At 42.3% G+C, this 576,716-nt stretch overlaps 24 protein-coding genes and 2 long non-coding RNA genes across 43 annotated transcripts; 16 read left to right on the top strand and 10 right to left on the bottom strand.

Annotated features, from left to right (window-relative positions):
- Positions 1 to 7,662: 7,662 nt before the first annotated feature.
- Positions 7,663 to 9,680, bottom strand: faslg (Fas ligand (TNF superfamily, member 6)). Its single transcript, XM_063890705.1, has 4 exons — positions 9,333 to 9,680; positions 8,709 to 8,778; positions 8,551 to 8,610; positions 7,663 to 8,461 (listed from the first exon to the last, which is right to left on the bottom strand). The coding sequence occupies exons 1-4, from the start codon at positions 9,654 to 9,656 to the stop codon at positions 8,046 to 8,048; spliced, it is 870 nt and encodes a 289-aa protein (XP_063746775.1). The 5' UTR covers positions 9,657 to 9,680; the 3' UTR covers positions 7,663 to 8,045.
- A 23,167-nt stretch (positions 9,681 to 32,847) lies between these two features.
- jun (Jun proto-oncogene, AP-1 transcription factor subunit) lies at positions 32,848 to 34,823 on the bottom strand. Its single transcript, XM_063891898.1, has one exon. The coding sequence runs from the start codon at positions 34,543 to 34,545 to the stop codon at positions 33,565 to 33,567; it is 981 nt and encodes a 326-aa protein (XP_063747968.1). The 5' UTR covers positions 34,546 to 34,823; the 3' UTR covers positions 32,848 to 33,564.
- Positions 34,824 to 103,669: 68,846 nt separating this feature from the next.
- Positions 103,670 to 109,439, bottom strand: prdx6 (peroxiredoxin 6). The gene is made up of 5 exons (XM_063891783.1): positions 109,222 to 109,439; positions 106,479 to 106,635; positions 105,097 to 105,240; positions 104,479 to 104,625; positions 103,670 to 104,005 (listed from the first exon to the last, which is right to left on the bottom strand). The coding sequence occupies exons 1-5, from the start codon at positions 109,311 to 109,313 to the stop codon at positions 103,880 to 103,882; spliced, it is 666 nt and encodes a 221-aa protein (XP_063747853.1). The 5' UTR covers positions 109,314 to 109,439; the 3' UTR covers positions 103,670 to 103,879.
- A 1,221-nt stretch (positions 109,440 to 110,660) lies between these two features.
- Positions 110,661 to 117,582, top strand: plpp6 (phospholipid phosphatase 6). The gene is made up of 2 exons (XM_063891782.1): positions 110,661 to 111,291; positions 113,640 to 117,582. The coding sequence occupies exons 1-2, from the start codon at positions 110,811 to 110,813 to the stop codon at positions 114,005 to 114,007; spliced, it is 849 nt and encodes a 282-aa protein (XP_063747852.1). The 5' UTR covers positions 110,661 to 110,810; the 3' UTR covers positions 114,008 to 117,582.
- A 563-nt stretch (positions 117,583 to 118,145) lies between these two features.
- On the top strand, positions 118,146 to 128,909 carry LOC134869758 (uncharacterized). Its single transcript, XM_063891642.1, has 21 exons — positions 118,146 to 118,207; positions 119,950 to 120,088; positions 120,237 to 120,425; positions 120,524 to 120,689; positions 121,135 to 121,277; positions 121,355 to 121,554; positions 122,093 to 122,228; positions 122,318 to 122,537; positions 122,634 to 122,706; positions 122,859 to 123,111; positions 123,258 to 123,401; positions 125,003 to 125,143; positions 125,354 to 125,542; positions 125,657 to 125,822; positions 125,945 to 126,087; positions 126,186 to 126,385; positions 126,526 to 126,759; positions 127,246 to 127,367; positions 127,450 to 127,522; positions 127,646 to 127,715; positions 127,792 to 128,909. The coding sequence occupies exons 2-21, from the start codon at positions 119,957 to 119,959 to the stop codon at positions 128,155 to 128,157; spliced, it is 3,360 nt and encodes a 1,119-aa protein (XP_063747712.1). The 5' UTR covers positions 118,146 to 118,207; positions 119,950 to 119,956; the 3' UTR covers positions 128,158 to 128,909.
- A 169-nt stretch (positions 128,910 to 129,078) lies between these two features.
- LOC134869806 (flavin-containing monooxygenase 5-like) lies at positions 129,079 to 131,411 on the top strand. Its single transcript, XM_063891717.1, is given in 7 exon segments — positions 129,079 to 129,243; positions 129,889 to 130,077; positions 130,367 to 130,532; positions 130,656 to 130,798; positions 130,885 to 130,932; positions 130,934 to 131,082; positions 131,276 to 131,411. Coding segments are annotated over 7 exon segments (831 nt in total). The 5' UTR covers positions 129,079 to 129,117; the 3' UTR covers positions 131,286 to 131,411.
- A 2,736-nt stretch (positions 131,412 to 134,147) lies between these two features.
- On the top strand, positions 134,148 to 141,455 carry LOC134869437 (flavin-containing monooxygenase 5-like). 2 transcript variants are annotated; one of them, XM_063891053.1, is made up of 10 exons: positions 134,148 to 134,392; positions 136,258 to 136,398; positions 136,492 to 136,680; positions 136,787 to 136,952; positions 138,773 to 138,915; positions 139,598 to 139,794; positions 139,957 to 140,104; positions 140,205 to 140,412; positions 140,509 to 140,581; positions 140,675 to 141,455. In XM_063891053.1, exons 2-10 carry the CDS (start codon positions 136,267 to 136,269, stop codon positions 141,087 to 141,089), a joined length of 1,671 nt encoding a protein of 556 aa, XP_063747123.1. In that variant the 5' UTR covers positions 134,148 to 134,392; positions 136,258 to 136,266; the 3' UTR covers positions 141,090 to 141,455. The 2 variants fall into 2 exon arrangements, with proteins under 2 accessions (XP_063747123.1, XP_063747121.1); XM_063891051.1 differs by having other exon boundaries at positions 134,176 to 134,392; positions 136,243 to 136,398.
- A 394-nt stretch (positions 141,456 to 141,849) lies between these two features.
- On the top strand, positions 141,850 to 146,271 carry LOC134869438 (flavin-containing monooxygenase 5-like). Of its 2 annotated transcripts, XM_063891054.1 has the most exons (10): positions 141,850 to 142,038; positions 143,074 to 143,250; positions 143,346 to 143,534; positions 143,640 to 143,805; positions 144,323 to 144,465; positions 144,562 to 144,758; positions 144,866 to 145,013; positions 145,127 to 145,334; positions 145,416 to 145,488; positions 145,570 to 146,271. In XM_063891054.1, exons 2-10 carry the CDS (start codon positions 143,119 to 143,121, stop codon positions 145,967 to 145,969), a joined length of 1,656 nt encoding a protein of 551 aa, XP_063747124.1. In that variant the 5' UTR covers positions 141,850 to 142,038; positions 143,074 to 143,118; the 3' UTR covers positions 145,970 to 146,271. The 2 variants fall into 2 exon arrangements, with proteins under 2 accessions (XP_063747124.1, XP_063747125.1); XM_063891055.1 differs by having other exon boundaries at positions 142,023 to 143,250.
- Positions 146,272 to 148,141: 1,870 nt separating this feature from the next.
- Positions 148,142 to 168,878, top strand: prrc2c (proline-rich coiled-coil 2C). 6 transcript variants are annotated; one of them, XM_063891675.1, is made up of 34 exons: positions 148,142 to 148,494; positions 152,221 to 152,390; positions 152,549 to 152,723; positions 152,888 to 152,997; positions 153,322 to 153,447; positions 153,561 to 153,862; positions 153,974 to 154,053; positions 154,390 to 154,523; positions 154,614 to 154,701; positions 154,942 to 155,110; positions 155,213 to 155,855; positions 155,969 to 156,141; positions 156,390 to 156,681; positions 156,812 to 157,022; positions 157,103 to 159,565; positions 160,087 to 160,250; positions 160,368 to 160,522; positions 160,964 to 161,402; positions 161,493 to 161,578; positions 161,660 to 161,851; positions 161,950 to 162,207; positions 162,493 to 162,585; positions 162,690 to 162,791; positions 162,882 to 163,053; positions 163,167 to 163,385; positions 163,587 to 163,708; positions 163,793 to 164,067; positions 164,449 to 164,680; positions 164,802 to 164,912; positions 165,059 to 165,253; positions 165,343 to 165,443; positions 165,673 to 165,799; positions 165,909 to 166,193; positions 167,004 to 168,878. In XM_063891675.1, exons 2-34 carry the CDS (start codon positions 152,276 to 152,278, stop codon positions 167,253 to 167,255), a joined length of 8,661 nt encoding a protein of 2,886 aa, XP_063747745.1. In that variant the 5' UTR covers positions 148,142 to 148,494; positions 152,221 to 152,275; the 3' UTR covers positions 167,256 to 168,878. The 6 variants fall into 6 exon arrangements, with proteins under 6 accessions (XP_063747745.1, XP_063747743.1, XP_063747746.1 ...); XM_063891673.1 differs by having other exon boundaries at positions 164,781 to 164,912; XM_063891676.1 differs by having other exon boundaries at positions 155,939 to 156,141; positions 163,596 to 163,708.
- Positions 168,879 to 169,893: 1,015 nt separating this feature from the next.
- Positions 169,894 to 177,202, bottom strand: myoc (myocilin). The gene is given in 6 exon segments (XM_063890521.1): positions 169,894 to 170,927; positions 171,204 to 171,415; positions 173,193 to 173,285; positions 173,368 to 173,430; positions 176,462 to 176,492; positions 176,494 to 177,202. Coding segments are annotated over 6 exon segments (1,431 nt in total). The 5' UTR covers positions 176,950 to 177,202; the 3' UTR covers positions 169,894 to 170,351.
- Positions 177,203 to 179,940: 2,738 nt separating this feature from the next.
- On the bottom strand, positions 179,941 to 190,143 carry vamp4 (vesicle-associated membrane protein 4). Of its 2 annotated transcripts, XM_063890909.1 has the most exons (10): positions 189,891 to 190,143; positions 189,067 to 189,286; positions 187,388 to 187,533; positions 186,631 to 186,732; positions 184,944 to 184,990; positions 184,706 to 184,756; positions 183,577 to 183,677; positions 181,536 to 181,615; positions 181,345 to 181,396; positions 179,941 to 181,260 (listed from the first exon to the last, which is right to left on the bottom strand). In XM_063890909.1, exons 3-10 carry the CDS (start codon positions 187,388 to 187,390, stop codon positions 181,235 to 181,237), a joined length of 462 nt encoding a protein of 153 aa, XP_063746979.1. In that variant the 5' UTR covers positions 187,391 to 187,533; positions 189,067 to 189,286; positions 189,891 to 190,143; the 3' UTR covers positions 179,941 to 181,234. The 2 variants fall into 2 exon arrangements, with proteins under 2 accessions (XP_063746979.1, XP_063746981.1); XM_063890911.1 differs by lacking the exon at positions 187,388 to 187,533 and having other exon boundaries at positions 189,891 to 190,135.
- On the top strand, positions 189,893 to 191,089 carry rangrf (RAN guanine nucleotide release factor). Its single transcript, XM_063890908.1, has 2 exons — positions 189,893 to 189,991; positions 190,129 to 191,089. Exon 2 carries the CDS (start codon positions 190,133 to 190,135, stop codon positions 190,709 to 190,711), a length of 579 nt encoding a protein of 192 aa, XP_063746978.1. The 5' UTR covers positions 189,893 to 189,991; positions 190,129 to 190,132; the 3' UTR covers positions 190,712 to 191,089.
- A 2,790-nt stretch (positions 191,090 to 193,879) lies between these two features.
- On the bottom strand, positions 193,880 to 195,550 carry itpa (inosine triphosphatase (nucleoside triphosphate pyrophosphatase)). Its single transcript, XM_063891007.1, has 8 exons — positions 195,425 to 195,550; positions 195,139 to 195,196; positions 194,989 to 195,053; positions 194,831 to 194,904; positions 194,705 to 194,736; positions 194,471 to 194,583; positions 194,304 to 194,380; positions 193,880 to 194,132 (listed from the first exon to the last, which is right to left on the bottom strand). The coding sequence occupies exons 1-8, from the start codon at positions 195,485 to 195,487 to the stop codon at positions 194,000 to 194,002; spliced, it is 615 nt and encodes a 204-aa protein (XP_063747077.1). The 5' UTR covers positions 195,488 to 195,550; the 3' UTR covers positions 193,880 to 193,999.
- A 113-nt stretch (positions 195,551 to 195,663) lies between these two features.
- mettl13 (methyltransferase 13, eEF1A lysine and N-terminal methyltransferase) lies at positions 195,664 to 199,671 on the top strand. The gene is made up of 9 exons (XM_063891006.1): positions 195,664 to 195,899; positions 196,448 to 196,720; positions 196,834 to 197,302; positions 197,410 to 197,609; positions 197,718 to 197,907; positions 198,119 to 198,283; positions 198,434 to 198,646; positions 198,750 to 198,881; positions 199,018 to 199,671. Exons 1-9 carry the CDS (start codon positions 195,747 to 195,749, stop codon positions 199,308 to 199,310), a joined length of 2,088 nt encoding a protein of 695 aa, XP_063747076.1. The 5' UTR covers positions 195,664 to 195,746; the 3' UTR covers positions 199,311 to 199,671.
- Positions 198,056 to 200,208, bottom strand: LOC134869415 (uncharacterized). The gene is made up of 4 exons (XR_010166417.1): positions 199,663 to 200,208; positions 199,100 to 199,295; positions 198,718 to 198,865; positions 198,056 to 198,633 (listed from the first exon to the last, which is right to left on the bottom strand). It is a non-coding gene; the product is annotated as an uncharacterized LOC134869415 (long non-coding RNA).
- dnm3a (dynamin 3a) lies at positions 199,751 to 218,611 on the top strand. 4 transcript variants are annotated; one of them, XM_063891002.1, is made up of 21 exons: positions 199,756 to 200,432; positions 202,311 to 202,384; positions 202,798 to 202,947; positions 203,046 to 203,249; positions 203,441 to 203,539; positions 204,388 to 204,548; positions 204,631 to 204,773; positions 204,872 to 205,007; positions 205,270 to 205,337; positions 205,454 to 205,592; positions 205,690 to 205,776; positions 205,865 to 205,935; positions 206,026 to 206,086; positions 206,739 to 206,765; positions 207,501 to 207,614; positions 212,150 to 212,259; positions 215,120 to 215,231; positions 215,869 to 216,030; positions 216,387 to 216,610; positions 216,684 to 216,830; positions 218,235 to 218,611. In XM_063891002.1, exons 1-21 carry the CDS (start codon positions 200,272 to 200,274, stop codon positions 218,266 to 218,268), a joined length of 2,484 nt encoding a protein of 827 aa, XP_063747072.1. In that variant the 5' UTR covers positions 199,756 to 200,271; the 3' UTR covers positions 218,269 to 218,611. The 4 variants fall into 4 exon arrangements, with proteins under 4 accessions (XP_063747074.1, XP_063747073.1, XP_063747072.1 ...); XM_063891004.1 differs by lacking the exon at positions 216,684 to 216,830 and having other exon boundaries at positions 199,751 to 200,432; XM_063891003.1 differs by lacking the exon at positions 206,739 to 206,765 and having other exon boundaries at positions 199,755 to 200,432.
- Positions 218,612 to 219,433: 822 nt separating this feature from the next.
- LOC134869664 (uncharacterized) lies at positions 219,434 to 224,539 on the top strand. Its single transcript, XR_010166440.1, has 5 exons — positions 219,434 to 219,569; positions 223,761 to 223,822; positions 223,932 to 224,052; positions 224,232 to 224,308; positions 224,383 to 224,539. It is a non-coding gene; the product is annotated as an uncharacterized LOC134869664 (long non-coding RNA).
- On the bottom strand, positions 220,394 to 223,223 carry pigc (phosphatidylinositol glycan anchor biosynthesis, class C). Of its 2 annotated transcripts, none has more exons than XM_063892250.1 (3): positions 223,107 to 223,223; positions 222,063 to 222,294; positions 220,394 to 221,558 (listed from the first exon to the last, which is right to left on the bottom strand). In XM_063892250.1, exons 2-3 carry the CDS (start codon positions 222,288 to 222,290, stop codon positions 220,902 to 220,904), a joined length of 885 nt encoding a protein of 294 aa, XP_063748320.1. In that variant the 5' UTR covers positions 222,291 to 222,294; positions 223,107 to 223,223; the 3' UTR covers positions 220,394 to 220,901. The 2 variants fall into 2 exon arrangements, with proteins under 2 accessions (XP_063748320.1, XP_063748321.1); XM_063892251.1 differs by having other exon boundaries at positions 222,063 to 222,299; positions 223,107 to 223,208.
- Positions 224,540 to 224,651: 112 nt separating the features above from the next.
- tmed5 (transmembrane p24 trafficking protein 5) lies at positions 224,652 to 229,119 on the bottom strand. The gene is made up of 4 exons (XM_063891490.1): positions 228,781 to 229,119; positions 228,058 to 228,155; positions 227,794 to 227,974; positions 224,652 to 226,728 (listed from the first exon to the last, which is right to left on the bottom strand). The coding sequence occupies exons 1-4, from the start codon at positions 228,967 to 228,969 to the stop codon at positions 226,510 to 226,512; spliced, it is 687 nt and encodes a 228-aa protein (XP_063747560.1). The 5' UTR covers positions 228,970 to 229,119; the 3' UTR covers positions 224,652 to 226,509.
- Positions 229,120 to 230,632: 1,513 nt separating this feature from the next.
- Positions 230,633 to 268,196, top strand: suco (SUN domain containing ossification factor). The gene is given in 25 exon segments (XM_063891216.1): positions 230,633 to 230,887; positions 246,925 to 247,042; positions 248,517 to 248,618; positions 249,092 to 249,140; positions 249,143 to 249,425; positions 250,168 to 250,308; positions 250,624 to 250,831; positions 252,081 to 252,192; positions 252,570 to 252,697; positions 252,946 to 253,013; positions 253,114 to 253,221; positions 254,121 to 254,226; positions 255,809 to 255,829; positions 256,121 to 256,176; positions 256,973 to 257,064; positions 257,424 to 257,489; positions 258,468 to 258,551; positions 260,785 to 260,869; positions 261,048 to 262,412; positions 262,597 to 262,684; positions 262,794 to 262,898; positions 263,080 to 263,234; positions 263,525 to 263,616; positions 264,437 to 264,489; positions 265,002 to 268,196. Coding segments are annotated over 25 exon segments (4,257 nt in total). The 5' UTR covers positions 230,633 to 230,834; the 3' UTR covers positions 265,521 to 268,196.
- A 1,084-nt stretch (positions 268,197 to 269,280) lies between these two features.
- On the top strand, positions 269,281 to 275,839 carry mysm1 (Myb-like, SWIRM and MPN domains 1). The gene is given in 21 exon segments (XM_063890574.1): positions 269,281 to 269,372; positions 269,575 to 269,647; positions 269,736 to 269,806; positions 270,670 to 270,744; positions 270,829 to 270,912; positions 271,016 to 271,115; positions 271,341 to 271,776; positions 271,779 to 271,835; positions 271,935 to 272,154; positions 272,235 to 272,365; positions 272,456 to 272,559; positions 272,648 to 272,725; positions 272,894 to 272,976; positions 273,067 to 273,121; positions 273,201 to 273,251; positions 273,519 to 273,593; positions 273,691 to 273,879; positions 274,426 to 274,558; positions 274,807 to 274,912; positions 275,062 to 275,119; positions 275,229 to 275,839. Coding segments are annotated over 21 exon segments (2,586 nt in total). The 5' UTR covers positions 269,281 to 269,316; the 3' UTR covers positions 275,580 to 275,839.
- Positions 275,840 to 276,397: 558 nt separating this feature from the next.
- On the top strand, positions 276,398 to 284,859 carry oma1 (OMA1 zinc metallopeptidase). The gene is given in 9 exon segments (XM_063892083.1): positions 276,398 to 276,862; positions 276,865 to 277,171; positions 278,070 to 278,298; positions 278,832 to 279,005; positions 279,163 to 279,270; positions 280,322 to 280,450; positions 280,604 to 280,678; positions 281,145 to 281,294; positions 283,240 to 284,859. Coding segments are annotated over 9 exon segments (1,563 nt in total). The 5' UTR covers positions 276,398 to 276,816; the 3' UTR covers positions 283,585 to 284,859.
- Positions 284,860 to 289,133: 4,274 nt separating this feature from the next.
- Positions 289,134 to 483,599, top strand: dab1a (DAB adaptor protein 1a). Of its 3 annotated transcripts, XM_063890590.1 has the most exons (19): positions 289,134 to 289,419; positions 295,204 to 295,335; positions 412,831 to 412,887; positions 443,868 to 444,139; positions 456,940 to 457,079; positions 458,268 to 458,366; positions 463,426 to 463,557; positions 466,271 to 466,390; positions 466,826 to 466,864; positions 467,288 to 467,350; positions 468,696 to 468,749; positions 472,798 to 472,932; positions 474,424 to 474,486; positions 474,575 to 474,671; positions 475,528 to 475,934; positions 476,463 to 476,658; positions 476,749 to 476,897; positions 478,270 to 478,366; positions 481,533 to 483,599. In XM_063890590.1, exons 4-18 carry the CDS (start codon positions 444,070 to 444,072, stop codon positions 478,348 to 478,350), a joined length of 1,845 nt encoding a protein of 614 aa, XP_063746660.1. In that variant the 5' UTR covers positions 289,134 to 289,419; positions 295,204 to 295,335; positions 412,831 to 412,887; positions 443,868 to 444,069; the 3' UTR covers positions 478,351 to 478,366; positions 481,533 to 483,599. The 3 variants fall into 3 exon arrangements, with proteins under 3 accessions (XP_063746660.1, XP_063746659.1, XP_063746658.1); XM_063890589.1 differs by lacking the exons at positions 289,134 to 289,419; positions 295,204 to 295,335; positions 412,831 to 412,887 and adding an exon at positions 420,763 to 421,024; XM_063890588.1 differs by lacking the exons at positions 289,134 to 289,419; positions 295,204 to 295,335; positions 412,831 to 412,887 and adding an exon at positions 440,487 to 440,664.
- Positions 483,600 to 484,968: 1,369 nt separating this feature from the next.
- LOC134869924 (FYN-binding protein 1) lies at positions 484,969 to 495,871 on the top strand. 3 transcript variants are annotated; one of them, XM_063891887.1, is made up of 20 exons: positions 484,969 to 485,202; positions 485,730 to 486,904; positions 487,047 to 487,177; positions 488,232 to 488,423; positions 488,515 to 488,797; positions 488,891 to 489,018; positions 489,364 to 489,392; positions 489,535 to 489,569; positions 489,732 to 489,900; positions 490,978 to 491,137; positions 491,577 to 491,712; positions 491,796 to 491,830; positions 491,910 to 491,994; positions 492,160 to 492,194; positions 492,703 to 492,772; positions 493,340 to 493,411; positions 493,666 to 493,682; positions 493,872 to 493,905; positions 494,284 to 494,385; positions 494,470 to 495,871. In XM_063891887.1, the coding sequence occupies exons 1-19, from the start codon at positions 485,194 to 485,196 to the stop codon at positions 494,369 to 494,371; spliced, it is 2,883 nt and encodes a 960-aa protein (XP_063747957.1). In that variant the 5' UTR covers positions 484,969 to 485,193; the 3' UTR covers positions 494,372 to 494,385; positions 494,470 to 495,871. The 3 variants fall into 3 exon arrangements, with proteins under 3 accessions (XP_063747957.1, XP_063747956.1, XP_063747955.1); XM_063891886.1 differs by having other exon boundaries at positions 484,970 to 485,202; positions 493,663 to 493,682; positions 494,473 to 495,871; XM_063891885.1 differs by having other exon boundaries at positions 484,970 to 485,202; positions 493,663 to 493,682.
- On the bottom strand, positions 495,816 to 507,058 carry prkaa2 (protein kinase, AMP-activated, alpha 2 catalytic subunit). Its single transcript, XM_063891888.1, has 10 exons — positions 506,734 to 507,058; positions 505,434 to 505,575; positions 503,852 to 503,945; positions 502,720 to 502,864; positions 501,705 to 501,792; positions 501,265 to 501,489; positions 500,754 to 500,916; positions 500,157 to 500,495; positions 499,945 to 500,071; positions 495,816 to 499,256 (listed from the first exon to the last, which is right to left on the bottom strand). The coding sequence occupies exons 1-10, from the start codon at positions 506,831 to 506,833 to the stop codon at positions 499,009 to 499,011; spliced, it is 1,671 nt and encodes a 556-aa protein (XP_063747958.1). The 5' UTR covers positions 506,834 to 507,058; the 3' UTR covers positions 495,816 to 499,008.
- Positions 507,059 to 508,538: 1,480 nt separating this feature from the next.
- Positions 508,539 to 536,600, top strand: plpp3 (phospholipid phosphatase 3). Of its 2 annotated transcripts, none has more exons than XM_063891891.1 (7): positions 508,539 to 509,112; positions 521,633 to 521,787; positions 524,755 to 524,847; positions 525,238 to 525,425; positions 525,530 to 525,587; positions 528,961 to 529,137; positions 534,100 to 536,600. In XM_063891891.1, exons 1-7 carry the CDS (start codon positions 508,974 to 508,976, stop codon positions 534,226 to 534,228), a joined length of 939 nt encoding a protein of 312 aa, XP_063747961.1. In that variant the 5' UTR covers positions 508,539 to 508,973; the 3' UTR covers positions 534,229 to 536,600. The 2 variants fall into 2 exon arrangements, with proteins under 2 accessions (XP_063747961.1, XP_063747959.1); XM_063891889.1 differs by lacking the exon at positions 521,633 to 521,787 and adding an exon at positions 522,146 to 522,303 and having other exon boundaries at positions 508,542 to 509,112.
- The last annotated feature ends 40,116 nt before the right edge of the window (positions 536,601 to 576,716 follow it).

Raw genomic sequence — 576,716 nt, 5'->3', positions numbered from 1 at the left:
ACAACAGCATCCCAGCGTGCACGCAGGCAACACATGTTCCAATCTAATGTGATTGGCTACTTAACATGGCTTTGTCATATAACTAAATATGCTCAACACTCCCACTCAAAGACATGTGTATAGCTCTCTATAATGGTAAATAAAACCAAAAATACAAAACTCCAAAATAAAACATTTGGCATACTGGCAGTGTTCTTAAGACTTCAAAACATTTACATCTGCCAGTTCACATTACTCTCCAAACAAATATCCCTTGAAACTCTCAAACTTAGCCTTTGTCACTGGCTTGGTAAAGACATCAGCTACCATGTTTGCAGTAGGACAGTATTCTATACATATTTTACCTTCTGTGTGTGCGGACCGTACAAAGTGATACTTTATGTCTATGTGTTTGCTTCTCTGTCTGCATACTGGGTTCTTAGATAAAGCTATCGCCCCTGGTTGTCCTCATATATCTTGACTGGTACATGCTGGTTACAACTATCTATTCCTCTTAGTAGTTGTACAAGGTACATACTCTCTTGAGTAGTGGCTGCTAGTGCCATATACTCAGCTTCGCAGGTGGATAATGCCACAGTTGACTGTTTCCTACTCTTCCACGATATAACTGGACCATTCTCAGTTAAGCTGAAACAGTATCCAGTTGTGCTCCTCCTATCATCCCTATCAGCTGCCCAATCAGCATCACTGTACCCCTCCAGCTGTAGAACGCTTTCCTCACATTTCTGGTAGTGTAGTTCTTGATCTATATACCCTAGTACCCTTTAAGTACCTTAGTAGGTGTTTCGCTGTAGCCCAATGCTGCTGCTTTGGTTCTGCTAGTTCATTCAGTGCCAAATATCCTCATGTGAGATAGATTAGGTGTTTTTCCTGTGAAAACACGGTAAGGTGTCTGCTCTAGCCGCTTACTGTAGCACCTGTTGCGGATTTGAGCTGCTGTCTGTACAGCATATGTGCATAATTGCTTTGGGAGGTTACTCTCCAATAGCATGCATCGTGACATCTCGAATATGGTTCTCCAACCTCTTTCGGCAGTTCCATTCTGATGAGGTGAGTATGATGCACTCTTCTCGTGCCTTATCCCATTACTCCTAAGTAGACACTGGAACTCTTGTCCCGTGAACTCTGTGCCGTTATCAGATCTTATGCACTTTATCTTTCCATATGGCGCTACATCTGCTATGAATTTTTCAGTAGCTTTTGTCGCGTCACTCTTTGCTTTGATAAAGTATGGAAAAATCATCCCACTGTAATCATCAGTAAATGCTATTGCATATCTGTATCCATCTTTATCTGCTGGTTCTATAGGACCGCATAGGTCTGTGTGAACTAGATCTAACACAGTTGTAGCTTTAGCATCTGCCTGTCTGTTTCTGCTTTGTGTAAATTTGCCCTGTGTGCATATTTCAAAGTTTTGATTGGACATGTCATGTTTCCCTTTTATAGACATCCCTTCAACCACCTTCTCTAATTTTGCGACATCATCAAAATTGCAATGACCAAGTATCCTATGCCACGTTTGAATGTCATGACACCCATACATTTCGTCAACATTTTCATCCTCTACTGTGCTAAGGTAATACAGCCTACCATACACGTCCATTTTGAACTTGGTACCATCTTTGTTGACCAGCCAGTCATTACCGTCCTTGAAGTGGACCTCAGCTCCGTTGGCTGTCGCTGCTTTGACTGAAAAGATGTTTTGTGGAAACGATGGGATGTAGAGCGCTTGCTTGAGCCTCGTTTTCACCTGTCGTCCCTCGCTGTCCAGCAAACAGACTTCAGCGTCTCCCCTCATCTTCGCCATCCCGCTCACCTTGGATCTGTCGGCCAGCTCGATCATGTGGTCTTCGGGTCTGAAGCTCTTGTCAACTGTTTTGAACTTTGTGGCGTCGTTGATAATGTGTGCTGTGGCGCCACAGTCGACCATGAGACCCTTCTTGTTTCCTCTATGTGTAGGGCAGTCACTCATCCTGAAGAAACTGAAAGATGTAGGCTCTGCCTCCGTCTCCCCATCAGCTTTCTTCACATGGTCACAGCCTCGTCCTCGACTGCGCCCCATTCCTTGCTGTGGTGTGTCCCATTTTCGTTCCTCTCTTCTCACGTGGTACCCGTCAGGACATGTTCTGGGCCATGTGTCCCTTTTTACCGCACGTGTAACACTCAACATCAGCCAGGTCCATTTTCTTTCCTCTTCCTCGTCCACGTGACCTCGTTGCCCCTCTAGTTTTCATCACGTTGTCTTCTTCAACATTCACGTCACTCTTCCCATATTTTTCTGTACTCTCATAACTTCGCAGTTTCGTTTTAAACTCGCCAAACGTTACAGTGTCATTTGTCTGGGTGATGTGCACGACGAATGGCTTGTATGAATCAGGTAGCCCCTTAACCACCATAGCTATCTGAAGCCCATCACTTATGTGCTCTTCTGCTCTTCTTAATGACGTGAATATAGTCTCTGCTCGAATAATATAGTCAGTGACCATTTCTTTGCTAGCTTTATGGAGCGAGGAAAGTTCACAATATAAACTCACAACGCGGGGTTTGTCCTTTCCCGCATAGTGCTCGCGAAGATATTCAGTGCTTTTCTTCCATCACGTTTCACGTCCCTCATTACCAACGACAAGCTCTTGTTGTCCAGACATTGCACTAGCTCTGCATATGCCTCACCGTTCTTGGTTTCATCTTCTTCTTCGTCATCCTCATCTATCTCCGGGTCTTCCGAGATAACTTCTCTGAGGCCACGTAACTCCATGTGCGCGAGGAACCTCGTTTCCCAGAGCTCGTAACTTTTCTCTTCACCGTCGAATAAAAGTCTGAACCACCTTTGGCCTGCATGACTGGGCCCATAACCTGTAGCGTTAGACATTTCTGCAGCAGTCTATCGCGTTGTATCAGTCACCAATGTGGTTAGCTAGTACCTCTTACTTAGCTATATTCACGGAGAGAAAACACACAACCATCATCTCTTTGGTCTGAGAAGTTCACTGACCGTTTATTGTGCGCATGCTCACAACAGCATCCCAGTGTGCACGCAGGCAACACATGTTCCAATCTAATGTGAATGGCTACTTAACATGGCTTTGTCATATAACTAAATATGCTCAACAACCATACTGCTCTGCATGGGTGAGTAGAGTTGCAACTAAACAAATGTTAGTTGAATATGAAAAGCGCACTGAACTGAGTTAAGTAGAACAGGATTAAAATGGACCACACGATTCTGATCATTTACTAAAACTGCATAAGGGAATTCATGGAAATAGATTTATTCTGGAGCGGGTATGTCATGTGCAGTAGCTACTTTGAATGTTCCTCTGTTTTTGAATAACAATGGAATATTTAAACTAACACTTAATTGCATTTGCAAAAGGTCCAGTAAGTGTTGGTCCAAACCTGTAATATATTTGGATGATGTACCCTTTTATTTTCTCAGAATCAGGATTTTACAGAGATAAACGCTCACCGAGATGAGATGTAAATGAGCGTTAAGTAGTTGATGGTTATTGGCTTTTTGACAACGTTTCTCGTGGTTCAATTTTCTATGTTTTACGGTAAAAACGATGTAATCCCGCCATTGGTTCCCACCAGGATTTCCTGTTTACCTGTGTTTTACACCTGACCAGTGTTAACTCATAGACTGGCACATTAATATACATCAGTCAATGTAAATATATTTAACAATCCGTATACAAAATGTATATATTGAAGTCCTTAATTCCGGTTTTTTTTCTTAACAGATACTTACATGTACATCATTTTAATCCTTTTATTTTTGTTTAACATCCTGTGTGAACCAAACTGTCCTGTTTTTCATTCTTATTCTGTTGCTGCTTTAACTACTGCATTTCCCCACGGGGATGAATAAAGGTACATTTTATTTTATCTTATTTATTTTATACCGTCCCCTTATGGTCAAATATTGTAAGTGTATAGGATATATTTACATACACGTAATTAACATGTTAATTGGCTACAAGCTATTCCTTTATTATATGCAATGAAACATGAAGGAAAACCTACTCGGCAATTACCCTATTATGATTCTGATTTGAATGCTGGTTTGATGGCCTTTGTACACTGAAATTAGGCAGGCAATCAGCTACATTTAAGTAAACCATACAAGCTATAAAATAAGATAAGGTGTATATCTATGCTGGCAGCTAAGGAGTACAGTCTTGTGTTCCCTGGATTTAAAATGTTGAGTAGTTATTATTATTTTCTCGTTGTATGTTAAGGCTGTGATTGTTAAATATTTAGTTGTTTGTTCCAATAAGGATTTATATGTCTCACATTTGATTTTTTTGAGTAGTTATTCAATAAATACTGTAGCATTCGCGGCTCCGCCGAACGCCTGGCTAGGTAGTTGAATGAGGAGGACACGGAGGATTCAGTTGAACCAGAGAACCGGGTTTTATCACCCTCACCAAAGACTTAACCTCGGGGTTGGAAGACTGCCCAAAACAAAAAAAACAGGCTAGACTAACTAGGCGGCGCACGTTCTTCTCCCCAATTGTCTTTCTCTCTTCTTCTTCGCTTTTCTCAATCTCCGCAGTTCCACACTGTTCTTCTACTCTCTTAATTCCCACCCCCTCTTTTTACCCGCCCTGTCCAGCTAACTAGGGCAACATCTTCCCCCCATAAATCCCGGCCCCCTTTTGAGTCTCTCCCCCGTCAGCGATGCAGGGTCGCTACAATACATTGTCTACATAAATTGACCACATGATAAAGCTGTTATTTTTTTTGTTAACTAGTATCTGAAATAAATACTTGATGAAAAGTACTATAAATATGTTTTATATAGATATTTATATAGAACCTACATGCCAAACAAACATAACAGTTTTCAAGTGAAATTATAGAGAAAAAACCCCCACAAATATGTGAAGTTATACATTGCATCCATTAGTTTGATTTAACTATCCTGACTGAGATAATCGAGTACAATGTCGTTGTGGAATTTATAATTCTATTTTAAGTCCACTAGATGGAGGCAGATATGTGTTTCGTTAACATCGAAATTGTTATATTAACATTGCAGTGTGTGTAAGAATGTGACCTTTGGTGGCCCAGCTCAGGTTGAAGAGGCATTATGTCTATATATCTGACACTGTGCCTGTGCTACCCTGTGAAAGGTGACAGTGTTGAAGGGTTGAATTTGAATTTGTACATAATTGTTCCTCTATTTAGCAGCATGCACTTGTGATTAGTGTCATTGAATTACTGTACAGTATGAAGCACTATTGAAGACAATTTCAGAAGGGTCCCAAGACTAAAATGGAAAGTGTGCCCCAATCTGATGGGTTCATATTTCTCACAAATAGCATGGACTTATTGGACTTTTTACAAGACACTGTTAAGTTATCGCATTTGGTGTTAATGTTCTATCATTTATTTTGTTGGTGACAAAATTAAAGTCAGGAGATGGCACTAAAATATGAAATTAAACACCAGTGATATCAGAATAATCCTTTAGTGTTTAAATACCTAAACGTCTCTTTGACAGGTAGCGATATGGACGTGTTGAGTAAACTTGTCCAATATTCATGAAAAAAAACTTAGTGTGATGTTATATATCTTTTCCTATTTCTGGTTGTTGATAGCTATAACAGATCATCACAGCAGTGCCAAAGAAGAATTTGTATTTCAGATCATTTATTTATCATTGTCCTGCTGCAGTAGAATTACTCTCATAGGTTCAAACGTCTGCCTTAGAATATTTTTTATTCATATTCATACAAATGAACAAGTATTCTGTCATATTAGCCTTATTAGGAATTTGCCACAAACAGGACATGTAATATTGTCCAAGATTTCTTACATCGGGTCTGTAGGAAGGGATCACTTCACAGCCAGGGGAGAGAAACAGTTACCATGGAGCAACCAATAATATTTTTGCCAATTTTATTTTAAGATAAAAGTGGGAAACTGCTATTACAGTCAGACAGAGTTTCTAACATGACGAGTTCTGCAAGCCAACTTTAATTTTAAAATTGGCTAAATGAGATCTGGCATGACTGTGGTGAGCAATCTATAAAATGTTCAGGGTCTTTAAGTTGTTGCTTTGCAAGATATTTTACTTTCAATTTGGTCATATAGAAAGCCACAGGGCATATCTTGTGAAGGCACTGTGTTACCACAAAGTTTGGGTTTTAAACTCTTTTCAACTTCAGTATTAAAGATCTGCCTTTCATCATTTGCTCTTGCCTTCAAATGTAATGATATGCCTAATTCTAAGTGAAATTATTTATTAAATGGCTATTTGTTGGTTTTCAAAGAGAAACACCTTAGAAAACAGTCCAGCATCAAATAGATAAATGTCAAAGAAACCTTGAATCTGCAGATGGGGTCAGAAAGATAATAGATTTTAATGTATAAAGCTAAGAAAATCCAATGCTGTTTCTCACATGGAAACTAACTTGTTTACCTTTAGAAACACCCCTACATTCATATCTTTTAGATAAAAAAAAGACAAATTTGTTTTGGATTATAGGATCCTGAAGCCTTATCTGATTCCAAAGCGTATGTGTAAGGGCTGAGATGGAAACAGATGTAGACATTGTTTTACATCCCCCTAGGTAGACGGTTTAAAGTCAAACCAGAGATTTTGGGCAGGGTATCACTTCAAACTAAAGTGATGACTAGGAAGTGATTATTGAAACAAGATGCAACCACAAGTCTGTTGATTGAAATGTAAGTAAGTCTGAATTATGTCAATTAACTTGCAGTAAAACCATGAACACCTATTTATCTGTGGGTCTACTCTAGATAACTGGGTTATATAGCACCTTGGAGGGCCTGACAAACAGAACAGAAACATTTTTACATGACATATTTAAAATTAAACATTGATTTGTTTTTGGAAATATTGCTTTTATTTGCTATTTTGCAAAAATGGTGAAGATCCTCTAAGCAATATCCCTTACCTATACCTTTTCCACTCTATCAGGCTGAGTAAGCACGTTTTTTCCTGTTGATCAGTAACCCCAGCTTATGTGAGCTATTTGTGGTTAAGCACAAAATGACTATACCTCTGAGTTTGTTCACTGAAAAAAAGATCATTTGGCTGTCATTATGAGCGAACCACATCTGAAGACTGAAATGAACACATGAGTTCATACAGTAGCCATGTGCATAAAAGGAAACACTAACTTTTTCACTAAAATCGACCTGCACAGAAGCAAGACCCTTGTGATTTTCACACAGGAAGGAAATGCACGTCAAACCTCCCTGTTCAGTCCCCTCATCTTTGCCCAGCCTGCGTATGTTCTCACACATCACTGACATAAATGTATGTGGTGTACTAAAAAAGAACAGCACATAGAAGCTGTCAAACTGCAACTAAAGCAGCTGCATTGATGCAAGTGCAATGCTCTGTGGTCTGCAAGCTAAATGTATTAAATTATTTTATAACATTTGTGCTACTCCTTTTGAGAGATTTACTGCATCTTTCAGAATGCATTCCTTTTTGTTTTATACCGCTGCTGTACCTCAATGGAATATATGTAAATCAAAGTCATTGTCAGTTCTAAAGCCAATTTTGAGTTGGTGTCTTAATCTAAATACTTTCCAGTGGTCATGAACAAAGGTCATGTGGGTGTAAACATGGCAGTCTGCTCAAACATGAATTCCTTTTCAGATTTGCGTTTCACCAAAAGACAATTTACTTAAATTATGTATTTATTTACTTCCAAACAAACCATTTTTTTACACATTTGGACATCATACATCTCAGATCCACACTTAAATAAATATTTATATGATTAAAAAGGCTCCAACTAAACGGGCACGTTAGTGTTAACAAACTCTACATTTTATAAAAGGCAATTTGTGTGAATGTGTGGAAATCAATTGATTTAACAACCTGTTTTAAATCTGTCAATAAAGACAGGGTGCAACATTGCAGACTATTTCCTATTAGGCTATTCAGTGCAGTTTTTAAACCTTATAGCAACCAAATCAGCAATTTAAGCTTTTCAGAGACATTCTGATCAGTTTATATTCTGATTTTGGAGTTAAATTATGACTTTAAAAACATTAAACCATCAGATCTTGTAGAGACCAAAGAAGTTGCCATAATTTGCATGACTAAGATACAACGGGTGAGATACATTCACGAATACTCTGTCGTATTTTTGCAGCTTCAGGGCGGAGCCGAGGTAACTCTCTGTGGTCCAGGAGTGGCTCTGCTGGGAGCAGAAACCCGCTCTGTGGGCCTCCATCAGGGTCAGAAGCGAGGAGTGTCCTTCTCTCCTCACAAACACTGAATGTATGAACGATGACGTAGGAGAACAATTCTTAAAGATCAGCTCCACTCGTGAGTAAATGTGGTAGAGTCCTGTCTCATTGACTTGCAGGGAACCCTCTTCAAACCTGTAGGCCACTCCTCCAGAGAGGAACGACCGCGCTGCATGCGGCTCCCAGCGCAAAGTCTTAGGGAACACTTTGGTTTCAATCCGCCCTGCAAGAGAGGAGAAACTCTGTTACCTCTTTCAGCCCTGTGTAAGATAGAGGATCAGGGGATTGGTTGCATTTTTATTGGTATGTTACCTGTCACATGTGCTGCAGGTCTGTTGTTCTTGTCTTCTCCACTCAACTCAGGTTTATCACCTGAAAATACCATCAGATTAGAGTCACATCATCTGTTTCACTTCATGGGAAAGATTTCATTTTATTGGGTTAGTGTGGTGAGTGGTGTTTATATTTACCAATTTGCTTGTAAGGTGTATCAAACTCAATCTTTGTCTGAGTTGTCGTAAACTCAGTCGCAGAATGGACCTAAAGTGAAACACAAGAGAAACAGAGAATTCTCAATACCACATCACAGACATTTGACTCTCAGCGCTTTTATTTCAAAGCCCTCCCAGAGCGCAAGTCAAGAGAGGAAATCCTGTCTCACTGGACGAGAGACCACAGATGAAACAATTGGGTACTTGGTTTGCTCTTTAAATGTCACAGCACAGCTGAAGTAGATTTACTCTTTAAGTGAGGAAGTAAAAAAACACTTTGCAGTGTGAACTTTCCAGCTCAATTTTCCACTCTCCCACCTTACACCTTTCTCTGTGAAAGGTGAGATAAAGTCACACCTTTTTCAAGCGCAGCTCTGCCTCCGGAATTTTTTTTTACAGGACAACATTTTCTACACACTGCAGTCATATTTTTTACAACCTCAAATCTATTATCTACACACTGCTGTAGTAGTAGCTCTTTTTAATACATTAAATCACAGTGATGTGTAATTCGGTTACAAAGGAAGTTGAAACCACTCTCATGCCTTCCTCCTTTGACTCTCCACGTTCACTCCATATCCGTCACATCTTGTGGTCCCTTACCTTTTTTAACTCTCTCAGTTCTTCCTGCATGTTGATAATCTGGTAAGCTTCCAACCCTAGGGCCGCAAACACAAGTAGGAACAGCATGAGTACGATCAGGGCCAGACCGGGGCTGACTCCCATGCAACCCCGACTCTTTCCACGGCTCCTAGATCTCTCCTGGGGAGGTGGGTAGGACCAGCAGGGTACAAGACTTGGAGGCTGCGCAGCGTGCTGTGGCCCTCCACCTCCATCCACAAGGAACACCTGTGGGAACGGATAGCTCTGGTCAGCGCTCATGGTGCAGTTCCAAACTTTGTGTGCAGGTCCAAACTTTGTGTGCATCTAAAAACTCTGCACAAGGAGGTGTGTTCTTTTGCCTCCGCTTCATAAACTTAGCTGTCAAGGCATTCACCACCCACAAGTCCCTCCCACATGCATCATGGACTGAAGACAAGTGCTCATCACTTGTCATTAACTTACACAAGCCTATCAATTGTAATACTAGCCAATTTATCTTGTTCTGCAATTCTGCAAAGTTCTTAGAACTACTTGTCACTCAAACACAGTTTAAGTTACCTATGTGCTTGCATATCTTTGCACTGTGCAGTGTGCATTTAAAAAACTGTAGCTCAGTCTGAAGGGAAATGAAGCTAGAGGTTTAGCTGACCCCCACCTCACTAACCACCATCAAGTCATGATCAGAATGAGACCTTTCACAAATTCCACGAAAGGAAAAAGTGAGCAACCACGGAGACAGTCACCTGTCCAGTATTTCGCATTAAACGCAACAGGTCTTTGGCACAGGTAACATACTGTGCAACATACAGTGAATTAATATAGGGTTTTCACTGAACTTCTTCACACCTGAATCATGCCCTGAATCTGAATATTTATACCTAGTTTTTAAGCCATTTAATAATGCATTGTCTTTATGAGGCACAGTGTAAAGGTAAACAATGATACAATAGTTTCAGTAGAGCACACAGCATTGTTTGTGGTGTAGATTTTGCTGCCACATGAAAAGAAAATATGTCTCTGCATTGGCTCTGCTGCTTTTGAAAAGCTGGTAGCGTGACACAGCGATACTTCAGAAGTGAGTGTTAACCCCAGACAATACCTCTGAGTTGAACTTACAGGAAAACTGAACGCCTAATCATCACTTTCGTCCCCACTCAGTGAGGAGTTAATACCGTTGTGGTCTTTCAGACACTTTTTTTTGAAACAATAGAGATCAGTTAGGCTGCTACTTCATTGTGGTTGCAACAGTGTCTAATTGTTTCCGTAATAATTATCTAAAGCGTCATTTAGTGGGTTTTGGTGATTTTTGATAGAGGAATTTATGTATCATAGATGGAACTTAATACAAGACATGCAGCGGTGCAGGGCTGCCTCATGAAGGCTTACACTACAACTTTATTTATATACAGTGGGGCAAAAAAGTATTTAGTCAGCCACCAATTGTGCAAGTTCTCCCATTTAAAAAGATGAGAGAGGCCTGTAATTTTTATCATATGTATACCTCAACTATGAGAGACAAAATGAGAAAATAAAATCCAGGAAATCACATTGTAGGATTTTTAATGAATTAATTGGTAAATTCCTCTGTAAAATAAGTATTTGGTCACCTACAAACAAGCAAGATTTCTGGCTCTCACAGACCTGTAACTTCTTCTTTAAGAGGCTCCTCTGTCCTCCACTCGTTACCTGTATTAATGGCACCTTTTTGAACTCATTATCAGTATAAAAGACACCTGTCCACAACCTCAAACAGTCATACTCCAAACTCCACTATGGCCAAGACCAAAGCGCTGTCAAAGGAGACCAGAGACTAAATTGTAGACCTGCACCAGGCTGGGAAAACTGAATCTGCAATAGGTAAGCAGCTTGGTGTGAAGAAATCAACTGTGGGAGCAATTATTAGAAAATGGAAGACATACAAGCCTCTGGACAGACCTGGTAAGCCCAAACGTGTAGTGCGGGTGAACTGGGAACGTCTGGAGGAGTCCCATGTCCAGGAAGCCTTCAACTCACACCTCCGGCGGAGCTTTTCAGGCATCCCTGTGGAGGCTGGGGACATTGAGCCAGAGTGGGCGGTGTTCAAAGCTTCTATTGCCGAAGCTGCGGCGGGGAGCTGTGGTCTCAAGGTCTTAGGTGCCTCAAGGGGCGGTAACCCTCGAACCTCGTGGTGGACACCGGTGGTTAGGGAAGCCGTCCGACTGAAGAAGGAGGCCTTCCGGGATATGTTATCCCTGGGTACTCCTGACGCAGTTGCAAGGTATCGACAGGCCCGAAGGGCAGCAGCCTCAGCCGTGGCCGACGCAAAGCAGCGGGTGTGGGAGAAGTTCGGAGAAGCCATGGAGAAGGACTTTCGGTCGGCACCAAAGTTGTTCTGGAAAACCGTCCGGCACCTCAGGAGGGGGAAGCAGGGTACCATCCAAGCTGTGTACAGTAAGGATGGGGCGTTGTTGACTTCAACTGATAGTGTGTTAGGGCGGTGGAAGGAACACTTTGAGGAACTCCTGAATCCGACAACTCCGCACTCTATGTTAGAGGCAGAGCTGGAGTATGAAGGGGGATCAATTCCAATCTCACGGGGGGAAGTCACTGAGGTAGTTAAACAGCTCCACAGTGGCAAAGCCCCGGGGGTGGATGAGATCCGCCCAGAAATGCTGAAGGCTCTGGGTGTTGAGGGACTGTCATGGTTGACACGTTTCGTCAACATTGCGTGGAAGTCGGAAACAGTACCGAAGGAGTGGCAGACCGGGGTGGTGGTTCCTCTCTTTAAAAAGGGGGATCAGAGGTAGGGCTGAACGATTTTAAGTAAAAATTGAAATTGCGATTTTTCTGGCAGAGATTGCGATTTCGATTTCTCCACGATTTTTTTTATTTAAACAAGTTTCAGTGTAACAACAAAGTGGAGCAAAAAAAGAAGTCTTACCTTAAAAGCAGTGCAAAATGTCTCAAAGGAGCTAGCTTATGAACCTCAACATCAGCAGCAGTTACAGATATTCAACCCGTGTATCCAGAAACCTGTGCTGCTTCAAATAAAGTGGCAAGAGGAAGTGAAATGTAAAGGTAGTAAAACTAAATAATAATAATAATAATAAAAAAAATACATTTTCCTCATCAACAAAAGATGTCCAACTGGTTACATTATTTAACATCTAGTCTGTAACAAAAGATAAGTAAAAAAGAGTGAACACCTTTTTTAATGGAACAAAGACATGTCAGGGTAAGGTGCAGAAGAACAACAACAAACCTTGTCAACCTTTGCTGGCTTCAGACTTGCACGCTGACATGTGACAATAATGCCACTGGCACTGAACAGTCTCTCTGATGGTGCACTCGTTGCTGGTATGCAAAGGTACTTACGAGCCAACTTGCTAAGCCATGGGAAGTTGACATTGTGCACTCTCCACCAGGCCAGTGGATCTTGCTCTCCATCAATGGTAGGAGTTATGAGGTAGTTGTCCAGTTCTGCTTTAATGGTATCCTCCAACTGCACAGTAGAGGAAGCAGGGACCGCCTTGGTCTTTAAAAAAAGTTTTCCCCAGTGACCGCTTTCGTTTGTAGAGGTGGGGGGTGGTTTTCTTTTTGCCCTCGGGGGCGGGGAAAAGGGTTGGACACAAGCCCTGTTTCCGGCAACACACAGAAATAAGAGGAAACCAATGTTTTTTTCATTTGGGGAAAAACCCAAACCGAGGCTTTTTTGCTAAAATTTTAAAAAATGTCAGAAGGTTTTTTTCCCAAAAATTTAAAAAACAAAAAATACAACTTTTTTTTAATTTTGAAAAAACAAAAAAAAAAAAAAAAAGAAACCCTTTTTTGGGGCCACCTGTTCCTTTTCCCATTTTTCACCCCTTGTCCTTTGAAGTAGGGGGACATTTCTTTTCCACTTATGTAGCTCTTTTTGAATCTTGGATAAAGGGAAAGGGATGTGTTTCCCAAAGAGCCCCTTGTGTAAGGGGTCGCGTTTTTCTTTTAAATGTTTTGGAAAAGCCTTGTTTTGATCCCCCTTGGTGAGATTCGGCCCTGGTCATTTTCAAAGCTTTTGCTGTTCTAGGAGATGGGCACGGGCTTCGGGTATGAACGCTTAGTATTTTCCTAAACCTGAGGGGCGTTGTAAAAACCCCAAAAAGGGGGCCCGGGGGCTTTGGTTTCAGTTTTCAAGGACATTGGGGTCTTGCCAAGTGAGGACCAGGGGGCCGCTTCCCCGGGTCTTCAAAAAAAAAGAACCGGGCACAGTCCCTTTTGCTCTGCTCCAACACCCCCCCAAAACATTTTTCTCCCCCCCCGGGCCCCCAATGGTCGGACTTCATGCCCAAATGACTTTGAGGTATTAAAGGGGCCCCTTTTGGGCTGTGCCTTTTTAGTCCCGCCTTTCTTTTCCAGCTGTGAGTGAAAAACCGAAAACCGCTGTTTTGCAAAGTCCTGGGCCCGTTTGTTTTCTTTGCCATTTTTTAAACGTTTTTTTCTGGGAAAAAATTAAACCTTTTTTGAAATTCCAGTATAAAAAAGCCATAAGGAAAGCTCATAACACAGTTTTCATAACATACCTTAAATTAAAATCTGTTGTCATGAAATTTAGTTCAATACGTTTTTTTGGGCAGCAAAACTTCGGGTGGAAACTACCACAGTAAGTTTTTTTGCCCATAAAAAAAATTTGTAATTGGAAATTTAATGCAAAAACCCCTTAATATGTTTTCTTAGTTATTCCACTAAAACCAAAAAAAATCTTTTTAATTTTCCTTTATAGGGGCAATAAATTTTGGGCACCAGCCTGACATTGCAAACAACAAAAAACACGTTAGTTTTTTTAAAGGGTACCAAAAAAACCGTTTTAGCTTTTTATTGTCCCAAAAAAAACCATTTAGCTTTTTATTGTCCCAAAAAACAGGGCTAGTGTTTATTTCCCAAAAAAAACGCTGGGCTGTTTATTTTTCCCAAAAACACTTTTCCCCCTCCCCCCGAAACACACTTTAAAATGGCCTCACTAACCCCTAATTTTTAAAAAACGTGCACACACACACACACAAAAAGTTTCCCGATGAAAGGGTTCTTTTTCCCCCCTAGGAAAAACAGTATTTTAAAGAAAGGCATTGCGCAAACCCCATTGGGGTAAAACGCCCTTTGACAACAAACTTCTCGGCGCTTCGCCCCCAGAAAATACAACTCTCAAAATTGTAGTAACCTTTAAACTTCCACATCCGGCCCCAAACCCCTTTTTTTTTGTATTTAACCAATTGCAAGATGCACCCCGTGTCCAAAAGCACTCCCAGTCGGGTCCATGGTTAAGCCCCATTCCCTTTAAACCATATTTAAAAGCGTTTTTTCGGTTTTTAAGGGCACGTTGGGTTTCCCTTTTTTTAAGACCCCATTGGCCAAGCACTCCTTAAACCCCATGGCAATATTCCCCCGGTAGGGGCGGGTGGGAAAGTATTTTTTAAATTTTGAATGACAAGCTACCACGGGACTTGGGGGGGCAAAACGTGTTTGGGTCACGCGCCCCCTTTGCGTTTTTTGTCGGTGCTGACACAGAGCCGGGGCTTTTCCTGGGAATTATTGAAAAAATTTTTTAAATTATTAATTACCCAAACAAAAAAGTGATTTTTGGGACGTTCCCAAAATGGGGGGTTGTCGGAGTCCGATTTTGGTCCCAAAAAACGTAGTGGGGTTCACCCTAAAAGGGGTGGGGGGCCAATTCAAAAATAAAACTAGCCCCCGGGGGAAAAGTTTATTTCAAAGGTTGAAAAGGAGGGTCCCCCGTTTGTCGAACCTCAATTAAAGGGGGAAACATGCGGTTTTCTTCCTGGTCGGGGGGAACGACGGACCCCTTTTCACTTCGCAAGGCCCCGGAGGGGGCCCTGGGAGTACGCTCACCCGGGTCTACATGTGCTTTGTGGTTTTTGGGAAAAGGGAAATGCCGGGTTCCCGGGGAAAAGTTTCGGGGGGAGGTGCGCGGGAGTATGGGATGGGGGGGTCTTGTCCGGGGCCAACCCAATCCTGTACCCCCCCAAGCGAGAGCTGTTTTCCGGGCCTTTTTTCCCCTTTTTTTTCACCAACCCCCCCCTTTTTTTTTTTTTTTTTTTTTTTTTTTGGAACCGTTTTTCCGGTGAGGGTTGGCCTCCGCCGGGGCTGCGCTTGTACCCAATCCTGTTTGGAAATTCATGGACGGGAATTTCGAGGCGTTGGGGGGGGGGGGGTTTGCAGTTCGGGGGCAAAGGATTGAACCACTGTTTTTTTGCAGAAGGATTTGGCCCAAATGGTTCCCCGGTCTGTGCCCTTTCCCAAGCATACGGGAAAGGGTTCGCGGCCGAGTGGGGAACGGGGGGATGGGGGATCAAAACCCCAAATTGAGGCCTGGTTCTCAGCGGGAAAAACCGAGGGAATTGCCCATCCAGTAGGGAATAAAGCCTTACCCCAAGTGAAGGAGTTAAGTATCGGGGGGGTCTTTTTTCCGAGTGGGGGAAAAAGGGGGAGCGTGAGATGGGGGGAAATCGGAGCAGCGGGGGGGTATTTCCCGGGTGGGGCTTTGCCGCCCCGTTGTCCCAAAAGAGAGCAAAAGCCAGAGGAAAGCCCCTCTGTCTCCCGGGCCATTTCTTTCCCAAACCCTCCCCTTGGTATAAAGGAGGGGTCATGACCGAAAGAACAGATCGCGGATAAAAGGGGCCCGAAAGGGGGATTTCTCCGCGGGGTGGCGGGTTTCCCCCTTGGGGAAAAAGGTGAAAAATTCAGTCTTTGGGAGGGACTTTGATTTAGAACCCCCTGTTCCTTGGGTTGAAAGGACCCCCGTTGATTTGGGTTGGTGCACCTAGTGAGGATGCCACCTGGGCCCCCCTAGGGAGGTTTTTCCAGGCAGTCCAGGGGGAAGAGACCGAGGGGTAGACTGGGAAACCAGGTGGGGGAAATTATATCTTTTCCCACTGGTTGGGAGGCCTTGGAATCCCCCAGTCAGAGTGGTTGATTGGCCAAAGGGGGAAAGGGAAAATTTGGGGCTTTTCCCCTTGGGGCTGTTACCTCCGGACCCTGCGGAAAAAAAAGGGGGGAAAAAAAGGATTTGGGTGGGTTTAAAACAAACAAAACCACTGCTAAAGGGCCCCATTGGGGGCTTACGCAAAATTCCCCCCCGGGGGTTTAAAATGTCACAAGCGGGACAAAAAAACCCAGAACCCCAGGGGGGACCTAGTGAATGACCCCAAGAGTGGGCCAAATTTAAAAGGTACCTTTAGTAACACCTCCCCCGCCAGGGACCCTTAAAACCTGATTCCAGACGTGTCCCCCTGCTTAAGCCAAAAAAGGGGGCCAAAGGGGGGGGGCCCGGGGCTGAAAAATTTGCTAGAGGGATTTGGATGATCCCGAAGAGGATTTGGGGAATTCAATGGGCGAAGAAACCAAAAAGAACGTTTTTGGTTTAAACTAAATGTGTGTTTTTGGGGGAGAAAGAAAGCAGAGTTGATCCAAAGAACCAAACCTACTATGTGAAGCATGGGGGGGGGGGAAAAATCATGCTTTGGGGGGTGTTTTTTGCAAAAGGGGAAAAGGAGACTGATCCGTGTAAAGGGGGGAAAGGAAAGGGGCCCTGTAAACGTGAGGGTTTGGGGTGAAAACCCCCTTTTTTTAGCCCAAAGGCCCCTGAAGATGAAAAGGGGGCTGGGGCCCTTTTAGCCCCGGAAAATGATCCCAAAAAACACCCCCAGGGGGAACGAAAGGGGGGGGGGGTTTCCCAAAGAAACATTTCAAGGGCCTTGTGTTTGGGGGCCCAGCCCGTCTCCACATCTCCCCCCTAGAAAAATTTGGAAGGGGGTTTTAAAAAACCGGTTGCCCCCCCCGCGACAGCCCCAAAAACATCACTTTTAGAGGGAAATTTATGGGGGAATGGGCCAAATCCCCGCAACAGTGTGAAAACCTTTGGAAAACTTACGAAAAAATTTGGGTCTGTCTTGCCAACAAAGGGTAAAATTAAACCAAAAAAATTGAGATAACTTTTTATTGACCCAATACTTATTTTTCCCAAAAAATTTGAAAAAAAAATTTTTTAAAACCTAAAAATGTTAAATTTTCCGGGTTTTTTTTTTTTTTTTTTTGTTTCATAGTTGAGGTATCCCAAAGATAAAAATTAAAAGGCCCTTTCCCCTTTTTAAAAGGGGGAAATTGCACAATTGGTGGTGAAATACTTTTTTGGCCCCCGTCCAAATTATATATAAACAAAATAGGGTTTTTACTTTTTTACATTTGTTTTATTTTTGTTTTTAAATTTACTACCCGCAAACAGAGTCTCAAGCCTGTAAATCCACTGCTGCAAAAATTTTATTTACCCTTTTCCAGGCCCTTTGGTGAGACCAAAAGGGGAAAAACCCCCCTTTCAAGGTTTCATTTTTCCCGCTCTAACGAAAAGGGGGAAATTACCTCAATTAACATAAAAAGCCAGGCTTTCGGGACCCTAAAAAGCTGAAGTGTCTGTTTCCCGAAATGACAAAAACGGCCCTTTCAGAGCAGCCTTGGTTAAGGGGGAGGGTGGGGTTGGGGTCTTACCCGGTCGTGTTCAGTGGTGCTGGGTCCCCTTAAAAAAACCCGAAAGGTGAAAAAAAAAAAAACCCCTAAACGCAAGAATAACAATGAACATGCCTTTGTTCTTTAAAAGCCCCTTTTTTTCCTGTTTTCCTAACGGGATTAAATGGTCATGATGACTGATATTTACAATGGTTTTTTTTAAAAAAAAAAACCCCCCGAAATAAAGACCTTATCTTTTCCTTTGTGCCAAAAATTCATTTTTCTTACACATGGCCCTTTTGAGCCCAAAAAAAAGATTTCCCTGTACAAATTTTGCATTGTGATCCAAAAAACTCTGACAAAGTTAAATGTTTTTGAAAACCGTTCCCGAAAACCCAAAAATAAAAATCTGGGGCCCCTCAAAATTAAAGACAGGGTTTAAAGTAAAACTTGTTTAAAAATTAAAAAAAATTTTGACAAAAAAACTCACCCCCATGGGCCCATCATTATTAAGGAAGGCTTTAATGAGTTTTTAGAGCCGAAAGGGGGCCAAAAAAAAACTTAATTCTTTTAAAAAGTGGGGCCTTCAAATTTAAAAATATAGTGTTCCCCCAGCCCCCTCAGAAGATGGTAAAAGTCCCAAAATCCCCCGGCAAGGGGCCCTTTCCCCTTTCCCCCGCTGTCCCGTATTGGGTTTATTTTTCCGGGGCCCTTTTTGGGTGCCTCACACCGGGCTTTCCCCCTTGTCCAAAACAATCCCCTCATTGGGGGGGGGGCCAAAAGATTATGTTGGCCTGAACTGGGTTTACTGTGTTTGCATTAAGAAGCGTTTTAAAAAGGTTGGGAGGCCGGGGGCCCCAGCACCACGGCGAGGCCCCGTGTTTGAGAGGGGCCTGGTTTGAGAGGAGCCCCCCTTTAAAACCCCGGTCCTTTTGAAGGCAGCAGCAGCAATCGCAAGCTTTTTCTGGTCAAAAAAGGGGGGGCCGGTCCTTGGGTTTCCAGTGCCCGGGGGTTTTTTGAGTTTTGATCGTTGGGGGCAAGGGGAGAAAAACCCCGGTTTCCCCGATTTGGGTGAGAGGGCGGAGTTTTCAGGGGCCCGGGTTTTTGTAACATCCTTCAAATTTCCGCCCAATTTGCCTTTTGCTTTGTGATTGGGCCCCTTCCTTCATGCAGACAAAGGTGAGGGGTTTTTTTTCGGAGTAGGAAAAAGGAGTGAAGATAACGGTTAAATTGGGGGGGTACAAATACTTTTGTAAGTCCCAAAAAAAAAAATATCAATTTAAAAATAATTTTGTCCCAATTTTTTTTCCTGTGGGAATTGTGTGCATGCCTGTATACCTTTCGTTTATTATAGCTGGAAATATTTTTTCTGTCCTTTTGGGTTTTTTATCAATTTAAACATTATTTATTTTCAAGTTTTTTAAATACCTTTAAAAATGCACATTTTGTTAAATTTTCAACGATTTTAAATTTAAGGAGTTTAACAAAAGGCTTAAATGTGTGGTTTTCGAAGCCAAATTGGGAAAGTGAAGGCCAAAAGGGTAAATACTTTTCTTTTTAAAAACTCAAAAAAAGGATGAAACCCAAAATAATTTTTTTGGCCGTTAAAAAGCGATAGTTTAAAACCCTTGGGTGCATTTGAGGATAAGTCAAATTTAAAAAGCTTTAAAAAATGAAAGGTAAAGGGGAGGGTTTTGTTTTTCTTTCCTTTCCCCTTTCAGGGATGGGTTAGGGGGGGATGGTTTGTTTGATGGGGTCAAGAAATCTAGTTGGTGTGAAAGGGTTTTTACTCCCTTTTTCAAAAATCAATTCAGCTGGAACTCAAACAATTTTCTCCAAGGGGAATGGACAGTGGGAAATTGGGTGAAAGAAGACGTACAGGGTTAAAAAATTATTTCAGTGTTTATTAGAAACTTTGTTGAAAATTTATTTTAACCCCCTTAAGAAAATGTCCCAACCCCCAATTAAAAACATTTTCTTTTTGATAATTTGGGGGGGGCACTTTTTTACAAAAAGAAGGCCCCGAATTTTAGCGTAACTGAACAAAAAGGGTTTTGGGTTAAAAAAAAAATTCTCCAAAAGAGGGGGAAACTGAAATTTTAAAAACAAAAAAAAACTTTTCCCCTAACCCCGCTTGGGGTTTTTCCAGGGCATCTTTGATGCGCCCGGAAATTTTAACCAAAAATTTTAAAATTAGTTTAGCAGTTTAAAAGGGGTCGTGTTTACATTAGGCCCCAAGGGGAAGTAGGAAATTTCATTGTTAAAATAAAATTGAATGCTTTAATTTTTTTTTACCCAACCCTTGGAGTAAATCCAAAAAAATGTGAGTTAGATCACTGTTCATTCAAAGCTACACTCCTTTTTTGGTTTTTTGGACAAATTGGAATTAAAATACGGGCATAAAGCTTTTGGCTTCTGGCCCCGCTTCCCCCCCTCCCCCTTTTTTGGGAAACCAGAGTCCCGTTCAATTTTCCTTGTTTTTTCTTCGTTTTTCCATTTTTAAATCATGCCCGATTTTTCCAAAAGGGGCGTTCATACAAACAAGTCCCCGGACACAAAAAAATTGTCCCCTGACTTTATAAACGCGGAGGGATGGTCCCCAAAATTAATTTCCCTTGGGGAAATTTAAAGGGGACCCTTTCCTGTGAAATCACGTTTTGAGTAAAGTGTTTTTGTTCCCCCTTTGTTTTTAAAGAATAAATAAAAAAAAAGAAAAATATAAAAAGAGCATAAAAATTTGGGAAAACCCTTTACCCTTTAAAAACAAATATAGTTTTAACGGGGTAACCCCTTATTTAAAATATGTTTTTTTCGGCCCTGATGTTTCCAGGTATTGCTTTTTACAAAGATTTTGATGAAATAGATAGGGTTTAAAGAAAAAAAACGGCCATAAAGGAAAGATGGGGTGGGGGAAAATAAAAATTTCCAAAAACCGAAAGCTTGAAAAAAAAATCCCCCTTTTAATCCTTTAGGTCTCAATGACACCCGTGGTTTTAATTTTTTTTTTATAAGTCCGTCACATCAAAGGGAAGAAAAAGCATCATCCCGCAGTTACCCCTCGGGCAGGGCCCTCCACACAATTTTTCCCTAATGTTTCAATTAAAGAGTAAAAAAAATGGGAAAATAAAAATCTTAAAAAGCGATTTGTTTTTACCTAAACAACGGGGTGGATTTCATAAAAAAAAATATCAAAGCAACCAACCGTAAATTTTTTGCATTCCCTTAAATGTAAAAATTGGGGTTTTGAATGAATTTTGGGGGTACAAATCCCACGACATGAGACTTCCCTATGACCCGGGTTTTTGCATTAAAACTTTTTGTGGGGAAATTTAGGATAGGGAAACAAGGAAATAACAAGGGTTATATGGTTTTCAAGTGTTGTTTGTTTTTTCTTTGTTTCTGCCCAAAAAGGGGGGGGGGTGGGGGGGAAGGGGGGGGGGGGGGGAGTAATGTTTCTTTAACTTTAAAATTTAAAAAAACGGTTCTATGCCCCCACCCTTTTTTTTCCTGTTTTTTGTCAGCAGGGAGGGGGGTGCCGTCAATGGGGGGCTTCCTTTTTGAAAACTCAAATCTTTAAAAAGCACTAAGTGGTGCTTTTTAAAAATTTTTCAAATTTTGGAAAAAGTGGGGCTTTGGGGAAATTTCCCGTGAAAGTAACAATGTGATTAAAACCCTTTAAAACCCTTTAAAATTTAAATTCCTTTTTTTAAGAAACCCCCCTCCAACCCCAGCCGGCTACTCTCCTACGTAAACCCCCTCAAATTTTTAAAAATTTCCCCCGTAAAGGGCTGGGTTTTTGGTTTTATTTGGGGGGTTTTCTTGGCCAATCTTTACCCGGGCCCAAACTCGAAAGGGAGTGGTGAGGGAAAGATGACTTTAGGTTGTGCGCAAATTTGGTTGTATTCCGCAAAGGGCCGGTAAAGTTAGAGGGAAACCATTCGATCCCCCTGTGGGGAACGCGCGAATAAACCGAAGTTAAAGCCGGGCACGAAAAACCCTTTTTTGAGTTTTTTTGTTTGGGCCAAAAATGTTTTTGGGGCCCCCCTCCCAAAAGGGGTTCGGGGAAAAATTTAAAGTCCCGCCGCTCCGTTAGTGGCGAAGGGGTAAAGTCACGACCCAAAAGTTTTGTTTTAAAGGTTATCCCGAATGGGACTTCAAGGGGTACCCCCGCCTTCAAGTAAAAACACTTGTCAATGGTGGTGCCCGACTCTCTGAACCCAAAAGAAATGTGGAAAAGAGTTGGTAGGACCGGTTCCTCCCAAACCCCACAAACCCTCTTAAAATTCCCGAGGTTGGGGGGCCAGGTTTACCCTTCTTTTTTTCGAACAAGGCCCAGGCTTGCAATTTTTTTTCATAAAACAATCCCCCTTTTCTGTGCCCAAAGTTAAATCAGACCCCAAAAGGTCCGGGTTTTTAATTGCAAACCCCAAAAAATGGGGGGCAACAACTGCTTGGAGAACGTGTATGGCCCCAATTGGGACAAGAGGACTTTTTTTTAAAAAATGTTCTTTTTTCCATTTCCCGACTTAAAATTTCCCCCCCAGCTCATTCTGGGTTGGGTTTTTTAACTGTTGTATCCCAATTTCCTTTTACCCTTTACCCTTCCCTCTAAATTCCCTTGCCCCATCTTCTATATTTAAAAATCTGTTCATGGAGCATTTTCAGTTCAGAAAAATTTGGGGCTTTTTTTAAAACTAGTGTAAACAGTACCCTTCTTTTTTCCTGTTATGGTACTTTCTCCTGATTTTTTTTTTATGGAAAACAAATTTCTCTTCCCTGTTAGCGTTTGTTCATTTCAAACCCCGGGTTTTAAAAGGCCCCCAATGCCCTTTTTGACATCCTTTCCCTTTTCACTTCCCCCTGGCAAATTCAAAAACCCTAGGGCCCACTAATTAAATTTTTGAAACCCCGGGTTTTATCTAAACCCTTTGGGGAAACGCATTGACCTTTTTTTTTTTCACTAATTTTTAACCCCCCAAGTATCTACTTCAAAAATTTTGGGAAACGTGCGAGGGGAAAGGGCCCTTTAATATGAGGAAAAATACTGCCTCCCAAAAATTTATCGGATTTCCCGACAAGGGTGTGAAAACCCCCCCGTGAATTTCTCAAAGGGAAAAACCCGACAAAAAAAGCTGAATTTAAATTTTGGATCGAAAGGCAACAAAATCACTTTTAAAAAAACCCCAAAATTGCTAAGAATTCGGGGATAAACCGAGCAAAATACTCGCCCACCCAAAATTTGAAACCCCCTTCCCCTCAGACAAACATCAAAATTTTAAAACTGCTGAAGGAATTCTATTTTCCTCCAAAACCCCTTAAAAAACCCAAAACAGGGACTTTTTTAGTTCATTGGGATACTTCGAGGGGTCAACTGATGGGCCCACAAAATGAAAAAGGTTTTATGTCCCTAAAAAATCCCCCTAATTTAACCCAAAAAATCGTCTGGGTTGGGTAAACCCCCCACAGTTTTTAAAGAAATTAAAAAATGCTCTAAAATTTGATGCAGAGGGAAAAAGTCCCGGGGCCCTTTATGGTTTTCCCCGCTGATTTTTTTTAAAAGGTTTTTCTGACAAAAATTTAACCCCCCTTTTGCTAAACATGTTTTTTAAACTTCGTTTTTAATCTTTTCACACTTTCCCCCCACGCTACGTCAGGGGTACAAATTTCTCTTAAATAAAAAAAGGCCCAAAAATCCCCTTTTTTTGTGGGGAAATTTCCCCCCATTCTTTTTCTTTGGGGGCGACATCAAGCTATTAAAAAAGGGGCTAGCCCAAAAAGTTTAAATTTTACTGGTAGTATTTTCCCCCACATCAAACAGGGATTTTTTTTAAAATAGGGCATTTTTCCCCAATTCAGACCCTTATTTGACATATTTATTAAACCCCCTTTCCCCGATTTCCCCGGGAAAATTTTTGTTTCAAAGGACCTGAAAACTTTAACCCGGTAGAAAGGCCTTTTTTTTTTTAAAACCTTGAGAAAATTTGGATTTGGCGACACAAATTTTTTCAAAGGTTAGGTTCCCATTAAAATTCCCCCCCGCTTCGCCGCACAATAATGATTATTTTGTTTTTTTTTCCCTCAAAAGTGGAATCGGGAGGGGTTTTCCCCCCTTTTCCTTTTGTTTCCAATTTAACCGCTGGGGGGTTCCCCCAGGGCATAAGATGCTGGGGATTTTCAAGGGGGGGGTTTAGCATACTCTTTCTTGTATTTCTGACGACTTTCTGTATTCAAATTTGGCCCAAAAAATTTTTCCCCCAGTATCGGCGGCTGAGGGGGGATGGCCAGATATCGGGTTAAAGTTAAATTGTAACAAAAGTTTAACGTTTCATTAACCCTGCCGCAAAAACCTACCCCCCCCAAAGTTTTCCATTTAAAATTAAAATTAAATAAACTTTTTAAAGTAAATTGACTACTTTTAATATTATTTTCCCACAACCCTATGGAAATTTAAAAACTGTGAGTTAGATCACGGAGCTAACATTTTTTTTCGAATAAAAAAAAAAGAAGGGGGGGTAAAAAATTCAATATTTGGCCCCCTGATTTTTGGGGATAGAAAAAATAAATTTAGCATAAAAAGGAAAACCGACCCCTTTAAAAAAAAATAAAGTTTTAAAAAGTTTTAAAACCCCTTTTTTAAAAATATGTTTAAATTTTGGCCATGATGTGCTCCAGGTATTGCCCGTGACAAAGCCTTTCTGATGAAATAGTATAGATGATGAAAGAAACGGCCCCATAATGGAAAAAAATGAGGGGGGCAAATCTTACCAAAAAACCGGGAAAACTTGAAAAAAAAAAAAAACCCCCCCATGAACAATTTTGGTTCCAAAGACACAGTGGTTTTCTTTTGGAAAAGTTTTTGTAAACAAACAAGGGGGAAAAGTGCATTTATCAGCAGTTTCCAAAGGGCAGACCCCCCGCCCAATTTTCATAAATGTTTTCAATTAAAGACCCTAAATTCTGAATTTTAACGTCCTTAAAAAGCAATTTTTTTTTCCCAAACAATGGGGAAAGGTACATCATAGATTTTCAAAGCAGACAAACCAGTATTTCTTGCTAAAATTTGGGGTTTAAAATATAAACTTTTTGAAAGAATTTTGGGCACAAATCTACAAGAAAATGAGGGCTTCCCGGGAGACTTTAAATTCGTTAAAAACCCGTGTTTTTGGGGGGTTTAGCGTAGCTCAAAAGGAAGTAAAAAGGTGTCTGGTATAGAGTTTTTGTTTGTTGTTCTTTGTTTCTGCAACAAGGGGGGGGGGGGGGATAATTGTTTGTGTAATTTTTTCTTCCAACTTAAAAAAACTAAATTTGGTCCCCATCCCCCCTTTTCTTTCCCCGTTCCCGTCAGCAGGGAGGGGGGGCCCCGAAAGGGGCAGGGACAAATTTTATGTAAGCTTAATTTAACGCACTAAGGGTGCTTTTAAAAATTTTCTAATTTTGGGAAAAACAGGGGCTTGAATTCCCTGTGAAAGAAAAAAGTGATTAACCCCTTTAAAAATTTTAAAAAATTAAAAAAGGCCCTTTTTTCCAAAAAACCCCCCTTCCCAACCCACCCGGTCCCCTTCCGTACTTCCGTAAATTTTTTAAAATTTCCCTTCCCGTTTTTTAGGTCCGGGGTTTTTTGGGTTTTTTTTGGGGTTTTCCCCCGGCCAAAACCCTTAGGTCCCCCCCACGAAAAAGAGGGGGTGGGTGAGAAAGATGACGTTGGTTTGGCGCAAGTTTTAGTTGGTAGTTAGGGAAAGGCGGCGGTTTAAAGTTGCAAGGAAAACCCCCGTCCGGGTGTGGCAAACGCTGCCCCAAAATTTCCCCAAGTTAAAGGGAGCCAAAAACAAAATTTGCGTTTTTTTAATGGGGCCCCCCCCCCCCAAATTTGTGGGCCCCCCCCCCCCCCCCCCCCCCCCCCCACGGGGTTCGGGAAAAATTTTAATTTTCCAGCTGCTCCCCTTTTGTGGCGAAGGAGAAACGTCAGACCAAAAGTTATGACTGGGTTTTGGTTGATCCAGAGTGGTACTGAAAAAGGTACCCCCCCTTCAAGTAGAAAACACTTGTCAATGGTGAGTGCCCAGGGCTCCTTACAAAAGCAATGTTTGGGCGGGTCGGGTTTGGGCCCGGCAAACCCCCCAAAAACCCTCACACCAATTTAAAAATTTGGGAGAGGTTTGGGGGGCCCGCCCTTTTCCATTCTTCTTTTTTGAAAAAAGGCCCGAGGCATTGAATTTTGTTCATAAATCAATCCAATTTTTCTGTGACCCAAAGTTATATCAGACCCAAAAAGGGGTTTAAAAATTTTCAACCCGGGAAAAATTGCGGGGAACAATCTGACGTTGGGGAAGTGTACCTATGGGCCCCAATTGGGGCAACGAGGGCTTTTTCAAAATGTTCTTTTCCATTCCCGACATAAAATTCCCGCCCCTCAATTTGGGGGGGATTTTTTAAATGTTGTATTAAAACCTTCACTTGCCGTTCATTTTAAAAAGCCCTCTGCCCCATCTTCTAAGGGAAATATTGTTCGTGGAGGGATCAAATCTCAGAAAGTTTATTTTAAAACCATTTGGGAAAGCATTGACCTTTTTTTTTTCACTAAATTTTTAACCCCCATGTATCTCTTTTAACAGTTTGGGGAAACGTGCCCGGGGGGAAAAGGCCCTAATACTGAGAAAAAAATTGCCCCAGGGGTTTTTATGGGATTGCAACAAAAATGTGTAGACTCCCCCCTGCAGATCTTCCAAAGAATTTCTGGGCAAAAAAACTGAATTTTTGGGGAAATTTTGGATCAAAGAGGGGAAAAAAACCCTTTTAAAAAAAAAGCCAAAATTGTATGAAAACGGAGATAAAGACAAAATAATGCCCACCCAAAACCCACAATCCTTTCCCCTAGCAAAATCACTCAAAAGAAAACTGCTGATGGAAATCTATTAATCCTCAAACCCTTTAAAGACCAATTTAGGGGCTTTTTTAGTTCCCTTGTTTACTTTGAGGGTCAAAATGATTTAACACAATAAAGAAAACTTTTTTTTGTCCCCAAAAATCCCCTCTTTTTGATTTCCCGAAATATCGTGGGGTTTGATGAAAACCCCCCAAGTTAATGGGAAAATTAAAATTGGGTTTTAATGTCGGGTGCAGAGTGTGAAAAAGTTGGGGCCCCCATGGTTTCCCTGCTGATTTTTTTTAAAGGTTTTTCTGAAAAAATTAACCCCATTTGCTAAAAATTTTTAACTAATCGTTTCAATCCTTTTCACATTCCCCCCCGAAGTCCCGGGTACTATTTTTTTTATACTAAAAAAGGAAAAGATCCTTTTTTTGTTGGGAATTTTTCCCCCTATATCTTGCTTTGTGCTGGGCCAAAAAACATTAGTAAGGAGTAGCAAAAAAAATTTAGAATTGTTCTGGCTATTTTTTCCAGGATCAAAAGGGTTTTTAAAGATTGCCCCTCTTTTCCCCAAAAGCGGTTAAAAAGACATATTTTATTAAACCCCCTTCTCCCGATTTCCCCGGAAAATTTTTGTTTCAATGGACGCTGAGAAAAATTTTGAAGGTGAATTTCCTTTTTTATTTTATAATTTTAGAAAAAATTTTGGTTGGCCCACAATTTATTTAATGGATTAGGTTTAAAATAACCCCCCCAGTTGGGGGCCGGACAAAAAAAAATAAATTTGATTATTTTCCCCCAAAGTGGAACTCGCAGGGTTTTACCCTTTTTTTGTTGCTATTGGAAAAACCCCTGGGGTGGCCCCCAGGGCCGGGAAGATGTGGGGGTTCCGGGGGGGGTTTTGCATAAATTTTTTGTAACGACGATTTCTGAAAAATCTGGAAAGAAAAAAATTCCTTTTTGTAAACGGGGGGCTGGTTGGGAAATATGGCCCGATTTGGGTTTTTAAAATTTAAAAAAAACCAAAATGAACGACCCCTTAAGTGCAGTAAAGCCTACCCCCTTTTAAATTAGTTTAAAGGGTTTTGGAAAATTTTAATTTTGGGTTTTGAAAAAGAGATTTTTGTTTAAGGAAAAACAGATTTTTCTTGTTGGTTCGACTGATAAGACCCCCAAAAAAGGTCCCCCCTACCCCTTTTTGGCGGAGGAAAAATTGTTTTTAAAAAAAGTGGTCCCCCCATTTTTATCTTTTTCATGTCCAATTTTTTCCCAAAAATTTTCCCTTCCTTTTATGTTGAAATTTTCAAAATATCAAAAAATAAAAAACCCCCCTTTTTAAAAAAATTTTCAAAAAAAAAAAGGAAAGGGTTTACTTCTTGTAACTTTTAAATTTTTACAATTTGGGGGGGAAAAAATTTAAAACTTTTTTGTCCGGGGTTTTTAATTTTCAATCAACCCCCAAGTTGGTGCAGATGGGATCCCCGTGGTAACCCCCCTGTTTTTGGGGCCTTGCTGGTGAAACCTCCCCAAAATCCCAAAATTTGTTATTTAAAAAAATGTTCAAGATTTGGGGTCAAAATTTAAAGGACTTTGGGGTTCCCGGGAAAACCTTTTTTGTCCCCCCGGGGTTCCAACCGGGTTATTTCATCACGGGTCGCTTTAAAAGGGACAAAGGGGTTTTGTTGAAAAAAAACTTTTTCATTGTGAACCCTTTTCATCTTTTGATCACAAATTTTAAATTCAAAATTCCCAAGGGTTTTTAAAATTTTCAGATCCCAGGGTTTTTAAATTTGTAATCTTTTTCCCAAATTTTTTTATTTTTTTTCCCGGGGCATTTTTATTTTTTTAATTTAACCCACGGGTACCCTTTTAAAAAAATATCCCAACCTTTTTAAAGCAATTTGTTTGATTTTCTTTGATATTGGGCCCAGAACCCCAAAATAGGTTGGGAATGAGGTTTGGGGTCCCTTTTGAAATTGTCCCCCTATAAAAGTCCCCCCCCCGGGGTTTTAAAATTGTAAAAAGGGGCCCCCGTGCCCGGTCCCCGTCCCTCATCTAAACCCGGCAGAATTTAATGGGGATAAAAATTTATGGGCCCTTATTTCGCCCCCATGTTTTTGGATTTTTTCCCCCCCCTTTAATTTTTTTAAGTAGGGCCTTTTACTAACCCCAGCTGTAATCTGTTCCCTCCCCCCAATTTAAAATTTGGCCCTTTGGTTTTTTTACCCTTTATGTTTTTAAAAACCCTCCTTTCGCTGAACTTCAAGGGGCAGGGTAAATTTGATGATTTGGGTGTCCTAAATTTTCAAAATGGGAAAAGGAAATTTCCCCTTTTAAAAGGTTGGAAAAAGAAAAATTTTATTAGGGGCCAATTAAAGTTCCCAAAAAATTTGGTCCTTAAAGCCTGTTTAAAATTTAAAATTGGGCCCGCCCCCAAGGCTGAGACCCCCCCTTAGTGAAAAGCTCACAAAAAAAAACCTCACCAAATTAATATTTAAAATTTTTTTTTAAAATTTAAATTTTTTTTTGATTTCAAATTTCTAAATTTTTGGAAGTAATTTTTGGGGTTTTTTTGTTAGCCCAAACAGGGGTTAAGTTTATTGTTTTTTTGGGTTTTATTTTTAAAAAAAAAAAAAAATGTAAAAAATTAAAAAGTTACAAGAAAATCTGGGATTCTGGGTAATTTTTTCCCACCTTCCCTTTAAAAGGCCAATTCTTGATTAAAAAGCTTTTCTGCCCAAAAAGGGAAACTCCTTTAAAATTTTTGGGCTATTTCAGGGAAAACAATTTTTTTTTAAATCTTTTGGAAAAAACGTTTTCCCAAGGGGTTAGGGCATGAGAAAAAGTTGAAAAAAAAAATTAAAAAATTTTTTTTTTTTTTTTATTCCCCTTGGGATTAATTTAATCTCGTAATTTTTTAAAAAAAAAAGTTTTTTTTGATAAAATTTCAATGTGCCCCTGGTAAAAAACTCTTTGTTAGCGAGGGGGTCCCTTCCCCAAAAAAGATGTTCCCCGGGGCCCCCCCCGTTATTTTCCCGGGTCTACCTTTTTGTTTGGAAATGCAGATTGTTTTTTACTGTATTCTTTAAACCCAAGCCTCAAGAGAAGCATGCCCCACAAATTTCCCCCCTCCGTGCAGCATAAGGTTTTTGTTTTCCTATGCCCTCCCCCTCCAATTTTGTTTTTTAAATTATGGGAGCAAAAACCCCTGTTTGGCTTTACACTTGAAATGAATTGGTTTAAAAAACCCGGGTAAAAATTTGGATTTCAAAACGGATTTTGTTAAATCAGAAAGAAAGAATTTGAACAGAAAAATTGGAGGGGAGGTTTTAAACCCTTTGACTGTATGGGTTTTTCTTTAAAACACAAGGTTTTGGGGGGGGAAAGCCTGAAAGGGGAAAAAAACCTTTACCTCGTGTTGTTGATGCTATCCCGAAATCTAACAAACAAAAAAAACCTGTATTAATTTATTAAAAAGCATTAGGTAAAGTTTTAAAAATTGAAAAATTTGTTTTTCCCCCTTTTGGGGAGTCAAAAAACACTTTTTGGGTCCGCAATGTACGAAAGAAGTTGAGATGATAAAACCCGATAATTAAAATTAAATTTTGTAAAAAATTTTCCAAAAAATTTTTTAAAAAAGCTTTCTTCAGTTTGAAAACCTTGTGGGTTTTCCGTTTTAAGGGTTTTCCCCCATCCCAAAATTTAAACCCCAATTAAAATGTATTTAAAAAAGAACAAACCCCCCCCAATTGAACATAAAGAAAAAGCAGACAAAATTTTCTTCACGAGCAAGATTAAAAATAAATTTAAAATGGACTAAAAAAGGATTTGTCTGGGGTAAAAAATCAAAAAACGAGCGATTTAAAAATTTTAATAAAAACAAAACAACAACCAAAAAAACCAAACCCGTCCAAATAAACAATAACCCAAAAGGAAATTTAAAAAAAATTTTAAAAAAACCAAATTTTTTGGGTTTTAAAAAATAAGGAACAATGTTGGAAGCTCCAAAAAAAGAGCCCGGATAAAACGATAATCCTTTTTTTTTAAAAATTTTCCCCACAGAAAGGGTGGTCAACTCGAAAAAAATGCAGGGTTTTATTTAAAATTTTTGGGACTTTCATTTTAATTTGTTTGTGTTGAAAATGTATGCATCAAATTTAAAATTTTTTTTTCCCATAGGATAGTTTTGTTGGGGGGGGTTAAATATTTCTTTTGCTTTGTCCAGTGGCCCCCCGGAAACTTCTCAGGGCTCACATTGGGATTCCCCCAGGGAATTTTAGAGCGCTCATTTTCCCTAAAAGAAAGCCCCCTCTTCGTGATAGATTTCCGAGCGGCCCCCCCTCCTTATATGGAAAAGGGAAAGGCCCCCGCTTTTCCGGGGGGGGGGAAAGTGTCCCGGGGGCCCCCCCCCTTTTAAAAAAAATCCGAAAAAAGCAAAAATTTTAAACCCCATTAAAAAACCGTGGGGTTAAAAGAAATAAATGTTTACAAAGAATTAGAACAAAGTTCTTTCAACTGTGTTTTTTTTTGAATTTTTTCATTTTAATTATGTTTATGTTAGTTAAAAAAAATTTAAATCGTGTTACGGGAAAAATTTCAGCTTGTTATCAAAAAAAGAATCTAAACTAAATTTTAACAAAAATTTAATTTATATGCACTTTTATTGCATACACTTTTTAAAAAAGTGGATATTTAATTTTCCCCAATGTTTTCAAATTTTTGTATGAAGGGATTAATATTAAAAAAGTCCCCAAACCCGGTTTTTTCATTCATGTGTTTAAAAAACCCTGTTGGAAATCCCCTAGGACAAAAGCCCAAAAAAAAAAAAGAAGAAGAAAAAAGGAAAAAAGAAAATGAAAAAAAAAAGGATAATAAAATGGAATTTTTACAAAACCAAAAATTTAAAAAAATTTTTATTTTTTGATAAGGGGTTTTTTGGTATCAGAAAAAAACTGAATTTTTTAAAAACTCCATATAACCTGTCCTGTTTTTATAAACCCTCGAATTTTGTTTGTTTTAAATTTAAAAAAAAACTGAGGGCCCGTACAAAAATGCAGTTTAGGGTTTTAAAATTTTAAATCTCTTGGTCTGTGTTGCCCCCCTTTGTGTTTTTTTTTTTAGCAGGGGCCGGGAATAGTGGTTGTGATTGTCCCCCCCATAATTTCATACACATTCACCCGGTGAAAAGGGCCCGCAGGAATTGAAACCCATAAAGCTTGGTGGTTTATAATTTTCCCTAAGTGGCTTTACTTTCATTTGTGCACTAGGGGGGACAGCCCCCCCCCATAATTATTCCTATATATATATTCTTTCTAACCTGTTCATATATATCTGAAACATACTGGAATGGATTGTGCATATTCCTTACTGATGGAAACACACTATTGACACCTTTGTCATTCCCTGAATTTAAAGGCCTATCAAAAGGTCTCCAGATTTGTGTTTAGGTGTTTGTTGTTGGATCCCTGTTTACCTTTTGATTATGTTTGTTCCTTTTAGGTTACTTTTTCAGAGAGGAAATTATTATCATTGAAAGCACAGTATCTTACAGAATGCTACAATTGATCAATAATTGCTCTCCTTACAAAACCATGGTTGTACTTTTACAGCTTATTCATTTGATATTTATTAATCTCTTATTGATGGTATAGCCCATCCACTCAAGACCTAAGACTTTATTCAAGTTTGTTTCGACATACTGGAGTGTTAATTCAAACAGGACAGGAAATATTATGTATGTATGTTGCAATGGAGGATAGCCTGTGATTTTCCTGTTAATGTGTCAAATCAGTGACACCTGGTAGGTCTTCAGTTAAGATTTATCACGTATTTCAACATGTTGTAACTCTGACAGTGTTGCATTAACACCATGAAACTTGTTAACACCTGAGAACAATGGAAGGTTTGGTTTTAATGTTTATAAAGTATAGTTATGTGTCTTGAGAGAAAGTAGAAACCTGGACTTGTATTGGCCTCCATCAGTAAGGTAGTTTGGTCTGTCAGCTGACACACAATCACTTAGCATGAATCAATAAAAGCACTTATGGAATTTACCTTGATGTACTGGGAACTGGCAGCTCTTGCAACATGTTGCAACATGTTTTATTGTTTGAGCTCCTGACATGGCACACCCACTTTTTTTCTGTCACACACACTTTCAAGAACACAGAGGCAATGTTTCTTCATCTCATCTGGTTTATTTTCTTAAATATTGATTAGTTTCTGAATTGCTCAGAAAACAAAACATAAAAAAACATTATTTCATATTACAAAGGGTAAACATAAGTACTCCAAGTTGATCTTATATACATATAACAATGAGTGAAACCCCATCAAACAACTTTAGAAAAAACAAGTAAATCTTGAAGCTTTTCTAACTGGATTCCTTACAATAAAGAAAAAAGTACTTTGTACTATATCTCAGAAGTCAGGCAGCTTTTGTTACAACTGTTCAGTCTTTAGAGTTGGCCAACATGCCCAAGTTAGAGGCCATTGTGTCTAAGCAAGAAAAAGTCTATTGCATGTTCTTAAATCCTCCAATACTGAATTTCTCCTTTGATGGTCATGATAAGGTCCATGCAGAGCTGGGTGTAAATCAAGAAAATTCAGTCTTGTCCAGCTCTGTAAAAACAGCACGAAACAGAAGCTATCCTGCTTGCATGCCCTCTCTGGTTCATGGCTACTGTCACTGTCCCGGATCCATCTCTGGGACGCGCCACCAGGGAGCCCGTTATACCCAGGAACTTCTGTGCGGTCCCGGTCCTGCCAGTGTCTCGCCACATCAGCCCAAATCCTGTCCGGATGTTCAGGAGATACAGCCACTCACTATCACAGGACGCGTCCGTTTTACTTTCAACAGTCTTTCCTCTCTCCTCCGCCGCTGATCACACCGCCTCAGAAGGTCTGGAGCTGCTGCGTTAACATGAGCTGGCACCCGCTGTTCACGTGGTTCATAACTTTCTGTTTCAGCTGAGCCACCTGCTCCCGCAACACGTTTGCTGTAGACGAGAGCTCCGAGTTCTGGGATTTAAGGTTCTTCACTTTATCCTCCAGCCTCGAGATGCGCTCCAACTTCCTCTTCCGGCACTTGGAGGCAGCGATGCGGTTCCTCATTCGCTTTCTCTCGGCCTTGATGCGCTCCTGGTTCTCCATGTTAATCGGGGAGAGAGGAGGCGTCTCCCCCGGCATCTCAGGCACAGTTTGGGGCTCCTCTTTGAGCGCCGACAGCCTGGAGGATGGCTGTCCGTAGATGGGAAGCTGTGGCGCAGCAGCAGAAAAGGACATCACCGGGGCTGTGGTGGTGTAATTTGGTGCCGAGACGGTACTGATGGCCGGGTTAAAAGTATCCAGGTCCTCATAAACAGGCGAGTCGGAGCGCATGGCTGTGTTGTTGTTGTTGTTGTTGCTGTTGTAAACGGTGGCACCCGCAACAGATGACACAGTCGGCAGGGAGGTGTTGACACTTGTCTGAGAAGCTGAGGTGACATTCAGAGTGCCAGGCATGTGCTGGTGGTGGAGCTCAGCCAGGGCTCGGACAAACCCCTCGGCGAAACCTTCCTGCTCATCGGTGACATTCTTGGGACACATGAACTGTGTAGGAGTCGGCGTGGTGGTGATGAGTCCATTGCTGGACTGGATGATAAGTCGCTCCAGCTCCGGGGAAGCCAGCTTCAGCAAGCCCACATCAGGGGAGGTGAGGACGTCGCTGGCTTTGGCGCGGAGGTGAGGTTTCAAAGTGCCTGTCGGATCGACGAGGTTCAGTGTCATGTTGTGTTTCAGCGCTTTGGGATTGCTGTATCCGTAGCCGGCGTTGTCTTGCTGGGAGAAAGCATTGAGCGAGTCGTCATAGAAAGTAGTTTCCATCTTGGTATACATGGAAGAGAAGCCGAAGTAGCGACAAAGTCTTTATCGAAACAACTTTTCGTTCCCCTCCTTCTTAGGGAAGAACATCGGTTTCCAAACGTCCTCTCTGTGCGTAAAAACTTCCAAGCTTTGATAGTGCTGGACTTAGCTCTTTCAGACTGTTATGGTTGAAAAGCTTTCGCCAAAGTATCCAGACTAGTTTGAGTCTAAATGAAGTTCTCTTGTCAGGCACCGACACTGTCTGACGTTCCTACTCTGCCTGGATGTGTATATACTCTGAGCTGTGCAGCGTGGAAGCAAACCTTATCTGCTGCCGCTGCCTCTCTAAAAATAGGCATGATGTCATGAAGGGGCTCTACCATTGGCTGAGGGGCGTGTCGGAGGCGGGGTCCGGCCCTCCCGATAAAGTACGTTGCCTTGACTACCAACCAGAAGATTCTTAAACCCGCGGTGCATTGTGGGATTAGGTAATGCTGCGAGGAGAGCGTAAAAGCAGTGCATTGTGGGATGACGTATTGTGTTTGAATATCTGGTTACCCGCTTTACTGTCAGTGGCGGGACAGCCACTGCTGCTGTACGTCCCTCTTCTTACCACCAGTTGTTTAGATTATTTTGTAAGCATGAGGTGTACAGTAGGCTGGTTTATTTATTGTACTGTAGGCAACTTGTCAATTTAGTTTCATTCTTTTCTACGCTTGCATTTCCACTTTTAGCATGATTATTACATAGTCTGCTGTTCTGCTGCCTGTTGTAGGTCTGTAAATATTGTTCTATCTTAATTTCCCGTTTTTATTGTTGTTAGGCTATAGTATAATGCACATACTGTATTGTTACATATTGATATTTTATATTTTCTGGATGCTTATATATATACACACAAACAAGTTTCCAAAAAGAAATATATTCATATTCATAAAAAACATGTATTACCCTTTTCCAAGTCTTTAATTTAACCTTAAATAAAAATGTATTCTTTTCATGGTTATTTTTACACTAAATTAAAATCACACTTTCTTTTTTCTCTCAACACTTATTTGAAAATCAATCTCGCTTTATAACAACCATATAGGATACCACTAACAGGGAATGAAAAATGACACCCCTTTATTCTATTCCTTCCAATGTTACTTTAAAAAAAAGTGAATTCTGTTTATATGGCTTCAGAACAGTTATATTTGAGACAGTAAAAACAAATATTCTTACAAAATTATATTCTGCCTCTCAAGGTTTTCCAGGTTATCCAGATTTCAAAATACCATTTTGTGACAAAGTAAAAGATATTGGCTCTTCTTTTATATATTTTTTTATCAAGTTTACTCACTATTAACCACCTTTATAACCTTATTATATAAAATGTAAAATTACATTAAAAAACGATATCATTAAGTGTGTCCTTTTCTATCTTCTATTCTGGCAAATATCTCTATTACAGCTGAAGTTGTTGGGATTACAACTGAAGAAAGTCGAGAGCTCAAAACATTTCGAAAAATAGAATAAAAAACATTTATTTGAAAACAGATTGTATAGTTTTCTTATGCATGTGCACTCATCGTGGAAAGTCTACCAGACATTTTGTTTCTCAGTCTGGGAAAACATGGTGGTCTCTGGTTGGTGGTCCCTTATAAATAGTCTTGTATAGCAACTACACAAAACAGTATTTTTAATGGGTGGGAGTTAAAACTTGACACCTAGGCAGGTTAATGTAAACATAGACATAATTACTTATATAAGAAATGCTTTAAAGCTCTTTTATTTACCTGAAGTGTAGAGCCAAGTCCATTTTATTGAGTCATGTCATTAGGAGACAGATTTAATAGCACATTTTTGCTTTTACCCCAGCATATACCGACGTCTGAAAAGATACATTAAAGACACTTTTATTTCTGCCACAACTACAAATTATAAAAGATAGATCTACCGACGTCTGTTCGTCCTCATAAAGAGAAAGTACATTTCCTATTAGCAATGTCAGGGTGTGTAATTAGTGTACTGCAGTCCATTGTCCCTTGGCCTTTGGTCAGAAATCACATCTGGTTTAATGGCAGGGGGTTAACCGGTGTGTCTTACGTGTTCGCCTCTAGTCTTCCACACTCCCACTGTCTGGGTCATTTTCTGCCCTGCCAGCTTTACCGCCTACTATCTCCAGCACAGCACGTCTAAATATGTCCCCCTTGTGTGACAAGTAAATCAGTCCCCTGGCGCTGGCTGGCTCAGAAAGGCACCTTAGGAGGATGAACCTGATCGTAAAACACCACCACAGACTGACTTTTTATGGCTGCTAATGTTGTCTTTATGTACTGTTGTATATGTCAAACCACTACCATCAATAGGGTTGGATGTAAGCTGATCTAACTCGTTGACTGATCGTTTGCAGTTTTATTTTTGATTGAACTGCATGAGAGAAGATTGTTTTTTTTGGACTCACATGGCTTATAACAAACCTCTTTTACACTTTTTCCATATTTCCTGGGTGTTATGGACACACTTAAAGTCTTTCTTTACCTTTCATTTTCCGTACATACACTTTCATATCTATTACTCTGGGACAAAATGAGAGGAAGCAGAATAAGAACAAGTTGTTACTTGTTTACACTCAATGTTCAAATGGGACAGTTTGAAATATTTATCCACTTTTGCTCATTCATCTATTCATGACTGCTTTTCTTCTGAATTAAAGCACATGAAATAATCATAAGTATGAGGTCTGGTGCTTCGCACCTGATAGCAGGGATCCTCATGTACGACTTCCCCCACGCCCAAATAGACAAATTAAGTAAGGGTAAAACACAAGATGTCATTTAAAGTTATTTTCTTGTTCAAATGAAAGCTCTTTTCAAAGTAAAATCCCATGGCGCAAATTAAGTCCTTGGCAAATTTGGTTTTATATACTTGTATATGATATTCAATACAAAACGCATAAATGTTTAAATATGGCTGCAGCGCTGAATGAATTTGGACTGCTTTTCTTCCCTGCCCTTTTTCTGTAACGCTATTAAGGGTTAACCACAGCATAATAGTTTGCAAAAGTAATTTTCTGTGTAGGAATGTATGGGAGAATAAGCATGGAGGAACACTTCTGTTTATGTCCCTACACACAACGTGACATTTATCCTAATGCTGCTGCTGCTGCTGCTTTGGTTCAGGGGAATATTTGGTACTTTGTGGTCACACGCAGTACTTATTGTCGTTGCTTGAAGCGGCAGAGGCATATAAGGGGAGAAGTCGATACCAAAAAAAGAAGCCACATCCAAGTATTAAAATAACAAGTTTCACTATAACTTTTTGTAAGAATCTGTGTCATATTAAAAGTGTACAGATTCTTTGTCAGGCACTTGGCCATATTACTCTAATTAAGGCCGATTCACTGCCACGAGTTAAACAGGGACCTTTTTTCAAGACTTGCTGTTCTAATTCAATTTTCACTGGAGTCTTGCGGGATTCAAATTTGACATACTGGAGCCTAAAGGATAAGACAGAGAATGACCAAAGATGTTTGGATTCATCCTCTGGGGACCTCTAAAACAACATCTAAACATCTAAAACATACTTCATGGAAACCCAACCGACTGTTGTTAAGGTATAGACAATTATATATTTTATTCAAAGCTGCTGCATGTTTAATTGTTCAACTTTCATTTTGCTCGCTTGCAGTTTGACTTTCCATACACGTTTAAAACAATTTGTTTTAATTTCATATGACAGATGTTATAATTATACTCATTTTTACATTCATTTTTCTGCATCTGTGCCTTAATTTCAAGATAAATAATGACTCACACACACACGCCTTTTCAAATACCAAGTTCCTGCTCAGCTGTATCCAGACCTGAGGTGATAAACTTTCTTCTGAGTTGCCTTTCCTCCCATCTACCCCTGCTTCTCGTTGATTCTTTTTAAACCACCGTCTTCTAACCCCTCTCTCCTGACCTGCACCTCTGCACTGTTTTTCCCTCTGGACTGGATCCCAAATGTCCTCTACTTATAGCCCCCACACAGCTAGCCGTTCTCTTCGCTCCCTCTCTCCCTCTCATCTTACTCCTATCAGTGGTCGTCCAGGCAGCAGGATTTCCCCTGTGATGGAAACAGGCTGCGGCCCGAATTGTATTGTTCCAGCAGTTCTTTTCAGTAAAATCTCAGAGTATTTTCCGTGTTTGTGTCAGTACCATTAAAAGTTAAAGGACTGGCCAATGCACTGCAGTACAAAGGACAAGCACACGTGTAAAACCAATCAAAAAAACATTTTAGGAGTCTGTACGTCACACTGAAAATCCCTGGAGGTTTGCAGGGTGAATGCGAGAACGGGAGACGGACCGTTGGAGCTTTTGAGACAGTGCACACTCACAATGGTCTTACCCTGTCAGAACAATTGTTGTTTCAGCTGTAATGGGAAGGGAAAAAAGCAACCAGCTGTGGAGATGGTGCGTCAGCCTGGCTTGTAAGCAAACACGTATCGGTCTACTTTCACTGAAAGTTTCATTCATTTGAAAATGTATTTTTTGTTTGAGGACACAAAGCAAAATAGAGGATATTTGCACCAATATTTAAATCAATGTGAATTTGAGATTTCAGTGATACAAAACCAGAGGTACTCTAATCCTACAGGGAACATGGAAACACTATGAAGCACAACTCATTTGATAAAAAAGAAATTACGGTTCAATATAAAATAAGAACCACATGTTTGATTACAAGTGTGTGGAAAACTAGTTATGCAAGCAGAGAGGTTGAAACTGTTAAAAGTAAAATATGAATAGATGGCAGGTAGCTTAAAGTACAAGTTGCAGTCATATAAATACCAACTCAATCAAACCAAAATGATTTATGTTAACGAAAAATGTTGAGAAAGCTTTGTACATGATAGAGAGGGAATGTGGACCAATGTATCTCCCATTTAATAAGATGTAAAAAGACAATACATAGCCTTTAGATTGATTTAAACACCAGGACAAAACAATGATACACACACACACACACACACACACACACACACACCTGACTACGGCAGTAGTAATGAAAAAGGAAAGACGCAGCTAAATGACAAATGTCCCTCTTTACCTTCTAGATTTACGACATGGTGTAAAAGCTGGAATCAGTGTGTTTGATTACTATACACGCACATACACACACTTACAGTGAATCTCCCTGAGTGATGTCTCATTGTTACGCCCTTCACCAAGTGTGGAATGAGGGTTTGATGCCCGCCTCCGACAGGGTTTTTTGCTGTTTTAATTAATTTGCCCATAAAATGAACCATGATTCCAAGCAGCCTCTTTGGCACCCTCAGCCACAAAAGACTTTATTAGCTTTGACAATTAATCGTCACTAACTACCCAGACTAATCACATCTTAGATTTATTGTTAAGAATCATATGGAATATCGATCGGCTCTCCCTCGTTTTGACCCTTTCAGCACACCGTAACTCACCCAGCCAGTGTACAATGACATCATTGGGTTAGGGCACACTGCAGGTTCTTTGACTTTGCTACAGATGCTATTTTATCATAGCTAAAAGGGAACCAAGAATACAACTTCAGTTAAAGAGTCACATAGACTGAGATTTGTATGGTTTTGGGGGCTACTTGTCTTCATGCGTTTTTATTTGTTGTCGCAGAGTAATTTAATCTATGAGAGTGAGTCTGGGCCTCATTATGTAAATTAAATAACCTCATCTAGAAAGAAAGGCAAAGTGAGCCACAGCAGGACACACACACACACACACACACACACACACACACACACACACACACACACACACACACACACACACACACACAGTAGTTTACACTCAGAGGCACAGAGAAGCACTAACACACACATGCACACATAGGAGCGGGCAAAGTAAAAGGCCTTTTTGACACTGCAGTGTGTGTGTGTGTGTGTGTGTGTGTGTGTGTGTCTCAGAGACCTGTTTGAGTCCTCAGCGGGCTCTGCTCAGCATGTAACAGGGAGGTGAGTGTGTCACCAGGGAGAATGATCGATAGCTATTAAAACCCACTACTGCCTCGATCCAGATGGAAGTATATGTGTGTGTGTGTGTGTGTGTGTGTGTGTGTGTGTGTGTGTGTGTGTGTGTGTGTGTGTGTGTGTGTGTGTGTGTGTGTGTGTGTGTGTGTGTGTGTGTTTAGCCATGATCTTGCTCTGTGTTTGTACAGGTGGGACACTGTAGGCAGCACTGCTAACCTGTTCCACTCCATTTACCTCTGCAAGCTGGAGGAGCACGAGGTGTGTGTTTTTATTTTAGTCTTGGAATGAATTTATGTTGTTTGTGTGGCTGTCAGTGTGTGTTTGGCTGCTGGTTATTCTAGCCTGGCTTTTCAGAGGCAATAAAAAGGTAAAGGAGAAGAAGGAGTGGGGTGAATGACAGGACGGAGCAATTGTTTTAGGTCGAGCAGCAGATTCAGTCTGAGGTTGAGAACAACCGAAAGAAGAAGAGAGAACATGAATACAGGTTGGAGAGAGGCTTTACAAATAAAACATGACTAACGGCTCGGTGAGAATCTTGCTTAAACTATATATTTAGGGTTTATTGGATATATGATAAGTATATCCCATAAAGTACAAGTGAACTTGATCTTGCTGACTGCAGTCCTATGAAACAAGAGACTACCAGCCAGTATAAAACAACTCCTCTCTTTTCACTTCTTTTTTGCACTCTCTCTCTCTTTGTCTCTGTATCATGCTCACATGTTTGTGCACTGTACACACTCACACACACAGATCATCCTCACCACCCTCCTCTGAGACAGCCATGAAACCTGATCATGGATCAATATTGGGTGGTGTTATGGTTGTAGGGGAGGGGGATCAGACCTTGAGGGTTGTCTGGCTGTTGGTCGAGGGATTTTTATATACAACCTTATACAGTTATAAGACCAACGAAAATAGATCTTTCTGATTGGAAACAGTTGTCAATTAAAGTTACTTACCTCAACTCCTCATTCCTGATCATGTGTTTATTCACTATTTCAAATGTGTTTTAAAGCATGCCTACAGAAATACTTACCCTTCGTTTGCCTACTGTATTAATCTTGATATGTTCATACCAGGCTTACCAGTGTTTTAAATCATCTGTCATATATTTTATAAATTCAACTTTTTATGTGTATTGTTTATTCTTTCACAAGTTACTAATGTTTAGTGTTTATTTTCGTGGGAGCCTTTGACGTGTATTAGAATAATATTGACCACAATACTGAAAAGTATTAATGGTTAAAACCAATACCAAAATACTGGACTCAGAGGACAGGACTTATGTCATCCATTACATTCCCACTCTGGAACTCTGCTGTGTATCAGATGGTTTAGGGTTAGCCCTGACCCTAACCCTAACCCTGTATATTATTGACACCAGAGACCAATGGGAGACACTGGGTGTACCTGTGAGTGGTTGTCTGGTGCTAGGATGAGAGGTTGAAGGGAGGAAACAGTACATAGCTGAATGACAGCAGCTGATCCTCTGTCAATGCTGTCTCTACCTGAATCTGTGTGTGTGTGTGTGTGTGTGTGTGTGTGTGTGTGTGTGTGTGTGTGTGTGTGTGTGTGTGTGCGCGCGCAAGTGTCTCCACTGAACAACACAAAGTCAACAATGAAACAATGACTCTCATTCTCTCACATCCCCCCTTTTAATGTTCAACCCATTTCTTTTCCAAATTCTATACTTTTTTCCCATGTCTCAATTCTCAGTGTTTCCTCTCCCTCGCTCGCCGGTATCATTTGCAGGGATTTGCTAATAAATGTTTTGGTTGTCATGTTGCCGTGCCAACCGAGCAACAAATATTTGGAGCTATGTGGCACCTTCCACCAACATTCCAGGATCTGCTGTTGTGGAAAGTTCTTCTGTTAGTCGTCTCCTTCACATCCAACTCTCTCTCTCTCTCTCTCTCTCTCTCTCTCTCTCTCTCTCTCTCTCTCTCTCTCTCTCACCTCCCTAACCCTTCACTCTCTCTCCCCTCCTTTCTGCCACCCTCTACATAAATGAACCCTTTGTCTCCTGGTAAAATGAACTTGAAAACACTAGTTGGGACAAGTGGTTCTGTCGGACAGCAGGAACACACACTATAACTGAAGCACTAATGTAGATTAGGAATAGCAACTCCTTTGTCATTATAACTGGCTAAAGTGACTTTAAACATGTCCATAGTGCTGTACTAAATGATTATACTGTCCCGTTGTGTTGAGAAAATACTCTGGTACTCAGTAACTTAAGTATAGATAAGTCTTTATTACATGTGCTCAAGGTTGCGCGAATAGTAATCCACTGTGGCGCAGTGGGATTGTGCGCTAATCCTAAACTTAGCGCACAATCCCACTGATGCCGATTAGATGGACCATTTCATTTTTTGTTTTTATAGCACAAATACAGTTTGCAGATTGAAATCGAGCTGTGAGTTTCAGAGGCATAAAGACTGAGGTGTCAGATAAGAACTTCCCCTTATTGATTTCATTTCAAGGTTTTCTTCCTGTTTGTGCTGTGTGAGTCTCAACCAGTAGATCCTCAGTTAATCATTAGATTAAATTATTGCTTTGCCAAGTTATCGCTTCGTTTCTTAAAGGCGATCAATTCTTTAACCGTGAATTCTGAAACTTCTGACAATTGATATACAAGCGGTGCCTGGAAATATGCCTGCCTAAGGATTTACATGCGCGCTTGCACACGTAAACTGTGCACACACACACACACACACACACACACACACACACACACACACACACACACACACACACACACACACACACACACTGATGGAAACCAGGAGCAGAGGAACTCCTTGAGGTATCCCACTCATCTGGCCTGTCTTGTAAAATTTGATTTAAGGACTATTCCCAAGATGTGACATGTGTGTAGGTAGATATATCTTGTCAACATCAAACACAAGTTATATAAGTATACTCACTGACTGTAAGTTATGAAATGACTTTACCAATGCTGTTGCTCCATTGATCACTGTGCAGACAAAAATTATAGTCTGAAATTACAAAGAGAGACAGCAGGGAGTGTTTCTGTAAATTGAGCTTTTTGGCGTCCTCCAACTGCTCAGGGTGCAGGATTTATGAGACCAATGCTGTTATACGGTCTCCGATTTGCTATCAGTTTTTTTTTGTCTGAAGTTACACAGTCTCCTAATTAAATGTGTCCTTTGTGTTTTATTAGTGCCTTTGTACACTCTTAAATGAGTAGAAGACAATCGCCAGTCTGTCTCTAAGCACACCGGTAAGTGTGCACTGGATGCTATTAATTTCTAACTTCTCATTTCTGAAGAAGTTCTTAAAAGAGGGTGTAATTTTGTAGAAAGTATTTGTGTGCGTGTGTGTGTGTGTGTGTGTGTGTGTGTGTGTGTGTGTGTGTGTGTGTGTGTGTGTGTGTGTGTGTGTGTGTGTGTGCACATTATTTGAGTTTGTGGTGGCTACGATCAGTGGCTAACTCTGTGGAATGCAGTTCCGTCTTCTCAACCAATCATTAATCTGTATTTACTCAGTGTAGCTCGGGGTGCTCTGGCCGTGAGAAATCTTTCGAAATCATCTCGCTACTTTAGCCCACTTAGGTGTGTGTGTGTGTGTGTGTGTGTGTGTGTGTGTGTGTGTGTGTGTGTGTGTGTGTGTGTGTGTGTGTGTGTGTGTGTGTGTGTGTGTGTGTGTGTGTGTGTGTGTGTGTGTGTGTGTGTGCAGTTGGACTGGTTTGTCAGAGAGGAATAGAAACAATTCTCAGTCGAAACTGACGCTGGTACATTCACATGCTCTCCATGTTTCACATACAAACACAGAGTGATTGATTGAGGGTTTGGAATCCTGTCTGCACTTAAAGGCCTACCTCTATCTCAGAAGGTTAAGGGCTATGTCTCTTATCACATGCTGAGACTGTGTGTGTGCACATGCTTTAGTATGTGTGTGTTTGAATAACCCTGTGCATGTGTGTGTGTGTGGGTGCATGTTTGAGAAAACACAGACTGGCTCATGGGACTGCTCAGGCTGTGTGTTTTGGCTCTGTCAGGCAGACCATTAAGATGGCGTTGAAGGTCAGGTGGTCCATTCAGAAGGCCCAGATATACTTGTGTGTTTGAATTAGGTAGGCCTGAGGAAAAACCTCTCTGGGAAGTTGATGTGCACTTCCTTAGTTCCCACTGGGTTTTGCGGGATTCTCTGACACTTCCAAAAAAACATTCTGTATGTCTTTGTGCAGCTTAAGGGTGAGATAGTGATGAGCAGGCCACCCTGGAAGGCCGCAGGTTTTATACCTTCTACTCCCTAAATCCTTGAGCAACACTTTGATCACTCACCTGTGTCAAAGAGATTACAAGCAGATGTGGAAACTTTGCTGATATGCAATAAAATATGAACACATGTTCTCAAGCCTATCCTCCTTCTCAATACGCAGAGAGCTATTATTGAATGTGGCAATCATGCTGTCTACTTTTAAGCAGTGAAATAATTGGTCCATCACTTTCGCATGATACATGATCTAATGTTGTACATAAAACCAACATTTTGAGAAAGAAACATTTATACTTCAATGTCAAGAGACTAAATGCCCAATGTACCACTACCTGGAAGCATTCCTTTGATTTAGCCTCTTTAACAAATAATGCCATCTTTTGTCACGGCACGATGATTAGGGAAACTTCAACAATTCTACTAAAAGCACAACAATACTTCTACTACAACCAAACCAGAGCTTATACAGATAAGTACCAACACTAACAATAATAATGTTATTACTACCGATACAAGCCCTTTAGTCACATGGAGATAATGAAAGCTCTGTTTCCACTCAACCCTCATAGACATGTGTGCTTGCAGACAGTAGAAAGTCATCCAGTGAACCGTCCTGCAGCCCCCACATACCCAGGTTACCTGAGGTCAACAGGCGGCCAGGCTGACCCATTATATCACTTCTTCTCCTCTTATTGCCGCTTTCTGTTCTTCAGTACCACCTTCAGTATCTCCTGCTTCCTCAGGCTTGATATCGGGTGTTGTGATGCTTTTTAGCAAGCTGTTTTAATAATGAATGTCTCTGTTTCCCTGTCCTTCTCTTTGAATCCAGGTCAACAACCATGTAAATGTTGGGTAACGGATTCCTCTGTGGTTCTGTACAACACTAGACCTATCCCTGGTTTCTGCACGCAAAGGTTATTGTGCAGAAACATCACATGCCCTTACTTGGGCATTTGTATTTTCGGAATACATTTCAAAGGAGACACTGGTTTATCTGTTATTGTGCAACTTTGTACTATTAAAACAATAGTTTGGTTCTTTAGGAAGAAACATTATTTGCTGAGAGTAAGATGGGAAGATTGATGCCACTCATGTGGAAAATATGAAACAGACATTCAGCTAGTTAAGTAAACTAAAACAGTCTGCCGACCAACACCTTATATGTTATTGTCAATGGTTTTACAGTATTCTCATGGTTATGGGCCAATAAAGTGCCAAAATTACACGGGAACGCACCAACAAAGGCAGTGCATCAGACAAGTACATGTGGATGTAAACAATACAGCAATCAAAATGTTAAAAAAGTTGGATTTGCAATAGATTAATGAAAAGAAAATGTTTGCTGATAAGACCTCAAGGGTACACACAAAATAACAGTACAACATTTTGGTTGTCTAACCTTTTTTAACCCTAAATATTCCTTAAATCTTCACCGTATACATGTCACATCTTTTGTGCGGCAAAATAAAATGAGCTGTCAAGGTTGCAGGTGTATGACATAAATGCTGTATTTACGTTTGTCAGGACTTCTCAGCTCTTATTTGTGAACAAATTAAAGCTAGTGGTGTTGAGTGAATTGCAACTGATTGATAAATGTACTTTAATTGCTTAATTGTGTCGCGACTGTCAAACCCACATTTCTAAATGACATGTCCAGACTGATGTGCATTCAAACGGGCAGCAGAGGAAGTCGTTTTGGCTTAATAGCGTTAAATGAGTGGGCTAACTGGCACTAATTACCCATTGTGCATGTATGTGTGTCAGAGTGTGAGCCTCTGACAGGCCTAGAGACACCTATGATAACACAGCTGTGTTTTATCCCCCTAGGTCTGGGAGTGATTATATTGGAACTGAATGACTCCCTTTTTATTATTGCTTATCACATTTTTTATTTATATTTGTCCTAAATTTCGGCGGACAGCGAAATGGAGAGACAGATGGAGGTGGAGAGAATGGGCAGACGTCACTGTCAGTGGATGTAGGAGCTCTCCGACACTCACACACTTTCATTCAGCTACTCATAAACGCCCGCTGTCTTTGTCTTTTTGTGTGCCATGCCGGGTAGCAGTGGGCGCGTGACGTTATAGAGGAGTAGGATTCCACTGTTTGCTTTTGACGTGCATCCGCCCTCTGTCTCTTGTGTGTGCACTTGCATTTCAACATGGTTTTCTGATGGGACGTATTTGTATGTGTGGTTTTGCACAGCAGAGAACTGAAACCAGTGTCAGCCTCAGAGACACGATCCTATCTCTTTCAACCATTACGTGAAATTCAAAGATGAAAAGAGCTCCGTGTCACATACTCACCGCCTGCTTTTTTCGTTGATGAGCTTGCTTTATTTCGTAGCAACAGTTACACTCTCGAACCAGTTACATAAATTACAACCCTCGTAGTTTATGGATTATATGTTGACAGTGACATTTAGAAGTTGCATATGAAGAATATAAAACACGCAAGGAATGCACTGTTACCCAGGGGGCTAACCTGATGGGACTATAGACCAGGACAGAGGCATTTCACAGCCATATGCTGCTTTTGAGTGCCACTCTGCCAGTATGCTCCTGCTTTTTTATGACTGTGCCATGTTAGATATATGCTACTGAAGGTGATTTATGTACACATATCCCTGACAAGAGTACAGCCTCAATGGAACATGGGTTCTGCCTTTCAAGAGCAGCAGGAAGAACTTACAATGAAACTCTGAGGCTGCTTCCTTTCTGCGAAGGCTCTGAAAAGGAGGCACAGTGCCAGTGTCTCCTCCTCCAGCCCGAGGTGGCTTTTTTATAGGGAACTGCTCTCAACAGTTTGGGAACATACAGAGCAAGTAGTTTGATGGGCTGTTGACTGATTGATTGATGACTTTGTTTGTCAGTGTTACCAAAGCGGTTCAGGTGTTACATTAGTACATATTAAAAACATACCACCTTATTATGACGTTTTGTAATGTCCCCACTGCAAAAACGTCTTGAGTGCCCTTTCCTTTGCATGCACTGTGCCATGTTGTGAGAAATAAGGAAAAGGCGCTGATGCATACACTCCAGTCATTGTGCTTATGCACCTGAAAGCTGTGTTTATTTTGCTCGCTGCTGCACATGCAAGCTCTGCTTCGTACGTCGGTCCTGAGAGTAACTTCCTGAGGCTCTCTCCAAGCTTCCTGTCTGAGAAGTCAGAGGTTATCTGTGGAACCCGCCCCTTTCAACCCACACAGGTCCATGCAGCTGTTTCCTCAGATGATTATGGATCAGATTAAAACTTTATTGGATTTCAGGAAGTCCACAAAAAGCATTAAAGCTCCTGGAAGAATATTAAACTTTCTGCAGTTTCCCCTCATGCTGGGAGGATGCTTTTCTGTTTCTGAGATGTTCTCTAAATTCTCTTTTTGGCACGAGTGTGAGTTTGTGTGAGTGTATGTATAGCGTGTCTTGTATTCTTAGATCTAGGACAGGAACTATACTCATAATCTGTGTCTCTGCATCTGTGTGTATATGTGTATGTGTTTGAACATCTGCTCCTTGTTGGCTTTGTTTGGATTGTCTGTAGTGGGTGTTGGACAGCCATCTCTTCTGCTGTTTGTCTATGGAAAAAGAAGAAGACAGAGATGTAGAAAAAGATAGGAGATGGAAGAAAAAAATGTAATTTCAGTCAAGTGTTACAAAATGTTTGGGTTTAGGGGATTAACATCAGTCGGTTTCTCCAAGCTCCAGTTGTCAGTTCCAACTTTACGTACCCCTGTCTCTTTTTTCCTACTTTGTTTTCCTTCACTCTTCTCTGCCTTCCCCTCAGTGTTTCTCTTGTGGACTTGCTCGCTCCATCCACCTCCCTTAAGGCAGCAGATGTTGGGTTTGCATCCAGATGTTTTCTGTTTATCTGTCTCCGATCACATCTTTAACAAACTCTCACACAGTAAACATTTACAGAGACGTCTCCTCGCCTCTGCTGCCACACTGCACAGGCACATGAAGAGAGAGGCTGACATTCAAAGAGTGAAAGAGAAGACAAAAGATAAAGGCTGGCAGAGTATAAAAGACAAAATCGAATGCCACCTACACATCCATATGCTTGTTGCTAACAGTGACAGCGGTTTTTGTCCTCCTTTATTCCTCCTTTATAAGATAACCCCCCCCCACACACACACACACACACACACACACACACACACACACACACACACACTTGCAACAGACTCAGATAACCACACACTTCATAGTTTCTTTACTGGTTTGACTGCAACATCTTCTCTACCAACTGTGTTGACCTGACAACAGTGCTTTGTCCCATCGTGTGACGCAAGACTCGACTCAAAAAGCAAGTGTTCAGAACCGCTTTTACACACACTCCAGAAATCACTCAGTTGTGAAAAGCTTTGCTTGCATAGCTTCATTGTTCTCTCTTTTTAAGTCTTTAACCAGCCAGTCAATCAGCAGTTTCTCTCTGTTCTGACTCCATCTGACCTCTCTATCAGTTCATACACACAACATGATCCCTGTGATGGAGGGAGTTTTGTTGGTGTGTATTTCACATTTGACTGTGACATAATATTTCGGTCCCGCTGCTCACATGCAGCCTCGAAAGGGAAGCATTGGCTATATATGCAGTGAGGCACCAATAAAAAGGCCATGAATAATTCTTCCTGCATCTCACCTGGCTTGTTCTGGCTTGGTGGTTTTTAAGAACAGGCAGCGAGACAAGTGTACATACCAACACAGAGACATGCAGATAGACGCCCATGCATGCTTACACACCATGTTACAGCACTTCATGATTGATGTGTGTAAGTTTGTGTATTTTAACTTTGAACACATCTCCTTTAAAATATTTTTAATATATCCATTTCTAAAACCTATACCATCTTTATTATTAACACGCTTAGTGCTTTTGTAGCCAATTTAGTTTGGATTTCTGGCAAAATCCCCCAAACTATTAATAAGGTTGTATTCGATTATCTCGATTACTCGCATGATTGTCCAACGTTAACTCGTGATTAATCGAAAATCATTTGCACATTTTTTATCTATTGTTAACATCTTAACGTCTACCCAGTGGTTGAGCCATAAACGGTAGTACTAACTTACAAATGTAAACATAGCGTAACAGAGGAGGATGGAAAACATGGTATTACCAATATATCTGCTGAACATCGGCATGTAAGTATTGCCATGTTAGCATACTGATGTGAGCATTTAGCTTTAATCCCCTCTGGGCCAGAGTACAGCAGCTTTTAATTCTTTGAACTCCTAGATGATGTTTAATATGTCAATCAAAGAAAGGGAGTCAGACAGACAGGTCAGTGACAATGCTGAACTTCAGGCTGCTGAACTTGACCGGAAGGTGTGACACTAAGCTTGATGACATGACACCAGGATGATAATGAGGGGATTCCCTCTCTCCTCTCCTCTTCTCTCATCTCCCCTCTCTCCCCTCTTTATTTACTCGTGTCTGAGTTATATCTGACTGATTAATGGACCGCTGTACTTTACTGTTAAATAATTCAGCAGACTTTTTGGACTGGGCCACAACTCACCCAACACTATCTTCCTCCTCCTCATGCCTTCTACTGTAACTGTTTTACTCCCTGTTGTTTCCCCCCCCCTTCTTATGCTCCCCCCCCCAAACATTACTTATCCAGGTGATGACATCCATCTCATAGCGCGGCAGACAGGCTGCTCTGTGTGATGTCCAGGTGCCTAATCCTCCCTCTTATATCCAGTTATCCAGCAAGAGCCCTCTGACATGCTGGCTGAGTACATGGAGCCAGGCAGTGAGGCCATCAGACAGCTGCTGCTCTGGGGTGAGGGTCCAACCTCCCCCAACCTCCCCAAACACACACATAAACAGTTATTTTACATTTTAAACAGATCCCCTGACCTCTAATCCTAACAGTACCCCACACTATTGTATGTCTAACCTCGGTTTCTTGTCCGTATACTTCATATACGTTACATCACATGTCACTTGTGAGACGCTTTTATCCTAAGCGATTTGTCATACATTCCATACAGGGGCATTTTTGGGGTGAAGTGTCTTGCCCAGGGACACAACCACATGCTGACTGCAGTGGGACTCAAACCTGCTCTCCCCTGATCCTAAGATAAGCGCACTATCCCACTGCGCCACAGCTTCCTTGATTTTAATTGAATTAATATCATATACAGACCCACTCAAGACAGTAGCAGCACATTTAGTCTGCAGACAGACCAACAGTAAACATTAATTCTAACTTTCAGACAATGGGAATGTTTCCCTCTCCGTGCCAGCAGTAATTCTTTGCCCGATTTTCCCCCAAATTTATAGTGGAGCTCTGGATGGGGTTTTTCTGCTGAGTGACTGGAAATAGTAAGTGAAGACTTTTCTCCTCACACTTTTACAATGGTGCTGGCAACATCCTTACATCTGTCTGTATATGACAGGAAACACTAACCATTTTAGCCTAATTGCCTATTGAAGGAAATGTGCCCAACATGGAGAAAAGGTGTTTATAGTAGATAAAGCGTCAGCGCTATCATTGTTTATCTGCATGCATGCATAAAAAGAGGAAACGCTTTCACACACACACACACACACACACACACACACACACACACACACACACACACACACACACACACACACACACACACACACACACACACACACACACATTGAGACACACTTATCTATTCCACTTAGTGGTTCTGAGAAGGGGAGCAAGTAAAGCACTGAGTCATGAGTATGCCCAAGAATTCAATCATCATTTTCCCTCGGCTCTCTGTGCTTGATTCCCATCACACACACACACACACACACACACACACACACACACACACACACACACACACACACACACACACACACACACACACACACACACACACACACACACACACACACACATACACACACACACACACACACACACACACACTTTCCCATTCCCATAGAAAATGCTTTTTAATAGCTAGTGAATTTACTATGGCAACCCATGCGCTTCTCTCAAACCTAAGGCATTGGTGTGTGTTTGGCAAGCGTGTCAGTGCATGTGTGCATCTTTCGGTAAGGAAATAAACATGTTGATTTCATGGCTTGCGTGAATAAAGAAGGATACAATCTAATGATTGGAGAGAAAGGAAAAAAACATTCTCTAGAAGATGAGTAGGAGTGTTTGATGGATGGATAACAAAGATAAAGGTGTTTATGTCAGTTGCATGTAAACTATCAACTATCCAGCTTAATATACTGAAATCCTGGTTTGGTGGAACCCTGTTTTGTCTACAAATATAGATAAATGCCAAGAATGACTTCCAAATATGATTTACTTATAATCTAGCCTCAGGCAAACAGGCCTATGGTTGAAAGAGGGAGGAGGGAGAAGATGGATTTGTTGAAGACGTGGGGTGTGCTGTTTCAGATGAGGCGAGGGGGGGGGGGGGTAGGATGATGAAGGGCAGAGCGAAATGCAGAGATGGTGGAGTGTACGGAGGGGAAATCCCTCAGGGAGGTTCATCTGTCCACATATGTAATGAAACGATAGTCATCCATGTACCCGCCTAATGTAGTGTATCGATGAACACCTCTCTCTCCCTCTCTCTCCCCCTCTCTCTCCTTCTCTCTCTAATGACTCGTGTGCAGCAGCGAGGTTACAGGCTTTGTTGAGGTCTCGCTGCCTCGAGGCAAACCAAAACCTTTCAACTTGGTGACTTGTGGACCACCCTACCCCATACTGGTATGCACTCGATCCCCCTCTATCCCCGGCTCTGTAGCAGAGGTCAGAGGTCAGGAGCTGGCAGGTGATTGGATGTTGTTGTGGTAAGGGAATACTGGGCCACTAAGTGCTGCAAAAACACCAACTGTCTCTGATATTACTGGCCACAGGCCTGTGTGTGTGTGTGTGTGTGTGTGTGTGTGTGTGTGTGTGTGTGTGTGTGTGTGTGCATGTATAAATGTGTTTGTGTGTCGCGTGTGTGTGTGTGTGTCTACGTGGACCAGATTTTTGTCTTGAACTAGACCTTCTGAACATGCACCCCACCTGGAAAATAACAGGATCCGTGTGTGTGTGTGTGTGTGTGTGTGTGTGTCTGTGTGTGTGTATCTGTGTGTCTGTGTGTGTGCGTGTGTGTGTGTGTGTGTGTGCATGTATAAATGTGTTTATGTGTCATGTGTGTGTGTGTGTGTGTGTGTCTACGTGGACCAGATTTTTGTCTTGAACTAGACCTTCTGAACATGCACCCCACCTGGAAAATAACAGGATCTGTGTGTCTATGTTTCTGTGTGTGTGTGTGTGTGTGTGTGTGTGTGTGTGTGTGTGTGTGTGTGTGTGTGTGTGTGTGTGTGTATGTGTATGTGTGTGTGTGTGTGTGTGTGTGTGTGTGTGTGTGTGTGTGTGTGTGTGTGTGTGTATCTGTGTGTATATAAGACATAGAAAGAGCCACATTGCTGGTTTCAATATGTAAAAATATCTTCAGATTATATGTGCCATTAAAATAAGTTATAGTTAGAGCCTTAAACAGACAGACAGTAACAGTTGGACATGTGCACTTACAGACAGTTTAGGTGCTGGAGAAGTTAAGTCCGGGGAATGCAGACAGACTCCAGTTATGTTTTTGATGACCCGGCTGGCCAGCACATAAACCTGCCATGCTGGAAGAGCAGTGTGTTGGAGGAGGGTTAAGAGAGACAGGAAGGAGGAAGAGGAGAGTATTACTTAGAAACAGACCAACTAGAAAGCCTGGTTTAAAATGTGTCATTATTATCATTCTCAATCTTTAAACAACGATCCAGAGTTCCCAGTGGTTGTTAAATAGTATTTGTGCTTGAAAGGCCCTTCCTTTACTTTTCCAGATTGGTTAGTTTCCAGATGGTTGATAAAAGGGTTTCTTGGTAGTTGCTTAATCAAAGTAGTTGCTACATCATAATAGCTTTTGGGAATTGTGAAGGAAATTTCTCCAAAAGTAGGGAAAAAGTTAAAAAACGATCAACAGTCAGAGAGGTTTAACCCTTTGATTCCAACGGACCCATGTTGAGGGAGCTTTTATTTCAAAATGTGTCCACTTGTTCACCAGTCATACATTAATAAGGTATGTGTGGTTGTACACAAAGAAAGACCAAATGGGCCTGTTGGATTTTTATCATCTGACTTCAATTTTATAAAACAGTCTTACACACATTTTACATTTTTATATTGTATGAACACCCGGGACTGGTCTAAGAAATGGGCATATCTTTTTCATTTGTAACACCAGAAAGAGGTTAATTTACAGTAGATAAGCAATGGTTAAATATATTATATAAAATTCAGGTAACAATTGTTTCTAGTTGACATAAAACATGGCATTTATCTGATACATTTTGGGTGTATATATTAAGAAGTTGTTTGCCTATGGATAGAGCTAGGACTGAAGATGCTGGTACAACTCAAAGCACACTTCCCCTCCATTAGTTGCACAATTTGACATGTCATATGTGTAGGTGGGAGGAGTCTGCATTGCACGCACACATGCTGGAGGGACTCTAAAGAAAAGTTACACCCTGCCTTTTTTGTCTATAAAACAATCAGCTGTAGAGTCCCTGAGGTTTCTGTGTGTGTGTCAGCAAAAGTGAAGGCGGCGGATCATAGATGGCACGTGACATGACATCTGTACAGCATGTTTGTAGGTTTTTGGCTTAAAGTTTAGTAGACAGATGAATGACATACACACAATCTCGCTGAAGGTTGTGGACTGAGAGGATTCACTAGTAATTATGGGTCTATTCTCATCACTCTCCATTTGAAGGCTAAAGTGCTCTGTTGGCGCTCCCTTCTCCACTTAAGTTTGATTGAAAAGAATCTCAAGTAGACACAGTTTCTAACATAGTTTGGCTGAAACATAAACACACACAAACTATATGAGCATGCACGTGCACAAAACACATCCAACACACACACCACAGCTGTTGTATTATATTTTTTATGAGCACAGAAAGCTCTCTTGGCAGTTCACCAGCTCCCAAAAGTTCAAGCACCCTATAGTTGATAACCTGGGTTAATGCCAGACTGACTCACTGGTCTCCCCTTCAAACACACACACACACACACACACACACACACACACACACACACACACACACACACACACACACACACACACACACACACACACACACACAGACACACAGACACACACACAAGTTTATACACCCGTACGCAGCCCTAAAGCTCTGATTGTTCAGTGGCCTTGCCAAATGCTTCACTGCAATAGGGAACTGACTGCAGCCATTTTTCATGTGCTTTCTCTCACCTCACTCTACATCTCAGCCTCCTCTCTCCCTCCGCAGTGGGCAATAAATAATACCAAAGCGAGGCCCAATAATTAGCTAGCATAGGTGTGAGAGGGCCAGAGAGCCCACTGGAATGAGATGATATAGAGGGAAGGAGTGCAGAATGAAAGGGTAGACCGTGGGGAGTGTAAGATTAAAAGTCCTCCAGACACGGCAGACATCGGAGCAGCCAAACAAACCCAGTGACCCCTCTCCTCCTAACCCTCTCTGATGTTGTCCTCCTTTGGCAGCAACAAGACATCTCCATCCCAACCCCACCCTACCCTTCCTCTCTCAGCCTCACCTAGCATACCAAATCGAGGCTCAGTCGAGCAGAGCAGAGAGAGCCAGCCCCGCCCAATCGCTCACCCAACCCTGCAGGAGGCAAAGCATGGAACCTCTGCTGCTCATATGAAACACTGGAAAACTTTTACAGCTCCATAATATTTAAAAACTCCCCTCAGCTAGCTGTTTTTTTCAGTCACGTTAGATTGGCATGTGCGACAGATGTTATTTTGTAGCATTTATATTGCTATCTTGTTCTAATTTCCCCCTCTTTTTCGTACGTCTTCTTTACTTTCTCCTTCTCCATCTTCTCCCCTCACACCCACTCCTCCACAACCTCCACTCTGCACTGCCTGCTCGTCTCTCTGGCTTGCTGTAACAAAATCAGGGGATTAGAGAGCAGTCAGAGCAGAGATCCTCCACAATGTAAAGCAGATGTGTGAACCACACAGAACACACACAAACACACACACACTCTGACGTGGAAGAGCAGCCTGAAGCATTTTGGGCCAGAGGGTGGAGAGAGAAGTAAGCAGAAACAGCTCTGTTGCTAAGACACGGCCAAAATAAAACAGACGCGGAGGGTTGCAGACTCTAGCTGAAACAGGCGAGTTGTTTCACACACACACTATTAACTGTCAAGCCAGAAAAACTGTGTTTTGAGAAAATGGATGAGTTGGACTTTTATAAACTTGTTGTCTTAGATTTCTTGTGTCTCATTGAAGTGAAGTTGGTTCACAATCAAGTAAAAAAAAAGAGACAAGTTGCTGCCTCTGGCAATTTGATGCTGATTGTGTTTCAGAGTAGGGTGTGTGTGTGTGTGTGTGTGTGTGTGTGCGTGCGTGTACGTGTGCGTGTGCGTGCGTGTTGAGAGCTAAGGAGTTCAGGAATGCAGGTACATGCAGGTGTGTGTGAGCGTTATGTTCAACAGGAAATCTCTTACTGATTGAACTGTTTTCCAGGGTACTTATCATATCCAAATGTCTGCTGTCTTCCTGACGAAGAGATCGGATTGTGTGTGTGTGTGTGTGTGTGTGTATGTTTGTGTTTGGGAGAAACACAGACACAGAGAGATATAAAGGAAGGGAGGGTTGTGTCATGATCCTTGTTTTCTGTCTGTTTCCTGTTTTATTTTGAAATGTTTTCCCTCTGTTGTGTCATGTGTACTTTTACTTCCTGTCTTTTGGTTTTCCTTCCTTCCTTGATTGTTTCATTGTTGTCACCTGTTGCCCTGTTTCTGCCTCCCCTCCCCAGCTGTGGCTTGTGTTGTGATTAGTGTCTTTGTATTTAGTCCTGCTTCACCTTGTGTTCTCTGTCAGTTCGTTGTCGTCTTTCATGTATCAAGTCAAGTGTTTTTCATGCCCTGGCCTTTGGTGGCCCGCAGAGCGTTCAACAGGCTCAAAAGGGACGCAAGGCCAGGCTTGCAGCTAAGCCTCCACTAGCCAAGGCCCCTGCAGCCAAGTCTCCTGCAGCCAAGTCTCCTGCAGCCAAGTCTCCTGCAGCCAAGCCCCCTGCAGCCAAGCCCCCTGCAGGGGCCTGCAGCCAAGCCCCCTGCAGCCACGCTTCCGGCTCGAGTTTTGGCCCTAGCAGCCATGTTTCCAGGCCAAGCCCTGGCCGCTATGCTCCCAGCTGCAGTCCGGCCGACTCCAGCCCCGCCTTTCCTGTCGGCGGCCCGGCCGACTCAAGCCCCTGCTGTCCTGTCGGCGGCCCGGCCGACTCAAGCCCCTGCTGTCCTGTCGGCGGCCCGGCCGACTCCAGCCCCTGCTGTCCTGTCGGCGGCCCGGCCGACTCCAGCCCCTGCTGTCCTGTCGGCGGCCCGGCCGACTCCAGCCCCGCCTGTCCGGTCGACTCCGGCCTCGACTCCAGCCTTGCCTGTCCAGTTGACTCCGGCCTTGACTCTGGCCTCGGCCCCAGCTTCGACTCCAGCCTTGCATGTCCAGTCGACCTCACCCTCGCCTGTCCAGTCAACCAAAGCTTCTCCTATCCAGTCGACTCCAGCATCGCCTCTATCCTCACCTGTCGAGTCGACTCCAGCCTCGCCTCCAGCCTCGCCTGTCCAGTCGACCCCAGCGTCACCTGTCCAGTTGGGGGTCCCACTGACACCTGTTCCGTCAGGGGTCCCGCCAACATCTGTTCTTGTTCTGTTGGGGGACCCGCCGTCACCTGTTCCGATAGGGGTCCCACCAACACCTGCTCCTGCTGCGTTGGGGGTCCCGCCGTCACCTGTTCTGCCGGGGGCCCCGCCAACTCCTCATCCCGTCAAGTCGCTGGTCCCTCCGACACCTGTTCCGTTGGTGATCCCACCGATCCATGTCCCTTTCCAGTCGGGGGCCCGGCCGAACCATGTCCCTGTCCAGTCGGGGGCCCGGCTGACCCATGTCCCTGTCCTGTCGGGGGTCCCGCCGACTCAAGTTCATGCCCCGTTAACTCAAGCTCATGTCCCGCCGACTGTAGTTCATGTCCCGTTGGTGGTCCAGCCAATGCCAATACTACCGGGGGTCCCGCCGAAGCCATCGCCTGTCCCGTCCGGGGTCCCGCCGACTCAAGCTTATGTCCAGTCAGGGGTCCCGCCGACTCTAGTTCATGTCCCGTCGACTCAAGCTCATGTCCCGCCAACACCTGCACCTGCTCAGTTGGGGGTCCTGCCGTCACCTGTTCCGATGGGGGTCCCGCCAATCCATGTCCCTGTCCAGTCGGGGGCTCCGCTGACTGAAGCTCATGTCCCGCCGACTCTAGTTCATGTCCCGTCAGTGGTGCTGGCGGCCCCTGCACCTGCCTCTTCCGGGGTCCCGCTGACACCTTTACCACCCGGGTTCCAGCCAAAGCCATGTCCTCCCTCTTCCGGGGTCCCACTGACACCATTACCACCCGGGTTCCCGCCAAAGCCATCTCCTGCCTCTTCGGGGGTCCCGCTGATGCCAGTACCAACGGCGGCCCCGCCGACAACAGCTCATGTCCCGTCGGGGGTCCCGCCGACTGGTGCTCCTGTCTCCTCGGTGGCCCTGCCGCCTCCTGCTCCAGGTGCTCCTTACTCTCCTCCAGAGGCGTCTCGCCGTCCTACAGCCCGCCGTCCTACAGCCCGCCGTCCTACAGCCCGTCGTCCAGAGGCGTCTCGCCGTCCTACAGCCCGTCGTCCAGAGGCGTCTCGCCGTCCTACAGCCCGTCGTCCAGAGGCGTCTCGCCGTCCTCCAGCCTGTCCTACAGCCCGTCGTCCAGAGGCGTCTCGCCATCCTCCAGCCCGTCATACAGCCCGCCGTCCTCCAGACCGTCCTCCAGACCGTCCTCCACAGCTGTCTCGCCGCCTTCCAGGCCGTCCTCCGGAAGTTTCTCGCTGCCCTCCGGAGCTATTCCGCCGTCTTCCAGGCCGTCCTCCGGAGCTGTCTCGCCACCTTCCAGGCCGTCCTCCGGAAGTTTCTCGCTGCCCTCCGGAGCTGTCTCGCCGCCTTCCAGGCCGCCCTCCGGAGCTGTCTCGCCGCCTTCCAGGCCGCCCTCCGGAGCTGTCTCGCCGCCTTCCAGGCCGTCCTCCGGAAGTTTCTCGCTGCCCTCCGGAGCTGTCTCGCCGCCTTCCAGGCCGCCCTCCGGAGCTGTCTCGCCACCTTCCAGGCCGCCCTCCGGAGCTGTCTCGCCACCTTCCAGGCCGTCCTCCGGAACTGTCTCGCCGCCCTCCGGAGCTATTCCACTATCCTCCAGGTCGTCCTCCGGAGTTCCCTCGCCGTGGCCTCCGCCCATGTCTCCGGCTTCCGGAGTTCCCTTACCACAAGCCCTTTCCATGCTCTGTCTCATGCTCTGCCTTGCCCGTGGGCCGTCCGCCTGAGACACCCTCCTCGTCCTCTGCCTTGCCTCCAGGTCGTCCTCCAGAGTTCCCTCGCCATGGTCTACGCCCTTGCCTCCGCCCCTGTCTCCGTCCATGTCTCCGGCCTCCGGAGTTCCCTCGCCGTGGCCTCCGCCCATGTCTCCGGCCTCCGGAGTTCCCTTGCCACAAGGCCTGTCCGTGCTTTGTCTCATGCTCTGCCTTGCCCGTGGGCCGTCGGCCCGAGACACCCTTCTCATCCTCTGCCTTGCCCCCGGGTCGTCCGCCCCGAATCCCGCCTCCGGACCCCCTCCACCCACCCTTGTGGCCTTGGTCATGCGGCCCCATGTGGCCCTCGTGTTTCTGCCTCTCCTCCCCAGCTGTGGCTTGTGTTGTGATTAGTGTCTTTGTATTAAGTCCTGCTTCACCTTGTGTTCTCTGTCAGTTCGTTGTCGTCTTTCATGTATCAAGTCAAGCGTTTTTCATGTCTTGGATTTCCCTATCGTCTTCATGTGTTCAAGTCAAGTGTTTTTCATGCCCTGGATTTATCGTCTTCATGTGTTCAAGTCAAGTGTTTTTCATGTCCTGGATTTTTCATAACTTCGTATTTTTGTAAAACAGCTTTTGGAATAAAGCTCGCCTTTCGTTTGTACCCATACCTGCCTCCCTTTGTTGCTGCACTTGGGTCCTATTTCCCCAAACCCTGACAGGTTGTGGCTGCCTGTCAGTGTCTGACAGCTCGCCCGTCCAATTTACTCCATCTTTTGTCGCTCTCTCGCTCTCTGTCTGTGTCTGTGTCTGGGCTCTTTGGCTTAGCAACAATGCTCTAACGGATGTTAAATACATATTCAAGAATGATCCCTCTGAGGTGTTCGTTTCCCAACATTTCTCAGACATAAGGTCTGTAGGAATGTTTATTTCCCTGTTTTCAAGAACAGGTGCTATCTTTTTGGAAATCTCTGGATGACTTTAAAGCACTCATCCAAACATGCACACACACACACACACACACACACACACACACACACACACACACACACACACACACACACACACACACACACACACACAAACTTAAAGCCAAGGGGGATTCCTGGGACTAATGTTTAACAGAGAGAAATTGGACTGCACCATCAATTTTAGCTCTCTGTGTGCAGACACTGTGCTTTACTCTAGATAGCCAGGCCAAGCCTCAGAGATAAGACGACTCTCGGTCTGCCTGTGGGAAACATGAAAGCATTCTCTTTTAAACCAACTTCTCTCGCTGTCTTTCTTCCCCCCCTCGTTGACTGTAAGTGTAGCATGTGTGAATGTGAGACAGCATGATTGTGTGAGCAGTGAGATTTTCACAAGTCGTACCATTTGTAAGTTGGATACATGTTTATAGGTGTTGACCAAAGCATTAGCATTGCACGCATCATGTGCGTCAACTGCACCGCACTCTCAACGGGCACTTCTTTAAATATACTTCCACATATGTGCCATTCTGTAGATGAAACACATCAACCATCATACATCATGAAACCTGTGTATTTTATATTTCCAGACTGACTTGGTGACAGCTTTAGGTTGTGCAGCAGGACATCATCATGTTTTCCATATTTGCTCACATGCTGTGCATTTCTAGTGACTAAGGGAGGTCATGGAAACGTAGAATAAATATTTCTCATCATATCATATTTCAGTAATTTTATTAGGAGAAAGGAGCTTTTCCCCTCAAGGTCAGATTCTGCACATATTGAGGGAGAGAAATTGCAAGTATGTTTCAAAAGAATTGTCATAGTTCATTTGTAACTATTGTGACATTCAGCAGACACACACACACACACACACACACACACACACACACACACACACACACACATACACCTTGCACATCACGTGCACACACACTCATGTGCACCAATACACAAACAGACATGGTGAGTGCTGTGAGCAACTGTAGATTACAGAGCTGTCAAACGGGCGGCTGGAAGGAGGCAATTAGATCAGAGGTTGTCTTGCTAATGGGCTGCCTGACCCCAGACACACAAGAAGAAACAGAAATTCTTCGTAACCCTCCTGAACCTTCCCCCAAACAAAAGCAGAGTACTGTTAAATGTACAGCTGCCTTAGGCCCAGAGGACTGTGGCTCACAGATTCACATTCAGAGCAGGAGTGCAGGATATGCAGAGGCATGCACCTCACTAAGCCCTGACACACAGGTATGAGAAAGATTCCACTGGAAACCACTGAAATACTGTAGCGTTTCCCAGGATCTCCTTACTTTCAGTAAACACTATGTGTGTTGTGCATGCCCATGTGTGAATACTGTATGTGTGAATATGTGTGGGTTATAAAGATATACTGTCTGTGTGTGTGGACAAGAGGGTGGGTACCCGTGCACACGTTTTAGGCAGACAGAGGACTCATTGTGATATGGTTGTGTCCCTCAAGGCGCTGGAATCTGGCACATTGTCTTTGTCGGAAACTCAAACCATTTACAACTCTGGACTTGTTTTGATCCTTTCAGAAAATTCCATTTCCTGCGGTCGTTTGGGGAGTGACTGTGGAGAAGCCTCTGGAAGGAAAAGCCTCATTATAGCTTCAGTGTGAGTTGGGCGGCTTGACTTGAAGGTCAGTGCCAGCCTCACCACTGTAGTTTCCCTGTGTGAGAGTGGATGTTGACCCTTAGATAAGAAAGAACCCATGGCACTGTGAGTTATTTGGCACTGGATGGGCGCGCACAACCTGTTGAGAGGCTTCTTTAGACTCACGTTGTCGCTTCACTCGTGTTCTTCATGGGGATTATAAAATAGTATGTTCATTGATTTAGTTTTCTATTTGTTTTAATTAATCAAAATGTAAGTTACGTGTAATAGAAAGCCAAAACCACCTGTTTTGGGCGTTTACTTGACTCTTCTATGTGCAGTCCTTTTCCTTTTTTTCTAATCGCTGGCCTCGCCCTGCTGGTCAGTCCAGCTTTAATTTTCCACAGCTGTGCATGCAATGGTGGAAACTCCAATCCAAATAAATTAAATATATAATGAAGGTGCATGACCATCAGCACACTCAAATAAAGTAATTATGTTTCTCATCAGATCAGAATGGATGCAAACACAAATCTAGCACACAGTCTTTATACAAGCATGTTTTATAAATATTAAACAATGAGTGTTCATTTTCAGTATAAGCTGTTAAACCAGCAGCTGCATGTTGAATGTTCATTAAAACACATAGTGGTAAGGGCTGTGCTCCACAGTGTCAGGAAAATGTGCCTTTTGACAACATAATTATAACTTGGGAGGTTCACAGTGAGTTCAGTGACACAGCTAAAGAACCAGTTTATAAAGACACGTTGTAAATGAGGCTCAAAACAGCCTTGTTGCAAACACCCGACCGGATGTGTTCAACAACAGCAGAAGTAACTGGTTGTGAGCTTGTGCATCAAGGTGCATTATTGTGTTGGTTTAGTGACAAAAATCACTGTGTCTTGTCAATTGTGATTAATACTGAATTTTAAGTAAAGGAAGTTGTCTTTATTTTGGAGGCATTCGATGACTGGTCATCAGAAATATGGGGGGGGGGGGTTGGACAAAGTTTCATATTTCTTATTGGCAGTGACTATCCCTTACCTGTGACGATCATCCACTCATGCATGCAGAGTTGAGGAGCTGTGTTTGTAGGTTGTGTGTGTAAATGTTTTTTTTTTTTTTTGATTTAATATCTGAGGGAGCTTCTCTGCTCCAGAAAGTGTGTGTGTGATCTAATCATGTAGGAAAATATTGATATGGTAACTCTTTGCCACAGAGGAAGCTAAGATATTTACCAAAGGAATGTTAAATATATAGTTTGCCTTTCAAAGCCTTCCCAGAAGAGTAGAAGACGATGTAGCAAATAGTTGATTACAGTAATGCCTATAGTTTTAGAACAAGATGTTCAACAATAAGGGTGCAATGTTAGAGAGTGCTTTCACAAAAGCACCCATATGCAAACCCTCGCACACACAGACACACATGCTGTGGGGTGAATAGGTCTGGTGAAGGGGAATTTCCCTGCAGGCCTTCTGTCAGAATGTGGGACAGCTCGGACATGGTTATCCAACTTATTTCTTATGTGTGTGCCTACATGCATTTGTGAACGCTGGGTTTGTGGCAAGAACCAGAGAGACAGGGGATAGAGTGAGAGAGGTTATTTGTGTGTGACAGAGGGAAGCCTGTATCTGTAGCGTGTAACACACAGTGCTCTCTCTGCAGCAGCCAGGCCACAGTTTAGGGAGAAGTGCCAAGGGACAGAATAGCCTGTCTGTTTCCTGAGCGAAGATTGACAGCAGGGCTTCTTTGTGTATATGTGTGTGTGTGTGTGTGTGTGCGTGTGCGTGTGCGTGTGCGTGTGCGTGTGTGCGTGTGTGTGTGTGTGTGTGTGTGTGTGTGTGTGTGTGTGTGTGTGTGTGTGTGTGTTCTATGTCACTGTGTAAAACAGTGACATAAACAGACCACCCGTTGCAAGAAGAGGGATTTAAAGAAGCAGCTTCCTGTAAAATTGTCACTTTGTCCACAATCTCACACTCATTTCTCACCAAAACACTCAACACATGCACACAGTTCACACACATTTTCACAGACCAGTCAGCCTTCATTTAAATAAACAATTTCTCCACTGAACATACTGCGGTTTATTTATTCAGGGTGTCAAATTGCACATGTGAACACACACATGCATACGTGCACGGACACACATGCAGGTCTCAGCTGTCATGTTTCTGGAGTGTCAGAGGGCAGAGGTAGCAGCCTCTGAACTCTCTGCGGTCCCTCGAGGTCATGAGGACTGCAGACGCACAACATGTGTATCCGAGATTTCAGCACCCAGACAGAGGAAGGCAGAGATCAATGCAGGAAGGGTTAAGTGTGTGTGTGTGTGTGCGTGCGTGCGTGCGTGCGTGCGTGCGTGCGTGCGTGCGTGCGTGCGTGCGTGCGGGTGGGCAGGTGGGTGTGTGGAGGTAGAGGTCAAAGCATCAGCAGAGAAGATTGAGAGGAGATACAGGGTGTTTGCATACAGGAACAAGTACATGGTAAAGGATGTGGTTAGAGAATAGCAGAAGTTAAAATAGGTGTGTTAGAGTCTCTTTGCCACATTATTTAGACTGCAGAATCTGCGCCACTTTCTTTTTGATTTGCTCAAGTAATGTTGTCCTTTCTGTAAATGAACAAGCAAGAAAGACATTTAATGATCTATTTTTGATGCACTTATTAAAGAGGTGTAATGATTTAGTGATATGTAACTGATGCAGAGCTGGTGATATGGCTACATTGAAATAGACCCAAAGATTTGACACAGTTTATTCATGTTAATATATTTGGAAATTGCTATTTTGGACAATCTTGCCAAATGCTTCCTGAAATCAAAATGCACTGTGATATCATGAAATATGCAGGTGGAAACATAATCTTTACTTCTAATTTAAGAAGACGACATGAATCGCTGATAATAAACTGAGAGACGAGCAGTCAACACTTGGCAAGGAATACTAGCATTAGCATTTTATGAAAAGCACATTGGCTCAAGCCCCTGGTTGAAAGTGAAAATGTTAATGAAGACATGTGATGCTTTATTTACAGAGACATGCACCTATACAGTTTCTGTTTCAGTATTTGCAACACAAATGTATCTATTTAGATCACTGTTTAAGCATAAAAGTAGAAATTATATTTGCAGCTGAATCCAGTTGTATCGTATACTATTAAAACCTTTGTGTGCTGATTTTATGTTGAACTAAGATAAATGGATTTAGAAAGGAATTAATGAAATTGATCACATTTGAAAGTTGTCTGGCATAATAAAAACGGGTAGTATCATCATGCAAAGTTCTGTATCATAATAGACAGGAATAAAAGTCAAAAGCACTCCATTTATGGCCGCCTGCTGACTGATTATCTTTGGCTTTCTTTGGGTGGTTTGGTGGTGAAGAAGTTTGACATTGGGTAAAACCATTCGGCTTGATGCTTCCATTTGATAAATATCTGGGAACTTTTGCAATTGCAGCCCAGACATGCACCATCTCTTTGTTTTGTATCCCTTGTTCAGATAAGGTTAGAATTGCAAAACAATCATGCTGCTAAGTTGCTAAATTTACATGATGATGTAAATGCACAATACTACCACTGTTATCCCACACAGCTCTTTCTCTTTTCATTTAAATTTACTATACATATGTTCATGCTAATTTGTCGTATACATATCAAGACAAGACAGACTAGGGAGACAGTCGTAAAACAGACTGTATAGTATGGGTACGTTTTATGTATTTTCATTAACAAGAGAGGTTGAGGGAGTGAGTAGAAAATAAGTGGAGCGAGGAGACATCAACTATAAACGACAGAAATTGGACACATCATCAAGGGCAGCTGATAACCCCCCTTCTCCTGCACCCTGCAATGAGCCATAGACATTCACTGAAGGCTAAAGAGGAATCCCCCATAACCCCACGACAGACTGACTGACTCTGCAGTGTAGATCTCTCTCTCACACACACACTTACTGAAACACACACTCAGATTTAAATGCACACATGTATTTACACACCAGCTTACAGACAGCACAGAAATAACCCCAGTCTTGGGGCATTACCATATACACTATCTGCTCCCCTCATCTACTTATATTACACCGCAGCACTGGATGGCTTTACAACATGCAGTCATTTAATAGGAAAAAGCAGAACTCATTATCCCTCTGATATATTTGCCTCAACTACCTTTATTTCAATAATTCAAGTCAGTTATTCTGCTGTTCGTCTTATTGACGATCTTCTCTCTTTTGTTCTTGGTTCTCTTCAGAGTGCTATGTTTTAATTTCTCTTTCACTTTCTCTCTTTTTCGCAGAGAGACATTTACATTAAGACCTAAATCCATACTGCAAAAGCACTTTTCTCACTGTTTAATTCATTAGTTTAAATTTTGTCTGCCCTCTGACATTTCACGTCAACACCACAGATTGATGCACAGGTGTCTGAGTGACAGATGAAAGAAAAGGTCAGGAGTTCCTCAGCCTGTAGTTCCTGACATTGCGCCGCCTCCCACAGCAGCAGCAATGTGCTTTGATTCCCCTCAGTGCTCAGTGAAGCGCCAGAGCAATGAGGAGGGGCTTTCTTCTGCCCTTTCCCGTGTGCATTTGCATGGCTCTCACTGTAAAGGGGTTTCCCTCAAACACAGAACAGTCAAAGGTTTCTAAAAGCCAGAGATTGTGGCCCAACTCAAAAATGATAAAGTCTTGAGGGTCTTCATCAACACTGATCGGGGGGTAATGGTGGCTGTTGAAGTAGTTATTGGGAAAACACCTGCATGATGTTTCTTAGTATACAGCTCCCCAAAAAAACAGGAGTCTTCTCAAAATGTTTCTTAAATCTCAACTCTACCAGTCAAGTGTCCGTTGAATTCCAACACGTAGAAAGGTTGTCAGTAGTTTATACAATAAAAAGAGTTTGTGTCTGTCGATACATCCTAATCTTTTAAACCCTATCCAGTACTCTGTTGCACAGCACCTAAATGAGTTGTGTAGAAATTCAATGAAACTAAATAATACTTTTCTTATTGTACTTATTGTATCTGTAGGTTTCGATTTTAGTTTACCACAGTCATCTTGATGATATCTACAACTCTCGTTTATCTGAACATTGTTCTTGTAACATCGTGAAAAGTCATTTCATGCTTCCACAACAAGATTTAGCGTTTTCATTGACAATGTTTCAGTGGTTTCGATCAGTACACACTTACTCAAGCGTGAGAAGCTTTTAATGAAACGAAAAGTCAGCAGCCATTAAAATACTGTGTTCAGGAGATGAGTTGTGATGAAGTTTGATATTTTAGGTTACAGCTTTTTTTGCTAATAGTTACATGAGAAGATCAATACCACTCTCAAGTCTGTAGCGAGCAAACCGTTAGCTTAGCCTAGCATGATGACTGAAAATAAGGTAAAGCACTTAGATTGGACCTGCTTAAAGGTGACAAAGTCTACACCTGTATCAGCACTTCTAACTCTGTGTAAAAAGGACAGATTGCTGTTTTACTAATGATTATTTGCCTCTCCAAGACCACCATAACAATTTTGGTAAAATTCCCAGTGTCTGCCTGTTCAGGCTGAGTCCGGCAGGAGGCTGCGGGCAGATCTGCTCTGTCATGATGGCTGCTCAGGAAACATGATCCTCTAACACGCACCCTGCTGGTTTCTGTATCAGGTCAAACGCTATCAAGAATGCTGTCTATTTCCAGTTGACCTGCCCTGACAGTTAGTTATATTCCCCGGGTTATGCGATTAGGTTTGCCTCAGTGGAGGAAGAAGAGGATGAGGAAGATGAGTGTGGGGTTTCCTGTGAAGCTCCCAGTCAGACACCTGCTGCCATCACTCTGTCTGTATCCCACACCCCTCCCTCCGACTCCACCATCACACTGTCTGTCTGCTGTTCGCCGTCTTTCTGTGTCAGAAGTCGCTCTTTGTGGCGAGCAGCGGCGCTCCACTGAATAATTCAAAGAGCCAGCAGGGACAGACAGTGGATTAAGCCCCTGTAGAGGAAGAGGAGGAGGAGGAAGGAAGAGGGAGGACATAGGGGTTTTTTCCCCATTAGGCATGATGAGCTGAGGGGAAATTCATTGACAGCAGGTGGTCATAAGTGTTATATCAGCAGGGAGGAGAGAAGGAGAACTGTAAGAGCCGAAAGAGAAACACAGGAGGTAGTGATAGAGTTAGTAAGCGGGCAGTGTGTCACATGACCATCGGGAGATCCCAGAGCAAAGCCGGTCACCTGACTGACTGGAAATGCACCCTGCTGCCTGAGAACGATTCCCAGAAGTCACGTCACTGTGTGTGAAACCATGCCTCCTGTCCTTGTCCCTAATACAGATTACAGTATATGAAAACTGGGGGAAATGATGTAACATTAATTCATCACATTATAGGTGCGCTTTTATACATTGAAAAATATAGTATCCTCTTTTTTAAAACATATCAGTTTAAATTTCAATACAAAGATGGCCTTCAGATGTCTGTCTGTGTTTACAGTAAATTGTGGCAGCTGGGAGCAAAAGAGGATTTTACTGAAACAAAGCTATGGGTTAAACGTTGAAGGTGGTTAACGGGTGTTGAGTTAGTGTGACTGATCAGAGGTAAAATGGGTATTTCTCTCTTTCCATTCTTCTTCTGCTGCTGCTGGACTTTTGGCCCAGCTGTCTCACGCCCACTCAGTCACACACAGATGCACAATCTCACACACCAAAACAACCAGAACGTCATTTACAATTCAGAGTGCTCAAGTTCAGAAAGTCAGGGGGATTTGATCAGGTGTATTTCTTTGGAAGAACTCCTAATCGATTTAATTTTTAATTAAATGAGATCTGAATTTAAGCTTGTTGCTTTCCCCGACTACATAAAGATAAAATAGATAAAATCCTTTATTTGAATAAAATCAAGTCATTTTCATCCACAAAACCTGGTCTTTTTTAGCAGAAAAAGTTCACTAATTTGTCAGGGAAAATACAGAGTCTTAGTCAGATGCTCTCTTGATGTTATTGATGGGTGAAGAGACCAAATAAATGTAATGACTTTAACAGACCATAAATAGTATTAAATATTCTTAAAGATTGCAAAACTGTTTTGTCACTTTTTTGTTGTTTTCACGTGCCTGAAGGTAAATATGTAAAGGATTTTACAGGTGAATTGACATAATTGCCATATTTAACAGTAATTGAAAACATTCCAAGAATGAAAAATGAAAAATATGACACAGTTAGAGCACTTTTTCATCTGAAAAGTAAAAGTTGGACATCGTAATTGTTACTCATGCTTCATGGGAAGTCGTGCTCTGGCCTACGTCTTGATGTTAGTTGACACAGTTCATGCTAAGACTGATGGAGCAGCATTCAAAGCCCTGTGCATTCTGGGAGTGTGACTAAATAAACACATTGCAACCATAACTGCACAGCTCGTTGATGGACTTTATGGCCCGTCCCTGTGCGCAGCGCCTTCAGACTTTGTAGCAGTGGATGAAAAATGCACCCAGCATGAAAAGACGTGAAATACTTTCCATGCATGCACAGTTTGTGTTCCCTGGAGGACGTCCGCGCGTTAGTTTATATGTCCCCAGCGGGAATCTGGTGTTTGCTTTAGTTCCAGGTGGGTTGCGCTCTGGGTTTGTGGGTCGGTGTTTTCAGTCCAGTAGCTCTAGAAACAAGACCGGCAGGAAGCCATGTCGCTGTTTTTGCTGTCATCTCCAAATTGTTTCTGTAAAAGGTTGAGAATTATGAAAAACTATCCCCTGGTTCTGGGTAAAAGTCAGTCAGGTTAATTCTTAGCAGCTTACTGAAAAAAGCACATAACCAGTGTTGGTTTCAGAGCGCCCACTCTTGTTTCAGAGCAACAATAATAAAGAGTCACTGCACAGACGAGCACTGCAACGAGCATAATAAAAAACAGAAGAGCTCATTTCTGTCCACCATCAATCAGACAGACATCTGGCAGTGATTCATTTTATTAAACTGCTGTGTATTTCAGTTTTATACCTGCTCCCTTTGTCTCTGTCTCTTTCTCCATCTTCCTCCCTCTCCATCCCCCTTTCTTTTCCTCTGACATAATTGAAGAGAGCTTCTCCTCTCCTATGTAACCCAACGCTCGGCCCACAGCACTAAAGTGTCGTTTGGGCCGCAGCTTAAGTACTCGATGTGCTCTGTGCTACGCTCTAACTCGTACAGATCAGCAGAATCCCAGATTAGACAAATGAATTATTCACATTATTGCTTCAAATGCAGTTTGTGGTAAAAGATAAACCCTATTAGACATCTGACCCTCATTTCACTGTTATGACCTGAGGATCTTGCTTTGACCAACATGTAGTGCAAAGTAAAGAGGCCCTATTTGCTTTTTCCCTTTCCTGTAGCGTGTTATATAGGTTTTTGTGCATATACGTAAATGGTCAGTAAAGGCTAAAATCCCAAAGTTCCCTCCAGAAGGAGTTTCTCTCACACTCTCCCCCCTGCCTGAAACGCCTCCATTAGACTCCTTTTCGTAACATAGTAACGTCACTATGTAACACTTGGGCTTCTATTGGCTAGCGCTCCAACACATTGTACGTGATAGGCTAAAGGGCGAGACATCTGTTAGCAGTTGACTGATCACAACAGAGCTGGCCAGCTAACCAATCAGAGCAGACTTGGCTCTGGACAGACCAGATGACAAAAAAAAAGAGCTTTTTAAACATAAAAGCATGTAAAATGTCACAGTAGAGGCACAACATACAGATATGGAACTGAAAATGAGCATAATATGTCCTCTTTAAGCAGATCTTGCTACATCTTTCTGATCTTTGCTTCTCATTCACTCTATCTTTTATGGGTGGTTACAAATCTTTATTTATCCTTCCTGGACTCAAGGACAAGTGGAGTGGCTCAGATTGATTTACACATGTGTGGCGGGAATACAAATTGTGGAAAGTATTATGTAGTATGACAGAGAGGATTATTGTAAAGCCAGACTAATAAAGCAAACATAACAATGTTCTGCTCTTCATATTCAGATACATTTATATACTAATGTATGTCAACACATTAAAGTGAATTAAGGTGGGGTTGGTGTAAGCCATCCTGATCAACTCTTTAATAATTGATGCAGGTGATGTTTCATGTGGCTGATATTATGATGATGGTTTGATGCTGCCCAAGTGGATCAGCATGTTAAAACCATAATGTTTTCCGTGTGTGTGTGTGTGTGTGTGTGTGTGTGTGTGTGTGTGTGTGTGTGTGTGTGTGTGTGTGTGTGTGTGTGTGTGTGTGTGTGTGTGTGCGCCCGCATGCTTCTGCTGCATCTGTTGGAGGTGAGATTAACCTGATGATCTCATACTGAGGTGATGCAGTCCTACGAGTCATCAGGCGATGCTGTGAGCCTCTTACTGGAACAAATTGTCGGTCAGATCATCTCCCCTGCAGATTTTATCTCCTGCTGTACTTTCTGCTGCATCATCTCCTCACCCTCCCTCCCCCTGCCTCATCTCAATTTTCCTCCTTCACCCTCCACTCGTACTACACTCTACCACATCTCTTTCCAGTTGTTGCTTTTTTCCTCCTCTTATCTACCACATCACGGTCCATCTCCTTTTGTTGAGTGAAAGCTACACATAAAAGGAATAGTTAGAGACTTGTGCAGATACAACGCAAAAGGAAAAGGAGTATACTTGTTTAAAAAAAAATCTAACAAAAAAAGAAACAAATAGGTACAATATGTAAAAAAAATTAAAGCAGTATTTTAAAACATAAGTGGAAATAAAAAGGTGTCTTTTTTTCAGAAATTGTGTGTGATTTTGTACAAATGTGTATAAGCACATAAAAACATTACTTTTATGCTCAAACAGACAAGATATTACATCAATTGGTGAGTTTTAGAGTCTTTGATGGTTGGATTTTGTTAACTATTGACAGATCCATTCTAGCTGTGGTCATATGTTTCAAATGTCTTTATGCCTGGCTAGCAGATCCAGCTTCATATATACTGTATATTAAACACATGAGAACGGTAAAGATCTTCCTATGTAACTCTCAGCAACAAAGTAAGTAAATGTACAGTTTATTTAGAAAGTCTACCTATTCCCTTCACATCCACTACAATAAGTTAATATTAAACTCCATCTAGTTACTTCTTAGGCCTCTATGGATAGCTCCCTCCTCTGTCTTCAGTTTATTTCTCCTTACTTTGTCCTCTGCCTCTTTTCCTCCAGCTTTTCTGTGTCACCCTGCCATCTATTTGCATTTCTCCTGCTGCTTGTGTTTTATGCCCTCCGTCACACAGCAGTAAACACAAGAGCCACAGAGAGCGCTGGTTTGTTTTTTTAATTAGGTAAATGGACTTCAGTCTGCTGGACCAGACTGAAAAATCACTCTTTGAGCTCCAGCGCTGTCATAACGATTTCTTAAATTAATGAGTTCAACTAAATGTTATTAAAATCTTGCTGTGCAGTGGGTCGTGCGTACTTTTAACCACTGCTGTTTTTATTTTTGGTTTCCTAGGTTTGCTCTTGGGCTCTGAGAAGGTGAACACTCCACAGTTTCCAAAGAGCAGAGTCGACAGATGCTCGTGCCAAAAGGGGAATTCACCCACGCAGCGGCCGACCTCAGACCTCAGCTTTACCTGCTCCTGACAGGCTGCGATCGGAGGCTCCCACACCCATAGAAAGTGAGGCCAGGCCGGGTTTGGCGGGCTGAGAAGTGGCCCTGCCCATCTTTCCAGGGAGGATCCCTCCAGACACAACAACAAACATGTGCTCAGACAGAGGGGTATTATCTGTTGTTATTATTGGAGATAATTATGTCAGATAATTATATCTATTAGCTATGCTGTTTCTTTCTAGCTACTCCAGTGTCAATATTATTCCAATCTCAGTCCTGAGAGCGCTGGACCTCATGGGAAAATACCGTGGGGGGGGTGCGAAGGGACCACGACATAAGTGAGGAGTTTTATTTATTTATGTAATAAAGCTCTAACAAAAATAATTACAACTTAATAATTGTATTTATATAGCAGCTGTAAAGTATTCAGGAGCACTTATCACCCTAAAAAATTCCAAATGAGTATTAATAATTATACATTATAAAAAAATAATGCAGAAAGTTAAAAGAAAAAACTTCTAGAATAAATAATGTAATATTTGCTAAAGCACGTTTATTCAAGAAAGGCCTTTACATAAATGATTTACCAGTCTTTAGGCTTTAATTCTGAGCTTAAAATAAAAATGACATCTGTGTTTTTTGTTTTTAGACACACTGTTACCCAACATGCCCTGTTTCCTTGTCGTGCATGAGCTTTTCTGTCATTTGATAGAATATTTCGCTCACAGAGGGCTTTTGTGTGCTGCAGGTGTTGAGGTATATGAGGCCGTGCTAAGGAGTGTTTTATTCCTATGGGCCCCCTGAGGCCCCGAGGCCTGGTCCAAGAGAAAGACCAGAAGCTGTTTCAACTTCCTCTACTGTTGTTTTGTATGGAATACAACTTCAAACACTGTACGTCAGAGCACAGAGCCAACCACAGCAACACACACACACACACACACACACACACACACACACACACACACACACACACACACACACACACACACACACACACACACACACACACACACACACACACACACACTTTATGTCTTTCTCTCTTTTATTACCCAAATTAAACCCACAAAGCCTCTCTCTGCTGTACTTTCAAATTAAGCGTGAATATACATTATTTTATCAGGTTGTGGAGAGAGAAGGCTTAGAAGGACATGATGGTTATGCATAGTCATTAACAGTGTTGAAAGTGTTTGTGAGCATGGGATGTAGGCTGGTTTGTTGGATTGTAAGTTGCAGGTTTATCTTCGTCAGTGCTTGTGTGTTGAACAAGGTTATTGTGACTTATTATGTTAGCAGGGGTTCATCTACCACTGGTTAGGCAGTTTGATCTACATTCATTTTTAAAGAGGCCCTATTGTGCTTTTTTGAGTTTTCCCTTTCCTATAGTGTGTTACTCCTTCATTTACTTCCTTAAGGTAGTGACATCACAACGTTACACTTCTATTGGCTAGCGCTCCAACGCCTTGTACGTGATAGGCTAAGCGTGAGACATCTCTTAGCGGCTAAAAATGAGCATAATAGAGCCCCTTTAATGGGATTCTCATAATGTTGTATTTTGGTCTGTAAAATTGAAACTAATGGTAAACATCTTTAACATGTTACCTGTTTACAGCCCTTCTGCATGTCCCTCTTGAAACACATTTTTTAAAAGCTGGATTTTACCACTTTGTAAGCATTTGCTGCTTGTATTTGGAAGATAAATGCTTGCCTTTATATTTTTTTAAGATACAGAATCCTTATGACAACTTGGGGGGGACAGCATTTCCAAAGAGATATTTGTACTATAAATAATATTGCACACAGCATTCAGAGTGATCATATACAATGAAGAGTGTAATATTAGACTATAGCACCATAGGGAGTGCTGCCAGCAGGTAGAGCAGCAGAGGGGAGCGCTCCCAGTATGGATTGTGTTAGCGCCTCTAAAGCCCCTGGAGCCACAACACTGACCTTTCCTGTTATGGAAATGTACGGCTGGCTGTTCTAGGCCCACAGCCACACGCTGCTTGTTTGAATGGTCACACAGGCCCCCTCTGCTGCCTGCTCTTTCCTGAAGACTGCTTTTACTGTTTGAGCTGCTTTGTTAATACACATTTGTGGAGCATTGTTCAACAGAATGGGCACAATGTGTTCCCTTTTTATGTTATTCCCTGTCTTTATTTTGGCAACCCTTTACTCCACTGTGTGGTACAATTGTTCGGAAGTGTATTCTGCACTCCTCATAATAACCGTTAAATAATGTTTGCTTCTATCTGTGTGTGTGTTGGAAGAAAACCAATTGAATTGTGGTTTCAAAAACATAATAGGGTGTAGAGAGTTTATTTGTCTTTTTGCCGTTAGCTTCATGCTGCTCGCTTCCTCCTTCTCTCCTGTCCGTCACTGTGATTAGGGGCTAAACTGGAGCAAATGAAGTGACATGTTTTGCTTTGCAAAAAAAACAGAGCTGTGTTAATCCTCGCTTGAGGAGTTGTGTGCATGTCGAAGCGGGGGCTCATGCTCCACACTGGGTCAGCAATGATGCAGCGCTGCGCTCTGTCCGCCATCATCTGGACTCTCCATATGTGATGTGATTAGAAAGCAATTTGCTCCTTGACATTCTGATCCAAGAAAAACACCTGCTTTATTAAAACAAAACAAATTACCCCATTTATCCCCGAAGACACAGCACCCTACGGTTTAGCCACCTGAATACATCACATGGATGGATTATTATAAACAAATGGAGGTTTTAGGGGTAAACTGAGAACAGCGAACATGATCCTTATCGTGACGTATGGCTGCACTTTACCAAAATCTCCAGTATTTTTGTTTGACTGAAAGGCTTAACACAACAAAGCTGAACATGGCCGTTTAGATCATCAGAAGTATTGTAATTGCAGAGTAAGTGATCCACTTTAGATAAACTGTGTGTGTCTCTGTACAGTAATTAGAAGAACCAATTTTATTTAAGGAATGATGTTTTTCGTGTAACTTAAACATTATGTATTTTCAAAACCTCTGCTCTAGAAACAGGCTGAGTTTTCCCTACAGTATATTGTCATATTGGGTCTGTATATTTCACATCAAAACAGATTGCCCCCAGGAAAACACTGTGCTGGGTTACATAAAAAACACGCTACCTTGTAAAATAAATATTTCTGGGTTGATGTGGCTGCAGTGTCAGTGAAATTAGAAGATCTACACCAGCTTTTCCAACACGTTCTGTATAAATGGAAGATTTTAAAGACAACAATTTTGGCTAGAGAGGTTTTTCCACAAGAAAGACCCTTGAAGAAGGGGGGATTAAACCCTGTGACGTAAACAAAGACCAGTCCCTCAATGCTGGTAAAAATAGATTTTAACAAACATCTTGCCAACAGCAATTTGCATTAAATTTGAGTTGAAATATCCTTGAAATGCCACGCAGCTTAGCTCTGCATAGCTTTAAGAAGCGTCCTTTTGTGATGCCGATTGTGTCCCTGCAAGCTTTTAAACGGAAAGCCAGTGTTTGAGGAGCGTTAGCGTTAGAGTGTTAGCATTATAATAGTCAGCTGTAAGCCTGGATTGGTTGATTTGTCAGAGAAACTAAACATGGCATGATAATTGCTTATCTGTTGCTATGCTCTTTCAGTTTTGGCATTTGGTACAGTTTTGGATGCTTCTGATGTACAATGGGGCCTTTTCATACAATTAAATCTCAGTTGAATATGTGTTATACTCAGGAATCTGTATGCCATTTCCCTTGTGGGCTGCAACAGAAATCTTTGTTAGAATCTGTTCATTTTCAGGTTGCAACTAGAAGTCTTTCAGGCATGACTGTGGTCTTCTGTAGAAACCAAAGAAACAACAGCTTTATTTCCCCTATCCATCAAACTGGGTTACCCCCTTCTGTTAAATCTGTAAACATGGGAACACTTAAAGTATGTCTCTGTTCCTCAGGGTTTGAGACTGACTATTTTTCACTTCCACGTTCAAAATCAGACAAACTTCGTCTCTGTGGTTTTACGCTTCAGTGGGCATTTGCTTTCTGTGTTAGAAGTGTGTCCTTCTTTTACTCTCTCTTCCGCTCAGCCAGTGTTACTTAATTCAGACGTTCCCTCTGCACCTTGGTGTCTCTGTCTGCCTATTTTCTTATTCTGTGTGCTGAATGTGTAACCTGTGTAGGATGCAATGGGAGACTGGCCAAAAGCAGCATGACTGACATAACACAACAAAAAATGTTGGACTCCCAGACAGTATTGTTCCCACACTACTAGATATTCATATGAGTAATAGTCTCTATTATCATATCTGTATTGAATACTGGACTGTATTGTAAGTATTTAATTGTATCAAAATGTCAGCATACCATCCTGTAATGTTTTTTCTATCATGAACTCATTTCCGTTGTTCTCTGACTCCTGTGTGTTGTTATAGACTGCTGCACTCAAAATGAAATACATCAATTCATCAAATAGTTGTGAACAAACTGACTGACAAACATTACCATCCCTTAAAAGAGGACTTTTTGAATGTTGATCAGTGTTATTTTACAACAACAAAAAAAAACCTTAACATCCCTGAACGCCCCTAACCCTAACTGAGTCAACCAAATATAGTTCACATCTGCTGCCAGTAATCATATCTTAATGTGTGCTAAAAATATCCTCCATATAAGGTTCAACACAGTTTGTTTAGAAGATAAATGTAGTGACTGCTGAGGATTATCTAAAAAACGATGTCTGGTGTACTGTGCTGACAAACAGGCAAAGTTAACCACTTTTACAAGGGTTTTCAGGCAGATGAGAGTCAGAACCATGTCTTCCTCATCTTAGTTTCCAGTATCTGTCAGCATCACAGCGACAACCATAAGCAGGGATTTGTTTTTGCATGAATTGGCTCACTTACGCAAAGAAGACAAAGGTCTAAATCTGTTCTTTCAGCACTTCTCTGTGCGCGTCTCACCATAACAGACAGACAGACAGGATTCAAGCACTGGTGCCAGCAAGTGTTCGTGCGTGCTTGTGTGTGTTTAACGACTGTGTGTCTGTGTGTGTGTGTGTGTGTGTGTGTGTGTGTGTGTGTGTGTGTGTGTGTGTGTGTGTGTGTGTGTGTGTATGTGTGTGAGTGTGTGTGTGTGTGTGTGTGTGTGTGTGTGTGTGTGTGTGTGTGTGTGTGTGTGTGTGTGTGTGTGTGTGTGTGTGTGTGTGTTTAAGCTTGTGTACATTTTTGGAGAAGAGCTAGTGTTAGTGAGTTCAGAGGAGAATAGCAGTTGGCTGAAACCATAGTAAAGAGAGATGAAGCACATGTTAAACCTGGGTGGTGCCAGGAGGCAGCAGCCATTGGCACGGGACTAACAAATGTGTGTGTGTGTGTGTGTGTGTGTGTGTGTGTGTGTGTGTGTGTGTCTGAGAGAGAGAGTGTAATAGTATGTGGGGGGCTTGTCTCAGTATTGCATTAGCTGTGCCCTTATAAAGACGGGAGCAGGATATACTGTTCTCAAACTGAAATGCCATATTAAACAAACACAAGCAGTGGGTGGTGAGACAGTGGGTGTGTGTGTGTGTGTGTGTGTGTGTATGTATGTGTGTGTGTGTGTGTGTGTGTGTGTGTGTGTGTGTGTGTGTGTGTGTGTGTGTGTGTGTGTGTGTGTGTGTGTGTGTGTGTGTGTGTGTGTGTGTGTGTTGGGAGAAGGTGTCTTTCGCTGTGTGAGGCCTTTACAGGCTTTTAGAGCTGGAAGACCACGGTCCTCTTGATGTATAAATAGACTGCATATACTTACAGTACAGATACTCAAGCCCAATTAGCTTGTGTTTTGCACAAAGGAGGAGACTCTATGTTGAGTGGACTGTCAGTACTCACATTGTAGAACAGTAACAGCTGATGAAGTATAATGAAGGTGTCAGTCTCTCTGTTATGGTTGGTTTCGCAGAATTTAGATGCTATGTCAAACTTATTATCCTGAAGATTGTCCATCAATTTGGAAACACCCGCTGTGGGGGCAGTTGTGGCTCAGGTCGCCTTTGAATCACAAGGTTGGCTTCTTCTTTCTATATGTCGAGGTGTCCTTGAGCAAGGTACTGAACCGGAAGTTGATCCTGTATCAAAGTCGTCCTCAAGCTGAAAACAAACAACCTTTATGTGTGAAGAAAATTCAGGCTATAAGATCTGCTGAACCCTTTTTACAGCAAATTCTTATTGGTGAAATTCAGCAAAAGTTGGAAACAATAAGCATGAGATGTAATGTAATAATGCTCTGTCTCAATTTTCAGGTATTCCTTTAAGGTAGCTTGATGTGTATCAGTATCTGCAGTCAAACTACTTTTAAAAGAAGAAAGCCGGTGTGCTGCTACTTCACTTCGCTCTCCTCTTCATTCCTAGTCTGCTCTCCACTCTTAAGGTCACAGATAAGCATGTGTGTGTCTCACTCCATCAGCTCCAAGCAGCTGACACAGGTTGACCTCAGTGGTATGGCCGCTCACACCAACATTAACACCCTCACACATGCATGATTCAAACTCAAATACAACTATATGATGGTGCGCGCTCAGCAGCGACGGTTTTAGGCTGACTGTGAAACACACACCAAATGTTTGTTATGTCTGTCTGTGTGGTATTGTAAGAATTAGACCCCATGCAGAGCGTCTGATACACTTCCACTGTGTGTGTGAACCATGTAGGCGCGTGGTTCCCTGCTCCTTTTATTTCAGATGGCTAAATTATTGGGTGGAAAGACTCCTTTAAAAAGGCAGTAGACATATGACTGAAGATGGACAGGAGAGGATTACAAACCATCCAGCGGTGTTTTTTAACCCAGTGTCACGTCCTGCCTGTTTTCAGCCCAACATTGGTTTATGATTACAGCATCACTGATCACTTTCATAAGTACTTTTGGCCTTTAAGGCAGCAGTTGAAGTTGGCAGAGGCTGCTCACATGTTAACCCCCTTTGGCAGGCTTGGCAGCAAATAAAAGTGTTTGAGAGTCTTTAAGCACATAGATTTGTCTCTGGTTACAACAGTTCTTAAAATCTCTCCTTTGCAAAAAAGACACATGATATCCACTCGACAGCAGACCGTGCAGAGAAGTGATCAACAAAGGAAGTATGGGAACATACTGCACGACAGATGAAAGATATATGCTTTTAATTGTTAAAACAGAGTGCAAATAAAAAAAATTAAGATACTTTTAAAGGCTTTATGGCTGAAAGGAGTAGTGAGAACGTTAGAATGTTTTTTTTAAGGATAAGATAAACATGTTACTTGGTGTGTCTTACAGGTGATGGTAGGTGGATTTTGTTTCTTGCTGATAGAGCCATGCTAGCTGTTAAAAGTTTGCTAATATAAGCTAACAAGCTTCACATATAACTTAATATTTAATTGATAAACATGAAGGTTTTATAAGTCTTCTCTTACCATGGAGGCAAATAAACTTATCACCCAAAATGCCAAACTATATTTTATTAATTTGAACCTAGTTTAAACATTTGCATCCATATAATTTTATTGTCATGGTTTCACACTTTTATTTTGTTGACTTCTCTCCTGCACCACAGCCTACACTTCACTTGGAGACCAGTCAAGATAAATTCATGCTTGGAAGCAAATGAAAAAGGAAAAATACGATTTCCCCATTTGCTGGTCCACAGTTTGGTCAGCTTGCTGCTGCTATTGACACTGTGACTATGTGAAAGTGTTGACTGAGATAACAAGTGAAAGTGTTGGTAAAACAAAAACATTCAAAGGAGGCAAAGAGTTCACTAAAACCTGTGTGCACAGCAATGTTAGTTTCTGAGTAGCAAGTGAGCTTCTCTGTGACTGGAGCCATCTTCACTTTCGAGAGACTGTGTGTGTGTGTGTGTGTGTGTGTGTGTGTGTGTGTGTGTGTGTGTGTGTGTGTGTGTGTGTGTGTGTGTGTGTGTGTGTGTGTGTGTGTGTGTGTGTGTGTGTGTGTGTGTGTGTGTGTGTGTGTGTGTGTGTGTACAGCTCTTTGCAGATGTACGGCTGGCTGTGTGCCAGCAGCAGGGATCGCTGGGAGTAATGATGTCATTACCAGCCAGACCAAGGAGCCGCAATATTCTGTGACATTGTGTCTTCGAAGGAGGGAGTAAAGCACCCGATGTGTGTGTGTGTGTGTGTGTGTGTGTGTGTGTGTGTGTGTGTGTGTGTGTGTGTGTGTGTGTGTGTGTGTGTGTGTGTGTGTGTGTGTGTGTGTGTGTGTGCTGTGTGTGTGTGTGTGTGTGTGTGTGTGTGTGTGTGTGTGTGTGTGTGTGTGTGTGTGTGTGTGGTACAGGACATGGTTATTGTCAGTTTTCTGGGCCTGGAGTCTATCAGTCACACTCCTTCAAATGTTCCTCCCTCTGGTCATCAAAAGAGGACCCTCAGAGGTTTAAGTGTGCGTGAGCGTTTACGTGTCTCTTTCTGTCATGGAAGTAAAAAATGAGATTGTCTTGCTGTTTTCCCCTTTTTTTTATTCAGCTTTATGACTTTAGAGGGACAGATCGAAGTCTGACAAGATGACATTTCTCTGTTCTAAGGCAGATGTGATTTGGATGGTGGAGGACAGTCAGTGACAGTCTGCCGGCCTAATCCAATTGGTGTTTTTATTGAATGGAAACGACAAAACTCACCATGACCATTTTTCCCTTTTCTCATTCACTTCAGACTGCCATTAGCCTGAGATGTATGGGGCCTGTCTGATGCTTTCCATGGTATATTTGTTTATGCTTGACTAGTAACGGGGGGAGGCAAGAGTAGAGGCAAAGAGCCAGAGAGAGGAATCATTGAAGTGCTAGCCAGTGTTTATGTTTGTGTCTGGGTTTCCCTCTCTCTCTCTCTCTTTTCCCTCATACCCACAACAGCAAGCGGCTTCAGTTTCTTCAACTCTCTCCATCTTTTCCTCTTACTCTCGCTACCTGTCTCACCCCCTCCAAAACTGAAGTACAATTCAAGCTAAACGTGTCCTCCCTTCACTTTCCCTCTCCCTGCTGCCTCTTTATACACCTGCCAACTTTTACTCTGTTTTTGCTTCAGTCTGGCTCTTGGCGTGGTCCGTCTGGATGCTGAGGAGAAGGGAAAGCCGTGAGCTAGGAAGAGCTCTGAGGCTGGGAAGAAAGAGCGCCTGTGGTTCAGTACGGGCTTCAGCGTTTTCCACCGGAACGTTGAAACCCAGACGTCTGAGCAAGCTTTATCAGGAAGGAGTTTGCTCCAAATCCACATATGGTGCAAATACACACTAAATCTGTCCCCTCTGTAGTGGAAACAGCCTGGTTGACTCATGGTAACTTGTTCTTTCTTTTATTTCCTCTCTGTCTGTCTGTCTGTGCCTGTGTCCATGTCATTATGACTAAATTGAATCAGCACTTTAGGTTTCACATGTCGTTAGGGAGCTCTGTTTTCTGAAGGTAAGTTCCAGAAAACGGCCCAATCCCCCATCTATGCCCTTTCTACCCAAACAAATTAGCATCTGCAATGCTGCTCCAGTTAGCCCTCTCACCTTTGAATAAGGGTTTCACCACACATGGCCCTTTACTCATTTCACCTCATTTTTAGAGGTTGACAGGTACCTCCAGGCTATAGGACTGAGACATACTACACCCTTTAGCCGCCTGTCACCATTCACACAGAGACATGCAAATCCTTCACCATCCAACTATGATGAGGCGAAAAGAATAGTTGAAAAATATCCTGCAATGTAAAAAAACATACTTTTAGATATATGGTAAAACGTGTCCATATAATGAAAATTCAAGATATTCAAGATCATTGAATTAATATACTGTTCATATAAGTAATGTACACACAACCAACTGTACAGGCTGTTTATACTGTCTATACTGTGCATATACAATCTGCAGATACTGCATAAATAATCCCTAAATACATACTGGTTTAACATATGTATATAGTAATTTATTTTCTCCCTGTATATATTATAGTACGTCTTTGCACTTCTGGTTGGATGCTAACTGCATTTCATTGGCTTGTACCTGTACTTTGCACAATGACAATAAAGTTGAATCTAATCTAATCATTGAAATATTTTAATTGCAGTGTCGTTTGCAGCATTTCCGAATGCGTTTGTTTTCGTTACCACAAACACAATCACAGTGTCATTTCCAAATGTTCTCAAGCAAATGTCGTAAGCTAGTGCCTACGCATTCAGAAAGGGTGTGTGTTCCCAGAAGAAAATGGCCGGTCATTTACCTCAGGGCACCCAGTTTGTCAGTAGAGTTGATAGTTACTGGAAGTCAAAAAGGCAAGTTTTTTCATTTTGACTCCTCCTTTTGAAACTGCCAACCCAACCATCAGTGGTTTTTTTTTGTTTTCATATCCTTAAAGGTGAAATGTGTTTCTGTAAACCAAGTTTAGTTCATAATAAACTTTCCATATTGCATGTGTAAATAACAGACCCACTCACAAAAACATTCATTATATCAAAGCTTTTCGTGGTGGTTACTTGTTTACCTAAGATTAGAGGAATTTGTTTCCTAATACAATTTCCACTAAGCCTCTGTCTCTTTCTCACTGGGAGTTTTGCTGTAGTTTACTATTCAGAAGGTGTAAACACTTTGAGAAAAGTTTGACCTTTGGGGTTGCACTTTCTGTCCACCTCTGCACCGGCGGAGCTTTGAATCTTGGTCGTGCAGCTACATCTGCTGAATTTCACCCTGTTCACCACTCATCTTTATTCCCTTCAACCACACCTTTTCAAATCAGGCTGCAAGGGGTTCCCAGCTTGTCCACAGTTAGTTAACCCCCCCACCCAACATCGGTGTCACCTCCCACCTCCCCTGTGGTTTGTCCCGCCTATGTGCGGTGGGCACGTCAGTGTTCATGAGTCAGTAAGGTGCTATAGTGCAGACACGCTGTGGTGAGCTGATCTTTGTAGCCTCCCTGATGAGAATCTACTTGAAGGAGACCCCATGATTCCCCACTCGTTACCACCCAGGGAACCAGTAACACATGCCAAATGTGTTTCTTATTTATACAGAAATGAAACAAGCCCAGCACTGTTTTTGCCACTTTAAGATATTTATTGTAATTTTCCACAGTTTCACATTGTCAAATTGAAGATTTGGCTAAATTGGGCTGTTATGCTACTTTTGCTGTAACAAATGTAAATGTACATTTCCCCGCTGTGGGATTATTTAAGTATTTCTGATTCTGATCTGAATGATCTAACCTTACCTTTTTGCAGGTAAAAGCAAAACTGAAAAATGCAACTAAGAGCAATCAATCCAAATATTGTCTAAACATTTCTTAAAGTTAAAAGTACAAATGTGAACATCATGCCACAAAGTCAGGGGTCGCCAAAATTGAAAGGCTTCATTATTTTGGGTCCAGGAGTTCCTGCACAATATTTCATGGCAATCCATCCAACAATTGTAAAGAAAAATTGGGAACCATCTTGAATCTGTAGTGTCTAATTGGGCACTGTCTCTAGCAGTGTTGCTTTGTTTTTAGATCTCAGTTTCATAATGTTGTTACAGAATCTGTAATTTGGTGTGAATAGTTATTGTTGTACAGAAATATTATATCCAAGGCCTCATTTTATATTTGCACTGAGGTCCACTATCCTTCGACAGCTAAGCGTTCATTGCGAGACACTTTGATCGAAATCTCTCTAACCTTTCATGAGACCACAGTTTTGATTTGAATGGCAGTTTGTATGAGGCATTAACTTCTATCTAAAAAGTGTGAGCAGCTTAGGAGAGGGGATCCTGTCGTTGAGAAACACACCAGCAGCGTCACAGATGCACAGCGGAGCGCTTTCACCCCACGCAGTGCGCTGGCGGTCTGCTGCTCATCACATTCTCAGCTGTGGGGGGGGATTCTGAAACTGCAGGGGGGGAAAGGAAAGCCCTCGTTTCAAAGTGTGAGTTTGTGTGTGAGCAAAGGCAGTTAACAGCAGAGCTGAGGTTGCAGGTACTTCATGACGCCCACACATGATCCCTTTGAATCTGCATTTCACTTAGCAACACTTACAATCAGATACTTCTTAGCGATGCATCCATCCATCAAACATTATCCGTCCAGTGACAGACACTATTGATCATGTGGAGCATGATGAATGAGGATGTTAAAATAGGGTTAAGGGAGGAGTGGGGGGGTCATGCACTGGTGCAGAGATATCAATAGGACCCTGCATTTAAACAAAGCCAGCTGTGCCAATCCAGATGCACTGCTGAACTTAACTCTCCTTGCAAGATATTCCAGTTACTTAAAAAACAAAGGGTGATTTCTGTACTATGTGAGGAGACAACTTTACTGGAAGTCACAGCTTCCTATGAATGACCGTGAGTCCTATCAGAAATTCAAGCTAGCACAATACGATACAGGACCACAAAGCGAGCTGTTGATGTGGTGCCTAACTTGAGCTAGTGAAGTGAATGGGGCCTTAGTTTGAAGCTGTGAAGGTGCAGTCATTCTCAGCGAGCGGGTGTCCTGGTTTATAATTAGGTCAGCACAGCCCTCCTGGGAGGAGAGGGCAGAGGGGACACTGTAGAAACCCCTGAGCCCCATCACAGCCAGATGAAAAGAAAACACTCCCAGTACAGGTTCCACATGTCAGGGCGAAGGGTGAAAATGTGTTTTAGATTTTCCTTATTCCCTCTCCTCGCTGGTCATGTTTGATTCTGAGCTGGAAGGGAGTAACCTCCTAAGAGCTCCTATAACACCTCTCTGTCCTTTTTCCTTTTCTTTCTTTCTTTCTACACTATGTGAGGTTGTGTGTGTGTACTGTGATGTGGTGTAGTCTATCTGTTGTTTCCTTCCTCTGGGTTTTAGCTAATCCACTTCTCTAGGCTTCCTTCCCAGAACAGCGAGACCTTTCTAAAGAAAACAGGGCAGAGCAGCACCTTAGAAATCCGTCCTCCTCTCTCATTAAAGATGAGGATGAAGACAACGTTTTTTTAAGTGATTCAATTTAAGCCCATGAAACTGGACCTCAGCCACATTGCTCCAAGAGAGGGATGAAAGACAGACAGATGGAGAGAGGGGGACACTTAAGTAAGCAAATATGAATCTGTTTTATTATTTTGCTTCAGTTCCGACAGATCTGAAATACCTCCGTTTGAAGCTGTGCTTATAATTACGACAAACTAAAGATTAAAATCCCTTTTGCTTAGAATTTAGCCTTGAATTCGTTATGGCTTCTGTATTAATTTGGTGAAAAATTGTCAAGCCACTTGAGAGTTGGCACCAATACACAACCCCGATGAACAACGTGCAGTCTAAAACACCGGTGTAAGAAACAGACGTCAGTACTCCATGGGGCAATATAAAGCTGTTCATGTTTCCATGACCAGAATAGTAAGCAATCATTGTGTCGTTGGGGCAAATCCTACTTCTGTAAACTTTACAGAAGTAATACAATAGGAAAACAAAGACAATGGGATGTGTGCCTGAATGGAGAGGTCACAAATGTTATATATTGACATGTTTAGCTAGAGTTTCGTCTAAACTGGTTAGCTATGGTTGTTTTTAACGGACGTGCTAGCCAAGATGGTTAGCCTAGCTTGCCATATTTTTGGAGTTATCACTTAACAGTATTTGGGCTGGTTGAAAAATGAGATAACTGTTCAGCTATAATATTTTTGGCACTCAGCATACTATAGGCTACACCAATCCACCAAGGAAGTCCACAATGCCTAACAAACGCGGTTAACAATGTCCCATTTTGAAAAATTGAAGGATATTTGAAATAGCTGCAATTACTTCATGTCTTCATTTGTATTTAATAACACAATTTAATATTAAGTTAGACATTGAGTTGGTAAGTCAAGAGGAAATGTAATAAGGGTTATTTGTGAACGGCATTGCGTAATGTTTGTGGTTGCACCCTGCATGTGAATGTCCTCCTGTGCGCATGTGTGCATGTGGTTGTGTACAAAATAATGACCCACTAGAAGGATTGCGCGTGAGGCAAATGACAGACCTGCAGATATAAAGACTGTTCTTATGTTCATGTAATTCAAACAATAATCTGTTGTGGACCCGCTGATCCTGCCAAACTGGGAATCTTCTCTGTAATCACGCTCCTCACGTTTTCACAGAAGAGCAAGAATTCCTGACTTCCAACAGGCCCTTCTTTTAATAGCCTTCATTAATATAACCTAAAACCCTTTTTAACAGGAATCCGAACCAAATGTTGAAATGAATGCGACTTTCCTGACTTATTCAAACATTTTAGCATTGCTGTCTGGTGGAGTCAAATACGCCCTGAAGCCAGGCTGTGTTTCCATTCTCATTCTATGGACCTATAAACCAACAGAGTCATCGTACTGAGGGTGTAAGACTTTAACGTCTTCCTCTGACACACTAGTTTGAATGTCAGCTCTGTGGACAGCAGTGTATTTGTCTCTGTCAGCAGCACTTCAGCGCCAGCTCGGATCAAGAGCAGTGGAATAATAATCCAGGAAACCCAACATGCTCAAACTGACTGACAGTTTCACCGAACAGAAGAAGTCAATTAAAATAAATGTTTGATCCTGTGTTAGAAAGAGTTTAAAAAGGAGGAACATAATCAGAAATTGTACAAGAGGCGTTAGGTGAAAATAGAAACATTTTTCCTGAATATATTAGCAATATACTGTAGATGACACCCATGACGCATTTTTCTCACTTTCTCTGAACCAGAAGCTATCAGGAACTTCTGCATCTGCTTACTGGAAGAGTGTGTGGGCCGTACTGCTAAGCCAAAACCAAGTTATTCAGTATGTAAACTGCAACACAAAGTCAAGACAAACCAACTAAAATAAATAGAAGAGGGAGTAAAATTGTCAGTAAAAAAAGCACTGGATGGTGGATCGTTGTTCCCCTAACAAGAGGGAACTGGGGTATTCAAAGCAGAGCGCGAGTGTGTTTTCACAACTTCACCCTGAGACTTTTCCCTCTCATCTCACACTACCAGCTGTGTTTTTGTTGTCTTTCCCTCATTTTCTGTCTTTTCATTTTCAGAATAAGTGCTGACAGGTTCTTTAAAAGTTCGAGAGAAAAAACTTCTCCTCCTTGAGTCTCTTTTACTATTGTTCACTTTAAGCTGAACTGTCAAAGTCTTTATGTACAGACAATACATATGATCCAAATGTAAGACCTCATACATGTGAACAGACTAGCAACTCTAAGTGGTTAGCTCTGATTTGTTGCGTGTGTATCTGTGTGAGTATTTTGTGGTCCTTTTCCTACAATTTATCTTCTTTGACTGTGTTTATGTATGCACCAAATACACGAAGGCAAATCCTTGTATGTGTTAACCTACCTGGCAATAAACCGGTTTCTGATTCTGAAAATAAGCAACGTTGTGTGACTAATTGAACAAAATGTATTGTGCAGATGTGTCCACACTGGATCAAAACCCTGTGGCAAACGGCTTGCATATCTGCTTTACTAATCATCTCCCTGCGTTATAAACTCTAGACCTCTCCATACCCCCCTCCGGTCTCTCTGGGGAGCCACTACAGGCAGCCTGGCTCCAGTTCTCTGCACCAGGAGCCAGGGGGTCTCCATAGAGAGCATGCCCAAACTGTGAGTCCCTCCAGGGGTCACAGGGACTCTCATCGCCCTGGAATCACGGTGGAGGGGGGGAGGTTACTGTTGGAGATAAACACGGTACAAACACATAATGAGTAACATTAAATCCCTTATCTTGGCTGACATTAAGGGTTGTTTGGTGGAACTTTAGTAGGAAAAGCTATTGTGGGGCGTAAGAGGAAAAAGGTGTCTTTCCTTGTTGACTCACTCATGATATATGCACACGCTCTCTGCCTCACATAAATTCCAATGTAGAGAAAAACAAATTTGGGTTGAATAAGAATACTTTCTAGCAGTCTACCTAATAGCTGTTAACTTCACTCGTACAATAGAAGCCTGCCAAAACCCAATTTCATGCAATGTTAAACAAAATCCACTTCCATGAAGCATTGAACCATGAAATTCAATTCAACACAATATTTCCCTTTAAGTAACTTCCAAATTAGATATAATATTTTCTTCCATGTTATCTCTGCTATCTGTGCTGTCTCGGCCTCTTCCAGTACTGAAATGACGCCACAGGAAGTTACTGTACATCAGAGTTTAATGAGTGAAACATTCAACATGTTTATGGCTGAAGTATTTAACGAATTGAGAAGTTAAATATGTCGTGCAAGATCTTATATACATTTATAGACTTGTTTTCATTTTGGGCTTCGAGTAAAATGTCTCAACATCATAAGACCACTTTAGTGTTTATCTGTGTCCTGTCTGGTTGAAGGTTAATATTTTAATAACATTTTATAGAAGTGATGCAGTTTAGTAATAATCTTAATATGTAGATGCACACTCACCTTTCAATTGAGTTTTTTAATGAGCCTTGCTGATTGGTCCACCTGACTGCACAACATACAGTATACCATGTATATAAAATGGTAACTGGTAAACTGTATTGTTTATTAGAATAGCATTGACTGGCACTTTAACTCACATACTTTGAATGCTAACATATTATATACCTCTGCATCTGTGTTTTACTGTTCTGTAGGCTTCTGCTTCCTTCTCACTGTCACAGATTCATTTGTGAATTGCCCTGTTAGAGACCCACAGGCCACTTAGAGCCTGTTGCCCTCTGACCTCTGGGAGGGGTTAAGTATGGGAATGAGAGGGTCACAGAGAAGCTAAGGGTTAATTGTAGTCCCTCTTAGAAGTAATCGCCAACATCACCCACGCCTAGTGCCTCCCCCCCATTGCCTCTCGGCACACACTCACACACCCACACACCCACACATATTTGACAGCTACCACAGCAGTCCAGCTCTCTATCCTCAGCAGTGTCCCTTCATATCCTAGCCTACAGGCAAACAGTCCCCTCTTTTTATGTAGACGGATAGATGTTCATCTTGTTTCCTGCTACATATTTTGCATACCACTGAGCGATAGAAGGTCAGGCCTTGCCAAAGCCTCCCCCCCCAGGACTTGAGCTGGACTCCACCGCAGGGTCACCCAAACACACAACAAGACCATAGTCTGAGACATCCTTACAGGACTGAATACAGCAGGGATCCAGCACTGTCTATTTATCTATAATAGCCCAGAGCACGAATGGATGGAGCTTCGGGAGGATCTCTGTAGGAAGCGGAATGTTAATTGGAGGGGAATTTTCCTTTTCCTTTTTTTTTATCAAGCTTGACTTAATTTATTGAACAGTTGTAGTTTGTCATCCTATTTCAGCTTTTCATTTGGAGGACAGTGTGGGACAGTGTGTGCATGTGTGTGAGCAGTGACATGTACTGTATGTGTGTGCATTCATGTGAGACAGAGTGAATGCGATTAGAGGACTGGGTTGAGCGCAGCGGGGGAAGAGGGCCAGATGGAGAGGCACAGGAAAGCCGAGTTGGACTGGGAGGGTAATTGGCTGAGATGAAAAATGAGAGTCCTTGACCTTTTTTCTACCTCCAGGGATGGCTGATAGCATGAGAGCCCATCCAATCAACCCGTCCCTGTGCCACTCCCTCACCCATAAAGATCTTTAACTACAGGGATGGAGGACAGGAGGGATGAAGGTAAAGACAGGCGATGGAGCTCAGGGGGGAGTCACTTGGTTGTTCTTGGGCGTGGCTGTCTTTTAGTGTGTGTGTGTGTGTGTGTGTGTGTGTGTGTGTGTGTGTGTGTGTGTGTGTGTGTGTGTGTGTGTGTGTGTGTGTGTGTGTGTGTGTGTGTGTGTGTGTGTGTGTGTGTGTGTGTGTGTGTGTGTGTATCAGGGTCTCAGCTGTCTCAGCCTCCATTAGTCTCTAATAGGGCTGTCACTATTGGCTTTTAACTCTGCTTGTTAGCATGGCAGACAACCAACAAACCCGCTGCTCCTCGCTTTCCGCGCACCCAATCCCACAGATGTCCCCATTAGCATTGCTCTCTACCCAACTGCTCATCCAGGTCTCTGCACTTCATGTCCAAACACACACAAGCATGCTGGATGAGACCAGTCCTACCTCAACCGCAACACCTGGGGGAACGATTCTCAACAGCGCTGCTTTTTTTTTTAGCACATCAACAACTATACTGGCGGGCTCCGTAATCTGATGAGCAGTACAGTTTTAGCGGGAATTCCCCAGCGTCCCCCGTATGACCTGCTGTGTGTGTGCAGTGCGGTGACAGGTGGGTCCGTTAATTAAAGCTCAGAGCTAATGACAGGGTGGCAGACCTGAAGCCCAGCTGAAAAGAAATGGGGCCCATGGGATAAAGAATTGTCGGCACGAGTGTACTTGTAGACTGATATCCTCATTGTTGACAAATGACTGAGGATTTGAAGAAAGGGAGTGCTTGCTGGTCTTTTGCCATCTTCAATTCAGTTGTTTTCAATTAACTAAAAGAAAACAAATTAAAGTTAAATGCACGGTTGTTGAATGAACTTAATACAAGCCTTACATTAGCGTAATAGGCTCAGTATGGCAAGATCAACCACAAGAAATTAAAACATATTTTGGTTTGAGAATCCATCATACTCACAGTGAAATACAAACATGTAACTTTTATGGTTCTTACTGTCACAGCTCACGATAAAGGGATACTCTTTTGCTCAGTTCTTCACATGAAGCTCGGCAACACACCAGAAGACAATGGCGACAAAATAAGATAATTCACTGATCAATATAAACAGAAAACTCCTAACTGGGTTAGCAGATACTATGGACTAACCAGTAAAGGGGACAAAGAGCTCAAATAAATGGGAAGAAAATTAAATAAGAAAAAAAGCAGCAACAGAAAAGGATTGAACCCAGGAGAGCAGGCAGCTGTGAGGAGGTGCAGTTTGTCCTTGTTAAATCGCAGCCATATGGCCGGCATCTGAGCTGGTTCTGGGGGTGATTTTTATAGCTGTTTTTATAGCTTGGCAAGCTCGCACTGGTCCAATGAGAGAGTGCCTGCCTGCCTACCTGCCAGTGCACGACCATTCAGCTGATGGAGAGGAATAAACATGAATAATGTCCTGAACTTTATTCTACATTTGGAATATTAAATAGCACCAATATTCTACACCTTGTAAAGAGATTAGCTGGTTTAGGGCTGCTCCCCATGTCCTTCCTCTTTTGTCTTTCCTTTGCTACATTTCTTTGTCCTCTGTTCACTCATCCATCCCTCCAGGCTGTTTTTAATTAAACGTTGATGGTGAAATGTGCCTTTTTGAAATGAAAAACAAACACTGTTTATTTCAGTATTTCCCCACCCTGATGGATATCAGTAGTACACTACAATAGTTGTGCAATTCAGATCTGTGCTATGATAACAAAAAACAGCCTTCACAAACAAACAAGCTAAATGGTTTAGTTTACAGTTGTTCTCCAGCACATGTACCCCATTATAATCAATGACAAACACTTAACAAATCATTGCTTGGAACTAATAGCTATGATAACTGCATTTTTAGATAAGCAGATGCTTCACTATTTGCACACACACACACCAAGTCAGTACTTGGGAATCGTTCTGCATGCTTTTCCCTTCTATAAATAGTTGATAGCAGTGTTTCTTCTATGTTAACCACACTATGGGAACCTGTCTTCATTCATACTCACACACATACATAATATCTGCCATGCAGCTAATTTCTTTTCATCTTTTCCCACAAAGCTCATTAGGTTTTTTGCTGCCGTTGTTGTTTGGGTTGCCAAGACTCTCGACCAAATTGCATTTCTCAGACATTTCTCTCAGTGTTTGAACTGGAAATATGAAGGGGATCAGGTTTCCACTGAGGGGAATTGGTGAGGGTGTGTGTGTGTGTGTGTGTGTGTGTGTGTGTGTGTGTGTGTGTGTGTGTGTCTGGCTATATGGAGGTTTCTCGTCCTTGGTGAGACTCTTTTGTCTCCATACATATGGCAAGTTATGGACTATACAGGCTGAGATTGTTTTACTCTGAGTTTCAAGTGAGTAATTACTGTTGTTGTTGTTGTTTTGGAGCAGCAAGAAAGTCTAGGTTTATACAAAGATTCAAGCGAAAGAAAACAAAAAAACACATGACAGGAAATATTTCACAATAAAAGTAAACAAACTAGAGATCATTTTTGCACCATCTTGGGACAGGGGCGTAAAATGTGGTGCCTTTTCCCTACTTCCCACCCTCTTACTCCCACGCCCTCGCTAAGAACACAAGGGTCTGCTCCCTTAGCCCCACCATCTTGAACCATGTCCATCTTTAAACCTGACCTCCATTGTCATACAGCATATCCTGCCTGGTTGCAATGCTATTTGCGGTGACTGAATCTTTCCCCAGACAGACACAATTTTTAACTGCTGGAGTGTGCATTCTATGTTTTTCGGCCCAAATAGCCAATATACCAAATGTATAGGCTCTAGCTGTAAGTCAGGCAGCCACTGACTAAACGCAGAGCTCATCAGAAAGATACAACATTAAGGGGGAAAGGTGAATCACTTGTAAAGCTACAAGTAGAAAAACTCCCCTGACAGGCAAAGAACATTCTTAAATAAACTCTTAAGTCTTTCAGTCAGTGTCACATATGATCATCAAAGATACATCCGTCTATCAGCAAGATTGAAACAAGTGTAAGTTCAAAGTGAAACACACGCTGACGCACATGTTGGCTGGGGGGGTGATTGAGAGAAAGGATTGTTTATCTCTGTGTCAGGTAACCACATCTGTGTGTTCATGTTTACGTAATGATAATAGAGTCTCAACACACCATGAAGTCTCGCGTTCTCCCTCTTTCAATTGACGTGGTGTTGTGGAGGACTCGTGGATCTTGGCCAGCTTAAACAATTCCCCCTCTCTTCCCAATCTCACCCCTCCCACTCGCTGTCACATCAAACCTGACCTTCAGAAACTGACAGGCCCGTTTAAAATCTGTTGTGGTTTTGGCAAATGGTAAAAAGGGGAGATGTGGGAGGCAGATGGAGAAAGACAGGCACAAATTCAACTCGGGAAAGGTTGTTAAAAGTATTTGATTCAACAGCATTCATGCAGATACAGGCAGGCAGGGAAAAGCACAACTGTGAGGAGCTGAGAAAAAGGGTGGTATAAAGCTGAGATTTGAATTCCTGCCAAACTATTGTAAGTGTAGCTGCTCCGCCTGCAGCTGCCTGGGTAATCTTTCCCACTGCTCTACCTCCTCCACATCTGTCCTCATTCCCTTGCTCCTCTCTGCTGATGACAATCTGATCACCAAAACAGACAAGCTCTCTAAGTCTAAAAGAATCTGGCCACACATTAACATAAGGGTACCTCTATGCCCAAACACACTCCTGTATGATGGATTGTTCTGTGGTAAAATGTAAAAGAAACCACAAAAAGACAGAAGCAAGGTGGAAACAACTCCAGGTTGATGCATGCAGGGTGAACTGAAGGAGAAAGAGGAGCTGTTAAATGGAAAATGGCCGAATGCCAAGTGGCAAAGTGCCCTTTCAGCTGCCAGTTTGTTTTATACACTCCTATATCACAAACATCTCATCGCTGAGGATGAGCAACAGTGTGTGTGTGTGTGTGTGTGTGTGTGTGTGTGTGTGTGTGTGTGTGTGTGTGTGTGTGTGTGTGTGTGTGTGTGTGTGTGTGTGTGTGTGTGTGTGTGTGTGTGTGTGTGTGTGTGCGTGTGTACCTGCAATAACTTGTTCCTTTGGCCATAAAATGGAAAAAGGCTTTGTTTTGCAGAGGGACGGCTAAGAAGCGACTGTTTTGTTACTCAGAAAGGATTACGGACACAGAGACATGTAATTTAAAGTGCAGCCTTACTTCCTGTCAGAGACTCATAAAGAGAGATGATAACACACTCATGGAGATGTGCCTGTCACACACCTCTTGACAAGCCTGATAATGTGTGTATTGTGTGTGCCTGTAAGCCTGCTCATCAGTCAACTCCTCTCCTCCCTGTCTGCGTTCAAAGAAGTGTATTGTCTGCTCTTATCTGTGCATCTGTGCAGAAACTGTGGAAGGAGAGGAGGAGCTGCAAGGTTGTTGTTAAACCTCCTGTTGCCTCCCTGCTTTTAAGCTGTGATTTATTTTCCCCTCGGAAGAAACAGACTGCATATTACTGGGTGATGAATGTTGCTATTGATGGAGTCATCTCAGACTTTGGGACAACAGTGAGATAAAAAATGAAGTCAAAACATTGAGCTGAAAGACGCTAAAGGGTGATCTGCAGAATCAGGTGATCATTCTTTATATGTTTATTACTATGAGCAACCACTTTCTCATACAACTAGTCATTAGACACACAATATTAGTTGAAGCAGCTTTTAATTAATAATCCTCAGGACTGCAACATAGTAGTTAGGTGTGCAATGGTTCGTAAAAAACTAAAGTTTAAGTAGAAGTGGTAGAAGTATTTTTCAGAATGTCAAAAGGTGCATAAAACAAACTATTCGCTCACAGCAATAAAGTTAATTGTGATTAGATTGTTACTTTCCATCCATGTTTAAATGTTTAGCACTTGGAGCGCCAAGCGTGAGCCTTCCGACTCTGTGGTGGTATTGGTATATAGCACGATTCAATGTGGTACAGTAAAGTATTGTTCCTGCAGAATTAAAGCTCCCAGCAGAGTAGTAACCAGACTGGATGCAATAAAACAAAGACCTCTATTTAAAAGGGGCTCTGTTTGCTCTTAAAATGCTGGATCGCTGATCTGTACCTTCTGCCCAGTGTGCTCTTCTACTTAAGATTTAAGTTGCTATTTTGGAAAGGGAGGATAAAAAAAGCACGCTCAAAATCCCCCAGTATCCACTATACCCCACCGTGCTTGATTGTCAGTGCGGGACATGTGAAAACCTGGCTGAGTGCGGGCCAGCTGGAGCGGCTCTGAGCTCCTCTGAGAACCAGAGTTACAAAGGCTCACTGTGCTAGAGTGGCACTGAGAACTGCACACTGGCAGCAGCTCTGAGACCCAACCAACGCTGGGCAACACTTGAAAAGGCCCCAGATTTTTCTGTCTGCCTTTCGCCTCCATCAAACCTTGTTCTTTTTCCTACTGGCGTCACCCTGTCTCACCTTTGCTGTCTGTGTTTGTCGGTCCATAGATCTATCATAGGAAGATGTCAGCCTGTGTTTCTTTTTCTGTTTGTAGCCTTTGTAGCCTTCTTCTGTTTAATTCTCTTTGCATCTCACTCTCCCACTCTAAGTATCAGTGAGATCAAATTGTCGTTTCCTAAATAGCGTGCCCTTTTGCACAGTAATCCATTGGCAGCATCAATTTTCAAAAACACAGTGAGAGAGTGTCAGAAACTGTTCTGCCCTTTTTGCACAAGTTGTTTGTTTGGGTCAAATCCCCTAACAACATGGCTTGACGTCAGTGAGACGACTGGACTGAGATCAGGTGCATTCAGATGGAAGCATGGCTCTAATCCTCCTTTCAGAGGCCTAAATGGCACAAACCGGCAGCAGGGGGGATGGATAAGGTATTGGGTGCATGTGATAATAGAACAGAAAGAAAGAGTCAGGCAGCTGGGAAATCCCTGATGAGGTCAATCTCCTATTCTGAGGTCTGAGCCCCCCATGGCTCTCCCCCAAACTGGGCCCAGCTAAAGCTGTTGAAAAAAAATCCACACCAGAGAAATAGAGCCAATAACACACCCACTGCAACACACTTAACTTACTGTACAACTGCAGACTCTGTCTCCTTAGTTCCAGAAATTACACGGAAATGACAGGAATCATAGCTGCATTCTGTTTTAATCAGTTTGTTTAAAATATGTGTGTGACCCTCTGGGATATCTGTGACATTTGACCGGATGCATGTTACTCTGTATAAGTCAGTAGTAGCATCGAGAACCAGAGAATGTCTTGGAATGAGCTGTGGGCCAAGGCTTGTGACCACATTAGTCCAAAACACCCTTATAAAAATACTGCACTGCAATACAAATTATTACAACTGAAGCTTTTGACAGAGCTTTAAATATCAATAGTCACTCAAAGAAGTTTGTTCTTCGCACATGCTGCCACTGATTTAGGTTTGACTTTCCATAATCCAAGAACAAACAGCAAATATTTGACTTTCAGTTTCTCATTCCGTGTCATGGATAAGCTCAGAGGTCAAAAGTGAGGCAACTCTCAGATAGTATGGTTGTGTTAAAGATGCATTTAAACATTTTGGAAAGTAAGAGTTCAATTTGAATAAAGGTACCACTCTCCACCCGCACATAAAATATGTATCTAAGGTGGAGCAGAACAAAATAAGTATTGCCTGGTCGCAGCAAAGAAACAGTCGAACATATTAAACAGATAATTAACTTTGATCTTAGAAAATGATTTAGCATGTGAGATAGAAAAAGTTAATTACTGGGCTTTAGAGGTGTTTTATGTGAACGTTTTATACCTTTAGATAGATCCCAGACAGATGCATTCCTCTGCTTCTGGTCCTAATGCTAATGTAAGGTAATCATCTAATGGCCTCAGTAATATCACTATTAAGAAAGTGAAACAAAATATTTAGAAAATGTGAAACTATTCTTACTATTGTGATTAGTGATTAGTTATTCAAATGTCTGTCAGATCTATTTTATGTGAAATATAATCAGCTGTCTGTTAAGACCAAGGTAAAAATGATACACTTTTTTTGGGTGCACACATGTATATATTTGTTTGCAAAGTGAGCATACTGACAGCAGTTTGGTCAAGTCATAAAGTTTTTATTCAGTGTCATCCTGAGGTGGAATACACCGTCACCGGTAAAGGGCAGCTCCTGACCCTTGATCCCTGAAGTTTCAGGTTTGACTGGAGGTGAGGAGCTGCCACCCTCAGCGGCTTCATGTTCTGCATGTTAGCGATAGAGTTAACCTCTGCATTATGCCCCACTGGGTCAATACAAGGTGTGAAGCCTCTGACCCGACGTCTGAGCTTTTATCTCTTTTTCCTTTTGTTTCCAGAGGACAAATATGGCAGTTTCTTGGACCCCAAACACAAAAATCTAAGTCGTATCAACTCGCTACCCCCGCCATCTCTTCCTCCTCAAATCTTAAGCCCTACCTATGTATAAATAAACATGTGTACAGGCGGTCGACTCACCTTTCCTCCCCACCATCCCCTACTTAAATAAACATACAGGGGGAAGCGAGGGGTTAATAGGGCCAAGTTTAGGGAAAAGGAGGGAGGCATGGAAGGAGGGGTGGAAGGTGAGGGAGGCCCAGGGGAGCTCATTATACTCAGACAGAGGAGACATTAACCCACATACACACAACCAAACTTTTTTAACACACACACAGAGACTTATTACTCTCCATGTGTAACATATGCTGGCTTTAAGCTCCATTAACACACACAGTTTTATAAGCACACTTATTGAAAGCAGTACGCCAGAAAATTCACTGGTTCTCGATTGGGGGAAGGCCTCGAGCGGGATCGTAACATAAGAAATAAATATATTATTTGAGAATATTAAACAGTGTGTAGCAAAGAATTGGTGTCTTATAGCTGTGATGTTAAATTGGGCATTTGTGTACAGCTAAGAGACCTTTAAAATGATCTTCAAGCCCTTTGATGTTGTTTTTAAAAAAACCTTTTTCAGGCGCAGGCATCTTTAATATTATACTAATATTACATTGTTCTTTTTCCTTTTCCCTGCCCCTCTCTCTCTATGTTAGCTTGGCAGTGTTTATTTACAAGTGCTTGTTTTATGATCATCGCTTTAATTGATAGTTAACCATGGTTCTGCTCTCCCACTGTTGGATGAACATAAACAAGTACTAAAGCAAAACATATGTCACTCTCTCAGCACTGTGTGTGTGTGTGTGTGTGTGTGTGTGTGTGTGTGTGTGTGTGTGTGTGTGTGTGTGTGTGTGTGTGTGTGTGTGTGTGTGTGTGTGTGTGTGTGTGTGTGTGTGTGTGTGTGTGTGTGTGTGTGTCTGTGTGTGTGTGTGTGTGTGTGTGTGTGTATGTGTGTGTGCTCTCTTATGACCCTGGGTGTGAGAGCCAGGAAAGCCAGACCGGTTTCATTATGCTCCAAACTAGCCCATTATGGTTTGGAGAAAATCATCCAAACCCTAAACAGTTGCGATGGTAACGGCATGTCAACCCCTCTCCCTCTCTCGACTTTTTCTTGATCTTCATCTCGGCAGCCCCCTTCCCCCGTGGTTATCTCCACTCCCCACACATCACCACATCATACTGAACACACACAGATTGACACACACACACACACACACACACACCCACACATGAACGTGGCACTCGCTCTCTCTTCCCCCAGCGGCGGGTTTCACTGCCTCTGCCCTCTCACACTGACTGCCCTCTGCTTAAAGAAAAATAAACCAGTGGAAAAGAACACAGAGGGAAACAAAAAACAGCAACACGGCTTTGAAATTGTAGGGTCGCCATCAAGCAGTGGAGGAAGAAGTATTCAAATATTTTACCAAAGTTAAAGTAGCAAAACAAAAGTGTAGAAATAGCCTGTTACAAGTAAAAGATCCAAATCCTAAAAGTGCACACCTTTCAGAATCTTATATTTTTAATAACTGAAATATGAATATTGAAACATTCATGTGTTCATCACAGCTGGTTAAGGTGGATCTTTTTTTAAATTACTTTATACTGTATAATCCTGCCGAATATCTGAACCTAATAATGGATTTATATTATGTATAAGAAAATAGTCTAAATGTAGAAAGTAACTAGCAACTAAAGTTGTCAAATGATGTGTTGTGGAGTAAAAAGTACAAGATTGGTTTTCAAATTATAGTGGAGAAGGATAAAGTAACCTCATCTAAAAATGCTTCAGTAAAGTACAATGACCTTCAAAGTATTAGTAACAAAGTTTATTATATCAGTACTATAATAAACTTTGGTACTATGCACCACTTCCATCAAGTCCAAGTCAGGTTTCAGTGTAGAGGGATAGCGGCACGAGGAGTGATTGAAAAAGATTTAGTTGGGGGTCAGTTTTAACAAGGTCAACATGATTGTTATTGATAAAATGATTTGAAGTCCTTTATTTGATAGTTGTAGTATGATCATCAGCCTTTATGACTCACTAGTGCACACTTGTGATGTGGAGATGTTGCTCAGTCCCACAGTACATTAATTGAAATTCTATTAAAGATCAATAAAGTTTGACTGAAAAGTGAACAACATACAGAGCTGGACAACACTGATACAGAATGTATTTTGTGATACTGTAAGATTGTGTGGATATGATCCTTTTCTAACCATATTTTAACATTTATTGAATACAGTTGTGTGTTTTTTTGCTTGGGGCTAGATAAGAAGATTGATTCCACACTCTTTACCACAAGAGTTGTATCGACCTTCTTCTCTAACTCTGAGCAAGAAAGTAAGTAAGTTAGAGGTTCAACGTGTGTAAATATCCCTTGGGAATACTGAGTGTGGCTGTAGGAATGTAAAATACACACACACACACACACACACACACCGCTGCAAAGATTATTAATGACTTAAAGTGGCTGAGTGGAGCTGCGCCTTGTCGCAGGTCTGGTGGTCTGGGATCCTTATTGGGTTGTGTTTGATGTCTCCTCTTAATGGCAAAGTCCCCTGCGTTATGATCGCGCACATACACAGACACAGAGGAACACTTTATAATGTGAACAGCCATTTGCCTCGTCGCCATGATGAAGCTCTTGGCACTCTACTGGGGTTGTTTTAATGCCCAGACACCCTTAGCCATTACTCAGGTGATATGCCAGCGGCGGGTGATCAATGTGTCTCTAATAGAGAGAACGGGGGGAGCAAAAAGCTAGAGAAAGACAGCGATATTGATAGAGAGAGATAAAGATAAGCACAGAGAGCGATTGCACTTTTACCTTCTCATCCATCACCCTGTTCCTCGAGCACTAACTGGCCCTAACCTGCTCTGCAGTAATAGCCTGTCTAGATGCTGTATTTACGAGATGCCATCAAAACAATGGCATTTATCTAGCCACTCGGATCATACACTTTCATCACTTTTATCATTATGTGCACGCCTCTGTGTGCAGGTGTGTGTGTGTGTGTGTGTGTGTGTGTGTGTGTGTGTGTGTGTGTGTGTGTGTGTGTGTGTGTGTGTGTGTGTGTGTGTGTGTGTGTGTGTGTGTGTGTGTGTGTGTGTGTGTGTGTGTGTTGAAAGGCGTGTTGACCCATGCTTTGACCAAGTGAGGGAAGCCCAGGGGTGGGTGTTGAATGTGAGGTGGTTAATCCCCCTTAAAGTTCAGCCAAATCCTGAGGTCAGCACGCATGTCTCTGTTTTTTTCTGCCTGACCTTCAATATCTTCATCTGTCTTATTGCCCACGCTAGTCGTACTTGGTGAGCTGGTACTCAGAAATGCCCACAGGTTTGCAGGAGTTTGAGATTGTAACTGTGAACCATAAAGAGGTACAAACACCACCATGATCGTGGAAGAAACAAAGAGAAGAGCCTCAGTGTTTTGTCTGCATGGGAAAGGAAAGCTGAAGAAGCCAAAAGTTTGATAAGCACAGTGAAACGGGGGAGGTGCTATAGTGTGTGGGGGGAGATGTGGAGAGTGGTAAGAGTGAGAGTGCCAGGCGATGTAGGAGGGAGAGAAAGAGAGGGCACGTCTGGAAAGCATCAAGCCATGGCTCGGCATATGTGCGAGTACATGTGTGTGTTTTGTTGATCCTCTGGTCTCTGGCTTGTTAACCCGCAGGTCACGGGCAGCTTCAATGCCTGGCAAACAGCATGGGAATAATGACCTCTTCCATAGCAAACACATGCTCATGAATAAACACACGTACATAAAAACATACATACTGAGTGTGAGTTCACGCCGCTTTTATGTTGCTCCCTCTCTACGTCAAAGGTCTGCAACACCTTTAAAGGAATAGTTTGACACTTTGGGATTCGCTTATTAGATTTCTGTCATCTTTTGACAGCTGTTCCTCCGGTTCCCAGTCCTTATGCTAAGCTAAGCTACCCCGATGAACGCTGTGAACGTAGTGCACAAACATATGGTATTGATATTTTTTGCTAGATTGTCAAATAAACTAATTCCCCCAAAAAATATTCCCTAAAGTCATCTATGCACATTTACGACACTCCAGGAGCTGCAAGCATAGTTTGTTTTTGCTGGTCGGGATCCTCTTTTGGTTATCACTTCCCAGGAAAACTGAGGAAAACATTTTCTTATCTGAGATAAAAAACGTTTGGTTAGAGGCCATCCCTTTCAGAGCAGTGCTTATGTCTTTCATCAGCTGTGTGTGTGTGTGTGTGTGTGTGTGTGTGTGTGTGTGTGTGTGTGTGTGTGTGTGTGTGTGTGTGTGTGTGTGTGTGTGTGTGTGTGTGTGTGTGTGTGTGTGTGTGTGTGTGTGTGTGTGTGTATTATAGAGAGCGATTGAAAGAGGGACCAGCAGCTGGTGTGTTGTGTTTTGCCCTGTGAGACTTGGCCCAGGCCGGTGTTGTATTACATGTACTAGCGTTGCCGAGGTGAGATGGGGTGAGTTGGCTTGATAGCCAAGAACCGAAGGGTGGCAGATGAACGGAGTTAAGGGGGGGGGGGGCGGAGTGGGGTTGTTACTGAGCACTAAGGCCAGTGTCTGACACCCAAAGCGCTTCTCATGCTCTGGCACAGGCTATTGTAGTGTGGAATTTGAGAAATGCATTTGATCAGTATGGTGTGCCAGTGTGGGTGTTATTTGGGACGACTCCTGAGGACAAAACAGGCACCAGAAAGGGAAAAGGAGGAGGAGAGGAGGTGGAGGGCAAGGGTTACCTGAAGAATACTCTCATCACACATTCGAGAAGCCAGCATCAAGCATTTTTGTGAGGAAGAATGTAGATTCACAAACAGAAACAATGATTAAAAACACAATGTAGCACTTTCTTCATAGGGTAATTTTGTTTAGTGAGCAACTGATTAAAAAGAAAAAAGAAGAACATTCTTCTTTGCATTGTGTGGATGACGGGAGTGAAAAGGAGGAGGTCCAAAGATATTTTATCTGGCTCTGCACACTCTCTGCCTCCCTCCTCACTCAAAGGGAATCCCATCTTTTCTCTTTGACCTCAGCATTCCTCAGACTCAAGAGTGAATACAAGGCCAGAGTGTGCGTGCATGCGTGTGTGCGTGCGTGAGATCAGTGTTCACCTTCAAACAACTTAAAGTAATTAATACTGTCCTCAGCCATGCAGTTTTTAGGGTTGGATAACAAAGGAGTAGTTACCTACACCACGTCTTCAGTGTCTCAGTTACAGTTCAGGCCGACCTGTCGAGATGTGTTTTCTGCGGCTGAAATATGAGCTTTCTGTGTCTTCAACACAGTGATTTAAAGTTAAGTTTTATAGTTGTGTATACACTGTGCTGGTCGGAAATAAAGATACACTTATTCTCAAATTGCCTCGTTGACATTATGCAATCTCTGTTATTACTGGTATTGTTTTGAAATTAATCCCAATGTGTAATTTATGCAAGCTGATAAAAGAACTTCAGTAACTTATCTTCGGCAGTAGAATAACCACGCAGGTCAGTTACTTAAAAAGTGGCAATGCAAGATCGAAAAAATATTTAATTACAAGTACTGCATTCAAATGTCCCCTTAAGTTAAAAGGTACCAGAGTATTCTCAGTATAATATATTTAAATAATCAAAAGTAAAAGTATTTGTCCTGCGATATTATTTTAAATAAGATTTTTATTACTGACACAACAAAGAGGTCAGGCCCCTCCAAAGAGTCAAAAGATCATCTGAGTGGTAGGGAGATGATTTATGGCAGAAAAGTTATTCTTCACAAAGGTGTTCATATTTCTGGCTTTTATTTATTCTTTCTTTCTTTAAAATAATGGATTTAACTCGTTAGGTAAAAGTACGTTGAAATTGTAGCCAAGTATTTTATTAACTCTAATCAAGAAAGGAAGATAAATGGTAAATGTAAACATCCCTTTAGAATGCTGAAAATGCAGCGATGGGAATCTAAATGTATATACTAGAAGTAAAAGTACCCTGAAATTGTACTTAAATATGGTAACTGAGTTAATGCACTTATGAAATTATTTACCATACTTTGCCTCTTGAGCTGTGCAGCTGGTGAGTTTCATCTCAAGAATGGCATTTGAAAAAGCTTTAGCCTGAAGCACCGGACAAACAAAACAATCAATTTAAATGACTAATTCATTGCACATCAAGACATTTAGACAGCAAGGGCATTAGCCTGTGCTGCTGAGTTGGCAAAAGGATTTTAAAAAAGCACAGCGAAAGGGGAGCACACTTTGCTTTGTAAACCTCACTGTGTACTTTGAGAAACATTGCTGAAAGAAGATCAACTTGATGTGGCCAATTCTCTTTTTAATTTATGGATATGTAAATAAACTACATTTTTATGACATGTGGTACCACTCCCTATCTTTGTATTGTTGAGAACAGATTGTTGCTTTCAACGTAATTGCTGTCTGTGGGTACCGTCAGTGAGTCAATCAGTGTGCATATACTACCCCATGTTGGTATAAAATGGTACTGCAGCAAAAGCAGCAAGGGGATATTTTGAGTTTAGGTTGTAGAAGGACACCTAGTGGCAGAGTAAGTTATGGCAGAATAAATGTTACCCAAGTCTTTCCCCAACATGTGAACGGAGTGTGAATAGACTCAAAGATTCAGAGAACATGTGTGAAAAGTGCGTTTATTGATTGAAACAAGGCACTGGAAAATTACAGTAAATAATCTCTGTTCATTGCTGGAAAGGTTGCATGAAACTAACTTCCAAATTGGTGCATACAGTATATGCTTTTGATCAGTTTAATATGTTGTCATCCAATGATTTTCATTTATCAAAGAGTAGTAATCTATACAAAGAATTCAGTCTCTAGTGTTTCTTTAGGGCTGGGTGTAGCGCAGGTATTTCTTCCCAGAAGGCACCTCTTTAGTGGTCACACCGTTGGGGAAGAGAGCAGCAGCTTCAGCCTCGGAGAGTGAAGGAATGACCATGACCTTGTCACCAGGCTGAAAGTGAAAGTAAGAGCTTTTTAAGAGCACAGTCTGGTTTTGATTACAGTAAGGAAGTCTTCACAGTATTGATAACTTATGCAGCAGCCTCATTTGGCTCCTGTACTATGTTGCTTTCGGTCATTTTATTCAGTGTTACTTGTTAAAATGAGGTCACAAATGTTATATTGTGTTTTCCTACACTTGTAGCTTTGCACTAAAGGGCAGGTAAATGCAATTAAATGATTTTCAAAACTTTTTTGAGTTACCAGTTCTATGAAGCAGGGAGGAGCCTGTCAGTTTGGACTGATTGTGGGGTCTAAAGTGTATTTTATATAAATGAAATTGTGGACTTTGGTGTGGACAACAGTGAAACAAAGAGGAGGAGAGGAAAGGTTGATAACACTCACATGAGAGTAAGCTAAATGTAAAGCTGAAACAAGGAGACTATTAGCTTTTGTCACATCACAGCACATCTTTTAGCTAGTTACCTTCCAGTCGACAGGTGTGGCAACCTTCTTATGTGCAGTGAGCTGCAGAGAGTCGATCACTCGGAGTATCTCATCAAAGTTCCTTCCTGTGGTGGCGGGGTAGAGGATGGAGAGCTTCAGCTTCTTGTCAGGGCCAATCACGAAGACCTAAAGTGGGTTAAAAACGCTGCAGCGTCAATGTAAGAGCCAGAATAAGCTTCATTTAAATAAAGGAACAAAAACAAACGCTTAAAAAAACATGCTCCCTCTTTTTTCCAAATAATATTTCCTTTAATCCATTTACAAGTACAGAAACAGTAATTGCAAGGAGGATTTCTTTAACTAAAGCTTTTAAGATGCAAATACTGTGTGTATTGCCTGCATAACAAATGGTTATTCAACAACCCGGTCCACACAGAGCTATAATTGTGGTCATCCAAAAACATGGTTGTCAGCTGGAAAGGAATTAGACGCTAAAGATCGAAACCTTTTACAGTCAAAAAAAGTTGTGTCAGGACAGGATTCTGAAAAAAGCAAGTTTCAATGGCATTCTGCATTTGTATATTCTGATTATGCAGCCATGGTTTTTGTAGGGATGTAATACAATCATGAGGACAGGATGGAGGACAGGTTTCTTACGCAGCGAGCAGTGAGGGGCAAGCCCTCACTGTCTCTCTCATCGGGGTCCAGCATGCCCAGCTCGATGGACAGCGCTCTGTTGTGGTCAGCGATGATGGGGAATGGCAGAGTTTTTGCAGCTGAACTGCTGACTGCCATCACATCCTAAAGACACAGAGAAACACAGTCAGGCTTTACTACTCTAAAGCACGACATTATGATCCTACGTGAATGTTCTCACAGTCCTGACCATCAGTGCAGCACAGGTTGGATGAGTCCCCAGAGACTGTTAATCTTTAACTCAGACACTTTGTAGTGCCAATACTTTAGGGCCAATCACTGGCCTTTCTGAGGAGGCGTTTAAGAGTGTCTGAGTTGAAGGTAATGATCAACCATTAATCTGAGTATCATTTCCCATCAGCTTCCACCAAACCACAGAGGAGCATTACACAATTACAGTTCTGGTCAGAGTTCACATCAAGAAATTATAATTGTAAATCATTTAAAGAAATAAGATACATTTCATTGAAAATATTGAATATAATGCATTTAATTTAAATAAAAATAATTAAGAAAGTAAGGCCAGGCAGTGCTTATGTTTTCAGAATAATACGTTTGTACACAGTTTACATAACCAGCGTAGACTGGAAAAGAAACCAAATAAATTGCAATCAGCTCCATTTTGTTGTCGCTTGTCATTTTAAAAAGGTTGCCTGAGTATAACTGTACTATTCTATAATACATCACCAAGGATTGTTGGTGGGAATATAACCTAATGTAGTGCAAACCTTAGTAATGTGCATTTGATGGTATTTTTTCAATAATGCAGTTACAGTCGAACACCAGAGGGCGCTGTTGACCGCAACGTTCTTAAACTCACCAGCAATACAGTGGGAGTCCATAACAAGTTATTGTAACCTAGATGTATTTGTTTATATGTTTATGTCACAATGTTAACATTTAATTGAACACGTTTTTATTTAAGACTAATGGTAAATGTTTTTCCTCCATGTTTCACTTCATGTTATTTGCAGACCAATACTCGATTTTAAGTGCCTCCGTTTACTTTAGGTTGGGATGATCTCACCATGCAGCACATGGCCTTCACACTTATTACACTCAGACTTAAACATTTTAGAGCTAATGGGATTTGTAAATTATGTTTAAACATATCTTTAAAAAAAAAGAAAACTGTAAACTCGGTATACAGAACAGCAAGCAGTGATTAAAGGCACTACTCTCAATGTTTAGAATCATTTACATGCCTTCATTAACCTTTGTTCAGGTTCACTTGACCAACAGTAACCGGACCTGTTTCACAAAGCCATCCTTTAATCTCTTACATGCCACATTTAAAAAAGGCACAAGTATACAGTGTATGTGTGTGTGCATCATCACCCCACCTTGCTCCAGTTGTGGTGATCCTCAACACTGTCAATGGACAGAGCAATCATCTTCACATCTCGTTTCTTGAACTCATCGCTGACCTTAGCAGCACAGGCGAGCTCAGTGGTGCAGACAGGGGTGAAGTCCTTTGGGTGGGAGAACAGGACACCCCATCTACAGAGGAAAACACAAATAAGCAATTAGATCTTTATACACATCATTTTGGTTCAGAAATCTCCAAGTCCAAAACTTTATTAGGTACGTATATAGCAAATAAGGTCATTGACATCCCATCTCACCTTGCATAAGGCTTAGAGTTTATATAACCACACTAAGTTACATAAACCAAAGGTCAAACCTGCACTGAATTAAAACAATATGTTCTTCAATGTCTCTGAGCATTTACAGCACATTAAATGTATGTGTGAATAAATCTATGTATTCTGTCTGCATGGTCTTTATTCATTACTGTTGTGATTGTGCACGATTCCTATAAAGAATACATAGAGCCTGGATTGAGAAGAGGCAAAAACAGTGATAGGACTAAGAGCACAAGCTATAGTGGGGTACGGAGAACAGAAAGGGTTGAAATTGAAAAAAAAGGGAAAGACAGAGAACATAATGTCTTAGCACAGGACATTCCAGCCACACACAGCTGTCGGAAGTTTTGGCAGACACAACCACAAAATATTGAATCCAGATGTTTTCTCAAGGGTCAATTGGACACAGTTTTCCTGCAAAAAACACCACTTGGAAAACATTTTAAAGGATAAATTACCCCTTGAATCACGTGCATTTTCTGCCTCGTGGTTTATGTGGACTTCCTTTTCAACGTGTTGTATTGTGCTATCACATGAGGTAGAAGCAACACAAAAGAGCGGCTCCTCACAGGCATGGTGATCACATGATTCTGGGATGACCAGAGGCCCTGAAAAGATCTGGCGAAGCAGAACAAACCCCGGATAATGAATGTTTCTAAGAGGAATGTGTTTAGAAGCTGATGATTTGAACACTTACAATTACTTTAAAACCAAAACTAAATCATTAAACATGAGCTATAAATGCACAACACAATACACACTTGGGCTTTTTTCTAAGAAAGGGGATACTACATTGTCCTTACTTTTGGGATTTAAATGTGTCTTTAGCCTCTCTTCAGTTCAACATCTAATCACACTAAGTAAACAAACAGGTTATTAAGTAGTTACTATATGTTGATGTTTTCATTATATTAAATAGGGTGTAGTTGCAGCAGGTTATGCGCGTCATTAAATTAGAGCAAGTTACACCTTTTGAAATATATCCCTCTATGTTTGCACTGTTGTCTGGACAGGGAAATGACAGGGTGGCCATCCTGAATTGTTATCTTCAAATCAGAAGTAAATGAAAAAAGCACCATCAAATGACATTATTCAATTTTTTTGAGGAGGTTTTTTTAATCAATTGTTTGCATTGTTCAACACACTAGATTAGACTAAGTGAATCATTCTCATTGTAAAAAATATTTGAAACGTCATCATCTGTTGGTGTGGTTGTAAATGCCTGCTATAGTATTTCTTTCTCTCTGTTTTTACAAAGCAGCCTATAGCCGAGCTGTGAGTACTAAAGGTTATGCAAGCACTGAGGCACAGTTCCATGTTCACACAATATAAATCGAGAGTATCCTGACTGGCTGCATCACGGCCTGGTATGGCAGTTGCACCGCCCTCAACGGTAAGACTCTACAGAGGGTGGTGAAAACTGCTCAGCACATCACCAGGACGGAGCTGCCATCCATGGAGGACCTCTACACCCAGTGGTGTAGGAAGAAGGCCGGTAGGATATTAAAGAACCCCCATCCCCCCAGCAACAATCTGTTCTGTCTGCTGCCGTCTGGCGGACGGTACCGCAGCATCCGGACCAAGACCACCAGACTCAGGGACAGTTTTATACCACAGGCTATAAGACTGCTGAACTCCTGAGCTCTGTGGAATCTACTCACATCTGTTTATAGTACACACATCTATACATTATACATATCTGCCATAAATATCTGTTTATACGTAACATATGCATCTGTCTACACTCCTCATACAACAGTGTAAAGTATTTAAATTACTGTACAGTATATTTAAATAATCTCATATGTATATATTTTACATCTTTACATCCTTATTGTTGTTATTGCACCAGCTGTTTGCACTAGTTTATTCTTTTCTAATTTTTGCACTATTTTATTTATCTTATTTGCACTGTGTATGTTGAGTTGTTGGAGGAGCCTGGGATATAAGATTTTCATTGCCAACATATACACTGTATCTGCTGTGCATATGACAAATAAAACTTTTGAACCTACTGGCGTTGTCATTGTGTTGCTTACATGCAAATGAATTAGTCAAACAAATGTGGTACAAACATCGCTACAAGATATACTTCACAAACATGTATGAGGACTACGTATATCTCTGCTGCCTTGCTGTCTTTTTCGGTCTGAAGTTAGGACAGCTCAATGTTACTTTGACCCACTTTAAAAACAAAATGAATACAGTGTGTTGTATGACATTTCTGGTGTATGATCGTGCTCTTATCCAACAGTCATGCTGTGTGTGTCAGGTGTCGCATGGCAGTCACATGGGGATCGAATCAGCAAAGGGATCTATAGACTTCTGTGGTAGATCTCTATAAAATAATGCACCTTAACTTTTAAATACAGAATAATCCTTACACAGATCTTAATCTTTTTTGCAATATAATGGTTGTGCAGGGAGCATGCGCACTCACGAGCTGCCCAGGAAATCGTGGAGCTTGATCCTGCCGATGGTGGTGTCGGCCTCAAAATTGGGGAACAAGTCTCCCAGCAGAAGTCCGGGCATGATGGGCTCTTCTCTGAAGCTCCAACACGAGAGAAATGACGAGACAACCCTACTGTCTGTGCTGCCGAGATTATCAACCCCTCATGAATGGACCCGGATAGGGGAGGGATCAACGTCTGCTAGATCCTCGACCAATCAAACACAGAGACGTGTCGATTGTTTTGGGGCGTTTTTTATTGAGAAGTTTCATTTACATTTACAAACATCAATGAATGAACACCAACACAGACTGATTCGATAAATAAGATAACGTGCATTATATACAATAATTATTATGCCGCATATAATAGAGAGTAGGATAGACACTGTTGTCAAATAACTAGAGCAATGTTAATAGTCCCAGACAAATGAACTATTAACTCCTGTTGATTACAATGATCCCAAAACCTTAAAGCAACCAGCTGTTTCAGAAAGTTGGGAAACCAGTTAACCTGTTTTTATTGAATTAAGCTAAAACTTCAGGTAAAATAAATGGGGCTTAAGGAAAAGATACTTCTGAGAGGGGGTTGTTGGTCTTAGTCTTTTCATTTAGTTTTTTCTGACAGTATGAGAACATAGCTCCAACATTATGCCCTCAGACTTTGATATGCAAATGATTATGTGTGTGTGTGTGTGTGTGTGTGTGTGTGTGTGTGTGTGTGTGTGTGTGTGTGTGTGTGTGTGTGTGTGTGTGTGTGTGTGTGTGTGTGTGTGTGTGTGTGCATTGAAAATACAAGTGTGAATGCTTTTGCGGATCATGAAATACAAGTGTGAATCCTTCTGTGTGCATTCGTGTATTATGAAACTGATCTGACCACATAAATTGTTACCAAATCAATCAATCAAAGACACAATCTAGGAATTAGGGGTGTTTAAATCAGATACGAAAACTAAAAGTCTCTTGCATTTTATTTGTTTCTCGTGAATGTGCAGAGTTACTACCTTAAAATCGGTTGTGTGCACATTCCTGAAAAAGGCCCCAAAACAAGCTGCCTACACTTCTACCAAGAACTTCATATGATGTGATATATATATTAATATTAATATTATAATAAACCGTTTAGAGACTGAAAAGAAAAAAGAAAATACATCTGATTGACAGAGAGCTGTGACACTGTTTACACAAAGAAAAAGTTGGTCAACTTTTCAAGTAAAGGCATGGACTGGCCGTCCGTACAAGGTGTATATGGCACAGCTAAAGCTGTATTGTATTGTATCATATAAATATGGCACTAAAATGAATAGGAATACACTAAACTAATTGTGTATTTAAACAAAACTGATTAATTGTCATAAATACAGTAGTGAACACACTGGAAAACTCAATTTCCCAGGTGTCTTTGCGATTACAACATCAAAGATGGCGATTCGGCTCAGAGTTATAGGACGTGCTTTGAATTGTGAGCCGCACAACAGATGAACCAAAAGAGCGAAAAACCCGCATAGCACTGCAGACAACTTACCACAGCAGGCCAACTACACCCCACCTTACTGTACATCGGCTTTAAAACAGATAAAATGCCTTCTCCTAAATCTAAAAACCCGGTTCGCGGCGGCGGAAGCCCGGTGCTCGGCAGCTCCAACGGCCGCTACGACTTCATGTCTCTGACGAAGCCGCTGAACCGGTCCTCCCCGCCGCACCAGAGGCAGGGCTCCGACCCCACCACCGCCCGCCTCAGAGCCTCGGAGAGCCCCACTCGGCGCCGGGGATCCAGCTCCTCCACCGGTAGCGGTCAGGGGCTTCCAGAGGAGGACGGCTTGCGGCTCAATCCCTCTTTCATCCGCGTAGCGCTCAGCTCCCTGCTCGCCATCGACCTGTGGATGTCCAAGCAGATGGGGGTGTGTGCCTGCGAGGACTCGTCTTGGGGCAGTGTGCGACCCTTAATGAAGCTCATAGAGATATCCGGACATGGCATCCCCTGGCTGGCCGGTACCGCCTACTGTCTGTACAAAAGTGACAGTGCCACAGGACAAGAAGTCATGCTCAACCTTTTCATGGGTAAACTCTTTTTATATTCACGTTCCTCGATGTTTTGTCAATCTGTATGTCCATCAGGAGGGGATTCACGCACAGAAATATCAAGGTTTCTAGGAATCACTGAGCTAGGCTGAGGTGCAGTAAGACAGTCTTTCACACACATACACACACACCCCCCAGAGCTCCTCCCTTCTTTCTCCGTCTTTTATGAAATCAGGTGATTCCACCTCCCATGAGTATTTTTAATAATATTTTCTGACCCAGTTTACCTTTTTCCAGTTTCTCACATGTTGCATCTGCTGTTTATTATGACCTCAGCCCAACTCTGTTTACAGCTCTCCTGAGGCTGTTTGACTGACACTTTGTAAAACAACAGGAGGGTAATTAATACACTGTAGGGAAGAGGTCAGTTTTGAGGTTTTGAGAAAAGCAATCTTTAGACAAGTGTGTGTGAGCTGTCCATCAGAATTAAAACGCGTAACAAGGCTTCCCCAGCACACCATTCTTTATTTAAAAAATGTTTTTGCTTTTTTGTCTTAAAGCCAAGTGAGCTCAAGAGGAGTTATAAGAAACGTGTATTGAAGCTAATGCTGGTCTGCAATTAATAACTGACAAAGCAAAGGCTTGTGTTTGGACGGGAGATGGATTTCTAATCGGTAATGCAGCTTTTACTTGGATTACATCACTTAACTGCCACTGCAAATCAATGAGAAATAAAACAGGCCTTCCTTATTTGAACTTATTTCACAAAAAAAAGTGCATCCACTTTTTTCATCAACATTTTCCTATTGTGCTTGGAAGAGACTATTTGTCCTTGTTTTCAGATGTCTGTATTTTTCCAGTTACATGAGCCCACAATAGAAGTGTAACTGGATCTGATGTTCTTCTTATTGTGCAGGTGAATGAATGTGGTTTCTGCTGGTGTAGAAAGAGGCAGGTAGAGGCAACTCTGAAACTCTATATCCTCTGCCATGCACAGAATGTTCTTCTCATGCTGATCCCATCTCCCACTACACTTAATCCGCCTCTGCTGCTCTTCCTCAGTAATAACTACTTGTTTCATCATATTTTTGGTTTTGCTTGATATGAACTTTATGATTATTATTATTATTATTATATGTAGCCCTGATTTAATATATGTTGGTGTTAGATTAACAATCAAAACCATCAGTTTGATGATACATCCTTTGGCTCTCACACATTTTCGACCTTTTAGAGATTCGTACTGTTGACAGATAGTCAGAAATGTGCTGCCAAGGGACTGAAATATTGACAGTCTGTTGTTGCGTATATTATGAAATCCTGACTGTGTAACCTTATGTTCTTCCTCAATTTCCTTTTTATGGCTAATAACAAGTTGAATGCATCAAAAGCATTATGTTAAAAAGATTTAAATGGAATGTTTGCCTTTTTATTAAATGAGCTTTTCTGGAGGGGATGTCTCCTCACAGTTCCCAGGAGATGCAGCTGCAGTACGGAGGAGTGGTTTAAGGCTACATTTAATGTTAATCGTACTGGATATGTAATTTGTTTGCCTCCTAGCATCCTTCAGTTGTCATTTATAATTTACCAGCCAACCTCCTGAATGCCTAATGTTAGTTAGTAAGTAAACGCCTTTGCAACACAGTTTGTAACTGCATTAAGATACACCAGTCTGCACCAGAAAGCAGTTTTTAAGAGTGTTTTATTGGCATGCTTGTGCATTTCAATCAGGTCAGTATAAAGAAAGGCCCACTTTGAGATAATTAAATGTCTGAAAATAGGGGGTCTCTTCAGGATTCTTCTGGCAAATCTAAGTGTTGACTTTTAAAGGAAACAGCATGCTGCAGTTTAATGCCTGAGACAGATGCCCAATCTAATTATAAAACACAGCTTCTAACAACCGCAGTTATTTGCTCATAGAGTAGTTATCAATAATAAATGATATCTACTGTTGCATATTCATTTTCTGGAATCCTCTCATTGGACTCCCAGCAGCAATTAGCTCATTTGCACCTCAGCGTTGCATTAATGATTCAGCACTGCAGACCTGAAGAATATAAAGCAACTGCTAATAACAATCACTTTAAATAGGTTCCTTATGCCAAGGGAAGAGTTGTCTTTCCAAGTATGAGCTGCTGTTTTCCTCCAACCAAAGCACTCAAAGTATTTTATAGCCTGGTTCTAATATTTGTATATATTATCCCAATAAAAGAAACCACTTTATTAAGTGAGCTTTTTTTTCTTGTTCTTTAAAACACGAATAGACATGCATCACAACAACATACCAAGGATTCAAAGATACCGGCTGTTATTGGGGTTACAGTATATCCTCTCTTTACTACATTGCTGTTTCTCCAGTCGCTATAATACACGCTCATCCCCTGCAGGCCTGCTGTTGGACCTGGTGCTGGTGACCATCGTTAAGGCCGTGGTGCGCCGGCGTCGTCCATCACATAACCGCATGGACATGTTTGCCACCTTTTCCGTGGACCGATACTCCTTCCCTTCAGGCCATGCCACGCGTGCCGCCATGTGTGGGCGGTTCCTACTGGCTCACCTGGTGCTGGCCGCTCCGCTGAGGGTCCTCGTCCTGCTGTGGGCCGCCCTGGTGGGGCTGAGCCGGGTGCTGCTGGGCAGGCACAATGTGACTGACGTGATGTTTGGGTTCTGGATGGGATATGTCCAGTACAACCTTGTAGAGATGTTGTGGCTCTCACCTCAAACCCTGCAAGGCCTGCTGGGACAGTTGGCCTAATGTTAAGGATTGAAGGAGGAGACGCGGTGGTTTGATTCTTCATTGCCAGAGCACCTGCACACTTTTGGTCTCTTTTAGACTGATGCATAAGAGAAATTGTCTAGACTAGAGAAGCGTGCTATCAAACACACCTTTGTTCTGCTGTTATGTGACACTTCAGACGCTCACTGTCAGCATTCCCTTTTCAGGTTGCAATGCCTGTAACAAAAAGAACAGGATTTTAAACCAGAAAAGCAAGAGAGACAGATGTGTCCACCTGAAGCCACCTTTCTCCCCATAATTGGTCTAAATCAGTGGAAATTATGTAAACTGCAAGCATGCTTTTGTTGCTTAGGGTGTTTTAATCTAAGTCTGAGCTTTCCCTTTTAGGATCTGACTTAAGATATACCCTATAAAGAACACCACAGATAAGAGGTTAAATAATAATATGAATCCCTGCTTTGGAAAAAGAATGGCAATATACTTTTTACATAAACCAATCTTCTTTTAATTAATACAGAAGCAAACAGCAATAAGAAGTCAAACTGTATTAAAAACCGCAATATACAAGTAAATGATAAATCTGTTGGAAAGTTTCTTGTTCTACTACTAAGCCCTGTCGCTGAGCCGTAGCAGTGTTCAATCTGCGCATTTCTTGTTCTACTACTGGGAAAGTTTCTTGTTCTACTACTAAGCCCTGTCGCTGAGCCGTAGCAGTGTTCAATCTGCGCGTTTCTTGTTCTACTACTAAGCCCTGTCGCTGAGCCGTAGCAGTGTTCAATCTGCGCATTTCTTGTTCTACTACTTGGAAAGTTTCTTGTTCTACTACTAAGCCCTGTCGCTGAGCCGTAGCAGTGTTCAATCTGCGCGTTTCTTGTTCTACTACTTGGAAAGTTTCTTGTTCTACTACTAAGCCCTGTCGCTGAGCCGTAGCAGTGTTCAATCTGCGCATTTCTTGTTCTACTACTTGGAAAGTTTCTTGTTCTACTACTAAGCCCTGTCGCTGAGCCGTAGCAGTGTTCAATCTGCGCGTTTCTTGTTCTACTACTAAGCCCTGTCGCTGAGCCGTAGCAGTGTTCAATCTGCGCACAAACTGTAAGAAAAAAACAACAACAATTTTATCACATATATTTCACAGTGTGCAAAACGGTTGTAAAGCCTCTACTGTTATTGCTCCGATGTAATGCGCTCTGCCCTCACGTCTTTGTTAAGGACAATGATGTAAGATGGTAGAGCCAATCTTAAAATGAGCCATATCATTTCCACACTCTGCAGTTTATAGTTAATGATGTTGTTCACCTCGAGCAAAGCTCAAGTTTGCCACAAAGCCAACTTGCTTTATATCACATCTGATCACTTTAATCTCACCAGTTTACTTATTGACTCACATTCTTATTCCTCTGAAAGTTCCCTTGTATCATTAACCTCATCCACAGCCTATCACGTATTGCTGTTTACTAATCAACTCTGCTGGATCACAAATTACCATATGACACATATTAACATTATTACGTTTCATGCAGTACATAGTGATATCAAAATGTATCGATGATTAGCATTTCTTGCACAATCATTATTTTGTTTAATCAACATAACATTTTAAAGGTAACAGCATATTGTTTAATAACAAAAAAAAACATTGGCCTGATCTGTAAAGTTAAAATGTCATCATTCTCCAACTCACATTATTCAAAGTAAGTGTGTAGGATCCTTCTTTGCTATACCACGAAAGTTTCAGAGTGAGGCTTTTGAGCGGTAAGAAAGTACATACCATATCATTACATCTTTGTTTTAAAGTAAAGCATAATCTGCTGAACTGTAGAAAAATAATAGTTGTAGTTTGGCCTAAAGCAATCACAGATATCACTAGGAAAAACTATGAAAGACACATTTACAAAACAAAAGTAAGCCCTTTGTGACGTTACATATGCAGATGTGTTTTTGGGATTCTGCTCTGATTTCACAAGGCTCATTTTTTTTGTCTTGACTGCATGTTAAAAGAAAACACCCATTAAGTGTGGAACAGGGCGTGCCTGAGCTCTACCTGCAGTAGTGAAGGTCGTGTAGGGGGATTCAAACATTTTTCAGAGGGAAAGAGGGGCACTTAATACGCTACAGGTCAATTCAGGTGACAAACTTCACATGTAATGATAGCTTTCTAGAATTCACTGTGAAATCGCTAAAAAAGACACTGTCTTTGCAAGCACTGTACTCATTCTAGTCTAAAAAACTAGGCCACGGTACATTTATTTATTGAGTTAGATATTTGGAAAAGAAATCCACCAGAATGTGTAACTTCGTACGTCATCAGTCTCCCATCAGCATTGTCGCAGCACGTTTTATGTTAGCAACCAGTTAGAGTGAGGGTGTGACATTTGTTGTGCAATGACCTGGTCTGCTGTCAGTGTCCACAGTTTAAAGGGTGTTTTAAGCTACTACATTGTGAGAGGATGATTTGAAAGTACAGCGTATACACACATAGGGTGCCTTGCCATGGCGCATTTGAATGTCAGTTCTCTGCAACACTGTCATATCTAGGTTTTGTGAAAATCACTGTGACCACGTTGGTCAGCATCTCATTACATGGTTTGGGGTAAATCCTTACATTGATGTAATGACCCTCTCTGCTATTGGGTGCGTGCTGTTAGAAAAACCAGCATGTTTGATGATTCAATAATATCAACTATGGTCCACTGAAAGCGGATTGAATGAACTCAATATTAAACTTTAAATGACGCCAGTACTCCCCTTACGATTGTCTGCTACCAGATCTGAAGGAAAATATATGTTTGTTAGGCAGAAGTTATTTAACTTTAAGCAATGTCTTTGCTTATCAGTCTCCTGACCTTTGCTGCTGCGTTGATATCAGCAGACAGCAAATAACTTAATGTCAAACGGCAGATTTTTTGGTCTGTTGTAATTTTCCATTGGTTAGGACTATGATGAGATATGTGGACATAGGATTTCTGTGTAAATGTGTGATGTATGAACTGTTATTGAATATTTTTTCTGAACATAATTTGACCTGGTATGCAGGTGCTCCAGACCTTCATCTTACATGCTGTGTTCTTCCTGCAATAATTGACCTATGGTCTTCCCAGTGTGGACAATAACATGATGCCCAAGAAGGTAGCTCTCTTTTATTTGTATTTCTTTAGCCTTCTTTTGGCTGGATGGTGGACTTTGTGACCAAATGATTTATGATTTATTTGTGTGTTTTACATGTTGATATCGGGCTGATGCAGTGATACAATGATTACTTAATAGATTTTGGATATTCCACATGAAACCTGTTTATTCAGCTTCTTAAAGATGTCAACAAATGTCACATGAGTTCTTGCACATAGTCAAACATGAAGTCAGCTACAGTTAACTTCACTGCACTGCGTTTTGCCTGCTATACAGTATAAATTATATTGCGTTTTTCCTGTATAGACCTAATTCTTAATGTATATAATTATGCCTGTATGGTCACGTGATTACACTGTGTTATGTTTGGTGGATTTTAATGTGCTGCTCAATATTCCTTGAGGGGTTGTACTTGAATGATTTGATTGTAATGATTTTTAATTAAAAAATGGGGAACAAATCTGAAACTGTGTCATGACTGACTGACGGACGGACAGGCAGATAATCGGTGTGGTGGAAACTTCTGCAGCAATGGAGACGAAACCCAGAGAGACACGGGAGAGCAGGAACTTGATGGTGGTTGCCAAACCAATTCTGAAGATCTCGAAACTAGGAAGACATTTTTAACTAGTTCCGAATTGGTAATCAACATATGCCAAGCAGCAGACTAAACAAGCTCGGACAATACGTCTAACTAAAACTGTGATCTCGGTCACAAATAAGGTGTTTACCGTAGCATCTGGGGCCGGATAAACTGGCGCCTGATAACAGCACCTGCAAGGCCGAAAAACTATGCCATGGCAATGTAGACAGAGGAAGGACAAAATGATGATCTAGGTCAAAGGTTAAACACCTAAGCAAAATATTCCCTAACAATCGGTGTTACTCGGTTACATCAGCACTCTTCCAAAACCTATCCCACTCAAAGTTCACAAAATTAACTCAACCCACTGGATTTGCGTCAACAGTGTAACTCAAAAGTGGGTTGGATTAGAGAAATCCTAGACCAAAAGAGACCGCCTCATTATAAAAGAATGTGCTAGGGCAATGCCAAGGAAAGGATTCACAAGAAATCAGTGTGCAAGGATTAAGGTAAGAGAGAGACCTGCCACACTCTAGTTCTGCTATATTTTAGCACAGGATCCTAGAATTGGTAATTGCAATAGTTAAAAAAAGATGCTTATTGTGATGGTAACTTCTGGGGCAATGGAGACGAATCTCAGAGAGACGCCTCAAGGCCTAAGTAAATTCATTATTGTATCCAACAACATATTGTACAATTAAAAACAAAACAAGATCTTCACAAAAAGGATAGTGTTTAACATAATTGGCACCCCTTACATCACACATTTTCAGAGCAATCACAGCCAAGACTCAACCGCCTCATAGAGCACATATAAGCAGCAGTTTTGAGGCGTGCTCCCCCTTTGAGCACTGGCACAAGATGGCCCACAGGTCTGAACAAATGAAATGGTAGATAACTTTGTGATTGTGTGTTTTTTCAAGTGAAATTGATTTAAAGATACATATTATCCTTATTTGCCTATGTAAATGTATATTGTAAACTTTAATTGAAATAAAGTAAATGTTAGGGAATATTTTGTGTAAGCTTGTGACCTCTTCACACATTTGACCATTGGTCTCATCACAGCTGCTTGTGTACTGCTTGTTTTCAAGTTAGCCAGTTGTGTCCTTCCTCTCTGTGCTCCTCTGGCATAGGCTAACAGCCTTGCAGATGCTGTTATCTTCATTATGGAGAGGCAGCCTGGGCTTCCGAAGCCTTGTTGTTCCCGTCTAGGGACGTCTAGAAGCCCTTCTTATCTGGAACGTAGTTTCCCTGGCGTACATTCTTTTCCATGGACGACAGCTTTAGTTAGATTCAGGGTCCATATTTGTCTGGTCTCACTGATGAAGAATGTTGATTACCCATTTGGAACTAGTTAGAACCTCTTCCTATCCCTGAGATCTTCAGAATTGGTTTGGCAACCGCTGTGGCAACTCATGTCTACTGTAAATGTCTTGTCAATTCTCCGGCCATAACTCCAAATAAACCCAACAGTGTTTTGCCATCAAGTTCCTGCTCTCCAGCGTCCCTCTGTTTCGTCTCCATTGCTTCAGAAGTTTCCACCACAGTAAATTCTTTAGAAAATCTGCCTAGCTTACCTTTAACAACTAGTATAGCCAAATGTTAGTGAGGGAGTGATGCTTCCTTACACTTATATTTCAGTGAGATCTCTAATGTGGCTTATTCATGCGAAAGGTATTAAACTGCAGTCTGACTTCTTAAAAAACTATATTTTTTGCACTCATAGTCTCACACACAGCATATAATCCTCATCAAATGTCAGTAAAAAATGTTTGTTCAGTGACTATCAAGCGCTAAAGTAGTCACAGAGAGGGGAACACAGGGCTCTGCCTGACACGCTGAATCCAAGGAGGAAACTTGAAGCCGTACTGCAGTTGAAGATGTTTTTATTTCCCTTGCAATAAAACATACATGCTAACATACATTTTATTGTTGAGTGACTTGCTGTACTGGACTATATGGTGGAAAGAGTTTAGCAGTTTAGCGGTCATCAGAAATGTCAGCACCCTGCCTCCTCTAGGTAGATGCAGGTGGTATTCATTAGGCAATCACTCAGCCCCAGTGACACACACCCACAGCCACACACACATACATAGCTCTGCTCACACACACACACACACACCTATTACATCCCTGAGACATCCCTGCCTCTACAATGTTATAGAGCTCTCAAAGAAGGGACTGATTTGCAGCTGTTACCTTAAATCTGAGTTGAAATATATGTGTTTTGTTCCTTACCTTTGTGCAGCTCCATCATGGTACACAGGGTAGCAGTGATCGGGGCAGGCCCCTCTGGTCTGACCAGCATGAAGGCCTGTCTGGAGGAGGGCATGATGCCAACCTGCTTTGAGAGCAGTGATGACATTGGTGGACTTTGGAGGTTCAAGGCAAGTCAGCACTAGCTAATAAATGCTTACAACCATCATATGTTTATTCCCCAAACCATAGAATTAACACCGGGTTATGTTTCTCCAGAATCTTACCAGTGTTTTTGTTTCCTCACATTTCCTGTCATTTGAAACCTCTTCTCTGCAGGAAGTGTCAGAGCCAAACAGGGCCAGCATCTACCGTTCCCTCAACATCAACATCTCCAAGGAGATGATGTGCTTCAGCGACTTCCCCATCCCGGCTGATTACCCCAACTACATGCACCACTCAAAAATCCTAAATTACTTCAGGATGTATGCAGAACACTTTAAACTGCTGAAACACATTCGCTTCCAGGTAACAAGATGGAATTTAGCATGTGGTTAATACATAAGCCTGGTGAAATTTAAAATGATAACTACAGACAAATCTATTGTATGTTTTTTTTTTTTAAGACCTCAGTGAAGAATGTCAATCAAAGACCAGACTACTCTCGCACTGGTCAGTGGGAAGTGGTGACAGAAAACAAAGATGGACAGGAGGAGAAGCATGTCTTTGATGCAGTTATCTGCTGTTCTGGTCACTACACCTACCCTAACCTGCCTTTGAAAGACTTCCCAGGTAAAGACATTTGTTTAAAATGCACCTCTCCCAGGCCTAATGGATCATTTTGTTTTTCACTTCTTGCTGTCGGCACAAGATGCCTCCATGCCCTCGCCCTGCCCTACCTTTCTAAATTGTTACAACCCTATACACCTTCTCAGGTCAGCTGATCAACTGCTCCTGAATGTGCCCAGAACAAAATCAAAGCTGAGAGGGGGCTGTGCTTTCACTGCCGCCCCTGTGCTGCCCCTGCACATTAGACAGGCCATTACAATGTCTGGCTCAAAATCGCTTCTTAAAGCCCACCTCTTCTCCTAAGTGAGCTGTGTATTTTGTGTGTTTTATTTCTCTCTCTCTGTACAGCACTTGGTCCAGAAGTTTTAAAGTGCTTTACAAATAAGGCTGTGTTGTATTGTACAATAGAGAAACACAATAATGATAACATCACTCTGCTGTGTTTCAGGAATTGAGACATTTGAAGGTAAATACTTCCACAGCTGGGACTACAAGGGGTCTGAAGACATGTTCGGGAAAAAAGTGGTGGTCATCGGCATCGGAAACTCAGGAAGTGATATCGCTGTGGAGAGCAGCAGAGTGACAGAGCAGGTTGGGGAGTATTTTCTGTTTGCTCTTGTCCTTCTTCATGATGATTTGTGTATCTGACGATTGCCTTTGTTGTGCAGGTGTATCTGAGCACTCGTCGTGGAGCCTGGGTCATCCGTCAGGTTTCTGACAACGGCCTGCCAGTGGACATAAAGTACAACACACGCTTTGTCCACATCCTCTTCCAGCTGCTGCCTATCAACTTCCTTAACTGGCTGGGCGAGAAGAAAATCAACGCCATGTATGACCACACCATGTATGCCCTCAAACCCACACACCGGTAGGTGCTGCCTGGGTGACATATTTCAAGACTTCTGTTGCTGAAGTGAGCAGGAAATAAAGTCACGTTAAAGCATTTCATCTTGCTTAGTGAAGACAAGCTGGTTAGTTATTTCATTTATACAAGATGGACGGTAAATAAGCCTTTACTTGTTTGAAGATAAGGAGAAAGAATACAAAATATGATTAACAAATAGTTTATCATGTACTTTGATAGGCTAAGATAAACAAAAAAGAGATCCACATTTACCTAACCCTAACCCTACCAATAACATCATTAAAGTCACATAAAAACATAAATAAATGAAATAATATTATATAATATATTTTGGTTTTAAAAGACAGTCATGCAAAATTGAACTTGTGGTTATTGAAGTATATTTTGATGCCAATACTTTTGAACATTTAATCAAGTCAGATTTTGAATGTGTGACTATTACTTGCAGATTGCAATATTATTATTACTTTTACTGAAGTAAAAGATGTAACTTCTTTATCTCCCTTGTTGTCCCCACTTCCTTTTTCTGCTGCCTCCTAAGACTCTTCAGTCAGATCCCGGTGATCAACGATGATCTGCCTCTAAAGATTCTGTCTGGGTTGGTCATCCTCAAACCAAATGTGAAGGAGATCTGTGGCTCGTCCGTGGTGTTTGAGGATGGCAGCACTGTGAAAAACGTTAGAGAACTTAGTTTCCAAAGATAATTTATTTCTTTATTTCAAGCGCAATTCGTGGCTATCTCATACTTATCTCTTCCTCTTTATAGGTGGACACGATTGTGTTTGCAACAGGTTACAACTATGATTTTCCATACTTGCCAAGTAGTTCTAAGTACATGTCCGGGCATCGTCTGGGACTGTACAAGCACGTTTTTCCTCCAAACTTGGAGCATAACACTCTGGCTGTGGTGGGTTTCATCCATGCCCTTGGAGCGATCATGACACAGGCTGAAATGCAGGCCCGCTGGGTCTCACGAGTCTTTAAAGGTGAGGCTGCCGGTCCATTTTATCATTTATCACTTTTCTAGATACTTTTCAAACAGTCCATTTACCTTTGTCTGTCTTCTGTCTTTTGCATTTCAGGCCATAACAAGCTGCCCTCAAACCAGGCCATGATAAAGTCTGTGGACAAGGACACCAAGGACATCGAGAAAAAGTAAAACTTCCAAATATTCCTCTGCTAGGTTATTTTTTTTCCTTTTGTAATAACCTAAGGTTCTTCAAACTAAATTGTCTTTTTCATAAATAGTCAAATACAGGTTTGAGTGCAAACAAATTACATTCATTTCCAATGTATCCTCTCCACAGCTACATTGTGTCTAGGTTGGCACCCTTGCAGGTGGACTTTGTTTCCTACATGGATGACTTAGCAGGAGAGATTGGGGTGCGGCCAAGTCTGCTCTGGCTCTTCTTCACAGAGTACCCAATGTTCAAGATGGTTCTGTGGGGACCTGTCACCGCCTACCAGTACCGCTTGATGGGACCAGGGAAATGGGACGGAGCCCGCAGAGCGATCTCAACCCAGTTAAACCGCGTGTACCAGCCCCTAAAAACCAGACAGGTCTGAAATAAACACGGTTTCTTCATTCAATAAGATTCCTATTTGATTAAATAAATGCATTATGAATATGTCCCTTTTCCAATTTATCCTGAGATAGATTACTTTTTGTATGTATCAAACTAAGCGTTACCTCTTATCCCTTACAGCTGGAGACAAAAGAGTCCTCTGTCGCTGACAGCCTGTTCAAGCTGAGTCTGACTCTTATGGCTGGAGGAGCTGCCATCTACTACATCCATGTGCGCAACCCGACCGCCATCCCCACTCTGCTGTCCAACATCCGGCCACAAAAAGTCTAAACATGTTAAATCAAACATTGTCCAATATGCAAACCAAATACTTTACTTGATTCCTTAAGTAATCTAGTTCAATTAACTCCTGTTGGGGTTGCGATTACAGGAATGCCACTGTTTTAGCTGCTTACGTGTCCTTTTTCCGTAAACAAGTCTTCTTTATTTGCACATTTTCCAACCAAAAAGTATGGTAATCTAACAAATAATCCTACTTTTCAATTGTTGATTTACAGAATTGTTCACTGATAATGATTACTGTCAGGATGCTCCTAGAAAAAACTATGTGTATTGAAAAAGTCCAGTCTGAGTTAAAGTGTAAAAGAAGATCCAAACTTGAGTCTACAATGTCATAATTGTTTGTTATTTCTTTGTCATTTTTCTTGCTGTCAGTTGAAATGGTCTGGGTTCTAAAAGTTCAACCATAACTACATTAACCAGATATATGTATGACATTTTAAACTTTGAAATCACACTGAATGTAAGGGACTTTTTTTTCCTGTATGAATAAACACATATAAAGATATCTCACTCTTTGACCAGACCCATTAATAATAGGGGCAGGCACCAATGCTGCACTTAATCCAGGGAAGGCCTTTCTTCAGCGTGTCGTTGATCATGTGATGGAGGGCGAGGAAATTGAAACTTCAGGAGAAAAGGGGAGGAGAGTCAAATGCTTTGTCAACAAGTTTAGGATGCTATAAGATAATGTATACTACATATACACAAACATCATTTATATCTGTATTTCCTCAGTTAGGTTTTTTAGTTTTTCCAGGTTCGCTCGCGGCACCCAGAGAAGAAAAGACGCCGCGCGCCGTGCGCCACACACCGCTTCCGCTTCCACTGTTGCTTCGAGTTTACAATCCAAGCAAGCTCAACATCTTGAGCCTACATTCAGAATATAGTATGCTCAAAATGTTGGTGGTTTAATGTGCATGTAAAAAGTTAACTTCACCTTCCTTTCTCTATTAATTACCTCCGGAGTCACTTGAGCATTTTTTATGTTGACAGAGAAATAACAGTTTTTGGGATCAGGAGCCGCCCCCGCGGTCGTGGAAACAGGAAAACTGGATTGCAGGGGGGCAGGGTCAAAGTTCCTCCCCTGCAATAGCCTTCTGTAGATAAGCAACATGCAGAATCCTGTGAACGAAGAGGCTGTTAGGCATTTTAGTCGCAGCTGACTGGGCGCTAGGAAGGTGAGAGCAGTCTTTCTGACTTCAACATTTCAAAAATGTCTCTTTATCTCTCTTCACACTGAGCAATACCCCTACGAGTAAATCTAGGCTTACTAAATGAAATTAGATATTTGACATAGCTGTTTTTAAACAAGTTGTTCCTCTTCTTATGCAGAAAATGCTTAGCTTTGCTGAAAATAACCTCACAATCCTTTGTTTTATCAGCTTATTTAATTGTCTATTTAGTCTACTGAAGAAGTCCAACACTTGGTTCTGCATGTTATGATGTTATTCTGAGTTCATCATCCTTTTCTTTTCAAAAAGCTGTGTTATAGAGAGAGCAACTCTTGAATATGAATAAGTAAATTGTGAAGTATGCTGGAAAGGTGATCATAGCCTAACTATTTTCAGACTTTTTGTCAGCAGTTCTCAGCCATGGTAAAACGTGTGGCAGTGGTGGGAGCCGGCAGTTCGGGTTTGGCTTGCATCAAGATCTGCGTTGAGGAGGGCTTGGAGCCGGTGTGCTTCGAGAGCAGTGATGACATTGGCGGCTTGTGGAAATTTAAGGTAAGTGGGGGGCACCTTTTTTTAGAGAGTAGCCCACAAATGAATCTGGTTGCCAGTTAAAGATTGGTCTTAAGATATTGTATGGCCTCAGAGCTCCCCTTCCAAACTGAAGTAAGATGGTATTCAGTTTGAAACAAGATGGTGTAGCTTGCGTAAACCCTATTGATTAACATTAAAATGTCCTTATCAAAGTTTTGTTTGTGTCAACAGGAGTCACCTGAGACAGAGCGATCAAGCATCTATCGCTCGTTGGTGGTGAACACCTCCAAAGAGATGATGTGTTACAGCGATTTTCCCATGCCTACTGGCTATCCAAACTACATGCACAACTCCCAGCTGCTGCAGTACTACAGACTCTATGCTGACCACTTTGACCTGCTCAGACACATTCATTTCCAGGTCACCCTCTAGGAGTTCACTATCTTTTCACAAGTTTATACAACATACTATGTTAAGTCAAATGTTTTAATGTATTTCTGTATGTTTTTGTGAATGTGGACACCCATGATACAGACCACAGTAAGGAGTGTTGCACAGAGGCCGGATTTCTCTTCGTCAGGTCAGTGGGACATATTGACATTTAACGAGGATGGCGAGGAAGAGAGACACATCTTTGATGCAGTTCTAGTGTGTTCGGGCCACTACACACATCCATCCTTACCCCTGTCAGGGTTTCCAGGTCTGTCAAATTCAAACATTTTACAGAATTTGATGAAAGCAACATTTGTTTTTGTTTTTTACATCTGATCATTCTTGCATACAACTCTTGTTTTCCTTTTGAACCATCTGTATCTACTCCAGGATATGAGACATTTTCTGGCAGGTGCTTTCACAGCTGGGAATATAAAGATGCAGATGCCTGCAGAGGAAAGAGGGTGGTGGTGGTTGGCATTGGCAATTCTGGAGGAGATATTGCAGTGGAAATCAGTAGATCTGCAAATAAGGTAAGGACGAAAGAAAAATAGTTAGGCAGAGGAGCAGGGGATATAATAAAACTAAACTCCTATTGAATTGCACTGCACATTCTTACTCTCTCTGACAGACATTTCTCAGCACACGGCAGGGGGCCTGGGTGATAGGCAGGATGTCCAGTAATGGTCTTCCTCTGGACATGAATGCTATCACCAGACTCAACAACATGCTCACACTGCTTCTGCCCAAGACCCTGGTCAACTGGGCAGCAGAGAGAGCCCTCAATTACAAATATGACCACACACTGTATGGTCTGAAGCCCAGTCACAGGTGCGTCATGATTCCAGTGTGAGAATTGTGTCAGCTGTGCAGACTGTTAATGTATCTAATACAATGGTGTCATTTTAAATGTGATACAATCTTTGTAACAAGACAGGGGGTTGATTTCTATCATTTCCTTTCTTTCCCAGACTTTTGGACAGAAAGCCTTTGATCAATGATGACCTTCCTGGTCGAATCCTTCAGGGAGCGCTTGTAATGAAAGCCAATCTAAAAGGATTCAAAGACTCTGGAGTGGAGTTCGAAGATGGCACTGTGGAGGAGAACATTGATGCAGTGGTTTTCTGTACAGGCTATAACGGAACATTTCCATTCCTGCCTTCAGCCTTAACTGACGGGCCTCATGGAGAACTGACATTGTACAAGTGAGTATATTGTCGATAGAGTTTGTATAGCTAAGGGGGTGATTTTTGTTTTAGATTGAAAATCCCCATTAGATCTTAAGGAACCCACGCCCTGATTTAGGGGGGGTTGTAAATGTTATAATCTGTCGAATGAGAAGAAAGATAGCATTTTAAAAAATATTTTCAACTAACTCCCATCAAGAAGCGATTCCCCGAAATATCTAACTAATCTTGTAACAATTTTATTGAAATGCCTAATTATACTTCAATAAATACAAATATAATACATTTTTTTTTACAGAACATAATATTGGATATGCCTAAACTTTGCTAAGCAACCAATAATTACTTATTGAACTAGAATGTTATATTTCTGACTACAAAAGCTGATAACATGCATCCTATGAGCTTTTATATTGTTTTCTAATGTGTGTCTTTCTTTAAAACTATATTTAGTTAGTACTGCCATATATTAATTAATTTACAATATATTTTGTGTCATTTCAGGACACTGTTCCCTCCTTCTCTGGTACAACCCACACTGGCCGTCATGGGTCTTTTCCAGACAAAAGGACCAATCATGCCTGTTGTGGAAATGCAGGCACGATGGGCTGTCAAAGTCTTTACCGGTAAACTATTGTGAGCTTTAAATGTGAACACATTCACTCAGAACTGAAAAGTGCAACCTGTCACCTGTGTTTTATCTTAAAGGTTCGAGCTGTCTTCCACCTAAGGAGAAAATGCTGGAAGTCATCGAGTCTGAGAGGAAGAGAAACATGAAAAGGTATACATCATCTTCACATTGAAGCACATTTCAAGTACAGGCAGATTTCTGTATAAATCAGAATAATGGTTGAAATTTGTTCTGTGAAAAATGACATTTCAGCCAGATAACTTGTTTTCTCAGCTACCCCTCCCCACAAACGGCAGCTCTCCAGGTAGAGTACATCCCTTACCTGGATTTCATGGCAGAGCAGGTTAGTTCAGTTCAGCTTGTTATCATTATTTCTTTATTTGATAGACACAACCCTCATGATAGACTTCCAATCACAGGTGGGGGTTCGACCAAACCTCCTGACACTACTCCTGACAGATCCTGTGCTCTGGGGGAGGATCTTCTTTGGTCCCTGCACTCCATATCAGTATCGTCTCACAGGGCCCGGACAGTGGGCCGGGGCCCGTCAGGCTATCCTCACTCAGTGGGAGCGTTTGGCTCACCCCTTCAGAACCAGAGCGGTACCGGAGAGCAGGCCGTCTGTGCTACTTTCTCACTGGATGCTTGTATTTGGAGGAACAGTTGCCATGGCTTTCGTTCTATGTAAAACTGAGATTACTCCAGTGCTGCAGGGTGCCGCCCAGTTTCTGGACAGGAGCAAGATGTTTCTAAAGGACTCCTGGTTCACTGTTGCGCCACAATAAAATGATCCTATCTGGGTCCAGTGTGAAACAAATATAACCCCAAATCATATACTGTATGTTGCAATATGAGGTAAAATGATAAAACAGACATCGGTAATACATCAACCTTTAATATCCCAAATGATCTAAGATTAAGTGAAAGAAACAAAGTAGATGTATCAGGGAATTTCAGAAGACATGTAAATCTTTTTTATTTTCTGTTTGGCGTGCAGAGAAAGAGACAGCCTCCCAATTTTAATGTTGTGTATGATGTATAATAATATGGGGCTATACAATTGTAAAAGTAGTTTGCACTCTTCTGATAGGTGTAGCTGTTTCAAAGGTCAGATAAACCTGCATTCTGTCATCAGATAGAACAGAGAAACCTAAAGTGTGTGTGTGTGTATGTGTGTGTGTGTGTGTGGCCACATTTTGTTGTTGTTTTACTTATTGTCTTCATGTCTGTCATTTGAAAATCTGAAATGAATTGTGTACTTTGATAAGATACCATATACAAAGCGTTGTCAGAGCTGCAAGTTATACCAAGCACAAAAGGTAATTGTAACAGAGGGGATCTCAGGTGCCACTAAATCTTACTCTCCTTTATGTTTAGCCGTAGTACAGTATGCGGGTTTGCGTGATAAAATGGATGTGAAACACGCCTAGTGTTTCAGAGCTGCAATACTACTACACTTCAGATTGCACTTTGTATTCTGTTCAGCCAGTTTTGCATTGTCTTGGTACTTATTAAACAGTTGGAGTCTTTTTGTTGATGTTTTTTGACTGTGATACATTATTTCCCTGGTTTGCAAAGTTCTCTTTCAGTGACATTTTGTAGGAGAAGGCGGGGGGGGGGGGGGCTGCTTCATATCACTATAAAACAGCACATACACTTCCCTTTCCACCTTTCTCCCTACTCCAGCTCCAACATCTACATAAAATCAGAGATCACGTTGCGTTCAGCTGTGCTTTCTCCCCAGCATGAAGGTGGCAGTGATTGGCGCAGGGGTCTCTGGTCTGACCAGCATCAAAGCCTGTTTGGATGAAGGTCTGAAGCCCACCTGCTTTGAGAGCAGCCATGACATTAGAGGTCTTTGGAGATTTAAGGTGAGACAATGCATTTATATAAATGCCTAAACCTTAAAAGCTCATTTTGTTACTTATGTTTTGCCATACTCTGCATTAATACTAATTTGATTATTAAAAGATGTAGCATATGCATATTAACATCCTTGTAAATGACAAAAAACAACAGAACTTTTCTGAATCTTATCATGTTGAATGTAAGTTAATTATCCAAAAGTCTACATATACATTTTTTTTTATAAACACCTGAGCTGTCATTTACCATTTATCTGAGAGAGCTCTTGAAGCTCTACACATTTGATTTGCTTATACAGCAACCAAACAGTATGTAAAAATATTCATTATTAATGTGCATTTGTAGAAGCACTGAAGCTGGATGCAAACTTCCTTTTTTCTCTGGTAATATCTACAAAATACATAGATAACACTGGTTGTGATAGACTTTCCTTTAAGTTGCTTACAAAGGAAATCAAGCAGGGAGCTAGTTTTAATATGCTTTTTATTTGTGATTTCATATGAAACACTTAAATCATTTCACACTGAATTTTCCACTTGAAATGCATCAGGGGAAATGTGAAATCATTGACAGTAAATGTCATTTCTGAGACAAAGATAAATGATGATAAAAGCCTGTCTCTATACTGTCTGTATTTTGTCTTCCTGCAGGAGAAGCCAGAGCCTGGACGTGCCAACATCTATGAGTCGGTGGTCATCAACAGCTCCAAAGAGAAGATGGCCTTCAGTGACTTCCCTCCTCCAGCTGAACTCCCCAACAACATGCACCACTCTGAAGTGCTGCAGTACATCCGCTTCTACGCTCAGGCCTTCAACCTGCTGCAGCACATATGCTTTAAGGTCGGTGAACTTGAGTAATTGGCTGATAACACACTTGCAAAATGCCTTCATAGTAAAGTAAAAAATGGTTGGCAAATGACATTACTAAACGTTATAAAGTACTTAAAATGTCCGTATAGACCAAACATGCAAATGCAAAAGCACATAAATATGCAGTGTTTTATTGACCATTTATTTAATGTGTTTTTACTGCTTATGATGTTTGAATGGGGGCCCGTTACTAAACACTGTAATAAATATATGTTAATGACAATGGAGAATGTTTACAACTGTTTGCATTGTTTCTCAGACGGCTGTGGTGAGTGTGAGGCAGACTCCAGATTTTGCTACGACAGGCCGGTGGGAGGAGGAGACGGAGAGTAGAGAGGGGCTGAGGGAGACTTGTGTTTTCGACGCAGTGATAGTTTGTTCAGGACACTTCACCCATCCTCACCTGCCACTCAGCGACTTCCCAGGTACCAGGAATCATTATTGAATGTAACATTTAACATAGACAGAGTTCCACCTCCACAGGAGACACACATTCAATGCCCTTCAACAAAGGCTGTGTGGATAACATACATTTTTTTCCATCTCAGGTATTGAGAGCTTTGAAGGCAGGTATTTACACAGTTGGGATTATTGTAATGCTGAGGGTCTGCAGGGGAAAAGAGTGGTGGTGATCGGGATTGGAAACTCAGGAGGTGATATTGCTGTAGACATCAGTAGAGTTGCTGAGAAGGTACAATCCTATACCTCATTTCTTTACATTTCTTTATTTTTCAAATAATGCATATCACTTAATCCTAACCTCCTCTTGTCTGACAGGTGTACCTCAGTACCAGGAGTGGAGCGTGGGTTGTCGGTTGTTCGGGACGGGGGGGGCCTTCCAGCCGACATCGTTGGGACTTCACGACTGGATATGATGATACAGAAGCTCTTCCCCTCGTGGGTCAGCAGGATGGTGGAGAAGAAACTGGATGAAGCATATGACCACAAACTATACGGTCTGAAACCAAAACATAGGTAACATGTATGTAACATATGCTTTGGTTAAACTTCTTTATTTTATTGTATGTTAAATGTCTCAGTTTACTGATTATTACATCCCATTTTGCAATGCTTCAGAGTTAGATGTTTGTTACACTCCATAATATGAAAGTATTAGCAACATACTAAATGCTCACTTAATCTGCGTGTAAAACTGTGTGTCATACAGGTGGATGTAGTGGTGTTTGCCACAGGGTACAACTACAGCTTTCCCTTCCTGCTCTCAGCTCTGCAGGCTAAATCTGGTTACCGGCTGCGTCTTTACAAACATGTGTTTCCTCCGGCTCTGAGCCAGCCTACTCTGGCAGTGGTGGGATTCATCCACGGCCTCGGATCCATCACCCCGCTGTCTGAGATGCAGGCCCGCTGGGCTACAAGAGTGTTTAAAGGTATAAACAGCACTCAAACTAAACATGAGTGTATGTATAAAATGAAAAATCCTACTTTATGAAACACAGAAAACTATGTAAAGTAGGTTTTTAGTTTGTGTTTTTCAACTTAACTGATTTCTTTTTTTGTCCAGGCTTATCGAACCTCGAAAAAGACACAGAAACAATGCATCAGAGGTAAGAGATAAGTGTATAAATTATAGACCAATATTCTAAAATATGTTCCTGATCACAAATAATCCTTTTACTAAATTTTCGAGTTACTGTTTTATACTTCTATTTTATAGATAATAGCCTAAATGTTGTAATCTTATACAGTAAATATTTATATGATCTCAGTCTATTATATAATTACTTCACCTTGAACAATACATTTCACATCATTCAACTTTGCTTTGAAGCACTTCCCAAGTTCATATTTCTTTGTTTCCCTCTGTTAGTTATACCTGCTCAGAGCGTAACCCCCTCCATGTGGACTACATTCCTTACCTGGTCTCTGTGGCAGAGCAGGTGGGGGTGCGACCAAATATACTGTGGCTCATGCTGAAGGACCCCAGACTGGCGCTGCAGGTTGTGCTTGGTCCCTGCACTCCTTATCAATATCGTCTGTCTGGCCCGGGCCAGTGGGATGGTGCCCGTCATGCCATTCTCACTCAGTGGGAGCGGGTGCTCCAGCCTTTCAGGACCAGAGTGGCATCAGAACCAGAGACCAGACCCTCATCTAGACGCAGCACCATAGTGATACTCTCAGGTGCAGCGCTGCTTTACTGCTTCTTATACAAGAAACACCATATCTCCTCTTTCTTCTCCGTTATTCTTCAGATCTCCTAAGTAGCCTGCATGATCATTGGCACATACAGCTCCGGAAAAAATTAAGAGACAACTCCAAAGTTTTTCTTAAATCTTTACTTCTACATGTATGGCAGCCCTTCCAGTGTCTGTTGAATTCCAACACAGAGAAACATTGTCAGTAGTTTATAGAATACAATAAAACCATTTAGAAAATCATTCAACTCAAAGACATACCTATAAATAATAAAACAAGAGAAAATGTCTCTTCTGAAATGTCTTCAGACAGAGCATGTGTTTTGACTGTACCAATTTGACAATGTAAATGAGAAATAAAGTTTTTCTTTAAAAGAATGCTGGGTTCAGTCTGTTGTGCATACAGAATGTTTGTTCAGCAGTTTTTTCTAACTTTCTTTGCAATGACGTGAGACTAATGGAAATTATAATTATCAAAGAATAGAATGCTATATTGTGGTATAAATAATAATATTCTGTAAGACTTATATGTCAAAAGATGGTGGATCAAAGTAGAGCTCATCACTCAGGTATAGATGACCAGTCACAAGGTGCCATTTGACCACATCAAATCATGGGTCTTTTGTCCTTTGACAGGGTTATGGGTCAGTATCTCACTAAACATGTTGGATCTGTTTGAAAGCAGTCTCCTCAGTTTGATTAGTTGCACTCGGCTGTAGAGACTTTTACTTTCTGTATTCTATGGGCCTCTTTTGCAAAATATGATTAAAGATTCAGAAAAAGGACAACTATTTGACCAGTTCATTGCAAGAATTTCTGCCACAAGAGGAAAAAAACAAAACACCTGCACATTTGACATCATCAGCAAAATGAATCTTAGCCTTCTAGTAGCATGTGATATTACTGTATGTGAGGACATCTAATAAATGTTATATGATTTGAGTAAGCCATTTTATACAAAACTAAATATCGAATTAAAACCAGCAGATGGAGACATAAGCAAAAAGCAGATATTTACTACCTGCTAACTGCAAACATCAACACCTGTAACCACTGAATTTATAAATGTTGACTAAAACTTTTGGATTTCATAATGTCCAGTTCTATCATATCTTTTATTATTTTTGCGTTTTATTTATAATGATTAGTAGAGTGTAGATTGCCCCCTCCTGGCTAACTGGGTGATAAACCAACGGTCCTTAGACTGATTTGGCTGACTTGGAGGTTTAGCCCATAAGTGTGGCTAGGTGCACCATCACATTCTTTTATGTCAAGGCATTTGCATGATATGGTTTAACTGTCTGTCTGTGTTTTAATACAAAAGCATTTATTGTCATTATACAAAAATATACAATGAGATTGTGCAGTGCAATGAACATTAATGGACTACCTAAATATAACAATAAGTGTTATTGTTAATATTACCAATATAATAGCTGCTTTTGGAATAGTTGGACAGCTGTTGTTTGTTTTTTGGTTTTTTACTCTGTGTTCTAGAAAGGTGCAGGCTATATGAAGCATGCACAATTAGAAATACACACACACACACACACACACACACACACACACACACACACACACACACACACACACACACACACACACACACACACACACACACACACACACACACACACACACACACACACACACACACACACACACACACAATTTATACCTCATTTCTTTTTCTCCTCTATCCCTAGCCAGATTAAGAACAACCAACCATCTTACCGCCAAACGTTTGGCATGAAACAATAACCCTGTCAATGGTTGGACTTGCCAGTGTTTGCTTGTCTGAATATGATCTACTCTGGACTTTGGTCTTGGATAAGGTTTGATAGGAAGGCATTTGTTGGCTGACAGTTCCATTAGCTGTTTTGAACCTTATACTCATCAACAGATATCGCCCCCTCACTGTTAAATGTAGCATACAGTACTTTTTTTTTTTTTCCGAGCAGATGTGCAAACTATTTGCCTTTCCACTGGTTGTTAAACACTTGCGCTGCTGAATATCCGGTTCGTTCGGGATAGCCTACTAATATTGTTTCCCCAGCCCTTCACTCTCACTCCGCCCACTTCTGATTTTCATGCAGCAGGAAAAAGACGTTTCCTTTTCGGAATCGAGAAAGGTAAAAAAAATGCATCTTAAACACATATCAGCTGTAACCTCTTAGTAGCTTATATTTATGTTTAGATTTGATTTATGGTGTTATGCAGAGTCTTGGTAAACAACGTTTAGTGAGACTCGAGTTTAGTTAGCGCGTTTAGATATTAACGCAGTTATAACTTTTAAAACTTGTCTCACAACAAGTAGCTACACATTTACCAGTATAAATATTAAACTTTGATCATGGTAAATCATTAGACGTTTGGCACAAATCCAACATTTGACGAAAGTTCGGATGATGTCGTATAATGCAGACCTGTAGTAAAACTCTACACAATATCCAAGTATCATAACATTTACAAACTACAAAACTAAACTGCTCTTGTGTAAAAACAGGATAATATAACAACCATAATAATATAATACTCTGCACACTTATTTTTGATACTTGAATTACATTTAGCTGACAATAGCCTACTTTATATTGTTCTGAAAGGGGTCTTTGTGCAGACTGAGTAGGCCTACTTTAACTTTTTGTACTTTAAGTATTTTGTGATGCTAATACGTTTGTACTTTTACTAAAGTACACTTTTGGAGTCAGGAATTGAAAGGGAGTACATAGTATGTAATTTTACTTAAGTAAAGGATCTCAATACTTTTTCCAACAAAGGTTCAAAGGTTTTATTGGTCATATGCACAGCAGATACAGCGTATATGTTGGCAATGAAAATCTTATATCCCAGGCTCCTCCAACAACTCAGCATACCCAGTGCAAATAAGATAAATAAAATAGTGCAAAAATTAGACAAGGAAATATATACAACAACAATAAGGATGTAAAGATGTAAAATATATACATATGTAGAATACATTGAGATTATTTAAATATACTGTACAGTCATTTAAATACTTTACACTGTAGTATGAGGAGGTATGGACAGATGCATATGTTACGTATAAACAGATATTTATGGCAGATATGTATAATGTATAGATGTGTGTACTATAAACAGATGTGAGTAGATTCCACAGAGCTCAGGAGTTCAGCAGTCTTATAGCCTGTGGTATGAAACTGTCCCTGAGTCTGGTGGTCTTGGTCCGGATGCTGCGGTACAGTCTGCCAGACGGCAGCAGACAGAACAGATTGTTGCTGGGGTGATGGGGGTTCTTTAATATCCTACCGGCCTTCTTCCTACACCGCTGGGTGTAGAGGTCCTCCATGGATGGCAGCTCCGTCCTGGTGATGTGCTGAGCAGTTTTCACCACCCTCTGTAGAGTCTTACGGTTGAGGGCGGTGCAACTGCCATACCAGGCCGAGGTCCCTGAGCTTAATGATGAGCTTGGAGGGCACAATGTTGTTGAATGCTGAACTGTAGTCAATGAAAAGCATTCTCACATAAGTGTTCCTCCGGTCCAGGTGGGAGAAAGCAGTCTGGACCGTGGACCTGTTTGCCCTGTAGGCAAACTGCAGGGGGTCCAGTGAGTCAGGGGGGGAGGAAGTAATAAAAGGTTTGACTAATCGCTCAAAGCACTTCATGATGATGGAGGTGAGTGCAACTGAGCAGTAGTCATTGAGGCAGATGGGTTTTTTCTTTTTGGGGACAGGGACAATGATAGACTCTTTAATACATGTGGGGACTACAGACTGGAGCAGTGACCTATTGAAAATGTCTGTGAACACATCTGCCAGCTGAATTGCACACACCTTGAGAGCACGGCCAGGGATGCCATCAGGTCCAGGAGCGCTGTGTGTGTTGATCCTTTTCAGAGATCTACACACATCTGCACTGGTTAAAACCAGTGGACAAGGGGAAACATCTTGGTAATGGCGGACTTCCTGTTGTGTTTAGCTTTGCATTTCTTTGTGAACAGATCAAATATTTTCAGAGCTGAACTATGACTCGCCGTGTGGCCATTATTGGAGGAGGGACTTCAGGTCTGGCCTGTATCAAGTGCTGTCTGGATGAGGGGCTGGAGCCTGTCTGCTATGAAAGCAGCGATGACATTGGTGGTCTGTGGAGGTTTAAGGTTTGTGACAGTATGATATAAAGCATGTTACTTTAATTCCACAGTTTATTTAATAAAATAAATATGAGAACTACTTGGTGTTATATATTGCAGGAGAATCCAGAGCCAGACAGGGCCAGCATCTACCACTCTGTCATCATCAACACCTCCAAGGAGATGATGTGTTTCAGTGACTTCCCCATCCCTGCACACTTCCCAAACTACATGCACAACTCCCTCATCATGGAGTACTTTCGGATGTATGCTGACCACTTCCAGCTTACCAAGCACATCCGCTTCAATGTGAGGATGCAGCACTGACATGCTTATAATGCATAATTCAAGATTTCAGTAGAATAATCTCTAATAACACACACATCTTATCTGTGTCTGCCTTTCTGTCGTTTAGACCAAAGTATTGCAGGTGAGGCAGAGATCTGATTTTACTCATTCAGGCCAGTGGGATGTTGAGACAGAGAACCAGGATGGCAAAAAGGAGAAACACATTTTTGATGCTGTGATGATCTGTATTGGACATCACTGCCACCCCAACTTGCCGCTACATGACTTCCCAGGTATTTATAAATATGATTTAGTTTACTTAGGGACAAGTGGGGCATATAGTGCTCCGGGAGTATGAAAAGGACATAGTGTGATTTCACAATGAACCTTTGACACAGGAGGAACTAACCTGTAATTAATGGTTAGTGGGGCTGATACTGTGATTTCACAATAAACCTTTGACACAGTATGAACTAGCCTATAATTAATGGTAACCCTGTGTGGTTATGTAATCACTGTATCAACAGAGTCCCAACGTTGGCCTAAATGATATCCCTAAAGAAAGGCTTTAATATATACAGTGGTGTATATAAGTGTTTGCCCCCTTCTGGATTTCCTATTTGCTTGCATGTTTGTCACACTTAATTATTTCAGATCATCAAACAAATTTAAATATTAGACAAAGATAACACAAAAGGCCGTTTTTAGATGAAGGTGTTTATTATTAAGGGGGGGGGGATCCAAACCTATTTGGCCCTTTGTGAAAAAGTGATTGCCCTCTAAACCTAATAACTGGTTGGGCCACCCTTAGCAGCAACAACTGCAATCAAGCCTTAGCGATAAGTGGCAATGAGTCTTTCAAAGTCTTCATTTTGTTTTTCTTAAGCCATTCAGGGGTGGACTTGCTGGTGTGTTTTGGATCATTGTCCTGCTGCAGAACCCAAGTGTGCTTCGGTTTGAAGTCACAAACAGATGGCCGGACATTCTCCTTCAGGTTTTTTTGGTAGACAGCAGAATTCATGATTCCATTTACCACAGCAAGTCTTCCAGATCCTGAAGCAGCAGAACATCCCAGACCATCACTATATTTTACTGTTGGTTTGATGTTCCTTTTCTAAAATGCTGTGTTGATTTTACGCCAGATGTAATGGGACACACACCTTCCAAAAAGTTCAACTTTTGTCTTGTCAGTATTTTCTCAAAAGTCTTGAGGATCATCAAGACGTTTTCTGGCAAAACTGAGACGAGCTTTTATGTTCTTTTTGGTCAGCTGTGGTTTTCGTCTTGGAACTCTGCCATGCAAGCTATTTTTGCCCAGTATCTTTCTTATGGTGGAGTCATGAACACTGACCTTAACTGAGGCAAGTGAGGCCTGCAGTTCTTTGGATGTTGTTGTGGGGTCTTTCGTGACCTCTTGGATGACTCGTCGCTGCGCTCTTGGGGTAATTTTGGTCGGTCGGCCACTCCTGGGAAGGTTCACCACTGTTCCATGTTTTCGCCATTTGTGGATAATGGCTCTCACTGTGAGTCCCAAAGCTTTACAAAGATGGCTTTATAACCTTTTCCAGACTGATAGATCTCAATTATTTTGTTTCTCATTAGTTCCTGAATTTCTTTGGATCGCAGTGTGATGTCTAGCTTTTGAGGATCTTTTGGTCTACTTCACTTGGTCAGGCAGGTCCTATTTAAGTGATTTCTTAATAGAGAACAGGTGTGGCAGTAATCAGGCCTGGGCGTGGCTAGAGAAATTGAACTCCGCTTTCCAAAGATGTGATAAACCACAGTTAATTTATGTTTTAACAGGGGGGGGGGGGCAATCACTTTTTCACACAGGGCCATGTAGGTTTGGATTTTTTTCCCCCTTAATAATAAACACCTTCATTTAAAAACTGCATTTTGTGTTTACTTGTGTTATCTTTCTCTAATATTTAAATTTGTTTGATGATTTGAAACATTGAAGTGTGACAAACATGCAAGAAAATAAGAAATCAGAAAGGGGGCAAACACTTTTGCACACCACTGTACTTAATAAACAGATAAAGTATTTTTGTATCAAAAGTAGAGAGGCACTTTATAAACCAGATACAACCCTTTTTTTCTTTTTCTCTTCCAGGAATTGACACTTTCGAGGGAAAGTATTTCCACAGCAGAGACTACAAGACTCCTGAGGAGTGGAGGAATAAAAAGGCTGTGGTTATTGGAATAGGAAACTCTGGAGGAGACATCGCCGTGGAACTGAGCAGAGTCACCAAGCAGGTTTGAATAAGATTGTTACATAGAAAAACGTTTTCGTAGTATCTTTTCTATCAGACGAGATTTTAATCACCAACTTCATTGTTTAAGTTCAAGGGATAGTATGTTATCATGTAAAAATAATCAGTATTCAGTAGCAACATTAACGTTAAGGTGTGATTAATTTCTGTCCTTGTGCATGGCAGAAGTGTGTTTGAAAAGTAGATCACACTGAGCTGAGCAAGGTAATGTGTTTGTCTGGTACAGAATAAATACACATCATGATTGCATGACAGAGGTTGCTTTTGTCAAAAAAACTTGTTATCTTTTGAGTGTCTTCAATAAAATAAATTTTACAACAATCATTAACAGCTTTACAGCAAAGCAGTCAGACGATCAAACAATGTGTATAAAAAAGTCCACAGTTCAACCACAAACCAAAGCATTTGGGTGTTAAATTGTAGATTAACGTTAGTTTATATTTAATTTGGCTGAACCAGGTTGACCTTCTGCAAAGATACTGTATTTTGGGTTGTGTCAGTGGTAACAGGCACAGAGTTAAGTGAAATAATGTAAAACTAAATGCATTGTAAACAGACAGACTGCTACATTTCTATATTAATAGATAAGGTTTTAAAATGTTGTGTACTGTAATAAAGAATTTGAACATGAATCGATAAATACTGACCATGACCTCTCTCTGCAGCTCTACCTCAGTACCCGAAGAGGAGCCTGGATTCTGAACCGAGTTGGGGCTAATGGGCTTCCCCTTGATTTGCATTTTAACAGAGTGCTAGATTTTTTGCAGCTCATCCTTCCCTTTGGTGTTTATAGTGGTCTAGCAGAGAGACAGCTCAACCAAAGATTTGATCACGCTCTGTACAATCTTAAGCCAAAGCACAGGTACTGTATTTGCATCTGTTTTTCCAACAGTTTTAACATAGCTTTCCCTTACATTTCCTGGGGTCACTTTAATGAAGACCGTTGGTCTTATTTTAATTACAAATGTTTGCAGTATGCATGGTATTGTGTAACATAACTAACCGGCATAAATATAAATCTCAGGTTGTTCAGCCAACATCCCACAGTGAATGATGAACTTCCCAACCGCATCCTATCTGGAACAGTTCAGGTGAAACCCAACATCCGCAGGTTTCAGGGGTCCAGTGTGGAGTTTGAAGATGGAAGTGTCGTGGAAGATGTCGACCTGGTGGTAAGTGTTTTGTGTAAACATAATGACACATTCACACCCATTTACAATCTACAGTCACAGTCTATTCTGTCCCTTCTAAGATGAGTCCCCGGTCTTGCAGGTGTTTGCCACAGGTTACAGGTTTTCCTTTCCATTCCTGGCCTCCAATGTGACCTCAGTTTCTGGAAACAAAGCATCTCTGTACAAGTATGTGTTTCCTCCTGAGTTGGAACGGTCCACTCTGGCTATCATTGGTCTAGTGCAGCCACTCGGAGCCATTATGCCCATATCTGAGATGCAGGCCAGATGGGCCACGCGTGTCTTTAAAGGTAAGACAGGTTCTGTAAAAACATTTTCAAGAACTTTCTTCTTTTACATAGAGTATAAGAAGCCAATTCACTCACCATTGCTCTCATTGTCAACAGGCTGCATCAAGCTTCCCTCAGTGGCTTCCATGCTAAAAGATGTCCAGTGCAAGCAGGAGTCAATGGCCAAAAGGTAGAATAGTGAATTCACAATTGTTTTATTTTGAAGGTTAAAAGCAACAAATTTTGTTATGCAAAAAATATTTAGCTCAAGTCTCTTTTTCAGGTATGTCCCCAGTCAGAGACACACTATCCAGGTTGACTATATCAACTACATGGATGAGATCGCAAGACTGTTGGGGGTTCGACCCAACATCCCCAGGCTACTGCTGACCGATCCCAGGGTGGGACTGAATGTGCTGTTCGGTCCCAGTACTCCGTACCAGTATCGTCTCAAAGGGCCGGGGAAATGGGCTGGAGCCCGCCAAGCAATCTTCACTCAGTGGGAGAGGGTGGCTAAACCCATGCAGACCAGACCCTGTGATGATTCCCAAACCAAGAGATCCTTCATGTGGCCTCTGATTCTGTCTGCTGCTGTGGTGGGCTTGGCTGCCTACATCAACAGGAACAACCTTCCATCTTACCTGCAAGACCCCACCGCTCTGTTGGACAAGATGAAAGTTTACCTTCCTGCACAGTGATGAGGAAATCATAAGTGTTCCATCTGAGCACGTTTAACAAACCTTTAAGATGTTTTTTTACAATTTTTACACTGGTATCCCCTCTCCTGAAATGGACAATATACAAACATTAATTTGTTAATTATCCAGCTCACAAGTAGGGTTGGGTTTCGGTTGGGTTTTATCCGATACCGGTGCCTACTCGGTATTTTTGAAACGGTTCCGTTTCAAAAATATAAGCATTTCAATTTACCTCACTATTCACTCACTCAATTCACATGCAGCTTTCATCGCACATATGCTTTCAACAGATGACATGGCTATGTTAGCACATACACTTTTTGTTAACCTTATTCAACAATAAAACAAATGGATTAACTATCATTATATTCTGTCTAAAACACAGTGTATGATTGTGTAACTAATCAGTCAAATCAGAGGACTAGACCCTTTAATCATTAATCATAGAAATTCAATATTTGTTCATTAATGTCGTTTGTAAACACAGCACTTAATCATGACTATATCTAAAATTCTTATCAAATGAAAAGATATAAACAGGTTCTATTTTGATATAAAGGTCCACTATTTCAAAAGAAGGCCGCTAGCTCTAACCTCTGATCGATACAGCAGTCCAGGTCAAACCTTTTTAAGAATGTTGTTATAAAATCCAAATTCAAGTAAATAAAATATATTGGTTGGTCCTCAAGAGATTATTAATACCATTGTAATGATTATGAGAAAATTGTCAATGATGAACTTGAATCTAGACAAATGTGTCATGCTTTTTTGTTCTGCAAAGAAAATAATTGAATGTGAGCAGATAAAAAACGGTCACCTTAAGGGACCTTGGAGTGTAGTGGGTTGTCCATGCAGCTGCCAACTAAAGTCAGCTGAAGTTGTTCAATCCCCACTTTTGCTCCGGCTGCTCTCTGCAACAGTGAATTTTTTTGAGTTTGCATCACAACAGGTAAGAGATTTGTGTGATTGATTGGAAAGTAGGATTAGGTTGATTTTTTTTATTTAAATGTTTGGCTATTGGATTTGATTTGTTAATTAATCCAGTTGGGTTTAGCTTTTCATTTTTTCTAATATTTGTAATCATTTATATCAATCTGATTAACCTGCAAAATTGTAAGTTCCTAACAAAACAAAGAATATATTTATCTGTTATCAATTCAATTGTTCAGATATTTGCACTTATTAATTTTTACATCTGTTTATACATTTTCACACATTTTATAAATTACATTTATTTGTTAGGCACAATGTATAGGTAAAATGCTTCTTATACAAAGGGCAGAATTGTATTGTACAAGGTTTAGCTACTAGCTAATTTTCACATATTGACGTCCCATTTACAAACACATTATAGTCTGTTTGTGCGGCGTGTGTTGTTGACCAATGTTTTGATTTATCAAGCTGTTTTAAAAAATGACCCCCAAATACACATTAGGGTCTTTACATTAGACTTCTGAAGAGGTTTTAGCGTTAAATGCAATAGTCATTTTGTAAAAGCGAAGTTTTGGTATGGATTGTGCAAGGCCATTTAACCATAAATTAAGGGAAAGGTCATGTCTCTATAAAATATACTGTTTATTGTCCAACAGCAATCAACAAATCAGTACATTCAGGTCATCTGTTCCTGTAGTTCATTCACATTTGTGACCAAGGTTTAATTTTTTATGAACTGTTCTTAGAAGTTTTATAACATTAGATATATAATCTTATGATGAAATGTGCTGAGTGGTGCAGGGATGACTTATTTTTCTTACATTCTAACCCTGTAATGATCCTAGCAAGGACTGGGGCTCCTCATCAATACTCAATTAGATCTTTCCATTGGAGTTATGGAGTATAGCAGAAACAAACTTTTATGATACTTACGCTTTTTGTTCTGCAGGATAATCTCCACATATTAACAACACTTTATAATTGTTGAACTGTTGAAGTAGTTCAGACATCTAAGTAATCAACGCCTCTCAATGCCTCTTCTTTTGCACAGATTAATCGTTTTTCCAGCTAATCTCTTCCTGTACAGAGAGGAAGAATGACTCGTCGAGTGGCTGTGATTGGAGGAGGGAGTTCAGGTCTGGCCTGTATCAAGTGCTGTCTGGATGAGGGGCTGGAGCCTGTCTGCTTTGAAAGCAGCGATGACATTGGTGGTCTGTGGAAATTTAAGGTGGGTACAATACATGCAGATTGGACCATTTTATACTAAAACTACATTTAGAGAGTCATGAATTATATATTCCATCTCCTTGGCTGTTTTTGCAGAAGAATCCAGAGCCAGACAGGGCCAGCATCTACCACTCTGTCATCATCAACACCTCCAAGGAGATGATGTGTTTCAGTGACTTCCCCATCCCTGCACACTTCCCAAACTACATGCACAACTCCCTCATCATAGACTACTTTCGGATTTATGCTGACCACTTCCAGCTCACCAAGCACATACACTTCAATGTGAAGATGCAGCACCAAATGTAACATGTTGCATAATTCAAGTTAGCTATCAGTAGATGCATCTCTATTAACACCTATTTGTGTTTGTTTGCCTCTGTAATTCAGACCAAAGTATTGCAGGTGAGGCAGAGATCTGATTTTACTCATTCAGGCCAGTGGGATGTTGAGACAGAGAACCAGGATGGCAAAAAGGAGAAACACATTTTTGATGCTGTGATGATCTGTATTGGACATCACTGCCACCCCAACTTGCCACTACACGACTTTCCAGGTACCATTTATAGGCTTTAAAAACTGTTCATGCAATGATATTTTGTGATCGGAAAAACATATTTTAAAAAATTCTACAATGCAGTAAGGATTAACCTTTAGCACATGGAGGCCGGACCTTGTCATATCTATTTAGTTGCATGATAATAAAATGCTTTTAACATAAACAAATTATGTTATCTTCAGTCTTGCTCTGTATGAAATTGGTTTGAGAAGAGACTCAGTGATTTATAATGTTGCCAACTTATAAGTGGCTCCCACCCTTATTGGCGTTTGACCCCTTCAAATGAGACACAGGTTGGAAATATAATTTGGTTGTGAGCACAGGATACAATTACAGTATATAAATATAATTCATTTGTTATCCAGTGTATGAAATCACTCAATGCAAATGTATTAAAGAACCTCTCTGCAGCACAAGAACAGAGGTTTTCTAGATAAAGTAAAAACAAAAGTCTTGAAAGTGAATGAATTTAATGTTAAAAATGCAATACATTTGATCTGATTTTCAATCCCAGGAATTGACACTTTCGAGGGAAAGTATTTCCACAGCAGAGACTACAAGACCCCTGAGGAATGGAGGAATAAAAAGGCTGTGGTTATTGGAATAGGAAACTCTGGAGCAGACATAGCCGTGGAACTGAGCAGAGTCACCAAGCAGGTTGGTCATATAGATCATCAGAGGCATTTGATTTGATTCCCTAAACTTAACACAATGCGGACATGATAATTTACCCCTTGTGTCTTATATTTACAGTTATATCTGAGCACTCGGAGGGGAGCTTGGATTGCAAATCGCGTCGCAGACAATGGTCTTCCCCGTGATATGCTATACAGCAGAAATACTATTTTGTTGCGCAAAATCCTTCCCTTTGGATTAACCTGCAGCATGGCTGAGAGAAAATTGGACAACAGATTTGATCACAGTTTGTACAACTTGAAGCCAAAGCACAGGTATAGGAGCAACCGCATAGCTTAATCATAGGTGGATTTTTTACCATAAAAAGTTTTCTGATTGACATGCAAGAACTTTTACCTAACGGTCTGAATATAAACCTCAGGTGGCTCAGCCAACATCCCACAGTGAATGATGAGCTTCCCAACCGCATCCTTTCTGGAACAGTTCAGGTGAAACCCAACATCCGCAGGTTTCAGGGGTCCAGTGTGGAGTTTGAGGATGGAAGTGTTGTGGAAGATGTCGACCTGGTGGTAAGAGTTTTGTGTGTACATACTGTCGAAAACACACCAACAATCAGTTTATTCCTCTGTGCTTTTTTAGACATTTCGATGTGTGTGAATGAGATGAGTCCCCGGTCTTGCAGGTGTTTGCCACAGGCTACAGGTTTTCCTTTCCATTCCTGGCCTCCCATGTGACCTCAGTTTCTGGGAACAAAGCATCTCTGTACAAGTATGTGTTTCCTCCTGAGTTGGAACGGTCCACTCTTGCTATCATTGGTCTAGTGCAGCCACTGGGAGCCATTATGCCCATATCTGAGATGCAGGCCAGATGGGCCACACGTGTCTTTAAAGGTAATACAGGTTGCAAACCTTTTCTCATACCTAAGTCCTTTTACTAAAGTAATTTGTGTCACAATTCATCCATTCAAACAGGCTGCATCAAGCTTCCCTCAGTGGCTTCCATGCTGAAAGATGTCCAGTGCAAGCAGGAGTCAATGGCCAAAAGGTAGAATATAAGGATAGTTTCTATTCCTTATGACACCAATCTTGTTATCCACATTGTATTTAGCTCAAGTCTCTTTTTAAGGTATGTCCCCAGTCAGAGACACACTATCCAGGTCGACTATCTCGGCTACATGGATGAGATCGCAAGACTGTTGGGGGTTCGACCCAACATCCCCAGGCTGCTGCTGACTGATCCTAGGCTGGGTCTAAAGGTTCTGTTTGGTCCCAGTACTCCGTACCAGTATCGTCTCAAAGGGCCGGGGAAATGGGCTGGAGCCCGTCAAACCATCTTCACTCAGTGGGAGAGGGTGGCTCAACCCATGCAGACCAGACCTTGTGATGATCCCCAAACCAAGAGATCCTTCATGTGGCCTCTGATTCTGTCTGCTGCTCTGGTGGGCTTGGCTGTCTACATCAACCGGAACAACCTTCCAATTCCCCTGTTGGACACATTGAAAGCTTACCTGTCTGCACATCATTGAATATAGAGAGAAAACATTATAATACATTCTGAGTTGCCAGTATGGTTAATAATCAGCATAGAAAACATACATTTAATTTAATGAATCAAAAATAAATGTAAAAGTACATCAGCTCATTAAATTAAATAAGGTAATGCATAAGCAATTTAATGTTAAACCCTGTCGTGTTTTTTGTATGTAATTAAAGTAATGTATTACATTCCATATACCGTAATATAGGCTTTTTTCAAAATCTTCATTTGGAAAATAAGTTATACCTACAGCTGGGAAATAGCATTGAAAAATAAACAATATGTCTGTCATTTCAGTGTTACATCAGGCAGAAGGAAAATGGTCAACTAGCAGCACATCTAATTTTCACTCCAACAAAGTACTACTGTAAATATGACCTTTCACTGTTTTCATTATGTCTACTCTATCTCCAGGCTGGATCTGAACTATAGGATAAAGAAGGCCTTCAATGGTCAATGATGCCACCTAATGGCAGTTTCAAAAACCCAGCTAATCCTTGGCTTGGAAAAAGAAATACACCTAAACATAGTCCTTCCTTTGTGTGTCAATGCATTGTACTGGGATCATGTGCTTCAGGATCTCCCTCTGGGATTTCAATGAATATATGAGAGTTTCTTTTTATTAATTTAGAAGTTGATCATGGGCTTTCTCAATTAAAATAGATAGATAGATAGATAGATAGATAGATAGATAGATAGATAGATAGATAGATAGATAGATAGATAGATAGATAGATAGATAGATAGATAGATAGATAGATAGATAGATAGATGGATGATGATGGATGGATGGATGGATGATGGATGGATGGATGGATGGATGGATGGATGGATGGATGGATGGATGGATGGATGGATGGATGGATGGATGGATGGATGGATGGATGGATGGATGGATGGATGGATGGATGGATGGATGGATGGATGGATGGATGGATGGATGGATGGATGGATGGATGGATGGATGGATGGATGGATGGATGGATGGATGGATGGATGGATGGATGGATGGATGGATGGATGGATGGATGGATGGATGGATGGATGGATGGATGGATGGATGGATGGATGGATGGATGGATGGATGGATGGATGGATGGATGGATGGATGGATGGATGGATGGATGGATGGATGGATGGATGGATGGATGGATGGATGGATGGATGGATGGATGGATGGATGGATGGATGGATGGATGGATGGATGGATGGATGGATGGATGGATGGATGGATGGATGGATGGATGGATGGATGGATGGATGGATGGATGGATGGATGGATGGATGGATGGATGGATGGATGGATGGATGGATGGATGGATGGATGGATGGATGGATGGATGGATGGATGGATGGATGGATGGATGGATGGATGGATGGATGGATGGATGGATGGATGGATGGATGGATGGATGGATGGATGGATGGATGGATGGATGGATGGATGTTATCAGTGTTCAAAGAAACCGCCGCTCGTTAACCACCGGTAGACCCCGGAAGGAGAATCACCGACGCCTGACTCTTTAAGATTTAGGTTGCCAGGTCTGACATTACCAATGATATAAACAACGTAAATTTAACAGAATATTCATACACAGTATACTTGTAATCTGTTTGTTTTTGACTCTTTCTTTATGATCATATACACAACAATTACAGAAGTCGGATTTAGATTTCTTGGATCTCCAAAGCAGGTAAAAGCAAAATGAGAATATAATGATTAAGGATTAGTTCAAATATAAAGGTGAAAAAGAAACATAAAAAATTGTGAACACTTAAGTGACAGTATGGCAAATAAAGTAACTAAATGAAAATAGGTAGTAAACAAAATGGGAATAATAAATACATTATTATTATTATTATTATTATTATTATTATTAATAATAATAATTAATATTCTAAAATAAAATAAAAATTTAGTAAATACAATGAAAAGACGCATTATATTTCCCAGCTATTTGTATCTCCTGTCATAAAGTAGCTAGATCTCCATGTTATTAAAATGCTATTAATGTGATGTAAATTAAAGTTTAAGAAAAGCTGCATTTTGATGACGGATGTACTATTGAGCACCTGGCTGAACAGGGGGTTAGGGATTTTAAAAAGAGGATTTGAGACGCTAAATCTGGCAACCACTGTCTGCCATCTTTGATTGTGCGACAGGCCGCGGCGCGAGCAGCGGGGCCTCACACAACTAGAAAAACCGTGTGACACGAGATAACGGGAAGGCATAGCGAGGAAACACCGGACGACCGCGCCCCGGTTCCCACAGCAACGACTGAACAAACTAGAACAGGCTGACGGTTGAAGAAAAAGACACACACAGTCGTGCATGTGGACAGCGGTTTGTAGACACTAGCTAACCATCGTTAGCAGAGCAGGGTTAGCAGGCTAGCCCGCTTTTGTAATCCGCCGGCCAGACACATATTCGTCCACCACAAACCACGCCGAAATTGGATCAGACTTCAAGCCGCACAACAGCCGTACAGACAAAGGAAGCACCGGCGGTGGCAGGTGGGTCAGCATGTCATGCACGGGGAGCGTTTGAAGGTTTTTGCCTGGTAGATGAGGTGTTCACACTAGGCTAGCTGGTTAGCATGCTGTGGAGGACTGATGTGATGGCGACTAGAGAGAAACGAAACTATGCTAAGCGATGCGAGCTGTCGGCCTGCTCTGTTAACATATCCTATGTTTCATATTGTACATCAAGATGTATGTCGTTTGACAGAATATACTGTTCACATTTGTGTGTTTGACTTTGGCCCAATTGAAGTGTTATTTAAGCCCGGTCTGGTTGAGTTCCGGGCGATGAGGGCCTCGAACGTTAACGTTTCTCCCCTGCCGGTATGAGCCACCCAGCCCACCAGTGTGGTTTGATTCATGGGGAAGAATGGCCTGCAGCTTCATCTGTGATTTACAGAAGCAATATTATGAATGTGTCTGTAATCTCGGTATTTTCACTGAAATATGGACTTGTGCAGATAATGCATCATGATTTATTTCTGATTTTAGTCTTGTCTTCAGGTTAGCAACATATCTTCACACTCTTGGTATCTTGAAGATCAAACAGATGTGGTCTTTAAAGAACCTTTTTTGTGTAAGGGTCTGTACATTACGGGGCTTTGCAGGGTTGGGGTGTGAAAGACTCTAGGCTAAATTATTCATGAACTCTATTTGCAGTGGTAACCACCTGGGGGATAACTAATAGGCAACCTGTTCGGGTGTTATACTTATACATCCATGATTAAACGTGGATCAGCATCTGAATAGTTTTAGGCAGGCCCTTCGCATATATTGATTGGTTTAGTACTTATTGATTAGCCGGTCAGTAACATGGCCAGATGGAAGGCTCAAGCCATTGTGTTAAAGGAAAAAAATGCAAGTGATATCTGTATTGTGATTATGTTCACAATGATGGATGGATATCAAACTGTGCATGTTAACACAGCTGTTAGTCACCTAAAGTGTTTTGTGTATATTTCAAACTTGCATTTCAAATGCTCATTTACCCAAAAGCACATACGAATAAATGATAACCTCTTTGTGAATTAAATGACCAACAACTCCCAAGAGAGACCATTCTCTGGTATTTATGTGGTTTCCATAAATAGTGGTTTCCCATGTTCAACTTTTTTTATGTTTTTCGTTAAAAGTACCCCCTTACATTAACCCACATCATGTAAGATTAGCTATTAGATGCTGAAAGTGCGTGACTAAATTAATGGATACAACAATATATTTCTGTTAACATGCCAGGGCATGTAATACAATATCTTAATGTATAAACTTACAGTCAACATACTAAACCTAAGTGTTGTATCCCTGACTATTATTTTAAATGTATATACTTAAACTTGCCACCATATTGCAGCACAACACAAACCAATGGGGATAAGGAAATGCAAGCCTGTTCTTTCAGCACCCCCATCATTTAGGCCATCTATATTACTTCAATGTTGGATAGGTCAGTCCATTGACACACCGTAAACAAGAGTGGTGTGCACTTTACAGGGAAGCCATCGGAGCTGACCTACAGGTTGAGCTAGAAGTTGATCCTCCATTGTATTAGATTCATAATTTGATATTGGGGCACCTTTTGTGTTAAAGCATACATCATAATTTGTTAAATTGTAAGTTTATCCTGTTTTTTTTGTGTGTGTAACTTTCCTGGAGACATGGTTTGATGGATGGAATGTTCCAGCTGTGTTGGTTTGACTTCAGAGAAAAACTATAAGGAGCATTCTTAACACATGCTCACTGTCGCAGAAAGTGCGCCCCCCCCCCCCCCCCCCAAATATAGTTGTAAAGGGGAGGAAAATGGCTTACAATGATGGATGCACTGTGGTGCAGAAGTTGTTGTAGGGGTGCAGGTTCATGCTGGAGGTTGGGTTGAGCTGATGGAGGCTGGGGAGCAGGGATCCTATTGCATACTTCTTGACAGATTTTCAAGTCCTTTATCGCTATGTCTCCAAACAACTATCTGGAAATACTTAAAATAGGGAAACAAAGATTCCTTCCCTTTTGCCCACAGTTACCATATGTTGGTAGTTTACGAGAGGGAGTCGGGCGTGTACACTGACTTGATCCATTCTGAGAGGAGGGCTCATCCCTAGGTGGGTTTTTGGCAGTATTCTTCAGGGCACTGGCAACCAGCTAACATAACTGGTGTGTCATTGCATAGAGGTATAAGGACTGCTGTCATTTGGGCTGGTTTGCTCAAACTCTGGTCTGTACTTCTTAAACTGACCTTTCACACAAAGAATTGTGAGAGGGGGGGGGGGTATTCCTTCTCTTTGAGGGGGGGGGGGGTATTCCTTCTCTTTGAGGGGGGGGGGGTATTCCTTCTCTTTTTTATTTTATTTTTTTTTTATTATAATTTTTTATTAACTTTTTTAATAAAGAATTCAGCTGACACCTCGACTGGATACTTTTAATAACCTCTTGATTTAAGTCCGCCGTGTATAATATAACCTTTGTTTTTCTTGTGATGTGTTGGTGTCTCAGACAAACACACTCATTAGCAGACCACTACTGCTTTGCTAGACGCCCAGCAATGATGCAGTTTAGAGTAGGCTACTTTAAAATGATTTGGTTCTGTTAGCGTTTAAATCATTTTGCCTCCTGTCAAGCAACACTGCTGCACACAACAAAGTTGTACATTGATTTACAATGATGATTAATGCAACCATTTCATGTGTCAGAGTCTCAAAAATGTGTCTGCTGATATTTGATCAGTCTGCAATGCTACATTTAAAAAGCCACACCACTTAGTTTTCATCCCCAGCTTCATTTACACCATTTTTATTTTGTCTTCTTATTGTTCCACTTTGGAGTGTGTTTTGTAATCTGTGCCCAGCTGTAGAGTCTTGTTTCTGTAAAAAACAATTTCATTCAGCCTGAAAGCGTCTCTGCAGATACTTTAAAGCCTCAATTGTGTTAATTCATCAGAGTGTCACAATTCCCCGGCTTACAGCATTCAACAACTTCTTCCAGAAATGGAAAAATGTCAGAAAATATTTGAGTAGTGCTGCCTGCACTGTCCAAATACTTTGTGGCTCATTTAAGGAAGCACATAAGCTACGGCCCTGTGTACACCAGTAAAAGGAGATACTGATGCCCATACAATGCTGGGGTCCTTTTTTTTAAATATCAAGTACATTTGTGAAGATGCACAACAATGATGAATTTTATTATTTTTAAATCAGGGAATTGCATGGCAAGAAAAAAAGCTGGGTTTTCTTGTTAGTTTGGCCTATCATTCCATTTGATAGTTAAAAAATAAATAAGAACCAGCTTGTTTTCAAAAGAAATGTCCTTCAAGTGGATGTTACTTCACAGTGTTCCAAGGCCAAGTTGCAGATCAAGCCTGAGCTCAACACACACACACACACACACACACACATATTTCCACCACTGATTCGTTAATAATAAATGACCGCTTTGTGACTTAGGAAAGACACTGCGGCCCCAAACATGCTTTATCTATGTCTGTGGTACTCCTCACTTATCCACTTTATGCTTTTTGTTGCCTGATTCTCCCCTCCAAATTGCTCTTGGTGATCAGATCAGAACAGAAATGGCCTGCATGTTTAGTGTCAGGTTCAGGGCAGATTCCCTTCTTTGTAAATGTCAGACTCAGGTGTTGGGGAATATCTAAGGACGTCAGATATGTGTTATGGTCTAGTGTCGATAACCTCCTCACCTTTCATGTTATCTTTTTCTCTCACCCTTGCTCTAAAGGAGGCTGGTTCTGGGGGCGAGGCCAAAGGACCAGACTCAATGAGTTTACATCGAAATGTCAGAGAAGTCAGGGCAAAGCACCAAGGCAAAGGATGGCAAAACAAAATATGCAACCCTTAGCCTCTTTAACACCTACAAGGGCAAATCTTTGGAAACCCAGAAAACTGCAGGTAAGCCCTCGCTATGTTTCCCTGTTATTCTTGAACACTATTTCAAATAATCAATGTTGTATAGTATTACCCTTAGGATGATCAATTACTTCCCCTGGCTTTCTTCAAAATACCAAATGTTCCTGCATAACTACATGTAAAACTGTTTTTCATTCTAGTTGCTGCTAGACATGGGCTCCAAAGTCTGGGCAAAGTTGCTGCTAGCCGACGCATGCCCCCTCCGGCCAACCTGCCCAGTCTGAAGGCAGAGAACAAGGGAAACGACCCCAACGTCAACATTGTCCCTAAAGACGGAAGTGGCTGGGCATCTCGACCAGAAGGAGGGGAGGAGAGGTAAATTCAACATTTTGCTGTAGCTTCTGACAAAATGATAGGGGGTATGTGTGTGTGTGTGTGTGTGTTAAGGGTTACATAATATCTGGAAGGGTTGGTGGACTGTGTCATCCATGTTTCAAATAATGACTGTTTTTGGAAACTTTCCTTTTCATGTGCAATAGGCAACAGGAGACGCCCCCACCCCAGATCAAACCACCGGTTGTCCCGCCTCCAGAGCCTTCTATTGTGGGCAGCCGCTCCTGGGCCAGCAGCAAGCAGACACCAATAGAAGGTGCTGTTCACTTTCTCCATACTCGCTACACAAACTCCTAAAACAGATATAAGCTCTGTTCCCGTTAGGTCAGCATGTATTCTCAGCATTACCCAACATTCTAGTTATTTTACTTTTGTTTAAATGATGTCTAATTCAATTCTTTACGATATCAGGCAACCCACACATTACAGCAGGCATGAACCATTTTATAATTATTTTACTAAATGTGGTCTCGGGTTGACTAGGGGACTGTACACCAACCAAAGGTCAAACCAAATTCTTCTCTGTATTTTTAATAATGGGATTTCTGTGTATTTATAACGATGTGCTTTTATTCTACAGGAGCTCCTCGTGTGAGTAGCCATTTTCATCAGGAGTTTCCTAGTTTGCAGGCAGCTGGCGAGGGGGAGAAGGAGGATGGTCCAGAAGAGGAGCCTTATGGACCGGGACCTAGCCTCAGACCTCAAAGTATGGCTCATGCCCATAAAGAACATTCACTGTCCACTGATAGATTTGTCTTTTCCGTTTTCTTCATGAAGCGCAGGCGCTCAATAAAGATCTCTCCTCCTTTGTCTCGTTAGATGTTGGCAGTTGGCGTGAGGGCGGAGGCAGGAATTTGATCACTGCACCCAGCCCCTCTGAGATGGACAACAGGCCTCTGGAGGAGGGTGTAACATGCCCTGATACCTCTACGCCTCCAGGGGAAGCTGAAGAGACTGGGCGAACAGTAACTACTGATGCTCAGAGGGAGAAAAGGGATGGCAGGGAGAAGGTGCCCCCCTCTGCCCCCGCCCCTCAGCCTAAACTCAATGGGGGGCAACAGCCTCCTGCTGGGGTACCAACACACTTTGACCCTGCTTTTAGGAGCATGATGCCACCTTATGTAAGTCTCAGCTTAATATTTTGAATAAACCACTCTAGCTCATCCCATTTAAAGTATCTAGCTGTAGTGTTTATCACTTTAGCCTCATGATTGCTTCCTTTTGTCTTTCAGATGTTCCATGCATATCCTCAAATGACTTTTGCCCCAGGTCAAGGAAACGTCAGATACCCTGTACCACAAGATGGAGCAAAGTGAGTTCACATATTCATGGCTAAGCCCAAAATAAAAGATACATTTTTATTTTTATTTAATTAAGTATCATTGCAAATGCACACTATCCTCTGAAATTGATAAATTACAAAACAATATTTCTCAAAAAATCAAGTTTATTAACTTATAAATATACCATATTATATTTAGGAGTAGAAATGACCCAAGTTCCTTAATAAAGTTTGATGTGATGCAATCACACAGATGCACTGGATACATTCCTGATATTGAGCTGTGAATAGAGGAACATATTAAGGTACTAGACCAGGTGCCTAATGAACTTTGCTCTGCTTTTTTCCCCCCTGCTGGATGGTAAGGGGTCCCCGTTCACGACCCCAGCAGGCTCCCCCTAAGGCCTGGCTCCAGGACCCAGACAGACCCTCCATCATCAGCGCAACTGAACTTAAAGAGCTGGACAACTTGGACACGGATACTGACGAGGGCTGGGCAGGTTAGTAGCTACACCTATTCACCTGTGCGTAAATTAATCAGTCGAACAAGATCATTTAACATTTTTCAATTTGCGCTTTCTGCCTTACAGGAGCCCAGATGGAGGTGGACTACACCGAGAAACTAAACTTCAGCGATGATGAGGAGAACCAAGCTAATAAAGAAAAAAGAGAAGACTGGTTAGTAGTTTTAATTCTAACTTTTGAACACTTGCATTGCCTAACATAGACTATTTAGGACCTGTGCTTTTAGTATTGCAGAAAATAAATCAGTGGTTGTATATTTAATCAATCAAGTCAATATGTTTAATTTCCAAATTGTGCCCTATGAAAGCATTTGTGATGTGCATGTTTAAGGAGATTGTCAGCTGAAGTAATGTTTCGTTTGTTCACTTTATAACATATTGTCATTTATTTCAGGGAATGGATGGGTAAAGTGGAACGTATGAGATCTCGGCCACCAGATGGTCAAGAGAGCTGGAAGGAGGGTACCGAAGAGCGCAAAATCCCATGGGCTGATGGTGATCCCAGAGCGCCATCCCCTGGCAGTATGGGGCAGTACAAGTCAGCTGCACCGCAGGACTACCAGGTAAAGCTCAATCCAAAAGCTTATCCTTCCACACGCGTCACTTCAGATGTGCCATGTTTATCTGAACAACAAGTTGAAAATTCTGTAATTCTGTCTCTCCAGGGTGGCAGTCGTTCTATTGTAAGCGGAGCTCCACGTGCAACCAAACCAACGGCTGCAGCTGCACCTGGTGCTGATGAGGATCCTGAGGCCTGGCGTCAAAAGCGCAAGAAGCCTCAAGAAGTTTCTGAAGCTGTAGAACGAGCTAGGAAGCGAAGAGAAGAAGAAGAACGGCGGATGGAAGAGCAACGGCTCGCTGCTTGTGCTGAAAAACTGAAACGTCTCAATGAAAAACACCGCCAGGCAACCGAGGGCAAACCAGCCCTTTCTCAGACCACCGATGAAGAAGCAGTAGATGCAGAGGAAGAAGAGTCCTTATCTGCTCCTGCTCCAGTATCCAGTCCTGTACCCTCGATTCCAGTTTCACAACCACCCGCTCCAATCATGCAAGCGCCTCCACCTGAAAAGGTGGATCAGGATGGGGAGATGATGGAGCGAGAACACGAGCGAGTGGAACCAGTTGTAGAGGAGGAGGTTCACCTGCCCCTTCAGCCCAGTCCCCCGATTCAGAGACCTCTGGCCGTGGCTCCTGAGCCTCAGAGCGAGGGAGAGAGCTCCTCGGTTGAGGTTGGCACTCTGATGGATGAGAACCAGGTGGACAGAGCAGTGCCTATTCGAGACTATTTCAACTTGGAGGACAACAGAGGTGAGTTAACTAGAGCCTTTTTTTTCAAGGTTGCATGTAACGGTTTGTTTAGTTGCGACTGAATACCATTCTTTCACTTACAGATCCTAATGCGATTGGTTTGTTGCCTGCAGTGGATGAGCCCCACCTGTCTCCACCTCACATGGACCTCCCCAGTAATGAGGAAGTCTCTATGGTACCACCACAACTCGAAGGAGAGGCAGCAGCTGCTCTGCGTCCCTCTCTGACCTCCGGCTATTCCAAACAGTTTCAAAAGTCTTTGCCTCCTCGTTTCCTCAGACAGCAGGTAAGGATGTCCACATCTGGTCAGTAAATAGTAACTGGGATTTTGCTTGTTAAATGAAAATGTGTGTGGGCTAGTTGCCAAAGAATGATTGAAAAACAATTGTCATATCCTCAAATGCATCCCTCTAGTTAAAACACATTTTTTGGTTGTCGGAACGAACAAATATGACATTAAGCCAAATGGAATGATTACAATTGAAACAGATTATTAAATTGTTTTGTCCCTGTTATCAACCCCTGTTCTTGTAGGAGCAGATGAAGCAGCAACAATGGCATCAACAGCAACACCAGAGTGGAGGCTCTGTGTCCCCATCAGGTGGTGGGGGAGGTGGTGTCCCAGCTCCCCAACAACAACAACAACAACAACAACAGCAGCAACAGCAGCAACACCGCTCGATGTATCAACCCATCGGCCCCCACCACCAACACCTGGCCTCCATGGGCTTTGACCCCCGCTGGCTCATGATGCAGTCCTACATGGACCCTCGCATTGCAATGTCAGGGCGTCCTCCCATGGACATGCCAACTAACATTCACCCAGGTAGGGAATTATTTGGAGAAGCAATAGAGAATGATTATCATATAATGATAGTGTCTTGGTGACAAATGTACTAATGGCTGACAGTGCTAGAAAACCTGTTTTAAAGTCTCTCCGTTTTTGTCTTCTCTAGGGAGGATGCCTCCTAAGCAGATCGTTCGCAGAGAACCCGGGGACAACTCCAGCTCCAGCTCTGACTCCTTTGACCATTTGACCCGACCAATTCGTGACCATGGCCTGCCGTCAGACTCACGGATGGTATGGGGATCGGAACCGTACCCGCAATCAGAGCCTTTACCCTCTGTAACTCCTCCAAAAGGACGAGATGATAACAAGGAGACGAGGTAACTAATTGATTGTTGAAAATATAAGTAAACACTTTTGTTTAATGCACGTAACTTAATAACAATTTTATATTTGACAGGATGGACTCTGGTTTGGATCTGGACAGGGGTCTAACAGCTATGTTTCCCCAGGACCACACTGTATTGGACTCTCACAAAAGTAACTTCTTCCAGGACCCTACAGAGTCCCTGTCAGCATTTACCCAGGGACCAGAGGATGTATCGGGACCTCTAGACAGGGTTCCTGTGGGCTCAGCCTTTGATTCGGAGGAAGCAGGCCTCCCCAGTGGGGAAGAGGTAGAAGCTCTCGGCCAGGCGATGTTGCAGAGGAGCGTCTCCAACGGCTCCAGCCACTCCCTCAAGCTGGATGAGCCCAGGTTTGATGGGCTGTCCCTGGGAACAAATTCTCTAGACATTCAGGACTCAGCAGAACGGGCTGATGATAAGCCTCAGAATGAACTCTACCCCCAGGCTGCGTTGACTAGCAACAGGTCCACACCTCCTGCTGATGGATTACACAAACAAGAGAAACTGCCTTTGCCAGCTTCGAACAAGCAGAAAGCTGAGCTGCGCTGGGGCGGGAGATCAGGGGCCGGACGCAGAGAAGGACAAGGTGGAGAGAGACCTCTCCGCAGGTCTGGCCCAATAAAGAAGCCTGTCCTTAGGGACATGAAAGAAGAGCGAGAGCAAAGAGAAGAGAGAGAGAAGCGCCACGAGAGAGGGGAGAGAGGTGAGAGAGGAGACCGGTCCAAAAAGGATCAGCCATCCAAAGCTCCGTCTGCAGCTGCAGCTGTGTCTGAGGGCTCCAGATCTCAGGCGGAGGGGAAGAGAGACGCTGCCGAGGCTGAGGAAATGCAGACTGGCCATCAAAGAGTCAGAGACTCTCAGCCTTCATCGGGGGTTCCCACCTCTTCCTCTCAGGAGGAGAAAGCAGACAAACCGCCCAGCAATGACCAACAGCCAGAACCCAAACTGCCCTCCAGGAAAGAGTCCAGTCTTCCTCCACGTTCATACCGGCGAGAGGAGAGAGAGCGGGAACGTGAGAGGGAGAAGGATATAGACAGAGATCGAGACAGAGACAGGGACAGAGAGTGGCCTGCTGACTCAAGTTTCAAAGCACGTGGTCGAGGGGAGTATTACTCCAGAGGAAGGAGCTACCGGGGGACGTACAGTGGCCGAAACAGGGGGGGTCGTGGTCGAAGCCGGGCAGAGTACAATTACAGAGAGCCCCGATCACGCTCAGATTTACCTTGTGTTGGAGGCGCTGCTGCGTTACGCAACAGGGAAGAAAGCGAAACACGCAGCGAGAGCTCGGACTTTGAGGTGATACCAAAACGTAGACGGCGCCGTGGTTCAGACACAGATTCTGAGAGTGAAGGTGGTAGAGAGTCTGCCAGTGATACCGGACCCTCTGATCGTGAGCCTAGTACCAAACCTAGCCGTCCATTGAGGCGAGAGCTCCCTGGGGAGGCCCGGTCTGGGCCCCACAAGCCAGGTTTTGGACCTCCTCACATGGGGGACAGGGTTGGTCCCAGAGGGGACGATGAGAGCAGACCCAAGCCAGGATTCCTTCCTAAGGGAGAGCCTTCACGACGAGGAAGAGGAGGACTTTACAGTAGACGCGGTGGAACAAGGGAACGTGGGGGTCCTCGCCCGGGCCCTCTTAGACGGCCAGGTGCTAGAGAGTCCTCCTCTCAGTGGCCCTCTAAACCCATGGAGACATTCAGGCCGGAGGACACAGAGTCCACACAAAGATATGACAATCCTGCTGCGGACCGACGGCCCCCTAGGTCTGATGGCAAGAAATTTGTGGAAGGGGCTCCTCAGAGTAGTAGAGAAAGACCACGGCGTTCCAGACCAGCACGGCCCCCCAGGCAAGATAAACCCCCCCGCTTTAGGCGCTTGAAGGAACGGGAGGCTGCAGTGTTAGCTAATGGAGAAACGGCCCCAGGTCCCTCTGTCCCTCTACTTCCAGTGCCTGCTGCTGCTGTCCCCAGCTCTTTTCCTGCCCAAGTATCCCACTCCCCAACCCTGTCCAGGGCCCCAGGGACCCCTGTAACTGTGCCTGCAGATTTGGCCGCCACTATGCCTGCACCTGACTTGTCCTCCTCTATGGAAGCACCCTTGCCTGACACCAGCAGTCCCACCATCACTGCAGTCGGTACCAAATCCCCTGACCTGTCCAACCAGAACTCTTCAGATCAAGCCAATGAGGAATGGGAAACCGCCTCTGAGAGCAGTGACTTCAACGAGAGGAGGGAGCGAGAAGAAAGGAAAGGAGCTCTTGAGGCTGCTCATGAAGCAGCCACTGCCTCTGCCCCGGCACCTGCACCCCCTCAGGGCTCCATGACCCCCAACAGAAGCCCCCCTGATGGACGGGTGACTCCAAAACGTGAAGGGGCTCCCGCAGCCAAGAGGAGTTTCTCAAATCAAAGGCCTACAGAGAGACAGAATCGTAGAGGCAACAGTGGAGCCAAACCAGTGCGGAGCTATGCAGGAGGCAAGGGGGAGAGAAGGGGAGGGGCAAAAGCCGGCCGCAAAGGGTGAGTTTGAACAATCATGCTTTTGTGTTTGGTTAGGCATTTACTTTGTGTGCTTACATTAACACTTACCACAATGAAGTGGACTCAATGACAATGATACAGTAGAGTAATACTGCTGGTTTATTTACATAGAATAAACCTCTTGTGGTGTTTTGTTTCACTGCATATCGCGTGTGTAGAATCTGGGAGCTGGGATCTCAGAGCATTAGCCCTTTTTTATAAAAGTAGCTTCCTCCAAGACCCTACAGAGTCCCTGTCAGCATTTACCCAGCGCTCCGAGGATACGTCCTTTAGGCTCAACTTTTGCTTCTATATTCTTTGTCATCTTAAACTTAGCACAACAATAGGATAAATGATAGTTGCATCGTTTTTGTGCAAATCTCATGTCATTTACAAAATGTGTTGCATGTTTACTCGCTGTCTCAGGCCTCTGTCACAACCACCCTGTTCTTATTTTCAACATTGAAATATTTATCACATAGTCTCTTTGCTTTGGTCTCTAACATGCGTCTCTTATACAGCCCTGCAGCCCAGCAGAACCCAGATGGGACATCACAAGCACCCGGAGGAGCATCACAGAGGCCTTCTAAAGACCCGTCTGGCCGTCGTAAAGATGATGCCAAACAGGCCGCCAAGAAGCCCAAAGAGAACGCTCTTTCTCAGTTTGATCTTAACAATTATGCCAGTAAGTAAGCGCATTCTAATCCTGACACTCAGCCTGGAACCTAAACCTGGCTCCTGCTCCTCTTGACCTGAAAACTGCATGTAAATGTCTGGATTATCTTTTGTCCCGTCACTGTAGGTGTTGTGATCATCGATGACCATCCTGAGGTCACCACCACGGAGGACCCACAATCGAACACCAACGATGACGGCTTCACAGAGGTGGTCTCTCGCAAGCAACAGAAACGGCTGCAAGACGAAGAGAAACGGAAAAAGGAAGAACAGACTCCTCAGGTAAGAGAAGGGATATACCTAAACTGAAAACAATGCTTGGATGATAATAGGCTGGTCGTCTTTTGAATCACTATAACCTCTTAATACTCCCATCGTGAATGCACTACATTTTGACATTGTTTTGAACATTTTTGAGAAATAAAGACTTTCCTGTAGTGGATTAAACATTATTACGCCTTTTTTGTTACATGATGGCCCACAGGCAGCTCCAGATATAAAAATACTTCGTTTAAAATGTACAAACTCACTAGGGAAAATAAGGAAACAACTTAGACTCATGTTAAACATCGCAAAGTTATTTTCAATGTACCATTCGTGCGTATCATATATTAGAGGAAAAGTGTTTTGATATCTTACTTTAAAGCCTCTTTATTGGAAATGTGGATGATGTTCTGATATATATGTCATCTCTAACCCCTAACCCCTACTGTGCTCCTACAGAACTGGAGTAAAAAGGGCTCTGGTGAGAAGGGCAGAGGAGGCGGAGGAAAGCTGCCACCAAGATTTGCCAAAAAGCAGTCATCCTCGCAACATCAACAGCAGCAGCAACAACATCAACAACAACAACAGCAGCAGCAGCAGCAGCAGCAGCAGCAGCAGGCCACACAGTCTCAGCCTCCTGTAGCCCCCGCACCACAGGCCCAACAGCAACCCCCCATTTCTGCTCCCCAGCATCCTCACCTCACCCCCTCCCAGCCCACTGCATCCCCGCAGACTCTGGAAGGAGCAGTGGCTCCACTGCCCTCCATCCCCCCTGCCACTGTGGACTTCACCTCAAAGAGCCTCCCCCCCGCACCTGCACCGACACACAGCACTCTGGGTACTGAGCTGTGGGAGAGCAAGGCAGCGGGCACCGCGGTCCTTCCTGATGTCAAGAAGCGTGAGTGGATCAGTTGTTGAAATGTCTTGTCCTGAATGGAGGTTTATCAATCTGTCAACCTGTCTAAAATATGCAATGTGTGTATTCCAGTTGGTCCAATCAGCCCTCCCCAGCCACCGTCTGTGAGTGCCTGGAACAAACCCCTTACCTCCTTTACTGGCACGGTTTCCTCTGAGGTATGTGGAATACGTCCCATCTTTGGAGTGTATAATCCTTTGACTAAATGATGAAACGTGAACAATACTGTGTTGTTTCAGGGTATGAAGCCTGGATCAGAGGGAGTGGAAATGGCAATAGACAGTATTCAGTTTGGAGCGCCGTCATCTGCAGGCAGCACCGACAGTGATGGAGTTCCAACATTGCTGGAAAATGTCTCTGACAACAAACTACCCGCTCCCAAAGAACAGAGACAGAAACAACCTCGAGCTGGCCCAATCAAAACACAGAAGGTATTTTAGTAGTCATACATTGTTGCTTTAGGTTTTTGGTTTGGAAGTATTGCCTGACATAAAAACAGCATTGTAATCATGTAAATCCGACTCCTCAGCTTCCTGAAATGGAACCGGTGGAAACCAAGGAGTACAAGCCAGGTCCCATTGGTAAAGAGCGCTCATTAAAGAACCGCAAGGCCAAAGACGCACGTGGAGGAGACGGCGAGGGGATGGAGGCAGGAGTCCCTGGAGGAGGCGTCAGTAGAGCCACAGACTCCAGTCCTCCCTGCAGTGACAGCACAGTACCAGAGCTGGGAGGAGACATCGAGGGCATGATCACAGTCCCCTCAGCAGAGTACAACAGTAACTCCAAGGTACATCAGTCTCATGATCACACAGCCAGGCTTTATTTGCTATTGAAGTTTTATGATTGTGGATTTTAAACAATCATTGTACTTAATGGGTGTGATTTAGATGAATGTCATGTGTCAAATTGAATCCTCAAAATAAAAGTGAATATGTCTATATATTTATATTAAATAATTCCTCCTTTGGCATTACCATTTTTAGAGTTTATTGTGACTTTATATCATTTCAGAGTAGTATTGCTGCAGTTGTACATGCCTGTGTGAATACTGACTTTTGTCTTTCCCTCTCAGGAGTCTGTCACCGACTACACCACCCCCTCCTCCTCACTGGCTGACAGTGTTCCTACAGGAGTGAACAAAATGGAAGAGAGTTTGGTGGCAAATGTGAGTACATGGTTATTGTGTAGGTGTGTGCCAGATAGTTCTGAAACAAGCATTATAATCTCAAACACCTGGAATTATTTAAAGATTTTAAAAATGATTTCCAGGTGGCACTACCCCACTCACTGCCCCTTCCTCGGAGAGAGACCCTGCAGCAGAACTCCAGCCTCAGCAATGTCTCTCCTGCTACTGTGGACCTAACACTAAAGGTACACAGTGAATGTAGCACGTCTGGAGTGTGCTGTTCTTCTGAGAAAGGTTGCAGTGAAATATGTCCTAAACACTTGTCTCCTCCTCAGATGGAATCGGCTCGTAAGGCATGGGAGAATTCCCCGAGTCTGGAGAAGAACTCCCCAGCTACGTCCTCTTCCTCCCCCATCACTTCCTGTGCATCCTCTTACTCTACCTTCTCTTCAGCCTCCATGCCCCAGATCCCTGTGGCTTCTGTCACCCCCAGCACCTCACTGACAGGTAGCATGACTCCCACTAAACATCTGCTTTATATCTCCAATAGTGTTGTCAAAGAAACCTTGAAACCAAAGATGTAAAACATTTTGACACGTATGTTTATCTCCACCCTGAAGGTTCTGGTACCTATACAACGTCATCCCTCAGCACCAAGACCACCACAGCTTCTGACCCCCCTAACATCTGTAAGGTGAAGCCCCAGCAGCTGCAGAGTGGCAGTCTGTCCTCCAGCAGCAGCAGTAGCAGCAGCAGCTTCTCTCAGCTGGGCTGTGTGCCTACACTCCTGCCCCAGCAGCAGCAGACCCCCCAGGTGTACGTCTCTCAGTCTGCAGCAGGTGAGAGAAACATGGCACTGAACTATGACCCTTGTTATTTTGTTATATATAATATGGCTATTAAGTAGGTGTGGTACATTCTTTAAAAGTATACTTTAAACACAGCTTGCTTGTTCTTTTGATAGCCCTGATACTTCAGTTTCATGCTTAGTGTGATTCACTACGTTCATAGTCCCTAATATTAAACCCTTGCGTGTTGAGGTTCTGCAGCTCAGATTCCAGCCTTCTACATGGACACTAGCCACCTATTCAGTACCCCCCACCCTCGCTTGGCACCTCCCTCCCTGGCGCAGCAGCAAGGTTTCCAGCCCGGCCTCTCGCAGGTAAGACTTTCTCTTTCTCAGTAACAAGCTGCAGGAATGTTTTTTTTAACATTGAAGTAAAACCACTGTTTCTCCACCTTCTAGCCGACAGCAGTGCAGCAGATTCCAATCCCCATCTACGCTCCTCTGCAGGGTCAGCCGCAGCACCAGCACCAGCACCATAACCAGCACCATAACCAGCACCATAATCAACATCATAACCAACACCAACATCAACACCAACACCAACACCATAACCAACATCAACACCAACATCAGCACCAACACCAACACACGCATCAGGCTCAGCTGGGACTCAGTGCCGGCCCTCCAGTTTCCCAACCGCAGGACCTGTTCAGCTCCTCACTGCAGCCTTACAGGTAACACTCAACACTGCTCGGCTGAAACACAGGTTAAATATACAGAAGCCCCAGTGTCCATATTTCCAACTATAGAACCTAACGCTGCGCCAATAGGAAGCGGCATTTGACTTCCAATCACATGCTGGATTTGAAGCCTTTTTTTGATGGAGCACTTTTAATTTGTTTTAAGTATTACATGCTATGAAATTAGATATAAGATTAATTGAAATCTGTTTATTTATTGGCAGGCAACATGTTGTTTCTCAGAGTCTATCTTAATTCACTGAAACCATTGTAGCTGTGTGTTTAGATCTTTTCCACTGATGAATTTATCAGTGTATCGATGGGTGCATCTCCTATTGTTCTCTCCTCTGATCCCATGTCCCGCTCCGTCCTCAGGTCTCAGCAGGCGTTCATGCAGAGCAGCCTGTCGCAGCCCTCCATGATGCTGTCAGGTCCGTCCCTGCACAGCTATCCCGGCGTGCAGGCGCCTGAGCTGGGCAAGCCTCAGTCTAATATGGCCTATCAGCAGGCCTCATCCACCCAGCACATTCCCATCCTATTTGAGCCGCAGCTGAACCAGCCCTCTGGCATGGGTGGCTCCCAGCTCATCGACACACACCTGCTGCAGGTAACCAGTCTATTCCCAAAAATGATTTACCGTATGACATTGTTTGACGTTTTCTCTTACTGACCTCTGTATTTGACTTATTTTGTATGTATCCAATCAGACTTATCTGTCTTTGGTTCAGGCTCGACAGGGGTTGAGTCAGCATTCAAACATGTACTCGGGGCAAGTCCAACAGCATGGCCAGAGCAGTTACTATAGCAACGCTCAGTCGCCCAGTTCTGCAATGCAACAGGTAAGCAACAAGCAAACACAATGATAAACATTCCATTTAAAACCTCTTGTAGCCTATGTTGTTTATCATCCACACATTGATGTTAAAAGCAGCATGGTTTCCCCATCAATGATTTGATGTTATGTAACATCTTCATCTCTCTCCAGGTGACGGTCCCTCTGTCCAGCTCCCAGCTGTCGTTGTCAAACTTTGGCTCAGGTGGAGGCCAGCCCCTCCTGGCGCTGCCTCCCACTCCTCCCCAGGCACAGCCTCCCAATATCAACAGACAGCCCCCCATCTCCCAGCCATACCGAGGCCTCATGGGCCCCAGCCACAGCATGATGCAGCCCCCCACCAGCAAGGTATTGTAGACGTGTGTGACTCTCGAACACTGTTTTATTTTTTTGAACACACGTGGTTGTAACATTGTTTTTGCATTGTCACTTTCCAGATGGACATGGATCTGAAACTCTTTGGCAGTGGGATGGATATGAAGCCTGGAACACCTCCTATTGGCGCCAGGAGCACTACACCCACCTCCAGCCATTACAGGTACCACCCATTCTTATCATACCTAAAAATAAAACTACACCAAGACCAAACTTTTTTTTGTTAATTTGTGGATTAACAATTGCCACCAAAACTCGAAATGTGCATGCTAGCTGTATATGCTACCTTATTATGTCTTTTAATCATACAGATCTTTGCTACACAGACCAACGTCAGTGTATCTGGTGTTTACCAGCCATGTGTGATCTCATTGTTTCTCCTCTGCCTGCAGGGCCAGCTCCACATCTCCCAGCAGCCAGTCCAGTAAGATCAACAGCATGCTATACCAGAAGCAGTTTCAGGCGAGCTCTGCCGGCATGAGAATGGCACAGCACTTCCCTGGCCAGTTCAACCCACAGGTAGAGCAATCATCATGAAGCCTGTCTTTTAAGAGTGTTTATATCACGTTTACTGGCATGGAACTGTTAAGCACCAATTAATGTCCATGTTGGTTCCTCTACACTACAGATTTTGTCTCAGCCCAACCTCGTCTCTCCTCTGGTTCGACCTCCCCACGTGAACTCGTTTGCTGGAGGTGTCCAGCGCTCTCCCATGGGCCCTCCAATGTCAACCAATGTGGGTGGGGGTCTCATGCCCCATCCCCGACCCCAGCACCCGCAGCATCCACAGCACCCACAGCATCCGCAGCATCCACAGCACCCACAGCACGGCCAGCACCCTCCCCGAGGACCTCCTCCCTCTCTTGCTCCGAGAGGCACACAGGCGGCTATGAAGGCTGAACAGGATCTAAAGGTCTGCTTCCTTAACTTATCTGTTGATGTTGTGCTTTGGTTTAATTAAAGGGATAGTTGGGATTGTTTGCTAGGGGTTCTATAAGGTAATTATCGATAGTCAGTTCTACACAGTAGATGGTGGTTGGTATGCCCCCAGTTTGGAGAAACAGACAGGAGTACGGACAGAAAAGAAAGTACTTGAGCCAACAGTAAAAAGACCACCCTTACAAACATTCATATCAGTGTAAGCTATATTTACCTTTCTGTCAGATCTTTATTACTATAGCAGTTATAACCAACCAAGCCACCAGACACCGTCGACAAAATAAGTATTTTCAACTTGCAGAACACAAAGGTTGCTAGTCTTCATCAGTGGTGAATTAATCCTATTGTGTGACTTTGGTAAAACCAAACGTAACTTTTTAAATATCAGAGTTGCACAAAACTAACCCTTGAGGACTGATGGAGCAGAAACTCCTGTGTTCTGTGAGGTTCAAGGACTGCTTTTGCTGATGAGTGAAGTTGCTTTGAAGAAAGAGCTGTCTGAAGGCAAGGTAAAGCCTCGAAAATATTCTAAATATAGCAGACTCTTAAACTCATGTATATTTCATTCTTTTTTAGGTGGCAAAAATATTGCTGCTGCCCCTCCAAAGCAGTACATTACTTAGCTTCTCTGCCAGTAATCCCTTCTTCTCCAAACTATGACATGCCAACCAAGTACCTCATGCAGCACAAAATAAAACAATCCAAACTGTCCTATTTTAACAGGCTAGTCTGTGTTCCAGTGTTGGGGGTGTTAACTGATTTTATTTTTGCTCTCACTCTGCAGGCGAAGCAGCGTGCTGAGGTGCTCCAGTCCACTCATAAGTTCTTCTCTGAGCAGCAGCAACTCAAACCCCCGCAACTCAGCAAAGTGTCTCGGATTGATCAGGGGGGGAAACCCCTGCTCGACACCCCTGCCCCGAACCACCAGGCAGTAGTCGACCGCCCTGAATCTGACAAACCCCCCATCTCCACGGCCAAGCCCATACGGACTGGCCCCATAAAACCGCAGGCCATCAAACCAGAGGATGGCAAGTAAAGAGCTGCAGAACCTCTTCAGATGACAATATGAATGGATGGAAGAGAGAATCTAGCCCCATTCACTCAGTCACCACCTCATATCAGCCCCGGGGGACAGTGTGGGGAGGAGGAAGAGTTGATGGTAGTGGTTACTGAGAGGAGGCACTGTCCTGTGAATACATAATCCTCTTCTTTCTTCTCCTATCCTGTCCCACTGTAGGTGGCGGCATTTGAGTTGGATTCTTCCATCGTATTTAGATGACGATAAAATGGCTGCACAAGTGGTTCCATAGAGATCTACTGAGACGGTAGATCAGGGGAGAGTTGTAACGAGAAAAGTGAAATGAAATTTGCTGCTGAGTTTGCCATTTTTTTTATTTTATTTTTATTTTATAGCTCTTGATTTTTTTTGTTTCCCCGATCAAACATATTATAGGAGAAACCTGTTTTGTTAAAGAAAGAAGAACGTTTTGTTTTTGTAGTCGAAACAATCTGAGGAGATTTTAGCGATGCACACTTTGTTGCCCAATATCCCATCATAACTAATCAAGTGATCTGTGCACGTGTAAATGCCCCTCATTATCACACGCACACACTCACTAACGGTTTCATCCACGGTTACCGCTAAGAGGATTTCTCGTCTTTTTGTTTTACCAGAGTTAAAATGTGAAAATTACAGCAGTTGATGGAAATTAATGATTGATTTATTGATAAGTCTGCCTGTGAGCCTGCGCTCCTGCCTTCTGCTCTCATCTCCTTGCCTGAGAATTACTGATGTGTGTCAGGTGTGTGTTTGTGGCATAAACGGGTAATGCTCGTAGCTGGACTCTCCTGTTTATTTAGCCAAAGGTTAAAGAGAGAGATGATGTCACAGCCTTTTGGGGATTGCTGTTGCCGTGGCAGCAGAGTTTTTGTTTGAACTCACAGGATTACATGGCTAATGTATGATCACTACATACAGCTGTTCCAGATTAGGAGCTACTGTCACACACCCTTTCACTGCTTCCTCCCTATCTTTGCTGTCACACAAACACACACCTATACACACTTCCCTGTAAAACACGCAGGCCTGCTGCTATTGACGGATTTCAGTGCCCTTAGCTAGAGAATAGCAGGATAGGGCTTTTTAGAAGAAAAAAAAGAAAAGATGAGGAGTTGAAACAGTAGAAAACTTAAAGAGTGTGTATGTCAACCTTCACAAAGAGGGGGACGTTAACAGGACAGAAAAGGAGGGGGAAAAAAATATTAAAAAGCCTCAAGTCCAGAAGTGTTTGGGCAGAAGGACACGTATTGTTTTGTTGTCTTTACTGATGAGAGCAATCAGTGCTGTTTTCTGTCTCTGCCTCACCTCCGCTGGCTGTCCACCCACAATGCTTTCATCTCGGGGTTGTGGTGACAAGGGTCCTTCAGAAATGTACAGTAGTATGCACCCTGAGGTGGGGAGGGCGTCTGCCTCGCCTCTACCCTAGCTGGGGGAAGAGTCCCTCTTTGGAGGATGAATGAGGGAGGGAGGGTAATGATATTTTTTCCTCTTTGTTTTTTTTTTTGTACAGGGGTTTCATCGCTGTATTAAAATATGTACGGTCTTATTTACATTCTCTTGGTTTGGTTACAGAAACTAATAAAAATAATATACTGTTGAGATGTTTTTCACTGACGCCTGGTTTGTTCTTGAAGCCATCTTCCACTGTGTACTTCCACTAGGTGTCACTACAACTACCAATTTAAATGAGCCTTTCAGAGTGCTTAAATAAGGAAATCTATGAATGCCTTGGGTACCACATTAAAGAGGCTGCCTTTTTTAAAAACGTTTTGTCAGTAACAAATGGATTAATCAATATTACAGTTATTAAATAATTCTTAATAAGTTACTTGTCATTTGTAAAAAAAATAAAAGTTGTCCATGCAGGTTTTAACTGCTAAACTACAGCTCTGGAAAAACTTGAGTGACCACTCCAAATGTTTCTTAGCTCTCAATCTCTACATGCATGGCAGCCATTACAGTATCTGTTGAATTCCAACACAGAGAAATGTTGTCAGTAGTTTATAGAATACAAAAAAACATTTTTTAAAGAATTTAACTCAAATTTACTTCTCTTTTTTTGAAATAGCAAAACCATAGAAACTGATAAAGCTGCAGTGGTCAGTTTTTCCAGAGCTGTATTTGCTCTGGGCTTCAATATATCTGTTCGCCAACTTGATTTAATAGGCTTGATCAATTAGATGTATGTATTAATGTCCTATTAACATTTATGTAGTAACCACAAATACTTTTTTGTGTTGACCATATTTTTAATGGCTTGGCTTCATTAATGAGTCCACAGCCAGAGCGGCTTTTCACAGCCTTGCTGCAGTAATGAAGGAACTACAAATCATTAACAAAGCTTTAGTTTGTAGTTCTGTTAGAGCCACATATCATCAAACATGCTTTCAGATCCAAGAAAAACGACCCAATATTTGGCTTTATGGATTTAAGTGGGTAATAGTTTCTTTGGCTTAAAAAAGGGAGATTAAAAAACATTTTCGACCAATAGATCTGAAGACACATGGTCTTTATTTGCAGTGACTAGTGATGTATATTATTAAGGTTATTGCTAACTAACCCTTGATAAAGTGTTACAAGTAAATATCTGAGGTATTCAATAACCACATACACCTTGGTAATTTAGGAACTTTATTTCATGATGGTTTTGAACATTAAGTCATTATGTTGACTACATTGTACAATACATGCAATATTCAATACATGCTGAGTGAGGGAGCAGTTTAAGGAAAATATATAGGCAGGTGGAAACAGGGAGTGTATGTGTGTATTAGATATCATCTTTCAGTCCTCAAATATATAAAGCTTATCAAGAAAACAACAAAATAATACATCTGAATTAAAGGCGGTACAAAAATAATTCCTCTAAAAACATAACTGTGGGCCGTTCCACAGCAAAAGCCCACCTGGGGAGTTCCTCAAACGTCTTCATTTTTGGTAGGAGGGTCTTCTACACGTTGATACAGATGGTTTTGGCATTAGACTGTAACTACTACTACCAGATACACAATATGCTCTAAAACTCTGAGTCTTTGAAGCAGAAACAGAGCAAATGTCACTTTTTTAATTCAGTCACTCCTGGCGGCCCAGCCTTAGGTCGTAGGACACCATGTGGAAGTTGTCCCAGGCAAACAGCTTCCTCTGAGCCAGGTTATAGTCGATCATGCTGTTGTAGCGGTACTTGTTCTTGAAGGGAATGGCCACGGACTTCCCCTGGCTGGTTCTAGTGTCATACATGTAGTTAATGATGGTGTCGGGGGACGTGTAGCTGGCCACGGTGTACAGCTTGCCGCAGATGATGAAGGAGTTTGACACCGAGTTCTTCCTGATGTTGGTCTCCCAGCTCTTCTTCACCTCCAGACTGTTTGGGTCCAGCTGAGAGATCACGATGGCTCCTTTGGCTTTGCTGCTGGAGTAGACGGCCCAAAGACCCTGCTCATCCACAGACAGGTCGATGTCCGTGTATCCGCCCCATGAGTAGGGGAACTGGCCGTGGAAGCCAGCGTGGGGGAGGTCACGGCGGGCTGCGATGCTCTCTGAGGCCAGGTCGAAGCGGATCAGGGAACGACTACGACGTCTCTGATAGTACAGAGAGCCCCGGTACAGAGTGGAACCAGTGCTCTCCACCAGCTCCGGCAGCAGCAGGACCTGTCGTGGGAAACATTAAATACAGGTCATACGTGACCCGTTTATCCAGGGCGCTTACATACACTTCAATGCCACAGAGCAGTTTTAGAGTTAAGTATGATGCCCACTTGGACACTTTGAGATGTTGCCTGTGTTGCCATGGTTCAAACCACTGACAATTGGATTGGTACAAGCCCATTTAACCCTGTGCTGCCTCCTCCCCAACCTGAAATGATATCTAGGAATTCACTTCTTTTTGGGATATTTCTATGAAAGTATTATTCATCTGAAACCAACCTTGGATGGAAAGCCTTTAGTGAGTTGTTCCATGTCTTCATATCCATACAGCTGCCTGACGTCAGAGCCTATGGTGTCGATGCGCCAGATCATGTTGGGTCCATATGGGGAGACAGCCTCAGGGTCCTGCATCCAAACTCCATATTTACCAGCTATGGTGTCTGCCTTCCTGTGAGTGACAGGCTCACCAACTGAGATCAAATCCCCACAACCTGTAGGCACGAAGAAAAGGAAGGTGAGATGAGAAGAATGGATTAAACTACTTTTAATATGAACACAAAACTCTAATAGTTGACATAATCAAAATATTTAATGAAAAAGTTTCCAGAGAGCTTTGAATCTCTGCGAGAAATTGCATGCTGACTGTTGTTGGGTTCCCCTTTTTCCTCTAGGCAGTCTTGTTTCTAAGGCTGTTTCCCCTTCAATACGTTTTCCTGTCTCAGTGACCTCTGCTGTTGAGATTTAAGGAGTTTAACTTATATTTAAGTTTCAAAGAAATCACTGGTGAAGGTAAGGTCTAACATTTGGGAAATAAATTGATCAGAAACCTAACAATTGTTTTTTTTCTAAAAAACATCATCCTCAAATAAAATATTACCTTCAACTTAAGGTGACTTCAGAACACACACGTCACATGGTCAATGTTACACATTAAAAGGGATCTACATGTTAGTTGCTGTGGAACAAAGGGCGTCATCTGAGAGCTGTGCAGGGGTATAATAAGGTTATTTCTCATCATGGAGGCAGACAGCAGGCCTAGAGATGCCTCCTGACATCTCAGTTAGCCTCGGCTTTGTCTGAGTCACGCCCACCAGGGCAGCAACTGGGCTACAACTCATCCTGGGTGGGATCTCTGTGGTGGGAAAAACGATAAGGCCGGCTGTATATTTACCACTTCCTAAAATACACCCCCGCTCTCAGGTCCAGGGCGTAGCACCGGATAAAGGGTTAGAAAGGAGTATGTTTTATAAATACACACATTGCCATGTTGCTTCCCTGATCTCTCTGCGTCAGAGATGATATGACTTTACGTGGTGACTGCATGTGTATTTTCATGATCTCCACAACAATCAAACCTGCAGAGATACATTTATAAGCAAGGGTGTGGTTTTTGGAGGGGTGAAGCATCAACGGTGTGTGTGTGTGTGTGTGTGCGTGTGTTTGTGTGTGTGTGTGTGCGTGCGTGCGTGCGTGTGTGTGAGAGTGACATCTTCGTTAGAGGCGCTTACTTCCCTTATCCCTACAAGATACACATTAATCAGGGGAAGGCCCCCATACCTCTGGATTGGCATGACTCTGGTATTCTCACCCCAAATGCAACAGTATTAATAGCAGTATTTGCTTTGAAGCTGTCAGCAGGGGGAAATAAGTGTCATGTTTGCCAGGTCACATAGAAAGAGGAGGAGGAGGGAGAAGGGTGTTTATAAGTTTAAGCTTTTAGATATATATATATTGTTTAACAAAACAGGCAGGCTTTGGGACTTCGTGGAACTTATCCTAAATGCAGATTTGATCCAGAAGGAACCTCGTAAAAAATTAAAATGTTTTAAATGTATTTCCATACTCATTAAACATTTGCACATATTTATTTATTTTTTACATCCATTCAGGTTAGTTTGCAGACTCTTTATTTCCCTACATTTTGCAATTAGAGCTAATGTGTCAGTAGGTGGAATAAAGTGAATTTTGCAGCTGGAAAGTGTAACATTGATGGCATGCTTATGCTCGTCCATGCATGATAGACAAAACAGAGATCTTCTTGTAATAACATTCCTCCATAGTGCCAGTAGTGGTAAAAAATTCCACAGGGTACGCTTAACTAGCAAAATGAGCTCCTGTCAGATCCATCAACTTTTTCTCAAAATATTTGTAGGTAAGAGGAAGGTTCTTAAAATATATGCACGTTGTATTAATGGACTAAAACATAATTCTAAAGCTCTCATATTGGTCTGTTGAGGACTAATAAGCAAGAATATGTCAAACACAGACCTGTGTTTTCCTCAGATCCGTCTGGAGCGGGGACCTCCGTCACCTCGGCCTTTAGCTCCTGGAAACCTTGAGGTCCAATCTCCCATGCTGAGTCTTAAAAGAAGAGATGCAGACATGGATTAAACTGAATAAGAAACAGAAAGTTGGAGGTTATTCAGCAGAAAACATGTCCCACCTCTCAAACTGCTGCTGTCCCCCTGCCTGTTGGGCCTGGTGATCAGGTGCGACGGCCTGGAACCTGAACACACACATGTAAGCGAGTTTAGTGATTAATGTTGCACATTTAACATGCAGTGCATAATAGTTAAGAGAGTGTTTGTGTACCCAAACGTGGCTATGGCACTACTGACAGCAGGGAATGTGACAGCAGGAAACAAACACCGACTGAACGGATTCCCAGCTGCTCTGGAGTCAGGCAGTCGGTAGTTTGGCCGACCATAACACACACATCCGACACCCATCCCTCCCAAGTACTGTCAACTTCACGTCCGCACGACTTCAAACTAGGCACATGTCCCTTCCTGCTCTGTTTCACTTTCAGATATCCAGCTTCTTCTCTTGTCCTTTTTCCGTTTCTCCTCTTGTTACTCCCCCTTTGCTCTCAAATCTTTCCTTGTTTTCCCATTTGGTTCCTTCATTAAACAATTACTGTGAAAAGTAATCAATGTCAAACATGTCAGTTAACTGTTTACTCCTCAAGGATTGAATATACAAATTGGGTGTTGTTTACAAAAAGAAAAATGACTGTTTAAAATCAATTGTCATGAGACTATATATATATATATAAGTGTGTTTGTGTAACTGTATCTATGAGTGACTGTTTTATGTGTGTGAAAACGTGCCTGCTGCACTCTTGCATGTGCAGTGTTGTCCAGTGTTTTCAGGCCCATAATGATCTTTAATGATGCAGAGAACATAAAGCACTAGCATCTGGAAGCTGATGTTGATTTTTTTTGTTGATGATGAGGAGCGGAAAGCCGGTAATGGGGCAGGTGACATGGGAAAGTTTCTACATTACAGGGTTAAGTTCACAGGACTTAGCCATTCATCATCATCACAGGTAAACAGGCAAATTCTCTTCTGTCTTTTCCCCGGGGTTTGTGCGTACCATATGTTCACTTTTCTTTCTGCTTCTTTGTTTGGGATGTCACTGAGCAGTATACCCTAAGCCCAAAGACCAACACACTTAATTTCCCAGAGGAGGCTCAGTCAGGGGAGCCATGGTCTAATTAACCTCTGCTTTCAGAGGTCAGGGGTTGGCTGTCGGTGGGTCCAGTGTTCTAAAAAGTCCCCCTAAGCGTTCCCATAACATTGTTTTCGTGAACGTTATTCTTTTCCCTGTATTCATATTTTTGAATTGTATAATCAACAAGAAAAATAAATGTAAACATTACAATTTTACTCAAAAGTCCAGCCATTTTCACTGTATGATAAACACATTGATTAGAACATCATTCAGCATTATTTATGACAGCAGTTTTCTTCTGGCTGAACAAACTAAAATAAAACATATGAAGAGACGGTGAAATTAACTTGGGTGAACTGCACATACAGGCTCTTCCCTGTGACTGATACAGCCTGAACAACTTTACTTGGTAATGTTTATATTGAAGTTCAAGCAGGTAAGTAATTTTGCTAAGTAAGGATGAAAGTCAGCCCACACCATGTATCAGTTCTGCTTTGAGGGCTTTGTATTAAAAGCATGTCTTCACTTAAAGCATACTGGCCCGCTGGACTGTGATCGTCCATTTTTAAGGTCAATCAAATAACATTCTAATGTATCAGCTCATATATTTTCAGAGGTAAGGCTTTGTATCAGCCGGTTGAGTTATAAGCTTGTCAGGAGTTTTATCTGAGTGTCGGCTTTTATCTCCTCTCTCTGGTCCTGCATGTCGTCCTCTCACTCAGATCTATCCCACATCTGCCTCCCACCCTGAGGGGCCCTCTCTGTGTATTTCAAGTGTGAACATGAGGAGCTAAACAGATAACCTGGAGTAAGTTAGCTCTCCTGATGCAGGGGGGAGAAGAGATGTCCGGTGAATGCGGGGATGGCAGGAATGGATTTATTGCTGCTGGCCATCACGGATTTACGAGCCATACATTGAGAGCCAAGGGGGCAAACAGAGCCATGGCTTGACTCAGAACAGAAAGGGGGGGATGGTGACCAATGGGAGATGGTGGGTGAAAAGAAAAAACTAATTTGACACATGTTTGGCCACTGCAAACACACAGAATACCCGAGCTTAACCTCTCCTGCTCCACAATAAGTGCCTGGATCTGTGCAGCCCTCTAACCCCTGGAGGTGTAGTGTTCTTGGCCTTAAGCCCTCCAGCCCTGACCTACCAGGCGTCATCAAAAGCCCTGAGATGAGACCTTGGCAAAGAACCACCACTTCCAAAGCGTGCATCACATTTCAGCCCCCCCCCCCCCTTCCCCCTTCGCTTCCAATCAGGCTATTCGCGCCCTGTTTGTCATGTAGAGGGAACCACCAGCCATAAAGAAAGCAGGATCTAGTCATAAATACTGAAATGACCCTCTCTGGCCTGCCACCATCAGCCCTAAATGCAGGCAGGTGTCGTGTGTCTCTGCAGACTTATGGGGCAACCAAAACATTAAACACACACATTCACACGCACAGAAAATGTACATGCAAGATTATCGGATGTATGTCCCCTGCTGTCTTTGAGGGGGTTTATTAAATGGTGTCAGAGGGAACCTGAGACTTCTATAAATACGTTTTAGATAAATGTTTATCTATCTATTTATCATGTTTCTTTTATCTAGCTTTCTTGATTTTTATTCCGTTACTTTTCTATCTTTTTCCCCCGGCACTACATCTATTTCTGAGTAAAATCCCTTGTATATTAACAGGGCCAATAAAGCTCATCATAAATCACTTAATCTCGCAGTGTAAAGAAACCAACAGATACACACATGTGGCTGTGAAATGCACTTAGTGTGGCACTGCATGTGCATGGTATTTCAAACATCGATAACATTTTAAGTGCTGTCATAATTTCTCATACGAGTCACAACAAATATACATGTCATTTTAAAAGCAATGTCTGTTGCCAAGTAGATGAGCCACTTTGCAGGAGGTTATGGGTAGATTTAAATACAAAATAGAAACATCTGTGCGTAATAATCCAAAAGAGTTCCTAACACAAGTTTTTATTCTGAAGTAAAAATATTTGTTCTATTTTTAAATGCCATTTAGATATGCACATTTTTTGAATAGCTCATAAAGTGTGTTAGAGCGTATCTCTTACCCCCAGCAGGTCTTGCAAGGCCACTGTCCTGCAGAGGGGGGTTCGGCGGCACCGCAGGGGTATGCAGAGGACAAGGGTTTGTTCCTCAGCCTCTCCGTCTCCCTCCTCATCTCCTCCATCCTGCGCTGAAGCCCCAGCAACTCCTGCTCCAGACGCTCCTTCTCCCCCTGCAGTAGGTTCCTCTCCCCCGTGACCCGGTTCAGTGACTTATGAAGCTCAGTCTGATCTCTAGCTGTGGCCCCTTGAGGACCCCCAGTGTCCCCTCCAGTCAGCCTGGACACCAGCACCTCCAGCAGGCTGAGTCTAGCCTTTAAGCCCTCCACTTCGGGGCCTCCAGTCTGCGGGCAGCTGGCCTCTGTGGGGCTGGGTACATTGAAGGTGTACTGGCATCGTCCACTGCGATCATTCCCCCTCCACAGAGCAGCTCGGTCCTGAGCGTCCCCTCGCAGCAGAAGACCGGACGTACACAACAGGAGAAAGAGGAACATTCTGGAATCTGTCCTTCCTCAGAGATGGATCAGAAGGTTACTTTAAATTCTCTCTTTGAAGAAACACTTTCTCCTGTCTTCCTTCTCGATTTATTTCTCAGCTCCTTTAATAATTTACTAACTCCCAATTTCCTATTGATGAGTTTCTTTCTTATTTTGTCTCACTCTTTCTCAGGTGTCTCTTCTTCTTCTTATGCCCTCCCCTCTCCTTCTGTTTCTCCTCAGTGGACAGGTCTGTAACTCTGAGCTCTTGCGAACAGCTCACAGATATTTATACAATCTGGAGGGGAAGTAAAGAGGGGAAGAGAGGAGAGGTGAAAGGGAGGGAGTGGAGGGAGAGAGAGAAAGCAGTGAGGAAGGGGGGGTCAGAGGCAAAGGGGAGGGAGGATAGCCAAGAAAGTAATGGGATGCTGGTTGTTTTGGGGACAAACACATTCCATTTTTACACAGGTTTCAGTGCCTGTGTTTCTGCAGAAGCGGTCTTTAGGATTTCAGGGTCAACCATAACAACTCTGTCTTTCAAATTTGAGTAATTAATTTAAGCCCCCCAAAAATGTCATTTATCAGAAACCTCCCCTGCTAATGAGATGCAGTCCCATGTGTCAGTGCCTAAGTGGCTGAGTTTTGGCCCCAGCTTGGCAGTGAGAGTTGGGCCTCATTGGATACAATTACCTCCTTAGGAGCCGGTGTCCTCTTTCATATTGGTAGGGGGCCAGGACGTGACGCAAGCAGCCGATAAGGGCTGTCATAAGGAAGGGTCGAGGTTACAAGTCAATCGATGACCGGACATAGTCCCTTCGGCTGAGCTTGGGTTTGTTGTGGACATTAGGTGTGTGTTCATGCTGCAGACTCAATTCACTCCAGATTTTCAGAATTGATATTTAATACAACATGAGCGAACTGCTGGGGACTATTCCTCCCACGAGCTCACGTCCTGCCAATTGATTTGATGCAGTCTGCCTTTTGTCCCTCCGCTCTCGTCTCTTTGCTTTAACACAATATCACAGACACGTTGAACTGCTGCCTGCGAGGCTCACTTCTGCAGTCATGTGATAGGGAAGATGAACTCTTGTTTATTTTCAGAGAGGCAGTATGAAAAGATTTGGCCATGAGACAGTTGCAGAGTTGCACGCGATGAGGCAGGTGTGCACAATCCTCGCCTTATAAATCTCAGCTTACCTTCATATCCTGCCTCTTTGTTTGGATTTCTAAAATCTGGCCTGGCTGCTCTCCCACACTTCTTTTCCTCAAGTCTTATTACTTCTCTGTATGTTTAGATATATTTTAAATCCATCTCTGCTGACCTGCCAGGCCACCCTGAACCCCCAAAACATCACCTGACCCCACTCAAGAGGAGACTAAAGGGGAACGGTTGCAAAGAGGAAGGGTAAATACTCTCAGAAACACACACTTGCAGGTTGATGCCTCATCTTCTTCTGTGGGTGCTTGTTTACCGACAGCTGATGCTACCTTAGACAGAGGTCTTGATTGATGAGGCAAAGCTCTGATTGGTTGGACAGATGGATGAATGGATGAAAAAGGGACGGTATGCGTTTGACTTTGAAAACACATCCTCTTACAGGAAATATCTCAACAATGACAAAGTGAAGAGAGGATGAAAGGTGAGACCCATGAAAGAATGAAGTGAATACATCATTAAAGGGAAGAATATGAGAGCTAAACCACGTGTAAACATAGGAGAGAACATATGAAGTAACACGCTTCTGGAAAAGTAGATGTGAGAAGGTGGTGAACTATAAATACATAAAAAGAGAAGATGAGGAGTGTTAAAACATATGATCAGTGGTTTATTCACTACAATCCCAAGTGACAGGGATCACATGGAAATCTAAATTCTGTATTTCCTCTAGCCACTGACGCATCCAGCACTCCCTAATCTCTCTACTGGACAGGGTGTGTGTGTGTGTGTGTGTGTGTGTGTGTGTGTGTGTGTGTGTGTGTGTGTGTGTGTGTGTGTGTGTGTGTGTGTGTGTGTGTGTGTAAGAGACTGACAAATGCTGGTTGGCACATTGTCCACTCTTGTCTTTTGTGAGTCAAATTCTGTTTTATGGCTCATAATAACCGCTGCTATGCCCGGAATCTGAAGTCATCTAGCACGAGCCCCTAACGTAGGACCAAAACATCCTCTGCTGCCAGTGTGGGTGTGTCCGTGCAGGCAGGAGAGGATAGAAATATCTTATGCACAAATATATGATAATATGGTAACACTGTTCTAGTTTTTTCCTTAGCTTTTCCTCTAAGTACACACTAAGTTTGCACTTAAAGTAGATGACTTTGCGAGACCTTCTTACTGCAATTTTACAGCCGCTTCACAACCTTTGATTTCACTCCAACAGAGCAAGAGGTAAGGACAATGGCTCTTTTTTTTTTACCTGCAACCCGTTCAACATTAAAACAATTCTATGAGATTCAATTCCCTCGCTCCTCTTCTTCTTCTTCAAAGCTGAAATAAGAACCCCCCCCCCTGCTGTGCGCTCCAGCAATTAGTGTGATCAGGAAGTCCATCTGCCAAAGATCAATGAAGTGAAAGACCCCTGAGGGCCAATTTAATTCGTACTCCTTCAGAATAAAGGGGTTGGCAGTATTGGCTGAGCAAAGGGCAGAGCTGTCTCTGTGTGTTCGCTACTGTCCAGAGAGGAGCAGAGCAGCGAGTCTGTCAGAACCATAATGCTTCACGGCCTCCAGTCCCTCCAACTTTAGTGCCATTTTGAGACTCAACACTGCCAGTAAAGAAAGTCAGAGCAATAAAAAAAGTTGGGTAATGAGAGGAGAAAAAGAAAGCTCAGGACAAGAATATCCAAAGTGGTAAAGACTCAAAGGGATGGTATGATGATTAGTTTTTCCCTCTTAACCTCGTCATCTTCTTTTTTTCCATTTACCTTTTTTTAAACTGTCCTCCCTCTCAGTGCTCCATCCATCCTCCTCCAAGGATGAGAGCCAACCAACTAAAACCAGATGAAACCAGACCAGTGCCCTTTAATATCACTTTATTTCAGAGCAAATCAGATCCGTATATCACAGTCTTCCAATGCAATGCCAGAGTATTGTACATCATTACAGTATCAATATTTACAGCTAAAATAAATTACATTCAAAAATAATAAAATGACAATGTATTATACAGTTTAATAATCCAGACACAATGACACCTATGTTTGTTTCACAGCTCGAATTTTAACCTGCATCCATTAAATCACTCCTGCTTGAAATAATGTAGCAATAGTCAAACTCAGTGGCGACAGGAATACCAGCATTCATACAAGCAGCACATCGAGCGCCCAGAGAAGAACTTTAAAAATAATGTGAAAAGACAGAAGCATTATTAAAACTGAACCATGTGCAGAGTGAGAAACGGTCACTAGCAGGAAAGTAGGACAGCCGTGACCAAACCAGACCAGAGGAGGAAGGTGAGATGTTAAGAGAGTCGAGGGCCAAGGAGACATTCATAACCTGGGTGTTTTAGTTTGACGGGGAGGATAATAAACTATTCATGGAGCAGAATAATTAGAAAGTAGGATTTTCTTTCCAGGCCCTTTTTCAATCATCTGCACTGTTAAGGACACATACCTTATAGGTGAAATCAATATCCTATCCTTGTGATGATTAAAAGAAGCCAACTATGCAGATGAGCCTCAGATGTTCGCCCTCCTCGTGTTGAACGGAGCAATGTGCTTGTGCTCAGAAAATGTTCCCTATAAATGCTCTCATCCTCAGGCACAGGTAAGAGCATGTGATAGACATCTGAGGTTCATTCAATAAATGCTAAAGCCCCCTTTATGTGAGGCTGCTGCAGCAGATTCATAACAGCTAATCTAAGAAAACAGTTGGCATGGATTTCCTGTCTTTACAGTATCTACCTATATTGTGTAATATGCAGGACCAGGTGTTTCCCCGTTACCGAGGAAAAGACAGGGCCCTTCATGTGATATGTTTCATGGCATGGAGCACTCCTTCACATTGACTAGAGGGGTAATTTACTCCCAAATTGCACTAAAATATCCCCACAAGTCCCCTGTGTCCCCTTGCTGAAGCTTCAAAGGTCAAACCAAGCCTTAGTACTGATCTCCCAACAGATTTATGTGGAAATACAAATGATAAGATCGGTACTAAGGGCGAGTTTAGGTCAGATCCTTGGGGGTACACAGGCTGACACTGAGGAGGGTGATTGGCGCCCCCTAGCTGGAGTGGAGGACTGTGTGCAAAAGAGAGAGATAAAAGGAAGAACAGGAAGAGGAGAATTCTCCCCCACCCTTCTCTTCAGACACTAGCGGTATCGCAGGATCACTGGAACTGAAAGCGAGAAAGGAGAGGACAATGAATGATAAGTTCTGCACATAAAGTCCTTTACAACTGTGTGTTTGATCTGATACTCACTGATGATTATGAGCAGGAGAGCCACAACTACCAATGCAATGATCAGCTTCATCTGTGGAAGAAACATCACACAATAAACATCTTCCTCAAAATACTGGACACCTCAAAGTAGAAAGTAAAAACAAGTGTATAAAGAGACACAGTAAAGGTGACATGCTTGAACACACACACACATAAAACAGACAGCCCACCTTCATGTCTCGCCACCACATCCTCCTGTGCAGCTGTTTGGCTCGGCTACTGAAGGCAGACGCGTTGTCCGATAGGCTCTCTGGGACATTTCATGAGGACACGTGAGGAGGAAAATAATATGGGGAAAAAAGCAAAAAAGGAGTAGTGAATAACGATGTAAACAAGAATCAGCTTTGGTTTTTATGTTGATGGGGACAAGGTGACTCTGTCTTGACCTGTTGTCAAATGTTATGTAAGTACTTGCTATGCGGGTGAAATCATTCCTATGAATAGTTGTTTTTCTGTACTTTAATTCAATTGGCATTGAATAGTAAACAAAAACTTGCCGAATTTAAACCCAATGGAACAAAAACACATTTCCTTCTGTCCTTGTCGTGATATCCACTCCAAAGTGCTCGCCCACACAGGCTCTCTGTTTCTTGGTTACCGTTGTTAACTTGAGGTGTATGCACATTAACAGGAAAGTTACAGCTCCATAGCGTGCAGTGATGGGCTGGTCCGAGCCCCCGTCCACAATTAAAGTCTTTGTGTCCGTCATGAGTAAGCTGTTCCCACATGCATGTGCCATTAACGGCCAGTCGCTACCACAAAGAGAGGCACTTAGATGAGCCTTTTTAGAAGATGCTTGTTAATCTGCAGGAATTTAACAACAGGTAACCTGCACATGGAGCTGGGACCTAACTGCACTTGCCAATCACAGGATTTTATATTGCTCACATGAAGAAAACATACAGCAGACACACGCATTTAACCACACACAGACCAAAGACACAGCAAAACTCTCATGTACACAAAGCCTCATTCACACAAATGTGTTCCAGATGTTCATCATTGTTTTGGCTTGCTTGTGGACATAACAGACAAAAAGCAGTTGTATAACATCTGTGTGGATGTGATGATGAGGCTGAGAGGGGAGACACAGGAGCGCTGCAGCCTCGTCTTCTGGTCCATGCGGAGCAGAAGAAGTAGACCTGTGCGTGTCCCGTTGAAAGCTTGGCATGTGTGTGAAATGAGTAACGAGCGAACTAAACACATTTCACACACCTGCTTGATATACACACGGTCAAAAGAGGGGGGGCTGTAAGAATGAGAGTGTGGGACGCACACACCTGGTAAAACACTAAACCTGGATATGTCATTAAAACCTTGAGCAGTGAGTTTACAGTTCACCTGCAGGAGAGATTGATACTTCTGGATAAAGGTACATTTTTTCAAATTAAAATATGGGACATGTCTTACATATTGCTAAACAGCTGCAAAGATTCGATAATTCACTGATTAGTCTATTGAAAGAAAAACAGCTGACAATATTTTAATAATCATGACATCGTTTCTATGCAAAAATGCTGGTTTCAGATTCTCAGGTGTGAGGCTATAGTGATTTTCCTCTGATATATTTTAGTAAACTAAATTATGTTTGAGCTCTGGAATGTTGCTCAGACAAAGAAAAGACATTTGAAGATTTCAATGAAATTCTAACTTTTTAACTATTTGTTCATCAGATAAATGCACCTGCACCTTAATTGTACAGGCACAACACAAACTGTAAATGTAGTAGATTCAATCACTCATTGCTCTTTGGGCACATCCACCCTTTAAATATTTAGCCCATCATTTCTCTATTCTTGCTTACATTTTGAATTGCTTTATTTCTACCCAAAAGATTAGAAGTTTGTCTCCTTTGAAGGTTTTCCATCTCACCAGAGAAGTATAAAACCAAACTGTCTTTATTTGATATACAAGATATAATTAAGGTAATTGGGCCTTTTCAAACAAATGTTTTTGGTTTAAACGGAAGCACATTTCAGATTTCCCACTAACAAATACCAAATGCCAAAATGAGCCTGCAAACAGTGAAGATAACAATCCTCAGAGCCATGTGTAAACCATCTGTGAGCTAACGGTGGAAACTAACCATTAAAACAAATGAGACTGATAAAACATTCCCTGTAGAGTTGGTTTCAACTTCATTTGACTTGTAAATAAACACACATTCATGTGGACAAATAGGAAAACGCGTGCTATCTCAGAGTGACTCACCCGACTTGTCCTGCAGGTCATCGAGCCGCTCGCCCCTCTCTATCACCTTGGAGATGTTCTCCTGCATCACATCGATCACCTCGTCAACCTGCGACTGCACCCTGTGGAGACACGTTGGACACTGATAAATAATAGAGATTAATCATGAATGATAAGGAGAAGAATGTGTTGATTGATATTATTTTGTGGTAACATACCACAGCATGCATCACCTCTTTTACCAACAATATCCACAGGTTTATTTTTTTAGCCTCACGCTGACCTGCCTGCACCTGTTTTAGTATCTATCCGAGCGAATCCTTTATTTCACAGTACTCATAACTGAGCATCGCATGACAAGCCCAGATTTCCCATTTCTCTCTATTATTTTAAAGCACTTTTAAGAAATACATCTGGGACGAATGCAGAATCAGTGGGAGAGGTAACATTAGATATAAAAAGGAAGATTCAAGACAAAGTCATTAGGATTTTAAACAACTGATCACATTTTCCAGCACCATTACACTGATTGTCTCGGACAAGGAACAGCAGGAATTTATCAGTCTTGGACTTCGACTTGATTGCAGGTCAAAGACATTAATATTAAATATCAAAAAGCCATAGCCAAAGTGATAAACTCACCACAGGATCTGGAGGACATAAAGAAGCATGGGCTGCCTCAAACACACATGAAACTACTAGAGGGACCTGACCTGACCTCAGGGGTTCAGGTTCAGACAGACACAGGGGTGAAGAGCCTGGGTAATGTGCAAACAACATTCCTGCAGTCTGTAATGATGGCATCTAGTTTCAGGTGCTTACAAAAAATGATGAACTGTCAAGGACAAACAGAGCGTGGCAAAATGCTTCGGGTGCCAGAGAGTTTTAACAATGACCTTGTTTGTTCTCTGGCCATCTCTGACTGGAGGTTAATGTGGAAACAGACTGCAGAGGGACTAGGGAGTCTTGGGAAGGTTACACAATAACTTGCACATGGCAGCCTCCCTTACTCAATCCACTATAAACCTGCAGCTTCTGGTAAACACGACGGGCCACAGTTGCATAACACCAACACCAAAACTCAAGAGTGTTGGCAGTACTACTCTGACTGCAGGCTTTCAGTTGTTATGGGAAATGTGTTAATACTTACTGCTTGAACTTGTCATTCTGAGGCCCAAATCTGGGTGCCGTGGGTCCTCTCCTGAAAAACAAGTTTCAGTGAAGCCAAGGGTTACCAATTTATAGTGGGAATTTTCAACAAAAACAACCTACTTTACTGTTTATTCATGTATAAATATTTGCTAGTATTAATGCTCTCATCATCGAGGTCAATTGTACTTTATATATACTACTCATAATAATCTCAGTGAATGGAATATAAAACTCACAGAAAGAAGTCTTCCTCCTCATCAGAGTCCTCTTCAAGTAGGTTCCTCTGTAAAGTAGAAAAGGTCAGATGGTTACAGAAGGACAGTGATTTGAATGACCTTAGATTTGGTTCAGGAGCAAGATCCAGTTCCAGCACCTCTGCAGTTGACAGGCCCAACCAGAGTACATTCCTGGCACTACAACTGACGTTCCTGATACCAAGAAATGAAATTGACCTCCAGCGGCCAGATAGCTGCTGCACTCGCGTTTATTTTCCGGTCTGTCTTCGGAGAGCAGATATACCCAGATATACTGCTATTCTAGTGCACTTTACAAAAAAACAACTGTTGTTGCTCTGTTTTTCTGCTTGCCAGACTCCATAAAAACGTTTCCTCTTGTTCTCTTAAGACATGTCAACATCTAGTTCTGGCAAGGAAAATCATTTGGTTATCCAAGCAAAAATGGATCTGAACATATTCCAATAAAATATAGAGAGAGGTTTCTGCGATCCAAGAAGTTTGAAGATAAACTCTACCATGATCACAACCATGTCTTTACCACTGATGGCTTCAATAGAGGCAGGAAGTGCCTGGTGTAAAGGGCTATTCCTAGGGGATAAGTTAGGCCAGCTGCATTAAATCCTCACAGTAGGAGAATCGGACTAGCATAAAGTAAGGGTCTGTTTCTCATTGGATGGCACACGGGAGGTTCATTGCTACTGGAAAAAAATAAAGCATGATACATTGCTTCCTTACATTATGGTGTTCCATGAGTTTAGAAGCAAAACTTTATTACACTTGCAGAAGTAGTTTAGGTTAAATCTCCAATTTCTCAGTCATGGTCATCACCTTTTATCAACCACTACACCTTGCCACCACAAAAACAAAAATCCAGGGCTGGCCAGTAATGTTGACAGCTGCAAGAAATGCCAGGCCAATATAGATATTTTTCTTTCTTGTAAATACAGTGTCATCTGCAAAACAGCTGACCATATGATTATAAAAAACTTTAGAAGTTAAGGCTCTAACACTCTCCTTCTGTTCAACATCTTTTTCTTTTCTTACTTTCTTTCCACTGTGTAGGATGAGAAACACGAGGAAGGACTGGTAGTTATTAGCATGGATAATACAAGCCTCCCCGTAAGCCCTGTTTTTAATCCCAGTTCGCACAATAGCAAAAAGGATTGGACTTAGAAACAGACGACTGAGTAAAGTACAAAATCAGTGGGAGGACAGGAAGGTGGAATTGGGTGGGGAAGCTCATTTCAATGAGAACCAGATATTTGGCTCGGGGAGTTCTTCACTTTACCCCCTTCAAAGATCCAATGTCTTGTGCGTATTCCCTCCAGTTTTTCTACTACTACTCACAGCAAAATCTGCATCTCATAACAACATCTGTTTTTGACTTTATTGGACAATTCTAAAAAAGGTCTGTCAATTTATAAAGCTTGTAAACTAATTGGTAATCTTTTTTCCCCATCCTAGATAGAATAGATAGAATCGGAGGATGAAACCCTCTTTATTGTCACATACATGCACACAGCAGAGCACACACAGTGAAATTGGTCCTCTGCATTTAACCCATCCTAGTACTAGGAGCAGTGGGCAGCTATTGTGCAGCGCCCGGGGAAATCCTGTGTTATGTTTGCTTCCTCCTGGTGATAGGCCACAACAAAAAACACTGCCACTTCCTCCATCTATATCTTACCCTCTCGCTGCGAATGGACCCGGTGACCTCGTCATCGTTGAGGTGTCGTTTAAACTTGGGGGGCATGTTGTCTTCAGGCTGCTCCTCCTGATCTGGCTCCCTCTGAAGGATCGGAAGAGAAGAAGGTCAATACATGAACACTCTTTGACACATGTGTTGCAAAGTGTATGAACAGAGTTAGAACCTCAATCTAAACATGCTCAGTAATGATCGATGAGACTGGTCGTGGTTGAGCAATCTCAGGACACTTCTAGTCCCAAACTTTGAGGTAAACAGTCTGACATCATTATGAGTCACAGAGCTGATTTCATTCATTTCCTTTTTAAGAAAAAAAGGTGGTTCATTCATTCTGCCATCTGTCTTTGAAATTATATTCCTCTCCTATGCCTTCTCAGTAAGTGAAGAAATAGAAATATTAAGATATCCTATTTGATGTTTTCATGTTTAAAGTCTCAATGGCTGTGAAAGGAAATGTGGTCATTGCAATGTGCACCTTTGGGTGAAGACATTGAAAAACAGATGTGGAAAACATGCTGTTCTTCCAATTAAACCCCCGGAGTTAGTGTTTGGGTGTTTCGCGCTCCTAACACTGTTTGTAACACTGCAGCTAAACACAACAGGGCCTCATTATAGTGCTTTGGTCACACTGAACTAAACAACATGTGCAGACCCTTCTGTAACAACTGGTAGGGGGAAAATCACAGCAGTCTTACACATACACACACCAACTCTCTCAACACAACAAGAGAACTAATACCATTGAATCCAGTTCAGTATGACACTGTGGCTTTCACAGCAGCGTCCTTTCTGGCACTGCAATTTGGAAAAAGGCCTCAGAAGCCAGGAGAGGAGAGGAACTTTCCAGTAAACACAGGTGAAGAGAAGCAGGAGACAGGGCACGCTCTGAAGCAGTGACAGCGTGAAGAGACACAGAAAGAGAAAGAAGAGAAGCCAACTCTAACATGTTAGGGTCTCAGAAGGAAGCCTAGGAGAGGACATTTAAATTGCAATCCACAAAAAAGCTGAATTAAATTATGTCAAAGCTGTGATTTATAGAAAGGATTATAGATTATCGTTGATCAAATCGATTTATTATGGATTGCAATTTCTGTCCTTTCATCAGAAAAAGGGTTTAACCAAGTGCAGCTATTCTTAGCTGTTTATACTACTAATGTATTCCCGTTAAAGTCTAATCATGTCTAAACATGACTCCTTAAAAAGGATACAGTACTGAAAATGAAACTGACATCTCAGAGTCCTATGTTCCCGTGCTCAATATCCTCTTAATATGACAAATTAAGGAGACTTTTCAAATATCCTATGTTCTCGTTTCCCTATGTCAAATGTTTGTTTTCCTGGGTTATTATGTTAAAATCACCCACCTACAGTTATAACCAACTGATGTAATACTCCTTAATACGCCCTCAAATTTGTGGACTGTTTACTTGACTTTTGACATTTCACAGCGACTGTACAGTTTTCCCCTTCAAACTGCACTTGAAACGCCCCTCTCCTTTCTTTTTTTTGGGGGGGGATCATTTGAGCTCAAACCAATCTCCACTAAAGTACATCTATGTCAACAGACCAGAGGTGAAATAAGTACTCATATTTTGTATTTAAGTAAAAGAAGAAAAATCCCAGTATAGGGGGGTATAGTATAGAGTTCGCTGTTACAAGTAAAAGTCCTGCATTGCAAATCTTACTTCAGTAAAAGTACAAAAGTATAAGCAACAAAATACATATAAGGTCCCGAAAGTAAAAATACTCTTTATATAGATTTTCCTATTTTTTAATGATGTATATTATATGTTCTGATTCTAATTATGTATGCATTAATGTGTTTATCAAAGCTGGTAAAGGTGCAGCTAGTTTGTATCACTTTGTATACTGCTGGGTAGCGTATGAATGTTACTCCAGGTGTAGCTAAAATGTTATTGAATTGTTGATTATATCACATCATTAATCCAAATCTGTAAAGTAACTAAAAGTACTACATACATATAGTGGAGTAGCAGTACATTTTTCCCATCTCAATTGTATTTGAGTAGAACTAACATGTAAAATATCATGGAAATACTCAAGTACAACGTCATCGAGATTGTACTTGCATAAGTGTACTTAGTCAATTAACACCACTGCTGGGAACATAAGACCCTGGGAACATGAAGAGATGATCCCAATTAACGTTAGAACACAATCTCTAACTTTAGCTGGTGAAACGTCTGTTAGCCTACATGTAAAATACGTCAGAATGCCGTTGTGTACCACATATAATCAATGTCAATGCTACACCACAGTAATTGAAATGAAAGCGGGGACACTCTTAATGCCAACACAGTTAGCTACTAGCTAATCTAGCAAGACAGGCCGCTTGGTCCATTGACAAATTTAGCTACCCAGCTAAGCTACGCTAAGGATGCTAACGGGGCTAGCTACCTGCTGTTTTCCACAAGATCCAAAGCCCGATGCTGAAAAACAAAAACAGGAGAAGATTCAGCTGTTAATCCAGGGTATTCAGGGTTTCGGTTGGCTCCTTCACGGTGTTGATACTTTCATTTCAAACGCTGCCCAGGACGATGAGACAGGATAATCATTAAGGATACTAGCGGTCTGCTGTCTGCTCCGTCAGAATCAGCTGACCAGGAAGCACCAACAGCTGGAAGAGGAGAGGGGCGATGCAGATGTTTGACACATGGATGGATGTATAATAAGAACAGGGTTGACAGCACGGATGAATATTGATCTTTTAGTTTTTTCTACACAACCACATTTACCAATATCTTTGGTTAGTTCTTCGATTATAACAGACATTACATGATCATAGAATGTATAGTGGTAGAAGTGGGCTGCTCAGATATTTCAGTCAAAATTGTATCAACTTATCTAAGTTTTCCCCATCCTGATGGGTTTGTTTTCCTTGCTTCTTAATGAAAGAATGTTCCTTTAGCAGTGTTGCATTGACAGTGTCTAGCATTATACATATTTTTTTTACTTATACTAATGCATACCAGAAGGTATTATTGTACTGTGTTTACCATGAAAAAAAAACACCGAGTGAACACTCAGCACATAAGATAGTAAATGCATAAAATAATCATAATAATATCAAGGTTTAAAATATATATATATATATATATATATATATATATATATATATATATATATATATATATATATATATATATATATATATATATATATATATTTGACATTTATAATAACATTTAAATTATAACTCTACTGCTTTTTGTCCGCCTCACCTGTAGGTGGCAGTTGTGCCTATGACATGCATCTAGCGTGCCACACATTTCATCAGAAGACGAAGAAAAACTTTCCCCGGAAAGGAGTTCTGGTTTAGTTGGTAAGCTATCTTTTCATCACATTTGAATTGTAGTATTATTATTCCTTTTTCCTGAGCCAATTTTATTTCTTTAAGCAAACCGAGTTTCACTGCAGGTAGTTCAAAGCAGGCTCTTCGTTTGTTGCTTGTCTTCACAGAGAGATGCAGAGCCGAGGCAGCGCCGATCAGTCCCATCCTCTGTTTGGAGGAGCTTTGACAGCCGTCCTCCCTCACAGCGCCAAAGACACCAGTGAGCTGAGAGAGATCCCTGACAACCAGGAGGTGTTTGTCCATGAACACACCGACCAGAGCCTGATCGTGGAGCTGGTAGAGTATCAGAGTCAGGTGGAAAACGAGGACGCTGCAAGGTATCACTTTGAAGACATCGCAGGCAGTAACAAAGCTTTAGAGCCAGGTGCTTTTGAGGTGACCAGTGTTGTACCCATGTCCAAATCTCAGCTGTCCCTGTCGGACTGCAGTTCTGCCTGGATGCTGACTGGCACTCAGTGTGTGTCTAAATTCAACGAAGAAGCGAGGAATTCAGTGACCCTACACCTGGGTCTGTTCCGTCTACCACAGTTCTCCACAGATGTCCTGATAACCTTCAATGACCCGCAGAGAATCAACCCTGATAGCAGCAGTGCAGCTTCAGCAGAGACACACAGACAGCCATGGACGGTGCAGGAGTTCCAGCGGTTGTTGCAGACGATGACTCTGCACAACCCAGGGCTGTTTGGATAGGACTGCTGCTACTTCATCAGACCCCTGAGTTAAAGGTTTAGTTTCAAGCTCATTTAAACCACTATGTTTAGCTGGGGCTCCACAAGAATCAGGTTGGTACCAACCTGAAAGTTTGGGGGCAATTCTTTCAAGCTGTGGTCCAGTTGCTGCGTGGCACAAATCCTGTTTTTCGCTCGATGTTTACTTTGTTGTGACAAAAAAATGAATTCAAAACCAAACATTCAAGATTTTATTTTCATATGCACAGAAGCTAAGATTATATATGGCAAGGAAAAACTCCCAGGCTCCTCCAACAATGCAACATAAAACATCTCATGATATGAAGATCAGAAGTCATAATAAATGTTTTTGATAATAAAATCTTGGACCTTCTCTTTATTTTTGGATCAACTGATTACAATTTTTTTTATTGAAGATGCTTTAAACTAGGTCTGTATTGATGCCTGTTATTTTTGCAAGGCATGTCTGTATTGTGTGAAGCTGTTATGCACATAAGAGAAATGTGAGATTCGAGACATAACGTCATAATGCCATAGAAACATTCTCCTTCTACTTACTCAAGCATTTCCTCCATCCTCATCATGCTTTCTTCCCTTTATTTTATTATTTTCCTAAATACTGCCACCTTCCTTGCATACACTAATAGACTATATTTATGTGTTAATACAAACATCTACCAGGCTCCGTCATGCACAAACCTCACCTATAGGCCAGCAAATATTCAATCGCTAACAGCGATGCTTTTTTTTTACACTATGGTAGTAAAAAAGACACACAAGTTATGGCGAAAGTCAGAAAAGGGGTTAAAGGTAAATTGAGGTTCCACTTATGAACTCCTTCTGGAGCCATTAAAATGCAGTTAATACTCATAAAGCTTTCAGAAGGACCTGAATTTAAACATTAACTGTGAAAATTTAGTGACTCCCAGAGGGAATATGTATTAGGTCAACTTTTTCCATCATTCACTGCAAGTGGCCTCATGGTGGAATAATTCATTAGCCTGGACCGTGACAAAAACTTTGGAAAGACTTTACTCACTCAAGGGTGAGTTTGGAGCAACACTAAATGTATGGAGTGAAAACTGACCCTCATTCATTTCTGCTTTGAAGTCAAACCAAATTAAAACTTTTCCACAGTTATACGTCTGTTATTTCAGGGAAAATGGTTTGACTTGAGTCTGCTGTTAAATAAAACTCATCACAGCGTAGGAATTCAGGTAAGTGTTGCATAACAAGTAAGAGGAAGTACAGTCTGTCTCCTCAGAGCCACTTCAAACCCTTTTTTAAATAACGGATTAAGATCTCATAAAGTCTGGTCTCCGCTCACTGATCCCAGAACATTCCTTCATTAAACAAGGCAACATTGAGAGTAGCACAACAGCAAAGACCTTGGATAAACATGCTGTTTTTGGATGTCTTTTAAAGTCTGAAAACATCCTGTCTTAAAGAACAGAAGGTTTTGGAACATGCTTCTAATGTTAAGGTCATGTCGGGAGACGATCTGATACATTACAGACTTGCATATAGAGCAGTGCTCTCAAAAATGTTGCCTTGTGATGCAGAGTGGTAAACTGTTTAACAAAAGAATGATTGTCTAGGTTATTTTATCATTTTATAAATCTCTTTTTTCCCTGCCATTCCTTCAACTATTTAATGGCCCTTCAACATTTTACATTTTTTACACAACTGCTCTGGATGTCCAAAAATAAAAGCTGTAAGGATTGCTTGGTTAAATACTGAAATTCAGCAACAGTTGGATATGTTAAATATGTAATTGCATGGCAGACCACAGTTTGAATAACTGAATGAAAAAACAAACTAAAATGTCCTTATGGGCAAGGTTTAACATTGAACTAACTGTCATTGCGTTTTTAACAAACAGTGTCCAGTGGAACAAAACACAACACAATAACAACAAATGCAGAAAACCCAAATGAAAAAGAGTGTGGTTAGAATTGAAAACAATGCTCTTGGTTCAAAATCTCACTTAAAAGCTAAAATATATATATATTTTTAAAAGGACACGTTTTGTAAAAGAGAAAATGCCTTTGGAAGAATCACTGTATCCGGCTGCTAGAATAAAGTGAAATTAAACAACATTATTTATTTTTGCATCAATTCCAACTCCTTCTTAGCCGACATCCTAAGCATTGAACATTTCCACTATAAATACTCTACTGCATAGGCAGTGGCCTTTCGGGCCCCAGTGAATAATACAGCACTGACAGTAACTGTATTGACTTTTAAGTCACCGAGGAAAAAGAAGGGATGCCTTCATAGCAATGTCTTTGACCTCCAGTAAGTTGACGTCTGGCACACATCTTTGTTGTCCTGTTGAAAACTTGGCTGACAGGTGAACTGATGTTTCCCTGATGATGACCAGTACAGCTTTCCGGTTCATTCTCACAACAACTTGCCCTTTGCTGGCAGGTCCCCAAACAAAACTTGAGGTCAATGGAAACAGATTGCCCAGTCAGGTTATGACAAACAGCACCTTTTTTTTCAAGAAGTGTCACTTTTACTTGTTGAGTAGCATCTCCCATAACTAGTTGCAACATCTTTCTTGTACATGATTGAAAGGCTTCAAAGGCAACAGATCAATAAGTGGAGAACTCAAAACTGACATTAAATCTGTGTTGGGAAAGTTGATAAAAAAATATTCAAAAACACAGAAAATAATTATCAAGTATGTTTTGAATGTGTGACATTTTCAGTATATCATGGAGGCATCAATCACAAGTGTATGCATACTTCCTGCTCAGAGACTCAAAGCTCCAGGGTCATTTATTACTCAAGCTCCACTGTTATCACTGTTGCGTTTGTACTATACACCCCCCCTTGCAAGACCCTCTCCCACACACCCCTCTCTCTGGACTCAAGCCTGAACATCCTTCCCTCGCCAACTCCAGCTATTCCCTGCAACAGAGCGATCTGCTTCTCTCATCAGGATCCCATTGCTCCTCTTTTTATAATTTATGCTTTCTTAAATTATGTCTACCTTTGGAATCATAATCCCAAGAGGCTCACTGTGGAACAATTAAAAAGGTCCTGGAACAATTTCTTTTAGCTTCCCATATTTTCTGCAAGACATTTATTTTACATGAGCAATCATTCAACATTCTAACAGCTGACATGTTCATTTTTAACAGAATAACAATGAAAGAGGGAATTTGTATAAAAATGACGTTTATTAACAATGAGTATTAATAAATTTCCTCTACAATGTCATATACAATGACTTGAGGTTTGTTACATTTTTCTTAACCTGTAGATGGCTTTAAATTACTTTTTAATCCTGAGGCTTCTTCTTCTTGCTCTCGGGTGAGGTATTGTTGGTTTGGGAGAAGTGCTCAGTCATGGCAGCAAGCGCCCGGTAGCGGTGAGAGATAGTGTTCTTCACCTCTTTGGGAAGTTCAGCATAGCTGCAGATGAGAGGGAAATAGTTAAAGTCATTAAGGATAGTTCTTATTTTTGAAAAGAGAGAGAGAAATCATCTCTAATGCACAGCATAAAGTGAAAGGGTTCCTCACAACCCCTGGCCTTTGACTCCCCCTTGTGGCTTAAAGGGGATATTCCAAGCAGTCTTTGCTTACGTTTTGTCATATCCCTCTGGCTGAAAACAGGGATCCCATCCAAAGTCTCGAGAACCCCTTGGTTCAACAATCTGTCCCTTGAAACACCAAGATAAAAAAGAGTGAGTTTTAAATATACGAAAAAACAAATATAGGAGAACATTGAGGCAGTTTTAGAGAGTCTTTACCTCTGTTATCCCTCTGAAGAGCTGCACTGGTTCACCTTTCCCAGCAGAGAAAGCAAAAGTACAGAGAGCCCATGCTGATTTATCTTCAAATCCAGCTAGGAGTTTGTACAAGCCTACAACAACAACAACAAAAAAATGTATAAGATTGGAGATGCTGTGTTCATATTTTCTACCCAGCCTTAAAAAAAAAAAAGTTAAATAACTTGAGAGTGTTTAATAAGATAAAATACTTGCCTTCTGGCTTGAGTTTATCCAGGAACCATTTTCTACAAAAAAAAGGAGTTTGGGTGTAACTACGACTTTTAACTACCACTACTGAAGATACAATGGTTTGACAGATATACAAGTTATTATACGAACATGTAAGGACCAGGCAGGCCTCCCAAAGCCTTGAAACATAGACAGGTGTCCTCCACTATGACAGGCCCCTCAACCTGAGGGTGGAATACAAAAAATATATCACTTTAAATCATAGAAAAGTACACACAAAATATTCTCTTGCATCCCATATACTGTACCTGCCTTGCAGCCTCCTTACACTTATGTATGGAAATCTCATCTGGCTCTCCTTGGTATTCAGGCACTGGTTAAAGAAATAGTAAGATGAGCATTGACTATAATAGCGTGTGTATTCTACTGGTCTGGTGGTCTCTTTTTTAGATACTTACAGTCAATCTTTTTTGACACCAGTTTGTAAGGAAACCTGTCTCCTAGTATCTGAATGACCTGATGGACAAACACAGAGTGAATCTAGCAGGACTGATTTTTGACAAATGAAACCAGATATTTTGGTACATACGAACAACTCATGCTCACTATCTATAATTAGCTAACACCGTGGGGAGCAGCATACAAAGGAAATACATGTAAATGTATCCTGCCTGAAAAGGTTATGCAGGACAGAAAAACCGTGAGCATACCATCTTTATCTGTAGTAAAATATTTGACGCTTACCTCTTCAAGCTTTTTCGCATTTCCAGTCACGAAGACCACAGATCTTCCAGCAGGCACAACCATGTTGCAAGAAACACGGAGGTCTAACAATATCGGACCGAATGGTTCCGGCTCTGTAACGGCCAATCAAACTAGGTCTGGGAGCCACCGCCAATCGCTGCGCACTGTGTAACTCCGCCTCCTGATACTTCCTCCAATCAGCGAGCGGTACTACCGTAAATGTTGTCCGGCCTGAACAGTCACAATTGCCATGTGGAAAGGTGGCTGTCAAGAAGCTTAAACTGAAACGCTTTTGATTTGATCTGTTTTACTACAGCTGACAATGAGTCTATTACCTCGAACTGCTGAAGAGTTCAGCTCCGCAGAATACTGGGAGAGATTTTTTAAGAAACGCGGAGAGAAGGCTTTTGAATGGTATGGAGACTACAACAAACTCTGCGGCGTGCTGCATAAATACATCAAAGTGCAAGACAAGGTACGATAGCTTGGAAACGCCTAATATACTTTGTTTGTGTGTCTAAAGCACCCGCTTAAAAATGACTCAAATGTCTCAAAAGGTCTCAAAGGTCTATCCATTCAATATTCAAATATTCTAGCTCTACATGTCAATAAAGCATAAACAATTTGTATTGACAGTTTGTTTGTTATTACTATTTTCATTTACTTCCAGCCAATGTTTACTGTATTTGTATGTGTACAGTAGCATTCATTTATTTGATCTTTATTTATTATAGCAATCTCGTTGAGATGAGGACTTCAACAAGAACCATGTAGTAAAACAAAAACAACACACTTAGGCTACCCGACAACAAGGAATTAAAAACAGATTTTAGAATCCTGAAAAGCATTTAAATGCTGTAATATTATAAAGAAGTATATTTTAGTATAAAATGGATATATTTAAGTAACTAAAAAGTGCCTCAAAACCTTACTTCCAGTACTTAAGTAGATGTGGTTATTCACTTTTCACCACTCCAAATGATAATAACTGATTTAACAGTGTTTTGTATATCTGTCCTTTAGGTGTTGGTGGTCGGCTGTGGTAACTCTGAGCTGAGTGAACAGATGTATGATGTTGGTTACAAACATCTAACTAATATAGATATAAGTGAGACTGTGGTGAACCATATGAACCAGAGAAATGCTGAGCGCCGACCGGGCCTGACCTTCCAGCAGGTGGATGCTACACAAACTCCTTATGAGGAGGCCAGCTATCAAGCTGCTCTGGACAAGGGCACTCTGGATGCCATGGCATCAGAAGAAGAAGGAGCACTGGCCAGGAACATGCTCGCTGAGGTAAGAAACCAATGGCTCAGGCTGTGAGCAGATGATTCATTTTTTGCTCACTTGGTATATATCCTCAACATAGTCTTTGCATTTGCATCAAAGCAGTGTTCTTGTGTCTGCAGGTGGCTCGCGTGTTGAGTGTTGGCGGCAGGTATGTCTGTGTGACGTTGGCTCAGGAGAGTGTCATCAAGTTAGCTGTAGAGCACTTTGTGCAGCTGGGGTGGGCTGTGAGGCTCCACTGCCTGCAGGAGGAAAACAGGAGCGTAGAGGACTCCTTTGCTCTGCCTGTCTTTGTTCTGGTCTGCACCAAGTTTCGTCAGCCTATGCCCTTGCCTATTCTTGAGATGTGTCTTGGGGAGGATGGAGCCCCTACTCGACTAACAAAGGTTTCAGATTTGTTGTCCGCTGTGAGGGAGCATCAGGCTTACTCAGTCTTGAAAAAGAGGCTCCGTACAAGCACGGACGCCAGCTCGAACCTCTCACTCACTCTCTGCCACACCAAGACTGGCCTCCCCAGATACACTCTCACAGTACAAGATTGTCCTCCAGGTGCCAAGGTGCCAAGATCAAACCAGTTTGCAATTTTTATTGGTGAGCTTTCCTGTTATTTGACCATGTTTCTGCCTTCCTATATTGGTAAGCATGAATGTATTTTGTTCTGCTTTGATGATTTTTCTTCTTCCCACTCATCCTGTCAGTGCCTCAAGGAAGTGAGACAGCTTGGCTCTACAGTTCCAGTGAAGGGCGAAGGCAGCTGGCAGCCAGTGCTAACTTCCGACGCCTGGTTATTGTGGCAATGCACAGGAATCAGGAGTACACAGACATGCAGGATGTCCAGTCAGAACTCTCACCAATGGTGATGGACCTGGCTCCCCCGGGCATGCCAGCCAACCAGCAGGTAAACTCTTACAAATATTTATTTTAGAAATGTTATTTCTCCCTATGAAACATTTTATGCTGCAATAATGTGTCAGCAAATAAATGCGAGCTCTCCATCCCCATTTAGGTGCCGTTTTTGTCTGTTGGAGGAGACCTGGGTTGGCGAGAGGAAGTTAGCAGGGGTGTGAGTGAGCTGAGTGGGGAGTACTGTGTGGAGAATGTCAAAGGAGAGGATGGAGAACTCTATCGGAGACTGGTTTTCTTGTCTAATGCTGCCCTTGTCCAATCAGAGAGCCGCCTTGCCCCTTTAAATACTGGTCAGTTCTTTTTCCTTGTTGATTGCATTTTGTTATGCTCTCTTTCTCGTTATGATAATCATAATATAATTAAAAAAACAAGTTAAACTAACAATGTATGTACACCTGTGTTTTTGAAATGAAATGAACAGTCACCCATCAAATCATTTTAATACGTTGCTATAAAATAGATGTACATTGATTATATGAATGAATATTTATTTCTCTGCAGCATCAGTTCACAAGAAGAAAAACAAAAAGAAGGCCAAGCCAACAACTGCTCCAACAACATCCTCCAGCTCTCTGTCAGTGGACAGTGGCTTCCTCTGCTGCGCTCACCATGAAGTTATGGTGGCTGGCCTCACCATGCTTGGGGTGGGAACGCCGCAAAACAAAGGTCAGTTCAGATTGTATAGTCAGGTTAAGGTTGTAGAGGGCTATAGCAGGAGGAAGTACTAACTATACAGCAACAGCCTTCCAGCTCTTTGCATGAAATATCACACTTGATTGAGCTTTAACTTTGACTCCCCACTATCTTCTCCTTTAGATGTCCCAGTGTCGGTGCTCCTGGTGGGGCTCGGTGGAGGAGGCCTGCCTCAGTTTTTAAGGGACTTTGTGCCCAATGTTACTGTTGAGGTTGTAGAACTAGACCCTGTTGTGATGCAAGTAGCAAATGAATGGTTTGGGTTCCGACCGGATGATCGTTTGACTGTCACTCTCGGGGACGGCCTCGAACGCATCTGTGCCCTGGAGAAACAAGGTAAGTGAGGGTCTAGTAAGAGATGCAGCAGTTGAAAACAAGGCTATAGGCTACACCTGCTAATATATTACCAAGAATGACTAGGTTTTTTCTTCCTTTGTAGGTGGTCGTTTGTTTGATGCCATCATGTTCGATGTAGACAATAAGGATAGTACTGTGGGTATGAGCTGTCCTCCTGCTGCTTTTGTAGAAACCTCGATCCTGCAGAAAGTCAACAGCCTGCTAACCCCCATAGGTAAAATATTTGTATCAGTTGATTTACCTCAATAGTTTGGAATGTGGCATGTTTACGCTTGCATACATTTAGACAGTTGTGGATTTTCTTCTCCATGTAATCTTATACTCTCTGTCTCACTCTGTCATTCTACCAGGTATATTCACATTGAACCTTGTGTGTCGTGACTCAGTATTGAGGAAAAGCGTGTTGGAGCGTGTCAGTGCTGTGTTTCCCACCATCCTTTCTCGAAAGATTGAAGGGGAGGTCAACGAAGTTCTTCTATGCTCTCATGGAGAAGATGGGACCTCGAAGGCTGCCAGCATCCTTCCATCCCTGAACCAAGCAGGCAAAAGTCTTCAGAGCGCACTGTGCTCTAACAGGACTGGACCCAACAGCAGCCCACATATAGACATTGCAGAGTTGATAAAAGACCTGAAAATAGAGTAAAGCTTGCTTGAAACCAAAGCTTGATGGGATTTATTCATGTCTTAATACCATTTGAGACAATATTGTGAAGATAATATCACAATAGGTGCCTTGACTGCGATTGTTCTATGTAATAAAATGTATTATAATGTTTAACAATAACAAGTAAATAACATTTTATCTTTACATCTTAAAGTTGTACTTCTGCAAAAAAAAAAGAGCAAAGTTGTGTTAGATATTTGAACATGCATTATCATTAAATGTAGCCTTCAGTTTCTCTTTCATTTGCTTATGGACTCCGGTGTACTACATGGTAGTCACTCCCTCATTGCCCAAGAATGCAGCAGTGTTATTTACAGTAGATGAATCTTACTCTCTGGTTCCAGTTGCAAGTGATCACCTACACCCTGCCTGGATGCGTGGGATTTTAAATAGCGGTAGGCTAGAGGAGTGAATACTTGCTTAGCGTCTGATATAGATCAGTACTCTTTCAATTGGCAATGTTGCTCTCCCCTCTTCTGCACGAGGGGGGGATTGCCGTGTTAAAAAATGTTCACAGCGCATGCGCACATCATTAGATTCCTTTAGCTGTCAGTAGAAAAGTTTTCCTCATGTCCATGGACCAAAGTTGGTGTAGCGACACGTAGCTATCCACTTAAATGTATCCTGTATTTAAGGTAAACAACAATCTGTGAACTTTTGTGGTTTTAACACAACAAAAATGTCTATAGCGAACTGTTTCCGGAGGATTGGGCTCAAACTTGGAGTCTACTGTCGTTACCAGATTCACCCTCGGTAACGTACTATCAAGCTAAAGTTACGGAGCTTTCAAAAACTTGGCACCGTCCTTCAAGTACAGTATTATTTTTAGGTTTTGTACTTGTCCGTATTAAAATAACTATGGTAGCTACTCTAACAACGGGTGTAGCCTAGACAAGGGGTGAAAGAGCGTTTAAAGGAGCCGCTGGGCTGCTCCGTTGCGATGGGCAACCGCGGGATGGAGGATCTGATCCCGCTGGTCAACCGCCTCCAGGACGCGCTGAGCACCGCGGGGCAGAGCTGCTGCCTTCACCTGCCGCAGATCGCTGTGGTCGGCGGCCAGAGCGCTGGAAAGAGCTCCGTCCTGGAGAACTTTGTGGGCAGGTAAGACACTCACAATGAACTCTGAATTACCTGTGCAGCAAGGGGAATCATCAAAAATACACAACCTTAAATAGACTGAAGAGAAATAGGTGACAAAAAAGTTGCCTATTTGTCTAATCTTGCACCATTTGACCGAGGATGTTTGCATATTATAAATAGATAGTTATTGGTTATTAATATGACTAGTTAAATTAATCAAACTTTATATATCACTTGCTTGGCCCTCCTCCTGCAGCAGAGACGCAAGAGGGCAGGATGTGTAAACGTACAAGAAGACTAGCCTACAATTAAAACAACACATGAAACATCTTTTAGTAGTTTTCCAAAAATGTGAATAATCATTCCCTCATGAATGTATCAACAACAACAATACACGCAGATAACTTCCTATTACTGCATTACCACTATTATTATTTGTTGTAAATAATTCAAATAATTTATTCCAAATGATTTACTGAACATTAGTTACCACATATACACATCTTTTGAACAACATCCAGAATTGCAAACTTTAAGACTGTGTTTAAATAATATGTATAGAATGTATATGTCCTTGTATAAAGTCTACAGATATCTCATTTATTACGTTTCGTGAGTCACCCCAAAGCACTTGTTGTGCAATGAAAGACAATGCCTTTTAAAAGTATTAACAAATATGTTATTATTTAAACCAGTATCAGTGACAATGGGATTCTGGATGTCTATAGTTTAAGTTAAAACCCACTGCAATATTCATGTAATACAAAAAGTAAAACCATTGCAACTGTTATTGAGAGGCTGGGACTTGCTTACTTTACAACAGGTTTGTGTCACATTGAACTGAAACCAGGAGTTTAGGCATTACTTCACTATTCACAATGCACTGCTGAAATCACAGTGTTCATATATATCACATTCCCCACCCAGCAGTAGTGATATGGTGTGAAGTGGTTGATGCCAGTATGCCTGTATGACAGTAGCCAGCGCAGCGCCTTATCTCACTTATGGGCTGTGTAGGAGAAGTAATGGTATCAGAAATATTTTAATTAACCAACAATTATTATAGTCAACCAATACTGGGCCGAATAACTGAAAAAAACCCTCAAACCCTAAAAAATAAAGGCTCATGAAGGCCTGTGTTGTTTTTGTAAAGTTGAAACCTTAGACGGGAGACAATTTGATTGGTTAGGAGGAGACTAGTATTTCCATCCTGTTGGAAAAGAATGCTGGTGAGTGAGTAGTTTCCCGGTTTCAAGAAAGGGAAGTTCTGTTTACTAAAGGCAATGTATATATTGTGTACAGCAGAAGAATGTTCGCTATTGCCAGATATAGAAGGCTATTATTGCTTGCTATCCCGAGTGTGTATTGATATTAAAACACACATTTGTTATTTTCCTTAGCTATGATTATGTTATGAGTATGACACCCCTTTTGTTTGGGACAGTGCCAGCTATTTCATGTGTGACAGGATGCAGTAAAACAAACTTCCTGAACCTGATGTTAATAGAAAAGAGGAGGATATGCCTGAGGAGTGTATTCCTGTGCATTCTGTCTCTTTAAAAGCAACATTTAATTTAGCTTTGAGTCTTTATATATCTGATAGGGCAGATCATATGGCAAATATTTCCTTAGCCTTCCTGTTCATGTTGCTGATGTTCTAGATAGTATAGCAACTAAAATACAACTCATTTACGGCTTACTGTTGGTGCCCATAATGCTTTATTTTGCCTTATACTTGTAGGATAATAGTCCTAACTGTGCATGCAAAATATTTAAGGTCATTAAGTAGTGTATGTCAATAGTGTTTCAGACTAAGATGCAAGTTTGCTTTGACATTTAATGTGCTAGTGTGGCTCTGTGTGTATACAGTTTCGCTCCAATCTCTTTTTATTCTCACAGAGATTTCCTACCACGGGGTTCAGGAATTGTCACACGCAGACCTTTAATCCTCCAGCTGCTTACTGCTGACACTGGTAGGTAAGACACACATCATAGTCATCCCTGTCATTCTTAAGCTGCCTGCCACCAGATGGCAGTATGATATTTTACAATGACTGAGCCCAACTGGTGGGATAGTGCTTGATAGTCATCTTATGGTATAATATGGTCTAATATATATGATCCTGGCCTGTATTGTCTGGCCCTCTTGCAATTTCATATGGCTTTTAAACCCTTTTATGACATGGACTAAATGTTATAGCATTAAAGAATCCTGCTGTATTATACTAGGCCTTTGTGGTCTGACTCAAATACACTTTGTCTTTTTTTTTGGATTGGACAGGCTTGATTTTCCAAAAGATCCTCCAACTTATGATTATGATTACGCTATGATTCTACCATTCTTTAACGGATAATTTCCCCATGTGGTCATTCTTTATCTTTCCAGAGTACGGTGAATTTTTACATTGTAAAGGAAAGAAGTTCACAGACTTTGATGAGATATGCAAAGAGATTGAGGCAGAGACGCAGAGAATCACAGGATCAAATAAAGGCATCTCTCCTGTCCCCATCAACCTACGGATCTACTCACCAAACGGTAACACAATGTGTACTTGTGTGTGTTCATCTAAAAAATTCCATTTCAGTAGATTTTTCTGACATATGAACAATATTTCTGCATGTGTGTGTCTGCAGTGCTGAACCTGACTCTTGTAGACCTGCCTGGCATCACCAAGGTGCCTGTAGGCGACCAGCCGGCAGACATAGAGTACCAGATACGAGACATGATCATGCAGTTCATCTGCAAGGAAAACTGTCTCATCCTTGCTGTCACGCCTGCCAATACTGACCTGGCCAACTCTGATGCACTCAAACTGGCCAAAGATGTTGACCCACAGGGTAAGTCAGGCTTGTAGTCTCTGTTGGGTTTCATTATGTCCTGAGAACAAGGGTTATCACGCATATATTTTCACAGTAATTAATCAGCTAAATGGTTAAAGGGGTAGTCATTTATCTTTCATACTTCCACAGGATATGATTTAACATTTGAAGCAAATAAAGTGTCCTTATTTTCTTCATCTTCCTTTTAGGCCAGCGCACGATTGGTGTAATCACTAAGCTAGACCTGATGGATAAAGGAACAGATGCCCGGAACATTCTAGAGAACAGGTTGCTTCCCCTACGCAGAGGTGTGCTGCTTGTGTTTGTGGGCATGTGTGTGTGTGCATGTTTGCTAGTGTGTGTGTTTTTGCCACCTAGCTATAATACAGTGCACCCAGTGGAGGTTCTTTTGAGAGGAATGACATCATGATTGTGTCTCTTATCATCAACCAGACGTCTTTTTCAAGCTATTTTTTCTTTTTCTCCCTTTCTGACTCTGCTTGTGGCCTTTGGTATTTCTGATTAGCATGCAAATTATCTCTATAGCCAGTACCATGTGTTGAAAGATGGCCATGCACTTTGTATGACATCTGAGTAATACATATAGTATGTGTTTGCACTTTTGTTCTATAGTGTGTATGATGGAAAGAGAGATAGAGATAATATTAATAGCTTGTAAAAATGTGTGTGTTGAGTGAGAGAGAAAGAGTATGGAATAATGCAAGGCCTTGAGCTCCTGTGGGAGTGTAGTACAGACTGAGTAAAGCTCCACCAGGTGCTAGCTCCTTCATGCTTCTCCTCCAGTGCTAATGCATTAGCCATGGAGGCCATTGAAATAACTGCCTTGGTAGCAGCATAGAGCTAAAGCATTAGATAAGGAGCCTGGTGCTATTACATCTATTACTGCACTAAACAAGGAGTTTAGCCTGCTCTATAACACATGTTCTGCTGTTGAACAAACATATTAATATCCAGCTTGTATGCTATAGTCCCACTGGGACAAATGGCAGTATGGGAAAAGTTTTCAAGGACATGTTAAATGAAAACTAAATCCGCCTAACAACGGAGTCCTTGATTGTTGCTTCCTCTTGTTGCACATTATCTTCTTTACAATGATCCCATGCCATTTTTTATTTTCGAATCTCTTCCTCCCAAGGTTACATAGGGGTGGTGAACCGCAGTCAGAAGGACATTGTTGGGAAAAAGGATGTAAAGGCAGCCCTGCTCGCAGAGAAGAATTTTTTCCTGTCCCATCCGGCCTACAAACACATGGCTGAAACTATGGGCACCCCATATTTACAAAAAACACTTAACCAGGTTCAAAATGCACACACTCACATAGAGAGATATATACTGTATATTGTGTGTATTTTTTGTTACTGATAATGTTTTTTTGCAGCAACTGACAAATCACATAAGGGAAAGTCTGCCAGCCTTCCGCAGTCACCTGCAGAGCCAGATTCTGAGCTTGAACAAAGAGGCTGAAGAGCTCAAACAGTACAGTCCCGATGACCCTGCACGGAGGACCAAGACACTGCTACAGTCAGTCAGTCAAACGTTTTTTAAATGTCTGTGTTTGTTGTCTTTTAAACTATTTCTATGTCAGTGTTCCTCCTGGTTTATGTGTTTCTTTCTACCAGGTTAGCTCAGCGCTTGGCTGTTGACTTTGAGAAGCTCATCGAGGGCTCAGGTGACAGAGTAGACACTGTCAATCTGTCAGGAGGAGCTAAGATCAACCGAATCTTCCATGAGCGCTTTCCCTATGAACTGGTCAAGGTGTGTGGGCGTGTATTACTCATGTGGTAGGGACATACATCTATAGTGACATGTCCTATATAACATATTACATTTTAGAATAAGGACTTGGCAAGTTACAATAATGGTTAGCGTTAATCTCCAATAAAGTCAAATCAAATTGAAATTCAACCAAATATAAAGTGCTCATCATAAAGTAGCTCCGTGTAAACTGTACGTACATCAATAACTTTTAAGCTTAACTGTGTTCAGCTTTGGCTGAACGTGTACTGTTTGTGTTCAGATTGAGTCAGATGAGAAGAAGCTGCGACAAGAGATCAACTATGCTATCAGAAACATCCACGGTGTCAGGTGCAGTATAAAGTTCTGAACAAATGCTGATTTATAAGTATTTTTTTGTTTGCTATAGCTAATGTACTTCATTTATTTGTTCTTCCTTTCCTCCACCTTCCTCTCTCTGCCTATAGGACAGGCCTGTTCACTCCTGACATGGCATTTGAAGCAATAGTGAAGAAACAGTTATCAAGTTTAAAGGGACCCTGCATTAAATGTGTTGACATGGTCAGTCAAGAACTAATCACCACTCTGTACCAGTGCATCAACAAGGTATACATGTGTATGTGTGTCATGTAACTGTGTGATGTAGTGTGTGTTTGAATGTGTCAGCACTAGCTTTAACTTCTGCTCTGATTTCCCTCTGTAGCTCAGTTCTTTTCCCAAACTGCAAGAAGAAACAGAAAGGATTGTTACCACTGAAATACGAGAGCAAGAGAGTAAATGCAAAGAGCAGGTTGTTCACACATATTGGAATTACAGCTTATTTTCAGATAACCTTATACATCATGTTTCTCTAATTAATGTGTATCCATTCTGTGCAGGTGTTGATGCTCATTGAAATACAACTTGCCTATATAAATACCAAACATGAAGATTTCATTGGCTTTACCACGTAAGTATCCTCTATAAAATCTAATACAACATGTACTATATATTATGCATGCTAAAAGAGTAAATAACATGACCTCATTGTCTCCTTCAGAGCCCAGCAGACGAACAACCAAGCCAATAAAAAGACTCATGCAGGGATGGCAGCAAACCATGTAAGTAGTACTGAATTCATTCTTGTTTACCCTCAGTGTTATCGAGACTCTTGCTCACTTTAAGCTAAATAAACAGAATTTGTGAATGACAGTTTACTCCAATTATATTATAATACTTTCAGGGTTAAACACACAAATTGAACGCTTATTAGCAATGGTTCTGAATTTGTATCATCCATCTTACATTTAGCTTTATTTGCAGTAATTTCCCCATCCCATGTGTTATGCATTAGTCAGCATTAATTAGAATTCCAAGCAGCAGATAAATTAGATATTTTGTGATTTTACTGGAGTGGATTAAGGGTTCATGCAACCAGAGTTGATCTTGGCTTCTCATACAAATGCAGGAAAGCAATAATTAATTTGTAACATAATATTTTTGGGACACATTTTAAAGCAGGGATGATTAAAAACATGACCCCACTATTACTGTGTTGGTTCTGGATCCTTAATTTGAGATGATAGGATTTGTGAATAGCACTACATTTGAACCGCAGCATACGAAATCCATTATTTACAAGACTTCTCATGTTGCTTTTATAGTAGCTAGATCAGTATCAGTGTCATCCTCGAAAAAACGCAATAGTCCCCTCATATAATGAAAACATTAACGCCATTTTGATTTTACTCCCTCATCTCCTTGTTTCTCCAGGGTGTGGCCGCTCCTTCAAGACTAATAGTAGGAGACCAATCTCTTCAAGCCTCCTCACTCACTGCTGCCTCTATTTGAAATATTTGTGTGCAGGATTCAAGCTAAAAGGGTTGTGGGTTGGCATGCGACTTATAGCAAACATGCACACTGGCACTTGGCTTATTGCAGCTTTGTTTATTAAGTATTTCATCACTTGCAAGGGATACACTGCTAACATGTCAAACTATTTTCCACTTACAGTCACAGTTAGCAGTATTCCCTCTCTTTCCAAACCTAATCATCTTTACTTTTTGCAGTTCCACTGCTCCACAAATATGTGCAGAGGTTAATATTCTCATAATCTGCAGGATGTCTGTTTCATTCCTTGGTATCTTAACGTTATCTCATACTTCCTGTTCTCTTATTCATCACATATCTTTCTTCCAGACTCTCTCATCATGTTTCTATTTCCAAATGTGTTTGGTTACTTGTGTTTCTGTGCTTATTTTGTATTTCTATGTGTGCATCCAGTCTTCTCTTTGACCACTTATGTGCACCTGTGGTCAGTGAAATGGTAATAGGTCATGGCTGCGTTATCAGTCATATATCTCACAAATGTCGTGCAAAAATCTTCTTTTTCCTTCAGTGTCAAGTATTTACTGTGTGAACTGCTTTGCATTAGCTATACCTTGCTATCTTATTTGCCATACAACTGTCCACTGCGTAATTGTGCTGTTCCTGTCCATCCTGCAATCTGAGATCTTATCCTTGGCTGTTGTGCAGGTCATACGCAAGGGCTGGCTGACCATCAGCAACCTCGGCATCATGAAAGGTGGAGCCAAAGAATACTGGTTTATCCTCAGTGCAGAGAGCTTGTCTTGGTTCAAGGATGATGAGGTGAGGCACTTACACTTGAAAGTACATCACACCAAGACATTTAAAAAAACAAGTGAAGTTCAAACACAGCTGTACACTCTTATTCACACAGTTTATTAACACATATCTCAGCTTGAAACAGAATATCAATTGGGACAATGAGAGGTAATTAAATACAAGGGGCAACCTCTCATCTGTTGATTTTGTTGTCGCAGTTTTCGTCACACCCTCTGCCATTTTGTTGACGTTAATTGAAAATGTAAAGGCCCTCTGATGCCATGTCAGGTGGGCTGCCATCTGTCTGCCTGTCTGTGCCTGCTGTACAGGAGCAGAAGGTCTGCACAGCAAGTGTAGACAGGCAGACACACCACAACGCTCTCATCCTGTCACTGTTGATGTCATGGGAAGAAGGAAGGGCAGAGGGCAGGAAGTGAGATCAGAAGAGGGGAACACATCACAGCATTTGTAAATGGATATAATTACGAACCACATCTGGAGGTAAACACTGTAGACGTTGTTGTTGTTGTTGTTGTTGTTGTTGTGGATAACATTGAGTTGTGTTTTGGTTGACAGACATAATTGAGTAGTTGAAAGAATACTTTTGCAAATAAGTTATTGTTGTTGGTGTGCGTACTGAAATCCAGCGAGGCCTCTGTTGTGGTAGAATCTAAACAGACAACCCCTGTCTTTATAAATGCTTTGGGACAAGTCAAAGAAAAGCAAACTAAAACAGCATCTTTAACCCCGTTGCTGTCCAGCTAACTGTTTTCTTTGCTTTTTCCTCCTGCCACCTGGACCTGCTAGTGAGCCCCGCCATTTCCCCCATTCATTCCTCTGACACCCCCCCCCCCCCTCCCTATTCGTCCCGCTCTCTGCTCACTCTTCCCCTCACTCCCCCTCTTCTTCCTCTTCTGGGAGTTAAGGCATTTGGTGCGGCTCAGTCTGACACAGCTGGAGCTGCCCCAAGCCAAACTAAGATACACACTCACACACATGCACGCACAAACACACACAGTGGACAGACTTGTATATACAGTATACACTACACATGCAGAGTCTGATGTAAACAAACTTGGATGCAAAAATGGACAAAAATATACACTTAGTCAGACAGACATACAGTCACTTTTCAGATAAACACTGGATCTCTTGAACACAGTGTTCCCAGACACAGCCCCAGGCATGCACATTGTACTGTCAACTCCTTAGGATCAAATCAACTCTCACACACACACAAAGGCCTAGCACATCTGCAACACATAACTGAAAAACAGGCAAGCAAATCTGTTGACCACATCAGAGCAACAAACTTTGGCTATAAGCAGCTCTCAATGATACACGCATGTTCCACTACATGATAGAAGCTCATATGAAAGTCTTAAATTATTTTGTGGTTTAGATGGATTAGTCAGTGTTTAATCCTTGCACCTCCTTAATACACTGGTTGGTTTATCTGCTGTGTTTGGAAGGCCTGAGTGCAAAATTAGTCACCCATATTATCACAGAAGATCAAATCTACGGCCTTTCCACACACAGTCACACAAGCCAAACTTCTGCTTCTTCTCCCTCACAGCTCCCGCTCTCACTCTCCCTGCCCACACTACCTTCCACAGGCATTTATTTTTTTGCTTAACTATTTTATTTTTCTTTACCTCTGTTGCCTTTTCCTCCTCCGTTCTCGCTCTCTCTCTCTCTGTCTGTCTGCCTCTCTCTGTCTCCCCCTATTTCTCCATCTCCCCCTCTCTGTGGTTGGCAGTCTCCCTGGGACTGTGCACATTCCTGGCTGGAAAATCTGAAGCTTTGTCCAAACACCAGCTTCCAAGATCTGCCCAGAGAAATCCCACATGGCTGTTTCTACACTGCAGACCTCCCCTTTGGACTCCCCCCCCCCCTCTCTTCTAAACTCCTCCACAGTCTCTCTCTCAAACACCCCCCACCCCCCCCTTTACCCCTTTCCACCTCCACTCTCCATCCCTGTTGATTTCTTCTACACACTCCAATCTTTTAATGTCTGAAGGCCGTACAGTTCATCTCCTCCTGAACAGTTGTACCCTCACACTGACCTCATACTGAGAGTGCAGTATAATACTTCAGAGTTTAATCTCCGCAGCACACTGAACAGACATGCATTCCTTCACCCCTCGAGAGCCAGGGCACCACCAGGCAGTCTGAAGAAAAACAGACGGCTCATGCATATACACTTAATCTACATGCTCTCCACTCTGTGTGTAGGTGTGTGTGTGTGTGTCGGTGTGTGTGTCGGTGTGTGTGTGTGTGTTTGTGAGGCCTGCTCAATATCTCAAATCCATTAGTCTCGAGGAAAAGGAGACACAGCGGCTCTGATGTATGATACTTCACAACCACCCTGACACAGCTGGGAATATGACACACATGCATAAACAACACAGTGCCACAATGTCTGTGAACACAAGAGTTGCCGCATAGATGCACATGGAGGAGTTCAAAATACCCAATGAGAGACACTTTGAGGAAAAGTCAATTTGGAGCTTTTCTATAATAGTTTTGTGTTAAGAAGCTCAATTAATTAGCTAGTTTAATTTAATTAGCTTTTCTGCTTTAATTATTGGTAAATCAGTCACAAGTTATAGTTTCTCTTACTAAAATGCGATGCATGGTGTGTAGATAGCAATTGCCATAAACAAGAGCTCCTAATTCAAGATGACAAATGCTACAAAATGTATGCATTATGCTTGAAATAGAGTTAATGACTGTACTGAAAGAGTGTCATAGTCAATGCACATTTGAAGGCATTTGCATCCGTTCAGTCAAGAAAAATCAGAGAATATTAGACCATTAATTTGCACAGAATAGCGTACATGCAGGTTTTCAATGTATCCCGATTCTTGCTGCTGAAGCACTTCCTTGCACAGTCTAACCAATGTGCAGACTACTGTACACCAGTAAGATCCTGAACAGGTAGTCTGAACACTGGGATGACGGAGCAGGACCCTTTCTCACTTGTCTGCAGCTTCGGATTTTCCCGCTTGCTAGCAGTCCTGCCAGTGGCGGAGAGGATTTGGAAAGATTTCCTCTGTTATTCTCTTCTATCTTATCCTCTGTCGATGCTGGGTCACAAGGCGAGGGTCTCTCATACATCAGACATCCACTCCGATGGTTGTCCCTCTTCTGGAGATGAGAGTGTGTCTTGAGTCAGGGCGTCCGCAGGGCTGTGTCCCGGTGTAGTATCCTGTCTTGACGTGGCACATTCACTCATTCAGCTCGGGATCTGCCTGTTCACTCGAGGAAGGCATAAGGAAATGCAGGGAGTGAGAGAACGAGAGAGAGTTAGGGAGGAACTTAGCAGCCATATATGGGTTGATGGGACCCTTGGGGAGTCAACTTTGGAGAGGTCTGCAGTTTCTCCCAACTTCTCCTGCTCACTTCCCTCTGCTCTGTATGTTCCGCAACCGTTCCTGTTCTATTCTAGCAAAAATTCAAATCCATCTGTCCACCTATATCCCTCCTCTTCTTCTCTTCATCATCTCTACTTTCTATTCCTACCCCATCATAGCACCCTATACTCTATCCAGTCTCCTCCCCCTCTGTCCAAAGCGATCCCAGATGTTGCTGTATGAGCGCCAATCCCGTCCTGTCATTTTTTTTAGCCTCTGTTACAGGAAGTGGGCCCCTCTGGAAAAAAAGGAAAGAGGACCGGAGGAAGAGAGTCGTAGGGTTCAGGGGAGCACTGAAAGACGGAAGACCGAAATGTGCAAATGCACTCTTGCATCTCATACCACATGTTTGCAAAGACACAAATGCACACATGCATCCACATGCACAAAAAACGTCCAAGATTTTTACGACACCATCTTTTGCATGCATGCTCTAGTTCTCTATTAGATAAAAGCCGCCTCGTTCTTTTCCCTCTGTTTACCTCACCCATGGCCGTTCCTCCAACCAACCTTTCTGCAAGCTTCCTTCTCAAAAGTTACCAGGAGGGAGCAGGCCGAGGATGAGGGATGAGGGGGAAGGGCTTTGCTTTAGGAGAAATGTTGTGTTAGAGCTTGAGTCTGAGTAATGACTTTCACATGTGGGCCCGGCCTCTCTCCCTTTTTTTTCGTACTCCTTCTCTCATTCCCTCCCTCCCTGTTTCACTTCTTTGTACCCTGCCTCCATACTATCTGGTTCTCCTCACGCCGGTCGCTAGTCTCCTCCAACTGTTCCCTGTCATTCACAAGTCCCTGTGGTGATGACAGACTGTAGACTTATGGTGTCCTCTTTTTTTTTTTATCCCACTGTCTCTATTTTGCTAGTTACTGTGAATCCGTCTGACATGCAGACACATCATCTGATATGAGCTCAGGTGCTCGTCCACCATGTCTTCTGACACTTTTACAATTCAAATCTCTCTGCCACAGTCTTCCTTAAAAAGGAGCAGACTAAAGAATATTTACTATAAGACAAAAAGTTATTTTAACTAAACTCAACCATCTTGAGTATCTGTTGCGTTAGCTATCAACATCTGTGTTACCGCTCTGTGATTTCACACTACTATGTATCTGTCAAACTTTATCTCTCTGCATTCTGTTTTCCAGGAGAAAGAGAAGAAGTACATGCTCCCCCTGGACAACCTAAAGTTCAGAGATGTGGAGAAGAGCTTCATGTCCAACAAGTGTGTCTTCGCTCTCTTCAACACAGAGTTAAGGTTTGTTCTGTGTGTGGCTGGAGGCCTGTGTGTGTACAGTGTGTGTATGAATCAGGAAAAAGGGAGTTTTGTTCTCTTCACCTGCCTGCTGAAGTTTTAGGGATGTTCTACAAGGGTGGACATGACAGAGGAGGAAAAGGGAGGAGATGTCAGAGTGCTGTTTTGCCCTTCCTTTGACCTCTTCAATTCAACTTTGCCACTACTGGAATTGAAAGGATATCCAGTGTGTACTGCAGTGGGTGTAGTTTTTTTGCCTCCAAGTATATGCCAGGCTGTTGAGGGCTGTGTTTGCTAAGGTTTATGTGTGAAACAGATTTGGAAAGACTGTGAGACAAAGAGAATGAAAGAGAGAAAGAGACAGAGAGTGTTTAGAATCTGACCCAATGCCTGACTGATTATACCAGAGCATGTGGGCTTTGTTTATAATTCTGTGCTATGCTGCATTCGGACACACTGAGTGGTTTAGTGTGTGTGTATGTGTATGTGCCTTTGCCAATATTTGCGTGGGTGTGCATGTATGCGTGTGCGTGTGTGTGTGTGTGGATATAGACCACAGCATACCGACGGCAGGCTCATTAAGCAGCTAATCAAAGCCAGAGAGCTTGGATCAGAGAGGAGGCTGCTCTTGTTTGGAAAGAATTGCTCGACTCACCACAAAAAGGAGGGAGAAAGAAGAATTGGAAGGGTTGAGAGCAGAAAGAAAGCGGGAGAGAGAGTATCAGAGCCATCGGCCAGGAATGTGTCAAAAGTCTGTCCTATGGCGCCCCCCCCCCCCCTTTCCTGCGCTCTTTCTCTGTTTCTGTTTCTCTATTTGCATGTGTCCGTATGTATGTGCGTGCGTGTGTGTGTGTGTGTGTGTGTGTGTGTGTGTGTGTGTGTGTGTGTGTGTGTGTGTGTGTGTGTGTGTGTGTGTGTGTGTGTGTGTGTGTGTGTGTGTGTGTGTGTGAGCAGACATTGCAGTGGTTTTGTCCCTGTCTGACAGTAATCCAAAACTTCAGGAAACTCCTCAAATCTAAAGCAGTGAGGGATCTGTGCAGAATTCCTCTCGATGAGTGAAAAAGCTCACACTGGCTACACGCTGAGGAAAGGATAGCAAAGGGTTGCAAAGTGATAAATCAGCGTAGAGAACGATTTTAATGTATGCTCACTGGTCTATACGCATGTTACTGTTCTGATTTAGTGTAATAGCACTCTAGTATTGTCATTGTTGGCCTGGCTCCCTGTCTGTTAGCCACCACACCCTGACTTATTAACCTCGCCCAGCCATAAGCCAATTTTTTTTATCTTTCTGTTTCACTCCATGTTGCTGCAGTCTATCCCTTTCTCTCTTTCCTTTCCTGTTGTCTCCCTTATATTCACACAAAGGTTCACATATTTGAGGTTAATTGCTATGTGTTCTGAATGTGAGAATGGAACAAAAGGAGGAAAGAAAAAACGGAGTGATTAAAGAAAAATGTTTAACAGATGGGCCGCTGCCTGCTCCAGATCCTTTGATTGTTTCTTACTTTGCTGTGTTGCCATCGCAGCCAAAGCACAGAGATGCTTTGATGGTGTGAAGAGAGAAAAAAGATGGAGTGGAAAGAGGAGCTGGGAAATGTAGAGAAAATAGATGATGGAGATAAGGGTTGCACTCACTCTGGTCCTGTCAAGCACAGCAGTAGAAACGGATAAACTGATTTACTTTGTTCCTCTGTGGATATGCGTATGTGTGTATCTGCCTGGCTGCAAGGGTGTGTGTCTCTAAGTCCCTCTTTAAATTGTATATAAGATATTGCATTTAAAGGACTGTATCACATTTTGGGAAAACTGTTCAAACTTGTTAAACTATTTTTCCTCCTTCAATGATCTGTGTTCAAGCTGTGGTTCCAGACGCAGGGTTCACTTTGGTGGCGCCCTTTTCATAAAGACTCAATGACCTGTGTTACCCCTGCATCAGGTCATTTACACCGGATGCAGGAATAGGGTAAAGGTCAGCCTGTGCTCCATTAATATGTCCAGTGTTAACACCGTAAACTAAACCAGGCTGGGACAAAAAAGTTAGTTTTTACAATACGTATATATATACGGAAGCTTAGGCAAATAATTGATCAAATTGTATAGTTTTTTTACATTTCATTTGTACATTTTTGCAACTTTTAAAAAAAGAAACTAACTCTATACTTGATTATTATTTTTAGGCAACATATTTAAAAACTAAATCGTGTGGGCCAATATGAAAATATAAGACTCTTTTTAAAGGTTTATATTTTCTTTCATTAGAAGTTGTGTTCAACTAATATTTGATGTTTATACGGAGTGGGTCAAGACCCGAGGAAACAAATCATATTAAGAAGCAAAAATGATCCATGTGGTTTTTGCAAATGTATGGCTCTGACGTATTATTTTAAGAAACTGCGCACTTACTGATAGTAGATGATTGGCATCATCTCAAAAGTAATAGCTCAAAAGATACGTGATAGTTTAACTGTCTGACAATGTTTAGAAGGAGATACTTTACAAGAGTCTTCTTTCCTCACTTTCTAAAATACATGAAGTAACACTATTTTGTTTCCACCTGAAGTTCAACTGCTGAGAAATAGGAGACGTTGCATAGCTTTGAATGACTGAAAACATCGTTGCTTTAGCTTAAAATTATTCCACACATTGTGACAAAACCCTGGCTACATAACCACACTGGTTAAGTTGCCAGGGAAGGAAAACACAGTAATAACCAGTCATTACTAGAAGTTCAGAATTCAGTTTTGGGTAATTCTTGTCTTAGAGGATAATTTAGCACTTCTGTGTTTATTACTCTGTGTTGTGAAAAACAGATTGTTATCCAAAGCTTGGAGATGTCTGACAATGTTGCACTGATTTGCAGGAACGTATATAAAGACTACAAGAGCCTGGAGTTGGCCTGTGGCTCTCAGGAGGAGTTGGACAGCTGGAAGGCATCTCTTCTGCAGGCCGGAGTGTACCCTGAGAAAGTCACAGTTAGTACTCTGACCCCCAATTCAACCTAATTAAACCACACCCTGACCTTTATTTGTGGGGAGCCGCACCTGTCTGCACCTTTAGCGTTTGTATCGTATGCCCTCATTGACTCTGCTTAGCTTAATCCCTGCCCATAACCCCGTACCCTTCTCTCCATGTTCCCCCTTCTCTTCCTCTTCCAAAGCAAAAACTGCAAGTCCCCCACCCCTTCCATCTCGCTTTGTCGTTGGCTCTTCAGCACAGCATTCTTGGCCCATGATGTCACTACGACATGTGTGTGTCCGTGTGTGTGTGTGTGTGTGTGTGTTCTAGTCTGTTTCTAATCAGCAGTTCCCTGTCCCTCACCCACTCCCCCTTTTCTTTCTTTTGCCCCCTCCTCCTTACCTCCCTCCTGTGCTCCCTCTATTCTGCTCTCTGTGGTCCTATCGTAGTGGCTCAATAAAAAAGCATAGAAAGGATTAGCAGATTTGGAAATACACATAAGGACGATCTTAATTGCTTCACAAATCTGTATTAACATTTAGTTTTTTTTAATCACACTGTACTATATATCCTTATTTAAAACACTTGTGGACAATCAGAGAATCCAATGTGCTGCAATTGCTCCTTACTCCATCTCGTCTGTGCGTCACCCAGGTAGATGAGCAGGGAAATGGGGCTCCTGAAAACTTCTCAGACCCCCAGTTGGAGCGTCAGGTGGAGACCATCCGTAACCTGGTTGACTCCTACATGAGCATCATCTATAAGACCATCAAGGACCTCATGCCAAAGACCATTATGCACCTCATGATCAACAGCGTAAGACAGACCAGACTCTTTAACTGTTTTAAATCTCTTTCCCTTTTATATTTGTTTTTGCTCACCACAGTCCAACAAAATCAGCTCTTTTCTTGTCTCTTAAATCCTTAAAGTGACTTAGTTTGGCATCAGTCTTCCTCATTACTTTGCCATATGATTCTGTGTTTCTTTACAAGTCTTTACCAATTTGAAACACTATTTGATCATATTTCAAGGAAGGAGAGACCAAAGAAAAAAAAACAATGATTCGCACAACGCCTTCAAGAATTTAGAGCCAAAATCTCAAATAGTAAAATATCACTTTACAAAGCCTAAAGATTTGATTCGTCACAGCTGTTTATAATCCCTCTCGGTAGGTGAAGGAGTTCATTAGCTCTGAGCTCCTGGCCCAGCTCTACGCTCTGGGAGAATGCTCAGCGCTGATGGATGAGTCAACGGCGCAGCAGAAGCACCGGGAGGAAGTGCTCCGCAAGCACGCCGCCCTGAAGGAGGCGCTCGCTGTCATTGGAAAGTTCTCCACATCTACCTGCACCACGCCTCTGCCTCCACCTGTAGACTCCTCCTGGATACGACCCTCCAGGTATACAGCAGAGATGCAATTCAGTAAACTGTGCTACCTATACCTGTCACTCAAAGTTCTCTTCTCCACCTAGCCCGACACTCCCTAAAAAGACCAGCGGTGGTGTTCGAGGCCATGCCCCATCTGTCCCTCGGGTGCCCTCTAATGCTTCTTCCCAGAGCACCGATAGCCTTCAGCAGATCACTAGGCAACATCACCGTGCTCCACCTAGTGTGCCAAGGTGACTCTGAAACCACAGCAAAAAATCATTGCTACTTTATGATGTCCTCCAGCCTGCCATGTATACGTGCACTGGCTTATATGCATACTCACGTACACACAATGAAACCTTGCGCTACAGGGGCAGAGGGAATTGTTATTTGAGCTGGGTGGGGGTCTGCTGGAAAACGTGTTTCTCATATTCTCTTTCCCATCAGCCTCTGTAGACAGGACTTCTCTGTGCAGCTTTCTACTGGAGCCAGAGACAACAGGCTGAGCACTCTGTCAAGTTTTCATCTTTCTCTCTGCGCTTCATCCCCCTTTTTCCCTCTTTCTCCTAGCATGCATTTGTTTTATTGCCCTTCCCCAGTTTCCCTCATGCAATAACCTTTATTTTCCCTTTTTCCCCCCACTTCTTTTTCTCGTACATTTCTTCCCTTCTCCTCTTTTACTGGTTCCTCCCCTGCTTTTGGCCGGTCTCTCCTTTTTCTCTCTGCCTCATTTCCTCTGTGCTCTCCAATGGTTCTTTAGGTTCTTTCCCGCATGGTCTCCCTCTTTCCTTTGAATCTTTCCATCCCACTTTATGCCCCTTTCTCAGACTCTCTCCCCTATAGATATACAGTATGTGGGGGCATGATTTTTAATTTCTTGCCTATGTTTATTGTAAACCCCTCTGATGTCTGTTAATCCACGAGGTCATGAATTGTGTAACAATATAAATATGGTGCAGTATTACAGCGAGTTAAAAAGAAATATTGCCAAATAAAAACACAAAAAATATGTATAAGGAAATGTGTGAGAAGGAACAATGAACCACAGAGTTCCAACATTTGGATTTACTCCTCGCCAAATTTGACATCAAATCTTTTTTGTTCTGTAACCTACTGCTGTCTTCAGTATAATAGAGCAATCTCAGACACCAGTATAGTATAACACTTATTTCCAAGCTATTATTCACCAAGTCTTTTCTCTGGTTTTTTTCAAACACTACAAATTCAAATAATTTTTAATGTAAAGGTTTTTACATGTTTCATGGTAAACATGTAGACCAGAGCTCATCAGATAACTCACTGATAAGTGAAGGCCTCTTCCCTTTCTTTTTTTCTAGCTGCAGTAAAGACTTTTCTATTCATTTACACTTGCTTTCTTTTTTATTCTATTCATTTATTTTAATTATAAACTCTGGTACCATGTAACTACACTTACAGATTATGTTTATGAAGGATCAGACAATATCTCTATAATTACATTTGTTTTGTCTGCCTTTAAGTAGCCAAGCACATCAATGGTGGGTAGTAACAACGTACACACTTACAAGGCACAGTATTGCATTTGTAGCTTCTTCTCAAATATATTTTTAGACTGTGTGTTTGGTATTCTTGTTATATTATATTTAATATTATATTAAATCTGATCTTCTCTCCAGGAGGCATCCTCCAGCTATCCCAAATGTGAAATAACAGTAATTTCTATCCAGAACTCCATTACCCATCCATCCCACTGATTGCCCAGCTCGCTGCAGCTCAGAGACACCTTTAACTTGTGTGATGTGCACTCCAGCTGAAGCTTTCTGCTGGGCTTTTCTCCTCTGGGAGCTGCCGTCTGCAAATTCACTGAATCTTGAGCAGCCTGTTTTGTACATAATACCGTTGGCCATAAATGCCGGAATGTGCTTGTCTGTCTGCCTACTTTCCAGAAGTGCCTGAACCTTGTGTAAATAAAATACCAATTTTGAGGTATTCTACAACAGAATACACATGCACTATTTTCAATGTTTTTAAATAAACAGGTTATATTTTTGAACATGAATCCTGGTTTCTTTCTAAAGTGTTCTGTGGCAGTATTCAACTTAAACACTTTGTTACAGTTTATTTTTATCTTTGGAATTTCTACCTTACCAAATCACTAAACTGTGAGGCCCTTGTGGTTGGTGTAGGGGGCCACTGCATAATCATGATAGCTTAATTTGTCACAATCAAACACTATTTTCCTTGACAAGAATTAATAAGAGTTGGTATTTCTGCTCCAAATGTAGACAAATAACTTTAATTTTGGGGACTGTGCCTCTTGCAACATATAGGAAATTGCAACAGAGAGTGTACTTTTTGCAAGCCTTACAATAATAATGTAAACTGTGATATTACTAATGTGATTTACAAAGTTTTAAAAAAGTGGATCGGGGTTTTATTTTATGAGACCTTATTCTGTCTCAGTCTCAATGGGATTGAGTGTGTTTTATTATGAGGGGTTTGTTTTGTATGTGGCCTAATTCTATTGTTTTTAGTGTGGCATTCATTGTTTCCTTATGTCTGGAGAACTGGACCAAAATCATTTCTGTGTGGGATAAGAAATTGAATCTGAGCTAGCCAAAAACGCTTATAGGTTACATTTGGCGTCTTTCAGCTTATAGGGCCCCCTGACGTTGTATTTTTGGGAGTATCTATTGTCTCAAAAGTAAAGAAAACTGAAAACAAATTAAAATCAAAATTGTATCACAGATTATCTACATAGAGCCAAACAATGTATTCTGGCAAACCTAGACTGTGACGCGTTGTTAGTACGACGCACTTCCAAAGGAACCTATAAAAGCTTCCTTCCCTTATTTGTGGAAGAGCGGTTCTCTGAGGGGAAGGGAGGACGGCTGAAGTGTGCGTAAAAGTCGGGCTTCATCTGCGGATAAATGGCGCCACCTGAGCGGACAAAACCCAGGGCAAGGCCCGCGGTCACTTTTCTTACCAAGCCAGTGAGAGGAGAGGCGAAGGTATGACACCTAGCGTCCACCAGACAACACTGTTTTACTGCATGTAAATCTCCAGTCATGCTCTCTAGTATCAAACTTTTCTCGTCTTCACATTTTGTTTAACAAATAGTTTCCGAAACAAGTAATCGTATTTAGGTTGAGTTTTTATTTTGTCGAAAGGAAAGCCATAATCAGAATACAAATATAATGTTTTGACTTGTAACGTTAGCTTGATATTCAAACAAAAACAAAAGTAAACAGCTCCGGTCTTCTTCACATTGGATGTGAAACATAAATAACACAGTTAGCGGCATGGAGGTGAAACTTGTTACTCTCCTGGTTTAAAAAAAAGTGTTAGTGTGGTAAGACAGAGGACTACTACTCTCTGTGGGGTGATGTTGTTTAAGCAGCATGAAAATCACAACAGGTAGTTTTCATTAACGTGACGTCACTGCGGGGTGTGACCGCAAATAGAAGAACATGTTTTTATTACTCACATTTGGAAGAAATACACTGGAAAACATTACACAAATCTGAAAATATAGTTAAGGCTTACATTACATAAGGGCAGTAATTGCAATTATTTTTCCTTATTGAGTAATCTGGCACTCTTCTTTTTCAATTAATAAATATTCATTTCAGCTATGATGGGCCATATCAGAAAATGACATCACAACACCACAATAATTTTGCACGAATGACTAAAAATATAATTCGGTTGTCAAAATACCTTTTCTCCTGTTGATCAACTAATAGATTAATTATTTTAGCTCAGAATTTGTAACCTGAAGTCAGGTAAAATAAACATTGGTAGAATCTCATTAAAAACTCACACAGGGAAAACCTTTGTTTATTGCAAAACCCTTTTAAAAACCCTTTATTTATACATCAAAAGTGTAATTGTAACATAGTTTGCAATTCCCTGGGTTAAACACTTTGAATTTGTCCATTTATTAACAACATTAAAGAGTACAATCTATGAAAACATAGAAACATCCCACACGTATATTAAAACTTCACTGATATAAAATTGGTGCAGAGCATAACTGGAATGTCCAGTGATGTAGGTTACCATTGCATGTCAGTTGATATCTACCATTACATTTCTGAGATCAACACTTTAAAGACAATAGCAGCATTAAAATAAAAACGTCTTCATATTCACTGTAAGAGTATAAAAAGTTGTCATGGCTGTCAAACCAGATGAGGACCAATGATGAAAGAGTTAACATTTGTCAGTTGAGAGCGCCGGCATAATACTGCAGGCTGACAGTAATTCATATACAAATTTTCTAACACCTTTAAATGTCAGGTAAAAAACACCTGCTTCTCTTGGCTGTGTCTTTGTGTCTATTAGTGAAGGAAGTGACTGAGATCTTCTTGAATCTCAGCCTCATCCCAGGGTCCTTGGATGTTGTCCTTGTGCCTCTGCAGCATGACTAGCAGCAGGGGGCAGAGTAATGTAACACTCCCCAAGGCCAGGGCTAAGAGCACAGCTCCCCCTGGCCATTGGGACCCCAGACCACCCACTCCTGCAATACACACTCCTACACACACCCCTGTGAACTGGCTAGGGGCATTCTCCCTCAGCCTCTGCAGCAGGCAGGGCCACAGGGCAAACATCAGCAGGGCACAGCTGAGCATGGCGAAGGTGTGCAGTGCCCCAGGTAACCTCGAGGCCAAACACACAGAGGCAAACAGGGCTGCATTGAGGGACAGGCTGCCTGGGGGAGAGGGCTGGGCGTAAGGGAACGACACCAGGTGGGCAAGCAGCATCATAGCAGACATGGCGTACACTGTGTCGGTACTCACAGACTCTGTTAGTGTCTTCAGAACTGGCGAGAAGCCAAATGTAAAGGAAAGAAAAATAGTGGCACTTTGTAAGTCTGCTAGACGGGTCCGGGGCTCACAGCCCGATTGCACTTGAGATGTCAGCACTTGGTACAGTCCATATCCCAGCAGAGCACAGACAAGGCTGCTCCATAACAGCCTCTCAGGGGACAGCTGACCCTGTGAGGAAAGCACAAAATAAATGTATATTTATTTAATTGTTCTTATTTATTCATTAGCTGAGAGAGTTCAGTTTGTTCAAGTGGAGTTATATTACCTACAGTAGATATTCCTTCCTATAGGTTTGTCGCCATATTTGTTTGTGTTATCGTGTGACTTTGGAAATTCAAAATTATTCTTTAAAACACTACAGTCTCAAACTTCAGGTCCCCATCTGAAAGGGCTGCAAGGTAAAGCTTTTAGAAATATTGCAAATATATTGTACACTTCAACTTATTTATTTCTTTAGTGCTTCAAATACATTTTGCTGCTGCCCGCATCCACAGCAGTACTTTGCTTAGCTTCCCTTGCCGGCACTCCTGCCTGTTTCTTGCCAGCCACCATCTACGTTAGGTAAACCATTGACTATGAATAAGTACATTATACAACTCCACTTAACAAAAATCTGAACTATCCCCTTAAAGGCATAGTGTGTTCTATGAGACAGTTTTTCTAAAGCTTTACCTGCTCCATGTAGAGCCAGAGGGTGATAAAAATGGCAACACAGGACAGCTGCTCTCCGACAAAGCCTGCCTCTTTCACCACGGCCCAGTATCGGTACTGTCGGATGCCCTCATTCCTCCGTAGTTCCTCCAGGAAACGCTGGTCCACGTAGTTGTCAGGAAACGGCTGCCGCTCCCACAGCACCTTCCTCCAGGGCACAGCTGGACCTGGGGCACCATCAGGCCCCATCACCCTGATCTCACACACACACACACACACACACACACACACACACACACACACACACACACACACACACACACACACACACACACACACACACACACACACACACACACACACACACACATAAACACAGTCACATTTGTGAGCAATTGGATCGCTGGCTCTGACATAACTATGTTTCATTAGTCCATAATCACCTGAAACCTTTAATATTTGTTATTCTACAAATTGTAGAACAAATGAGAACATGCAGGGATAGTAAAGAATAGACAAAAAGCCTGAGTAATCTGCTAAACAATTTAACTCCATTTGAAATGACTAAAGAGGTAAATAAAGGTTTTAAGTTGTAATCAAACACGTTTTAAAACAGGCATCAAAGGATGGATCCTACACACTGGATCTTTTGAGTGCGTCTTGTACTTTATGGTTATGTAGAGCCGGGGAACAGGTGTTACTTATCAGACACTATATTAAAAGGGACTTATTGCTCAAAGTAGCAGGTGGAAGTCAACGTTTAACAAATTATTTAAACGATTTTTTTCAAATGTTATCTTCGAAGCTGATGAGCTACGCGTCAAGTTATTTAAGGATCTCATTCATTGATTTCTTTAACGCTTTAACAGTTTCACTGGAATCATAATAGGAGTTTAAATGTTCACTGGCCACCAGTGCTGCTCTGCTGCTAGCATGATACTATCGGTACTTCCGGCTATAGCACGATAATAAAGCACACATACCATACGTACATGTGTGCTTATGAACACGAATACAATTAAGTCAAACAGTCTCCACAAAAATCTCTAAAGGTTTTCCACCTACTTGAGCTGGGATTATGTTCAGCGCTGATGCTACAAAATCGCCATGACATAAAGCCGGAAGTGAAGTGAGTACTTTGTCAGAGCTCACAGCCAGAGACGCCCCCTGCTGTTGGATGATCATAGAAAACACAGCAGCATCTGTAAAATATATACTGATGACTTAGATCAGATCAACTATATTTTATTGATCCTAATTTAAAATAGTTCAAATAGAAAATTTCAAAAACAACAGTAAAGATATACATATCCACAGTAGAAGATAACCAAAACATATCAATGTGTGTGAAGTATGTCTTTAGAGAATACCTACTGAATACACAAAGTACAAATAAATAACTTCATATTTTTTACACTTTTATTTGTTTTTACATATAAAAAGAGAAAACATCTGATATTTCTTTTAAGGAAACAGACAAATTAAATCAAGTTTGATAAGACAATTATATGATGCCTCCATTAACGAAACATAAAACAACAACAATAGAAATCCTCCCTAGGTCTTCATGGTGTCAATCTCATCTTTTCTAGCTTAAAATATTTAGTGTATATCTGACCCAGTGTTTTCATGAGGTAGGTCATTAGACTGTGCCCTAGGAAGATGATCGTCCTTACTTGGGATACCAAAAATGTCTTCCTTTTGTTTTTCTTTGACAAGGTGTCAGTGTTGAATATACTGGGACCCTTCTCTAACCAACAGACCCTGATGTCTGCAAAAAGGTCACGTATAACTTGTTGACATGATACTAAGATTTGTGTCACTTTTCAATACATTTATCTTGTTGAGTGTGCTACTCTTCAATAACCTCATCTATATTATTTTAAACAGGAGCACCCCAGTGGAACGACCACCATGTGACAACTCTGTCTCCAAAATGACAACTCAGGCAGCCTGTAAACCTCACAGGTCAAGCACTGCGTCAAAGGAGCCACACACACCGCGCAGCATGGTAAATTGTTCCAAATCAAAGATACCTTGGTTGGGAAACAATTTTTAATCCTGTATTTCAATTTAAAGAGAGAACAATCACATTTCCTAAAATGGCTCAGCCTAAATCTCCTTACAGATGTCACCTTTTTTTAACTGATGCCTCGTTGTCTCTTACATTTAACCCCTCTTTGATTTTAGTCAAGAATGACATCGTCTCTAAATCATGACCAGGTTCCCAGAAGAATTGGTTCATCCACACAGCCTCTGATAGGCCAGTAAGTATTTGAATAAAAGTGTAAAACTGTTAGGATGACCAAAACAAGCCCAAAACCACTTTCTATTTTTTCAGTCCTCCTAGGCTGCGTCCGCTGTGCTTGGCAGGGGCCCCAGGCTCTGCACTAAAGGAGTGTCTTATCATCAGATCTCTGCACCACAAGACCCAGAAACCGACACCAAATCGTGCTGCAGGGCAATAACTTGTTCACTTCCTCTTCGTCTGAACGGCTATAAGCTAAAGAAGCTCTAGCTCCCCTACAGGTAACTACACAACAGTTTGATGATGTCCCTGTATACGTTAGAATAATCAACATGTTTGAACACAGGATTCAGAAAAGGGTATGACTGTTTTATTTGTTTATTGTTACACATTTACAACTACAGGATCAGTTGAATAAATATGTTTTAAATATCAGATTCCCTGCTAATCCACCTCTCCTTCGGGATAGTTAAAAATACTTTTCAGTTCTAAAGTTGACCCAGTAACTTTGACAATCTTCCACTCTGTGACATAGAAATATTTGTTTTCTTTATTTTTGTAGAACTCTGAAGCACATTAAAATCCAACACTACATACTTTTAAATTAAAAACTACAAACAAAAGGCAGAGGATGATTGTTTTCTCAAACAAAACAAAGGCAGAGGATGATTGTTTTCTTACACTCAAAAGCATCACATTTGTTATTGCAGGGAGAAACGACATGAACCTAATGTATGGCAAAAAATATTTTAAAAACTGACTTATTTTCAACTTAAGGCTGTTTAAAGTATGAAGGCATGAACTCACTATGTGTTCTTCATCTTACAGCTTTAGGTTAAATCAGAAGATGGCAACATGAAGCTTCCAGGAGGGTAGTGGGTTACCAAGTTTCGCCTGTGAAGCTCAGAAATGAACAATAAAACTAATTCTCTGAGCAACCATTATGACAAGTCACAGCAGTGTCTTAATACTTCATAATTCTCGTAACCAATGACAGAAAAAGATCTAGAGCTGCTTCCTTCACTCACACATCAGTGGACCAGTTTCTGATTGGCCCCCGTCATCGTAAAAAGAACACTTTGGGGCCCACAAATTATGCTCTTAAGAATATGAAGACAAAAACACAACTTGTTCTGTGGCATCAGAGGCAGTGCAATGATCAGATAGCTTGTAATGATGGCTAATAAAATGTATATATCCAAAATAATTCACAGAAACATTTTTAAAAGAATGCTGACGTAGCCAAGGCAGTAAGTGGCCCGTGCATAATAAACAGAGCAGTGCACAGATGAAGTAGTGGTAATGACATTCCAGGTGTCGGGAAGATTTAAATAGACTTTAGTCACCATAGAAACAGGCAGGCTCGACATCTCCACACAGTAGGTGACTGAAAGCAAACACCTGCCAGCAGCACTGAGGCTTCACAGCGGAGGAGTGGCGCTAGCTGCCATCAAATCCACAAGTCATGGCAAATGAGAGAATGGCAGAAGTCTTACAAGAGATTTGGCCCCTTGAGTGCTAAAGAGTAAATGCCTGACTTTTCAGTATTGGCATGAAAGGGAAAGTGTGTCTGAATTTCTAGATATAACAGAAATGTTCAAGGCAATGGGGGAAACACTCCTCGTGGAAAATCACAAACAACTGAGGCTTCTCTGTAACGCACAACAGGTATATTTATAAAATAACATCTGTCTGGGGAAGACTTGCTGACTAACTGATTGAACTTCCCACTGCTTCAGGTACTATGTCATTTCTTCATCTAGTCTATCTTGTATAAAAACATGTCAGAAGAAGAGAGGACATTTTTTGCATTTGGCCACTGGTCTTGTAACTAGGCTCTGTAAGAAAAATATTTATATCATAAACGTGCTTGTTATGCTGTGCTTTCCACTTTTTGCAAGAATGACAGCCACTAGGGAAGACTATAAAACAATATACAAGTTTAAAAGAGAGAGACAACGAGACCTTTTCTGTAGCATGGATGAGTTTGCAAAGTGGAGTGGTCGATAGTTAAAAGTTCCTGTTCCAAACCAGGGCCACTGGCCACCAAACTCCAGTGGACCAGAGATACAACCCTCTGTTATTAATAAGACAAAAATGTCTGTTTGTGTATGTGTGGGTGACATCTTGTGTTAAAAGTAGCAAACCAGTTGAAAAAAAATCCCCAAAAAGGTTCCGAGGGCGTTAGCTTCTCTCTCTGTCTTGCTGTTCAGGGTGGTGTTATGTGCGCACTTTTCTTTTGTCTTCAAACAGTGAGCGGACAAGGTAGACCTGAATCCCCGATATCACCATCATAACAACCATGTTTGTAATGGACCAGAAGTTAACCCTGTCAAAGTTACTCTCCTGGATGTTTCTGTCGCGAGCCTCGAATGCCCGCAGCACCGTCTGGATGTGCACACTCTTGCCCAGCCGAGCCTTCACGTTGTTGATGGTGTCCTGGAGGAGAGGACACACACAGGTCAGGTTGACAGAATCTGAAGACTTTCAACTACAACGCTCCATGACACTAAAATCATTAAAAACTTACAGGCTTACAAAGCAGAGGGATTGAAATACGAGTCAGATCTCTGGCGGCATGTTTGACTTTTAAAATGAGTTAGGTATGTACCCTTACGCTACGGGAAAACAACTTCCTCACAGCTGGAAGATAGATTTCCTGTCTTTTGAGAGAGGCTTATGTGACTTCTGACACAAATTAAGGCAGTTCCTGGGGAAGAGGCGCTACAGGCTTTTGTGGCGCAAGCCGAGACAATTGGCTGTCCTTAGCCAATAGGTGAGGGTTCATGACAATGTCTATTCTTGGTAAACTCTCCTTGTGACTTTGCATGTGTAAGGATTTTTCCATGCACCCAGGTTGGTCTGATTTTAGCAGTGCTGTGCCAACGTGTGTTTCCACATTACAGCTTACTGATGTGGTCATGTGCTAGAGACTACAGCGAAAAGCTATTTTGTCACTGTGTTCAACCTTTAGTACTTTAGTAGCTTTGATCTGCATTTTGGGGATTTTGAGTTTAAAGGTGTTGCTGCTTGATGTTAATAGGTGTCCTCTTGCAAAGCGCTGGGATTCCCTTAGTGTGAATAAATTAAAGAAAATACAAAGTGTTAGCCACCAAGTTACTGGTAATTCATTAGAAAGCAGCTCTACTCAACCAGATATAGACAGGTTTGGCTCTATTTGGTAGGTAGATCAGTCAGAAATACTGCAGGAATGGGTGGTACTAACATGCCATTTTATTGACTGTCTGTTGGGTCACTTTGCACCTCCTATGTCATCTTTAGAGCCCAGGTGGCACAGTGACAAATTTCTTGGCAGACAAGAGAGGGACAAAGTCTGAAACACCCAGTAAGAATAAAAAAACTACACTTTGAATCAACTTCTCACTTGTGCCATTCATGCTCAGGGGTTCTGACACACCTTTTGTACAACTATTCTGGGAATGTACATGACAAGTTAAATATTTAATAAATGAAATAACACATGGTCTATCTCTGCACCCTCACCATAATGTCTTCCAGCTTCATGTCCAGTATGTCTGTTCCCTGGACGTACTCTTTCCAGTCGTCTTGTTCTTCTTCTATTTCCATGTTGTCCAGGATCAACTCAAAGAAGATGAGCTTCTCGGAGACAGTGCTGAACGTGTTGTCAAAGCAGAACATGTAGTCTCCATCCACAGTCTCAACACTGGAGGGAAACAAAGGTAGTAAGACCTTGCACATGTGTCTTTGTCAGTCCTGCATGTTAATTAGAGCCTCTCTGTAACTTACGTGTGTACACCATCAGACTTGTGGTAATCACTGAACAGCACTTGACCAGAAGGAGAGGAGATTAAGAAATCTACATCAAGACCAGCTCCATCTAAAACCTGTGGACAATTTAGGACATCACACAGAAAGTTAATGGGACAGAGTACATTTTCAAAACTGAAACATAAAAACAATACTAAAAGATTATATCTGGGGTTATTATTTACTTCAATCAATCAATTAATTAATTAATCTTAAAATTAGTATATTAAATGTGGAGAGCTCTAGTTTTTTCTCTCAAATTCCCACTTATTCTACCTTGTCCTGGAGGGTGGACACTACAAAAGATGTGTAAAATGCTAGGCATGTTTCCCACACACAATACATGTCAAATTCCTGACATCACCTAACTAAAGAGAGGCAGAATCATGCAGTGCAGTACAGTAACAGGCAAAACAGGTTCCCAACATATGAACATCGAGGTGTGAGCAACACAACTTGGTGGCTCTCTTTCCTCAGTAGAAATGATATGGTCAGTTATATGTGGTTTGCATTAATGAAAACTGTAAAGGAGGAAACGTTAACGTACCATATCAAAAGTGATTATTAACAAGTGTAATGTTATGTCAATGTTAACTCAGGCTCAGGGGTTATCATTGATTTGGCACAGTACCGACATAGACTGGTGGTTTGCTCAGCTACAATTTATGAAAGTATAATTGTAGTGAAGAGAGTTTATCTCACCTGATATTCAATCTCCAGTGAAGCATCTTTCTTCATAGTCTGGAAAAAACACTCTTTGCGACCGGCGGGTAGAGTAAAAGTGAAGTCGCTGTCCATAGACTGAGAGAAGGAAGCCAGCACCACAAACCTCTCCGAGAACAGAGCGACAAACACGGCCAGGGCACACACAATCACCCGGCCTACCTCCATAGCCAAGGCCGCCTGCCGATAAGTCCAAAAGAGACACACAAAAAAACGGTGTTACTGTAGCTTAAATGATGAGTGAGTGAAGGAGCAGCTAGTAACACAAACTAACTTCTGATAAAATGTTCTGGAGCTAACTTCACGGGGCAAAGCTTAGGACCCTGCCTGATCAAAACAAAGAACACATATATTTAGTTTTACTTCAAACAATAACGGATTAATTTTCAATTTTATTTTGGGTTCTTCTGATATAAATAATTCTTCATCAATAGATATCATTTAGATACAAAAACAAAATTGCAGGCAAATGATAAGGGCTCTTCTCAAGTTGCACCCTGGGATACGTAGTTTATCTGTGCCATGCATGTGGGGTAAGTTGATAAAACGATGGAGTAAAATAACATAAATTACTGTTCTATAATGTATGTTTTAGCTGCAGTTTACCAATAAAAGTTACACATTTAAAAAAAGTCAGAGGATTGGTTATACATATAAATGTGTGATTACATTTTAATTTTATTTTAACTACACATTTCAAACAATAACGGATTAATTCTCAATTTTATTTTGGGTTCTTCCGATTTAAATAATTCTTCATCAATAGATATCATTTAGATACAACAACAAAAAAATTGCAGGCAAATGATAAGGGCTCTTCTCAAGTTGCACCATGGGATACGTAGTTTATCTGTGCCATGCATGTGGGGTAAGTTGATAAAACGATGGAGTAAAATAACATAAATTACTGTTTTATAATGTATGTTTTAGCTGCAGTTTACCAATAAAAGTTACACATTTAAAAAAAAGTTAGAGGATTGGCTATACATATAAATGTGTGATTACATTTTTATTTTATTTTAACTACACATTTAGTATACCAATAACACATCAGCATCTACATACATCTTGTATATCTGTGTTACTGGACATTTTTACATTAGTAAACCAAAACATATTCGTGTTTATCTACATTACCTAGATATATTATGGCATTTCTCAAATGCTTATCATGTTGTGGGAGACATATGGGAAACGGAGGAGGGGTTATTTGGAATAATATTTAAGGTCAACTCAAAAGCAAGAACACTGAAACTGAAAACTACAAGGTTAAAATATACTGATAAATGTTTATAGCAGAAATACACGATACAGATTGAACAATACAGTTAATCTGTATTTCAGTGAGCATTGAGCTCTAATAACGAATGGCTGTTTGTTGAAAAACCCTTTCAGGATGTTTTGAGGTATACATTGCTCACAATATGAAGTTGTTAAGGGTCTGAGGCAAAAAGTACACAGTGTTCAGATTCCTCCTCACACACCTGATCAAGTGATTTGGACTAGTTGCATATACATTGCCCTTACAAACAACAAAGGCATCAGCATTAGTCACTTATTGAAAAGTTTGTCATCAGAAGATTGAGCAATAACCGAAAAATATTGCATGAATTAGTGATTTGCTTATCAAGATTTAGGTGACGCGTCCTGCTCCACAGCACCGTCACTTTCTCGTCGTCAGTCCAGGGGGCGTGTAATTGAAACCACGATGTTGCTACGTGCCCTATGATTGGTCAGAAAATTCTTATCTCTGATTCTATTGGTCAGGCTCGGAGCAGGGATTGAATTTACCAAGGAACAGCTACCCATTTACAGCAGTACCAAGCTGAAAAAGAAGCGGACAACTGGTCCGCACAATGACAATTAGCATACCTCTAGTGAGCGTTTTAGCCACAGAAAACAGTCGTTTATTCATTTCTAATTAACGCAGGCCCCCAGCCAACAAAAAAAACCTTGTCTTCGGTTGGTTGTGTAGACGAGAGAGATAAGACAAAACCCCAAAGAGCGAGGATGTTGGTCCCCGCGGGAAGATAATGAAGAGGCTGCGCGTTTTGTTGGTGTGCCTCATTGTAGCTCTCCTGTGCTGGTAAGCTAAATCCGACATCTACATTCACATTAGTTATGTCATGACATGACAGTCGTATCAACAATTGAACCATGTTTTGTGATTATATTCCTGTCCGTCACGTTGCTTTGAATGAGTGTTTTGCCGCATAATATGATTCAGTCATCAATGTTCAGGGGCATGAGTCTCCTCTGCTACACAGCTAACACTCAGCTATGTACAGGGTGGGTGTGATGGGTAGTTGCCTTTAACCTTCGCATGGGTTTTGTCGGCGCTTGACATAAGTGGTTTATTTGTGCCGTTTCAAATGGTTTTAAGTGGGTTAGTAGGTTAACTATCCAGCTGTTGAGTAGCAACATAGCTAGCTAACTCGAACAACTTAACATGGGCTTTGATAGAAACGTTACTTATCTGATGGCTGGTAACGTTATTGTTGTCCAAACATGTTTAAAAGGGACAAGCTGTGTATGGTTTATTTCATACATTTAAATTAAGAGGTTATATCCCATGCATCTCATGCCTTCAACCTTTCATTTGTTCTTAATTAGTACATTTTTCACATGAGATACTTATCTTTGTTAGTAGGTTAACTATCCAAATCTTTGTTGGAGGAGCACGCGACATAAGATTTTCATTGCCAACATATACGCTGTATCTGCTGTGCATATGACAAATAAAACCTTGAAACCTTGAAACCTATCTGGAAAATGCCAAACATGGTTCAAAATTGCGCCTGTGGAAAAAAAATCCAAGTATATTGACATTGTTAGCCTGATTAATGAATGTTTAAAAACGAAGAGAAGAAAATAATGAGTGATATTCAACAATAACAGACCAATTAATGTCACACATTACAGGATCACTACACAACTAGAATAAACAGTATGACAAAAACCTCAGTGTAAAATGATTACTTAATCATCATTGGTCAGATTTAAAATATAATACAATGTAAATAAGTAGCATTTTAAAACATAGTTTGTGTACTTCCTCTCAACTATACCTGCAGGAAGATGTGAAATCTGGTTGCTGAACTGACTCTTGTCTTCTTTTAATCTCAAACGAATGGCGCAGGTAACATTAAGCAGGGTTTGTATAATAGGATTACCTGGTCAGCCAACATGCCACCTTTAAACAAGATCGGTGACTCGGGGGCAGCAAATGTGGCCTGCTGACTGTTGAGTCCTTCTCTACTGGTCATTTCTTTGTGATGGCCACTCACTGTCACTTTTACTGACAGTGAGATGATTTTGGGGGACTAAAAAGCTATATTTGAATGCTCATGTTTTATCAAAAGTCTAACAAAAGATAAATAGAAAAAGTGCTAGGTCACCGAGTCAGACAATGGTAAACACTCCAAATCCCAGACCACGGTAAATCCTTGGCCTCTGTTTGTAACCCTTGTACCTTCCCATAGATTAGATTGTTTCCAAAAGAGATCAGGCATAGCTCTAGAAGATTTTGTGTACTGTTTAATATTTATGAATGGCAAAGAAGTAGAAAGAATAGCATGAGAAAAAAACAGTAATGTCAGAACAAAGTTACGCTCTGTCGCCAAAGGATGTGTCCAGAGGATAATTGAACTCAAAATGAAATTTACAAATAAGACAGCTTTCCCTGGAAACAGCTTTATTTTATTGCAGCCTTGCATATCGGGTGTTTTCCTGTGCACACCTTGATGCACTTTTTCACTTTCCAACAAACCACTGACCATGCATCCACACGCACAGACTTCATTATTGATGCAAACCCTTTTTGGCATGCTGCTGTCGGCTTCTCACTCCTCTGTGCCAGCTCTCACACATCCCAGTGGCAACAGAGAAACAGGGAATGCAGTCCTTGCTGTAATCCAAAGGTTACCAAGGCAGCAGTCTTTTTAGGCAGAAAGGGGTTCTGTATGGGGAGGCTGGTTGTAAAAGGCTGTTGTGTGACGTGTTGTTCTCTGTACATCACTGTGAGACTGATGTATCTACTCACCTAGAGATCTATAAGCTGTACTGTCAGATATGCACAGCAGAACATATCCTGTGTGTGTCATGCTGCCACCGTCAGCAACTGTCGGGTCTTAATAAGCTTAGGCTATGCTAGTTTTGGCTGTTGACATCAACACCACTGGAGAAAGTGTGCATGAGTGCTTGAGAGTGTTTGTGTGAGGGTGCAAATTTCCAGCCATTTTAATTGTCAGTAATGATAGTTTACCACATACATATTTCCTCCCTATTTAGACTTTAACTTTGGTGCCTAGACTTCACCACTTAGTGTGTTGTGTAAGCATTGTTGTCTATAGTATCACATTTTGGACTTTCATAAACAGTTGCTGTCTTTCTTCTGATTCTAATATTGTGTATACTACCCAGGAGGCAGAAAATTAACAAGAAAATATGGTGTGCTGCTGCTGTATGGTTTCAAAAACATGGTGATGATGTAAAAGATCTGGTGCTTTTCAAGGATAGGGCAATAAGAATATAAATCAATGACTATTTCCTTCTATTTAATGGAGTCAAAGGTATGTGTTAGGGGTCTGAAAAAGACCCCAGACACACTGACTTATTGTCTCAATAAATTGATAACCAACATGACTAACTTTTAAATGATTCCCATGGACTCCAATTAAAAGTAAAAAGGACAATCATTTTTTTGTTCCTGTACGGTTGGATTTTGATCAGGAGCATGCCCGAGAGAAATAGCTACAGGTCCTGTCATAATCTTATTATGTCCCTGTATCTGCGGTGTATTAGTGTCACAGCCATTTAAAGTTAGGCTACTTGTTATTAACTGATGTGTTAACACTCATGAGACAACTTCGCAGCCAAGTGTCAATCTGGGGATGTTGTTTATTATTCATTGAGTAAAACAAAATGAGCAAAGCTTTACAATCGTCTTGAGAGTGTGCAGTCCAAATTAAGTTGTCCAACCAGTGCTGCTAAATGTGATTGTTGCCTCATTAAGATTTGTGCTGTTTATTAATCCATAATGTAATTGCACAGCTTAGAGGTGGTTAAAGTTGCTCTCAGGTACCGCTGTGTGTTTTGTTGTTTGTGCCGTCTGTTTGACCAGCATCCCAGGAACAGAACGCCATAGGGTTTATCTTGCCCAACCTGTTTCCTTTCCTAGGTCATCTATAGGATGAGGCGGTCTATAGGGGCTTTCACATTCCCTTTGCCACCAGATCAGGATTTCCCAACTCACAGCTCCAGCTCTTGAGCAATCATGTTTTGCAGCAAGCATATTTTTGGCAAAACAAAAAAAAGTTGTCCAGCTATGATTTAGCAGGCGAATGTTTTTCAAATATAACTTCAGATATATTCCTCTTCCCCACACACACACACACCCTTGACGTTTTATGAGTAAGCAGAGGTTGAACAACACGTCTCTCTCTATCTGAACTGTGTACTCTAAAAGCAAAGGTATACCCTCTTGTTAAAGGCACTATTTGTGCTGACCACATTGTAAAAGTTCCCTTTTCGGGGCAGTTGTTGCATAAGTAGATCGGCCTCGTGTTGCCCATGTGTTTAAATAACTATGGAGACTGTTGTCACTGATCACTGATTATACTACTTGTATTTCCCCCCCAGTAGACACCCCCAGAACCTGTACTGACAGAAGCTGAGAGAAGGCTCTGTGTGTGTTTGTGGGGAGGGGGGTTGGAAGTTGAAGGTAACAAAGCCTGCCTTGGTTAACAGCAACATTGCCTACTCTAGCCCTCCCCTGAAGCTTATTACCAGTTGCCTCGTTGTAACTTTGTTATCTGTTGGTACTGTATGGCTACTGTGATGTGCAGCATGTGTGTCTACAACATGTGGTTGTTTCTATCTCTTCCTGTCGAGTGTGTATATATATATATTGTCGAGTCATATACTGTCGTTTATGCAGTCTGAAGATCGTTGTCGATATACATTTTTAATGAGTTGCAGATGCTGCTTTGATAATAACTTATTCATAATCCTCTACATACTCTACTGTCTGTCACGCTATGCCAGTCGTGTGCATGTGGATTGTGGACACACAGATTTACAGATATGCCATGCATGTTTTCATGGTAATATGTTGGGAGTGGGACCCAGTGTGTCAACAACGAACTCACTGCCTTATCTTGCAGTATAAATGACCTCATCATGTAAAAAAAAAAATCAATGAACTGTGGGATCATTTATACGGTGAATAGCTAGGAGTCCATGCTGTTTGTTACTAAGATGTTCTCTGATGGGCGTCTGTCCTTATCTTTTCTTGACAGTCTTTCTGAGCAAAGGTGTAGCATATCTGAACTGACATTGCATCTAAAGTACTCCTTTTTTAACATTGGAATTTAGAGCAGAGATTAACTTGCAAACGAGTGACAAGGTTATCTGTCAGAGCAAACATGACATTTGACCCACATGTCAAAATGAACAGAATCATTCTCTTCAGCAAGACCTACCAGGCCCATGTCTTTTGTTTTAAGACATAGCTCTGTTATCTATTCCTTAGGTTTGTTCACTCACTGTTTGCCTTTCAGAGTTTGAAAAACAGATTGGGCTGAAACGACTCCCCATCAGTTACTTGATAAGCAGAACATTTATCATTTAAGTGAGTGATCAAATATTTGCTTGGCTTGTTATCTATTTATTTATTGAGTTAAAACACTTTTTTTGAATGAAGCTATGTGGAGTGGCAGAAATATCCGGGCCTCAGAATTGTTTACTACAGACATCATACTTTTTTTTTTATTGCTAGACCCGAAAATGATCAAACTCACCAAAAGCGCGAATCGATTCATAGTCATGATATCAGTAAAAATGATCGAAATGACATATTTTTTCTAAATTTTATAGCCATACTATCATCCTAATATCTTGATTCATCAAAATCATAATAAAATAATCTATACTATGTTGAGTTGCAACAAAGCCCTCTAGGTTAGACAACCTCAAACCGCCTCACTGGGAGACAGGATGTGATCAGCGGGGCATTAGCTACACCTTGTAACTCTGTGACTTAAAGTCTAGTGATATAAACCTTCCCTTTTCCGTAAAGTTGGCTTAGAAACCGGAGGCTCAGTAAGTGAGTCCGTGGTTCTGTTGTTGTAGCAGAGTTCAGCCTGCAGCCTGGCAGCTCTGGTTTTACGTGAGGAGACTGAGCTGGACTGGCACTCCAGAGCCCACCATTGTTCCTGCCCACTGGCCATGGGAGCTGCAGATCAATCTGAGCTCGTTTGCCTTGCTCTCTCCCAGATGCATGACACTCTCTGCACTACGCTGGCGGCTTTTTATAACGTCTCAAATGTGAAGTAGAGTGAGCCAACACGTGGGATGGATTCAGGTGGGATGAGTTCACCAGGGTCTCTAAGGCAAACACTTTGTGGAAGGGCAGGCTGGGCCATCCAAACTACGTCAAATCCAGATGGCAATAACAAACAAAAAGTACCAGATAATAAGAATGATCAGAGGATGTTTCTAGTCATACAATTTATGGGATGTGTACTAATCAAACTCCAGTCAGACTGAAGTTCACACCATAGTTTAGATGAGCTGCAATTAGTTTAAATGATCACAACTGTGGTACAAGGGTGCATCCATGGTGAACAGAGAGAATAATGAGAATAATCCAACTTTATTAGTAGACTTTTTGTTAACTTGAACAAGGAACAGTATTCAGTATCGTTTCTTCAGCTTTGGTTGACTAGTCCATCTTGTTTTTTTACTTCCTCTAGTCACAAAATCATTCAGTAGGCTTATTTGAAGTGGGATGTTTTTGTACGTGGGTTTTGCCTCATAATCTTTCATTAAGGTCTTGTGTGTTTGTTAATAGCACAGAGGTGATGTGAATTGTTACCATTTCTTTGCCATTCCTTTGCAATGAGCGCCATAACCCTTACAGAAACTATTCGTTTTTTAAAAAATCTTTTGCGAGAGGGAAATGTACTCTTTGGAGGATCCTGCTGCTCGCATCGTGTTTTTCCAGGAACAGGCAGGCCTACAGTGAGAGTTGAATACAGGCCAGCAGCCAGAGGCTCTTTCAGTGTTTAGAAATAATACCACCGTTTACAGTGTAGGTGAAAAGTATACCGAGGGTGGAGATTGTAAGGTCTTAAAGGTGAAAAGCTGCGTCAAAACAAACAGCAGAGTTATTGTGTGTGTTTGCCACTGAAAGTAGTCTGAAAGTTAATCAGTTAGGCGATTTGGCATTTAGATGGGAACTTATTTTCGTCTGGAATCTTTTAGGAGTAAATAGCAGTAGAAGTTGTTTACCAGGTTTTTCAATATGCCCCTAAAAGTATTACAACTGTCCAAGTTGTTTAAAGACATTTCAAGATCCTCCTGAGTGCTGGATTCTATAGCATTAAGTTGGGGTTGTTTAAGTTTCTGCTGCCTTCCTAGAAAGAGGCAGTTTTCTTCCCCTCTCAAAAATGCTCTGCTTTCTTCTTCTCCCCTCCCCCTCTCGCTCTCGCTGCTCTTTACTGTTTACCTCTCGCAGCTACCGACCCAGCCTGCCTGTCATACATGTACCATGTGTGGTGGTCTTTATCTCTCTTTTATCTCTCTGTTGAAAGATGAGTTTTGTATGCAGAACGTACACTATGTGACGTGTGCCTTTTACTGTCTGTGTGAGGGCAACGTACAGAAAGATGACTGTGTGTAGTCGACACACAGGGCAAAAGAACATTGTGTACTAACTCTAATAATGGCATGTTTTCACTTTAATTTGCATATAAAGGCTTACCAACACCATCACATCTACTTTTTTTCTAATCACCGGCCAAATGCAAGATCATGATCTTATTTCAAAAGCCGAAATAATCAGATTTGTCGTCGACATCGTATTTAGTCTGTAAATATCCGGGCAGTAGGCTCAATATTTATACGCTTGTGTATCAGTTATAATGTTCTGTTCATATAACTAACAAATCACAGTATTCCTTTAGGTTACTGGTGTTCCTCTCCCGCTCATTAGGAGGCCACTGTTTGCATTAGTGAATGTATGGTTCATGTAAATGTTTCACCAGGCAGCAGCACGTAGAACACAGTGTACTTAAGTGAATGTTTGATGAGTTTTGGTTCTCCTGCTGTGTCTCACCATGCATACATACTGACTGAGCACGGATGTATTGTTTCATCCAGACTCTCCCATGCTAACCCACGCAGTCCAAGTGGCTTTTCCTATCAAATGACATTATATCACATGACTGCGTCCTTCAGTCCCATTGTCCTCGGCCGATGTTCCTGATGTCGGATTCCCAAGCCTCTTTGATCCCCGTCTGACTGGAGCTGCTGTGACGCTTCCCAGTGTCACAGCCTCTCTGCAGCCTCCACACTGCCACTGTAGGGCTTCTGTGTAGCTCGGCATTAAGGATGTTTGTTTATTTTACTGCTGATCAAAACAGTGTTTCGCAGGCATTTAACAGATGGGTATGGATATAATAAACATATTTAATTCCACCTGATTTTCTTTATGGTCGAGATGATAGACTTACTTAATTCTAAACTCATTATTTAGATCTTATAACTTGGTGTATCGGTTTGATTTAAGATGGTTTGAAGGTATTTACATTTTTATGTAATTACTGTACGACCCGAGTCCTTCATTTAGAAAATCTAAACACAATGCTCTTTACTTGGTTGTATTCTCTTACTTCTAATTGTTTAAAGAAAAAAAGAAATATGTACAGACAGCTTTAGAGAAATCTCAACTATTTATTTTCTCCAAACTCTTATTTGCATTTGCAAGACAGTTTATTCACGGTGTATTCAAATCCTTTCTGCCAGTCAAGTCTTAAGGCTTTCATCCGGACCTTAACAGTATACATAATGTTGTATGTACCTGACTTGGTGAGGTTTAAATGATCTACATGGTTGCATCAGTGATTTGGTGGATAACACAGGGATCTTTTTTGTTATGTTTCTGGAGGAAAATGTCCTAAATGTCAGCAGGTTGCAGGCATGTTAGGTGAACGTTACCCTACAATAGCAGCAGTCTTTCCCCAACCAGGTGACTTGGCCTATTCGGTGCTACAGTCAGGCTCCCAAATAGAGGTGTGTCTGTTTGCTCACACTACAGCCATTTAAAAAGGCTCCTGAGCACATTTTGAAGGATTTGCTTGCGTCACAGAGCCAATAGAGGCGAAGAAGGGTCCTTACAGATTAAAGAGGTAAACAGGCTTGCATGACACCCGTCCGTAGCTTTTCATTTTATTAGATGATGGTTTAAGTAATTATCTAGCTGTAAGTGGTGTCACTCTACCAGGAACTACTGTGCCTGTGCCAGAGCGTTTATTTGGCATGGAATTTTTACAGGAATAATAAGGAAGCGACCAATCAAGTTTTCTGTGACCTGCTCTTTGGCACTTTGCTTTTACTTTGCTAGAACGGAGCTTCTTTAAATCAAGATGATATAAAATCACTAAATACCTGTCGCCTACCATTTATCTGTTTAAAAACAGGTGGTAGGTGATATTTTATGCTTGATTACTGTCACTGGATTGTGTTCAATAATGTATAATAAACACCAGAGGATCCTGGTACATGTCCTCCTTTTTAAATCCTTCTGATCACAACACATCGATCCACTGGTTCTGAAAATGAGTTTGAGTACACATAAAGATCATGTTAACATTTAGCTTATTATGTCTTCGGACTCTTTATCATCGACTTAATGATCTGTTTTTATTTAAATCCAATTGTTACGGTCAACTTTTAACAAACTGTTTTGGTTTACTGACTTTTTTTGTTTGTTTGATGTCTTCTACATTATTTTCAGCTCTTCAGCGGTGATGGGTTTGCCATTTTAAGACTATGGAGTCTTTCTTGTAAAGATCATTGGTTTTATGACCTGCCACTTTCATTTACATTTCAAAATTCTTCTTTAAAAATAGAAAGGAGACATTTTTCTACATTAGCGTGAGTTTAGTCACTTGAAACATGCCTGATCACACTGTAGTTTCTCTGGTCACAAACATATGTAGTTGACATAAGTCATGGAGAATGCAACATGTTGTCACATGGTGACTTCAGGTAAGGTGGAGGATTTTCCAGTTCTGTTGGTTCTCCATCATCTCTGACACCAGCAGTGGCTGTGATGTCTTGGCAGGTGCAGCTGCTTATACTTTTTTTTTTACGTATCTTTGACTTGCAGAGACACAACTAATGGGAGAATGGCCAATCCTGATTTGGATTTTTATTAACGAACCCATTGATTATGTTTCCACAGCTTTACACTTCGCAGCATTGATCTTTATCCTGTCGCTTTCCACTCCCATGGGGAACCCCTACCATATGAGGATACATAACTCTCCTAAATTCTAGAGGAAGCAGAAATTGAAAAGCAAGATTATTTACTTTTAAGGCTACAGGGCGGACCAAAGAAAACATCACAAGGATTCCCTTGACCCCGCTGTTTGTTGATGGAACTTCCATAACTGGAGTCTCTCAAAACAAGCTTCTCTTTGGTGATGATTGGTTAGCATTGTATGCAAACAGCTAGAGGGCATGATACTGTGCCTTCAGTTAGGGCTGGGCGATATATCGATATTTGAAAAATATAGATATTTTTTCAAACGAGATATAGAACGAGACACTATCAACATCGATATAGTTTTGTTTTCGTTGAAAGTACAGCACATTTTTTTCAAATAATAGCCCGTTTGAGCAGCGCCTGGCACTGCTTCTCTCTCTGCTGCTCTGCGTCCAGCTCTCACACACACACACACACACACACACACACACACACACACACACACACACACACACACACACACACACACACACACACACACACACACACACACTCTGCCCTGGCTTCCCGCCCACGTCGCGTTTTTAAATACCCAACAGCGCGAAATATGGCGTCCCACCAAAATGTCAATCTTGGCGCAGAACTGGTATGTAAGCGAAACACAAATGGATCAGTAATTTGGAAATGGTTTGGTTACAAGGTGTCTGAGTTACAGCAACAGGTGATCTGTAGAGAGCGCTTAAAATCGGTCGCAGGCTGGAAATGAAAGCACACAGCAGCGTGAGCGGCACGAGTTGGAGCGCGGAAACTCTCGTGTTATTGCGTCAACAATATCGATATATATCTTATATTGACATTCTGCTTGAAAATATCGAGATCTGACTTTTGGTCCATATCGCCCAGCCCTACCTTCAGTGTATATAAAGAGGATGCATTTACCTTTTCATTACTGATAAATAACTGAAGGGATACATTTTTTCTGAAGACTGCCTGATAGCTGGTAACCAAATCTTCTACGGTCCAAAACTATTTCAAGCAAAAGGATGAGGAAAAGAATCAGATGTATTAAAGTATGAGGAATTTGAAGCAGTCAGCAAAACATCTGGCATTGACTTTTCATTTCTGAATATGTGCTTTGAGTTCGACAGTTTCAGGCAGATGTCAGAGCCTTCATTGTTTTCAAAGAAAATCTTGTCATTCCCCGAGCTGGATTGGCAACAGGAAGAGGAGTTTGGTTTGGACCTACACTCGTCTCTGCTTGAGAACTATTTATGAAGCAATATTCTACAAACTGCTCTTTGTATTTTATTTCCTGACAGTAAAAAGCCTTTGGATACCAGAGCTTAACATCAGGAGTGCTCAACCTTTTTAAAACAAGTGTGTGTGTACTGGTTAGAAAGCTATTTGCCAGTCCAGCCACTCTGTCCTGGCATAGCAGTGGATGCACCAGTAGAGAGGATTATGGAGGATCAGCAAGCTTTACAACAAACTGCTGCTCGACTATTATTCCACGCTACGATGAGAAGGAAAATTAGAACGCATGCGCAAACATGCGTACAAACACGCTCAGTCCTCAAAGACTGGGCTTTTAGGCTCTGCCCCCATTTTTGCTCTAAACTGTGACGACATGTTTTTGTCTGCCTGGCTGATGCACTGGCCTACTTTTGCCTGTGAGCCCTGGCACACCTCCCTGCCCCACAATCCACCTCTGCCTACATGGACCCTACATTCCAGTACTCATAATACAATACTTTTTAGTATGCCAGGAAAATGATTAAATTTGTCCGATTACATTATATTTCAAACCAACTACGGCCAGATCCCAGTATTTCCTTCTGCGTCCGCATGCTTCTCTGGCTGCCCTGACCCGCAATGTGCGTGTGTGTGTGCTTGTTTGCTCAGACTAAGCATGTGATTTGACTGATCAGTTTATATGAAAACCTTAACCAACTCGCTCCAGCATCCTCTTTTGCATTACTTGCGTTACCCGGCTCACAGCTCCGCGCACTGTATATTAAGAACAAGCTGAACTGCGAAAAACATCACAAGACTCTGCCGTTGGAAAGATGAGAGACACACTGAGTTAATAAGAATGAAGACCATTATGCATGGATGCACTTTAGTCATTTGTCTTCTCCCTTACCTGACACCTTTTATTTAAATTTTTCCTCTGCTTGTCGCAGCAGTGGATACAATGACATAGATATTTACTTTAATTTAAGGTGTGTGTGTGTGTGTGTGTGTGTGTGTGTGTGTGTGTGTGTGTGTGTGTGTGTGTGTGTGTGTGTGTGTCTGTGTGTCTGTGTCTGTGTCTGTGTGTCTGTGTCTGAGACTTAGGCCAAGATGGGACAGCAGCAACTAATCTTCCCAGGCCCTGTGTATATATACTTTGAGTGTTGCTGGGTCATGCTACTAGAAAGATCAGTGTCATGAGAGGGCACAGTGACTAACGCTATCGAACATTCAATGTGAAGAATACATTATGACGAGGAGAGAAGGAGCAGGACCCACCAAGATTAAAGGGAGCAGAAATTCACACACGTTGTCATCTTCGACACCTCTGCAAATGTTGTGTCACCAGGCGACACCGTGCCTGAGAAGAGATCAGAGCGTGGTTTGCATGCCATGCAGCTGCTGATAACATTTGATCGCTGCTGGCAGATAAATCCATCCGCAGCGCGTTGTCTCTGCATGACTTTCCGCTCTGTGTCAACACAGTCTGTTGGTACGGTGCCGTTTTTACCATGTCTATTGGTTGTGAATGGTACATAAGCAAACAGGAAATATCAGAGGATTTGGCTGTTCGGAACCAGCGGAGACGATGCATTAGCTAGCTGTCTGTGTGCATCTGTGGAAAAACTGCTTTGCTTTAGTAGTGTTATTGTGCAGCTAAAGTCAGTTTGAAAGTCAAAAGTTATGGCAAAGCTTGTGTAACAGTGTCCCCTGGCACTCACTACAACACGTTTCTGTAATGGTTACCTAACAGGAGCCTTACTACAGTTATGATCCTTGGTTGTTGCCTCGTCATTCACTTATTTTTTCCAATACCTGACTGGTTGCCTCCATATCACATTGAACTTGAAACGGACCTTATTGTTTAGATTATTTCCCCTCAACCTGGCAATTAATTCATGTTCCACAAAATGCTTTTTCTAGTTTTACAGCGACTGTAACCTGGGCTGTTTCCTTCCTCTTCAGCACTTGTATACATTTTACAAAGCGAGTGAGCTGTGTTGTAGCTATAGAAAAATAATGACAGGGTGAAAGACTTCTTTAAACCCCCTAGGTGCTTCAGAAGTGGGACAGGAAATGGGGATAGTGAGAGAATGAGGAAGAGTGTATAGGCAGGCTGCTGACTCATTAGTCTTGCCTCAGGCTCTTCCGTCGTTAACTTGGCATTGACCCCAGAACTAATATGTATCCTACAGTATAAAACACACTGGAACATGCTATAGTTTTCAGTGGTTTCTGCATTTGTAGGTCATGCATTCCCTCTCCCACTGTTGCAGTATATTTGAAACAAAACTAGGTCACAGCACGACCCCGAAGGAAACCCTTCCTCACCTCTTGCTTTATTCCGCTAACCTTGGAATGACAACACCGAGCAACATAACATCTCCATGAATGAATAGAAAGACCTGAGTGGGGGCGGCACAAACACTATTGACACTTGTTTCACAGTTTGAGGTTTGATCCACACATAGCTCTAAATGTTCCTGAATTTCTTAACTTGTTATAATGTGTGTAATTGATGGAAACACTCTGTGACGTGGCAGGTTGCAGGTAAACATTGGATCAATGAGTCACATTGCATAATCATCACGGAGGTTTATACAGGATTGTTTACTCTGTGACGGGCTTAGTTAAACCTGCACTCTGGTACCTGAACTGTTTGGCATCTAGGTGTGTTGACACAAGTGTGGACTTTTCCGAGTGATTGAAGTTATTTTCATAACACGATAAGTTTGGGAAAATAAACAAAGGTTATTGACAGCATCTGTAAATACACTTTTAAGGACAAGTTTTTACAACATTTAGAGAATTCCATGAGTTATTTGCCGTTTAATGCGTTTGTCTGAAACTAGACTTGCTTTTTTCAGAGAATATTCAGGAACAAAAGAGGCCTTGATATGAAATAAGCATATCATCCCTTATCAACATATTCAGAGCATAGCAGACAATGTGAGGCTTTAAAAAATGTGTAAACAATTCTAAGACTTTGTGGCATCTTGGGTAAAGATGCCAGCAGTGATATTTGGAAGGCTTTAGGAGTAAACATCATGCAAACATTCAACAGAGATCCACACAAGTCACCCTGTGAGCTCCTTAGAGAAACAAAGGACTAAACAAAGAGTGATGAAATCTTGCGTGTAGGGTCTTGTGGGGAACAAATATAGATTTAAAAAGAAAAGCCAGCTGCACCCACTTAGGCTGTTATAACCTCTGGGTGTTGTCTGACATTATTTTGCCTGGAGGGGGCAAAAAGTGGCTCTGACTGGGTAAAACAAACCAAAAACCATTAACAGTAATTAGGGCTTTGTTACATTTTCATCGAGTCAAAAACAGTATTGCTTTGATATGTTTTTTCACTACAAAAGCAACAAGTTATTCCAGAGAACATGTTTGTTTCCTTGTGTCCTTGAATTTTACTATCATTTTCTTTTCAATAGCCTGTTGCATAATAATCTTCAGTAAAATATGTGGAACATGTCCTCGCTGTATGCACTGAGTGTTGGTAGTTGAGTGAAGGGGACAGAGGAGTCACTTGAAACGCAACGCAACATAGTTTGAAGCTATGGATCTAAGTTTAGCCAGGAGCCTATATTAGCCGTCTGTACGGTACCCGGCTCTCAGGTTTCCTTCCCTTGCGTTGTGGCCCTTCCCAGGCCTTTTTGGGAAAGAATATGTGAGGGGCTAACTCATATAGGAACAGGCGCACGTGGTTCATCAGCAGGGATCCGAAACAACAACAACTACGGTAAATGTCACGTCTTGGTGTCAGTCAGCTGTCCCTCAACACAGGCCATTTGAATTCAGACAAAGATACCTCCATCATGGAGATATCTCCTCCCAACAAGGTTCTACAGTCTTTAACACAACAGAGCAGAAGGATGTGGTTTTTCAGTAACTGTTTGAAAACTAGTTTCTGAAAACTCCAATTAATTTGGTAAATGACATGTCGACTTTAGGAGAAGAAGCTTCAATATTGTCTCACCTAGTTGATATTTGCAAATGCTTCTGATTGGGTACAGAGCCCACTTTGAATAAGATCCCCAGAAAATGAAGTCTCATTTGGGTGTTTTTCACAGGGATGCAGAACCGCTGTGAGTGACAGGACTCCGACGTGCACAGATGGTTGTCTCTGTGTGATTGTGAATGTGAGCTCATTGCGCATCTCTTCTCCTGACAGCCAGGCTGACAGGGTGCTAACATGACTGTCCATGTGTCCCACTCTCCCCTGACATCGATATTTGACCGCTCAAGGGGACCTGCTCCAGTTTCCGAATCACATGGTGTTGGTCTGAGCGCTGCGTCTTTGTGCCTCTTGTCCCTGATGGAAAGTGTTGTCACGCTCCGGGTTAGATTTTGCATTAGCCTCACCACAATGAGCGCTTTCCTTCAGGTTTAAACAAATCTAGGATGCACATGCCAGTGCCTCTGGTTCCCCATAATAGGTGTTAGCGAGGTATTTGATCTGATGAAGTAGTTTAACATGTTGGGGGTCCAGTTTTGGTAGTGCTTGCCTAACTCGGTGTGTGAGAAGGTCTTTGTTGGATGCTGCTGCTACCTAATCAATACTCATTGTCTTTTTAAAGTCTAAAGAATTTAAGCACTGGTATCGTTTGTTGGTGAGGTTTGGGATAACCCTATTTACATCATCGCATGTGTAACATGTTAGGACAGACCTCTGCTTTCTACTCTCTATTTTCTTCACTTCATTTCTCTCTACTGATAAGGACACCAACTGGCCAACTTTTTTTCCTATTGCACTCTTTGTCCTGAGGCCCCTGGTAATAACGTGCATATCACTCATAAGTCCTGTATTGAAAATATGCTTTTACAGTAGCCCCACTGTCTGGCTGAATGTAGGTTAGCCTGTTAGTCTTCTCTGTGTCTGCCCTGTTGGCCTTGAGCTCACTGCAGGTGAAGAGCTGTGTTGTTTTGCTACCATTCAAGCATAATTGAGGGGACAGTGAAACAGGCGCTAGGTGTGCAAAAGAGGTTGAAATGAAACTCGTGCACACATAGGTTGTCCTGTTGACATAAGCTTGGGGTGAAAAGGAATAAGAAGGACGAAGAAGAGTCGACTGGTTCAAAGAATTCTGCAGTTTGCCTTTAGCAACTTGAAAAACACAAACGAGAAGAACGGAATTTTTTGTTTCCACGTCACTATTCACTGTCTCCCTTTGTCTTAATCTCTGACTCCTTGTAGAACACATTTTAATGTCCATCCTTAGGGTTTGTCTGTGTCTCTTTTGTGAATCTCTGTTCCTTGTGCTGAGTCAGCCTCTTTTGCTCTACTGCACTCACAGTATTTTCTTTTCCTGTGCCAAAAACGCTTGTCAGTTGTGCTCCCCCCTAGGGAAGGAAGTGCTCTCACTGCGGAGGATGGGATGTAGTATAGCCGTCATAATCGCCCAATTATTAAAAGTTATTGTGCGGATCTTCTGATATTCGTTGTAAACTCATACCGTGATGTGGAAATAGCAACAGGTTGATGCAAGCCTTTCATTCTGCTATTTTGTCATTGTTTTTTGACCTACTTGTACTATAACCGGCATTGTTCACACCTCTTTGATTGAGATAACTTTGCATTGCGCTAACACTTTATTTCCCTGTTTTTGTTTCAGGTACCCCAGTCAATATGTGTATTGTTCAGAGCAGAGCTTGTCTGACCCTGGTCAGTCCGCGGGGGACAACAAAAACCTGGAGGGGCAGGAGCCGGAGCAGGACTCCATGCAACTCAAGGTGTGTTGAGTTATTTTGCGCAAAAACACATTTAGGAACTGCTTTTAAAACAGCTTTAATACCATATGTGCATATTTCATATTCCAACCCTCGCATACTGTAGAGACACAGATTGTTTGAGTAAAAAAACCTAAGAAATAACATCATTATTTTAATATATTTTTCTATTTAATAAAGAGTGATGAAGTGAGAATGATAATCCCCTCTAATATCACGAGTCATATAGCAAAGGCAACATAATATCAGTCAAAATAATTGCAATTACATATTTTCTGCTAATTCTACTGCAGTGTGGAAAATGGATGAATTAATATGTGGTTATAATTGCTGATTAATCCTGCAAGGCTGGCTGTGGGACAGAGAGCAGTATTATTAGGCTCACTGCTCGTGCTGAAATGTATGAGTTAGCAGAAGAGCCAGAGGACAGCGGTGGGAGTTGGGTCATGCACTTCAGTGACCTGCTAACCCCTGTCGTAACGTAGCAGGCATGAGAAGGAGTAGCTGTACTGGATTGGTGTGAATGGTCAGAGGTGGTCCTGGATTATAGGGGCTGAGGATGGGGCGAGGGTGTTTCGTAAATCTTCGCTGCTGCCACCAATAGGGGCGTGACTGCAGAAGAAAAACAACATATCAGTCGCTTGGCTTTATCTCTCTACCTTCCAACTGATAATCTCGTTGATGTGACTGTATAGGGCTGAACATCATGTATAGAACATGAAGATTAGAGAGTTTTCCGGGTAAAAAGTAACTTAGAAAGTAGGACATTGTCAAGGCTTGTCTGTGTAATGAGTCAGAGAGGTGAGGTGGTGAAATAGGTCAGGACTTGGTCCGTGGGGTTAAAGTTCAGAGTTGACCAAGCTTCTTCAACTCCATGCTTCATTTGTCCTTTGTGCAACTGTAGTGATTGATGTTCAAGACTAATCAATCTTCAGTGTGGACGTTATTCGTCTGTCGTGAAATGATCTGGGATGAATTTGGTTGGGTTTGAGTTGAATATGTGATCCCCTCAGCTCTCCGGAATGGGCCCTTAAAGCTGTGTGTGTCTGGTCATTTGCATGAGTATTGGAATGAATGATAATTTGTGGAAGTGAGTGTGTTTTGTTGTGCATGTGTGAGCACAGAAGAAGGAGGGTCATTGTTAGGGGTCCCGCAACAAACAGGCGAGCCAGGGCAGTTCGACAGGCCTGGCAGTCTGTCATTGGTGTTATAACACGGTCTTTGTCCGTCCACAAAAGGCTTTTTCAGGACCTGAGATGCAAAGACCTTTTGCAGTTGACATTTTCACAGAAGATTCATTTTTTTTATAATCAAACATAATCCATCGGTACTGTCTTGCAGAGTTTGAATTGTTTTCCTGAAGCCGGCTCCACTTTAAGCAAATATTATTTCTTCTCTTTAAACTGCTTTGTCAACCAGAGGAGTTCCTTTTCAAGAAAGGGAAGTGTGTAATGTTTTTAATTTCTCTTCTACCTAGGTGTTGGAAGAATGGACGACACATACATCATATGAAATTGGACTAGAGACAGAGAGAGCAGTTCTAGAGAAGCTGTCAACACACAATGAACAGCAAGAACAGGTAATATATTGTGTACCATTTGTTGAAGGGTCTCAAAACCACTGTAGGGCCAGGCAATAATGACAAAATAAGCATTAAAACACACAGGAGAACCAGGATGGTGCAAATCCTTAACTAGCATTTATTTCTAAAGAAACATGAATGGAGATCAGAGTATTTAAGCTGTTATTCAAGCAAAAAGTAGACAAGCAAATGTTATTTTCTTCATTGCTGCCTACTTACAAAGGATGGTTGTCTATTGTATTCACAACCTACACATTGGACAACACACAGCAACAATGGGAAGGGGAAAAAAGGAAATTATGAAACAAGTTGGTTGTAGTTATGTCCACTTATGGCCTTTATGGCCACTTATAGTGTTTGCCTCCAATTTTACCAGTTGAAAAATCATAATATTTTGACCTATACATGTGCCATATAAGTATGGTGGAAAAATCTTATTAATATGAATGTTTTGTCTTTCCTCTCCCCAGACTGTGAATCCTCTGGAGGCTGAGGTGGAGGAGACCAAGTTGAATCCAGAGTCAATACTGTACTTGTTGCTCTTGAGCCAGAACCCCACCCAGACCCCGTGGCTGATGTGGAGCTACAGACTGAAACCAAGGACAATGCACAGGAAGTCCCTCTGTCCTCCACACCAGAACCAGTTCCAGCACAGGGCCAAGTGTCTCCCGATGTCCCGGCCCCGGCAGAGACCATCAGTGACGCACCGGCTGCACAACCCAACACGGACTCGCAACCAGCCACATCCCCAGATGAAGCTGAAAACACACCTACCTCACAGAGTGCCGGCCAGACCCACACAGGGTAAGCTCAGATTCACTTCTTCAGTGCAGAGAGCGTTCCCTGGCATTAGAAGTTGGCTTTAACCACAGACAAGTAACATCGAGAACTAAAACTAGAACAAACGTGTTGCTTTCAAGATGGTTCAAGCCAATTTCAACCCAATGTTGGTACAATGAAGTGAAACTGTTTCCGTTGCACCTTTGCTTTAATGTGCGTTGGTTTACTTCTGTTCCTTCAGTTTTTATCTTAGTTATTTGTTTTTTTATGTATTATTTTATGATAATGATCTCAAACTGAAAGCAAAGAGAGCTGGTCTGACAGCCTGGACATTTGAAAGGCACTTCAAGGAATTGGTGACAAGCGTCGAGAAGTTACAGACCCCAGTTAAGGACCCCAACCTACACAGGGAAATTGTGTCTAATGGACAACGGTGGACATTGTGGAAAATCAGCTGTGTGGACAGGGAACTTTGGCCAAGAAAATTCTGAATATCCCCTGCATCCGTCCGGTGAACGTTTGTGATTCAACTCCTCTCCAAGGAACATCAGGACATTCTAAGAAGGACACATCAACGGCCCCTCCACCGTTCTCGCCATCCCTTTTGTCCTTCCTATTCTCTCTCTGCTCTCTCCCTACGCTCTGTGTCCTTTTATCTCCTCTTCCTCGTCCCCTTCCCTTCCTCTCTCTCACGCCCCATCTTCCCCTCTCTACCCTCCCCCTTGTGAGGAGGTGTGGTAAACGCCATGTCCTTTCTTTCCCTCAGTGCTGTGCGGGTTGCCAGTGCAGGAGATGAACTCCCAGTAGACAACTTTGTCTTTGCGGAGCACTCTGATTCACAGTGCAGGGTCATTCTCCCCCAACTGGCAACCTGTGAAAACTCCCCTTTTGGCAGTCCTCTCTTAAGGTGAGTTTTTAACCAGGAAGCCAATCAAAGCGCAGAGACAGGTAATCAAGCTACACCTCTCTGCTGTACGCAACCGTCGACCGCTGGCCTTGCTCTCCGCTCACTTCTGCTTTTTTTATTATCTCCTTTTCCATCGTTTTGCCTGCGCACAACCAAGGACTGTCAATTCTGAGAAATAAACTGAATACCTATAACGTTTTGCATTGATGTATTGCTGAGTACTTACTTGTGTTCTCAACCTTTCTTCTCCTTATTCCTCCTCCCTCCATTACCATCTCTTCCCTCCACCTCATCGGCCCCGTGTCTGTAATGTAGTGTGGATGAGACCGGCCTAGAGAACCAGCAGCCGGACCACAGCCAAAGCTCTGGTTCTGAAGCCGAGGTCCAGTCTACTCCGGGCCCTGTGGACCAGGAACAACAACAACAACAACAGCAGCAGCAGCAACAAGAGGCACAGGAGCTGGAGGAGGAGCTGACTGATTTGGACCAGGAGGGCAACGCTTCTCAACACAATGAACCCCAGGTCAGCAGCTTGTGGTTTCTGATGTATTATACATTTAAACAGAGAAACATCCAACATCCAAGGCTTTAAGTTAAAACTAAATGCAAGATAATAAACAGTTGGAGCTTTATTTACAAGCAGAACAACCCCGATATCTTCATGAACGCAGGAAATTCTACTGTTCCTACGAGTCTCGGTGCAGGTTTGATTGTGGATCTTTTCCGTAAGCGTGGGCAAAGACAAAACAGTGCTGCAGGGTTCGTCATGGAAGATGTGACTAATGCATCCTAATCAGATAGTGACAGACAGGTGGTGAGAAACCACAGCTTCCTGGGCATCTTGTATCTCCTTCTATTAACTAAAACACCTTAGACTGGTGACATATACGCCATCAAATTTGATCCAAAAACTATTCTGCATGTTAGTTGAATGTCACGGTACATTTGTCAAGTGAGATACAAAGAAAATGAAGAGTGGCCTAAGGATTCTGTTTGTCCTTTTGCATGGTCAGTCCGTTGTCCTCATGCTTTAGGCAAAACAATGACAGTTATAAATATCCAGTGAGCACAGCTGTTTTAGAAAAGGTCAGCTCGTAAATGGTTCAAGCTGCAAATGCAAATGAGTCCACTTGCTTTCAGTCGCTTGTTTTATGGTTGAAGGATAACAAAAGTGGACTGTATCCTGGGGACTTAACCTATTTTGGTTATTGTGGGGTATTTAAGCATTATATTGCTGTTTTGGAATCAAGATCTAGTGAGTAATGTATTAGTGGTTGTAAATGACTCCTGCCAAAGGTGTTTCACTTAAAGAGGCTGTCTAAATTGATTTAAACTTGTAGGATCAGACTTGCTTTTGATGTCCAACATGGTGATTATATAAGCCATTAACATATTATTCACAGCTCAGTGCATCTCAATGGTTGAGCAGCCAGAGGCTAGCTGACTACCATGCGTGTGTGTTCGATGCATGCAATCCTTGCGAATCTGTACTACAAATGGAAGTGCATTAAGTCACAGTGTTCCATGGTTTATTAAACCAATTTTAAATAGTAGATTTACTATTATTACATGCATACATTTTTTTTGCTGTAGGCTCACTGATCCCAGGATACAAACATCAGTCAGATATAGCATTATTAGATTAATTGACAATATGATGTGCTCAAAGTCAAAGCATTTTAAGATATGAGGTGACTGCGGCGATGGAGTTAAACTGTCATTAAAGGCCTGAGTGTGTGATACCACTGTGTGTGTGTGTGTGTGTGTTTCAGGCAGGGCAGGGCAACATTGCCAGAGAGCCTGATCCCCCAGTGCCCCGCAAAGAAGACATTCCCACCTTCGACGAGTGGAAGAAACAAGTCATGGAGGTGGAGAAGGAGAAAAGTATGAGTATAAATGATTAAAACACACATCTAGATACACACTCTCAGCGACTACTGAGTGCAGTGACCCATTACGTTTCTGCTACTCTACTGATGGCATGATGTTAATCTCCCTTTGTTATAATCTACATATCATCTGCTTCTTTGTCCTTCTTGTGACAATTTTTTTATCTACATTTATCATCTCTCTTTTGCTTCCTTCACCCAGTTCTGTTCCTGTCTCTCTCCATCTCTCTTCCTCTTTTCCGCTCTGCCTCTACACGCCATTTGTGGCAGAGCGTGTCTTTTATGGGTGTTGCGTAACCTCTCTACTTGTTCCTCTCGGGCAACACTTTCAGGGTTTTGTAATGTGCCTAATGTTACACTCCCTCTGCCCAGGTCAGTCTCTCCATACCTCAAGCAGCGGCAGCCCCCATCCAGTGAAGAAGGTCCAGAAAAACTTCAAGAATAACTACGCCTCTGTGGAGTGTGGGGCCAAGATACTCTCAGCAAACAACGAGGCCAAGGTTAAAGACGCTTCTTTGTCATATTTTGTCTGCACACAAACACATACACTACTCAGCTGAAAATACAGACCGACCTTCTGTCATCAGCAGTTTAACATTTAAGAGAGGAATGAAAGCTTAACATGGGATAGATGTTTGGTTTGAGATGGAATACTTTGTCTGACTGTTATTTATTAACTAAATTAATTAAACTAGTGATGATGGTTGATGCTGATTGTATCCCTCTTTTTCTTCTTTCTCATGTTCAGAGTACTTCAGCTATTCTCATGGAGAATATGGATCTTTACATGCTAAATCCATGCAGCAACAAAATCTGGTGAGTGCACAAACACACCCTACAGATACATAAACAAAGACTCGAGATGTTTCACGTCATTTTAATGTATAATTAACATTCTGCATTTACCTCTCTACAGGTTTGTGATAGAGCTCTGTGAGCCCATTCAAGTCAAGCAGCTGGACATTGCTAACTTTGAGCTCTTCTCTTCAACACCTAAAGACTTTTTGGTTTCCATCAGTGACAGGTAAACTCACACAGTCCAATTTCAACTTAAAATTGATTGACATATTATATGATATGTTTTACTGTGTCATTCATAGTGCATCATCCTTAGCAGTTGAGTATCGCATGTAGTGGCAGGGTTTGTTGAAGAAAAGGTAGAAGGAAGCAGCTGGTCAGTACCTGTGATTCAAGACAATTTGGTTTGAATTTCACAATATCACACGTTTTGCCTCATGAGGCGTAACAATCTACAACCATCCCTCTCCTGGGACGGAAGGACATGCAATAGATGCATAATATAGAGAACATAATACAATTATAACATAGACAATTAAGGATGGGTTATAAAATGTATATGGAGAACAATTCTAATCATTGCTACACATGGACGGACACTTCTAACCCAGTTAGTTTAATGTACAAGTCAAAATGAGTACAAATTGTATTATTTAAACTGCACCAAAGCCATTGGAATTTCAGTATTCTATAATGGTGTAAATCCCATGGCTACCAAGTCTTTTTAGTGGCATAGGTTGATTTTGAATTTGATGGGTGGGACAAAATATTCAGTTAAAGGGGTCCCTTGTTGTGATTGTGGAACTAGCCTGCTTCCCTCCTTCTTAAACAACACCATATAAAAACACACAGGACTGGTAAAAATCTTCTTCTTCCTCCTGTATGATCAGCTTTCACTTGAAGGCTGGGAGAGCTGGTTTTGTCTGCCTTTTGGATTCTACCGTCAGGATTTATTTACAGCATCATCAACTCATAAATGACTCCCTCTGGCAAACAGAGACAGACAGACATCGAGTCACATTTACGCCCAGTCTTTAAGAGAACATGCCCAATTGTGATTGAATAACCCTGTAGCCCTTAAAACACACACACACACATCTTACTCTCCTCTTGTTCTGTCTGCAGATATCCTACCAACAAGTGGGTAAAACTAGGTACTTTTCATGGCCGCGATGAGCGCATAGTCCAGAGCTTTCCACTGGATGAGCAGCTTTATGCTAAATATGTGAAGGTAATACATTTTTCTTCTTTCTGCTATGATATGCCACATATGCGTCTAAATAAGAGAAACAGTAAACAATGACTTAATTCACGCTCTGTAGGAAAATTATGCTCTTTGTTAATGAATACACACATTCATGCACATGTTTGTTGAGCTCAGGCGACCCTCTTATGACTTCATGGTAAGTTAGCCATGCCGTAAGCACTGCTGTCAACCCCTCCCTCTATTGTATGAGGTCATGTGAATGTGTGCATGACTGAGGGGGTGTATCCATGACAAAGTGTCACTTGTAAGAACTAAAGGGCAGATTGGGCAGATACTCAGTAATATTGGGTTGGTTTTATATTTGAGATTTGGGTGTCACAACCCATCGGGCCAAGTTAGTCCACACCTGCCAGTCTTCATATTGAATCATCAGTGTGTGACATAAACAGATTACAGTTTGCTTAAGTTACTTATAGTTGTTTTCATTAAGAGGAATTAAAACACTAGTCATTTTTAGCATCTTTACATCCACAATTTCACTCCAAAATACCCGTTAACGTGCCGTGTCTGTGCTTTTCTGATCTGTCTCTCCCCTCACACTTGTACCCTGTATGTTGCTCACTTTATATTCCCTTTAATTTCAACGAAACAGTTCAAAGTCAAACTCCAGATGTCCATATATATATATATATATATATATATATATCTATCAGACACAATTTGACAGTAGTGCATGTAGGTCTTTAGTGCAAATAATTCTTAGTGCAAAGTACATTTTCAGTAGCAGCAGAGAATAGAAAGTGACTGGTGCTGGATGAGGGGAGGGTGTGTGAGGGAGGGGGATTAATGTCCTGGTACATTTCAATTGAGGCAGTGGGGAAAGGTGGGTGGGAGGGAGGGTAGAGAGGTCAGGGGAGAGATAGGAGAGAGGGCAGAGGGAGATGAGAGAGGGGGAGCGGGAGGAGAGAGAAAGAGAGAGAGAGGTAGATAGAGCGAGAGAGAGACAAGCATCCTGACCGCCTGGTGGAGGTCGAGCAGAGGCTGCGGAATCTTCTCCCTGAAGGCAGGAAGCTGAAGAGGCTGTTGGGTGGGTGGGTGGGTGGGGTCACCCGCAATGCAAAGTGCTTTGCGGGTGAGGCGGGTGCTGCAGATGTCCTGTAGTGTTGTAGTTGATTAATGCTCGGATGATTATCCTTTGTATGTGGTTTGGGTTTTATGTGTGATTCACATGCTCTATCATGAAATAATTGTGCTTTCCATGCATAACTTGATTTAGACAGTTTCAGGATTATCTGTTTTGCTTTACTCCGCTGATCTAAGCAGCTGTAAACTTCTTTGTCTGATGTTTTACCTCCTGTCCTGAGCGTCTCTGTCCCTGTCTCGCTCGTTCTTCTTTCCTACTGCTCGTTAGAAACCTCTTTCTAATACCTTGCCTGTGGACTGTTACAGAAAAATGAGTGTGTACCAGCAGTGTGTTTTGTCTCATGATAGCCAGACTGTAAGCAAAATGCTTGACTTGCTTGTAGCTTGAATCAGTCTTTACTGATTTCTTTCTCTTTGTTTTATTCCTCTCACCTGTCCTTCTCCTGTCTTCCTCTCGCATCAGATGTTCATCAAGTACATAAAGGTTAGCACTCTTCTCTATCTGTCAGAGGTTGCACTGTGCTGTATAATGCACTCTTGTAATGGTCATACACTGTAATGGGTGAGCTTGGGCAGAGGATCCTCTATAATGCATGTGATGGATATTAAGCGTATAGAACATGCACATAAAATATTGTCAACGCTTGGCAATTTCAGTATTTATGTTCACATAGTTGGTGGGTTTTGGGTTAATGGAGTGGGCACACATACATTATTGACATTGTTACTTGTGATCGATACTTTTAATTCAACCGATTATCCACTTTCCCTGCAGGTTGAACTGCTCTCCCACTTTGGATCAGAGCACTTCTGTCCACTCAGTCTCATTAGGTAAGACAGTCAATAGGTTCCCGTCTATTTTCCACTCTTGAATATAAATTGGCATGATGTAATACAAAGTTAAAGGTCTTAAACACTTCAAACTATGAAGTATGGGTACAGCTGAAGCTGAAGAGAAAACATTACCTTTACTGCGCTTTGTTTTTGAGAGCACACAAACACTGGGCATAAACAGGAAATGGTTTGTAAACCACTTGGAACCACTCACTTCTTTATTTTGACAGAAGCAACAATCCACTTTTCACAAAGTCACTTGACTTTGATTTTACACTGGGGGAAAATATACCGTAGACAATGCTTTGGTGTTTCTTTTTTTATCCCGAAGAATGCCTCCTCTGTTGTTCACTATGAAAGTGATCAATATTAGATTATAGAAAAAATGTAGTTGATCTTTTGATCACTCTTTTATTCTCTCCCTCTCTTAGTGGTTGTTTGGTTTGCTACACGTTACCGGTCAATGTGTTTTACCTGTTTTGCTCCAAAGTTCAAACCTTCTAGAACAGACAGCTTATCTCACAAACACACATGCGCACGTATATATCTACATGTCTCTCCCAGATCCTCAGGGTCGTCGGGGCTTGTTCTGACGGCACTGCTGTTGGGGTTAAAAGGGGCTGTAAAACAATAAACCTACTAGAGATTACACTTTTTCTAACATCTTTTTCAAATCTGATCAAAGCAACTTGTTTTTTTTAAAGCTTTAGCCAACTGTTTAACACTTTAAACATTAACCTATTTCTGTAGGTAGGCTTGTTTGTGTAACAGTGTGTGCGGGTGTTTTGTGTAGGGTGTTTGGTACCAGCATGGTGGAGGAGTATGAAGAGATTGCAGATTCCCAGTATCCCTCAGAGAGGCTGGAGTATTTGGATGAAGACTTTGGTAAGATGCCGGTGACCTGTTATTTCTTTTAACTTAGCTAATGGAGGAATGGACTTCTAACAATAACATTTAAAGCCGCCTCACCTGGCAGCACAATGCACTACCCTACAAAAGACCTGGAGAAGAGAGTCAAATTACATTACTGCTCTCTAACTAAGTGCCCAAGTAACTGAAGCTGAAGTTAACTATAAATATCAGTAGAGAGTTCCCCCTAGAGTTGACCCCCTAGTTCTTGCAATGTTTGTGATATGTCGTTGTAAAATTCCTTAAAAGCACAAACTTGTTATTTAGTGTTGAACAATATATATTTTTTGGAGCAAAGTTGCTGAATTTAACCTGCAGTATGTCCTTTTCTTCAGACTATCCACCTGGCTACCAACCTTCAGAGGACAAGGCCTCTAAAAACCTGCTTGGCTCAGCAACCAGTATGTACACACACACAACACGCACACGCACACACACACACACACACACACACGCACACACGGCTATATTAAGAAAGATTAATGTATCGCAAATAAAACCCAACAATATGGTACAAACATATTTAAAAATGGTATGATTCATTGTGTGTTTTATCACCCTTTAACTGTTCCAAACATATTAAAAAAGTAACACCTTACTCAGGAATTTCAAGGACTGGAGGCATGAATATATTTAGAGATTTATAGCTTTTTTTTATTTGGTGAAGGCCAAGAATTTAATTCCTCCTCATTCTGTAACGGGGGGTAGCAGGGTATAATTTGCAGCCTTCATATCTGTAAAACTGAAATCATCTGGTGAAACTGATACTGTAAGTAAAGGAAAATAGGTATGAAAGTATATTTGTTTTGCATCACGTTACTATTCTGGGTGCACAACTCTCGAAGTCGATGGGGTCCCTTCCGCCAGTGTGTTTGCCTAGTTAGATATAGATTCCCTGCACAGTGTTACTTTGGTTTTCTTAACTTAGTTGGTATCACACATGCAGACTGGGGTTTAGACTTTTTTTTTAGACACACACACACACACACACACACACACACACACACACACACACACACGCAAACACACACACACACACACGCAAACACACTGGTGCCCCTCTGTCTCCTGAGCTAAAGGAGTACTAGTCCAGCCCTACACACACATGCTCAACACACAAACCTTCAGTTTGAAAATCCTTAAAAAACCCCAGACAAACTTTTTTTTTTTTCTGTAGCTGGCAGGCTCACAGGGGATCTGAAACAGGGGAAATGAGGACTGAATACATTCTGGAAAGACAGTCATAGATGTAGGGGAATAATGTTAGTAAAGAGGTTTAGAAAAGCTCATGTTTGGCCACAAATCTCTGTTTAAACTTATTAACTAGGAATTTTGTGCGTTTTAAAATAACTCCGTTGTATGTGTGTCTTTTTTTATAGATGCCATCCTAAACATGGTAAACAACATTGCTGCTAATGTGCTGGGAGGCAAGCCGGAGCTGGAAGGGGGAGCAGTAGCAGGAGGTACTCATCTCTCAAACACTTGAAGCTTCTTGTTCCTATTTTCCATCCTGTTCACCTTTCATTTCCACAACTCCCTCGATTTATCTAATTTTCCCTCTGTAGCTCTTCCCATGATGCTATGTAAAATATCTTTCATTATTTGGACTTATTGGCACATTATTGGTTCACATGGTATACAATGTCCTTGAAAAGCTGAACTATACGCATTTATGAAGTGTAGTTTGAAGGGAAAATTGCTGCATTTAAAAGGTTACAAGCCAGAGTATTTAAAGGTCTCTTATGGGTCAAGTGTAACTGCAAAGGTAAAAGTCTGCTGTGCTAGAAGACCTTTACAAGAATAGTTTTCAAAGCTGCATGACAAAAGTAACAGGCTTCATTATAGTTCAAGGGACGAAAGGCCCAACTTTATTAAATTATTGGACAAGCTTCTGTAAATATTCTCTTATTATAAGGCCCTGACATGCATTTGTTGTATTCTGTTTGAACAACCACACCTCAGAACAGTCAATATAAAGTAAAACTGGTTTATCCATGTAAAACCACTGATCGTTTCTCATTTCTCAGAATAGGTTGTTCAGCATGACTCAACAAACTACCGTATTTTCCGGACTACAAGGCGCACCTGAATATTAGCCGCACAAGCAAAAATTAGGGGGAAATCCTGTTTTGTTCATACATTAGCCGCACCGGACTATACGCCGCAGGGTTCAAAGCTTGTGCAAAAAGTAGCGGCTTATAGTCCGGAAATTACGGTACTCGTCTTGCTCTTGCTAATCTAGTCTCTTTTTCGCGCTAATTCGTACGGCACTACTTTGCCTGGCGGACGGACATGTGACCAACATACCACTCTTTTCCCCCGTGACTGTGTGTCTGATCAAATGCCCTTCCGCCAGGCAAAGTAGTGCCGTACAACAGCGGAACAAACCAAAACAAAACCTCTTACGATATCACAAAAATCCTGAAAAATCCATAGAAAAGCCGCACCGGACTATAAGCCGCAGGGTTCAAAGCTTGTGCAAAAAGTAGCGGCTTATAGTCCGGAAATTACAGTAGTTTTTAATGCTGTCAAAAACTTCTCTTTTATATTGCTGTGTCTCCCTGGAAATAGCATATCAAAAGGACTAACAACTTCCCCATAAAGTATTTTGAAAGGCGAAGAAACAGATTTAAATAAATAATGAGAATATTGCAGAACTCTAGTTAGTGGAAACGCTGTTATTCAAAGACCTTTTAAAAGTACACTCAATATAAAACCGCCTCCACTGTTCTTATATTCCTGCACTCATCCTGCTCATACTATCCTTTTTCAGCTGCTCCTTCTTCCCCTCTAACTGCCTGCTTGCCACATGTCTGCCCACATATTGTTTAAATTAACTGCTGCTCAAACTGGGTCATTTCCTCTCCTTCTCTGGTGTGAGCATATGCGTAGCCCTGAATGTCCATTTGTGTGTGAGCTGAGAGTCAGATGTTTATTTGGCTGTCGGCAGGAGGTCTCCAGCAGCGTCTCAGCAGAACTTTGGCTATCTGTGTTTTACTTTTTGGCAGAGGAGCGTGGATTAATTCAGACTGAGGGGGGCCTATGACGCCACAGCCTGCTCCTTGTCCACAGAGAGTTACATCAAAATGACTCTTACTCAGCTTTTCCCCTGATGCATGGAGTTAGAGGGAAAACTCTGCTTTACACACAGATTTTACATCGTGTTTATATTTAGTTTCTGCTCGCAAACAGTTCTGTGAAGATGTGTGTTTCTCTCCTGTAATTAAACTAGTGTCCTATGGAAGGACCAGCTGAGAACACTCGGCCACTTGTTCCAAAAGTAGAGTTGTTGTACTTTGAGCTGCCGCACAAATTAAGTCAACTTGTATTTAATTCAATTTGACACAATTCAATTAATATACAAATGCAATTTGATTTGGGGTCAACCTTTCTTCTATGTTTAGCAGAAAGTGTCTTTGCGGTTCTAGGTATGATTTGGATTTACACCCGCAGGGTAAGCAGAGAGTGTGGGAGAGAGAAGTCTGTTCTAACTGGACTGATCTGGTTCACATTATTTCTGGCTTTCCCAAACATGGGCTTGACAGCCATTCTGTGCAGCGAAAAGGGTCTCTGTTCCACACTCTGCCTCCTGCAGGCTACTAGGATTTGGGAGAAACACTACACTAAAAGTGATATCTTCCTGTGCGCTCTTCCACAGCGATCAAGGGATTAATTGTTGTGTTTTTCTCAATGCAGTTAATACAACAGCAGAGGTGGAGGAAAAGAAGGAGAGCACAGAAGTTGCACCTAAACCAGCTGAGACGCCTCCGGACTCTGCAGTGTAAGACCAATCAACCCTCATGAATTACAAATGATTTTTATGTCACAAAAGGATGAGTTAAAATAAGATTTGAACAATACATCGTGTTGTTTTTGCTTCACTTTTCCTTCTTTAATCCTCCAGAAAAACAAAAGTCTGATAATATGCTTCTAAATCAGTATCTGTGTCTTTCCTCCAGACCGGAGCCTGCGGAGCCAGAACACCCTGCAACCCAGGAGGACTGTGATGTCTCCAATGACTCGGCTTCCTCCTCATCACCCGACTCCAATGAGGACAGACAGATTGTCACTTTGGTAGAGGAGGAGGAGGAGGAGGACGAAGAGCCCAGGCAGTCTACTGTCACCCTGATGGAGGACGAAGGGGACGACGAGGAGGAGAAGGCAGAGGAGTCATCGAGGAAGGAGGCGGACAGGAACCAGTGGGACAGCCAGACTTACTGTCCTTTTTCCTCCTTCTCCTCCCTGTCTCTGTCCTGCATGGCCACCCTGCCGGAGCTGCTCCACCGCTGGTGTTCTGCCAGGCTGGCCAAGGAGAGGCTCCGCAGCGTGAAGCGGAGGCAGCTGAGCTCACAAACACAGACACACCCTGATGAAAACCCCCCTTCCCTCACTCTCACACCCCCACTGATCCCTGTCCCTGTTCTTACGCCTCTCAAAGAAGCTCCTCCCCTCACAGAAAAAGCCCCAGAGCCCGAGGTCCCGGTTAAGGCCCAACACGAAGGGAAGACCTCGGGTGAGGTGCCCGCCACACATCCAAACACTGACACCCCAGACACACAAACTCTAGAGGTCAACATCCTCCTGGAGCCTAGCAGGACTGCCACTATCCCCCCGCACAGTTTCTCAGACATCCACAGTTCCCTGGCCTTGCCCACCCCCAGCCACGAGGAGAAGCTTCCTCCTCCCATTAAAGACGCGGCTCTCGACCCCTTTCCTACTCAACCCCTCCCTGCTGTCTCCATCCCGGAGACGCAACATGCCTCCAGTGCCACTCCTTCCTTGACTCTCAGCTCCCCCCCACAGCCTGCAGCCTCTGAGATGGCTTCTCCTGGTGCTGTGGTTCCCCCCGTCAAGGAGCAGCCTGTTCAGTCTCTTCCCACTGCGTCGAGGCCTGAAGTCCTTATCCCCCCCCACACTGAACTGCCCACGGCTCTCCCACCTACAGACACAGAGACTGTAAAGCCAGGCGCAGACAGTGGGGACTTGCTGAGACAACATGTCCAGGCCTCACAGGCTAACGGGGAGCAGGGGGACTCCCTCACTCACACTGGGGAGCGGGTTGAGGACTCGGTGGATGAGTACCTGCTGAGCACTGTCGGGAATGGCAATGTTCACCGGACAGCTACAGACTTTTATGCAGAGCTGCAGAATGGAGGAGATTATAATGGTGGCGCAATGACCGGGAACGGCATGCTGTTGAACGGGGGAGCGGTGCACGGCTCCAGCCAGAAGGAGAGTGTGTTCATGAGGCTGAACAACAGGATCAAAGCCCTGGAGATGAACATGAGTCTGTCCAGCAGATACCTGGAGGAGCTCAGCCAGAGGTAAACCCCTGCACACAATAGGCCTTAGAATGATATCCTAAGAAAAGGTAGCACTAATTTAAGCGTGTTGTTTTGATTTGCTTATTAGATTCATATGACCAGGGTAGTTAAATCATGATTTTAAAATGACACTGAGGAAGTGTTTCGCACAGTTTGTCATTTTTTGCATGTGTGTACTTCTCAGATACCGTAAACAGATGGAAGAGATGCAGAGAGCGTTCAATAAGACCATCATCAAACTGCAGAACACCTCCCGCATAGCTGAGGAGCAGGTCAGTGCGCATGAAGGCAACAAGAGCAGTACAAAGCAGTAGCAGGAAGTAGATTTGCGTGTGTGTTTGATAGTATTGATTCACAAATGAGTAACTTTTGATTTCTCAGGACCAGAAGCAGACCGACTCCATCCAGATCCTGCAGAGCCAGCTGGAGGGGGTCACTAAACTGATGCTCAACCTCACCGACACAGTGAGCCAGCTTCAGAGAGAGGTAAATGAAACCTTTGTCTTTTCTTCTGCACACGCCACACACCTGACCTGCTGATGTCAATCTCAAAATCTAATACTTTGCCATCTTGATTGTATTCATTTGTTACCATTTGTGCCAAAATGAGTGAAGTTTGAAATGATGATTGTTGACCGGCCTTTCACTGTCTGCCTCTCCTCTGCAGGTATCGGACCGGCAGAGCTACCTGGTGGTGTCTCTGGTTCTGTGTCTGACTCTGGGCCTCCTGCTGTGTCTGCAGTGCTGCCGCAGCTCCTCTCCCTCGCCCAACATCACCGCCGCTGTCCTCCCCAAGAGCAACCACTACCCCAGCCCCAAGAGGTTTGTCTCACACACAAACACACTCACTAACACACACTCCGCTCACATGTGAATATGGCATTTTGCTTCCGTAGGCTTGAATATGATATGTTCCACCACTTTTAGATCTGTCATCATGATCTCCTACACCCAGTTTTATGATGCTGCCTTTGAATGAAATATATTACGCTTACTTGCATCACTTTCGATTGCTTGCCCGAGGCTGTCGCTCCTGTCCTGCCACTGACTCTGAGACGCCGGAACAGTGACAATGAAAACAACACAAATGTCGATGTCATTTTTCTTGTCAGATGCTTCTCCTCCTATGACGATATGAGCCTAAAGCGCAGGGTGACCTGTCCGCTCGTTCGCTCCAAGTCCTTTCACATGTCCTCTACAGAAGGTAAGATCCCACACACACACACACACACGTACACACACTATTCAAGTCTTTCCTCAAACCTGTCCTCTGTTGTTCTATCTATCCTTTCTTCTCTAATCATTAAGTTATTAGGATCATTGAGGCTTGACACTACAGTGATAGCTCATATAGATAGATCATATTATCGCGGCTATTGACCTTTTTAAGGTAGTTGCATCAGACTGCTGCAGCTCTTACCGCATAACTGTCCCCATTTTTAAGTATTATCCTTTCCTTTTTTACTCCTTTTCTCTTTCAAACTCTCATCTGGTTTCCTCTCACACATGTTGCCATGCTATGTGGCTGATATCTCTGTTGTTGCCAGTGCCTGAAGCAACACAAACCCAAAGGGAAAGGCTGGCCGAGGCAATACAAAGAATAAATTCTTTGACTCATGAAACTTAAAACTCCCCCTGCTGTTCATTATCCCTCAAGTGTGTGTGTGTGTGTGTGTGTGTGCGCGTGTGTGTGCGTGTGTGTGCCCGTGCCCTTGATCCTGAGAGGCTGTCATTGCCAGCTTGTGGCCACATGCAGGCTTAAGAATTGTAATAATAGAGCATGGTGCTTCGCTGGCTCATGGTAGACATTTGCAAGTAGTAACAGATAATGAATTAACAGGCTTTACTGTGATTTCAACTTTACGGCTGTTTTACTTTAAGAAAATACAATCAGCGATGATTTAAAATGGATGTTTGCATCTTCAATAAAAACTACTTGCAAGGTCACTTCATGCTTTTTACATGTATGTATTCCTGTTTGCCATTCCATCATTAACCTAGCCCCTCTCTCCCCTCCCCAGTAGGTCCCGATGACTTGTACATTGTAGAACCTCTAAGGTTTTCTCCAGAGAAAAAGGTACAGTGTCTGTTCCACCTGCTGTTGGCTGTGACGGCCGTCTTACTTAAGTGCTGTGTGTTTTTTCTGGTGTCAGTCTGTTCTATAAGTATGCTAAAGCAGTGAATGGCTTCTTCGTCAGTCACTGCTTTCTGGTCTCAGTGGAGGAGCTCAGGACAGTGTTGTTATTAAGACCAAATACCTGTTAACCACTTCTTTGCGTTCACCGTGGGCATGTTATCTCTGTAAAAAACACTTCACACTCAAATCCATTTGCTACGTGAATAATTGACTGTGTACTTATACATACTTATACATACTTATTTATAAACACTTTGTTTGGATGAGAAGCTTTGATATATGTTTCCTCTAAACCCTTCCATCTTCCCCTATGAAACTCTCCCACCCATCTTTGTGTGACCTGAGTGTTCAGCACAGTAGTGGTTAATCTGGCTTTACAATATTAGATGTCTTTGCTTTGTCTAAATGTTTTTCATCATTTGTTCCTCCTGTTCTTTTCTTCTTCCTTGTAGAAAAAGCGCTGCAAGTCAAAGTCTTTGGACAAGGTTGACCTTCTGAAGCTGGCCGATCCCTGTGCTCCTCTCACAAACGGGGAACTGAACTGCAACGGCTTCCAACCTTGCCCACCTTCACCCCCTCCACCACCACTCCCCCTTCCTCCTCCTCCCCCTTCTCTACCACCACCTCCTTCTTCCTCAGCAGAGGAGGCGTCGTCACTGCCCACTTGCACCTCCTCAGAGACCAGCAGCTGCAGCTCGTCCACCCACTCTGAGGAGTCCTACACAAGCCGCCTCCCCCCTCCCTCTCCCATCCGCTCCTCCACAGACCTGTGCAATGGACACAGCCTGCCTTTCTCCCTCCAGCAGCCTCCCACCAAGTCCCGTCAGGAGAAGCGCTCGATGAAGCGGAGGAAGTCGCGGCAGACGGAGCTGCAGTTCCCTGCCCTGCGCGGGGGGGGCCTGGCTTCTCTGCCCAGCCTGCAGCAGCTCATGAAGGGAAATAAGGAGATCAGTGTTGGCCCATCAGGGTGACAGCAGTCACCGGACATGTCTGAAAGCTCACACTTTAACACAAGTTTCTACACACACACACACACTATGTGGTAGCAGACCTATAAGGAGATGAGGTACTTACTGTATCCCAAAGAACCACATTTCCCATGAGCACCCAGGCACACCGTGGAACTGAAATGGCTGTGGCAGCAGTAGCTCCACATCATCCAGTCCTTATCCACTCCTTTCAAAGAGCTGTTTACGGTTATGTGCCTTTATATCTGTTCGAGACATTTTAAAGCTAAAGATATGAAACTTACAGAATTGTGGATGTGGACGAGAGAGAAACTGTGGTGGGGAGTCAAACTATAAAGTCAAATCCGCTTGAGTTCAAGGTGTTTTTTATACTGGATAAGCACATTGTCCCATGACAGTTGAGCACCAGTACGTTTTTATCCCCACAAAGTGAGGATGCCTCAACTGTATGTTCCTTCACCCTCGGGGGCATCAAGAAATATAAGGTTTCTCTTTTGGATGAAATGTGTCGTTGTGACAGATAGTGGGAGCATGACAAACTACTTTTCTTCTTTCATTGCCATCATTTAATCCATTCTGTGTCTGTAGTGCATCCTCACATGACTGCAGGTGTTTGTTCTGGGACCAGAGTGTTCAGCTTTCACACCCGGCTCTCTGCTCCTCTTCCTCTGTCTCCGTCAGTCTGTTCCAAACCAACCATCAGAGCTGAATGAAGAACATCACCTTACCTGTCTGAATGTGTTAGTCCTCTCAGTTTACTGTCCTGTCTCACCTCAAATTACAAATACAATCCCAGCAGTCTGTAGATCCTACTAGGCCACAAAGAGATGTTTCCTAGTCAGTTTGGGCTGGGCCCGAAAAGCTTGCACATACACCCATTCATGGAGAAATTGCAATAATACAGAAAATGCTGTGACTGTGAGGAATGTAAAGTGAAGAACGGGCTAGAGGCAAGCCATGGTGTTTTTATTGTCTCCTTCTTTGTCTATAACTGAGCCATGCTCCTCTTGTATCGTTGCTGGTGTGGTTAGTTTGAATTATTCACATTATGTAGACATGAGTTTCCTGTTTCAGAGCTCAATGTACTGTAGGGGCACATTGGGCTGCAGAGCTGAATGTTTACACACACACACGCACACACACATACACACATACACACCTCCTACTGGGAGTCTTACAGACCAGTTTTATTTATGTATTTATTTATTTAAATGACTACAGATGTTTTTAACCTACCTTGCATGCCAGTCTCCCGACCCTGCAGTGTCAAATTAGTTAGTTCCTTGTGAGTATGTTACATGGAAATATTACAGTGAAATGCACTGGCCATGGTGGATGGCTTTTCCACACACATTTTTCTTTTTTTTTAAATCTTCCGCTCTGACATTATGGCAGCCACTTATTCCGTTTGCCTCAGCCTGAATTATCAGATGTGATAGCAGTCACATGTCCTGCAGCAGATCCTTTAGTATTGATTTACACAACTGCAGGCCTTTTAGGACTGTCACACTGCTGGTTTAGTATTTGCTCAGAGCTGCTGGGTAGTTGGAAGTAGTGGATGTGAGTGTAAATGATTGTTCTTCTGTGTGCTTGTTTTAGTGTGTTTGTTGGATCGCTATCCAACCAATTTTAACTCGCCCCGTTTATGATTACATGACTGACGTACGTTAAGATTCAGCTTAAAGTTTTAACAGCACAGGGATTTGAATATGTGAGAAGGGGTATTCTTTTTTTTTGTTTGTTTTTAAATAATAAAATGTATTTTATTTTATATATGCAGTATGTCTCTGAGTGGCGCTGTGTGGTTGGTCTTGTGAACATTATGACCGAGACAGAGATGTTTCATCTTACTCCATCAATAGACAGCATTACCTCTTCTGACCAGCTTCTACAGCTCCTTTGTCTTTACATATCTTTACCCACCAAGGTCACCTCGGACCTCCATTGCACGACTTTCCGTGACTGTGAACAAAAGTTGAATTTGCCTGCTTTTATTAACCACTCTAACGTGTTCTCATTAGGAGCTAAAAGTGCGTATCGGTCTTCACGCCTGCTTTCCTAACTAGCTGATTATGTTTATCGTACATCTTCACTTCTCATTGTACGCTCTCGTCTTTTAATCACTTGTCATTGCTCTTTGACTTCGGTTTTGCCCCACCTTGAATGACACTTGTGTAGAGAATATTATGAATAAAGGGAACGCAGCAAAGATGGTTAAATTAGGAACACTATCATTTTGATTCTATATGTTCCACAAACCGAGTGAATCATGAGGTTTTTTTTTTTACCCTATTTGAATGTGTATGATCTTACGTTTATGTGTGTAAACCCGTGTGCATGTGAGAATTATTTGTTCTTGATCTCATGTACGTGTGTCTGTGCTGTGAGAGACTACTTTGAATTTACTTGTCCCGAAACGCAGCGAATAGGGAGAATGTCCTCAGAGAGAAGTTCTAGGAGCTCAGTGTGCACTTTGTATAACTCCTCATGCCTTTTTTGTTTTTCTACCTTAAACGTCAAGTGCTATCTTTTTTCTTTCTCTCTCTATCCCTCTCTTTCTCTCTGATTACTCTGAAGAGCTGCAGAGTATTTAGGAGCAACAGTGAGTTACTACAAAACTGTAGTGCCATTAGAAACTGTGAATTTCTAAATAAAACCTTTTTTTTTTGTTGTCTTTCACTTTGTTGTTGGTTTTTATTATTAATCTAAGTAATGTGAGGCCTGAAACCGAATAATTCACAACAACGTGCATGCAATATGCCCTGCTAACTTCTCCTGCTCGGCTGATGAAAGCACCCTTTAAATGAGCTTATTTTTAAAGAGCAGTCAATAAGTTTTGGCATGATAAACAATCTTTAAAAAGCTTGCCCGAGTAAACTTATTGCTTAAAATTAAAATCCAGCAGGTTACTTAAGGTCTGTCTTTAAGGCGTCATTCATTAGGCTGTCTTAAAGAGCTGTTACAAATGTTACAACTATGGTTACAGTAGTTGAACTGTTTCAAGAATTGCCGACATTTTAATATACACTTCCCAAAAATTCAATTAAGGACGTGGATGCAGAACTTTAAGGAGACAAATGGCATCTCGCTCAGAGCGTCTCCGCTGTTGACAGACATGTTTTGCTACTTTCTTAGGCTTACTAAAAGCACCATGTAACTGTATTACTTGGTGGTAAAGATACATGAATATAAAAACACATTGTGAGCAGGACATTCTACTTCTGACTCAGCAGCTTTTTGACTTTCAAAAAGGAAATGTTGAAAATAGACAACTGCCTTTAGGACAAATCATTAAACACCAACCACCAAAAGCAACTTCTTTGGTGCATTTTTCTTTTTAAAGGGTTGATCTATTGACAAGGGATAACGAATAACAGGATCAAAATGTGCAATCAAATTATATATACATTGTTACTTGATTACTTCCAATAACATATCAAATTTGGCATTTTTTTTCATGTATTATGTAACCTTTACATGAAAGGCAAAGCTATTGACTGAAAAGTAAATCTGACATGAGGGTTGACAATTTACTATAAGAGCAACATTTGCATTCTTAATCAAACGTATTCAAATGATATTAACATTTGTGTAATTAAATGGAGTAGCTTACTAATAACTACAATCTTTTTGTTAATACATTTAAGTAAATGACTATATTTTAAAGTGTAAGCAACCCTGGCAAAGGGATTAAACAGAGAGAAATTGGACTTGGTACATCCCGCCACTAGGGGTCGCTGTGAGCGGATCTGAGCGCCATCTTTCTTCCGGTCTCTGATGTTTACGTTTATCCACCAACATGGAGGACGAGGTGGACGTTGATATCGAAGGAGACGAGTTTGATAGCAGTATAAGGTGAGAATAGTTCTTGTTGCTGATGAATCAACATCCATACAGTGTGTTAGTCTTGTGTGTTTTAGTGCGCACTTGTTTACGGGGACCTGGTTGTTGTTTTCAGTCCTCAGTGAAGGCTATAGCTGCGGCTTTTGTGTGTCAGGTGGATCATGTCTGTCTCTTCTGTCCGTGTTAATGTTATCTCCTTGTGTTTATGTTGCAGTGAGCTGGGTGCAGGAGGTTTAGTCCAGGAGCAGTTCATACAGTCTGCGTGGAAGAGCAGCGCAGGGATACTGGTATGAGTTCACGGAGCTAACGGCTAGTTCTTCACCTGACTCTGCGTGATGCGTGTGTTGACTGTTTGTGTGTCTCTGTGTTGTGCAGCCATGGGAGCTGGACAGCTCCATCAGCGCAGAGAACAGGGAGGTGATAGAGAGGATGCTGCTGGAGGAACAGTATCCTTTCACTGAACTGAAAAGCATCTCATGATGGTGTCATAATGGCACAAGTGGCTTTACTGCAGGTCTGAGCTAGAGAGGGACATATCATAAGACTCTTATAAAACATTAATAAAGCAGGTAAAACTGGTCCTATGGATAATGATGCATTCAGGAGAGTTGTGGGTTGATTGACTAAGCTGATAGCTGAATTATTTAAACATGCAGACTACAATTTTAATTCAATACACTTTTTGTCCAAATCAGCAAAAACTGAGTGTGTGTGTGTGTGTGTGTGTGTGTGTGTGTGTGTGTGTGTGTGTGTGTGTGTGTGTGTGTGTGTGTGTGTGTGTGTGTGTGTGTGTGTGTGTGTGTGTGTGTGTGTGTGTGTGTGTGTGTGTTCTGAAAGAAAACCCAGTGTTTCCAGCCAATCAGCAATGGTAGGGATTCATGCTAGTGCAAAGGATAGGTAGAAGGCAATGGGTTTTCAAACAGAGAGGCAGTGGTCAAATTCAAATATCAATCGTGTTTTTCCAGAAGCACATTCCACCTTTTTATAATTATTTTTAATTAGTTGGACATACCAGATTATTATAGTGTCTTATTCGTATCTGTTTAGATATTTTTTAATTTAATAAAACTCCTTCACAGATGCATCTAACTACAGAAATGAAAGAAACATATTATCAATGTTACAAAGATTAACAAGGAATAACTTAATATTAAATCATTAAGGGCCTTTCAAAGTAGTACAATTATCAAACCATTTTCTTGGTAACGTTTTTTTTAATTGAAAAATTGGGTGACGTTGTGTTTTTCTGTTTCATTGTGCTGTTTGTATAATGAATTTTAAATATATTGGTCCTGAACCGAACATTTAGATACTACCTGACAGGTGAAGGGATTCCCAACCATATTTGGGAAGGTGATGTTAACAACAAGCCAGAAGTGAAGAAGTAAGTCCATCCTTCCTCCAGCATTCACATGAGCAGAGTGAACCTCGTGGATTTAATGTCACGGTTTTCCTGTCAAATGTTCAGGTCTCCAGCTAAGACCTCGTCCTTGGCCTCAGGCTCCTCTTCACGTTGGTCCAAAGAGGAGAAAGAGCTGTTTGAGGAAGGGACTGGTAAGCTTCCTCGTTAATAAATAGCTGCAAATGTTTATAGGCCTGTATTACTTTGAGTGTATTTTAAAGAATACAAGGTCTCTAAAGTGTGTTTTTCTGCAGGCTCAGTTTGGTAGGAGGTGGACTAAGATTGCCAAGCTGGTTGGAAGTCGTTCCATTCTTCAGGTCAAGAGTTATGCCAGACAGTATTTCAAACACAAGGTGAATTTGCCTTTTACTTTCTACATTTGTTTGGCTGCTATCAAGCAGCAGGCAGCATACTCATAAGTTCCAGTCTGTTAATACACACCTCATTGTAGGATAATGCCACATATGAGACCTTTGTTTTCCTCATTCTTTAAACTCTTTCACAACCAGAACACATTCCTCAGAAGGCTCAGTAAATAAGAATAAACAAACTCTTTCGTCATCTGTAAATTCTTTCAGGCTAAATCAGAACCAAGGGCTGCAGCTCCCTCTGCGGGTCATGCAGCACCTCTACAACCGCCTCAGCCCACCTCCAGTCATGCATCCACTCTGACGAACACTGTCCGCATAGAGAAGCTTTCTGATGAAGAGGATGAGGAGGTAGACATCACTGATGACCTGAGTGACGACGGAGATGATAAACCGCAGGTTGTGATCAAAACCGAGATCCGTGAGCCAGAGCAGCTGCAGAGCTCTGAGATCCAGAAAGACAAAGAGACAAGGGACCAGCCCAGCCCAGGCTCACTGTCTCCACAAGGTCCTCAACACTCCCCCTCTTCCTCAGAGAAGTCTAATGGTACTGGGCTAGATGAGAAAGACAATGAAAGAGAATCAATCCCACCCAAAAACGTTCAGGCAGCAGCTCAGACAGACTTGGAGCAAATTATTGATGACACAAGTCCCAGAGCTCAGCAAAGACCGATCAACTTCAGGAGGCCTGTAGTGATGGATCAGGTAAGACTCAAACCTGCTGTTTTTATTTAGATCTACCTCCTCATGATGTCACCATGTTTTTTGCTTGTGAAGTAACACTGTGGTTGCTTCTCCTCCCAGATTCTGCTGATAAGACCGAGCAGAGTCCAACCGATGAAGATCAGGAGGTGGAAGAGGATGAAGAAGAGGAAGAGCTTAAGGTGCCTGAGCAGGAGGTAGAGATGGAGATGGACACCATTACTGAGGAGGAGAAACAAGCTATCCCAGAGTTCTTTGAGGGACGACCGTCCAAGACCCCCGAAAGATATCTTAAGATCCGAAACTACATCCTGGATCAATGGTACAACTTTATTATAACGTAGCAAGATATTTCAACACAACTCTATAGAAGAAGTTGTTAGTAATTATTTTGTTCCCCAGGGTAAAGAGCAAGCCCAAGTACCTGAACAAGACATCTGTCCGCCCTGGATTGAAGAACTGTGGGGATGTAAACTGCATCGGGAGAATACACACCTACCTGGAGCTGATTGGAGCTGTCAACTTCAGCTGCGGTAACTTCACTAAGACTATGCAGCGGGCTTCTGTTCTTCAAAACAAATCTTGCTTCCGTTTCATTTGGAGCTGTGCCTCTTCTCTCACAGAGCAAGCGGTGTATAATCGCCCAAGGGTGGCAGACCGCTCCAAGCATAAGGAGGGCAAAGATGTGCTGGAGGCCTACCAGATTGCCCAGAGGCTGCAGAGCATGGTAGGTACCCATATTCTCCCATAATGCAGCCAACCTCAAGAACCTAAACTGGATCTTATGCTAATCGCTGGTGGGCCTCACATTTTAGCGGACCAGGAAGCGCCGTGTGCGTGACATATTTGGAAACTGGTGTGACTCTAAGGATTTGGAGGGACAGACGTATGAGGTATGGAGACACACACACACACACACACACACACACACACACACACACACACACACACACACACACACACACACAAACACACACTGCAGTTGTACAGCAGACTATTGATTACTGGTTTCATTCACATTAGTATTTTTATAGTAACTCTGTTGGTGGTGTTTTCATCAGCATCTCAGTGCCGGGGAGCTCGCTCTACGGAGAGAAGAGATGAAGAAGCACCCCAAACCCTGCAAGATCTCCAGGTTCAAAGGGTGAGCATGATCAAACCATGAAAGTTTGAAAGGCTTACAATTATATGATTATATTTGTGTAACTTTTTCTGATTTCTGTTCTTTCTCTAGGTCTTTTGATCCCTTCCAGTTGATTCCTTGCAGGTATTTTGGAGAGGATGTACAGGTCAGTGGCCAGGCATTAATCAGTATGCTCCATACTCGGATGTTTAAGTATTTAAATTTCTTCTTTGCTGTTCCCCCAGGAACCATTCCAGGTTATTGTGTGTGCAGAAACTCTTCTCATAATGGACATGGTATGCTAAACACACAACCTTACATGCTGAATGTGTTTACCTTTTTATATCACATGAACGCGTTAAGAGTTATTTAGCTTGAAGAAAGTTTATTTAGCTAGCTGCATGCACCATCAACTGTTAATTAACCTTTAAGTAAGCCCTACAAATTATTTCTTGTTTTGTTATTTAACATTTTGAAACAACTATATTTGTTATTCTGTGTTTTATTTATTATACTGTACTGTATTCTAATGTTTCAACAATCCAATGTGTCGTGATTGTCAGCATGCCCACGTGTCTCGGGGTGAAGTCATTGGCCTGCTAGGTGGAACTTTCATTGAGGAACAGAGAGTATTAAAGGTAAGAAAATGGGTGCAAACTATGAGAATATATAGTAAATATTATTGCTTTTTTTGGAAATATGTTTTTAGTAACAGAGGATTCTGTGTCTGTGCAGATCTGTGCAGCGGAGCCATGTAACAGTGTGAGTACAGGTTTGCAGTGTGAGATGGACCCGGTGTCTCAGACTCAGGCCTGTGACTTGCTGTCATCCCTGGGCTTCAGTGTGGTGGGCTGGTACCACTCACATCCTACCTTTCACCCCAACCCTTCCGTACGGGACATCACCACACAGGACCAGTTCCAGGTAAAAAGAATGGATGAGAGAAGTCACACTGGAGTTTGTCTTAGACCCTGATTAAACTTAAAACGTGTCTATGGTGATGGGATCACAAGTGGAAAGCACCAAATACATGTGTAATTTGCTACACAGACATACCGTGATCACTCAGACCTGTTGTCGATCAATTTGTCCTGATGCATCACAACTTGAACGTAACTAAGTCTCATTTCTGTTTAATTCTCAAAGCTGGCATTATCCACTATCTAAATTATTGAACGTTTTCATAAACCACACAGATGTTTAGGAATACACCAAGGATTAAACAGAGTCTGTATTGTTTTGATTTGTTTGGATGTGCATTGCTGCCTTACCCTGATTTAAAAAAAAAACTGCAAATGGTCTTTGTCAACAGAAGTGATATAAAACTCGAGATGCGTTCCAGTGACAGGAGGGAACTGACGTACATAGAGTCCACATGTGATCAAATCACCCAGGAGGCATGTTATTGTCAGGTGTTAACAGGGCCTATGTGAACATGTGATCTGACTCCCCTTGTTCTGATGGTTACAGAGTTATTTCTCTCGTGGCGGCGCCCCTTTCATCGGGATGATAGTGAGCCCATATGACCCAGCCAATCCCTCCCCCCACTCCCAAACGACATGCTTGTTGGTGAAAGAGAGCCAGGAGCCTTCAGGCCCACAGAGTACGTTCAACACACGCGCGTGCGCGCACGCACGCACGCACGCACGCACGCACGCACGCACGCACGCACGCACGCACGCACGCACACACACACACACACACACACACACACACACACACACACAATTCAGAACTTCAAAACAGTTAAGATCAAGAGGCTTTGAAATCAAGCTGACAATGTAGGTCAGTATTTTCAGCACACAGTGGCGCAGTTTATCCTCTGGCTGAGTATCTCTGTTCCTCCCCCAGAGCTGCCCTACAGATTCGACTTCCTGTCATCACAAGACATTCCAGACTGGGAACAAACATGGAGGAGAGCTCAATGGATCATCAACAAATACAGTCAAACACCCGGGTGAGCGAGAAAAAAAACAGTTGTGGTTATCCTGACACGCGTTGGGGTAATGCTGATCCCCCTGTTTGTGTGATTTGGAAAACACTCTCCAAAACATTTTAAAGCTTGAAATTGGAATAAATAAACAATTGTTTCCCTACTCTGGGTAGGAGTGTGCACATGGACAGATGTTTCCGGAAAGATTCGCATCTCACCTTTCTGGAGAAGGTTGGTCCAGCCTACCTGCCTTTCACACATCTTAGTGGCTAATGGCTTTATTCTCTGATTTTTTGATCTTATGTCATTTCACTTGACCTCTTCCATCACCTCCCCTCAGATGCTGTCGTCTCTGGCCAGGTATCTGGAGCCCCTGCCAGATGAGGAGGGAGACCCTTTCCTCACCCAGATCCAAGCCCTATTCCATTCTGACTTTATTGCCAAGCAGCAACTGTCACACCAGGGTGAATCTTTAAATATGTCATCCAGACCAGTGGACTCTGATGACTTTGCTTTTGATCAGCTGATCAGTGACGATAGACCTCCTGAGGGAGGAAGAGGCTCTGATCCAGACTCTGGCAGAGCTTCAGTGAGTAGTGTCCAGACCATAGACACTTCCTTAGAGACAAATAGCAGCACAGTGCTACATCTGGGCTCTGTGCTGTCATCTGAACATGACTATTTACTGTGATTGACAACATATCATAATCTGACTGTACATAATACAGTATTAAACAAAGTATAAACATGTATGTAAATATGATAAGGTTTTGTATCAGTATTATCATTTAATTTTTTTTATTTTTAGTTAAGTAATTTAGTCAAAACTAGAGATACAAAATAGAGAGAGATGTAGAAAGAGAGGAGAGTGTGTTATTGGAGGAAAATCGTTTTGTTTTCTCCGTTCTGCAGGTTCCTTTTAAAACAGCAAAATAAAAATCTATTTTCATATATGGTTTTCTTATTTTTCTTTTGTTTGTGTTATAGTTTGATAGGCCTATATGTTTTAGTGTTTTACTGTATAGTGCTTTTAGATGCTGTCCTTTTATATTAAGCTTATCTTAGTTTTATTTTTATATGTCAGGTAATTATTAAGTTAATTTAACAGTTGATTTTAACCTATATAGCCAGATGCTAACTGTTATTTTTATTTTTTTCAGTTATATGATAAGGGTATTACTGTAACATTATAATTGTTCAAGCGCAAAGCATTTGACGACTTCACTTGTCTCTGTATTATGTGCAACACTTAAATAAATTAAAACTATTATGTAATATGAACAGCGGGAACGTACACATGATAAACTGTTCCTTTTATACTAGCCCACTCTGTTACAGTTGGTAGAAAACACTACAACATCTGCCCACATTAGACATTTAAGAAATAGGGGGAAATGTAGAAAATAAATAAATAAAATACACAAAAACCACGGATTCATACACGTAATACAGGGTTGTAAATTGTGCACCCGGAACCTTTATTCACGGACTTGTTTCTAGGGGGAATCATTTCGGAAACAGAGCGTCAACTGCAAAAACAACCAAAGTTAGCGTCCAGTATTTTGAGATTTCGCGTCGCAAGGAAACTAAAATATCTAAACTTGACGTGGAAAAGTTTTATAATTAAACCTCCTTTAAGTATAGATGCAACAAATTAAGTATAAGGCTTTCGGATAGATGTTACAAGGTGACTTGTCGGTAGCGACCATCGGTATCAATGACATTGACAGTTGGGAACAGTTGTTGGCTATGATATTAAAGAGGTTAAGTAACATAATATAAACAAGTAACGTAAACGTCCTATGATAGACATTTCTACATCAAGATGAGGAAGTCCAGCACACTGAGACAATAGGTGGCATCATCCGTAGTTTCAAAAGACCTGGCTGCTGTTTCCTTATACGTTGTTGTTTGGTACCAGCACGACGATGGTTTTACTTTATGTTAATATCTTAAGGAGCAGTCGTTTCTGTTCTCTTCTGCACATCTTCCAAGAAACCACAAACAAGTTGGACTTCATGTGAAGAAGGCGCACTTCTCTTCTCAGATCAGCTGTCACAGAACAACAGACCCTTTTCACCTCAGAGCCTCTCAGACAGCACCACATCTGTTATTCTGTAGCAATGGGAGGAGAGCGTGTTTCCAGAATGCTCCCAAACCCACTGCACCCCTGCCCTCAGGACACCACTTCCACACCTCTGCCCCTGTGAATGCCCTGCCTGCTCCTCTGTTGTGGTTGCTGCTCAAACCTCTACAGAAGCTCACAGCTATAATCCTGGGCAGGTAGGAGAAACTCTGGAGCTGTTTATATATATGCAATAGGGCTCTAAGGCACACCGTTGTTTTATTATTCCTAAGGTATAATGTGGTATATTGACCTGTTTCACAAAAGTTGTATTAATGGTGTAATTTGAGTAACAAATGAATTACTTATTTTGGACACTTGGTCGCTTCCATAAGATGCAAAGGGATATATAGTCAGGGGCATTGGCAAAAGGAAGAGAAGGCACAGGTATAGGGAGTGCATTCAGTTTCCAGCAGACCACAGAAACGCTGTACAACTTGCAGATTGGGAGGAACTGAAAGGTCTATGTTGTAACTACCTCGAGTAACAACTAAACAGCCAATATTGCAGGGAGAATGCTGGAATTTGGTCTGGAATAGAAAGAAGATAGTGGGGAAAAGAGCTTTATTCTTCGATAATGAACACTGAAGTGGCCTGAGTAATGGTTTCATTTGGCACAAACAAGGCACACTTCTGCAAAGCATCATTCATTTATCAGTGTATTTTGGGTCAGACAACTGAATTTGGACACATTATTCAGCCCCCCCATCATGGAATTCCCTGCAATACAGAGAGTTGCTTTGTTAAGTATGTGTTTCAAACAGTATTTGGCCTACTTGTCTACTTAAACATTTCACTGTTTCCTCTGGAAAGGCGCTCAAAATCATGTCAATACTTTGTGTTGTCAACATATATTATGCATGTTTTGAAGCTACTCTCTTGGCAAGACCTACTTTGAGATATCAGTGTTTCTTATCTGTTTAATTCCAAACATTTAAATTGCTTAGACATGGCAGAACCTAAAGTGATCCATTTGGTTTCATTGTTTACCACTTTTGGGCTGTATATGATTTCAAAGGCTGGGTCTAAAACAGTTTTCACATCTTCTGTATGCAGGAGTATCAGGAAGTGGTGGGTGGCTCTACCAGCAAACCGCCGGCAGCTCATGCGCGAATGGGTCCGTCAGCGACGCTGGCATCTGATATCAGGAGCAGGCGTTGCTATGGTGATTTTAGCCCTCCTTCTCCTTACCCACCTGGACGAGTCCCCAGTGACGGGACGGACACGCCTCCTGGTGTTCAGCCGAGAGAAATACATGGAGCTGGCAGCTCTGACTTCAGAGGCGGTGAGAGAATAAGGGAGGGGGCAAACATATGTGATTATAATGGTGATTATGTTTTCAACCTTTACTGTCAAATGCTCCCTCTCAGCCCTTTCAAAGTAGCTCAAGCACCCCTTCATCAAATCTACCGGTCAACTTCACCTGTCATATTAATAATTATATATATGTTTTTTATTCAATTAAACTGTCTATGTGAGCCGCTGTATAGCTCACAGGTTATGGCTGATTGACCATGTACTGAGAATCAGTCCCCACTGAGGCAGACGAAGGTTCAAATCCCGCCTGTCATCCCCTCCATCTCCCCCTTTCAACACTGTTAATATCCAATAAAGGCTAATCTAGTCCAAACATTCTTAAAATACAAAAGTTTAAACTATTTCATCATTATTTTTAGCAAATATGTTGACCATATAACTATTACTTTATTAATTGGTTTCAGCTATCACAGCCATCTAGCTGTTACTTTTAGCTACATGTTTCAATTGCTCTAATCGCTCGCTAAAAGTTTTTTGCGTGTGTGTTCGTGCGTGCTTTAGTACATGGAGGAGTTTGCAGAGCTGTTGGTTCCTGTCACTGACCCCCGTCACCAGGTGGTGGAGCGGCTGGTGCAGCATCTGGCAGAAAGAAACAAGGACATCCCTGAAGTGTCTGAAGTCTCCTGGAGTGTCCATGTGGTGCAGAGTCCTAACGTCAATGCCTTTGTCCTCCCGGTCAGTAAGAGAAAGACAGCTGTGGAATTACAGATTTCTTTCTTTTTGTGTCATATTATTACCAGCCTACATTAAGATCATAGGTAAGTATTTGTTTTGTACATCTGTAGAGAATATATTTAATCACCAACTTGGATTGTTCTTTCCTTTAATGTAGAACGGGAAAGTGTTCATGTTTATGGGGATGCTGGAGGCTGTGGCCGATGTTCACCAGCTCACCGTTGTCCTGGGACACGAGATGGCTCATGCTGTATTGGGGCACTCTGTAAGTAAACAACCCTCTGCAGACTGCTTGAGATTGTGGCATGGATTTTTTAAGGATTTATTCTGTTGATTAGTACATTATTAAAACACTTTTTTCATGCTGAATTACCTGTTGTCAAGAAACTAAGGAGCACCTTGTAAGTGCGTCTATGCCATAGGCAGGAAATCTTACCATGTTATACTTATTTATCTATAAAGAATGTTCTCATTATGTTCTTTCACTCATTGAATGCATGCTGCAGATGTATGAGGGAGCCAAACCATTGAAACAGCACACCAAGACGCAGCACTACTGAGATTGATGCAGGAAACACGGGAACATTAAAGTTATTTAAAAACCCTTTGTAAACGGAGTAGATGCTACAGCTGGAAGCCTTCCAGTCTCCCCCACACAAGGTTATAAAATATGTATATGTGCCTCCTATAGGTATGTGCATTATACAGAGATCTCCTGACTATTCATCATCATCAGCCTCGCTCCAATCCCTCGCAGAAGTAAAGCAGTAGCTGAAGTGGCACCACTTGCAGTTTTGTTGCATCAGCCGGTGATAAAGTCTCCCTGGCAATCACCTCACTAATCCTCTCTGCGCTATGACGACCAAAGTCCTGTGGAGTCAGGGCATTGTGGGGCTTTATTAATTCTCCACAGAATACTGTTTTTTACTCTGGCTACCAAAGCCCATTTGTCTTCTTCTGAAAAAATGCCTAATGAAGTTGTGGGTATTTCAAGACTTTAAACGTCCTCTGAGGAAATGCTTGAAGGAGATTTGAATTAGATGAAGGGAATGAGCATCGATAGGCTGGGTATTACCCAGTAGGTTTGCTCTATTGGATTGGCTGTTAAAACCTCTAAATCTGTAACAGCGTAAAAGTTTCAGTGGAATAGATGGGAACAATCAATATGTTCCAGCTGCCTTATTCACCTCCCAAAAACTTTTCCCTTTATTTTTTTCCCTATCCTATTCTCTTCTCTTTTTTCATCCCAATCCTGACTTTCTACATTCCTGTCATGTCTCCCTGTCATCCCACTTGCCTCTGCCCTCCTCCCCCAGGCAGAACAGGCCAGCCTGTCTCATGTCGTGGACCTGCTGTCTCTTATACTGCTGACAGCCATCTGGGCATTGTGTCCTCGTGACAGCCTGGCTGTGCTGGGACAGTGGGTACAGGACAAGCTCTCCCAGGTGAGACCTATTCCATTTGTATTAATGATGTTGAAAAAAACAGCAACACTTTCACCTGAAAATTCGAGCTCTGAAGGTTTTGATAAGGAAAAAAACGGTTTGATTCTTGAAGTTGGTAAACCCTCATCCATACATGATTTGTCTCTCCCTCAGCTGATGTTCAGCCGTCCCTACAGTAGGAAACTGGAAGCAGAGGCCGATCAAGTCGGATTACAGTTGGCTGCGAAGGTATGAATCTATCCGATTTGTCACTGATAAAAGTACACTACACAGATTTTGCCCAACACGTTTAGATCATAAGGATTACTCCACAGCCATAGAAAACTGGGAATGTGTGATGTATTCTATGTATGCGCCACGATGAAGATGGTTTCCTGAAGTTTCATTCTGCTTTCTGCCTGAATTCACTATTTTTTGGCTTGTTTAAGTCTAGATTTAGTCATTTTAACTCTGGTTCTGGGCCTGTTTACAGTTTTGTGTTAGCCAGTTTTAAGTATGTTTTTACATTGATTTCAGCCTGGTATGATTTGTTGGTAGTTGCTGTTGCTGTCAACCCTTATAATCTGTCTGCAGGCCACTAGGGGGCACTGTTGTCAAACTAAACCAAAGTCAGATGATTAGTCGGTAAAGATTTTCATCTGCGCGCTACACAAAGTAATGCCACATTGTGTGTGTTTGTCTGTCTCCTTCCCAGGCGTGTGCAGATGTGCGAGCAGGACCTGTATTCTGGCAGCAAATGGAAATCAGGGACCAGCTGACAGGAGAGCCCACCTTGCCCGAATGGATGTCCACACACCCGTCGCACAGGAACAGACTCACTCAGCTGGACCGCCTCGTACCACAGGTACAGACACACACAAAACTGATTCCTGATTCAGTTCAAAGAGTAGCATGGGAAGTTTCTTTTAAAACTAAATGATATAAGTAAACATATTCCTGCTGCTCTTATCCGTGTGTTTGTCTAATGTAAAAGTCTCTTTGATCCGTGGTTGAGGACAGAGCCCTACACCTGTCTTTTGTTTAGGAGAAACGGTGCAGCTTTAGGAGCTGTTGCAAGGAGTCTTAATGGAACTAATGAAGCGTCTGGAGAGATATATAACCACCGGCAGACATGTGGCGAGGAGGGCAGGCAGAGAGAAGGAAGGGACTCAGGGAGGAGAGGAAAAGATGCAAGGTTTTAGGAAGACAGGAAAACACATTTTGCCACACAGGGGCAGGGATGCCTGATTAGTTAAATGTCTGGGAGGCTTCGAGTTCAGGAACTGAAAGAAAGCAGCCCCTCGGTAGTAGCTCGATCTCACACTGTGCAGGCACTGTGGCAAGACAATCAATGGTGTCCAACGGCTAGAAGGAAATCAACAAGCAGTTAAGACAGCAACTTCTATGGAGAGCGTCAGCATATGCAATCATTAGGTTTTACCTGCGAGTGTGTGTCTGAGGCAGAGAGAGGAAGATAAGGACAGGTTAACAGTGTATTAGGCACAGGTACATTTAACCTTGAGAGTGAGTAGGACTGTTGGTACATTGTCAGACGCTCCAAGCACCAAAGATGAACAGATGGGTAAACCACTAATTGTCCATCAGGTGCCAGTGTTGTGTGTGTGTGCATGTTCTATGTGTTAGTGTGTGTGTTATTTGATTGCATCATATCGCTGTGTGTTTTATTGACCTCAAGCAGCAGTGTTTGTCGAGGCCAGGTTGAAGCCACAGGCAGTAAAGTGAGGAAGACTGTTGTTTAGGGAATTATTGGCCGTGTGTGTGTGTGTGTGTGTGTGTGTGTGTGTGAAGAAACTCTCCGGTATATACCCTCCTCACACCCAACATTTCGATCCAGCATGGCAGCACATACTGTATGAGCCAGTTAACAGCAGAGCTCATTCGGCTGAAAGTGGTGCATAATGTGATGTTTTCAACCTTGCGAGAGGTGACAGCATCAAGCTACTTAACCCGACTCTTCTGAGGGCACTCTGCCTCCACTAGTGCGCTCATCATCCTTGAGCAAAGCGCATTAAGTTGCCTGGTAGCATGAGAGGGAGAGCCTGTTGAGTGGGAAGCCAAGTGCACGTATATATGAGTCTTGTAGGTGATTTAAGTGAGAGATTAATGAGTTTCGTGTGTGCGTGGGTGTTTGAGACAGACAAGGAGAATGTCTCTAACTGCTGGCAAGTGCTCGGTTTGTTCCTACCAGAACTGCTTATCCAACCTGTATCTGTTTGAAGATTGCATCTTTAGCCATATAGCGATGCTATCAGTTGGTTGACTGTACTTTTTGTCCGGACTGAATTTAAATGTGTACACAAACCAGAAGGATTGAAATGTTAACTTTCCTCCTCTAGAGCCATCATAAGGTTTGAAGGTTCAGTTTGTCCAATAGATTAATGAGTGCAAACTAGCAAATGATAGTCAGCCAACATGTGAAACCATGATGTGCATTTATCCCTTTGTGCTTAGAACAGCCTCACAGAACTGCTTCAGTGGCACGGATGTGCTTATTTTGTTTTATCACAGTTTATTTGTTGTGTTTGTTTGTCTTTCCTTCATTTCAGTTCACAGCCGCTCTTTGATGAAGTATCTTCCTATCACAAATTAAAAAGAGCAAGTTACTGTTTTCTTGTTCTTCAAACAAAAACCACAATTGACTCAGCATGACACAAACAAACACATTAATCATAGACCAGTCATATCCATCTTTGTACTTGTTGTTAATGAACTTCTTGTCTGAAGTAATGATAAGTCAGTACATGCAGAGTACTGAGTGGCTTAATATATTTTCCTCTGTGTCTATCCAGGCTCTGGAGCTGAGGGAGAGCTGCGTCTGCCCTGCTCTACCTGCGACCGACCCTCGCGTCGTCTTCGCCAAGAGTGTCCGTGTGATGCTGGAAGCCGCTAAGCAACAGGGGAGAGGAGGATCAGGAGGGGAACAGAAGCCCCACCTGCCCAACAGCACAGTTTCACTCTTCACTGGACTGCCGGCTGCTCTACTTGCCCAAACTGACCTCCTTCCTTCCCCAAATTTGAATCAAGAAATGAAAGGCCAAGTCTCATTCATGGCATCAGAGTCAGCGGTTACAGCCTCTGTCCCTGCTCCTTCTGAGGGAGAAGGATCCCCATCTGTGGAGCAGAGCACCAGCTGACAGTGGTGTTAAATAGTCCCAATATTTTAGTTGTCACCACTTTTTGAATGTGTGAATGATTGGGTGATTGGTTGGTATATTGGTGAGCTTGCATAATCATCTAACTAATTACTGCTGCCTTTGTTTAAGGTCTATTAAATTTCAGTGACTTTGTTTTCATAGGTGTTAAATGGGATAAAGCTTCCACCCTTGATCAGGGGAATCCAAAGTTTGTTGTTTTATCTGCACTAAAGACTCCTATCTTGTTGCTAGAACAATGGAGGCTGGTTTTGGGGTTGGATCTCGGTAAAGAAGTAGCTTTACAGAAAAGATTTGAAAAAGCTCTTAAATATAAAAAATGATATAAAAAAAGTCAAGGCCCCTCCGAACTCTCTACTGCAACACCCTGCTGACTGTGCTTTAAAGCATTTTATTCATGACTAGTGACTACAAAGAGGCCACATTAATTAGATAACCTCTAATGGGGAAATGCAGAATGAATCTAAGTAAAGCTCCCATACATTTCCAGATTAATATGTGCATTATTCATTGACACATGGCAACGGATGAGAGTAAGCACTTTGTGTGTGCATGTCGGAGGCTCCATCCATGGCAGGCAGAGGACATCTACATTCTAATTATGACTGCTGCATTATCATGCCACACACACAGCACTTTATGTATTCTCTACCCTGAGGGACTTAATGGTGTAAATTTATGCCGTGTTGTTTGCAGGTTTTAAAACATAGCCTCCTGCACAGGAATGCCAATATCTAGCGTCAAGCTTTGAGAAATCTTTCATGGGATTTTGTAAATTCCTATTTAACAAGGCAGGTTGACTGAGAAAACATCCTTATTTACAACAACAGCCTGCGGGAGCAGTTGCACAATGAAGAGGGGAGAACAGTAATGGTTCATATCTCTGTACAGCAACCAAGTAGCACACTGTGTTAAACTGTGAAATCAAAAGTGCTGCTGTGTTTTCTTATGGGATAAGTTATAATATTTGTGTCATGCATTTTAGGTTTAGGGTCTGTATCAGCTTACAAACCTAAAGACAGCACTTCAGTTACGTTCTCTGGAAGCGTTGTCTTACTGCATCAGGGTTGGTCGATAATAAAGGCTGTGTCTATATTAGAATAAGTGGTCAGTGAAAGGATTTGCACAAAAATGTGAAATGAAATGCCACAGGGATATTGGTTTATGCATATCAATATCTCAACAGGGACGTGCTCTGTTTGCAAGTCGCTAACAAAAAATAAAAACTTGAGAAATGTTTTTTTTTCTCCACTGCAAGATCCTGTGAAACTCAAGCTGATCAAATGTGTAAATCAATCAACAGCAATTGATAAGGACCATGGCAACACAATTTAACATGTACTGTGTGTGTTTGAATGTGGGAGAGTTAGAGGAAATAATCAGCCTGTGGCATTGCATACAGCCATCCCATTAACACCAAACTATAGACGGGTTAAAGTCTTATAGGTTTCCTTCTAATTGTTTATGGGTATGTGATTGTGTGGCAGCAACTGCAGCAGAAGTTTTACATTGATGCCAGGCTCCTGGGAAAATCCCCTGCTGGCCTCTTTCAGCTGATCAGAGAAACGTGCAGTTTGGAAATCTCACACACAAGATTACACCAAGTCGTATTCAAATCTAAGCTACCAGAATTTCAATCAGCTTCAGTGCAGTGCTCTTGAAATGACTGCCAACTGTTACAAGTTCTTGCTTTTTGAATAAAAGATCAATCTTGCGATATCTCTGTTTTAAAGAGCATTGCAACATCCAAGTTCCCTCCTGAGCAAAGATATCACGCTTTAAACTAAAGTTAACATGACTTATCGTGTTGCCGTTCCGGCTCACACTTATTTCACATTATATATTTGTTTCGATCCAAAGCTCTTATACATTTAAATGGAGACTTTGCATTTCCTGGTCACATTGTCGTGTGTACGCTGAAGCATCTGGATGCAACTCCCTCAGCACTCAGAGAAATTGGAACATGAGCAGGCAACAGATGACACAATCACACCCAGAGGTAATTGTAATGAGCGTGATACAACACATACACACACACACTGCTCTGAGTAATTGTAGCCTAGTGCTGGAGTCTAAACAATACTGCGACAGAGGGCTCAATCAAGGAAAACAAAGACACAGCAGTCAGAGGGATAGAAAGGACAGAAATAGAAAAGTAGACAAAGTGGAACCATGGGGATTAAAAAAAGAAGGATTTTTTTTATCAGGTGTGTGAAAGTGCATTTTATGTTATCTACATTAAAATCAAACAGCTTACTTTTTAAAAACATATTTGAACTCAAATTATGGCTAGGAAAGTCCTACCCTTATGTATTTTCTCTGTGTCTACATGTGTAGCCTTGGGCAGATAAGATCTGTTCCACGAAGTGAGAGAGAGAACTCATCGGTCTACTTTATGTCTCTATATTCACCTCGAGTCTCAGATTTATTGTGTTTGTATATTTTTCCGCCCACTAGAGACATCATACTGCTTCTGAGACCTCTGACAAACTGCTTGCAGGTATTTCAAGGTATTGACAAGCAGAGCAGCATTGAAAAGTAGAAGAAGTATAAAAGGTAGCACACCCACAACAGAGAATGCTGAATGCAAGATAGACGGCAAACTCAAGATGCTGTTTCCAAACAAAAACACTCCCAGAGAGAGTCAGGGCCGTCAGAGAGCAACCCAACACATCTGCTGTGTAGGTGGCTGAATGATGTCCCACAATGCAGTCTGGCTGCCCTCTGACCTCCCTGTGGAGTGTTGCTCCAAGTGGCTCATCCATGGTTCCATTTCTAAGATCCACCCCGGCACACAACACACACACACATGAAGCAGCTGGCTGCTGCGTGTAGAGGGAATATGGTGATGGAAAACGTGTGTGTGTGTGTGTGTGTGTGTGTGTGTGTGTGTGTGTGTGTGTGTGTGTGTGTGTGTGTGTGTGTGTGTGTGTGTGTGTGTGTGTGTGTGTGTGTGTGTGTGTGTGTGTGTGTGTCAGTGCGCTGTTGTGGTAAAAGTTTCTGTGTCCTTCCGTTGTGCATTAATTATACATGTGGCATGTGGGTGTCTGATTGAAATGAATATTTTACTGCTTTTAATCACTGCCATTGCCAGAGTGATGGAGCATCTGGCTGTGTTACCTGGGTAATTAAAGATGCTGTCTCACACATGCACACATGCAAGTCTCAGAGGCTGTGTCTGCAGTATGAGACAGAAGTACTCCAGAGCTTACTAATGAGTAAAATTAGATTTGCTATGTTTTGAAGCAATGGGGAACATATATTTAAAAAGAATGCCTTTGTCTAACTTTGATTAGCGAAACTCTTTTCATACAGGTCAGGGGGCTATGAAGAAACCATCTTTGTTGGTGTGGCATGAGTGTCGGACAGAGGTAGCCTAAACGGCAATTAAATCTCACAGGATAATGTTTGTTAGTGTCCTCATTCAGAACCCTTTGTCTAAAGGTAAATTGTAAACTCATCTTTTTCTACATGAGCAACTGTGTATTAAGTTTTAACTTTTCACTTCTTATTCACTGAGAAGATTTCCCCTAACTGAGCAAACCTGCCACAAAAATTTTATTTTTAGCAAATAGGGCAAAACTGTGGTGCACAAGAGTTGTTTTTGTCTGGCGCAGTCTACATTTCGAGCCTATAACACTGTTATGTTTTTCCTCAAATAAAACCTTTCTAGTGCAGCTTTTTTGTAAGCCAATGTGTTAATGTGTGAGCTTTGATTATACAGTACAGCTTTTGCTAGCTAAAGACACACGCTTCACTCACAGAAATTACGATAACATAAAGGAAAATAGATATTCTCTTCTAACTCCTTCTAGTTCAACTGATTTATTAAACCAGTATTTTATTTTACTTGGTTTTGTCAGTGTTTTTTCTTGGAACTGTGCTGTGTGTCGCAGTAAAGGAACTGTCTGGCATGGGGTCATTGAGGCTATCTGGGTATTCTCTTTCAACACACAATACAGGTCCTCCTCTAATGGCTCCTCATGTCTACCCTGTCTGTCTTATCTTCTCTATCTGAGGTTGTGTGTATGTGCATGTGTGTGTGTGTTCATGGTTGAACTGGTAGAGGTTTTTATAGTCTGGCTGCTCTGATGCTATTAGAGATTAGGATGTTAACACAGTCCCTCATCTGACTGCATCGATCCCAACCCTCGCAGTGGAATCACATTAATACTAACAACGCCAGGTACAAGCTTTGTAACTCCCTTTCCTCTCTCTCTCTCTCTCTCTCTCTCTCTCTCTCTCTCTCTCTCTCTCTCTCTCTCTCTCTCTCTCTCTCTCTCTCTCTCTCTCTCTCTCTCTCTCTCTCCATCTGCTTGTCTGTCGGTGTTGATTTGAATTTGAATAACCAGCGTTCTTCCCCGTCTTTCGACAAGTAGAGGGTGCAATCTAATGAAGGGAAAACAGGGAAGGAAGATTGCCGAAGCAGAAGGGGACCAGAGGATGTGGAAATGAGATGAGATAAAATGGTTTGAATCAGTCTTCCTCAACTGCTTTGACACCAGTAGCTTTGAGTGTTTGAACGCATACATCAAGTTACAATTTAGGGTAAGCAAATGCGAAATAGTGAACAAGTTCAATTACGGGCCTATGAGAAAAAGAACAGCTTGCAACAGTACGGTTTAACTGAGGACAGATAGTGGCAAAGTCAGATTGATGATTGTTGGGTTCAAAAATCTAGATTTTCTACCTATCCAGAGCATTTGATTGGCCACAATTTGTTTTCTCAACTAATTCCATGAGTTCAGTTCAGCTCTACTTCATATATTTTTCTCTCACCTCCTTTGTGATCCCTGTGAATTCTGCAGGACAAGGCTGTCATTGTCAATAAACTGTGACGGATCTGGTTATACATTCAGACCAAAAGTACTGTCAACATTTTTAGGACAGCTCTTAATTAACTGAGGAAAAAGGTTGATTTAATTAATGTATTTACTGTGATTATTTTAGTTCATTAGATTAGTTGTCAGACATATCAAAGAGATAAGATGCTTTTTGCACCAGATTATAGCAGTTTTCTCATTTCCATCTGCAGTCCCTGGGCAGGTCAAAACAAAAATACAGCACATACAATTTAATAACAACATTAACACAAATAATATCACAACATTGATATATTAGGATTTCTTACCAGCTCATAATAGCACCACATTTGAAACAGCCTCCACTGTAAAGGACGTTCTTCCCAATGATGAAATGGTTTTGCATTGTTATTAGGCATACACCAGTGTTAGTTTATGTTTACTGCCACTAAATAAAGGTGTTCATGGATGCCATAGTTTATTAAAAAGCCCTCCACTTTTAATGCTGATGATTAGATAAAGAACACAGTAAAGTTAAGCAGAGCTATCCAGGGCACCTTAAATTACCCAATGAAGATGAGGGTCTTTTCATGGTTAATCATATGCACATTATGAAGATCTATATAAAGAATTGCTGTATGTAATTTTCAGTAATTTAGATGAGAAAAGCACAAGGGTACATACATTTTGCAAAGCTAACAACATGAGGGAAGGAAGTGTCAATCAAGTGGGAGGGTCTGTACACCCGCACAGTCGCGAGTGAAGTCTAATCAGTGCACCTGTGTGAGGTCAACATGCGCGTGATGTGTCTACCGACAACTTTCTTATTCGCAAAATTGTTGTATCTTTACACTATTTTACCAAGTTACAAACACCATGGTTCAGTAAACGCTGAAGTAGCTTCCGAAAACTGCACTTGCAAAACATTTGTCAACGTTAAACACAGGAGAGCAACAACTACCACGGATTTGAAACGCTCGAAAATGGAAGGCCAACTTCGAAAAACTTGCCGCAGGTAAGTCCCTATAAACACTCTTCTTGGTGAACAGGTTGAACATTATTGAGCTCGCTAATTAAACACGTGAAAACATCCTTCAAGTTAAATTGTACAATGGCTAAAAGTCCTGCAAACTGCATTCAGCTAGGTCATAAACCTAGCTAAAACCTAAGCTAACAAATGTTATTTTTCAAGATAAAAACATGCTACAAGTTATTTGTCAGCCAAAACATGCTTCATTATATAGTGTGTCAGTCTAAAAAAGGGTACTACTGTTACATTAAATCATGTTAAAAAATAATTTATTTAGCTAGGCTAAAACATTGAACAAGATACTTTTAATAAGGCTATAAGTTATTGTTGTTTCAAGCTAAAAACAAACATGGTGTTTCATGAGGCTCAAATGTGCTTCAACATGTGGCTTATTGAGTTTAAACATACTAAAAAGTGTTTATTAGGCTACACAGGATTCGTTTTTTTTAGTCTGAAGATTTCCAGGGAAAGAGGACTCTAGCTAAGTATCTCTGGTTGTGTATTGGAGACAGATTGAGAGCATATGCATGTCTGCCTGCTTACAGCTACTTACCAGGGATATTATGACGGATTAAGCCTGGAATAAATTACAATAATTTCACATTATCCTTGTACGTTTGTTTCTGTGACGTTTGTTTTAATTTTGACATAATTCCAGTTTTCTGCCACGGAAAACCTTAATGCCCACTACACACTGTTAGCTAAGGTTCACAGAATTGACCTGGTGCCAAAACTTTAGTGACTGGGAACAACTGCCTGCTTTTCGCTTGGTTTGAGTCCATCTGAAGTCTGTGGGCTGTACATGTCTAATGACTGTCTTGATAGCCAAGAAATTGAGGAAATTGTAAAAGGAAAACCCACAGAGCCCTTACTAAACCAAAGCAGTGACTCTCATTATGCCTCAAAGTCCTACAGATCTGCCAAGGAATTAAGTACCAGAGTGTGTGTATCTTATTGAAACATGCATGCACTGGCGAGGGGGGGAGGGTGTTTTAAAAGTGTTTAAATATCTTTATTTTTGTCCTCCCACGTCTTCCTACGTCACCTCTCCTTCAGTGTCCTTTAAGAAAACCCCTCTATCCCTCCGTCCTCTCTCTGCTTAGGCCGTGCTGCCTGTTGTTCGCTGCTTCGTTGTCATGGTTTCCATTATGCTTAATGTCTGCTCTAGCTTGAAGGACAAAGTGCTGCTGATGGTTAGTCTTCAGAGACCGAGGGAAAGACAAAGAAGCGAAACAAAGTAGGGGATTGCACTGTATACATGATATAGTTATTTTTCTCGTCCCAGAGTTGTTTAATGTCATCTTTCACACAAACACACACACACTGCGGTCTTCGATCCACATCCCCGGGGTTCCTGGGAAGGTAGAAAGGCAGCTCCACGACAACACCCCCTTTGGCGTCAGATGTTTAGAACTAGCTTATCTTTTAACTGATCAACAGGCTGGTGGAACAGCGAGTCCTCTGCTCTCTGTGGGATAAACGGCAGTCACACAGCACTGCACCAAACCCAATCAGCCGGCACCAAGCCTGTGTTATGCTCAATGAGTGTGCTGATCACTGTGGCAGTACAGGAAGAGAGAAAATGATTTGCTTGAATATCTAATGCTTGATGACTAAGTGCATGCAGTTGGTCGTGTGTCTGCGAAGGCTTCAGACTGTCAGAAATCAGGCTAAAACCGTGGACTTTATTTAGCCGACCTGGTTGGAGAGCGAGGAGGAGTCGGCACGGAGTAGTCGGGAGGGAGATGTTCATGGAGGGTGTGTGTGTCTTAATAAAAACCGGAAAGAAAAAAGAGCTTAAACCCAATCCTTTCTACACCACACACATCTCCCCTTCCACTGTGTGATTGTGTGATTCCCCCCCCCCCCCTTATTGTAAGGTTCTTAGGGCCTTTCTTAACTTTTAATAAGAGTCTTTAATAAGTCCCCAGATCATGGCTTGGTTGGTCAGGGTTTTTCTATTTCAACCCAGCTCTGCTTAATCTTACTCTAAAATAGATCTGCTCCCTCCACTCTGATACTCCTCAGCCCCTCTGCTTCCTCTGTCTGTTTCTCCAGAAGATTGTAAAAGTATTTATTAAACTACTGGGGGGATCAAGCAAGGTTGTTTCTTTCTGTGATTTGTCTCATTTATCTAGCATCTTTCTCTTTGAAATAGGACCAACGGTCATGTTTTTAAGAGAAAATAATACCTAGGTTTTCCCATTAATGAAGCAATGACGGCAATAGTAACATTGCTAAGTCAGATGTAGTCAGAATTGGGCTTTGTAAAGATTTAGTCCTTCCAGCAAGTGATATGTTTGACCCCCTGTGACTGTAGCCAGCCACCAAGAGTGACTCACACATACACAATTTGACTTTCTAAAACGGCTCCTCAGATGTGTTATCTGTGCTTGGAGTTCCCAGTTTCCACGGTTTTCATGTTGATGCTATGGTGTGTCTGTGTGTCATACTTTAGTTTCAGTCTCTTTGGCCTACTTAGGCATGTTGTAAGTAGCACACTGAGCTGCTTCTCCTATCCCTGTGGACTCGGGCTGAATAATTGAGTGGCGCTGAGGCCGGGTAATAAGCTACACTGCCGCTGTAATAACCTGCTGGACAATGTGTGTGAGTGTGTGAGTGAGTGTGTGTGCACTCACGGTGCTCGTGCGTGGTAATGACTGCTATTACTCCCGGGCTAGGGAAGCAGACACATGCTGTCTAAGGTACCAGATATGTTGTGTGTGTTTTCTGTTTGCAGGCCACATGGGTACAGACACAACATTTATTTTGTTTGTAATCTTGGTGTTTTATGTATCACTCAGGCAGGAACCTCCTTATGTCTAAGTTTAAGAGCAGGTGTCCTGTCCTCATTAATATTCTCATGCTGTTATAATCCCTTTTATTCCTAAAATACATTTAATTATGTTAATTTATATACTTGTTGCATTCTGTTATTTCTGTGGTCAGTTGTCAAAGTCATCTGGTCTCCCTTTATAAAAAGGTGCATCTGTGTGTGCATGCAGTATCAAAATCAGGCAAGGACCAGTCAGTAATTTGCATCCTACTGATGAAGTTTGGATTTCTGCATTGTTTTGACTTTATATTATTTTGATTTTGTAAATAAACTACACAATAAACTGCAATATTCTGACATTATCACTGGGTCCGAAGCATTCAGTTTCAGCTTAAACACGGTTAAATTAGTTATTTGATAAACTGATAATCCTTTTGTGCCTTCTACTGAGACCTAGCTTCAGAGAACTGTTCACAAAGTTGATTTAGTTCAACGGTAGAAGTTGTTTTCTATCAACTATATTTTGTCTACCCCCACTATTTTCCTTCCTCCTGCTCCTGTGTACAACTGAGAAGCATCCCCCACTGTCAAACGGTATACACAACTCAGCAGTTTCCCCCCCGCCAAGAACCGGTATCACTCTATGGCTCAGTGAACCCCTCCCCTGCTGTAATCTCAAACCAGCATCACTTAGGTCCTATAAATTGTTGATGCACAGCCCTAAACCTGGAATACTTCAACCCTCGCTCCAGCTCCACTCTGCCTACTCCCCTTCCATCTCTGAGTATTGGATGACTGACTGACGGGCTGCTTGTTTGATTTGTTGATTCTATTTAATGATTCAAAGCTAAAATGATAAGCAAAATTCAGGTGCTTACATGAGACTAGGGATGTCCCGATCCAGGTTTTTGCACTTCCGATCCGATACCGATATTGTATTTGCATTTCCGATCCGATACCGATACCGGCCGATACCGATACCGGCCTATCCAAGCATGTATTAAAGTTTAAAGTTATTTAGCCTACTAACTTAGTTGTCAGACTCATGTTGAAAAGAGTTTTCCTGTTTATTCAGGGATAAACACAACATTGACAAAATTATAAATAACAAACAGAAATGGCATCAATTAACAGTAAAAAGTGCAAATAATACTGTAAACTGTACACAGTTCACTCACACTCTTAGAGTACAGTATACAAACACCCGCACCCTGCAACACTCAAACACAAACTCAAACACAAACAGTCACACAGACGTGCACTTCCAGTGTAAAGTGCAAATGCACGTTCACAAATACAGTGAAAGACATGTACGTTGGGTGCCTGTACTTATGTGACGAGATAAATGATCTCAGAGAGGTACACAGGCTGAACTCACAAAAGGGACAGCACATACAAATACAAGCATACACCAAAGGGACAGAGCACAGACACACACATTTGCTGTCCCTGTACATAAAATGTGTGATGTAGTGACACTGTAATGACAGGTTTGGGTCTGAAAGAGTGTGGGCACCAATTAGCCAAATCAGTGAATTAGTGTGGAGACAGAGAGAGAAAAGGGACATAAAAGAGGCTCATTAGCAGTCTCCATTTACATTACAAATAATACTGTAAACTGTATTAAGAAAGCAAATCACACAAACAACCTGAGTAGAAAATAGTCTAGTAACTCAGCATCAGTACTCTGCTCTTGAACAAGTGTAAACCAAGGCTTTAAAAACAATCAGTGCAAATAATATTGTGAACTATTTAAAAACAAAAATGACTTCTACTCCCCAATCTCCTCCACACTTTGCTGCTCCATCTCAATCTACACACTCCCTTCAACTGTATGCCCTGGCTGCAGTCCGAGCATGATGGGGAGATTCTTTTTTACAAAGACGTTGCCTTTTTCATATTGGCCGCGTTATCTCTTTGAATTACATGGACCTTCTTTTTGTCAATCTTCCAAGCACGTAGCATATGTTCCATTGCGTCTGTGATGGCATTCGCTGTGTGTGAGCCTCTAAACTCGCGCGCATGTAAAACAGCTCTCTTTGGGGTGAAATCCGGCCCAATCCAATGTGCAGTTAAACTTAATAAAGACAAAGGACGGTGATCACAGCTCCATATATCAGTTGTGAAACTCAATAATTTGCACTCTCTATCTGTTTGGTAATGTAATCTGTAACATCTTTGTGAATCAGGGGGATCGTTTTTTCAAGGATGTAATGACGGCTGGGCATGTTGTACCGTGGTTCCAGGTGCTGGATGGTGCGTCTAAATCCCACTTTACTCACGAGAGATAATGGCTCGTCATCCAGAATGATTTCCTCGGCAATGACTCGTGTTATTCCCTGGGCTTTAGCACTGTTCAGTGGCAGTATGTCACGCTTTGCAAACGTTTGTGCAAGAGTAAGTTGTGTTGGACCTTTCTTTTTCTTTTCTTCTGTTTTCTTTAAAAACTCCTCATGCTGTTTATGGTGGTATTTCGCCAAATGCTTAATAAGATTAGTTGTATTAAAATGCCTTACAACTCTACCACCACGCTTGACTTTATTGTGGCAAGTTTTGCACTCCACCTCTTCATCTTTTTCGTCTTTTAGGGTAAAGTAATCCCACACAGCCGACATCTTTACCGGTAACTTCAAATGGCCGTCTTAATGGTTAGGACACCTGTGCATAGACATAATATTATTATTATGTCTATGCACCTGTGGGTTAGGAGATGCGCTCGTGTGTTGGTGTGCTGGAAAATGCGGAGCGGATATTAGGGAACAACACAGAAAAAAGTGGAATGGATTATTTAAATCGGTGCGCTGGAAAACACGGACCGGACTTTTAAAAAAAAAAACTGGATCGGGAGTCTGTGGATCGGCATTTTTCCATGCCGGCCGATACGCATTTTTTTGCAAATATCGGCGGCCGATCCGATCCAAATATCGGATCGGGACAACCCTACATGAGACACTGTATATCCCACCTCCTGATGCCACCATCATTCCTCCTAGTGCTTTGTACCTTTTGCAGATGAAAGTGTGCCTCCTGGTTACTGAAGCATGACAAATCAGAGGGAGAGTGGAAGAAAAGCCATTCATCAAGAAGTTGGAGTTGACAACTGTGTTTCTCGTGTCCCACGTTAGGTGAGTGTGTTATTTTTCTTGGCTTTGGATATACTTTGAAGTTCACATCACTTGTTCTTGTACTCTGTGTATGTATGAGAATGACTTGTCTACAAAGAAAGTGTGCTGCAGACAGACATGCAGACGTGTCCTGTACGTCACCATACTACTCTCGTCCTTTCTGACGAGAGTAGTATGGTGTTGCTTGGCTTTGGTAGCTCCTAATAAAGTCCCCCCTGTTGGCCAGATAACTTAAGTTTTTAAATCACACACTCTCTCTCTCATACACACTGAGTGTAAGCTGTCTGTGTGATGGATGTGACCTCTCAGACAGAACTGCTGTGTGTTGCATCTCAACCTCCAGCCTCACCTTCAGGCTATACCCATAACCGTGGCTCGTGTCTGTAAGGAGAGGGTGATTAATTAATTATTTTTTAATACTTTTCCTGAAAATACAGTGACATTAAAAAAAAAACACATGCATACACGCTGAGTTTCTCACTCACTCGCACACAGGCTCCTCGTGGCTGATAAAGACCTTTCTGGCAGAGGTTCTCCTCTGTGCTGTGGGCTCATTAATGCTCTGAGTGTGTCCCTGTGACTGAGGACTAAGCCCTCCGCTCTTATCAACAACACCAGGCGTGGTCTTCTACACACACCCCAACACCGTCACACACCCTCGCACACCCACCCACGCACACACACACACACACACACACACACACACACACACACATGCACACAATGGATTATGAAGAGTGTGGATAAGTCGCCAACATCAGCTCCGATATCCCCTTGCAGGACAATGACAGACACCCCATATCCCGTCCCACTGTCACAGCCTTGGATTGTATGTGTATGTGGGTGGGTGTGCTGATGGATGCACTGCTTTTCGATTGATCCATTTGTATTTGTTGATCCATCTGTACACAGTTCCTGTCATTGATAGGTCATTTTGTGACTGTTGAGTGTGTCGTCATTACAACAGAGGATGACATAAATGCTCTCCCCTACTTTTGTTTCCTCCATCACACATGCATGAAGACTGTGGCGTTATTTACATATTTATTACTACACCCTTCTTGTGATCCACAATTTTATTAACTGGGTGTTGGTGCAGAATAATGTAACAAGTTCAGTGAGGACAGGCGTAGTGGTTTATGGCTCTTTCAGGATGTATCATTAGAGCCTCGGGAGGCATCTATTCAGCTGCGTGGAGACTTATTACTTTAGCCTAAGGGTGAGGCCAAGTGACGTACTGTAACACCTGCCTCCCTCTACTATTCCCTGCTACGCACGCACGCACGCACACGGACTTGATGTGTCTTTCCAGTTCTAGGAACTGTTACTGTTATTTTTTTCTCTTTCCCATTTTCCAGTGCAAAAGCAATCCTGCGTTATTAAAAAGTCAGGTTTTCAGGAATTTTACGCTGAGGTCTCATTTTCACTTCATGCATTTGTACAATTGTTATTATGTGGTTTGAGTGGATTTTTTAGCCCAGAGGTCACAACAATTGTTCTGCTTGTTAGAGCCCTTCAAATAAAAACATGCGGTTCACTGAAATTGATGCTGTATTTTTAACAGTATTATTTTACATCTCCACGCTCTTGTTTCAAGCTTTAAGCCTGAGGCTGTTTTGGAAGATGCAGGGGACTCTTCGCGCATCAAATCCCTCTCTCCTCTTGTCCAGCTCTTCCTCTTTTTCTCCTGCTTAGAGTAGCAGATGTTAAATTCACAGCAAAAAAGTATTTTATATTTCATTTTGAGCTTTTTAATCTCAGCTCTCTGTAAAAGAGAACAAGTGGACCGGATGTCCTCTGGTGGGTTCAGATCTAATCACGTTGAAAGGCAGCCAGTGTAGCCTGCAGCGCTCGATAATTGGTTGACCCAAGAAACATTCCAACTCTTTCTGAGGATTCAATATTTTACGGCTGATGCTAAAATACAGATGGCTTGTACTTGAACGATGGGGTTTCTCTCCTTTACTGTCTAATTCATCAGCTTGTCCTCACAGATTTGGACCAGTCAGGTGGCTGGCTACTTATTCACAGCCATGTAACCATTACCATGGCTAATTAAAACTGCATCTGCGGCCTGGAGAGGTTTCTAGTGAGCATCATAGGGAAATCTGTCAGGGATGTAACACTTCAGGATATTGACGGACTCCAGGACACAAAAAAAAAAGAATTCTTCCATTTTCTCATCTATGATTTGTGGAGATTTATTTTAGCACACTGCAGAGAATGCGTGTGAAAATCAGTTTAACTCTGTGCATGAATGTAATGCTGTGTGTGTGTGTGGTTGTAACCCCTGGTCGTGTCTGGTGCTTGCATGTGGTCCTTTGGTCTGTTGAGGGAGTCAGAAAGCATCTCTTTAATTTGGTCTATAATTGTATTTGGCCCATGGGCATGCCATACTCTTCTGTGAGATGGCAGCAGATGAGAAAGGGATAAAAAGAAGTGGCAGAGGAAAGGAGAAAGAGACAGCAGACATGGCAGTGTGATGGAGGGAGCTTGTAAAAAGGAGGTGGCATATGGATGAAAGATGGGAAAGTGTTCAGAGGTAAGGAAAGGGAGCTGTAGGAGGAGGCTTAGGGAGGACGCAGTATTGCACGGGCGAGTGGCTGGCAGTCAAGTCAATATGACATATGAATACTGCAGGAGCCATTCTCTCCCCTCCTGCCCCCTTCAATTATTAATGTCTGGCTCAAAGTTGGCTCAACTTTTACTTCAGACCATCCTCTCCACTACTCATGAACACAAGTGAGAATACAGAAGATGGACAAAAGTACACAAACAACAGAAAAAAGAGCTAGCTAGATGGGGAGAGAAGCACAACTCAGTATGCAGGGAGCAGAATGAGATGAAGTTAATCTACTCATCATTTATTTCTGCGGGAGCAATAGAGCCAACTGTTTGTTTTCTGCAGTGCATGTTCAATCCAAAGACAGGTATGAAACATTAGCCATCACATCAGTGATCATCCCAACCTGCTGCACACATTAAGTTATAAATACAGGCTGCTATACATAGCTTCTGTGTGTTTTATTAAAAATAATTGCTTTCATTTACAGTGTGCTCTCAAAGATGGAGACAAAATAAGGTCATTGTAGTTTGAGGCAACATGTTACCAAGATGTCGTTTGTACTGCATATCAGCTGATGTGTTGATGCTAAAACATTTCGAAGGGTGTTGAAGAAACCACTGCTCATGACCTTTTTTGAAAATCAACACTGGAGTTGTGTAAGGACGCACAGGGTACATCAGGTTCAAATCAGGTTTAACAGTTGGTTGTCTAATATGTTGATTGGTTATTAAGGAAGCTATAAGAGGAATAGATGTAGGTCAGGTTGAGTCAGCTGTGCAACAGGTGGAAGTGCTGTGAGATATGAAGAGCCTATCGGCTGCAGTTGATCATGACCTACGTGGTACTGGCTATACTGGTTTGAATTATACGGACTGATGTCATTTCTAATTTGTGTTATTTAAACGCAATTAAATGCCACATTGAAACTTGTGAGTGTCGCATCAGATATGTGTGAGCTGATAACTAAAGAAAGTTTGGAATATCTCAGGACGGCTTTTTGGCTACACTGTGGTTGTTTGTCCTTAAGTGACTCCATGACTGGGCAAACTATTGCCATGACGCCAGTTTGCTGACATTATGGCTCCTGTTGACCCTAACCGCGGTAAGGAAAGGCGGTACTTTGGAGGGAGAAGGTGGGCAAATAGGTGCTTTATTTTGTGTGTGAAGGCTGGAGGACGGGCTGGGTCAGTGTGATTTGATGGGGTGTTGGCAGGATGCCCCACGGCAACAGGGTGACCCGGGTATAGGAGATCCGCCCCAGCTGGCTATGAGAACTTCGAAAGTGGATGTCAAGGTCTCCCATGCTGTTCGCACACGCACACAGCTTTTGTTTTGAATGTTGACCTTGTTGGGCTGACAGAGTTAGCAGGAGCAACACCTCTTTGGCAGCATCATCTGTTTGCTTAACGCATTGCAGTGTGCTACTGTGCGTGTGCTTCTGCAATGTGTGTGTAGTTGTGAATAAACCCTCAGTGGACACTGGAATTTATTTGTAACAAAGCTGAAAAATGATGCCGGAAAACGAGGGAAGCAGAAGAAAGGCGAGAGAAAAGCAACAGGAGGTGTTGTTAGTCTCTCTGCCGTAGGCTTGCAGTGGATGTTGGAGGAAGCTTGGCGAACCAGCATCAGTTCAAAGTGCAGAGATTCAATCAATTTGTCCTTTGAAGTGAGATGATGAAAGCACAATTGACAAGTTACATGTATGCAGGCATAGTTTTGGGAAATGTATATCCATCAAATTAGATTCCTGCTGTGAACAGCGCCCCCTGAGAGTGTTTGTTCCTGAGGAAAGATAACAAGAGTGGACGTCTTGATGTTGCTCTGACAGCCGGTTCTACCTTTGTTAGTCTTGTGTTGAAAGTGAGTCTGATTTTTACAGCACGGACATCAGGTCTGCTGGTTGAAGCTTCATTCTTAGTTCAGTTTAGAATCAGATTAAGAAATATTACACAACACTACAGGCAAAGGTTATGTAAGACATTAAAGTATTGACTCACTTAAATAAAGTTTTGAAGTAAAAAGAAAGTATATTCCGAGTTTCTTCTTTGGTATCTCGAGGCCATGTTTAAAATAAGTGTCCTTTACATGTTATCCTACTTTGCATTGGTGAATTTCATAGATGTGTTTGTTTATAAACTGAATCAATCCAAATGAAATAAAGTTCTTGTGAGCAGTGAGTTTGTGTACCGAAACTGTCTGAATACTTGCTGTAGTATATCAGTCGAAATACTTTATACCTGATTTGGGAGACACTGCAGCTTTCCTGCACTTTTTCCTGCACCTGTACGTTGAAATGTAAATTTAAGCTATGTGTATATACTCTATGGATGTATGTGTGTTCTTGCATTCAGTGTGGCTTTAGAGTGTGTGTATGTGAAGCAGCACTGCCTGTGTGTTACAGCTCTTGGAGCAGTGATTGACGAGGAAGTGTGTGTGTATGCGCAGTACCAGCAGAACTCAACCCCATCTGACTGATCTGTAAATATTCCCCCTTTCTGCTGCCTCAGCAGTCTCTGCTGGAGCACAACACATGGATCACATTGGCAGGGACGGAGCGAGGCTACGTGGGGAAAGCTAACAAGTATAGGCGAATGAGAGGGGAGGCTGGGAGGGACTGGGGAAGTGGAGGAGTGTTAGAAAGAGGGGAGGCAGGGAGAGTAGTGTGGCTGCAGAGCTCTCCATCAGAGCTGCAACATAGGGTCCTCAGGCCCTGCTGGACCCCAGCCAGAACCACACAGCAGCAAACAGAATTAACTCTGTCTTTGTCCCTCTGTTGTTCTGACTCTGGACTTCTCTGTTCTCCTTTCCTCTTTTAATCTGTCCGCTCGGCTATAAAAACTATGGATCAAGAGATTGATGATAGAGGCACGCTGATGGATCAAATCAGAAGCATTTCAACCGTACGTCTACACCTACAGACCTCTGAAAGTAGATATCCAAACAAATCACAGAGCAGGTTTATAGTCAGTTCTCTTAACTGTTTGTAGTTGACGTTGCTTTGCTGCGGTGCAACACGGTCCCAGAGAGGCACTACTGAAAGCACAACATGGATATTTGCTGTGTTTCATTTGCTTCATGTAAACCCTTTATAGATAACCCTGTAAAATACATTCATTACCAAGGTTGAAACAATGACCTGCTTCCCTTTTCCCTCATGTTATTGTGCATTGCTTAACATTTTACTGCAACAACAAAATGATGGAAGCATTATCTCCCCTCCTTCGTAAAGAATAGTCCAGGTAAAATATGAGTCTCGCTTTGTTGGCAGACCCGCCGTGTGTAGCTAGGTGAGGTTGGGTATTGAGCTTGACAGTGTAGGGTCAGTATAGCCCATTGTTCCCAGGAAGGCTAGAATACGTTGCTCGATGTTTGGACGTCTGGCCAATCCTAACACTTAAATAATACACAGGGTGGTCTTGCTTTGGGATTCATAAAAACGCTTGGTCCAGTTTACCGTGTGCTAGAGAAAATAAGAGAGAAAGGATTTAAGCTCTTTTTCTAACATTTAGAGAACTCCACCAGCTCTTATTCTGGCTGCCATTTATAAACTGTTGTGTCATTTCTCTCTGTTAGGAACCTTTCTAATTAAAAAGACAATTTGAACGCATCTTAAGACGAAGCACATACTTGGATAGATGGGTTAGGAAGAGTAAAACGGAAGCACGGCTACGGCACTTATTTGCTGCCTGTCGTCTCTGTCTTTTTGTCCCTGCTGGTCAGACGTTCTGCTGAGAAGCAAATGCTTGGCTTCAGATGAAATGGACATATTGATATTAAAGGCCAGTCCTGCAGTGGAGCGTTACTGGGTAATTTTCTAAAGTAAAAGGACATTTTAGTCTTGACCTTTTTATGAATCTATTTCTTTAGACATTTTCCTTGACACGCACATCCTCATATTCACATTTCACAGCAGAGACAGGCAGAGTGTTTCCGGGCGGAACTAAAATCTTTAAAAGCCACTTTGTAAGGTTGGTCCACAAGCTAATTCCATTCAGTGTGAAATGAAATTGTGAGCTTGTGTGAGGCTTGTCCAAGTCTTGATTCGGAGGCCTGCAGCTCCTTTTTAAAAGAGGATTTTAAAAAGAGCAAAGGTTTGGGACAAAGTGGCTTTGTTGATTGTGTGAAATTAGGTCCTGCATATGGGCTTTTAAAACTCATGCGAGGCCCTGTTATATAAAGCCTCCTAGCATTTCCATTACTCTTTTGACAGGAGCATATGACAATAGCTTTCCTGTGTGGTAATATGATTACATTAACATGGGGGAATGGAGCCAGTTGCATCCAGAGAGCTCATACTGTATCAAACAGGCTCCCTCTGAATGGCTGCTGCACTGCACTGAACAATCAACAGTGAGCTATACTGTGTATTTTCTACACTCTTATAACTGGGTGTTGCGCCATGTTTTATGTTGGTTAATGCTCTCAGTTCAAGGTCAAAATGCAGTTAAGGTAACACTATTGTAGTTAGCATTGTTTGCACTTTGAACTGCTAACATGAAATATTATGCACAAGTGATGTGTGCAGAACCTGTCGAGTAAAATAATATACTCAACATCTATTAAAGCAACATTTTGCAGATGCAGTGCACTTCTAAAATGCCTTTTGTTGTAGTTCAAACTGCATTTAAACCTCTGTATTTTGTTCATGCTTGAGTTGAGAGGCTGTCAAAATCCCATCTAAAGCTTACTGCCACAACAGATCAAGATTGACACTACTCTCCGTGGATATTATACAAAACCCTCTAGGAAACTATACAGAGTATTATAAAAACATATCAAAGGAAAGCAGTGATGCAGGCTCCTTAATGCAGAGCCATTCAGCTGTCATATTTTATATTTACCACATTTAAATTTCACTTCAGTAAATCTTAAGTACACATACTTCATAAAAAGTGTTTACTGTGCAACTGTAACACTCAGAAAAATGCCATCAAACATGGATTCATAAATAATTCATTTGACTTCACTATCGCCAGATGCCTGATAATGACAGACTTACTGCATCCCTACAACGCCAGTCACATGTCTGTTGTTCTTTTACCTGAAATGTGTTTTTTACTTAATTCATGATCATGTTGTAACTGTTTAAACCCCAAGCAGCGAACTGTTATTGTTGCCCACTAGTTCTTTGTTGTTCACTTTTGCTGATGCAATCACCAATTTTAGCCACAGGGATCATTAATATTTAATATCAGACAAATTACCTTCTTAGTTTTGGTTTCATTTCAGTAATTATTTTACTACTCTGAGACATTAGATCATCATTCTCAAGAAGTGTCATCAAAACATCCATAATGAGTATTAACGGGACAGCAGGGATAACTTTAGACCCTTTATCTTAAAGATGCTTTACTCAGTCAGGGCAAACAAACCACTCAACACTCTAACATCTAACTGTGTGTGTGTGTGTGTGTGTGTGTGTGATAACAGGAAGAGAACGAGGCATTGTCACCTCAATATTGACCTCCACTTGTCCTCCTAATTAACAGATAACCTTTAATGAGGCATTGGCCTCACAAGCCCTAATCACTGAAATGTCACATTTATCTAGGCAGCGACACATCCTGAGCCCACACACACACACACACACACACACACTCACACACACACACACACACTCACACACACACACACACACACACACACACACACACACACACACACACACACACACACACACACACACACACACACACACACACTTAGGCAAATACGCGTACAGTGGAGAATGTGTTGAAGTGTCCTGTCGTGCCATAAATGTCATCTGACTGTAATGTCCAGGGCCTGCCTCTGTGCTCTTTACAGATGGAGGGGGTGGGTGTGATGGAAACAGGCTGGGAAAGATCAGCATGTCACAATGTGTTGTCGTCTTACATTGAGAGGAACAGTGAGCTGAACACACAAACAAATTAGTTTAATCTGATGACACTTTTGATCGAGTCAAGTGTGTCATAGCAGAGTGGTAACATCCAATTATTAGACCGGTTCTGCTTTGAGAAAACAATGTCGGAATCATTTTGTAAATCTGAAAAGTGGGAAACGTCAAAAATGGATGGGAGTTCAAACTAGGGGTGTCACTTTTTGAAAAAGTCACAATAGATTTTTTTAGGCTTAAATTTTCATTGAATCGATTGTAGAATCGATTATCTACGTTTCAATTTTCAAAATAAAGGCCAACACACTGCCATTAGGACTAACGTAAAGAGAGCGCAAGAGACGTACAGGTCAGCATTTCTGATTATTTATTGCGTGAAGTTCGTGTATAACAAACAGGAGCATTCTCGAAAAACAATAAGCAGTATGGACTGCCATAACATCAATGACGAAAAACATTACTGCAGGCTTCTGGCTGTTTACCATTATAAATATGAAACACATTTTGCATAGGCAGGCGATTGTTAAATAGTTTGAAAATAAAACTTAAAATTAGGACTAGCCAACAAAATAGGTTGAAAATATTTCACTTAGACAACACGCAGGATCGCTACATTCCCCACAACAGACAGTGGACCAGAACATACTGAGTCTGCATATGTCCCTTCATATGCAGACTCAGTTGTAGTGCTGCTGTGATATGGGAACTCACGATCGCACAGTTTGCATACCACTTTGTCCCTCTCCATAGTTTTGCCTTCTGCCCAAAATCCGAAGTGCTGCCATATCGAACTCCTCATGTGATTAGGGGTTATCACTCCTCTCTCATATCGCGCAGGTTGATCGCCGTTGCCCTCCATTTTTTTGGCAAAACACTAAGCCACGGCAGCCGATTGACACTATCAGGCTGTTTCCGGTGCGTACAATTGGTGGGAATTTACTTTTTAGCCGTCGCAATGCCTACTGCACTTTCGGAATTCTTTTCTTTTCTGCTTGTTTGTGAGTTATGTTAATAATAATCATAATGAAATAAAATGTTTTATTTGTTTAATTCGTTAAAAAATTAGTTATTTGGTAAAAATCGATTCCCTCTTTTCGTTTTCGAAGCGTGTGTTGGTCGGTCCAATCGATTGTACAATCGATTCTCGAACGTAAAGTGACTGCCCTAGTTCAAACCCAACAATATCCTCTCCTCTGTACACACAACTTTCCTTTGATCTCTCCTCTGTCACTGTCTCTTTTCTACTCTTTCTCCACTTCCTTCCTGCTTCCTTTGGGTCCTCTCTTTGAACACAAACAACTTCTTCTGACACTCCATTTATGGGGAGGAAGATTGATGTGTGCGAGGTGTAGGTGTACTTTTAGGCGCACACACAGGCTCACACACACACCGTCTTACATCCAACCAGATATCCGTCAGGGAGCTGTTGTTTGTAAGGAGGGTAAACTCTGCCCTGGATGTGGTCACTGAGGAGAGCTCTTAAGCTGTGCTTTGCTATTGTGGCTAAATAGATTTTCCACTTTTTGGCTAGTAAATACAAATAAACCTCCTGCAGTTTGACAAAAGCAATAACCTCACACCTCAACTCTGTCATCTGACAGGTCTGTAGGTGTTTCATAATGCCTAAAATGCTGATTTATTTAAATACCCATGAATATTATAATGGGAATCTATGCATGTGTCTTTGATTCAGTGAACTGCTGGTACTTTGAAATAGACCTTTTAATTATTGACATGCAATAAATGTTTCTAGGTCTACAGAATATTAGAGAGATACTGATTTTCGTTACAAATGCATGCAACTTTATAGCATGTCGATGTTTTTAAAGTGGAAAAAATGACGTTTGGCTATTCATTGGCTCTGCAGCAGGGAGTGAGGCTGGTGTTTTAATGTAAATCGCTTTAGAAGAGAAACTGTCAACTCCCATCAAGCAGATACGTGACGGCCTCTGAATCTTGAAGAGGGGTGTGTGTGTGGTTTGTTGGCCGTTCTGCACTGCAGCCTAATGCAGAGATGTACCCGTGCACTGTTTTGGTCTCATCCCCCACCCTTTGTGCACATACACACACACCAAATGTCAAGATGTACGAACAGACACAATTGCATAGATATTCCCCCTGCAACTTGAGCTCTCGTCGCGCCTCCCTGACTTTCTCTCATTGTCTGAATCCAAGATGAATACACACTCGTGTGTATGTGTGTGAGTGTGTATGTGTGAGACTCACACACATACATAGCTGCACAAATTATACCACCCGCACAAACACGTTTTCTTTAGGTTAGAGGACAATTTGTTCAGCATCTGTGAAATTAGACATGGGTTTACAATGTAGGCCTTTCAATACTGATCACTGTCATACAAGTGTGTGTGTGTTTGCGTGTGTTTGTGTGTTTTGTCTTAAAGAATTAAGAGCAGTCCTGTTTCTTTGTGTCTATTTTTTTTGTGAGCAGGCAGTGAGCTTCAATGGGGAAACTTCAGGGTTTGCACGTCTTAATATACTGTATATTTCTGTACCCAGACGGGGATTGTATTTGGCTTCATGAGTATAACCAACATGCTCCTTTATGTAAGACTGCCCCAGGCCTACATGGATCTGTTAGCCAACACTGAATTGCTTTCTCTTTTTATTTTCTCTTAGTGTGCCTGCCATTTAGAAACCAGATTGTTACAGTTTACTATAAAATGTACTGAATACAGGCCTGTATGAAATGTCCTGTTTTGTAATGGCTATTTGATGAGGAAGAAGCTTTGCTTTGTTTATTTGAAGACGCTACACAATGTACAATACGTTTTAAATAGTAAACGTATCACTGAGAAGAATATGGTAATGACAGAAAAGCATCACCTTAAATAGAAAAGTTTTGCTCCGTCAAGAATAGATTTTGATGGAGCTCAATAACGCTTCATACTTCAGGGAGTATGCACAGTATCCCTCAGGCTAAGACATGCCTTAATATATTTAGCTTTTTCCATATCAATGTCGGGTTTTTTTCAAATTCTACATTTTACTAGAGTATGGCCCTTTGGTTTAATGTGTTAAGGTTTGTTTGTCTCCACGGTTGCAGAAAGTGTCAGAGGTGTCTAGTTATACGCTCTCTCAGGTGGCATTAATGTGCACTGTGACATTAAGCAGTACCAAGCCTTCGTGCTAGATCTGGGCTTGTGTCCTCATAGTTGCATATTTGCATGTAGGCAGCTATTTTCCCAGTCTTCATTATGGTTTCAACTGTAATTGCTGGAAGAAATGTGACAGAACTGCAGCTCCATTATTAAATTACAATCAGAACAAAAACTAAAAAGAAATGTCACTCTCCTTCAAAATCCGACTTGATTAATTTTACTCTAAATTTGGATAACAATCAATTTGATTCCTCAATTAATCCTAACTCCAACACTTATTTTCTCCCCAGCAGACTCGCTCCTTTTTCCAACATCATGTGAGTTAGTAAAATATGTAAATACAAACATGAACATAACGTGTAAACAATGAACTATATAGAGAAATGTAATGTAGTAATCTGTCACCATGCATGCACTTTGCCTAGGGGCTGACCTGACCTGTTCTGAGGGATGCAGACTGCCTTTGGAGGAACCTTTGAGCCAGAACGGCCTTTTAAGATGCAGTAGGCCTAGAAATACTGACTTTGTCACACGGTGGCATTTCTTCACTGGGGTCACAGTGGCCTCTGTTACAGGAAGTATTTGTAGGACAATATTGGATAACTGCATCATAAGCCTCATTTGTGTGTGAGTGTGTGTGTGTGTGTGAGAGACACACACTGGACTCCAGTTAAATCAAAGCAGCCTCCCTGAATCCTCTGTCGCTGAAAACTAAGTTTGTCTGGGAGCTAAAAGAGACTGGTGAATTATTAAAGCTAGCTGAAGCTTCACTCAGAGAACCAACAGACCACTGAGACAACACACACACACACACACACACACACACACACACACACACACACACACACACACACACACACACACACACACACACACACACACACACACACACACACACACACACACACACACCAGGCCAGTCCGATGTAATACCCACAGGGTACCACACTCTCAATCGCTACACATGAAGACTGTTGACTGCTCATGCTGAGCAAAGCTGGAGGATTTCACTGTTGCAGATGGACTGCTGTAGCCTTCCAAACATCCAGCTATAGGCGACTACCACTACAGTTCACTACAGCAGGAATAAATATCTCCCACCTGGAAAACAACATTAGCAGCTTGTAGCCTGAACACAACTCAGGAGTCCAACACGATTTAAAAAGATCCACTGCTGCTGCCTCATTTTTTTGACCTTCATTCTGATGACATTTGTGATTTATTAGAGAAAAAACAAGAATACTGTGTTGCAACCTAGCTCTGTACTAATTAGGCATGCACCCACTGTGATTTGCTGGACTAATACTGATCAAATAAACAATATGACAGAGATCTGACGCCGGTACTGACATTTACTTTCTTTCTTATTTAATCTCCGTATTATGCCTGGGAGACAAGTTAATCTTTCATTAGGAAAAAACAACTGAACTGTCATTCAGTACTTCACCTTGTGGAGCGAGGTCTGCTTTTACTAAGAAGTCCTTACCGCAGCGGCCTGAGCTCGAACTTGAAGAGTTTTGTCTTCTCTCTTTCCTTGTCAATCTTCAGTAGGAAAGCAAACACCAAAAATACAATCTTGTATTTTAGTTGATTTGTAGTCTGCTTTGTATAAAACAGAAATTGTACAGTTCAGGAATTATATGACTGCACTCATTTCTATAATTACAGATTTGAACCATCACTCTACATCAGACTGTCTCCAGGGGGCGGGCCGGGGGTCTGAGCATTTTCTGCTCATGTTGCCATCATGAAATTCCAATGTTGTTTTGTCTCTTCACACTGATATAAAAAACATGTTGTGAGAAAGTGGAAATATATTAAACAGACAGGCTGACTGAGCCTTAGTAAAATCACTTTTTAAAATGTGAAAGTAGGGCCCCCAAAATGTCTACTAAGAACAATGATGCTCATTGGACAGATGCAGTAGATGACCCATTGCATATAGAGAGTGGAATACCGCTCTGTGTGAGTGGTGTGGTTTTCATAGTGTGGTTTATAACTACTGTATGAGAACTGTGCCCATCAGGTGTTTTTTGTTTATCATCTTTAATGTTTTGCATGATTTGAGTCACTCCTCCCAGAAGTAATAGTTGCTTTTGGTTGCGTCACACTCGGGCATAATTCATGACACAATTAAGGTTTTTACAAAAAGCTGAAATCCCCCCAAAAACTAAATATCAGTACAGATTCTGGTTGGAGACACTGCCAGTTGATTACTCACAGGCTTCTGGTCATTATAAACTGTATGTGGCCATGGAGAATGTTGCATTTATGTAATAACTTTATTGATAGAGCAGTGATGACATTTCTTTAACAATGTTTCAGACATTTATTTGCAGTCTGGAAAGATCAATGTCACAAAGAGAATAAGGCCATGGTATATTGTACCCGCTGGTTTATTTAAGCTGCTTTAATTGAGCTCAGTGAGGTCTAAAGCAGGAACACAGCTTCATCCAGCTGATGATCAGGTGTTCCTGTGCCAGCTACAGACATATACAGTGGGGCAAAAAAGTATTTAGTCAGCCACCAATTGTGCAAGTTCTCCCATTTGAAAAGATGAGAGAGGCCTGTAATTTTTATCATAGGTATACCTCAACTATGAGAGACAAAATGAGAAAAAAAAATCCAGAAAATCACATTGTAGGATTTTTAATGAATTTATTTTCTAATTATTGTGGAAAATAAAAAGTATTTGGTCAATAACAAAAGTTCATCTCAATACTTTGTTATATACCCTTTGTTGGCAATGACAGAGGTCAAACGTTTTCTGTAAGTCTTCACAAGGTTTCCACACACTGTTGCTGGTATTTTGGCCCATTCCTCCATGCAGATCTCCTCTAAAGCAGTGATGTTTTGGGGCTGTCGCTGGGCAACACGGACTTTCAACTCCCTCCAAAGATTTTCTGTGGGGTTGAGATCTGGAGACTGGCTAGGCCACTCCAGGACCTTGAAATGCTTCTTACGAAGCCACTCCTTCGTTGCCCTGGTGGTGTGTTTGGGATCACTGTCATGCTGAAAGACCCAGCCACGCTTCATCTTCAGTGCCCTTGCTGATGGAAGGAGGTTTTCACTCAAAATCTCACGATACATGGCCCCATTCATTCTTTCTTTACACAGATCAGTCGTCCTGGTCCCTTTGCAGAAAAACAGCCCCAAAGCATGATGTTTCCACCCCCATGCTTCACAGTAGGTATGGTGTTCTTTGGATGCAACTCTGCATTCTTTCTTCTCCCAACACGACGAGTTGAGTTTTTACCAAAACGTTCTATTTTGGTTTCATCTGACCATATGACATTCTCCCAATCCTCTTCTGGATCATCCAAATGCCCTCTAGCAAACTTCAGACGGGCCTGGACATGTACTGGCTTAAGCAGGGGGACACGTCTGGAACTGCAGGATTAAGTCCCTGGCGGCGTAGTGTGTTACTGATGGTAGCCTCTGTTACTTGGGTCCCAGCTCTCTGCAGGTCATTCACTAGGTCCCCCCGTGTGGTTCTGGGATTTTTGCTCTCCGTTCTTGTGATCGTTTTGACCCCACGGGGTGAGATCTTGCGTGGAGCCCCAGATCGAGGGAGATTAGCAGTGGTCTTGTATGTCTTCCATTTTCTAATAATTGCTCCCACAGTTGATTTCTTCACACCAAGCTGCTTACCTATTGCAGATTCAGTTTTCCCAGCCTGGTGCAGGTCTACAATTTAGTCTCTGGTCTCCTTTGACAGCTCTTTGGTCTTGGCCATAGTGGAGTTTGGAGTATGACTGTTTGAGGTTGTGGACAGGTGTCTTTTATACTGATAACGAGTTCAAAAAGGTGCCATTAATACAGGTAACGAGTGGAGGACAGAGGAGCCTCTTAAAGAAGAAGTTACAGGTCTGTGAGAGCCAGAAATCTTGCTTGTTTGTAGGTGACCAAATACTTATTTTACCGAGGAATTTACCAATTAATTCATTAAAAATCCTACGATGTGATTTCCTGGATTGTTTCCCCCATTCTGTCTCTCATAGTTGAGGTATACCTATGATGAAAATTACAGGCATCTCTCATCTTTTTAAATGGGAGAACTTGCACAATTGGTGGCTGACTAAATACTTTTTTGCCCCACTGTACATACGCCCAGCTCCGCACATCTGATATTTATCTGGCATGTTGGCTGCTGTGGAACATGACCGGCCTTTAACCACGATTTATCATACGTTTTAAATTCTTTGATACCTTTTTGATTAAATTAACTGTTGATTTAACCATCTTCCCGGTGCTGTGGGGTGTGTGTGAAAGAGAGTTATCGCTACAGCTCCTGGCAGCACACTCTCATACACCAGTTGTAATATGTGGATAAATATTTTATTCAGTGCCTTTTTCATTGGGCATCCGCCTCCTGTACACGCGTGTAGATACAATTATACGAAAGATACTTTCACTAATGTTGCTGCAGCACTCCAGAGCCGAAGAGAAATATACTAGATTACTTAAATGCATTCAGGTGAAGAAAAAGCTTATTTTGAAAAAAGATTTCAGTAGCAGGGATGTAGCACACCACATTATCTCAGTATATATTTTTGGTCATAAATGTACTGCTCCGCCACAGGGGGACAGGAATAATTGAAATATCTTCTTGTCAGTCTATATTGCATTATAGTGATTGGCAAATTAAAACCAAAGCAGGACAGATCTTTATAATGTGGAGCCGATTGCCCCATAGCCTCCTACTGAACTGGTATAAATGAGGAGCGGGGCTTTCCATAGTGGGATAAATTAATCACTGAAATGTTTACCAAATTACCTCTAAAATAGTTAAAACCTGCATGCCATTAATCTGCTGTCCCAGGAAGATTAAAACAAATGCAGTCAATTATTTGCTAATGCTATTTGGTGAAGGTCTTGTGTAAAGTAATTGTCAAAGCTCTTCAGGCCACCAGGTCTGTCATCATTTCTTTCCATATTTAGAGGGATATCATGCAATCTATTCCTGCAAACCGCCGGCATGATGCAGCGTTATCTGCTATGTGAGGCAATCTCTATTGACTGCTGCTAGTCAAGCCGGCATCCATTATCAAGCAGGTAATAACACAGAGCACTGGGTCCAGCTCAACCGGCAGTGGACTCAAATTAATATAAACAGGACCCTAGACCCAAACTCAATTTACTTGAAAGCCTCTTTGGAGACGGGGGCTCTGTGAAGAGTCCTCGCCTGAATGTGTGTGTGGTTTATCTGCGTGTGAGTCTAAGGAAGGTATTAATCATTGCGCCCAGAGCCTACCACACCAATGCACAAATGGTTCTGAGTGTGTGTGCATGTGCATTACAAAGCTCCAATTAGATAGCTGATCAGCGGTGTATATTTAAGTAGTCACTCATCTCTTTTCCCTCCCCACCCCCTCTCATATCTCTGCCATTAATGAGTCCAATTAGCACATGCAAATATTTACTCCTAACTCGCATTTGTGATTTATCACACTGTTCCCTCTTTTAAACAAACAGTCTGAGTCACTCTTGCGCATGTGTGTGCATGCACATGTGTGTACGTGTGTTTTCTCTCTTTATTCACGGAGGCCCATCAGCTCATTAGGCCCTCCTGCAGAGTCAGATCATCAGCAGTGTGTGGAGAGGAATCAAAGGCAGTGTTAAGAGGAGGACAGAAGAACAGCCGAGTATTATTTACCGCAATATTCTGCCACACATACACCCCCATATATCAGTCATTGATTTAGGGTGTGCGACTGTAATGGGTACCACTCCACCACCATCAGATTAATGACACCCAGACATCGCAGAAGGCACTGGGGGGAGGGGGAGGGGGGTGGAGATTAAATAGAGGGAAACAGAGAGATGCTCTTTTAGGGAGTTATTGCTGAGAGGTACTTAAATGTGCTGCACAGCATTTTAAAATATCAATACATCATTGGCAAATATGTTATTATACCCTGCTAGAATTGACGTGAATAAATGGTAGCTACTATAAACGCTGGTGTTTGTAAAAAAAAAAAAGAAGATTTTAGAAACACCAGCGTTTTTACTTGGATCTTTGCTTCTTTCTGTGCCGCCTCCTTTGTGTTGCAAAACTGTCCATTTCCTTGAAATTCTTTCTTGATGTCTGGCAACATCAAAATGCAGTAAAGTGTGAAAGCCATTTGAGGATGCAAGTTGTCTTAATTGTAATGTTTACCAAACGGTGATGAATGTGTTGAATTATTCATTTGAATGTGCTGCATGACGTAGAAACAAGTGAAACACACACTTATCCAAATCATAACTTGCTTTGTAATCGGAACATTTTCTGTGTGTGTGTGTGTGTGTGTGGATTAAACGCTGATCAACACAGTAAGATTGACTCATCCCTGGCCAAACCTGGAATTATCCTCGAATAAAGGATTGAGCTTAATGTAAACATACATAACTAAACATTCTGACACTTAAGGTGTTCCGTTTAAAGGGAGGCGGAAAAGTGGCAGCGACAACAAGCTGTATTATATATTTTTCATATCTTTTTGCCATTGTTGCTTACATGTTCCTCACAGCCTTTGTGAGTTTTAAGGGCTTCCTTGAAGAAGCTTGCTATAGCTTTAATTTCTAAAGACAAGCACAACCAATACTCAGAAGGTAGGCCTATTGTAAGTGCATTGTTAAAATCATGCACAACAGTACTTATATTTAAATCGCTGATTCATCACATCGATTGTTGTGTTTAATCTTTGTTGTCCTTGTATCGTGTCTTAATATTTGTTCTTGTTTGATGTTGCAAATAGAGCTGCTGTGATGCATGCAAAATGACTTGATCTGATCTGTTATAAAACATATCATTGCATTGTAAGTATTAACACAATTCACAGTACAGCCAGAGACAAATGTTTCAGACATCAGATCTGAAGAAGACACTCCATACTGTATATGATACTTTTTTTGCCATGGGGAAATCATTTTGGGGGGAGGAAAAAAGTCTTGATGAACACACCGTGGTATATTTTCGGCTGGTCACCAGAGAGCAAATATATGTGGGAGTTCAGTGGAAGCCTAATCAAACACTAATATATTCAAGAGTGTGTACCAATTACTTTTTATGATTATCTCTGACCTATAGGTGGGAGTTACACGTAGGGAATTGGTTTCTCATGTCTTGCCATAGATACGATTGTACAGTATGTGTGTGTGTGTGTGTGTTCACATTTGTGTGTGTGTGCTATGATCTGATTGGTGCAGCATAATCATTGGCTATGTTTTATTCATCTGGGAGTTACCCGATAATGGAAAAAGTAGGTGATTGAGTCCACGATGCATGTGAGTTTGTACATGTCTATATCTGGGTAAGCCATTTTGGGGGGGGCGGGGGGGGATCTCACTGCCATGTATTGTAGATGACTGCTTCCTAATGTGTCCGTGGAAGATCGGTTGGTAAACACTTTAAACACACTGCAATTGTGGTGAAAGCAGTTAAAGGGTCCCTATTATGTTCAGGTTCTATCACGTACAATGTGGTGGAGCGCTGGCCAATAGGAGCGGGAGTGTTACATAGTGATGTCATGTAATCAAACAAAGTTTGAGAAATGCTTCATCTTAGTTGTCGCTTACCACTTTTCAATAAGCTGTAACATTCATAAGTGTTGACTTTATCTATTTAACCAACCCTAACTCAAAGGTAAACTTGATAGCTTTTAGAACTGCCATTCTTCAGAGGGCTTGTTTTCGGTACTACATGTCTGTAGTTGTAAAGCTGAGTTGTTACTAAGTACATTTAGGTTCCAGATGCTCTGTAATTATTTCCAGGAGATATATGACCAAGTGTTCCATTGGAGGATACTTCTGATGATTTAAGGACACACAGACAAAGCAAGGTTTCAAAAAACACAACTCACTCCTGATTCTGGTAACCCAAGTGTTGTCACTCCATTGCTTATTAGTGTAAAGCATTAATCTGATTTATAAAGATTAATAAGTAAAAGTATGATTCACGTCCAATATAATAACATTTTCCAAATTGGGGTTGTGATAATAGTTATACCAGCTTTACTCTTCTCAAACTGACCCATTTGTTCTCTGGCTTTTCCCTCGAGGGTGTCAGGCCCTCCCTGGGATCACAGCACTGATGGCATTGATTTGCCAGAGCATCATTTGGGAGAGCCAATCTTATCAGTGTAACTCGACCTAAAGTTTATCACAAGGCTATACCCCACAGAATTCAATTTCTGTCAATTTCTTAACCAAACAGCTTTTAAATCTTTCCATGGGTTCTTTGAGTGTCTGCTGTGTGAGTGGTACAGTGAGCCTCCATCAGCAGAGAGCAACATTCCCCTTTGATCTCCAGAGCTGTGCTGAGTGCTTACTTCTCTAATACAAACCAGAGGGACATCTTTTTCAATTATTTCTGAGCCTCAGCATTCCTATACTGCACCTCATCTACTTCCTCACCCATCCGTCCCCTCACCTCACCCCTACCAGCACCCCCTCCCCTTTTCTCTGTCGCTCAGCAACCATTCCTAATTAATGAGCTTTTACAGTTCGATCGGATCTGCTTCAGGATTGGACCGACTGATAAGCTGAATGGTACAGGCCTGCCCCTCTCTGCTCACCACTGCCTGGAAATATAATTACTGGAGGATGAATAAACACACACACACAGACACACAGACACACACACACACACGCACACTGTAAGCCCAGGTTAATACCAATCTTTTTCCTCTTCTCTGCACTAATTACAAATGTACAGACGCAAGTCATTTGTTTGGAAGTTGAATGCACTGTGCACTTGTTGTCGTTATTCAGAGACTCAGAAAAGTTAGATAATTAAATCTATTTAATGATACGCTTTAGTAAGCGTGTGTGTATGGTAATGTCATGCTCTGATGCTCTTAATGAGCACATGACAGTGGCAGGGAGAAGGAACAGCTTCTACATGGTTCAGACAGTCATTACTTAATCTGCGTCCTCTGTGCCAAATGACGGTTAACACACTCTCTTATCAATCTGCCCTATGGCCGCTCTCTACAGCTGTCAATTCAGAGTGGCTCTTACAACATTTTCACCACCATGAGGTCCATGGGACGGCATTCGTGACAAAACTAATTTCCCACATGAAATGATGTTCCAATAATCGTTTGAATCCTGGTGTATGGATTTGTGGGAAGTCATGTGAAATGTGGTCTGCAATGAAGAATGATGCAGGTGTGTGTGTTTGCTCATAGATGTGACCCAGAAAGCATGTAAGGGCATAAGCACGTCCTACACAGGCACTCATTCAGTGTTGAGTGAAGCAGCACAGTCAGGTTTATTGCTGTGGCCATAGCAACAGCCATGAGTGAGGATGCACTGAATGAGAAAGGCGAGAGAGAGAGCGAGAGAGAGAGCTTTCCTTCATACTACATCTGGCAGAGCTCTGTGAAGGACTCTTTGAGTTTGTCATTTTCTCTCTCTCCCCCCTTGAACAGTGTTTATCCACTGCTGGCGTTACATATGGAGTCCCTATGTCAGTTCAATGCAGGAACATGAGTGCTGACATTTTACCATATAACAAATAACCTTAACCATGTGAATATGTTACTCACCGGGCTACGTCTTAATGATTTTCCAACTCTCTCTTCCTAACCGTAATGCTCTTTTTTTTTTTGACTGCTCTTTTTTTCCCAATGGGGGATTCTCCACTTGACTTCCCCTCCCACTGTTTATGTGTTCATCTCTTCCCTCTCCTCTGTGAGGGTGTCTGTATGTGTAGTCTGTCTGAGGCTAATCTTTGTGTTAGGGAGGGCTGAATAAGCCCGTCTTTGTCAGGGCATTAGGTTTGGAGAGGATGAATACATTAAATGATAAATGGTGCTGGGGAAGGTGGCAGCATGTGGATTTGCCTAAATGCCACCGCCCCTCTTCCATTTCTGTCTCCCCTGCTGTCAGAACTGGGTATGTTTGGGGTCTGTTTGCCACTCTGTTTTAAAGGGTCAGTTCACCCAAACGACCAAATACATTTGTATCTTTAATTATGTGCGGTATCTAGTCATGCAGATACATTCAGTCTGATGTCTCGATGCGTTCCTTCATAGGGACCGTTAATGTGGCAGAAAGTACTTCTTCCGAATGAAAACTCTTCTCACATTTATGTTTTTTTTTCAGTGCTTCCTTCAGGGCTAGACCCTATGAGCACAGGTGTGCCCCACAACAGTAGTTTCTATATCTGTTTACAAATAACTGCACTCCTTTTTAAAGTAGAGAGTCATACTAATCCATCAGAAGCACAGAGGTGACACATTCTCAGAGAAAACCCCGCACACTGTTTTCCTTTTAACTCTATTGTTGTCCCAAAAGATACTTTTGCATTTCAGCCAAATGAAACATGGAAAACACACAGATTTGAACATCAAATTGTTGGTTGCATTTGTTTCGAAGCCAGTTAATGTGCAGCTCAACTCTCTCACAAGGTGTTCATGTTCACAAAAAACCTGAAGACAGCGATTCAATTTTACAATACAATACAATTTTATCTCAGCTGAAACATTTTGAATCGCTGTTGGAAGTAAATCTCGGAGAGGAAGAGAAACATTAGAACTGAGGATGAGGGTGATGAATACTTTACTTTAAGAGAGGGAGGAAGAGAGGATTCTGCTATTAGGTGGAATGTGGTAACTGAGAAAGGAGAGGAGGGGGAGAGGCAGAGTGAGTGCAGGAGAGAGGCAGGCGGGGAGGGGGGCTAGGTTGCTGACTCTGAGCTTTGCTGCGGTGAGCTTTGAGCTAGCGACTCTCTGAGCTTTCTGCCGATGTGTTTCTGTTGGCTGCTGTGGTGCAGACCCTAGCCTAGCCACGCTAGCCGCTCTCCTCCACCTCCACTGCTCAGTCAGCCGGCACCTCGGATGTGCTTCAGCTGAATCTAGGTTCTGCAGTCCCAGAGTGTCTCTGTCTTTAGCTGAGGATTTCCTGCTCTGCAAGGATTCTCCCTCTTGCTGGCCAAAGCAGAGAGAGAAAGAGAGGAGGAGAAGAAGACAAGAGGGGTAAGAGCGACAGCGGGCCGGCAGTGACCTTCGTGGTGTGGTGGCAAAGCAGAGGAGGAACCGGGAACGTGCACAGGATCCATCAGGTGTGTGTCATCACTGGAAGGGATGAGTAAGAGAACAGTTTGAGACTCTGCTGGGGCTTGCATTTGTATTCAGAGGCTGTGCAGTTACAGTAAAGGAGGGTTCATACACAGAAATATGTCAGAGGGAGACACCTCTTACTCCTAACTGTCATTTCAGACTGTGATGCGGCAAGTTAAGAAAGTAGCACTGAAGAAGAAGAGTTGAAGGATAAGATGGGAACACTAAAAGAGATATTCTTCTGTGACACATTGTAGATGGATGGATCCTCACAGGAGGCAGATATAGAGATGCTGATATGAGGAGAGGAAAATATAAATGGTGAATACCAGAGATGGATGAAGCAGGAGAGAGGGAGTGTTTTGTGACAACTATCGCTCTGCAAGGTGTGTGTGTGTGTGTGTGTGTGTGTGTGTGTGTGTGTGTGTGTGTGTGTGTGTGTGTGTGTGTGTGTGTGTGTGTGTGTGTGTGTGTGTGTGTGTGTGTGTGTGTGTGTGTGTGTGTGTGTGTGTGTGTGTGTGTGTGTGTGTGTGTGTGTGTGTGTGTGTGTGTGTGTGTGTGTGTGTGTGTGTGTGTGTGTGTGTGTGTGTGTGTGTGTGTGTGTGTGTGTGTGTGTGTGTGTGTGTGTGTGTGTGTGTGTGTGTGTGTGTGTGTGTGTGTGTGTGTGTGTGTGTGTGTGTGTGTGTGTGTGTGTGTGTGTGTGTGTGTGTGTGTGTGTGTGTGTGTGTGTGTGTGTGTGTCCTGACTTGGCTCTTGGAGGAAAACCCCGCCTGTGCCAAAGTATCAGTCACCGTGGGCTGGGCACTGTCTCAATGCTGTGTGCACCTCCAGCTATTTGAAGTCTTTGTGTGAATATATTTATGATATACATTATGTTGGAAGTGGTCTGGTAAGGTGCAACATGTACAGAAGTGATGCGCTGTGCTTCTATATCTGTATGTATTACTGGATCTAACGCCTGAGGTTCAATACAGAACTTGGTGCCACATGATACTGATCCTTTTAGCTGAACGTTTTTGGTTGAATCAGCAGGAGGTTGAGAGAGGGGCCTTAAGACTCACCATACAGTAGGGCTTCTGCTGCTTGGTGCTTATGTTTCTGCTGTCACTTTTGTCATCTTTATGCAATTTTGTGTGTGCTTTGCTCAAGGGGTTTAATGTCAGGATAACAACAGTAGATACTTGGGGAAAAAAAACAAGGCTTCAATTGTTTTTCTAATGAAATTATTACCTGCTTTTACTGTAACCCTGAATGTGTAGAATGTGAATACCATTGATGGCTGGATTGCATGGGGATGTGTGAGAATGAATGGACAGGGAAAGAGCTGAAGCAATGAACATGTCTAAGACAAAACCACTACATTGGCTCCAAACCAGTTGTCTAAGCAAATGTTTTCGTTTGTCAAAATGTTTATGCACATTTGTTCGTATGGCAGTCAGAGCTGGAACAAAAGATGCAGAGGGAAATATACGTGGAGTTTAAGTGAAGTCCGGTTCGATCTGCTTCCTGTACCTTCCTGTCTCTGTCTTCCTTTGTTCCATCACATCCCATCATATCACGCCACATATTTCTGAGGTAACAGCTAGACACTGCCCTACTGAGAATTAAGCTTGACTCAGGCTAATCCATTCTGGACCCTGTGTGACTCAGCAGCCGGGCGCACACACACTGACACACACTCCTGCTGGCTATAAGTAGTGTTGAGGTTGTTACAATTCTGCTCTTGCTCTTGTATCGCTCCAGACTATTGACGGTGAATATCAGTGCTGATATGGAGTGGATATGAGCAGGAATATTACTTTGTTTGAAAATAACACAGTGCTACTGAATCACACTGGCACTTGTAATATCACACTGTTTGCTGTATGGCACTTTCTGTGTACAAGTGTGTCTGAATGTGTATACAGTTGCTGTGCAGACTTCATAACTTTCTACCCCTCCAGAACATCATCTGTTAAACCAAGAGGGGAAAAATCCAATTACATTCCCCGTACACTGTCTGCCAAAAAATGAGACCGGCTTTTTATATCTTTGATTTTACAAATCTCTTTCAATCATCAAATGGGCCGAATGTACCTAAAACACTATGCCTTTATTCTATTCATTTGGCATGCAGCATGTCTGTGGGTTTGAGAAAGTAATGTGTGCATAAATGTGTGTGTTTTCAGCTGAAGATAAGTGTGTTATCCATGTGGAGGTAAAAGCTTTCCGTTGATAGATCCTGACAGAGAATCACATTACCTCTGTAGGTGTTTCCTATACAGCCTCTATGGATGGACTTGGTTTGAAGCACTGTATATGTGTATGAGCAATATAAATGCACATATTTCTCTTATGTGGTGCATGTGTGTATGTATGTATAAGTGCAAGCTATATAAATGCACATATTTATTGTATTTCCGCAGTATGTACCTTGTCCTTTTGTGTCCTTTATGCATTAAGAACCCTTGGACAGGGTGAAAGAGGGACGGCGGGAATGAAAGGAGGAGCGCGTCTCTTCCTCTCTGCTGCTGCTCGCTGCTATCATGGCTGTAATGAAGGCTCATTTATCTCCATCTCAGCACAATCTCATCACTCACAATGAGATTGCAGTAGCTCTGGAATGAGGATAAGTGTGTGTGTGTTGTTTGGAGGATCATGTATGTAAGTGTGTGTATGAGAATGGATGTTGGAATGCAATCAGTGATGCAAGAGCAGACCTGTTGAGGAGGACGAGTGAAAATGGGTCAGGTTTGATGCAAAAGGGTGATGTTTGTTGTGTTTGGTCAGCATTGTGAGGGCAAACTGTCAGCGCAGAATTGGATCAGTGAACATAGATTACATTCAGAGGTCAGGTTAAGCAAGCATCCATTTGAGCTGTGGAGCATCACCCTCAGCCTGCAGCTGAGAGCAGCAGAGAGAGAGGGATTGGAAGACGGACACGGAGAAACAGAGGGACGTGTGTAGAGAGATAAAGGCTGAGTAATATCATCATAGGCCCCATGTCCTCTTGGTCTGATTAAGAGCCTCTCTGAGCACTCCCAGACGCTGCGCTGTGATAGGCCAAGGTCACGGCGCATCGCGGCACGGCCCTGCAGATTGATGCTTAACTCCGTCAGGAAACGTCGGGAATCTAATTTGGCCAATGGGCTTCCTCTCCACTTCAGATGAAGAGGACGATTCCCCTCGCCTTGGGGCCCTCCGAGGATGTGTGTGTATGTGTGTGTAAATGTCGGCTGGCTTGCAGCCTAGTCTGATGAGTGTATGTCTGGATTCATTCTGCATCATGTGTACATCTGTGTGGGTTTTTTTTTTGCTTCAGTGTTTGTGTGTGTAGGCCTTCCTCTCCCGTATGTAGTGTGTGTGGCAGCGTGTGGTTAAGTCATGCGACGTAAGGGATTGGCAGGCTATGATATTAGTTTGGGAATAATAAGAATGTAATAACTCGGTGGCGTTTGCCTCCAGAGATTGACTCTCAGGTAATCACATTTACTCAACACAATCACCGGCTTGTACGCCAGTGCCCGGACAGGGCCACGCTCTTTTTCATTTCCTTTTATGAATGCCACGAGCTGTGGTATTTGTGAAGAGTTGTTTGCGTGTTGATGCTGTCTTGCGGCTTGGTTATGAGTGCGACCAGCTTGTGTTTGGATTTTGCAGTCCCTGTAAATGTCTGTGTGGGTAGAGAGCGGCTTTGTAGATGAGGAACTAGAAAGGCAGAAAGTAGTTATATATGTCTGGACATTTTGTTGGTTTCCACATTTGGAGAAAGTGCTGCTTCTCGTACCCTAAATTATCAAAATATCCAGATCATATTGCTATCTTTAGTTTGTAAAATCCATCATTTAGTTTACATTTGAATGCAAACTAAGGAATTTAAAGATATTGGGTTTTTATGACATCTTGCCTTTATTCAAATGTACAGCCGGAGGCAGGAAACCCACAGGAGAGGAGGAGAAATATGGGAGGACAGCTCAGGGGCCTTGGGTCAGATTCATAACCCAGGCCACTGCGGTCACCTGGTCACCAGTTAACCTACCGTGACGCCCTAAAGTGTATTTATTTAGAATAATGTTTATTCTGAATCACTATATGGATGTTCATTTTATAGCTTTGAACTTATTGCAATCTTCATTATGAAAAAGCCTACATACTGTTAAGGTAAAATAATATTTGAACAGATAAGAGTCAAGTTGGGCCTACTTTGCAGAGGGAAGTTCAGAAGTAATTTGGGTGCAGCCACAAAGTGCACAGTCACTGTTTTTTCAGACTGATCCAAAGAGCTGTTGTAAGTGAAATGCAATGCAGCAGAAACTCAAACATCAATTATGGTGATGCATTGTGTCAGCGATGGGTTGTGTTTTTATGAAGACATATCTTCTTAGGGGAGATATAAACTTTAGGCACACCTCTTTATTCAAGCAGCAGATGTTTTCATCTGTTTCTGCTGGAATTGATTATTTTTGTTTGTGTGGACAATGAACAAAGGCGCCACCAATGCTATGAATTAATGGAATCCAATATCCAAGAATATGTTTAACTAGGTTTTAATTTCATGTTGGATGTCAGCAGAAGAAGTTTGGAAATTTTACTGAAATAAGTCATTGTCACTTTATGTAGGATTTTTATTATAATAAACCATTTGGTTTATGAAGTAAGGACCCAGAGCGTAAGGTCTTCATGCTTAAATCCAAATACATCTAATTTAAAATATAAAAAAAGAACAGATCTTGTTTTATTTGAGACGGACTACTTTAAGAAATCGTCTTTTATTGTTGACTGATAGTATATTCTTCGACTTTGTGGATGACTTCAAGCCAATAAATAAGTGAAGCACAGGTTATGTTTGACTCTATACTGGTCAGTCCTAATGCAAGACGATAAGGAATGAATGCAGAGAGCGAGAGGAGCTTTTAGAGTAAAGGATGTTCCATCAGGAGGTGTAAAATTGGTCTTCAGTGACGCAGCAGAGCAATGAAGGCAGCAGTGTTGGGAGCAGGGGTAAAAAAACTGGCTGAGCTGGTGGATCGATAATACACTCTGATCCATAACATATTATTAAGGAGGAATACATTATTACTGTTAAGAGATGTCAGGTGGACAGGCCACAGACACTCCCACACCTCTGAGTGCTGTGGGGATTTTTAAGCTGAGGGACACAACACTGCATCTGGGCTCCAGGCCAAAGAACAACCCTCAATCCCCTCCTCTCCTCATTCTTAACCTTGGGACTGTGTAGCGCTCCATCTCTTCTCCTGCCCCCCCCCCCCCCCCCCAGATGTACCCCCTCTGTCCATTTCATTTCCTGTCTTAATATCCTGATTGAAGTGGTCACCTCTCTCTGTTGTGGTTAATGAGCAGCAGGTGTCTGAGTGCAGCTCACTCGACCGTGGCTGGGACCCAGGGACCAGCTCACAGTGGAGCCGCTTTTTTATCAGCCTGCAGTCCTCCTCCTAAAGCATTTTAATGGTTCGCCATGCGGCGTGGAGATAAAAGAGAGGACAAGCACTGCAATGTGTCATTAGAAAAGTGTGATCCTAGGGTGTGATGTTTAACTGTTATCAGTGGTGGATCTCAGTGAGAGCTGCTGATGGTACAAATCACATTGCTTATAATTTAAGAAATGACAAAATAATGAAGTCAGCTGCAGAATTACAGCAACACTTATTATCCACACAATACAAGTCAGCACAGCAAAAGTCTCTGGGCTGCGTGAGCTTTCCATTCAATCTGGTTTGAAATAGTGCAGCAGTTTTTGGGGTTGAATACACAACGACACATGCTAGATGTGAAGGCAGATGTGGAACAGTTAACTAGTTTAAATATAAATGTGTGTGTCCATACGCTTTTCATTCAATCACCTTGTCAGCTCTATGCTTTAATGCCTGAAATAACACGCTAGTGTATATTAAATGACTGATGGTTAGATTCCATATAGACTGCTTAGCTTCCTGGTGAAGGGTTTGCTTGCTCATTGTTGCTGAAACACTTGAATAAAACACAGCTATTGTTAAGGCACCTGTGTTTCGGTGAAAATACCTGATTTAAGAAAGGCCTATATTATTTTCTCACATTGATTACCCTAGAACATATTAAATTGGAATGTTTCTGTGAGCATACATTTGATATAAACAACATGATGTTGTCTCATGTGAGCGGGGTGTTACCGGCTGAGGTGGTGCCATCCTGATCATATGCAAACATGTGCAATTGCTGCAACAACAGATAAAAATCCACCAAGTTTCTGTCTACATATTTGGACACAAAAATATGAAAGTGCTTGGCAGCGTGATAAATTGGTCTTGAATATTCATCCATCCTGATTATTCAATCAGCATGGCAGTCATCATTGCTACAATCACATTATTTAGCCTCTTAACCAATCAACCGTCATTAACACACTGAATTCATAACAAAATAAATCAAATTATTTATTCAAAACATATTTCCAGGACCTGAAACAGAGAAGAGCAACATCTGTGGATCATCTTTGTTATATATTCTTTTCCATAACTGCAAGAGTGTTAATGTTTCCCAGACAATTAATAATTCATTTGCTTTATCGTAGTTTTACTTCAGTGTCTGTGTGTGTACTATGAAACAAGGCACATGTAGAAGGTTCTATTTTGTGTTTTGTCAGTGGTCTTCACCCTCAAAACCCAATGATGTACCCTTGAGAAAGTCATTTAACCTCAGCCATGCTCCAGTGACCAGCGGAGGACTGGCTGAACATACAGAGCACTTCAATATGTGTGTGTGCAGTTCAGAATAACATTAAATACACGCCTAATGCAGAGTACAGTGCTACATAATGAATACGGACATTACTGACCACTAGTAAATTCACGACTAGCAAATGTATTTCAGCATGGAAACATTTTGAATAAAAAATGAAGTCTCTACCTGTGGGCACTCGAAGAGTTCCAGGATCTCACACCTCTGATTGATTGGTTGAATGGTGCGATGTTACTTCTGTTTCCAAGAGAAAGCTGTGAAGCTGCTAATGGATGAATGCCATTTCTGAAAATAAAAATAACACGTACATAGTGGGTCACTGGAGCTTCAAACCCACAACATTATAATCCCGGTGGAATTCGAAGGCTGGGATGCTCCATCTTTATGTCCACAACTAAAAATAGCTCAGGTTTATCACTGTCACATGGTCCCCTGGGTGTCTGTTTGTAGAAAGTGAGCGAGGGTTAGAGAAATGGGCACTGCATCCCATGTCCAGCTCCAAGTTTATGTATTTATCTCTAAGCTACAGCTAAGACTAAACTGGGACGAGGGGAAAGTGTGTGTGTGTGTGTGTGTGTGTGTGTGTGTGTGTGTGTGTGTGTGTGTGTGTGTGTGTGTGTGTGTGTGTGTGTGTGTGTGTGTGTGTGTGTGTGTGTGTGTGTGTGTGTGTGTGTGTGTGTGTGTGTGTGTGTGTGTGTGTGTGTGTGTGTGTGTGTGTGTGTGTGTGTGTGTGTGTGTGTGTGTGTGTGTGTGTGTGTGTGTGTGTGTGTGTGTGTGTGTGTGTGTGTGTGTGTGTGTGTGTGTGTGTGTGTGTGTGTGTGTGTGTGTGTGAGAAACGTAACTACAGACATAGTTTCACTGGAAATGTCAGAAAACTGTATCGATGCAGTTTCCCTCTTTTATTATTTCCTATTTCTTCCTCCCTCTTTCTCTCGTCCTCCCCCCTTTCTCCCTGCGGTGTGGGTGAGTCAGATGAGTTGCTCCGTCAGAGGGAATGCAGCAGTGAGGGAGGTGAAGCTTTATTTCTCACTGAAAAGTGTATTTCTCTCTTGTCAAAAGGCATGGCTGCATCAGCCTCTGCTTGACCCACACCCCCCTCCCAGGCTCCATCTTCTTCCTTAGATTTCAGCGGCTTTTTTCTATCTTTGCCTCCCCCTTTCTCTCCCTCTCTCCCTGCCTCCTATCTGGGGCTGTACAGAGGAAAGATTGAGGGTATTATTTTTCTCCGACTGAGTCTTTCTGCCATGCAGTGATACTGAAGGTCCCATTCTGCTCCTGTGTCCAAGATAAATCAAAAACATTTTTCTACAGCTGCAATCAATGCCCTAGCCCTTTTTCAACAGCTATTCCTCTCCCCCCTCTCTCTCTTTCTCTTACACATGCACACACACTCTGAGACACACACACACTTTCTCTCCCTGTTTCTTCCTAAGGCAACGGTTCTCTTGAACGCTGACATCAGATAGCCTCCCTCTAGCAGTCCACTCCTCTGGGAGGGATTTGCATCTCATTTGCATATCATTACAGCTTTAATAGAGCAAACTGTGCTCCATCCTGAGTGAAAATGATGAGGGGGGAGAGGAAAGGTGAAGATAGCTGGGGAGAGTCAGTCTACTAGTGACTGTGTTTGCCTCCAAGCAGCTGTGAGTCTCTATCCCATGCAGCCGAACAGCCATGTCCCTCTACAGTTAATCATATTATTTAAAAACAAGGATTTGTCAGGAAGGATGTAGAAAATGTTGTTTTATTAGCTTTTTACTGCGCAGGAAACACTTATTTGTTTAGTTTTCAAAATGATGATGAATGTGTTGTTTTGGGTGCTGATCGATCTCTCTGAACTCTTACTGCAACCTCTAGGAACAAGATGAAAAACCCGATGACAGAACGCAATAAGGAGAGGTTGCATTGACCTACAGACGCAGATGAGATGAACGTTAGGACTATTCTCTATTTATCTCTTGAGTCGGAGGCCGTTCACTTTTGAAGCGGCACAATTCAATTATTTAGCCCAAGAGTCACTTGTTTTGGTCAAATTTAAAGGAATTGCCAGACCAGAGGGACCAGAAAGCTAAACATGGCTATTAATCAAACATTTCATACTAACAGCAGCTAGCTTAACGTATTGACCTTACGCTGGGATACTGTAATTCAATGTTGATTTTTCTCAGTAGATGCTCTGAATGCGATATGACTTCCTTCTAGTAGCGGTGATCAAGTGTGTATGATAGGGACTCTTACGCTAACGTATCCAGAGGGAAAACATTGATTTCAGCAGCATTTAAAATACAATTTGGTAATTAAATGTTCTAACAGGCAGCATTTAGTATTTTTCGGGGACCATCGCAGATAACGCTGTGCATAATGTTGGTTTTTTCTTACTTTTTTACTCGACTAGCCTTAGTTAAAAACCTGAGTTTGATCTGTGGGAAATCAGTCGTTACGAACATCCCTACAGTTAATAGGGCAGGACATATGATTTGTTCATGTAAATTCATATCAGTCAGTGAGTGTGAGACAGCCCTGAGATAAGGTTTGTGTCACGCAGCCTATTGTGCCGTCCCCTCAGCAGCACACTCCTGGAGGAAGAGGCTTTTTCAATTAGGAGTCCCCCCCCATCAGAGCTCCACTTTTGTGTGTGTGTGTGTGTGTGTGGTGTGTGGGTGGTGTGTGTGATTTGGTAACCTTTCTAATTTCACACTTGTTAAGTTTCCATGTAAAAGGCAACATTTTAGAAAGAAGCCCTCAGGATGGGTGAATGTCATTAGTGTGTGTGTGTGTGTGTGTGTGTGTGTGTGTGTGTGTGTGTGTGTGTGTGTGTGTGTGTGTGTGTGTGTGTGTGTGTGTGTGTGTGTGTGTGTGTGTGTGTGTGTGTGTGTGTGTGTGTGTGTGTGTGTGTGTGTGTGTGTGTGTGTGTGTGTGTGTGTGTGTGTGTGTGTGTGTGTGTGTGTGTGTGTGTGTGTGTGTGTGTGTGTGTGTGTGTGTGTGTGTGTGTCAAGGGGCTGATAGTACACAGATTAGTAATAGGAAATCTAGGGCCATGTTCGAGCCTCTCAAGGGCCTCTTTCTACACACACCTGGACACACACATGCATACATCACCATACTGTTGCTTACAGTGCTGCAACCAGACGAGGTGTTCTGCCATTGGCTGATATCTGTGTCCTCCGGCCTCCCCGGGCAGACTGTACTGTGTGTTTCTGTGATGATGATTATGCTCTCTTTCTGTTTGCTCCTCTCCCTGTTTCCATCTATCTCTCGGCCCTTTCTCTCTAATTTATGTGTTGTTGTTCGTGCTGGTGCTGATAGGCCCAGAGATGGCATTTAGCTAAAGAGCATAGAGGCTGTTAGCTTCTCGATTCATCTAATCAATCTCACTAATGAAACCACTGTCCTCTCCTCGGCCTCTTTCTTCCCTCTCTCCCCCAATCCGTCTCTCTCTCCTCTCATCCTGCCCTCTACCCTCTCATCATTTGCTCTCATTGTGCCTGTATCCCTTTACCTTCTTCTGGCACACTGCTATCAATGATCATTTTGTTTCCTTCCTCCCTTTCCTTCCCCCGCTTTCTTCTCGCAACTGTCCTAGATTCACCAGTTGTAGACTTGTTCCCAGTGAAGCTCCTTTTTCTGGTGTTTGCTTCCCCCATTTCAGAAAAACCTAAGTCTCGCCCCTCCCCCAGCAGAATAGATGGTGGATTGACCCAGTTAGGGTTAGAATGGGTATTGTACTGCGAGTGTGTATGTGCCAAGGTGTGTCAATTTGCCTATACACACGTGCATGTGGAGTTTTAAGTGTGTTGATCCCGTGTAGGAGTGCTGGTTTAATGGTTAATCAGTTTTTTAATTAGACATGGAGGCAGTGCTGTAGACACAATGCCAGACACATTATTTTGTGCTGTGTAAACATGCAAGAAACATACTATTCAATGAGGTGTTGTTATCTATCAATATAACAATACCTCAAATAAGGCAAAACACAAAAAGGAAATATTGGTGAGTTAACTGTTGCAAAGCTCGATGAGTCTTTGCTCAATTTACAAGAATAAGGACGACTCTGGTAAGGGATTAACTGTTAAAGTCATTTTTTTAAGGCCAAATATTTGCTACTTCCAGACACTCAGGTCTGAAAACCTCTGTCTTCTCATGGTCTCACGAGGCTGTAAACTGAAAACCATTTCACTTCAGAACACTTGTTTGTTCAAAGGGAAATTTCTAAGATTTGTCCCGTGGGAACTTCTGTGTTTTAGTGCATGTAAATGGTCTGCAAGGCTAAAATCCCATACTTTGTTTACTTCCGTGACATAATGACATCACTATGTTACACTTGCTCTTTATAGCGCTCCAACACATTGCACGTGATAGGCTGCGTTGCGGGACGTCTCTGGCACATTTAAGCGGTTGGCACTCACAACAGAGCCGGCAAGCTAACCAATCAGAGCAGTCTGGGCTCTTGTTTCAGTCAGTAGGAGGAAAATGAAGCATTTTTTAAACATTAAAGCATGTAAACATATCACAGGGGAAGACAACATACAAATATGAACCTGAACATGTACATCATTTGTCCTATTTAAGTTTTTCAGGTTGAAGTGGCTCCTCTCAGTATTGAACATTTGTTAGTAGTTTCCTTATTCTTGGAGAAATGGACCAATGCTTTGATCTTATTTATTCCGATATTTTGATGTAATTCTAGCAAATCTTTAACTCCATGTTTCCCTTCATAGACAATTTAGATATTAAACTAGTTTTCAATCCACGTAGTGTTTAGAGATGTAAAGTAAAATAAACGAGAGGGAGAGAGTACACTAGCTTAAAGAAATGTCTCTTTAAAACTGAGAGAGAGAAGGTGAGACTGAGAGAGAGATTGCCCTCGGGGTCCTACTGTGTCTTTCTCTGCACCACCTCGCTCCAAAATGTGTATTTGTGTCTGTGACACTACATGTGTGTGTATACTGTATTACTGTGTGCGCCTTAGGGTGTTGACGTGTGCCGGACAGAGACCCTACAAAGAGCCTTTGTAGGGAAGCTTCCCCACAGCAAGGTCGCTCCTACCCTCCCTCCCTCTCTCTCTGTATCACTCGCTCTTTCCCTCCCTCGGTCCATATCTGTCCATATCCAGACACACACACACACACACACACACACACACAGATATATATTTTTGTACCCAGACAAAAAGCACATACCACATGAATTATTTTTTGAAGGCAGGTCTCTGGTGAGGCCAGTGGCTGTGACTTCAGAATATAAAGTGGACTGTATATACGTCATGGGGAGGGTGCTTAGTGTGTGACTGTGTGTTGTGTAACGGCACTGATTATAATGTATACTGTAGATGCGCTGACTTTTGTTAGAGGACAAAACAGAAACACAAGCTTATACATTTTAAAGCTGGAATATTTCTCTCAGCGTTGACTATGTAGTCCCTGTGTCACATACTGTACACTGGAGTATACTACACAGAAAGTTATTCATTTACAATACACAGAGAGAGAGAGGGACATTTTGTCCTTGTAATGCTTTGATGTACACCCAAGCAACACTTTTAGTTGTGTGTGAGGTGTGTATGTGTGTGTGTGTGTGTGAACTGCAGGACAGCGATACCGTAATTCCCCTGCTCTCCCACTGTGAACAGAGGAGCTGCATTGCCACAATTACACCTTTGAGTCTTTTAAAACACTTTTGATTCTAACACACACACACACACACACACACAGTACACAAAGTTTCCTCAGTTGGACGCACATCAATCATCGCTCCAGCCTCACCTGTCATTGTCTTTGTTGTCGCTTATACAGGCATCCTTTTACTGGTCCACAGAGTAAGGACCCCAATCAGGATTTACATTCACAGCATAGCACCTCTCTGCTCTCACACACTCAAACTTCCACCAGGCAAGAAAATTACAGTACAGCTCAAAAAAAAGAAAGAGTGCAGCGCTGTTTCCCTCGTGCAATTTCAGTAAATAAATAAGTGGTAATAGAGCAATAGTTATAGCTTCTTTGTAGAAGAGTTCAGTTCATTTGTGAGTGTGATAAAAGCAGAAGAGTGGATGGGACAATCGTGTGTGTGTGTGTGTGTGTGTGTGTGTGTGTGTGTGTGTGTGTGTGTGTGATGAGCCTGCATAAACATGTACAGCTCTGAATGCTGATCAGCACAATAAAAGCTCCATTAAAGATTTATTCAGCAGAGACAGGATAAGGGAGGACCAGATGATAGAGGGAGGAGGACGGGAGGTAGAAGGTATGGAGGGGGGAAGAGGGAGCAGGTTTGTGTCACAGAGTGGATTATACCGTAGACGCCTCTTTCCACCCATCACAGCGAGACACACACATGGCTGCTCAGACTCTGCATTTTAATAGCCCTGTCACCTCCAGCTATAATACCAGACAAAGGCTCTTTGAGCACACACTCGTTTTCAGAAGTGTCTTTGGTGCTTCCTGACAGGCGCAAGCCAGAGCTAACTGGCTAGCTCACCGCAATTATAGATCCCATCTGCGTCGTCAAAGACCTACGGAAGCCTTAGCACAACAAGCCCGAGGCCTACTCTGTCAAAATGTCACCTGGACCAGGCTGCGCTTCAGGCGAGACACCCATGAGGAAAATGTAATCTAATTCCCCCCTCCCCCCCCCCCCCCCCCAATGAAGTGTGCTGTCAGCTTTATCTCAGAGCGGCAAACCCGTAACCCTCCCCTCTACAAGCCCCGGCTTTTTTATCCTGTTTGAGATGATGGAGATTCAGAGTTGATGCTGATGACATTTGAGTAGGTACTTCTCTGTCCCCCCCACGGGAGACTGACAGACTTACTATGGGTGATATGCTAAATGTACAGTGAAAGAGAGGTGGGGGGGTTGCTAATAGCCAGAAGTTTGAGTTGGAAATGGAAAACGGCAATGGGTGGTGAAGAAGGAAAGAAAGGAGACAAAGAAAGATGGGGGAGGTGAGAGAACTGGAAGAGAATCCAATCAATGGAGTAGATGTGGCGGGGGGAGTCAAGAGTGGATAAAGATGGAAAGTGATGAGAGGAGATGAGGGGACAAAAAGCACTAGAGAGACGGGGGGGAGGAGAAGGAGGAAGAAATAGGAGATTTGAAGAGGGGGAAAAAGGGCACCTAAAGGGCAGCCAGGACAGAAGAGGGCAGAGGGTCTCAGGAGTGGGACATTTACTCTAAAATCAACCAGCTCTGCTTGTGTGTGTGTGTGTGTGTGTGTGTGTGTGTGTGTGTGTGTGTGTGTGTGTGTGTGTGTGTGTGTGTGTGTGTGTGTGTGTGTGTGTGTGTGTGTGTGTGTGTGTGTGTGTGTGTGTGTGTGTGTGTGTGTGTGTGTGTGTGTGTGTGTGTGTGTGTGTTGCATGGGAATGTGATTATCAGCGTGTTTGAGAACACTGTGACAGGGATAATTATGTTTGATTACTAAAGACCCCAGTGAGGGTTTGCATTATCAGCCTGTGTGCTCCTTTCAGTATTTCCCAAAGCCTTGATGGTGAGCTGCTCTGTGTGTTTGTGAAAGTCCTGCGCTGTTCTTCTTCTATTGGACTTGTTAAGCAGCAAGTTCTGCATAGTAAATAGAAAGTTTGAATTGGTGTCTGAGATTGATCACAGGCATTTTACACTACCAAGCGTCCTCGTTCCACAAGAGAGCAGACAAGTTGAGCCAATAATTAATAATAATCAACTTAATGGTGGACTTTTACAGTGGTTACAAAAGGCTTTGACACCATGATAGCACATTGCAAGCTAATAGAGCGACTTTAAAACTGAAAAAGTGATTTTTCAATAGAGCAGGGTTTCAGTTTAACAGAAATCTTAATGTAAAACCTGAACTTAATGAGTAAAGTGAAGAAAAGATTGCCATGTGGATCATTTAGAGCAGGGGTGGCCAACCAGTCAGAGACGAAGAGACAATTATTTGACTGTGTTACTCCAAAGAGCCACATCATACACACATCGTGGAGGTATGTCCGCCCACTTCTCTCTTGCCCTTTCTCTTTTGCTCTCACCCTTTCTGTGTGCTCCAGGGGCATAGCTAGTTTTGAAGTTTAAGTGGGGTGGACTTCACATCCTCTAGGGGGGTCCGGGGGCATGCTTCCCCGGGCAGATTTTTAAAAACATTTTAAAGTGAATTGCATGCTTCTGGTGCACTTTGAGAGCAAAATTAAGAGGCTACACAATAGAACAGTGTGGTCTTGGTAAGGGGAGGGGGCACAACTCTCAACACTAATGTGAGACATAAAAAAAAATATATATACATTTTTCTTTTCAATTTCAAAATGTTAATTTGGGTGGGATTTATTTTTTTTAGGTGGGCTGAAGTTCACCTAAAAAAAGGTATAACTACGCCACTGGTGTGCTCCCTCACTCTATTCCTCTGTGCCCCTCTCTATCTCTCACACATAGAAAATGAAAATCTAAAAATGTACAATAATTGACACACACACTCAAAGACACACCCTCCAATAGAGACACACTGTCACACAGACAGACACACATACCTCTGCTCAGCCAGACTTCTTGTAAATGTCACACAATGATATTGACAGAAATCAGTATTAAGACTAGAGGCCAGTGTTTTTCAGCCATTAAGATTGTGTGCACTGCCTCACACACACTCTCACTTAATCATGTGAAAACTATTTTTGTATTCCTATGCATGCTGGTTTTTTGAACGAAGTTGGCATTCATTGCGTTGAACACTCCTTTACAAATCTGGCTTACAATATTTAAATGTTTGTATTTAAAACAAACCCATGACTAAGGTTGGTTCAAATACTGCTTCATGACAGTTATTTCAAAATAAATGAAGTGTATTTTAGTTAATTATCCTCTGATGATAACTATCTCAACTTTTACCTAACCCTAAGACTGGCAGAAGCTCTGCTGACAGAGATGCACTTATTTATTTCGTTATCGCGATTCAGCAACTCAGGAGTCCTTCTGTGTTGGTGGCCAGCTTTCCGTGAACAGGCCCTCTCACACACATCTACAACTGCAAAGTGTTACCATTTTGATTTGACAACTTTGTATTGACTTATTACGGTTTTATCTGAGTTTTATTTTTCGCCGTTCAGAAGCAGATCCTCCCTTCACTGTCACATCACGAGTGCAGTAGAACCCACCTCCTGTACTGCAGGATCTGCATTCTGATTGGCTAAACCACTTCTGTGTTGAAAACTCTGTGTAACGATTGGCCTGCAACTTGTGTGTCGTTAACCCTTTTTGAACCTGGATACATGCGCAAAAAAAACCACACAGTTAAAATTCCATATGTACTGAGGAGCCGCATGAGACTGGGCAAAGAGCCGCATGCGGCTTGAGAGCCGCGGGTTGGCCACCCCTGATTTAGAGGTTAGACAAACTCAGTTGTAAAAAAAACGTAAGCAGGAGCAGACGTTGAGGACAGGAGTAAGTCTGGAAACTCTGCACTGACTGGAGCTCTCCGTGGTGCTGAATCATACCGGCTTTGTTTTGTCCTCATGCAGCTGCATTATACCCAACACTGAAGGTTGCTGTCTGTGAATACATACTGACAGATATGTCTGGCTGTGTATATGTTTTCATATTTGTATGTAGCTCTTCTGTTGTGTATCTTCACAGAGTGACTTTGAACTGCCACCTCCCAGTGTGTCCTCCCACTGGCAGACCTCAGGCCTGCTGGTCAGTTCAGATTGGAGAGAGCTTTACATTTTACACTGTAATGCCGCTCAGTCCAACTGGGAACTCTATCACAGGTACCTCACAGTGTCTTTTGCTTCTGGTCGCTGTGCATGTCTACTTTAGTCTCTCTTCAGGTCTTCTGGTCCATACTATCTCACACACAGTCTGAATACCCGTCTCACCTTGCCATCTTCATCTCTTTGTCTCCTCCCTCTCCTCTCTGCCTCTCTTTGGCAGCTACTGAAGCTGTCAGTTAGCGCGGTAGGCCTAATGAAATCTTCTGTTCGAGAGGCCTAATTAAAAGATGAAGACATCACTGTCCGCTTCCCCCCCTCCCCCTCGCTTCATCTGCTCTGCTCCCTCCTTCCCTGGGTTGGGTGGGGGGCAGATGAATATGATGCCCTGACTGCAGCGTGCCAGCAGCTGTCATTGTATGTGCTGGTCTTATCTCAGTTATTAGTTTATCTGCATGACTATCTGCTTTTCATGGCCCTACTGCCTCTCTCTATCACCCCTCCACATGTTAATCCATCCGCTCCCTGTTCACCAGCTCTATCTGACTAAAGCTCCCAGATAGTCTAAAGGCCAGAGATAAGGCTGACATGCTCTTGTCTCCCCCCGCACTAATTTAATTGACAGAAATTGTTCTGCATCATAATCAGACTCAACCTCTTCTGACATTTGGTATGTTCCAGTACCGTCAGCCCAACAGCATCCAGCCATTGGCTCTGTACTTCGATATCACTGCTTAGTTTGCAAAGATTGACTGTGTGTGTGTGTGTGTGTGTGTGTGTGTGTGTGCCTGCCTGTATGACACACTGGTACAGTTAATGTGTTGGGGGGTGAGCCTTCCTGAGCAGTAAAATCGGCTTATTTCCAACAGCCTCTAAAAACACCTCAGAGGTGTGTTAATGAAAGAGCAGAAAGGGAGGGATGAACACTTCTCTAATCCTAATTTGTGTCTGCTGCTGCCCCCCCCCCCCCCCCCACACCCTCTCTCTCTCTATCCCTCATTTCCTCTGTTGTTCAGCTAGTCATCAAATTCATATGAGCAACATTCATGTCAAAGTACACATTTGTACTGACCGGTGGAGTTATGATGTTTTTATTCCTCACACATCTATTCCTGTTAATGGCAGATACACGCTGTAAGTGTGGCAGTGTGCCCTGCACTGTGGCTGGGCATTCAACAATATTTGATGACATTAGACTCTGGCATTTTTGTACAACCTCAGGGCGAATTCAGATTGATTTCTGCCCAATTCCGAAACCATCTCTGCCCCTCGTTGTCGTGGGCATTCTCTGGACTTTTACTCATTTATAGAAGCAACAAAAAAGAAAAATGCTGTCAATAAGAACAAAATAAATGGTGGACGTGTGAAGTGAGGGAGAGAGAGGGAGGCAAAACAAAGACTGAGCTGTGGGGGTTGAGCCTTACTGTTGCATTTTGTGCTTTGGGGCAGGCTTATATTTAATGGCTGGACTGGGGCTAAATGAGCTGAATTAATCGGGTCTGCTCTGAACACTTACATGCCTGCTAAACATACATTTGGGTGTGTGTGTATGTGTCGTTATTAATTAGGTCATCTTTCAACCATTTCATGCCCTTGCAGCCTAGACTGGGTGGATTTGGGTTTGTAGGGGACGCGTTTGGATGTCAAAGACGTACACGCACTTCACTCAGTTCTTCAGCAGTATGCTGCACATCCCGAGTGTTGTTGGAACAAATTAATGATGTTCTTCTGATATTTGCTCTCTTATATATTTCCTCCCCCTTTGTGCATTCTTTGCTTATCAGAATGTTTGCAGACAGAAGCAGAATATCAAACATGCTTTTAACACATGTATCCCTTGGTGATGGTGTGTGTGCACCAGGCTAAATGTTGGCTTGGAATTAAAGGGTCATTCCCCAGTGTGTTCAGTGAATCAGTCTGGTGCAGGATCACTACGAGGAGAATCTAGCCCACATCCCCCCATCTCGTGCTTCCTTCCCTCATTCTTCTCTCTGCTCCAGCTTATTAACCCCCCGTCTCCCCATCTACCGAGTTTCCCCTTCCCCACAAACTCGTATCAGCATGTATCTCTTCTGTCATTAGGAGTCCTACTTCCCTCCGCCCGCTTTGGACTGGATTGGTTCAGCCCAAGTCTGTCCCAACAGGGGGGCTGACTCCCCACAAATAAGACCAACCAATCTGACATGAGAGTGTACAGCCTCAGAAGAATAACAAGTGGTGTGTGTGTGTGTGTGTATATTATGTTTGTGCACTTTTATATGTGTCTTCTTGCTAGTTTCTCAGCGACAGAGGAAGGTGGGTAGTGTGTGTTCAAAGATCAGGCATTTGTGTGAACTTGTGAGGACTTAATGTAGTGTCTCCTTGTTCTCGTTAGACTAGCTTGACACCTTGAATTTGAGCTTGAGGAATGTTATCTGTGTGTTTTTATTCAAAAGACAAGGAAAACGATCCTCAGACAGGAATATTAAACAGGGTTCTGGCAGCATGTTTGCGTCAATCTGTCTCCCAGTGTCGCAGCCTTTGTCGCGCTGCCGCTCTGTCTCTGACTCAGATGGCGTTGTCTCTTGGGTCAGGATTGGGCTGGATGTTTTCAGACAGATTATCTAGACAGTGAGAGGACCGTGTTCAAACAAAGGGTCATCCAGACTGTCTCCTTTTATCCGCAGGCAAAACACTCACCACTCAACCATGAGTCACATTCCTCTTTCAGAGTTTGAAATCCTCTTGGTAATAACTGAACCCGGCCCTCCATCCTGCCCACGAATGCACAGGAAACTGCAAAAATACCACTGCCAGGTTGTCGGTAGCTCATGGGAACGTACACACACACAGCAACCACGTGTTGTGCAGGGTATTGTACAAGTGTTTCCTCAGCAATATATTATCTGATCAGGCTGAATTAATGAGACCCGGTGGAATGGTAAAACTGCTCTTTTGCATCCTTCCTTCCAGTTATCTCACCATCCCTCCAACCTCCATCTCTTCCTTTCGCACTCTCTTCGCCCTACAGCTCCCTGCACCCCTGGTTTTTATTATCTTTCTCCCTGTGCTCCTCCCTCGCCTCTCCCCTCACCAATCATTACCCCTCTGCTCTTATTATGCTCTAGTTGGGGAAGAAATCAGTGCTGAAAAAGTTTCATTGCGGCTATCTGGCATCTCTTCTTTGACAATCTTACAACTTTAATTAGACAACTGTGTTGACACATAAAGAAACTCACACTCTGTATAGGCAAACCCCAGTGCAGACAGCCTTTAAGCATTTTCCACTGACACGTACACAGAGCAGTTCTACATGTGCACATACGGTTTAATGAGTGAGTAAATCCTGCTTTAACCAGCTCCCTGTCCTGATATATGAGCTGCCATCAGGAAGCCGGAGATTCCCCCACCACACTGCCTGCTTTTCTTATTAAATACACACTCATTGCTCTGAGTGTGTGTATGTGTGTGTACTTTGTGAATCTCCTGTGATAGTAGTTGTTTATTTCATGCTACAAAAATATTCTTCATTATGAGTGACACCATGAACATGAGGACATGAAAGAATTTAAATGTGTGTGTGTGCTGATGTAGCCTTGGGGCTGCTTCTTGTGATGTTTAAACAGAGTTTCATGTCTCCCCTCATTAAATCAAAAGGAACAGATCTTTTTGAAGAACTGCTGGTGTGAGATTTTTTGCAGAGTTCGAGGGCTGCGATTGGCCCGCTTTTAACAGGCCAATCACATGGATCATAAATCTCAGTGCAAAGCACTTGCTCATGTGTGCAATGACAACAAGGGGGTATCCTCAAGCACCTGCTCTTTTCCTTCATGAAGGTGCCGTTTCCATATGCATAAGGGCTGGATGAAGTGGAAATTAAATTGGCAAGTATGGTGATCACACCTCTTAGCCCATCACATCACTCCACTCACACCTTTCAAACAGCTGGGCCAGCTTCTGCAAGGAAGAAAATCTTCAAGAATCAAAGCGGATATGTGTGAACCATCCCACTTTATGACCCTTGTATTACATAACCCGACTGTAGCACAAACAACTTTTGCTTTTTAATTGTAAATAACAGATTTTCAAAATATAGATCAGCAACATCACAATAGTGTCAGTCTGTGGTATAAACATCTGACATACTGTGTACTGCAGCACAGAATCCCACAGTAGCAGCGTTGATGGCATGAGTCCATGCCCAGTGAACTCACTGTTATGAGCTGCTAATGTTCTCTGGCGGAGTTCTGAGCCTCTGCTTTGGATCCATCATATCTTGTAACACTTGCAGGATGATGGTAAACAAGAAAACATCAAAGCCATCTTTCTTTTGTCTTTCTACTCTTCCTCTTCTTCGCGCTCCTCACCGCCTGCATTTCTCTTGTCCGATCCAATCAAAGTGTTGGGCAGACGGGGATTCCTGTTGGCTTTTGATTAATAACAGTAGATTAATGTCAGAGAGCCGGGTGGTGAGGAACAACACACAGACAGAGTACAGAAAAAAGTGAAGAAAGAGAGAGGAACATAAGAGACGTTCAATCCCTTTTTATTTCTCGGTAACAACACGTCTCCTGTCACTTGTTCCTAAGGAGGAAACACTGTGGTTCACACTGCATCCCTGAAATACTCTCACTTCAGTTTCATTCAATTCCACTGATATTAGTAGATCACTTCAGTTTAGCAGTACAAATGCAGTTATGGTGATATAGCACAGTGGAAGCCACTAAATAGGGTCCTTATTGTAATTAACACTAATCTAAACACCTTTTTAAAGTAGGAGGCGTGCTGCAATATGAAACGCATATTGTCTTTATCCTGGTATAGTAATGCAAATGTAAATCTGTGCGCTTTTCTCTATCTTTCTCTCTTTCACCTAAAGTAAAATGTTCTTTGAAGGCTGCACAGTATTTAGACACAGACATTTCAGTGATAATTTCCTCAGCAACTGAACTGCAAGCCTTTGTTCCAGGCTCACCAGGAAGTACAGTGTGTAGGCTGAGTATTTTTAAAGTTATTCAGTTTTTATCGCCTATGAAGAGAAAGTTTCTCCATTTTCTTTTCAAGACCCTTTTCAGATATTTTTTTACAGAGTGTGCTCTTTGTCGTCTCCTCCACATTATACTCAGGCTTGTAAGGGGAGAGCCGCGACATTGCAGATGCTTCACTCAGACCGTCAGCAGGTAGTGTGTGGCATGTGTGGGCACCTGTCTTGGCACGGTGTGTGTACTGGAAGTGATAGACATCTGTGTTCACTAATGTTTATGTGTGGGTGCGGGGGGGGGGGGGGGGTGAGAGAGTTTATACATGGAGATGAGCAAATTTGAACAACAGCCAACAAACATTTAATCCTCCCTGATGCTCCACCTTCACAGTCACTCTGTGAAAGTAGCAAACTCCGTATCATTAGCAGAATACATTAGTCTCCCCTTGACAGGCTGCCAGCTACACCACCAATTAATATTCACAGCCCACTCCTAATGCAATCACAGGAACCAAAGACGGCACATTTTTAGGAATAATGCACTCCTGTCCACATCATATCAGGTCAGAGGACACGTACAGCACATATACCGGCACACACCTCCTACATACACATGATAAACAAGCACACACACCTGCAGGTGCACCCAAACCGATCTGTGTGTGTTTCTGTTTTAATGATGAAAGGTGTGTGGATGACAAATCCAAATAGAAAATAGGCTTATCTGTGGTGAAATTGAATTTTAATTGACAGTAAAGCTCCAGAGATTAATCACATCTGAATTTACTTGTCCCATTTTGTTGAAGGTACAATATCGTACAGAATGGATATATTATTAAAAGATTCAGTGTCCCCCGTTCCAAGGCAACCAGCATGGAGTTGCAGCGGCTTTTAAGAGGGATTGAATTCTTCATTTGTTTTCGATTTGCTCTCATAAGTTATTTGAGCGTAGATAAGTAGTCTTGTGCATTTTAAGCAGGCTCGGAGAAGCTTTTCTACTTCAGGTGGAGTCATTCAGCAAGGTGGGACACGGAGCGGTGCTGTTGGTCAGTTTGTCTTTCTCCATCTGCCCTGTGAGAGGTGTTCTCCTGGATGCTGGGGAAATGGATTTAAGCTTTACTTGCCCTCCCACTCAGCAGATCTCCAACATCCCCCCCCCCCCCCCCCCCACCTCCCTGCATGATGCTCCAATATTAATCCCTCTGCTGGAACTCCACCAGTCGCTGTGTATGCAGCAGGAGTGTGTGTGCATGTCACTGTATGTGTGTGTTCAGTGTTGCTTTACACGCCGTCCTGCATGACTGCCTCCCTTTTATATCCTGATTGTCTGTGATTTATTTAGCCCTCAGTCTGGCTGTGTGATTGGCCATGTGTGTGTGTAGTATGAGGCTGACAGTATGAGGAAAGTGTGTGTGGGTGTGGGTTGTTGAAGTGGGTTGTTACATGTTTGTGTCACACTCGCTGTGTGTGACACTGTACTGCATGCAGTCATTTGTTGGCTGGATTTGGATACAAATGTGTGTTCATTAAAGATGTTTACTGGAATGCTGTTTGCACCAGAAGTATCGATTGGTGTTTGTGTGTGTGTGACTATTGATCTCTACCAGTCCCAATAGTGTTTATTCCTACAGCAAGTCTGTCAAAAGCCAAGTGTAAGTAATCCCTCTTCCCATCTTCCCCATTTCTCTGCATTTTCCCCTCTCATTCTATTTGTCTCACTTAGTCTGAGTCAAACCTTCTTTTAAAATATTGTATTCATTTTTTTCTTCTGTCTTTGCTTTTATTTTAATACTGTCAGCATTGTTTGTTCTCTTTTATTTTGTTCATTTATTTTCTTTGCTTTTTCGCAGCTCGGATAAGACCAAATAAATGATTGTGTATTTTTGGTTGGGTAGCTCTGTGTCTGTGAACACTTTGTGCCATTCATGAACACACTGCAGCTTCACATTACCATTGCTGCACTGTGACTACGTTTCACACATAACGGTCTTTAGTTTTTGTCTCCACCATCGAGTAGAGTCCTGTTAGCTGTAGGGGTTTGTGTTCAGAGCTACGGGGCTCCGTCTCTTGCTCTAATTGCTTTTGACTCTCAGCTTTTCAAACACATTACCATGACAAGGCAGACCCCCAATCTAAACTGCATTACATTTATTGTTTGTCAGAGCTGCAGTTTGACGGATGAAGACACACACACACACACACACACACACACACACACACACACACACACACACACACACACACACACACAATCTTTAATGCTGCCTAATAGCCGCCCACATCCCAGCCAGTGCTTTGACAACAGTTTAATTAGTTCTGATGTTTAATGGTTTGTATCTTCTTCCATGATGCAGAGTCTGACAATGCTGTGTTAAAAGCAATGCATGGGGAGATTCATCACGATGATCTGTGTTCTGTTTATAACCAAGTGTTGAGAAGATGGCTACGTTCATGCAGCCATGAAATCTCTCAAGCCTTTGTGAGATGGGAATATGTTTAGACACAATTTGGGCCACTACAGCATTTTAGAGATCTAGTGAAGGAAACAATCAGTTAGCTACACCTATTGGTATACTTTCAATACTTAGTGCATTTAAACAACTCCCTCTATTCCCATCTATTTTATAGTTAACTATTGTAGAACTGGATAATTAGACTTTGGTTTAACTAGCAGCAAGCATACAAAAGTTGAAGGTATTTCCTGCGTTTTTTGTCCTCAATATTGCAATTGCGATTTTATATGCGATTATTTGTTCAAGGTCCTCTTCTCATGTATTTTTCAACAAGCAATAAATCAATCGTGATTACAATCGTGAACCTCGTGAGGTAGCAACAGTAGCGAGGCACGTTCTGCACAATACCTGACGTTGCGCAGCATCTTCCTTTTTAAAGCCAAAATAATTCCACACAACTGACGTGCCGCCCCTCTTTGGTACCAACCTTCCAGCCGTGCACTCTTCTGACGAGCCTGAGGCCATTGTGCAACAGGTTCAAGCGCAGCGTTGACTTCTTTCCCTGCCTGCTCGGCTTCGCTCGGCTCGGCTCGCTCGCAAGTCACGTGACCAGATCACGTGACCAGTCAAATCGCAGCCTTTGCGGTTTGAAAATCTCGTTTTGTCATATCGCGATATTATCGCAAATGCAATTAATCGTTCAGCCCTACTTCTGATCAAAGACTGTATGGTACAAAGGACCTGCAGATGTTTCAATGGTTAACTACTCTCACTACTTCCTCTGAATCTATCACCGTGTCATGTTTGTGAATTGAGCAATAACCTGATATTACACGCAGAGCGCCTTTCACTTTAACATTTATATTGTATTTAGCACTAACCATAATTAGTTTATAAGTTTATGGGTCCCAAACACTGGCCTGCTTTATAATGCTTCAGTGTGGTCCAGGAAAGCTCACTGAGTCCAATGAAGCTCAGAGGATACAACCTGACATGGTGGAGAGTTGATTTACCCATTAGTCAAATGTATGCACTGGTGATAAATGGCAGGATAGTGGAATGGATTCCACAGGATTGGAGGGGAGAGCAGCAGTGGGAAGGGGCAACGGTTGGGAAGAGAGGTGAGATAGTAATAATAAGATTGGAAAAGAAAAGGAAGGGGAGAGATGGAGGGCAGCATGGGTGTTATAAGGGAGGGAAGAGGTTTTCAGGGTTGAGCAGTGAAGCAGAGAAGCTGTTGCAAACTGAGGGTGTGTGTGTGTGTGTGTGTGTGTGTGTGTGTCTATATGAGATGATGAGTTCTCGACCCTAGAATTCGAGGAGCCAGGCGTCCTCTCTCGAACTCAAAGTCACTTTCCCTCCTCTTCCTGCCCAAAGTCGCCGGCTCTCTCTCCTCCTCTCGTCAGGGGGTCCAGTCAGCTCTGCCTTTAACATTCACACTCCCCGCCATTGAACAGAAGAGTCTGAAGTGGCTAGACATGTGTTCCCCTTCCTCATATGTGGTTCCTTCTCCCCCCCATGCCTTTGTTCTCTCAGTATATCCCTCCTAGGATCACTGTAAGCCCCCCCCCCCCCATGTATGTTTGTTGTAACACTTTCCATGCAGCACTTAATGTGACAAGAGTATGTTGAGACACTGGGGTGTGTGTGTGTGTGTGCATGCTCTCCGACACATGTGTGTTTCCTCCACTTTCCTCTTTTCGGTGCCGGCCTTGGGATTGCACCTCATTTCTAAATTTATCCTCAAAGTGTGCCACCTCTCCTGTGAGCGGCTGCTGGGATTCTGTGGTCGGGGGGGGGGGGGCGAGACAGACGGGTGAAGAGGGGTGTAGAGATTGGTGGGAAGAGGGGAGAGAGGCGGTGGGGGCGATAATCAGGGAGGAGAAGAGCGGTAAATGAGGGAGGGGGGGTTTGTGGTGGATGAATGTGGGACACAGCAGCTCACATCCTCTTTGCTGTTTCTTCCTCTTTCCTTATCTCTGCCGCCATCAGCCCATCGCTGTCCCCAGGTTGCCGGCTTTATTTGGGGGATTAGGGGGGGGTGTGTGTGTGTGTGTGTGTATGTGTGTGTCATTTGCTTGCGAGGGTTCTAATTTGCATATTTGCCTGAAAACATACATGTCGTACAAAACCCTGGGTTTCTGGGTTATGTTCAGAACACACAGCTCCAAATAGATGCAAACCTGGAACCTGTCTACACTTGGGAATACACCTGGTTTAGTGTGTGTGTTGGGGACAGGTTAAGATGCACTTTGAATCCACTTGTGGATACCCATGAAAGGAAAATCAATATCCCCTGCAGGATTAATTACTGGGCACATGGCACAGAGAGCTTCAGTGTGTGCAGACCGCTGCTGTGCACACACATGACATTTGTTCACCTTGTTCAATATCAGCTGAAGAATCTACAGGGCTGTAGTCCGCCTGGTACCATTTCACGTCTTTATTGACGTTAAGCAATAGCTGTTATGTTAAGGGAATAAGACTCTACGTGTCAAGATGTGTGTGTGTGTGTGTGTTTTTCTACAATAGCTGCTATGTGTGGTTAATCTCTCTTCGACAATAGCCTCCCTGAGCTGCCAGCTCTCAGGCCCACAGGCCTGGAGTGAAGCCTGGGGAGTGGGTTGGAAGTCACCCAGCCAGGACTCAAGGGACTGGGCTTGGACTGCCACCAATTCTCCCTGTGTAGGGGGATGATTGAGGGGGTTGCAAGGACATTACTGCTCTGCAAGAGGAGACCAGGAAAGGAGGATGGAGATAATGAAGGGAGAGGGGAACAGATGGAAGTGAACAGGAAAGGCAGGGAATGAGCAGAGAAGAGGAAGGCTGACTTCTAGTTATGGCGCTAAAAGCAGTATTCCCAGAGCTGTTTGTGGTGCAACTGAAAGGAAGAAATACCCCATCTGTCTGTTTGTTGTTTGTTTGTTTGTTTGTTTGGGAATTGTTTGTCTGCAGTAAGCTCTGCTGCACCAAAAGGCTACTAAAATGTCTGTTAGCTGTACTTAATGCTGACACTAAATCTCTGTTAAGACGGGTCCATTTTAGTTCTATAGGACCGTTGGTTATAGTGATTTACTGTGAGGCGAACGGTAGCTCTGCTCACCATGGTAGTGCAAGGTGAAAAATGTAATGGCAACAAAACCTAATTTGTAAATGTATTCACCCAGTTTCAAATGGGCTTAATTGCCTCAATTAAATAACCCTCTTGACACCAAGTGTAAAGATACAGATGGCGCCATTTTAGTGAGTTTCCTTTTTTCTAATTTCCCTACTGACACAGTAATCTCAGAAAGAAAGAACACATTCAAAGTTCACCATCTGTATCTGTACACACAGCGGGGAGAAGGTGATCATTTATATTTTCTTTAAAACCTCAGAGACTTTACCAAATCCCATCTTAAATAAGAGTCATCTGAAGTCTACTGCAGTCTTGATCGAGTCTGTGCTGCATCTGAGAATGGAATAGACATTAATGGCATTTATTTTCACATGCGATGTAAATGTTGAATGCAGTTTAATACATTCAGACCAGAATTTTCCAACAGCAATAATTCACAAGGTTGAAAACAACATAACTCTCTACAGTGTTACTCTTCTCTGGTACTTTAATTATTCCAGCATGCAAGAATTTTACTCCTGACTTTTCCCTATAAAATGAACCATCTGTAGCCTTTGCTCCATAAACTAACACCTGTATCCACAGATAAGGCTCTGAATAACCGATTGGTTTTAAACTGATTAGAACGTCAGTCTTATTAACACATGCTGTAAAACTGAGATCAGTCGTTTGAATTCCTTTATGTATTGAGAAAGTGTTTATTTGTTGCTTTTGCAGATACACAGTCATATAGACACACTGCAGAGAGAATCGGTGAGAGAAATGTGTTTTCAATAAGACCAGGAGCTTAGTGTATTCCGCGTTTAGAGGGGAGCAAAATGAGCAGTTTTTCTCCAAGGAAATATCTAGAAAGAGATTGGACAGCTACAGCCGTATCAGATAGTACATGGCAAATGAGCTTAGACTGTGATAGTCAACAGGGAGATAGTATCTCCCCCTCTCTCTCTTTCTAGCCCTCTAGCTTCCTTGCTTTCTGCCACATTTTCTTCTTTTTCAGCTCTCATTTATTCCATCTTCCAATATGCACTTTTACTGTTGTTCTTTCCCTTGTGTGCTCTGCTGTAACAACATATCTGTCTTGTCATTTTTTCCTCTTTAGAGCTGTGTGAGATGCAGAGAGGGAGAGAGGGAGATAGTGTCCCCGTGTATTTAGCTGTGAGTTTATATGTGAGTGGATCTGTGTGTGTTTGACTGCTACAGCTATGCATGCCTGCCCTCACGCAGGGTATAAATCCTCATTAGAGATGACAGGTAGGTGGGTGTGTGTGTGTGTGTGTGTACACTAAGGCAGGCCGACTGCAGCAACTGAGCTTCCCATGCTCAACAGGCTGCCTTATTGTTGCAGCTCCAATGCTCTGTTCCACTCCGTTTCCAAGGTTTCCCAGACCTGAAACTGCTGTAAAACACACACACACACACACACACACACACACACACACACACACACACACACACACACACACACACACACACACACACACACACTCTGCATTCTCTGAGAATTGGGTGACCTTGCACAGTGATGGGAGGCTGGTTGATAAACTCTGCTGAGTGTTTACTCCGCCTCCATTAAACGGCTCGCACACGGCTAGCAGGCGAGTAGCAGTGTGGTGCTCCACCAGCAGTTACTCCATCCTGAGATACGGCCTCTGCACAGCAGCCATTTTGCAAACTGACAGCACAGGAGACAGAAGCTGCATCAATCCACTGTGTCTCAAAACCTGCAGAGGAGACCTGGGGTTAGGCCATACATTCCACATTATGGTCGAGGCAGAACTCTTCCTTCTGAAGTATCCTATGGTAGCTTTGTTTCATTGATACTGTTTGGGCCTTGGACCCTCAGCGCTATTTCAATCATTCTTAAGCATGTGTTATATTGTCTGTCACTTGAACATCTTTATAATATTTGCTTATTACTCATTAAGCTTGCACAATGTCTGAAAATATCCCATAATGGTTCGAGCTCTCCAATCCGTAGTCTGAAACTTGTGTGTTGATTTAATGTTTACACCTCTTTACACAGTGGTTCTCAGTGTGTGGTCCTTCTCGTGCTACAGCACAATCTTGCTTTTATCTGTAGTACCTGTTTCTGAATGCTATATATTTTAAATTCTGTTGAATGCTCTGTTTTATTTGTTTTACTCCTCTTTCTTTAAAGGTCCAGCAATATCACAATTCACAGGATACACATTGACATTAGTTCTTTCAGATTGTCAGTAAACAAGCTCAGGCTCTTCATGATCTTATGAAAAAAAGAAAGGAGAGGTTTTGGTCATTTCTCCTCTCTGAAACACTCTGCAATTCGATGACTCATTTGTGTTCGCCCATGTTATGAATTGATGTTAAGAAGAGGCCAGAAAGTGCCCCCCCCCCCCCACACACACACACACACACTTACACACAGTGATAGATGAGCTGGGTGATGCAGTAGAGGGGGACTTATGGTTCAGAGTTGGCTGGGGATATTAAGGATCCATTCCTGCTGGCCTGTAGTTACTGCAATCAGCTGCATTCATCAGGACACTCACTGAGGATAAACTGTCTTCCCTTTGCTTTTCATCTCACTCTGGATCCCTCTCTTCACTGATTTGTGTGTCACTCTGTGTCGGATGCACCCTGCTAGGTCTCTCAGGTTCCCGGCTCAGTATTTGTGTGTTCAGTTATCTCTTTGGATATTTCTCAGCACTCCAAACATTTTGACAATCCCTCTACTTCTGGCTTCATTTACCTGGCAGGCCTCCAGTACTTTGACTGTGGTGTGTGTGTGCTTCTGTGTCTCTGCCAGTCCCTTTGTTGAGGGGGGGGGGGGGTTGCAGAAACGACGGTTTATTTTTCCTCCGTTTCATTTGTTTCCCATCATTCATTTGGTGCATATGGCTGTGTGCTCTTGCGTGGGTGTGCGCGCAAAGGAGGCGGTAAAGACTCCTCCAGCAGCTTGATCCACTATCCTATACCTACCTTGTGTGTGTGTGTGTGTGTGTGTGTGTGTGTGTGTGTGTGTGTGTGTGTGTGTGTGTGTGTGTGTGTGTGTGTGTGTGTGTGTGTGTGTGTGTGTGTGTGTGTGTGTGTGTGTGTGTGTGTGTGTGTGTGTGTGTGTGTGTGTGTGTGTGTGTGTGTGTGTGTGTGTTGGACGCCAGGCAAAGGAAAATCAATGGTATTAATTTGCGGAGGCAGTGGTGTGAGCTGAGGCAATCTGCTGCACACTGGGTGCCACGCTTTGCTCTGATTTACCACACACACACACACACCCTCCTCTCCACTTCCACCTCCCCGACTCACACCTCCCCTCCTTTCTTCCCCTGTTTAGTTTGCATTCAGAGACAATATCAGTTTACAGTTTACGAGGCACACTGGAATGTCACGCTTCACTCGCTCCCTGCCTCTCTCTCTCTCACTCACACACACACACACACACACACACACACACACACACACACACACACACACACACACACACACACACACACACTTTCTCTCCCTCACTAACTCACTCGCTCTCGTGATCCAGGTAATTAAAAGGCAGGCTGCTCCATGGTGGCAGGAGGGAGGAGAGGACTACAGGGAAGGGCAGGGTAGAGTCACACACTGGCGACAAACTATTCTGCCAGTGCACGCACGCACACTATACAACCATACAGTACAACATGTCACAGATGGGAAAGATTATGTAGCTTTGCAGGATTGGTGGAGACCGATTAGTCTGCTCTAACTGGCATGCAAATATTACACTTAATAAATTGGGCTGCATAACACACTTTTATTTCAGGGCTTTATGCCGCAATTAATACATTTGAGTCGATGCACCAGCACACTGCGCGTAATGAGAGAATGACTCAAACTTGACTGAAACCACGTTTTCATTTATTTTTCCATGCAGATCATTTATGTCAAAGGTAAACTAATTAATGAATGAATGAAGAGCAGCGACCAGATCTCACAGGACGTGGCACAGATATTGGGCTGATGCTGTAATCCGAACCCTACATGGGACTGTGACAGGATTATATTAAATACTTAAGACCCGCCTCCTTTAATTTGGCAACATAATTAATGGGACAATGACAACGAAACAAACCTCTGAAAAAGTCAGCATGTGGTAAACTGTCTAACAAGACTAAATATATACTTAAAATATGCTTGATTTGCCCAATAGCAGATGCAACAGGGAGTAAAACATACAGAAGCTAGAGAGGGTAAAAACCTCTCATGTGAAATGATACAGCATTTCATTGAACGTTATGAGTCGGGAGGTATTACAGTCTTCACCGTCTCTCTCAACTTGCAATGAACTCCAAACTGCGACGATTCTCATCAGTTTTATGAGTTGTTTAAAACAACATCATACATTTATTCTCCCAATGATGACTCAACCTGCATTTGTTGAACGCAGAGGGTTATTTAAAGGTAAAATATTATGATGTTAGATGATACCCCGTGATAGTTACGTGGAATATGCCTGTCATTTATTGCAGATGTACACATTAGGACAGAGCTGTGCTGTATTTCTCCTCTGTTTTATTATGGCAATTACGAGGCATTTTCAGCTTAGCGGTGGATGTTTGGTACTTTTACTACAACCGAAATGAGCTGCCAATCTCTATTATGGCATCAGCATTTATCCCGGTATTTCATTCACGTACACTGGCTGGGATAAAACCCTGTTTGTCACAGTTATGAGATTAAACTAACCCTCATACATCCAGTCCTGAGATTTGAATGCTAACACAAAACAGACACACTGCTCCCTCCCTCTCTCTCCCTCTCTCTCTCGCCATGTGTCCAGCATCACACCAGACATGACTAATCCACTGTAGAGTGTCTTAATCCAATCAGACCTGTTGTCTGCTGAACCGAGACACGGAGGGCCACGGCTCTGTTATCGTTAAACATATGGGTACAGCACACACACATTTTCATTCAAAACATAGCCTTGTAATGGAGAACGCTATATAAAAGACCTATAGTGGTTTCATTGTGACTTGAATCCTATTTTGTATTTCGGCCCTGGCTTCCATCAGATACGTTTACCTTGGCTCACCAGGTTTAATTACCGCCAATGACTTCGCTAATAATAACTTCAGCAGGAACCGTGCGTTTTAAAAAAACAAGCATCAGTAGATAATGAGAAAACTGTTCAGCTAGATTACCTTAAGCACTCTGTTTTGAGGTCAAAACCAAAAGGAAGTGCACCTCAAATGTAATGCGGGATGCCATGATTCCATCCACTGGAACATGTAAAGCATATTTATAAGAGCAAACAAAGATGGACAGTCTATAATGGTAACCTTCTTCTTGTTCAACTTTGACCATTTGTTCTACCTGTAACTATGCAAATGTCCGCTCTATAAGGTGTCATAATCATACATTTCAGTGTGTTCTCATTACCAACCTGTCTGCTCTCTCGACTGCTCATTACATTTGAGTGGACCTGAGTGGCGATGTTTTTGTGCTTTGTGGACAGCTTTTGAATCCTGTTTCCATACTTCTTTCTTCCATTTCCTGTTACCATCTTTCCAGTAAAGGAACCAAAAAAAGGACTGAACATACTGTAAGACCTCAGATGTTATTTTGGTCAACTATCTCACTTTTTCTACCTGGGCAATAACTGAATATTGAACAGTATGAGGTATTGACTTTCACCTTGTTTTAGCTTTTTGTAAATTAACGATATACATTCAGATTGTAGTTAAAAACTAACAAGATCATTTTGGTTTTTGTTTTAACTTGTGTGAAGACACAGGAACGATTATCAGTACATGGTTACATAATAGATATATACATTTGCAAACATTTTCCGGTTCTGAGTACATGGTTTTGTTATCATATTGAATGGTGTTATTAACTTGTGTATTGTAATCCATGTCGGTGGCTTAGGATGGTTGATCCATATCAGCCAAATCTATCAACCCTTTCCCTGGTTGCTGGCACCCTGCTGCTCATCATGACTGACATGCATGGCTGCGCTCGGTGTTTTAATTGACTTTGGCTTCTATTTAAATGACATAAACAATGCAAAGCTGCCAGGTGGTGGTTACGAGGCACTGAGTTATTACTCCCACACTCCCATCTCCCATGTGGTGAGATGCTTTCCATTTTATCTCTCGGGATCCTTTTCTTATTTATTGTTAAGTCATAGCTCATCACTCAGCTTTGCTTTTCACTTCTGTTACTCTCTTTCATAAGGCCGGTCTTAGTCTTTTCTTGCAGTCGTCATAAACAAAAAGCCTCCTAGTCTCTCACATCCTAGAACATACTGAGGAGGAGAGACCTTGGAGATGAACGGGGATGATTTTAGTTGCGTTGACTCGTCACTGACTATATTGCTGTTATTTCCGAGGCTGTGGATTGTCGATGACTGATGTTGTGGTATAGCTTTTCTCTGTCATCTCAACAGAGGAGAAAAAAAAAAAATATTCCAGGCTGCTTTCATCTCTGAGACCTCAGAGTGGAGCTTGTTATTGAATAGCTGAGGAATCATTTTCTAGTCCTTGTGTCGGGAAGATGAAACTCACAAGACAAATGGTCCAATTCTACTTTAACAGGCCTATTCATATTGTAATAGAGGGCTGGAACAAAGAAAGGAGGGGACATTAGGAATGGCACAGTCAGCCTTAGTCACTGTGTTTGACTCTTGGTGAATAAATGTGTGTGTGAGTGAGAGAGCAAAAGATGGCAAGAGATAGAGTTTTGTCTTTAATTCTCTCTGTTGGAGATGTACTACCTCAGGGATATTCTGCCATCTGATCCATTTTAGTCGTGTGGCAAACAGCCAGGGCATCTTTTCAATTACAGAGAAATGGTGTGTGTGTGTGTGTGTACACATAGGGGAACACTCAGCAAGGTGGAAGAGAGGAAAGAAAGAGCAGGAAAGCGAAGAGATTTAGAAAGTAGGCACAGTTTCAAACCGCAAAGGTGCAAGCCAAGGGGCGTCCGTATTCTTCCACTGCTGGCCTAGGACTCGTCAAGATGGGAGAGACTGAAAGCAAGATGAGAGGAGGAGTGGGATTGGAGAGAGAGGGAGTTGGAGGGAGAAAATACTGCTCCCCGTCTGTCTTTAAGCCAAGCAATAATTTAAAGCCTCGGCCCTCTGAAGCCTGGGATCCACATTGACTGGTCATCTTAAATCAAATCAGGTGTGTGTGTGTGTGTGTGTGTGTGTGTGTGTGTGTGTGTGTGTGTGTGTGTGTGTGTGTGTGTGTGTGTGTGTGTGTGTGTGTGTGTGTGTGTGTGTGTGTGTGTGTGTGTGTGTGTGTGTGTGTGTGTGTGTGTGTGTGTGTGTGTGTGTGTGTGTGTGTGTGTGTGTGTGTGTGTGTGTGTGTGTGTGTGTGTGTGTGTGTGTGTGTGTGTGTGTGTGTGTGTGTGTGTGTGTGTGTGTGTGTGTGTGTGTGTGTGTGTGTGTGTGTGTGTGTGTGTGTGTGTGTCCATACACACATGCAGAGAGCCCCTGGTCTACTCTGAATTATTGACGGTGGAGAATAATTGATTGGTTCACCTTCAGGCCTATCAGCCTCTGTCTGAGTGCACCAACTCATATCAGCAAGCCGCCTCCTGTTTTACTCTCCCTCACACTCCTGCTTTGCTTTCTGATTCCCTTTTAGCCTTCTATTCTTCTTAGTTTCTGAAGGATTTCATTTTAAAACAAGAAAACCCAAGTTGTTGGAGGTTGCCACACAAGAAGGTGCTTTTGTTTTTTGAAACATCTGTCTATAAAACCCTCTCTACACTGTTCATCAAACTGAATGCAGATTGATTGAACTTTTTAGAATTTTCTACAACAAAACAATGTAAACGCAAAGGTTCTAAAAGGTGAATATCTTGAAAAACAGCATCTCGATCTGGCTTAATTCAAGTTTTGTGTTATTCCAAACCTTCTAGCCATTTTCTCCTTGCTTCTTATTGCTTTCTGTCTCTGCTCCCGGGCTGAGACGGCCCTGACCATGACAGGCAGTATGTGATCAGTCAAGGCTAGCTAAAGTGTACCGGCACATGCATCCAATCAATAACATGATTCTGCAGGCAGGAGATGGCCGTGACATACACGCGCTAATACACACACACACTGGAGCAGGGGTGCACACACATGCTGGGCTGACATACAACCCGCTGCTTTGACAGGGTGGAGATGAGGTGAGGATGGATGGATAGATGGATGAATGGATGGATAGAGGGGGGGGGGGGGGGATTGGAACGAAGGTAATGGAGAGAGGTGATTGGCGCAGATGCTGCTGCTGGATAACTGTCAGAGACGATGGAGTCCGACACACTCGATCCTGTTTTAGGCCTCGACGAGAGCCAGGCTGTTTATGGTAAGTCTGCAGGTATAGATTTTTACATCCTCCAACTATAACTCTAAAAGCTGCCTGGCAGGTCTTACAGTTTAAAACCCAACAAAATATAGAGCTCAATTACTGGCTTACTCTGCAAATCTTCCAGGCAGTGAATGCTCCCAGCATCTCTTGGGTTGTTTTGGGGTCCTTTCTCGAAACAACACACTATCCGAATCCATACACTGCAGCATAGAGGCGAAATGACAGACTATAATAGACCCTATTGAAGTCATAGCATTGCACAGATGCCATATAACTATGTGCTGTACCCACAGCTTTATAGCCTCCTTTCTTTTTATTGAAAATAGAATCACCCTATAGTCGACCAGGCATGCAATTCAAATGATATTCCTGCTTATTACGGAGCCTGTGCTGTTTGTACAGTTTAATCTAAACTGTGTGACAGTGTATCCTAGCGCACCCTGCACATCCTGACTCAGCATTATTTCAGCTACAAAGGAGGAGCAGCAAATTCCCCACCGACAAATCTCAATCCTCTTCTCTTACGCGAGTGTAAACAGCCGCCACCTGCTGCTTGTTGTATCCATATCGGTGCTGCTGGGATGCACGCAGTCCTCGTGTAAATGTATGAACCTGGATTAGACCAATGGGAGAGTTAGGATAGTGTAATCCTCTCTCCTGTACACTTCATTATCATATTCACACCACAGCCCGTGTCCTCTTTAATAATCCCTCTGACTCGACCAATCTCAGAGAGTCAGAGAGACCGACAGAGGGTGAGACAGAGAGAGAGAGAGAGAGACAGAGAGAAGCATCCTTGTAGTATCTCCTCACCTGCTGCTTTCCCCTCTGAATGTGCTGACTCCATCAGAATACCTCACAGCTAAAAGAAAAGTCAATTAACCCGCACGCGTCTCTGCTCGCTCCCCTGTGTGTGGGTACGGTGTGTTCGAGGGTCTGCGTGTACGTTTGTGTGCCACAGAGCTTATGTGTCTGCGTTTGTCTATTTGAATGACAGGCAGGCGCACGCTAATCCTGCCGCCTTAACTTGTCAGCACAGTCAACTCACACCAACAGGGACACAAAAGCGCTGACACAGATAGTGACAAACACACAATAACTCAGAAGACTATTCCAGCCTAACCAGGACAATTCATCATTCAAATGTGGTTCAACAGAGTGTTTGTTTCATCAGCATCCTCGTCATACTGAGTCCCACTGCTAGCACGTTCTTTTACTGTCACATGCTGGCAGGAGAACACCACTTCTCAGCGGGATGGAATTATTAGACGATCCTCGGTCTCAGCTTGGTGTCGGTCTTAACTGTGACTATCTGAAGAGGGAGAATGGTTAATAGAGACAGACAAAGTGTGTGTGTGTGAGAGAGAGAGGGCGCAGTACGTACCACCAGAGGTAATTAGCAGGCAGCTGTTTGAGATGGGGAAGCTATAGCCGTGACACTGCAGGAAGGAGCTGTGGGAATAATTATTCGGTAGCACCCGTCAAGCTTTCACAAACTGGAGATGTGTTATTCTACTTCTGCGCTCCACCGAGGAACACCAGACCTCCACGCATGGTCCTACACCTACCGACACACAGCCTGCATCCGTGTGTGTGTGTGTGTGTGTGTGTGTGTGTGTGTGTGTGTGTCTATGGCTCTTATTCAGAACATGTTAATTGGGTATTGATTGTGGTGCAGTCAGTCATGATGTATGACAATTTCAGGTGATTGCATGTTATATACAGTGTATATGTACATACGGGTGTGTGTGTTTATGCGGTTGATAACCACACGCCATTTTCAATCAAACCTTCTTAACGGAAAACCTTCCTTTCTTCCTGTACAGTAACCCGATCGATGCTTTTCATTATAACCAGGCCACACAACCATTATGCACAACATTTTAATGCAACAAAGCTCACTGATAACACTTTGCCCTCCCTTTATGCCAGAATAGACTTCAAACAGCTGGATAGCCTGTAATGTATTCCTTTATTTGGCTCAGTGAAGTTTAAAATGTTTGCCGTGCAGCATCCATACGCAGCAGAAGCATATGCCTTGCAGAGTAGTGTGGGAGTAGGAAAAGTGTTAATTTATTGGACAGTAAAAACACATGGATGTGATTAATTAGGCCCGCTTTATAGACATTAAGGGTTTGAATTTAAACTCAGAGATGCATTTAAGTGCTCGGTAAATGCTTCAGAATCGTTGTTTCAAAGACATCATTAAATTACATTACAAAGATTGTTTTACAGTAGTACTTCATGGTGTTTTAAAGCGATCTTATACAGTTTCAGCTGGGTCTGTCACTGTCCTTTTCCAGTATAGCAAAGTAAACATGAGTTTCTTGAGCAGTAGGAGTATATTCTCCTCCATCTGGAACAACTTGAATTAGATTAAAACGTGTAACAGATAACATGACATGTTTACATTGTTTTAGCATCGGGTTCCTCTGTGCACAGTTGGACTGATGCTCGCTCCGCAGTGTAGGGAGTCATTCATGGAGATCAACATTAAACGTACAGCAGCGAATACAGTTACAGAGGCCATTGTCATCTGTCTCCATATTTCCACTGCTGTAGCAGTAACCTGGTTATTGTGCATCTAACCACAGCCATGTCACATCCCCGGTGTCACACAGTCTGCCTTAGTGCTCCCTGCCTCCTAAAAAAACCTTTAAACCCCTCTCTCTCCTGGAGCTGCTGCAGTAATCAGATTAACACCTTTGTCATCATCAACAGAGTAAAAAAGTATGTAAATGAAAAACCTCCAGTCAAAACATAGATGACAGAACTATATGTTTTTGTTTGATTTCTGCTTGTTTGTCTTCATCTGTCCCAAAAATACACTTGGGAAAGAGGTGACAAATATGAAATGTGAAAATAATTGCAGGGATAAGAGACGAGTGCTTTGTAGGGTATGACTGAAGCTGTGTCTTGAAATAGCTTTGCTTCCAAAAACAATTCCTATACTTCTTGTAGAGTCAATTGGGTTTTTGAGGAAGATGCACCTACAGCTCACAGTATCCGACCTGCATTTCCACACAGACTTATTTAGGATGGAACATTTGATGGATGATCTTATTGTATATTACTGTGTATGTCTATCACACTTTGCATGTATTCTGTTCTGTTCATTTGAATGGAGAAACATGTGGAAAATGTCCCGAAGGACGCACACAAGAGCTTGCGTCATCAATCACATGACCTTGTCAAGCAGTCGCAGGTGTAGTATAAGTATTCTATCTTTTCCTTTCAAACCTCAGATTGCACCAAATTCTTTGGAGTGTAGAGCCACTGTGAAGCCCTGTCATACCCGATCCATCGTCCCCCTCCCCTCTGTCTGCCTCATCCCCCGTCTGTATGGTGGATAAGTGCCTCACCATTTCAGCATCCAGTGTGGTGGTGAATAGACTCCAGACTGTTTATAATAGACTTCTGTCAAGTTTGTGTCCACTGTGAGTCCCTTTTTACACTGCTGAAGCATTTAGCAGCTGCTCTCTTTCTCCCCCCATACACTCCATCAGAGTGTGTGAGGGTGTGTGTGTGTGTTTCCGCGCCCTAAGCACTCTCTACCGAGAGATTACCCTTCATTTTGCGGTGAGCCACTGGAGCTGCTGACACAGCTACTTCCTACAGGAAAACTTTGCATATGTATTGACTCTGTATGTGCGAGTGTGTCCCCCTGCCTCCCCCCCCCCCCCACAGTACAGTATAAGTTACTGTACATTGTAGACCAGCATGCCTTTCTGTCACAGCATTACTCTTCAGTCACACATGAGACTTTGTGTTTACTTTGTAGCTTTAGATCTGTTGAGGTTGTTCCCGAGACCTTCAAAGGGGGTGTTTGTGTGTGTGTGTGTGTGTGTGTGTGTACATAAGCATGTGTGTATCATTTTGTATGGATGATGCTATGGGACTGGTTTTATCCCCCGCACTCTGAGACAGCAGTCAAACGGGTCATACATATACACGAGCATCTGTTTGAGGTTCACACACACGTACAAACACACACACACAGACACACACAGACACAGACAAAGACACACAGACACACACACACGAATGCACTGCCCCAGCGACCGGAAGGGCGTTGGCTTTTTTTTCTCCCCTGACAACGCTGACACCTCCCAGTGGGAGCTTGCATCGTTATGGCAACTGGGACAGTCAGATTTGCATATTCATGAATACTAATGAATGTGCTGGGATGGAAATTGAATGTTAAAACTTTTCTTTTTTTTCCTGGGGCCATATGGTGGACAGTGCTCGGGGAGGGAATGGAGTTCACTTTGAATCTGTTTATGCATGTTGTTATAGGAAGGATGAAGGGCTGAGGAGGAGGAGGAGGACATGTCCTGTATGCTGAGTGTTTGTGTTTCAGTCAGCCAATTATAGTCAGGGACAGAACTTAGAGAGTCTGATAGCGGGGTCACAGCAGGGGGCTTCTGAAAAGTGTATTTATTTTCTGTCTCTCTGTTTGCTGCTGCTATAAAAGACTGAAAATAAAAAGACTGGTGTGGAGTATTAGCCCTGCGACTGAGAGCCTGGGCCTCTTAATTGATTGCATGGATACTCAATCCATTCAAACCACTTTAGTCCAGTTGAATGTAAGGGGCAGGATGACCTCTGGGGACCACTCTTAGTCTCTTGATATGAAGATGGGTCTTCCTTTCATGCCTTACTCAACTCAATCATATTCTTACTTGGTCTTGTTTGAAAATGAGGGAGCAGCTTCGGATATGGCTGCGCGTCATCAGGAACACTGAATATTCTAATGATGATATACAGTGCTCAGCGTAAATGAGTACACCCCCTGCGAAAAGTAACATTTTAAACAATATCTCAATGAACACTAAAACAAAATCCAAATTTTCAAAATGTTGACAAGACTAAGTTTTATATAACATCTGTTTAACTTATAACATGAAAGTAAGGTTAATAATGTAACTTAGATTACACATTTTTCAGTTTTACTCAAATAAGGGCGATGCAAAAATGAGTACACACCACTGAAAGTCTCTGGAGCAAAGCTACATTTTAGACTACAAATGCCTAACTTACCAATAATCAACCACAGGTGAGTCTAATTATCTATTACACAGGTGTCCAGCAGACAGCTGACTATAAAAGGGTGTTACTTAAAGAAAACCCCTTCCCATTTCATGTTGTTAGCAATGGCACCACATGGAAGAGAAAGAAAATAATTTCTTTACACCGCAAAGGTGAAGGCTACAAGAACATCAGCAAAGCTTTACTTATCAGTCAGAATACTGTAGCAAAAGCGGTACAAAAACGTAAAAAAGATGGAACTGCAACCATCTCACAAAGACGTCCAGGTCGTCCATGGAAGTTAACACCTCGACAGGAGCGTCTTCTGATGAGAAGGGTGGAAGAAAATTGGCATGCAAGTTCACTGCAGTTATCTAAGGAAGTAGAAAGTCAAACTGGGGTCACTATTTCCCGTGACACAATACGGTGTACACTGCAGAGGAAGGGCATGCATGGGTGCCATCCAAGAAGGAAGCCTCTCCTACATCCCAGGCAGAAAAAAGCCCGCCTAGAGTTTGCCAGGGCCCATGCTGACAAAGACGAAGACTACTGGGACTCTACTATACTCTGGAGTGATGACCAAGACCAAGATAAATGCTTTTGGAACTGATGGCTTCAAAACTGTATGGCATCGCAAAGGTGGATACAAAGAAAAATGCATGGTGCCTGCAGTGAAACGTGGGGGTGGCAGTGTCCTTATGTGGGGTTGCATGAGTGCTGTTGGTGTCAGGGAGCTGAGTTTCATTGATGGCCTCATGAATTCACAGATGTACTGCTCTATACTTAAAGAGAAGATGCTACCATCACTCCGTGCCCTTAGTCATCATGCACATGACAATGATCCTAAACACACATCTAAGGCAACTGTTTGATTTCTGAAGAAGAACAGGGTGAACGTGATTCAGTGGCCAAGTATGTCTCCTGATCTGAACCCACTTGAACACCTATGGGGAATTCTGAAGAGAAAAGTTGAGCATCACTCTCCATCCAGCATCCGGTCTCTGAAAGAGGTCATTCTGGAAGAATGGAAAAAGATTGATGTAGCAAAATGTTTCCAACTTGTTCATTCCATGCCTAGAAGACTTGGTGCTGTCATTAAAAATCATGAAGGCCAAACAAAGTACTTTTTTTTTTTCATTCAGAAAGAGCTGTGATGATGTCCGGACATTTCCTTCATCAAAAGGCAGAATATGAAGTAATAACCGAGCATCTGATGTTTGTAAAGTTCAGATTGGTTATAATGTAGCAACCTGCCGTTGTCTTTAGTATATCAGTTGAAGGTACTCCGCTCGCTCGCGGCATATCTCAGAGGCTGCAGATTATTGTGTTACGGCTGGTTGTTGCAACATGCTTTAATAAAATCCATGTTTGTAAAACGCCATCTTTCTTAAAACCAAAAATCTTCCACATATCAGATGTGTTTGAGTTCTTTCTCTCCTTCTTCATCCCCTAAAATGTCCTCGCTTGTCCCTCTCCCTTCACATAGAACAGGCTAGCATTGACTGCAGTTCCAGCAGTCTTAGCAGTACGTTTACTGGGAATGTTTATCTCGCAAAAACGATAGATCTCCTGCTGCCCTTCTTCTGATAAAGATGTTGAATATGAAAACAGACTTCAGTCAGGAGATGCTGCTTATGCTATTTTGAAAGTGTCATTTCCCTCAGGGAAACAGTAAGGTCAAAGGTCAGACATTTTAATAAATCGAACAATACTGCATACACTGAAACAAATTCATTGAAGTTTTTCGCTTTACCCTTTTTAATTCTCTCTGAAGAGCCTCTTATTTTATCCCCTCTGTTTATCTTCCGTACACTGCTCTAACAATTCTATCGACTCCTCCTCTTCTCACCTCTTCCCTCCCTCCATCCTCATATTTACAGTTTAAACTGAAAACAAGAGCTCGTCAGTGGCCTGGGGCTGACTGCTGCTTTTAAAAACGCCATTTACTTCAGATCACACACGCACACTGAATAATTGCAAAATGTTGTCAGCTCCACTAAAATTATAATTGCCACCTTTTCCAACTGTACTGAATAGATGAAAGTACTCCTGCAAGCCTTCAATTCCTTGGTGCTCGGCACAGGCGTATACAAGCGCACACCACACACTCACACACTGGAGAGAGCAGAAAGAGAGTCCCTAGAGATGGTTGCTCCTCAAACAGGAGACGTTTACAAGTGTTCCGTCTCATCAGGCCCCCTCTCCTCCCTGCGCACCCTCACAGAGGAGGGAGTACAGGTTAAGTTGTGTGAAATCACTGTGACAGCACATGCAAATCCACCACAGCCCACCCACAATGGGACCCGTCAATCTGAAAGCCTGACTGCCTCCTTCCATATAGACATGCCTAATCAAAATAAACCTTTTTCCCATCAGGATAAAATGTAGCTTTGCCTCAAGTTGATCACCTCCAGTCCCTGTCTTACCCAGCCAATCACAGCCATTTGGCCCCTTTACCTTGTTCATTTCGTAGGTTGTGCATTACATGTTTATGTATGAGATGTGATTTGCATGTATATGCAAACCCTTATTTCTGAAAAACATACATATTTCTAAGAGCACTCTTACCCAAGTGAGTCCCCCCCCCCCTCTCCCCCCTCACAAGCAGATGATTTGCTTCCTCTCATTGTGTTTGCATGAACATCCTTATGTTCACGTTCTGCTGCCTCTGCTGAAAGGATTTTTAAATATTTGGCAGGAAATGCATGTTGTCCTCTCTAACTGCTTATGTTTTACCTCCCCCACTTCTAATCTTTACTCATATTTGTCTAATCAGATGTATTTACATATGCACACTGGGATTTCTTCCTTCCACTCTCCTTATGATCCATCACATCTCCCATGGACTGAATCCCTTTGTGAATTTAGACTTTTTCCATGTGTTTATTTCTTTACATCAGTGCTTAAAACAAAAGCTGTTTCTCTCTCTGTCCAGCACACTGACTGCCATCTTTGGCAACTAAAGTTTGTTCCCTGTTGTAAGAGCATGTGCTTTATCCACTGCAGTCAGATTTTGGGAAAGTGTGTGTTGCCGCTGGTAACGCTGTTCCCTACAGACAGGAAGTGTCGGATAGATCGGAGGAAGTTTGGACTGAAGCCGAGTGTGATGTTCCACCTATTATCACAGACTGTTCCATGCTGTAGTGAGAGCTAGTCTCTGTGCACAGGGTGACTCTGTTTTTACACATGTATACACAAGCACACACTTCCTCACTCAATGTGCATGCTAGTACAAAGTGCACAGGATAAAACAAGTACAAAACTACCACTCTTCTTAGAATATCACAGTGAATTGAACACTGGAACTTTCTATATGCTTGCCAAGGCATCACTTTCTCTCTCAGTCTCTGTGTTGTGTCTGTGAGTGTGTGACCAAGTCCCCAGCCTCCTTGAGTCGCCTGTATGGTGTTTGTTGGTACAAGTCCAATTTGCATTTCAATATCACCTCACTGTGATCTTTAACTATGCTGGTGAGTGCAGATTATGCATCTTGGTACTCGGCGACTTGCCGCAGTGGGTGCACATGTACATGCACATGCATACGGGCAAACACATGCAGAAAGAACTCTCTTGGAACCTAAATGAATATGTATGTGCTGCAGAGGGACAGAGGAAGAAGATGAATAGCAGTGTTGTCTTACACACTGGTTCGCTGTCCCTTCCAGTCAAAGCAGAATAAAGAAGCACAGAGAAGTATGGGAGAACGGGATTGCACAAAAGAAGGTGAGGGGGGTCATCCGTTCTCCACAGCATTATTCACCACATATTGTGTCTTTCTTTCTGGCTCTTTACTTCCTCACCTACTCCCAGTGGGACACGCTCACTTCTTATCTTTCCATTCCTCTCTTCTCATGAGTCTCAGCAGGGATAACAAGCTGAAGTGATGAAACCACATAAAGACAAAAGAACGGCAACAAAAGCTTTCCGAAAACTGAATGACCAAAGAAGAGAGAGCTGTATGCCTCCTCACATTAGCAACACACTTATTGCAGTATCATTTCATATTAATGGCTCGTTGTAATTACAGCAGATCCAGCTTCTTACTTCCTGTCTCCCGCTCACTCCCCCTCCAGAATCCTATCATTTAGTCTGCTTGGATGAAATGATAAAAAGCCAGTTGGAGTAGAGTGAGCAAGGGATGTCTGGATTTAGATGGTGTTTTCAGGCCGCTGTGCTCTGTTACCAAGCAACAAGCAGAAAAAGTCCTGAGTCACTCGGTTTCTGTGGTGAAAGCAGCTGATCTCGGCAAGGTCCGGGTGAAAGTTCAACGCTGCCCTCCTTCCAAGAATATATTGACTCAAAGCAAAGAAAGACGCTGTAGAAGCCGCTCAGGAGTCACTGGAGGCGTTGGAGTCTGATGTTGTCCTCTGTGCGTTTGTGAGACGGTGTGTTGTGTGTGTGTGTGTGTGTGTGTGTCTGCATGTGTTTTACACTGCTTGTGTACGTCCTTCAGGGCTGTTTTGTTGTCATGCATGCATGCACAACATACATGTGCATGTCTGTGTGCAGGTATAGTTGAAATGACCAAGTTAACCCTGGAGTGTGTAAATCTGAATTATTCATGGTGTGGGAGCCCAGGAGACCTTCAATCTTCAGTGTTAAATCAGTACCTTCCTCTCAGCATGTAGCAGACTTCACGCTCCACTATCTGGAGAGCTGAGTTTGTGGTTCCATGTTCATAAATATATCTTTTTAAAGGCCAGATATTATGTCCTGGAATATTTATAAAACTGCCATTTTTGGATGGATAACTTCCCTACTACAACCAACAAAATAAATAATAAAAAAGGTTAGATCAAGAATAATTTGACACTGCAGATTTGAATATAGGTTTCTGAGGAGCCAAAGGTCACAGTGCATTGAATTAAGAGGTTGCAGTGGGGATATAGCTGGCCAGATCCAGCACCTGAATATATTAACTCTGTATTAGCATTATTATTGCAGGTATGGGAGGATGGGGGTCCTGCAGAATGGGTAGGGTTGATTTGCTCATCAGTTCTAAACACAAAGTAAAAGCTAAGGCTGATGGCATTGTCACAAGTTATCGAAGTTTTTCGTCAAAGAAGTTTTGTAAGAACTGAAATTTAGACCTGATGATTGTGATTAAACGTTGGGGAATTTATCCTGAGAGGGATATACATTTACAAAATGCATAACTGTCCTTCCAATTCTTATTAGGACATTTCTCTTTGAACCCTTAATGTCAACCTCATGTTGGTGTCAGAGGAAATAACGGAATCCCCAAAGTGATTAGGATTACTTTTTTTTGGACTGGTAATGTCTTTACAACCTTTGTTCCAATCTATTTAGTAGATATTAAAGTATTTCATGTAGTGCTTCATGAAGTGTAGCTCCTAAATCACATGTGACCTTTAGAATTCTAGAACCTAAACCGCTGTCTGTCATGACTGCCGCTTATAAAGTGCTGCAGATTCCTCCAAATACTATATTCATTCATAAAATCCCAATATGATTTAAAACCACTTATTCTGTGTTTAGGTTGCATACATGCATTGATAAAGTCCCGACAGAAAGCAGTAATCTTGTTAGTCTGCCAGGAGAGCCTTTGCTAACTGGACAGCCGAACACTATTCAGTTATATTAGTTTATATTGTACTCTACATGTTGAACTGCATGTGAGTACGCACCAAACTAAATCCCATGAGCCTGAAAGCAGACGTCGTGTTACAAGTGGCATTGTTGCAATATCGCCATCCCTGCAGTGAAACTGATCATGCACCCGCCTGTCCGCTGATCAGAGCTATTAATCAGAGGAAAGCAGACAGACAGTGGGTGTGCGGTGACTCAGCTCCCTCCTCATTGTGTCTCATTGTGCGTCTGTCTGTGTGTGGGTTGGCCGGCAGCTCACTGCGGCCTTAAAGATTGACGGGGAAACCTTTAGTGGGTGTCGATGACAAACACACACACACACACACACACACAAAAGCCACCGGAATGCACGCTTCTACCCGTAATAACAGCAACTCAAATCGCTGCCACTCGGCTCCTGTCAAGCAGCGTGAGGGAGGATGGAGGGAGGGAGGAAGTCTGCCAAAAACAGTGTATCAAAGGGGGAAATGGAGGGAGAGAGGCAACGCGATTGTGACTGTTATATAGTGTTCGTCTCCAAATAGCTATTGTTTCATTTCTCCAACTGGCATGTGTCTCTTCCAACATACTAAATTGTTTGTTGTGTGTAAGGGGGATGTTGATCAGAGAGGACTAGGTCACAGTGCATCCACTTGTTTACACAAAGCTGCCTCTCATCATCGTGTCATGAGATAATGCAGAGGCAGAGAGACTGCTTTGGTCCAAGTCTCTCTGACAGTTGGCCTGCTTTTTAGCTCTCCAAATTATTTTGACTTCAGCAATTGTATTTCTTTCATGCTGTCAGAAAGTGTTGCATAATGGAGTTATAACATCACTTATAAAAGAGGGACGTGACAAGCTTTTGTAGCAGTTCCTTTAATCAGTCCCAGAGAGATTGTATCACAGGGACCTCACACACCTTCCTAGTGCAGTAACGCCTTTGATCTAAATGCAACATTTGTCACAGTGCAGGGTAAATATTTCAGCTGAGTGTGTAGGTGTTGTTCCACTCCTGTGTATTCCTTGTGTCTCGTGAGGGAGGGGTAAGGTTAATGTACAGACAGAGAGAGCGCTACAGAGGATTATTCAGAGGGAGAAGGGATTTTCATCGGCTTCATGTAATGAACACAGCAGCTTGTAATCAAATCCACATCACCGCTGCGACGCCTTCCTACACTGTGTGATTGTGTGTGTGTGTTCATGTGAGAACGTGCATGTGTGAATTACACCAAGAGGATGTTTTTCATTTAATACAAATATAAATGTTTATATAAAAGTATAGTTCAAATTACTGCTGGTAGTTCGGGTATGAAAGTCCAACATAACTAGTCTAATATGTACATACATTTTGAGTAACGTTATAGGGGCCCTATTGTGCTTTTTTTGGGGTTTCCCTTTCCTGTAGTGTGTCATATAGGTTTATGTGCATGTAAATGGTCTACAAAGGCTAAAGGCTTTGTTCACATCCAAAACATAATGACATCACCATGTCACACTCATGCTATTGGCTTGCGCTCAAACACTCTGTGATAGGCTTAAGGGCGGGACACCCTTTAAGCAGTTGATCAATCACAACAGAACCCCCAGCTAACCAATCAGAGCAGGCTGGGCTCTGGTTTCAGACAGAGGGTGAGAAGATGTGCCTCAACACTGGCAGTATGAGAGAAATAAAGAGCTTTTTGAACATGTCATAGTGGAGGCACAAAACACAAATATGAACCTGAAAATGAGCAAAATAGGGCCCCTTTAAGACGAGCCTGTGTATATCTATATGTGTACATTCATTTTTGTGTGTGTGTAGTGTGTACAGCAAATGAATGGACATGGCTCTCGTAGCTTGGACATGGATGTCAGCCGTGTAATCCAATCACAGGGCCGGTAAATCAAATTACAGAGAGCAGCTAAGAGATGGGTGTGTCTATATAGTGCCAGGAAGATAGATGGAGTTGGGCTGTGTGCCTAGAAACACTGTTAGTTGTCAAGCAGCCTTGCAACAGCAGACATGTTGGTGAACTGGTGTGGAAGACTAACGCTGAGAATGAATGCTTGCTGTTGATTGGTCGAAATCAGGTATCCAATGTGGCTGTGGATAGTCAGTAAATAACTCAAATTGCAGTTCTGTTGAATTAGCTAGCTCATATTTCAGACTGTAAATCTGTAGTGCATCTTTAATATTTCCATATAAATGTATTACAAAGCAATTAGTAACTAAAGAGAACAGAGAAAAGCCCCTCAGTTTCAGAGTAACTTTGGGGAGAAGGTAATAAAAGTGGAGACTCTATTTGTCGGAGTATAAAAAGGATGTTCTTATTAAAAAATCATTGAAAATCCTCTCATTCATTTGCTTCCTTCCATTGGATTGATTCCCCTACACACAGATGTATGGTGTCACATTAGGTGTGGGCTTGTTTGTTACCATTTCACAGCCTGTTTCGAATGTGACACTATACTAATGGCTGCGGACAGCATTTGTGTGATTCTGAGAAGGAGGGTGGGTTGGGGAATCAGTAAAACAGAGCTGGAACAAAATCGAAGCTGCTCTAGTTAAATTGAACAATTAAAAACACGGATGTCAAATCTGTTGATCTACGAGGAAAAGAGTGAAGGATATAAAGAGTAAGGAGGCAAGACGGGGAACAAATTAAATGTAAATGGCACTCGAACGTAATTGTGTGTTTTCACTGTATCATATTTTCCATGTGGTTCTAAAAAAAATCCATCTCCATTAAGTGCAGATGCAGGAAATGGTATTGAATCTCTATCCGAGGAATTGGAAGTGGAAAACAAATCACACTTGAGAAAAGCTACCTTGTGAGAAAGTTCTTTTCTAAAAAGCCCCCAGCCTTCTTTGAGAAAGGATAGATGCTGTTGAAAAAGGTTAGTGCAGGCCTTGTGTATCTGAAAGGGTTAGCAGTTGCAGCTCGTGCTTTGGTAATCATGACGTTTGTTCTCTGCTGAATGCTAACGTCGATGCTAACCCAGTTTCATCAATGCTAACGCTGTCTTCCAAATTGAATTAATTCACAGGAGGATGTCAACAATAACCCTTAGAGCGTGTATGAGAGGGAACAGCTGACTCCTGAGTGTCTTCGCCTCTTTTTGATTCTGATACAAGCGCAGCCCTGCCTCGTCTCGCAGTGTCTATTTAAATGTTCCTTTACAATCTGCTCCCTTTTTTACTGAAAATCAGACGTACATTCAAGATTCAGAGCGGTTTTAATCTGCCTTTTGCATCAAAAATAATGATAGGGAGAAAGCAGACGTGTGTGTGTGTGTGTGTGTGTGTGTGTGTGTGTGGGGGAAATAAAGTTAATGTTATGCATTAGCTAAAATTGTCTTCATCACAAGAGACTGGATTGTATAATCCAAGCCTGTTTGAAGTACAAGTGTGTGTCTGTACAGTACATCCCCCCCCGCGCGCACACACACACACACACACACACACACACACACACACACACACACACACACACACACACACACACCAGTGTTCATCACTCTTGGGTCCATGTGCATGCACATGCTTGCCCGGACGGATTATTTGCTGTGTGCAGAGATCCAACGACCTCAGCCAACTCTAATGAACCAATTATGGTGCAGTTTTCTCCTCCTCTTCTCTTCCATTTGATAGTGAGAGTCATACTGTGGACTAAGCTGCTTTACTTTAGTGCATCTCATTAACTTAACCAAAACAATGTTTGAAGTCAAATCAGCTGTTTAAAAAGAACATGCTTTGGAAATAAGGCAGAACAAACATGTAGTGCAGGAGTTTTGTCCAGTAAATAATGAATCCTGCTAGCAAATGTTCATTCGGTCGAGTTGGAGTTGAGTCGAAATGGAACACCAAATATACTTGGGTGGCCGTTAAAATATCTCTCAAGGTAAACACACTGCTTATTGATTGGAATATTTACCCAAAGCAGTTGAAATGTTTGTTGAAAGAGAAAAACAGCCCTTTTATACATTTTACCCAAAGCTCACAGATCCACCTGGTAGAGGTGCAGTAGCTCAGACTTTAGGGAACTGGATTGGAAACTGTGTGTTGCTGGTTTCATGCGACCAAATTGGACCAATCAGAGCCCCGAGGCCCCCTTTCTCAGACACCGCTCCTTCAACGCATGTCTATAGGTCCATTTTGTGTATGTGTTTGTTTTAGTGTCTAAAATAACAACAGCGAAAAAATGTAGTTTCCCTTGATAGATTCATAAATGTCTTCTTGGTAGACCTATTGTTTTGGAATTGAAAGTCTCATACAGTAAACAACACACATTGAAAGTGCATACGTGTCAAATATGGCCAGGATTTTTGTTTAAAATCTTAACCTAGATCCTCACAGGAGACAGAATATTATCTTATAGCAGGTGATATCAGGACAGCATGTTGTGTAATGTTATGCTTTGATTTCTGAAGGTGTTTGTTTTTTGTGTGTATTTCTTTACTTACAATTTTGCATTTGCTCAGTTTAATCTGTTTCTGGTTTTCATACAATTGAGGTTAGACGGTTTGTCTATGTTCTTTGTTGCTGTAGGAACCACAAAGGTCAATAGAATGTGTTTTGAGTTGGTCTGTGAAGGCTCTGCGTAGGAGACACATTTACCTGTCTAACAACAGAGAGAGAGAGAGATGGAGAGAGCATGACTATTTATTTTTTCCCTGTTTCTGGTCCCTCCCTCAAAATAAACCCTCCTCTCCTCCACCCTTCTTTCCTCTCCTCACTGCTTTATAGACAGATCTCATCTCCTCTCTTGCACCCCACATTGTACTTCCAGAGCCGCATTCTCATCGACACTGACAGCTATCTAATTGCCCTTGCATCCCTATGAGTAGTCGAGAAGCTCACCCCCCAAACCACCCCCCAGGCTATTACCAGAGCCGGTTCTCTGCTACATTGTGTGGTATTTTATCGTGTGTTTTTCATTGTGCGTCGCCTGTAGCCAGGAGTGCCTCATCAACTTACAGCTCAATAGAGTTTAGTTCAGAATGGAGGATTTCCGTCAATGATGGGAATTGGTAGAGGGGGGAGGAGTGGAGGAAAAAGAGCAGGGAGGAAGAGACGGAAAGCAACCTGTCCTTTTCACTGAATCATTTCAGAGGTGTTTTTGTGCGCTGGCATGTCAGAGAGAGAGCGTGGTGGCAGCGTTGATGCACAGATGGGCATCACAAATATCAGCTTGATACATTTTTGTGGCTTGGTTTTATGCATTTCTACACAAAGCAGTATAGCTATAAACACACACACACACACACACACACACGCCGGGTTCAGAGTAAACTAGTTCTGCTAAATTCTGTACGTTTTTAAACAGTGCATTTGATTATCATTTGTTTATCACTTTAAGAGGCAATGAAATGAAAAAACACAAACAATCCTTTGCACACATACAGACGAATGTCCACATTACCATGAGTGAACACACACACACACACACACACACACACACACACGCAGAGTTTGACGAGACAGATGGCAAACGGCTGGTGGATGAACCAAACTGTCCGTGTTATCTTTAGGTGTAATGGTGCGGTTAATGATTCTGCCTTGCTTGAATGCTACAGAATATTACATAAATTACAATGTATGCATTATCAGTTAGTGTGAGAGACAGAAGGATTTATCTTAGTTTGAGTAGCTGTTCATTAGCCCTCTCTCCCAGGCATCCTGTGATATGAGAGCCTCAATCAACCAGGCAAACACTCAAAGTTGTGCCCTGGATCCCGCTCTGTTTCAGCCGGACCCCTCCGGATCAGCTGGTTATCAGGATGCAGCACTCCGCTTCAAGGCTACAGCGTGTTTTATAACATCTAAACCTCACAGAGGATGGATTCAGCTACATGTCCTTAGAGGGGGAGACAGCGAGAGCCATAGTGTGTGTGTGTGTGTGTGTGTGTGTGTGTGTGTGTGTGTGTGTGTGTGTATTGTGTCGTACTTAGTGTCTGTTTGAAGAGGATCGGACGGACAAACCTCCTCTGAGTTTATTGATTCTGAACTTTCTTATCCTCCCCTAGGGACCCCGCAACTACCTTCTACACTCTGTTTTTTTTTGGTGTGTGTGTTTGTAATACCCCTACATGAGCCCTATCTTGGGCTATGTTATGTTGTTTATTGCTACCTCAGTGTAGCTCCCCTGAGGATACAAGAGGCACTGGGATTATCCCGGCCGCTCTCACATCGCCTGAACCAAGTCATCAGTCGTGTGTTTGTGTTTGTGTGTGTGTGTGTGTGTGTGTGTGTGTGTGTGTGTGAAAATGCACATATAATGTATAGCTCTTCTGTGTTGTGTGATGAGATGATTTGTGAACATGCCAAAACAATACCTGCGTGTTATCTGTGGCTCCATATGTGTCTGTGAAGTGCTCTTCTGTTTTTGTTCCTGCACATGAGGGAAAATGTTTCTGTGGAGATGCTACATGCAGGTATGAAAAGCTCTTTTGTTAAGACCAGCTCAAGAAAGAGACAGAATAATACATTTCCTGTTGACTATGACAATAAAGACAAGAAGAATTGCTTTCCAAAGACATACGAGTCCAGCGAGTATCTTTCATTGAGGCTATACTCCATGTTACCAAACTTCTGATTTAGCTTTATCTTAAGAAACTAAGGAAAGTGCTTCAGGCTACAGCAGACCTTTCACACAGCAGACATTTACACTTGTCATAATATATAAAGCGCTGGTGTAACTCCAAATATTGATAGTGTCCCGGTTCAGTCCAACAGTAAGCCAGCACGTACAACACTGGACCATAAACTGAAGCAAGACAATTTAATTCAGAAGTCATTGTTTTTCATTTCATTTGAGCTTTTTTTTTACTGTTGTCTCAAAATCTGCAATGAACATATCTTTAGACACCATTTTAAATATACAGTGAAGACATACATATTTTATTAAGTACCTTATATTCTTTGTGTCAATACATCTGATAACTGCTCTAATCTAGGTTTAGTTTAGTTTTAGTTTGTGATTTCTATTAATGAACCTTAGTAAGAAAGATACAAAATGTTTTATAAACAGAAGCACAAATTGACAATGGTGGCAGTAGGAAAAATACAGTTACTGATAACCTGAACATAAACACGTGTCCAGCGTGTAGATTTAACCTAAGATGCTTGAATTTAATGAAAGATATTTCCCTTAATATTGATTCCCTTACCTCTAATACGGTCATGCTGTAAAATATGTAATTTATTTCCAATACTGCCACAGAGCAGTGTGGGTGGAAGAGACCATGAACTCTACCTCTTTAAGTGTTGTTTCCTCTGGGGGAAAGGTCCTTATGCCTGCAGGACATAGCCAATAGGATCCAGCAACAGAGGTCAGAGGTCAGGGCCACAGTGACAGCAGCTTATTCTTCCACCTCCTGTCAGGTTTCATCTGAATGCTGATCTGGGGTCAGATGTGTGATTGTTGCCTTGTGTTGTGGACTGATGCTGGGATGGGGAGCTGATTTGTGATCAGACAGAGAATGGTTATTTATTGAAGTCGGCTGGAGGGCTAAAAGGTGAGGTAATTGGTTGTAAGCTGGTGATTTGAGGTTATAGGAGCAATGAATTGTGGTCCCATAGGTTGCAGAGAAGGCTGCCGTATTGATGCAGTACCGTATCATCGTCAGGCAGTGTCTCAACCTTTTATAAAAGATACATTATTATTTCAGAGAAGGACATGCCAACCTCTAAACACCGGCAGGGTCTATTTTTTATTATGCTTGCTTACTAAATAAATTAGGATGGAGGGCCTACATGTTGATGCCAATATAATTTCAAGTCCAATTTGTTTCCCCACGGCAGCTCTAAATTGAAGCGATTGAAATAGAAGTGCAAGCCCTGGCAAATTTGTTCTAGACTTTGGATCAGAGCTTCATTATACATCTCATTTTGCTCGCCTAATATTGTGCTGCATGTCATTTGCCCGCAAATAGCCCAGAAGGATATATCAGTGTTATCAGGCTTTGGGCTCTGATCTGCGCTGATACATTTGAAGGTCAGACCTCATGGAGGAAATGGAAATAAAGAGTATAATTTAATTTCAAGTGTATTATAATAAAACTAGGCACACAAAATGAACCGCAGGGACGAGCGTGCGGCCCATTGTTTTAAAAGCTGATAGACTAATTGTATTGCGAGGAGGACCTCTTTGGAATAAGAGAACACTTCCACAGACACATAATGAAATCCAAAATGAATTGATGGGGGATAGCGAAGTGCTTTGAGAGTGTGTTTGTGCCACTGAAAAAGAGAAATGCACTCCCAGGAAAGTCCATTCATTTATGTAGATCCATGTCCTTCCTTGATGTCTTGTTTTTTCTCCAAATGATGTATTTGTGTTTTGAACATCGACTTTGCTTTCCCTCTGTTATTCAGAATGAGCCTAAGAGGAATGTCTCTGACTGTGTTTTGTCTCCCACCCATGCTGATGATCACTAATGTGTTAGCTGTTTTCTCAGAAAGTGCCAGACTTTCAGAGGGAAAGCAGCCGCACTTTAATTTGCACCTTGTCTTTGAGAGCAGTGTGAACAACAGCGAGTGTGTTAACCAAACCTGTGGGGAAACGCTCTGTATGATGCTACTTTCCAAAGGAATAAGTGGGAGAAAATAGATCGTCATTAATAGAGAATATGGTGTGTCCTTGGAGGACTCCCTACCGCATGTGTCGGTGCAGAGGTTCTGCTCTTTCCTACAGTGTTCTCCGCCGGAAGATGCAGCGCAGATTAAAAACGACAGTGATTCATCTGAGGCTGAGCTTCATAGATAGATATGTGAGACGAATCGCTGGCAATAAAAAAGACAATTTTGTTCCTAATATGGGGGATTGGGCCTTTGTGACAGTCCCTATAAAGAGACTTAACGTCCCCCTCAGTGAGTCCCCTGTCCCAAAGCCTCACTGCCACCTCTTCATGCATATACATGGCTTTAAAGCGCTGCTTTATGAATACTATCAAGGACTCAATAGTATTGTCTGTGTTCCAACGCGAGTGTGTTTCAGAATGTGTGGTAATTTATAAATGCTATTACTGGCTGCATGTATTCAGTCCTTCTGCATGATCATCTCCTCGTCCTTCATCTTCATGCCGCACTTGCATTAACCAATCAGGCTTTGGGTTCATCTTCCTCGGTTGTGGTCAGGTAACGCCTCTGGAAGCTTTGCTCCTAATGCTTATGTGCCCGCTGGGAATGTGTGCTTAAAGACAGGCTTTAATAGGGTTAACCCGTGTGTGTGTGTGTGTGTGTGTGTGTGTGTGTGTGTGTGTGTGTGTGTGTGTGTGTGTGTGTGTGTGTGTGTGTGTGTGTGTGTGTGTGTGTGTGTGTGTGTGTGTGTGTGTGTGTGTGTGTGTGTGTGTGTGTGTGTGTGTGTGTGTGTGTGTGTGTGTGTGTGTGTGTGTGTGTGTGTGTGTGTGTGTGTGTGTGTGTGTGTGTGTGTGTATTTTAAGGTAACTGTTTATTAGAGGGAAAGCCTGAGAGCAAAACTCTAGTTCTCACTCACTCACACACACACACACACACACACCCTTTAATGAAATGTTAATTGCTGTAGAGTGTGGTAGTAGGCCTGTGTGTCTGGGTTGTGCGTCTTTATCAGCAGTGACTTGATATTGTGTGTGTTCCAGGGGAATTAGCCGTGTTACACTGCAGCTGCGAGGCTCCTCTTTATTACGCTGTGTTGTAGCTGAGCTGGAGTCGCCAGCATAATCTCTCACACTCTCTCTCTGTCTCTGTGTCTCTGTCTGTCTGTGTGTGTGTGAGCTTGTGCGTACCTGTGGCAGGTGTCGTGAGCATATTGTCGAATCATCCAATGTGTCACTCTTCACCGTGGAGCAGACTCTGGTCTCTGTTAGTTTGTCAATCAGCGTGCTAATTACACCGTAGCAGGAGTTTCTCAAGGGCGCGTTTAACACAGCAGCTCTACAATGTATGCATTTAAAAACTTACCGTTTGAAACCAATGACTAGTCGAGACCATCACAGGGCAGACCACTAACTGAACAATTGATTCATAAAGATGGAAAAATTATATAAAGATCTAAAGGGTTTTTGTACAAGAATGCATGTTTTGGATTCCAACAGTAGATCCTCAACCTGCCTGTTGGTTGTTGCTCAAACTACAGTAATTATGAATAGATTTTTGACACTTTTTTATGTTTCTTTCATCGTAAATTATTTTCACACAAAGGGAAAAGCTGAGTTGCGGTTTAAAGAGTCGGAAGAACTATTTCAGGTGACAAGTAAGCTTTCTGTAGACCAACTTGTGAAGGCAGCACTCGGTGTCAAAGGGGTCCTTCAAAAACACCCTCTCAATACTGCTACTGTATACACTCTTCTATCAAATGTTTTCTGTTGCCATGAAATCCCACCTCCAAATCCTTTTCCTGTGACTGTATGCAAGTCTAAAGCGATACAGGTTTATATTATGTTACATAATTTAACATCTTTTCTCCCACCTTGGTGTCCAGATATGCTGTCTATGAATACAAAGCATTACTAGTGATACCTTGACAGCTGCTGATCTTAAGATTTAACACGAGTGTCCGGCATTAGAGGGTTTCTCAGAGGGTTAGACACAGATTTGCTTTAACAGCAGCTTGATGTGATGTTGTGAAAATAACAACTTTATGACAGCCTGAACTTGTGATTTTGAATAATTGGCCTCTCTCTGGGGAAAGTCTTGATGGTGACAGTGAGAAGATTGCTACCGGGGCGTCACTGTGACTCGAGCGGTGCGAAGGTTGGCAGTGTGTGACGAAGGAGGCCGCGCTCTCTGACATTTTCTGCTCTAACGCTGTCTAAAATATGACTCCAGGTGATGCGCAGTGCTAATTAAAATTGATTACATAACGCTGCTGGTTCTGTGCCCTTCAGTAATAGTTCTCCTCTCTCAGCACTCTTGTTCATTTATTCTCTCCAGTTTTAACAGCTTTTGGTGTATTCTCGTCCTTCCTCCTCTTTCATTTGCCGCTAAACTCCTCCATTTGTGACGTGCAAGCATCTGAAAATGATGGCTAGAATATTTCCATTTATTAATTACACAGCGTGCGATCACATCCACGCACAACCACAGACGGGCTCAAGGATGTCTCAGCATGACCTTATTAAAAGAAGTCATCATCATTGGAGGAAAAGAGCTAAGTACCTGTGGAGAAAATGACACCACTGCTAATGAGGACATCGCAATGAGTTCCTCAATGAGCATTAGAGATCAAGACGGAGGAGAGAAGATATAACATGAAAAAAAGCCCAATAGAACAAAAAGGAAAGGACAACGGGGAGCAGGTGGACTGAAGGGTCCGCTGAAACTGTGCCTCGGACAAACGCATCACAGATGTCTATAAATCAGCTCCTCGTTCGTCTTGACCACCTGTATTTCTGAGCCCCTCTGTCAACGTCTCAACCAACAGATAGATGCGGGAAAACATTCTCCCTGCAAGCTTTCCGACCAACTTTTTCATAGCTTTATTTTTCACTTTCTCCGCCTGTCTTCCTCTCGCAGTATAGTTCACATCCTCTCATCGCTCTGCAGCATCCTCAGGTTTATGCTTGGGGTTTTGATTTATGTTTCTGGGTGGATATGCGAGCAGCTGATAGTGGGTTTATTTTGCGTGTGTGTGTGCTTTGTGCATATACGTGTGTTTCTCTACCTGCCCAGGCTTGGGATTAAACGTCAGTCTCATAGATTGATGGTTCCCTCTGATAGAACGCCACTACAGGAGTGCATCTATTGCAGCTCACAGACGAGGAAAGAGAGACACACTTCAGAGAAACATATTGAATATCGAGTTCAGATGTAGAAGTCGATGCGGAACACGTAAGCGCAGAAATGTTTGTCATATTCTTTCGGCATTTACCTCACAAGCAGAGGTAGCAGAGAGACTGATTTTCAACAGAGGATAGGCTTCTATGAGTATCAGCAGGAAAGGGCAGGAGGTTAAGTGCTCCTTTTTCCAGCACATGCAGGGGTCACACACACTGGTAATATGCTGTGAGTGGCTGGCAATGTGCCAAGCGGAAAGGGCACACTTTCATCCAAGTGGAAGAGGTGTGGGTGTGGGTGTGTGTGTGTGTGTGTGTGTGTGTGTGTGGACATATATGAGTAAGTGTATGTACCTGTGGAAAAAAAGTGTGTGCAAGCATATGAAGAGGGAGTGACTCATGGCAGAGGCCAGGGAATGATGTACCTCTGCAGTTCTGGCATTCATCCATTATCTCAGAACATTTTTATCAGTCTCTCCTCTGCGGGTGACCTCCCTAATGTCTGTGTGTATGAGTGCTTCTGTATTACTTCACTACTTTATATGCAGTCATGACGGGTCTAACAGTATGTGTGGGTGGGGGAAAATAGTGCTAAAACAAAGAAATGTACTAACCTATTCATCAATCTATCAACCATGAGTCATTTACCAGGCATATAGTTACATTTGGCAGTTAAAATGTGAGGATTTGCTTATCTTCTTTTAGTTTATTTCACTGTTAGTACATCCATTGTACATGTTAGACTGTCTGGCAGCCCAAAGGAAGAGTTTAAAGATGGTTTGAGGCTCTGAGTGATTGTAATGACCATTGTTAGACAACAGGTTATTTGGTATCGGTACAGTCACATATTTAAATATCTGAACATCTCTTTTTTCCTTCCCTGCTCTCCTTGGAACAGCTGTAAGAGGTAAGTACCTTTTCACTCCTTCTATCAGCACCGTTGTAAGCTGTGAATGATGCTGAGCCAGCTCTCTTTATGTGGTAGCACTATGGTTGAATGACAAGAAAGAGCCTGGAGGACTGTTATACGGCCTCTCTTTACTGTTTTTTTCCCTTTAAATTATGGTTTAAGATCCCGAATGGCTCTCAATCCTTCTTGAGGGATTTTATGGTAGCAGCCAACAGTTACAGTGTGTTTTCAGTACGCCCACAAGAGTCCTGAAGTAATACTACATTTCTCATTTCTGCACTCAAAAGACCGGCATGGCACATTTACAGGCATTAAGTCAAAACTAGTCATACTGGAAAATGTAATTCATTTCACAAAGTCCAGTATTGTCCAGACTCTGAAGTTTATACATGAGCCTGTCTGGCCTCCACAAATCCCCAAAAAGTGGAAACGTTCTTAGCGCGCTGCAGCAGAGGAGCTGTCCTTCGTGCTGAACTCACAGGAGATTTAAGAGCGGGAATTCACCGCCTCTGCTTAAGTTTTCTGCTGCAACACCGGGTAATAGCTGTGCTGTTTGGGACACATGATTGTATCTGAGACATTAGGAGGAGTCGGTCCTGCTTTTATGTCGCGTAGACAGTTTGTGGCAGAACTCAGGAGATGAAAATGTGTTGTTTCACATTGTGGGTATTTTTGTGGCTTTCCGACTCTTTCCCGCTAATACACTTTCGCTCCACAGTCTCTGCATGCACTTTCTCTCCCTCGTTCTGGTGCTGTCAGCGTGAATGTTTGCTGGATCCAAATAGTGGAAACACAATCAGTAGTGGTTCAACATGGTTACAACATTTGATGATTTCTTCATGCACTCACACTTGGGAAAAGTCCATCAAACACACAGACTGCATTAAATAAATATAAGGGCGCATTTGGTCTTCTGCCTTAATGAATACTTTAAGGCCGAGCTACAGATCCAATCCTGCGTGTCTGTGAGGAATGAAGCATTAGTTGATCTGATGCTGGCTGAGGATATTTGGAAATCTGATTGATTTGGCTCGGTCTACAGGACAGCAGTGAATGTAGAAGCATTGCATCATGGTGCTGCTGTCTGACAAAAACATACCTCCTGTGCTGATGTTTTATCATTCCTGACTGAGATTGAATTTTGTTTTTCTGAGCGTTGTTGTTTTTTTGTTGTTTTTTATGACAGAAGGGCCCTCAGGGACCCATTACAAATCTGTTGTGTAGTTTCAAAATGCCCAGGCATCAATAGGAATATCTGACAGTATGTGACACGGTTGCTTACAAAAACATACATTCCAGCAGTGCAAGTGTTGAGCCTGACAGCAGCAGTAGGTGTGTGTAAGGAGTGTGTGTAAACAGATGGTGGAGAGCGGAGATGGCAGCAGACTCAGAACTGTCTTCACTTCCCGCTCGCCTCTCTCCATGCACATGAGTGTTAGCTCACATCACACTGAGAGGGGCCTCCAGCTACATCTTTCCTGCTGGTGCTCATTCTTCAAAAAAGCCCAAACACACACACACACACACACACACACACACACACACACACACACACACACACACACACACACACACACACACACACACACACACTTCTTCTAATACACACTCTCCCCTTTCAATAGAAAAACGATGTCTACCAGATGTGTATATGGTGTTGTCCATCTGCCTATTTCCGTGTGTGTGTGTACATAAGTGCATGTGCTTCTCTGCTGTAAAAGACACACTCATTAGATGTACACTCTGTAACAAACTAATTAACAGCCTCTTTAAGACTCAAGCAGCTATCCTGCTGAGGTTGAGGAACAGTCAGACCAACACACACACACACACACACACACACACACACACACACACACACACACACACACACACACACACACACACACACACTATTCTGCACATGTAATCATACATTTATTTAACACAATTTGCATAAACATGAGGATACATACAGTGGGGCAAAAAAGTATTTAGTCAGCCACCAATTGTGCAAGTTCTCCCATTTAAAAAGATGAGAGAGGCCTGTAATTTTTATCATAGGTATACCTCAACTATGAGAGACAGAATGGGGCAAACAATCCAGGAAATCACATTGTCTGATTTTTAAAGAATTTATTTTCTAATTATTGTGGAAAATAAGTATTTGGTCAATAACAAAAGTTCATCTCAATACTTTGTTATATACCCTTTGTTGGCAATGACAGAGGGCAAACGTTTTCTGTAAGTCTTCACAAGGTTTCCACACACTGTTGCTGGTATTTTGACCCATTCCTCCATGCAGATCTCCTCTAAAGCAGTGATGTTTTGGGGCTGTCGCTGGGCAACACGGACTTTCAACTCCCTCCAAAGATTTTCTATGGGGTTGAGATCTGGAGACTGGCTAGGCCACTCCAGGACCTTGAAATGCTTCTTACGAAGCCACTCCTTTGTTGCCCTGGTGGTGTGTTTGGGATCATTGTCATGCTGAAAGACCCAGCCACGCTTCATCTTCAGTGCCCTTGCTGATGGAAGGAGGTTTTCACTCAAAATCTCACGATACATGGCCCCATTCATTCTTTCCTTTACACGGATCAGTCGTCCTGGTCCCTTTGCAGAAAAACAGCCCCAAAGCATGATGTTTCCACCCCCATGCTTCACAGTAGGTATGGTGTTCTTTGGATGCAACTCTGCATTCTTTCTCCTCCAAACACGACGAGTTGAGTTTTTACCAAAAAGTTCTATTTTGGTTTCATCTGACCATATGACATTCTCCCAATCCTCTTCTGGATCATCCAAATGCCCTCTAGCAAACTTCAGACGGGCCTGGACATGTACTGGCTTAAGCAGGGGGACACGTGTGGAACTGCAGGATTTAAGTCCCTGGCGGCGTAGTGTGTTACTGATGGTAGCCTCTGTTACTTTGGTCCCAGCTCTCTGCAGGTCATTCACTAGGTCCCCCCGAGTGGTTCTGGGATTTTTGCTCACCGTTCTTGTGATCATGTTGACCCCACGGGGTGAGATCTTGCGTGGAGCCCCAGATGGAGGGAGATTAGCAGTGGTCTTGTATGTCTTCCATTTTCTAATAATTGCTCCCACAGTTGATTTCTTCACACCAAGCTGCTTACCTATTGCAGATTCAGTTTTCCCAGCCTGGTGCAGGTCTACAATTTTGTCTCTGGTCTCCTTTGACAGCTCTTTGGTCTTGGCCATAGTGGAGTTTGGAGTATGACTGTTTGAGGTTGTGGACAGGTGTCTTTTATACTGATAACGAGTTCAAAAAGGTGCCATTAATACAGGTAACGAGTGGAGGACAGAGGAGCCTCTTAAAGAAGAAGTTACAGGTCTGTGAGAGCCAGAAATCTTGCTTGTTTGTAGGTGACCAAATACTTATTTTACCGAGGAATTTACCAATTCATTCATTAAAAATCCTACAATGTGATTTCCTGGATTTTTTTTCTCATTCTGTCTCTCATAGTTGAGTGTACCTATGATAAAAATTACAGGCCTCTCTCATCTTTTTAAATGGGAGAACTTGCACAATTGGTGGCTGACTAAATACTTTTTTGCCCCACTGTATATATGAGTTCACTAGTAAAAAATAACATGCCCTGTACACACATATCTACATATCATAATGCAAAAAGCCCCCCCCCCCCCCATTCAGTATGAGAAAGCTGCTGGCTTTGCATCAATAAGGGTCATGCGTCATGCATGCCAAGTTATTGTTGAACTGTAATGCTGCATGAGGAGTCAGCTGTGACTGCTGTCTGATTTCCCATGAAACATTTACATGGGAACCAGAGCAGCCCTGCATCCCCCCGTCTCCCACGACCCCGTTTTCACCACGTATGTTACTCCGTCATTTGCGATACTTCAGTGATATGCATGTGTGGTGCTGGATTTCTAATTATAGTTTATTGCACTGACAGCACTGCAATTATCAAATGCAGTGGTCATGCAGAGGAGACAGTGAGGTTAAAACAACATTTTGACATGCCAGAAAATGCACATCAGAGCAAAAGCTTTGCGGTGATCTCAATTAAAACAGTGTGTTGACTTTATTGGATATAAATATATTTACTTTTAACGCAGCATTTACATTCCTATGTGTTGTAATTACACGCTGGCTATCATTTTATCTTATTTGTGTTAACCGCTCCATCATTACTGTTATATATTTCCTGTTTGTGTACAGTTGTTCTGTGTGACAGCAGGGCTCTGTGTTTGCTTTGATTGTCCCTGTGGATGTGTTTGTAATGCTAATGTGATTGTGGATGACATGCTGTAAAAAGGTGTGAATGCATAAACACTCTGAAGGACATGTTTGTTTTATTTGTCTCTCATTATGTCTAAACGTATGTCTATCATCTCTGTTTTCATACAGTAGTGTGTATGACAGAATAATACATTTGAAATCCCTGACTGAGAAACTACGGCTTATGCCTGTGGTTATGCACAAAGGACCATTTAAACACACACAGTACAGTACCCACACACACAGTAGCACACACACACACTGACAGTGTAAAGGCCATTTGCTACTTGCTGCATTCTGTCTTCATGTCACCGCTCTCACCAGGCAACTCATAGAACCCATAATTTAGCCCTTATCTTGCTGGCGGAGGTTGTTTGTAGGGGAATGTGTTTTGTGTATGTGTGTAAGTGTGTGTCCTTTCAAGCAGCCATTTTTGTCCAGTAACTCTGCACACCGTGTTTACCACTACCTGGATGTGCTCCATTGTTTGAGTCTTAAAAACAGTTGCCGTTTGAAATCCCTCTCCTCTACTCTAGTTAATTACTGCCGTCCATTAAGTAGCCGGTGCCAGGGAGAAGGCCGACTGCAGGCTGCGGTTATAAAATGCAGGATAATCAGTCAATCATCCAAGTTACTTTTCCAAGTTCAGATTTCAGAGTTTAACTTGGGTGATTATTGATGGAGGTGGAGGTTTAGAGGAGGTGGGCTGGCCGGCCTTGAGCAGACCACATTTACAGAAGCTGAAAACCGAGATGGGATCAATGCCGCAGGTCTTATTTAGATTCCAATTACAGCCATTTCTGATCAATTGGCTTGTCTCCACACTGGCAATCTGGGGCTCTGGCTTTGATCAATGGCCACACACACAGTTGAGCTCACACACTCAGAAACACACTTTCATTCTCCCTGTTTTTTTACTTTCACGTGTGCAAACACACACACAAGCATGGAGGCAAAACCAGCCACATGTGTTTGATCAATGCTCACTCGGCCTGAGAGCAGGATCTGCATTATTTCATGCTCTGTAGTTTTAATTGATCGCAGGATAAAATGATTAGTGAAGGAATCTTTCATGTTGTTATTTTCCTCTTTCCTCACATCCAGCCTCCTGGAATTCATTTGCTGGGAGAAGCATTTGTCCTTGGATGTGTGTCTCTGTGATCTTGGGTTTGATCGCGAGACACGTAACAGGTACATATTCAAGGAGCTTGCAGATCCCTGTTGCATATTGTCACGCTTTGTGAGTCAGAAAGTGATGGGTTCATCTACTCGACACCAATTTGCTATTGTATTCTGTTATGCATTTTGCGGAAATGATTTCACTCATTTTGGTAAGAAAATATCCAAATCTAATAAAGCAACACGGATCATTAAGAGTTCATATTCATGCAACTTTTCATCTTAACATTGAGTAGTCTTAAGTTCAACATGCTTCCTGTGTGCAGTGGTGGGGGGGTGGTGTGTATCCTCTAGTGGCTAACAGTATACTTGGCTGTTAACAATGTGTGAACGTGAAACACAATAAACCTCTACCAACTTTGTTTTGGACTGTATCCATAATTATGTGTTAATGAAGAAGAGGTCATAATAGAGGAAGACATATTTGTTAGTGGGGGGGGCGGCTCGGGATAATTGTTTACTGAGAGGGAAACCTCTGTTTTGTTAAACCAGCTCTAGATGACCTCAAGTGATTGCAGATGGCTCCACACACACACACATGCACTGACACTCACATTCACACAAACAGTAGCCCAAACGCCTCCCGTGCTCTCTTCCAGCTTGCGTTGTGTCAATATGTTGGCTTTGTTTGGATGCGTCAGTTCATTTTGTTGACTTATTTTTCTGCATCAGAAACAATCGCTGCGGCAATTGGGAAGGGGATTAATTTTATGCAAATGAATGCAAATAACTGAGACACAGAACTCCATCCGCATCGGCTCTATGCAAATGCTGTTTGCTTAACAGACGTACTGGAAAGGCCTGCGTTTCCCACCCACCCCTCTTCCCAACACATCCTCCTCACCCACTTCACCCTCCCCTCCCCCGCCAGCATTGCCCTGTGCTTCTCGTTTTAACACTTCCCCTTTCGGTCCCCCTTAATCCCCTCTCCACCCTTTCTCTCACTTGGCCTGCCACTCTGCCTGGGCCGCTCTCCCAACTCTCACCCGATACACTCCTCTCCCACTCTCCCCCCATGCCGTAATCCCCCTCTTCATTCCTCCCCATATCATGCTTCTGTATGCTGCATGGCTGTTAGTAGTCAGAGGAGGCACTAATGGGGCTTGAGGAAAACCTTGTCATAGTGCCTGGAAAGCACGGAGCCGGGAGCCGTGCAGGAGGCAGCCAGGAAGGCCTAACATTAGACTCGCTAATGGAAGGTTAACGGAACATAGAGAAGACGGGATGAGGAGGGAAAACATAAGGACTAGAGGAGATAAACAACGGGAATCCAGCATGAAGGTCGGCAGAGGAAAGGAGAAATGGAAAGTTTGACAAAAAAAGCGACAGAGATGGATAGAAGCATATTTTAGGGAAATGACAAACTCTTCCTCTGTCGTCCTGTCCTGCCAGTATTGGGGGAGGAAAGGAAGGAAGAAGAGTAAAGGGAGGGGGGGGTGTCTCTTTCCTCCCTTTGTGCTCCAATCCTCTTTTCTGGCTTCATGAAAAGATTGTGGCATCACGCGTGACGCCTCCCTTCAAAGGCGAGGGGAAGAGTGTGTGTGTTTTCAAATGTAAGGGAATTCATAAAACCCTTCATCCACCCAACTCAGATTCCCCAGGCAACCCCAGTGACACACATCACAGCAGGGGAGAAATTATTTTAAAACTTACCCATCCATGGCTTTGTGCTTGTATGTCATAGCACCAGGGAAAGTAGCATTGCTCAAAAATAGATGGCCTTACAGAATAAACCTTTTAAAGAGAGTTTGCCTCTCTGTGACGGAAGTGGCTAAACAGAACTGTGGTGACTTGTAGTGCATTGGTCACAGGACGGGGGGCTGAGAGGGAAACTATTTCCACACGGCTTTTGTGGAAACACAGCCAGCCACAGTCTCAAGCCTAAATGCCATTTGTGAGTAATATGCTTTTCTCTGCTGCAAGTGCAAGCAATGCAATACTGCTAAGTAATATCTCTCTGCAGAGCAATACTAGCTGTCAGCATTATATGGATGAGTTGACGTGTGTGTATGGGTGTGCGTTTCTGTGCGTGCTTGTTAGATCCATTTAGATTGCAGGTATAGGAGTTAGAACGAACTGTTCAGAGGAAGAGGGTTAGACTCCTGTTAGCCATGCGTTGTTAGCATTTGTGACCAGTCGAGTTCTTGACTGTGTTTCAGACATTAGGAGGAAAGTGTGGAATGAGGGAGAAAGTGAAACACAAAATAACCAACTGTAATAAATGCACAGGAATTTGTCTTACTGGCTTTCTGTAAAACACTTTATTATACTCCATCTTAAAGGTCTTCTATATTGCAAAAATATATTGTAGGGCAATATCTACACAAAATATGTCTGAAGGGTTTTGCTCAAAATACCAAACACATCAGCCATTGTAGCATGCTTCATCCCCCTCTATTTCAGCCCTGTTCCTGGAGTGCTGATTCTGTGACTGTCGCTTTCAATTTGAGCTGACCTGAAGCTGGCCACGCCCCTTTGGAGCATCATGCAGCTCTCTGTCTGAAGAGAGAAGTTTCTAAAGGAGATCCTCAGCTAAACGCTGCCGTCATTAAACGCCATATTATGTTCAAAACCACATCAAGCATTATTTCTGAAAAATGTCTCAGTGTTTAACACTATAACAGTGACATTATATGTATTATATACAACAACTCTTAAGTCCCTCCAGCAGACATCCTGCACAGAGACACAGAAGTGCTGCGGGAGGGGATCCAGCTCGCGGCTGTATATTGCGGACTATAGGTTGGGACGTTGCCAGGAGTTCAACGTAAAGCCAGCCCACATTTCGGTTATGACGTCATATCGGCAGCAAATCTGGATCAGATCAGTTTGTACCTCCGTTTTTAGATTTGTGGGTAAGGAGGAAAAGCGAGAGGGTTGTATTTTCTGACACTTCGTGAGTCTCCTTAAACTCCAGGGACACATATTGATGTATAAACGACAGCAAAAAGTGCATTTTGCATAATAGGGGACCTTTTAATGGAAAAGTACTTCAACTTGGGTCTTGTTTTTCCACAAATCTAAAAAGCACAATGCAACATAACTGTCAGGCGAGAGTTCATACTTACCACATTACCGAACCATCATATTAGGACGTAAACCCTAAAATATTGCCAAATCTCCTCGTATGTCTACATGAAGTATGTTACATCAGACACAATATCTTTTTTTCCCTTCCAAATAAGACTGATCAGATAACTACTTGTGTTTCCACATCTCATCATTCAACATCAGGTCAATCCTACAAAAATAAAAACATGTTGTAGTAAAACACAATTATCCTTTAATCCACACTGACAAAAAGAGTGAAAGAGTGAAGAGCTTGTGAAGCAGGCCGAGACAGACAAGGCGGGAGTTACACATACACACATGCACGAGGCGCACAATCACTCAGGGCACCAGACAATACAGATTTATGTGGCAATACAATGGCGTGGCAGTTGGTGACAGCAATTGCAGTGACATCTAAAATCAGCAGGCCTCTGGCTCTGTTCTCCGTGTGTCTGTACTGTACGTACAAACCGTAGTGTCTCCAGCAGCTCTCATCTGTCATGGCTACAGATGGTTGCCGTGCCACCATGAGACGCTGCTCTTTGACAGACATTTCGCTGCGTCGCTGTTGGTTGCCGATTTGACAAGCTAGCTAAATGACTGAACTATACGCCGTCAGCTAACAGCCCAAACAAATGTGCATTCACTGCAGACGCATACACACAGGCATGATCTATGAGCACTTATATCCATATCTGCTGCTCGGATTTGTTTGGATCCCATAAGGCCAAACGTGTTTTTCTGTCACTCCCGATTCCAGGCAGCCGCTCTGCCGTCGCCTGCTTTCTAATTCACGCTCTGTCTTCATGCTGTAGCGGAGGAGAGGGTAACGAAGTGAGCAGAGATGGATGGGGGGGATGGAGCACGAGGGGTGATTTGGGGGAGAAAGAGAAAGATGGAGAAAGAAGGATGGTGGAGGGAGAAGGTGCGGGTGTTTGATTCCTATGGATGTCAGAGGTGCTGCATTATTGATGTGCTGAGGATCCCACATTGTCGCTGAGTTTCTCAGTCTGTCACGTCACGTCGTGTGTGTGTGTGTGTGTGTGTGTGTGTGTGTGTGTGTGTGTGTGTGTGTGTGTGTGTGTGTGTGTGTGTGTGTGTGTGTGTGTGTGTGTGTGTGTGTGTGTGTGTGTGTGTGTGTGTGTGTGTGTGTGTGTGTGTGTGTGTGTGTGTGTGTGTGTGTGTGTGTGTGTGTGTGTGTGTGTGTGTGTGTGTGTGTGTGTGTGTGTGTGTGTGTGTGTGTGTGCGCACGCATTGTACTAGTTTGTTGTGGTTGCACAAGTCCCGCCGGAGTGCTACCTGTCAACACCTCCGCGTTACATGGAGCTCAGTCAGTGACAGCGCTGTCTCTGTCGCGCTGACCACATGGGAGCGCGTACTTACACACACACTTCCTCAGCGGTTTGTGGGAGGAGGTGATTGTGTGTGACGGGTATTGTGTTGTACTACGAATTCTCCTTGGTTTCCACTCACTGCGTGTCTGTGATTCGGCTTCATCTGCCTGCATTGTGAAGTTAGAAGTAAGTCGGTGTAGCTCACCGTGTGTGTATTTTGGGATGAAGAATCTCTGACATTGAGCGATGGCCCTTCTGCTCTCAGCTTTGTCTCATGAATTCTTTAGACTGTCTCCTCAGCAGACAGTACACTTCACCACTGGGTACAAACACAGCAGTGCATGATCGATATATTCACACTGAACAGCTACCAGTGCATTAACAGGACTGCAGACAACAATCTCTAGACTCTTTTTTTTAATGAAGTGGTTAAAGTTTAGCCTATAAAATGTCTCGTGTTAACAAGTATGAATGTCAAATATGTCTTAAAGATAACATCTACAAAGACATTTAAATACAACGCAACACACAGAAGGAAAACTTCAATGAGAAGATTAAACAAGCTTATGTTTGGCACTTCTGCCTAATAAATGTTACTTCATGAGTTTTCTTTCAGATCTAATTTCTTCTTGTTTAGACTTATTTAAATCAAGGACAGCGGTTTTTTCATTTCTTAATGTCTAACTGAATTAAAGTACCGTGCTGCAGTGTTACGGGTTAAGTGTGCACTTTGAGGAGCTCTACAGAGAGGAATTTTCTCTTCGTTGCACCTCATCCTGCCTCCATGCTTAAAATGATTTAGTTTAAACCAGCTCCTACACTTTAAAATCTCTTATCACACTTTGATTCCACAGAAGACGCTCCTCAGTGCTGTAAGTGCCTTTAAATAGTTTATCCTTATGAAGACATACTTAGTGAACACCAACCTGTGTCAGCTGTGTACCTATTTTTACCTATTTACTCCATAAAACTATTTAATGAAGATACAGAATTAGAAAATAAATTAAAACGCAACTTAATAGAAACTTGCTGCAATTACTTTTGTTTTTACTCCTCAAATGTCTGGTGAAATGTAATGCCTCATTACGGGCCCGGCAGTGCAGTGTTTTAATTTATCGGTGAGAGCCGATGGCTTGTTTCCAATCTACTATGAGGCGTTTCTGTCACACCAACGCAGGGAAATGTATTGTTCATAGAGATCGTCATGCTAGCAGTAGCAATTTGAATGAAATGCCAGGGCTCCTAATAAGTTACAGCAACTAGAGTCATAAATGTTTTTGACTTGAATCATATTTCATCAGTGCTTCCTTGGCTTTTATTGCCGTGACCTTAAAGCCTGTATACGCAGTCGCTGCCTTTGGGCTATGGGCGAGCACCACCATCAACATGACACACACCCTCACCCCTCAACTCGCAGAGCTCCCACTCGTATTTAGTTTTTTATCTCATGCCATGAACTGAGCTCTGGACTCCCATCTCTCAGGCGCTGTGATGCTAAAACTTCTAACCTTTTATGAGAGTTTGTTCATCGGCGAAAGGATCTCACTTCAAGAATTATCTTCAGTGAAAAGCAATTATCTGAGAAAACATAATAGAAACCAAATGACAGACAGAATGATAAAAAAGAGGGGGAGATGGAGAGAAAGGAATAAATATAGATAGAGATAGAGTGTATTGTGCTGGCCATCTTCCCAGCACGGAGGGATCGATCAGCAGAACGAGAGCCTCACTACTTCCTCTGTTGGTAGAATGAGTCGGGCTAATAATGGAAAGCAGTCATCATCTCCCCTTGCTCTTTCTCCCTCCCTTTTCCTTTGCCTTCATTCCATTCCATTTTTCTAGAAAAACAATCATAGCGTAGTCGGAGGGCTGCCTCTCTCTCCCACCACGATCTGACATTTGAAAAACCAACGCGTTTAGTCGGAGAAGTGGGCGTCAAACGGCAATGAGCTTTTCTGAAACACTGACTCAAGACATCCGGGGGGGGGGGGGCAACACACACACACACACACACACACACACACACACACACACACACACACACACACACACACACACACACACACACACACACACACACATACATTCATACATAAGTGGTACACGGCGTGAAGCTGTCACAGTCCCTCAGTGAATCCCGGCCATGCATCTGAAACAATAAAAGAATCAAGAAGGCCAGGACTCAATGGTCTAATCACGGCGGCTGCAATCTGAGCGCCGCTACCTGCTACTCATAACGAGCTAAACAACCTTTTCCTCTGCACTTATTCCTGCCACTCAAACCCTGTCCGTCACGCGGCTTCAAAACACAATTACTGCCATTCAGGAGGCCGAGAGTCCAAACGTTTGCCACTTGTCACTTATGCAAGAATTTATTTTTGTGTGAGTGCGCAAGTGTGGCTGTGTTTGAGTCTTTTCAGCCAGGGGTGGTTTTCTGAAAATGGGTAACAAATGTTATCATTCTTTCTCTTTTTCATATCTAATATTAATAAGAGATTTTGAAATATAGAATAATAGGAGACCTTTAAGGCTGCACTCGTATGTGTTGGACTCTTTGGTGATTTGATAAATTGTAAACACAACATTATAACGTTGATTAGTTTCAGTATGATGAAGAATTTAAGCAACAATTACCAAATCCGAAGACACCAAGCTACTTTTGCCGTTATCTAGCAAAATGATCTCTGTAGTCAGTTGTCATGGCCACTTTTACTCTTCTTTGGTCGACACAAAATCCCTTTAAAATGTACTCTTTAGCTTCTTATTGCACCACAATGCTCACCAGCTAGTTGCAAAAGATTCCACCTTCAAACCTTTCTCTTTATTCTTCATCACTGGCAGCAGTTGGTATCACTTTGTTTTTGTGATGCTCTATCTCCACAAAACCTGTCATGGTCGCGGAAAACAGAAGGTAGAATACAAAAAATAAGAAGCTCCATTTTGCTGTATAGTTTGTTCAAGGCTGCACAATACTTAACCTCAGAGTAAAAGTCACATCTGTGTGTGTGTGTGTGTGTGTGTGTGTGCCTGTGTGTGCATCCTGCTGATGTCGGGGAGAACAAGCTGTCATTCAGACTATAAGATCACAACAGGGAAGTGGCAGCAGTGTGTGACACATGTCAGTGACGGCTTACAGCAGCCAGTGTGTCTGCTGTCGGACGTACAGCACTGGAGGCAGGGAGACAGATGGATAACTGGTGGACTCGTTATACACACTGTAGGCAGATAAATACACGGACAGAAAAAGACATGTCCTTTTAACCTGTCTCCTTCTTCCAGCTAAAGGATCCCGGTCGTCTTTTTAGATCTTTACAGCTATGTCATCATTCCTCTTTTCTATCTCACCATCCCGCCACAGAAAGACTAATTTGGATCCCTTCATCTCACTTTCCTTTCCTTGCCATTCCCTTCTTACGTCTCCTCTCCTTCTGTATCACAACCAGAAAGCTATCTGGAGCAGAGTGAGGGGTCATCATTCAACAACCTTGCATGATAACTTTAAAGGCTTCCTTTTAATAAAACACTAATGAGGAGCGCTTCCTATCCGCTGCTCTATAAACTGTTTGTTTCCATCTGTTTTTTTCAAATGAACAAAGTAGAAATGTGGTACTACTTATCTCCAAGTATAGTATTTTGTGTATTCAATTGAAAGGGCAATATCTATACAAAACTTGTCTCTGACGTCTCACATATTTATGTATAAAAGACAGCAAAATGTGCATTTTGCCTAATATGGGACCGTTTATCCCAGTGTACAGAATATTCTTGAACATGGTTTCATAACGACTTTAGGTCACAGGCTTTTTCTCTAACAGGTTTCTGTATGTGTGTTTTAGCGTGTGTCTACCTGTGTGTACTTTTGTTTGACTTTGTGGTCATCTATTCACTAAGTGTGGAGGATCAGAAAAGCTCTTACCAGTGCTTAAGACCTCAGCTTCACTATGCACTCTTTATCAGGCAAATAACCTTTTTAAAGCTCCGACCGGCCTCGTAAAGATGATTAATGGTTTCAAACGCTCCTGCGTGTGTATTAATTAGCTGGTAGACGTGAGGTAGAGTAAATGAATGAAGACGGAGAGCTTATAGTTTAAAGCACTTAGTTGTCAGCATTCTATATTTTATTAGTCTACATTGGGCCTTCATTTGCTCGCTTGGCACATATGGAAATGTGGAGATGCCTTTGAAACATCAACAAATGTTTCTGCTTTGTTTGCACAGCATCTCATTTCAGTAACCCACCATAGTTGTTAGTTCCCTTGACCGGCTCCTCTTGTGTGTGATGTGCCTGACTGAAGCCGTCAGATAATCCTCAGCCCGGTGCTCTCATGTCTTTGATCATGGCGGCAGAGCTGCTCTGTCAACACTAAATCGGCATCTTTTAAGTTAAAATATGCCCATTCTCTACTTCTTCCTCAGCTCGTGTGTGTGCGGTAATTGTAGTGTGACATCTGCTGCTGACTGAGTGTTTTTAACTTCTGTTGATATGGACTCTTGGCTAGTCTAGACATTTCCTCCCACACCTCCCTCCTGCATGGGGAAGAGAGTGGGACGGACCCTTTGATGTTGACATCTACATAATAATGGACAGGAGAATGACGAGAAGCATAGGGAGTTGAGGCAAATAAGAAGCACAGAAGCATAGATAGCACAAAAAAATAAAATTACAAAGTCATACAAGTAGAAGAGGTTTATTGTACCAGATTTAGCTACTAGCTCATTTCCATCTGCAGAGGAGCAAAGGGATTTTCCTTACATGTATTCCCGGGAGCCATGGCACACTACAATGGATGGATATGCAAACAATATAAACGTATGCATATTCATACAGGCAGGCATACACTCCACACTGTCATACAGTCTCATAATCTGATGTGTGGGTGCATGTATGAGTTTCCATGTGCAAGACAGTGTTTTGCTGCCGGGTTTCTGTGCGAACAGCGGGTTTGGGAATCACTTAACTTCTGTCACTAGCTGTTATGTCTGTTGCAGCCGGAGGGTTAGAGGACGAGAGGGATAGCAACAGAGTGAGAGACAGAGAGGGAAGGGGAGAGGCAACCAGCTAGCTGCACAGATATTACCTGAACTGAGAGGAAGGCTTCACACAATCCTACTGTAGTTTTGAAATGTTGATCCTGTAATTTCCTCCTGTGTCTTTTCTTCACGCACGCTTAGTTCTTTTCATCTGGGCTTCATTCTTGGAAATGGAGAGACAAGACATCAGGCCAACACAGGAGCCCTGATCAGGGTTAAATATTCCTCTGCTTCTGCTCTGCCTCTACAACAGTGTCCATGTCATGTTGAGGATCTGTAGCTTTTGGCATACTGTACCTCAATGTGTGCCCTACACACACATGCACAGCCTCAAAAGCATACAAGGGCACCCATCTTTCTCCGGCGTCTGTGTCACTCAGCCACCCCCACAGCAGTATGAGTCCTGTCTCTACATCCTCCTCCTCTCATCCTGAAAGGTCAGGGCCCATCACCATGTCAGATGGAGTTTATTCATCCTGCTCTCCCACCGACGTCATTCTCACCAAGTCGGCTGTCGGAGTGGGTGAATGTCGGGCACTTGTCAAAATCACATCTCCAGGACTTTTGTGCTTCATTCATGTTTCATTCCTCTATATTTTATGCAGGAATATACGCATGCATGCGAGCAGGCAGGGATTTGGTGATTGTTCTTCTGCCTGTTTTGTGTTTCTGATTTGCTTGCAGGTGAAAAGAAGAAAGAATGTGATGAGATTTCCCTTAAATACAGCCATTATCTTGACTCTTAGCTCTGCCTCTCTGGTTCTGCTGCATATTATCTTATTGAGAACAGAAATTCCTTGATGCTGCCTGTGTAAATTGGTTTGCCAGACGGCGTACACATGAAGGAGAAACTGAGAGAGGGAGAGGAATCGGTGGCAATTAACATCACCTCTTTACACAGTCTACTAAAAATCCTTTCACTCTAAACACTCTTCTTTTTCTATCTCTTTCCTCTTGTGGGCTTTCCCTCTCCTTTTTATATTCTCACCAAAATACGAGTCTTTGAACCCCCCCCGTTGGAGTAGAGAAGTGCAGAGTGGTTGCCGAGCCCATGGCTGCGCACACTCAGACGCTTGTTGGAGAATTGCTGGTGTCAGGATGCATTAAACAGGTCAGACTGAGAGCAGTGTGAAGTGGGCTAATTTAAGGCATTAAACCAAACGAACATAAATGTTTTGCCAAATAGCCCAAAGCTACAGTCAAGACAGATTAGAAGTGTGGGCTGAGATCTAAAATTGAAACTCACTGTCAGATGTGTTACACTTAAAGCAGAAAGATTACATGCCAGAAGATGCAGCTTGCCGTACTTGGCCCTTAATTTCCCATCTTGTAAAAACCTGGTTTGAAATTAACGGTGTGTGGTTGCTGGCAACCATTATGGCCGTCATTAATTCCTGTCTGCTTTGCTGTTGTGGTCCTTCAGCTCCTATTGTCCTTAAAGCGGAGGGTAATATGAGTGCAGTGTATTGGGCTTTCATTCCTCCTCTGCAACCAATTAGAGAAACGGCAGCTCGTGTGTGTGGCCCAGTGGAGCATGACTCTGGTTCTGTCCAAGCCTGACCCTGCTACTGCTCCCTCACCTCCCACTGAAAACTGTGGATCCATTGCGACCACATCTGTGGGTGGATATGTCAAGCACCAGGGGTCTTGAGGGCCTCTGTGACCTACCATGCAGAAAATGTCTGCTGAGATTTTCAAGAACGTTACATGGAGTGGCATTGCATTTGTGTGTGTATGTGTGTGTGTTGCGGGGGGGCATGTTGGGGGACAGCCAGGGCACAACATGGCTTTTCCATCAGCCAGGCAAAGTGCACTGATCACCCAGAGTCAACAGAAACTAAGACTGCAGGGGTTAGCTACAAATCCCCTTGCTTTCAGAGAGGGCAGAGAGTGAGAAAGAATAAAAACGAGTAACTGGCAGGTGAATAAAAGTCTACTGCTCTCAGTGATTGTGTCAAAAGAAAACATGGCAGAAGAAGGGAAAGAAACGGGGACAGAAAGGAAAAGGTTGCTCTAAGAGATTTAAAATGGCAGCACAAGTGAGCAAATGGTAAACTGAAACACATTTAAGTCTGCTTTATTGATGCTGTGGATTTGAGGCTCTAGCGGATGCGAGTTCCCTTTCAACCTGTGGCACCGCAGGATCACAGCCCCAGACTCCCTAGGGAGCTACACTTTATCAAACACACCACTCAGTTATGGATCGAAAAATAGAAAATGAAGGATATTTTTTTATCCCATGACAAAACAGCTTTTTGGAAATAAATGTCTCAGGGTGTCTCATTCTTGTGGGAGTCGTATAGGTCAGCTACTCCAGAGAAAGTAGTCACAGTGCTCTTGCTGTAATATCACCTGAAATCGAACAGCCTCTTGGTCCATGCATTAGATTCTGAATGATAAATGATAATGTTTGAGTCCTGAATGACACTCTCGTCTTGCACCTACAGGATAGTCTAACTTGTGCGTGCACCACATTCATCTGTCTGAAGGGGCTGATAAAGAGATATAAGGATCCAGTCTGCAGGGGCCAATCCTGATTACTACAGCTATGTGTGAACAGCCTGCACTGTGCTGCAGCTGTCACAGAGTATAGGGAATCCATGGGGGGAGCTCACACCCACCCTCAATTACAGGCTCGCACTGACAGCCAGCCTCTCTGCTCATCAGCCAGCCAACCCACCCAGCCATCAGCCAAGCTCCCACCCCCACTCCCACTCAAGACATCCCCTACCTACAGCGCTGAGCCTTCACCAGCCCCTCCACAGCTAACCTTTGCTATCATACGGCTGAAATGTGTGTGTGTGTGTGTGTGTGTGTGTGTGTGTGTGTGTGTGTGTGTGTGTGTGTGTGTGTGTGTGTGTGTGTGTGTGTGTGTGTGTGTGTGTGTGTGTGTGTGTGTGTGTGTGTGTGTGTGTGTGTGTGTGTGTGTGTGTGTGTGTGTGTGTGTGTGTGTGTGTGTGTGTGTGTGTGTGTGTGTGTGTGTGTGTGTGTGTGTGTGTGTGTGTGTGTGTGTGTGTGTGTGTGTGTGTGTGTGTGTGTGTGTGTGGCTAAAGTCCTTTACTCTTATTCTTGTGCTTTCATGAAAACTGTGTCTAACTTGTAGTAAAGTTGTGCTGAAACACAACATGTAATATCATTTATTTATATTTGAAAGGGAACATACTGGATTTGACATCTGAATATATTAATGAGAGAACATATAAATGTTACATAGGTTACATACTGAACTGCTTTGGAATAGTTGAATAGATAAAGGCAAATTAAACACCTGAACAGAAACCAAGTGTTAAATCTGTGTTTACAGTTTCTGTGCTTCTTTCCAGTGTCCAAAATATAAATGTCTGCCATTTTTATTGTTGATCTATTTGGACAAGATGAAGTAAGAATAGCCTCAAGTCAAGATCAAAAATATTTTACCTAATGCAACTGCCATGTGGGTGCGTGTGTTCTGGGTTCAGGAGGCTTATGCAGGGCACATTTGGTGTGAATGTGCAAGCTATCCTCTATCAGCATGTGGCAGCAGCCATGAGAAAAAAAGCTGTGGTTTCAGGACCTTTTAAGACTTCCATACCAGCTAGATCCAACTAGTACATCGCCCAATGAAGCTCTCTGCAGTCCCCCCCCCCCAACTCCCCAACCCCACCTCCCTGACCCCTTAGGATCCAGAGATTATCTTGTATGTGCTGAGCCCAAGGGGGTACCAGTAGGCGATAAGAGAGGGGGGTTGGTACACAGCATCAATAACACAGGTTAACAGCCCCCCCTCTCTCAGCACATGTAGTCCCTCACTTCCACCTGCGCTTACCTTCCATCGCTTGTCCGTCATCCTTAATCCTAATGTCCTCTGACCACTTAAAATATTTTCTCATGTCTCTATGGCAGTTATCATGGCAAAACATAGCTGTACGACATATACTCAACCCTCCAGTACATACTCGTATGCTTTTCCTACAAGATTTTGAATCTGCCTCTTAGAAAACACCATTACTTTTTCCCAAATCTCTCTTCTCCCCGATTTCTTTCTCTTCGTCTGTCACCATGCTCTATGTCTTCTGGTTCCCTGAAGCCCTAATCAAGGCTCTCAGATGGGTCTCACAGAGGCAGGAAGAAGAGAGCACAGAGGCTCCCAGTATGTTCACTAATGGGGCAGAGGTTAGAGTCTGTCAGCTGTGGCCATAAAGACTCTGGTGCTGTGGCTCTGACAGCACACGGCTTCTTCGGAATAACCAGGAGACCCGAGGGCTCAGGCAGACGGCACTGCACGGTCACAGGCTAACTGCTCTCTGCAACGCTGTTTGGATGCATCAAGGGTCTCCAGATGAATCCAAGAATCTATTTTTTAGGGACATCACATAAATAGGAGCCCACTTCTCTTCTTTTTCTCCCCTGCAACTTATCCTTCCATCACTTCCTCCGTCTCCTCCCCCACTTGCTGTGACTTAAGCTCGCGTAATTTGAATATGTAGATGTGAGGTATGAATGATTAATTAGGGTAATGCAGAGGGATCTGAGTGCTATACCTCTTCTATGCAGATATCGAATCATCACAGCTCATTTGCATAGATCTTAACTCATTCCAGTAGTGTAAACTCAACCACAGAGTGCACGCTTAAGTCCATTTTGAATAAATGTCCAAAAAAAGGAAGGAACAAGACTGAACCATCAATAAAAAGCTGATGGTTTGTACATGATACCTTGACAGTGTTGTCATTTCCAGTCTGCAAAACTATCCCCAGCCCAAATGATCCAGTCACAGTGGGAGTGTTGGGGTTAGCTGATGTATTAGCCCAGCTTATAACCTGACATGTTACACATACGCATGTTACACACACGGGGTCAGAGTGATCGATCATTTTTCCAAGCTCCGACTGGTTTGATTTTCCCTTTTCTCTAATTGGGCACAGGGGACCCGCGGTGGCGGAAAGGGTCTGAGATATGGTCGCACTGCCCTTTTGGTGCGGCAAATAAACATTCAGCACATCCATCTGCAGCCTAGCACGCATAATTACAGGAATCTACGACTGCACATGTGGTGATTAGTGGTGTTTCTTTTGCTGAAAACCAGTTGAGACTGCAAAGGAAAACACCATTTGTGATTGGAACAACTGTTTTATAGAAAAAATAATTATCTCAGTAATCATTTTCCCATTAGGTCTTTCATCAAGCTCCATGAGAGGTTGGAGCGTTTCAATCATAAATAATAATGTTGATGTTAAATCTCGTCTGTCTGCCACTGGAAACAGAACAATTGTCATTTAATCAAAGACGAACCTTATGTTAGAAGACTAATTTCAGACCACAGGAAACCCCCCCCACCCCACCTCCTTCTTCTCAGTGAAGCTTGTGAAAAATGCGGGGGATAGTCTGTAATTGAAATGAAGTCAGAAATGATTTTTACTGTTAAGTTGAATTTGATAGCCTCCGAACTGTGAGGACATTTGCATATTTTTAATTAAATGTTTTTGAAGATCATCTAAACCAACACGGCCCTTCATACACTGTGGCCTCAACCAATGCATGTAAGCCCTGCTGTGTGTGTGTGTGTGTGTGTGTGTGTGTGTGTGTGTGTGTGTGTGTGTGTGTGTGTGTGTGTGTGTGTGTGTGTGTGTGTGTGTGTGTGTGTGTGTGTGTGTGTGTGTGTGTGTGTGTGTGTGTGTGTGTGTGTGTGTGTGTGTGTGTGTGTGTGTGTGTGTGTGTGTGTGTGTGTGTGTGTGTGAACTGCATGTTCCAGTTGTGTCACACATTTACATACTTCCTCTCAGCAAACATTTGTCTGCACGTTGCTTCCTTGACCAATCACACATTTGCCGACTGGTTGCCATGACAGCCTTATAGCCTCAGCTTCTGCAGGGCTGCCGGGTGTGTGTGTGTGTGTGTGTGTGTGTGTGTGTGTGTGTGTGTGTGTACATTTTTTGTGTTTCTGCCATTAACACATTTCCGGAGTAAGCTGCGATAAGGCTTCAGTTTAGTCTTGTGGATGTGCTGGTGGTGTTATCTGTGTGTCAAGTCACAGGGCCTCGCTGTCAAGGAAAAATAGTCTCTGTAGACCCCCCCCCCCCCCCCCCACCCCAGTCTGATTAATTGCTCATTGGTGAAGGATCAGCATAAAGAGTCTGTTAAAGTCAGTGTCCAATCATTCTTTATACCTATGTGTTCTCATTAGATGGATTTGTAGGAGACATATTGCTAGGTCCCTCCCCTTTGTGTCTGATTTCTCTGCACAAATGTGGCTTGAAGTTATATGTTTATCTCAATATGCAGTGTGTGTGATTGAATGCTATATAGCTGTTTGCCAGAGGCTCAGCAGGGGGCAGAGGGGGAGACATATTGTCTTTCCTAAATGTCAAAAATGTATTGAGGAAATGATGCTTGTTTAGATTATTTAGATTCATACCACATTCATTCCCAAAGACTGGATTTTCCCTGCTCCAATTTGCTTCACAAATGGACATACTGGTGTAGATACAAGTGCTACACACACACACACACACACACACACACACACACACACACACAAAGATAATGGATGTCAAAAAGAATTGTTTGGTTTCCTCCCCAAGGCTGGGGGGCAAGGCAGAGAGACGAATACTAAATCACACGTACACAAGCTGAGGAAGGCGCACCAACACACCACCCCCACTCAAAAACACACACACATGCAGAAAGCAGAGGGTATGGACAGAATATGCAATGACTTCCAGGTCCAGTAAAGTGTTGCAAACGAAAGGAGGAGTTCAGTGGAACTGGAGGGTGTGGGCGCAGGGGCAGTTCGGGGTCAATTAGTATTCATAAAAGACAAATGAATCCATAGCTGCGGCCTAATACCAATTACTTTTGATCACCTAATCAATTAGAGTTGGTTAGGGTTACTGTCGCTAAATAGAAAATTAAGTGCGACATTCACCATTGGCGTCGCGATGACTTCTCATCAGCCACCACATCGGACATGCTAATTTCCTCATCAAGGTGGAGAATGGAAGGATGCTCCCTGGTCGGAAACACACACTGCCGAGCGCACACACATAGTTATTACACAGGCCCTTTATTAAATGTCCCTGTGGCCCCTTAATAGACAAATAGCATCTGATTCTATCAAGCCGAGTATAGAGAAAGCGAGCCACGGAGGGCAGAAGAGAGAATATGCAGCGCTAAGAGACAGAGTAAATGAGTAATTCAGAACTGATTGATTGTACAAGAGAGAGTGAGAAGTGGAGAATGAGTAAGAGTGCAAAATAGGGGGGAGAAATAGAGAGGTTGAGACAGATAAAAAGGACCAAAGATTGCAAGAGAGCGGGAGCGATTGGAAGTGAGGGGAAGAAAATGGAATGTAGAGATGTGATAGATGGATATGGAGAGAGAGATGGAGTAGCAGTCGTTCTCTGAACCTCTGCTGTGTGCTTATTATGCTAACTCTGCTCTGTGCTGCATGTCTGGGGTTTCCATCAGCACCACTAACCTAGTTTAGGTTCAGCCATCGCCTCAGGCTTATAGAAAAGGAGTGGCGGGAATATCAGGTCAAGCCCAGGGAGGGGAAAAGCCTAGTGGTTAGTATTCCCGAAGTGTCGGAGGCAGAGAGGCAGGGGGGAGGTCGAGGGGAGAGAGTGTCTGCTGGAGTGGGGGGGAGAAGATGTGTCAGGGCTGAGGCTATAACTTAGCTAAATCCAAACCCTGGTGGTCTTCTGATGGTGCTGCATGCGGCTTTTAACGTCACTGTGTTCTACAAAATGTGTTTTATTCTTTGCCAGATACATTTTAGAGGAAATGTATGTCCTGCCTGGCATGTACACACTCTGGTTTGAGTGCTGCATTCCCTGTGATGTTGGGTTGGGATTGTAAAACGCTTGGTGAATTTAGTTTTTTCTTTAATGTTGTCAACACGTCCTATCTTGTGGTTCAAGTCATGGGTTAGATCTCCAATTTCCAATGAAAAATCTCCCCCCAAAATTGTAATTGGGCTTTTGGGTAGTTCTTTCCTGTATCCTAAAGACTTCGGTGATCCAATGGCTTTACCTTTAACACACTTTTTTAGTAAAATGTCCTGAGTGTTTTTTGATTGATCTATCTTACGTGCTCCCCTCCTTTTGCTGTCTCTCCTTATTGCACAGGCGCACCTAATCTGCCCCTGGCTCCGCCTCTGCCCAGTTGCTCCCAACTTCAGCTCATCACCGGTGCAAAAGGAAAAATGGAGGAGAAGGAGGGGCTCTCCGACTGACGCTGGCCGACACTCTCGTTGCAGACCCCTACCTGTAGTTATGGCTTTAGCGCTGCACTCGTTATGTTTTGACTCTTTTGCCTGGAGGAACTGGTAGTCTAGTTTTTGTGGCTTTGTTTTTAGCATTTTAGGTTACACACCTGCCTTTTAGTTTAGGGGGGGAAGTTCTGGGTCCTACGGCCCATGGTGCGGCTGGCTCAGGTCTCCCTCCACCTTTTGTGTTCTTTTTGGCCAGTTCTCCAGACCTCTCTCATTTAAGATTAGCTTGTTTTAAAAGGAAGCTCAATAAAAGCACATGTTGTTTGTTAACTCTACTGGTTGTTGTGTCCTGAATCTATGTTGCGGGTCACAGCGTGAGCCTCAACTGCTGTCTAGAAGCTGTGGCCGTAACAATCTCCATGGAAATGTGTCTCAGACATTCATGTTCCTTTCAGGAGGAGTCTTAATTACTTTGGTGATCTCCTGATTCTTATGTCATCAGAAGGTCAAAACGTTAAGATTGTTCCATACTTGAGATTGCATTGAAATACCTGCGAAACCGGCCCCGGCCATTGCGCAACTGGCTGGGGCACCTGCACCGTACGCCGGCGACCCGGGTTCGATTCCCGACCCGTGGTCCTTTCCGGATCCCACCCCGACCCTCTCTCCCACTTTCCTGTCACTCTCCACTGTCCTATCCGATTAAAGGCAAAAAGCTCCCCCCAAAAAAAGGAAATGCCTGCAAAACCAATTCAAATCCGCACCAGCTGTCATTTTTGAATGCTTATTAGCAAATGTTGACATACTAAGCCACTTGGCCAAAATTAAACTGCCTAATGCTATGCCAAACATGCTGTACATGCATGACCATGTTAGCATACAGCTTAAATCACTGCTGTGGTAAGTGCAGATTCAAAGAGCTGCTATAGCGTGCTGGGGACCCCTACTCTGCTTCAATATTTAACCAAGGCCACTACCTTTCTGCGAGCATGCATGTAAGTGTATGAATTCCAATGTAGCCATGTGTGAGAACATAGTGTGTTTGAGGACCGCAGATGAATGTATGCAAAGAGGTGACGACAGAGCGCTCTCATGCTGGCTCTGCATGACTTCCATACAGTAATATATGGATTGGATCACACTACATGTGTCATGTGGGGATCACACCCAGACAGCAATACTTGTGGATGCTTCTTCATTCTTGCAGATTCATTTCTCTCTGCCCTGCATGTCTTGCCCTCTCTCTAATTTGTCTCTCTCCTCTTCCTCCTCCTCATCCCTTCCGTGTCTCTGAGGCCAATGGTCGAGACAGGCTCACACGATGCAGTATTGATGTGGACGGTTAGTTAGCTCTTCCTCCACATATACTCCTTCCTGTCTAATTAGTGTCGAAGGAGAAGAGCCTGTCACAGTGTGTGTAAGAGGTGTGCATGTGTGTGTGCTTGTGTGTCCTAACCTCTGCTCTCTTATCTCAAGGCTCTCATTAACCAGACTTTGTTTTCCTTAGCTTCATTAGCATTCCCATGACAGCGGCTGTTACCTCAGTGCAAGGCTAAATGCTAGGCTAAATGTTAGCTAAAAGAAGTCAGTCTGCCCCTTGTCATTAACGTTAGCCTGTTTACATTGTCTAAGTGTTTGTAAGTGCTGTGACAGACTTCCTTAATCGCCCCGTGGCAGTGGGACTACACACGGAGTGTTTGCTTCAGCTTTTCTGCTTTAGAAAAGTTGGAAATAAATCATCTCACCTGCAGATTGTATTTGTCCTGCTTTCAACTTTGGGCCCATGAGGAGCCCTGGCTACTGTATTAACATCTGCATGGACATATTTGCTCCAGGTGTTGGGTCTTTTTGCAGTCCCTGATATCACTTTCTGGCTGGAATGCAGAGAGAAAACCATGTAAATAGAAACAAGCAGGGAAGCATCAGAAGGGTTGCTGATGCAAGGACAGGTGTGGGGGAAGTGGAGGCAGAAGGAAATGGATGAGAGTGGTAGGGGGGTTGGGAATGGAAGGGGATGTAGGAGGTTGTTTTAGGGGTCGCAGTATATGTACCTCATTATGATGAGGTCTTCTTTGGGGAGCCTGTAGTGAATCAGGGGGATATGTAAAGGAGTCCAGGCTGTTACAGGAGATCAGCTCTGCTGAGAAGACGCAGAGACGCAGGGTGCTACTCCCATCCATCTGTAATGATCACCATGGATACCATGGAACAGCGAGATGATGGGCCAAAAAGGTTTAGCAGAACTCGCCATAGTCCCAGAGGAGGGTGTTAGAGCCCCTCCGCATTTCCTCCATCTTATCCTACTAACAACATCCACCACCATCGAAAAGATAAACAGAACAGCACATGACACATGGGTCCTTATCCCCAAAGCTCTACCAGAGCACCATAGTGGTGGTTTGGGTTGTTTTAACCCACATTAAAAACATGCTGTAGAAACATTTTAGGACAGAAAACTATTTTTATTGTCATTTTGTTATTGTCTCTGTTATTAATAGGTGATGTAGAAAGGTCAGGATGAGAGGTTGCGAGTATTTTGTCTCTCACAAATGCCAGAAAGAACCTTTCTTGAAAAGTTGTATCTTTAAACATTGAGACACCTCACCGTCTTCTTATATTTATAATAAGATGTTAACGTTAACTATGATAAAGCCAAATGAAACAAGTCCTCTTCAAGCTGACGACTCTTTAATTTCCCTGTGTACCTTTTGAGCAGATTCTCAGCAGAAGGCTAATTTAAACTATTGTGACTATTTATGCAAAAATGTTTTTAAATGTGAAGGTTATTGCATACCGTTTAAAGTTTAGGAGGTAGTAGTAGAGTGTAGAATAGATAATTAACACTAGTCATTTTGTGGGTGAAAGATTCCTTTTAAAATAAATATTTGATTAATGTTGACCCAAGCGCTGCTGCAGTGGTAGATTTACATTTCTTTCAAATCAAATGTATTAATTCACCATATGCTGTCTGAAATAGTAAGATCCCTCCCGTATTCAGGAGATGTTCAAATTGATCCCTCTCACATGCACATGTCATCTGTTTGGGTGAATATGATTAATGGCTACCCTGTGTGATTAATCACAGAGCTTTTTATGTGAGATGTAGGAAGAGCACATGACAGTGTGCAGTGGCGTATCCCAAACCATAAAAGCCATAATTTTCTCGTGTGTAGGGATCAACTTTTCTGCCTAGTTGCCCTTTGTTTAAGATTTGGTAGCTGGAGCTACATTCATAACAATGAGAAGATTGCATTGCTGCATTTTCAGCCATGCAATCTTCTCATTGTTATGAATGAACCCTCTCTGAATCCCAGTTACATTTAGACATTACTGGATGTGTGAGTACCTCAAAATCAAAGAGTGATGGCTCCTTTCGTATCACTACTTTGTACCAAAGCTATAAAATAACAGAGAAATCTGTTGTTGAAGACAGGAGGATCCTTCAGCAGACAATAGACTCAATCATCCATGATGCAATGCAGCCACAAGACATGTATTTTGAGTAAGGATGTTCCTATCTCTGTCTCCTGTCAGATGTATATATATTATTCAGGGGTAAGGATTGGTGAGACAGATGTGAGTAATTATGAGGAAAACTGTCATACCTTCTATCCTCCTCTTCCTCTCTACACCCCCTCCCCTCTCTCTTCATCACTTTTCACTCCCCTCTCTTTAAACCGCCCACTAACCCTGTCTATCAGCGGCCCGGTGCTTACATATCCTTGCAGAAGCTGAAGTGGTCATTATTCACAGCTTAGGCCATGGCTGTTTGCTGTGAAATAGCTCACAGTGTGCTAACATGCTTTCAGAAACCCAATTAGCCCGGCGATTAGCATAGCTATTTCACATGTTAACCCGTCAAATGCACAGGCACCTCTCTCAGAACCCCTACAGAGGGTCCTGATAGTACACTCAATGAACAGATATGCATTTCCATCAAACACTCATTTCCCTCTGAGCTGGAGATATAGCAAAGGGAATAGTGTGTGGTACATGCATGTGAGAAAACCAAGATAAGAACTGCATTTCCCTTTCCTTCCTTGCCTCTTTTCTGTTTTTTTCCTCTTCCCCCTTCCATCTCAGCATCATGCAATGTTTATCTCGGTATCAGTTTTGCCTTTTTGACCACAATGCGTCCCCAAGGATCCATTCACTAAATGGGAAACCCCTCACACTGATGGATTTACACACACAGACGTGCACACGGGGCACAAAGTGGCCATATAATAATGTTATTTCAACAGCATGGCCAGTGACCCCTCTAAAGAGGACCCCGACTGTGGTTGTATACACATAACCTTAATAATTCACTCACACACTGTGCTCAGACGCACACACGCACGCACACACACACACACACACACACACACACACACACACACACACACACACACACACAAATACACACACACACACACACACACCACACAAAGGAAAGGTCTAAATAATTCACACGGAGAGACGTCTAGCCCCCAGCATGAATAAGTAAGCGGCAGCCCACTGGCCAATTGCGTCCCTCTCACGACTCCTCTCTGGCCGCGCACACAGTTCAATCACATCATGAATATTGCATCGCTTGCTTACTTGATAGTCTCACTAATTCTGCTTTATATTTTGTTTTCGTTTAACTCTTTTGTTAGGTGGGTGTATACATTTGGGTGTTAAGAGATGGATTGGAGATCCTTTTCCACATGCATTTGAGCGATGGAAGTGTGAGGAGATGCAGATGTTTATTTCACGGTTGCTGTAATTAGATATCATTAACCTACAGTGTACAGCTCTTCTGATTTCATTAATCCTTCAGACTGAGTGCTTGTTCCTTCCCCATCTACTTCCTCTTGTTATTGTGCATTCAAAACTCTTTGCCAACTGTAACAAGTCCCAGTTTGGCTATTCTCCTTCTATAATTCAATTCCACGGCACACACACGTAACCACTAGGGGTGTTTGCAAATGGATTTTATTCCTCCATTTCATCTGTTTGTGTAACTTTTAAACATCCTCTCTTCAGGTTTTGTGCAGTGTCACATTCTTTCTAGTATTTTTCTCTGAAAACCTCTCGAGGCATTTATTGTTACAACTTAAGGAATTTGGTGGAAACTGGTGCCATTTATTAGGGAATGATAATGCATTTAATTGATATAGCGATTTTTCTACGCACTCGAAGTAGCTTTACGAAACATTTCACAAAACAAAAAAATGTAATCAATTGGAAACATCACAAGAAAATGACAGAGTTATAAACTGGCACAGTAATAATGTGGGGGAAGGGGTTTAACAGGAAAAGGCAAGCCTGAAAAGAATAGGACATTTATTCGACATAACTGAAATATGATTGACTAATCTAATGTCCTAATGATTCCTAATGGAGAACCACATTGGGGAAACGGCATCAGTGGAAATATGAGAGTGAAAAAAGGTATTATTGTGGGTTTGAGAAAAAGAACCAATCCTTATTGACAAAAATATCACCTTTAGGATTGTATGTAGCATGTAGCAGAGATCTTAAGGTAATAAACCAAATGTGTGATGAAGCAAAGAGGATACATAGTATTTCCTGCTAAACTGCATCTTAACAACGACAATGCATGACATGCTGAATGGCACGATACGATATTACTCTAATGGTCGGATCAAGTCTGGAATTTGACTTGCAGCTCCATTTGCAACATTAACAAGGTCAGATATTAAGACATGATACAGGAAAAAACAAACATTTAACATAACATCACAATCCTGAGAAAAAGATAGCATTCAGCGTGCTTTTGACCTGGGATTGAGCTCTGTATTTAGTGTTAGAATTGACCGATGCACAAAGGAGTGCTTCAGTCTGATTTTATTAAAAAGAAGGACCCTGTATCTTCGATTTAGTGGATTATAAAAAGGAAATTAGACTTTATATGGATAACATATAAATAGACCAAGCACTTTTCTGATGAGCATTCAATGAGAAACAGAATAAGTTGCATTAAATTACTGTCAGTCGTTGTGCCATTACCATGATTGGGTAACGTGACGGTCAATACATGCACATGTGGAATGAAGGGTTGAATTTTAGGAAAATTTAAGGGGAGGTTTTCAAGTTCAGGAGACTTCAATCGCTCTTGAATCACAACATAAGATATTAGTCACACTGTACATTTTGGAGACTGCTGCTGCTGCTGCTGCTGCTGCTGCTGCTGCTGCTGCTGCTGCTGCTGCTGCTGCTGCTGCTGCTGCTGCTGCTGCTGCTGCTGCTGCAAAAAAGAGTTTGCATTGATACTAATAAAAAGATTCCAAACTTCACATGGGTTATTATAAATTATTATAGCCTCTGTTTTAATTGAAATACTCAAACTAGTGAAGAATCAAACAAGCTATATTCTATTACTGAATTGCTTTCATTAAATAGCCCGCAGAGGTTCTAAAATTTGGGTATCAATATATTGATTTCTTTCTCTCCTTACATAAACGTCTGCTCTTTAATTAGATTGAACATTTTCAAATTAAATCTCAATTTGAAAGTACTATAATACGCGCAGGAGACATTCTGCACTCACGCAACACATTGAACAGTACTCTAAGTCAGAAAACAATTAAAATAGTGTATAGTCGATGTAACTCCAGGGTGCTCCTGATACAGAGGTTCTACAGGCGGTCTTCAGACACACGAGGGAGGTCCCCGAACATAAAGTCCACTGCAGGGAGCGGGGGGTGTATTGGCTGTCTGTGACTTAATGCTGCTCAGTTGAGAAGTTATCCTGGCTACATGCGCTGGTCTGTCTGCTGTCTGTATCATCGCAGGCTTATAGATAAGATTTAAATGCCTTTTAAGATGAAGATTTTGTCATTATTTTACACATTTTGGCACTTTTTATGATGGTTTCAGTACACAATGGTAGGTCTCCTGTTCACTTCCTGCTTTTTAGGCGTGAATCACAAGGCTCCATTTACAGTGAGAACATGTCAGAATCCTTCTATTTGGGAACAGTTGTTTAAAAACAAATCAAAACCTGAAACACTAAATAACTGGGCTAACCAACACATTACATTCAAGAAACACGTCTCTTTCAGTGTTTGTAGGTCTTTCTCTTAATTGGTGCACTTTTTGGCACTATAGTTGCATAAACCATCCTCCCTTCATGTTATTTTTCCTTCTGATTGGTTTAAGTTTCTGTGATGCTACCTCTCTCCCCCCCATTAACAAATGTCCCATGTCCTGCCCCATCAGCCTCTGTTTGCAGAGCCTGGTAATGTGTGGCACTTTAAGGATCAACAGGGCCACCTTTTTTAGATGATAACAGTTAGTCCAGACTGAGGATTAGGAAATCATAGGAGGATCAACAGAGGACATAAGGTGTTACTCGCTTTTCTGTATTATTACATGCACTCCTTTCTCTCTCAGCAGGGGATTCTTCTCATCATTGTAGTGATTAAACTACCAGTTAACCCAGGGATGCACAGGCTTTAGGAGCCAGGCCTTGGCTCTTTTCATTGCAGAAGCTTTGAGAGCAGCTGGGAGGAAATTCTATGATAACTGTGACTGTGGAAAGGGTCTGCAAAGGGAATCTCAGTATATGCATGGTAGGTAAAGCAAGAAAAACGTTTGAGAGAGACGTGGAGGCAAAAGGTTTGAAGAGAGGAAGTAGACACCGTAAGAAGCAAAGAGAGGTAAGAGAGAGGCAGAGCTAAAGGGAGGAAAGAAGTGAAATGGCGTAAAACGCTGAGCGCAGGGTGCAGCATGTCGGCGGGTATCAGGGGGAGTATTTGGTGGCCGGGAGCCAGTATGAGTGAGATGAGGGGAGGCGAGTCTGCAGACCCAATAAATTACGAGGCTTCAAGCCCCACTTTACATTAATGGAATGTGCAGCGCTGCTCTCTCCAGTCTGCCGCTGAGATTAAAGAGTAGGGAAATGGCTGTGGACAGGCTCTCCCCGGCCGGGCTCACTGTGTGATACGGGCCTTCAGAAACCCACAGAGTAGCCCCGTGGAGAGCCGGCCCATGCAACAGCGTCTGCGTCTGTGCATGGAGGTCCAGTCAGAGCACTTCAGTGCAAAACACATACCAACAAAACCCGTAAGTTGTCTTTGCCTTGTGACGAGCTGTGGGCTCTGTGTTGCCGCGCTGGTTTTAGAGCATCAGCAATAAGAGCACAAAATCCTGCCGTTGGTTGTTTATGTGAAACACTATTAAAGATCAGTTTCTGGGAAAGTCAACCTGAGTACAGTGCAGTACTCTGAAGATTTCTTACAGATTATGTGGGATAAAGTGTGTGAGTATGAGGGAATGGCTGAAGCATATTCACCTAAACCCTGCTCTCTTTCACAGCCCCTAAACCCATTACCCCACTATTCATCTCTCAATTGAACTGTGCCACCGTGCTTTCTCCGCCCGCCTGGTGGTTTTAGACTTGTTGGATTGAATCTGATGCATCTGGGAAGATTCAATTAAAATGCCGTTGCCTTTCTTAACTACTTCTCATCGCTCGCATGTCTCCTGCCAGTGTTTTAAAGTGATTACACACAATTATTTCAATTAGATGTCAGGAAGTAGTGCCATCATCATCAGACAGTAATCAGGTTGTGGTGGAGCAGTGGGAGACAGAAAGCGACAGCTCCTCTCATTCTCTTTCATTAAAGATTGAGGAGAACATTGCAAAGCATTTCACTTTTTTTTTTTCATCTATTTTTCACAATTTGCCACATAGAGAAAGAGACCCCCTGCAAGCTGTTCTCATCTGTGCTGATGAGTGAAATCCTTCTCTGGATCTCTTTCTGAGAGACGGATAAATATAAGGGATCGAGTGCAACACTAAAGAAGTGCAGGCCTCCTGGTGTGACCTGAACAGTCATAGTAGAGTCAAGTAGAGCAGGGAGGGAGAGAGAGAGATTATACAGACCTTCTGGCGATACTTTACCGAGCATTTATTATTCTGAATGAAGTCCTGTTGTTTCATTGAGAATTATAAACGTAATTATTGCTAATTGTTGCTGGCTTAAAGACTGACTATTCTTGTGTCCCTTTTTCAGCTATCACTATTTAAACAAGTTTTTTTTTCTCTATTTGTTTCTTTGTTTCTCTCATTATCAAAGGTAATTCGTCATTGAAACCTCTTATTTAAATGGCCTCTTCCTCTTGGACTCTCTTATACACTGATTAGATTTTGGTGCTAAAAGATTAAGGTCACTCTGACCTCACAAAACATGTTTTTTGGCTAAAATTCAATCATTCAAATGTTTATTACAATTTTACACAGATGTCTTAAAGGGAAAAAAGGATGAGGTAAAACATTTGATGGACATGATTTGCGGCATACAACCATAAGGCCTTATTCTAGTTTGAAAACCATCCTTCTCTTCTTCCATGTTATAAAAAAGTGTTTACAGTTAATAATTATGGGAAATGGAACTTGCATATCAAACAATAGAAACAAAGACTCCATGTTGTCCCATGACGATCAGCGGGAGTTCATGAGTTGAGGTGTGGGTGTGTGTGTGTGTTTCTACTGGAGCTCCAGTACACTGTCCTTGAGGAGCAGAATATGCTATAGGAGCTCCCATGGGACTGAGGTATGGTAAGAGAGCCAGTGCCGGAGCTGCCGGGCCTCTGTTTTGAGATAACAGAGGCTTTGCGGGAGGAGACACACACAGCATAATGAACAACCAACCGCCCACTGCAGCACAGGATGCACACACAAACACACCACACACAGGCGCAGAAACACACATGTGCTCACAGAAAAATACCCTCTCTTTTATAATCCCATCGTCCCCTTGTTGTGTTATTTTCACACAACGTGATAATCAACAATACATGCTCACATGGAAGGGCACACACACTTTTATGAGGCCGCCCAGCCCTCTGCAGCACATGCTTGGTTGCTTTGCCGAGGCCACGCTGACTGCATGTCTCACAGCGGCATCAGTATGCTGCGAGCATGGTCCTGTGTCTACACCACTCTCCTCTCCCTCCCTTGCTCCACCTCTCCTTTATGCCTTCCTCTCAGTTCTCTGTTTCACCTCCATCACTCTCTCCAGGCTTACTTGGCTCTGTTTCTCCCTTTATTCCCAACATCTCCTTCTTTTAGAGTAAAACACAGTCTGATCTGGGCTGGTTAAAACGGCAGAGCTGTGTGTATTATCTCTTGACTTTTTCCAGCATCTTTACCTTATCTTTGGGTATTGTTTTATTCCTTTACTTTCTCATGTTCCTGTTCTTTCTCCATTTTTCTCTCCATGCTACAACACATCTTTGCTTCAAAGTGTTTTTGGGTCCAAGTGGGGAACAGCCTGCTAGGATAATTATACCGTAAGGATCCAGGATTATTGGCTAATGTTGTTTCGTCTACTTTTCTCTGTTGTAATGTGACCAGGGGAAGGGCCCATTAATTGCCCTGCTGATGACTGTCATCATAGGCCCCCCTCTATGTCCGACACACAGAGGGCTTGTGTGTGTGTGTGTGTGTGTGTGTGTGTGTGTGTGTGTGTGTGTGTGTGTGTGTGTGTGTGTGTGTGTGTGTGTGTGTGTGTGTGTGTGTGTGTGTGTGTGTGTGTGTGTGTGTGTGTGTGTGTGTGTGTGTGTGTGTGTGTGTGTGTGTGTGTGTGTGTGTGTGTGTGTGTGTGTGTGTGTGTGTATCTCAGTGGGTGTCTGATGGGAGGGTGCTCAAGTGTGGAGGACTCATCATGGGTTATTAGGAGCATGCAGGGGGGCCATCAAGCGTGAGAGATAGAGAGATGGAGAGAGAGAAAGAGAGGGATTGTTAAGAGGATAATTTCTGAAGCAAAGTAGTGCTGGCCCTAAATCGTGACTTTTAAAGAGACTCTTTTCTCGCTTTTTGGTTACCCATCCATTGATATTTTTGACAGAGACATTTAATTTCACGCAAGGGGATTTCCATGAGGCTAAATTATAAAGTTCAAGCAAAGGCCAAGAAATCTTGACTTATTGTCCCTGGTGTAGGTAAAGCTTTAAAATGCAGGATCTTACATATCCCATAATGCAACTCTAGAGCATCTTTTTTCACACCATCCCCAGGTTTATTAATTTCTAGCGTAAAAGCACAAACTGGGGTAAGACTTCTTCATTCTGACATCGTTTCTCAGATATTGCAAACCTCTTAGTACACAACTGTTTCCCCTGACTCAGCAGATTCCACCATGACTAGCACATTTCCTGTGATGACCCGACACAATGATGGAGTGCTCCTTTAAATTAATGTATGTACTGTCACAGAAACATTTGTGGGAGGAATGAGTGGTATAATGTGGCATTTAGTGACAAGCTGCAGACCATTACACTCTCACTAATGCACACACACACACACACACACATTTAGAACATACATACATGCAGAACACACACAGGACTCTCCCATTGGCTGACGTTAATATCCTGCGCAGCATCTTCACAGCTCATAAAGGCAACTAAGGATAAAAGATAAGAATCTAGACAGCCTTATACGGCATGATTAATTCATTTCATATTCTGCCGGGCCAGAATGAATGTGCCGTTAATATTTAATATTCCTACGCTTTTTCACATGATTGCAACATGATTATGAGAGGGACACATAGTGGGGGTGTGAGGTTTGGGAGGTGAGAGAGAGGACAAGAGAGAGAGAGAGAGAGGCGGTTTGAACGAGCGGGTGAAATCACACGTCTCTAAATTGCATTGTTAATACGGTTTGTGCTTACCAGTAATGCTAATGCGACGCTTAAGTAATTGAAATTGAAAACAAAATTAAATAGAAGGTGACAATTAAAGAGAGAGAAGGGACATCTAGGGGGAGAGAGACAGCCACGGCATTACCATATGTATTTCTGTGTGGGGGTGAAGTGTTTGTTGTTGTGCATTTAAGCAGCACAAGGATAAACACAGTGCACCTCTAGCGTTGTTTTCTTGTGGTACGGAACGAAAATGACTATTTTTCACTTATGAAACACAACAATGAGTAACTGCATAGAGTTTGCATTATATATATCACACTCTCGCCTCTGGAAGCAGGCGGCACGAAGAAATTCTTATATTTCAGCATTGAAAAAGGAGAGAGATAATATCAGAGAGAGAGCACGCAGGTTTCATATCATTGGATAAAAAAACAACTCTTGAAAATGTTTTTGTTAGTCATAACTGGAGCCTTTAATATTCCTCCTGTTAGGCCATGGTGTTTTAATGCTGTGTATTATAATAATGCACCAGATTCACAAAGCAAAGGAGAGTCTATAAACCACCATGATGTAGAACTCAAAAACACACACACTTTGCTGCCAAAAGCATATATGTTGTGGTTCTGCTTGTGTGAAAACGTGGTACGAGACAGAGTGTTGTGTGAATGGACAATAAAGTTTGCCTTATCCTATAGGTGAGGTTTGCTGTGAATTGACAGAAAATGTCCAAGCAAGCTTTATTTTTGTTTTAAGGTAAAGATTAACATATCCAGTTCAGTAATTATTTGGATATTTCAAGTCAAAATCAACTCCATGTCTTTGAATCTCTGTGTGTTTAATTGGCGATAGAGAAGCATCTGTATCATGTTGTTGCAGTATTGTAATTTCAATATGAAGTAAGAGTCATGGGGCTGATGGAGACATTAATTAGAGGCCAGGCCAGTCATCTCCACCCTCTGACCCATTTCCTGCCCTCCCATCTCCCCCCTTATCTGTCATTCACAGTCCCCCCCACTGCTAATGAGCTTATTCTGAGCTATACACTATGTCTGCAGCTATACTTTTTTTCTCTGTACAGTGTAGCCAGGCTTTTTTCTCCACAAAAAACAGGGAGATGACTGTTCATTCCCACCATGTCTCCAATTAGATGCCCCTCTATTCATCCCTGTGTCATTTCTCCCTCGTCTCTCTTTCCTCTGCTTTCTCTTGTCTGCTCATGTTGGAAGAAGGCTGTAAAACAGGCTGCCTTATCCAAATGGAGACAAGCACCGAGGTCACCGTAGTTTTGTAACGGTAGCCTCTTTATTCTAAACGTGTGTGTGTGTGTGTGTGTGTGTGTGTGTGTGTGTGTGTGTGTGTGTGTGTGTGTGTGTGTGTGTGTGTGTGTGTGTGTGTGTGTGTGTGTGTGTGTGTGTGTGTGTGTGTGTGTGTGTGTGTGTGTGTGTGTGTGTGTGTGTGTGTGTGTGTGTGTGTGTTGAAGCTGAGTTTGACATTAGCCTTGCAGTCACACAGGTAATGATCTCATCTCCCCGCTGGTGACTAGAGGCACACAGAGAGAATTATATACACACACACAGACACACACACACACTGAAAGGGAAAGATGTGGAGCAGAGATTGGTATTGTAATGGTACTCTAATGGGCAAACTGACAAGTGCTTTTTCTTAATGATATGTCCCCCCCCTCTCCCCCAACCTCCCCTCCCCCTCCCCATTCTCCTCAACTGTCTCCTCCAGGTGCACTTTCCGTCTTTGAGGAGCAGTGATATGGACACCAGGTGTGGTGACGTCCAGGTATGTCATTTAATTCTCATAGTGTGTAATATCATTTTGAATTATGCTGCCCTGTCATCACATTATCCATTTTGTATGTTCCACCTTTTGTTCAGCTGCCATTAAACCAAAATTATGGCTGTCAAAATCACTAACCTGTTACCTATGAGGTGCTCTACATTACCCTCTGCCTTGTTATGTTACTGTCTAATGGGAATTGTATCTACCATATACTAGTGCCCTCAGAAATCCACTATATTAAAGAAGAATATCCTCAAAAGGAACAGATTTAAATAGAAACTTGGCTCAGATAAACATCATTCATCTTCACACATTAACTTAATTACATAAAAACTTTAACCTGAATGAGTAAAAACATTGCCAAAAACAAACCAAGGGGTGCTGAGGCAACACAAGGCAACAATAAATGAGCCCTGGAAACCCCGCTGTTGGGTTAAACCGGTAGGAAATTAATGAACCAACAAATAACAGTAGAAAAAACAGTCCCTTGAAGGTACAGTTTGCAACAAAGAAAATCATAATCAGCCCTTGCTTTTATAAATCAATTACGCATTGTAGAATAAAATCATATCTTACACATTTTGATTCTTGTGTTGGGAGACCGCCACAGGCTACTACACCTGATATGTTTTCAACTCGTCACATCAAACCCTTTATTAGATTCAACATTTGTTTGGCTTTTAATCCTGCAGCCAATCCACCTGCTATCAGATCTGATGCAGGTTTTGTTCGTTTTTTTGGCTCTGAGCAGCCTCTCCACCCGACAGACACCCCACAGACACACTATGATGCTCTTATATTCCTGGCTCTCTATTTTTCTATTTATACCCACTGAGATGAGCAATGAGCCCCAGGCAGCCCTCACTCACCAGCCCAAGCTCACATACACACACACACTGACACAGAAACACACTTTCTCTCTCACACATGCTGTGAGTTAAGGCGGAGGTGGAAGTGAGAGGGTTCCATCAACAGTGTGTCTGACCATATGAACTAATGTAATGCGGTTAGCTGTGTTGTCTAGCCTCAGAGGGCGCACAGAAGGCTGTAGATCCTGCTGTGTCCTTGTTTTCAGCCTTACAGTATATTTGTGCATCCTGCTGCAGCCTCAAAGGAAACATACAGCAGAATGTGTTTTTGCTGTTAAATTCTTATCTTAGGTGTGTAAACATAAAATGTAATAACAACAGGGTCAAAAATGCTCAGAAGAGTCATTGAGACGCCCCCTAAAGCAACACTGTGACAGTAAGAGGGGTGAATTTATGAAGCTTTAGCTCTTATCAAAGAAAAGGTTGTTTTTTTGGGATAGGAAAGCTTAAGTAAGTGTTATATGAATCCATAGTGCCAATTGACTTTTTCTTGATCATTGCCAAAGAGGCAGCAGGGGCAACAGAGAGTGTGCAGGCCAATACCAATAACAGTTTTGAAGGGGATTTTTAAGCTTTAATTAATTCAAGCAATCAAAAAACAATTAGCAGTGAGCCATTAACCTGCTGTTTCCCTGTGACCTCAACTAAAAGGTGAGTTTATCACATTAAACACACGCCCCCTGCTCGTACACCTGCACAAATCCAGACATGCAGGCCGGCACACAGAGGGAGAGACAGAGCTGGAGTACTACTGTGAAACTAAACCAGTTAAAAATTAATGAAGAAAACATCCATGAGTTCGTCTTGCATTATTAACAATATTGAGAATACTCTCAAAGTGTGTCAGCTTGACTTGATCCACCTCCTGTGCCCTCTTTTCCATCCTCTCCTCCTTTCAGGGATATCGTTACCCCCCTCTCCTCACACCCAAAAGAAATACACACCGACACACCTCCTCCCCTAACCCCTCTCATAGAGGTATTCACATAGTTTACCAGAGGTTGAGCAGGGTCAGTATCATATCTCTGCACTCACTGGAGCAGAGGGTAGTCAGGAGGAATATGGTGTACAGCAGATCCTCTTATCGACTCTTCAATTCACTCTGATGATTTTTGTATTAGATTTTTATACACCTGATGCATTTCTCCAGAGATAAGTGTGAATGTACTGACTGTGTGCAGTTAGGATTTGTCTCTGGGAGCATAAGGGTTGGTCTTAACACGCAGGTTGAACAGGTGCTTTATTGGCATGTAGACATTAGAAGACATTTTGTAGAGTAGAGTAGAGTCACACATTTTGTGATGTCTAACCATGTCTTTTACATCTACGAAATGTCCGGGTCAATATGATTTCAATTCCTTATCTAAAATATATTAAATTGAGTGTAAGAATTGCAATAGTCGGAGATGACTACAGTTCAGGTTCCAGTAGCTTTTTGTAGGTGATGAAATTCTTGCGAAAAATTGGGCAAAAAATGCTAATTTCCATTTTGTGTTAGAGGGTGCATACAAGCTGCATTCCAAACTTAAACATTGGTAAAACATGTAGAAATGTGATGTACATAAATAAGTCAAGAAATTGTAAAAACCTAAAAACTGTTGGATAATTCTCCATGTATGTGTATCCTATGTTGGGAATATTATGTTCATGGAGATTGTGAATCACTCAGCAGGAGTAGAGAACTGTTTGGCTAGAAGGACCTTAATTCTAAATGTTCAGTGACTATCAAGCGCTAAAGTAGTCACAGAGAGGGGAACACAGGGCTCTGCCTGACACGCTGAATCCAAGGAGGAAACTTGAAGCCGTACTGCAGTTGAAGATGTTTTTATTTCCCTTGCAATAAAACATACATGCTAACATACATTTTATTGTTGAGTGACTTGCTGTACTGGACTATATGGTGGAAAGAGTTTAGCGGTTTAGTGGTCAACAGAAATGTCAGCACCCTGCCTCCTCTCTCCCGGTCTCAAACAAAAACAGATTCCCCGGTAGATGCAGGTGGTATTCATTAGGCAATCACTCAGCCCCAGTGACACACACCCACAGCCACACACACATACATAGCTCCGCCCACACACACACACACCTATTACCCCAAGTGACAAGTGAGGAAACACATCCCTGCCTCTACACTAAATATATATATTTAAAATGTAATACTACTTGCTTGAACAAATACATCTCTTTTGTAAAAATAAATATGTTGTATTGTGCTCTTTTTACTATTTCATTAAGCTGCATGTTATTCCACCTCGATGCTTGCTTATTTATTCACTTGTTACTGCACCAGCTACTGCTAAAGTACAAATAAATAAATAAATAGATAAATTAAACAAAGCCTATTCTCACAGGGAAATTAGAGCTCCATTGACATTTTCTTTCTTTTCAAATTAATGGTTGGTAATGTTCCTGCTAATCTTATCACCACTGCCTCCTGTCACCTCCAGTAAAAGCCTGTTCATTTTTTTCCTGCTTATAATCTCCTTTAATTACTTCTCAGACACAAATTATGTTGCTATAATGAAAAAAATGTACACATTTAAATAATACTTGAGCAAAACTTTCCACTAATGTATTTATATGATTGTTTTCTCTTGTATTTCTTAACTTTCTAACAATTGTCTTACTTGTCAAACATATTGGGCCAATGCCAACATTTGCTATGGGTACAATATGCAGCAACCAATGAATTGAGAAACACATTATCATATTAATACCACAAAAGTGATCTTTAAAAGATGTACTGGTAAAAACAGTGTTGCCAGTCACATGTGTGATCCAGTTGTGTTTATAGTGGTGCAGGGTGTCCGGGCTGTTGAGTGAAATTGGTTTCGACTGGCAGTAGGGCTCATAGAGACCCTAACACAGAGGTGGAATAAGGTGTGTGTGGGTGTGATTCCCGTGTGTGTGTGTGCATGAAATGTGTTAATGAAATATGATGGGTCCTCCCAGAGGCAAAAGCCCTCCAAGTTACACTTCCTGATGAAAGCATAAACTTGTGTGACATTTCAACTCAGCACATCTTTATATCTAACCCCCTGTGGCTATGACACACACATATGCACACACATTCACTCCACCACCTCTCATCTACCTTAACCAAATACACACAAGTCAACCTGTCACCCAGATTTAAGTTGTTATCCTACTCGGGAGTGTTTCTCTTTCTGTGTCTGTCTCTCTTTGACTTTATTTACATATGATGATACAATGAGAAAAGCTTGTCACACTGTCAGAATTCCTCTGCATGTGTCTGCATATAAAGAGTTCTTAAGATTCTCTATATTTTCTCTCACAAACCATCCAACCGAGTGGCATGTTTTGATACGGTAATGCTGGGAAATGTTGTCTTCGGCGGGGGGTCTATCTTCATTGCTCTCTTCCATCTGCTCACACATCCACACCCGATACCCTGATGTACTTGGCTAAATAAACAGTACACAAGATAGTGGGTATAAGACGGGTCACTGTGTACTTTTGTGTGCATTTGGGTCAAAGCTAATCTCATTCCAGTCTAGATGTGTCTAGCAAATTCACCTCCAGACATATTGACGTCTTTGTAGAGGAGACAGTGTCATTTAAGGGCGTCAACTAACATTTGATTAGAATGTCATGTGACCACAGTATGCCCTAATTTAAATGTATAGTATGTATACATCGAAAAAATATAATTTAAGTTCCTTTGAAAACGAGATACATTTATACTTTTTCCATATGTTGAAAAGTATTTTATCAATTGCAGTAGGACTTATTATTTCTTTGTTGTTGTCAGGTGAATGTCCACCACAGGGAATTAGCCCCTAAAGTGAGGATTAATATTTCACCTAGAATCTAGTCGGCTGAACGTGATGCCAAACCATTATGTTGCATTAAGTATGCAAAACATGGATTGGCCTCCACCCCGATATGTTGTGGTGATGAAAAGATTTAATGCTACTGGATTAACATATTAAACATGACTGTAACATATGGAGCAAATAAATAGCTTAATTCATCTTGGTTACTATGATGTGGCAGCCTTCTGAACGCTCTCTCTGCAGAATTCCATAATGCTGTAAGGAAACGTATGTAAACCTACCAATGGATCTAGTTAATACTGTTATCCCTGGCAAAAAAAAGCAAGCTATTATTATCATAAACTATTGGCGGGACATAAAACCTGTTTATCTTATGAGACACAGTTTTTTTGCCTATGTGCACGCCTTTTAAATGTTTTACTGCCCCTTTGTTAAGATGTTTTAAAAGACTTGTGAATTGCTGCAGCTTTTTTAAAGTTTAACAGTGTGTTATCGAACTCATCCACTCAAATCCTGTCTGATTATCTTCTCTGTTGAGTCACAGGTTTAAGCTCTGAGTCATTTTTCATCCAGAGATTGCTTCATCCATATGTTAAAACATGTTTTATTACCATAAACCTGATGAATGTGCATTCTGAAAAGTGTTAGTCAACATGTTACATGATGGTATATGGCTTACGGTTTTAATCAGGCTTACTGTATGTCCAGTGATGACCTGGCTTTCTGAGACCATCCTGCTGCTACTGAAGCTCAGCAGTGCCGGGCCATGCTGAGGCAATTACAGAGCTGTCTTTGTTGCCTTTCAGGAGGTTGACCCGTTTTGCAGATAATATTCATTTCAAATGTGTTCCTTTTTTCTCAGTTTTTCTCTCTTGACTTACCGTTCGTCCTCCTCTGGTTTGTTTTTGCTCTCTCTCTCTCTCTCTCTCTTGCTCTCTCTCTCTCTCGCTCTCTCTCTTTCTCTCTGTCTCTCTGTCACTTTCTCTGCACATGTGTATCCTAGAGGAGACCTTATCAATGGTTTGTGTGTTGTGTTGCTCATCGGATATCATATCCATCTGGTCATGTATTACCTTTTAGAGTGTGTAGAAAGGTGAATGTGTTTATGCATTTACATCTAGTCAGGTGTGTGTCTATGGGACTGCTGGTTGTGTGTGTGAAATTAGAGTGAGGGGAAAGAGAGAAAGCTAGCTGCTGACTTGCCCACATAAGCATCCAGGAGTTATCTGTTCAGCCAAGCTGAGACAAACAGACAGAGACTGAGAGAGAGAGGAGGAGGAGGAAGGTGAGTGAGGGAGGCAGATACTGAGGGAGGGAGATATGGCAAAAAGGGCAGAGATACTGAAGTGTGGGAGGGAGATAGACAGGAGGGCTCTGCAGCGACAAGGGAGGTAAACTACAGCTATACTTAGGTAGGAAAACAGAGCAGGGAATTTAAAGATGTTGCGATGACAGGTAATGGGGATGACGGACTGATAAGGTGGTGGGGTTTAAAAAAGGGATATATGTTTATATTTCAAGTAAGGTTTTAATACAGCAATATTGACATTAATATAATATGGTTATATTCTAATGGTTCAGACTTTATTCTGTCTTTTATGTAGCTTTTTTAAGTAGCAAAACCTGACATTTTGCTTGAATTTATCAATAACAATACCAAACAATAATGCTTATGGAAATGCTAAGCTGGAAGTTCTGTTTCCACCGTCACAAGCAAATCTGACCAACAATAATGGAGGAACAGTCTAATGGATCATAGTATTGTGTTGTTGCTTCAGGTAATGTGATACAATCCAGAAAAACAGAATTTGAAAATATGTATTGATGTTTATAAGACACAAAATCTCTGCTCAGCTATGTATTGTTCTGAGGATTTTACAATGCAGTAATCACGGTAACGGTCTTATCAAAAGGATGACAGAGTTAGTATATTTAGTAGTATTATCCATCCAACTAATGTCAAGGAATATGTATTTTGACATGTTGTATTTGCAAATGCAGTGTTACTGTATGTATTGCAATGCATCAGTAGACGGGCCAAGTTATCTGGATAATTGTTTTTTTACATTGTTTGCAAAGTATTTTATAACCTCTGATTTACCCTCATCCTTGACACAGCATACCATACAGCTTGGTCTCTACCAACTTTGAAACCAAACTTAGATCTTTGTCGAATGTGGAAATAAAGGTTTAGATGGAAGGCTGCTGAGCGTCTTTGCAGAGATCAGAGGAATTATGTCCACTGTGAGGCTCCCAAACACCTGACAGCAGCACACCGCCTCTGGAGAGGAGGGGGATCTGAGGCGAGGAAGTGGAGGAGAAAAGGAGAGGAGGAGGAGGTGCAGGTGCAGAAAAGTGAAAGGAGATTTGTATTAAAGATGTCAAGCTGCATAAGGTTCAAGGAAGTATGGATAGACAGGAAAAGGCTAAATGCTATGGTTGATTGAAGTCTGCATCAGTTGCATCTGCGTCTTTTATTTAAGTTTTCTTTTGTCACTCTCAGACTTGATAAATACAAACAAATAGTTGGATTTTCTGTCTTTTACCCTTTTAAAAAAAAATAAATCCACATTTTTTTACCTGTAACTGTGATCCCACTCAAGTAAGTGGTGAGTTTGCGAAGTGAATGAATCACCCGTTTCAGTGTGCATGACTTAAGTGCGGGTGGTTAACAAATCAATAGTTTTTGCTGAATGACTGGGTGAAGGCTGCAGCATCATGACTGCGTGTGTGCGTTCATAACTCAATGACTTTTAAAAAAAATTTATGTCAGCGTTACTATGTGTGTGTAGAAAAAGTCTGAGTGTGGGATAACTGTGAGCTTGGCAATCCTTTAACAGCCTCTAAAATACAACACACGCTTTCCTACCAAACAGTGAAGCACAAGTCTGATGACGTTTCTTGCACAACTTTTAATTTCAAACCCAAATCCCCCCCATCACCCCCTCCGTATTTCCTTCCCCTTTCATCTTTTCTTGCTCATTATAATGTTGTTAATATACAGTTTCTAAATCCTCCACCATCGCCCAGTGCTTTTTCTTCTCCTCACCCACCCTCCACTCCCACTCCTTGAAAGCTGGAAATCAGGACACTTCAGCAGCGGAGGGGTTAAACTGAACCCGGCCCTGTGATTGGCTGCCGGCCGGTGGTCTCAACCAGCCTACAGAAAGAGGTAACCAGGCAACCTCAGAAAGGGAGAGAGAGCGAGAGGAAAGAAGAGGGGGCAGAGGAGCGAGGAGAAAAAAAAAACGCGCTGAAAGAAGCCTGGCATAGTTTTGTGGGGATTGTTTGAAAAAGATGTAACGAAGCTTCCAAGAGCTCTCCCCGGGATGGAAAACTGGATTACTGTCCCTGCTGAAACACACTGTGGATGTCTGAATAAACCAGGAGGAGATACACGGGAATGAATGGATTCTAAAGCCTTTTCACAAAATGGGAACTAACTGTGCTCTTTTTCGCTGTAGTGCAAAGGTAAGTGCGCCAATGCAAACCGCCTTAAACGGATGTTGCACATTTCGTCCTACAAAGTGTGTAGGATACTTTCAGATCGGTGTGTGGTAGTTTGGACCTGAGGAAGAGCCTGTGGATTCAGTGTGCTTTGCTCCTATCACTGCAATGAATTATCTATTGCTGCTGCTGTTGGTGCATCGGGATTGTACTGTGCCTGCCTGAGTGTGTGTTGGACGGTTGTGGGGGGGAGTGACCCCCTCACTGAAACAGTGGTCAGGGTCTCTGTGTGTGATGTTAGGCGGGAGGTTTGCTGCATTTGGCAGCTGTCTCCCACTCTTTTTATCGGACGCTCAGCTCCAGATTATTCATGTTTTCCATAGCGTGCACTTCAATGTGCTTCTCTTAGTTTGGTAAAGCGTGTTTTTCTTGTGCCTGTCTTTGGTGGTGACTTTAGAGTAACCGTATTATTCTTTAACTTACATGAGTGTTAATAAGCTACTGTGTTTTGTGACTCTACATGCACGTATCCGTATGCTTGCTTAATTAGATTTGTTTGCAAGTGTACGAGCATCTTTTTGTGACTTTATTTCATGTTCCTTTTCAGCGAGGCTCGCTACCCCCGCAGTGTGTGATTTAATGCTCCCGGTGTGTGCGGTTTATTCCACTTTGGAGGGTTGGCTCGCAATGGGAGTGAAGTGAAACGCGGTACTGTGGAGGTTACACGGGTGTTGAAGTGTGTGTGTGTGTGTGTGTGTGTGTGTGTGTGTGTGTGTGTGTGTGTGTGTGTGTGTGTGTGTGTGTGTGTGTGTGTGTGTGTGTGTGTGTGTAGCTGGCACTCAGTCACTGGGTTTGGGTTGATGGAGAAAGAGAAGCAGAGCTGAATGGGAGACCCGGTCAGTTTGCTTTGAAGGGGCCCAGGTTCCGCTGCAGCTAAAAGCCGCATTAATCATGAAGCTGCTCTGCAGACACTGCTCTCTCTCCTTCTGTCTGCACACTACCTGCATCAGCTTCATACTGTATGTGCATCCTAGCTGCTGTGTGAATTTGAATGGATTGTCTACAGGTTCATTTATTTACAGCTGTAATGTATTTATTTCTAGCTGTAAAAGTAGAGATTTGAGTACATAACATTTTCATTTAATAAAGGGGATAGTGAAGTGCTTCTACTTTAACCTAGGTTACGGATTTGAATATGTTTTCCACTGCTGCCAAACAGACCTCTTACTTCTGCCTGTATGGGCCCAGCAGGCGACTCCATGGCGTCATAGTAACCCAGAGCCTCAGAGCATTGTGTGGAAACTCTCAAAGAACACCCTGTTGAAGGCTCTCTTTCTCCCTCTTTCAATTCTCAACTCCATCTGCTCTATCTACAGTCTCAGCCTGCCTTTCTTGCCAATTCTGTTACTCTTCACAACCCAGTCTGCCTCTTGCAATTTATGTTTTCCAATGCAGTATAGAAGGTCTTGTGTCTGTGCTTTCCAACAGTTGACAATGATGATGGAATTAATGTTGATGTGAATCTTTAACAGAACAGAGTTTTCTTAGGCTTTGCAATCTCCACACCAGAACAGCATTGTAACCTGGAGCTTACTAACTCCTACAGCTTTTAACAGTTTGTAACTCTGAATTTGTAACATAACCTCTGGTATCTGGAAAGCCTTCCTTTACAGAAGAGTTTCATGGTACACATAAACTCATCCGACACCCTGAGAACCAGATGCCCTGACCCCAACCTTGCCAATTCTAAGCGTTTATTGGACCACACAGTTCCAAGGAGCAATAACTTGTGTGTTTTTATCAGCAAGGACTAATGTAACATATGATTGGCTTAAAGTGTTGTGACAACCAAACAATTAAAACATGTATTATCGTCATTCACATTGCTACCTGCTTTGCAGTGACACTTGTTGCTTGGATATAATTCACTGCAGGAGAAATGACGGCCTGTTCAGGTTACTTGCACAACTCCACACAGGCCATTTCTTAGTTGCTTTCTTTTAAATGAGCTGTGGCAAAACCAATGAGTACCCATGTGCAATTTCTTTATTTGAGCATAGCATTCCTTTTCCTTTGGACCATTTCAGTCATAGTTTCACTTGTGGGTCAATTTGGTGAGTGTCTGTTTATTTTGTAATGATGGAATTGGGTAGATGTAACATTTGAAGGCCAGCTACACTTTTTTTTATATATATATATAATTAAAACCCCTCATGAGGTGGTAAATCCAATTCATGTTTGACTTTCTGCTCAGCAGTGTGTATTTTCCATATTTTTTATCAGCAGAGGAAGCTTTCATGTCCAATTTCAAAACATGCAGTTATTGAAATGGGTACATCCAGAATTATACAACATCTGAGCACTTTACCTTCTTCCTACCTTTTCTCACCTCTGTTAGTTAAGTCCAGTTCACTGGGGATGTCTCCGCACAGCTATGACTCATAATTAATCCAGGGTTATATTCTTCAGTACAAGTTACACAAGCACTTGATCCCTTTTAAATATACTCCTATTTTTCAACATTAATAAAATAACAGAAAAAATGTATTTTAAACAGGTTATAGCATGTTGACTATTGGTAGTTTTTCAGTAGGGGATTCCACTGCTACAGAGCAATGAAAGAGGCAGAATTGACTGGCTCTTGGCTGGCTGCCCTTCCCATTGATCCACATCCTGCATGTGTGTGTGTGTGTGACATTCTCTCAGATATAATTGGCATCGAGAATATCTTTACAGCCCACTGGGAGTATATGTGTATATGTGAACCTTATTTCCTGACTTTTATACACTGTGTGTTTGTGATTCTCTGCAAATCAGCATACATAACACAGAGAAACGCACAAACCCTAGCACACAGCATGTGCTCAGAAATATCATTACCACCTATCACGATTACTTGGAATAGCAACAGGCAAACTAAAGCATACAAAGGCACTCAAGCTCGTTACACGCATGCACCCACACACAAATAGTGGCTGTGAAAGAGCTGGGCAGAGCATCCAGAGGTGCAGACCGAGCTGCCAGCTAATCTGCCTCTGCAGTCTGTAATCTGTAATCTTTTTTAAAACACTCACAATCTGTCCACACCACTGGGATTAGCATCTACAGACACAACAACAGCGTGCACACTCGTACTTTTCACTGCCCTAACATTGACTGCTAAAAGACTGCTGCTTGGGTTTAACATTGCCCTGCTTTTGCAGCCAGATTTTTCTTTAAAGCACTTTCAATATAAAAGGGAATAAGCTAATAAATAGAAGTAATGCTATATTTATTTAGTCTGCTTTACTAGTTTGCATAGAACCTGACTTGAGTGTAAGTTATTTGTTGTATTGTATGATTGTGTTAACATCAGAGGTGTTCACTAGTGATTAGAAAAGTTGGATTTGTAGTCGAGGACCTCAACAAATATGTGTTTATACTTACAGTAGATAACGTAGTAACCTTCTACGTGCATTTTTGCACTACCGGACTGAAAATGAATGATAGTCCTAGTAATTGCTTCTTTTTCTTCATTCACATCCAGACTCTTTATAGCTCTTTGCTTCTCTGTGCTTTATTGCCTATCCACATAGGTACCCTCACAGTGTTCTTCCTGGGTTTTCTCGATCTCTGTCTTTTGGTTCTCCATCTCTTCCCTGTTCCGACTCTCTGTTTTTTCTGCACATTGCTACACCTTTCTCTTTCTCTCTCCCCCTTTCTCTCTCTTGGTCTCTCTCTGCTTGTAGTGTTGCTCATGTTTCAGATGAGATGTTGATTATGGAGAGGCTTGAGTTCATTCTTCTTTTTATGCTCACATTCACATCGCCATTAGTATTTCACATCATCATTATCACATTTTCTTCCATTTTCTCTTACATACTGCTGCACACGCCTGGTCCTCTGGCTCATTTCTTTCTCCAGTGAGCGCCACTTTGGGGTGAAATCGCAAAGGTGTTCACTTTGTTAATGGGTTTTCACAGCAAACAAAAGCACTTTAGGGCAAGCATTTGCAGGAGGTAGAACACACACACACACACACACACACACACACACACACACACACACACACACACACACACACACACACACACACACACACACACACACAGCATAATGCACCACACTGGAGTCACAGCACATTAACACTTCAATTAATTGAATGCCTTACATTCTCATTTCCCCAGAAGTCAAGATCCCTGACCACCCCCATTTTAAAAACCCTTCTCTTACGAATGCACATACACACCACGTACTTAGATGATGGAGAGAAAGCGGCAAACAAAGAGTCAGAAATTACATTTTAATTTGTGTTCTCTGCCTTTCAATCAGCCATGTACAAAGGAGCAGAGATGCCTGGTTTTGTTCTATGTTCTTTATTCAAGGACCACCATAGATAATTAATGCATGTATAGTACATGAGGAGTGAGGGAGTGGGCTCAGGTTTACTGGAGGGTTTGTTAGCTGCACATCCCTATGGAAAAGCTCAACTGACTTTCACACTCGCTGTGAGACGGCAGCAAACTTAGAGAAAAAAATAGACGGAGACAGAAATGGAAAGATGTTTTCCTTTGAGGATTTCCTCTTTATATTTCTGCCTTTCTTTCTTTCTCTCTTTGTCTCTCTTGCTTTCTCTCCATCTGTGCTTTTCTGTGACTGCTCACTAATGAATTTTTAACTGTCCCATATGATTCTCCCATTCGTCTCTCGTTCTTTCTCTGTTTGTAAAGATTTGCCACAATTCAATATCCATCATTAGCTGTTGTCATAAATGCACTTAATTCGCAATTATATTTCACAGTATGGTAACTTATGCAGTCTGCTCAGTCATGTGGAAGTAACACGTAACCTGTCTGATCCTGTCTTTCTCTGATGGAGAAGGCGTTGGTAACCTAATTCAGTTTTTCATAAGCGACGGTATGGCTGCCTTGTGTGCCGGACATCTGTGAAAGCAGATGAAATGGGGAGGAAGCGGGGATTAGTTTGGCATCTGTGTCCAGAACAGAAGATCTGTCCCTGGGCCGGAACCACATCACAAGCTGCCTCCCTAGAGCACCCGGTGCCCGGCTCGTGCAGCGCTCTCTGGGCTCACAGGAGCAGTGTGGCGCCCAGATGCTGCTTCCTTCAGCTGCTGGGCTCTCACTTTCTGATTCACACTGTCATACTTACCTGTGCTGATGCATGACACACATACACCCCCGGATGCAGCTTTATTCGCCTACGAAGTTGTGAGCTTTCGATCATAGCTCTTAGCACTCCAGTGTCGCACTCAAGCACTTTGGTGTTCACAGAATGAATTTTAATGTGGTTTCATGGGTCATGAAATCTGCTCAACCCATAAAACAAGTTAAGTTTCAATTAAGGTAGAAACATAAAAATGATCAAAAAGGGATACGTTTTTTCATGCAGCATTAGAGATACAGCAGTAAAGCTCTGAGGATTTAGTTTGAACCTGCTCTGATTTACCTGTAACTGTACTTTTTAAAGAAATGTTGCGGTAGAGTGCATGTTCTAACAGCAATCCAAAACCAAAGTTGTTAAATCATGCCATTTCTTAATACTTCTGTAAAACTTTTTATCAACAAACTAATGAACTCAATTCTCATGAGAGGGAAATAACCGGAGGCATAAAAGAGCTCAGAGGAGGTTCAGGCTGAGGTGACTAATAACTGAAACCTCTCAATGTCAATGGTGCCGCAAAACTGAATGGCCGTTTCACTGCTCATCCCTGACCATTTGTCCTCCATGCTGAGTCATAGGAACACACACTCCCGTGCACGTATAAAAAAAAATGGACCCACACTGCTACTCTCTTTGCCCATCACACCACCTCCTACTGTGCATGATACTCACACTCACTTTGGGCCCTCCATGCTCTGCCATGCATTTACAGAGGTGAGGGAAGCAGATTGAATGCAGTCTATAGGCCATTTTTTGGGGCCTGCTGGGCAGAGGTCAGTCGCTTTGACTGCCAGAGCCACCATCGAGACAGAGTGAGCAGGCCTGATGCATTTTTAACTAGTTTGCAGTCAAAGAGAGTTTATTATGTCAGCAATGATTTTAAAGCCTTCACCAAACGTTCATTATTTCTTTAGGGTCCCATTGCCAACTACTTTACTTCACTTCTTAAGATACACACATTATCATGCCTGCACTTAAAGTGGGATTAAAGGCATACTCAAATAGCAGACGCTGTTAGACACTTAGACCATCAGATAGTTTGCTGAGTCATTAGGGCTGCCTTCATTAAATGCACTTGGATTCGATGGTTTGCAGATGATGGATATACAATTAAACTGAACAACAGCTTTTTTTAATAAAGTTTTAGGAATCTTTAAGGATTATAAAGACTTTTGTGAGATATTACACCACCAACAACCACCGCCACCACACAATAGAAAAGTGATCACTTATTTGCCCCTCAAACAACACTTCACTTAAATCCTACAGTTCTTCACATAAAACATTTCAAATAAGATAAAATGACACACGAAGATAACATAATCCAATGTTTCTCCATAGTTGCATGTAATACGACTCCATAAACTCTGATCCACTCAGGTATTCACAACAACAGGCAACGTATATTTACTTTTGTATTGAATCTGGTAATGGTATTAAGAATAGCTCATTTCCAGTACTGACCAGTTTTTGCTGCTTCTCAATCAGTTCAGCAACGATTTGATGACTGCTGCAGCTTTGGACTGTACACTTATATTCACAAATGTAACAACCAGATATTTTACATAGTTTAACATGTTCATAATCATGTCATGTTCTTAATGCCTTCACAGACACAACATCGATGTTTTCCTAATGACCCAACATGTATCCCTCCATTGGCACTTTTCAATGTTGTTTACTGGCAGTTGTGTAAGGGGATTTGACCCACTGACATATAAATACACATTAGGAATAAAGATCAAATAAATTGGTACTCACTTAACTGCTGGGAATTTTCAGCATAAATCAGCGCAGGGATAGTTAGAATGGCTTTGTGCTTTAGATTGAGCTGCAAAAGTAGAGCTTTAGCGCCAGTAAACATGTACTTAGTATACCAGTACGGAAAATAAATACCAGCTGTACCATTTATTTGATGAAAACCTAAAGTAGCTTAATGCTGTATTAGCTATTTAGGACCACTAGTGAGAAGAACACCCCAAAACAAACCTCACAGTAAAGCGCTTTGACAATATACCAGTTTATCAGGTTCCTAATGCTAAGCCTGTGTCTGTTAGCAAACAATTTCATACTTACTCAGCAGGAATATCATAAACATCCTAAAGGATCCACATTATTTCCAACCTGTTCAAAGTCAAAATGTAACTGGTATTTTATTGTTGGTGTGACTCACTTATAGCTGGAAATAAGTGGGTCTCTTTGGCTTACTATTAGTTTGTCTGTCGTGACAGTTGTTCCCCTTGACCTGCCACCATTGCACACTAAAGTAGTGCTAGCTTGTACACGCTGCTGAGCTGGAAGTGTTGTTTTATTTGAAATGGAGGTGAAATGGTGTTTTGGTGTGTTTGACTCAAATCAAATCAAGGTAGCTGAAGGAGGACAGAAATGTGTTTAAAACTGAAGATTTGGGTTCCGACTACCAGTGGGATATGGGTATGATTGTGAAACCTTTGAATGTAATGTCATTTAAAGGTTTCACAGGTTTGTAATGTCATGGAGTTATGTTGCTTCAATTATCTGTAGTGTACAAACCTTGACTTGGTTAATACTAAATGGGGTAATTATGCCATCAAATATGGATTGAAATTGCATTCAGCAGATTTAAAGATTCATCAGTATCCTGTGTGTGTGTGTGTGTGTGTGTGTGTGTGTGTGTGTGTGGGTGTTTTGGTTTTATGTGTGTGGTCAGCCTCTCAGTTAAGGGGCTTCTTTAAGGGCAGATGGAGGATTCAATCATCTGCTCTCAGGTCATTTGTGCTCCTTGATTGAGTTCTACTGAGCATCTACTAGACTGACACACTCTACTGGGTTGCCGGAGACAGACACACACACACACACACACACACACACACACACACACACACACACACACACACACACACACACACACACACACACACACACACACACACACACACACACACACACACACACACACACACACACACACACACCGTGAAATGATGAAGAGGACATCTAACTGTAGGGTAAATTATTTTTTTCATTATAAAAGTACTTTTGATGGCCGTCTTACCCTTAGGACCTATCTCTCACTCTTTTTTGCTCTCTCTCTGTCTCTCTCTCTCACACACACACACACACACACACACACACACACACACACACACACACACACACACACACACACACACACACACACACAAACCCTTCATTCTATATCTGTAAGTTAGGCTAAGCATTAAGATAGGCAGCCTTCAATTAGGATATGTTCCCAGATAATGACTCCTCTATCCATAGCAGTCTGCAGGGAGGATGAGTATGATATGTCATTTTTGGGGGAATGAGTGTGATAAGAGACCACCCAGTCAACCATGTGTGTGTCTGAATGTGTGTGTTCTTGTGCGTGTATGCACATAAAGATGCATGAATGGGATGGCTAGGATCTCAAGTCAAAGTCCACTTTATTGTCAAAGTTTCCACATGTGTTATACATTCAGAAAATTGAAATACCGTTTCTGGCAGTCCCACAGTGCAAATATAAACAAGAACATATAACATAAAAAGATAAGAGCGTAGAAAAAAAGGGGGGGGTAAAAAGGGGTATACAAAAAAGCAAAGTCATATTAGACACAATCAACACAGTTTGACGGTAGTGCAAGTAGTTCTTTATCTAAGAGCTGAACGATTAAATGACTGTGAACTGATTTGATTGTTTCAATCACACACAGCCATAATGGCCATGCCTGGGGCTGTCAGAAATATGTGGTGCTGGCTTATGTAGAGGTTGATAATATGATGTGGATGAATGGGCAACCTCATGTGGGATTGAAAATAACAGACATGCTTTTTAAAGTACTTTGCATATTCACATTGCTTGAGTCAGCTGTACTGTAGAGGAGATACTTTTAAAGTGTTTTTCATTTATCTTCCCTTCCCATATTTCCCCCATGTGACGGTATAATATAAGTAGGCAGAGTAGAGACTGTTCTCTTTAGCATGGAGCATATCTGTAAGGCGTGTGTGTGTGCTTTAAACAACTTCTTTACATCATAAAGCAGCAACGTGCTACATTGTGAATAGCTTGTGTCCTTCTGGGCAAAAGAGAGATACAGTGACATAAAAAGTTAGGTTTGAAGAAAAGGTACTATTTGAGCCATGTGTTTAAACCATTCAGAGAGAGATAGAGGTAGGGAAAGGAGTGAATGACTGAAGTAGGAGCAGCAGGAAGTGAGAGAAGTGAGCTGAGAAATGGCTGTGATTGCCTGGTTTGCCTCAGTGAGTTCTGCGGTTATTAGTCATACTACCTGCTGCTGTGATCTGCTCACTCACCTCACCCAGCCCTCCCTGCACCCTGCCACCTGGCGTGTGCATGTGCCCTCATGCGTTTGTGTGCCTGTCTAATAGGTTTTGGAGCTGGCGATGAGTTCAGTGTCTCACATCCCCCTCCCCCTTCCTTTCTGGTGGCTCCGTTCACCCAGGGAAAACGCACTCTTACCTTGGCCTTTGCTGTAAATCGACCCTCAAATGAGTTCTTACTGTGATCTCCTCATGCTGCCTTGGACCACAGCTCTCTTGAGAGGACAACTTAATGATCCCCAGTCTGATAAACAGAGGCCTGAGGAACAAATGAAAATTTGTGCTGAAGGGAATATTTAAAGCCAGTATTGTCTATCAGGCTGCCATCCCAAGAGTGGACCTCTTCACCAGAGTGGATTGACCTCTGCAATTTATTACCTACACTGCTGACATCTCAGCCCTCAGGGACACGCGTGCAGTAATAATATCCCAGCAGCCCCTCTACAACTGGCCATATGAGTGTCGGCCCGCTGCTTGGATGCTTTATTAAATGACTAACAGGGTGGAGCTGGGTTCCTGAACAATAAACTGCCTCCACTGTGACTATTGGTGTATGTTTGGACTGGAAAATGGCATCCATTATTGGCACAATGGTTCCTTCCTGATCCCTCCTTTTTCCTTCCTTACTTTCAATCGTTCCTTCCTGTCAGCTTCTTTTGGACATGCACGTCATCGTGTAAATGTGGGTCCTGTGAGTTACTGTTTTTAGTAACATACTTCTCTTAACACTTTCAACATTGCTTTAGTCTATATTGACTGCTGTCACTGTCTCATTAAAATAAAGACTACAGCATAATGTTGATAACCGAGAGATGTGAAATCACAGGAAAAACATGTGGTTTCCTTATTACTGCATGCAGGGCAATAAAGGAAAAACAATACTTTGATAACCGGAATAAGTTCCAGCAGTCTGTCTCAAACACACTTGTATAACATGTTAGAAAACATGAATTGAATGAGAGTCTGTTGGACTGCAGAAATTAGGCAACGCTCTACTGAATGATGAAATTGATGAGATCATTTATTAAAGGACCCTATATCGAGAACTGGGGGCGAGCTTCCCTAGTGCTCACCATGGGCACTAATTAAAGCTTCAAGTAAAAAATAAATTTAGAATCCATCAGTGGTGCAGCTGCAGTCTGTGAGAAAACTGAGGCCAAGATTCCTTCATATCCTTTATTTTATATAAAGGCGCCAGTGCTCTCTCTCCCTTACCAGATACCAAATATCTGATGAATATCGCTGATATATCCAAATTAGTCTTCTCATAGAAGCACTGGGTAACCATTAGGGGAAACTGGGGTTCAGTGTCTACCTCATAGATAATTTAATATGTGGAATAGAGGGGCAAGGGGATGAACCATAACCCCTTCGATGTACCCACTGAACCACAGCTGGCACACATATATCTTGGACCATTTACATAATGGAGACTAATGTATGAAAGGCCAGAAGCCATTACATTAAAAAGATGGATGTGCCCAGCAGTGTTAGAGACTGCATGTCTGAAAGAGGCTTGAGAGAAAGGTATGGCTGTGTGTGTGTCATACTGTGTGTAGCCATCCTGTGGGGTGTGTTGTGACTTGGCCAGGGGAGTTCTCAGGGGTATAGCTGTACATTAAGACAACAGCAGAGATGGAAGGGGTGGAGGATAGGAGGAACACTTCCAGGTGTTGCAGAGCGTTTAATCACTCACCTGTGAGACTAATGGGATGAGCCGGTGGACTACACACACACACACACACACACACACACGTGCACGCACACATGCACACCTGGATCTTTGCTCACACACGTAGACTGGTGGGACTAATTACCCCAAACTCCACTACGGTGATCGCAGCACGGCTGGTAAAAGCTCCAAACACACATATGCAAAAACCCGACAGCCTGCTGCTGCCTCCCCAACTCATTACACTGCTCATCTCCTCCTCTTTTCCCCCCGTTCGCCATCTGAAGGACACACCGAGGAAGAGGAGTAGTAAAAGAGAACAGAGTAGAAGTGAGTAGGTCAGGAGGCAGGTATATTCCAGGTAGTCTGTGGCTGCAGGCACCGCTACAGGTAACAAACACATCAGTCACACACACAGCGCACCTGTTACTGTACAGATGGCAAGCCCTGCGAGAGGAGGCAGAGCAATGAAGAAGGATGAGCCATCAGATGGAGAGGGAAACAGAGGAGGAAAGACAAAGAGAACGAGAAAAATATATTTCTCTTGGGTAGATTGTTAAAGGAGATCGATGATGGGGATGGTGGTGTGGGGTCAGGGGGGCTGCACCTGTTTGTGTAACGCCATGATAACAAGGGAGTAGAGAAAGATGGAGGAGGAAGAAAGGGAGGAATTTCCTCAAGTCAGTCCCCTCTCGGAAGCAGATACTGTCCAGCGTAATTTAGTGAGTCCTTCCAAGTTTTTTTTGTATCATTATACACACACACATACACACACACACATACACACACACACAGTTTTTGAAAACCCTTTTCTTTGTATGAAGATTTTGTACAACCTCCATAAGAAATAATCCTCTTCATTACCTGTACTTTCATCAAAACACTGGCTATGTGCTCAAGATCTGCCATAATTTCTCCTTCATAATCATAGAACAAAGCTTCTCCTGTGTGTGTGTGTGTGTGTGTGCGTGTGTGTGTGTGTGTGTGTGTGCGTGTGTGTGTGTGTGTGTGTGTGTGTGTGTGTGTGTGTGTGTGTGTGCGCGTGCGCGCGTGCGTGCGTGCGAGCGAGCCCCCAGCTACATATCTTAATCTCCTGTCTATTAGCATATCCAGAGTTCTTCTTTAGCTGGTGGAGGCATCTGATAGGCTAATTTCACAGCCCCGCTGGCCTTCATCTAGCTCCAGGAAGTAAAGAGGATAGTGCGTCTTGGGAATAAGATGAGAAGAGAAAAGAAGTGCTCCAGCCTTTTCTGTCTCACTCGCTCTCTCAACAGATCTAGCTGAATGCTGAACGAGCTAATGGCAGTCTGGAAAATCAAAAGATTAATTTGGCATTCTCAAGTATTCTTGAGCGTTTTTTTTATTAAAAGAGCTGGTATTATCTCAAAGAATGGGGTTTCAATGTGGTTGGGATTAATTGATGTGTAAACGGTTTTCTCACATCAGTTTAAGGGCCTTAACCCATTTAGTCATTTTCACAGCTACAACGTGCAGTCATTTTATCTAAAGAGAACCTTTTCGGTGCTTTTATGAAGTCTTAAAGAATGTGTGCAATTGTTCAAATGTGTAGTATAGGTGTTTTTTTTTCAAAGTTAATGTATTTTTATTTAAAAAAAACATCCTTATTGATTAAAGTTCTCTTTAAAACAACTACAGAAACATTCATTTTTTGGGGATACATGTTCTGGCATGTTCAGTGTTGCTTACCTCACATTTTTTATTTTGACAACATCTTTTCCATAATAAACCATAATGTCTTTTTAAAAAAATGCCATTTAACAGTGGTGGTGTGTTGCACTGTGCTGCCTAAAATGTGAACACTTACCGATGTTTCTGTTTAACAATGATCCCTTCACAGATATGGAGGAACTTGAGTTGTATCCATAAAGCCTTCTTTAAACACAATCTCCAGAAGTGCAGACTGTGTGTTTTATTCCTGAGAAGCTAAGAGGTCAACTCAAACAAGGAGCATTAACCGGCCTCTTGTATTAATCGACACAGATGCAACGAGCTTCTTTGTGTGTTTGGCAGTAGACAGTTCTGTGTAGTGTGTGTTTGTGTGAGTGTGTGAGAGAGAGGAGGAGGACTGGGGGAATCAGATTGCCTATTCCAGTCACACAGTCTTTCAGTCCTCAGCCTGTGACAGCACATTTCCTTACCTCTTCATGCTGGTTGCCTCTTCTCTACCAGCTCCCTTTACCCCCCTCCTCCGCCTCCTCCTTCTTCTCTCTTTCTCTCAAATGCAAATACAAATTCAAATAAGCTTTATTGGCACGACAGTGATTTGCACATAACCTAACCTGCAGTTGGGTAATAACAGTGGAGGTCTTGTTCTTTTCCTCTTTTATTCCCGACTGCCTCTTTCACTTTTTCCCTGGCTTTCTTCCTCTATCCCCCCCCCCCTCCCCCCCAACCCTCTCTGGGCTGATGTGTGTATTGGTATCATTAGCAGCTGCACTATGATGGATGGCACTGAAAGGCTGGACTCTGATGGGGTGGGACTCTGCTTTAGCGGACCATCATTACCTGCACCACATACACACACAGGGTGTAACTGCACAAAATGTACAACTAATTAATGCCTGACACAAATAAAGAATAACGTCATTCAGATGCCTGTTTACAGATGAAAAAGTGAGTATTGAATAGCATCGCTCCCCTTTCTTCTTTTCTTTCTCCCTCTCTCCCGCTCTCTCTTTCTCCATCACACACTCAGAAACACACAGAGTCTTTTCTGAGTTTAAAAGGTTTGTATTGACTTGGAGCCCCACAGGGAAGTGAATGCCAATAGCCCCTCTACTCTCAGTGCGAGTTCAGACAGACCAGCAGTCCAATAGACCATAGGGTGCTAAAAGGGTCTATTTCGGGAGCTGGCAGAAAGTTTCACCTCCAGGAACTTTCATACACTCCGTATGCAGCATGAGACTTTTGCACATTGCCATTTGTTTGTGTTTGTTTGGCTGTAATGTTTGTGGGAAATGTTCAAAGAGTTTGGAATTCAGAAATGGAAATTATGCAAATCGTGTCTTGAGTCTGACAATCCCGTGGTGATTCTCCACAAGTCTGTTGATGACATCAGAGTGCAGTGTTTATCTGGACTTAATGTGCATCAGTTGTGTGTGTGTGTGTGTGTGTGTGTGTGTGTGTGTGTGTGTGTGTGTGTGTGTGTGTGTGTGTGTGTGTGTGTGTGTGTGTGTGTGTGTGTGTGTGTGTGTGTGTGTGTGTGTGTGTGTGTGTGTGTGTGTGTGTGTGTGTGTGTGTGTGTGTGTGTGTGTGTGTGTGTGTGTGTGTGCGTGTTAGAATAAAACAAATGGTCACGTGTATTACAACAAACATTAAAGGTTCAGTGTGTTCAATTTCCAGCTTACTGCCCAACACATTGGTGCTGTAATGACTCCCCTGTGTGTGCGTTATGTGTGTGAAGTGGTGCGGGGGCTGATCATGTTGTCAGAGTCCATAAGAAACAACAGGGCCTTATTAAACACGGACACTCAGTAAAGATTGATTTTGTTTGGCTGTCTGTGTTTAACTGGGAGGGCAGGCGACTGTGACAGTGTGCGTGGGCGATTAGACACGCGGGCAGGAGGCAGGATCTGTGACTGACTGATGGCCGCTAGTGGCAGGAAACTGCTCCGGGGATGGCTGCGGAGAATATGTACTCGTATCCCTTTGGGGATTTGTCCCAAGTGTTGAAAGAGGCAGATTGAACCCAGACAATCCCTCTGTGGTCGGACTGGACTCTGAGGACTGAGGTGGAGAATCTGTTCCTCCCCCTGCAGCGCAGACTGACAGAGTTTGAAGCCATTGATGAAGCTCACCCGTTCCACCGTTGTGTGTCTTGGTACGAGTTGCAGGCAGCGAAATGCTCAGACGGGGCACGCCAGCGGCTTGCAAGTGAAGAAGTTTGGGGCTGTCAATGTTGAAGGTCTAGCCTAAAGCATGCTTAGTTTCTTTCAGTCACTACCAACTCCATTCCTCTGCCATCCGGTCCTTCCCCCTCTCTATATCTTATCTTTGCTTAGAGCATGAGCAGAGTCTGAGCAGAACTGTGCTGTTCAACTCCTAAACACACACCGCATGGTTGTATTTGAAATGAATGTAGGTTAAATGCTTTATTGGTGAGCTTTGTAGTTTTGCAGAGTCTTTCGATGGTAAAGAAATATACTAATATCTCTGCTGATACATTTGTGATTACAAGTCTAATACCAGTCATCTCCTTTCCTCCTTTTTATATAAGGTATAAAGAGACCAGACTGCTGTGGCACTGAAAGATGAATCAGGCTTGCCATGACTGAATGAATGTAACAGATAACAGAATGTTTACAATGACATTAACAATGACAAGGCACTGTATAATATGTGGATCAGTCACATCGTGGCTGATACCCTAACCACCTAAAACGTCAGTAAAGAGGTAACCTGGATTCACCATGTCGAGCAAGAGCCCCTTATACAAAGGCTAAGTCCTTACCTGAGCAGCCTGGGTTTACAACTAATCTGCAGCTATTTGCTTCATGTTGTCCCCTCGCTCTTCCTTTACTGTGTTTGCTGTACTATCTCAGTCAGAAAAGCCAAACTGTATTGGATCCCTGAATCCCTAGAAAGGTCAGTACTGTGGTGAAAGTGTAGTTGTGCTATATTACACAGTGATGCCTCCCAGCTCTTGTTTGCATTAGGTCACCAATTTGGTTTCTGATCGCTGGATTAAATATATGTTTGTCATTGGGATTAAAACAACATTCAACCATGGCTATCAAAATGGAGGCAGAAAAACTGTGACAATCATAGCATAGATTGATGTCACCATACATCTTGTTGTAAGTCAACTCACAGAAATAATAACTCCTAAATCTGCATCTTTCACATTAAATGAACTGCCTTATCAACCACTATGGCCTCCGGCATGTTGAATAAAAATAGTATCAGTGGACATAAATATATCTCTTGCTACGAATTGGCAAGGGTGAAATAAATACTGTCTGATTGACTGCTCCAGTTCCCTTAAAAGATCCAAAGGCAAGCAGGTTAGGGGAATGAGATAACTCCAAATGAACAATAAGTGTGAATGGTCATTTTTACTTTTTGGCATCCTGTGCGCGGTGTAATAGGCTAACAGTCCCCTGTGAAACTGCAGTGGGCATAAATGAAGGAAGGATTTAAATGTTAATGTATGTATGTGTTTGCAAACGTGTATGTGTACTGTCTTTGTGTCTAACTTGTGTGACATAATGTGTGTCAAAAGCAACAGTAGTCCTTTGAATGAGGCAAAAGCAACAGTAGTCCTTTGAATGAGGCAAAAGCAACAGTAGTCCTTTTCTTTATTTCCTCTTCATCCATCTATCTGTCTCTGTGTCTGCCATCCGAGGCACAGTTTGAAAAGCCTGTGGTACATGTCTGTGTGTGCGTGTTACTGTGCATGTGTGTGTTTTTGCAACAGCATTGTGCGACAACATGATTAAGTGTTTTGAATAATTGATGATTGCATCCCTAATTAACTCAGTCTCCTGCTCCGGCACACTCTGGCTCTGTTTCTATGCACCAGAATCTCCTCTCCTCTCTTCCACTCCACAGATGTAGCGTATCCATCACTCACTTTAGGCTCTGCTGATGGGGGTCCAGAGGGGCCTTGGGGGGGGGGGCGATCTAAATCATGTTGAGTGGACATTTTTAACAGGCAACCACCACACGGGACTACAGATCAGTAAAGATGGTTTTGTAGACCAAAGGGCTACCCCTGCTTTTATAGGAAATACTGGTTGCAACAAGCCAGATCATTAAATATGGTGAAGACATTTTAACATGCCATTGAACATAAATAGACAAAGTATTGTTGGACTGTCTGGGGTGTCTACAAACACACTAGACCAGACAAACTGTTTTTGGTGTGTGTTTGTGCTGCACTTGGTTAATCATGATCATTACCATATTGCTGACATGTGCCTGTTTCTCTCAACTCCAGGAAACCATAAATCAATGAATCATTCTTAAAGTGAAAGGAGCTCCAGCACCACTTCCACAGTTGGTAATGAGGAATGACATGCAGCAGGTCTTTGTGTGTGAAGACCAACTGAACTGATACATCTCTAGATATGAATAGGAATAAGGCTGCAGTAGAACTACTCGAAGCATGAATTATCAAATTGTACTTCGAGTTCAGCAAATTTGTTTTGAATTTGTTAATAGGGAATATGAGAATGATGCAGACTGCTGTAGTAGAGTAGTGGAGTGTGTTTTGAAGGAGACGGAAAAAGAGATCAGACAGAGACAGAAAGGTGGAATCACAGTGTGGGTTTGTTAATAAAAGCAGATCCACATTCTGTCAGCAAAGCCACAGCTTCCACTCTGCATTAAAAAGACATCCTTATACACATTGTTGAGCACTACCAATTTACATTTTAGCACATTAACAAGGCAAGGAGACACACACACAAACACAGACGCAGGAAGAGAAAGATATGTTTTCATCTGTTTCCCCTTAAAACATGAGAAAGGAGGAATTCCCTATAGAGAGCACAGCGCTTTGATATCTACAGCCCTGTGTCTGTAAATAGGTTAGCTGAAGACTATGCACGGCGTGTTTTTGTGTTAATTTGCGATCGGCACGTGCATGTGGATCTGTCATCTTGCAGGGTATCCTATTTCTGGCAGGAGATTGTGGGTGGGAAAGTGTGTGTATGTTTACCTCTTCCTGATGAGGCCTCTGCTGAATGTTCCTTGTAGTCACTCAGACAGACAGGGAGCCATGTGGAGTACCTGGAGCAGCTCACAGTACGGTGTTTCCATGTTTTCATCCTGCAGTGTGCTTGCTGGTGGCCTGGCTGGCTGCCTGCTAAACTAGCTGCACTGCTGTTCCTATGGGCCTGCAGGCCTGCTGCATTGGCTGGTGCTTTATCCACTTGACAGCTGCTGTAACCATTCTGAACCGGTGTTTGTATGTGGTGCAGATGTAACTACTGTTAAAGCCCTTTTCTGTTTTTTTGCTTTAATCTCAAGAGGAATTTTCTGAAATCAAGCGCTGCTAATGTGCTGTTGGGGGTGTAATGACTGTTTAGATCAATGTCATAAAGGCCCTTTTTACCACAGGCCTCGTATAATCACGCTATAGCTGTACTGTAGTGTTGTGAGCTGTGATGGTATGCTTTTTGACAGCCGCCTCTCAGCAGGAGATGACTGCAGTGTTACATGATTTTGTGCCAAACAGTGACAGTTCTCCCCCTTCAACCAAAGCATGGATTGCAACCTGTACTCGTTCATGTGGTTGAAGATTTTTCAAGCGATTTCTATGTTCAGCTTTACGAATCCTTTGAAGTTTTAATGTAATGTAAGATTTTTGCTCCTTTTATTCGATTTTGTTCTTAAATTCAGCTACATGCAGCCAATATGATTGCCATGATAACTTCCATGCTATTAGTTTTATTTGGATGACAAAGGTGCAGTTTACAAATCCTTTTACCACCTGTTTTCTGGATTTGTCTAGATATGTTTTTTTCTTCCAAATTGAAAAAAGGAATTAGTGAAAATGCAGACAATTTCCCGAATCCAAGAAATGCTGCAAATGATCTGTTTTGCCCATCCAACGATGCCATCATTTCAGTTTGATGTTGTACATTAGACAGAGCCATTAATTCTATTAATACAGTAGACCATCAAAAATGTTGCTTCTTTATTAATACATTTATAGTAATGTTATGTCTAGTCTTCTGGACAATCATAAAGAGCACAAGGGTGGGTTAATGATTCATTCATGATTGAGAAATCACCTTTGAGAAATAGAGCCATTAAGGACGTCATTAACCAGATCAGACCACCATTTCTTGTGATCACCTTCAAACCCAAGCCAACTCTTCATAAAGTTACAGGCTGTACACATGGCTCACCTTCAACACACAGCTCCTGACCCAATGTTGGCCCTAAAGACCAGAAGGACTTTGGACATTTGACTACAGCCTTTCCAGCTGGGATTGTCTTTCCTGTTTTTATTATCCTTTGAGAAAAATTATTGTGTACTGGAATTAGTTTGTTAATCTTTTGAAGAAAGACAGGTCATTTATTTTAGGATTCAAATACCAAATGTATTCCGGTTGTATTCTTAGTTGGTCTGTTTTGCATTCAATCCTCACCATCCAGCAATACATTTTTGACCTCTGCTAATGTCTTTCTAAGTATGACATGGGATGAATGACACTGCACTTAATGTGTTGTTGGCCAGGTATAAAGTGAATTGATATACAGAAGCTATCTGGGTGTGACACTGACCTTTAACCCTGCGCTCATTTTCTCAGGTCCTTCTGCATATCTTCCTACCTCTCTCACTCTCTCTGTCTTTTTCTCTTCATACACAGACAAAAGCAGTCCGTTAGCTCATACTCCCTTTTACATCTCTTGTCTGACTTATTTAGTAGATCTTTCAACCTTAATGCCGTTCTTTTCTTTTACGCTCTGCTTCTTCACTGCTGTTGGTAAAATACTGAAGTCGAGAGGACACTGTATTTTACATTCTACACATCATAAACTGGTAGGTCTAAATTTCATATTCTTAGTTTTTGGCTGTCAATTTAAACCTTTGTTTTTTGCTTTGATTAACAATGTTCTCTTGGTTTTCTAGTGAAGTAACTCAGCTGACATTTCCTTGTTGTTTCAAATCATTTTGGTGGCTAAAACTAGGAGCATTTCCCTGTGTCTGACTGGTAATGTAGTCTAGAGAGAGATTGTTCATTTACCATTCAGACATCTGAACCATGACAGACAGTAACACGGATAACCTTTCATACTCGCAGTCGTGGTTATTCATCAACGAGTGCAACTCAGAGGAGAAATGTGTTGCTGATAAGAACTCTGAACTGGTGTCAGGATACAAAGGTGGTGCTGGTGAGGGGGGGAAGGAGCTGGAGGTGGGTGGCAGTAAATGGTCAGAGCACAGGTAGTGAGGAGAGTAGCGTAGAGGTGGTCTCTATAATTATTTATTATTGAGAAGGCAGTGGAGCTGAATGAGTGGAGCCGCTCATCTAACTCTGAGCCTGATGGACAGAACACAATTACCCTGAGAGTGGGAGGTGGGAGAAAGAGGGGAGGGTAGAGTGCCAGCAACCCCCCCCCCCCCAATCTTTTTCTTTCCTTTTTTCTTTCCTTTTGCCTGGCGGACTTTGTTGTAGCTGCAGATGATTTCTGGGCATTAAGCTCCTGTTGGCAGCATCCTGTTTATTGAGTCACACACACACAGCCAGATCCTCACATCACCCACTCGCGCCTGTTGGCAGCGCCCCATTTACGGACGACCAATTTACTGCCTGCTCCCTTCTCCTTTCCTCCAGTCTCTGGTATGGCTTCAGATTTCTGTCTAAATCCAGACACACTAAGCCGTGTTCACATCCCTCTCTGCTGCTACTTTTAGCTTGTGCGATGATTCCAGGTCAAACCGCCACTACAGTGTTCACGATGGCTTTTGATTTGCGCAGCTCTTTCTTTCATGTTGTCTGTGTGTGTGTAAGAGGCAGGGAATTTGTACAGTTGAAGCTACACATAGACTGGCTTTTTTTTGGGAGAAATATGCTTGTTCTGCCCTCCAGGGACTGTAGCTTAGATGTAGAACTATTCCCCCCGACTCTCCGGAGAAACAACCGTATGTCTGGATCCTTAGAGAAGTCTGGAGAGGGATGCTGCAGAAGGTTTTTCGTTTTCAGTCTCAAAGTCTTTTTTCTTGCTCATTTTCACCGGCAGACTGGTGTTTGTTTGGCTTGCAATGGTTGGATGAGTGTTGCTCTCAAAGGTACATTTTATCAGGCAGAATATAAACTCAAAATGAATCTTAAAAGTGTTTTGTGATATATTTTTGAATTATACACTCAAAGTAAAACAACCGGAACAAGTCTCTCTAAAACAAGCTGTAGTTTTTGGGTAAAATGGGTTGGGGGGGAGTTTCTTTTTCTGATCCAAGTTGAGGATTAACAGACGCCTGTCTTAAAAAGCTCCAGATGCTGCCTGAAAGACTTCACAGCTAGAAGAACAAAAAGGAAAGAGAGGAGGGACAGAGGGGGACGTGTTCAGGGTTGAAGCCGTTCAAACTCCATCCTTTCTGTTCTGATTTTACCTCCTTGGGCTTTTTTCTAACCCCTTTTACCCCCTCCTCATTATCTTACTCGCCCTCTCTGTGTTCCCTCTCCCCTCACTTTCTTCCCACTCTGTTCATTTCTCTTCCCTCTAACCCCTCTCTCTTCATACCGCTCTCTCTCTCTCTCTCCATCCATTTGGTGGAACAGTGCTGCTGATAATGCCTGTAATTGGAGTGACTCACACTTTTCCAGTGTGTTTGGACCAGATAAAGAATATTGTCAGCATTTTGCCGACATGGCCTCTGCTGGCAGAATTAAATGGACTCTGTTCTGTTCTGTCTGCAGCAAATTAAAAGCCTCTCAATTCATCTGTTCTCGCCCAAGGCTCACAGGGGCCTCCTATTCACACAGAAACACCATGGAGAGGGGGAGGAAGAGAATAAGGGAGATTTCCCCCTTTCCCAAGAAGTACCAGTGTTTTCGTTTTGTTCAAGTCCGCACTTAGTCACTGTTAGAGACGGAGAGGGAGAGAGGTCAAGACTGATAGTCTAAGGAGAGGTGGAAAGCAGCGCAGAAGGTTGTCAGATTCGTTATTATACACACCAACGTGCAGCTGTCTCCTGCTGTCTTTGTACTTCAGCGCCTCTGTGTATGAGAGGAGCTTGTCTGCATGTGTGTGTGCATGTGTGTGTTTTCATGCATTCACCCAACAGGGTTAGAGTGTGAATCTGAGTGTTTTTGGCTCCTCCGTTGTGGTAGTCGCTGCCAGTCAGCACTTGAGAATAAAGTAGCGGCAGATGGGCAAAGAAGGAATAGAAATCTGGGGCCAGAGGGGCCCACCAAGCACTGGACGGGGCCCAGGAGGAGCAACAAGTTTGGTAGCAGCGTAAATGGAAAATTACCCTTCCACCATTGCTTATTAGTTTGGTTATCTTTGCTTTTGATAATATTAACATTGGAGGCACAAACGACATGGGAATGGTGCTGCTTGTTGGAAAATATTAAGGGACAGATGATCAGACAAGTAACAACACAGTAAAAACATCCATGGTAAAATGACATCCATCGCAGTTACCTGTCCAGCTTTGACCTCCTGTGCGTACAGTTTTACTGGGTTAAAAGCAGCATGTGAATAGCAGAAACATTTGGCTTTTGGATGTTTTTAAATATTTGACTAAACTGTTTGCTTGTTAACAACCTGTCAAATTGTCTGACTGCTCGTGTTTCTTTCCCCAAAGTATTTCTCATTACTTAACAGCATTCAACTTACTAAACATAAATGATGGCTGCAACTGAGAAAACAACACCAGGATTGTAATTATCCAGAATTTCAGTTGAAGGATTGATCATTATTCAAAACTCTTTGGTAAAAACTTTGATGAAAATAATACTGTTAGTGTTTTAAACCTGTTTAAACAATGATTGCATGGTTGAAAAAGGAAGGGGGATTGTTCTTTATGCAGTGTCCTTGTAGCCAAACATTATTGAAAGGAAGCAGGAAGTGAAGGTCATGTCTCACTGTTTGTTACCATGGGCAACATGTACTCAAGGCCCCGATCAGAAACAAGCTCATTCTCATGCTGTCTGAGAACTCCTGCAAGGTTTCGCCTGCCAAGAGTAAACACCACCCGACTGAAGCAAACCTCTCTCTTCCTCTCCCTCTCCGCAGCTCTCTGTGGGTGTGTGTGGGATGTTGTGTCAGGGCTAAAGCCCATCCCTCTCCCATGAGCCTGTGTGCCCACACACACCTGGCGCCTTCACGCACACACCCGGCGCCCACGCACCCACAGCCGGCACTGACGCTGTGAACTGGACCCTCGGAGACCAGCGGAGCCAAGCGGAGCGGAGTCTAACCCAGTTGGAGCCTGAGGATGTCAACAGAGACAGAGCTACAGCCAGCGGTCAGGCCCAGCAGCGTCAGACGGGACTCCAGAAGGAAAGGTAAGAACATCCTTGGTACAGTTTGAACATTGGTACTCTTGTAGTGATATTAATTAAGAGGTTTTCCTAAAGTTAAAGGTGTGTACTTCTACTACTTTAATTTCTTTGAGATGACGTAATTAGTCTGAAAAAACAGTATTTTACAAAAAAACTTCAGGATCAGAATTCTTTTATCAATGCCACAATGACAGAAACATACATTTTTACAACAGCAGAAGTATAGTGCAGATAAAGTAAAGGGAATAGACTTACATATTGAACAAAATAATAAAATAAAGTATACCATGGTAAAAAAAAAAGAAGCAATATATAAAAAAAAGAAAGGATAACCACATCAAATTAAAGACCTGGCTGGTACTGTTTGCCGATTCTCAATACATTGAAAGAAAAAATAAAGCGTGAACCGCACGAGGCTTAGGGTATATTGCACATGCGTGTATATTGCAGCAAGTTTTATATCTACAGGCAGTGTTATTGCACGTCAGAGGTATTACAGTGTATGTGTGTGTGGTGGTTATACTTAAAGACTTTTTAAACCTGTACCCTAATGGTTGAAAATCACAAATATATACAAACTCATAGCTTAATCAGCTGCTCTTCCTCTTTAATAATGATGGATTTGGGTTAGACAACAGAATGCAGGCCGGCTGTTGCTCATAGCTAATTAACAGGTGGGGGGGGTACCCCGGTACAGTAGAGGTTGCTAGCAAACAGGTGCAGGAATGTTGTGGTTAGTGTGAAGCGAACACATCCAGGTGTGTAAAGCTCCAGAGGAGCTAGCAGGTGTATGAGAGCAGGCCTTGGTGGTCTCAGAGCAGAGGTGATGCCAGGGGCCAGGCTGGCAGCCATCAACCAGCTGCTAGGTGTCACATGCCCGACTGCGAGAGCGACGCCCTGCAATCTCTGAATAAGCATCTGATTGATGTAGCAAAAACTCTGGACACCGTGGGGAACGGCACTTAATGGATGCACAGAAACACACAGAAACACACACACACACACTCGCTATCACCTACAGCAGATGCCTCATTGCACTTGGTGCGCCTCAGCCCCTGCAAACAAGCGTAGGTTCCCCCATACACAGTGTGTGAGGGAAGGCTGAATGCCTCTCATGTCCTATTTAGAACACTATTGTTCTGCTGCAATAGAGATCATGTTCATCATTCCGGCTACTCTCCATATGTGGGGAGACGCAGACAGTCACACACACCACAGCCGTACACACACTCACTAGGACTGGGATTGAAGCCCAGAAGAGCATATGAGAGGAAAGATGAATGGGTTGCCTTCAGCATTTAGACTTGAGGGTTTTTCAGCTTCTCCTCTCTGCCGTCTCCCCTGTCTGTCTCTTTTTCTCTGCCAGACACACACACACACACACACAACCTGTCTGATTATGTAGCTTTTGTTTTTTAAATGGGATGTAGAATTTACGCGCTACACCTCTGTTTTGATCTAGGTCATTCTTCCGATCAGACAGACAGACACACACACACACACACACACACACACACACACACACACACACTCACACTCACACTCACACTCACACACACACTAGGGTGATGAAAGTCAAATGCAATCATATACCACACACAGGCAACAATCGTGCACTGGGAATAAGGAGCCTTGATAATGTTCCTGTTAGTGTGCTTCATGTGTATGACCTGAAATCCTCGTGTACATACAGTACACACACATGTTCCTGTTTCCCTGCAGCCCCTAGTTTTCATTTGTTGGGAGTGCCTGGATTTGAATGAAACTAGATTCACTAAATAGCTGATCATCATTAGGGTGTAAATGGCAGCTCTGTTGAGAGAATCCCTGCAGGATAGTCCTTTTCCTTTTCTAATATGCTTGCTTTCCCTCCTCATCCTTCTCCTCCGCCCACTGCTCTGACTCCTAAATGACCTTGCCCTGAATGAGTGAGACACAGATCACAGGGAGAGAGAGTGAGAGAGACTAATGAGTCAGTGTGAAGGAGAGCTGTTTAATCTCAGGCCTTTGTTTTGCAGTTCTGTGGTGAAGAATGTAATGAAAGAGACTATGGGACTGCTGCGTGTCACACATTAATCAAAGCTGCTGTGTGACTGGGACCCTGCGTCTGTGAGTGCACTTGTGTGTGGTTTTTTTTGTACACACAATTGTGTTTCATGTGTGAGCTCAGGGGTCATTCTTCTAAGAGAAGGTTTTTATTAAATCACCATCACAAGATCGAGATAACCTTCGACCTTTAGCATTTACATGACCTGAGGTGAGTAAATGCAGCTTTGTGCTTCCTCAGACAATAAATGAGTCTGTTTTAATGGTCAGGCCTTTTTCTTGAAGCATTATAGTCTTTATTAATCCTCAATAAATCCGGAAGGATTACATCAGTCCACATCTCTATCCCTCTCTAATTTTCTCTCTCCACCCCTTCCTCCTCCACCTCCTCTACGTGTGTAGCCTTAAAACCATCTACACTGCCCGGCCAAAAAAAAGGTCATACACTCTTATATTCGTTGGACCGCCTTTAGCTTTGATTACGACACGCATTCGCTGTGGCATCGTTTCCACATTAACGAGTTGCATTAATTTGTTGCCAAGATCTTGTATTGATGACGGGAGATTCGGACCACTGCGCAAAGTCTTCTCCAGCACATCCCAAAGATTCTCAATCGGGTTCAGGTCTGAACTCTGTGGTGGCCAATCCATGTGTGAAAATGATGTCTCCTGCTCCCTGAACCACTCTTTCACAAATTGAGCCCGATGGATCCGGGCATTGTCATCTTGGAACATGCTCGTGCCATCAAGGAAGAAAAAATCCATTGATGGAATAACCTGGTCGTTCAGTATATTCAGGTAGTCAGCTGACCTCATTCTTTGGGCACATAACGTTGCTGAATCTAGACCAGACCAACTGCAGCAACCCCAGATCATAGCACTGCCCCCCACAGGCTTGTGACCTTTTTTTTGTCCGGGCCAGTGTAAGTTTTAATATTAATGTAGCGGTTCTGCTGTAGCTGTGATTTCGACCACCGGTTTACTACCTTATAGTTGTTTAACCGCTTTTATAGAAAAGCATATACTGTATATATTCCATACCATTACACAATACACACGTATTTGTAAACTCTGAGTTGTTAAAACTATTTATTTTAGTTTATTTCATTTGGACATTTTGTAGAAGACAGATTCAAAATGTTTTTCAGAAAAGCAATGGCTCGGGGGCTATGACACCTATTACAAGATTGCAATTTGTGTTCCTGTCTGTGTGTTGCAACATGGAAGTTATGCAAAGAGGTAACGCTGCAGTATACATCTGGAGTAGATGTTTGTTAATTAGTATAGCCATGAGTTCTTTGGAAGGAAACACATTTTGAGATTCTTCATGATCAATAAAACATTGAGTTGACAGTCTGCCAGAGCAAAGACTTTTATGTGCGTGTCAAATTAGAACAGCGAGCCAGTTTGACATTTGAGCCTAACAGCAGCAGACAGTTTTGTCTCCCCTTAAAACTTTTACATCTCAGAGCCGACCTTGCTAATGAAGTACGATGAACCACAGACGCATTACTCTGGGGGAATCTTTGAATCGTATTTCTCACTTTCTTCACCGTGCAAGCGAATCATTTAGACATCACAACGTAGGTTTCCAACAACACTGCCTTTTTTGTCAAGTGTAACAGACGACACCAAAGCTGTTAAAGCATGCTTAATGAACTTATGCTCTGCTTTTGCTCTAGAGGATCTCTAGTCAAAACAGGGTATGGTATTGCTCTATTAACAACCTGAGACAGTGGAGTTTTATTTTTACAGTGCTTTAATTGAGTTCTGTTTTATAACATAGAAAACCAAGAACATGTCTGCAGGATTTATTCACAGTTGATGCAGTATGTATGAAGCTCATTTTTTTCCAGTGGCTCCATTCTGATAAAACGTAGCAACAAGCATTAATAGATCAAAATCTATATCTCCATGAAGCTGGCATTGTGCACGTATTTTTGTAACAATATTTTAGGACATTATCAGGGCTATGGATAAATATTTCAAGCTAAACGAATGTTGGTAATTTGGTAGTCTTGTTGGTGTGCAAGTCTACCGAACGAACTTGCAATAGTTTGGATACTTTGATTATAAGCAACTCCTAAAATGCGTCTTCTAAACGACACTGACTTTATTTTTGTGAATTAATGCTAATTCTGGCCATTACACAAAACGTTCTTCTCTATTTGCGGTGTTGTGTTAATAATATCATTTCATTTAAATAAAACATTTGCTTAGGCGTATCCATTTTTCGTGATTTGGCACCAAATATGATTACAAGTTATAATAACTTCCGCTGCTGTCGCCACTCAGTCATCACAACTCTGAGAAATCACGACGCTCCCACAATGGGATTTGGCTGACGATGTGTGGGAGTGTGATTCTACAGTGTAGCTGGCAGCCAACTGCATGAAAAGAGTGGTTAAGGGTTATAGCTGTGCAGCTGTTAGCCTTTGTGCGTGTATGTGTGTGTGGGGATGTGTGTTTGCTCGTCTCTGGTGTGCGATTAGCAAACACATTATCTTCTTCGTGTGGATATTATGCACACATCCAGTCTATCTGGCACAATCACCGAAGCCATTTACTCTGATATCTTTCCCTGGGGAATCTTAGAGCACAAACAACGGTATTTTGAGTGTGTGCGTGTGAGTGCCGTGCATGTGTGTTTCTTCTATGAGAGGTAATCAGATCTGTTCCCTCCAATAAGACAAAGATTGAATTGAATTGGCTCTCTGCTGTTGTGGTTGTCAGTGGATAGGTGGGGATAGAAGACAACAACGTCACTTAATGGCAGATAGTGGCACACACTTTCCAAACCTGGCTTTTCCAGCACTACAACTATATTTAGAGATAACTGCCTCCACTCTGTCCTCTACTCCTATCTTCTGCCCTTCTCTCCAATCAGTTTATTTCTGGAAAAGTAGTGATCCACCCATCCTGCTGTCTACTCTTTCACTGTCAAGTCTTTGCTCTCATCGTACACATCTATTTATCCACCCTCTTTTTTCAGCACTATAATAATTTTGTCGGGAAGGTAAGGGTGGTGAGACGTGTTCAATATTTTTCCCAGGCAGGAAAGTCATTCCCTTCAGAAAACCCACATATTTTTTCAGTGCTGCTGCTCCAATGACACACTCTTCTGCCCACCATCTTTTAAATGTGACCATACCCAATAAGCATTCAAAAAATATATCAGTGAAAGCCTTTTATTTGGTTACCTGAGTCATGGACTGTGTGCGTGTGTGTCGGTGTGTGTTCTCTGTGATCCTCTTAGTATGTTCAGCTTAGTCCTCTCCTGCACAGTAGTTGGTGTGGCCACAGCATCACTAACTACAGTCTCCATAGCAACAGTTTGCTCCCTGCTCATAATTTGCACAAAAGAAAATGTCCCAATGTCACACACAGGCTCTAATACAGGCGGATACTCTCACCTCGCTGTGTGGCTGAAGGACTGTGTGTTGAAAGGACATTTCTCATGTATCAGATGTGGACAGGCTGCTGTTTTCTATTTCAGTTTCCTGACAACACACAAACAAACGCCCTGTACAGAGCTTATCAAAGCACATCAGTCCTATGAGTTATAGCAACTTATTGCATAACACCATTTTACTAAATTACTGCAATTTATATAGACAGAACAACAGGGTTTTCTAATTCAAAAGTTGTATTCAGATTTCTTGTTAATAAGTGGGCTCGAGACAAACATTATCCCATTGTTCTGGGTTAATAGAAAATGAGTTTTTTAGACGCAGTAAACCCAGTTACTATATTAATCATATTGGTGTTGTACAGAACACATTTCTGTTAATGCTACATTGTGAACAACCAAAACATGTTGAAATCTGCATGTGGAGAGCTAGTTAACGTTAGCTGTTATGATTCTGTACCATTTTGTATTTAACAGGGTTTTTTTGCGAGAAACTTGAATAAAGACAGTGGTTGTGAAGGAGATGTGATTTATTGTTTTGTTTTATGTTTGACGCTGTATCTAATTTGTACTGAGACTAGTGGATTCTCACTGGTATTAGATTGCTTAATGTTTGGTATTGTGGCATCTCTAGTGTCTTTAATGTAACTACATGTATTAAATATACATTTCTCCCTTTCTTTCTACAGTTTTTTTCTTTTCTCAAAATCTACTACAAGTATGTGTTTGCTGTATACAGAAAAAGTTATCCATTTAATTTCAGTGTGACTTAAAGTTTGAAGATGATAGAAGGTAATACAGTGAGGAAACGCGAAAGAGTTAGACATAGAGAAACATTCTGGCAGATGGCAGACTCTTTTCATGCTCTGTGATGTTCCTCAGTCCTCCTTTGCTCCGACCCTCTCTTCCAGGACCCCGGCTGAGAGAATGAAGTGAAGAGGTTCATTACGCAAGATGAGACACAGAAAGATAGAGAGGGGAAGGACAACAACTTCAAGTGGTTCCATATTTTGGGAGAGATGACAGGCATGAGAGAGGGCTTTGTTCTGGCACGATTGCCTTGGCATGAAAGGAGGACTGCTGTATTTTGAGGAGTTACCTATGTTTCCAAATGCTTTGAGCGAAGGACCTCTAGTGTTTGAGTGTCCCCAACGAGACATACACACACAGGTACCTGTTCACACAGCCGGGGGGGAACAAGGAAACAGATAATTTGGATACTTTTCAGTTAGTAGTGTTTTTAAGTGTTTGAACAGACTTAATTGTTTGTTTGTTTGTGTGTGTATCTTTGTGTGTATTCAGGTAAGGGACATACAGCTAAATGACAAAAATCCTTATTGTACTTTCTTTGATAAAAATAAGTTTTCTGGTGGAAGCTCACTATTCAGGGGTCAGAAAACAGTTTGCTGCACTATATGGACATTTATGCAGATGTGGAATCAAGTGTGTGCGTGTGTTTGTGTGTGTGAGTGGCGGGCTCAGGGGCGACCGACAGTGCAGTCCATGGGGGGAACCGCTTCAGCGTTGCATGACATGATGCTAGCGGCTTGTTTACACAGCCCACTCTCTGATAGCCTGTCAGAGCCCAGAACACACACAGCTGCACCCACAAACACAACACATGTGCATTACACACACTGCATGCACATGCATACACACAGTAGAGATGCATCCTCGCAGGCCATGTTTCCCTTCGTTAGTGAAACCAATTACCTTGTAATTAAAGCCAGGGCGGGAAACAAGCTTTAGCATCAAGAGTCCTACACAGAGAGAGGATGCTCAGTGGAGGAGAGAGAGTTCACAGGACTGAGAAAAAGCCTCATGGTGGCACACCTATTGTTGGATGTTTAGAAATGAACAGGGAAGAGGCAATGATTAAATCCACTTATTGTTACGTACTGTTTCCTTTGCATGTTTTGTGTGTGTAAGATGAAATCCATTTCCTCAGATAAAAACATGATGATGTGAATAGCAGTGGATATCAAGAGTTGGACATATAGTGAATTTCACAACATCACCCAGGTTTATTTTCCACATAAAATCCAGAAGCGTGCCTTGTTATGCTGAAAAACATCTTTGCCACTTAGAATAAAACCATGCTGAAGTACACAGGCTCAGAGCAGGGAGTTGTGCGGGTTTACCCATGGTGCAGTATGAAAGCTTCAAGCGTTTCCTAAAATTCTTCTTCACTGCATACAAGTAAGTGAGAAATGGAGTTAACTCTTGCCATGATGCTCTGTTTGCACACAAAAGCCTCAGTGGGATTGAAGCTGGATACAAAGATCTCTGCCAAAAGAAAATAACAAGTAAAAAGTCGGCGCGGCCCATGGAGAGTGTGTGCGTATCAATAAAGCAAATCTGTGGCTGGGAGACATAGTTTAAAAAAAATAGCATCTCAATATTTGTATCTTTACTAAAGGTTAAAAGGCCAATCACTTCACTCAACCAGCATTTTATAAATTCAATATTTCTGCAGAGCACTGCACAGTACTACAAAACTCTGTTACAAATAATAAAACAAATCAGGTTTCCAATTACCAGTAGATTCAGTACATCTGCTACATTTAAAAATCCATTTAGAGCTGCATTGTTGAGAATCTGGCAACATTTGAAGCTGTGAGCAGAAAAGAAGAAACCGTAAAAGTAGCAAGCCTCTTACCATTATATGAAACTGATCAAGTTTAGCTGTACTGACTTCAACACTGCAGATTAATCCGGAGAGGCTAGAATTAGCCACCCAGTTGCACTAAACAATAAGACCATAGGTTCAATGTATTCCAGAGAGTGGTGTAGCATTACACAATGACAACAAGCCCTAAAGAGGTATAAGAGTAAGAATAGCAGACAGGAACTACTCTCAAACACAAAAATGACCTGTGAATTTTACTGTCAATATAAAAAGGTACAAATAGTGACAGCTTTTTGTTTTATTGACCTACAGAATTACAAAAAAGGTGCCTATGTCTTCGACGTGGGTTTCTTCACCAACTCCCATACAAGTCAAAAGTGTACTCCCTTTTTTCAAAGTGACTTTGACGTGGGTGTTGGGGTTAATGGGACAATGTGTTGTGTCTGTCCCTGACGTATTTTTCAGCGCTAATGTTTTTCTGCCGCTGAGGATAGCTGTGGACGCCTCAGGACGTCACACATGCGCGCACACACACTGTCACGCCACTCAGGTCTCTGGCTCTGCCGCTGTCATCCAGGTCAGAAGGGTGGGGAGATGCAGCTGGAGAAAATGGGGAAAGAAGTAGCTATGGAGAGAAAGGAAATGTTCCTCGGTTCATCTCTAAAGCCATGGTTCATTAAGAACTAGTTGAGCTCAAAAGAAGCATCTTTATTTTGACTGTGCATTCACAGCAGTCATGTTGCAAATAAGAGTGAAAAAAGACACCCAAGGCAGAACTCATTTATTTGATGAGTGGCGACAGTACTTTTAAATCTCATTTTACACCAGACATTTCACTTCAGCAACCACGGCTATGTTTTTGTAAGATGCACATATGCGTATACTCAGTGAAGTGTGAGCTTTTGTGTGCCAAATCAATCGCCCGGAATTTAGCATGAGCAGAAGGGGAAACTTGTTGTTTTTTTGGCACATGCTGTTTGTGGGTTTAAAAGAGTCTGTGTGAGAGCGAGTATGAGTGAGGGCTTCATCCAAACAAGTCTCTGATAGGTAAAGAGAACACACACACATTCAGCAGCACGGTTTTGAAGCAGGATTAATTGGAAAGTAACTGCTGGGTTTCCTCATGTGCTGTTGAGTTTTTGGTGGGAACCATCCCAGCTCTAGTTAAGAGCCTCTGGGTGCTTCTTCATCTGAAGCACAGAGAACAAGCTACTCTCTTTCTAGCTGCTGCACATAATACAGCCTGAGTACAAGCAGCGGCATCAGCTTTTGTGCCACATTTCAGAGGAATATTAGATGATTCAAAGACATCAGTAACCAGAAAAAGTCACAATTCAGAAAGTCTGTCATTCTTCTACATAAAGAGCTGCTAAATCTCAGTCATTCTTACCCAGTGGCCTCAATCTAACCGCCTTAATCTCTATTTTCTAATGAAATTAATTGACCAGACTGCATTATTGGTCTTACAATTTAAACCCTTTGCACTTGGCTTCTGATTCTGAGTTCATTACTCAAACTGTCCGTTGCAAAGGATAAACACACATCAAATTATATAATTATTTCAATATGTATGTAATCTAAATGTAACCCGTGTAAGAGTCTTGCAGGGGACAAAAAGAAGTGAAGACTTTTTTGATGGATAGGAGGGTAGAAGGGGAACTTGTTGGTAGAAAGTGATGGAGGGGCACACATGAGCCAGGTGGTTACAAAGGCCAGGGGCGATGCTAGGGGCTTCCCTAAAGGACTAGAAGTACTGTACCAGCAGTCACCTGCCATCTATCACCTGTGTGTGTGTGTGTGTGTGTGTGTGTGTGTGTGTGTGTGTGTGTGTGTGTGTGTGTGTGTGTGTGTGTGTGTGTGTGTGTGTGTGTGTGTGTGTGTGTGTGTGTGTGTGTGTGTGTGTGTGTGTGTGTGTGTGTGTGTGTGTGTGTAAGAGAGAAGAGAGTCAGGGGGGGTTCTGCCTGTCATAATGCTCTAATCCTGAGTGACATTTATCCAGTGGAGGCTTCGCTCATTCATCCATCCATCACGTTCTATTCCTCCTTTCAATCCTTTGCTCTGCGCTTTATGTCTTTCCCTCCCTCTCTGCTTGTTGCTTCAGACAGACAGTCGAACCAGCCCTGCATATCAAGTACTTACAAACACACACAAACATAGAAATTACAACTGCGGCGTGGCATTGTAGATGTGGTTTTACATTTGGAGTTGTACAGATGTGAGTCGGAGTTTGTGTGTGTGTGTGTGTGTGTGTGTGTGTGTGTGTGTGTGTGTGTGTGTGCGTGTGTGTGTGTGTGTGTGTGTGTGTGTGTGTGTGTGTGTGTGTGTGTGTGTGTGTGTGTGTGTGTGTGTGTGTGTGTGTGTGTGTGTGTGTTCGTCAGCCATGACAGATGAAATGGAAGTTGCTTTCATTAGTTGTGTTTGAAGCTCATCGGGGTCACACCAGTGACAGACATTTATTTACAGCACAATGAAAGCTCCCCCAGCTGACACATGCACACACTCACACGGAGGTCTTTCATGCGACAAGCTCCCAAAAGGTAATAATATAAAACAATCAGCAGGAGAAGTAACCCGGAGCCCTTCTACCCTTTTCTCTCTTTCCTCCCCTCTTGGCCTTTTCTCTACTTCTCCCTCTCTCTCTGTGTTGATCTCCCTCCGTGCTAAGTATAGCAGCAGTAATGGTGATGGATGCAGATGGAGGGAACAGGTCTTAAATGTCAAACTCAAATGAAAACCACTGTTCCACTGAGACAAAGCAGCTGGACACATCCAGTGTTGTTTAACGCTCACAAATTTACAAGCATACAATCACAGATGAGGTTTTGCACAGTCCTGGACTATGTCAAAGTGAAAGAAATGGACCCTCAGACAAGTACAAACTAATTCAGATGAAATTATTTTCTTTAAAGAGGGGTTTGTAAGCAGGGAAAGCAATGGCGGGTCATCAGAGCTGCTGAGCCTGCTTGTCGATGTGTGTTCTCGCCTTTATGCAACTATTTCTAGTTTAATGAAGCCAATATTTATGTCTTCAAACTTGCCTGCAATGAACAGAAACAATCCTCTGCAGCCGAACTGCGATGTGACACCAAAGAGATAGCCGTTCCTCTTCCTCTCTCCAAATTAAGGACAGATGTTCATCAGCTCTTTTGTCTCTGAAGACTTTGAGGCAGACAGTCATGATTTACTCTCACTAGGACTGTGACTGAGAGTGTCTGCTCAATGATTCAGAGGAATGAGCTCATCCACACCATATTAACGTGAGTCAGTATGTCGGTTTTTTATCAATGGAGGATAGTGTGCACATTTTCCCTTCACATGGGGCATGGCTTTTCAGACAAATTAGTTTTCACAAACTTGCTATATCAGGTTTTTACAGGGCTGGGCTATTAATGCAAGGGCAAACCCAGCACGAGAATCCTTTTATTTATCCGATAATGAGGCTTTTTGTAGCCTTTAATGTCTTTAAACAATGTCCAGCCCCTAGAATCCTGCCTAAGTGTGATTTAATTGAGATGATGCAAATAAAGCATTTTGGGCTTGCTTGTGTTTTTATGTGTGGGCCAGCAGACAAAGCCGAGGGAGGTGGGAGATTAGTGTCGGACAAAGGTGATTCAGTACAGCCATACAGTATAACGCGATGCTTTGTCTGTGGTTAAAGGACTCATTTTCTACTATACTGGAATGCTGTAGGGGCTCTGCATGAATGAAGGGAGTGTGAAAGAATGAAGAGAGGAGGAGTGGGACCTCTCCATCACTCCGACTATGACCTTCCTAGAGTCACGCTGCTATAAAGTACAGAACTAATGCCTCAATATATTATGGGAATATGCTGCATTATCATTATGCCTCTCCCTCTCACGATCGCTCTCGCAGTCTTTCTCTCACTCTTAGAAACACACATGCAAAGACACACACAGAGGCAGGAGTGTTTCCCCTATACAATATTTGATGATGAAATATTTGCGCACTGCAGGTTGAAGAAACATAGAGAAGCAGAACAGGAGAAAAATGGAGAGAGCATCACAAAAAAATTAATTGAGTTTAGCCATGTGCTTCCTCTCTGCTCTGTATTGTGTGTGAGGCAGCAGTTGTAGTCACTTCAGGAGATAACATATAGACTTCCTGGACATGAGCAAGGTCAACACACGCGCCATAGCGACACTCACTAATGCATGCGCACAATGCCGACAATCTTGCACACAATAGAGGGTGAGGAGAGAGCGAGGACCAAGGGAGATAAGAGAAATGGCACTACATTATTTTTCAGTAGAAATAGCCGGAGAGGAGAGCAGTCACAGTTTTAACTCTAATCCCGCCCCAATTTGCATTGATTCATGTGTCTGGGGGTATTGATGGATGCCATTCATATGATACCAGGGTTCAATGCCTCCAATCTGACTTAAAATAACAAGCTGTTGCTGCCATCAGTAGCTTTGACCTGTCCTGTGATGTTTTTTTTATAAGATTACTGTTGGAGTCTCTCGCTCTCCGTGTGATTGATGATCCCGAGTTAATAGAACCAGTGTGAGTTAGATGGAGGTCCTTGACTGGAAGATGTACTGTAGTCTTCACTGTGTGTGTGTGTGTGTGTGTGTGTGTGTGTGTGTGTGTGTGTGTGTGTGTGTGTGTGTGTGTGTGTGTGTGTGTGTGTGTGTGTGTGTGTGTGTGTGTGTGTGTGTGTGTGTGTGTGTGTGTGTGTGTGTGTGTGTGTGTCAGCAGGGCAGGATCGCAGCGAGTCGACTCTCATCAGGCGTTTTAAGGGCGATGGCGTCCGCTACAAGGCCAAGCTCATTGGCCTGGACGAGGTCACTGCCGCCCGTGGAGACAAACTCTGCCAGGACTCGATGATGAAGCTCAAGGTAAGGAGAGCCTCTTTCCTCTTCTCTTTCCTCTCTGTTGATGTGTCGTAAACTTAAAAAACTTACCTGCTCTCTGAAGTTAGTGCTTAAAGCTTGCTTCTAACATAGATCCATGCAGGGAGATGAGATGAAAATGAGAATGTTAACATTTTAAAGGCACAAGGATGGGCAAATAGAAATGTTAGCTGTGTGAATGTCTCCTCTGCAAGAAAAGGAGAAAATTAGCCATTTATTTTTGCCTTTATATCTTCAATCCTTACAATCAAACTGAAATATTTCTGAATGAATACGTTTTGTTTTATTACATGGACCTTATACTGAATACCTCATGCAAGATCTTTCTTATTTTTACACAAATGCATACTGAAAGAAGACAGTGAGTATGTAGAGCTCCTTATCCATTATTAATTGTCCTTTATCGCACGGGATCATCACACAGCAGGAGATATTCGAATAGAGCAAGTTACATTTACGTTTTGTTTATATGTAGTGAAAACTCTATCCAGTCGGGGCGTAGAAGGGTGAGGAGAGGATAGAAAACTCATTGATCAAACGGCTTCCCTCCTCCTCATTTATTCAGACAGGAAATCCATCAACTCTTCTTCTCTGATCTCCCCACCTCTTCTTTCACACTGCTTCTCCCTCGTCTCGCCCGACTCTCTCAATTCTCCGATCTGGCTGCTTACTTTTCTTCTGCTTGTGTGACTCACCTATGCAAATGGGGTTGGGGTGGATGTTTGAGTGGGTTCCACCCTTAGATAAACTTGAAGAGTTATGAATCAGTTATGTTGTCATCAATTGTTGCTATTTAACTTTTTGCTGTAGCTGCCATGTTGGCCTTTTCTGCTATTATTGACTTCCTACAATGCCTCTCAGCAGATGAGCCTTTGTATTCAGCTGAATAGAACAAACGTAGCTTGATACTAGATATGAAATATTTGGTGAATGTTTGTGTTCCACCTTTAATAGCTTTTATAGCTTTCAAACATTTAAATGGACTATTCTGACTTCTGTGGATCAGCGAATGATATCACTCCCTCTATGATGATTTCCTGTGCGGTCATTAACGGGCAGTTATTGGAAAGTTAAAGAAATGTCCCTTCACGGGTTTACATTCCCATGATTTAAAGTCATGTGTTTCTGCCCTGCTTTTAACACTGTGTCTGCTTCATGTGTGTCCATCCTCAGGGTGTAGCTGCAGGAGCGCGGTCTAAAGGAGAACACAAACAGAAGGTGTTTCTGACCGTCTCATTTGGAGGGATCAAGATCTTTGATGAGAAGTCAGGGGTAAGCTCAGAAGCACGTGTGTGGGCCTCATTGGGCGTGTGTGTGTGTGTGTGTGTGTGTGTGTTTCCTCTGTTAATGAGGCATCTCCATGAGAGGGAGGGGCCCCTGGGGAAATCACGAGGCCCTAATTGAAACCCTGAGAACAAGGCCTCCGTAGATGAGAGAACATGGCTATCCTATTGTGTGCCTTTCTGAAAACAGCGACAACACTGGTTCTGGATTACGTTCAAGGATTATACATTTTCCATTTCACACGACTGCTTTTGTGTAAGACCAACTATCTATGCGGGGTTTGATGTCCAACTGATATGATTCCCCCACCTTTTTTTTTAATCAACTTCAAATGTTTCTAATCAATCTTGGCCCTGGATCTGCAAGTCTTATTTCTACTTTTAAAGAGAGGTACATAAATGATCCAAATAACCCCTACAAAAAGCAAAATAGTTTATCTTTATTTCACTGGTGTAGAGATATATGGACAAGTCTGGCACTTATGGTACCATTCATAGAGAAAGGACACTCTATGGACAGCTTACCCGTGAAGTCAGCTGTTAAATACCATTGCAGAGAGAGTATGCATGCATCTCGGGGGAAAGTCGCCATTAGAGCGCAGTGATTTCTTTCTCAAGGATCCTCTGACAGGTATTCTCCAGGTTCGATTCCCCAACTGGCCTTATCTGTCACACTATCCTTGAGCAAGAAATATAACTCCTACATTTCCCAGGACACTTAGCGCTCTGGTTGTAGGACAGCCTCATTGAAGGGGCCATTTCACCATCATTTGTGTTAATAATAGCAAAGTCAGATTCAATCCCAGAAACTCCTATAAAATATTGGTTATGAGGGACTCTACTCAGAATGGCAGCTGGATTGAAATTGTTAAAACACAATAGACAGTATGTGGAAGAGGAATACTGTGGTTAACAAGATATATTTAGCAAAAAGGTGACAATCAAGTTATTTTATCCCAGAAGGTGATTCCTTTTTGTATTTTAAAATGTTATTGAATATCATTTTTTTAAATCCCTGAGAACCTGAAAGGCACTGTGTTGCTTATTATCTAATGTGATAATACAAATCATTATGAAAAGGTATAATTAGTTTTAAAAAAACATAATAAAGCACTTTCATCTGCTCTTCTGAATGTTGTACTTCCTGCTTCTTTCTTTCCTGCACACCTTGCTGTTGTGTGCGTGTGTGTGTGTGCGTTCGGACCCAGTGGTAATTTATAAATGAAGGGTGTCAGACAGGCAGGCCAGTTACCAGTGGCCTCCCACATGGCTGCCATATTGCCTGCTGCCAAACTCATCCCTCAGCAGTCCAATCCCTCTTTTTTATAACCCTCATTCCTCTCTGTCTCATTCCCCCTTCCTGATGCTTCAAACCCTATACGGTGAAAGATTGAGAGGGATAAAGATAGGGGAACCGGAGATAGATTGAGAGGTAAAGAGTCAAAGAGGAGACAGTGTAGAAGTGAAGAAACAAGAAACAGGGCAAAAAAGAGAAGGTGAGAGGAAACAAGAACGAGAAAAAGACGGATAGAGGGAAGATTAGGGGAAGGGACAAAGACAGATAGAGACACAGTTAGAGGGATAGGTAGAGAATCAGTGAACATATGTCAAAGTAAAGCTGTCTATAGGGACACTTTGTCCTCTGTCTCCACACATTAATATTAACTATAAAGATATGCTGTCCTTACTATCAGGCCTTCAACCACTTCTAATGGCTCGGGACAGGGGGAGAGGGGGAGACGGAGGGAGGGAGAATGACTGCTGAGGTTCAGGGTTCTTGACAGTCTCGTTCCCCTCCTGTGCATCAGTCAGCCAGATGGGCGGATGTATGTATGGGTGAAAGAATGGATGGATGGCCTCTCTCTTGGAGGAGGGAAGGTCGTGCAGGGTGGAGGGAGGTGGTGCTTGAGATGGAAGAGAAGAAGAGGGGAGACATTAATCTAGCAGAGGGCAGACCAGCATGTCTCTCTCTTTCTCTGCCAACCTCCCTCACACACACTACACACTTCAGCCCTTTTTGTCTTTCTCGCCAGGTCAGGAGTGAAGGGCTGAGCTCACCAGCCCCCCGCGCCCTCAGAGCTGAAATCAGTAAAGATCAAATTAGTCGAGTTCAGCCAGCGCAAAGGACACTTATAAAAATAAGTTAATTACATGTAGAAAAAATACCACTGAGCAATGTATGCCAGATAGAGATGCAGAAATACATGGAAACAACAGAGATGAGCTTCCAGACTATTCAATACATCCACATTGGGTCGTATCAAATGGGGTCAACATTGGATGAGATCTTTCGAAGGATAAGCTTGACTGGATGAACAATGGTAATATTGAATGTGTAGAGTAGAGGTGATATCGGGGAACAAAGAAGTGAGACTAAGTGAGGGCAAGTTCTCAAAAAGCAGAATGAACTGAGTGTTTGTTTCGGTGGAGGACGTTTTTCCAGCTGATCATCTTGCTATGTGTGTGTTCACCTTTCTGGTCTTCATTCTGTGTCAAAATGTTAGATTTCTAATCAGGATTTATACCAGGGCAGGACGAGTTGATCTTATGTGAATGCGCGTTTGTGTCAGAGCCTGACAAAGAGCTCCCTCAGTTAATGCTAAATGCAAATCTCAGGCCTCTCCCGGTTGGAAGCTGGACAGCGTCTTATGTCTCTTGGGTCTCCACTTCAGGAGGGCGATGTGAAGAGTGGTGAAGAGGGAGAGGAGGACAGTAGCCTGCTGCTTCTCCTCCCCAGTCCCAGCATCAGGGAATATCTTGGTTTAGTTCTGCTGAAGGGCAAACTGCTCGAGCTCTGAAACACCAACACTGTGTGAGAGAGATTGTGAGAGAGAGAGGGAATAAATAGAGTACACAGTTGATATCAAGCTTTTTGATAAAGCAACCTGTTTTTGCAAACAATCCAATTCCCCAGAGAGTACATCTGTTTAAGCAACTTTGAGCGCCATCTGATAGTTGATGCTGCCAGACATGTCGGCTCCAGCAGCGGCCAGCCTCCTGGGATTAAATCTTACTGTTGTGTAAAGTATGCCTCGTTATTAAGAGATCTAAATATAAGTTGTTGTGCCAATGAACAGCCCGGTGATTGTTGTAAAGTTAGTAAAAAGAGTAAGCAAGTTACCAAAACAGGAAGAGTGTTTGATTGCTTTCCAAGATGGCTTGTATTTATTTTTCCATTCAATTAATTACAATTTAATCTGGTTTACACATTATTTGTGCATGACATAAATAAAAGCTCAATTAGGAAAAGACTAAAGTCAAAAGCCATTTTTAACAGTGTATTGCCTGCCAATTAGAAGATGAGGGTTCATACGGAGTCCATTTCACATTCAGTTTCATCATTAATGTCACGGTTATTTTTTGGACTCCATTTCTATTTGAGGGTTAGGAGATTCCTGGGTAAACTAATGGCATTAAAGCCAGTACCACTTCTCTTCTACACAGCACACGTGAGAAAACTGGTGCATCCCTTCGTGGTATCCTCTACCAAGTTCCTTGTCCAAATGCTTTGATGGATGTTAAATCTGTGTTTCAATACATAAGGTAGCATAGGCCTCACCTGACAGACTAGGTACTGACTGGAGGCATATGTAAAGTGTTTCTACTCTCTTAGAAGATTTTGCTACCAAGACGAAGTAGAGCAATTGAATTCTCATTTTCAGTCTGTCTTTGTCACCTCACCACCCACCCAGAGATAATTCAATAACCTGCAAATGAACCCTTTGTGTGTGTGTGTGTGTGTGTGTGTGTGTGTGTGTGTGTGTGTGTGTGTGTGTGTGTGTGTGTGTGTGTGTGTGTGTGTGTGTGTGTGTGTGTGTGTGTGTGTGTGTGTGTGTGTGTGTGTGTGTGTGTGTGTGTGTGTGTGTGTGTGTGTGTGTGTGTGTGTGTGTGTGTGTGTGTGTGTGTGCATGCATGCATCGGGTGCAAACGTAGCTGTCAGTTTCAGGTCAATCAGAGGTGATAATAATAATCATGACTCTAATTATTAAATTTAGAAGACATGACTCCTACAATGATTATCTATTTCTTCTGGGGCTCTCAGTGTGGGTGTGTGTGTGTGTGTGTGTGTGAGTGCGCGCCAATGCCCCCGTATTAAATTGGTGTCACTCTGTTCTGCCCTGGCCTAGGTCTGGAATAGCTTCAAAACGAGCAGATGTGTGTGTTTAGCCTCTGATGTATAGAGCTGCAGCATTCACTGAAGGGCTACTGGGTCATTACAGTGACTGTGTGTCTCTGCTCCCAGCATGCAGTTGGCCTAGACAATAACAACAAAGCAGACATTTAGTGTGACTTAACAGGGGGCGATAGCACATTAAGTTGTGCACTGGGTTTGTGTGTGTTGTGAGTAAGGGCACAGATGAAGTGATCAAGTCGACAGCTTGCCGAGCTGTGATTGTCACTGATCCCCCCCTCTGTCCTCGGGAAAACAGTGCCATCTGCCACGGGCAATGCCAGCTTGGCACTCTCCACCCAGGCTAAACTAGAGAGGGCAGAGGAGCTCGAACAGTTTAATATCAGTTGCAAGGTCTCCTTGTCAGGGTTTGTCTCTGTGTGTACACTTGGGGGAGTTTGAATGTGGGGTCTTTTTCTACTTCCCACAGATTTTTGGAAGAGGAGAATTCTTCAGTCACTTTTTGTCATTTCTATGTGAAATAGTATGTTGATATCCTTAACTATTTGACTGTCTGAAAGTTAATTAAATCACATTAATTAATGTCATTCACGATTTGTTATTCACAAAACATTATTTCCATTAAGTGATTGGTTCTGAGGGAAGCAGATAATACAATAAAAGACAAAAAAATCTGCATCAAACTCAAGAAAAATGCTGGGGGTTTTTAATTTTAAACCGGTTATACATTTATTTGGTTGTTATAAATATTGGAACAATACAATCTAAGAATTAATTAATAAAGTTATTATATCAGTCAGAAGGCTGCAGTTCAGTAGCATGATGTTGTATATTGTAAATCAAATGTAATGTCACACGTGCACATGCTTCAACCTAGTCTAGTTTATTTAACATCCTGTGTCATGCCTCGCTTCAGGTCCTCCTACATCATCATGCGGTCCATGAGATCTCTTACATTGCCAAGGACATCACGGACCACCGAGCCTTTGGCTACGTCTGCGGGAAGGAAGGGAACCACCGCTTTGTGGCCATCAAGACCGCACAGTCGGTAAGTGTCTGTGTGTACGCAACTGTGTGTGCACGTGGCACCTTACACCCGTTTTGTGTAGGTTAATGTATGATTCATCTGGGTCTTTTTTCAATAGCGCAAACCTCTTGACATTTAGATAAGGACCCTTGAACATAGGCTCATGTCCCTTTGTGCTTTTCATCAAACAAACTGTTTACTCAGTTTTGGAGGTGCGTGCGTGTGTGTGGGGTTCACGTTCAGGCCTGCAGCAACATACTCTTTATGATATTGAGCACCCCTCTTGGACCTGTTATGATTGTTGTTGCTGTTGTTGTATCTATGTGCCTGGCTTGTTTAGTCTGGATCCAGCTGGCTCACTCTGCAGCCACATTGATTTCCCATAGTGAGTCGATGAGGGTTTGAGTGTGTGTCACCAGCTCTAATGGCATATCCATCCTCCCAGGGCCATGAACCGTGGCTCCCTGACTTAGACAGATACACACAGTCACACACAGCAGGCTGTACTCAACACACACCAACCAGACCTGCGTTAGAAAAAAAAGGGTTGCAAACCCAATGCTACCATGACAAACGGCAAAGCATGAGGCTAAGCTCTCATCAGTCACCTAAGCTGTCATTTACATTACATTTGCCTGAGGAAAGGTCACGGTTATATTTCTCTCACATTTTCAGGTTTTGAACCCACCATCCCTCGCACTCAGACCATTAGTTGTGGAGCGTACAATGAGAGGCGTGCAGACCCAGAGCTTATGGCGGAGGCTGAGGCTGTAATTGGAAAGTAACCACTTTGATGTGAATTAACAAAGCGTCTCTGTCCTCAAAAAGGCTAAGACTTGTGGTTGCTTTGAAAAGGCCAATTTAGGGGTACATTCGAGAGTAATTGGCATACCACTCAACCCGAAGTCTCAGCGTAAGAAGGACGTGTTTTATTAAGCAAGTTTTAGTTGAGATGGAAGCATACTCATTTAGTTAGAAAGACTTTCATAGACTTTAAGCTCATCACAGTTTTTGTTCTAACTTTTTAGAAAAGTAACAAACGTAATTAATAATAATAGATTGTTTGTTATGAAATCAATTTGTAGGAAGTGTACGAGAGTTTAAAGACTACTTAGTGTTTGACGAGAAATTGTGAGGGTTTTTAATTAGGTTATCACACTTCCAGCTCTTGGAGTTCTTAGACATTTCATTTTGATCTCTTTCATAAATGTACAACAAAGTAACTACAGAAGAAAAATAATAACGTAGTGCTAAAGTGGTTCAGCCATCACTGGTGAGTCTGGCTTTCTCTGGACAATGTTCACCTGCTGCTTCATAACAACAAGCTTTGTATTTCACTGCTAATGGAAAAGTTAAGCCAATACATTTATATGCATAGTGCATGGTACATTGTACATTTCATGTTGTTGTTGATATTTGTATTGGGTCCAGTACTTCCATTTTAGTTAAGTGGCCAATAAGGGTTCAACCATTTCAGATAAATACATTTAGCTCAGGCATATTGCACAATACTCTTCTGTTCATATCAAATGTCTCTCCTTGTTATGTTACTGTGATCATTGCTGCAATCAATTATTCTACTCTAGTCTAGCTATATATTAAGGCCCATTCTCTGGAGGTTGTTTTTGCAAATGTAGGAAATTACAGGGTGAATTTGAGAGATGAGGCAGATGTAGGAACGTTCAATATAATTTAAATAATTAATAAATTCAGTGACAAGATATCCTCCAGTCTGTAACCTACACCAGAGTTTAATTTTGAGTGAAGTGTGAATCTGTTGCATTAATATTCAAGGCAATTATATTTTTACCAAAACTAATGATCAGTGAAGATTTGAAATGAACTTCTTACCTGGAAGTCATTATACAGAGAGAGTGAAAATGAATGAGGGACAGAAAGATGGAAAAGATGGAGATTAGAGCATGTATTTTCAAATGCAAAGAGGATCTGAGTCTGACAGTGACAATATGTCTCCCTGTTGGATCAGCATGAGCCACCGTTTACCCCAGTGTGTCTGTCAAGAGCAATATGCGGCTGAGAACATCTTGCAGGAAGACGACACTAAAATAGAACTATTTCCGTTCAAGGCAGAGTTCAGTCTCGGTGCACTTCAGGAACCCCTAGTCAATAATTGATAAAGTCTAAAACATTGTTCTGCTTTAAGAGTTTTTGCTGTGACAGTAGATCTAAGTTGTGAATCATCCAGCAGGTTTGTTGTCAGTGCTTTAGCTCTCCTGACAAGAAGTAGTAATATAACACAAGATGCCTAGAGAGAAATAGTAGAGTATGCAGGGATTGTGTTTTAGTCTTCCCAATCACAGGATGTACAGTAAGAGACAAGGATGTGCTTATTGTTTTCTTCGTAGTGCTCTTTTTCCTTTCCTGTACATTTAGATTTTAAGTTTAGAACTTTCATTTACTAAAAGTACAGTAGTTATCATTTATTAAAACATGTTCATGGGGATTTGTATTCAAGAAATAAGAAATACTCATGATGATAATGGGTTTTTTTATATTCCAAAGCAGCCTTTGCACAGCAGTGTTCCGTAACGCTAATGTTGGTCTGGCCATGACCTTAATCTCCTAGAGGTAGTGCAGTTTCAGTAAACATTATTCACCACATTTAACTAGAGTAAGCAGGCATGGTTGTGATTCATGAGTTCTGATCAATGCTGTGTTCAGTGTGTGTCTGTGTGTTAATGGGTGGGTGCATAATGTGTCCTTATCTTCCCAGGCTGAGCCGGTGATCCTGGACCTGCGGGACTTGTTCCAGCTCATCTATGAGATAAAGCAGAGAGAAGAGATGGAGAAGAAGGCTCAGAAAGACAAGCAGTGTGAGCAGGCGGTCTACCAGGTACTTGTGCAAACTCTCCGTTACCTGCAATGTTTCCCCTGTTTAACCTTATACTGAATCCTCCGCCATAAGTATGATGAGCTTCATCTGGGAGCCTCTTGATGGACAAGTCAAGTAAGACTTGAAAAAGCTTCAGAGCGAATGACATACGGAGCACACACTTTCAGGTTTCATCAGTGGCACCATCTGCCCATTGTGCTTAGTTCACCTTGCCCTGTTCTGCTTCTTTGCGTCTCCTGTTTAATTCCTCTATCTCTCTGACTGTCTCTTCCTCTCTGATGATTGCCAAATGATTATCTGAATGCTGGGAAGCTGCTATGTCTTGCTGTGCTTTCCGCCTACTCTTTCTACTCCACCGGCTTAACTCTCCGCCTCTTCTGTCTTCTCCCCTCTGCTCCTCTCCTCCCTCAATTTCCTGCCGCCGCTCATCTGCAGACAATACTGGAGGAGGATCTGGAGGACCCGGTCTATCAGGTAACTTTCTGACCAATCGCATTGCTGCTGCTCAGCTTGCTCTTTTCTGTGTGTGCACTGTGGGGAGACGGTCCTGTTTGGTTACAGTGTGGTACAGTTTGGAGGGTTAGACCTCTACAGATGTGTGTGGACTCAAAACCAGTAGGAGACTTTCCAATTATGTGCGTTCAGGGGTCTTATGTGTCTGTGTGCATGTCTGCCAGTCGGGGTGCATGATAAGCTGAAAGATGTATTACTTTTCTGCTTCGGGAATCCTTGCTACTTATATTTTCCCCGTCAACTTCCTTTTTAATGAGAGCCTTTTGACAATGCTGTTTGACTAATCACCTCTGCAATTTCACCACCTTTCTCTCAATTTCTTTATCTTCCTATTTCTCTCCTGCCTCTTGTTTTCCTCTCCTCCCTCTGCTGCTGACGTTGTAGTACATTGTGTTTGAGGCGGGACACGAACCCATCCGTGACCAATCAGAAGAGAGCATTTATCAGGTACTCACAAGCTTGTCTGCTTGTGTCTCAGTTATATTCGCATCATCGTGTTGTCAGCTGTGGTTTAGCCACCAACAACAAGAGGCTCTTTAAAGTGTTCAAACAAAAGAAAGAGTGATGTGTCTAGGTGCTAGACACATCACTGTTTAATGGGATGGATATTTTGTGGCCTGCTCATAAACTTAATGGCTGTGTTTTCACATGTAAAAATGTACAAAGAGGAAATAAAGGACAGTAAGAATCTGAGGCAACAACCAGCTCCCGCTCTATAGAGGGCCACAACAGCTAAAGCTAGCTACCTCAGGGAGACGAGCCTTTCTCTGGGTGCACTCCTTAGAGGCGTGGGTGGACCTCCAAGGGCTGAAGAGGGGGAGGGTACCCTCTGTGTGGATGGGATGTGGAGGTTATTCCTGGCCTGCGTGGAAAGGGGACCCCTCCTCTTTTTCTCTCCTCCCCTTCTTCCATTCCAAAGGAGATGAAAGAAAGCGGGGGTAAAGAAAGATTAATCACCAGCCTCTCGTTTGATCTTTAAATAAAATGGATTGAAAATAGACGGAGTGCTGGCACGTGCACAAACACCAACAGAAAATTGCACACACAAACACACACATACACACACATCAGGCATAAGAAACGTGAGCCTCAGCCAGCCTCTAGCCACAGAGGAACTAATGTATGAATAAAGATGGCAGCTTCTGGAAATAAACATGTGAAAGTAACAAGGCATTGAGAAGAGGAGACAGGCTGGGCTAAATAGATACCTACATACTTAATCAGTGCTATTTTTCTTTCACCGCACAGTCTGATCAGGACTTCAAACTAGAGAAGAATAAAACTTTAGTTTAAACATTTTGTCAGTGTAGAACAAACAAAGCCATAGAAATCCCAGGTTTCATACATCAGCATCTGGCAGTGCTCATTGTATCTTCTCATTGCACACACTGTCAAATCTATCTGCCTGTGTGACATAGAGATATTACATGTCTCCATGTGTGTGACACTCTGAGTTATTACATGTCTGTGGGTGTGATAAGCAGCCTTATCCATTCTTTATTAGGAAGAAAGTGAAAAAGAAAGACCATAACAGCAGGCCGATAGACTACTGATTAGCCGAGTAGATGAGTTCTCACTTCACAGATTTTAATTCTGATTATCACTGCACACACACCACCCCACACACACATGCTCTACTAGTGATTGATTTGATTCCCTAGGAGCCAGGTTTCAGGGTTTTGTGGCTTACAGTGTGTCGGAGTGCTGTAGCAGTGATGTATAAAGACCTTTTCATTGTTTGATTAAACCAGAGGTAAGAGGCTCTCTCTGACTGTATTGGTCAATTGTGTAGGTTCCCACCAGTCAGCAGAAGGAAGGGGTCTATGACGTCCCAAAGCGACACCCAGTGAGTGACCGTGTGTTTGCCCGTGTCCCACCACCCGTCTCAACCTGCCTCCCCCTCTCAGACAAACCTCTCAGCTGTCCCACCATAAGTGTTAAGCTTTTTTCCCTTCGGTGCCCTCTCTTTCATAGAGCCTTATGAAGCTCTAATTTTGCAGCGACTGTCCTTCCTGATAACCACACAGTGATCCAGTGTGTCTTTTAAAGTTTCCCTGAGAGGTTTGCTGGGACCCAGTGCTCTTGTGCAGTGTGCTGTGCTACTCCTCTGCTTGTGCTGTAGCTGTGATGGCTGGTGCCCTTCTCCTTGTGCTCCGTGGTGCCTGCTCCTTCTGGTTCACTGGGATACTGTGTATGAATGTGTGTGTTGTGTCATTTTTGCTCGATGAAGCATGCCAGGCTGTGGTTTGCCAGTGGTGAATCCAGTGCAACACCTGCATGACCTTATTCCAGATTGCGCTGAACACACGTTTTGTCACTGTCATCCGTCCTTTAATGGATATAAATGATGTGTCTGATGTTAAATGTGCATGGCCTCATATTTCTGAATCTATATATTAGGATGTGCTCATGCATATAAGTAAATGTGTTTGCAATCTATACCACTTCTGTGTATGGGTGTTTACTGTACTCTAGTGTGTGTCTGCTCCTGTTATTGCCTCACACTGCTGGTGGTTATAATGAAAGATGACCTTGACCACTGTCAGGATGCACTATAATTCAGCTGCTCTTTTATCTGCCTATAAAGATGCTAGTTATACTGTTGCCTGATTTAATCTACTAAAATGTTCACACTCCCAATAACCAGGCCACTGCGCTGTGTGTGTGTGTGGTTGTGATGTTTGTATGTGCATTTGTATGCAAACACTTCATCCCATGTTGCCGGTCTGTTGATCAGTGTTCCCCCAGTCCATCCGCAGCCCACCGTCTCAGCATGTATTCCCTTGCAGTGGGTTTTTTTTTTTATCCCTAAACCGCTAAAACTGGACTCCCCCATGTGACTACTGGCAGTCACAATCCCACTCTTTGAATTTTGGTAGACATGGAATCAGTCTCGCCGTTTTTCTGGCTGCATATTATCCCCAGCTTTGGTAAGAAGCTTAAAGGCGCCATAGTATTTCTGTTCTCTCCTCACCCGGCCCACAGCACATGCTGCTATTTGGATTGCCTTTGTGTTGGCAGGTGTCTGAACGTGAAGAAATCCAATATTTCTCTCTTGTTGTGCAACCAATTGGACTAGTCGTCCATTCTAGTTTTAAATAAAGCGACCTCAAGTCTTTTCTGCTTCCCAGTCAGTCAGAAGGAGTAAAATAAGGATCATAGAGATAAAAATGGATCATATCAATGTAAGAATGTAAGTTTGTCCGACAGCTCATATTGTAATTTGAGGACAATTTAAATCAGTTTTAATTTAAATCCAGACTCACAGAGGGCATAAAACCGCCGTGTGCTGCTCCGTCTGTGGGTTTATTCTTTCAAGTGTGTTGCACCACAGTCAGTGAAGGTCTTTTCTATCAGAAGACAAAATGCTACATTCATATCATATTCTTAATATTGGGCCTCAAGAAGACATTTCTGAAAGCTGGAACGTTTTTTATTTAGTGGAAAGTACAGCAAGAATATCAATAGAAATAGTGCTCAAATGGCTATGAATCTACTGTTGATGGTAGTGCAATGAAAATTAAAACCCAGCACAATCAGGTCAGCTAATTACCAATGGGTTATACAGTATCGCACACATAAGTTAGACAAGTTTAAATAATTGTCAAATGTAGGAAATGAAACACCGACTGTCTTTGGTTGTTAGCATCTTGAAATGATGCTTGGATGTTTTCTCATCCTTCCTTTCAGCCAACATAGCGTGAACACGGAGTTAATACCTGTTGTGACATTGGTAGGGGAGGTTCATTGTCTTCTCAGCAGAGGGATTATCAGTAGACAGTGGTGTTAGGTGAGATCATTGCTGTGTGTGTACACACTGCAGCGCGGATGAAATGATAGCACTGGCAGAAATGCGACCTCCTGTCTAAAGCAATCTCTTCTGTTGTTTACTTTGTCACCTTCTTAAACGATGACAAATCAATAAAATGCACACACACACACACACACACACACACACACACACACAGACACAGACACACGACAAAGGGCCATTTCAATCTACTGAGCCTTTGACCCTGTAAGAGCTAAGAGTGTGTTGAATCAACAGAAGCCCTCAGAGTCCATATAAAGAGGGCAGCATAATACCCCCAACCAGCCAAACACACCAACTGGAGTGATCAACTGAAATGAAGCTGATATAATATAAAAGTATTATATTATCTATATACAAATCTGGAAAAAATTAAGAGACCAATCCAAATGTTTCTTAAATCTTTATCTTTACATGTATGGCAGCCGTTCCAGTGGATGTTCAACACAGAAAATATGTCAGTAGTTTATAGAATACAATAACAAAATGATTTAACTCAAACACGTACCTATAAATAGTAAAACCAGAGAAACTGATAATGCTGAAGTGGTCTCTTAATTGTTTCCGGAGCTGTAAATGAACCATATATTTTTAAATGTAAAATAAAATGTGTCCTAATTGGGTGATCCTCCTAGTTTAGATAAAGGTCGCATTTAAATAGCCCCATAAGTCTGCAGGGTTGAGTAACAGATTGGCCAAGAAAGAGTGAGAGGCCATGTTGTGTCGTTGAGTTGTGAGTCTGTGTGTTTTTGTGTGACCGTTCAGTCGGGTTTTTTCGACCGTTTGCCAGTGTGATCAGTCAGGCGGTAGGGGATCAGCAAGGTGGCGTTAATTAAAGGGGCTGCGATAATTGTATGCAGAACACATGTGCACAGGTAATTACTGTTTCCCTGGAGATGGGTAATTGATAGGTGGCGGCTGTACTGATAAAGATAAAGGGTTGGGCAAGAGATGGCGGGAGTGTATTATGGGCACAGAGGGATAATTGGCAAGGCAAGAGAGAGAGGGATGGATGGATGCAGAGAGATAAAAAAAAGAAAGCTAGAGGAATGGGCAGCAGTAGACTGTAGCTTTCGAGGCTAAAAGTAAACAGTATGTGTTTCAAGCAAACTGTCAGGTCAATGTAAACGTTAAGATTAGGTACATTTCATCAGTTAGATTTGACTGAACCATTTAAGTCCAGCGTGTCAGAATAAAACATCCTGTTGAAAAATGGACAATATTTGCAGAACTGATCAGTGTTCAGCAAGCTGTTGTTCTTCAGCTTCAGCTAATGATGACCATACTTCATGCTTTCATCCAAAGAAAAGAACACACTCAGCAACATGATAGTGCACCCACTACTCTTGCTTTGCCAGACCAATCTGCACATCATGTGTCCGTGCCAGTGCTGGCGGAGGGTCTGGCAGAACCCATCATCATTCTGCTGTAGCTGAATAAATATTGGAGGTTGTTTGTACATTCAGATTTTTCAGCGGCGGTGCAAAATATATGCAAATACGCCAGTATGTTTTTTTAAGCATAGTTCAGAAGCATGATGGCTAATGCTATTCCATCTGTTGGCTGCAAAGACTTCATTTTTGCTGTGTATCATTGGGATTTGTTGCTGATAATACAAATATAAAACTGTGACTTTGTCGTTTAATTTTTAGATTGTAATTCATTTTAATGGACATCGGGTTAGTGATGCAACAGAAAAGTGGAAAACACACAGTTTTTCTGGATAATATTACGTACTCCCTTGCTCCTCTTGCTGCCTGTCTGTTTCACACTGTGGTTCCAGACACAGGGGAGCAGGCTTTACAGAAACACAAAGGGGGTTTATACCCCAGCTCAGTGCTGTAGTATAGACTAAAGGTACAGATGATCTCTAAACCTTTTTAACTTAGGCTCTAAGTCTGGCAACAAAAATCTTGCTCTGTGCTTGAATGTGTGTACATGGGTGCGACTGTATCACCATCATATTTCACTCATCTCTCCTCTCACTCTTCATGTCTTGCCCCCTCTGATTCTATGTAAGAAAACTAATATGTTAGCACATTTTCATCTCACCAGCCATCTAACACTGGGGTTTTGATTGCAGAATGGACATCAAAACACCCCCCACCAACCCCATCATCATCATATTCATGATCAGCCACTCCAACAAGAACAAACTCAACAGCCGCAGCAGGCAGTGGCAGATCTGATAGACTTTGACTTGGGAATGGTGACTCAGGTAAGGCACTATACGAACATATCGCAAAAGCACAGTGCTCTTGTTTGCTCTTGCGGATCAGGCTAAGCTAGAAGGGTTTTATAGTATTTGTGAGCAGGGAACATATCCTTCATATGATATCCTGTCGTGCGTCCTCATTTGTACCAAACCACTTGTGTTCCTCTCTGGACACAAGTCACCTCAGCTCCTGACCCCTGTTATGTATGAAACGAAACATAAAAAGACAAGCCAAATAAAAAGGGTTTCATCCTCCGATTCTATCATTCTATCTAGAACATAGAAAGAACATTAATAAAGCATTCATAATCACAGCAACCTGACCCCACCACCACATTTAAAGAGGCGAGAGATTTAACTAAAAGCAGAAAGTCTATAAACGTCCAACTTCCTTTACTGTTAGAAGACTCCCTTAAGTAGCATTTCTTCCATGTTTGTGTTTGAAGAACGTTAGCTAAGGCTCTGTGCTATTATCCAGAGCGCCACAACAACTATAGGAGTGTATAGTATTTCGTGTTAAGGAGGCTGTTTCTTAAAATGTGTTTTGTAGTTGAATCCTATTGACATTCGCTTATCAGTTCATTTTATATATCCAAGCTTGTTGAATTGATCTTTATCTTCATTAGATTCTGCAGCAACAATAGTACATATAACAGCCTCCTATCCCCCTCAACTCTTAGTAGAGATACCCATTTAGATCCATGACTGTAAAACACCATGCTCGCAGATCCATTTTCTGATATATGTAAAAAGAACTTTGTGACCTACGAAAGTGAACGAGAGGGAAGATATTCTAAGAACATTCATTATCTCAAAAGAAATTATCCGCATCGATGATTTATGCAAATCTCTGACCATGTATTCAAGGCTTAAATTCCTTTATGGCTAAAAATAGAGTTTGCTTCACTTGCCACCGGCCTGAAGATATTATTAATGTGCAAAAAAAAAAGAGGGGAGATACTAGAGGAGAGGGATCATTGGGAGACTATGAAAGGAAACAGAATGTTACAGAACAAATTCAGATCAAATAGAGAAACTGCTGTCTTTGATAGCTATTCCCTCTGAGACACACCACACATCCTCTACAGCAGTGGGACCATAATGACATGTCCTGAAGAAGGCAGTGGTTCAGTAATGATGCAGGGGGTGTGATAGTCTGCTTTTACGAGCTGATGGAAAAGCATCTTCATGTGGTGCAGATGAGAAGAATGTGTTCTGTTCCTCTTGAGACTGTGATAACTCTCGGTAGGTATGTCATCATAATCAAGCATTTCATCTCATTATCCCATCTCTCCTCACCCTTTTGTTACCTCGTCTGTGTTGCTGCAACAGTGCTCAGGTAGGTACCACAAGTATACCAAGCCGAGTGTCGTGTTGCATGCAATAGGTGTTGCATGTTGCACTGGAATGTAAACTGACCCGGATAATATATACAGTATAGTGTACAGCTGTGTTTTTGTGTCTGACTGGGAGTACGCTTTCTCTTGTTCTCAGAATATCAACCAATTAGAGATTTTTGGAGACATGTCCACGCCTCCTGACATCACTTCTCCATCGGTGAGTAACTGTCGTGCACATCTATCATAATCCATGTTTCCAATGATGTGTTTTTGCTAAATCCAACCATGAATCACAACCTGCACAGACCCCGGCCTCTCCAGCCAACATCCTCGACCCGTCGCTGGGCCTGCAGCCTCCCACGGAACTGTTTGCTCCCTTCAATCCCGCGTCTGTGCCCTCAGGTAGGACCTTGTTCATTTTCTGCTTAAATACACCACTGCTACAAGCGGAGGGGAAACAAACGCAGCGGGAGAGAGGGCGTCGGGAAGGAAGATGAAGGGGAGCTGGAGAGTCAGTGGAGAGAGTAGAAAGTGGGGGCTGGAATAAATAGAGGGGGATGGAATAGAATTGAAATGTAGATTAAGGGAGGGGAAAGAGGAGAAAGGTGGTGTTCGTTGTGTGTTGAATATGAAATGCATCATTACCTTGCTGCCTCAGATGCTGCTAATGTACCTGTGGCTGAAGAAACGGTGGTGGTCCGAGGAAAGTAATAAAGCATGCTGAGATGATTGTAGGGAAGAGTCCTCGGCATGCACAGGCTCTGTGAATTAGACGTTTGTGTACTCTTTAGAATTGTTCTTGTTCTCCTTCTTCACCACCCCCCCCTTTCAGTGTCCCTTCCTCCTTTCTCTGTGCATATATTTCAGTGTTACCGGGTAACATGTGAACTCTGCCTGCTGTAGGTAACAGCCAGAGAGCAGAAACCAGAGACTAGAGAGTGTGTAATAGAATGAGCTTCTGCTGATGAGTTTGAGTGATTTTAATGAGTGTGTGGGGCTCTTCCTTTTCATAATGACTCTCCCTCATTCTGGAGGTAATTATGATAGTTCACCATGACCATCAAGAGACACCACATTAGCTGCAGGCAGAAGTAGGGCAGCTCTCTGGTGATGCATGGATTATCATCTGTGTGTTTGTGTGTAGAAGAAAAGCAGTGGTGAGCATGTTCACTCTGGTTATTTAAATCACTTGTTTTTACCTCATAAAGATACAGACGCATCTACATTTTCTTTTTGTTTTCCTATGTCTCCCCACCAGGTTATGTGACAATGGGAGCTGTTCCCCCTGGCCACTGGTCCCAGCAGGCGTTTGCTGCCCAGACGCCGCTGGCCTTCGGGGTGCAGTCTCCTCTGGGTGCGGTAGCCCAGGTGCTGCCAGGCGGCCAGCCTCTCATCTGGGGCCAGGCCAACCTCTTCCCCGCCACCCAGCAGCAGTGGGCAGCCATGGCAGCAGGAGCCTTCTCCCCCACAGCCTACCTCCCTGCCCAACCTGTGGGTACTCTGCCTGCCGCCATGTTCCAGACTCTCACCCCTGTCGCGTCTATGATTCCTGCCGGCGAGAGCCATTTAGGTGCTGGAGCCGGCGCCTCAGCTGCCTCACCTTCAGCGTCGTCGAGTCCGCAGCACGGGGAGAGGGCGAGGAAGATGGGCAAGGAGATGTTCAAGGTGGGAGGCAGTTTGATGATATTGAAGAATACAATGAATAGAACTCTATTTTGTAGAATTGATTTATTAGAAAGGGTTATCCTGATGCAGAAGAACAGAAAGAAAGGCAGCAAATAAAAACTAGAGAAACAAGGAAGAGTATTTAGTTTAGTTTTAGTCAATTTTGCTGGTGTTTTTGGGGGCCTCATAGGCTTTTATACATTAGAAAGATGTCAGAGGGGAGAGAGATTGGAGTAAATATGCAGAGATCCCTGACTTTTCGTAAACTGGGGATGATGTGGACATGGTAGGAGCCGTAACTTGGCCTTCTTAGTGTTTTGAAGGGGCTGGGCTCAAATGTAACAGATTTATTATGAGCCTCTGTGGAGCTTTTCAGTCAAAGTTTCAAGATGATACAAACGAGGTTAGTTAAACATAATAAATAAAAGCACATAAATAATAGAGACGGGATGGGTATTGAGTGCCGACACAGTGAGTCGCCCAGTGTTAATGTTGCTGTTCCTGACCGATGTTTGCCTCCCTCCACAGGACTTTCAGCTGGCGAAGCCCCCTGCCATGCCCTTGAAGAAGGGTGAACAGCCCAGCTTAGCAACAACCTCAGACGCATTCAGCTCTTACTTCAGCCGTGTGGGCACCGCCCAGGACACGGACGACTGTGACGACTTTGACATTTCTCAAATGAACCTGACACCAGTCACCTCCACGACACCGTCCACCAACTCACGTAAGGACTCCATCTATTCCCGCTTGTCTGCACTCTGAGTAACGTACTTCCTCTGTAGCAACGTCTAACTCGGCTTGTCCCCCTCTGCAGCGCCCACCCCAGCTCCCAGGCAGAGCTCACCCTCGAAATCCTCCGCCTCCCATGTCAGTGACCCCCCAACTGACGCCACAGACCCCCCCACAGACGACTCGTTTGGGGAAGCAGAGGGCAGTCCTAGTCGCAGTGGAGAGGAAGATGCTGTAAGTGTGTGTGTGTGTGTGTGTGTGTGTGTGTGTGTGTGTGTGTGAGGATAGTAGAAGCGAAGTAAGTCAAGTGTGTGTGCCTTTAATAACTCACTACTTATGCTGTTATAACCTGCGCAGTGTGTTGAGATCGGCTGATAAATCGCATCTGTAGCGATGTTGGCGGGCCAGGTAATCACTCTGGCTGATTAGGGGGCCAATGCTCTTTTGTGTGTGTGTGTGTGTGTGTGTGTGTGTGTGTGTGTGTGTGTGTGTGTGTGTGTGTGTGTGTGTGTGTGTGTGTGTGTGTGTGTGTGTGTGTGTGTGTGTGTGTGTGTGTGTGTGTGTGTGTGTGTGTGTGTGTGTGTGTGTGTGTGTGTGTGGTCAACACAGCGTTAAATTAGCTGGTGGAATTGTCAGAGACATCATTAAGCTGTTATTAATATCAGCCAGGTAGCGTCCATACATCACTACCTCTACATGGACAGACTCCAATTCTTCTTCCAGGGGCAATTAATATTTATTTTACCAGCAGCACCTCGATTTAAGTGAGAAAGTGAAAAACATTAAGGACAAATGAGAAGAAGAAGAGGTTTTTAGTGAGGGTGGAGAAACTCCCTTTGACCAAAGTCCTTGCAGATTAAGTGACCTTCCAGGAAAACAAGACTTTTGTAGTGCTTCCCCTGCCATTTTTCTTTCTGTCTCTCTCTCTCTTTTTGTGTTTCTTCATTGCTTGCTTCTTTTCTTTCTTTTGGCTCCACTCTCCAGACCTGAATCATTAGTTTTACGCCTTCAATCCAGCTATTTTCTGAAAAAAATAGACCTTCACATTGCTGAAAATGTCACCAGGCCCCAAATAACACACAGAAGCTTTTCAGCACCCAGAGAAATGTGCATTGGTGGCGGCACTCAGTGAGTGAGTTTCGTGCAAAGGTTACAAAATAAGACAGGAAGATGGAGCGAAAGACTAAAAAACAGAGGTGGGAAACCAACAGAAGTGTATTTGGAGAAAAAGCAGCGCATCAACAGGATGAAGGTTTTCAGGAAAGAGGACAGTAAAGTGTGTGTGTGTGTGTGTGTGTGTGTGTGTGTGTGTGTGTGTGTGTGTGTGTGTCTGTCTGTCTGTCTGTCTGTCTGTCTGAAAAAGTGTTTCTGAAAGAGGGTGTGTGGGCTGGGGGTTCTCTCTATCCTTACTCCTTCTGTGAGTATTGACACCTTTTCCTCTATGCTTCCTGTTTGCTGCTCTACTCTTGTAGTCTTTACCAAACTGCGACCCTTCTTTTGGATTTATTCTTCTATGTCTACTTTCTAATCCCCCTTATTTCCTTCTCCTCTCCTCCTCCATCAACCTTTTCTTCCCACACAACTTTCCCTTCCTCCCCCTATTTAGGCGTGTGGCTCTGGGTCGCCCTGCCCCAGTGAGACAGCAGAACCGAGCCCAGACCAGGCCAGTCCGGAGGCTGGGAGCTAGATAGCAGCAGGGCAGGGTAGGTATCAGTCCCTCTCCTGCCCACTAACTCCTCCTCCTTCACCTCCTTCACCTCCATGCCCTTATCTGTTCTTCTGGCTGACCATTATACCTCCCACTGACATTAATACGGCTGATCTCTCCGTGTGCTGCATCTTTTTTTCCAAATGTTCTCCTTCTGTTGTGTCTTTGGTTCATTTCCACACTCTTTTCCTCATGCAGGCATGCTCGATGGAACGCATGTGTTCGGGTTTCTTTGTTGTGTGTGTGTGATTGTGCATGTATGAGTATATTTGCTTGTGTTTGATTTTGTGTGTGGGTAATTTTCGCTGTGACCTCACCTGTAATTGTGTAAGTATATGTCTATAATGGTGTGATAACATATGTGTGATTCTCTAAATGAATGTGTGAAGAGCTCATTGCGCATCATCACTTTGGCCATAGTGCTCCGTGCCCTCATTGTGTCTTTGTGACGTGTTCCTAAATCAAGCCCAGTTCCCTAAATAGCACACGTCTCACTTGCAAAAGGCAATAGTGTGTGACAGCCAATCAGAAACTGCACACTTCAGTGCACAGGACGTCATCTGGGATTTGCCAATGTTGTGTGCAATATGCTGATCTCGGATGTTTAGTTTAATTTAAAAATGATGTGTGCTGTCATTTTTATGCATTATGTATGTTACATGATGTAATGTTACAAATATTATGTGCATTACTGCGAGAGGATCAAACTGAGAAAGACAAGCAGCTACTATTAAAACTCAAGGAACTGAGGATGTGTGTGTGTTTTGCACATCAATGCACATGAAAACTCCCACAAAACTTACAGAGGCTGAAGATTTCAGTGCAGTTTGCCTACTCAAAGAAACACACACACAAACACCAAAGAAGAGAGACATTTTGATCCCTGCTTCCCCGACCGGTTCCCTCACCCACACAACTCTAGGAGTGTGGCCCCTTAATGATAACTGCTGGCACTCACACGGTGAAAATGTTATGGTTTTGTTTTCATCAGCTAATACTGGGGTGCCAAGATTAATTGCTGCCCGGGCATAATTAGCAATAATTAAAACACAAGAAGCCTTCAAGTCCTTACCCACTCGAAGGGAGGAGGAGGGGTGGCTGAGCAGCTTCCCCCCCCCCCCCCCATGTTGGCCATCTTCCTCTCATTCAGACGCTCTGTAAGCTGCAGCAGGTGGATGTGGGCCCTAAGTGGGAGGACGGATTGTGGAGAACTGACTGGTGGACTGCTTTGGTCCTGGTCCAATGACGCTGCTCCCATATGGTGTTTACTTGCTCAATCACATCGACTTTAGACAACTCCCCAAACACCCCCTCACACACACACCTGAGCAATCGGCCCACTTATTCCCCAGACAAGGACACCTGTGATCGATACTATCGCCACCTGTGCTCATATTGGAGCCAAAAATATTTGTGGGTTTGCTGCTGGCCATGGTCGCTTGTCTTGTCCACCCCCACTCCCACACTGTGTGGTTGGACAGACATGTGTTCAGGCTAGTGGGAGTGTAAGTGTTTTTTTCTGTGTTGATCTCATCATGTCCAGCGAACGCTCCTGAGTTTCAGCCGTGAAATGGCCTGCTTCCACGGTTCACTGAGCAATCTGACATTGCTGCCCCTGCCCAGGGCCGACCACTCGCACATAAATGTCCACACGTGTTCCAGCCAGGCCAGATATTTTGGCCTTCAGGCTAGTGCCACACCGGCACATCGCTCATACCTCCACCCATTCCCTCCCCTCCTTCTCCCGGCCTGAGGTTTATGAGGCTGAAGCAGCCATGCTTGGCAGCGCTGGTTAGATGATGCAGGATGACACCGCCGGGCTGTGGCTCTGGTGCAGGGCTGAGCAATGTGTGCTCGCTGTCACTGCATGTCTCAGCCTCTTTGTCACCTCTCTCCGGGCTGCTGGCAGCTACTTTGTGCTGACTGTCTGCCTTTGGCCGGAGTTACAGCTCTGTATCCCAGAACCCTAACACTCAAGCACTCCTCCCAACTTTACCCCCACTTTTCTATTCATGCTTTTCTGTGAGTTTTTTGAGCATGAAGAAGATTGTTGTAAATCTGTCTTTCCCAGATGCCACTCAAGCTCATGAGTAAGCTGCAGTCAGATACAACATCAAATCAAAACAATCAAAAAAAACTATTTGTACAACTTTAACATAGACTTTATTTTATAGTTTGTGGCTACAAGTATCATTTTTTTCATTATGATTAATTATTAAATGAATTGCTCAAACATCCACTCGTAGTTGTGTCTTTGCTTTAGTTTGCCTTTTCATGTTGTATAACTGAACTGAAGGGCAGCAACAATTTGCAGCAGAAGCAATTTTATCTGATGAGAATTAGATAACCCTGATATAATTTATTTCTGGCCTTAAGAGAAATGTCTGTCCCTTTTCATATCCTCGGTTTTCAATCAATTCTATGAACACTGGCTTCCATATCCTTGTGTGGCAGCCACTGGTAGCCCCCAAACTGCACAGAGTGAGAGAAGTCTTCAAAAAATACAATAGGCCATCCAGCAGTCTCCAATCAAGTTGTCTGCATGGCATATTGAGTGGCTGGCTGTAATTATGTGTACGATAATAACAGGGCCCATTGTGAGTGACTGCAGCAGGGTGGAGCTCTGACTCAAGGGTGTTCCATCGGCCGCTGTTTTCTTACGGCTCAGATATGGAGAAATACAGACGTGATGAGTCAACTAGTCTTTCAAGGCTCTAGTTTATACCTCTGATTCATACTGGTCCATAAAAGAAGTGGGAAAGAATAAGCATGTGCGCGCACATTGAAACACTCAGGAAGAAAACTCAGACATGCACACAGAGGCATGAAAAGGTTTTGAGAGTGAGAGGTGAATTTTTCAGTGAGAGCTCAGAATGGGCAGAGAAGAGAAATGATTGGATGCATCCTCCACAGAGGCGTGCTACTGCCACCTGGTGGTCATGTTACGGACAGGAAGTAACAAGCCTGCCGGTCAGGATGTACTTGTCGGGGCTTGTAGGTGATACCTGTAGGTTAGGTTGATAGAGAATGAATCATTATCTGAAACTCGGGTCCTCCCTTTTTATTATGTAACAGTCAGATCTGGTGAGGCGAATTCTTACAAGTCGAACTAAATTTTTATTGCGGTTTGAAATCCTGATGTTTTTCTCTCTCCTGCACAGAAGGGGAAGGACCCTCTCTACGCCCAGATCAACAAAGGGAAGAAATAAAGAGACACACAGGAAGACGGACCTGAGCAGCACTGAGAGAATAGGAGGAGAACCTTCACCTTGTGTGTGTGAGTGTGTATGTGAGTGTGTATGTTTGTGTGACTGGCACATCTCCCAGCCTGGCCAAGCCCTTCTTCTTCACCTCCTCGGCTAACAACCTCCCAGGAGGAGCCTCCACACTCCCTCTCTCCTCCCGCTGTACACCTCCTCCTCCTCCTCCTCCTCTCTGCAGCCCTCCTCTCCTCCTGAGAGGAGAGAGCCCTCTTGGTCATTCACTCCAGGCAGGAGGGATATCAATCACAAAGACGGATCCAGTTCTCCCTCCACTGCGCGTCTTCTCCTCTCCTCTCTTATCCCTGTCCCCTGCGACTCACACACAGCCTTACAGACATAACTTGCTCCTACCCTATCTCGCTCTTTCCTTCCCTCCCTCATCTTCTCTCTGTTTGCTCTTACACTCCTCCCTCTGCCTCCTGCGTCTGGCCAGAAACTGTGCTGTCAAGGAGAGACTGAATCAAGCAGTGCCTGCCTGTCTCACACACACACACACACACACACGCACGCACGCACGCACGCTCGCTCATCAGGATTAGAATGATCATCTTTCATTTAATGGACAGAATCTGCACCTGAAGCGAGTAGATCCTGCAGGAGGAGCTGGACTCTAACGAGCCTATCACAGAGGCCTGTTTCTAGGATCACTGCTTCTGATTGGATCGTTGGTTTGGGCGTTGTCTCTCCATTCTTGTGAGTGTCTGCTGGATCACTATGCAGAAACAGACTCTCTGGGAGCTACTCACACCAAACACACACACAGCAATCTGCTTACATATACTCCTATCTCACACACACACACACACACAAGCATTCATCCCCCCCCCCTCTAACATACACAGTAATTTGCCAAACGTCTGTCCTCGCAGACAGACTCACACCGAGGCCAGAGGACCGGACAAACGGAGGAATGGACGCTGAGAGGGAAGTGTTGCAACAGATTCTGTGATCGAACTGTTCATTCTCTATAGCTTTTGTACAATACTGATTAAAAAAAGAAGAAATTAAAAAATTGAATTTTTATTTTATAAGTCAATCAAGCCGCTGGGGTCAGCTCTATAGGAGTTATAGAGTCAACATGGCTTTAAGGCATCTGATCGTTGGTTTGCCAAACTCATTTTGTAAATAATGATAACAACAACAACCACCATTTTGTCCACTGGACTTCTGTGCCATAAAATAGGAAGGCTTCAGTTATGCAAACTCTCAACGTTAACCCAAGCAATACCAACATATGTTTTCTTTTCCTTTTTTCCCACTAATGCTGTTTTGATTTTGTGCATGGATGTTGTTGGTCTTTGTCTTAACCTCACTTACTAATCCTGTTTCCAGCTGCAAACCTTGCTCGTGTCTTGTCTTTTTCGAGTCCCACCACCTCACATCGATAACAGATGAGCTTCTGCAGATTATGTTACCAATCATGGCCTATGTATGTGTTTCTGTACCACACACTCACCGTCTCTATGTTGCAGAGGACATAGTGTCACTCACTGTAACCTAGTCTGCTCCTCCATCTCATTCCCCCAGTATAGTCTTTGAGATACAGTGATGCTCCGCCCATCTGTCTTTCTGCTGGTCAGGTGCCAAACTGCTGCTGTGGACTGCAGCATCCTCTGCTACAACTACATCAACTTTGATGCCAATGACTCCCTATTTTATGGCCAGAGTCCCCATGTCACTGAGAACTCTTTTGGACTATGATGTTGATTAACTTTCAAATTTGACCACTAGAGGATGAGCAGAGAAGTTGAATAAAAAGGGAAACGTTGCTGTTTGAGTACATAACATTTCTAGACCTATTTTAACTTTACCTCAGCTAACAGTTTCTTAATGTAAATTGACACATTATTTTTATCTTTATGAATATGACATTCTACAGTGGGTTTTTAGATGATTTTTTGGTTCTCTCTTGATTTATGTATTCCACCATGTATTACTGTTACAAATAAACACATCCCAAATGACTGATGTGTCTATTTATGTGTCTCTGTTGTAATTAGGTTGTGTGTGCGCGTGTGAAAGAGAAAAAGTGAGCCTAATGGTGTGTGCCTGCAGAGGTGACCCCCAGTGAGTCTTTGGTTAGTGTAAAGCAAGTGCCACAGTATTTTGCTGTAATTTAACACAGCTTTAATGGCCTGTCACATTCTGCTACACTGGCAGCCTCTAATGCAAGCTGTCATGAGCTTTATTAGCAAGCTACTACAGAACAAAGACTTCCTCCTCTTATTTAGCCTCGCTCCTCCTCCCTGTGGAAAAGGGCAAAACACATTAACACACTTTGTTGATTCAATAATATACAGGAGAATAAATAGGATAATAAATATTTTCAAATTGTCAGTTCTCTTTCATTTCCCACTAAAAACATTCACCGTTGATATTTTTCCACGCAAAAATGACAATGACAGCAGTGTCTTCCAAAAACCTTGTCCCAGTTACTGGATAATCCACATATCTCACTCTGCAATTTCTTTGTAAACATTTCTTCTATGAAAGCTGTGAACAGTGACGTCTGAATTGTCTTCAGATTATTTTTAAAATACAGGTCGCATTTATTTTTTATTTTTACTCTATTATTCTTTTTTCAATATGTGAAATTCAGTTTACTCCATTGTCTTATTGTGTTGCCATTTTTTTATTGGATTAAAACATTAGCAGATTGGAAAAATCTGCATGACGGGATACAACCAAGTGTACATTTATATTGGGCTATCTGCCCCTTTTAAGATTCCTCTAATCTGCAGTTTGTATAGTTTTTAACATGTTTGCTACACAGACAGCGATACATTTACAATCATGTTTCTTGTACATGAGGTCTAAACTCTTGAGTCCCTGTCACAAATGTCAGTGAAAGCTCAGGTTGGCAGTAATATGCTTTAAACTGTGTTATGAAGGCTCTTTGAGGCAGATTTTATGACGTATTACAAATGCCTTTCTAAATTCTTTGTATTCTATGTAATAAACCTGGAATGTTGACAGGCCTTTTTTGGTTCCTTTTTATTTGTCAGCTGCAGGCAACATGCATCTATAGATCACTGAGGGACAACATCTTGTCTACAGAACAAACGCACATTGCCTTTTGCTAGGATTCAGGATTTACTGTTTGGACAAAATCACAGTGGATATTTAATAGTTTTCAGAAAACAACTCCAGGTGCGAGGCTTCATGACAGTGACTCACATTTGCGCGTAACACCGTGCCAGCCAGGCGACATTCCTGAAGGATAAAAAACAATCCGAGCTGTTGAGAGTCATTGCGCTGCTCCATATGCTCAACCCGGGCCAATACCCGTTTGACGAGACGGACTGTTTTGTGAAGATGAGTGTCAGTATTCCTACTCAACCTCATTCCTGCACCGAAACCATCTCCTGTGTGCATGGTACGCACACTAGTCTCGATCAGCACCGAGGACAGACGCACCGAGTTGGGACAGGATTTTAAAAGCGTTTAAACTGTTAACGGTGTGATTTCATCGGACACATCATGAGAAGCTGGTGAAGGAACTCGCTGGAGTTTACTTACTCAACTAAGAAAGAGTTATTTTGGTGGAAATTTAAACACAATGGATCAGGTATGTGGTCTTTTAATATAAAACCTTACGCAAAGTTTTTTTTTTAAACTTTGCTTTATTATATCATAATGGCACTGTTTGCAATACAATGTTTATATTTTATACGGTGTTAAAAGGTGTAATTATTCTTCCTGTCATAATGACATCATAGTAAGCTGTGACTGAGTTAGTGTCAATATAGCATATAGACTTATTGCCCAGCAGCTATTTATTATATAAATATGGGCCTCCTATATGTCTTGTGTATATGTTGAAACCCCCATACAGGCCAATCACTACAAAGCAGGTGTGCCCATTCTCTCTATACAGAAATACTTGTAGATATGCTAACAGGTCAAAACAAAGCAATCATTGTTATGTGAAGTGTAAAACATTGCCATGATTTCAATCTTCATCTCAGCTAAGCACTACACTATCTTTCATAACAAGTGACATGTTTTTTGTGATAACAAATGAACCTATACTTTCTGTGTTTGCCTGAGCGTAGTATTGTACATCAGTTTTGCATTGTTTGATCCTTTCACCAGGAGGACACACTGGACTTTAAGGCCCTGATGGCCAAGTTTCAGGAGGAACAACTTCTTCTGAAGCAACCCAAGAGCAAACCTGCTCTCCCAGAGAAACCTAAAAGTGTCCCTCCTCCCACGAGTCCCTCTTACTTCCTCCCTGCAGGAGCACGCCCCTCCCTTCTCACCTCCATCAACCACACCCTAGATGGGAAAACAGTAAATGCCCCCAACGTCATCTTCAAGGAGGATAAGAAGCAGAGCAAAAAGCCTCTTATCTCTAAGGTAAAAGACAAGAGTGAAGAGAAGCTGAAAAAAGGTAAAGACAAGACACTGAAAGGAAGCAAAGAGAAGCTTGAAGAAATTTCAGATGATCAGAAACAGAAGAAAGAGAAGAAGTTCCCGCTGTTCCCTGGAGCATCTAGGGGGAAAACTGCTGAGCTGGTGCCAGCCACACCCCCACCTAAATCCACACTGTCAAAGAATAAGGGCATCCTGGGTTTCAAGAAGTCCATTCAAAGAAATTCAGCAGAGGTCCCTGCAGATCTGATCTTAGACTCTCCCAGCTTAGACATCACTGGACAAGCGCCACTTATCCCATTAAATTCTGACTATGGTGTGGTACCACCTGAAATTTCTGCCCAAAGGGCCCTTCTACCAAACATCCCTAGCTTACCTGACTCAACTGCTGTGATGGAAATAACCCCGCCCTCCACTATCCCTGCCTCTCCCGAATTGACCCCCCCTCCTACCTTTGTTCCTGATATCCAAGCTCTCCAAGTGCCCTCCTTAGAGATTGAAACTCCACTTGAGATGGAAACTCCTGCAGTGCACATTTCCAGGCCTGCTAGTCAGAATGGAATCATTCCCAATCCATCCAGTGATTCCCCAACCCCCCCACCCAGTCTTGTCATCTCTAGTCCTTCTCCAGTGACCTCCACTCCTCCTCCATCACCCCCTGAGCCTGAGATTGTAGCTGAGGCTTGTGTAGAGGCTGTAAATATAGCTGCAGTGGAGACGCCTCCTCCTCCTCCTGCAACAGATCCTCCATCCATTCCGTCATCTCCTAAATCTGAGCGACCCATCTCGGCCCTCTCTGCCCTCTCCAGGGCGGAGGACATGGTCCCAGCTAGAAAGATGTCTCCGGTTGACCAGAGGATCTTCAATGCTCTGGAGAAGGCACGCAAGAAGATCAGGTAAACAACACAACTGCCTCTGTGCCGAAACACAATTATTTAGCAAAAGCTGTCAACATTGTTCAAGTGATGACCAAACGTTCAGCTCATTCAGCTCATTCATGCTATTTAATGGTTTTCTAATGTGTATATCCGATTTTAGCCAACCGACAAACCCCACCACATCCTACTCGACCCCCCCACCTTCTGAAGAGCTTCCCCCAAGTCCCACCATTTCTCTCCCAGATCTACCACCCATTGATTATGAGGGAAAGGCCAACAGCTTGGACCACAGTAAGTCTGGAAAATGTACTGTAGAGTTGTTTTCCTCTCTGTTTATTAAGTTCTTATGGAGCACATTAAATCATCAGGGCGTACTGTCAACTACACAACATCATTACTTAGTGTACTGTTTGAGATATACAGAAAATCTGGTATGTTTAGTATAATTTATGCCGTAGGATAACTTTGGAGATGTAACTTTCAAGATGAAAACACACACACACACACACACACACACACACACACACACACACACACACACACACACACACACACACACACACACACACACACACACACACACACACACACACACACACACACACACACACTCACACTCACACAGGAACAGAACCTTCCTCCATTGTGCCAAATACCACTGAGCAGCAGGCAGGGCAGAGCTACGCAGGTATGTCAGAAATGAAGGAGAGGAGGAGCGATGTCAGCTCTCTGTCATCATTGTGACAGACCTGCTCTGTCTGTTGAACTGACAAATGAGGAGTGAGTCTGCTGCTGTGTTGACAGTGGCTTCATTAACACAGAGCTTATTAATTGTGCATGTTGCGGCATATATCAATTTTAAACACCCTCATGCTGTTAACTATTTCCCTAGGTCTGTCTGTGACAGGTTTTTCATCATTATAAAAAGAAATGGTGTAATTAATTAAAATTTCACCTTCTTATGACTAGTGCAAGTTCTTTGGATTTAAAGAATTATATATAAAATAAATTATGTTTCTTAAAAGGCTAAACTCCATAGCATTTTTTAAAGTAAGGTCTGCTATGTGTTTTTTCATCTAGCTGTTTAGGTTTTTTCATTATCTCTGGTCTGAGTTATATCACAACGACTTCTGTCAAGCGTTTAACTGGTTTGTTTCCTCACCTCCACCTTCTCTTGCCTTCAGGTGTTTCAGATGAAATATTACACAGTTTCAATTCATTGTGTTCAAATCCTGAAATGCAGATACAATTTTAAAACAAAACTTTGGGAAACCCAAAAATCTCTGACAAATGACTCTTACATGGTGATCATGATCATGTATTAACATGGGATCATTCTTTGCAGGGCAAGCCTCTCCAGTATTGGAAGGTATCACTGAGGAGGGGTCAGACCCTATCCCAGAGCTGTTGGTGGTTCCACCTCCTCCCCCCAAAAGGCCCCTCCCAGACGTAGAGTCTCTAGGTGTATCTCCAGAGAAACCCCACAGACCTCCCTCTGTCAACCTGATTCAATCTATCCCTCCTCCTCCTCTGGAAGGTAATGGTATGGTCACAATTGTTACACTTACATTGTGAAACCAAACTCACACACCACCCCTAACAAGAGTTTTGTATTATCTCATCTACAGAGATCCCGGCTCCTGCTGATTTCTCCGAGGCTGACCCCACAGACATCCCAGAGTTTGATGATGTGACCTCAGATGCTTATTCTACAGAGCTGCAGGTGTCAGAGTGGGGGAATGGGGAATTCTCAGGTCAAGAAACTCCAGAGCAACAGAACCTGCCAGAGTTTTACAGTAACGGGACGACTCCACCTGAAGCTGAGGTCCAAGCATCTCCAACACCTGGAGAGGATTATCCAGATAATCGACTATCAGGAATTTCCTTCCCAGTCCTTCAGGAATCTCCAGGGTAAGACACATGAGGGACCCTGCGCTCTCTGCTTCAAAATACGTGTTAATCCCTGAGAACTTGGATTTCATCCCTTCTCTGTAACCCTCACAGGATTTCCGCTGAAACTGGCAACGATGTGCATGAGAATACAGAAAATGTCTACGAGGACATCACCACGTCTTCAAGCAAAAAGAAATCAAAGAGTGAAAGTGGCAAGAAGCGCAAAGGACCCCCAAAGAGTGAGCAGTCCTTTCAGTTATCATATCAGCAATAAGATATTCTGATAACCAGATTGCATCAGTCATTTAACTTTGATCAGACATATACATCCCTTATCAAATAAACACATGTCTATTTTGCTCTATGATGCCTGCATGCATGAAGTGTGACATTAAACTAAATCCTCCAATTCTAAAGACAGAGTTTTGCATTCATCCAATCATTTAAATGACAAATACCAACACACTACCAACATTTCCTAAATGTCTAAATAAAAATGTTGTGATGTTGTTAAAAAATTGTCCAGAACATTGCCTGTAATCAGGGTTGATTTAAACAGTGTTGAACCTCTTTGTTTATCACAGATCCATATGCTGAGGCTCAACAGGAAACAGTAAGTAGCTTTTATGAGAATTTACTTGCTACCGTCTGAAGTCACTTTTGAAATGAAAAAATATGTGAGATTAAGTGTTGCTTATCTGTTGGAGATTCAATGCAAGATAAATAAAGCCTTATCTCTTTGTTGTTGTTTACAGATTGTAGAGAAAAGCAAAACGGGCAGGTTCGGAAAGTAAGGCACTTTTTTTTGTACCCCTTCATTTTCCATCATGATTTTCAGACACTGTTAGAAATAAGATCTGTCTTTGTTTCCCTCATAATCCCCTCTGCTATTTAAATATCCTGCAACGAGTCCCTTTCAAACACAACAATGTAACTCATCTCTCCTCTGCAGGAGCGAAAAGAAAGCCGCCGCAGAAGGGCCGGATGAGAAAGAGCTGAAAAAGAAAGAGAAGCAGCGCCTGGAAAAGGAGAAGAAGGAGCTGAAGGAGAAACAAGAAAGGGAAAAGAAAGAGCAGAAAGAAAGGGAAAAGAAGGAGAATGAGATGAAGAAGAAATTCAAAGTGAGTGCTGTTGTTTTAACGGACCGGGGAGGTATGGCAGGTGTACGAGCAGCGGGGGAGGGTGGGGTATGTGTTTTGGCATACAAACCTGTCTGGATTCATTCCTCCTGGTGGAAGAGCTGAGCCGAGCAACACGACCACGCTCAAATGGAATGTCTAAACATTGTTTCATTGTTTTTTATGACCGGCAATTTATAGTCTGTTATTTATTAAGCAATGAACTGTTATCATATTATCACAACATGATTTTCTCCAGAATCCAGTGGGTTCTGCATAAGTTCAAAAAGCTTTAAATCAAATAGTTCTGACCAGGCAAAATAAAATGGATGCATGTTAGTTAGAACTAGCAGTACAGAGAGAAACTATCTAACTCATTCTTTAATCTTTCGACCCATCTGTCCAGCCTGCAACGTCACTGTTCTGCTCCACTCTTAATGCTTTAAACAAGTTATTTTGGGCTCCAACTGACATCTGTGTCGACCAAAATAAAACAACGAAAACAAGCCCCTATACACCAGCTGCTCTGCTCCAAACTGCAGCCATAGTTAGCAAGTATGTGGTGAACAAAGTGGAGCATTGAGCAGCTAATGAACCAGATATCTTGGAAAACAGAGTTAACAGAGTTCAAATGAGTGCAAATATTGAACAAAAAAGCAGTTATTTCAGGTATAAATAATAACTCTGCCGTCTCTTTAATGCAAACTATTTTTCCACATTGTGGTAAGGAGTAAAGGTCATTAAGTATGAAGTATGTTAAAGCCCTTTCCTGTTTAGAGGAGAGTTTAGGACTTAATAACATGACAGTAAATGCAGAGTTGGAATTTGTAACATTAACTGTGGCCCAGTGATCCACTAAGTGTTCCAGTCAGCTTTTGTATTGAGACAGCACGTCCCCACTAAGTGGAAATACAAATAATTACACCTGACCTTTTCCTTCTGGATCATGTCAATATATCTGCTTTGAAAAAGATCAACTGAAGAATTAAATTTTGTTACATTCTCTGTGAAATTGTGTTTGTTTGCCTACAGTGTGTACGTATGTGAGATGTTGGGTTAAACTGCTGCTGTATTTGTTAGATCACAGGACAGGAGGAGGCCATGTACGAGGCAAAAGTAACCGTGGCGACCAAGGGACGTAAAAATTATCTGACCGCCAACAGCGGGGACATCATCAGCATCATCCGGACAACCAACTGTCCCAAAGGGAAATGGCTGGCCAGGGACAGCAGCAACAACTGTGAGTTTAAAAAACAAGCATGTGTTATCATCAGCATTGTGTTCACTTAAAGGGTAACAGGAGGCACAAAGAGAGTCAGAGAATATCTTCATAACTTTACAGAAGTGTTCGCACAGAAAACTTGAAATGCTGTAATGAGAGTTGGAATAAATCACTGCGTTACACTAGGCAGGCTGGCCCCTACTTACAAATTTTGATATTGGGAATCGATCTCGTATCTTGACACGACCGACATTAACAGCAAATAAAACTGAGAAAAAATTAGATTCAATGCTCCAGGGCGATATGCTACATAACTGAAATCCATGTAATGAATTTTAAACAAACCAAGGACAGCTTATTCTATTCATCTAAATGTATCAAATGCAAATGCACAAATACAAACAAACAATCACATTTCTTGATTGTGTACTGCACCACGGATTCTGTGGGGTTACAGACGGATATGTTGCCGTGGATCATGTGGAGCTGGACATCAAGGAGATGTTGGAGCTCGGAAAGAAGGCTGCCATCTCGCGCAGGAGCAATAACAACAATAATGTCGTTGAGGAGGAGCTTACAGGCACGGGGAGCAGGTAGGTGTGCACACTTCCTCACTCATTATTCCTCACTCTGTTGGATGATTTTATTTATAGCTGTTTTTCTCTGTTTTTCTCAGGGCTACGAACCATTATCCATTGTCAGCAGAAAGCTGTAAGTATCTTGCTGTTCTTACACATGAAAACTGTGTACTGTATGTTCAGTATGAGTCTGATGTTTATGTTGTGTGCAGTCGAAGATGACAGTGAGGAGTGGACCGGTGACGAAGAAGAACCCATCTCTCCTGCTCCTGAAACCGCAGATCCACTCACTCCAATGTAAGTCCAGGCTGGATCTACAATATGCTTTTGATTGATATTACTTCTTGAGATAGACACCTATCAGCACCATTGACTCTGATCTCTGATAAGTCATTGCTGGCAAAAGCCTTGTATTTTTTCTTATTATCAATGCCTTGTCTTGTCAATCTGTTTCCTCTGCAGGGGCCACAACAGGACACTCTCAATGCCAGACATGGGTAAGACATTTAAAACTTCCTCCAACAAATTGGGTTCATAGCTTACTGTTGATAACAACTAGGGGACAAAAACACTGATGTGAAGCAAGTGTGACTGATTGTGTGATATACCATACAGTGTGGTATCGATGCTTGTTGTATCTCCGTGTGTTATCTTGATAGAAGTGTGCATATACAACAGAGAAGCGATACGACAAACATGTTGATTCTTTATCATGTCGTCTCATCATGACTCATCAAGCTACTGGAATCCCAATCCCATCTCTACTAATCATCATTTAATCTAACAGAAGTCTCATTTGTTAGCATATTTTAAAAGCTGAATCACAAGGATTGTCCAGCAGGTTGTTTGAGTTAACGGGAAGATGTTAGTAATGAAGGTGTGTTACAATGACACAAAGGTTTTGTGTCTTCAGTAACAGTACCTGTGCGATTATACGATAATTAATGCAGTAGGTATGTGATGTGAAAATGTCTCACCTGTATTTGTCCTTTTTTTTTCTATCAGGAAACAGAGACCTGAGCGTAAACCACCAACACAGTCAAAGTGACATCAGTGCAGAGGGCACACATGACAAGTGAGTTTACCTGATTCACACACACACACACACACACACACACACACACACACACACACACACACACACACACACACACACACACACACACACACACACACACACACACACACACACAAACACACACACACACACATACACACACGTTTATGCTAACAATGTATCCATGTAGTGGATATACAGTACATTGTATATTGAATAGTATTTGACTTTATATATCTATACATTATACATATCTGCCATATACATCTGTTATATGTAATATATGCATCTGTCCATACCTCCTCATTCAACAGTGTAAAGTGTTCAAATACTCTCAATGTATTCCACATATGTATATATTTCACATCCTCAAATCTTTATTGTTGTTATTGTAAATATTCTTCTCTCTTTTTGCACTATTTTATTTATCTTATTTGCACCATGTATGTTGAGTTGTTGGAGGAGCCTGGGACATAAGATTTTCATTGCCAACATATACGCTGTATATGCTGTGCATATGACCAATAAAACCTTGAAACCTTGAACTTTTTTATTAATTATTTTTATATTGTTTGTTTTTTTCAGAGCAAGACATGAAGCACTTCAGAAATTGGCCACATTTTTCCATTCACCAAAACCTGCAGAGCCTGTCCCCAGGTAGGCATGATGCACAAACTGCACACCCGCTGTTCACGTACACACACACACACACACACACACACACACACACACACACACACACACACACACACACACACACACACACACACACACACACACACACACACACACACACACATACACACACACACACACACACACACACACACACACACACACACACACACACACACACACACACACACACACAAACTGTTTTAATTGTTGCTTTTCCTTGTTTTTTACAGCAGCATTGAATCAGTGACAAGTAAGTGAATATCCCTAATCCTTAAATATACCAAAACTGTAAAGTTAAATTGCGTGACCATTTCATTTTATAAAGTTTCTTGTTAATACTTAATAGTTTATTAAAAGTTTATCCATCTATATACCATTTTAAAAACATTTGATGTGTTTGATGACTACATTTTTTAAAATGAATGTGTTTCCATCACAGGTCCTGTGATTGTGGAGGAGGAAGAAGAGCCCTTGTAAGTAGACTTATAAAACACACACACACACACACACACACACACACACACACACACACACACACACACACACACACACACACACACACACACACACACACACACACACACACACACACACACACACACACACACACAAAGGACAAGGTGCAACCTGTAGACAGAAACTATTCCTTCCTTTTTCCCTTTGTATTATTCTGCTGAGCATGAAATCCTTTGTTTGTTGTCTTGTTGACGTTAGTTGTCTCGTGTCTTGTAGGATAATGAGTTGATTCCATGTACTGGGTGGGGGGAGGGGGTCATATTCACATTCAAAATGATGTTACCCTCCTTTTTTCTGTGTTGTGTTTGAATAATTTTAAATGTGTTTTCCTTCAGGCCTGAAATTACTTCATTAGATTTTGATCATCCTGACTGGATCATTTTACCTCCTCCTGACATGTATGCTGACCTGACCGTGGAGTAATTCTCATAAGCAAGGTGAAAATAAATAACCTGGACTCTCTTGTCATTACATCACTATGCACTTCACTTGCTGACACAATGTTTTTCTGTTTGTAACAGCAGGTCAAAGATCAGCCAGGCAGAGGAAAAACAAAACCAAAAAGATTTGTCCATACTGTTATTCTGCACAATGTGACCCATTTCAGTCACCCAATACTGTGACAGTATATTCATCTTCCTGACTATGACCTTGTTTACCTGGTGACGGCATTTATGGATCAGTGCGAGGATGAAGAGGATCAAGATAAGGAGATTTCTCGACAGGCGATACACCGTCTTGACTCCTCAAACTCTGTCTGAAACCAAAGAGGGACCTGGTGGCTCTGTATGACTTGGAAAAATTGGACCAAGACGAGCTGCTGATCCCAGGAAAATACTTTTGCAAACCCACCTCCTGCATTTAAAAAAGATCCCACGTCATGTGCAAATACCAAACAAATAATTAAGTGGTGAAAATAAGGGGAAGACAATGGAAAATGTAGTTATGTAATTATTCTCAGACCAGATCAGAGGTTTGAGACACCACTTTAAGTAAATACACATCAGACACAGGCAGTGGAAACAGGGATGTTAGTGTATCATTTTATTCACATTCCCAGAAATCACTACTCTTTTTTCACTCTGGTTATTCCACAGGATAATCCAGTTAGTGAGTGTTCAATATACAGTACTTGTTACCAGTTGACAGTGTTGGTAGCAAAAGACTAAATCGAAGTATAGCTGGTGAACATACAAATGAGAAAATAACATTTTAGTTTTGCTCATCAGCAATAATTAATACCACTCTGTTGTGGTCAGTTCTTCCGCACAACTGGTGGGATTTGTTTACTTAATACTGTATGCACATAGGGCGCTGGTTCAAGACCACCTGCAGCATTCAGTCAGTTCTTCCATGTGTTTTTGTATTTGTATTGTTCTTTTCTACACAAGTGTCTTTTTTACTTCTATTTACCCCCGTTATTAGTGTTAAATATCATTATGGATTATAGAAGTGCATATGTAACGCACGTCATAGTATTTAAATGCTGAGCTTTCATCAAAAACCATGGAGGGAAATCTGAAACATACCGTTTAAGGGTCTGCTAGAACCAGTTGCTATCTTGGTCACAGTTGCAACTTCTGGAGGGAAGCACAATCTGTAAACTTTATTTTCTTCCTTTAATTTTTATGGAGCGGATGTCTGGCAGGTGTCACTTTTATCATACTGCCTGTCTTTACGACTTCCCCTGAAGCTGATGAATAGCAAGTGTTATAGAAAGACAAAGTGGTGTGATGATCACCTGAGGTCATTTTTATAAAGTATAATGTTGTTGTCGACATCTAAGCGTGCATTTTTGTCTGGAAAAAACACATAACTAATCCTCTGTGATGGGTGTGTAATTGACAAAGCACTAAGGACAAACACATTTTCTTTTTATATGTTGGTTTATTGTTTTTCAATAAATACTCATTAAAGTGCAAATTATAACAGCAATTTCATGCATTGCATAACAAGAGAAATCCAAACCCCAGAGACAGGAAGAGAAGCTGTGACACTCACACACAGCCTTACACACACTCATTCACAATAAGCAGTGTACACACACACACACACACACACACACACACACACACACACACACACACACACACACACACACACACACACACACACACACACACACACACACACACACACACACACACACACACACACACGTGTATTTAAGGTAACACTTATCATAGAAACCCACCACAGATTAACAGAGAGCACTGCCTTGCTGTTGAAGTTGACCGTCCGTATTTGATTCGGCCCCTGTGTTTACCACCTTTAACGCAGATGAGAGACTAATGACTAACATGCCACTGGTAGTTGCATACAGTTGTAGTGGTACAGTCCTACATCTGACAGTAAATACTGGTTATATGAGGAAAAATGACCCATGACCTCTCCGATATGTGTTTTTCATTTATCAATATTTCCTATTGTTGTCCCGAGCAGCAGAATCAGATGCATTACAGGCCAGATGTGATCCTGATGTGGGCCAAGCCGCTCACTAAACAGAAGTCATTAAAGACACAGCACTGGAGTGTAATATAGAGGTTTCACATTGATTGGTGTTTAAAAAGCTGTGAGCAGTGGCATGTCTCTGGCAGCAGGGAGCACATCAGAGTATATTCAGTGTATGTGACACCACAGACAGGAAAGGCAACCCTGTACAGGACATACAAACAGAATACATGTAATAAAGGGATTTAGCAGAGGAACAACGATGTGGCTTTCACTGTTTCAACCAACTGCCTTCACAATGCTCTCATAAGGCAATTTATACAGACAAAAATTACTTCAAGTAGAAGTCTACCCCGGTGTGTGTAAACCATCAACGTGACCAAACTTTCTGAAATGTTTTCCTGTTAAACTCATTTTTAACTATTAAAAATATAACATTTCTCATGACAGTTTCATCATAAACCCCCGGCTGCTACCCCAAAGCCTGTGAAAATAATGATAGATAAATAACACGTTACGATAGTATGTAAAATATTATATATTGGCTATTTTGGGGTTTTGTTACACCTGTCTTAAGTAGAGTGCTTACTAACCCCCAACATATTTTACTGAGAACAGTCGAAAGGCAACACCTCTCTATGAAAACAAATACGCTTCTTTAAAACCAAGGAAAGAAACCAAGACTGACAGGAGGATTTATCTGAGCAGCACCAGTTTTCACTGAACATTCACTCTGAAAAGATTATGATAAAATATTGTGACAACAGTGAGACCCAACCCCGCTATGGTATGACCCTATAAAAGACAATGCGGAACACTTAAAGAATAATGGCACCGTAAGAAACCACATGTACAGTAAAGCTTGTGTATCCACAGCAAAGGTGTGATGCAATAAAACACTAAATCTGCAAATGAGTTTTAAAGTGCAGACCAAACAGACAGCTGAACAGCAGAAACACAGTTTCCACTCACAGAAACATAACATTTTGACACGACTTTAAAGTCACTGCAATGATCCTCCAGACAAAGAAGATGAAAGTCATGTGACACACACTGATCTCCTCTACACACACTGGCTCATGCACACACTCTCCATAAACACATGCACAGAATGACTATGTTGCATTCTTTAAGGCAGCTGGAAAAAGGTTTTCTGTGGCTTGTACTGTCCTGCAACAGATACACACCGGCTCACATGGATTTATCACCTTCCTCTCATCGATTGTCATCATCACCTCATTATCTGTTCGTACACAGGACTAATTAACTTTATTACTTCTAAAATGATTAGTAGCAATTTTGAAAATTGATTGACTATTGTAGTCATTTATGAAGTAAATATTAACGTGCAGAGAGAAAATCTATTATAGACCTTCACATTTGGCGTTCATTTTGGATGGAATTACTTCTCATTTAAAAGGCTTAAGTGGAATACTGAAGGAAAAAAATACTAATATTGTTATTAATTGTAGCCCTAACAAATCCTACACTCTCATGCACATGGCTTCCGTCTTGTGGAGCTTACTTTCATGTTTTTGACTTGTATTCTGTACATGCAAGACTAAGCAAAATGAACCAAGGACTTAAATGAAATGAGTGTGTGTTTTTTCTTTGGAATAGCAGAGGTATGTGTCATGTGCACAGTCTATTGCTTCACAAAAATAGTCAGATGATTGGGTGGTTGTGAAAGTTCAAGTGAGATGGTGTGTATCTGTGCTTCAACACTGATCAGTGTTATGTAGAGTATTTTCACCCAACTGTCCTGCTGCCTCTATAGGTTACTTTATCTTCTACAATTTATTCAAAATCAGGATAAAACTCTACGTAGATTCTGGGCTTAAATAATATAACTACAGTGTCTAAAAAACAATCTTTCAAAAATAAATATGGATCTGATATCTAAGTAATAATCGTCTTTTTTATGGTGTGTAAAGTCTGTTATTTGGTATACCTTTGCCTACCTTTCCACCTACGATTGGAATATAAATATATTTTATACATGGATAACAAATACCATGGTATAATATAAAATCTGAAATAAAATGTTACATGTTTTAACTTTCCCTCAGAACACAGATTTCCTGTCAATTTTATCAACCAGTGTCTTGATCAAAATATAAGACAAGAACTAAAACTGACATCAGTGTCTGCGGCAAACTCAGCAGGATCAGTGTATTTTGGGGCGATGACAACAGATTGAAGGTGTTTGTGGGAGCAGTGACGTTGAACTTGACCTTTTCAGACTCCGCTACGACTCTGAGCTTTGACCTAATAGCTCTCTCTTTGCCGGTCTCCAAATGTTGACAGACTCCAGTCCCAGGATCAGTTTTCATTAGCTTTGGCTGGATGTTTAAACTCCAAGACTCTGACCCCATGACTGTGTCAAAACAAGAAAAAAGAATCTAATTATCTGCCTCTCTGCTTCCTCTCTATGTCTCCTTGACCTAAGGTGACAGGCATTCACCCTTCCAGTCCAGCACAACTGGAACTGAGATGGCGAGGAGACAGAAAGAGGAAGTCACTCAGAAAATCTACACTCCCTACATCCCAGATCAGCATTTGGCTTAAAATCCCCACTGACATCCAGGTGACAGCGAGGGGAGGAGGACTCAGCGTGCGAGCGTGGTGATCAGACTGGCACACATTTCAAAGAAGTCCATGGTGTGTGATCCCTGACGTGAGGTGAGCAGAGGGGAGCTGCCGGACAGGGACCCTGGCAGGGAGGAGCTGAGCTGCTGCAGATCGATGCCCGGGGTTGCCGAGTCAATGCTCAGTCTGGGTCTGTACAGCCCGGCCGTGGAGCCCGACCTCTGGGGAGTGGATGAACCCGATTTACCAGCCGCTTCGATGATGTCATCTGGGGGTCATATGAGCAGAGAGGTAATGAGTCAATGTGTTTTGTATCTTGAAATGTTTTGGGTTGATTGAATTTGACTTTTTTATGTGCATCAATAATACAATGACTGGATAAATTATCAATCACAACCAATTGCTCTCAGTCTCATGTTCACTTCACTTCAAGTACTCCAAAGGCTGCAATTCTAAATAAATAGAAATTCACATTTTTGTAATCTTAAAAAGAGAAGAGGAAAATAAAGCAGAGGTAGAGGATGGTCATGGGGCCACCTCTACTCCTGATAATTGGTGTTGAATATTTGTACTATTGTATATGTGTGTAGAATAGCCTTGAATATAGGAAAGCCTGTCAGATATACATGTGACTAATACAAATATGCTTTTTGTGCTTGCCTTTGTAAAAGAGGTGGTCTGCGCAGGCTTCAATGCAAGTGCAATTTAATGCTTAAACAAGTACCAAAAGTGCACCCTGTCCCTTAATCTGCATAAACACCACCACCTCTACCAACTCAGCTAAAGCAGATTTTAGAGCCGTGAAATTAGGGCAGACAAATTGAATTGTAGAGTAGCAACACTGTAAATGCATTTGCTATTAGAGTAAAGACAATGCTTTATGATGCAAACGTTCTTTTCATTTAGGTATTATTCCAGATTAGAGGTGTGGTAAAATCAGTTTGTCTGTCACTAACCATCGATGCTTTTGAAGTCGAGGAGGTAAGATCTGCTGTCCACCTGGTATAGCTGCAGGCTCATTTTCACCAGATTTCCTGTCACTGGATTCTTCCTCCGCACCCGCAGGTGATATGGGTTCACCACCTTCAGAACAGATATCAGACCATGTTATTCACATACAGGCCTTTGTCAATAATGTATACAGTATGTGTAAGACAGATCCTCTTACCTTCCAGTCAAAGCTGAGTTGTCTCATAGCCCTGTACACTTCAGCCATGATGTCGTAGGGTCTGCTCTGACTCCTGATGCCGAGGTGCCACTTGGCTTTCTTCACTGCCAGGGGTTTGGGTCGGGTGGTGTTGAGAGCATCCAGAGGACAACGAGACTTTGGGCTGTCAGCCAGGAGGGGGGGCATCCTCTCTGGATGGGCTTTAACCCCGGGGGGCAGCGGCATGCCCTCTTCTATGAAGGAGCCCTGGGGAGGACTGGAGGCCAGGTAGAACTCGCTGGCCTGGGTCATGATGCGACGGTTGTCTATTATCAGGTGATAGGCTACGGCCAGGTGATCCTGCATAGACAGGGAGGAAGCATGGTCAATTAAAGACTGAAGGGATAATTCATCGAAACCAAGGGCAGACCTGACTGTTGGCTAAAGGAAGCTATTAAAGCATGGTAGCTGCAAGTAAAGGACTCCCAACTTTATCATCACATTGTTTCACTGCCAGGATCATGACACCAAAGATATGGCTTCACTACTAAAACAGTCGCATTTCAGTAAAAAGAGAAAAGTGCCAGTTAATTCCTTTAAAAAAAGGTTTTTGAGTACCTGTGGATCCCCGCTGTAAAGGCTGGACACAAACTCTGTCTCGGTGCATTCAAACTTCTCGCACACTTCCCTGACTGCCTCCTCATCCAGCACTGTAGCATCATATGAGGGGTCCTCAGGGAACAGGTAGCATGGCAGGTCCTGCTTAAACCACTCATGTTCCCTAACAGAGGAGAGAATAACTGTCAGAAAACCCAACCTAAAGGGGATATGGAAAAGCAAATAATCTCAAAATGTCAGAGCATGTCATTTAAGCTTTCATGAAGTCAAACTGTTGTTAAACACATCAGGCTGTTTTTGTAATGACACTTCAGATTGGGGACCTTTAACATTACAGGGCCAGCAATAAGACAAGAGGACACACACTACTGTTTGATGTTAACTTCAGTTTTCCTCCCAGAGCTTTAAAAAAACATCTGAAGCCAATGCCACTCTTCATAGTGATTTATCCTGTGTGACCATGGCAGGGATCAAGAGAAGATAAAGGCAGCACACAGAATGAGGTTAGCACCTGATGTCTTTGATGGTGGCTCTCTTCAGAGGATCCACCTGCAGCATGAGCATGAGCAGCGAGGCCACGGGGCGAGTCAGGTACTCTGGCATGTAGAAAACGCCTCCTCTGATCTTCTTGAACAGCGTGGGGACGTGGTCATCATCAAAGGGCAGAGTGCCGCACAGCAGGGCGTACAGGATCACTCCACAGCTCCAGATGTCCACCTCTGGGCCTGCATAGAGCCTGTCAGAGCCATGACAAGATTCTGTTTGTTTGCGCTTCTTCAAATTTTCCCCCATTTTTTTGTATGTGTTTTTTATAGTCTGGAGTAGATGTGTGTTAATAATGGTCTCTTTCAATCCCATGTGGGTTAGGCTGAATGTTTGGCATGACATAGTAGTTAGAAATCAATGAATTGATGTATCCTTGGTCCAACATGTGATATATATAACACACACCTTCCTGAGATGACCTCAGGAGCAGCATAGTTTGGTGAGCCACAGCTCGTCCGTAGGAACTCCCCATCTGACATCATGTTCGACAGACCTGTTGGCCAAACGCGGGATAAATATATCAAATATATATTAACACCCTTCAGTGTTTACTCTGACAATAACACAGACTAATGAAACAATCGTGTATTATCATATTATTGCTATGATCCTTTGGTTAAATGAACATGGCCCGGGCACGGGGAGGGCAGAGTTATACACCGTGGGCACGGCTGATATCTTTATCCTCATTTACCCGCCAAGACTCTTAAGCTCTAAACACAAAGCTCATCTAATTGGATGAGCCTGTCTCTGCCTGCCAGGGTTGCTGCCAAACGCTAAACACCAGACACTCTGTGAAGTGCTGACCTTCTCTTTATCTTTTAGCCCTGTTCCTTTAACACTCCCTCTCACTGCTCTCCAGATTCTGTTACCCTCAGCCAAAACACTTCCCTTGCTGTAAGCCCCCACGATTCCCTCCCTATCAGATAACACTGGGCCTCAAGGCTTCCTGCCAGACATGATATGAGACCTGGCCGTTGCTAGGGGACCTCTCTGCAGCCCACAGAACCTGCTGTGCACAAGGGCCTTAGTGTGTTGGTGAAAATATTTCTCTCTTTCAAGGCTGTATTGCCTCAGGCACAGTCCCCTAACAAATCAGCCAGAAAAATTATGCCATAACCGATGAGAAACTGTGCTCAGTGAGAAATTCATTTTCATTTAATTATGAGGTTAACAGGTGCAAGACGGTGATTTCACACTTTTCTATGAGAGTATAATTAAGTGTATGACTTATATAACTGCAACCAATGTTCACTTGCCTCTTATCAAACTTTCCAATTACAGAGTAATTTCACTCAGCTCTGCCTCTTTGTGTTTCTTTCCCCCCCCCCAATGAAAATATTCTGTTCTGCTTTCTCCCTAACAATTCTTTTGTCTCTCCGTTTAGCAGTACGGTAACTCTTTTCTTTAGGGTTCCTACCAAAGTCGGCTATCTTGGCGTTCTTGCTGGCATCCAGCAGGACATTCTCAGGTTTGAGGTCTCTGTGGACCACCATGTGCCTGTGGCAGTAGTCCACAGCTGAGATAATCTGCTGGAAAAGACGCCGAGCTTCTGTGTCCTCCACCTGAAAGACACAATATGACATCCACATGATCGAACAGTGAGTGTTTTTGTCACGTGTGTAAAGAACGTTGGATAAGAAGGAGTCTTGTTTACAGCTATTGTATCATGTTCAGGGCTCGTCATGAGGTTGGTATGGCTGATGATCCAGGTCAAGTTGAAATAGGATTATTCTTTTAAAAATACAGACAGTCCCAAGAAGAGATTGTCTTTACGTAGTGTCTGACATGTGCTTGTTTGTTTGTGTGTGTGATTGTGGAATACCATGCTTTACAAAAATAATATACAGGTTAAAAGGTGAGCAAAGTAAACATTCAAATTTGCATTGACAGAAAGGGTAGACTGTTGACAAAGAAGTGTTCATGACTCATAACTATGGATCATATTACTTGGAAGGTCACAAGAATAGTTAAAGCAGTAAAAAGTAAAAACATTGGGTCAAAATAAATATATCGGAGTTTTGGGGCTAGCTGTGGTTTAGACAGTAGTTTGCTGTGAGTAGGAATACATTCATAAAGTAAAAAAACAAAACAATGCTCATACAACTTATCCTTCATGATTGTAACGTGGAAGTAAAAACGCCTGACTGCCAAAGAAATACCAACAAAGTCTTGGACTTGCTAACCACACCTGCCAAGTAAAAAACAAATCTCGTAAGTGTTGTTAAAAAAAGATGTTGATGCACACATCACCTCCGACACTGCTTTGCAATGCCATTACTGTGTATACAAATAAGCTGTTAATAATGAACTAACAGTTTCTGTAATGCAGGGTCCACTGGACCTAGTGGATGAGGACAATGAGGATAGCTTTAATTTATCGAAGGGAAAACACTTTGAGATGTAGCAACTCATTTTGAGAGGGCCCTATACAAACATTTACACAATTGTAAAATGCATATAGACAGAAACAGTATTACAAATCTAAATTTAAACTGCAAATACAAACACAGACAGCTTGAGCACGACATCTAATAAATGAAATGTCTTACCCGTCCATGTTTGCAGATGTAGTCAAACAGCTCACCGCCAGACACATACTCCATCACCATGAAGAAGTCTGTGGGTGTACTGATCACCTGGTACCTAAAACACAAACATGCATTGTATTGACACTCATATACTGTATTTTAATTGACACTTCAGCCTCTTTAACACCCTATCCCTACATTGTATTATACCTATAAACATGTCAATAGGCTATTATCTCATGTCTAGAGAAAATGTATTTGCTTCAAAACATAAAGGAAGAAATATAGAGAAACAAATGCACAGAAAGGCGAGGATACGCTGTGATGTATGTCTGCTGAGGGTTGGTATTATTTCATAAAAGGTCAGGCTTAATAAAATGCAGGCCCAATCTCATGAGTGGTTGCTCTCAGGAGATTCTGTACTTCATCACAATCTACTTTACTCCTGTTTGGACGGGTGTAACACAACACAGCCGGCACCGTAGGCGAAAATTCACAAACCAAATCACAATTTCTTTCTTTGTCTATAATACGTTAGGACATTTATTCTTATTGGTTTCATTTCATGCTGTTTGCAACAAAAAGGGGCAATATAGCACACAGAGAGTCCGATGCAAGGATAGTAGAATCGGAGGATGAAACCCTCTTTATTAGTCACATACATGCACACAGCAGAGCACACACAGTGAAATTTGTCCTCTGCATTTAACCCACTTTAGTACTAGGAGCAGTGGGCAGCTATTGTGCAGCGCCCTGGGGAGCAATGGGGAGAGGGATTGGAGGTGTCTGGTGCCTTGCTCAAGGGCACCACATCAGGGCAGAAATTTTTGTCCAGCAGGGACTGGGATCTCTGCAAGTAGCAGTCCACTTTCCATATTTCAAGTCTGTTCGGGGACTTGAACCGGCGACCCTACGATTCCCAGTCCAAGTCCCTACTGACTGAGCCACTGCTGGACAAAAATAAGGAACGCTTCACGAATTTGGGTGTCATACTGCATATGAGCCTAAATATATATATATATATATATATGTGTGTTTGTGCCAGTGTTTGTGAATGTAAATGTTTGTGACAGAGTGTTCCACAGCACTCAAGCTCATATATCTGCACTAGCTTACAGTGTGTCAGTGGTATAACCCTTACCTAAAAATAACACAGAGATTGTTGGGAGAGAGACAGAGAGACATGGACTGACAAGGAGAAAGAGGTCAGTGTGAACGAAGGAAAAAGAAACAGGGAACACAAAGTCAAAGAAACAAAAACAAAGGCCAAGCCATCTGGGTGAGGACAAGGATTTAGTCATGAACAGATAATATCAAATTCTGGATTTCTGAACTAACCAGAAGTGTGTGTGCATTGACATTTGATTGGCATTTCTGTGTTCTACCTCCTGGGAGCCCTGTGGGAATGCTCGGTACAACACACGCAGCTGTAGTAAACAAACAGGAACATGCAAAACATGCCACAACAGAGAGAACACAACATAGCTACAGGGCCACATTACACAAGCCCCTTATTTTTATAGATATCTGTTATCTCTGTGTCACTGTCAGCACCGAGAGTCTATAAATCTGTTAGCAGGATGTGTCATCTTTCTGCACTTACAGCTTGATAATGTGTGGGTGTCTGAACAGTTTGAGGTTCTGGATCTCTCGTTTGATCTTCCCAACGACATCGAGGCTGCGGATCTTCTGTCTGTTTAGGATCTTTACAGCCACTTTATGGCCTGTCAACTGGTGCTCGCCAACTGAAAACAAAAGAATACAGATAAGAAGCAAAAACCAAAACCCAGATAAAAAACACATATGGACTCATACACAAGACAGAGGAAAGATACATAGGTGCCTGAATAGGTACACATTTGATTTGGATTTTCCGATGCACGTGGGCTTCAACATAACAGTATATAACTATTGTTATTAATATTATTATTATGCATTTTTTGTTTGCTTTCTGAAGCCCTTATCTGCCGGTCAAGTCCTTGTTTAGGGTGTTGGAGCTATCTGCCTGCCTGAGGGTCTGAAGTCTCTTTGTTATTGTAGCTGGTTTTTCAGCATTTTTTCATGCATGATGTTTGTTTTTATGGGATTGCTATGTACTGATGGGGTAGTTTTTGCAACACAGTGTGTTCTTTTCATTATCTGGATTGAATGCTTTATTAGGTTTGAACTACAAACGTGTTTTAACCATGTCATTAGTAATATTTGATGTAAATAGGTTTTAAACTAATGTCAATTTAGATTGGATGTCTGTATTGGTTTTGCTGTTGCTAGAATACAAAAAAATAATAATGAGGGGATTATTTTGTAGCCAAGACAAGAAGGGAGTTTTCCCCCAGCTAAACTACTACATCCCTTTAACTGCGCACATAAGAAAAATGCTGGGTGAGTTAAAGCTCACAAGGTCACGCAAAAACTGAAATAATATAACGTAGCGTCTGTAAAAGGTTGTCTCGATTTACTGGGCATTGGCAGGCCAACACATGTTTGCAATGGGATCATATGTCGGACAACCTACAACGCTTATAAACATCTTGGTTTCCTTTCCTTTGCCGCTACACCGTTCAGAAACCACAACATACACTTCTCATTACGTTCATATAAGAGACTAAAGTGGTTATGACTGTGCATATTCCTTTAGCTGTTGTCCTACATGTCATTTCACCTGCCATAGCTGTAAAGAGTAGCCACAGATGGGGCTTCGTGAAAGAATTTGACTTTCAACCTGGCGGATTCACGAAGCACATTTACTCTTTACATCCCTTCCGTCGCAGCGGGTAATCCGTCGAGCTACGCTAGCTGCTCAGTGACCGGCAAGTTCAGCACAGTCGGTTCAGGGGGAAAGCTAGGTGACTACTTCATGATTACTTCACACACATACGCACACATTAATAACATGACTTAACTCTTCACTTTTCCGAAGGTTCCCACTCCGAGCGTGTCGCCGAGGATGTAATGGCCGATTTTTACCCTGCCTTCGTGTTTCTGTTGTTGCCTCTCTGCCATCTTCTCCGTTACGGACGGCTGGGCTCGTTCGGTGCGGAGGGTGTGCTGCCCGTCTGCCTATGGGGCTCACGGAGGGGCGGGGCACTTCAGGAAGGGGAGAAGCACCGGAGACTGCCCCGTTAAACGCTCACTGTCCGGTTTTTGGTGAATATTGTAGTTCAAATAGGTATTTGCTTTTCTGGATGCCCTATTCTGTTGTAAAGCACAGCGTGTGTCATGACCATGATAATCTCCCCAACACCTCCCCTGTTCGGTCTGCGTTTCCCACGCTGTGGTATCGAATTAAGCGTCCTGGTTAATTTCCTTCCCTGATAAGTACACACCTGACAAACTGTCAGCCATCATTCTTTAATACACAATCAAATACATTTACTGATGTTTTTGAGTTGTAAATAATAAGATGTGTTATATAAACTGTCATGAAAATATCTAAATCCCAACATTTGCAAACAGTGGCATGAGCTTTTTGTGGAAGAGCAATGCATGATTGGAATTCTGTTGTTTGTTTTGGTTTTTCATCCAATATCCATATCCAGAGCAGTGTCAAGTTTCCATCTCTATGGCTTATCAAGCTGGTATGTCAGGTCAGTTATAGTTTCACTGTTATTCTTTAAAAAAAAAATACTATTTGATATAGTTAACGTCCTCCATGTGATTATTCCACACATGTAAATAGTTTTGTGTTGGCCCTATCCCAAGACATAGTCTTAAAGGTTTAAAAACTGAGATTTAAACATTTCTGGAGAAAATCGAGGAAAGAAAAGTTACATTTTAGATGGTTTACATACAAAATTGAAAAGATATGTTCATGTTTAACCACTAGATGGCATTGTTAGTTAAATTATAATCAAAGAGTCTAACTCTTGTGACTTCTGCTGCTCTTTTGAGCCCTTTCTGAAAGGGATCATTTGTTGAGCTGGAGCATTATCCCTCCCTTATCAGTAGAAAAGAAAGATAAAATAGTGTGCCTTCAAATACCCATGTTCTCGTCCACCATAAGCTTGGTTTCACTGCCCAAAGCAGCCCTGTAACATATTTCCTCAGAAAAGTTAATAATGAAAAAGCTTGTATAATAAGGAAATATATGTTCTCTTTTTATGTGCACTAGCATAATCTATATGAGCTAGAGTTTCCTAATTGTTTTCGAAAACTCCCCATACATCAGCGTCTTGTATGCATTGATGAAATACATATCTAACATGGTCTTTAAAGTTTAATTTTTTTCCTTTATTCCATCATTACTCAACCTAAATCAGTCAACATGAACTGATGAAACAAACTGTGAGAATATGTATTGTAAAATAACTTTTATTTTTGTCAGGATAAAACAAGGAAATAATGCTACCTCCAATAGCATAATTCCTTTCGACTTTGACTTGATAAAATAAACTTTTGAGCATTATTATCGTTATTAATATTATTACGCTACTGTAGGCTATACATTTCAATACATATTTATGGTAGTACAGTGTGCACATTTTGACTTTAACTTCTCTATGTTATAATCGTTTTATTTTATTCTAAAATTGATAAATTCTAGCGAAATCCAAATTTTCCTGCGAAGATGAGTTTAGTATTTCTCACTCTGGTAACCACTTCACTGTAGTGCGCCTGTCATGTGTGGATATATCGCTGGGGGCGCTGTGTGTCCGCTCTCTCGCCCTCGGTCAGCAGTCTGAGAAAGTTTTCCATGCAGGGATGGAGGTGATTACCCACCGCTAGCAAAGGGAAGAGGGCTGAGCCTTGAAGCTGCTGGGGGAACTTGAAGAGAGCAGGGGGAGGAGGAGGAGAAGAAGGATTGATATAACAAGAGCGGCTGTCTATGCGCAGCGCAATTCTCACTCACTCCAAGTCTTTGAACCAAGACAGATAAAGGGGAGCGGGCTTTCCATTCATTGCGAGCGCAGGCAACTTTTCTTTCTTGAGTCCGTGGCGCGGGTCCGTTCACCAGATAGTACTCATATGTTTTAACCTTTTTAAAGAGCAATTGAAAACACGAGACAACGTGTCAGCGGCAGATTTTAAACTTTACGAGACCTCCAAGTTGTGCATGACATTTCTTTTAAGGACTTGAGACACTGACAGACGTTCTTCACCTACCGCGTGGTGTGGGATTTTGAGCTGAAACGGGGACATTCAAATGCAAAAGTATATGTATGAGAAAGCAATGGCTCAAGAGACCAGAAACGGAGGAACCTCTACATTAAATAACAACAATGGTGTTGACAACAGCAAGAAGAAGCTGCTAATAGCGCTCGACGTCTTCTGTCTTCTACTTGGTAAGTGTTTGAAAAGTGTTGTCTGTATTCGTCTCTCTGTTATAATTTGAGTTGTTTACGTTTTTTGGCTCGGATCAGCTGATTTGAGTCAGCTGCTTTAAACTCTGGATTTATAAAAAGCATGAACAAATAAATAGATTAAAAACGAACTGCGCTTTCTAATGGTTGGCAGTAAAAGCCTTATCGTTTTAAAAGTATTCCCTGTTATCTGTCACAGCAAGAGTACTTTATCTGCAGCATCCCCTAATCATGCAGTTCCAACACACCACCCCATGCCAACCGCAAAAAACAGTAGAAACATTCATCATTATACAGGCTATAACATTGTCTACTATAAGCTGTGTATTTGGAACAATCTCACAATAAAAACATCCTAGACATGTCATGTGTTCAAGCACATTGTTGGATGTTTATCAATCAATATAAGACTTTGACATTCTGCTGATCGACTGACACGTGTATGGTTACTCTGCTGTGACAGCATAATGAAAATGTTGTCAACAAATAATATATTGATCATTTTAAAGTCCACAGAGCATCATGGGATCTATTAGTTTAAACTTCTGCTGCCTGCCAATATGCCCGGGGCATGAATGTTTTGAAGTGTTGTAAGCTGCCCTTTTTAAATAGCCCTTGACACCCCTCCTGTGCCCTCCTAACCTTGTTCATCTGACCCTAAACCTCCAGAGGGGCCATTCTAGCTAGAGATGTCCAAATGTAGAGATGAAATTTGACTGAAGCTATAATTGAAGAGTAACAAAGTTATTGATTCATAGCTGAGAAAACTGTCACTGAAGCCGAGGCAATGTCAGTGGTCTTCACTGCTCCAACAGGCAACTTGTTTGTAATGTAAAGTTGGTGTATTAGTCCTAACTTGTTATTCAGCTGGCATACCGTCCAGATTCAGCGTTTGTGTGTGTGTGTGTGTGTTGCTTTCATAGCTGGTTTGTTTTTTGGCCGTTGTCACTGTAGTCCTTTTAGTTTCTGGCTCAGTGGCCCCCCTTTCTCTTCTCTTTGTTTTCAATCCCTCCGTCTCTCCTTTCTCTCTTTTAGAAAAGGATTATGGGAGTTGTGCTTAACTTCTACACATTCTCTCCCAGAACCCTGCAAATCCTTGGCCAGCTGCCCCTGATCACTCCACTTCAAATTTCTTTCTCTCTCTCTCTCCCCGGCTCTCCCCTTTCTAGCCCTCTTCCTCCCTCTCTGTCCATGGGACTGTGTGGAATAATTGCTTAAGCATGTGTTGTGGCAGGGGAATGCCTCTCAAATCTAACAGAGGGATGGAGAGTTGGGACGCGTGGCTGACCAGGCATAAGAGGAGCAGGTGGGAGCCGCGCAGCTTTATGTGGAGAAACTGAGGCATCAACAGTAGTAACAAAATATGCAACTTGCCACAAAGAAATAGGATTTTATCACCCAGGATGTTACAAATGGTGCAAATTAACTCCATATTTCTTGAAGCAGATCTGCTTAACAGATGCAAAGTTTTCCAGTGGGCTTATATTGGTTAGCTTATTAAAGAACCTCAGACAGAGATACGCTGTTTCATCTGAACCAATATAAATGTAGATGTGCTTTGAACGCATGTGGAGTGAATTTCCTGCTTAAACCAACTTCCTTCACTGGTTTAAAGCTTGTCTTTGCCATGTCAGAGTAAAAAACACACACACACACACACACACACACACACACACACACACATACACAACACAGAGACACAAATGGTCACACAGATTCTCCTTTGTCATGCTAAACACAAGCTGGCTGCTCAGTGCCGATTGGTTGGCCCACTTTAGTGGTGTAGGGGGGATCGCACATGGGGTTTTCAGAGGGTGGAGGGACAGGAGGGTTAAAAGAAAAAAGGATAATGCCCCGGAGAAAGAGGGGGGTTATCAGAGGGTCCTGAATGAAGAATAAGGAATGCGGGTGTGTAGGCCTCAGATGAATGCTTTGTATGGCATAAGAGCAGGGTGGTGTACACTATACAGCTATGCATAAATATCTCGTTACCTTTAATTAGTTCCTATCTGCCAGCTGGTGTTACACACACACACACAGTGCAGGGACCCCTTTCTGTATGTTGTCCATCTCGCTGACATACACACCCTCAGGCATGGGTACCACTTCTGTTTGCATAAAGGACATCTGAGGCCATCTGTAATCACACACATGTGCACAAACTAAAGACTGGTTACCTCCCTATGTTGCTTCTGCTTATTAAAGCTAATGATGCAAACACAGCAGGAGTGGAGATGAAAATAATGGACACACACCCAGCGCTCAACTGCTGGGATTGGAGTTAGCGTGTGATTTTGGCAGCTGAGCCCAAGATCATCTGCTGATTTCACTTTGGTTTGGGTTCCACTCTTACCGAGCAGCAGAGTTGATTTAGCGACGCTATAAGGAGAACACACACAAACGCCATACACTCACTATAAATACACAACCTCCGCCGCAGACTACAATTCCTTCTTCTCTTTATTTGCTGTCCTCAACATGACTGCATGCTGTCAGGTAGCCTATTATCATCCGGTTGAGGGTGGATGTTTATTGTGAAAACATCTCTGAAAGTAGCCTCACCTAAACCCAGATTAAGTTTTACACAATGCAAAGGAGATTATACATTGTGTGTTTGCTTGGCACACATTAGTGTGTCTGGGTTTGGAAGCCATTCAAGAAATTGAGCTGCAGGGGCCTTTTCTGCAGAATATAAACATGGATTGTTCTGGATTGGCTCCATTGACTTTCACTCCTGTGGGTTTATTTTAAAGCTCCACAAGATCTGTCTGGCTGTTGCTATAGTGACTAACCACTGAAATATATTAGCCACAAGATTGCCTTTCTCCATCAGCTTCTCAAATTTCTGGTTATCCGCTCTGATCTGTTTACGGTCAGGTGTGCTGTGACGTGATTTTCCACGCGTGACAGACGTTTAGATTGTTATTGTTAGCGGAGAGGAGTGTAACCTTTTGGCCTGGGGAATCAGCTTCATAACTGGCCCAGGAGAATTAACCCTATATGGCTCTAACCCAACTCTTACCTCTCCATTAGCTGCTATAGCATTACAGCAGTCAGTCACACAGACCCTCATTAAAGCTGGAGAGGTTTAACCTCTACCTCTCCAGGCCTCAGCCACTTCAATCCTCTAGCTCTACAAATATTTCCCAGAATTTCTCAAATTCTTCATCTGGCTGTAGTGCCTTGGCCAAAGACTCTTGAAGTGACATCTGGTGCAATTTTGGGAGTGAGTGAACCAGGGGGCACGATGTATGTGTATGTGCATAGTGGTGCTCAGGAAAGGGTGGGAAACGGAAAGGTAGTGTCGGTCAGAGGTAGGTGTGGTTGTGAAATTAAATCCTGTCCATTTTTTCTTTTCGGCTTCACAGCCCATTTCCATTCTCTCCCCCCCCCCCCCCCCTTCCTTCCCTCACTGCTCCCTGTCCACTTGAGCTTGTCTTCCATCTTCTTAACAGGCTTTGCACTTACGGAGAAAAATGGCATGAAAGATCTTTAATAGCCATATATTTAAACACAATAAGATGTGTAAAGTTCATTGAATGTGTAAGAAAGTATCTGCCTGACGACAAGCAACTGAGTAGTTCTTACCAATTGACTAGTAGAAAACAGTAATCAAACAGCTAGGAGGAGGTCCCTATAAACAAAACTCAAATCCCAAACAGCTAACCTTATTGCAAGGGCAAACATTTTCAAGAGGCCTGCTTGAATCTTTTCAGTAAGTAGGAGCAGTCTGCTCTGGATGACTAGCTAGCTAGATACAGATGCCCACACAGGAAAGATGAGTTAGACTTATGTGGGGGAAGAACATGATCGTATACCAAATGTACATGAAGTGTGCCATGCCAAGCAGCACTGATGTGTTGTTGTTCTAGTCAATAAATCGTAGCCATTAACTTGTTTGCTACTAGCTCTAAGAAATACCACATGTATAGATCGAGTTGTTTGCATGTTATATGTCCCTCTGTTGAAGCCACTTGACAGCCTGTTCTTCAGATCAGGTCAAAGGTCAGGCAGAAAATAGGCTGTTTTTGAACAATTGCCTGCCGTTTTCTCCGTATGACATTTCCTGTACTCACACCATGGGCTTGATGCATGCATTTGAAGGCATAGAAGAAAACGTGACATAAGATTCAGTTCTGACTATAGTCGATATATGGTATGGTATTTACTGTGTGATTACATCACTGTATGCATGCCTCTGTGTTATCTGGGGCTTTAGGGGTGGCCTGCGGTGCGTTGTTTTGTTTGTTAATGTTGTGGCTGCAGGAGGAGGCGAGGTTAGGGCTCTTAAGAAGGTGAGAAGGGTCCTCTGGCAGGAGACCATCAGTGGATTATGTAATCAGATTTAGATCAGCTGATGTTTGTTATGAAAGGCAAGGCCTCAAGGCTGCTAGTCCTTGAAGAATGTATGCAATTGTAAGTGTGCATTTTTGTGTTGAATTATATTTTGTAGTGTTGGTATTGCGGCCAGACCTTTTCAGCCAGTCGTTGTGAAATGTTACTGCTGGTGCATCAGTTAAATGACAAACCCCTGGGGTTTATGTCTGCGCAGGGCTGCCATTAGAGGTGCGTGTGGGTGTGTGCGTGTGTGTCCCATGGGGTTTATGAGGTAGAATGAGCGCCCAGAGCTGTCATTAGATGGACTGTATGGCCTCAAGGGTGAAAGAGTGTATGTATATGCACGCTTAAGTCTGCAATGCATGTGTGGGTAGCATGTGTGAGGCATCTGTGGCTTCATGTACTTGTGTGTTTGTGTGTATGTGTGTATCGCATGTGGTTCCCGTGGGCAAGCCAGCGGGATCAGGTTGACTGACTGTTTCTCTTTATGCTGGTACACAAACCAGACTCACTCATCTCTTTATACTCTTTACAACGTCTCCATCCGGTCAAACAGTTAAATTGCACAATCAAAGACTAAATTCTGACAAAAGAGATGGACAACAGCTTGTAGTTTACTCTTTGACAACAATAGTGCAGTAAAGATTCGTCCCAAGCCTCGCTCCACTCTCTCATCCCTGATTATATCCCTCTTTGGTAAACACCCTCAAACTGCTTATTTAGATAAAGCAGGATTGCTGGGCTGTTCCCTACCGTAAGCTTTTGTTAGCAGTCAATCTTGCGTATGTTTAAGCTTGTGTTAGAGTTTTTCAGTGTACGTTGGATGTTAATATCTTGTGAAGTCTAATGTGTTCGGAATAAACTCATTGATAACCTATTTCATTGAAGTTTCTAAATTTGCACACAACCGTTTTTCTAGAATCATATGAATGAGCAATCACTCAACATGGATAAAGGACATGCCATTCTTCTTATTAACATAGGATCAGCGGCGTAAAAAACATTAACATTAATACAACTAGGTTAAATGTAAATGAGAGCAGAGGCAGCATGATCTAATGCAGCAGTGCTTCATCATAGCAAACAGGCTGAAAGCTGGAGCCCAATACATCTCTCTGTTTCGCCACACTGTCCTCGCCTGGGCCTCCTCCCTGCTGTTATACAGGGCCCTGTCTGTCACTTTCTCTTGCTGCATTGCCTACTACAATCCTCTGTATTTGTGTGTGTGCACATGCTGTGCACATCCAGAGATTGGGGGTTGGGGGTCATGGAGATTTCACTGTTTCACTGAGAACAATACCCCTTTTGATGCATCTCAGCACTCTTTGTTTCGTTAACGAGGGGCCAATATGCCAGTGGCAGACAGAAGGAGGATGAAATGGAGGGAGGGAAAAAAGTGAATGAAGTAGAGATGGGAGAGTGAGAGACTCTTTTTGCTCTGCACTCAAGGGTGCTTGATTATCTGTCAGTGGTTTATGGCTGATGCTGCTTCTAGAAGCATTGTTGACTGTGTTGTGTCGTACTTATCTGCTCAGCTGTGGCCAGCGCTGCACAGTAATCAGCTCAGCATCTTCATTGGCGCAGGCCTTATCTGTGCAGCAGCCACTGAGCCCTATCCTGTTTACATACAGAGAGAAGCTCCCTTCAATACTTAACAATATACAGAAAACACTGTAGTGCTAATTCAACAACAAAAGTCTTCAGATAAACGCAGCCCATGCTGTGTTCAGAGATGGGCAGGATATTCAAGGAGCAGATGAGGGGAGGGAGGGCAAGAAAAAGAGGAATGTATTGAATTAGGTTTAGGGTAGCATTATCCAGACAGAGGCATCGGGTTTCAAAGACTCCATGGCCCTCTTCTTCGCAGCCAGGCTTTTGTCCCAGGGGGTAATAATGCCATTATGGCAACAACAGAGAAACGCCCAGCCAGCCAGCCAACCAGCCAAATAGCCTGATCTGGCCCCTGGGCACTGCTCAGGTTTCCCTTCACTGGAGCAGCTGTGCGTTTTCCCTCCTCTTTCAACTGTCAGTGCACCCAAGCATTGGGAGTGTCTTGATGAGTTGTAACTGATCTTTTTAAAATGTAATATGAATATCCTTTACTCGCCAATGTGGACCTGAGTTGATATCTCTTCAAATGTGCCTATAAGCCAACAGCAGCATTCAGAGGCGGCCCTCGCAGGTGCCTGCTGGTCAAAGTCCCCTAGAGAGTGTCCCAACAGATGCCTGTGTGTAAAGGGGCATTTATTCCTGTGAATAAAATCTCTCTGAGTAAGCACATGCTTCAGCCAGCGGCCCCCCGGTCCCTGCAGCATTCACACAGAGGGACAGGGATTCACTCTGCACACCACTCTGCTGACCTCAGCCACTCATATGTGTGTGTGAGTGCCTGTGTCTATTTGTGAGCTTTGTACATGTGTGCGACACATCAGCAGTCAGCTTGTGCAAACAAAGGGACAGATTTCTAGGGCCAAACATCTGTTTACATGTGTGCATGTTCTAAATGTATATTTTCCTAAACAGTGATTAGGCGTAAGGAAAAACCTGGGTGGTTTTTATGGAGCCGAGTTTGTTTATTTGGATTGTGCAAGCATTATTAAAGCCCTGTGTGGCTGACAAATCAAAAATGTTTGAGAAAGGCTTTGCTTAAGTTGCCACTGGAACCACAGTAATCCACTTAAACACACACACACACAGACACACACTCTAACATTTAATAGGCAGTTTTTCATGGGCTGCTGTACGCGGTAGTATAATCCTAGATATGTCACATCCCTCACCTTTGACCCTTGGCCCTGTGGATACTTCCAGGGCCTGTCATGAACCTCAGCCAACCTATGCACACTATCCCCAAATGTCTGGAAGGCCACACATACTCACAGCTTCACCGACATACAGAGAGGGTGAACTGTGAGGGCTAACAGCACCGTGTAGTTTTGGACGTGTGAACGATTTCAAAAAGTGTGTGTGTGTTAGTTAAATAAAGTGTATGTACCAAGTCTCCATAAAACAAATTCATTCTAATTACTTGCCACTGAGGGAGCCAGCTTCCTGCTCACCTGCCTTCCTCTCTATAATAATGTCTACCAGAATAGTCTCTGATCCCTTGTTCTTATCAGATACACTCAAACAGCACACACGCTCTCACTGTTCACGCTCTCACTGTTCGCACACTCACTGCTAATTTCCTCAAACATTCAAACACACACTGCAATTACACTGTGGGAGAGGGCCTTTATCCAAATTAATGGACAAGAGGGCTGTGTTCACCTAATTCAATAAAGACACTCTGTCATTTCCTCTCTACAGACTGAGAGTCACACACATATTAAATAACAACAACATATAATCTACTTAAGAGTGGCCTTTAGCGACAGGTTATGTTGCAGGGTGTGTGTAGATTTGGAGCTTGAACTGAATGAATGTCAAAGGTTTTCTCGAGAGACTGGGATGAAATACACCAGTGAAGGTAATTAAACTGTAGACATAAGCCAGATTTCTCTGTCATAACAACACGCAAACACATATATCTTGTTTCTTAGTTTGTGGGGAGAAATGTTGGTTCCTTAAGATAAATTGGTAGGATAAAGAGATAAAGAAGGGAAGACATCATTCTTGTTCGGCTTTAAGTAGTCCATCAAGTTAAGAACTGCAACTGATGTCAGAAAAAAGCAATGCCTCAAACAATTGTCCAGAGCCCAAGGGGATGTCTTGAAATAGTTTGTTTTCTTAACAATCCCAAGGTTTGAGGTTTGATGGACAGCCTTGAACATGAATATACTGTGGGAGGAGTTGAGCCATTCATTTACTAACGGCTTTCTGAATTGTTGTAGAGCAGTGAGAAAAATCATAGAAGAAAAGACAACGTGGGATTGATGGACTTGCCAGTCTGTCCAGAAAAGTCCCCCTCAGCCTCCGCCCTGTCTAACCTTCCTCTGAATTCTTGGACCCACTTCTTTAGGACAGGTCACATGGTGTGCTTGAGAGACAGGAGGAGGAAATCCTCCATTAGAGCACGCCACAATACCCCTTCCTCTGCACTGCTCCGCCTCCCATTCACCTCGCACTGTGACTGCTGACACTCCAGCTCGCTCACCATAATCACGATATCATTCTAGTTCTGTTCCCCAGAGCCATGAAAGCCCATTAAAATGTCAATAGAGAACCAGAGAGGGGAGAGAGTCACGTGAGAAGGGGAAGCTTGCCACTACAATTTCAGCAGATACGCAGGTGTAGCTCTACAGGAAAATTAGTGCAATGTCAAAGGGAATTAACCTTTTGAACAACAAAGAAGATAAGCTGCCTTAAGAATAACCATTGTGTTCTCCGCTGAATATACATATACAATACAGTTGGTCTTTAGATGAGAGAAAGTAATGATAAATGATGTAATGATGAAACACATTTCTCTCACTTCCTGTTTTTCTGCCTGAAGTGTAAAACTCAGACTTCATGGTGTTAGCCCAGCTAATCTATTAGCTAACTCGCGATACCAAATTTAACTCCTAAGCCAATCAAACGAGTGCTTGCTGGATAATCTCTGTCACACAAACAACTGGTGCATGCACACTCTCACACACATACATACACAGCTACATAAAGTTCAACGTAAATACATATGCATGGCAAACCATATATAAACATTCTTTTTGTGCCATGAATTCTAGCATGCAGTGGAGCATGAACATGTGAGTGGATTTACGGATGGAAAATAAGTACAGTACACACACACGCACATTCGCACCGGCATGACCTCTCTCTCTCTCTCTCTCTCGCTCTCGCTCTCGCTCTCGCTCTTGCTCTCTCTCTCTCTCTCTCTCTCTCTCTCTGACCTGTGGTAAGTAGTGTTTAGTGGTCTGCAGCGGTTCTCCTCGTAGACTGAAAGAGAGAAATGCATGACAGGATCTGATAAGACAAATAGAACTGTTCCTCAAACTCGCCAAGCCACCCACTTAGGATGTGTTTTTTTCTCCTGTTGCATTCTGCATACTTTCTATTGCTGCCCCTCTCTCTCCTTCTCTAAATTGATTTATTTTTTAGGCTCAAATTATTCTCAGATGCCTCTTTGGGCCTTTTAACAGCAGCTAAGCTTAAGGCTCGGTTGCTCTAAAAGCTCAAAACTCCATACCTCTCCATCAAGGCAAAACAATAAACTGGTGAAAATAGTTAAAAGATGATAGATACAATAGATATAAAATGTAAATGTAGGTTCTGTGTCAATACCGCAGGTGCTCCCCCGTCTGAAGTGAGGGTTTGAGATTCTCAGGCATCACTGAATGATCTCCTGACAGAGCTTGCAAAATAGTTGTTTTTTAATTCACTGACACACCACAGGCCTTAGCCAACAGCCCAACCCTCCTCTTTTCTCTTTTTATATCTCTCCCTTTTTCTGACACTCCCTTTCCTCTCCCTCTGGGTCAGCAGGCCCTGTGAAGGTCACCCGCTCTTTGTCCTATTGCCATTAAACAGGTCATATTTCTTCACGACGCTGATTGCAGGAGAGGCTCAGACTAGGGTCCGTAGAGTTGGAGTTACTTTGTGCTGAGAGGTTCATGTGCTAAATGTGGTATGCCCACATACCAGGCTGTTTTCAGGGTGATTGCATGGGGGGGCAGCACAAAACAGCTTGGCATTTCAAGGCTGGGCGGCATGCGGACAGAGAGGCTTTCATGAACTCTCAATAGATAGTGTTGAGGTGCTGTTTTTCGATCGGTTTAGGGTCCAAGCACCAGTTTGTTTGTGTGTGTGTATGTGTGTGTGTGTGTGTGTGTGTGTGTGTCATGTCTGTAAGCCCATGACCTCCTTTCACTTCTTCTCATTAGCATGTGAATCCCCCCTCCACAAGTAGGCTAGAGTGGAGGGACGGAGAGAGAGAGGGAAGGAAAAAGACTAGAAATTGGAAAAGCAGAGCAATGAGAAAAAGAGAGATTGGCAATTTCAGAAAAAGTGTGTGTTTACCCAACAAAACTCATTGTTAACATGGACTTAAACATGGACTTAAAGGTGTTAGCTGTACCCAGTTTCAAAGGGGCATTAAGCTAAAAGACAGAAACAGAAACATGTATTGCCCACGTAATTCTGTGTGAACAGGCTCACCCAAAGCTAACCCTGCCTGTTGTGTGGACAGTGTGGTTCTCAGACGCCACTTGAGCCTGGCCTGGCCCTGTGTGGGCCCACCAGCAGCCTGTCCAGCCCTGGCACTGCACCCTGTTTGTGCAGGTGTCTGCCTCAATGACCTGCCCACCTGCTGCCCTCTGCCAACCCCTGGAGAAATAGACAGTCTGTTTCTATTACACTGAAACTTCAAATAATAGAAAAATGCCTAAATCTCGTATGGCTTTTTTGCTGTTTGGAAGGATTGTTTGGTACAAATGAAAAAAAGAAGCTGCAAAATTCTCAAGATGTTTTTACTGAGATGATTCTTAAACCTGAGATCAGAAGTTGACAAAAGACTCTCACTTCAAAGTCAATTTAGCATTTGTTCTGGAGCTTTAAATGTATCGTGTGAATTTCATCAGCATTTGGAGTAACCTAAGTGTTCATGGAAATGTAGACATTGAAATTATTTTAAAATCTGAAGGCACTTATGTTCAAGGGCTCCTTGTGTTGAGCTGTAAAGTTCATTCTCGACCTCAAAACTCCCATTTTTTTAGACGACATTCAAAATGATAATTTCCTATGGTCAAAAATCACATATTCATAAAGAAGGATAAAATGAAGAAAAAATGGCTATTTGGCGATATAAGTGTAGACATGGACTCATTGACACCTGAGACAACACTTTCTTATTTCAAGTGAGAGCAGATGTCACACCTGTGGGAGCCTCCTGTGGGTTTCCACAAGCATGCATAACAAAGTGTGTTTTGAGGTCTCGTGTGAATGGTTACCAATGATTGCTGTGTTGTTAAGGACAGACCAGTAACAGGAGCTCCTTTTCCCATCACTGGTGAGACAAGAGCCACGGTTCACAGCCGCATTAGAAACATTCATGAGTAGAATTCTGACTTTGACCCAAATGTCAAAAAATCCCTGTGATGTGAGCTAACCACCCAAACCGCATGTGGGAGTAGTTTCTGTGCAGTCTGCAGATGAATGTATATGTTGGTGTGTCTGTGTGTGGGTCTTCAGGACGCCTTTGTGTCTTCAGCCCACTATATTTATGAGCTACTACAGTCAGACGTACACACACCAAACGTGCTCTCATGTGAAAAATGTTCCAGAGTTGGGTGGGCTTAGTTATGTTTTTCTTGGTACTCACACTTTTTAAAGGAAAGTGTCAGCCAGAGTTTGCATGCCTGTAGTACTTTAATTTGGAGATATGCATTTTACAATTAAATGTGAGTGTGCATGAGTGCATTGAACATTTAGCACTGCTTTCAGGTTGTGTGTCTTTTATTGAGGTCATTGAACAAGCTCTTTAAGATCCTCATTAAGCCTGTTACTAAAGCAGTAGTTTGTCATATTAGTAGTTATGCTTTTTCATTCACAGGGGAATAAAAGAACATAGATATCACTCTAGTTTTATGGTAAATATGTGGCCTCTGGTTAGCTTAGCACAAGACTTGAAGCAGGGTAAAACAGCTAGACTGGCTTGCTTCAAAGGTAATAACATCTTGCTGTAAACAAAGGTTAGTCACGATCATGTTAAATGTAATTTTTTGAATACATCCAAACCTGGATTTTATTACTAGGCTAGCTGTTTTCTTTGTCAGCCTCTATGCTAAGTTGTTTTCTATCAACAACAACACTCTAACTAGAATGGCACTCTCTTTCCCTGCAATCTATAACACTAAAGTCCTCAAAGTATTGACATAGTACCCATGTTGGTATGTTTCCTTTGTCTCCAATAATGGACCCCTAGTCTTGAATGTCCATCTGTATTTGCTCTGTCAGGAGGGGTATCCTAATGCTAAAGAATCACCCTCAATTCTCTAAGGCCTGGTGTCGCACTGTCAACAGAGGCAGCAGGAGGTAGTGTGCTGAGTATACAATCTGATTAATGTTAGCATACACAAACCTGTGAAGGACTCTTAAAGTGTTGTTTAATGTGATATTCATTTTCAGCTTACAGGTAAGTAGAGTTATCTGTATGATGCCGTATGATTCCCCATGTTAGGTGTGTGCGTGGGTTCATACATCCGTTCATGTATGTGTGTATGTGTAGCTATGCTGCCCAGCCTGGTCCTGCATCGTACCTCTGTGCGTCCGTACCAGAGGGGTTTCTACTGCAGTGACTCCAGCCTGAGATACTCCTACAAGAAGAGCACCGTGTCCTCCTCAGTGCTCACTGTCGTTGGGTTGACACTGCCCTCGGTGTCCGTAAGTCCCACAAACAAAGAGCACTCGGTGTTGGGGAACAGTGAAGGCAGGTACAGGGATTGCTGATGGTTCATGGTGCTGGCTGAGAAAGAGTGACGACGAGAATTTGAGAGAAAAAAATATATTTAGTAATTTATGGTGTCAGTCTGATTTGAAAAATTCATCACTCTCAGATTACCATACATGACAACCTTAAGCAACACCTGTTTTTGCCATATCCCATGATCCCCCGGTGCTGTGTGCTCCTTGTGCTCCCCGTTTATGTCTGTGTCACTGACCTGGTGCTTTTATGCTCTCTCTCTCTCTCTCTTTCTGTCCTTCTCTCTCTTTGCTCCCCTCTTTCATGTGTCTTTTGTAGCTAGCCTGCCTTTCCTGATCATTGAGACTAGCACCATAAAGCCGTACCAGCGCGGGTTTTACTGTTCGGACGAGTCCATCCGCTTCCCCCGAAAAGAGGGAGACACCATTAGCGATGCCGTGCTTTGTGGTGTTGGCATTCTTATTGCCATCTTCTCTGTAAGTCGACTTTTAAACCTCCCTTTGTTTACTGCTTGTACTCCAATTTAAAGTCACTTCTTTTCAAATCTTGGTTACCATGCTCCGATAGATTAGTCTCACTAACATAGCCCCTTATTCAAAAGTTTGAGTGATTTCTATCATGCAACATTTTCCCCCAAAACTCCAGTCTTTTGCTTCAAATGTTCTCTATATGTCCTACCCTTTCATCCTAAGCTTTCTCCGTCATACTTTATTCTTCCGTATCAGCTTTGACTCATCCAAACTATTTGTAGTGGTCTGTTAGCTAGTCAGTGGTGGTGAGAGGCCCCCCAAGCAACATTTGTGTGTGTGGGTTGACACATGCATACCAATGACCAAAGAGATTTTACAAGCCTTTGGTCCATTCTCAAACCTCTGACTCGCATCCCTGCACTCTGACTCCATGCCCTTTCTGCCCTGTACATTACCCCGGTGGAATATGTCAGTGCTCTCTCCCATGCCCACAGTGCCTCACATATGGCCTGAGGCATCTTCCCAGATAGCAACAGCATGAAGTCCCCATTCCCATGACTTGACTCCGGCTCGAAAGAGGGAATGGCTCTAGTCTAGTGCCAGCTAATTAGAGGGGGGTCATTGTGAGTGGAAACATGTTATAATGACATTTGGCGCGGTATGTGTACGTCAATTTGTGCCACGTGGTCAGGCTAGATTATCTTTACAGCCACCAGGCTCTTTGTGGCACAGCCCCCTCATAAGTTCCCAGACTAAGACGTCGCTTCGCCGCCATCTCCTCGCCATCAGCCTGGTGGGCACACACACACGCTTTACCACCTCAGCTCTTCTCCTTATTGGAACCAGGAGACTGTGTTAGTTAGCTCTCTTTAAATGTTCACGTGTGGGCAAGCTGGCGTGTCTCACACAGCTGTGTTTCATTAGAGGCATCTACTGCCATACCGACACCATTCCTTCAACACACATACACGCTCACTCATGCAGGCACACACACACATATACATGCATTGGTAGCGGATTCCAGTTAGGTCTCTTGTTTATCTTCGCTGCAAGGGAAATCCCAACAGTCCTTCTGGTCAGACATATCTATGTCTAAAAGGCCACGTTTCGACTGGGAAAAACAGTGTTAGCTATAGCTGGATACAGATCAATAAGCCTACCTATTGAGGATCCAAATAAACCCTCCTGGCATCTATTGAGCCCCTTCCTCTGATCAGAAAGTTCTGTAGTATATATGACAGGATCTGTCTGCACTAAGATAAACTCAACACACACCAATAAACCAAGCCAGGGAGATACAGAAGGGGCGGAGAGGTTTGAATGCAAATGCCGACAACCCAAATAAACTTCGCTGTCCTGTATCAGCCTCCTGTAGTTCTAAGCTTAAGCTTAGATCATAACAATCCTTTGACAATAGCACACACACACACACACTAATGCGCCACTATGTTTGTTTCTTCTGGCTCTAAGCCTGCCAGCTGACCACCCAATATGCAGGATAAATGTGTTTATCAAACCTAACAGCACACAAACAATAGATGTAAATACACAAACATTATGTATCTGTATTAACTTGGTAGGGTGCCTGGGGAAAGGCTCAGCCTGCAGATGTGTATACATTAAAAGTCTTAATGCTGTTTGCATTAACAGTACTTAGTGTCTGCTGGCTTAGAGATAGGCAGGTAAATATTTTCCTGAGAGAATGTAGGTAGAAGAGTGAAGCCTTGTGTGGGAAGAGGAAGGAAAGGGAGATGTGGTTAGCGGAGGAGAGCAGCCGGTCCGTCAGTCAGATACCCCAGGTGGTACAGATATGATTGACATCTACGTGCCTCGGGGGTTGGTTTGGTGTAAGCCCCCTCAGTGTAGATGAGGTCTTACCTTGGGCCCCAACACTACTTAAAACCTTCTGGATGGAATACCACAGGATTCAGGTTAACCTACTCAACTTAAGCCTTAAAGCAGACCATTCCCCTGAAATAAATCCTCCTTTTATCAAAGTCAGGTCAGTCGGACTGAGATATTTACCCAGTCTAGGACATGGGTTTTCATATTTTCCTTTTTCATTGCCTTCACTGTCTCATTATCCTTCATATCCCACATAAAAAGCCCCATCATATCATTGAGCATTGATAACCACTCATTAAGAATTTCATATCATATCAAATCTGCCTGAGGGAAAGGCAGGCCATGCTCATTCTAGATGTTTGTGTTTGTGTGAATATACTCATTCTGTCTGTCCTTTCCACATCCCTTCTACTCTATCTGTGACTTCACCCTGGAATGAAATTAGATTTCCTGCTTAATAAACACTCAAACGTTTTCATTTTTAATGCATGGTGATAAGTATGTAAACCTATTGTAAAACTATAAGATTCAGAAGTAAGAAAAGCTAGAATTGTTCTATGTGTTTGTGATCAGTGTTGTGTGTTTGTATCTAAAATCGATCCTTTCTTTTAGATTGTGATTGGAGAATGCTTCAGGATTCACCAACTACATGAGGGAACCAAGTCTTTTGTTGGGAATCCCTATGTCGCAGCCCTCTACAAGCAGGTCAGCCATGAAGAAATGTGCTTTTAATACCTATTTCAATAAACCCCATTTGCTGAACTTTACAATGTTAAAATGACTCAGCGTGAAGCACGAGAAATCTGCCTGAGATAGTTTCCAAACAATTTGTGGTGCTTACATTTGCTTAACTAGCTAGCTTCTTACAGTTGATGGAATTTGTTAGCAATAGCTGTCATTAAAGCAACGTGACTGCTTCTGTCTACTGTCTAAAATCAAAGAACCACTGTTTCAGAAATGATTATGAACAGTAAACTGCATATGTACCATGTGAGAACGGACAATCTGACATGTCCTTCCAACAAGGCTTAGCTCGAAATCAGTAATAGACAGATACATTGATATCAGGTCTAATATTACTGTGTGATCTTGCAGATGGGCGTGTTTCTCTTTGGATGTGCCGTCAGCCAGTCATTCACAGACATTGCCAAGGTGTCAGTGGGCCGTATGAGGCCACACTTCTTAGACGTTTGTAAACCAGATTTCTCCACCATCGACTGTTCACTGGGATACATCACCAACTATACCTGCAGTGGGGACGAGAGCGATGTACAGGAGGCCAGGTTTGTGTAAACACCAAATACATACACAAAGTACATTATTTATTGTGTATAGAGAAATCCTCCTTGTATTGAAAAACTAACTAAAAATATATCTCTCTCAACAGGAAATCCTTCTTCTCAGGACATGCCTCATTTTCAATGTTCACCATGCTCTACCTGGCTGTAAGTAACTATTAAACTCTTCCACATGCATCACAACACACTCACATTCTTGCAGGCACACACATGCTTAGAGCAGCAGAAACAGTGGCTTACAGATTGTGGACGGAGTTATGGAAAGAAGGCAGGGCAGTGATTTAGGGATTTAACGCCTGAAGAAAAAGCAAGGCATTGTTCTTATCCACTTCTCCCCACTGGGTTTATAAAGAGTTTAATTCTCCTTTTTTTCTCCTCCGAGAGAAGGATGGATGCACTCCACCTGTTTTTTTCTTCAGAGCAGCTGCGTGTGTACTTCCTGTCCTTTCCCATTCCCCTCAGTCTCTCCCTCTCACTCCACCTGTTGTGGGTGTCTGGTGGGGCTTAGCGCCCTTGAGGCATTTCATGCTTCAAACTGTCTAATTACACATGCACAGACAATTGCCATCTCATAGTGCCCCAATCATCCATCCTCCCCCTCTTCCTCTAAGGGGAAAACAGTCAATGTTTTGGGTCTGGCTCAACCTTGGAGTCCTGGTGGTCTTGGTTCTCACGGTGGGCTGAGAGTTCTGATAGTGTATTGTCATGTAGTAAGAGCAGACTGTTGGTATTTCCCAGCCTCTTGGTGAACTTACAGCTGCACTCTGGTCCGACTATGGGGAAAAAATGAATTTAAAGCAACTGGAAAAGCAGAGAGGGAATGGACATGTGATGCTTCCAGACCACTGGGTGACACACTACTCAGAGACCAATGTTCCAGCTGTGGCAAGCTCAGAACCACAGCCAGAGGAGGCTGGTGCAAACAGCGCAACAGAAAGAGAGAAAAACAGTTGGTTAGGTTTGTAGTGGATGTTTTGGAATACTAAACCAGCCTGAAACAAAGCCCACAGTGGAGGCATTCCTAGTGGAAAAAGGAATCTGTGGCATTTTTTTGTTTTCTCCAAGCTGCACGTCATGTGACATCACATTTTCAATTATAGAATCTCTCTCTCTCTTGAAACGTCCTTTAAATAAAAGTGTTATTGTTTTTGTCATGTTCTACAACAGCATATGACACTGAATCTGAAGTCAAATAAATAGAATTTAAGGACAGATAATGACTGCAAGTTGAATCGGTAGACGAGGATACATGATATACACAATTACGTGAATGCAAATTTGTGTATTCCTCAAAATGTCAATCCTTTAAATGACACAGAATTCATCAAAGTTGTCTTGATATCTGTCAATCAGATATTGGAATAATAATAATTACTGTAATTCTTCCCCTCACCATCGGCCCTTGTTTTTCACTGGGTGAAAGTGTCATTTTCACACTGTGGCTATCACCTCACCCTCATCTCTCTCACATCCCACTAGTTGTCTGCTAATTGTCATTCTTTGATTTTGAAGCACTTCATTTCCTGCCAAGTGTGTCTGAGTGCTGCATGTGTCACTGATGTGGTTTTGTGCTTAGACTTCTAAGGCTACACAGATAAGTGCCACTGACGGCACGGCACGCTTTACAGATTCACCACAGCCGTGCAGGAGAAGCCTATGTGTGCATTGATGCAACCTACTGAGCTATCTTTTGGGAACACAAACGTTCCAGATACAAATAGCTGGGTTCGTTCTGCGGGTTATTTGTGCCTTCAGAGCCTACTTTTACTTAAACGGAATACATGTTGTTGGTAAAAAAAACCTCCAATATGTTTGTTTGTGACACAAGTGGGCTTAACCACAGCTATGCTTTTGTCTCACAGCCTGGTGTGAACCGGCATGGGAAGGGGGTTTGCGTGTAAAACAAGCCCTCAAACTCATTCTTTCGCACTTTGTTGTGTTTTCGTTTATTGAACACTGAGTCAGGGCAAGAAAGACAGGGGGAGAAGATCTTACTGGAATGAGCTGGATTCCTTTGGAAACCACCAGACTTTGTGTCGCTCTTGTCTCCATCTGTCATGGGAATCAGCTGGGACTCGTTTTGTTGTTGTGTTTTATTGTTGTTTCCTCATTTCTAACTATGTGAGACGCACAAAACAAATTTATGGAAGAACAGCTAGGGTCAGAAGGGTCTATTTTTGTCTGGGTCAGATTATAGAGGGGAATACAATCCATTTTGAGATTAAAGAAGGTCATGAACATCCTGTATCGGTTAACATGACTTCATGTGTGCATGAATAGGTTGTTTGGGTTTACCCTTCAGTCAGCTAGGCATTATGCAGGTTGTAATACTTTCTTTAGGCCTTCTCCTCAAACCTCCACCAAAGTTTGCTTTAACTGAGAGATTTAGGATGTTGTGTGAAGGCTGTTCGGATGTTGCATTCATGGCCGCAGGACGTCAGACAAAAGCACTTATCAGTAATCCTTGCCCGTTACCTGAGAATTGCTGCGAAGGAAGCCTGCAGTCTAAACATCCCTGCCAGGGAGGAGAGAGCCAGACTGTTAGGGATGGGAGGGATCGCTTCCTCAGCTTCCGTCAAGAGAAAAACAATGATAGAGTGTCATAGAGGAAGTGCGAGAGAGCTTTACGTCCACACCTACAGGGGCTCGTACTGGACGGGGGTTGCTGGGAGGAACTGCGTCTGTCTGTAGGTATTGTTAGCTTAGCTGATTATAAGACACACGTCTTGAGGTGTGGTCTGGGTAGACCTTGGCTGAGGCCGGCCCCTTCTCAGCCCTCTGTCTATGGGTGTAAAAGACAGGAAGTTGAGGGTATGAGTGGTGCAGAAACACAGGATGTCAGAGGGACCTGTGCTGATCTCACCACTGTTTGTGGATATAAAATGAAAGGGCTGTGAATGTATTTGAACTTTTAGGAGTGACTGTAAGTGGCCTTGCACTTACTTTTTCCTGTTTTGACTCTTTTCAACCTTTATCTCGACCCAGGAGATGTTTTCTGGTGGCTGGCAGGGTGGGGGGTGCATCCGTCTTCTATTTACTCTCATCGAGGGTAGAGAGTTCATCCGAACAGTGCTGAAACATTCATAGTTGGAAATGTATACATACATGTGTGTCTGTGTTCCTTTGTGTCTGTGTGTGTGTATTCCAGTGGCTCTCTGTGGTCGTGCTGTTTTTACAGCTGGGATGTTGAACCGTCAGTCATGTCCGGGTCTCAGGCAATCGTGTGTGTGTGTGTGTGTGTGTGTGTGTGTGTGTGTGTGTGTGTGTGTGTTGTGGAAGAGAGGGTTTCTCTGCGGTTCTGGCCAGCCTGCCTACTTTGATTCGGTCTAGACCTCTCAGACAGTAATAATGCAGTAACACACATGCTGCAGGTGTCCAGCCCAGCACCATCAGTTACATGATGTAGATTGCATTTTTTTTTGCATCTTTTGAATTCTCAAAAACTCTTAGTTACAGTTTTTGTATATCTTTGTATATTGTATGAAGAAAGTCTATAACACTATACTCTCTCTCTTCACAGTTCTATCTCCAGTCAAGGTTTTCGTGGCGCGGTGCTCGTCTCCTCCGCCCGCTGCTGCAGTTCACCCTGTTGATGATGGCTTTTTACACCGGCCTGTCACGCGTCTCAGACCACAAGCACCACCCGACCGATGTCCTGGCAGGCTTTGTGCAGGGAGCCCTGGTGGCCTACTGCATAGTGAGTGCACACATATTACACAAAACACACAAGCTTACCCAGCAAACTGCATGAAAACATGATATGAGTGCAAAGCATGAATGCATACATCTTTTAGCAATTTAATTCCTTTCTATAATTGCCCCGGGATCCTACAGGCGCACCAACCTTTAAATAAACCTTGACTCCATGAAGCTCCTTTTTCTCCTCTCTGCCTTTTCTTAAAAAGAGAAATGGAGCAGGCGGTGAAGTGAGGAGAATCTGACTCCCTTTAATGAATAACACATTTCTTGGAGTCGAGCCCTAGTTCAGGAGTGTGTGTGTGTGTGTGTGTGTTTAAATCCATACTCTGCAACCCTCTTCACTACTCCTCTGACATCGTGACAGCAGTCGCCAGATGATTTTCATAACCCTCATCATTACACTAAGCTAGATGGAGCCAAGGAAAATTGAATTTGGGTCAAGAGTAAAGTACAGGGAGTGTAAAAAGAGAACGAGAGAGAAGATTAGCCTTTGAAACAGGAATGAGGCTGTTAATTATTTTGGTTTTTTTTATTTGGCTGCTCTGGTTCTATCAGCCCAGCAGGTCCCTGCCTAACTCTGCTGCCTCTGGGAAACGTATGGAAAGACACACTCATACACACAGGCACACACAAACAAGCCTTACCTTTCTACATGATCCAAATCATGAACGTGGAAAGGATTAGGTTCATAAAATTTAGCAAGACTTTAGTTGTGGCGCCTAGGCAGACCTTGGCACAGCCAAAATATAATCACACACACACACACACACACACACACACACACACACACACACACACACACACACACACACACACACACACACACACACACACACACACACACACACACACACACACACACACACACACACACACACACACACACACACACACACAGCAGGGTCCTTTGATGCCAGGATCCAAAATGAACCCCAAGCACAAATCAGCAAGTAACAATAGGCCGTGATTCTATGACAACATCAGCTCTCCTCCAGCTGGAAGGAGCTCCTAGATGACATCAGCTTTGACAAGGATAAAAAAAGGGAAGAATGTTTCTGAAATATGCTCAGCATATGAGCTTGTCTTCTAAAGGGGCAGAACCGGTTGGAGGAGCGAAGCGAGAGCAGTGACATGAGAGAGGAGCCTTGTCTACATCTTGGCTTAGGATGTGCATGGGTTTAATCCAACTCAGCTATTCCACTACCCTCAGAGAGACATCCTAAAACACACACAAAAACACTGTTCATATCCACTTGCATACAAATATATATATTAATAATATACACAGGCACACCACACATTTGTAAACCCCTGCCGATACAGGCGGTGAGGTTTAGTTTAACAATCCTTGACGCCTGTCCTGATTTGCCCAGTCTTCACATCTGTGAATGCTTAAACCTGGCTGTTTCAGTCTCCCAATAAGCAGCAGAGCAGAAAGAACCTGACAGGAGATGAGTGGAGGCAGACAGAGGACGTATGAAGCCTGTGGGCTTTGGAGAAGCCAGCAGAAAGTCCTAAAGTGTTAGCATCCTAAGATCTTAAGTTAACATGTGGACAGTCGTTATTGTTGTTCTTCTCGTTAAGTCTGAAGTGCAAGAATAAAAGACTGAGTTTACACTCTAAAATCATGTCTCTTGAGACGTTAAGACTTCAATGCTTTTTTGCTTGGATGTACTATACTGACTTTGATTAATCATTGGAGTTCACTTTAACACCGTGAAAAAGGTTATGAGGTTTCACTTGCAACAAATGAGTTGTAGTAGCAGCTCTGTTATTGGAGAAGTTGTCCTCTCATGAAATGCTTTTATGAAGCACTCAATATTTAAAAGCCCCATAACCGCCTGAGTATTGTGGTCCATGGATCTTACCTGAGTTTGTGCATATTATGGAGAGTGGCAGTTACACACTCACAGTGCACATATCTCAAAACAAAGGTCTGATTTGGAAAACAAAAGATCACATTTGACAAATTGGTGGATCTGCACGTAAGTCCCAAGTGAGTGATTGTGACCAATTGTTCTGAATATAACATGGTGGGTCACATGGCCTTGTGGAAAAGTGTCTTCCTTTAAAAATATATTTCTGTAATTCGTTAGGGACTTGTGTTGCCTAGAAAATGGTGTTGATCTTGGACTTTATTGTCCTAGCTTCGAAGGTTTCCCTAGACTACAGTTAGCTCTTTATTCCCAGTGCCCCCCCACTGACTGCTAGTAAAAGAACAATACAAACCTGGGGCAAGAATGAACACATTTATTTGTAGTGGCGGCTGCTTCCTTGTCAGTTAATTGCTGCTTTAAACCATTTCTCTGTCCTCATGTTTGAAGATGGTTGGTCATTTTTTAAAGAATATGTAGATAATGTTTGTTTTGAGCCAAACACTCCAGACTATGAGGTCAGGGCTGTGATCCTTAAATCATGATCCCAAAAAAATGAAGAACCAAAACAGGAATTTGTCCATCTGTCCTACCTGGCACTTCCTATCAGACGCAGTGACCTACTTCTCAACATGTGTGGTAATGAAGGTCGATAGGACCGAATCCAGAAGGAAGCAGCTGGGACAGAGAAAGCTGGGGCAGCATTTTTTGAGGTTCATTATCACAATGGAGAAGAGTTGGGTCAGACATTGGAGGAGTGCAGGTCAGGAGGATGCTATCACTCTGATTTAAACTGACAAGGACATGCTGTAAATACTGAGGGTCTCAAATATTAAAAGCAGCGTCTGGGTGGTCATTGAACTTGTGTATAAGCAGGAAGTCATATTTAATGTCTCCACAGACAAGTTTCTAAATGTGTAATTTAATCTACCATATCACCCTTAGAAAGTTATTATAAACTTATCAAAGGATATAGTAAGAGAGACGTCTGATATAAATACAGTATTAATGCCAGAGTCTTGCACAGTTAAGTAATTATTGCAATCGTTATTGCAAGTAAAGTCATCATATCTTCTTCTGTACCATCCTCTGACGTTTATTTAAATTGATTTGTATTACTGGGAAAGCTACAAATATATTTATAGGTTTGTGTGCATGCGAAAAATGTCAGTTTTATCCTTTGACATGCATACATATACATTTGTGTGTGTGTGTGTGTGTGTGTGTGTGTGTGTGTGTGTGTGTGTGTGTGTGTGTGTGTGTGTGTGTGTGTGTGTGTGTGTGTGTGTGTGTGTGTGTGTGTGTGTGTGTGTGTGTGTGTGTGTGTGTGTGTGTGTGTGTGTGTGTGTGTGTGTGTGTGTGTGTTACATCATGCACAGGAAGTGGAGAAGTCAAGATAAGCTTTCCACCATGGCAGGTTCAGGGGCGATAGGTTGGAGGTCGGTTGACACGACAACAAGGCCCGCTGTGATTGGACACTGAGCATCGTGATGGGAAACAAGCCTAAAATGTTTCCCATGGTGACTCGGGTTATTCTCAGAGATAATAACATCACATCCCTCCTCACTCCCCTATCATACATAATATACCATATAATGATGCACTGAAGACACTGCGCAAACTGATGGCCGTGCGGACAAAGAGCCCTTTTTTCAACTCTGAAGGCAGCTGTGTGTTGTCATCCATCAGTCAAAGGTCACCAGTGAAGGTCATTTTATGGTCAGTAAATGTCAAGCTGTAATAAGAGAAAGTCTTTGTGTCGAGCCCACCACTCAGAATAAGACAGTCGTTGTCATACAAGAAGATAATTGACTGTATGTTCGAAACATGGCCACGCTTAAATATGTATTTCCCATGTGAGAGCACTATGTATTTTTCCAGTTTATTTTTCCCAATGACGGTTATCCATATTGTTTTTCCAGATTGCACGGTAGGCTTTCTTTCTCAGTGTTTAGTGTTGAATGGCAACTTCCCCTCTCGGCCCTCTTTCCTTGTCTCCCTGGCACAGGCCCTCTGCTCGCCCTCCACTGGCCGCGCGGAAGGAAAAGCAGTCCCCGCCAATTGTGTGTGTGTGTGTGTGTGTGTGTGTGTGTGTGTGTGTGTGTGTGTGTGTGTGTGTGTGTGTGTGTGTGTGTGTGTGTGTGTGTGTGTGTGTGTGTGTGTGTGTGTGTGTGTGTGTGTGTGTGTGTGTGTGTGTGTGTGTGTGTGTGTGTGTGTGTGTGTGTGTGTGTGTGTGTGTGTGTGTGTGTGTGTGTGTGTGTGTGTGTGTGTGTGTGTGTGTGTGTGTGTGTGTGTGTGTGTGTGTGTGTGTGTGTGTGTGTGTGTGTGTGTGTGTGTGTGTGTGTGTGTGTGTGTGTGTGTGTGTGTGTGTGTGTGTGTGAGAGAGTGAGTAGGCAGCTTAATCGGCTGTTGCTCATGACTGACCCAAGACCCCTGTGAGTGGAAACGGTAATCCACACTTACAGTGGACAGTAGTTTCCATGGTCCCACTTCCTGTACACCCTTGCCCATTTTCCTGTTTGACATATGATGTCATCAGGATCTCAGGCGATTTCCTTTCTGCCTTTTTTTTACATCCTTTGCTGCCAGACTGACTCACAGATGATGTGAACAGGGAATTCACCCCTGGCATCATTTGATAACAGATTAGCTTGGGTTAGCTTTTACTAACATAACTTCCTTCAGCCACATTACTCATTGCAGCTAAAGTGGGATTTTTGGCAAGTGTGGAGGAGGGAGTTAATAGGGAGTTTCTCATCATGGCATCATGAAGTAATGCATCCTTCCTTTGATGCTTCTCCCAAGCTTACAGTGTGTTAACACTAGCCCTGTCCAGATATGCAAATCAACTGAGGTAGGTTTTACATGCTCTAAACAAATTACTCTGCTGACCTGCAATGTGGTTCATTTGCATTCAGACTAACTACTACATTTAACATGCACGGCAAAATAATCTCTGTATAAAAAAAAATAAAAGAATCCCATTTTTATTTAGTGAAGAAATATTGGATCTGTCCTTTTGTTATGATTCCCATGTTGTCTCTGTTCTCTGTCCTCACCCTGCTCTCCCTCTCTGTGCCCACCAGGTGTTCTACGTGTCAGACCTGTTTAAGCCCAGGGTGAGGTCAGCCACGCCTCCGCACTCCCCCATCAAGAAGGAGTTGCTCCAATCGTCCGACATCATTGAGAGGAACAATCACAACAACATGGTGTGAGAGTTGTCGCGACTTCTTCCTGTGACTGAGGAGCCAATCACATCACTGCTCACCTCCCATCGGACAGTAGAATGTAGCGACGAGAGACTGTAGCTGCTTCTCAAATGACACCCTCCTCCCTTTCGCAGTGTCCAGCAAGGCACTTTGTGGACAAGGGTGTCAGATTTGAGATTTGCACAGCAGAGTCCACTCTCACTATCCAGACTCATTATTTACTATTATGTTAACTACTAATCACCATTTGAGCCCATCGTTTTGAGCACAAACAGAAAAGATTTGGAAGACTAAAAGACAAATTGAATTGAGAAATTTACAGGCAGAGCTGAGGGTGTGGAGGGTTGATGGAAGTGTAACCACATAAAGGGAAAACACTTTTGAAGACAAACAAATGAAGTAAAGACACACAAAAATGACAAACCCCCTGCCTAGGGAGGGAAGGATTTCCAGTCTCTGAACTCTCTGTGGCCTTGGAACGCCGTATGACAACAACTTCCTTAGCTATGGGAAGGATATTACTGCAATAACTAGCAGCATAGAAATATTAACAGTATAGAAAAATATAACTTATAGCACTGTTTTTAAGTTCATTGTCCATTATCACCACTTGCTGCCTGAGACGTCTCACTGAGAAAAAATACTTGATGTTGCTGACGCCACTGAAATAGAGAAATTGACTCCTAGAAACCAACAGAGCCCGGTGCGGTGGTTTCACCATGCTTAGCCAGGATAGAGTTAGCATAGCAAGAGTCATATTCCAATCTTTTTACGGCCTTTTTAACAGGTTTCAAAGCAGTCATTCGGCTGCCTTTTATCTTACTGATAGCCAAGACATCATTATCTCAATAAACTTTGTTTTAGCATTAGGAACTGAAGCCCTCCAACACATCTGTCCCAAGCACCAGCACATCAAGTTTTTTTGTAGAGGACTCTTAGAGCGGCTCAAACCCGGGATGTTGCATTTCTTGAGAGTTAGATGTAGTAAAGGGGGAATATTTTCTGTGGAAGGAGGGAGGCAGATCTTACAGCCTCCCAGCACCTGTACAAGAGGCGTGGCTGTGCCATGCCATTTCCAGGTGATGGGGCCATCTGTTTGGCTTCCTTAACAGGAAGGGGATGGGTGGACAGAGTGAAGGGGTGCGGGCTGTCACCAATGCAAAGAGGGTGGTGAATTACAGCTAAGCTGGCACATTGTTTTGGGATGATTTGGGCTCTTTCTGCTGGCAGGGAGGGGCTCCCACCGACCCAATCACTCCTTGGCAATGGATGTTTGTCTCTCGGTGTGTGTGTGTGTGTGTGTGTGTGTGTGTGTGTGTGTGTGTGTGTGTGTATGTGGGTATGTGTGTGTCCTATACACTCCTGTGCTTGTGTGGGTACGCTTGTGCTTGTACATGTACATCTTTTGTGTGTGTTAATGTGTGTGTAAATAGGTATGAGCGATGTGCCCTGTGAAAATGACCCCCCTCATGATAAACTAAGTATGTGTCAAATGAAACACACACTGTCAGCTGTGCCAAGTGGGTGTGTCTCTGTGCATGTGTTTGTTTGTATGTGTTTGCCACTGTGTGTCAGAGAGCAGGTGAGCGTTCTAAAAACTGTGGATCTATTATTTTTATTCTCTGCTGAGAAGCATCTTTAACCTTGTGTGTTTTTAGCCTGTCCTGTATAATCACTAACCGTTGTACAGTACACATACGGAGCCCTTTTTATTTACAGCCTACTCAGATCCTCCTCCAACAACACACTCCGCCATGTTGCACATCTTTTCTCATCGTATAGTCCGTCCTATTATTTCACAAAACCGTTTTCACTCTTTTTTATAAATATATAAATAATGTATAGATCACTAAAAATTAACTCTGTAAGATATTGTTTCTTAACATGTTTAGATATATCCACTATGATTACAGACCTGTGTTCTTTACAAAATGCTGCTTCAAAAGCATCGATTGACAGATTTTTGTATTTAGAAAACTAAACTATTGTAGATTGTTCTAGTTATGTTTGTATTATGCATTCAAAAAATACACCCACAATTGTATTAAAATTCAATATTAGTATTTTTGTATCGTCTCGTTATTTTGTACAAAGACATAGTTGCAATGCTGTTTTTCTGCTAAATGTTCTTAGCTCTAATACATGTGCTTTTAAATAAAAAGCTCAATATGAACACAACTTTGGTTTGTCTTGGCTATTGATCCCACACTTGGACTACACGTTTTTAATATGAATATGTTTTGTATGGCTTTATGGATTGTTGTTGTACATGTTTGCTTCTGATTGTTTTTTTCTTGTGGAAAGTCCTTTATATTCCTATACACCAGAAAATACACTGCACAAAAAACAAATAAATACATTGGTTATGCATATTATAAGACATTTTCCTTCTTATATGTATGTCTGGTTTCCTTATAAGGATTATTTCTTAGTATCTTGGGTGTAGTATTAAGCTGTCTTTGGCTCTTTCTGCTGTAACAATGAACATTTCCCCTCTGTGGGGCGATTAAAGGTATTGTGATTCTGATTACTACAGGAATTTAACTGACATTGCAAGAAATATATGTTGTGATTTCGTTACTTTTACATAATATTGAGTATATATACATTAAATTCATTCACCTCTCCAAAAAGAAGAGAATTTATAAAGAACCTGCAAAATAACTCATTTGCGGTGGTCTCCCCAAGTCTGTAGTTCATTTTGTCAAAAATAGCACAGACAATACACACAACAATGGCCCAGATATGTGTGTGATCTCACACTCTGGCAGACACAGACTGGAAGAGCTGGTGTAAACGAGTGTGTTTGTGTGTCATCACGGTTTGTGATTCTCACCTACACAAGAAGTGTCAATTTCTCCACCACAGTGGGTTTGAACCAAGGAGAGAAAAGCCTGAATGACACTTTCTGTTTTCTCAGGTGATTATCAGATTCCTGTCAAAATCCAAGAGCTCCACTGTTATCATGCACAGCACATCATTTATACTATCACATAACAATGTTCCAAATATTACTTTACAAACATTTTTGACTTTTAACCGCTTATGAAAATTCTCAGGCAACAACTAATAGATGTCTTTTTGATTAGTTTAAATCCCAGCGGGACAAAAGAAAAAGGAAGAAAGACTTAAAAATAAGAGGAAGAAATGACTGTTAATTGCTTTATAAACTCAATGAGTAAAAAGGCAATCATTTCACTGATGTCATCATTATAGTGGCATGCAAGCTTCCCCTTAGTGTCCTGTAAAGTTAAGTATTTTATAGACAGTGACAGTTCAGCTGGTCTGAGGTCAGTCATAAAAAAAACAACAGCACCAAACTGAGATTTACGGTGCCTGTGAACAGCTGGTAGGTCTGGGGTCAGCCATGCGTGGCTGTAATAGTCGAGGGCCTGCTGCTGAGGCAGAGAGAGGCCCATGTTGTGGTCTTGTTTGGCAGCAGCAGTGCAGAGCGGAGCTGGCATGAGGCCCTGCAGCGAAGCCAAGGCATTACATAGTACTGCACCTCTCAGTGTGCTGGGTGTGTGTCCTTCATCATCACACACTGCAAAGTACATCAAGTCGCACTGTTGACTCTCATTTATTCCTTTAAATGAACCTGACGTTTCCTTCATCTTAGTGCCCAAACTTCTTATAAAATATACTGGTTACTGTTGGCATGTGAAACCCCTAAAGCTTCGATGATGGTGTTGTTGACATTTTAACACAAGTTGGATGGATTACGTCCTCCTCTGAGGGCAGAGAAATTCCTCCACCCTTGTTCTTATAAAACTGTTTCAAAACCCCTTTGGACAAACTCAGAAATGCATGGTGGTTACATTAAAAAATAAGGCAGATTTCCTCTGTGTACATTTTGGGGATTTTCACCACACACCAATGTTTTCTTAGATATGGAAAATAATACATTGGATATGCAACAGTGAGCTAATTAGACTTCATTTTTTATACAATTGAATGTAAATAAAGTGTCATTTGACAGCTGGTAAGCGTCAACAGCAAGTTAACCCTGTTCTGCTCAACTGCACTTTGTTAGAGATTCCAGTGTAATTGCTGTGGAAACCTTTCCTTTCTGAGAAGAAGACCGACTGATTGATAACATATGTGTCCACATGCCATATACCAAATGACTGAACAAGTTAATATTACTCTCTAAAAGGAATATGTCTTCAAAAGGTTTGTCACAAGGAAGAATGCAGCAGCTAGAAGTGGGAAGTGAGAAAGAGTCATTTCAGTTTATATTTAACTCAACACAGTAGCTCAGAATCAGTATGTGTAAAAGTGGTTCGAGTGGCTCTCAGCTGAGGAGCCAAAACAAGGCCGACTTACAGACTTCTCTTCTTTCCATGCAGTGCTTGTAGTCAAAAAGCCCTGAGTGAAATGGCCCACTGGCACACATGATATAAAAAGCATCACGGATTAACAAGAGTGCCACTGTAGGTGGCTCTGGTTTGGCTGGAAAGTTGTGTGTTAGGGAGAGAGAGATGGAGCTGGGTTGTGGTGAGGGTGGCACCTCCAGGAGAGCCGTCTGGAGGCCTGGAGCTCTGAGGGTCTTTTTCTCTGCAGCACACGCCAGAGAGCAGAGAGGCAGCTGGTCCCGAGGAAGTATGCAGGCTGGCCAGAGGAGCGCCTAAGGAGAGCAGTCTGAGAAAGGCTCTGTACTTCCTTAAGAGAAATAGGAACAGAGACTACGTGCAGTTAACTGTTTTCAGTATCCGTCAGGGTTTTTTGTAGGGTTTTAACGCACATGAGGTGTGCAGAACTACTATAACTCAATGCAGTACAAAAAAACTATAGTGAGCAAGAAAGAAAGAAAAAGAAGAAAGATTTCATTTAGAGCCAACATTACTTGAAATGTTTTCCATCTTGCCAACAATCAGTAAAAACTTGAAGTGGATGAATGAAATTAATATAAACAGAACCGAAACAGCATGCTCTACCGCTTACACACCATGCACTGCTGTGGCAGAAGGAAAAACTCATTTACTCATCAAAAACCGATACATTGTGAAAACTGAGCAGGTTTAAAATAAATGAAATGACTGATTTTTCAGTATTAACCCAGTTTTTGGTCAATCTCCTGTTTTAAAAGCATGTAAGTGATTCAAATGTGTGGGGTGTGGCTACCATTCAATGGGCACATGTGTAGGCAGTAGGAGGATTTATGTCTGGGATTAATTTCATGTTTTTAGGATGATGAAACGGCATGAGAACAATAGATCTGTGTCTGAGCTAGAGTGATATTTTGGAGCTTTTTGATATGAATGAAACCTCAAATCCAAATCCAGTGTGCGTAAAAGGGTGTTAGACATCAATGTCATGTTAGTTTTGACAGACTGGATTAACCTAATTCTTGTGTTCTGACCTTAAGGGTTCATGTCTCTGTGTGTAACAAACAGTAGGTATAAAAACAGTTGTCTAAGGATGTCTGCGTGTCTATCCACAACTTTGGTCTGGACTGAAATATCTTAACAACTATTTGATGGATTACCATGAAATATTGTGCACACATTTCATTGTCCATAGAGGATGAATATTACAGACTTTGGAGATCCCCTGCATAGATTCTTGTACAGATATTCATTGTTCCCACAGGATGAAACGTCATTATTTTCTCTCTGGGGCCATGAGGTTCATATTTGTGGTTTAAGGTGAAACCTCAACAACTACCGGATTGCCCTAAGACATGGTTCACAAAGTCAGAGCTTAAGATTTGCAATTTGAGCACCAAATTCTTGAATTGCTTAAATTTCACAACTGTGTGAATATTAAAACTAATGTCCACTTCCCCCAAACCAACACTATCCCTGTATGACATGGAGTCTGTGCTTGTGTGGTGAGCTGCATGGAAAAAGAGGGAGAGGAGAGCAAGGGATAGAAAGTTTATACATTTCACAGATGTTGGCTGCACGTGGGGGCAACAGGTGATTATGTCATCTTCACATAAATGGTCTCTGTGTCCACATACTTCTTTGCTTTCTGTCTTCTCACATACATCATTTTTTCCAACATGCCTTGCAAATTGATATTTACAAACTGCACAAACACTGTTAAGGTGTGTGCTTCTGGAGTCAGCTTTTTTTTTTTACTAACCTGCATCCTTTTCTTTTAAAATTGAACATCATAAAACCTGCATTACATTTCACCTCCTTCTGTGAGTCCCTGTATGGGAATGATATCACCCTCCCATCAGTCCCCTTGTGGCTCATATGGAGGAGTGGACAAGGCAGAAATGGAGCGTATTGATATGATTGCTCTGAAGTTTTTACTAGACGTGATTTTTACAGATGCAAAATGTTTTATTAGAGGTCATTTTCTTTCTTTTGGTACTGACCCAGAGATCATTGTACCAAACATCAAGGTAGATACAGAAACACAAGGAAAAAATACCTAATGACATCTCGACCTTTAGGAGTGCATGCACGCATACACAAACACACACACTCAAACACAGTCATCATCTCCACTGATGCATTCAGACAGGTTAAGTGAATGCAGAGTACAGATTTCTACTGGTGTCCACTTCCTTTTAGAGTAAATGATGGCAGAGGGAGATGGAGAAGAAAGGGGACAGAGGATGAAGGGAGAGCAATGACTGGTGAGGAGGAAATGGGGTTAGGCGCCTGCGACACAGGCCTCTTTGATCCTTCAAATTTACAAAATGGAGTCAGCATCTTTCACCCTTTTTCCTTCTCTGCCTTCTTTTCTCTTCAAGGTTGCCAAAGGGATCTCTGCCATAAAGCCAAAGCTGCTTAAACCCCCATGGATCACCTGCTCACGCAATAACTGCACTCATACCCACAAACACATATTGCTCCCACATGCAGACACATAAACAAAGTACACACACTAATTCCCCAGCAGAGCAGATCCACTGGGTGATTTTGGGAGTCAGAATTCAGCTCAGTCGCCCTGGATGTGATCCAGAGGCTGCTGCCTGATTTATTGGACAGCCATGAGAGTGTGTGTCTGCGCAGCGTTTGTGTATCTGTTGTGTCATCTTGCAAGGCGCCAACTGTGATCTCAGCACTTAGGGACTGTGCATCTGCCCCTCTGACAACAGGCTGAATACCTGGTCCAGACATTTGGCCAATCCATCAGACTCATAAAGATGTGATGTCTGCTTTGAGGAATTTACTGGAATTTGAGCAAATTCAGGTTGAAAGCAGTAATTTGACCATATCCAGTAAAGTAGGAATTATAGATTGTGTAGAGCTTGATTACGTTTTGCTATCAGTCTTGTCTTTGTGGGAGTCAGCGGGGAATGGAGGAGAGTGCATCTTTTTGCAAGGTTTCTTAAGGTCAGTCATGGGACTGGGTTGAGACAACTTAAGAAATGTGATTTAGTAGGGAACAAAACTCCTAAAGCCCATACATCATCAGTTAAAATCTGGTTGACATTCATGTTTATGCATTTACAGCTCATGTGAATGTATTTTTTATCTGTAAGCTACGTGTATTTCCATTCTGACCTATCTAAACAATCCTCCTCAAATCTCTACGGAGAATGTTAAAATACTACCGTTATATATCTTTCCCCACGTGTTTGAAACTTAGTTTAATTTGCAGTACATTGTCCTCAAAGCAGCTCCTAATATCTCTGACCTGATGTATTTTAGTATGTGTGCACCTCAGGGTTGTGTAAGCTGTCAGATTGATGGATTCAATGTTAGTAAAAAAAATACCATAAAAAATAGATAGAAGGAAAGCAAAGTTGTGGATCGATGACCAGACCAACATTCCCATGCCTAGAGCCATGCAGCCGGCTAGCTGAAAACCAAAAGGTGGAGGACTTCAGCACAGAAAATGAAAAGAAAGGAGCAGAAAGACAAAGGAGCGAGTGTGAAAGATGACATACAGAAGCAGATGAGTGATACAGACAGGGGGTTGGGGTGACACAGACTAAGTAAAAGTCCTTCATGGTAGATTTCACGCTTGTTCGTTCTTGGCCCACAGTTAAATGCATGTTCTGCCTATTGGTGCTCCCATGAAGCCCATTCCCACACATTCGTCTACTATTCGTGTTTGTGTGTGTGTTTTACTCAAATCTATGACCAATTTACAAAACTACCTAACCACAACTCACACATTTACGTCACAGGAATTTAATCAAACCACAAATCATTTCACCTCCTCACAGGACACTTAGCATACCCCCAAATGTGTTCTACACATAGTGAAAGCAAGTGAGTCAAACATTGAGAGAAAAGACAGAGACCACTTTTCACACATCCAACCCCTACAGATGACTGAGCACAGCTACAGAAATGCTGTGGTGTGGAACAGCGCTGTAAACTGTCCGCAGCCAGATGCTTGTTTGTTGTCTTTCTGAGGCCTGGAGAGCACCAAGATAAAGTCTCCTTTGAGAGTGAACAATAACTGTCAATAAATGTTTTATAGCCTCTCAGAGAGACGATTCCAAAATGGGAAAGAAAGTCTGCTGCTCTGACACATTGCCACTTGGGAAAACCATAACGTTAACAGCTATTTGAGAAAGCATTCTTTCCTAATGCTAGCCTTATCCTCAGCTGTGTTCAACTATTAATTTTTAAGAAGCACAACATGAATTTACGACATCACATGGCTATAAACAATCAAGATACTACTTTCTCCAAATACCATAAAGCAATTCAAGTGTTGTTTTTCCAAACTGAAAGCCTATTTCTTTCTGTCATAAACAGGATGCTGCTAATTGCTTTGTTTGTGCTGGAACAATAGCATGTCTCAATCTCTATTATTCGTTCTGCAGCCTCTCTCTCTCTTTCTGTCTCTCTATGTATTTAGTTATTTTCAGAAATAGTCATGCCATAGCAGCCTATTAAACACTGTCATTGAGCTCCCCATTCCCCATTAGCATTTGTCTGATTTGTTTGGTTGGTAAAATCCTGCCTCTTGGTTTTGTGAACTGCAGTTCAGTGTTTTGTGTCTGAGAAGCCTTTAACCTCATGGATACTTAAACTCACACCAAACTTCCTGGATTGCATTTCATGTCTCAGTGGTGCCTTAACCATATGTTGTTCTTTTTGCCATGAACGCTCATTGTGTTCTCATAAATGCGAAAAAGGAAGTTCAATTCCAGCCCTAGGATCCCTGTGAGGTGAATGCTGCTAATCATCTCAGAAAAATTGGATTTTCCCAAGCAGCATAGCAGAGGCAGTTGTAACGTTGGTTCTGTCCCAGCAAGTCATGACATTTAGAAAGCACCCACTTTATTAGGACTCTGAAACTCAAGCATCTAAGTGGAAATGAGCTCAATGTACGTTATTTACATCAGTGCGGTTTACTACTGACGTCAACATATCTAAGTGATCTCTTATCACTGAGAAACTTTTTACAGAGCTCTTTTTATATTTGGAGATGATTCACATTATTCTTGTGACCTTTTCATCTGGCTTTCTACAATTCTAAAATGAGAAATATTCAGTGTAAAGCTTGGTGCCAAACAACCTATTTTCAAGACGATCTCTTCACGAACAGTCAAGATATTTCTGTGATTACCTTTACAAATATCCTGTAGAACAATGCCTCACTCTGCATTATGTCCTCCTTGGAAGACTTGCTCATTGATTTTTCTGTTCCATGGAAAAGCAAGTCACCAAACTCCAGACATGAAGGCATTTCTCTCTGGACAAGCAAATGTCACATCTGCAGTATGTCTCTTCATGAGGCTAAATCGCAGCACTCACACAAATAAATGCCCTTATATGAATTTTCTCTTGTGTAAACAGAGATACAAGACTGAGCAGAGGAAGAAAAGGCAAAAAAGGGCACATGATGGCATGAAGAAAAGAAAAAGTTGGAAAACAAGGTAAACTGGGGAGGTGTGGCATCTCATCTTCAAAGGATCTAAAAGTTCAACGTTATTAAAGCAGGAAAATGTGCAGATTTACGAGGTGTAGCTGATTCTTCTCCTCAGGGAAAGATGTGGATACTTTTTAGGACTTAAAGTAGGGCACTCAGGGGTTACACATTGTTTTTGTTCCTCCTCCATTCTACCTTTAGTACCGTTACTTTAACTCCTCTCCTCCTGTGTCCCACTTCTCGTCATCCCCACATCTGGTTTCAATTTCAGCTGAAATTACAGACGTAAATGCTGCATCAAAAACAATCCCCCCTCTCAACCCGCTCTTCTTGTTATGTTGTGTTGCTCATTTCCAGGCAATCCTGGATGATTGATTTGGTTTAGCAGGAAGAGGACTAGGGATTAGTGTTTTGTTTTTTTTATGAACAAACTCATAAGCAAAGTCAACTCTAAAAGGTACCCAATCTGAACATGAAGGAGATAAAATACATCAGATACTGAGTGATAGACGTCAGGACACTGACCATGACCTCCAGAGGTTAAAGGTCCGAGGTCAGGATACAGGAGATCATGTGTTAGAGGTCAGAGGTTAACAGGTAGCACAGAGCGCTGGAGGATGAAAGGTAAAACTTTATGGCTGATGCGGAGGAGGAGGACACAGAAAGGGCATCTTTCTATCTGGCTGGAGTGATCTGTCTGTCTGGGCTTCCTGCTGTGACCAGCGCCTCCTCTCTGGGCTCTGTCTATTATCGGCAATCAGTTTGTTTGTCTGTCTCTTTTTGTGTCCTTAAGATCCATTGACAAACAGATTTTTGTTTATATTGTATTTGAGAGTAGGTTAAACTTGTTAGCTCCTTGAAGTTCAGTGCAAAATCACAATCAATATCATACAATAAATAACACATTAAACTAAAAATGCTATTCTGCAGTGGTTTTATTTCCAATGTTCATGCCAGCCTTTCTTTCCACATTGTTTTAAATTCACTGTGAGAGCTTAGCAAGGTAATCCAGCAAAAATGCACATCCGTAAATGTGTGTGACTGACAGAATAGAGAGGCAAAAAAGGCAATTTCCAGACTTTTTGGTCATGCAGCAAAAAAAGTCCTCCACATTTCCAACTTCTTTCAAAACACTTTCAATTTGTAAACCAGGCTTTTTGTTATAATGTTAATCTTAAATTCAGATATAATCATAATGACATCATCAGGGATATCTTTCCAAACTCTGGAAAGCTCTTACGGAGCCACAACATACATTACAACAACTATTGTGGTTGAATGGTACACCTCATTACCTGTGAGCAGAGCTACACATATAAAGTCAGTAAATTGCCTGTTTTAATATGTACAAATTAAATGTGAGGCACGTATTCACACATCTTCATTCATCCTTATTTGACTGCAGGATGTTTTTACCTTAAACATCTCAGTATACTGAGATGACCTGACCAGATTGTGGTTATGCATTTGTTTATGTAACCATATTCAAAGATAAGACTTGTGTTACAGTTCAGCGTCTGACTGGTTATTTAAGATTTACCTGATACTGCTTTAGAGGATCTTCTACTTGAACAAAAAAGTAAATATATTTAAAATGTGGTTCTGGATAAATAGTGGACTAACTGATGTCGACCCTGAAGTCATCTGCATTTGGGAAAGTACAGGTTGTATGTATCCAGTTCCTGGGGTCCCAGAGTTTGTACTGACTCTGACAGGGGAAAAGTTCAGAGTGTGTGTCCAGGTTAGGGCTCGGGTCTGGCTGGGTAACGTCCTGTTTCTCTCCCTGCTGGCAGCAGCTGTGGTCACAAACCCACAAACCTTCATTCACATTTTTTCTATATGCAGAACTCCCATGTCTCTTATAAGTAAAGAGAGAGAAACAGATGAAAAGACAGAGACTTGGAGCTAAAAAATATACCAATGACTCTGAGAGGCCGCAGGTAGGATGTAGGCCAGCTTCCTAGGAGAGTGTGTGTATTTATGTGTTTAAAAGTCTTTATATTTAGTATTCTCAGAAGCACCATTTTTACAGCATGGCTGTGGGAATGAAATATGAATATGATTTGCAGCAAGCCTGTTAAATCTCATTTTTAGACATCTAAGTGTCATTGCCTTTTTACTAAAGCCACCATAAAAGAAAATCAAACGGTCTGAGGAAATTGCTTTTGAGCTTGAATTGTTTTGTCTCTGTGTGCATGTTTGCATGTGTATAAAATGTTCTCAAAGGTTTTCCTTTTTTTTTACTTCCCTGTTCAAAATTCTCACATGCCTGCACAGTTTACAATTAATTAATGGATTAAGGAAGCTGCTGCCCACATGTGTTGTTAATGAGGAGTCTTCATTCTTTTTCCATATACGGAGTCCGGTAATCGTTTAAATGTTTAAGGTTTTACGGTTACTTTATTTTCTAGGAGAAAATTGTGTTGGATTAATGGGATTGCCGAAAAAAAAAAAAAACCATCACAATAAAACACCATAAATGAGAACACAGGTGCAAACATAAGCCTTTGTTAAAACAACTAAGCAATTAAGACACAAAGCCCTTCACTGTAAATAACTATAACATTCAAAGGCATTCATCTTGAAAACATACACGCCTTTCGCTGCGTTCCAGACAACTCGAAATGTTCCCAGTTGAGACTTCCAACATCTGACCTATAAGCTGTCCAGATGTAAAACTCCAAATGTAAACCAAAACCATGCCTGATACACATGACAGCATATCATTCTAATTCCAGGGTTTCTATTTAATACTCATCGGGTATATCACTTGGCAAACAAAACATTATGATAAGATGAATTCTCAAGTGGAGACAAACTGATAATAACAGTCCCTGAAGACACACATAATGTACTGATCTCCACAAGGACAACCAGAAATGAGTTATACGTGATTGATACTGCTGGTTGCCAAACCTCAATCTGACACAATTGTTTGATCTTGTACATTTCTATAGTGTGATACATTGTTTTTCACACTGTAGATGGTGTTTTATAATTGCATCTTAATTTGTGTGCCCATTAATGACTGACACATGAAACCAGTTTGCTGTAAGTATTCATACACTAAGTGTTTCCTGTCTGAATCGCGGGTTGCCACAGAGCAGCTGGAGAATGTGTGGACAGAGACTGAGGTTTTTCTCTTAATTGGGTCTGGTAATCTTTCTGTTTATGGCCTTATTATAGTAGGAGGAGCTGTCAGTGCACATTCCTCTACACTGTGTGAGTATGTTGTGCAAGTCTGCTTTCGCTGGTATTGTAAGTTCTTGTAATGAATCCTTGATGGTTACTGTTGATAAGAATACTTTGGTAAACACACAGAAACATTTCATATCTTCCACTCTGAGGGAAACCAAATCACTGAGGCTATAGACAAGACTATTGTCTGTTTCCAGCCCCTATGAGTTCACCACCCCAGAGTCTAAAGCTGCTCCATATAAGGAGGCATTTGCACTGTGATCCTCAGCAGAACATAATGCGCACAATTTGATTTTACAGCATTAAACACACATAACTTGTCAGCTCATTTTGTGCTATCAGTGTATATGTGTTTGTTTCTGTGTATGTAAAGTACAGTGTGCATGCCTGTGTGTATGATAGAGACCAGAAGGTTCTTTCTTCTGGAACTCAGAGCCTGGGAAAACCATGTGTTCACCCCTCTGTGTTTCTCTGGCTTCATTTACTGTATGTCTTTTTGTATTATGTAAAGTTTTCACTGTAATTTTCTCTTTTCACTGATCCCTCTTGGAGAGTGCTATGCTCGCTCAGTGTTGAATTAAAACTGGCACAAACATGCTTTCCAAACACTGAAGCTTAACTCGGGCGCCCTCTCACGTAGTTAAACTGAGGTAGAGAAAGAATGGATGAGATGGGAGAGTAAGAGGGAATGTAAGAAACGTGGTTCTCCAGTTTCTGGGAAGTGTCTGCTGTTGTTAGTGATGAAGAGAAGATGGGTTCCTCTGAGAGCTGACGAGGTCGGGAGGCAGAGAAGGGTTTCTGGTCGCTTTCCAACATACACACAGTCATACAGATGTCAGCTATTCCCAATTTGCTTAAAGCCTCTCCAGATTTGTCTAAACAATATAATGAAAAGTACGGGCCGAATTGAGTGCATCCTAATGACGACCATACTGGCAAATAAATACTCCGGAATGAACCTGGAACTGCAACATTAATAGTCCTCTTGTGAACATGAAGCTTACAGTTGGGATTTAAAGTAGGCCAACATACTCAGGAGGGGTACCATGTTTTGTGCAGTTTTCTGGAAGACCCTCGTTTAAGGTTATAACTGTGAAAAACCTGAACAAAGTTAACATGCAAAAGCATCAATCCATGCACAGTTGATGATATGGTTAGAGAATTTTCCAAGCTGTTAAAAGCATTCAAACCTGCTATTCGATCTCAAAGTGTTCGCTCTCCAGCCAACATCATCATGCTGACATATCTGACCCTTTAGTGTGCAAGAAAGTTCATAATCAGTCTTGGAGAAATGAAGCAATAACCAAGAGAAGTGCATCTGACATGGATTGTTTCTGAAAGAACGGAATTCCTTTTGCAGTTCAAGTTTCCATTTTTATTTTTTGTTACTTAAAGTAAACAAAAAGACCAACCACTCTCTGTCTCCCACAATCTCACCCTGCAATACCATTGACATTGTGTATTTGTTCACACAACATCAACCTATAATTTAAAAGAAAGCAAAAATCTCTGTGGGCTGAAAATTCACACATCCCTCTCCTGTGGTCTTTATAGCACTTTTGCAAGTTTTTGAGTACATTTAATAAAATGCTGTTTTAAGTACAGGTTAAAGGTACTTGTAATCTTCTTAAGTATAGGCCTATTTCAGAATTGTAATTAGAATCAAAATATGGCTTATTGCCAAGTAAGTTTTCACTTACAAGGAATATTTCTTGGTGTCTGGTGCTTTTAATAATAAGAGGATACAGTCACAATAAAAGTACTTCAATAGTCATGAATAATAAATGTAATATATAAAGATGAAACACAAATATTAAAGAGATGCAATAAGAACGATACAAACAAAAATGAATAAGCATATGCGTAATAGTGTTGTATGAACAATATAACTGTATTTTTGAATGAGACAGGGATGTGCAAAAGTTCACAGAGAAAGGAATATGTGTATTCTATAATAGCCCAATATGCATTAATGTGATGTAATGAAAATGAAGGTGCATGTTCTACTGTATATACCTACGGCATTCAGAGCGTTGGTAGAGCAACAAACACATATTTACAATTTAAAAATATGGGATTAATGTTTGGCAGAGCACATTGTCAAGCTCACGCTCTGTAAAGCAATCATAGGTTTTATTCTGTCTTGTTTTTTTGTATACAAAACCAGTCCGCCGCTTGTGCATTATGCGTGATGTGAGTTCTGTGCATTCAAGATTCCAAAAATATTGTCATTGTTTGGCAAAACGAAATTAATTTTGTGCTGGCCCATTTAAGGTATAAAGAATAAATAGGACTAAAATAAATGAAACGACCCTTAAGCAAGGCAATGGCCCCGCCACTTACAACAGCACACTGATACTGACGTTCAAACCGTCCAAACCTAACGACCACCTTCCGGTTCCCTCACGTTAGCTCCTTCAACTCCATTTGCGCAGTTTTTGCTGAGAGCCTTGTGGAGTGAAGACCTTAATTATTTTATGCTCTGAATCTGAAATCCATTGGAAAAGCTGATTAAATGCGCCACCTGGCCAGGACGCTAAGTGTCCTAAATCAGACACACGCTTTGCATCACCAACAGGTGCAGGATAGGTAGGACAGCCAACAAGCTAAATGCTAATGTTGGATCCTCCAGTGGTGTGCTTGGAAACTTTTACCTTCCATTACGTATGAGGACTTTGTGTTGGTGAAAATGGTCTTTGATGGGACTAGATTGCAGTTCATCTTTCAGCCAAAGTCGTTTGAAAACTTTGAAGTGTGCAGCCAGTGACAGAGACACATGGACTGGGTATGTTAGGCAATGAGAAGGAAGAAGCAGTGAAGGGGAATCTGGAGCAGATATTGGAGAACTTCACAGGTGAGTCAACAAACTGGCTTCTTATAAGTAAAGGTAGCTTGCAGGTTTGTTTTTACTAGTAGACTATGGGTGTTTGTGGCTGCACCCGCTGTGCAGTGTACATGGCTGTGTTGTCTTCCCATGTCGAAAGTGTCAGGTTGATTAATGTGGCTTTATCATAGGGCGTAATGCTTGTTACACGGCGCTCTATCTAATTATTATTGGTATTTTTTTGTTTAATTGTCTGAGTTTTGTCCTCTTATCTGGTTAATTCAAGGAATGTTCAGCTGAGCAAGGTGGTTAGCCTATTACAGATAAACAGCTTTATGAACAGGCTACAAAGTGTGATCTGTGGCCCTGTGATGTGTAAACATTGACTTGACTTATTTTACTTTCATCAACACGACTATATGTTTTCTTCAGCAGTCCATGAATTAAAATCAGCTTCACTTTGACAAACGTCAACAAAAATGCAGAGCTCTGCACCAGTGATACTCCTATACTATACACATTCAAAACAATAAAAGCTACGTAATATTATATTATATATTATAAATAATATTATATTTTCTAAGTACATTTTCTGTGTCTACTAAGATTAACTTGTAGTGGGGTATTTTTTAATATTGTCTTAAGTTAAGTTTCCATGTACTTTCGCAACTGCACAAAAGTACAAATGTAACTGCTTATATGATAATCCCCGGATCCCCAATTGTTTCATAAATGCAGAAACAAAACAGAGACCTGTAGTTACTGTAACACTAATCTAATAAACCTCTGGTGTATTTTCATGTGTTAAGTATTGTGGTGAAAGGGCTCTGCCCCTTTCCTGACCTTGTCACTACTGAACAGTATCACACTACCTGAGGTTTTCTGTGGAATCATTCAGAGCCCAGTTTTTCTAAACCACTATACCATGCTGCTCTGCAGGCATCTAAGAGTAGCACACAGCTATCATTTTTTGGCATGTGCCTAAAAAACAGACTTATAATGCCATCTGTTAAGTCAGTTGAAGCTCCCCCCATCTTCCACCTGCATGTTTTCTGCATTTACTAAAGTCAGGAGAGTCAGATGATGGCTGGCTGAGGTTGTGGGTGCGTGTCTCCTGCTCTTATGAGCCAAATTTAGCGGTTTGTGGTGTTTTGGGTCGATGGAGATGGTGGAATGCCTTAAAGCTGCACTCTTGAGTTTGGTTTATTTAAAAGCTTATCAGTTTGAGAGTAGACCTCAGGGCCATGATTCATGAACTTGAGTTATTACGTCTAAATCATTTCTCTGGTTTATGGTCAGAGATAAGGGGTAGTCTCCGAGGTAAAATAACAGTTTGGGATGAGTCACAGTAAGCTCACTCTCAAGGATCGTTTTGGTGCTCGGCCATTCATTACACAAAGTTATCCTGCTTTCCGTTTACCTCTTTATCTGTGTGACCTTTCACCTCATTTGGGTCAAAGGTCATAGCTAAAAGGTTAAAGGGATTACATTCGCATCTTATATTATTGCGTTTGTTTTTGCAATGTGTGATTTTGGCATGGGCTGAAAAACAAAGTAGAGAGTGTACCTCTATAAAAACAAATATATTCACAAGAGAAGAAAATGCAGAACCTTTTTGCAACTCATGCTCACATATTATGTGCAGAAACACAACACACACTATCTCTTTTGGTCCATGTACGGGTAAAATATGTAAGGTGTGTTTTAGAGGTGAGTGATAATTTATTAAAAACACATGCTGTGCTGTTCAGCTGCACACTCTGCTTTTTGGTTCCTTGTCTCATTTACTCCTTTGCACCTCTTTGCCCTTTCCCTTATTTATCTGCACTGCTGCCAAACTCTGCAGTTCTTTTTCTTTCTTCCTCTTTCATCCCCCTCCTTTCATGCTTTTTCTCTCTTGGTTTGGGACTGCAAGGCCTGCATGGTAGGTCTACTTTCGCTTCGAGTACAGTACATCTCTGCTCCCCTCCTGCCTTCAGTCCATTAGGTCCTAAAAGGTTCTACAACTGGGTTTCTGTTGTGTTCATCAGTAACCCGAACGACAGACCTTTTATGCAATACTCACATACTCCTCCTTGGTATTCTCCTCTGTTTCACTCTAAATCCCTTTTTTCCTCAAAATCTGTCTTAAGTTATCTTCCTATAAACACAGTTTCACAATATGAAATAGATTTACGAGATAAAATACGTCCAGGAAAACAATCTATAAATCACACACAACATTTCTTAATAATAATTTGATCGCAATTCCTGCCGTACATGGATTATTTTGCTGGAAGACCATTAAAGTAGGTGTAGTGTGTGATGGTTGTTGGATCGCTGAGGGAGTGAGAGAGGTGATGAAGGATGCTTGAGTGGAGGTGGCAGCAGGGTTGTTTTTCACCACCTCTCCCTCGTCCGGACTTCTCTCTGGAGCTCAGCGGGAATATTATACACCCTGTCTGCTGATCCACATATCACACATTCCTGTGTGAATAAAGAGAGGGGGGAGACGGAAAAGGGAAGCAAAGACAAGGAGAAGGAGCGTGTGATTTGATACAGACCAGTGGGCATCAGCATGGAAGAAAGAATGAGGTTGGCATGCTGTGCATAAGAACACATTATTCAACCAAATAACTACAAATCAAGCTCAACACTGACACACACTCACTGATAAACAGGTGATATGATCCATCAGTCTAAATCTGAATGCATGTGTTTGTGTGTTCCCATTCATAGCCCATATTTAGAGCTGTAAGGGTATAACAAGTGTGTGTGTGCTGCTTGTATCATTGTGAGCTGTATATATTTTATTTGGCAGATTCCCTCAAAGGCCCACCACTGGTGAAATCAGGGCTGGAAACTGGACATATCTCCTCACGAATGAAGTCACTGATACATAAGCTGAAGCGTGACGCACAGATGTCGTGCAGAGCCAGTCCAGCATTTTCTTCATGATTTAAGTTTATATGCTTAGCTAACCAACTGCTGGCGGTAGCTTCATGAATCTTCTTTGTTTTTGCAGGAAAGCAAATAAGCTTGTTTCCTAAAGTTTTGAATTATTCCTTAATGGTCCTGCTGCAGAAGAGAGGAACATAATTGAAAATAGAGGCTGTTTCCGCTACCAATAAAAGGATGGAATACTCACAGTGGTGTGAGGCCAGCAACCTCTGAAGGTCTCATGAGTCTATGAAATCCTATTATGTTGTCACCACCCTCCCTTGTTATCCTTTTTAATTAGTTGGCAACAGTGTTGGGTATAGTTACTTTGGAAAGTAGTTCATTAGGTTACAACGTTACTATCAATTAAAAGTAATCAGTTACGTTACAGCGTTACCTATTAATAAAAGTACGGAAAGTATGGAAAGTATGTTACCCACAACACTGGTTGGCAAAGGTTATGTGTGTATGATGTCAAGTTCATCCTCCTGATTCATGGGCCTGAGTGAATTTGAAAATTCCTCTCCACTTTATTATTATTTATGAAGAAATTAATCTTCGGTCATTGCAGAAACCATTTTCCTCTCCAACTGAAGATTATTTTTTTATGACTATTTGTTTTGTATGCACATTATAGAGATGATGTAGTCTAGAGAGAGGAGGCAAGAAAGGGAAGATAAGGGATTAAGATAGGATATGGAGGAGGAAGAGATTGCAGAGGCAGATAGAGGCTCTGAGGTGATATCATGAGCAGGACGTCCATCAGACATTTAAAGGGCAGAAAATCAGTCAGAGTGGGAGTAGTAGTGAGAGTGCGGCCTATCTGTTGGCCTACAATCAGAACGAAATTTCATTAAAGATCTTGTAGTCAGACGTTATCTGGGCGAGAGAAAAAGACAACACAGACAGACAGAAGGATAAATGAAAAGAATACCAGTGTGCGACCTGTGATCCCGCCTCTCCGTGAGTCCAGGGGCGCTGTCAGGAAAGGAGCCATCAGTGCGTCAGACCTTACACAAAAAGCCATCAATCACCCCGTACACTCAGCTTATCTCTCCTCATACTAAATTATCCTATTTCCACAGGAAAAGAGGGAGACGGACAGAGAGAGATAAATGTGTGGCAACTCCCCTGATCTAACAAAACTTCAAACTCGTTCTGTGAGTGTTAGTTCATTACACACCGGGTGAACAATAATACAAAAAAGCGGAAGGATTTTGCGATATAGTGGGGGAGGAAAAGAGGACAGGAAGATTTCCATGTAGTAAATAGGAAAATGAGTGGGATCTAAGCAGATTATAAGATTACCATTTACATGAGAACATTTTACTACAGTCCATGAGTGGGTAGATGCCAGTGCTATATTGCTCAGGATCCTCAGGGCGTGTGGGTGGAAAATTGTAAAATACGAGCGATAATCTCATCCTGAAGGGCTAGGATACACATTTCCTGTTACCCAGTACATTTGAAATCAAATCCTGGTGAAAGACATTGGATAGTCATGGAAGCACTGGATTAAACATGGAACAGATTACATGTTTCCCCCTCTGTCCTAGATTTTATTTTTGGTTTGGAATTTGGTTATCAAGCAATCTTTGAGAAACATACACATATGAAAAGAAAATGAGAAACATATATTATTGTTGGATCTGCTCACATCATTTTAAAATTTCAATTTTAGATTACGGATCAAAGACTTAAAGTGAAATGAAGGCCATCAGGCTATCTTCCTGTCTCGTACTTCCTTTTTCCTGTGTTATAGGAAATGAGACGCACATGTGTCTCACTATATTTCAGAGAGCGTGGAGTATTGTTATCATTGAAATATAGTTGTAGTCATGATCGCCCCCTCAGGCTGATATCAAGGAGCCAATCATTTGTGAAGTGGCATCAGACAGGATATGAACCACCACCGACTCACTGATTATTAAAAGTCAATATATTATTTTTTGTCAGTATTTCAGACTTACGTGACTAAGGACAACCTTTTCTTTATTGAGTCAGCTTTCATGTTGAAACTCTCACCTCTCTCACCTTCAGAGTGTAATTCACAATACAATCTGACAGATGCTGTTCCCCTTTTCTATCAAAATCAGCGTGCAATAGTATTAATGACATGCTGCTGAACAGTATCTTACTCATCTAACTTTACTCAGCTGATTTCACAAGCACATTAAATACATGTGGCCAATATTGCACCATGTTTCCAAACAGACGGATTCCACTGGAAAGCGTGTTTTGTCAAGTTACATGAAATCATAAATGCGCATCACAAAGAAAGCCCTCAAAGCCATATTCCTTAGCTTAAGTCAAATATAACCCATATTTTACATTAACTGTGGATCAAACAATTACTTGTACTATAAACTTGGATTTTCAGTCAGCTCTACATACATTTTAGAGTTTCTTTTAACTTGTTAGTGTTGATTGTTTTGGTTAACCTCTCCTTCTCTTATCAGCATTGCTACCAGGTACTGCAGGAAGCTGTTTTAGGGGAGAACACACTCATCACAACCTGCTTATCACCGTACTGCAAATAGAGAACGTTAATGACTATTTAATTAACATAAAACCAAGGGAATACCAAACTTTAATTCAGCAGGTCGCCATAATCCTGACCAAATATGAGCACTAATGTTTTTCTGGATCTTCTTGATATTGTAACTTGTTGTGTGTTTACAGCCTGTATCTGTTTACCCCAGTTTCAGCAGAGCTTTCTTGTAGTATTTCAAAGGGGTGAGAAACACTTTTCAGATTTGCCCCATTTGATGACTCTGTTCTCATGACATCATTATAATTTTGGGGTACACCATGTTTTATGGTCCCAATTTGAGGCCCCAGCAATGAGGGGAGCAGGGTTTTTGTGGGATTGACGCCAGATTAAAGTCATCACAAAGCTGTGTTAGAGTGATCCTCAGTTTGATTGAGGGGGTTAATAGGCTCATGACTCCAAGACTGTTATTATAAAAACTTAGATGATTGCGGAAGCACATGCTAAACACAATACACCCACAGCCAAAAGCTTGTATCACATAGGAACACACAATGTACATGCAGACCTAAATTAAATGCTCATACCCTTATGTAGCATGTCTGTGCCCACACATCAGACATGCTATAGCTGCCCTCACACATACACACACACACACATGGTGAGGTTGTAGAAATACAAACAAGCTTCCACTGCGTTTTTTGACAGTGGAACGTCTCATAGTTGTTGGCAGGATACTGGTTCCCACAAACACCGCAGCCCGAAGCGAGCCTCGTCCCCAGCCTCCATCCGCATACCGCAAAGAGTCAAGAGGAGACAGGCTGGAGCTCTTGAGAGGGTTTACAAACCTTAAGACCCTTGACTCTTGTTGGACCGGAGCTTCATCCACATACAAACAACAACAACACCAGTGGATCTGAACAAATCAGGGCTGGTTTACGAGAAAGGGTTTAATGAAAGTTTTCTGAAGGTCACACAGAGACAGAGAGAGGCAGAGGGAGGAGTGTGTGGCTTAGGAGATTTATAATAAATGTGGCAGTAATTTGGATTGCTTATAATTGTCAGATGCACCGCAAAGCACTTCCAGCTTCAGGGTAAAATGTTCTTTTTTTTAACAGTCAGAATGTGTCAGTGTCTGCCTAGTGAAAATTAGGAGGAGCAGGCATCACAATTTATATCACTATTATTTATCAATATCCAGTTATTGCTAATGTTTTGATATGGAGCCTGGAGGATGTAGTACCTCTGGGCACAGTGCACCTAAGGCCTAGGGATCACCACACCCCATCTAGTGGCAGTCATTATAATTACATCAGGCAATAAGCGCTACTGCGGAGCCACTGTACAGGATGAAGGAAACTAATTAGTACAAGCGGAAATGCAATGTCATAATGTCTAGCTTACAGCCATTACACTTTCCTAGTGTACTCTTTCTAAGGAACCCTGAACAAAACCTAACGGATTTTTAAGACCTGCCATTAAGACTAATGGGAAAACAAAGTCTGCAAACTCAGCACTTGCTACCTGTACACATTTGGCAACCGTAAAAAGAGAGTGATAGATGGTGTTACAAGAAAATGTTCTTTTAAAGAGGCTGATGAGCTTCCGGGAACAGGGCTTTACGTTATGAGTTGTGCTGCTAACTGCACACTGTAATATCATCCACCTGACCCGGACTGAAAGCATCCTGTGGACCAGACTGTGTCCCCTGTCCTGTCTCACACTACCTCCTAAAACTCCTCTCAGATCCACTTCCAGGCTCCCACCTGCAGTGCAGACACACTGTCGCTCCCAGCGCACAAACACACCACCAGTCAATGGGGTGAAAGTGTGGTCTTCCCCTCATGTCGGTGGGAAGGGGGGCATGTGAAGAGCCTTCCAGGAACAATAGAGACATAGAGAGAGTTATTTTTAGTGAACAAAACATGGCGATGGGATGACCAATAAGGGCTGTCGCAGAGTTCCTGGCACAGTGATACACTTGATGGCTGTGCCAGGTGACTGTCGGGGGACGCTAGCAACATCCTCTTCCTCTTCTCTCTTCCTTGATGGCCGACAGCATCCTTCCCATGTCTCCTTCAGATTTTCCTGTCAAAGCGTTCTGTGAGTCATACTTGATGTGTGTGGTTGGGGTACATCTACAGCCGCCACATAAATAATCTTGTTGTCTGGGATACATCTCTTTGCCTTGCTGCTTGTGTGTGTAGGTGTGTGAATTTACAGTGGTTCTTTACAGCTTACATCCTGTATCCAGTGTTGGAATAAGGACCCATAGTTATTAAGCTGTCAAAAGGGAAATTCTGAGCATTGGTCAAAGGTAAAAATAATAGTAGCTTACTAAAATCTAAAACACAGTTTCTTTAGTTTTACTTCTTTAAAGTAGCACACTTCCCACCATGTTCCAGTTCTTAAACTAGGACAGGTTATGTTACTTTCATCTATTTGGTCTATACTTTTAATTACCATATAGATACTGTATATATGTTGGGTTCAATTCTACTCGAAAATGTAAGGTTTTACAGAAAAACAAGATATACTTTTATTTACTTTACAACTGTGAGGGCAAGTGCAAGTCAAAATCCAGATGTCTCTAAGAAGTATTTTATGTTTCTGAAAAACTGACAATACAATCAGCACCAGTTCAAGTCATGCGTTAATTTTCGTGACATGAGTCCAACTCTCAAGTCTACAGCACTGATATTACATTTAAAAAATGATAGAAGTAGGTTAAGCAAGGATTAACATTTGGGTTTGTTTAATTTACAGCCGGTAATAATTGCTATATGATATATCATCATTAATTTGTCAATATTTAAAGAATAGTTTGCATTTGAGTACTTCCCATGCAGACCGTGAGACCAGAAGTGCAAGAAAATATGTATTTTTGAATCAGTGAAGCTGGAAAAATGAATTAAATCACCAATGAACCAAGTGTGTTTATGGCCTGCCAGCACTGAGAACAAACAGTTTCCATTTTCTCACAGACAGACAGTCAGACAGGAAGAGAGAGAGCTTTATGATTTCTGAGGGTCTCTATGAGGGAGAAGGCGTATTAGGTCACGTCATGGGCACCATCGTCGTATCTCAATCAGTGCTTAACTTCTAACTCCCTTTATATACAGTACTGTAAAGTGTGTGTCTTGAGACATGGAGGTCTAAGAAACAGCTGTCTCAGCTCATTTGATTGTAACAAAATGAATCAGAAGCTCAAAGACGTGCATGCTAACATACAGTTAACTTGTTCAAGTGTCACGGCGGAGGACACAGAGCTGGGTGGTCAATGTGTGGGCAAGTGGCATGTCCCTATGTTTACTACAAGAAACATTGATCTACTCGAGATAAACTACAGCGACTCACTGGCTCCAAACAGAATGACTCAGAGTGTCAAACCACAGTCCAGCTGATTTACTGCTGCTTGATACCAGTGACTTTATACAAATATTTGGGAGTGGGCGTGAGTGTATACTACATAAGTGCATTATGTCCTTGTCTTAATGTTGTTGACTTGCTTTTGTTTTACACAATTCCTCTGCAGCCACCACTCACTTGCATCAGTCCTCTCATTTGTTTGTTGGAATGTTCTTTGCAGATGTCCCAGATCCTTCCCTCACTTTCTGTGCTGTGGATGGTTCCCAATGCATGTGCTGTTTTTTTTCTCTGCTTTTCTGGCCTTGCTGAGCTCTGGTTTTGAAAGGCGGGGGGGGGGTCTTTGGGTGTTTGGGTAATATTTCTGCACCCCAGAGCAAAGACCATTTGGCAAGCACCTGATATGGCCATATCAGTCTCCAAACCATGACTTGCGCAAATCTGCAAAAGGGTGTTAGGTGATTTGGAGGATGTTGACAAGGACACTTAAAGTAGAAAGAAACCCACCTTGGAGGGCTTACAGATTCTTCTGTGGTTTCATGTTTCCCTTCTACTGAAATCAATCATTTTTACAGCGAAAAAATGTTCTTTGAATGTTTAAAAACTACTGACAGCCAGCTCAGAGCATAAACAAACTCGTGTTTGTTCAGCCAAAACATCTTGAATCCTCTGGGACGACTGGCATGCTTCAGTCCATGTGTGTTTGTTATCTGTGCGTGTGTACATGTGATGTCGTGCGTTCTGTTTTTGTGGTGTCTTTTTGCTGGGTCCAGAGGGGATTTCCTAGAAGTGGAGACCTCCCTAAACGAGTCAAAGATCGAGTCCTTGGAGAGAAGAAGAGAGGTGAAAGAGGAAAGAAGAGGGGTTCGGAGATTGAATAAACAGTGGTGATGATGGCTGCCGTCATAACCACCTGTCTAATCTCTCAGGTTTATGGGGCCCACATAGTGGTGAACCCCAAGACATGCCACTGATAATGGAGAGTGCTAATGGATGGGTTTGAAGCGATGGCATGTAAGTGTAGTGAAGTGTGTGAGTGGTTGATTAAAGTAAATGATGCAAAGCCAAGCTGCTAATGATGTGCAGTTTGACAAAGTGGCAGCTGATATACATGCTGCATGACTGTCTTCTAAAGGGACCTCGACTAAAACACAGCTTTTGGAGATTACTCTCACAGCACGAGGCAGGGATTACATGGACACCTTGTGATGAATGTATTGCACAAAAAAAATCACTATACTTTTCCCCACAGCAGCGTGTCCTGTAAATCTTTATGTTGAATTTGATTCGTCAACCTGGGCCCCCCGAAAGAGTGCTCCTGGAAAAGTCCAAAGGGGGACAGCACTTGTAATATTTCTCTTTTATAGCTGTAAACCCTTAACCAGGCTGTCACCCCAGATGATACACAGCTCCACCACAGAACTAACTTCACCTTCCCCTCTCGCAGTACGTTTCTCTAGGTGATCTGTTGCTCAACACTTCTTTATATAAAGCAATATTTAAAATAGTAAAAAGCCACTTCCTCTATAAGAGAAGTGAGCATCACTGGAGAATGCAGCTTTGGTGTGGCCTTTGGTGATTACAAAGTAAGAACACTTGTGCCAACAGCTGGGAATGCTATAGCCACGGCACAATGAGTCAACAGTATGAAGAGCATTTCTCTGTATGACACAACCATGGAAATATGCTAACGCCTTAACAGATAAAACAGTGATGTATTTAATCGAGTACTTATGCCCGTTATCTGTGGCTACCCTGTTATTAAAGTGAAAACTTTAACCAAACCCTACAGTATAGTCGTGTTTTGGTTTTACCAGCTTTGTGACTGTTATTTCCATACATTACAAACCATAGGTTTACAGGTATTTGCTCATAAACCAAGCTATTGGACACATGTTCTGACCTTATTGTATTTAAACTGCACACAAAACAACCAGTGAACATTGTTCTGCTAAATTAGCTACCTCCTTCTTTTTGTGCAAAAGTTAAAAACTGTTTCCTTTTGGTAAACATGTTTTATCATTTCAAAATCATCTGGAAGTCAGCTTTGGGGCTTTTTATCCAATATTACTGTTATTTTAAATCCTACTTTCTCTTTGTCTTGTTTGTTGTTACCTTGTCTTTCAGCTCCCAGTATGCACTGCCAGTTTGCTGTTTCTTGTGAAAAGCTCATTACCACAGCCTCTATTTACGTAATTTGCAAGTGATCTCAAGTAAGGATTAAAGTTATTGGATTGGGACTGCAAAAGACCTCCCAATTTCACAACTTTATATATTTGGCAAATAACGTGCAGTTTCAAGCAGGGAAATGGAGAAAGACCTGAGTGGACTCCATTAGAGGTAACATGTTGAATCTGTTGTTAAATGAGGTGCTGTACTTCAGTTTTCAGTCTTTGTTCTTTTTGGGCACTCCAACAAGAAGTAACTGCAATCAGCTGTAAAATATAAAACCAATGTAGCGTGGCCGCGTGCACATGTGTGTGTCTCAGTGTGTTGTTCAAATCAAGAGTAGAGACGTGTTTTGGCTGCGAGCTATATATTGTTTCAATTGTGTTAGGAAGTCTCTAATTCGAACCAGGAATTGAAACAAAACAGACACACTTACACGCACATCCAAACACACATTCAGTCGAAAACGTACAAATACATTTATAGCAATGTGTTCTTGCCAAAAGAACAAAATGCATAAAGTAGCAAGCAGCACAACACTCCCACATTTATCATTGACTGGTCCTGCGGGATTCACAGCTCTCTGTTGATCAATCACATGAATCCGTCTGGTGTCGTTTAATGGACGTGGAATCGTTCACATCAGGAGAAGCTGCTGGAATAAAGTAGAACAAATGATGCCTGTGCTTCGTTTACTGGTTAAATCTACTGCGGTTAGGTCTTTATCTCTGCAGGGGTTAAGGAGCAGGGGGGGTCGTGAGACTGTAGGGGGGATAAAGGCCTTTTGGATGGTTGTCTCATTATATTTGCCATGACATATATCTCCTATTCCTTTATATTATTTCAATCTTTTTGGCAATGATGCTTTCAACTTATGATATGATTTTTATTGGAACCTTGCTGGTTGTTGCGAAACCTCCAAATAGCTAACACATACTCTTACACACATCCACACTATAACTCTACACACACTTTTTACATGTACTTAGTTCCAGCCTCTCTGTATGAATGAATGAACGAATGAGTGATTTCACTTTTTGGGTCATACTATTGAAACGTTGAGTCCCACATGGGAATACACAATAATACCACAACATACTTCTAGTAGTTGGCATCATGTTGCAAAGAAAAACAAACAGTGGTGTAAACCGCATACTGTGTGATTCAAGAATAAAAATTAAATATGTTTACACAGAAACACAATACAAAAGCTTATGACCATGACTAAGTGTCCATTTCAATTTTTGTGATTTCTTTTTTTCAACAACCAAGAACTTTTTTATTTATTTTTTTAAATCATGAAATAAACAAAATATTACGCATTAAATAATACAAATTGTACTCCGCAGCACGTGGACCTTTGTGTCCCACATGAGGAGTCTATTAAAGTCATTATTACACACTTGTTTTTTCCACAGTTAGGGTCCCAACCATAATCAGGGATTCTAGGGGGAAGCGGGGTGGCCAACCAAGAGCCCACATTTACCAAGAGTCCCCATTTAACAGCCCATTAGATCACACCCTGCTTTACGTTGTGTACCATACACTTTTAACTGATTTGTGGTAATCTTTTAAATACATTACATACATTAGAGAACTCAATAAAAAGTTATAAAAATTCCATATGCTAAGTTTGATAATTAATTTGGCTTGATGTTAAGTAGCAGATTATATGAATTGGAGAATACATTTCCAGTCTACATGCTAACAAACTACTGCAGTAATGGAATTAAATGTATATTATGAAATCTGCCACACAAACTCGTCAAGTAAATCTTTATTGAGCTAAGCATCAATAGATTAACAAGTAAGCGAAACAAAATGTGTGTGCGTCTGTGTTTGACAGATTCAGAGTAACTTGTTTATTGCAAATGTGAGACCTGCTGCTTGAAATTTCCTTGGTACTGAAGTGATGTTGGTGTTGTCGTTTGGCAGATTACTGTGTTCATTATTGCCTTGCTCAACCTTGTTTCTGTGTGGTAAACATGTACAAAATGTTCGTCACACAGTGCTGGGTGTTTATTGAATATTCTGTCTTCTCTCACATTAAGCTTTGGCTGCGGCAACCTTCTGCACCTATGACTGGCTTCTTCCCTGTTATCTGTTCCTATGGACAGGACACATAGACAACCCAAATCGTAAAATATGATACCATAACTAGTGATAAGAATCTACAAAGGAAAGTGTGTTATTTTCTAACATGATAAGACTAACACTTTGACCATGTTGGGTACACCTCAAGATAAACAAGATATAGATGCAACACGTTTTTTCTACAATGATGTTCATAGTGACAGTGGTTTCTATACTCTATCTATGAACATTTGTATGATGCAGTAACCATTAATCGTTACCACCAGGTCCCTCTTGTCACAGCTATAGTTGTGGAACATATGTGACTGTATTTACTGTAACTGTAGCCTATCTTGGGATTGTTTTTTCTCTTTTAACTGGGACATGGAGATATGGAAGTAGGAGGTTTTAGGTGAGAATATATGAGGGTGGAAGACTTGGATCAGCGATGGCCTGAGGGGGGTGGATGGATGATGTGAAGAGACGGAAAGCAGAGAACCTCGGGCGATATGGGCCTGGTGCCATGTTGATGTAAAGGTAAAGTATTGAGCAGTGGGAGTTGCCAAGGTTGGTGAGCCAAGAGAGAGGCCCAACATGTATCTCAGGCAAAGGCCCTGGAGCCAGACATGCTGTAGGATCCCTCTCTGAAACATATGGTGGCAATCTTTACAGACTGTTGGGGTGCAGAGAGGGGTAAAAAGGGGGAAAATTGAAGTCAAAGGACACGGAGTAGAATATGAAGTAGTTTTACAGGGTAAAGGCATATTGGGGAGAAGGGGGTTGGAGGTAATTCACTTCCAAGAAGTCTGTTTTCCATCCAAATGGAAGTTGTTTTCAATATAACTGCAAGTTTAAGATGAGCTCTATAAAACATTTTTGCGTCGTAAATCATCCGAAGTGAAAATCCACCATGTGACTGTCACTAGTACTGCTCTTTATTGGGTTAAGATCCTCATGCTTTTCTTTCATTTTCAGTTGAAACTATATACTTCAGCTGCTCTCCCATACGAATAACAACATTAGCACCATTGCAGATTTCACGACATTTTTTAAGTTGTTGCAGAAGGGCTCTCCTTACCCTGGCAGTGGATTGGACCGGAGCCCTCCCACTCGACACACCCAGCGCTGCTCGACTCTCACACATTAAAACAGTCGTCAAGCTGTCACATTAGCGAACACACAGCATAGTTTAGTTCACATTAATTAGGTGATGTAATGTACGACATAGGGACCTCAAGTCCAGAACCATTAAGCTGCATTTAAAGTATTTAGACGATATAATTTGACGCCATTCATCTTCCTCCATGCGGCTCTGCTCTGTGGTCAAAGGTCAAATGGTTCCTGCAAAGGGCTTAAGTTAAAAAATCAACGTGTGCCAATTATCCACTAATTTACAGCTTCCATTTAATCAATGATATGGGTCAATGCAGATAGATGTGATACGTCTGAACACCAACTTCACATCTGAAATTACGTTGTAAAATACCATGACGTATACATGCAGTTAGGAAGGTCCTTTGAGATGTTTTCGAACCTTTCTTGAATACAATTTGATGTAATACATGGAGCGAAACGGTCATATACTTTATAGCAGAATTTTGCCGAACTGTAGACTGTTGTAAGAATCACATCTCGCTGGGTTTTAAAACAAACATGAAGCCGAATCCTGTTCTGTCTGTGTGTATGTTCCCCGTAAGCTGCGACAACATTGAGATCAAAGAGCGACCCTCCTGGGAGGATTTGTTGCTGTGCTGTGGTTAGACTGTTTGGTTTAATGTGGGAGAGTCAACCGCCAGGTAGGAACCCAGAGTGTGTGTGTGTGTGTGTGTGTGTGTGTGTGTGTGTGTGTGTGTGTGTGTGTGTGTGTGTGTGTGGGTGTGGGTGTGGGGGTGGGGGTGGGGGTGGGGGTGTGGGTGGAGAAGGAGAAGGAGAAGGAGAAAGAAAGAAAAAGAAAAACTTCTGGAACAAACTAAGGATGACAAGAGTTCACAAGTTCACTTAATGTTGAAAAATCACTGTTGACTTTTCAGAAATGCTGTCCAACATTATGCTAATGATGCTGAGTTCAGGAACCGGCTACATGGCTCTGAACAGCTTACCACGAAAGGATCAAAACATTTCCATTAGTGCCCAGCTGCTTTAATCATTTCCAGTGTCTAGATCAGGGATGTCCAAACTTTTTCACCGAGGGCCACAATCAGAAAAACCTACGAAGGGCTGGGCCACTTAGGAGAGGTGAAGTATATTGCCTCATAAGTTAGCTAAATCAATCAAATGTAGGTAAATTATTCTTGATACTTGAAAATCCTTTAAGAAAACCAATGGCCTTCAACATAGCTCTCCATAGGGTTTCATTTATTTTGTGAGCAGCTTAACCCCTACAACAGAATCTTCAGATTGGTTGTAATAAGAGGAACTAGGAAGGGTATTTTTTAAGCTTGTTACGAGCTACTTAGATTTGTTAGAAAAAATGTTTTCATGTGGGCCGCATTTTGCCCCCGGGCCATAGTTTGGACACCCCTGGTCTAGATACTTTGATATTTATTGATGAAAAAACACATTATAAAGAATAAATCATTTAAAAGTAATTAATGACTTAATTGTGAACAAATTGGAACATGTAAGAGTTAAAAAACAATTGAAAAAAACTGTTTAGTATCTCTGGATTTTTCAGCCAGTTATTTTTAGTGTCCCTTTACTATCTTAATATGCAACACAAACTCAATAATTTTATCTTGTCAACCCAGCACGAAGGTTGACTGCAGGTACAGTGCTCAGCGTGAATGAGTACACCCCCTTTGAAAAGTAACATTTTAATCAATATCTCAATGAACACAAAAACTATTTTCAAAATGTTGACAAGACCAAGTTTTATATAATATCTGTTTAACTTCTAACATGAGAGTAAGGTTAATAATATAACTTGGATTACACATTTTTCAGTTTTACTCAAATAAGGGCGATGCAAAAATGAGTTCACCCCACAACAAAAACTACTACATCTAGTACTTTGTTTGGCCTTCATGATTTTTAATGACAGCACCAAGTCTTCTAGGCATGGAATGAACAAGTTGGAAACATTTTGCTACATCAATCTTTTTCCATTCTTCCAGAATGACCTCTTTCAGAGACCGGATGCTGGATGGAGAGTGATGCTCAACTTTTCTCTTCAGAATTCCCCATAGGTGTTCAATTGGGTTCAGATCAGGAGACATACTTGGCCACTGAATCACTTTCACCCTGTTCTTCTTCAGAAATCCAACAGTTGCCTTAGATGTGTGTTTAGGATCATTGTCATGTTGGAAAAGTGCACGATGACTAAGGGCACGGAGTGATGGAAGCATCTTCTCTTTCAGTATAGAGCAGTACAACTGTGAATTCATGAGGCTATCAATGAAACTCAGCTCCCTGACACCAACAGCACTCATGCAACCCCACATAAGGACACTGCCACCCCCACGTTTCACTGTAGGCACCATACAGACACCATACAGTTTTGAAGCCATCAGTTCCAAAAGCATTTATCTTGGTCTCATCACTCCAGAGTATAGTAGAGTCCCAGTAGTCTTCGTCTTTGTCAGCATGGGCCCTGGCAAACTCTAGGCGGGCTTTTTTGTGCCTGGGCTGTAGGAGAGGCTTGCTTCGTGGATGGCACCCATGCATGCCCTTCCTCTGCAGTGTACGCCGTATTGTGTCACAGGAAATAGTGACCCCAGTTTGGCTTTCTACTTCCTTAGATAACTGTATGCATGTCCGTTTATTATGGTTAACAATGTTTTATGGGCTGCATTTTCATTTAATCTGCAGATTTTCTCTTACTTCAAATACCATATCCTTTATTTGTGTTATTTTTTAATACTTTGTTAGTGATACCTAATTATTTTTGGGTGAAATTAAAATGTTCAATTGTAATATTTGCATTTTTTTTCCTGTTTGCCAATAGATCATTGTCATATTTAACTTTTGTTTAAGTTTAAAAAAACAATATCAGTTGACTGGCTCTACTGTAGAACTGATTAAATACAACCAGCTGGATGGATATCCTTTCTAGGTCAGCTGAAAATAATAAAAACCTGACATACAAAATGCTGCACAATTACCTGAATCTTTCATTATGGACGCATATGGAAACTAGTGTAGTGGTTTAAAGCGTAAGCTGCCACGCACGTACACACACATGCAAAATAAATTTTCATCCAGCTCCTTTATCCTTCCCTGAGCCCCTGTGTAATCAGGCCTCCCAGGCAGAGGCTTTTTGGACGAAAGTAGGACCAACACTGGTTGAAAACCCGGGATCAGAAAAAGGCTTCCAAGAGATGTCCTCAAGGCCCAGGACTGGGGGTCCTCATGGTGGGGGTGCACATCTATACATGTGTCATCGGAACTGGTGTCCTTGAGTTATTAAGTGATTTCTGGATGAACTACAGGAGGAAATTGCCTTCAGGTTCCAACAAACCTTTTGTGTCTGTGTGGCAAAATACCAAGTGTTCCTCTCAAAACTGGCCTCTCTCACTTTCTCTTTTTCCTCTCTTCTTTCCCTCAAAGTTCTGACACACTTAATTGTCAAGGCAGCAGCGTCTCCTCCAAGGCACTGACTGCATCCGAGAGGAATGCATGAGCTGGATGCTCTGACACACACATACACAAATGCACACGCAAGTGCACATGCTTGCTTGCAAACATGAATGGATAAGGGCAAACCCGTGCACGCACATTCACACAGCTGTCTCTGGAGGGGAATAACTGGCAACAGCAGGTGGTTTCAAAACACTTACTGGAATCACAGTCACTCCTGTTGCTGACAAAACTGATGTAATGCTTGTGAAAGTAAGATCAAGATATAAAGTTTGCAGAAAAGCAAAAGCGATATACCTGGTTTAACCTTACAGATTAAACCTTAAGGGGCTCTAATCACACTCCCTTTCCCACCTACGGGACATTTCAGAGTCTCCAGTTCACTAGACTTGCTGGTAGGAGGTGAAGGGAGCAAAGAAGAGCCCATCTCTGGGTGTGACACCTAATGCCTGCTGGGATTGGCTCCAGCTCGACTGCTGACCCTGACCATGATAAGTTCATGGGTGTTTAATAATGGATGGGCTCAATTTAAATGCACATTGCAGACATGAGGACATCTGTGATGCCTGAATTGTAATCGATGCACATGCTGAATTCAGATTTGGACTGCAGGAGGAATTTAGGCATTACTTTCACTTGGCTACACTCAGATCTTTAGTTTCTTTGTCCTGCCCTTATTGTGGAAAACTGTGTCATGAACTTTTCACCTTTTCATGTTTGTGTGGTAAAACATTGTGGTAAAGCATATTTTCTTCACTTATGGTGCTTGTATATGAACTTTGCACTTTGCTTGTAATTCTGCTTAAGTGGACAAATGCTTTTATAACAGCTCCCCATTGCCAACAAACAACTAGCTTGAGGAGAGAAATGAGCTATGTACTGTACTTGGCTTGGGCTGAGGATGGATGTTGCTGTTTCACATACTTTGGATCAGTTTACTGTATCCATCCCATTTACCAGAAATAAATGGATTTATATCTATATCCTTCCGGGAGTAACTGAGGATGCTGGGGAATGAGTTTGTGCAATCTTTGTCCCTGACATTTGCTCTACATCCATCAAACACTGAAATTAGTGACCTAGATTGGGGGTCATAGGTACAAATGCAATATTGGGTTAACTTTTGCCAGTGTACGTGTTACCCTAAATACAAATATGCATCACAAATGTATATATGGTCCCTCCATCATCAATCACATACTGTTGCTACCTGCATGTACACATACTGAGACATACAGTGAGAATATATAGCAGTAAGTCTGACGCCTGCATTCAGCATGTCTGATTCTATAAATCCTAACCTCAGTTTTCCTTTGCTTATCCTCAGCCTCTCCCCCCTTAAAAATAGACCCTACCAAGTTTGGCCCTTCAGCTGGCAACCACATACAACATCCTCTCTCAGTCAATGAGCAGAGAGACAGGTGTGTAGAGATACCACGCGGTATATGCCACTTGTAGCAGCCAATGCTGAGGGCTACAGGATATGGAGGAGTCGTTGTCACTATCATTTATAGGGACCGTGTTCCCGGATCAAAGCATTGCCTGCGTGATTGAACTTTAGCCTAGAAGTAAGAAGAGAAGGTGTGCATGCCTGCCGTGCATATTCCCGGCTATCCTGGAGCTTTACTGTCTCTGCTTACTGCTTTCAATCAATCTACCTGGATGCAATATCACACCAGCCACACCGGATTTTAAAATCAGCCTCGGAATATGAGCCTCTGAAATGTTTGTGGCGTGTGTTAAACAAGACGCTTTACTCATGCGTCAGTAAAAACAGTCATAGGCAGATTTTCATGGGGTGACTCACGGAGGAGTTAAAACAGTTCTGCTCCTTTGGGTCTGACCCAGAGTCCAGCGCCCCTCCTCTTATTCATCCACACATTGTTGTCATTACACTCATTACACAGAGGGAAAAGATGAGGGAAATGGGTGTGTCTGACGCTCTGCATTACGCATGCATGGACTCTAGATCCCTCTAAGTGACGGGGGATTTATGGGTATTGATGGCCCACTTACAGCAGAATGGGGCTTGGACTGCATCATCTCCTCGAAGAGAGCGATCCAAGAGTGACTTGGAGGACTAGAATGCCTCCGGTATCTGCTCGCCTGTTGACTGGCAATCCACTGCTGTAGGCCTGCCTGCAACAGCTGAGGTGTGTGTGTGTGTGTGTGTGTGTGTGTGTGTGTGTGTGTGTGTGTGTGTGTGTGCACGTGTGTGTGTGCACGTGTGTGTGTGTGTGCACGTGTGTGTGTGTGTGTGTGTGTGTGTGTGTGTGTGTGTGTGTGTGTGTGTGTGTGTGTGTGTGTGTGTGTGTGTGTGTGTGTGTGTGTGTGTGTGTGTGTGGGTGTGCGTGCGTGTGTCAATGAGCACTCGAAGCAGCAGGACTGGAATTTCATGTGTGAGTGAGAACAGTGTCCGCTGACAATGATTACAGGAAGCAGTTTGTGTTGCATCCTCATAAAAACCTCATAAATAAAACAGTGGGCCTTTTTAAACATTTATTACCTATAGTGATATATTTACATTGTATTAGGGTCATTGGTATTGACACCACCATTGATGCTGTTTTGTTTCTTGACATTGAGACGAGAACTTAGATTTATAAATGATCTGTTTTTACCCGAAGAGAAGTTGTATCACTTCACTGCTTAATAGCTTGAACTTTAATATTTTTTAGATCTGGCATCAAGGACTGAAATAGGAAAAGTAACTCTTCATATTAAGTATATTTTGGAAGGTTTGAGAGCCCACATAAAATGCCAAAAGTAATAATCGTTTGGCAGATAGAAGCAATATACAGGCACATCTGAAAGGAGGGATCATTCCTGCACAATTTTCTGGAATCTGTGACCGATCATACTGAAATTAGAGAGGTTCATGTTGGGTGAAGCTCCATTCGCAGGCTGTCCTCATTCACTGATTTTACTTTAAACTACTAGTAAACGTATTGCACTATTATTCATAAAATTCATTCTATTTGCTTAAGTCGTTACTTGGTTTTTGAATTAAGGTAAAAGTACCACCAAGAGTGCAGAGATGTTTTGATAAGGCGGGCACTGTTTGATTTGGCTCAGTATGATTTGTGTGTGACTTTGTGGAGAGTTTTCCTATAGTTTCACAAGAGGTCTGCTTTCTAAACACAGTTGTGGAGCAGCAACACCATAGGGGAATCCATCATCATTGTTGCCAAACATCTCCGAACATCTGGCAACAGCAATGCAGTGAAATGAGAGCTTGCAATTAAACAACCTACACTGGAATGTCTCATTTGTGTCCTAAGACTTCCTCACTGAGGTTTGTTTGGTTATCCTTTTTTTCCCAGTGACTCACATTATAAAAACAAATATTCCCATCAATATCCCAACACAAAAACAAAGAATATATAAACCAAATCAAAGCAGGGAACTTGAATACTTGCTTGCTGTATGTTCAGTCAGTGTGAGATGGCTGTACGGTGTTCTGTTCATTGTCAGCATTACTCAATGCTGCAGCTAAATCAGCTCTTAAGTGTGAGTTGTAGTTTTTGCAGCGCTGCCTATGTGCAGTTTATTTTTACAAGAACTTGAACTGGTTATGTTAATGCCTTAGCACTGCGGGTATTTAGCACATCCAACCACTAATCTCTAATTTGTATGCAAACATGTCTTCATAGCTAATTTCATTAGCGTTCCTTTCACAACCCTTCAGCACCGCGTGATTATAATGACTAAAATCGATGTGCAGGGTGAGAAATCATGACTGTGCCGATCAAACTGAATTATTCTGAATCAGCACCTTGACAGCTCTTCACTTGTATTCCCTCTAGTGAGAAGGGAATGCTGACGAAGCGGGAGAGAAGCATGCAACTCTCCCTGACGTGATGACAGCGGCATACCACACACATACACAAACATGGGAACACACATACACACATACACCCACAATCAATGTTTCCTCTGGGTACAGGAAAAAAAATACAAGTTTAACAAGGATTTGAGGCAAAATAAGTAAACAGAGCGCCAGGACGAATTTATGCAGGAATGCAGCTGAGTGTCCCATCGGTTCTGGAAAACTTCATTCTCAAACTGCTTCTCAAATATCCAACCGAGAGCTCCAAGTGGCTTCCTGCAAAAACACAGATCTCAAGCAAAGGGCCTTTTTTTAACATCAAATCACTATGATCCAAATCCATACAGCTGATATATTCAAGGTCTTGGTCTGTGGAAAATTCAAGACTCTTTTATAGCTGTATCTTAGAAGCAATTTACGGGTTTATTGTTATAAAGAGGAGTGTATGAGAGTGATAGATGATTGGTTGAGCTCCCTTTTGTGCTACAGCAGATCCTTTTTTGACTAATGTTCATGCTGCTTCTGACCCAAAATATAGTTTCCTCTAGATACACATAAATGCTGCTACTGGTCTACAGAGGACATAATAGCGAATTGGTCCATCAGACTCCTGTCCACCAAGCAAGTTGAAATAGAAATTCAGAAATGTTGGTCTGTCCTGTGTTTTCAGACAAACACATGGAACAACAGGAAGTCATTTAGCCCCATGGCCTTCTGAAGTTCCCATGGCAATGTTTCCCATAGCACAGGTTGTGACCTCAACCCCTTTCACCTCTGACCTGAACGCCCTTTCACCTATTGGAGACTGTCAGGAAGTTTGTAGTGAAAATGAAGCACATATGATCAAGCACATGGCAATAAATCTTAACCACGAGACACACTATTATCTGTGTGTGACTGCAAAGACAGACTCAAAGCATAATAGGTTGTTTTATTTCCCTCAAGGGCTGATATAAGTGACAGACATGCAGAGTACACATCATCAATTACTTAAGGTCTGTTATATAGACACCAAACAAATCTGCCAGTTTAGCATCCAAACTCCTTGATAATACACAGGAGAGGGAAGCAGGCTGTTTCTTAGCGCAGGATGGCACTGATTTGGCACGCTACCAAAGCCACTCAGGGAGGATCGTCAGCACAGGCTCTCATCTCATTTTTAATTGAAAGCGGCTTTTTGTTTCATATCACAAAGCTCCCACTGTGCTGTCTCGTCTCATCCTCTAAGCTCTCAGCTGGCGTATGAGAGCTCTGGGCTGCCCAGAGGTCAGTGGTTAATGGCTCCATAATGTGTGGATTGTTGTGGTGGAGGTGGTTGGGCAACATGGGCCCAATACGCCGGGAATGCAGTGATCACTCAATACGAATAGGAACTTTGTGAGAAGAATGAAGGGAGAAGACAAATGTTTTTTTCTAAAAGTGCCACAATATACCTGAGAGATGTTTTTATGAGTCCTGACCCCAATTTCTTTTTCTTGAGTGGATTGCACGTCCTACAGACGGCAGGTTGCCATTATGCAACCCTTTCGCCAGAGGGAGAAGTCTGTTTTTTCACTCTGGACCCGAGGATTGTTATCTTTCCCATTACCCAGAATTGTGAATCTCTGTGTCTCTGAGTGAATGTGTGTCTATGTGTGTGTGTGTGTGTGTGTGTGTGTGTGTGTTTAATATATACACAAAAACAACTTCATGTTGACCCATGTCTAATGCCTCTTCCTGAACATCACTCATAAAGGAGGGTCAGGATGAGAGTGTGGGATTGAAGTTTGGAAGACTGCTGAGTAAGCGGTTTCCCTTACACCCTGAAGCTTTATCTCCCCTCCTGTGTTTATCCTCCCAATTCTTTCTCCTGCACACACACACACACACAGACACACACACAGCTGACCAACCAAAACTCTGGTTGTAATCTTTGAGGGTCATAAAGATGTGAGACTCTCCTCCGCGGGGCTTGCACTTGCATTTCTTCAAAGGTTTCTAGGTGTAATAGATTTGTGTGTGTGTGTGTGTGTGTGTGTGTGTGTGTGTGTGTGTGTGTGTGTGTGTGTGTGTGTGTGTGTGTGTGTGTGTGTGTGTGTGTGTGTGTGTGTGTGTGTGTGTGTGTGTGTGTGTGTGTGTGTGTGTGTGTGTGTGTGTGTGTGTGTGTGTGTGTGTGTGTGTGTGTGTGTGTGTGTGTGTGTCCAAGGTGCTGATATTTCCTCTCAGGGCCTGACTTCACACAATGACCTCCCTCCACTCCTCTTCTGCTAGGAAAAGGCACATGGCAGGAAGTTGGACATTAAAGTGTTCCTGGGTCCACAGGTGGGAACTGTACAGTGCAACACCAACACACACACATAGTACACACACCAGACTGCTTAATGCAGGGGTGTCCAAACTTTTTTCACAGAGGGCCACAAACAGAAAAATACACGGAGAGCTGGGCCACTTCTAGAGGTGAATATTGCCTCATAAGTTAAGTTAACAGAGTTAGCAAAACAAATCAAATGTAGGTGAATAATGCACGATACTTTCAAATGATTTAAGGAAAAAACAGCCTACATCCCGTCTCTCTTTAGGGTTTCATTTATTTTGTTGGCAGCTCATTCCTTAAAACAGAAGCCTCAGATTGCTGATAATAAGAGTAAATATGGAGGTTAAATGTAAAGCTCGTTATAGAAATAAGTTATTGGGCTTTTTTTTATCAACTAAGATTTGTTAGAAATTTTCTAAATTCTAAATGACTGAATTGATTTTAAATTGGGCTAATTAATATATTTGAACATATATATTTGAGAAGAGCAACATAAGACAAGCAACAGTTTAATTTGTGGGCCATATTCCATTATACTTTTAGAATTTGCTGAGGGCCGATTCAAAATGGCCTGCGGCTGCATTTGGCCCTCGGGCCGTAGTTTGGACACCCCTGGCTTAATGCATGAAAACTTACGTCTGACTCCATTGAAAATATTTTGCCAGGCTGTAACTCTGAGCTGTGGATGCTGAAAGAAAAGAAAAGAGGGGAGGGAGGAAGGGGGGCTTAGAAAAAAGAGACGAGGGGAACGAGTTGGACTTCCCCTAACTCCCTGACACTCTGCTCCATGTGATTTTTCTACTTATAACCACGCTTGACTCACTGCATAGCACATTCATAGCACATTTTGGAGCGTCCCATGACACACATTAACTAATAACTCTAAATCACATTTCCTAAGGTATGTCTATGCGAGGATATAAGTGCTCCACTGTGACTCTGGGGTGGTCATGAGTTATGATTTTTGCACAGCTCTCCCCTCTCTCAAGCTCTGGACATTAAGTAAGATGCTTTCAAAACAGAGCTGGTAGTTTTGTATAAATTGTTTGGATTGCCTACTAGATAACTAAAAAGGAATTCATCTTAAGTGACGGCAGGTTATTTCTTATGTGCCCATTTCTGTAAGCGGGTTAATGTTAGAGCCAATCACATTTGGCTAATTAAGGATGCTATTTGGAGAATTCGTTTAGGAAAAATATTTGGCAAATTAACACAGCTTCAGTATGTAATGGTCAGAGGATGGCCCTGGCTCAGACCTCAAAACATCCAGAAATTGTATATCCAAGCCAGCAGTGCTGTTTACTCTGGTTGCACTGACATTAAATCCAAACACCATTTGCTTCCAACTTGGAGAACAGGAAAGGATTTGAGAAGGAAAAATGGGTGAAAGTAACAGAAGATGCCATGTGTTCATTTAATCCTGGGTAATACTGTGTGTGAAACATCCCGACAGTTTTAACCTACAGTGTAGCAATAGTTCAGGGTGTAAATGTGAGAGTCAATGTGACGAAGTGCAGACTCCACAGAGACACGTTGGGAAATAGCAGGAGACAGCAGTGCAGGGGTTTTGTTTTTCTGTGAATGTTGTAAAAACAGGGTATTGTGGGGAAAAAAGACAACAAAAAGTGTTGGGCAACTGAGTGAAGCAACCATATTGTGAGAAGATTGGGCAGTCATAAATAACACGACTCCCTGAGGCTTTTTTTATTTTCATTTTAACAAAAGAAAAAATCTTGTAGCAATAGTAGGACATTTTGGGAAAAATGTGTATTCACTTTCTTAAACAAGAAAACAAGACTATGATTAACTCTCCAGATGGAAGATTTGGTAATGACCGAGAGTTATCTATGTACAGGCAAAAGAAACTATTATTTTTACTGTAATACAGGCTTTAAAAGGAGAATGTTGGGACAGGATACAAGTGACACCAGCTTGTAAATCATATGTGTTCAAGCTCTGTTCAAATAAGCAAAACAGCATTTTCCGGTCTTAAATGTCATACAATACAGTCACAATAAAGTTGTGTTTTCAAAACGGGATTCAGCCAAATGTTAGTTCTTCCAACAGTAGTAGTGATATACAATAATAAAGTAGGTCTGGTATGTTGGGCAAGAAATAGACAGCCAAGTTTAACCAGCAGCAGGTGGTCTTCTCCTTTAGAGGAGTGGGTGGTTTGATTACAAAACTGCTAATTCAAGACATCAGCCACGTAGCATTTAGACAGTGATGCCTGCCAGAATCATTATGGGCATTTAAAGAATTTGCTGCTACAGTGTGCATACTCAACTGTATAATAGGCATGGAGTCAAGGACTGTAGTGGCATGTAGACTGTTAGCCATCAGTCATTTCTAAATGGGTCACTTTGATTTTATCAGACCATCCAAGAGTCAGAGCTGAATCCGTCTGGAAAATACCTGCAACTCATTCCGCTACAAAGAAACATTTTTGGACTGGTTGTGTTTGTTTGTGTGTATGTGGATTTGGATAGTAAGAGAACACCACAAACACACACGCACGCACTGCTTCTCCTAAAAACACAAACAATCAACTCACATGTCCCAGTTTGCTTTCCAAAACTCATCTCTTTCCAACATATATATCCCTTACTTTATTCTTGTGTGTGTGTGTGTGTGTGTGTGTGTGTGCACCTAAGATGATTGAAAGTAGGAAACTTGTGCCTAAATAACAATGAATACACACACACACACACACACACACACACACACACACACACACACACACACACACACACACACAAATGCAGACTTTGGCCCCAGTGGCGCAGAGTAAAGAGCCAGAGCCCAGTCTGACAGAAGAGCGTCTGAGTGTCTGTGCATTTTGCGAAGGGAACATGCTCCCAGCGCAGTCATATAGATACAGGTATGATATATAGGCCTCTGACATCCCCTGAGAGAGCTGGAGGAGGAGGAGGAGGAGGAGGAGGAGGAGGAGGAGGAG

This window comes from Eleginops maclovinus, chromosome 9 (genome assembly GCF_036324505.1).
Source record: "Eleginops maclovinus isolate JMC-PN-2008 ecotype Puerto Natales chromosome 9, JC_Emac_rtc_rv5, whole genome shotgun sequence".
Lineage (NCBI taxonomy): Eukaryota > Metazoa > Chordata > Actinopteri > Perciformes > Eleginopidae > Eleginops > Eleginops maclovinus.
This window is presented reverse-complemented; position numbering and strand designations above follow the sequence as displayed.

Coding starts and splice junctions, on each gene's coding strand:
- itpa (XM_063891007.1), bottom strand. CDS start 195,487: ATGGTTGTGCCTGCTGGAAGATCTGTGGTCTTCGTGACTGGAAATGCG. Junction 195,054..195,138: donor GGTGTCAAAAAAGATTGACT/GTAAGTATCTAA, acceptor TTCTTTAACCAG/TGCCTGAATACCAAGGAGAG. Junction 194,905..194,988: donor GTAAGGAGGCTGCAAGGCAG/GTACAGTATATG, acceptor TTCCACCCTCAG/GTTGAGGGGCCTGTCATAGT.
- prrc2c (XM_063891670.1), top strand. CDS start 152,276: ATGTCAGAGAAGTCAGGGCAAAGCACCAAGGCAAAGGATGGCAAAACA. Junction 154,054..154,389: donor GTACCACAAGATGGAGCAAA/GTGAGTTCACAT, acceptor CTGGATGGTAAG/GGGTCCCCGTTCACGACCCC. Junction 165,254..165,342: donor TGCAGCCCCCCACCAGCAAG/GTATTGTAGACG, acceptor GTCACTTTCCAG/ATGGACATGGATCTGAAACT.
- rangrf (XM_063890908.1), top strand. CDS start 190,133: ATGCAGAGCCGAGGCAGCGCCGATCAGTCCCATCCTCTGTTTGGAGGA.
- pigc (XM_063892250.1), bottom strand. CDS start 222,290: ATGGGGCCTGATGGTGCCCCAGGTCCAGCTGTGCCCTGGAGGAAGGTG. Junction 221,559..222,062: donor TCTGGCTCTACATGGAGCAG/GTAAAGCTTTAG, acceptor CTTTCCTCACAG/GGTCAGCTGTCCCCTGAGAG.
- jun (XM_063891898.1), bottom strand. CDS start 34,545: ATGTATACCAAGATGGAAACTACTTTCTATGACGACTCGCTCAATGCT.
- LOC134869924 (XM_063891886.1), top strand. Junction 489,019..489,363: donor GCGCAAAGGACCCCCAAAGA/GTGAGCAGTCCT, acceptor TGTTTATCACAG/ATCCATATGCTGAGGCTCAA. Junction 493,906..494,283: donor GAGGAGGAAGAAGAGCCCTT/GTAAGTAGACTT, acceptor GTTTTCCTTCAG/GCCTGAAATTACTTCATTAG.
- faslg (XM_063890705.1), bottom strand. CDS start 9,656: ATGCACACAAAGTTTGGACCTGCACACAAAGTTTGGAACTGCACCATG. Junction 8,611..8,708: donor TACACCTTACAAGCAAATTG/GTAAATATAAAC, acceptor TGGTATTTTCAG/GTGATAAACCTGAGTTGAGT. Junction 8,462..8,550: donor ACCTGCAGCACATGTGACAG/GTAACATACCAA, acceptor CCTCTCTTGCAG/GGCGGATTGAAACCAAAGTG.
- vamp4 (XM_063890909.1), bottom strand. Junction 181,616..183,576: donor TGACCTGCAGGACAAGTCGG/GTGAGTCACTCT, acceptor GAAATGTCCCAG/AGAGCCTATCGGACAACGCG. Junction 181,261..181,344: donor TCTCCTGCTCATAATCATCA/GTGAGTATCAGA, acceptor TCTCGCTTTCAG/TTCCAGTGATCCTGCGATAC.
- mettl13 (XM_063891006.1), top strand. CDS start 195,747: ATGAGTCTATTACCTCGAACTGCTGAAGAGTTCAGCTCCGCAGAATAC. Junction 195,900..196,447: donor ACATCAAAGTGCAAGACAAG/GTACGATAGCTT, acceptor TCTGTCCTTTAG/GTGTTGGTGGTCGGCTGTGG. Junction 197,303..197,409: donor CCAGTTTGCAATTTTTATTG/GTGAGCTTTCCT, acceptor TCATCCTGTCAG/TGCCTCAAGGAAGTGAGACA.
- LOC134869758 (XM_063891642.1), top strand. CDS start 119,957: ATGGTACACAGGGTAGCAGTGATCGGGGCAGGCCCCTCTGGTCTGACC. Junction 125,823..125,944: donor ACCCCTGTCAGGGTTTCCAG/GTCTGTCAAATT, acceptor TATCTACTCCAG/GATATGAGACATTTTCTGGC. Junction 127,716..127,791: donor TGGATTTCATGGCAGAGCAG/GTTAGTTCAGTT, acceptor TTCCAATCACAG/GTGGGGGTTCGACCAAACCT.
- prdx6 (XM_063891783.1), bottom strand. CDS start 109,313: ATGCCCGGACTTCTGCTGGGAGACTTGTTCCCCAATTTTGAGGCCGAC. Junction 106,636..109,221: donor CACGATTTCCTGGGCAGCTC/GTGAGTGCGCAT, acceptor TTTCCTCTGTAG/ATGGGGTGTCCTGTTCTCCC. Junction 104,006..104,478: donor CCACACCTGTCGACTGGAAG/GTAACTAGCTAA, acceptor TTTCACTTTCAG/CCTGGTGACAAGGTCATGGT.
- dab1a (XM_063890590.1), top strand. CDS start 444,070: ATGTCAACAGAGACAGAGCTACAGCCAGCGGTCAGGCCCAGCAGCGTC. Junction 457,080..458,267: donor ACTCGATGATGAAGCTCAAG/GTAAGGAGAGCC, acceptor GTCCATCCTCAG/GGTGTAGCTGCAGGAGCGCG. Junction 472,933..474,423: donor ACTTGGGAATGGTGACTCAG/GTAAGGCACTAT, acceptor TCTTGTTCTCAG/AATATCAACCAATTAGAGAT.
- plpp6 (XM_063891782.1), top strand. CDS start 110,811: ATGCCTTCTCCTAAATCTAAAAACCCGGTTCGCGGCGGCGGAAGCCCG. Junction 111,292..113,639: donor CATGCTCAACCTTTTCATGG/GTAAACTCTTTT, acceptor CATCCCCTGCAG/GCCTGCTGTTGGACCTGGTG.
- tmed5 (XM_063891490.1), bottom strand. CDS start 228,969: ATGGAGGTAGGCCGGGTGATTGTGTGTGCCCTGGCCGTGTTTGTCGCT. Junction 228,156..228,780: donor CACTGGAGATTGAATATCAG/GTGAGATAAACT, acceptor AATTGTCCACAG/GTTTTAGATGGAGCTGGTCT. Junction 226,729..227,793: donor TGAAGCTGGAAGACATTATG/GTGAGGGTGCAG, acceptor CCTCTCCTCCAG/GACACCATCAACAACGTGAA.
- prkaa2 (XM_063891888.1), bottom strand. CDS start 506,833: ATGGCAGAGAGGCAACAACAGAAACACGAAGGCAGGGTAAAAATCGGC. Junction 505,576..506,733: donor AACCTTCGGAAAAGTGAAGA/GTTAAGTCATGT, acceptor TTTTGTTTTCAG/TTGGCGAGCACCAGTTGACA. Junction 502,865..503,851: donor ACATCTGCAAACATGGACGG/GTAAGACATTTC, acceptor TGTGTCTTTCAG/GTGGAGGACACAGAAGCTCG.
- dnm3a (XM_063891002.1), top strand. CDS start 200,272: ATGGGCAACCGCGGGATGGAGGATCTGATCCCGCTGGTCAACCGCCTC. Junction 203,250..203,440: donor CAAAGATGTTGACCCACAGG/GTAAGTCAGGCT, acceptor TCTTCCTTTTAG/GCCAGCGCACGATTGGTGTA. Junction 205,777..205,864: donor AGAGTAAATGCAAAGAGCAG/GTTGTTCACACA, acceptor CATTCTGTGCAG/GTGTTGATGCTCATTGAAAT.
- LOC134869438 (XM_063891054.1), top strand. CDS start 143,119: ATGACTCGTCGAGTGGCTGTGATTGGAGGAGGGAGTTCAGGTCTGGCC. Junction 143,251..143,345: donor GTGGTCTGTGGAAATTTAAG/GTGGGTACAATA, acceptor CTGTTTTTGCAG/AAGAATCCAGAGCCAGACAG. Junction 143,806..144,322: donor GCCACTACACGACTTTCCAG/GTACCATTTATA, acceptor TTTCAATCCCAG/GAATTGACACTTTCGAGGGA.
- LOC134869437 (XM_063891053.1), top strand. CDS start 136,267: ATGACTCGCCGTGTGGCCATTATTGGAGGAGGGACTTCAGGTCTGGCC. Junction 140,105..140,204: donor TGGAAGATGTCGACCTGGTG/GTAAGTGTTTTG, acceptor CCGGTCTTGCAG/GTGTTTGCCACAGGTTACAG. Junction 140,413..140,508: donor GGCCACGCGTGTCTTTAAAG/GTAAGACAGGTT, acceptor CATTGTCAACAG/GCTGCATCAAGCTTCCCTCA.
- plpp3 (XM_063891889.1), top strand. CDS start 508,974: ATGCAAAAGTATATGTATGAGAAAGCAATGGCTCAAGAGACCAGAAAC. Junction 525,426..525,529: donor AGCGATGTACAGGAGGCCAG/GTTTGTGTAAAC, acceptor CTCTCTCAACAG/GAAATCCTTCTTCTCAGGAC. Junction 529,138..534,099: donor CCCTGGTGGCCTACTGCATA/GTGAGTGCACAC, acceptor TGTGCCCACCAG/GTGTTCTACGTGTCAGACCT.